This window comes from Falco biarmicus, chromosome 13 (genome assembly GCF_023638135.1).
Source record: "Falco biarmicus isolate bFalBia1 chromosome 13, bFalBia1.pri, whole genome shotgun sequence".
Taxonomy (NCBI): Eukaryota; Metazoa; Chordata; class Aves; order Falconiformes; family Falconidae; genus Falco; species Falco biarmicus.
The window spans coordinates 24,002,138-24,578,830 of NC_079300.1; the positions used below are offsets into that span (position 1 = coordinate 24,002,138).

Genomic DNA, 576,693 nt, shown 5'->3' on the forward strand with positions numbered 1-576,693 from the left:
CATGGCTACAGCTGGAAAGACCGGCCAGCAGCAAAACCATCTGTGAAAGCATCCATGGCCCTTTTAAACACAATTACAGGCTAATCCTAATTGTGCCTCAACCCCACGTAATCGTTTGTGCCAGTAATTAATTGCAATACAAACAGCAGCTGCACTAAACCATGAAGCGCTACAAGAAAGAGATAAATTGCTTGCAAGACTTCTATTTATTTGTAAAGTATAAACTCACTAGAGGCTTTTTCTGGCATGGAAGAAGGCAGAGGAATTAGGATAAAGTCCCACAGTTAGCTAATCAGCCATTGTACTTCCATGCAGGAAATGCCATCAGATTTAAAGCATACCCTTTGAAATGCTCTGGAGGAAACCAATCCTGAGCATACCCAGCCTGGGAGCAAGGCTGCCACGTGTTTTTATGACGCTTGTACTAGATGTAGGTATATGGTGGAAAGACTCAGTCTGCCATGGGATTGTAGATCAGCAAACTCACCCCAGCTCATCCTTAGACCGATCCCGGGAGACCAGTCCAGCATGACACCACTGCTGAGGACAGTCATGTCACCTCCTTACATGCAGGTGCAGCTGATTCCATGAAATAGAATCATTAAACATCAACATCTATTTCTTCCCCTGTGGTGTATCAGAGGATTCCCACTCACAAGGCAATCTGTGAGATCCCTCCCATAAAGCAGGACAACATTATGAAGAAGCATCAGGAAGGGAGGCAGAGCAGGGGATAGCAGGAGATCCCACCTGAAACCCCCCTCAAACCCCTTAGAGTCAGGCAGGGAAGGACTGGGAGTATGAACCAACACACCCAAACAACAAACCTCCCTCTGATCCTCTGGGCATCTGTGAAAACACAGTGCTCTGCCCAAAGGAGCCTGAACAGCACAGCTGCTCTGCTGCCTGGACAGGGATTTCTAGAGAAGCTGTTCTAGTTCTGTAGTGTGTTTCGGTTGGTGTTTCAAGGCCAAGATGAATCTGCCATCCCCGACGAGGTAAAACACAGAGAAGGGGGACAACTTCAAAGCAGCAGGAGATCAAAAGACCACAGCAGCACATTGCTCAGCAAGCTTTATTGGGAGCTGGGAGCAGGGGCACACTTTGATCAGAAAGCTATCCCACAGGACAGTCACTATCCAGTGACAGGAGTCCCCTCTACAAGTGTCCTTGCCAAGCATCCAAGCATCCTCAGCTGGGCCAGGGCGACTCTTGACTTCCCTAGAAGGGGCAGCTCCTGTCTGCCCCAGGTGTGCTTTGACATATTCCCTTGTTGATATGTATTCCCTTGCTCAGTCACCCACCTCATACACAAGGATCTCAGCTGTATGTCTGTTTATTCACATTATACAAAATAAGGTCTTCCCTTTCCAGAGGGTATAAATTTACATGAGCTCATAAAAGAATATATAAGGCTTATATAGACATGTCACAGCTACAGACCAGCAGTACAAACAACTAAAATTAGAGCTGACTGGAAATTTACTACATGCAAACTGACTTTTCAACAAATAAGAAAGAAACATTTGCCAAAAGGGCCCTACCTGCCAATTTTAAAAGCTTTAAAAGACACTGCTCCTCTCTCCCTCTGCTCTAATTCCCTGTAGTAGCTTGAGAAAAAGGTCATAATTTGGGTCAGGATCCTGACCCTGCTGCTTGGCAAAGACCAACTGCAGCAAATGAAAAGGCAAACTAAAAATAAATAAATAAATAAATAAAATCTGAAAGCGAAAACATGGAAGCAAATCCTTGCCCTCAAAGCCACCTCTCCTGCCAAGGACTGACTTGCACTGTGCTAGTGCTTTTCCAGAAGAGCCCTGGTGTGGCACCCGCAGTCCGGCCCCATTGCTGACAGGGGGACTTGCAGATAACAGGGCTGCAGTGTCATCTGCCCAGCATGTGCTGAACAACTGCACATTGAGAGCAGGAAAATGCCTGCCAGCTTCCCAACACCCTGGGGAAGCAGGAAGAATTTTATTTATTCATCTAAAATCAATTTCCTCTTTACTGAGAAAAATACCTTCCACTTCAATTATTGAAGTATTAAACAGAAAACCTTTGTTTTAAAGCCCCAGAAGGTAAATAAGTTAAACCCCAAAACCACCAACCACTACTACCACACTAGGTCTGAGCTTGCCTTTTCTTGCTCGCACAACAAGCAGTGGAGCACTGGATTCTCCTGCTAACTTGGTAGCCAGCTTCGAAGAGGCACTGCAGAAACGTTACACCCAGATGACAGCCAGCTTCCTTTAGCATGGTAACTTTTTCCCCTTCACAATGGCTTGATTGTTTTCAGCTCAAAATAGACCACACATCCTTAATTCCTAAGAATACACTGTGACAGCTAGCAGTTTCCTGCAGAAAACCGGCCTTGTCAGAATATCAAAGGGAACAGGCTGATTTCAAAGTGTTTTGAAGCTACGCCTTCTCATCTGTGCTGCACAATGGGCCACACTCCTCCTAAAGCAGTTTAGCACTTGGGACCTTATCCTGCCAAGACTCAGGCAGAAGGTCAGCTTTACGTGTTACCAGCTGTCCCACTGAAGTCAGTGGGACAATTCGTGACACCAGCCTCAGTACCTCCATAAATCTATTCAGACTAGAGCCTTTACTGGCACATTGAAATACTGAGCAGTACCCAGCAGCTCATACTCTATAGCATATAGTCTACATGCGTGCAAAATGCTGCTAGAACAGGCTCATTCTTTCACTCAGAAACACCTATTATGAGCAGTGTCAATCTCCACAAAAGGTACAGGAATCAAAGCTCAATAGATGAAACGGCCAAAGCAGACAATTGCCCTTTAAATCAATTTTTATTAGAGATTTTGACATCTTGTGATTATTTCCTGACAACCAGTTGATTGCCTGCAGACTAATTAGACTGAGAGGCTTGACAAATGATAACACAGAAACAATGTGAAGCTGAAGGACATTTTGTTCTCCGTATAAGCCTTTCCATATTAATACTATCGCACAGAGGATTCAAACGGATTACAGTTCCTGATGAAAGTTCTTACACATTGACAGCCCCCTTTAGAAAGACGAAACTACATACAAACTCCTCACCTAGTCTTATTGCAAAGGAGAAAGCTTCACGCTCCAGACAGCTACAACCTTTGGTATCACCCCATTCCAACTCTGAAGAACATTCCTTTCATTTCACTTCATCCCCGAGAGAAGAAAACCACACCAGTTATTTAAGTGCAAGTTTAGTTAGCAAGAACTAGTAAGTACACAAAGTAGCTTCAGTGACATCAGCTGCAAGCTGCACACCAAGGCAGTTCATGAAATTCAGCAGCTTTCTTTGTAAGGAATTTCACTAACTCAAATATTTTTTACGCACCGCATAGCATAAGCTCCCTCCCTACAGACAGGCATAGCATACTCCAAGTGCCAGCAGTACTATTTATGCTGCTTTTTAACATGAAACAGAGTTTCTGGAAAGCTTTACAAAAAAAAAAGTGTTAGGTATACCTATCTTGAATGGGTCACTATAACCTACCAGGATGAAAACCCTTGAGTTTTAGGCTGTGCTGGACTTGTGAGCATTATTTGCCCTCTACCCAGTTTCATGAAGGTAGGTTGCATATTTTGATCAAGCAAGATGACAATACAAAACTAGAACTACTCACCTGAGTCAGACTACTCAGAACCAGCAACTAACAATAACCCTATCCTGTGGGATGAACAAAACTTTTCTAGGCAGCAGTATGCCCTGCTGCGTTCTGGCACCAAAATCCCCCACTGTATCTTTATATAATATCCAAAAGTAACAGTGAATGATTTAATTTAAAAAAAAAAAAAAAAAATCGTTCTCTAAGGGAGCTCAGAACACAGCAATATCTACTTTCAAAGTATATCCCAGACAGACTTTTTTTTTTTAATTTATTTTATTGGATAAGCACATCAGCAAGTAAAATTTTAAGAAAAATCTACACACAGCTTCCTAGAAATAACAGTTCACAATTCCCTCCTTAGTTATATTTAACCATCTGGTTTTCATATTCCCCAAGCAGCTTATTCAGTTTCCACCCCCCCACCCCCCACCCCCCATGATTTTCCTGTTTTCATTATTTTAATAAATAATGGGCACCACAGGCGATCCTAGAGAAAAATCCACATCTCAGCACTGCATAGCTGGACAACTAAGTTCACTGGATGTCATCATCATCAAAGAGATCTTCAAAATCTAGTCAGAAAAATAAGATAAGGTAAAATTAACCTTAAAAGTTGCAATTGTTACATATGCACATACTCAAGTGCAGTTCTTCATTATTTGGATTAAAGACAGAAATAACAGTGAATTAAGTGAAAGAAAGTTACTGCACCATCAGTTACCAGAAATGCAACATCAGGGTGGGAAGAGACAGAGAAGGCAGGCAGACCCACATCTACGTTCTCCAGCACACACAAATTAAACCTCTTCTACAACACAAGCTTTGCAATTAAATTATGAAAGCAAAGTGAAGCTTCAAAGGAGAGGCTTTTATAAACACATTAAGTAGCCATCGCATTCAGAGTGCATCAGCCACGATTCCCAGACTCCAGAACTAAACAAGTACTAACTTTATGCATGCAGCAAGTCTCAGATGTAGACACTTCTGCAGAATTCTGGCTTCAGGATACAGTATCCAGGCACATGCTTATAAATTTTGCAGATTGACATTCGCATTAGTGATTTACTGTTAAAAATCGCTTCCTTAAAAAACATTTCATTGCTGTGAACATGCTAATAACATTACTCTCTCAGAACTATCTCAGACTAGTGAAATGTGGCCAGCTAATCACAGCTGTTCTAGTCATCTTTGGGAAGTACTCTTAACTACTTGGCTTTATATCTTCTTCATATATTGACCATAACTTAACAACATAAATGAAACCACGTCTTAATTCTACAGAATGCAATGTACACATGCCATAAAATAAACTGAGGAATAATCCTCATTTAGAAGAGTCCTAAACTACCAAAGGAGTGTAATACCACAGTTTGATGGCAGAACTTTATGGAAATACCTACTCCTACTCGTGAATATGCTGGCTCCAACACAGAGCTAGGTGCCTCACAACTGGTGAGAGCATATCAAACCTGAACTTCTTTATTCTCCTGTATTCTAGGTCTTGAGCAACATGAGACATCTACTTTGTTCCACTGTCAATTTGGATCATCAACAGCACCGCAGCAACCTGACTTATTAACATATCTGAAATTCACTACTGAAAGGTCTAAATACACTTCTTAAGAAGCATAACCCCACACACACTCTAGTAACCAAATGTCAGGTGGTGTATATTTTATCCCTGTGTGCTCAGATACATAGCTCTTCGCCTCTCTAAAAGCGGCTGTATATGCTTACATGCAGACAGTTGACTTTCAAATGCAAAAAGTGTACACGCCCCAAAGTTTTATTTACAAACCCCAATTATTTGTTTTCCTTTGGATACATATGCACGCCTGCCTTAAGAGATTAAGGATTTATCTATAAAGTAGTAACACCCAGAGACAATTTTGTAAAGTTCTGCCCACATTTTGTCACATATTCACTCTGTTTAATATAAGCTATTTGTTATGCAAACAGATTAAGGCATTTTTCTTTTTAGTGACTAACAGGCTAAATCGCCTAAAACCTCCAGGAGAGGAGAAACGTTAATTATATCACTCCCACCTGCATCATTTAACACTGAAGCGCTCTTTATGATACCGCTCACTAAAAGAGCGGTTAGTGAGAACTTCAACGACTATCAGGCACCAAAGACATGAGGTCATAGAGAAACCAAGCGAGGTTTGTTTCGATAATCTTCAGTTTCTGACGCTGTTACCTGCCAGGCCCAAGGCGTTACCATCCCCGCCGGGCGGGCAGGCGCCGCGGTGGCCCCGTCATCCCGCCCACCCCCGGAGCGCGGCGGCCCTTACCGTTAAAGAAGTCGGCGTGCACCGCTTTCTCGTTGGCGGCCAGGTCCATCAGCAGCCCCGTGCTTCCCCCTGCCTAGGAAAGCAGGCGCTGAGCGCCTCCGGGCCGCGGCCGGGCAGCACGGCCCTGCCCCGCCTAGGAGCCCCAGCTACCCCCATCCTCGCAGGCAGCTCCCCCAACACCCCCTCACCTCATCAAGATCCACGTAAGGACCAGCTCCCTCGGGGAACATCTCATCCACCGCCGGCTTCATGGCGACACTTCCGCTCGCCTCCTCAGCGGCACCACTTCCGGGCGCGCAGCGCCTACTTCCGCTATGAGGCCGGCCAGCGAGGCGCCGCTCTGCGCGCCTGGAGGAGTCCCCTCTCGCTGGTTGCCCTGAGCGCGGGCCCCGCCGTTGTCATGGCGAGGAGGGCGGGGTGAGCAAAATGGCGCCGCCATTTTGCTCACCCCGCCCTCCTCGCCATGACAACGGCGGGGGCCGTGAGGAAAATGGCGCTGAGGTAGCCCAGGGACTGCTAAGAGGGCACCATTTACCCTGCAAAGGATGCGGCTGTGAATTATACTGGTGGTCCTTCCAGCCACCAGACTGGGTAGACTGGCATTTAGCTACCCTACACCCAGAGAGCGTTTTTCTGGCTTTTTACATGTAAAAAAAACAACCTCCTGAAACCATGCAACAGAATCAAGGAGTTTATTGATTTTGTGCAAAAGCATAAACTGCCAAAAAGGCTAATTTAAGTAGCATTTAAAGCCTTAAAAAGCATGAAGTGTGCTACGTGTGACTGCTAGGAGTATTAATAGGGCTGAGGGCCGCTGGCTGGCAGCCATGGATTCACCTAAACAGCTCGGCCCCAGCTCCAGAAAAATGAGGGAAGCATTTAGCGCTCATGGTCAGGTACGTGGTAGCCAAGGTGGCTACCAAAGGGGAACTGGGCAAAGAAGGCTCTGGCCATTTCATCAATTCTGTTGTAGGCTCCCAGGGTCCGGAAATATTCCACATAGGACCAGAAGTCATTGGATGAGAAGGGCCAGTACGGCAAAGCTACCGATTCCTGGTGGAGATCTAAAAAAAAAAAAAAAAAAAAAAAAAAGTGTTGCAGAATACTATAATATGAAGCATTTTTGCTCAAAGTGTGGGCCTGGGAGCCAGCGGGTTTGGGGCTGTAGGTTGCCCTGGAGCTCCTGCGGCAGGAGATGGAGCCGATGTTCTCTGCTCCGGTTGCACCAGGAATGACAGAGTGCGACAAGATGGAGCACGGGAATGAAGGACATCATCAGCATTTGCAGCAATTCAAGAATTCATCAGGCTGCTTTAATTTCTGGAAAGCTGCTGGCTATTTAGATTGCAGGAAGAACTGCAATCGAAAGGCGTTTTATTCCTCATTCCACACCATTTCCTCTGCCCAATACAAAACCACAAGGAATGAGGCGCCATCACCTACGCTGTGCCCCTGCAGCCCCCCACTGCTGGTGGCAGAGCCAGGGAAGGGGCCATACAGTTTCTCCCCTGCCATCTCAGCTGAGTACCGTAGAAGCCGGGGGTGCAGGATCCACCCCAGATCCCCAGGGGCTGGGTCCATGCTGCACAAGCATTGCCTAGAACCAACAAGTTGTGCCTCTTCTCAGCAGGCCGTAGGAAACAGGCTAAGGAGATGGAGAGGAAAGGCACTGCCACTTGGAAGACAGCTACGGCATTTGTGCCTGTTCTAGGAATTATCTGAGAAAATGTGAAATACTTATTGAAACAAGATTTCAGATTCAGCAGGAAAACAAAATCAATTCTGAAAATGCAGGAGCTGACCATCCTTGGGCCCAAATCTGGGCAAACAGAGAAGCACATACAAGCACTAGCTGAGACCACATAGTTACAAATGTCTTTATGTGCAGCAAAGCTAAACCCAGTATTTTGATTTGATTTAAAACCCATTTAAATAAATGGGAACCATTCCACTCACCAGGCTCAGCTTGTGACCGGGGTCTTTAGTGGGAATTAAGAACCTTCAACAATCCTATTGTCAGACCTTAATTTTACGGAGTAAAGTTTGCAGCATGCAGGCACAGATGGCATATAACAAATCAAATGAACCAGCCAAATGCTGTCTGCAGAGAATTCCCTGTTTATACCAGCTGACCTTAGATTCACTTTGCAGTCGGCTGTTTGGCCCAGTGTGAAAGAAAACCATAATTGTTGGTAATGAGAGCAACAGGATACTGCCTGAACAAGATTTTATTTTTAGATTGACACACGCTCTCCTGACTATCTAAGAGGTTGCTGCAGAAATATTTGCTGTGCACAAATATAATAGCACACTTAAACGTGTGAAAACACAGATAATAAATTCAAAAGGTTTTAGAGCTGTAAGGTAATATAATAGAACATAGGGAGTAAAGTTTTGAATTATAAGTAATCATATTAGCCCTTATTCTGTATAAGTATTTCTACTTTCCATATCTGCTACAATACTCTCCCTGCATATTTGTGTGTCTGCACTTGGGATGCTGCTGGCTGTCCTGCTGTTTTCACTAACCGAGATGTACACCAGCAATAGCAGTACCTTGTTATTGCAGATGTTTCTATGCAACTTCATTTTCAGAAATAATTCTGTCTGAAAACACCGAAGAGAGGTTAACTGATGTAATCATCAATAAGCCAATGTAAACATCATTAGGATGTTGAGGGCTTTTTTTAATCAAAGGCAAACACTAATCCAATGGACTAATCACACAAACTGAAATGAACCACAGGGTAGCTGTGCTAAGAGATTTAATCCAACATTTCTTTAATTGGATTCATGGCAATTTGTAAATTTTAAGCTTTTTGTTGTGAAAGTCAGTACTTCTTACCAGTAACCAGGCACACATTGTATGTATTACTGTTCAGGATGGACAAAATTCTCAGATCTCTACTATAAGTCTGGTGCTTTCCAGTTATGACTTTATACAACAGAATTAGCGACTTGACCCTTTTCATCTTAAGACTGCAAGTATACTAGCTCTATTATTAGACATTAATATGCCACCTTTTAATAAATTTTAAATAATTTTCTAAAAATTCATTCTTCTTTCTCCACCAGAACTAAGTGAAAGTACTTCCACAGCCCACGGAGGTTAGTAAGCGTTCCTGCCAAAATCACTGCTGAGGATCAGGTCTGGGAGTTACAAATGACTCTCCTAATCGTTAGTGGTACAAAGAAAAGAAAAACACATTAAGAATTACCATCTCCATCCTGGATTGATCGGGCATCTGTAAATAAAGAGGAAACTCATCAGTATCAGCTCCTGCACAGAAGGACTTACTGTTAATAAAAGGTTTGCTGTGTAGCCAGAAGCAGATGAGTTCTTTAATGCAAACGTAGGACCCTCCGTATAGCCAAGTGTTTTTTGTTTCTTGAACAACTGAATAAGGAATTCCTTGTTTGCAGTCACTTGGTGCTACAAACCAAATACTCTTAACTAGCAGCCAGACCAGCTGTGACTAATATGCGAGTGGTAACTGATACTAAATAGAAGATACTGTATTAGTAACAGAATATTTCTGGCTGCTTGAAAAAGTAAGCAAGAATAAATTCAGCAGTAAACTTACCTGTTAGCATGTTCATCAGCATACAGAAGAAAAACAAGCCAATAAATTTCATCTTTTCTGCAAGATACTGCTTGTGTTTCTGGAAAATAACCTATACAGCTGAGGATTATTACAAGAGATTAATAATTATGCAAAGTCTATTGTTTCTTCTTTTATTACAATAATTTCCAAAGCAGATTCTGATTTTTAATTTAGGCATAACAAGATCCAATTACATTTCCTTACGGTTTCTGAACTGCACACAGAGTATTAAAAGAAACACAGTCCTGAAGTGTGTACTTCAGTATTTTATTTTTAGGTGGCTTAAATCCAAAAGGCTCCTCTGAACTGACATGAAATTAAGTGTCTTTGGAAATATTTTATTTTATGGTTAGTTTAATTTCACTTTAGAAATTACCTCTCTCTCTCCCCTTTTCTTCTTCTGGCAGTAGTAAAGGTCTGTAGCTCCGAGTCAGCTACAGACTCCAAAAGGATTTCTATTGCTGTAAAATAGCAGTGGTGTTTAAGGAAGGGTGGGGGGAAAAGAAGAGAAACGTCACCAAGTTACTACACCAATCTGATTTTGTTGCCTTCAGGTAGAGGTATTTTAACTGCTCACATTTGCATTGTATTTCCTCACTGTCCATGAAAGAGGCAGTGGGCAGTTTCTGAGAAGAAATCAGAATCAACCTTGACAGTAACACTTTCCCATTTTGAAGACGGAAAAAATCCAGAAGCAAATTCGGCGATTATTACCTTTGCTGCCTTCTTGATTTTCTTTCTTTCTGCCCCATTAGAAAAAGAGATTTTAAGAAATGTTAGTTGAGCAAATTGGCAAGAGGTTATTGAGTTCCCTCTCCAGCTGAGTCGCAAAACCAGCGAACACTTGATGCTGATTTATGTTCTCTACTTGGGATCCTTAAAATCCAGATCTTAAAGTGTACACAGGTGCCAGGTGCTCACTGAAATCAATTGGCTTACATTAAGCAACTAAGTAGGTCCCCAAAGACCTCAGCCATGCTGATGGTGCAGGTACTGCAGCCTCCAAAGAGGGTCGATAAGGTGCATTGAAATGCGTTTTCACATTACACTGATCTGCTGGAAAGATTCCTCTCCCAGTGCCAAGCGGGTGCTTTGGGCTTCAGTCTGTGCAGATTGCTGAGTAAACACGAAACTTCAAGAAGCCTGAAGGGGAGACAGAGTTTGGAGAATATTCAGTCGATGAGTAAAACTTGATTGATTTTCTTTTAGCACAAAAACGATGGCAGCAGGTGTGGGCAGGAACAAAGGTGCAGCAGAAAGTACTCTGCGACTCATGGGGAGGTGCAGGGATTTCCATGCTCGTACAAGACGTGGCTGTTCAGGTTGTGTTGCCAGACCTGGCAGCTGTTTCCAGATGGCTCCGCTCTGGAAAGGAGCTACTGAAATGCCAGTGCAGAGCTCACTGCTCATGTTCATGCTGTGATGATCTTAACGTAGTGGTTGTTGATCTGATCTGCACTCTCTCAGCTGGGAATTTTCAGTTGCCTTTATGGTCTACAGAATCATTTATCTATCTTGATTTTAGACCCCTACATTTCCTAACTGTGTGTGCGGGTGCTGACGTTGGTGCCTTCACTTCACCACATCCATTTGTGTGCCACAGGAATGCCATGCTGGGAAAGTCTTTGTATTCACGCAGAGTCCTTCAGCAGAGAGACCCAGGCGAGTGGCCTTGCAGGAGGCCCCAGCTTTGCTGAAATTTATTCTTATCTACATGCAGAGTTAGATAGTCCTGCCAAGAATTAATTAAAGATGTTCTGAGCAAGGAGGTGGGGAGAGTACTTTGTAGCACACCAAGCTGTGCCAACTCTTGTGGAGGCTGAAGAGAAAATTATTATGAAAGCAGAATCTGTTTCATCTTTGAAAGGTTTTAATCCTCCCATTTAATATTTCCTAGTCCTGCAAGAGGGGCCTCTACATCAGCCAGGTACTTCCAGCACCCCTGCCCCACTCCCCTGGGCTGCTGCCGGTGGGAGAAGGTGCTTCCCCTGCTTGGTGGAGTCCTGTGGTGCTGGGGTCCATGCACCAGCACTTCCTGCAAAGCCAGACAGCGCTTTCCCTTTCACTGCCTAACCTGTATATCCTGTTCAAATGAACTGTGAGAAGCACTGACATATGCTAATACACACACAAAACTGTCATTAGCTGTAATTAAATAATTAGCATAAAGCTACTTCTGTGCAAATCCATCAGTAGCTTTTTATTTTGCCAGTCAATAAGGGAGGTATAGTTCCAAGTGGGAGGCAAGGTCACACATTTTGGATGACGACAAAGGAGAATAATGATGTTCCTGAGACGCCCCCATCCTGCAGCTCTTCTCTCGAGGAATAACGGTGCTGCTGTAGGAGGATGACAAAGTCACAGAGGTTACCAGGTCCAGGGTCACTCAGTTCACCGCGTGGTCTTGTTGCAATGCTGGATGATCTCAGGAGGATTCGTGTAACTATCGAGGCTCACACTGACATGGCCTATTACACCTACCTTCTTTACAGTTTCTTATTCTGTCTTTTGAAGCTTGAAGTGACTCCCTTCCAGAGCTAGGGGGATCACAGACCTGACCTTGTGCGACAGTCTTTTAACAAGAGGACTCTTAGCAATGTTTTCCATTTGGTAGCACACAGATTGCAGATGGAAATAAATTCTCAGGGTTTCCATTTTAAAGGAGGTCTAGGAAATTATAAAAAGAGGGTGAGAATTAGCATTTAAAGCAGTTGCATAGGGATACAGCCAAGATATACAGTTGTTTAAAATGTTAATTTTAATCCCTTTTCTATCAAGGCTTCTGTTGCTGTACAACTGCTCCCCTCCACTGGGTCTGTCTGATTTAAAAACAACATTGACCCTAGAGAAGAACTGGTAAGTTCTCATCTGTTGCTTGAAGGATCATGCATGGTGTGCTCAGTGTGCCAAACAGGGCTCTGCATCTTCCGGGGCCAACCAAAAAGCACACTGTGCACTGACTTGCAGCATTTCTGATATGCTGCAAGCACTTTCATTCCACCTCCTCCTTTCTTTTTGCTCTAGGACCCCTTTCCTTTTTTCAAGCTCCACACAGAGGGCAGCTGAAATGACAGCACTTAATGCCCAGCAAAGTGCTGGTATGGATCACTTAGTGGAGCCCTCCACTAACAGTTGCTGCCCTGCAGGCTTCTTCACTGCTGAGCAGTTAATTGGAGATACCATGGTGCCCACAAATGCAAATCTGGCTCAGCAGCAACCGTATTTCAGTAGATACTATAACACTTCACAGGGCAGCTGCTGAAAGAGTCCAATGTTTTAATTTCTACTTATTTCTGAAAGAAACGAAACTTTTTCAGAAAGGCTCATTAGTTCAAAACCCTGTTACTTTTGCTGGCAGCAAGTTCTTCAAGTACCTTATTCTAAAGTTTGGGTGAAGCTTTTTAGATAAGACCATTGACTCATAAAAGCTCTGCTTTATAGCAGAAGCTGATGGTAATAAGTTTATCCCACTCACCTGTCCCAGGAGGATCCAATCAATATATACTTTATGTAGATGGCTTTCAAAGCCAGAAAACCCCACATACATCAATCAGCTCTGTCAGAGATGGAAATCAGTCTGAGCATGGAGGATGTTCCCTTGGGAATAGGCAAATGCAGTTTGGGCAGCGCAGTTGCTCGTGTGACTTGCTCACTGTTGGGGAACAGCCCTGGAGCTACCAGCCCCGTGAGCCTGCCTTCAGGTGGGCCCATTGCTAATGGGCTGTTTTACCCAGAGCCAGCCCCTGTGGAGCAGTTCGGTTCTTCTTGTTGATTAACTAGAAACAAAAAATAAATGAATATGGAAAAAGCAAGTTTATGGATGCCTTTGTTTTCTCAATAGTTATTAGACTGGTATTACACACACACAAAAATTTCTATATTCCTCCAGGCACTAAAAAAAACCCCTATACGTTAAAAGAAACAGAATATTTCCTATTTAATCAATAGGTAAAAAGCACATGCATGCAGAGCTCTGTAAGAACTTATTTAAAAACTAAATAGCACTTACAGGTACCTGTGAAGTGCTTTGCCCTTGGGTTGAGTAGACAAAATGTTCTCTGTTGGGCTGCACCACTTTTGCACATCAGGAACAAGCAATGGCAGTGATATATAGACCATCCCAAGGAAACACAAATCTTTGATTATTTCCTCCAGCAATTTGGTCCAAATAGCACAGGTCAAAAGGAGGTTCACATGACTAAAATATGCTTTGCTCAGACAGGTGTGAATTGCCCTAGATCTTTCAGGCATTCACAGCCTCACTTTCTTTCCTTTGAGCTTTGCTTCAGTTTTTGTGAATACAAAAGCTCCAGAATTTTCTGACGAAGCTAGTTTAGCCAATATAGTAAAGCTCAGAGCAGACAAGGAGGAATCATGTGAGGACCTCACAGTACCCAGCAGCTGAATTACAAAATGGCCAATAAAAGTAAACGTAAAATGGCGTACCTGGGTAAACCGTAAAGGTCCATGGTATATGACCATTCCAATGGAGATACTAGATTTGGAACTACATAGATAGTTCTGGTAAAATGTTGTTCAATGCTCAGTCACAGACAAAAAGGCAAATCAAACAGGAAAAGAGGAAAAAAACCCACAGGAGATCACTATGCCATGGTGCCACAATTGCTCCCATTTGCATATTGCATGCATTTTTGGTTTCACCATCACAGAAGGACATGACAAGAAAAATACAAGGAAGAAGATGAAGGGAGTTGACAGTCAAGGACTAGCTAAAGCAGACTGGGAGCCTTCAGGCCAGCAAAAGGACAAAGAGACCTTGTTTTCTACCAAGAAACATCAAATTAGTCTGGCAATGGCTTGTTCAAAACACAAGGCAGCAGGTTTTGACAGTTAAGCTATGGCATGTCTTATCAAAATGTATTATCAACTACACAGTGTTCTGGCTCAGGGTGTCTCAGCATGGCCTGGGATCAGTGTGACCAAGCAGCACCGCACTTCTGCTCTGTGTCTTACTCTCAGGCATCCTCAGCTGCTGGGCTGAGCTGGGCGAGCTGACAGGCTGGCCCTGTGGATGTTCTTAGAGTCTGCTTTACCGAAATACTGCATATTTCCAGCTCTTGTGAACAGACAGCATGCCTGTCAGCAGCTAGCTTGATCATCCCGGGTATAGTAGCCCCTGGAAGCCATGGAAGAGGGACACAGCAGACTGATTACAAAACAATTAACAGACTAACTGTAGTGCCATTAGAGATAGCCAAGTGAAAATGAACCATTTTCACATGTACTGGAGTTAACTGTCAAGGTGAAGGTGAGATTTACAAGCCATGGAGTTAAGGAATAGCTCTACACTTAAATAAATCAGACTCCAGAGCAAACAAGAAAGTATCTGTCCATATTTATTTTAACTTATTTTAACCTCTGTATGAAGAAAGGTTATATTTGTAGTGGTGCAAATGAGTTTCCAGGTGCTCACAGCAGGCAGTGCTGTATGCAGCAGCAGGTAGTGAAAGCAAAGCAAGGGAGCAGTTCCACTGGCTGCAGGTCTAGTGCAGCTTGGCTCCCAGTGAGATGCTCCTGCCTGGTATCCCAGTGCCTCTCCCCAGGAACATGCCAGTATCCTCAGCTCCTGCAAGGGGCTCTCAGATCTCCTTCACTGTCCCCTTCCCTCTCAGGGCAGCACTGCCAGCTCTAAGCACCAGTTTGGCTTTCTCAAGGGTCCATGCAAGGCTGCTTGCACAGCACCAGCGGCTGCTCACCAGTCAAGCAGCTGCTCCTGAGCAAGAAAAGAATAGCTACAGGCTGACTTCTCCTCCCCTCCTGTCACCAATACATTTTCCCCAGCGTCCATCTGCAAATTTTAACCTGAGTTACAAGGAACCTCACATCTGGGATGCCAAAGCGGGTTAGAATTTGCTAATGGTTTCTAACTATTTTTGCTATATGCAGAATAGGTCCAAGAAGTATTAGGTCCAACAAGCCATGGCTGCCTACATTTTGTTTCCTCAGGAGATGTGGCAGGCAATGCCTGTTAACACCACAGAAGGGGCATTGCAGTGAGGAGCGGTTGCTTTCAAGCAGTCCTGCTGCAGGGAGGATGAGAGGCAGCAGCACCCAGATTCTAGCAGCAGAGCATCCAGGACTTGTCCTCTCCCTTCCTGCACCCACATTGGACCTAAGTTTGTTTCCAAGGCACCTTTTTTGATAAATTAGTCAGTTCTTTGCTTTAGCCATACTCAGTTATTCAGCACAGCCATAGATGACTGAACTCAGCAGGGAACCTAACAAAGTAGTCACTGAGCCCTTTCACAGCTCTCAAGAGAGGATATATGTTTCCCATTGCCATTATGGTTAGATGTATCATAGCAATAACCTCCACCATTTTGAAATATACTCACAATAAATTGCTTTTCAGATTGATCGAATGCCCCAGCTACTCTTAAGCTATTAAGCCATCAGCAGCTGTTTATGGTTTTCATTTCAGAGAGGTTTCTTTAACTAAGAGTGTATTAAATACTTTGTTACCAAACGATGTTACGATTTTAATAGGATGAACAGACGCTTCTTCATACCCAGGGTCTCTTCTTTCCTCTTACTCATACTCCAAGGCTTACTTCAATATCACCAGTTACACCTGACCACAAGCAGCTCTGCTCTATAGACAATAAAATTGATTAAGCAACATTGATGAAGAGATAGGCTTGATTACAAAAAAATCCATCAAGGAAATCTGAGTAAGTTGCTGGTATTGATAGTTGCTAGTATTGATACCAGCAATCAATAAGACCACATTAGGGGCTGTATCATTGTAGCAGTTGCCAAACCAAAAGCCACATATGAAGGGAGCAGGTGCTGCATAGTGCCCTGCCACAGTGGCAGTGACCTGGCTACCCAGAAACAGGGCATTAGCCCAGGGAGATCATCCAGCTATCCAGAGATGGTTTCAGCTGCAAATGGAGATACCTACTTTTGAAAGAGAAGCTGCCACCTTGATAGAAGTCTATCAAGTTCAATATATATTGATCTGGACGGTACGACTGAAGAGTGCGGTTACCCTGGTGCTCACTGCTGGAGCTGCTGTGCAGCACTACAAGCAGCACCCACGTCTCGCCACCCCTCAGCCTGCCAGCATCTGAAGAAACAAGCTCAGTTTGCAAAGGTTTGACAAGTGCAATAATGCACCAGGGAGGAGCTGCCTGCCAGCACAGGAAGCAGTTGCACCAGGAAGGACAGTGCCCCTCATGCTGCTCTGGGACAAGACTCAGGCATGTGTGTTTGTGTTCTTGGTCCTGCAAGAGAGGGAAAGAAGTCTTCAGTGAAGGCTGCAAGTAGCTTCAGGATATTACCACTGCTTTGAGCAGTCACGCTGCCTGGTCAGTGGGAACAAAAACCTCAAGAGCTGTAAGAGCCGCAGCTTGTCTCAGCTTGCATGTAGCCTCATCTCTCACGGGCCAGTCAGCACCGTGGGTACCACAGACACCACACTGCCCTTGCTGCTGCTTTGTACCCACTGCATGGGGAGAGCTGGGCTGTAACTCACCTGCAAATGCCCGTATAGCTGGAGACTTGTACTCTGCTGGCTACTGATGAGTAAACCTGAAGGGCACAGAGGAAGAGGCACATCTGCAGTCTACCATTTCTCTCTGCACACCCTGACCCACCACAGCTCATCTATGCCAGTCCCATGGAAAGGATGGCACATGGCTTGGCATCCCCAGCTGAGGAGCAGGGAGGATTTGGGAACTCTTGTGTCCTGGGTTCCTTCAAGGTTAGTGAAGCAGCCAAGGAGTGTTACATGCCTGTCAGGAAAGAAACATTTTGTTTCTCCATCTTACAAAGGTTTGCTCTTTTAAAGACTGAAACGGTGAGGACTATGAGTCACCATCCAAAAATGGAATTGCCATTACCTTGGGTTCCAGTTTTTCTGGATAAGAGTGATCAGTGCTAATACTGTGGTTGGAGGGGAAGAACAAACCCTGCACAGCTCTAGGAGCTTGTAAGTTGTAGTGACCCAGGTAGCTACTGCTGGAGGCAGTATACACTGGAGGCAACACTTAGCCTTATAGCTAGCCTGTTTTAATGTATTATTTATTCTGATCAGGCATTTGGCCTTTTAAGTTAGTAGCCTTACCAAGCTGTGCAAGCTACTTTGCAGAGAGGAGTTATTAGAGGTCTAAGGTTCTAGTTTGGACTGATGTGCTAGACTAGTGAGGTTGAGCAAGACTGAACCTAGTACAAAAGGTGACCAAATGGAATAAATTAATCTTTATAACAGCTTTGTCAGCCTTGACACTCTGAAATTCCTTGATGCTTACCATTGAACACAGAGAAAGCAGTTCTTGCCTGCAGCATTTATGCTGTGTAGTCCATCGTGTGATGACCATGCCCCATACCCATGTTTGACACGTTGCTTTGCAGTGACTTTGCATCTGAACTTGACGGACAGCCCAGACTATTACCCGACTCAACATTCAGTTGAATGCCCCTTTTTGTCAGTATTGACTGAAGTTAAGCCATACATACCTGCAAGGCAGCTTTACCAGAGCCCTGGTATGGAAGTTCCTTTCATTCATGAGGAGCAACCCGTGCCACACGAAGCAGGGAGAGTTGCAATTCCCGGCCCCACGTTTTCTGCCTGGAATTCCCGGCTCCACCGGAGGCTGCGGGCAGGACCCAGCGCGGGGCTGCGGCTCCCTCTGCCGTCCGCGACCTGGGAACTCGGAAACGCGGGACTCGCTCACGCTTCCAGGGATTCAGACTTCTGGATTTGGCATTTGGTTGGTCATGCGCTTAGAGTCAGGGCAAAACTTAAGATTCATCAGGAGATCAGCAAGAAGCTGTGACCGAAGTCACAACGGTGATAACCCCGTCTCAGAAGATATAAAGATGTTACCTCAAGAGACTTTGCTTTATAGCACTGATATTGTTTGCTCAGCAGAAGGGGACTCCTCAGATGCATTGTTGGGGTATGGGGGAAAATTAGCGAGTGTGCTATTTAAAGTTTTAATTAAGCATTAAAAGTCAGTCCCTATTTCTAGTCTGTCCAGTACAACTCAGTGTCAGCATCACCATTAAGATGCTCAGTCACACCATCAAGGGTGGGGCACATTACAGGCTCAAAAGGTGGATTTAGGCTGTTCCTTTCTAAAGGTTTGAGTCTCTCATCTCCAAGTCACTGCAATTTCTATTGCTTCAACAGTCCAAAGCTTGTATTTCCATCAAACAAAGTAAAAATACTACAGAAGGACTCACACCTTGGGTGGGATCCTTCAGACAGATAAGCACCAAGTGCAGCACCAGTCAGCATGAATAAAGTTGGCACAGTCCAGCCCAGTAATCACTGAAAAGAACATTCAGGTCCCTGCCTGCCCACCCACTTCCCTACCCCAACAGAAATACTGTAGGGTATTCTGAATCCTAAACCAGACCACATCTATTAAAACAATCTGAAACAGCACGAAGGATACTCTCCATTGCAAGTTTCACCCCATGGAAAGAACACTATGACCCCTTTGTCTTCATTCCCACTCTCAGACTCTGGGAGCCCTGTCCTGTAGTCAGGCACAAGACCCCCTACCCAGGGGATGTTCCATTGCACACTCACATTGACACTTCCTTTTCGGCCCAGGGAGCAGAAATACCACCAGAAGAGCATCACAGCTTTGACACTGTTTGCAGACACACCCCCCTAGCCCATGGCACATTGTTATCCAGGGCACACACCTAGGGAGGCAGCTGTGGGATGCCATGTGCACAGGAGGGAGCTGCAGTCCAGCTCCCTCTTTCCTGGGCAGCAGCACCACAGTGCTGCACTGGAGCAGGGCCATGGATACTGGGGGAGAGCAGTCATCACCAGACTGCACACAAGCAGCCTGTCAAGCAGGGAAATTACACAGACATCTCAGCACTGAGGTGCCTACTTATGCCAAGGTGTCACTGGGAACATGGGGAAAGCTGAGCTTAACATTTCAGGGACAGGATAAGAAAATCAAAGCCAAAAGTAATCAATGGAGCTCATGTCCCAGCAGGTTTGGAGCAGGTACTCCACCATCACCATTTCAGCTCCACCTACACTCTTCCTTCTGCCTGGTTGGGGGTCCCTACCTGCATCCTCCTTCCAATGCTTGTAGGAACTGTGTCCCAGGCCCTGTGTATAGGGTGAAGGCCCAGGAGACTCCATCAGCAAAGACAAAGACAGAGAAGGTCCAAGCATCCACATCTTAATATATCCACCATCACTGAAACACCCTGTCCTCCACCATTTCAGGGCTGGCCCCACATCCTCTTTGCAGAGTCTTCTGCTGTTCACACAGATGTGGAAGAGCTTCTTGTCACCCTTTAAACCCCTTGCCAGTTTGCAGACCAAATGAGCTTTGATTTTCCCAACATCATTCCTATACAGCCAGGCAGGATTTCCTTCGTCCCTAATCCTGTTTTTCCCTGCGGCATCCTCCTGCACACCACCTTTTGGCTGTCAAACCCAGCCGTGAGCTCTCTCCTCTACCTAACCAAACCAGTTTCCTGAGATTTATTTCACCAATTATTTCAGCAGACCACTTTTGTGATTGAAGGAGATACCACAATTTCACCTTAATCAAAAAGAAACCAGGAGCACCTTCTATCTAATGGTGCAGACACCATTCACCTTTATAGTAATAAGGGGGCAAAAAAACCCACTATCACTTTCCCAGACCCCCTGTTCCCCCCAGTTTGCTTTATCAGCCATTTAGGAAGGCAGCACTGGGCAGTGACTCACCCCAGCCTGCTATGGATCAGGGTCACAAACACACAGGCAGAATCCACGGAACAAGAACAGCCACAGCTCTAGCAGAGTTGAAGACCAACATTCCCACAAAACGGAACTTAAATTGCAATTTATACCCCTGAGCTGAGTTTAAAAGGGCTCCTGGGCCCATGGGCAGGAGTGTGGTGAGAGGCTCCAGGTGAAGCCACTTGGGGCCATTAGGGTTTATCAGTGCCCTCAGGCCCCACCAACATGTTTGATTGTTATAGGGAAAAGCAATGAACTACTGGAGTTTTTCTAAAGGAGTCAATAGGTGAGCGGGGGAAGGAAGGGTGTCGGTGACCTCTCTGGCAAAGCCTCAAAGCATTCCTCTGCAAACGCAGATTCATTTTCTGGTATTGCTAATGTTTTCCCATGTGGTCATGGAAAATCACGAAGGCGCTTACATATCTATCAATATCTTTAATCTAAATGATGTTCATATCTATCTTTAACCCCTTTAAAACATGCTGAACTTTAAGCTCCCCTTGACTTGTGGCTTTTATAGTGTTGGTGGGAGCTCAAGCTAAACACGCTGCCTGGGGCCTGAATCAAGGTGGTTTATCTTTGTGGCCCAAGCTGCTGTACCTGTACTGCCTGCTCTAAGCTTTCCAAGGCAAATGCTTGTGACCCACACTAGAAGGCAAATGGTGCAAAGCAGGGTGGCTCAGGCACGTGGCAGCTTGTCTCACCCAGCACTAGAGCTGTGTAGCACTTGGGGACAGTTGCCAGAAGCTGGGCAGGCACTGTTAGGCATTGCTGGGAGAAAAGGGCAGTTTTCCCTCTCTCGCTGAATTCTTGCCAGCACCTTGATTTCCCTGGTTTGGGAAACCTGTGGCACAACAGCACACCTCAAACCTCCCTTCCCAAGGGCACCGTCTTCTCCCATTTTGCACAAGGCAGCTGGTGCCTGAGAGCTCTGCTCTCTTTTTGCTTCAGTAAAGGACGGACCCTGATAAAAATGACTCCTGTGTGAGCACATGCAAAGCACAGCACATTGAGTATTTATGGCTTAGACGATTTATTGCCTCAGATGTGAGTATATGTAAAGGCACTGACCCACATAGTCCTGATACAACTTCCCTCTAAGCAGCGCTTCACTGGCCCTGTGGTGTCACCTGCCTCCACATGTCACTGCGCCCTCCCAGCAGCTCCTTGGTGGCCTGTCCTGTGCTGTGGTCCCCATCCATAACCCACCTGAGCCCAGCCCTGGCCCCTGCATGGGGGAGTAGGCATACACTGACACTCTTGTGCTCCCCCCAGCAGCATGGCAAAATGGGGAGCGGTAATAAGAGGTGCTTACTTGTTTTTGCAAGCTGGCCATACTCAAGATCCAGCAGAGAGAGGGTCTTTTGTGCAAAAAAGAGGAACAGGGGGAACCCATTCCTCACCGTACTTCTTAATAAATGCAGGCACCTGTCGAGTTCTCTATTGGTTTGGCTCTTTTCACAATTTTTAGCCCAAAGTATGGACTTGTCTGTGAGCTGTGTGTTTCCACGTGTTTGGACAACCCTGCCAGTGTCACCACTCCTTTCACCACTTTCAGCCTGGGGGAAGGCTAGCAGATATTGCAAGGATTACCCTAAACCACAAACTTCACTTTTTCAGTTTAGCCAACCTGCTGTGTTAGATTGTGACTCCCACTGAACAAGCTGCCAGGATATCCCTCAGCCTTTGTATAAAATGTCCCTGTTCAATATACAGCTTTCTTTTCACTTAGCCTTGGGGCAAAGCTCTTGCTTTTCCTTTCCAGTCCCCAGTGTCCTTCCTCTCCTCATTGTCAAAAACACAGGTACAGGAGATAACAGCCTCCCATGCCCTCCTCATTGCCTGAGCCAGCAGGATTCCTAATCCCTCTGAAGCTGTCAGGGAAACCAGAGCCTAACACACATAATCCACTCCTGGCCTCGCGGAAACACTGCAGACATGATTGACTATCCCCACCACACACACCTCCCTTCCCCAGCCCTCCGCTCAGAACCAGCAATACTGCTCCGCAAATGACTCCCGCTCCTTTATCTTTGCCATCATCTTGTTCGTGTGAGCCCACCCTCACATCAGTGTTTTTTCTCTTTGTTTTGAGTTAGGCCCGCCTCTCTCCCTTCTTGTTCTTACATGCTTCTTAATGTTTTTATCATCATGCTGATGATAAAATGCCTATTTTCATCTACACAAAACAGGACAATCCAGGAATTCAGACTATAAATCCGTCAACATAAAGTACTTTTCCCTCTGTGTGCATGAGCTTGTTTGCATGTTTTTTTCTTCCCATCTAGAAGCGACACAGCTGTTATTTTTATATCAAGTCTGAAGCAGCTAGTATTTTAAATACTTCTTATTAAAAAAAAAAAAAGGCAAGTGCGGGTACATCAAATCTACGAAGGCTCACAAAGTTACATTTTAAGGTTTACATGCAGCTCCATATGTAAACGTTTGCCTCTGATAGAAGAGGCCTTTTTTCTGAAGACCTCAAGATGCTCTAGAGATATAAAGGGCTCAGCCTATGAGATACTGCCTCCTTTGACCTTGCTCCAGCACAGCACTTACGCACATGCTTAACTTTAAACATAGTCAGAGGGACTTGCCGAAACCAGCAGGCCGGCTCGCACGCCTGGCAAGAAACATGCACTTTAAGTGCTCTGTTGGATTGGGGCCAGAGAGCCCAGTGCGTGTGAGGATGGAGCTGTAATTAATTCAGGCTCACAATGCCCCTTTGAGGTACGTATTGCTGGGAGAGCTGCTCAAAACGTGGAAATGCCATTCCGTGGGAAAATCTGTTATTTGAAGATTTTTTTTCGTCAGGGCAAAGTGAATGCGTGAATGCAGGCTTTAAATAAAATAAAAGCCTTGCTTAAAGCTTTAAAATAGAAATTATTTAAATATGCTCCCCCTCCTTCCCATTCCCTGCTTTCTTGCCTTTGTCCTTAACAAGAAGTTAAAAAGAAATAATGGTGGTTGTTACAATGGAAATAAACTGGGTGTAATGTAAAACCCTGGATCATCCTTAACTGTTCGAAGCTGTAACAGTAAACTAACATTTTGTCAACATATCATCCCTTTCAGGCCCTGTGTTTACATCACAGGGAACTTAGAGGATGATTTATAGAAAATAAAGAGAAAAAAAAAAGATGGCCTTGCTAGGAGCAGGTGAGAGCTCTCTGAAAGCACATGGGCTTGTAAGGCAGGTGGCAGCAAGCGGGAAATGGTCAGGCTTACAGACACAGGGGTGAGGTGGGCACAGCTGCCAGAACTGGGAGAGAATGCAGCCAGCACGGCCAGCACTCAGAGCCTTCCTACTGCAGTGTGGCCCTAAATCCTCATTTCTTCTGGAAACAGCACCACAGAGGTCCAAAGCTGGCAGAAAGCGTGTGGAGTACTTAGCTCTAGGTTACAGGGCAGCCAACAACTATTTCTGACAGCACTGCAAAGCAAGTAAGTTAAACAGATATTCACATGCCTTATTGACCAGGGATAGGATAAGCTGGATGTTTTAATTAAGTACATGCTTTAATGTCTCCTGAATCATGGCTTCTGCCAGGATTTAAGCCAGAAATTACTGAAGTCTTTAGATTTCCACTGTCTTCACCCTGTGTGACATCAGGTAACTTATCTGGATGATTGGTTTTGAGCCTTCCAGCAACTCCATTCATTTCAGTTGGATTGCTCCTGTGTGCCAGCTCCTTGCAGTCAGCTGCGCCAAGTTTCAGCTAGGGAGGCTAGTAAAGATGGCACTAAGAAAGAAAAAAATAATCATTTCAAAAGAGACCTAGGAGATCCAGGCTTTGGTTAGAGCCATACCATGGTATTCCTGGGTAACCGTAGGCAATTCATGCTATTGCTCTAGGCATTAGATCTGTGTCGATGTAAGTGCTGCAAGACGATCAACACAATGGAAGAGCCAGGAATTAAGAATGCAAAGCAAGGACAGAGCCAGCGGGAGCCAAGGATGGGTGGGATGACTCTAGTCCTCTGGTGCGGAGGTATGGTAGACTCAGCAGTCTGGGCTAGTCTGCAGCAACCACAGGAGATTATTTTTAAGGTATTTTTGTATTCCTTTAGGTCAAGGGTTGATGATAGACTGTGAGGAGTTTCTCTGAAGTTCTGCAGGGGCAAGGGCAAGCAACCATGAATGTGATAGAAGGCCAAAGAAGGACTAAGCCCCTTGCTGGCTTCAAACATAAGTGTCCTTATAAAAATAAGGCCATTTCCTTGTAACTGGAGTGTGCAGGAAGTTTGTGTTTATAAGTAGAAAATAGAACCTGTTCTTAATGAGGAACACTTGTCCATGGTCAAACATCTTGTCAACAATGGTAATTCTTTCGAGCTCCTCCACGCCTCTGACATCCCAAAAGAATTATCTTCTAAGAAATATGATCAAAAAGTCCATAAAAACCAAACAAGGAATTTACTGGACAAGATTCTAAGAGCAGGAAATTGGAAAAATGAAAGCACAGTTAAAAAGAAAACTTACCATAAACGCTGCTGAACCATAGCAGCAAAAAGTGGTATATTGATGCTGACATCAATTACTTAGGAAAGGCTGGGAAAACCTTCACAACAGGAATACATATGCCTTTCATTATTTGGTTCAGCACTGAAGAAGATTTAACGCCCCTGTGATTGCTTGTGTACTCCCAACACTGATGTGACCAAATTTGAGAAACGTGGAAAACCAGTCTGCATGTGCATCTAATGCCGAAGACAGAAAGGAACAGTCAGAGCTCCTGGACAGCTTTAGGACCTGTAGCTTTTCATCCTAAGAAGCTGCACGCTGAGAGTTCAAAGTACAAAAAGGATCTTAAGACCCTGGTCTGTGCTGTCATCCCCGCTCTCTTTGTCACCTTGGGGAATTACGCAGCCCCTTTGCCATGCCACCTGAGTAACCCACACGTGTGGGGCAGGGAACAGTTGTAGCTTGCTGCCTGCATTGTCTGCATTAGTGACATAAATCACAGGGTGTTTTCTAAGGTCTGTGATTTCATGGGTGTTGGCCAAAGACCAAAAAAAAAAAAAAAAGAATGTTGTTATCACATATGTGGGTGAAATTGGTAACAAGCAGGGTACTTTCAGAAATAATTAATATGATTTATTCTCAGGATTCAACATATCGCTGTGCTATTCTCATTGAATCCCCTTTTCAGACCTTAACTCTGCATAAGACCTGCAGAAAAAAGGTAATTTTTTGACACCAAACAAGTGGGAATGTGAAGGTGCTGCCACCGTGTAACCAATTACATTTGGGGACTGTGCCACTCAGGACTTAGCACCTCATTATTTTGGTTACTACCTCCTGTTTCATTCTCTGGCAGGACAGACAGAAAGCCTGATCATACTGCAATCAAAAGGAGTTTTGCCATTAACTTTGCTGAGGCCAGGATTTCACCTTCTGTATGGGTCCAGTGCTTAATTCCATATGCATGCAACCTCGCCAACGCTCCGAGGTATGCTTTTACCAACAGAAGCATCACCAGTGCCATTGCTGTTTGCTGAAGTAATTTAAATTAACTGCATAATGCAATTCAGGGAGGGAAAGGTAATACAAGTTGAAAGTTGCAGCAACTTGATTCAGCTCAGCTGCAAAAATGACAGATGGCCCCATCTGACTTGGAACTATATGAAAAGTGCAGTTCCTTGTGTATTACACTGAAACAGCCTCATCATTATTTCATGAGCTAGCTGGCCAGAGTGTCAACGTGGATAAACAAACATGGGAAAATCACTCTGACCACTTCTCAGAATCCTACACTGCAAAGCATTTGCAAATATAAATATTAAGGGTGGGAAAACCTCAAAGTCTCTGACCCTTATTTCCAAGATCTAGGATCTTGCGAGATTTGGTTACATAGTGAGAAATCTGAAACTGACAACTTGGCTTCAAAAATATGTTTTTAATATACATAATTTTCCTAAGAGAGACAAGCCTCTTCTCCAAAGCACAGATCAGGATAAAAAAAGCACCTCTTTGTAACCATAGGAAATTGTAGACCAAAATGCTGCTTCAATTTAAATAGCAATAACTGTAACATTAAAAGATAGAATAGGCATATCTATCTTTAGTTACTTCCTTGGATCTAGGATGGGGCTTAATCCTGCCAATGTATTTATGCAAAACTTAGACTGATTTCCCTGGTTTCACCTAAATTGTTGGGTTGTTCTCTTTCTTCATATCTTTATGCTTTGTGTTCTTATTTAACTGATTTGGGTTGTAAAAAGTATATCATCCTGAATGCAAATCAAACCTTTTGCAGCTTTCATTCTGCTTAAACAAAAAAACCTGAGAGCAACAGAAAGTTACATGTTTCAGCAACACCTGGCCATTCGCCCCAGCCCTTAACCAATTCAGAGCAGGTGTCCATGTCGTAGGACCCTCCATAAAAAGGACACTTGTCTGGGCTGTAGCAGTGACATGCTCTGTATGTTTCCCTTCTTGGGAAAAGCACTTTTTTAGCCTGGCCTGTCATCATAGCAATTAGCATGTGCCACAATCACAGATCCTAATCCTGAGACACATTTTGAAAGTGACAAAAATGTGCTGCATTTCCTTGCTTTCCACTGACAACCCTAGTTGTGCCCTGCCTATGTGGGACACTAGACCTGAAGGTCTTATCTGGAAGAAAGCATTTCCCATCATCAGTTATGATCTGATCTGAAAGATTTTCACACACTTCAAAAATTAATTCATAGAATTATTCACAATGAGTAAGACTTTGCAGAACTGAGTCTATTTGGGGAGATGCACTTCTGAGCGTTTCTCCTGATCTGCTGAGGATGTTGGCATGATAGGGAGCAGTAATTTAGAGACTCTTCCAGATGGCTTAAGGCTGTTCATTGAAGAAAGCAGATAACACGTAAACATATAGCTATAGTCTTCTCCAGCTTCCAGATCTACTGAACTCATACAGGATGAGCTGGGGGGAAAAGTGGAAGCTCTACAGCAGCATAATGCTGAACAGCTGTGACCAGAGCCTGTAACTATCAAACTGCTGAGAAAATGGGCAGGTACTGTCTATCACCTAAGCTGTTCTTCTGCTCAGGAATGTTTTGTAGATGACAATGTTCAGGAGTAAATTGAGCCCATACAGGAGAATAGCAGTGCAGATGCTTTTGTTGTTTCAGCCTGTATGTGCTTTGGGTACGAATGAGCTTCTAATAACGCAGGAAAGGTCAGGTAGGGCAGGCGCCGTTTCATGTTGCTCCAGCACTATACGATGTGTTATCATAATTATGTCATACACAGCAATCCATGTAGGCAACGTGTTTTAAATACAAGCTGGAGGCATGAAGCTTGAGTTTCCTCTCACATACGTTGGCTCCATGCTAGCATTGCTTCATCGTTTTCAGTGCAAATTCACACTGGTTTAGATCAGCAGGAACGAGATCCGAGAATGATTATATTCACCAGATGCGTATAGTCTCCCCTTTCTCCTAGATGCGTGTCAGGCAAACAGCTTTTCCCCTGAGCCTCAGAAAATGCCCATTTTCCAAAGCAGTACATGGTGGCCAAGACAGGCATGCAGCAGGGTGCCAGAGCGGACACTTGGGTTTTCCATTCCCCTTCAGGAAGGCAAACATGGGGACAGACCGGTTTAAACTCTCTGCTCCGCTGATGGCAAAGAAGGAGTCATACACAGCAAAGCCCCTTGTGAGAGGCTGCCTTCGCCCATCGGCCCAGGAAGGAGCGGCATTTCCACCTTCTGCAGATTTCCCCATGTGTTCCTGCAGAGACATTTGCACGCCCGTGCCTGCCAGGCATGCTGTGCTCTGAGGATGCTTTTAAAGGGTCATGGCTTTGCCTTTCTGTTCACCTGCCTCTTCAGAATGTGGTGGGTGTCCAGAGCATCCTTACTGGGCTCACTGTGCCCAACATTTGCTCCTGTTGAACTCAAGCTGGGGATGAAATATTTTCCCCTTCCACTTTCAGGCAAAAGGCTCGCTGTGACCCCGTTCCCTGTCTGGGAAGCAGGAACAACAAGTGCTCTGTTTGTTGGTATGAGCAGCAAAAAGACTTTGAAGCAGGAGCCACTTCTTAGTCTTTCTGGCTGTAATTGACACAACAGGGTCCAGGCCTTGGTTGTAATAATTCTCCCCAATCAAATTCAGAGGCTAGATGAATGCAGTTAAAGAATTAAACTATGATTTTGGCTCCGTTGACACAGGAAGAATATCAAGATGCCCTAAAGTTTATCTAAAACCTATTAATTTTGCATAATCTCTAAGTGACACATTTTAATGTACAGGTATCTCAGGCTACCTGCTTACGTTTCAGTGAGGAAGTGGCTCATCATTTCTGTCTTCTGCTACGTTAATCACAACTGACTGCTGGTATCCAAGTAATACAGAAAATCTCCCACAGAATAAAGCTGATGTACAAGAATTTGAATTTGGCTGACCTGGAAATATCTCAGTCATGGTTTTCACAAGCTGCATTGTCACAATAGGGCAGAGATAATTGCGGCTCGGGCTAAAGGGCAAGTGGGATGGGAAACCGTGAGGTCGTAGGCATGAAAATAAATAGCCCTCTGTCACAAGAACAACCCCATTGAGGGATGCTGATTTTGAGCAGGAGAAAGAAATTGGTCTGGGAGGACACTGGACATGTATTAGTTTTCCTCTTCTCATGACCCTCAGAACTGCTCCAGAGGAAACCTCCTGCTCCCTGGCCCCCTAGCTGTCCCTGGCTGGGGCTCGGGAAGCCCTGAAGGCAGCCCTTTGCAATAGCCCCCCTCCCTAGTCCTTGCTTTAGAACTGCTAATATCTTTGGGGTTTTTATTTACTAAGTCCTTGCTAAGACACTGGCTAAGGGGCAGGTGTTGCTTCAGGTGCAGCTACCTCAGGTGTCTCCATGTCCCCACTCATTAACCCTGATTGCCTCCCCAGGGCTGCTGGGAACACAAGTCCTTAAAAGCAAGAGTAGCACAAAAGGCTTTGCTTCTGGGTCCTTCATCTGTGCTGTGTGAGTACTGAAGGGTGGGTTTTCCCTGAAGGAGAGAGTCTCTGAGTCCTGAAGGGCTAAAAGCTTTAACTATTCCTGTCTTTTGGCCTTGATCCCTGGCTGTGTGGGGTACAGGCTGGTATTTTCCATATACTAGCTTTAGTGGAATGTGCAGAAGGAAAGGAGGTTATTTTGGTGTTTTAAGGGAGGTTTCTGGGTGTGATATGTTTCAAAGGTTTTTGCTTAATCCTTTTTTAAAGAAAAATACTAGATGAATATTGCTGCTACCTGTGGTAATTTCTGCCCCTGCTTTGCTACTGGGTTATACACAGAAACCAGTGAGACTACTCATATGAACTGGAAGAACTCTTCGGTGTGATTATCCTGAAGAGGCGGCTACCTTCACTGTTTTCATGGCAGCTTGCTTCAGTTTCTGCTGGAGAAGGCTCGCTGAGAGGAGTTGAACCCAGGGAGGTTGGGAGGAAAGATGGACTGAAGTAGCCACCCACCATAGGTGTACATGTGGGCTTGTAGTCTGGGGGAGGCACTGCGTTCTAGGCAGGTGGTCGTAACAGGCTGTTTCCCAGAGTTAACTGACTGACACTTCCAGAAAAAAATTCTGTGGTTAAATTAAATTAAGCTTTTGTGTGTAGAATTTTACTTCCTCTTAGAGGTGGACAAAGTAGCCCTTTTAACATCCTTTACCTTCAACCAGAAGCAAAATGGGAGTATGGAGGAAAACTTGTGGATGAAGAAGGGAAGATGAGAGTGCAGAAACTTTAACTAGGCACAGTCTTTTTTTTGAGACAAACACTTTTGGGGAGAAATTATGTTCATTGTGAACTGTGTCCTAAAATGGTATCTGCTTATTTTAGAGGTCTAAGGGTAGCAAGCACAGACACGTTTAATGTTCCTCACATAAATAAGTCCTGTTGACCCAATGGAAAATTCAATTGTAAAGTCAGGCATCTGTGTAACCGTTTGCAGCACCATGTGAACAAAGTCAGGGTTGCTTTTTAGAAGGCAAGTACCTCTGGGCCCTCTCAAAAGGGCTACATCTGGGCCTGTGCAAATGTGCTATTGCTTTAAATATCTCTAATGAAAGACAAGGGATGTGTTTGCAATTAAATTATATTTGTAAGAAATTTTGCAGTTGATGACTTCCAATGCTTGACACCTTTTTGCTTAAGATGTATGAGAGTTAATACAAACCTCATGTACCACCTACTTGCATTCCAGCCTGGCTTGATTTCCAGAGTGTGAGAGTGCTCCCTTAGATGTTGTTGAGGGACCCAAGTAATCAAACAGAAATATTTTTTTTTTGGTGGAGACTAATGGAGTGACTCTTATTGCAGAAGCCTGCAGTAAAAACATGGGAGGTCTGGCATTTTGTGTCCCTAGATTTTTGGCAGTAACTCTCATTCCAATATTTTAACCCCTTGCTAAGCTGCAGCCTTCTGCAACTTCCCCATATTTTGTTGAATATTCTTTAATAAATTCTCTGGCTGTGCTCCTCAAGGAGGGTGGTCCTAGAGCATGTGGTGATGACTGATGTTTAAGATGAGAAAGAGGGAATGTCCTCCATCGGGGTCTCTGAAATGGTGGATCCCCCCTGTCAGGGCTGTGCCACAGCACAGCTGCCTGGCTTGCTGGAGATGGTGGCAGCTGACACCTGGCATCCCTTCAGCAAAGATGTTCCTTGCTTGTCTGTTTGCCACCTAGCCATGAGGTGTGGCTTTCATTTTTATTTTTTCGTAATTTCCTTTGAAGGGGTATAGTGTGCTGAGGGGAGGGAGGGCAGGTGGGCTGGGCTAAAGTCTGGCTGACTTCAGCCATGTATTACTTGAAGACCATGCAAATGTTTAAGCTTTCTCAAGGCCTGGCTTGTAAAAGTGACCCCTCCTTGAGGAGAGGCCCTGCTGTGCTGCCCCAGGCCCGGTGGGGTGTGGGGGCTGCCATGTTCCTGCCAACCGGCCACCCCTCTGACTTTTTCCAGGCCTAGGGCTTGGAGAGAGTTTCCCAGGCTAATTCTGAATGTATGGACGCTTTCTTGATTTTTTTTGGTATTATTACATGTATTCTGACTCATAGGGATGGGCTTGAGAAGAAGATGCTTCCTTAGACTCTTCTGTGCTTGGGGATCTGGAGGTTAGGGCCCTGTTTGCTGTACCCAGAGTAGTTCACCTGCAAAAAATGTGAGGAGCCCAGCCATGCTGCTGCTGCCTTGTAGCCTGCTGTATCTCCAAACTGGCGTTTCTTTGGGAGGGTCTGTGTGATAGGAAGAAAGCCAGCTGTTCCAGCCAGAGGGAAGTGGTACGTGTGATGGGGAGCGAAGCAAGGGCTGGGGGCTAGCTGTGCTAACCCCCATTTCACTACAGCCTGTTTCAGCTGGAGAACTGGTAAAGGTCACAGGAAGGGGGGGGGGGAAAAACCAACAAGGCACTAGTTAATACAAAAAGCACTTAGGAGTAAGCCTGGATTATAAAAAAAAAAGTTACAAGTGGAGATGTCTTGCCCAAAAGCTTGTCCTGGGTACTGTTCCCCATTGCATCTGTCCCTGGTGCAGACCCCTTGGGAGCAGGGGTTATTTTACCTGAAGCGTACTGACAGGGCAAGGTAGTCTTTTGTGGGTAAAGCTGTAATGTCTTTGCCTGAGAAGAAGGTAGGTTTGGAAAGAGAAATGCTGCTAAAGCAATTTAGTGAGGATCTGATGAGGTGGCCAGGCTGTAATATGTTTTAAGCTGATATTTTCATTCTCTGCTATCTTCTGTTTGTACAGCGTTTGCCCAGAGGGATCGTGGGCCCAGGCTAAGGCCCTGGAGGTGACAGTGGGGTGTGGAGCTGCAGTTAAGCCTGAGGGAACCACGAGCAGCAGCTCTGGGCTGGGGCACAGAGGACCTGGCCCAGCATCCTGTGTGCTCAGACAGCGCTTCAGAGGAGGTATAGCTAAATACTGGGCATAAAGCATACCCAGGAGTATTAATCTTTTTAAGCTTGATGACTGGAAGCTGATTTAGGTGTGGAACAAGCATTTACCTTTCAAAACTTGTTTTGTAACTTTAACTTGTGTAGATCTGTGCTCTAGGCCTGCAGTGGCCTACATGGCTGTTAATTATACCAGTGCCTCAACTCTGTGAAGCTTTTGATCATGACAGTGAGCTTGGCCAGTTAGTTATGGATTCATTGGAATAAAATTTTGTCAATTATTAATTTGATATCTTTCACCTCATGACTTTTTTCTTCATGAACACGTTTGAAGAAAATCCTTTGCTAGTCACCTAGATTAGTAGTCCTTTTTTCAACACCTATGTGAGAGATCTCAAGTTCTAACTTGAAGTCTTCCTTCCAATTATTTGTGTTGTGGATGTAAGATGGGGAATATTCAGTTGGGGGAGCTAATGTGTAATTAATGTCCACATAATTAATACGGAAGGGACTAATAAATAGGCCAATTCTAAAATTTTGTTAGTTTAAAAGTGTAAAAAATTGCAGATAAATATATCTGAAATTGGCTTTCCTTTATAGACAGGAGGCAATATACTTTCATGTAAACACTAATATCGTGTATCTGAGTTTCTTCTGTGTCTCTCTGACCAGGATTTTGCCAATATTGATTAGCTGGTCATGCATAAACATACAGTGAAACTCTGTATAATAATCTTCTGTACAGGCTTTCAACTGGAGAATGATTCTGTGTAGGGTAACATGTTCATTTTATGATTTTAAATCTTATGACTTGCAGCTACCTGTTCGAATAATATTTAGCTGGTTCAGGGGTTTAACTCCCACTTCTGGGAAAAAATTATCCAGTTGAAACTTCTTTCTTTTTAAGGTAAGTTCAGAGAAAATTTTCTGGGTGTTTGACATCCTTCAATCAAAGAGTCATGGGAGTAGAAGTTCAAAACAATTGAAAGGCTTGTTTATAATCAGAAGTGTTTCAAAAGTATTTCAGTCTCCTTTTTACGAGGCTAAAAATTTTGTGACCAAACTTAAACAGTCTGTCCTTTTGGGAGCAGGAGGCTTTTGTTTTCCCCAGAATGTTAGCTTAAGGAAATCTACACCATGAAAAGAGGAAAAAAGTTATTCTTTCTGTACCTTATGATCATGAGATGTAAAACTATTTTCTAGTATATGATTTAACTAGTTTCCACCCAGTCCTAAAAATAACACTCTAGGCTGAAACACCTTGATGGTTACTGTCTAGCAAGGAGTTACCAGGTCACGTCACTGTTAGTGCCAGGAGAGGGCACCCGACAGCAGCGACAGTACCCGTGCTCAGTGCCGTTTGGTACCTCTGCAGGTACAGAAAAAACTTGCCTATTACACCAGCTTTTTTTTTTTTTTTGTGGAGAGCAACTGTACTTAATCAGAAATTAAAAATCAGAAAGTTTGTGCTTCTGTGTTATGTTTAAGTTATAGTCCCTGGAGACTGAATAACCTGATTAACGTAGCTTTTTGGGAATTCATATTTGTGTACGAAGTTATGATGCAAGTACTGGAGAACTTAAGTCAGAGGCTTTGAAAGAAATGTAAAGAAATTCAGAGCTGAACTCTACCTGTAGAGCAGAGCTTGTCCCATAAGCCTCTGTGGAAATCCCAGGCTGAGACAGTGTTGTATCAGTGTGGTCATGCTCATGTGAAAACTCACCTGCGTATAGAGCCAACATATAGGCAGAAAGTGGGGGAATCTCCAAAGGACAGATGAAGGTGACCCAGGATGCAGCCTTCAGAGCCTGGTCTGCGGAGCCACCCCTGCCAGGAGCAGAGTGTCCTTTGCCACTGGCAGTGCTTTCCTGCTTTCCCTTCTCTTCTCTATCCTGAGGCTGCTGTTCATGTCTCTTGCTTTGCCTTAAGGTATATGGGAACTTGGTGGTCTTCCTGTAATGACTTCTTGAATAAAATAGAGTATCTCTTTAGAACACCATGAATAATTAAACTATAATTCTGATCCTCTATTAATGGAAAATAAATGCCTATGGAGACATGTCACGATGGAGGCTTAATTATTCTATCTAGAGAATACTTAAAACCGGCTGGGATTTTCCCATCCTACTTAGAAACACATTAACAATATTTAGGCTGTAATACAGAATTTGACTGCACCTAGTTTCCTCTAATTCTTTGGAATGAACCATTCGTTCCTGTTATTTGCTACCTTTCTACTCCTCAGAAGCATTAATTAGCTGCATGTATCAGGATTTCTCAACGTGGTAATTGACCGTTTTCTAATATATTCTGATCCGGTGCCTTTATGGATGCTTTGGCTCTCCTTGACTTCACTGGGAATTGAGGCTAGCCACCTCTTTGAAGAGTTGGCCTCACAGTTAATTTGCGTGCTGAAATTGGCATATATATTAAACTACAAAAGAGGAAGTCTTGGTGAGATCTGTAAAAGTTTCTGCATCATGAGTAGAGCTCAGAATCGGTTGCAGGACTGAGGTCTGACTTTAAGAGCTGGTGTAAAAATGTATTTATGTAGACTTTATTCAGAGATGTCAAATGCTAAAACTGGTTGCCAGCTGCCAAACTGCCTTTTGTTTGTCTTTTTCTGAATATTTCTTTGAATTTGTATTTTAACCAATATATTGCCCTTTTCAGGACCTTGGGGACAACCTGTGTTTTAGCTGCTTGTTTTACTTCTTGGATAGCAACTTCCAGCCAGGTATCTCAAAGTGGTCTGAGTATTTAAACTTCCAGAAAGTGGTTAGTCATTCCCTCAGGGATGGACAAAATCACCAGCTTCCTGAACAAAACATTCACTGTACTAAGTCAAGTCTAGGGAGTAGTCCAGCAAAGGCTGAAGGGTGACTGGAAAAACATATTTTTATTCTCGCTGTTCTTGAGCAGGTGTGTAAATGTGCTTGAAGAAACACCCCTTCCAGCACCTGAAGCTGTGCTGAGACTAGCCCCTGACCGGGCAGCAGCTTTTGTGGCTGCAGGGCTCTTCTCTCCTGTTGACAGAGTAAGGTTATCTTTTCTGATATCTTTGTCTGCTTCAAGTGGTAGTGCAACTTCTACTAATGCGTTGCTCTAATGTGTTTTATACCAGCAGGATTAGTCTGATAGTCTTTGCTTTCTTTTCTTCCAAATTAGGTGAAGGAGTTTCATGCTGTTGTATGATTATTCCCCAAACCAGGAGTAAATAAGAGGCTCAGCTCTTACTTTTGAAAGCACTGAGGCAACTGGAAGGAAACTTCACAAACCCTACTTTTCCTGTCTTAGGAGTCAAAAGCAATGGCATCATTGCCCCAACTACTGCTGTGAGTGTCTCTGTCTAAAATGAAGGGCTGTGCACTTGCCTGTCATCCTGATATCAGAGCTGTCACTACTTTCTGTCCTTAAACTGGGAGGAACTCCCTGCCAGTTTCCCTCTCTTGTCCTGTCTGTGATCCCCACTGCCCATGCCCCCACTCACCTTTCCCCAGCCTCTTCTGTGATCTGGAATTTGTGCAGCAGCTTCAGCTAGCTGAGGCTGAGCAATAGCACTTGCCATGAGTCCTCTTGCATGGAACTAATAAAATATTCCTTGCTTGTTGTATGAAATACTGCAGAGCACCTGCAGAAGAGAATTAAGTTAACCCCTCCTGAATTGTGGTTCTTCAATTAATCTTTATGCTGGGCACATATATAAATAGTACATAGTTCATACAGGGCAACAGAAATGCTAAGAAAATTAGGCGTGGAGCTGGAATGAATTTTTATAAAGAGGAATAAAGCCAGGCATGAATATTTGTTTTATTTTTTGTACCTGACCTTGTTCCAAGCCTTGAATGTCTCCCTGACAACTTGTCAAACCAAAATCTCAGCTTTTGCTGAAGAGCTTGAGAAGGATTTTTGTTTCTTGTCATCTGTGTCTCAGTTCTCCAAAACAGCTCCTAATTTCTTCAGTAACATTTTCCTGGCCTCTATTAGTCACAAGACTCTAAAGGCATCAAACACTAACCCTGACTCTGGACCCAGTCTTCAACTGTTGCAGGGCTAGAGCACTGCAGGAGGTGCACATGTGCAGTACTACAGTGTAAAACTCGAAGAGTCAGGAAAGAACTGTGGCATTTACTGTGTACTTCTTACTTTGATGGATACAAGAGAGAAAAGGCATACTGTTGGTGTTCAGCCAAAGCTTTGCACTCACTGTTCAGTGAAAAGATTAAGTCATTCACCTGGCTGTTGGGCAAGAGCAATCTGTCTACTAAGGGTAAGGATGATAACTGGTTGTGCTACTGGAGAGAGGCATCCCTGGGATGATGGTCTTATTCAGTGACACACTGAGGCAGATGTCCTGAATCAAGCCACCTCACTCATAAGTGTAAGGACTCTGGGCTGACTTTGTTGTCCAGCTAATGTGCTGCTGGCGGACTGATGCACAGCTTTGGCTGGGTCTGCTATGCAGAGTAAATTTTGTCTACTTTTGGGCAGGTTTTAACCTGAAATATTAAAAGTATATTACCTTATGCAAACTGCTGCTTCAGCATAACCCTGTTACCGCCCTGAGTAGGTGGAAGGTAATTGTAGGGTTAACAGATCTCTCTGTGGAGAAAGGGAGTGCTTTCCCTGTTTGTGTTTCTATATTGTCTAAATCCACCTCAACACTTGGCTTTATGGCTATTTTAGAGGGTCTAGAGTCAGGACAAGTTAATTATCCTGCTCCTTTAAACTTTTTGCACCAGCAGAATGCGGAGTCATCTGTAAAGAGCATGGTAGTTTCTTGTACATTAACAGCATGAGCACATGCAATACTTGTGCTCATGGACACCAAATCAAAATAGATGCAACCTGAACTGTGAATGCCAAGGGTCTAGTCCCAGTGCAGCTGACTGCAGCCTTAGTGTGAACTGTTGTGCTTCTGCGTGTTACTTTTTGAAGAACACATAACTTCTTGGGGTTTGTCTATCCCTTTAAATAAACTTTCTGTGCTTTCAGGCTTTGTGGCAGAATTCATTCCTCATTGACCTCACGAAAGCTTTATTCTCAAACTGGCCATATGTTGTCTGATTATCCAGACTACCTATGTAACTCCCACATGCTTTTATTCAGCCTGGTTGCTTATTACTGTTCCCTCTGCTAGGCTAATGATGCCATCCTTAATGCCGCTATTAATCTTTTTTTTTTTCCTCCACAAGTGTTGCTGTTCCTATTCTCACACTTTTTTTTTCATGTGAGATGCCCCATTAAGTCCTTTCCTTCACCATCAAAATCCTTTCTCAAATACTTGGTTTTTGCCCGTAATGCTCTTCCCCATATGTGCACATGTGCAGGTGGGATGGCACACTTGTCACTTAAAAGCATGAGAGCTGGTTCTCCTGCTCGTGGCTGTTCACAGCAGGGCTGTTTCTAGTGCTGCATTCTTACTATGAGCTTTCTCCTCATAGTAGCTCTTCTCTGTGTGTGCCTGTTTCCTGTACAGTAAGAGCTTTGTATTTGACCTTGCCTGATGTGAGGCTTGTGGTACTCCTGTGTTCCCAGAACAGCAGCGGTCCTAGGAAGAAATAGGGTCACGGGTTTCAGTGGGTTGTGTCACTGAAGTGCAAGTGGTGTAAAATAACTGCAGAGCAAGAGTCACTTATATTGCATGGTTTGGTGTCAGGGTCCCTTGTTTTGATGTCAGGAGGTTGTCTGAAGTTGGAGGTTTTGATAAAGTTGAGGGGAGGATGAGCAAAATGGCTGGTAAAAAGAGAAACTTGCAAAGCTGATGGTCGATATATCTCATGATGCTTCACTGACACTTGATAACTTTCTCTGCTTCAAAAAGATCTAGAGAACTTGTTTGCTTCTTGTATGGGGTTGAGGTATCTTCCACAGCAGGCCACCAGGTCCCCAGGGGAAGCTGTGACTGAGAAGAGTTTGACTAACATCCCCCTGTGTGGTTAACCAGTGCCCACGTTTTGCTTTGTCTTCATGTGATTGCCATTGGCCCAGTGCTGCTGGCTGCCAGGAGCAGCTGTGCTCACCTCTACTAGTCCATGGTGAGTTACTGGGCAGCAGCAAATCCAGGGATAGCTGTCTGAAGGCAGGGCTGTGGTGTGGAGGAATGGGGGCTGTTTTCAGAGAAATATTGTCTGCGGTGACACTTTTGTCCTTGAGGCTGACTGGGAAGCCAACTTTTTCTGCAGCTGGTTGAAAATCACATTGCATCAAACAAATAAATGTTCTGGCTGTGCTTAGTGCTATCCTGGGGGGAGGAGAGTCAATTAGGCAGCAATAAAATAAATGTGGAATACTTTGACCAATCTGGCATGAAACAAGAAATGCCAAAGGTATATCTGAGTGTGTGTTGCTACTGATGTTATAACAACACGTAGCACTGAAGGCATCTGTATTTGAGGTGGGGAAGGACAGATTAATGCTGGAGTCTGTGCTCATCCAAAGGCAGACTCGAGGTCCAACACGGGACGGGCTGCTTTGCGGGTCCAGTTCAGACTTAAGTCCTGCAGCACGCATGCAGGCTGCCTGCAGGCTTGCTGTAAGAGTATTTTAAGTATGTTGCCCTTGGGTTTAGTTTCATGGATAATTTTAGAAAGCATATGCCTGGGTCTCTGATTTCCAAATTACTGCTGCTATTCCATGTGTCAGATGGTATCTGTTCTTTCCTGACAAAACTTTCTCATCATCACCACCGATACTCAATACTTCTGCTCCAATGTTGCTACTTTTAGTTCATGGGAAAGTCGCAGAGCTTGCTATGTAGCTGCTGATATTCATGTGGGAAGGGAGGTGGTAGTGGTAGCCAAAGTGCTTTTATGTGTTTGTCACTTTTTGCCTATTTTGTTACAGAACAGCCATGTATGCAATTCAGCACAGGATGCTAAAAGAAATGTTGGAAACAAAAACATTGAATCCAAACTTAAAAGTTTGCAAGTGCATGTTTAGATGCATAGTAGACAAATGCAACCTGTGAGTTACCAGTGCTCTTGACTTCGGTTGCTCACAATCCATGTGCAGATGTTCATTTGAGCTCACTGGTCTTCCTTTCAGCCCCTCATGCATCATAGCGCTGACATCACTGTTGTTTCCATCGAAATCAGAGCAGGGCTGTGTGTGCATCCCAGCTGCACCCAGCCAACCGCTGGGAGGGTCTCTTGGCAGTGTGTGACCCTGGGGCTGACCCCTCCGCCAACAGGCCTGCCCAGTAAGCACTGCTTTCACTTTGTTTGTGCTTCAGAGGTTTAAAGAAGCTACTTAAAACCAATTATTTGCATAGTTCAGGTGGAGCTAGAGCAACAGGCAAAGTGGTCTGTTGCCCCTTTCTTCCAAACTCAGTTTTAGTACTGTGGACTAAACTTTCCATTTTGCATATCTGCATTAAGCTGAATGTTTTTGGGAAGCTTCAGCAAGAATGGCACAATATAATCATGAACATTACATTTATTTCTATAAACTTCCCTTTGTAACGGTCTAAGACTACTGGGCTATGGACTAAACTTTGCAATACAGGATGTTTTGGTTTAGTGGGGTGGCTTCTGCTCCTGTGGGGAAGAGCCCTCTAAACCTGACCAAGTAAGAGGTCTTTACATGCTCTCCAGTCTTATGAACTCTGAAATTATTTGGTTTGGCAGCTGCTTTCCAGTTCATCCTCGGTATGCCTGAGCTTAACTTCTGGGGTACATCAGCATGTTCCCAGAAATCTGCTGGAAATGTTGATACATAGTGGGAGTAGAGACTCCAGTGTGCTTTCTACATCTTTTTCTGGTGGCTGTGTAGGAGATGGATGTGACTGGCTGGCCTGCAGAAAGGTTAAAAGCTGAATGGAGAGATGGGAAAACTAGGAGTGAGGAGTCTCAAGACTTGGATATGGAAAAGTAATTAATTTTAAAACAGGCAAACCTAGGAAACTACACACAAATGGGTGAAATTGTGAGGTCTCAAAGGAGCAGGTTGTGCATGGCACGATGGGACAAAGACTGCTTAGGGAGTGTTTGTTGACTCTTTGAGTGAGGATCAGGGCACTCCAATACCACTTCTGTCTGAGCCGTCACCCCTTCCTTGCACCTGGTTGTGCTCAGGGAGTGGCTGGTCCTTCTGCTACAAGAATCGCTTCACACATGAATTTCTTGTGGGCATGCTGTAAGGGGAGTTGCAGAAGTTGAGAACTGCAGGAAGGAAAGGCAGGCTTTATGGAAGGGGAGTTTGAGACTTGCTTTTCAAATGGGTTTGTCGGTACCCACTATGGGTTCCTGTGGAAACGAGGCTTTCATCAGCATCTGTTATTTGTATATGCATTATTTTGGAGTCAGTTTGCCCACAGTCCCAAACAGGTTCTTAAGCCAGTTCTGACTATGTATGGGCTCTATGTGAAGAAGTCAAGAACCAAGTATAATGTCAATAGCTGTGAAAATTGGTCTTATCTGACTGAGAATTAACGTCTGGAGTGTGTTATCTTAGGTGCAGAGTCTGTTCTGTGCACACATAGTAGAAGCACCTCATCTCCCTGTCTTAATCTGAAAAGATATTCATTGACATTTGAAGTGCTTGGTTGCAAGAGTGCTGAGTGCTAGAAGAGGCCGTAAAATAATTTTTAGTGCGTGGTCTGAGCAATGTGCAGTAAATAGGGCCACAGGGGTAAGTACTGGCCGCAGAAGATGAAACATAATATTGTCATTTAGTCTGAGTGAATGAGACGGGGAACTCCTGCAGAAAAATAGGATGTGATCGGGTAATTAGAGTGTATCATTATACAGGCTGTTCAGGAAGCAACACGAAGGATCAACAACCCCCCGAACTACCAGGTACCTGGCTTTGCAACCTTGCTAAACTACTTTTAATATAGATGGGCACAGTATAATATCTCATTCTGGGGTTTACCTTTTCATTACTTGTTCAGCATCCCTGCACCAGTTAAATGTTATTTCTATAGAAAAATTAAAATAGAGTGAAGAAGCAGTTTCCAGAAGGATTTTAAGAAATTTTTGATGGGGACTGTCAATCCGCCAGTGCTTCTGAAAAATCCTAGTCTAAATACTTTCTCTTCTTTGCAAATACCATGAACTTTTGGCATTATAGGGCAATTAGTTGCAGTAACCTACACTGCAATAACATAAGAACCTGATGTAAGCCCACACTCACACAAAAGTTTGCTGGAAACTTCTTTCACATAATGTGTTATGGTCAGACATGTGAAAAAAGCTGTGGAGTGTGTTATCCTAGCATGGGCTGTACTGTTCAGCTGTGCCAATTACAAGAGAGCTTATGGATGTCTTGTGCTTGTGTACCAATTACAAATGCTGTAGGAACTTCCTGAGATGGAGTAGAAGGAAGGGGTGGTCTCAGCTGAAAAAACGGGGCCACAGGAATGTCTAATGTATAATACATAGCAGTGGGTCCCTCCTTGGGGAAGAAGGGACAGTCAATTAGTTGAGGACTGCATCCCTCCAGCAATAGCTTCAAGGGGAGGAAATGTTTCATTCATTGTGTCCTTGCTGGAATACAGCCACTATGGTTTGGGGTTGTGAAAACTCTAAAGCATGCTTGAAGGAAGATTGTTGCTATATGACTTGGTTTTTTTTAAAACTTTAGAAGTATATTAAAAGTAGGCTTTAAAAATATCTTTGGTGCCTAAATGTGTGTGCGCATGCCCTCCTTCTGCTTATTACAGGGAAAAGCTTGTAGTTTTTCAAAGAAATAACACCAGAGGCTGACAATGTTATAATTGCAAGAAGCCCATTATTTTCAGTGTTTTCTCCTACTCCCTTTGAAATTGTACCTCATGTTGCAGTCTAATGCAGGTCTTATTCTCATAGTGTCTACAATTTTCAGACTCCACATTCTTTCCGTACCTATGTATCTCACTGCTGGTTTTGAGCCATAATCCCCTAATACACAGTAATGGGATGAGTCATATCACCTCCTCTTTAGTGCTCAATGACACTGTCCCTCAGGGTTGTGTTTTTGGTTTGCTATGTTCTCCGAAGTGCTGCTGCTGTGTTACCTTGAAGTAAATGTCTGATTGTAAATGAGGTCGCAATGGTGTAGGTCAGGGTTAATTTTGTGGAAGGCTGGAATGCAAAACGATAGGAAGTAAACAGGCGTGGTGGTGCCCTGTACTCTTACAGTGCCTTAGACCTGCAAGAGATGTCCTGGGCAGAGTGCACAGGTGTGTTGCCAGCCCAGCTCTTCTTCCTCCTGCCAGGTGGAGGGTAGGGGGCTCCAGCCTCTTGCATGCCCAGTCCCATCTGCTCAGAGAGGAAGGCCATCTCCTGGGAGAACAGGACATTACCTGTATCAAGGGTGGGGACTGGAGAAAAAGATCTGGATGTCCTTGTCAGTTTTTGGATAAGACCAGTGAGAATTAAACTTAACAAAATAGCAAAATGTGTCTGTCACCACTAGAAAGGTCTGACAAAGAGCTAAGACAGTTAGAAACAGTTATCCTCTTCCATTTCTTTTTTTGCCTCCCTCTTGGGGAACAACACTGGTTCAGCCCTGACAGATCCTATTTTTTCCTGATCTCTTGGAGGACTGTAGGTCTAGGTGCAGGTACTCTGGTCTTTCCTGAAGGAAAATGACCTGGGGGTGCTGGTGAACAGCTGGCTGAATATGAGCTGGCTGTTGACAGATACCCCCAGGAAGAAGGCCAATAGCATCCTGGCTTAGATCAGAGATAGTGTGGCCAGTAGGACCAGGGCAGTGATTGTCCCCCTGTACTCAGCACTGATGAGGCAGCATCTTGAATGCTGTGTTCAGGTTTGGGCCCCTCACTGCAAGAGGGACATGGAGGTGCTGGAGTGTGTCCAGAGATGGGCAATGAAGCTGGGGAAGGGTCTAGAGAATGAGTCTAATGAGGAGCAGCTGAGGGAACTGGCATTTTTTATCTTGGAGAAAAGGAGGCGCAGGGGGGACCTTATCACTCTGTACAGCTGCCTGACAGGAAGCTGTAGTGAGGTGGGGGTTGGTCTCTTCTCCCAAGTAACAAGTGATAGGACAAAAGGAAATGGCCCCAAATTGTGCCAGGGGAGGATTAGACTGGGGATTAGGAAGAATTTCTTCACTGAAGGGTTTATCAAGCATTGGAACAGGCTGCCCAGGGAAGTGGTTGAGTCACCATCCCTGGACGTATTTAAAAGTTGTGTAGATGTGGCACTCCAGGACATGGTTTAGTGGTGGGCTTGGCAGGGCTGGGTTAATGGTTGGACTCGGTGACCTTAAAGGTCTTTTCCAACGTAAATGATTCTATGGTTCTACTGGAGTGAGGGCAACAGGACTCAACTGTTGAACTTTTCTGTTGCTACATAGGCTTGCGGTTATTTAGATCCTAATTTGTGATAATGGTTTTACTACCCAAAGAAGTTGATCTGTTTGCAATTCTTCCTTAACTTGACTTTACTAAGACAATATTGTATAAGTGCACTCTGGTTTTATGTGGCTATAAATAGTGCTTGGCATTGTAGCTGGCATAAGAAGGATAGCAGAAAAGATGTAACTAGGGTTTTTCTGCCAAGACATGATTTTTAGGAAGAATGTCAGGAACAGAACATTCAGCAGCCCTTAATTGTGACTTTAAAAAGTGCAGATGTTGGGAAGAACTTTTGGAGGAATGTTTTTGTAATAGATCTCAGCAGTATGTGCTGCAGATGAGCTGTAGCTGAACTACTGAAAACTGAGTTTGTTTTGTAATCCAGACTGTTCTCTGTTACTGCCACCAATTAGATTTTCAGATATGCCAAACTGACATCAAAATCTTTCAGACCTCCATTTGGAAACCTGAGTGTGGTGTGCACTAGACATGCCCTAAAAATCTCGAAAGTCTGTGTTTTCCTCTTCTGTCAACCAACTGTGAAACTTGGAGTAATGAGAGAAGAACTGGGGAACCCTTACCCAACTGGTTGCTTTTTCTGGAGTGAAAGGGCCTTCCTGGGGCCTTGCAGTTGGTTCAAATGTTTCTTTCAGCTGAGGGTCTGCATAGGCACCTGTAGTCTGAGGTGGTTCTTGGGAGAAGAAGCAGGGGTGTTGTCAGACCTGCCAATGATACCCTTCTTCACAAAGTGGATAAGTGAGGCTGCTGTGACCATCAAGGTTACCTTGGCCACCCATGGAGTTTTGTGGCAGATAGGGGCTGGAAGGGTGCAGAGGTGACAAACCAGCACAAATCCCTGAGGGCTCAGTGTCCCCTCCTGATGTCCCAGCACAGTAAGTATCTCTCCAAGACTGAAATGGAAGAGGGATGGGGGAATTTTTTTTGAAGTTTAGCAGAAGTATTTGGTATAACAGATAGGAGCTGGGGCTTACAGACTTTAGCATTTACTGGCTAAGAACATTTCTGGCTGTTTGAGGCAAGTTGCACAGGTCATTGGAAACACCATTTTTTGTTGTGCTTGGTTTTTTTGCTGCTACTAATGCTTGAAGTTCTGGAGTTCCATACCATGTTGTTCCTTGGTATGAAACTGTCCGGGTGGTGTGAAGCTGCATGCCTAGGGGTGCAGAAATCCAATGCATCCACAGAAAAGAGGGCTTTCTTTTTTTCAGTATAATGAATATTTACCAGTCAGTATGTTTGACAGACTTTTAGCAGCAAGTATCACTTGAAACCAACTGCTGGAATCCCTGACTATAATAACAGAAAGGAATGAATGGAAAAAGGAATTCACATTCCAAATCCTTCCAGAGTAAGTTATTAAAAATAACAAAGTTGGAGTGGGGCTGGAAACAGGCTTATCAGCACCTGGAGAGTGGTGAATTTCATGATTGCTAAAAGCTGTTTGTGCTGTTGTACTTAAGGTCAGTATCTAGCACATGCTGACCCTGGAAGTGGTCAGCGGTCCCAATAAATATTTATTGGGAGGAAGCTGACTCAGTTCCTTGTATGTGTAAACCTGGGAATCTCAGCTCTGAACAGTTTTGACAGCTATCGTATGCTACCTCCTCTGACTTTAGCCCCCACTGTCTTATTTTTCTTCCTCCTTCTGTCAACATCATATGTGGAAATTTATGTGCAGAAGTGGTAACAGATAGTTTCTACAGTTTTTCTGTGGAAAAATCACAGATCTTATTGGGGAGAAGGAAGAAAGGGCTGATTGAAGGACTGGCTGGAAGCAAGGACTTGAGTTCCGCCCTGGGCTCAGCTAAGGGTTTTTGAATAGTCTGGAGGTAAACTGTTTAATCTGTCTGTTTCCCACCTATAAGCTCCGGGTAATAATTCTTCCTCTAGACATACAGCATCAGGGAACTGGAGGCCTTGATTTTTAGCTTGGAAAATAACTGTACTAACTTCTATGGGAAGACCAGCAAAACAAGATTAACAGATGGAGTACCTTGTGTCTCAGAGTTTGACAGGGCAAAGCTTTAGCCCATTTAGGGGACAGGAGGAATGAAGACAAGAGCAAATGCACTCAAATAATCTCCTTTTTTAGCTCTATTCAACTGGGGCATCAGCTGTACCTGCTTAACCTTTGCAGCCGAGGGCTCCTGCTTGAGCTAAGACAAGTCCTGCTGTTTTATCACAGAGGAGTTCTTTGAAGTTCCCCTTGTGCCTCGGTGTCAAGGTGATTACATTGAAGTACAGCCAGTTGAAATAGACTTCAGGGACCAAAAAAGTGTGTGAATAACCACTTTACTGCCTGTATCTTGTCTTGACCAGTACACGCTCCAGTTACTGTTCAGCATCCTGCAGCTACAGCATTTCAGTAAGATGGAGCCAACCTGACCGATGCATCAAAAAATCAGACAATGTACAGTTTTAAAGTACGTAATTCCAAAATGCAGAAGCTTAACTTTAGCCTGTGGCTTACTGCGCTGCCTTGGTGTGCAGCAGAATGGAAGAGGAGTCTTGCCCCAGGACTCTTGCATGCTATACTAGATGTGCTCCCGGTAGGTTAGTGGTGCAACATATGATGATGCATTTATATTTTGATAGTGCTAAAGGCCCATCTGTTCAGTGTTCTGTTGTGCTTGGTGCTGTATAAATGTATTGAAAGCAATGATCTCTGCATAAAGAGCTTTTAGTCTCAAGACAAGTCATAACAAGAGAATAAAATGGGCAACAAAACAGAAAGCAGGTGACAGGGATAAAATTAAGGAAACTATTTAGTTGAGATAAGTAACTGCAATCTATTTGGAAATGACACTGTGCCCAGCCTTCGTCCCTCACTTCAAAAACAGTCTGCTTCCCGTAGAAAAGCAATAACAAGTGTTTGATTTAATCTCATGATGCTGTGGATTAAGCATGTCTATACTGCGAAGGCTAAACAATTTATACTTAACCAAGCAAGCTTTAAATGAGCTCCTTTTAGAGGCCATTAGCAAGCAGGTGAGGACACACTGTGGGCTGCAGATGGCTCTGAGCTTTTGGGGAGACGTGTGGTGTTTCTGCCCATGGTGAGCCTTGTGCTGTTGTGTGTGGTACAGTATAGACAAACCAAGCACTGCTCTTCTGTCCTGTTGTACCGTAAGCAGAATCTAGCCCGAAGGAGTGATGCTGTTTGTTCAGCAGTGATAAAGCGTCTGGCCCATCACAGATGGGCTGGGTTATCCCTACAGCAGCCTTGGGGTGTAGGGAATTTGAGGGGGCTAAATAGGTGCTCCTGAGATCATCAAGGGGATATTTTGCATGTGAAGACTATGAGAGGAAATTTGAGGCATGCAAAAAGTAGAGGGGGAGCTTGGGAAGAGCACTGAGATGAACTGAGCATGGAAGCTAAGAGCTGGGGAAGCTGTGACTCGGGCTTTCCTTGATGCTGTATGTGGGGGGTCACTGTCAGTATTTGAAAAAGGACACAACAGTCCTGTGGCTTTCCTAAGGGGAACCAGATCCTCTTAATGTTTCCTTGCACTGGAAGACATGTGGGAGATCAGGCATTGCTACCAACTGAGTTTTTCAGAGTTGTGCTTGCTTGTGGAATTTAATAGCAAGACTCCTCCTGGTTAAGATAAAAGTGGGTGTCTGCGAGAATCACTTTAATCCTCACATCCCTTAGTTCTCAGATTGTCTGGGCTTCCTTTGTAGCAATTAACAGTCATTATGTCATGAGTGCAAATTGTCACAGCGTGTTTTCTTAAGTTTGATGTAATGAGGAAAGAATTCAGATAGCATCAATACCTTATCGTTTTGCACCAATTGTTAGCGGGAACCAACCAAATCAGATACAGCCTTTCTGTATTAAGTGTACAAACAATCCATGAGATCAAACCTGCTGACTTCAGTCGTGTCAGATTTTCATGATTAAGTCCATGTTTCTAGGACAAAAGGTGAATGCAGTTGAGCGTCTCAGACAGCCCTCTGTTCTAAAGGGGCATCGCCACAGTGTGAGGTCTCTGACTAGTCCTGAATGGAGTGGGGCATACTGGTTTGGAAAGGGTTGTGCTGTGGTGGGCACCGCCTTGGTGAGCCCCTTATGCTGAGCCCCTTTTTCTCTGCATTTGAGTTGTTAGACCGTTTCCCCACCCTGTTTTTAGGGACTTGTGTACTAGGAATTTATTGAGACCTGGTCTTGTCTGCAGGGAGCCGGTACTTTCCCTGGAAGATACTTACCCGCAATGGCTGGGGAGCACATTTCCCAAACACAGACAGGGAAAGGCATGCAGAGGGCAGCTCTGGCTGCAAGCAAGTGGCCTGAGCTCCGCAGGGACCCTGTGACTTTGTGGGAATCACTTCTGCAATGGTTTCCTGTTAACAGATCTCCTCTTGTTAATCTGCTAGCCGTATGTGAAACATCTATTTGTACGGGAAACCTCTTGCAGTCCTACAAGATGCTGCTTAGCTCAAAAGAGCTGAAATGGAAAGAAAGCGCTTCCTCGAGGCATAGCCCTGTGTAATACTCTCAGGAGTCACGAGATGGGGCTGGTTTAGCTGAAGCTCCCCATTTCTGGGGCACTGCTGGCCGGGGGGCGCGGGCAGTTAGGTGGGAAATCCCTGTGTGTGTGAAGATGCGCTTGGCTCGAAGGTGAGCCCAGCACCATCGGGGTGCGTGTACCAGCGTCTCGGCAGCCCTCGGTTCGTTTGTGCAGATAGAGCTCGGGCAGAGGCTTTCCCCTTTGCGCAAGCCCAAACCCAGGGTGTGTAAGCTGGAGGCAGGGGGTTTCCTTCTCTCTCTCACTGCCCCTTTGCCTACGGCACAGATTTCATCCTTAGCTCTGTGCGTAGGGCAGGTGAGCGTTCCTAGTGGAAATCTGCTGGTTCGTTTGGCAGAGATTCCTCTCCACGCTGCCAGGAAAGGGGTTAAAGATGTTCAACATCTTTAAATAGTCATCTCTTCTCTTTAAAATGTACAAAACGTAGCTTTAAATAAACCCTCGTTCTTCTACACTGTGTGTTGCTAGATGCAAGCAAGCAGAACTTTCTCCCCAGGTATTGTGTGCTTCTAAAAAAAAAAAAAGCTGAAATAAGAGATTTCTGTGACCTGAAACACCTAGTTTAGGCTCTGTGGGACTTTGCCATCCAATAAGCTCTTTGCTCCAGAGCTCAGAAATAATTTTTTAAAATTGCATTAAAATAGCAGATGTTAAAAATATGCAGCTTGGGAGAGGGGAATCTCCCTTCTCCCTTCCCAAAGGCACAGAATAATAGATAACATTAATACATGACATCTGAGTCTGTTCCTTTGTGCAGTTGAACATTTCATGGTATCTGGACTAAGTGATGATAAAGAAACCAAATTGAATGTGGCTTGGAAGATTTTGCCTACATCTGTAATTCATCTCCAGTGTTCTTTTCGCTGTGAGGGAAGAAAAGCAGTGAATGCTGTAACAAAAGCACCAGGCACTGCAGGTTGGGTTTAGCCGTAGTGGAAGCTAGCACAGATCCTCTGAGGTCAAAGGAGTTGCATGCCTACTGACAATGTCACAGGTCCCTGTTATATGTAGATTAACAGCCAATTACACTAATTGCATTCCCAGTTGAAGTACAGAATCGGCCAATGCTGTTTGTAATTGTTTGAATATCAGCTCGTTGAAACAGAAGAAATGTGTGCTGAGGCATGCACAGAGATTTTTAGAGGATACTCATAAATTGCTAATACTCTGTCCTCAGAGTTCTTTGCCTTGCAGAATTTCTTGCACAAGGTATGAGCTAGCAGAGAGTTTACTGCAGGCTTGATGGCCAGAAATAGATGTCAAGATATTAGCAGAGCTGCTATGTTTGTTTTAATATATGTATGTAAATAATTCCTCTAAACTGTGGTGCCTCCCAAACTGTGACCTTGTAGCTTTGGATTGTCTTGACATATACTCATTAAACCATATGAGTTAGGCAGCCACAATTTCTTCTTTGTGTATAAAAAGCAGAAGAGGAGGACAAGGCTATCTCTAAACCTTTTGGAATGTAAAATACTATATAGAAGGGAGGTTTGGGTGAGAGGAAATGCTGGACTGAAAACAGGAGGAGACTGTGGAAACTGGATAACTTGCTGTCTTGGTTTATAGCTTGGGACATGGGGATTCCAGGCTCCTGTCATGGGCATGAGTCATACTTAAGTATGTGTGGTTAGCAGGAAAAAGATGCAGACGGCTGCAGAAAATGTTTATACAGTGCTCACTTAGAAATGTGTTCCTTCCAATTGTTAAATTGCTTGAAGCATGTAGGGCTTAGAAATCTGAACATTCTTCAGGGTTTCTCCACAAATATGTATTGATGGCTCCAGATACACCCAAGGTCTGTGGGTTTTTGCAGTTAGCTGCTCCAACAAGAAACTTGATTGCTGTGTTTCTGAGGAAAAGACTGCAGGACAGAACAGATTCCTTCTGCTGTGCTAGTCTAGTCCTACTGAAGCCCGTACAGTCATGCCAGTGTAAATGAAGAATTCATCCTGTGGTTCTTCATAGTCCATCTCAGGACACAGCATGTGGCAAAATATGGATGTGTTGTATGGATGCGTGTGTGATAGTTGCATACCAGTATCCAATGTACTTCTCTGGTTTTGTGTTGTAGCACCTAGCAGCTTCTTGAGATACGTTACTTAGCGTGTCTGGAATAGTGGTTTGGGTTATCCCAGTAACTCAGAAGTACGATATTTTCATTTTACTAATCTAATTTTTCCTCTTAAAATATTAACAAATGGAATGTTTTGCATGCACAACATTGAAGCACTAAATATTTTCTGAAGTTTGACTCTGCACTGTCAGGTGTGAAATGGCTATCAGACAAATTTTTGGAAGAAGCCCATTTTAATCCGTTTTCCACCCAAATAAAAGCATGTTTACCCGCAGCTCCTGTGGTAACTTCTAAATGAAAACTGACACATTGGTGCTGGAAATCTGGGCTGCTCTTATTGAGTGCATGCTAAGGATCAGATGTGTAACACCTGGGGTTTTTTTTAAAGGTGGCTTCTCAGTGAAGTAGTGCATAGTTCATCTTTTAGTGTTAACTTTGAAATGGCAGGGTTAATGTCCTGCATTGCAGGGAGAAATTTCACCTCTGAGCTGAGGGAAGAGCAAGGTAGGAAAAAAGGCAGCGTTGGTGACTCGAAGGAGAACTTGCTGACTGTATATGCCAAGTAGCTGCTTGCTGTGGTTCACAGCATGTAGACACTATCATCTAAGTTTAGGGGTTATGGCCATAAAGCCCTACAGTGCTTTTACTATCTTGGTTAAGAAGGTGAAGTTTTATAAAGCCTATTATAAGATCAAATGCTTGACGTTTTGGGTGTGACATGCCCTTAGAGGGGAACTGATGCCTTCAGGTGCAGCTGCAACAAAAGATTGCATTTTAACACTGAAATCCCCAGGCCGTGCAGGGGAGAGCCTTGGGATAGAAATGTTGCTGCAATATGGTAATGTATAACATGGAAATCAACCAAGTGCAAGTCAACCAAGATTATTCCTTGAAGCTATATTCAGGTTGAGTCAGTGAATGATTAGTTCTCAAATGTGATCCATTTCCCCTCTAATGTAACATTTTTGTTGGTGACTGGTCGGATCCTGAACAGCACAAACCCATGTCTCCCACAGGTGCTATCCTTTGGAAATTGCTTGGGTAGATGTTTTGGTATAATGCATGTGAAAAGCATAAAGATGAGGTGCTTTAGAGGTTGCCCCTTTTCAGTAGGGCACAGTCATGATGGAGTGGCATTAGTAAAATCAGAGAACAATTAATTCTGTAGCTTAACCCAGCCTGTCTTTTAGTATGCAATGAAGAGCAACAGTAGCCTCACATTCACTTTCTGGGATTCAGAAATACCTAGATCTGTTCTGATCTCTGAATCATGTAAATCTGAGAAACCTAAATACTGTGTTGTTATCCTTTTAAAACAAAGGTGAAGGCAGTTCATGTTTATAGTGCTCATAAAATGGTTGGCAAATGATGTTTGCTAAAACATGAGCTATCTTACCAGTTGCTGCTTTCTAATATAGTACCATGGGAATTATTCATGGATGCCTAGCTTAACCTGGCACAAAATACAGCGTCTCATCATGGAGAAAAATTCTGCTACTTGCTCATGTACAGTAATAAAGATCTAAAATCACATCACCTTATAGTGTTATATATAGACTGTAGGCTGAGAAGTTATTTCAGTCCTTTAGGATTCTGGTTGTACAGAAAGCTATAGTTATGCAGTAAATTAAATGCAAAAAAAAGATCTTGTCAATGTGACAGTAAAATGACAGTTCTTGAGTACTTCTAGAAATGAAGAGATTCAGGCTTTCACAGTGGCAGTTTCCTGTGTGGTAGTTTATATATCAAGGCTGCCCCTGAGATGGGTCTGCTGTGCTGTAATTAGGACTGTAACAGAAGGTCTGCTCAATAAAGAACATAATTTAGGTAGCTTATACAAAAGGTGGGAGGAAGGAAGCAAAATAACCTTGTTTTGCAAATAGGCTCTCTGAAATCAAGCAAGGACATCAAAGCATATTAAGAGTCTGAGGCTTTGGATGTTCCTTTCTTTACAGAGATAGCAATGCTGGAGCCAGATTTCAAGTGCTTATCTCCTAGGGATGCTTTAAGATGAACCCCTTGAGGGAAGTTTTCTCTGGGGCTTTAGCTAGAAGTAAGAATAATTTTAGTGAATGGTACGGAGCTGACTACTTTTCAAATTTACTAACCACTTCTGCTCTTGTAAGTTCTTCCCTGATACAATGTGAGGAATGACTCAAGATGCTGGACCACCACTTCTTTATCAATTGCAGTAAATCTCATTTTATGTAACTTCAAGGTATGTATACCTTAAAGGTATATCTACCTGCATTGCCCATATACCTTCAAGGGCAATGAAACAACCCCGATGATAAAGCAAGCCACATCACCCCAATGTGACCAGGACAGGTTACAGGCCAGGAATTAATTGTTTCAAAATAACTGAGAATTTGTCTGTAGAGGAATGAAGCTGGGTTAATTAGCATAGATAATATACAGCTGTGGGTTGGCTGATGTAGACAAGGTGCAGTTGTGGCTGATTCTGGTAAGTGGTTGAGAGCCAATGAAGAGAGAGCAGATGAGGAAGAAGTGGAGAGAGGAAGAAGCAAGAGGAGAGAGAACACATGCCCTCGATGAGGCGAGATGAGGAGAAGGCAGCAGAGGGACTGGCATGAAGACTGTGTTGGTAGGAGATGATAAAAGACCTTGTTGCAGCTTGATAGTTTGGGGAGTGCTGTGACATTTGTCCAGTTTACACTAGACAGAGGCTAAAGTCCTTTTATGAAGCTTCCTGCTGAGCATGTTTTTGAAGGAGGAAAAAGCTATATAGAACATGTTCACCTTTTTATGAGCCTTTGGAATTGTCAGAGGAGGTTTGAACATACGTGTTAGGCATGATACTTCTGATACTTGGTATTTCTGAATGTTTCATCTTTGTCTAATGCCAGAGCATTTACAATGATGGTCAGTGGGACCAAAGTGCCTAGATCTTTACAGCTTTGACTGTCTCGGCCTCTATGTGTGTATTATGGAACACAGCACTAAGTGAGTACTGAGGATACTCTCAACTCCTGTTCGTAAAGCCACATGTAAAGAATCGGTAACAATAGTTAACTACAGAAAAGTAATCTAAACAAATAAGGAAGTTCCAATCTGGTATCTGTTACATAGAAATATTTCATTTTTCTATTGTATACTCACTGTCAGCCAATGTAATGAGAAAGTGAAGATATCAGATATTAGCTGCGCAATGTTTCCAGAAATAGTAAGATGGCTAAAGTAAACATTTTTGTACTCAAGTCTTATCAAAATATCTTCTAATTAGCACTGTGTGCAGGTTAAACTTTCTGAAGCTTTTACTGCCAATTATTTATGCAGTAAATAGGGCAAAATGGTCTTGGGAAACCATTATCTGCGGTGTCCTCTCTGCAGGCTTGTGTTCTTGCCTCTTTGCTTTTTTTCTTCTTGCTCCTTAGAAACTATAGGCATTTTCTGAGGCATCCAGCGCAAATGTTGAAAAGTGAAGCCAGACGTGCCTAAGGAAAATTCCCACCTTTTAGTGGAAAATTAGTCCAGCTGCACTTGCTTTAGAAACCCGTCAGGACACTGTTTTTCTTAGGAAGGCAGGGCAACATTACCAAGGATATTTTCAATCCTTCAAAAATGATTTACTGTGGCCCCAGTAAGTAAACACGTAGTTACATTTGCCTTAAGGCAGATCGAAGTAGAAGGGACTCTGCAAGCATAAACCCAAGAAATATAAAACCTGGTTCTGAAAATGAGTGGTAAAGTGAGGGGGAGTAACTTATAAATTACCAGACATAAAACAGCTTACAAATTCCAGAGTATGTGGAATGAAGTGAAAGCTAAATACATATAACTGCAGAAGCTATTGTGTTTTACACCAAGCGATGAAATTATCTTTATATCAAATTATTGTACACTTCATATGACAGCAACCAAATGGCATTAACTTTTAGGATGTTATTTGTTTCCTTTGATGTATGGGATTTTTAAAATATCAGGAATGTGTTCCATAACAGAGCTATTACTTTTTGCAGGTATCCTTGCCATCCCCACAGGAATAACAAAATATCATTTTAGAAACACTTCTATTTCTGTTGCTTTTTCACTGTTGTCAGGGCACCAAAAGGGCTTACAGCACAACCAACCTTCTAAATGACCACAAATATTCCAGTTCAGAGGACACCTTTGTCTCTTCCCAGTTCCCTGCCTGCATGCAGGTATCTGTTCTGCTCCAGCACCTGTACTGTTGGCACCTGAAAACCTGATGCTGTTAGATGGTTAACAAATGCACTTACCTCAATAATATATGCATTGAAAGAGACTTCTGATTGTTTGTATATGTGCACTCAGCTTCAAACTTCAAATCCCACACATAGAAGCTTATGTGATGCCTGCAGCAGCCTGAATCTCAGTGGCTGTGGTCTCCTGGATAGCTGCTGGAGCCTATAGCTTGAAAGCAAGATAGTGCTGTAACTCCTGCACTTGCTTTGGCCAAAAATCCTCCAAAGCTAGGGGAGTTATCTCTTCAGAGATATCTGTAATCATGCACTAGGGCATAAATCTACTGAAGACAGTGGATTTATGTAGACTAAGTGAATAGACTTGTCGTTTATGTAGCTTGATGAATTCAACATCAGTTTTTGCGTTACACTGGAGTCTTTAACAAACAGCAGCAATCTGGAATAATGTGAAGCTTTGTTGTTAGATGAAGCTACTAAGTTGTTACCGCGGCAGATAAACACCTAGCTGCTCCAGAAGAAAAATAGGTTTAACAAGAAAGGCTGAAGACCCTTCAGCTGCTTCCCACTTTTGTCTTGCTCTCCTTAGCCCTTTACTATTGTTTTTGTGTAATGTTTTCATCTTTATTCTGATGGAGGTGCTTCCCTATTTTGCTGCCCTTCGTGCCACACACCTACATTTAAACCTTAACATTAACATCTACTCCTCTAGCAATGAGGATATTGTTGATACTCATGTGTTAGAGGTCTGATATATCATCAGGAGAATTTAAGGATCTTCAGGTTCAGATAGCAGAGGAAAATCTCTTCTGTCCTGAAATGATAAATGGGTGTGTTGTAGTTTCTTAGCTTAAAGCTCTGACTTGGAGACTTGGGTCTCCTGCGGTATAGCGGTGTCCTAGATCAGGATCCCACTGGTTCAGGTGGTCTCTGTAAGCCAGATCTGTTTCAGCTCTTCTGATTTCATTGATACACTGTCAAGTTCTTAATGTTTGAGAGAAGTTTTCAAAGTGCAACTCAGGCACGCTGCTTTTATAGTGCAGCTTTTACTGACTAGTCTTCTGAGATGAAAATACTGTAGGGGTTTCCCTTTTGTTCTGGGAAGGAAAAAGTATGTCTTCACAAGTTAGCAATCGGTTTGCTCTTGATACACTTCTCAAAACAATGTTTCTATAAATAGTGTGTTAAGCATTTATCTGATGATGACAATATCTACCTGAATGTGTGGGAAGTCTCAGACCTGTTACGAGACCAAGCTTAGGCATTCATTTGTAGGTGATTATCACCATCAAAACACTTAAAAGGGCAGTGGATTGTGGTGGAACCCTGGTCTTCATAAAGTACAATTGCACTTCAATGTGAATTGAAAACTACCATGAGGTGTTTTTTGAAGGAAACCTGAAGGTTTTTGAGGGTTCCATAGAGAAAACAACTCAATTTCAGTTAGAAGCCTTTGCTTTAAACCAACCTGGATGATACCAAGAAACTAGACTTGTAGATACACCTTAACAACTGGGCTTGAGCCCTTGAAGTGGGAACAGAAACGAAATGGCTTGTGCACATGCCAAGAAGTGAGATCATAACAAAGCCCAACCCTTAGCAATGGGCTGGTTGGAGTCCCAAGTTCTTATCTCAGCAGTTGTGTTGTAGCTCTTCATGGCATGTCCAGTGCCCTGCTGCCAAATCTCCCCTTAGGCCTCCTGGTGATCTGGAGGGTCATGATTTTGGCCAAGCCTCTTAGAATGAAAAGCCCTGGTGTCACTCGAGGCTTGCACTAGGCAATCCCAATGTTGATCTTCCACACGCTTACAAAAATGCTTTCCCAGCTGTTGCCCTGGTGAAACTTGGAAGGGAAATTGTGACTATAAATGTGCTTTGTTTTTAGAGAGATGAGGAAATTCTAACTTAATTGGATGATTCCTGAAGAAACTACATATAGACATACATGGCTCTGGATTTTTCTTCAGAATTAGTTTATAAGTGTTTGGACCAAGGCTTCTAATGAAAATCTCAATCTCTTGTGATTTCTGTAGACTGAATAAATTCTATCAGTATGAGGAAGAGTCTGAGACAATACTCTGCTGCAAGCTGAGCTACTGTTTAATATGTTCTGTTTTCAGGTTATTGCTAGGCTTTCTCTGTGTGCTCCAAAAAGCAACAAATTATGCTGACAAAACACTACTGTTGCCTATATAACATCACAGGAGAAGCTGGCAAATAAACTTGTACCAGCCTATGCAGTGCAACCAGTTTTGGGCAGTCCTGTTTGGGCAAAACTTAGGGGCAAAACTGAGTTCCCCCTAATTTTTTTGCTCTGTTTATTTTCTAAGTTTAACAGATAAATTTCCTTTTAAATATGAAAGTTACCAGATCATTAAATCCTAGTTAAACTCTGTGTTTTTTATTTTTGGTGTTTACTTCCTCCTGATCATGGGAAATAGCACAAATAAATGATCTATATCACCCCCCAACATGTTCGTCATCCTTACTCCCCCTCAATGGGAGTTGCCTCCTGTCATTTAGTTCAAAGTCATATAAGCTCCTCATGCTATACCTTTTTAATAATGAGTAGCCAGGTTGTTGCAGGCAGTAAGCATGTTGCAGGTTCACTCACTGTTAACCTTCTCATCATCATTTTTTGAACTTTTTTATTTTTTCATTAATCGGCTAAATCAAATCATCATTGAACATTCAGGTGGTTTTGTTTACATATTGGGTCAAACCCAAGCCTCGATCTTGCTCTGTGAAATCCATGACTCCTGTACTGCTTTTTGTTGGGCTTTACCTGATCCTTCCTGGGCTGGTCCAGGCTCTGTGACAGTATGAGCCCTTGTACTCTGAAAGGCATCCCCAGTTACCTGTCTTGTATCTGACTTCCTACATTGTTGTTGTTCTGTCCTAATTTAAACTGCTAAATTAGGGTTCTCTTTCCAGTTACTTTATTACTAATCTACATCATTTCATGTTAGACATAAATGGGTCAGTGTGTAGCTCCATGGAGGTCATAGGTGGTCTCACTTCATCTCAGAGCTGAAGGGGGTCAGCTTTGGTGTCAGTTCCTGACCTGATTACTGAGACTGCAAACATAATGCCTGTAAGCATCAGTTGTCAAGGTGTTGGTGGCGCAGACACCTCATTAAGGGCTGGACTGAGATCACTGCTTATTTCCCAAAGGTGGCCAAAGAGTCATTGCAAGATAAATTCAGATTTAAATTGGAAAGAGAATTAGAGCCCTATTGGGTGTTCTGTGAACTTGCCAGTGCATCCCAGTTAATAACTGTTGTTACAATGAGGCTGGAATCAGGGGGAACAACTGTCAGTACCCTCTTTCCCAGTTAACAGTAACTATTTTTCTTTCAATTTGTTGTTGTCAGTGGATGCAGGGGCAGTGCCCGAGCTTCAGTACAGGTTCAGAGAGTTGAGCACCTGATTGCCCACTGACAGAGTTGCATATTTTAGTTCCTATCTAAGCATCTGATGAAATGCTTCTAATGGCCACAAAGCTAAGTCTCTGTTGGTGTACTGTAGTGATTTTCTGTATAGCTTATAACCTTGGCTTCATCTGCAAAAATATTTGATTTGGGTTTTTCCTTTTTAAGATCTCTTTCCTTTTTTTTAGTAATGAAGCATATGTAAAGTAGAGAAGCCAAAAAATAAAACACAAATTCTCAGAAGCTCTAAGCATGGTGATTTAGTTTTCTAGCCATCTGTAATCTGTCCTTGACAGGCCTCTGTTTTATTTGGTCATTGGCACTGAGATCTGAAAAGTCAATTTTTAAGGATGAGTCTGATTCTTAAGAGAGAAACTAGCTATCTGCAGATGTAATCTGATGCGAGATCAGTCAAGTCTACCATCTTGCCACCTCAACCTAAAGTCTGAGTGCATGATGAAAACTTTAAGCTGTTTTTACAGCAGATGAGCAGCATAGAAGCCTTAGTCATCTGTGTCATATCAGTTATTGGAAAATTTCCTTTAAAGTGTTTGGGTTTTTTTAAAAAATCATTATCATAGCAAATGGATGGGAACCACTGATAAATTGAATTTGGTATAAACTGTACAAAGCGGATTGAGCAAGCAGGTTGTGCATAGGTATTTTAGCAGTCCATGATATTAATGTGCAAAGAAGCCACATGTCACAAAGTTAGCTTTGCTGGTTGTATTTCTTGCTTTTTTCTATGATGAAATAGTCGCCTGCTCCACTGTCCTTGTGCTGAGGGTATTTCTAACCATTTCTTCATTACATGCTTATTCAGGCTGCACTAATGGTTTGGTTTCTTTTCATATAATTTTCCTGATAATCACATCAACAAGTTCTCCCTATTTATATTCTGAGTGGTGTTTTACTCTGATTTGCATTGATCATGAGACATTTTGATCTGTGAATTGCTGTAAACTCACTACGCAACAGCCTCTACCACACTGAGGCATTAGCCCATCCAGTATCTAACCCACATCCCGTTAGTCAGCTGCTGACTTTGGGCCAATGCATGTAATGGAGGAAACAGATTCATGAAGTTATTGGAGCAGCTAAGTGTAGGTAAATTCCTACCAGGGCTTTGCGTAATTTAACAAAGGAGACTGTCTTCCAGTGGAGCAAACCTTAGCTCATTCAGGTGGCTTTTGTAAAATCCATTTGGCATTTACCTGTATATTTAGGTCCCTGAAATACCCTTGCAAATCCAGGCTTGATCCCTCCAGTTCCTAAAGGTGTAAGTTTGACTTTCAGATCAAGAGGCATTGCATTCAGTCTTTGCGTATAACCTATATATCCACATGTATGTGTATATATGTGAATTCCAGACCTCAGTTATTGCTATCCATACGCTGAGTCCATTGCTGTAAGCTATTTACCTTTCATGTGTACATACATGCAGATTTCAGATCTCTAGTTTTATATATATATATATAAACTGTGTGTGTATATATACACACATACAGAAAGCCTTGCCACAGATATAATCTGAAGGTAAGTCGAGTTTGCCCATGACTTGGGGCAAGAAAGATATTCTGAAAGTTTTATTGATAGCATATAAACATTGCGTCCTTGATCAATGTGAGATATAGATGTTGACAAATATAAGTTAATTATGGCATTTGAACCTAGCTTGACCTGGATTGTATGTTTTGGGGTTTTGTCAAATGTGTAGTCTCATTTTTGACTTGGGAGAAACAGTTTGTCTATCTGTAGCCCATGTAATCTTAGTTTTCTCTGAGCTACAAAAGAATTTGCTGACTATTTTTTTCCCCATTTTGTGGTTCCATTGACTGTACTGGAATTGCACCCAAAATGAATGTCTAAAGTTTTGGGAGAGTTTTGTTTTCTTAAATTGGACCACTGAATTTCTAGAAAATTTAAACCACTTCCCCTGTGGGGGTCAGCAAAACTATTAACTCATGTGGTAACATTCAGATTGAGGTCACTGACATGATCTCATCCTGCACGTAACTTCTGATGTTGCATGTCAGCAAGAAAGCCAAAGGGTAGAATAGATTCAGCATCGGAAGGGAGCTATTTTTCTGCTTGCTGAGGGGTTTTGCAGTGTGAAGAACCCTCAGATCCTTCCTTGCCCAGTAAAAGGCATGTGTCACAAAAGCTGAATGTGAATAAGGAGCAGCCTGTTCGGAAGCCATCAGCTCACCCTGATACCAGTTGGTGCAACTTGTGCCTGATAATGTGCCTAAGACTCATCAGCCGTGACGTCTAGCTCCAAGAGTGTGTTTATTCTGTCTGATTAGTCACATGAAAGGGAATTTGAGTACCGGACAAAGAGCAAATTGGAGTGCATTGTTTTTCTGTTCATACTCAGTCTTACAGATGTGATCATGGCTACTTTTAACAGACCTATATGAAGGCCTCATCTCAGTAGTGTGCTTTGCATTGAGGTGAGCCTTGTTTCTTGGAAGTCATAAATTAGCCAGGACTGGCAGACAAGCAGGATAGAATCTTTCTTGCTAACTGAATGACATTTTACTGCTTCCCATATCTTCCTCCTCTGATCTGAGGCCTCTGTTGGATGGTTCTTAGCCTCTTCTCTCAGCTATTTTTGGGGTCATGTTAGTCCTGAATGTTCTTCCTTGCTAGTCCTTCCATGAATTTGTCACGATTCCTGTGCTTACAGAGCATATGGAGATACCTTAGTCAGTGTCTGGTTTCTGTATCAGCTGTTCATTGCTGCAGTTGCAGTCTGAGCATTCATCTATGTGGCTTGTTTGTTTTTAATTCTAGTTTGTTTTGTGAACCTCAGAAATGTAAGGATTAGGTGGCATTTGTATCTGACTCTCCAGAGTGACTTGTTACAGGGATGCACAGGATGCTTTCCTGTGGGCTGCTCCTGCCAACGATGAAGCTAAGACTTGAGGCTGTGTATGCATCACAGAACTGCATGCTCTCTAGGTGTTAAGGGACCATTTAATGTCCTTAAGGCACTCTGTGTCCCCATTCCTTCTGAATGGGTGGTGCCTATCACCTGTGGAAGAGACAGAATGAGATGCCCTGTCATCACAAGTGGTCCTACCAGAGTGATGCTGGTATTCAGCTGGGTCAAGTCCATGTTATAGAGAGGACTCTGGTGCTTGGAGATCTTCATATGGCACTCGGTAAAACTCCACTGTGCTTAGGCTGAGGAGCTACCCCTTGCTTTTACCATCTGCCAAACTGCTTGAGCATAGCTGGTAGCTGTTACAGATGAATCCTCTCTCACTTTTTTTCTTTGGTTGTTAAATTTTATTTACAGTAGTCCTACAGGAACAGTGATGAGACTGAGGTCACGGCATACCAGCATCTGTTACTTCTGTATCTTGTCTGCTGAAGATCAGATACGTTTGTTGTCTCCCCCTCTCCACTCCAAGGTGTACAATTTAAACCTGGTTTGTGCTGTCAGCTAATTGATGGTATTTTTCCCTAAGCCTAGCAGCAATCCAACTGGGTTGCAGGCTATGTAAACCTGTAGCTGAATTGCTGGGAAACTTTACAAGCAGCCTAACAAAGCTCCTTTCTAGCTGTTTGGTAAGGAACTGGATAGTATTAAGGTTTCCAGGAAAAGGTTGCATTGCAGTGCATTTAAACTTCAACAGGTAGCAAAATGAGTGTTTTGAGTTATCAGTAACAGGCCTTGTCCATTCATGTGGCTACAGGGGATACTTGGGGTGGGTGAAATTTATAGCTATACCCCCAGATTAGTCCAGCTGTTTCCATTAAAATCAGAGGGTGTTTCACCAGAGGTTAGTGAGTAGTGTTTGGAGTTCAGGCTCTTAACACCAGGCTGCTGAAGTCAGCACAAATGTGGCTCTGAATCCATATTTCACCCTGAAGTGCTTGCATAAACCAGGAGTCTGAAAACTCGTAGTTACTGAGCCATGCCCTTGTCTCTTTTTGACATGAGAAGTCCTCAGTCTCATTGAGTACAGCCCTCCTGCTGTTGTGGCTACATCACAAGTATGTGCTCCCAAACTAGTTCTAAAACCAGCTTGTCCGGACCAGCTGTGATGCTGAGAGCTCAGAGGAGGCTAACCAGGTAGGCTTTTACCAGATTCTTGAATAAGCTGCACCCAAGTGTTTGGGTCAAGCACTTCTGCTGTATTTCTACTGCCAGCCACATTCAGTCTAGTCAAGTTAAAGAAAGCTCAACCTGTCTTTGTAGCCTGTGAGTTCTTGCTCAGCAGCAGGAGTAAGGGGCATAGTCAGACACCAAAGCTCAACCCCGTTTGCCTCTGGTCTTAGCAGTGTGCTGTAACCAGGTGAGCCCCCAGACATTTATCAGACATCATAACACTCAGGGCTTCTCAGAATGAGTGTAGCAGTGTGTCGTGATGTGAACTGATAGCTCAGATCTAGATTGTGCACATCTGTAGATAATACATATCTGATATAATCACATGATGCCTTAGTTCTTTCTCTACCATAATAAGGAGGATTCAGGTGAAGGAACCACTGAAATGAAAACCCAGTGATGCCAAATCCTGAGTCAGGAGAGAGCTACAGCTTTCAGCACAGCTTCTCACTATCAGTTGACAGAGCTGACTCATGAGGCAACATGTTTAAAATTGTCTGAAGTGGAAAAAAAAGCATTGAAGATTTTTCACCTTTTCTCACAGAGGTGCTTCAGGTGATGAAGGATGTGTTTCTGTGATGATGACTTTCAAATTTTTTTAAACTACTCTTTACAGCAGGTTTTTGCGTACGGGTTAATCTGTATTGAAGATGCATGTGGAGTTCTTGCCACTTTGTTAGACACTGCCTTGGTTCTGGTAGGGAAGAGTCAAGCTTAGAGCCTTCATGTAGATGAATCTGGCCTCTTGCAGATCCTTGGAACATGATTTTTGGCTTATGTCTGCTCTCAATAAAAACAAACAAACAATGGGAATTATACCGCTTTGGTTACTAGAAGCAGAATAATGCAGATGCTGACTATCTTTATTTGCTCAGAGTTCAGTTGTATCCTGAGGACAAGAGTTGCTGAGATAATGGGTCAGGGTAGGTAATCTGCATTTTGGGAACCTGGCATATAAAATGCAAAAGAACTTGAAACACCTTCACTCATAACAGTTTTGTATGTTGAAAGCTCAACTTCTATGTTTTTAGAGCTTATTGCCCATGAAATGAAATTTCTTCTGGGGCCAATGAGTCTTGCAAAACAACTTGTATTTGTACTCGGCTGCATACTGGGCAGTTCTGTGGTCACCTTCCTCTGTTTTACCATCTCTAGTTAAGTCAAAGTCAGAATCACTTTGGTAACTTGCCATGTGCTGAACTTGCAGATTACTGGACCAGATATTAAGGAAATGTTATTCCTGGACACAAGTTCCCTGCCAAGAACCTAAAGTTAAAAAAAAAGACAAAACAAACTTCAATATTTCAAATGAAGCAATGATTATTTGAAAAAAAATTCCTTTATCTACTTGTTCCACACTGGTTTTACTTGAAAGCAAGCTGTGCAAGGTATGATTTGGAACAATTCTTGAGAAAGGAAACAAAGATTTTGGGTCAGGGAAGGAGTTGAGCCCATTTAAACAGTCTTGTCACTTTTGCATCTAAATATAAGATAATTCTATTGTAGGTATAGGCTATGCTGACATAAACCCAAAGCTGGCTAGCATCTATCTCTAATCTGGGCCTTAAATATTTCCACTTCACCAGTTCAGCAGATCGTTAATCAAAAGCAATGAGATTTTTTAGGGAGCTGCAGCACATCTTGCTTAGGAGGTGTTGAGTGACACTAGTGAGGACTGGAATATTGACAGATCAAAAATAAGCAATAGCAGCCAGGCAACCTGTTGGGGTTGGGAAGGAGATGAAAAATTTTAGCCTACACCTTATGCTGCTTCCCTGCAATTGAGTAGTTACACCCTGCAGAATGAGATCAAGCCTCAAGATACATTTCATTCCTTAGTCATTTGTGCAGGGAGGATGTTCTCCAAAGAAGCATATTGCTAGTGTTTTAACAAGCGTGTTATGTGTGTCCATGTTGATTTCTGCCATGCTTGTGTGCAAATCATTTGGTGGGGAAAAGCATATAGCAAAGTGACCATCCCAAGTCTGCAGATCAGAGCACAGTTCTCTGGCAACCCAGTGATGAAATATGTCTTGCATTAAATGCAGATAGCTTCAGGTGGTGTCAAATGTGGGTGTGATGTTTGCTGGGAGTAGCCAGTGTCATGTGAAGGTAACTCCCAGTTCTGCTAGATTATTCAGAAGCTCAGCAAACTTTCTTACACTATTAAAAACAGTGCTCCTGACTGGTACGGGCATAAGGGTCTCGAGCAACTTCTTTTGAACAAATTGCTCTACCTGTTAAACCCAACTTCATAAATCTTTTCCACAGTGAGGTTAGTCTAAAAAAGGTTATCAATCTTAATCTCTCCATGGTCACAGGATACAAGGATGGCAAGCTCCCTGTGATCTTTATTACTTTGTGTCTGTTCCCAAGAGCTGCACACCTACCAGGAGGTGAAAACCAGCAGCACTGCTGCTCTGGGCATCACAAGGGGTCTGTTTGGAAACATCTATAAGTGGAATTGGGACCTATGGAAAGACCACTTTCTTGATCAAGGTGTGAAGAAGTGTTATATAAAGAAGCAACTCAAGTTTGTCTCTGTTCTTTTAGATAGCCTCAAAGAAATCCAATACCCCCTTTCTAGATAAAGGGACCTTTTTCTTTTCTTTTAATCTGTTTTGCTGTATTCTAATATAAAGCATTAATTTAAAAATAGCTTGATGTTTCTGGAAACTCTTTAGACAACCATTGAAAAGGACTGGCTATCTCAAGAAATACAGTGTTTCATCTTCATTTGCATTGGGGTACCATGGCTAAGTATCTTTCTCATACTAGATACTATACAGTGGCACCCTTAACATAGAGAATGTATGGTCTAAACAAAATAGGTGAAGGGGGGTATTTTTATTCCTATTTTATAAATGCCCATATCAGCCCAGAGAGATCTTCAGGTCAGCTTGAGAGTCTGTAGCAGGATGAGCTTCAACCTGTTCCTACTCCTAAAGGTTTCAAGTACTTTACAGTTGCTATTAGATATACACAGGACATCTGAGTGACTGTCCTTGCAGATGCTGTTACTGTGAAGCATGCTGTGAGTGCTGTCTCTAGTGCATTTCTCCAGGTGCCGGCCAATCCTGATAAAGCAGGAGCAGTTCAGCCCTAGGAGAAAGTTTAGTCAGGCCACCGATACAATATTTTTTGGTTACAATAGGAAAAGGAGGACATGGTTTGCTAGGGCACAGTGTCCCACACACTTCAATATGAGATCCAATTATAACTGGATAATAAAACAATTATTTTGTTTAAATTAATATTAGGACCAATAGTCCCGTTAAAGCGACAAAATTATTATCTGCAGTTTGGGTGAAGGGAGAGTTGTTCTTAGCTTTTCTTGTACAGCTACAGAGTTTTTAGAGGCCGCTTGTGTGGGGTATGTTACAGCTGCTTGTCTTGTGGATGTTACTGATGATCTCAGACGAGTTCAGAGCCCCTTTGTGTCAGGTGTCGTACTTCTAGGGCTGGGAATAGAGCTTGGGCTGCAAAGCCTGAGGAGAGAAGAGCAGGGTGGTAAGAACTGTTATCTGTCAATCCCATTTCACAAACAGACAAGAAGTCCCAGAAGACTGAAAGTAGTGATGATATATGATGGCACAAGCAGAAAAAAAGCTGGTTTTCTCTAACAACTAAAATCCCATGAAGATCTGTATAGATTCAACTGAAAAGATTTAAACTTCAAACATCTACTTTAATCTGTTGTATCATAGCTGAAGATACTCTTCTCCCCTTATCTGCTTCTTCTATTACCTCTGTGAGACAGGTCCATAAGTCTGTTGCTGTGCCACAGACTGAATGGAGATCTGTATTCCAGGGCTGGGCATTAGTTTTGATAGTTCAGTTTAGTGTCTGGGTAGATGAGATTAATCTTCAGCTGAAATAACTGGCAGTGACTGCTAATGGTCATAACTTCTACTGATGAAATAGAAAACTTTCTACCAAATAAAAATTTTTTACAAAGTACATTTTTTTCCAGATTATTGTAAGGCTCTTGTTTAGGCCATATTGTAAAAGTTATCTTGTTCATTTAGGATCTTCCTAGAATAAATTACTGGATCAGTTTTATCTCTTCTGAGCCACAGTTGGACTATGTTGACACTGCCTCTCCAGAGACTCCTCACTTAGACAAATGTATTTCTTCGTTTTGGTCTTAAGCTACTGACTCTTTGCTGCCGCAATGAATTACAGCTGATCTGCCTTGTTTCTGAAATTATCTGCCTTCCCTTGTGCCATCATTCTAGTGAGGAAATATTTAAACTGATGAGACTTGTTTTACTATGCATCTGCAGCATTTTTATACTTACCACTTTTTACTGTGGCTCAACATGAGGAAAAGCTTGGAGTCTTAAATTCTTACTTGATGGGACAAGCTGTATGCCTGCCTTTTGGCTTCAGGCCCTTATCCTGCACTGTGGTTTTTGAGCACATCGACCAAGCAGCCGTTTTAAGGACCTTCCAGTTACCACAAATTTAACCCATCTCTCTTTGCTAGCCCTTATTCTTTTATCCTATAGCTTGTCATATGTCCATCCTAATTTTTAGGGTGGAAGGCAGAAAGTAACACAAGTGTGCTGGGATCTATACCTGTCCTGATAACTCTCCTTTGCTTTGCCTTTTCCTGTGTCCTTTGACAAATCAAGTGCTTAAAATATGTCTCCAGTGGCAAATAAAGACCAAGGTATCTTGCTAATTCTACACTATCTGCACGTGTTGGTGAGGGGAGATTATTCCAAAAGTTTTTTACTTTGCTTCCTATGTCATTTTTTTCCATGGTGAGTCTAAGATCAGCTGATCATGGGTGACTTTCAGCCCATAAAAACACAGCACGGTGAGCAGAATGTACCCTCTTTGACTTTCAGCTCATATTTTTGCTTCCCCCACTGTAATACATGCATCTTATTCTTTGCCAGACAAAGAACAGTTTGCACTTAAGAGGAAAATAAGTGAAATGGCAATGGCAAAATGCCAGACCTTGCTGTTTCTGCTTTTTGTGCAATTACAGTGCACAGTTGTGTTCTGGAGTCTGGTGAGAACAATAGCACAGCTCTGTGCAGGAGAAATGTGTGTTCTTAAGTGATCAAAGAGGGGAAAGAAACTGATTATGTAAACCTGGAACAAAAATAAAGGGGATGCTTTTTAATATAAGATCAAAGTAATTAAACGGGCAGTTAGAAAATTGTTGTCATTCACTTAAGTGATACAGTTACTCTCACGGATTCATCTTCAGTGTCCTCTGCCTGCTGCTTTAAAGAGATGCCTCATGGCTCACAAGTCACTTTATTTACAGCATTTCTGCAAAAGTGATTGTCACAAAGTCTTTTGCTCACAGGTACTTCCAGGTGCACCTAGAACATCTCGGTAGCTTCACCCTTGAAATGTAGAAAGGTGTCGTGTTAGAAGCCTTGGTGTGGTCCCTGGTCACAAATGGGGACATGCAGGTATCCACTTCATTCTGGGAGGTTTACCATGGAAAACTTTGGAATCAAAATTTAAATGACAAAATACTGTCATTGCATTCGGTGCTGTGCAGAGCTGTTACAGGGACGTAGTGCCATTGTATGCCATCAATTTAGGTGTGGTGCAGGAGGCCAAGCACAGTAGCGTTACTGCTAGCACTCCTGTAGATAACTGCTGCTTTCCTCATGCGAGATGGGTTTTCCACTCTGACTGAGGCCCAACATGGGCAAAGGACAGTCCTGCACAGGGACTGAATTTGGTTATGAGGAATATTGCTGGAAATGTGCACTGCACTTTCTTTTTAATCCTCTAGCATGCATGTGTAGATATGCAGGCAGCCTTCATCTACCACTGCAGCTTGTGGAACTGAACTTAGATGGATAATTTTACATCATCCCCAGATACCTGTCCAAAAGTGTCTTCCATTATTACTTCTGACTTAACAGGCTTGTGCCAATTTTTTCCTGTATAAGAAATTCAATAGAATGATTTTGAGTCTGTCAGGGACTGGCCTCTACCATAAGCCTAAAGACTGAACTGTACAGAGATGGGAACTACTTTCAGACATCTAATAACTGAGATCTGGGTTCACAGAATGATCAAAAGAGACCTGGGAAGATCATCTGGTCCGAACTTGGGTGCAAAGCATTTCTAATGTCCTGTTTCAGGTTGTTCAGGGATATCTGTTCTGCAGTATCTCTGGGATGTAGGATGATCACATCTTTGGTTCAGGGGTTGTTTTCTTTTTTTCTACCGATGTTTCTGGTGATTCAAAAATAACGTACAATGAATTTCAACTGCAATCTCATTTTCAAGGTTCAAAGTCTTCTAAAAAAACCTTGAAAATTTCTGATAAGCTTTTGAGGATTAAATTATTTAGGAAATAATATAGAAAATAAGTGGGTTTGAAATGAAGAAACTTCATTCTGCTGTCTTCTGCAACCAAAACAATTTACTAACATTAGCAAAAGGCTTTGACCAAACCATGTTAGCGTTTTTCAGTAAAAGTTTAATAATTAAAAAAAAAATCTTTCTCCACTGTAATCCTTAGTTTTATCTTGAACTTCATTAGAATCTTGCTACACAAAGTAGCAGTAAATCTGAGTTGCTCTTATTTTACATGACAAAACAATACCACTATCTTAAAACTCCAATGCAATGATCTTCTACCAGTCTACTTTTCAACAGCTTTCTATTCAAAAGGATAAGCTCAGAAAAATTTTTCTTTGGGGCCTCTAGCAATTCCATGTGTTGATTTACTTAAGTTTGACTTTTAACTTACATTTCTTTGAAGTTATACCTTTGATTATGTTTTCTTTTTACACTTAAGCATGATCACATTCCTGTCACTTAGAACTTCAGACACTTTCATGAAATTTCTACTCTTGCTGGCAAGGAGGAAGCTGTCAAAACTCCAGAAATATGACTCTGGGAAATTTAAGTTTAATGAAGTTCTTTAGTTTGTCTGCAATTCTACTGCTTCTTGACAGAATAACTCTGGCTTTGTACATTGAGAAGCTTTGGTGGTAATAATGATAAAGAACGGTTTTATCCCCTTTGTAGAGATGAACGGGACTGAGTTTTCCTGGCATGCTCTAAATCTCCCAAGGGCATTACAGTAATCCCCACATTTGTCACTTGTCTGTACTATAGTAGCCTCCTTGGGGGGACCATGACTCCATTATACAGAGTGGGTTTTCATGCAGAGGTAATGAATAGCTAGCTATTCGGTTGGCGATCAGCATAAGTAGGAGACAGAACAGGTGGCCCAGAGTTTGATATGAGTATGATGCTGATGGTAAAGAGCAGCATTTCCAGCCCACCTTCAATGTAGTCACGGGAAACTATCTTGATATGCCAAAAAAAAGTGGTCTGGAAAGATGTTTTCTGATCTAAATCTTGTTCAAGGGAGAAATATTCTGATTAGGCTGAGTTACAGGCTGGTCTATGAAAGTAGTTACAAAGACCATGGTCAGTGCTGCCCTGAATTCTCTGCCTTCCTTTAGTTATATTTGTACAGAGAACATAACAGATATTAATTACCTGTACTTCTGTGCTTGTTGGTAATCCTGTAGTCTTTCTCTGGGGAGAATCCTATAGATGTTCACTGGCTGCAAACAGGCTGCACCTCTGCTGTGCAGAGCCCTCTGATTATCCCATGTTGGAGTAATGCATGGTCCCAGGGCTGTGAGCTGAGCTGGCAGGGTGACCAGGCGTGGGAGGCACTTTGTCTGTTCCCATCCTTATTTCTTTAACATGGAGCTGTTGCAAGCAGCAGCAGCATGACAAGGTGGTCATCCTGCTGAAGACCAGCTTAGTCTGGCCCCAGTATCTTTGCCCTGAAAGCAAACCTTGCTCAAATCACAGGTGGATTCCTGAAATTGGTGACCTTGTGCTTGGGGGCTTTGTTGTTGGCTCCCTAAAGAACTGCTGGACCTTGGAAAGGGCTTCCCCAGGGCAGATGTGAACAGGAGATCAGTGTTCTTCCATACACTGACCTCTGGGCTTGATCCTCTTTGAGGCCAAGAAAGAGTTTCGTTCCCATCAGAGGCTGTTTAGCCCTGGTAGATAGGGGGGCTCCCGTGTACAGGAGGTGCCTAGGACAGCAGCCAGCTTCAGTAGGGCAGGAGCACCAGTGATTTGATGGATGAAGGCCAGGTTGTGCAGAGACACACATACAGATGAGACATTTCCACAGCCTCTGCACTCAATTTGTTCTGTAGTGGTGGGGGCAAGGGTACCCCAATGTATCCCAACTGTATACTGGTTTATAACAACTCTGATGTTAAAGATGAATTGCTTGAGAATGTATGCCAAATTTTAGCCTGAAGCTCCTTTTCACAGCCAAGTTATAAATCTTGAAAGTAAGGATTTGTAATAAAAACACCAGTACAATCTTGACGCACAACGGCGCTAGTGGCAATTGCTGCTGTGGTGTGGTTTGAAAAAATAGTGTGTGGAATAACTTGTGTTAATTACTCTTAAACCTGTTAGTGTGTTATGCCTGGCAAACCTCAAGAAGCTCAGCTTTCTGTGACAGAGGAATGGCGTTCAGTTTGGGGTTTACTTTCTTATAAAATCCAAACAAAGAAAAGATTAGACACTATAATGATTTCATGGTTTAAAATCTCTGTGCTAGAAACAACCTAATTAAATTCCTGACATCACCAGTTTTGTTAGTAAATAGTAACCATGGATGCGGAAGAGTCTTGCATCTCATTACATTCAGCATAAGGTTTCAGTACAAGAGCCATTAGCTGTGGTGTGGAAATGTAAAAACAAAGGGAAAGTATGGGACACATTTCTTTTTTCTCCCACTGATCCAGAACACAATCCTGGAAGAATATCTGTAATTAATTAACAGGGCTTTAATGTAGGGCGGTAGGCCATAGGTTTTCTCTAGTGAATTTAGTAAATGGCAGCATATTGCACGAGATAGAGGAGGCAATATATAAAAATTACTTAGACTTCAGGAAATAAGTGGTTGTATAGTGTAGTTAAAGAAGCAAGTACATATAAATACCATCGTGAGTCAGTGTAAAATATGTATGTCTCTATCTCAGGACCAGTGCAATCCAGATGAATAAATCATTTACTACACCTGTCTTAATGTTGTTTTAAAAACCCCCAGATTTACTTGGGTAAGTGGTGACAGCACTGCATGTTTTAGTAAGGGTGAATTAGCATGCAGACAGCAAACACGGGCAGAAGGGAAACAGACTTTCTCATAAAGGAACTGATGAGAATTACTCAATGCCACTCTTTCTTTAACAGGTGATGTACTAGTTAGCAGTTCATTTCAATACAAACAAATGATGTTCAGTTACCAGGGTTTGACATAAAACTGATGTCTTCAAAGGAAGTGAGGCTGATTTAATGCAATTAGAACAGATTTTGCTTTGGACTTGTGAATAAATTGGTACAATGTATTTGAAAGCCACTATGCGGTATGTATGTCCGTTTTGTAGGCTCCAGTTGTGCAGCTGAGAGGATTTACACTCAGCCTTGCAAATAGTGATAGCAGGTTCAAAGCCAGTAACAGGGTCCTCAATGAGCACGCATGTGTGTGTGTATATATATAAAAAAACTGGCAGATTTTAATTTTGTTAATAAGTGAACTCATGTTACGATGAAAGGTGCATTACAGATTGATTTTTAGCAAACCTTCAAATATACATGGCAATCACATGCAACAATAACACTACCAAACCATAATAAAACCCCATTCAGATAGCAATGACTTACTGTGTGTCATCGGTTTCAAAAGGGAGATTTGCTTTAAAAACAGCAGCCCAGTGCTGATTGTTTCCTGCCATTTTTCCTAAAGGTCCTGTGGGAACAGGGTTCTTTGAGAAACTCAGGTGAGGTTCAGCTGGAGTCATAGGGGGACATACTCTTCTTCCTTAGGAAAAGATGAACACTGTGCAACTCCCTGTGAAGTGGCAATGCCCAATGCCCACCTTTTAATGAAAATGGCATCATCTGGAGATTGTGGGACTTGGAAAAGAAGTTCCCATGACTTTTAACAGGTGTTAGATCAGAGGCTGTTCTGTGATTCCTTGCATACAACCCAGTTTTCAAAAGACAGTGTTTAGGTTTTTCCCATTCTGTGGATTCCTTTACTGGTGGATGGAGTCAGAGTATGCTTCATGAGCAGATTTGTCTTAGAAATCTAGGAAAGTATGACCTTTTTAATATGAAAAGGTTTTCCAGAAACTTCCTGTCATTGTTTCGAAATGTTTTGTCAGCGAGTGGAAAAGACAAACAGGAAAAAAAAAATCGTTTGTAGCTTTGATAGTGAAGTATGTTCGGGGATAAAGGGGCCTGTACTGGAAGCTGCTATCAATCAGAGTATACCTAGCATATAATACTGCTCTGGAGACCTCTTAAATGTGGAACTTTGTGCAATAAATCCATTCCTACAACATGTTTATTCCTTTGTTACATTTGTGGGAAGCAGAGATTTCATTGCATATTCAGTATAGGGATGCATAAAATCCATATTTATAATCTTGCTGTATATATTCCACATGTTTGATCAACAGTATATTAATTTGTTATATGGATTTGTTCTTTGCAAGCAGGCCCTCTTCTAATGAGAAATTTCAGTGTCCCTGGAGAAATCATGAAAATGTGTTCAGTAATTCTTTTTTTTTTTTCTCTTTTATTTGTATGTAGTGTGTTTTATGTCATCTTGGTGCCCAGAAAAGGCCATACTAGATCTAATGGGGAAATTACATAGTTATACTACTAACCTAAAGCATTGTTAAGCAAATTTCTTGCTGAAATTAATGGTCATTACTTGAGAGCTGTCTTTTTATTAGCAGAAATTCTGTCCTAGTTCTAACACAAAACTTGACTACATCAGAATGCCTTTCACCAGTCAATTGGAAAAGCTCTTCTAAATGAAGGTGGCTTTTCTTATATATCATGTTCTGTTCATTAGCCTACAGGTTTTTTTTTAACCTGGAAAGGTGGTCTGGTTTCTGAAAGAAAAGGTTTATTTTGTTGTAACTACAGAAAGTTACAAAGAAACAAATAGAAATCAGTGGTGTTCTCTAAACGGTAGATGCTCAAGAATTCAAGCATAGCGTTCAACTAGAGACACTGATGTTGAGTTTTTTAAAAATTGGGATGGGGAATCTGTTTTCTTGTTAAACTACTAAATAGCAGTAAAATACCATGTTTAAAATGTTAAGTTTATAGTATCAAGAGCCTTGGCTCTAATCCAGTTCTGCTTCTGTTGGTATAGACTCTATTATTCAGCTGGCAGTGAAGTGGATTGATAGCTGAGTCCAGACTGGTTACTGCATGGAGAAACTACCCTCCTAAAAAAAGTCTTATTCAAATGATTACGTTAGTCAGGAAGTGGTAAGGGGTAAATGCAGTTTACTGCATTACTTACTTCTCCAGTTGCTGCTGTAATTGAAAGAGGATTGTGGTCCTTAGAAGATCCAGGTTTTTACAGCTTGATTTTTTTCTCCATATGAAATACTTTAGACTGGCTTTGCCTTTTAATAGCAAGTTTTATGTTTCTATTTGAACTTTTACCTCCCCCTGGAGCTTTGCCCCAACTGGCTGAAATCTTACATTTCATGTGTAATTCCTACCCTTTTTCAGGTGGAATTCTAAATTAGTGACAGTCCCTTTTTCTGCAGGGTGCTTCCTAACAGAGAGAGGCTCCCTCTGTAGAGGGCAGTTGCCTGAAAACCAGAAGCAGCTCTCGTGTGCCCATTGCTGACAGCTAATTGCAATTCCACAGTTGCCTGGCCCTACGCAGAGAGACTCCAAACCCTGTGTGCTCTTTGTATTCCTACATTTGGACAGTAATAAGGATGAGAGCTGGCTCTCTTGGCTCTGGCAGTTTCAGTAAACACTGTCCTTGTGCCAGGGGAAATGGGAATGCAGATTTATGATGGTATAGCAAGAGACACAGGAGGGAGTCATTTGTATGATTTCCTTGTTGCAGTGACAGCTGTGGAAGTCCTGATTGCAAATTTCTGTATACTTTCATCTTTCTCTTGTTATGAAACCAGTACTAGGAGGAAAAAGTCTTTCCAGAAAGGAAATAAAGCTAGGAAAAACAATTCGGTGCAGGCAGCTTGATATAAAGCATACCTTTGTCCTGGAAAAACTGCCTGTTTTCTCATGGCTGAATTGAGGTATCAATAGAGTTGAATTCTCCCATTGAAAGAAAACCTTCTATTAAAAGACCTTGGAGTGGGTATGATTGCAGCTCACTGGACTTTTAGCCTGGGTATTAAAAAAATACATTTAGACTTTTCAAGCATTCTTAGGAAGAGGCTTGGGATCCTGAAGTGATCAGATGTCAGGAGGACCTTAAATGTGCCTAGAAAGCACGTTTCTGACACAAACATGAGTTAGCAAGGTGGATTATCTCCAATTGCTGTTTGCAGTAAGATGTTTCCCTCAAGCACATTTTCTGCATAGCTTTCTGGGCTCTGGGGCGCTCTGTTTCTTCCTCTTTCCTGTCACTATTCTCCTTTCTTCAAAACCACTGGTGCTGAGGAAAAAAGTGCTTCACTGATGTATTTCACCTACGAGGAACAGAAAGGAGGATCCCTTTTGGCTGCAAGCTTGACGTGGTATTGAAGAGAATGGGAGAAGTAGAAAGAAAAGGAATTTGTCGAGTTCTTGTAGCCAGTTGTGGGAAGGGTTTTCTATAGAAAATTGTTGCATTACGAGGAGAGTCTCTTAAGTCAAATAGCAATCCCTGATGTGTTATTGCTACCAGATGCTCTTAGATGATGCCAAGTTGGGCAGGTTTCTCTTCTCTATCACCTCTGTGTAAGCATCTGGTCTCAGCTCTTCTGCATGAATTTACTGAATGAAGAAAGAAGTCCACAGGAAAATTCCTGGTGGTGGAGTGCAATGTAACTTAAAATAACACTGCCCCTGGTAATAATTGGTCAACAAAAATAGGAAAAAAGCCTTGGGTTCCTGTCTTTTGTAGTTTGGAGCCAATTCCTGTAAGGTAGATTGGATATTTTAGAGGTGGGGCTGTCTCTTGACTCCCTGTGCTGAGCTATGACAGATCATAATAGGCTTGCCAAGAAGATGTTTTGCTGTCACAGCTCACCTGTGGATCCCTGTGTGCATAGGGATAGTGATTCAGATCAGCTAATTAGATGATGAGTTACTGCCTTGCTAAGGCAGCCCACACCCATTGCACATAACCACCTCATGCTTTTGAGGAATTGCATCAGCTTTTTACATTTGTGTTCAGTTCAGAGGAGGGATTGGGAACTGTCCCAGAGAGAAATCTCAACTTGCTTAGGGCTATAAGTGTCAAAGGTAGATTATCCAAAACGTTGGCCCTAAGACAAAGATGACAGCAATCGTCTTTACTCAGGAGGAAATGAAATGTAACAGCCTGCATGAGTCATGCATTTTTAGTACATCAGCTTCCACTCTATTGCCAGAAAACGCACTAACTACATAAGATTTTGTCTGTTTTAAGTAAAGACATATTTAAAAGCTCTGGCAATGAAAGAGCTAACATACCGGACTGTGGATGCTATTGTTCACTCCAAGCACCTCACAATTTTTACTTGGTTCTTCCTCATGTCTGTCTTCTGCTTTTCTTTCTTTTTTAGATGGTAGTAAGAAAGGGCCTCTAAATACCAGAAAATAGATGTTCAGCACTAGTTTGAATAGTGTCAACATGAGCCAGCTGTCCATTTTCAATGGCTTAGATCTGGTTTCCCCACCTCATCCACCTTTAAAAAGGTATTCAAAAGGTATTCTTTCTGTGCTTAACCTGCTCTGAATGCTACTATGTACAAAATGCCTGGCAACTTTCAACCCATTGGAGCACTTTTCTCTCTTTTGGTAACAAATTCTATGTAGTTTCTGTATCACATGTTCATAAATCCTGTCAATCTGTCCCTTCAGAGTCACAGGTAGCTGAGATCTCATCCTGCGATAACCATTTCCAGATAAAATTTGGTGAGTACATAATGGATAATTGCAAAAGGAGAGAACTGATTGTATCAAACAGCATGGAAAATTCACTTAACAAAATAAAAACCAGAGGGAAGACTCATTTTGGGTAGCAAAACAACCCTAGTTGAAACTTGGGTAAAACTTTACTTTTAATGAGTATGTTTTTTGAGTCATTATCTTTGTGTCATTTTAAATCCAAGCTGCCCTCCCACATTAAATAGAACCAAGGAAATTACCGAAGATCAATTTCACGCTGTAAACATGACCTTTTTTAAACACAATCCATGCAGACTCATAGCTGGATGATCAAATGGTTTCAAAGAATATTGCAAAAACAAGTGATCATGCTGAATCATTGTAAATCCCAATATTAAAGGTTCTGCACACAAAAAATGGCATGCTTCACAGAAAAGTTCATATGCATCAGGGAAGATTTTCAAAGGTCCATTAGTCAACTAAGGGAATTCTTTGGTTTATTCCCACTTCGTGCCTTTGAAAATATCCCCAAGGTGCAGGTTTTTTCTTTCCAAAGCAGAGCTGTATTAGGTTAATTATTGCCTTGCAAGAGGCATGTTAAGGTGGACATTAATGCAAATCAGCTGCCTTTGAATACCCTTTAACACGATGTACTTTGACTAGAATACTTAGGTTTTTCTCCATGCATCACATGCTTATCTGAAAACAATATGTGAGGAATAAGTTTAAGCTCAGAATATTCTTTGTCTTTGTTGGCACAGTGTATAAAGCCTGATTAATAGTGGTTCTATACAGTCTTATGCTTCTTGCATCTAGTGCAGATATCGGTGTGTAAAATCAGGCAGAGGGGGTCATCGGATGGATTTGTCATGGTCTCTGAAGGGTCTTTGGCTCCATAAGCCAGTTAATGGATTGCACACAGCCATATGCAGCATTTCCATTTCTTACAGGTATAATGGAATAATAGTTTCCATTTAATAACTAACCCAAGTATAATTCAATACAAAGATATTATATTCCATTTTAGCCAGTGAGGCATGCCACAGCTTAAGTGGCATATCAGAGCTAAAAACCCCTCTCACTCTTCCTTCACGAAGAAGCTTGCCATGTATCAAGATCTTGAAGTGCAAATTCTCATGTTGAGTATATACAAGGTCTTATTATCCAGTTTACTGATTATTTTTAAGGCTTTGTTTTGGATAAATGATTTATTTCTTAAACTAGTAATTTAAAGGGCTAAAGTCGTGCATGCTGATTTCACAAACTGTGCCACTGCAGTCAGTGAGGAGAGCTGTGGCTAAACAGATTGCTTGGTTGGAAGCATACAAACCCTACCAACCCCCCCCCAGCACCCCCAGCTTCAGGCTGAGGTCCTTCCAGTGAGCTGGAACTGCTGCCTTTGAGGCCAAAGGTTCCTGTAGAGATTCACACACACCCCCGCACACCACCCACCCCCCCCCCCCCAAAGGTCAGTCTGAAAACAGAGAAGAAACTGTGTCGTCCTTGTGACTTACAGCATTGCAAAAGCCCTTGTCTCCATATGATCAGACATGAGATGTGTACAGGAGCACCAGGCCACAGCAGATCTGTCCAAGAGCTGACTGACGTCACAGGAGATTTGCACTGTTTTTGAGGAATCTTGGATCAGGCAGATGGTTGCCACTCAGCAGACAAATCCTGATTTATTCAACTCTCCAACTGTGTGAAGAACTTGAGGAGGACAGGCATTATGTCTTGGGGCCCCCATTTGTTCCAGCTTTACTGTGCAGGGCAGAAACCCGCTTATAACCAGCCCTGGACTTGGTTTTGAAGGAAGGAAATGAGCTATAATAGGTAGTGCTATCACCACTGGGTAATCTGTACTTCAAAGTCAAACAAAGCTGCCTGTTACCTTGTGAAATATGGGTGGGATTTATCCTCAGTTTTGTCACTAAGAAATGCCTTAAGAAATCCCAGCAGGCAGTGAGACTAAATGGCTAAGAATCCAGCTATGGCTTTACAGACCTGGAGTCCTCCAGGGACCATCACAAATCTCATGATGTCTCCCACGTGCTTGATTTGTGCAGATGATGCTCTGATTTAACAGAAAGATGCGTATAAACTCGTGTCGCCAGCAGCCTCTATTGGCATCATAGATGCAGAGGCTCAAGAGTGCATTATTCCAGCAAATGTCAGCATTAATTTACACTTGCTCAGGGATCATCTACTTTTTCCTGCAGTCTCTTGGAAAGGAGAGATAAGTCATGTGCAAGAAGTATCTAGCAGACGAAGCCAGGACCTGCTCTGCATCCTGGAGAGTGGTCTGCACTGTGGGAGAAGGTGTGGTAAGGGAGGACTGGCAGCAGACTGACCTCCAAGCAGAGGTGTTTTGTCACTGCTTGTTACACCCTCTGTGTAACATGGAGGAACAGAAGCACCATGAAACTCATGTCACTAAGAAACAGCAGAGATGCCTCCTCAAATGAATTGCAATTTAAACTGCTGGTCTGCTGGCAAGATCCACTAATATAGACCTGTTTAAAAAGGGGAAAACATGTTACTGAAATCAGTGGACTTTGAAGTTGGTTCTACAGTAGAACTGGAGCTAAAGATGTCAAATTCCCATGTTGCTTATGTGAAGAACTGCCGCAACTGCTGTGGTACTCGTGAACAAAACCAACAGGGAAAAGTTTTACTGATTTAACTGAGCTGTCACAATCGTGTTCTCTCTCACTTTGAAAAACCACTTTTCAGCTCCAGGTTTTCTTCTTGCATTAGATCTACAAGTCACTTTATGGTGTAAGACAAAACAGCAAAAGAGGACTTTCCATATTCAACCAAAAGAAATCAGTTTTTAAATATAGTTATCAAAAAATGCAGTGGTATGTCTTACATGTAAAGTACACTAAAATGTAGCCCAGTGTGCTTCCTTTTTATTCTTCTGATTTTGTATCACACTTGCTCACTTTGCAAAAGATCCTGCAGGCCAAGTTATGCAGAAGACCTGCCCAGTTGCACCGTTTCCAGCTCTTGCTCTGAGGGACACCTCTCAAGTCCAGTTGGAGTGAACGCATTGGGCAGCTGCTGAACCGGAAGGAAACTGAGGACAGCGGACTTTCCCCAGCATTGCAGAACCAGGAAGCTTTTCACAGTTTTCTTGAAGTGTAGAGCTCTTCTTCGGAATTCCTGTTGGAATTGTTTATCCTAGACTCTTTAGCACTGAGGTCTTTAACAAGCATGTTTGTCTAAAACTGACAACATTGAACGCCAATTAGAAAAAGCCCTTTTCAGCATGTATTTTTTATGAACAGCTTATTTCAAACAAATCTGTTTTGAACTGCATAGGCAAACTTTCCAGGCATATTTCAGCAGTGACTTGTGCCTGTTCCGCTATTGCTGTTCCAGCCTCCAGGCTATCAAGCTGCTGCTGCCCTTTGTTATGAAGTGGACTAGGAGTACAGTATGAATCTAACATCTGGAAGCTGGACTTAGTGAAATGTGGTGCTTTTTTCATGTCTGTCAGTTTGTTCCTCTCTCCTCTGCAAATTTTACTGGTAAATGATGGTCGATCTCCATGCCAGTATTTTTTAACAGAATCCTCCCCTACAGCAGTGCACGTACCCGGGGGGGTCTCTGTGTGTGAGTCTTGGATGACTTGCACTAAATAGCTTTCCAGAGGCTCTTACCCAAAAGCATAAGGCAAGCTGATCGCTGTCCACAGAGTGAGTTGCCTGTCTCGTTTGACCACAACCTATTCTGTGGAGCTGATGGGTTTGGACAGGATTTGACTTCAGGGAATGAGGCAAGTTTATGTGTGTTAAATAAGTTTGGAGACACGTTCTTAGGCTAGAAAATATAACTATACAGCAGCTGGTCCCCTATAATACTTTTTCTCTAGCAATAAAAGTTATCTTCAGGACCTACTCGAACTGGGAGTTGGTGCTGTGTGGGCTGATTGGAGCATGCTTTGCTCAAGGGCAGGTGCTGCATGATGTCTGCTTGGTAGATGTCACAGGTGTATTGTTGGGTCCCTGGTCTAACCCCTACAACCTAACTTTAGGGAAAGGAGAGATTCTTATGCTGTGGCAAGGGCTTCCCATGGGAACCTGCATTATCACCAACATCAGGATTCGCAGGAGGGATGTATGAGGCTGGCAGCAGCCCTGGAAATTTGTTCCTAGCACCCTTTGCAGGTGTCAGATGGGGGGAAGTTAGGTGAGTCAAAGGCACATGTGCTAATCCATAAGCTAATGTGAGCAGGTGATGTGAACCTCCCATGCCATACATGTGTGGTGTCAAAAAGCCTGCTTTTGTCACTGTTGCAGGAAGGGTCATGCTTTTTCACTACATTCAACCTGTGTCATGCTGGAAATCCAGAGCCCTGTCCTCCTCCATTTGCTATATTCCTTCCAGACATACTCCCCATCTGCTGCTGCGCTCCTCCAGCAAGAGGGGCTGGGTAACAGCTGCAGAAACTTCTGCCTGGGTATGTCTGCCCTTACTTAACCCGGGGTTTGCATCCTTCGTACCGCTGCCGTGAAGGGAGGAGATACTATCATTTTATGTGATCCAGCATGAGGAGACTTGCACTCTGGACACACCAAGTTGAAAAGGTCTGCAAATATGCTACTGATGTGTTTGAGTAGCAGCAGTGTGTTTTCTGGCTGCATGTTCTCATTAAAGAGATTTACTTCACTTCACACCCATATGGTAAAGATAATGAATGCTGCTGTACCAGCTAAGTAGTACAGTGGTTCTGAGCTATAAAGTTTTGCTACAAAGCTGAATACGTAAACAAGTATTCTGAGGACAGAAAGTGGTGGCTAGTGGGAACAGTAATGTAAGATGTCAGAGGGGTTCATTTATTTTGATAAGCTAGTTTATATTCTAGGATGGTTTTTCTCATGTTGATAAAGTGTCAATCTTAGTTATGAACTTTGCTATTTATGACCTTTCATGTAAAGTTGCAAGGCAGAAAGGGAAGATAAACAACTTGAACAATACAATTAAGGCAAACCCAGAATTCAGTCAATGAGGGACACCGGTGTTAAGTAAATCATCCCATGGGAACAGAGCTATTTGAGAATGCAGTGGCATCACTTACAGTACAGTGGGCAATTAGTTTTAATTAACTTCAAATTCTGACACATAGTTAAAAGCTATCTTTTCTGAGTGCCCAGCTAGACAAATGAAAGTTGGGTCATTCTGTCCTGCTAGAAAAAGCTATTAGAAGTGTGAATAGCATATTTATAACACTTGTATTGTAAGTATTATGTCATCTTTTAATTTTTTTATGAAATAGTACTTTTGGAAGATGAACTTCTTGTTCCACACCATAAGCCTTTGAATAAGGGCACTCTTTTCCAAGAAGCACAGAATGGATTTTTAGAAGCTGTTTCGAATTAACAATTTCAGTTAGCAAAGTCCAACACGTTGTGATTTTTACCTGTCAGGGAGGAAACAGCCAGGAGTTCTTGTAAGGTTATCAGAAATTCCAGGCAGCTTTTGATGCATATTTGAAAGTTAAATCTGACACTTTTAAATGTGATGTTGTACATATGTCGCTATGGAGGCCCTAACCACAAAATTTTGCGGGAGGTAAGGGGGTGGCTGCTTTGCGTTACAACTGCTCGACAGAGCATGTATGCTCTGTCATAACCTGCAGTAGAGTCCACGTGTCCCCTCTGTCCTGTCTGTCTAGCCTGTTGAACTGTTCTGGAGAGCAAAATATTACTTTCTATGAATATTCTCATAGCAACGTATTTTTATGAAGTTCAGTGTTTTAAGAGAATCCAGTACTCAAAGTGCTTTACCAAGAACTGAATGGCAGTGACTGTCATCCTTACAATGTTGGTAGGTTCCTGCTAATGAGGCATGTGTCTGGTTGCCCCTCGGGGCCTGCCTGCACCCTGCAGGAAAGGCAAGACCGAGAATCTCAAGCTAAGGCTACCACACAGCTTAGGACAGCAGCCCTCTTGGACAGTCACTGCAGGTTTGTTGCTGATTTCTGCTGCTGATTCTCAGATCTGAACTGCTCCCTTGGAGGTAAATGGGATGCCCCTGTACTATAATCATTAGTGCTGTGAGTTTGGTGTTGCTTGTTGTGGAACCACTTGTGAATTCTTGGTGTTCACTGTGATGTTACTCTCATGGTTTTGGGAGGAGAAACTTCCGAAAGGTGCACCATAAGTTACTGACTTCTTTAATATGAAATCTGTTTCTGTTATTAGTCTTTTGAAGTATGTGAAACTAGAGCTAGATGCTTCTGCTTACGTTATACAACCCTTACTCCTTGAGTAATGTACTTGATTTCCCTTGGGCTGTGTGTGACAGCTTCTCACATGAGTAAGTTCAGAACCTTCTTGCTTGTCCCAGTTTAATTTGTATGCTGAGCCATGCAGATAAGGGCAAAGAGTTATTATATCCATCTTCTCAGCTGTATGGTGACCAGGATGCTTTAGGAAGAATTCAAACAGGATGAGCTGGTATTACTGAGATGAGAAATCTGTTTGTTACCATGCAGTCACCTTCACATCATGTCAGTTATCAGCCCTGGGAGATGCTGTGTTTCTGAGTAAAAAAAAGTCTGCTTGCCCTTTCCTCCCTTGCATCTCCAGTGAGATTTTAAGACTCTTATTTCTCAGGGCAATCTTTTTATGACCAAAAAGGAAAAAAAAAAAAAAAAAAAGCTGCTCTTCTGGGGATTAGACTGATGTTCTCAACTGATGTCAGAAAAAATACATAGCAGTCTCTGGTGGCCAGGGTGTGATTTGAAATTGTGATCTAGAGAGGGAGAACTCCGATATGTTGCACGTGGTGTAATGTCTAAATAAGCTTAGTAGCTCTGTTTTCTGCCAGGGGAGACAAGTCAATGGGCTAAAGGATTTTTCGGTCTGAATCAAAATAAATGCTCTCACACTGTTAATAGGGAATTCTAAAAAATTATGAAAAAGTGGAAGTTTCTTCAGCATCTTCTATAGAACATTTTCTCTTGCATAATGGCTGTCCTGACTTGCTGGGTTCTCGCACCAATTGTATTCCTTTCATAGATCTTTTGTTGGTTGGTGGTCTAATAATTTTTTGAAAAAAAATGTGTTATGGTATAGTTAACAGCTGTGCCTTTCAGGCATGATTTTTTTCTCTCAGAAAAAAAATGTACAACAGGCATTTTTAAACTGTGCATTTGAATAGGTCTGGTAAAGTGAAAAATACCCATGAAATAATGAGGCAGCACAGGAATATGGCATTTTGACCATCAAAAAGGTCTGCACACATTTTTTCCATGTGGAGTGCATACAGCACAGGAAACAATTCACGGTATGGCAGCATACTTTTTCTCCTTGTGCTCAGCACTTTGAGTGAATGAGAAGAGAAGGTAATGGGATCTCTAAACAACAAGAAAAAAGAGAATTGATGGGCTGATAATTTTTCTGTTAGTTTCATAGTGTTCATCGCTTTAACAGGATGAGAAAATTTTGCGTAAAATTACCAGAAATAATTTTCTAGCAGTGCTTTTTAGAATTGGCATAGTTATAAATATTTCATGCATGACTTTTTTTACTATTAAAATCTATATTTAAAATTTTCATACTCAGCTTTAAAGTTTGCTCTGACTTGAAATATAGTAGTCTTCAGAAAATAATTTAACTTTTGTAAAAGAAGAAAAACCTGAAAATGATAAAAGCCTGAAAGAAGAAAATTGTCTTAATTACATATTCTTCTGGACAGAGGATTTTGCCTTTCTTTTGAGGCTGATTAAGTTGTTTTTTTTAAATGAAAATTGGCATGTGGTTTGGGCTCATTCCAGTGACTTAAACAGGTCCCCTAATTTTACTTCTGAGTAGTCAGCTGTGTTCCTCAGGTGCTCCAGTGAAACATGTACCTTTGAAAACTGGACCTCTAAGGATAAACCAAGACTAGATTACCAGCTTTCCTGGAATGGCTGAGACGCACACAGTAAGGCTTCGCTCTGGCAGCTGAACTGGCAAGAGCAGACCTTGTGCCCATTAAGTCCCGTTGGTGGCAAGTCCAGTGTTGGAGACAAGCTTATCTTAAACATTAGGGAATTAGTCCAGCTTCCATTTAAATGGCTGTCAAAGCTCCAGCTATATTCAACAAGAGAAGGGCTGAGGCAACAGGCTACAAAACCCTGTTTCTAGGCCCGATCCCAGCTTTTCTTACACATCTAAAGCTCATGCTGAGTATTGTGGTCACTTTAGGCCGATTAAGACTGAGTGGATTGTTTGAGCAGATTTATATTGCTATTCATTGTAAGAAGTACTGATACAGTTCTCGGTGATGTACAGTTAATAAATATTCATTAAAAAACAAGACACCTGTTGACAAGGTAAACTTGTGATTGTTCCAGGCAAATTGCTGAAGTGTGGTAGAATGTCACGTACAATAATTGGTTGAGTGGCTCTTCTGTTGTCTGTAGCCCTTTTCCAGCAAAGCACTTAGGCATGTGTTTGTCATTAAGCACCTGACTACCTTCACTAAAGTCAGTCTGACTGCCCTGCTGCATGTGGAGCGCATGTTTTGGAGAAATGGGGCCTAAATTACTTGGGGTCCACTGTATTATGCCTGTGGTGTGTGTTCTCAGTCCCCTGGGAAGTCAGTTGCGCCCAAATACAATCCTCATTTTGTGTAGGGGAAAGTATGTAAGGTGCCTGTCATTTTATGCTTTGTGGGGTTAAGTAGCAATCTTGCATGCTCGTTGGTGCCAGAAGGTTGCAATTTGTCACCAAAGCACTGTCAGGGAAGAGGTGTGATAGTTAAGTGTCAGCTCGAGATGCAAGGCTGTCAGGGAGGTCAGCATTTTGCTGGGGGCTGTGTGAGTGTGTGTGCATGCACATCAGCTGTGACTACTGAAGGTGATAATGACCATCTCATTGTTACAGGTGATTCCAAGCAGCACGTTCTAGAACATCTCTTTTAACTAAAAAGGTGTATTTAAATATATTCAGATGTGTCAGTGATCAAGAAATGCAGATTTCTTAAATTAGCCCCAAACTTCTCCTTTTCCCCTATCTGCACTACACTTTTTTTAAAAAAAGGAAAATAATCAGTATCAAAAACCTACACCTGAACAGTTTTTGCAGAGAAAAAAATCAGACTCCAGCCTGAAAAATGTAACAGGCAATCTTCAATACTCCTGAATATAGTTATTACGAAACTGTAAGAAACATGTATGTTCCCTTATGCATTGAAGTAACCAGTATTACACATGTAGACATTCCAGTTGACTGACACTGAATTTTCTGTTGTATTTGTGTACGTGTACAATCCCGGTTTCTTAGCAGGATTTTGAGGAGAGAAGGAGAAATGGAGATGATAATGTAGTGGTCTGTCCACTACTAACACTATGAGGACCAATTAAAAAATACAAATAAGTGACATGATATAATGTAGCCAGCAAAAAGACAGGTGAGGAAAAGGACACCCATCGTATAAAGATGAGGTGCTAAAATTAATCATGTTATAAAAGGATTAGCCATTTTGGGATTTAAACTTGCCACCTACTGGAAACAATGGCAAAAATCCCACAGAATTAAATGCCTCAAGCCCTTGCACAGGACTGATCAGATGCTATTCACAGAATAACATATATGCCAAATAATACTGTGATTCGTCAAGTAAATTACTTGTCGGATCCATCATCCTGCCGTTTCTTTTGTGGCAGAACTCCCGCTGAAGTCAGTAGGAGTATTGTCTGAATAAGGGCTTTTAGGACTGGGCCTGAGGTTAAACAAAATGCAACTGGGGCAACTTGTTCTCCTCCTTGGGTTCATAAAACCACATGCTGGACAATAGACAGGCAGCCGGGTTGCTGCACCTTATGATGCTAATTGTTTTTTCACTGCAGATTATTCCCTCATCTCTCTTTAATCTACCTGTTGCCACCTCAGTTTGGGGTCAGATCCTGTTAACGCATGTAACTTAAAACCTTGCTGGCAGTATAATTCATATGAAGCTGAAAATGAAGTTAAGCTGTATGGGGGTCTGTGGGCTCTGGGCTTCCTGGGGGTCAGCCCTTTGGGTGTGCTGGCTTGTTCCCTGTGGTCCTGGGATCCTGTGGAGACCTCTGAGAGCTGCAGGACAAACAAAGGACTGCAGCTCTGACCTTGGTGAGCAGGCTTCTAAGGTGACTTTTTCTTTGCTTTTGAATGTAGAAACCTGATTATATGGCTGGTTTGTTCTTCCAGTTTGTTTTTTACTTTACAAGTTAAATGTTCTGAATCAAATTGGGTTGTTTTTTCCAAAACGGGGAGAATTAATCTTTTTCTGTCTTGATAGGAACGAAGTTAATATAAGCAAATTGCTTAAAGGATTTGCACTTAGAGCTATTAGAACACAACTCGGGCAACTATCTACAGCACTGAGCTCAGCCTCCCATTACTACCTGTGGGAATGTATAATGGTTAAATTAGCTGCAGGTGGGCTCCCCTGTTGTTCCAGGAGCACATTGGAAGCATCTTGAGGGTTGTGAGTAACCTTAAAGAAATCAGACATAATGGCCTCAAACAATAGTAATTTTTGTTGCTGGTAACGTGCTCCATATGCCTGGAAGGAAAGGTACCGTGCGAATGAGGCCGTTTGTGGGAGGCTTCTTGGGTTTGACTTCTCTGGAAATTGTTTCTGCAAAGTGGAAAATGTTCATGGCAGTTGAGCATAGTTCTGTGCCGAAACATGTGGTAAAGCAGCCACTAGCAAAGCGTGCTTAGGGCAGTGAAAAGATCACAGGAGCCCTCGCTGACGGTGACACTGGCAGCTCTCAAGGTGGTCTCAGCCCCAGGAGGGGTCTGTGTCCCCCAGAACCATATAGGATGTAACTGCTGCTGGATTCTTCACAAATCAACGATTTGTATGTGCAGTTGGTACATCAGGATGTGTTTCCTGGTGCAAAGTTTTCTCCTACCCTCTGCAGCGCCTGTTGGCTGAATTTACTGCTTGTCTCATGGAGACTCTTCTTCCACGGCCTCCATGTCATCTGCTAGGAATGTCAGCACCAAAGCGAGCCGTGCGCCTTTTCCAGCCTGCTGTGCTCAGGGCTATTACGGCCGCTGCTGTTTGCTCCGTACCCGTTTCCCGCCCCGGCGCTCAGGGGGCCTTGGTGGTACAGGGCTCCCGGGAGCCTGGGGCGGCCCCGGCTGCGCGCAGCCCCGCTCTCCGCGCTGCAGGCACCGCACCGATCCTTCGTAAAAACTTTTTGCGTTCGGCTTCCCGGAGCGGCGCAGCAGCAGCCCCCACGGCCGCCCGCCGCTGCTCCGCCGGGGGACCCGGCGGCCGGGGCTCGCCCCCGCTCTCCGGCGCCCGCTGCCCCACCGGTGCGGCGCAGGCTGGAGCCCCCGGGGCGCCGTGCCGCTGCGGCCGTACCGGGGCCCCCGGCAGCCTCGCAAGCGCGCTCGCCGCCTCCTCCCGCCGGCGGCAGCCCCGGGGCGGGGGGCGGTGGCGCCCCTGGGACCCCGCGGGCGGGGAGGGGCGGGGGCGGGCGGCGGCGGCCGCGCTCGCCGAGGAGGAGCGCGGGAGGCGGGCGGGGGCAGCGCCGCCGCCGGGACTGGCGCCCGGCACCGCCGCCCGGCACACGGCCCGCGCCCCGCAGCGCTCCGGCCCGGCCGCCGGGGTGCGAGATGGCCGCTGACGGGAGCCGCGGGGTCCTGGGGCTGTGGCTGCTGGCGGCGGCGGGGCTGTGCGGCGGAGTGGCGGCGGGCAAGTCCCCCAGCTGCCACGAAGTGCGGACGGCGTTTCAGCTGCGGCAGATCGGGCCCCTCAAGCTGGTCCCCGACGTGCCCACGGCCGGTCAGTACCGACCCACCCGCCGGGTGGCTGCTCCGGGGCGGGGGGTGTGGGGGGTGGCGGCTGTGCCGGCCGGGCTCGCCTCTGCCCGCGCCCTGCAGCGGCGCTGGTGCCGCCGTCGGGGGCTGCGCGCCTGCCCGCCCGTGTGCCGGGTGCTCCGCGGCCCCTTCGGCCGGCGCCTGCCGGGCACAGGTAGCGGGGACCCCAGCGGCCTCGGCACGCCTCTTACCAAAGCGTTCCGAGAAGGCTTCCTAGGAAAAGAGACCGGAATGACTCCTCGGTTTGTACGTTGTGCAGGTATTGCTGTACCGATGGCCACCGTGAGCGCCAGGCCTTTCCCCCCCGCCTTTAAGACCGGTGTGATCCCTTTGCTAAGTACCGAAGCAGAGGCTCCCTCCTGTAACGGATCCCTTCCGCGGGGGGCGAATGAGTAACCGAGCCGTTAAGGAGCGCCTGCTCCGCTGCCCAGATGTAGGGCTCCTCAGGCAGGCTGGTGAGCACACCACTAACTTCTCAAGTAGGGCGAGTTCCCAGATGGATTCGGGAACGCTGGCATAAGGAGAGGCAGAGGTAGCTCCTTGGAGGGATACGGTCAGCAGAACTTGGCTTTTGCTTAGTTAAGAAGTCGGTGGTACTTAATACTTGTGAAAATTGATGAGTAGAGTGGCAGTCCTGTTTGCCTTTTTGTACAGTTCCTGAAGAAAGTGTGACAGCAACGAAATGGGAAAGCCACACGCATGTAAATATGGATAAAAATTATCTTCTTTTATAATTACCCTGCAGAATTAATTATAAGGGGATGAAGTACGTTATAATGTCAAAAATAAAAAAAAGACTGAACTTACGTATGACCACGTATCTATCTAGATAACAAAGTCACATCCCTGGCTCTTACATGTTTTAAGAAAATGTTTACAAGAACCAGAATAAAAAAAGCAAAGACTACCAATCTCATAAAACAATCTCTGACTGCCTCATGCTAGTGCAGTTGCCTGTAGGTTTGTGGTGGTAGAAACATCAGTTTGGGTTGCTGCTTTATTATTTTTACACTTTTTTTTTTTTTTAACAGTTCAATTCAAAGCCTGCTGAGTTTGATGGAAAAACTTCTTATCTTAAATGAGTTGTGGATATGTTTTCTGTCTTGGGAACTAAATTTAATAGGCTATTGGGCTGATCTCTTACAGCAGCTTTTATGGCTGTGAACGATTGCACAGTGCTGGTGATCTTTACCTTCACTTTGCATGAAGTAGTTGAGATGACACATGGCTGTAAAGTTGTCCGTGAGCAAGGAATCATTCCTTGTTTTGTGGCAAGAAACGATTTACAGGAATGGCATTTTGTTCTCTTGTGCTGGTAGAGGCATCGGATCGCACTTGTCTTTGAGAGCTAAACATGAAAGCTAGTAAAAAGAGGTGAAACAAGACTTTTCAACTGCTTTGATACACACTTAACCCACTTCCCTGTGTTCTTTCTGGAAAAAGTTCCTCAATCTTTGATTAAATTTATTGTTTTAAATTTTTCTATAAAATTCTAGTACTGCAGATGACGCTTGGGGAAAATTGTGCACTTCTAGAAAGAAGTTGTAAGTGCTGTGATGCTTCAGAGAGGTTCCATTGTTTTCTTGTGTCATATTGAACTTTCCTACTGAATAACAAGCTCTCAGAAAATAAATAGCATGAGGGAAGGGGAAGGTAATACACTTTTAAATTTCAGCTCAGAAAAGGTTTCTCTTGAAGGAGGATGATTGGAGCAGAGCTGAGGAAAAGTGGTGCGTATTGATCGTTCCTGTTTAAGTATACTCAGCTCCACCAGAGCTTGTGTGTTTTAATGCTGTCTTGCCAGGCAGTGATGCCTCCTGTCTCGTGCCCTTCTTTGAATTGTTTTCCAGTGTTTTCATCTGACAGCGAACATCAGCAAATATCCAGCCTGCTACAGACGCTTCTCTCAATTTCTCTCTCTCTCTGACATTGAGGCTCATTTTACTATGTGTTTTTAACAACACACAACTGTTGAAGCATCTCCCCTGAAGACCTCAGACAGTTGTCAGTTCAAGTAGAAGAGGAGAGGAGTGGTGGACAGCGGGGGCTGAAGCTGGAGTGCTGGGTTGAATCTAGCACTGAAGAAGCCTGTGGAGAGCTTCCTGCTAACTTCTGCTTGTGTGGGCCAGACCTGCACTGCACTGGGGTGCTGCTCAGTCCTCGGTTGCCTGCATGGTTGGTCTTGGCTTGTTTTCTCTCAAAAATGGAACTTTTGCAGTCCTGTTGTCTGTTGACTAGATACCTTCAGCCACAAAAGTGTCAAAAGCTGACCTCACGCCGGTATTTACAGGCTACTACAACAAATCTGGTGGAGGTTAAGGTCTTAATGATTATTAAGTTCTTACAACCTTCAGGAAAATTAGCAGCTCAGTTGGGGAGAGAGGCCCAACCCAGTACTGGGTGAGGGAGCAGCAGGCAGACTGTTAGGTGTATGTTTTCTGTCTCCTCTTACGGGTGGTGCCCATCTCACCCTGATAAAATTTAACTCCAAATACTTGGGAGAGTTTGTAGCCTACACCCTCCTGTGGTATTAGCTGTGGTTGCAGTGCTGAAGTTGTGGTGGATGCAATGCTGGATCCTCAATACAAGCTTCCTGGGGACTCCAGCTGCCTCCCTGCGTTACGTGTGGTTTGCAGACAGGTTGCTGCGATTGCTACGTGGGTAGGAGAGGCAGGCGTCAGCATGACCTACAGTGAGGTGGAGAGTGGCTCTGAGCAGGACCTGCCAGACTCTTGTATAAAACATAGGGGCAAGGGAAGGAGAAAGGCTCCTGGGGAAAAAAAAAACAAACCAATTTTTAAGGTGTGATGTGGCTCTGGCAGCAATCTTTCTGCAAATTACCGCCTTCTGAAGTGAGCTCTTAGAGGTGCCCAGGAGCCGCCTCTTAAATTTCTCTTCCATAGTTTCCCCCAAAAGCCACAAGATAGTTTTCCGCTCTGAAATCTAGTCCGTTAATGAGTGCAGGACTAAGGAAGAGGAGTTTTTTTTTAATGTAGGATGGATAAGAGGCCCAAACAACGGGTATTTTTGAGCAGCAGATCTCCTTGGTCTGTCTATAAGGTTTTTCTCCTCCACTGGCAGAGTCTGTGCTGCTACCTGGTAGCCTGCTTTTCTGGAACAAACTGAATGTTTCAAGGGTAATTTGCTGCAAATAGCAAACAGATCAGTCAGGTAAAGGTACTGCTGCCTTGGCTGTGATTCAGAGGAAGGTTGGGTTTTTTTTGGTGTCTTCCCCCAGACTGGAAAATGAGGTAATATGTTCCCAGTGTTGTACTTTGATTGTTAGAGGCTGAGCTGGGATGTTTTTGTAGGAGCTCCTTGGTTAACATGTTGATGAGAGAGAATTATATGTTGTCTCCAGGGGTGAAGGGCTCTGTTAATCCTGCCAGGGGACTAAGCCTTTGGTTCCAGGGAGTCTAGATATCTTAAATCTGATGCATACTGCTACGAATGGTATTCCTCCCAGACATGGGGCTGCCATTAGCGATACCCTGTGAGCTCTGGGTTATATTACAACATAACTGCAGACCGTGTTTAAAGTTCTTTTTGTTCACAAGCTTTTCCGTGGCATGGAGCACGGTGGTGGCTGGCTGTCACTGCTTTCCAAATTCACAGTAGGAAACCGAATGAACGCAACCGGGGGAGTCTGTGCCTTGTCCACATTCAGGCAATGAATTGTAGCAGAGCCAGAATCGAAGTAGCCCTCCTGATTCCTCTGGTAACGTATAACCAGGAGAACACCCTCCCTGTTTGTATAGGCTCAGTTCTGGCTCTTTTTGCTTATTGACTACTCTATGATCATAAAAAAAATGTGTAATCATATGGTAAGTAGACATAGAAGTAGTGGGTTGATTTCTGGTAAGCAATGAAAATATTTGTCATTTGTGAAAGAATTCTAGGAACTGTCTACCTTCTAAATAATCACCTTGCTGAGGACTACAAAAAGCGCGATTTCCTTATCTTGTTGCTTTACTACTTTACAGGGACCAGAGAAGCTGCCTGGATTGTGCTCAGGGACTCACTTCTGAAGGACAGATTTTGTCCTTTTAAAAGCTCCTTTATTCTCTACTGTCGTCCTGCACATTAAATCAGCAGGATTGTTCATTGCCATGTGTATGTACTGAATGTCCCATAGCAGAGCTGGATATGCATTAACAATTTATACATTAAAACCATTTTACTTTCTTGAATAACAACAGGGGAATCCTACTTTCCTACCAGAAGTTCCTTGTTGCATGTGGTGCATGCATTAGACTGGATCTCATCCCATCTCCGCCTGTGGCAAAACTCCCATCATGTTGAGAAAGGAGCATGAGCTAGATTCTTATTTTAATATATCCAAGAATATCTATTAAACTAGCCATTTTATTATGAGATGGGTCATGCCACGCTTTATTTTCCTGGTTTTCTCTTTTATCACCACTCAGCTCTTTATTTCTATCATCTTAATGAGTACACTGTAATGCCCCCAGTAAAGGTGTAGTGCTGAAACACATTTTACTCACAGCAGCATTCTCTCAAAGTCACTCATAAGTCTGGCGTGTGCCAGATCTGAAATGTACTTGCTTTATCGGCTCCGGAGAGTTTCTGCCCCATCAGAATGAGTGACTAAAATCCTGTGGTGTCAACTGCAGTTTATACTTGGGCTTACTGTTCACCTGCATACGTGGCTGTGTGGCACTGCCTTCAGCAGCCTGGATGAAGGGTACATCTGAGAGAAAGGGTTGCTGGATGAGCACGGTTGCATTCATGCTTAGAAACAGAGTGGTTCAGATTTTAAGAGGCATAAAGAGTAATCTTGTTTCCACGAGGTTCATTTTTCTTTTAGAAAATCCTGATAGTTAGAACAAGTGGGTGAAATGGCCTTGAAATTACTTGTAGCTTGTTCTAGTAGAATGTTTTCTTCCTGTTACGCTTAGTATTGGCTTGTTTATGGACACACGGGCTTCTTGGTGGTTTAAATCACAGACTGTTGACCTGTTGGAGGGAGTGGACTGATCTAATGTGAGATGGTTTCTGTTCGCATCTCTGCCACTCTCTGAAGAGCCTAAAAAAAGGCCAAATGCGCCTCAGTTTCCCCTTCCGTGGGCTGTGTTGTGGTGTGTTATTTTGAGGGGTATTGCTGAAAAGCTGCCATGAAAGGGAGGTAGATCATAGCCGGACAAAGTATCAGGGTATTATACCTTCATTTCTTCAGGCTGATTTCCACTTAATTCTTTATTATATGAGGAGAAAGGCTAGAAGTTACCTTGGTCACTGATGAACTGAAAGCTGAACCCAAAAGCTGTCCTTCCTTCACTCCTCTTGTCCAGAAGGCAGTCCCGAGGGGAAGGCAGGCTTTCCAGAGTCTCTGAACAGTCACAGGCTGTAGTCTGCGCTTGCTGCAATATCTGTTCTGAGCAGAAGAAAAGCTACGCTTTTGCAGCCTGCAGCTCCTCTGGAGTAAGGATGCTTCCTTCATTAATCTTCTCAGGATTTTATAGCACTCTTCAGGCTCAGACTGTCACCCAAAGGTGTTAACTTAAAGCTGATGACTGTGGATGCAGGCAAGACTCATGCCAGCAGTAATATCTTTTTCTCCCCTCTTCTTTTCCCATGCCTTAAATTTCTGTTTGCCACAGGACCAGCTGCCCACTATGTAATGCCCTCCTGGGAGTAATCTATAGGCAAAAAAAAATCTGTTTAAACTTACTTAGTGCCTCATAAAGATGGAATTGCTGTTCCACCGCCAGATGGAAAGCTATACTTCTCATATCAGCGAGCCTCAGAAAAAGCATTGTCCTCAGTGACTTGCATGAGCATTTGGTCCAGGTGAGTGGAAGCCTGGCTTAGTTATTCAGATCAACCCTTCCTGTAAGTGGCTTGGGAAGGAATCCAAGAGTCAGCAGAGAACCTACTCCTCCAACACACAATGTTGTTAGCTGAGTCAAGGGAAAGAGCAGAGTATTCCTACAATTCACATGGTCTATTGTCTCCAAAATCTCTACTTAAAAGACTGTGTAGTGATTTTTTTTTGTTTTGTTTTGTTTTGTTAATGGTCATCTCAAGATATGGTGATTCTGGTGTTGAACTGGATCTCAGGATGGAGAACAAGCTTAGTAAGATATGACCCATCTTAAGATACTGCTTCCTCTGTAGCACCCTATGTGCCACTGAAGTTTTGCCATCAAACTCTAATTGGAAAGTAATAGAAAAATATCTCCCCCCTACCCCGGTATTGCAGGGCTGAGCAGTAAGTTCTCAACCAAAGAACAGTACTAATGAAAAGGCATTAATGTGATAAGTGGAAACAAAGTTGGAATGTTAATAACTGATATATAAATCAATAAAATAAACACATCAAAATGAGTAAAAGCTTTTAAGATTAATCGTGAAAATTGCCACGAACCTGAGGATCTGTAAAAGGTAAGGATCTGTGTAAAATGCACCCTGGGCAGTAAACCTAATTTCTTTTTAAAAACGGTTTTGGTTTTAGATGGTATAAAGCTAGAGCTATATTTCAAAGTATGACAAAGTCTTTGTAATTGAATCTTTTTCCCATGAAAGCATAAAATGACATGATAGAGGCATATGTTTAATAGTACTTCAAATACATACTCATCACTTCCCAGTTTAGAGCACAGGATCTGCTTCTAGGGGAAATATGAATTTTGGTGGATCAGAATCAATTTCCAAACAGCAGCCAAGCCCATGACACAGAATTTATACTTAGTCTCTCAATCTCTGTCAATTTGATTAGGTATCACTATTTAATATGATAGAATCGTCCTGCAATCTCTAAAGAGATATTTACAGGTATTTGTTTCATTCACTTTAAGGTAACTTCTGAGCAGCATTGGTGGATGAAATGAGGTACCTAGCTAACATTTAATGATTTATCTTCTTAAGGATAAAAAAAAAGGTAGGGAAGTCAGTTTTCACCTTCTACCAAGCACTTAAGATTTAATTGTTTTAAAGGGAATATATTATTTGATGGAAAAATTAAAAATATTTCTGCATAGTATCTTGTTCTGTTGGGATCTACAAAGTAACTTGAGTCCAAGCTAAGAGCTGGGTCCACAGGATTACATAGTACAGACTTGAGAGGACAAGAATTTTCCCTCCTTTTGCGTCCCTCGTGACCCAGGGGGATCTTCTGTAGATCTAGGTGTGCTAGGAGGCTATGTATGGTCTGGGCAGGGAGCTGACCTGTGCTGTGTGCCAAACTGCTCTATTAGAAAGATAACAGGTGTCCAGAATACTCTTAAATTTGTCTTTATTGGCCGCATTTAATCTATTTCAAGAGCTAAACGTTTTCCGTAGCAATGCTGATATTTGGAATTAGCCCTTTGTGTCTGAACTGCTTTAGCAACACTGGTCCTCACGACTACCCTGTAGAAGACCACAAGGACAGTATTTGGTATCCCTGTTTTAGGGTGTGAAATGGAACTTGAGTGGCTGAGAAGACTTTGCCAATTCCATATTGAGTCCTGTAATCTAGTGGCATCTGATGGCAAGTGAATCTGCATAGCTCAGAAATGCAATGCAACCAGTTCCACTGCTCCATGGTTTTCTTTAGCAGACACTTCAGGTTCCTCTGGTGGGTTTACTCTTGAGGTGAGAGGTTTCTGCACTTCTATAGTAGAGTAACACCCAAAGGCTCACTCTGGATTGAAGGTGGTGTCTTTTGTACAAGGTGCTGCACAGGCATGCCAAAGGCTTGCCCTAGCAGTCTTACAGACTAATTTTATGGAGTGCTTGGCTGTCCTGGATCTCCTTGGGTCTCTGAATGCTGTTGTACAGCACCAAGTACTTCAGCAGTATTTAACAAATCATTTATGATGGAGCCGCTGCAAGCTTGCCTCTTATTATGGATAAATACTATGCATACACTGTAATGAGAATAAATCCCTCTATTTTACTCTTTTTGGTACCTCAGTCCCTTCTTAGTGTATTCCTACATGTATGATCAATGTGCAGAGTTTTTACTTGTGAAATTTCAAGGCACTAATTTGAAGAAAACAGAAAGAACTTAAGACAGTGGAGGACTTGTATTACAGATGATACCATTAAATTTATTTGCTGCTTTGTGGACTCAAAAGTCTCAAATTATCATTAATACATATAATATCCCTCAGGTTCTCTCTTGAGTTTTGATAGCTAAAACTTTGGAATAAAGAGCAAGTGTAGCCAGGCAATTGTGTAGGAACTTCAGAGCTGTAGAAGACAGAAAATTATTCCCCTAGAAGTTCTCTTTAATCAGCCTTTCCCCTCTTTTCTTTTGATACGTAGTTTTTAGCCTGCTTTATATGATTCTGTGCCATATTCTGCCTTTCTCTGTTCTTACTGGGTTTCCATTAATACTGGTGGCCAATGTATATTTGCATTTGAAATATGCATATATGGATTTTTGGTCTTCTGATGACTCTGCTTGCTTCCTGGGGTCATGGTCTTTCCTTCTCCAGAGTTCTTCCATCACATGGTGGATGTGACAGTTGTTCTGGAGTGCCATCCTTCTCAGAGGAGCTCGTTCTGACAAAACCCCCTGCTCTGGTGAGCAGGCCACTGTCAAGTCCTTTAAAAACAAATAAGAGACAAATTTCAGAGTGCCGTGTTCCAAACCTGACAGTATCAGCTAGGTCATGGTAGCTTTGTTTGGCAGCTAGTTAAATTGGATAGTTCGGCACATCCCTAGATGTTAATGGTTAAATGTATTCATTGTTCCAACAAGGGCCCTATTCATAAGGGGACTATTCTCTGCTCGTTATGCATGCATAATTCCCATTAATGCTACTGGGGGTTAAGTGTATAGTGAGGGGGGGAGAATGAAGCTTATGTCTACCCATCCATGTTTGCACTCGGAGAAGAGGTTTTGTAACACATGAGAAATGGATTGTTTCTCCACAATTCCCTTAACTTTAGGGAGCTTTAAATCTCTGCTTTAAAGAAGGAATGAGAATGGGGGGAAAAGTGACACTTGCATAACTGACTACTGCCTTGCACACCATGCTTTGTCAATGATTAGAAATATTACTCTGGTGCTATTATTAGAGAAGCCTTTTGAAAGTAACTAAGTTTTTGGAAATTCAGGGTTCTTATTTGGGTATCAAAATAATGACTTAAAATCTTTAACTTCAGGCACAAAGTTTTGCAAACTTTTGACTCCTGTTAATCAGGGTGACAAGATTTTGTGATTTATTATACAATATGGGTATTTTCCATAGAAAACCTTCAGATTAAGATTCCACACTCTTAGGTGCACATCAAAGTCTTGTAAAAGCCATAAAGAAGCTAAGCATTGCCTAAGAAAGCCTTTCAAGTTCCAGAAAGTGCTTGAACTACTGAGGGTTTTGAAGTGCTCTAATCTCTGACATGGGTGACGTGCTAGGCTAGCACTTTTTTGTTTTGTCACAAATCATCCATGCACATAGTGCAAAGGGACCCTGACAAAGTCATTTTACTTTTGAAAAGGGCTGCTTTTTTTCATACCATTATGTCTCCCATTCACATCTACATGTTTGCTTCCACTTTGTTCAGGTCTAAGTAGCAGGGCATTTACATAGTCTTCCCTTTGTTCTCAGTAAATATGGAGTAAAATGAGCAAGATCCGTGCTGTGAAATTAAAGCTCTACTCTTGAGAGATCTTAAGGGCCAAATCCTCACAAAAGGTACAGCAACGTAGTGCCAAAGGAGCTAGTGTCCAGAACAGCTCGCCCTGGGTGTTTGTGCTAGGAAATGTGAATAAAGGGAGTGTAATCTGGTGAAAACTGGGTGTAATTAGAAAAATACACTGCTGAGAGCTGCTAAAAGAATAGAATAATAGAAAATAGTGCTGAAATAGACCTGAAGTGATCATCTGGTCCATTCCTGCTGCTGGCAGTCGGGATAAGTTCTGTTTAAATCAGTGATAGAAGATAACAATCTTTTTTAGGCTGTTTATTCCAGTGCTTAATTACCTTACTGCTTTTTTCCTAATGCAAAACCTAACTCTCTGTCACTAAAATACATCCCTTTTGCATCTTATCCTATTCTTAACACCTTCCATTTTGTAGTAACATTCACGTATGTGACAGCTGCTCTGGTTTGTTCTGCCCTGAAGAAGTGCTCTATGCATTTGCACTGAGTGACATCAAGCCTAATTTTGGGACACATGCACCTGGAATATGAATGAAGTTAATTCAGGATGTGGTAATTCATTAAGCATCATGACATGATTTGGTGTTTGAGCCCAAAGAATATGTTTCTTCCTCCTTTTGTAAATTTTAGAGTATTGTGAAGAAGGAGTTGTGTAGCAGACATATAGCGTGGGGACATCAAATTCCATACTCATTACGGCAAAATAAGTAATCCACAGATCTGCCATGCAAGGGTAGAGGGGAGGCTGCAGAAAAAGCAGCTTTCAAGTGGTCAAGCTCTCAACAGCAGTTGAGTTGCAAGGTTGCTAGTGGGGAAACCGTAGTGTTGTAGCACAGCACCGTGAAGATACTCGGAGACATGAAGCTTACATGACGTGAGATGTCTCAGAGCTGCAGTGAGGCATTTGCTCCTAACTTGAAAAAGATAGGTGTTCCTGAGACTTTGCTGCCAGAAGATGGAAATCAGGCTACTGAAAACAGAGGAAGCTGGCCAAAGTTTTAGATCTCTTGCAAATAGAAACAGGATTTCCAAAGCAAGTCTGAAGATCTCCAGTTTTCCAGGTTAAAGAGTAGCTGTGACCCTTAACCCTTTGTCCTTCAATGTGTCACTGTTTTGGGGTGTTCATTCCTGAGCAATGTTTTATTGTTACTGATGTAGGGAAATTATTCTTGCTTTGTGGCTTAAAAAACAGGGCTCAAAATTATCAGGGGTGTTTATGTTTATGTCTCCAGGTGGATTTGGTCTTGCTCCAGCATGCTCCAAATAGCTACAATCCACTGCTGTGCTGCAAACAGCATAGCCATGTCTGGTATGATGCTGTGCCTTACAGCAGATCGTTCTCTGCTGCTTCCAGATCAGAGCTTGTGTCTCGCTACTCCAAAGCATGGATGTCTGTCTGCAAAATCCAGTATGGCTGTGCACCACAGGACTTGCCCTGGGAGTCTGGCAGAGGATGAAATCTCAAACCCTTCTGTCCCATTTTCTAGCCCCATTGTCCTTCCATAAGGAAATGCAAAAAGTGGGATCTGGAAGGCTTGAATCATCTTTTTAGAAGGGATGGGGGCTTGCTAAGTAGTGTTTGGGGAACAGCACCCAGGATCTTGTATGGCTGCCCTGTGTTGGCAGTTGAAATACCTCCTCCCTGCAACACTAAAGTTAGATCATTTTTTCAGAAGTGCAGAATAGCTTTTTAGTTATCTCCTATTTTTAGTTTCTTCTATTTTCTGTTTCTTTGGGTATTTAAAAGGAGAGGTGTAATGAGTCTGAAGGCAAGAGAACAAAGCATACATACAAAAAACCCACTCACTTGCCAAAACAGAGTTGTCTTTTTTTAAAAAAAAGAGATTGAAAACATGAAAAGAAAGGCTTTCAAACTTCTGTGCAGAGAAGACTTGAATTTAGTCTCCTAATCTTAGTTTTGAAGTCTGGGGAAAAATGTATGTTACCATTTGGAGCAGCCCAAAGTTGTGTTTGGCTGAAGTATTGCATTTTCAGTTTCAAGCTGCAGTAATCAGATTTACTCTTCATAAACTGCCTTGCCCTAGATGTGTCAGAGAATGTAAACATTTGCCTTCCCCAAAAAGCAGCTGTGGTTTGGCTGTACCTGGTTGTGATCTAAAGCTCACTGGGAGCTCCACCTTTGCTGCTCACAGGCCTTCTCTGATAGACATAAACCCCAAGTGTGATGAAAAGTGTCGATGCCATTTATTGGCAGGGCTGTTGGGTTAGATGTGGAGAGTTTATTCTGGAGTCACTATCACAGGTGCCAAAAATTAGCTGAGTAGCAAGGACTGAATAGGGCCAGCTCGTGTCAGTTTGGCTGCTGCTGTGGCTGTCTGAGGGCTGCCATCCTCAGCCCAGCTATCTAACTGCCTGCCTCTGGCCTTTCCAAAAGTGGATTGAGTGTACCAGTGCTGCCTGCCAGTGTGTGTAGCTGGCTTCAGACAGCTCTGTGACGGGGTGGGCTGCTCTTGAATGGTTAGCTCTGAAGCATCAGTAATGCTGTTAGTTTTGAATGGAACACAAGCAAGAAGGGGAACATAATCAGCGTGATGTACTGTGAGTGGTGTAAGGGAAGAAACGTGATTTCTTAATTTGTATAACAGGTGCATAGGATCAAAGTCAAAAACGGGCTTTCAGAGAACACTGAACATGCACATAGCAGAAGGCAGTCTCCACTAAGAATTGCTTGCAATCTTAGCAAGCAAATGAAAATTAAGCATCCTCTCTTATGGGAAACAAAGTGCAGAGACTAAGGGGCTTGTCTAAGGTCAGGCCTATGTTTTAGTATCGCCAAACCTAGGAGCCCATCAAAGCTGTCCATGCTGGTTTTCAAAAGCTGTTGCTCTGTGGTCCCAGCTTAAAGGCTTTTGGAACATCTTCCAAAGGATCCTGCCTCTCCTCAGGTTTTGGGGAAACTGCATTTGTCTCAGAATCAGTTATCCTGGCTTAGGATGTCCCAGCAAGATACAGGCCTTCCTGCTAAACAAACTGCTGGGGTCTGGAAGGGGATGGTGAGATTCATTATGTGCAGTAAGCTCAGCTGCTTTCCAGCTTGGAGGTACGGCTGGTACCCAGAAATTGGGGTATGGCCACTTCAGGTGGCATATCATTGTGGGCCACCTTTAATCCTTCGGTTCTTCATTCCTCATTGTTGCTGCTCTGGGGGAAGCACCAGGTAGAATCTGCTCCTGGTACAACCAGAACATTTCACATGGTCTAGATGGACAGAACAAAGCAAAGCAAAAACAAATGAGGAGGGGCAGAAGGTGATACCCACTCCCGGACTTCAGAAGAACCATGTACAGAAGTGGAAATACTGTTGTGGCCCTTAATTTCATAGAGGTTAGATTATCTTGCTAATGAGGCCTTGCTGCTTTCTGGACCACTTAATACTGTCATCAACTCCTTGATGTGTTTGGGTTTTGACCTCCACTGATCTTAATTGAATGTATGCAGCTAAAAATCACAAGTGCTTGTCTGAAACCAAGTGCTTGTCACTCTAAGGTAATTAAAGTGTTTTTAAATGATAATCCTTTGTAGGTTCCTTTTTCTGCTAATATATTTTTATAACGGGAAGTTGTCTGGGGTTTCCTGGCTGTGCTCTTGGGACAGGATTTGCTTAAGAGTTTGACCCAAAGCCTGCTGAGTTCAGACCTATGTTAATCTCAAAGTATTAAATCCTCACAGAAGCACGAGGCGCAGCACAGTTTTGTCTTTAATTGTAATTAGTTGTTTTTTATATGACTGGTTATGCTACAGGGTGTCTGCATTGACTTCAGGGGGTGCGGAACTAAGCCCTCATATTAGCTACCTTGTCTCTTCCTAGCTGTGTGTGCAAAGTATTGTTCACATGGTCTAGTGTGCAAGAAGCGATCTCAGTATAAATCTAGATTCAGCCTAGACCATCAGAAACAGGCTACTGGTCTTTTGTATGTGACCTGCGGGGCTCTCAGCTGGTATTTCTGGGACGTGGTGGAATGATGGTTGTTGCAGGCTGTTGTTTTCATTACCCTTAAGTGCTGTGTAGTTGTCCTGCGCTTTTCAACGTGACATAACTCAGAACAAGTTCTGCCAGCCTTGCCTGCAGGGGTGTGTGGATGCAGAGGAATGGGCTAGTATGGCAGCGTGGGGCCAACCTGCTGACACGGCACTTGTAAATTTTATTTCTTCTGCGTGTGCATGCTGAATGAGTATTCAAGTCTAGTTAGACTGTCATGTATGTTGGGCTTTTTCCTTTTTTGTCTGCTGTGCTGGTTGCCTTCCAATACCTGTGGGTCCAATCTGTGGAAACAAAGTCTAGTTTTGCATCAGAGTTGCCGCTCCTGACAGCAGTGGCATTATCTGTGTAAAGAATTGAAGAAAGGGAGCAGGATGCAGAGACCATGCGATGCTGTAGTCTTGCTGTTGCCTGTTTTTATCAATTACTGTGTCATGGGTGATGAAGAATTGGCCCTAGTGAAGGGTGTCTTGCCTAGTTATCAGTTGCTTAGTTTTGTTCAGCTTTGTAAATGATTGCTATTCCTTTTGTGCAAATAGTATCAAGAGCTCATTGTGCTTTTCTTCAAATTTTTGGATATTTCACCTGTTTTTTTAGGGTTTTTGCCCTTTCTTCTCCCTAAAAAGAAAGAAATAAAATGGAAGGGGGGAATGGAATCCTAAAGGTATTAGTTCATATACTGGTGAAAACTCTGGTGGAACCTGTCCAGTAAGCTTGTGTATAACTGCTAACTTTTGTGCATGACTTGTGAATGAGAAATGGCCAAGCTGGTCAAAAGCATTTGGGATTTGGGCTGTAAAATTAACACTTCAAGGAAGACGATAACACATTTTAGAAGGAAAGAGAACATGTTGCCTGAGCACTTGGCTTCATGTATGGCTTTCAAGTGAGATGGCAAAGATGGAAGTATTCAAATCTTGGGGAGGAAAGGAGGGTTGGGGAACTTATTCCTCACTTCTCCAATACTGCTCTTGCAGTTTCCCCTTCTGAGGCTGTGGCCCAAATATCTAATATTCCCTTGGTTTGTTTAGCTTTTTTCTTTGCTTTTGCTTATTCTTTCAGTCTAACCCTCTTACGGATTTTTACATTGACAGGTGAAATGAAAAAGAATAAAAAATACAGTTGAACATGAATGTATCAATATCTTTGGACTTTTCTGTGCTATGCCACCTTACATGGATCTTACCACAGCAGGTAAAGCATATTAGGAAGCAGTTCCTAAAAAAAAAAGCAAAAAAAAAAAAAAAGCCATCTGTCACTGGTAAAACGGTTGGCGTTAACATCTGAATTATCGTTAGGCTTCAAAGTTGAGATGAATGAGGCAATTCAAACCTCTCATAAAGCTATTTTATTTCATCTCCCTATAGAGCTAGATAGGCAGCCTCATATTGATTTGCACTTGGAAGTTTTCTTTGTAACTGTCCGGGGCTACATCTTTCATTTAAAAACAGCTTCAGTTTTTGCTGTAAATGCTGTAATCCACAGCACGACATACCTGTGTTTTGGTTTAGGCTTTCCACCATATATGATTTCTGTGGCACTTTCTTCAGATACTGTAAGGCAGAGTTCTGTGGCAGTGAAATGCTTTCTCCACTGGAGAGCAGAAATGCAGTTGTTAGTTTATTGTTGTTGGATGATACGGAGCAGGAAGATTTACTAGGCTCTTCTAGAAAATACTTTGTATGTATTTATGACTTTTGTCGGTGGAAAAAAAATGTGTGGGATTTTCTGCTGTGAATGTGGTGAGACATAATGAAAGACAAGTCATAGTAGACTGTAAATTAAAGTTCTTGTAATTTTTTCTCTCACCTCTGTTATAGCAATTAAACATGCTGTCCCAGGAAACCTGAGGAAGGAGTCGGCATTACAATGTAGAAACTCCTTTGATGTAGACCCACTGACCACTCTCAGCCTAGGTTGTTGTAAAATGCACTTTATGTGCATCAGTCTAGTTTTCATGCTTTTGTATCATCTCAGAGGACAGAAAAGGATGGATCCTCAAGAGTGTAAATCTTTGGAATTTGCATGTACTGTGGAGTTAGCAAGCATTCACAGTCTTACTGTCAGCAAGTATCCCAGATAGGCCCATGGTCGAAGAATTTGTCTCACTTAGCATTGGGCTGATGTGAAGTTGTTTAATCAGTGTTTAACAATTTGTCACCTGTCTATAGGAGTGCAAGATCACCCGGAGGTAGTGACCACTGTGCTCTGTGGGCATGGCAGCTAGTGCTTGCCGTGCTCAATGCCTGGCACTTACCAAGCTTAGTCTCTTCTTAGCTGCTCAGTTTTAAACATTCACAATTTGGACTGAGATTTTATAAGATGGGCTTCATGCCTTCTGCTACTGACATTTTGCTGTTTCTGAGAACAGGGCTGGTGGGAGGAAGACCAGAGGAGGGAGTAGTAACCTGTGGGAGGTTAATAACTTTTTCTTTGCTCCTTGAGAAGAGTATTTAGGAATGGTAGTACTATGGCCTCTTGGCATTGACACAGAAGATTTGTCTTCTAATGTCCTACCGAAAACCAGGCCATTTTGGGAACTGCTGAAAAGTCTCTAATTCTAGGTGCTTTGTAGACATGTTACAGGATTTTCCATTCCTGTATATGTGTTCCATCCCTTTTTATTATTCCAGTGTAGCAGACTGAAAACCAGGTCCTCCCCTGTAAGTCAGTTGCATCAGTGCGGGAGGATTTTATGGCCCCCAGCTGCTCAGCGTCACCCACTGCTGTGACAGTACATTGTGGGAGCTCCCTGCCTTGTTCCACACGTAATTAAACTAGTTAAGGCAAATAATCCGTTAAAAGCAACCTGGTTGAAGGTGCCTAGGGCAGATTAGGGAGCGCTCATGGGATCCATGTCAGAGGTCTGGTAACAAGCACGGGGCAAGTAAAAGTGGTTGCAATCGCTGTCTTAGCTGTTTGTCTTTAGCCTCCTAGGTATAGCCAGAGTTTCTAAGGAACAACTGAGAAAACTGGGGGTGAGTGGCATGAGTAGGTCTCTCCCTGCATCAGCTGCTGCTCCTTGCAGGGAAGCAGTGGCCCATGAGCTGAAACTCATCATGTTCCTTCTCCAGGACATGCCACCGGTGTTCAAGTGGTTGGAGGAAGGCAAGCAGAAGGGTAGCTGAGTGGCCATGGGGGTAGAAGTAGAAGACCTCGTCCAAGGAGTGGGAGAAGTGGTCAGAAGAGGGAGTCAGGGGTGTAAAGGGAAGAAGTGGCTTTTTAATAGCTGTGTGGGTTTCAGCGAGGGGGGGAGGTTCAGTCTAGGGCACAGTCAGATGTGTTCTGTTCCTTGGGTCCAGGCGTGAGGCAGGTTCTACGGGGTACAAATCATGGTGAAAAAGCTAATGAGTATAGGCATGTAGTAACCTATGGTGTAGGGCAGAAGGTGGAAACTAGGCCAAAAATCAGAATACAAGTGCAATGAGAACCAGGCAAGCAACAGAGGGAAGTGGGAAAAACTCTCTTAAAAGGTACTTAACAACAGGCCTAACAACACTGCACTGTGCAGATGCTGCCCTTAAGACCTGTGTATTTTGGAGAGTTCCTGCTCCGGAAGCCAATCGGGGCCAGTGCCTGATGGTCTCCAGCTGTCCTGCAAGCTGTGGCACTTGCTGATGCTGCCAACTCTGGAGTCATGACATCCAATGCTACTTGTTTTATTCCCCTTCCTTTCTTATTTGAGGTTTCCACTTTGCCTTGAATTTGCTGGCATAATTCCAGTGCAATCAAAATGGTCCTCCCATTTTGTGGGGGTTTTCTATTTTTTTTCTTGGGTCTACTCAAGAACTCCTGAGCTCTCTGAAAACTATTTGACTTGACTAGAGTTGGAAGTAGCTACACATGCTAGTAGTTGTGTTAGTAGGTCATCTAAGTGGTGCTTGATAAAACTAGAGGTGTATACTTTTAGCCTTGATTGTTTCAACTGGAATGGCACATCTGGTCATGGCCTTAGTGATGCTTCAGTGTCTTTTAGAATAACAGTGAGAATGTAAAGTCTGCTGATCAACTGAAACCCTATCTCTGTTAATGTACAGTATGAAACAAGGGATCTGGGGAAAATTAATTTTCATGGCTTGTATTTTCCAAACTGCAGTAGTAAGTTGTCATGCTGGATATATGCCTGTTGTCAAGCTGCATATAGACAGAAGGGACAAAGTCAGACTCTGCTTCGGTACTTCAGCTTTTTGGCCTTAAGGAGACCTTTAACATACCGTTTGTCTTTGTAATCTTTGTATTAAAGCTGATAGTGGGATTATCTTAACAGAATAGAAGAATTAGGAACAGATGGGAAGTTCGTTCTGGCTAGTTAGAAAAGGTGTGGGAAGGCCTGGCCACAGTTTACCTGAGGCAGGAAGAACAGAAATCTCCCTTTGACTTAGAGTTTCTGCTCCCTGGAGCCTACCTGGATATTACCCCTTGCTCACGGGAGCAGAAGGTTTATAAGGTTGTTTGTATTAAATGTACCACAGTCATTGGCACCAGTGCATAACACTGTGCACCAGTCAGTCTGTTGCACTTGCTTGTTGATTTTTCTGGTAATTCCTGGCATGCAGTACTTCAAGCATAATAACTACCATATTTAAACATTGGCAAATCAAATAGTAGCTGTTTAACTATGCACACATTGTACTCAATGAGTTGAACATACTTTGTGTGTCTTTCTAGTTGAAAACGTCTTACTAGTTGCAATGGGACTGAGCTGTGGTGTAAGGTTGTACCCAGTGAGCTCTGCTCCTTGCCAAGTGAGGATGGTTTGTGTTTCTGTGGATGAAGGCAGCCTTACAGCTGAAGGTAACGGTGGCTTTAGCACCGTTGGGGGGCAAGGGCTACATGAAGAAAGCACCTCACAAACTTCTGGCAGCCTGCAGTGGCTAGATTGCCTTTCTCTGGTGTGGCTGTGAGCTAGTGTGGGCTTTTCTCATGCACAAAGTAAGTTGCAGGGGGAGCCCTGGCTGGCAGTTGCTGCCTTTTTCATTTGATTTGGCCTCCTCGCCTGAATTAGTTGGGGTTTAATTGCTGAATTTTCCTCTAGCTGAGGCGGCAGCTGCACCAGACAGATGAGTCTCAAGAAGGATGTAGTGTTGGCTCCTGTTCAGCTGGGCCAGACACAATGCAAGGTACTTTTGGCACCTTCCTCTCTGTTACTAAGGCGTAATCGATCTTGGAGTCTTTGAAGACATTTGTAAAACATTAAAATTTTGGGCTTTGGAGTGAAGTTTTGTTTGGAAATACTGTTGAAAAGTTCATCAAAATACAAAGGAATAAAAACTATCAGAAGACAGATAGCACTGAGCTCGCCCTCAGATCGTGCTTGCTTAGGAGTATTCTGTGTAGTGGATGCTATAGTCTCAGCTTGTTTAAAAAAAAAATAAAATCAGTCTATCTCTGAGAAAGTTGGTGATTAGTGTCTTTAACAGTCTGGCTTTCTGGTTTCAGAGTATAGCTTTCACAGTGTGTACAGCATTTTGAAGACAGTGCAGAGCAGCTGCCATCTCCACCGTGTGTTAGAAGAACTGTTAAATTACATGGTCAGCTAACAAAATGAATATATATTTAGCTTTTGGAAGAAGTTAATTTCATTTGTTAAACAAGCTGCTCTTTGCTTTTAGGCACTTACACAAATTCAGCTAGCTTTAATGGCCAAAGTCTCTTTGACTTTATTTAATTTGTTCCAAAGTTCAGAATGGAGCCCAAAAGTTGTGCTGATTTAAAACAAACAAAAACAAAAAAATCCCCAAGTAACACACAACAAAATACTCCACAGCTGATTCCAGTAGAGCTGGCCAGATGGATTATCAGGTCAGGATGCATAATTTTCTGTGGGTTTGGCACCTTAAGTAATTTATAATTGTGACGGGGGAGGTGTTTCAAGGTGATGCCTTTGGCATGTATTAAGTGTTTTAGGGTTCCAGAGGATTTTCAAGTAGGGATCGTTGTTGCTTTCCAAAATAAGTATGCTTTAGACTCCAGTGTAGTATAATTTTTCTTGCTCTTTTGAATGTGACTTTGTTTTTCACAGTGAAGCAAGATACTTTATTCTGGTTGGGTTTTGTTGTGTGTGTGGTTTTTTGGTTTTTTTTAAGAATACCAGTAAAGCTGTAAAGGCTATAGTTTTCCACTTCAAAAATTAAAAAAAGCTTAGCCAATGAAAAGCTTACTCAAGGGAAAACAGACTTGAATGGAAAAGTAATATACATAATCATCAGAGTAATCCTTCCATCTGATCTGAAGCAGAAAATTGATTTGTTTTAGAAAAGCTATAAATCTTTTAGAATTGAACCCCAGGCATATACAGTGGAAGGTGTTCTGTTCTGTCAGTAAGTTCAAGCATAAGAAAATGAAACGAGAGGCGTCTTGGGATGCCAGTGCTTCATATCGACAGCATAGAGTTGGAGTCTCGCAGGGGGCTCCCATCATAATGGTCAGGGGGCTGGAATGCATGTGGGAATAGAGAGCTGGGTTTGTTCCGTTGTAGGAAGATTAAGGAAGATTGTACTGATTATACTGCTGTCTTCAACTGTCTATTGGAAGGAAATACAGAAAGTGGAGCCAGATTCTTGCAGACACGTTGTGATATGCTGAGAAGTAATGGACACAAATTAGAACATGGGAAAGTCTCATTAGATTTTTAATTTTTTTTTACTACAGGGGTAGTCAAATATTGGAACAAGGGCCCTGAGAAGTTGTGGGATCATCCATTCTTAGAGATGCTTGAAACTTGGCTGCATGAAGCCCTTATGTAGTTTATGTGCTTTAAGGGGAAGGTTGAACTAAATAATTTGTTAGGAAATAAGAGGCAGCTTGTGGAAAGCAGGTAAGAAAGTCCTAGAGAAAAATGAGTAGAATCAGTTGCTGAAATAATGCTGTTGGTAGGTTTTCTTCCTTCTTTCACAAATGGTGCTTTTTCTCTGGTGTATAGAAAGATTTTGCTCCTGAGCTGCGAGGAGGAGGTTGCTGTTAAGGTTGTCTCCCCGTTGTTGCTGATGGGCAGCGCACATACTGAGCAGAGGTGATTGCCACAGCGCTGTGGGTGCTGCCTGTCTGTCAGGTGGGAGCTGTGGTGCTTTGCCTGAACCTCAGCAGCGTTCATGCAGTGCGCTGCTCAGTCACCATTGGGTCACTGTGTTCCCCCTCTCTTTTTCTGTTGAAGAGGGGTTTTTTGCATTAAGATGAAAGAGATGAGATAAACTAAAATTAGTATCAGGGTTATTAAAGACTTCAAGATATTACTAATCAGTTCTAATTTTATCTCAGCACCCAGGCATATATAGTACTGAAAACTTCTATTAGGTTTCTATAATTGTGTTAAAAGTGATACCCCCAGGCTAGTATTGGAGCAAGTGAAATTGCCAAGCTCTGTGCGTGACATTGCTGCCCTGACTGTACTGCAAGGGGAGTGGGGTTTGCTCTTTGCCAGTCTTTTAATGCTTTGCGTTTTACGTCAGGCTCCTTAACTGTCAGGGGCTTGGTGGTGTTTCTATTTAAGAGTGCCTGCTGTGTCATTTTGGTGCTGGACCAACAAAAACTAATCTTCAGGGTCCTGGAATATTCATCAGTGAAGATGGCTGGGTGGCGAATCCCAGGAGGGAAGTTCCAGCTGAGATACCCATATTCTTCTTAAAGCTTGCTGGGGAAGATGCGGGTTTCTGTGGTGCATCGGTTCAAAGGGGGAGCGCCAGGCACAGCACTGATAGCTGCGTGTAGCTTCCTTGCCAGTACCAGCACGTATTCAGCACGGAGCACATTATTTCAAACCCTTTTCATACAGGTCTGAGCTTTGCAAAAGCCTTTCAAACAAAAATTCAGAGGGCTGCTGTGAGGAGAAATGCTCTGAGTAACAGCAGCCTGGCACTGGAGATGCCGAGTAACGTTACAACCCCTCTGCTCAGACACCTCTTTGCAAACTGACTTAGATGCTCAGCAGTCTGTACTATAATTTCACGTATGCTCTGTGGTGCCAGCTCAGAAAAGTGGTCCTTCCCTGACCCTCAGTTCCTTGTGACAGAACAAATGTATGGTCATGGGGTGAGCTGGATGAGGGAACCAATCCAAGTTAAAATTAGCCTGGCCAAGAAGCTAATTTCAACCTGGGACAGCTTCTCTGGCAGACGAGAGCAGGCGAGCGTGCCCAGCCGGTGACGAGCACGCAGCCCTCCCGCTGCTCCTTTAAACAGCCTGCTGGCATATGCCAGTGCACGGTGGTCTGATCTCAGGGGCTTTTAACAAGGTATAGGAGTTCAGATTTGAGTGGACAGAGTTGTTTTGTCCTATTTTTGAGATAAAATCAAAGTATGAAACAAATCCACCTCCAAAATGGTATCCTGAGTCAGCCCAGTCTGTGGCAACGTTGCTGTTTGTGAACTGATATAAAAACGTAGGTGAATTGAAATATTTCACTTTGGTGTTGACCTTTTTGACATAAATTAGCTGCACTTTCAGATGAGAGCTGTTGTAAACCGGAAGCAACATTTTGAAGTCAAATGAGATGTTTCAACTAGCTCGGTGTTTTTATTTTTTCCTGACAAGGGAGATTCATTGAAGCTCCTCCCTGCAGTTTTAGTCTCAACGAGCTGTTGACCTGGAGCTGGCCCTGGTTGTTTGGATGTTTCTCTACCGATTATTTTTGTTCTTTTCAGTGTGCATCCTTGTACTGTCTTTTTCTTGTTTTTCATCATTGTCAACTGTATGTGGAGTCTGGCTATGTGTTAACCTGTGAGGCCAGATGATGAGGGTTAATGCAGTGTGATTGCTCATTAATATTTCTGTCCCAAGGCCTGGTCCAGGCACTCTGCGGTGGCCTAGGTGCAACCCTCTGGAGGAATATGGCCTTTTGGAGAATTGGGGCTGTTTCATCCGTTTGTGGCCTCTGGCCCTGTTGTTGCTGCGTGGGGATGTTGCTCATGGCGATGGAGAACGAGAGGCCCTGGGCTCAGAGGGGTGGTGGGCTGCCCTGGGGACGTGGTGTGGGGTCAGGCCCGCTCTGGGCCTGGCGGCAGGGGGGTTTCCAGTGCCTCGCTGCTGCCTTGGGCTCAGCCTCCTGCGGGGCTGCCGCTGTGTGCTGTGAGGTTTTTAAATGGCCATTAAAAGTGTTGGTGGGGCAGGAGTGGGGAGCTCGGCCCCCAACGTGGCGCTGATCTTCCTTGAGCCCAAGGGATGGGGATGGAGGCACCCGCCTGCAGCCCCTTTCCCTCAGGACCCCCATTTCCACCTTGAGGTGGGGGGAAGGAAACGCCTGAAACCCCTGCGCTGAGCTCCCTGCTGGGGTGTTCTTACTTGTTTTAGTGAGAAAATTGTGTCAGAAATATCTGCTTTCCTAATATTGTGTTACCGTTTTGGCTCTAGTATTTTTTATGCGTGCCTCTTGTTTTGGATTTGCTCTACTTCATAGTCCCTTGCTTTTTTTACCCCTCCCCTTCTTAAAACATATGTTTGTGAAGCACCAGAATATATTCATCTGCAGTCTGTAACAGCTCCTTTCTGGAACGCTGTGGCACCTGCAAATCCCATGGTGCAAACAGACCCTGAGTGTCCATCACAACTGTGTGATGTAGTTTTCCTAATGAACACTAAACTTACTGAAACACATTCAAAGATGGAATAATAATTAAAAAAATCCACAAAAATTAAGTTTTTAATTAACTTCCAACTTTATAGTTGTGAGGCGGGAGTGATTTCACTGCCTTTACGTTACGTATAGGTTGGCTAGAACTTGGTATGAAAATTTCAAGGTTACTGTTATGTAGGAGGATCTACTAAATTTAAAACCAGGGGGTTTTTTTTGGTTCAGGTGAGTACTTGTTGACTTACACTGAATTAAGCCTAGAAACTGAAATAGCATCTCTGCCTTTCCAGTGACTGTAGGTAGCTGTGGGTCTCTCAGTGTGGACTCAGTTGTTTGCCTCTGGCCCTAGACAGCTACACTCAGGCTGCTGCGGAAATCAATTCAGTAGTTTTTGTGGCAACTATTGCTGCTGGTTCTGTTTTAATATCTGATTCGGAAAAGACCTAAACATGTTAAAACTGAAGTGGAAAGTGGAGAAGAAAAGCTGTTCCAGCTACCATAGTTTTTAGAAAATGCAAATGCCTTTTGTTGGGGGTGTGTGTGGGGTGTGTGAGAGCTGTTTGGGAGTTCAAAGATTTTTGAGAGGCTTCCTCTAGTGTAAGAGGTGAATAGGTAGTTCCTTGAGATGCTGCACAGGTGAATATTGATTCTAATTTGAGGCATGGTTTTCACTCATGTTCAAGCTATGATGCGCTTAGCGTAAGGTGTAGAGTGGAAATGTTGCCCCTTTGAATGTGCATCTTCAGTGATTCCACTGTGGCCTTGACTGTGTTTAGATGATTTTGTGCCCAGTGCTCTTAACAGTGTAAAAGAAGTTAGCAGCTGATAAGGGTTTGTTATCCAAAGTTAGGTTGAACAGTCATTAATTAGTGTCCTTGAGACAATAACTGAGTTTCACAATGTCATGTCTTATGGGTTGCATTTTGTTTCAAAATTTTAAATTTGGTGGTTGTTTTGACATTAAGAAGCATTATTTGTTTTTAATGGTGTAAGTTGAAAAGTTTTCTAATTGTTGTGTTTTTTTTGTCTGCTTTAAGAGTCAGATTTACAGATCTGTCAACACAGAGCACCAACCTGTTGCACCAAAAAAATGGAAGAAAGCTACCAGGCAGCTGTTCGAAGGGAGAGGACTCAGAGTATCCAGGCACTGAACTTTGAACTGAAGTACATGATTGTTGGTCATATCACAGCTTTTCAAGGTAGGAACTTCTGAGGTGTTGTAGTCCTATGAGTAGCTTGTAAGAGTATCCTCTGCAATCAAAAAGAAAAGCTCTCCTTTGTTTTTCATTTCTCTTGTTTCACATGCTGTAGTTGCTGACTTTACGGTTTACTTCCCTGTTAATGATGCTCTTGCTTTTGGAAAAAGGTGATGGCACTTAATCTTGACTGGTATTTTAAGGATCTGCCTAAATCTAATTAGGAATAGATTTAAGCTTAGACGTTATTCCCAGGATCATTTTAAAAAAGATTGGCATGGATTTTTTCAAGGCATTTTCAAATGTCATTTAGGTGCCTAATGGTTGTTTGTGCTTTTTGATACTCTCTTGTGTTGCCAAACCATTTGCAGATGTACAATGTTAAATGAAAATGCATTTGTTGATGCCGAAGAATAACTGATCTGATATGTCAAATGAGAACACAGCACGCTCTTCATGTCAGGATGTTTCACAACCTGGCAGGTCACATGAAGAGTGGTCTATTATCTAGAATTATGGTCACAGAGTTAAAATGTGAATACTTGAAGCAACCTCTGCTGTGAAAGTCTGTTCTTTTAACTCTTGCTGTTCTCAAAGCTACCTTTTCTTTCAGGCTGATGTAAGTCTATGTAGTTTCTTCACATAGTTATTGTACTGATAGTTACTGTACTATTAAAAGGAGGAAAATCCTTGGGTAGGATTGTGCACTGTACAGTGTTGAGCACTGGACACTTTTCTCCAGAAGGGCATTTAAGCATTGGCTGTGAACTTCAAATATATGAGAGCTGAGTGATTAAATCAATCATTAAGTGATGAATCCAGCTTATTGACTTCTGTGGGCCTAATTATGTGCTTAATTTTAACTCACTGCTGTGCTATATTTAGTGCTGAGCACCCTTGTGGAATGGGTTTTGAAAACAAGCCAGCAGTTATTAAAATACAAAGTGTTGAGGTCTGTATGATTAAGCCTATTGTTACAAGGCAGGTTTTATCAAATAGTAGCTTTTTTGTCTAGCTTCTTCCATTTGAGTGAAAATACTATAAATAAAAGATATGATTGACAGTTAATAAGAGATAGCATATTATCTAAAATTGGAAATAAGTGATGGTGGAAGTCTGAAAGTGATGTGCAAGGGCAAGATAAAAATTTTCTTCTGGTCTTGGCTATTTACCTCTTTCCTCTGTCTTGTATGAATGAGTGAGAAATGGCATTTTGGTTTACTTTACAATTAATTTTTGAAAATTTTTAATATCCCCCCTGATTAAAAAATTTGATTGGAGGGTGCTTTGGAGGAGCACTGTAGTAAAAGGGTGACTGTTGGCATTGTTAAAAGCTGGTAAGTTATTCAAGCAATCTTTCAGTATTATGATTGAATAAAGATAAGGTCAGAATAGATTAACCTACCAGCCCGTTTAGGTCAAGCCAGCGGCTTTATTGTCCATTGCTGATGAAGCCTTTTGATGGAGTGAAAGGAGGAGTTAGACATTTCACACAGTTTAAATTTACAAGCATTTTCTGGAAGTGGGTAAATAGGTTGTTTGTTGTAACTTGTTATGGCTGGCTTTCTGTCTATGTTAGGTGGGAACACTTGAAAAACCTAACTTTCTCTCTTGTGTTGGGAGCTGCTTTTGTTCTTTGGTTTTCTCCCAGGTGTCAGCGAAAAGCTTCTCTCTTTATCTTGTGCTGTATAAACATTCTGTTGCTAAGAGTAGTACTGTGTGAGAGATTTACTGAGAGGGAAGATCTTTGCATTGAATTAACTCTGTCCTTTTGGACTGTTTTGGTTTGCTATTTTGAATGATAAAGTGTGAGTGTGCAAAAAGCACATTTAGTCTGAGAAGAAATATCCTTATTGTAGCAGTTTTTGGGTGCCTTTCAGATTTCATGTTTCTTGCAGCAGTGAGAGCTGACTCAGACTTGCTAAAAAAAAAAAAAGTAGCAATTTATTCATTTGTATGTAGTGGTGTTTACTTGTACAATTTTCATGCACAATTTACTTTCTTTTATATATACACATTTTTAGTACTGTTAGTGTAGTCAGAGCAAAGCAGTAGTTAGCTTTGCTGCTTACTGCTGAGAAAAAGCTTAACTGCTTTTTGTGCACTTGTAGCAGACAATACCATTAATATTATACCCATACTGATTAAATAATTTTCAAGACCAATATGGTATAAGAAGTGGATTTTCAGGAGTCCAGCTTTGAGAATGTAGTGATGCTAATTAAACTTCAGTGGGAAGAGAGAACAGCTTTTTTGGAGAGGGGGGACAGAGATAATTTTTTTTAAGTACTTGTCTCCTTATGGTCTTTCATGGAAATAGACACTTAGTTCTGGGGACCCACAATTAAATAACACAAGTATTAATAGGAAAGAGTTTTCTCATGTGAGTAGGTGTTTGGGTATGCGTTCAGTTAAATATTCTCTCTACATTGCCTGGGTACTGCAGTTGACTGTGGACATTTTGAACTTAAGAGATTTTATTTTGGTTTTTCTTTTTGAAATTGAAAATGTTATTTAAGTAGCTTTGCCCACAGCTGAAATAAGACAATTTTCACAGGTGCTGGATTTAGTTGTACAAAATAATTAGTCTGTATGACTTGATTAAATATACTACAGCTGTGGGCAGGCTTGTTATATTTGGGCTAATGCCCAATCTGTACATATGGACAGCCTTAGCATTGCAATTCAGTCCTGCTACTTTTCTCTCTTTAAAGTTTTCAATATTAGCAACCCAGTCCTTGCTCAAACACTTGATAAATCAAGCTTCTGCATGGATCTGTTTTGCTTGAACTCCTTTGTAATGCTGTTGCTGTTACCCCAGATTTGAGTAGGAAGAGGCACATTGGCATGAGCTGCAGGCTGTAAAATGCCCTCCCCATTACGTGACAGGACAGGAGGAAGGGAGAGAGGCAGGAATGAAAGGGCCAGCTGGTTGCATGGGAAGCACGTAATCAGGATCAGCTCCTGCAAAATCATACATTGTCACAAAATCTTTTTGGGTGCTTGGCATGTTGAACATAAGCAGGCTTCTGGGGGAAGGTTTCATGGAAAGCTGCTGGTTTCACTTTGGTTTAGTGTTTTGGTCCATGGTGGAGCCTAGAAGTCATAACCATGGCATCAGTCACTCTACGTATGTGTTACTAATGACTCTGTGCTCCAAATGGAGAGTCGAAGGCAAAGTGGATGAGATGTGGAAGTGTGCCAAACTGTAGTAGGAGCAGCATAATAGAGGAGAATGTGCCCGTTGTAATGATCCCAGTATGACACCCTCTGGCTCTTCACAGGTGGCTTTGTGTTGGAAGCATTTTGGAGCGGGTCAGTTTGTGTGATCCAAAGATGTGCCTCTCTTTCAGTCTTTGCTTCTGTGGCTGCAGCCTGCAATGCCCAGCAGAACTATTTGAATAAATGATCAGACAGGATGCTTTCATTTAGTAACCTGTTTTTCCCTTTGATAACCAGAAAATTCTCCTTTGAATTTACTTGGTTTTTTGTCCCAACCTTCCCCCCCGCCCCAGGCTTGCATGTAAACAACTGTATTGTTTTAGCTTAGACTTTGTGGTGATACTGCATGTTACTTGGCACAGTCATCCTTCTATTACCACCCCGCCCCCCCCCCAAAAAAAAAAAAAAAAAAAAAAGAGAGAGAAAATAAATTTCCTCATGCAGTCCCTGCATTCCTTGGGGACATTTCCAAGCAAGGCAACAGATTCATTGTTGGTGGATTAAAAGTGGCGTGGGTGTGCAGGCTGAAAGTTGCTGTCAGGAGAGGTATCAATAGTTTGACAGGAAAGCTTTGTTGTGGGTGGGCAGCAGAGAGAAACCTGGCCTCCTTTTTCTGTGTCCTTTATGGAGTGCTAACAGGTGCCATGTAAAGACCCATAGAAAGCTTGGCTCTGCTGCTGTCATCTTATGCTGAGGCTAATTTGAGGGAATGAGAATCCAAACACTGGTAATTTATTTTTTCTGCTGATGGTCTCTGCAGAGAGGCAGAACAAGATACTTGGAAACCTGCATCACATTTCAGTCACCAAATTAGCACGTATCAGAGATACAGTGAAAAGCTTTGTCTGAGCTAGCAGTTTAAGAAATATTACTATACTTTGCGCTTTTTGTTTTTGCAGCAGGCAATAGGAATTTTTCACTCACAGCCTCTGAGGAGAAAGCTATTTCATGAATGAAAGCATGTTGGTCATAAAGCAATAATTTTGTAGTGATTCTCTGAAATAGCATTAATTTGGGGGTCAAATGGCAGGGCCAGGTGTTCCCATATTTTCCCAGCTATAGGAGGGTAGATCAGTTTTGTGACGCTCTGTTCCTCTTGCTCCTAACTTGAGGGGTTTGGCAAAGCTGTGCTTATGTTGTGCTTTATATGGAATGGGGAAATGCTAGTTGGGAAAGCTCCTTGCCGCTGTTTCTAATGGAGTTGCTGTGACATCGCTGTATGCACACATTGTTTACCCTGTTGTCATCTGATCCAAGCAGGTAACTGGAAAGGACCTGAATCATACAAGGTGTAGGGAGGAACCTAGTTGCAGCAGAGGTGGAGCCCGGGACTCCTGCTTATTGGTAACATGCCTGAAAGTTAATGCCCAGTTGATCCAAAAAGTCCTTAAGTACAAAGTTTTTGAACTGGCACCCTCCCTGCTGAATGGGAATGGTTGGCTGGTTTCTGTACATCTTGGGATGGATAGCAGTGGTGGGTCCATTAATCAACTGACCTGAACATTCCCAGAAGTAATACAGTGCACTGGCACTCAGCACTATATGGAGTCAAACACATTCTCCATCTTAATTTGGCTGATTTGCAGTGCTGCTGATAGTTATTTTTACTGAATTTAGGAATACCAGCTTGGACTAGGGGTGGCTGGTTAATGCTGTTGAAATACAATGGAATTCACAAAACAAAAAAGACTTGGCTGGAAAAGTGTACTTTGGTTTGTAGTTAGTTACTATATGAAGTGTACTCACAATGCTGGAGATGGATGAAGTCCAAAATCAATGAGCTATTAAAAAAAAAGCCAGCCATCACCAACAGAAACCTGCCAGCCATCACCAACAATGCCTGTGGTTTCCTTTATTTACTGCTGCATTATAGAAATGCAGAAGTGCTGTTTTTTAAATAGTTTTTTTTTTTGTAATACCGTACTACTTCATTCTTTTATTCAGACAAATTGTTACTCACGCCTTTCCACTTGTATAACCCCGCTAAGTAGAGTTTTGTACTTTGCTGACCTTTGAGCTGAAAGCTGGCCGAGAAGTATAATTTGGTTTTGGCTCAATGCAAAAATGACTCCCTACAGAGAGAGAGAGATAGAAGAGAGAGGCTCCATTAGAGTATTTCTGTCCACCTCCTGTACACTATTCATTCCTATTCCAATGCACCAAACAATCTGTGTTTTCTAGTTGGCGTGAAAGCCTGTTTTATGTATGCAGCCCAAGGGACTGGAATATTCCTTTCTTGCTGTAGCCTTGCGTGTGTGAACTGCATGCACATGGGCTACTGCTGTCTGTCTGGGCTGGGCCCTAGGTGGGAGAAGACTGTCGTCATCCATATGACAAAGCCAGCCCTTTTTTTGGTTGCTGGTGTTCTCTGTTGAAATGTAAACGTAGCTCTTTATAGGATACTTTCTGTCTGTAGATCTTAAGCACTTTTGGAAACTATTTCAGTGTGGGTGCATTGGTGCTAGAGATGGATAAAGTGAGGCACAGGGGAGGGAAAATGTCTTTCCTAAAGTGACACATTATACTATAGGAAGAGCCAAGAACACAATTTATCTTTGTGACTACTTCTGATCCCTCTAAAAAATACTTGTGATTTCTAGAGACCTTGAAGGGGAAGAGAATTTTGGCTGAATATAATTTTCTGAAGTGTTGGTTGGAAGAGCAAGAGATGCCCATTTTGTCCTTGATCTTGGCATGGTTGGGCTACTTTGCCCTAACTGTGGAGCAGGTTGGTGTTTCAGAGCAGCACAGTGTGAAGAAGGGGTATTCTGCAACAATTCTTTGCTGATAAGATTCCTCCTTTGTGTTTTGGTACTACCTGAAGTTCATAAATCCAGTGTGTTTAGCATGCCATCAGTTTGGAAGAAGGAATTCTTCTGGTTTGTAAAAGAGTTTATGGTGGGTGGGAGCAACAAAACACAAAGAACTTAAGGGTAGGAGTCCCAGAGTCTGTTAGAAATAAGTAGCCTGCGTAAGCAAGAAACTCATGTGCAATAGCGCTGAAGCATTATCGTTGTAGGAAATAGCTTTCTGATTCTGCCATCATGTTTTTATCCGCTTTATTGGTGCCATCTCAACTGACACATTCACCCACGCTGCATGTGGGTATGTCACACTGGGTGAGGCTGCAGGGCCACCTAACACAGTCTTGTCCAGTGGCCAGTAAACGAACAGGGAAATAAATCAGAAATACAAACATGCTTCCCTTTTACCCTGCTGTTCCCTGGAGAATGATAATTCAAGAGCTTTCAGAGTCTGGGCTGAGCTGCATCTATTATCCATTGGTATAATTACCCGTTGTTGGGCCCTCTGTCCATTAATTCCTCTTTCACCAGGTTATCTTTTGACTACCACAAAAAAAAACCTGGCAATGTTTACCACCTGTTGAATGTGATTTAATCATGTGTCAGGGGGCTGGCTTTAAACATGCTGGCTATTAATTCTGTTGTGTCACTTGATTCTAAAGTTTTATTGTTTAAAAGTATAGTTATTGCCAGTACAATTATTTATCTTCTATATGCCATTTATGGTTTTAGAGCCATGGCTTTGCTAAGACTTCAGTCTTTGGCTGCATTGTGGGGTGAGAGAAAGCGTGTTAAGTTCTTTCCTGTGAATTGTCCTCATCTCAGCAAAATATAAAAATAAGAGTTTGCAATGTGATATTCCCTAATGCTCTCGCTTTTTATCTTATGAATGTGCAAAATTAAAAGAAAATCCTGGTGATGTGCCAGGGACTGTGAGTAAATATTAACATTACCTTGTGAATGGGGATTGCTGAACTCACTGTGCACCTTGTGTGTGTTCAGTCTCTAAATGTTTTGAATGGTGTGAGCTGTTCTTTTTTTGGCTGAAAGACCACCTGTCATCCTTTGGAATAAAACTTTTTTGGAAGTTGTGTGTATGCTTCTGTCAGGATTCTAGATTCAGATGGACATTTTGATGAGATAGATTACAAGAGAATGAAAGTGTTTCTTACCTGGTGTCTTGTATTGTTCCATTTTCATAGTAATTGGAATTGGTATGAGGATCTGCTATCCGTAAGTAATTTAAGGAATATGCTTTATTTCTATATACATACAAGCTGAAAGTTAAATGGGGGGGGGGGGGGAGATAGCCTTCACCTTGAAAAATTTTTCAGTACTGCATATTAAACATAATATGAGTGTGTGCAGAAGTTCATCCTAGCCTCTCAAGTCCTCTGAGAGACTGCGTACCTCTTGATTTTTTCCTATACTGTTTCATCTCCCATAGCATATGTTATGAAAATCAAGTATCCAATGTTTTTTACTGTTTTCACTGCTTTTCACTGTTTTTTCAAGGTTATCTGAGTCCTGCTGAAAAGATAATTTCCCTGGTCAAACTCCTGATCACATTCTCTGTTTCCTTGGTAGAGCTACCCTCCTGCATCTACAATATGCCTTTCATCTTGTATTTTCTGCGTAGGCCATGATGCTAGTCACCTGTGATTCGTGATGTAAATGTCAGTTACTGTCACAGCCAGTAATGCCAGCCTTTTCATTTACTTAGTGTAAAAATTCAGATGGGCACATCTTCCCTCCCTCCCCCCCATGCTGTCTTTCAGACTGTTAGAAAGGGTGTGCTGTAAAGATCCTCTGCACCTCCATTGTCTCCCTTGAAATGTCATTCTTAAAACTTTCCTTAAAGGCACGATAAACAAAATACTTGTGAAAGGTCAACCCAAAATATGCTGAATCCGCTGCCTGTTACGTTGACCAGGTTTGTCATGCTCTTGCCACTTTTGTCTTTCCTCCCCTGCGCATGTGTGTCTACCGGCTGTTGTTTGCCTTTCTTTTTATTGGCAGCATGCTTTATCCTGCATCTCTATAGTAGCTGTGATTCTGGTGTTTTATTAGCATCCCTAAGTAACTGTTGACCTTGGTAATTTTTGTGTGTTTCTGATTGCGTTAATGTATCCTCCCACTGCACCTTCTCATTTGGGCAGCTTGTTAGGAAGAAGAAATTTTATTAGTCTTTAAAAGAACGCAGGAAAAAACCAAAAGGAGGAATAATGGAGGAAATCACACTTTCATCAGAAAATTCTGATCGCTTGATACTTTGAAAATAGCAAATTCAAGTGGAAAGTTTAATGAAAACCCAGGAAGAATACTTCATTCTAGCCATGGAATGTAAATCACTATCTTGCAAACCGTATGCAGTAATGAAAATCGTGCCCACAGGAGTTGTTATAGGATAACTAAAGCAGTGACTATATTGCTAATAGTGGACTTCTCCTTAAAGATAGGAAAACCTTATATCGAGTCTTATTTATTATATTGAAGTGACTTGATATCAACTGGCAATCAACAGTGATACTGTGGAGTCACCGGTACTGCCAGTAGCTCACTGTTGTAAGAGTTCCTGCAGATTGTGTGCAGATTTGATTTATGAAATAGTACGCAGTTGTTTTTCAAGAATGCAGTATGCAGAACTCTGCTTGTGGGTAACTGGGTAATATTAGTCTTGCCAGAAGCTTATGTCGGTATATACTTACAACTAGCAAAGTTTTTAGTTACTGGAATTACAGTGCTTGAACTCTTAAGCAAAAGTGTTATATTGTTTAGATAGCTATGTTACTTTTAAAAGAAGTGATTAAATACACAATTTAGAGAATTGTTTGACCCAAGGCTTTGAAAGGACGGGGTAATTCAATGTGAAGAGTGAGATAAATATACATTGAATACATTTAAAGGAAACAGCAAATCGTCTAGGTAAGATATTATCCATTTAGCCTTTATAACCATCGTGTAAACTTGCTTCCTGAGCTTGTCTGGCTGTGGCTGTCATTTGATATCTAGAATGTAAGCAAATTGTGGCAGGGGACGGTGTCTTCATTATCTATTTATAACTGTTGATCATGCAATGTGGGTAGGGCATATTGGTGCTAGAACAAGATACCTAATGAACACACACATCATGTTTTTGGTCACCTTATATCTCTCTATCCATATTTCACCTGTCTGTTGTTGTAATTATCTTTTTCTTCCTCTTTGTTCTTGCTAGTACCTTGTCAGGCTGTTGACTGTATCTCTGGAGTATAAAATCACGGTGGAAGTGTAGCCCGATAAATTGAGGCTAAAGTAGTCCTGATAGAAAGAAAACACAAAGGTAGATGGAAAGAAAGTGTTCATTCTTTATAAAAAAAAAAAAAAAAAAAAAAGGAAGGAAAAACATTACAAAAAAAGGGAGAAAATTAAGAAAAATGGGCAAAAGCAGAGTGAGCAAATGAATCTGAGGCCCTGAGTATCTGAGGAGGCTTTAACACAATTGCTGTTGTGAGGACAAAATTCTTGTGACAGTGTTTCTGGAAGCTTGTGTAGTGTCCTCTTTCTTCTGGAGGTTACATGCTTTATTCACAACTACATTGTGAAATTTTAGTGGCCATCTTATTGTGGACTAGAAGGTGGGTTGTTTTCTCCCTCTACTTCATTGTTGTTCTGACATGGCATTTCCATACCAGCTGCATTACTGCTCAGTCTCTAAATATATAAAATCCCGCAGCCTGGTGACTCTGTTGCAAGCTGTGTGAGTACTTCAGTAAATCTCATGAAATAAATTTCTCAGTATGATCAAGTCCAAGTTCCTGCTTGCTTAAGTTAGTCTGACATTTTGTGAAAAAAGTGGGTGAAGACCTGAAAAGCAATGTGGTCTGATAAATGTTTTGAATAGGAGCGTAAGTGTATGGAAATAGTTTCTGCACAAGACTTTATTGGAATAATAAAAAAAAGGACAATTGACTGTCCTTCAGTTTATTGGGGGCTGTATTTCAGTGATAATTCAGCTTTTAAATACACATCTTTTCCCCCCAAAGTTGATAGATTATTTAAACTTTTGTTCTTTTATTGTGAGATTGAAAACAGGAAAGGCATTCCTTTAGACCACTTCTAGACTTCTAGGTGTAAAATTTTAGATGTTCTTTGAGCAAGAGTATAGGTACTGTAGCATTGAAACTGTCGGGCAATTCGATAAAAATAGGAGAAAAAACACATTGGAGATAATGAACTAAATGCAAAAGGACTGATTTACAGGAAATTCTTACTTTGTTCTGTTGCATTTTCAGACTTGAAAAGATAATGATTGGGCAAGACTGACAAGGTTAAGAGAGCAGATACCTCAAAGCAAGTATGTTCAGGAGGCAACAGTAGGTTCAAACCTCAGCTCCATGCCCCAGTAATGAATAGCGTGTGGCATTTCCGTTTGCAGTATGTTTCTTCTGCCAACTGTGTACCCTCAATGGATGAAAAGAATTTTACACAGTAAGATCAATTATTTTCAGGTTAACTGGCATTAGGAAATACACTTTGTTCTTTTCGTACCTCATTTTTAGGAGGCAAATGCAGAATGTCTTAGATTCTTTTGAATATTTTTCAGAAAAAATAATTAATCTCCGTTATGCACATGTATTTTGTCTTTTAATTTTAGAGCAGTTTGTGTATATATGCCTTTTAGTAATGCTGTGTAACAATGCATTGTTGATCTAAACTGTTAGGTGTGTATAGCTGCAAAAAGAGAGGACACTTTATATTTTTCTTCCTATTATTAACAGAAAATGACTTATTGCTGTTGGTGTCATGTGGTATTTTATTTATAGGCTAGGACTTCCCTATGCTGTATATAAAAACCTGAGAAACCATGCCAGTCATGGGAAGATTATAGCGTTACTCTAACATGAGAGACGGAGGAATATAGACCGGTGGAGAGTGTGTAAAAGCAATAGGATCGCATTTTATACTATGAGATGTAGCAGTCTTAGTGTTTACAAGCACATTTGTAATGCTGGGATTTTTTTAGATCAGAATTCAGCTTTTGTGCTGCATCTTGGTTCAGAATTTGCTTGTTGCTCTAGAACGTTATGGCTTCCCAGGTTGCCCACCAGTTGAGGGCGTCGTGGTTGAAGCGCACAGGCTTTGAGGATACTTTAGTTTAAAAAGAGGTGTGCTTAATTTTAAGCAAGTTTATTCATATAAGCATTTACCTTCAGATAAAATGTTTTCAAAACTTCTAAAATTGTAGCAAACTTTGGAAGTAAGGAAAGGAAAACTGCTTGTATGTTGTTCTGTGGTTGTATGCGTGCGTGTTTCAACCACTCACAGCATGAATGGGCAAATGTATAGATCAGTCATTTTCCCTCTCTGTTACTTTAGTTTTCCCCCTTTGTCCTTCATACTTTTTCCCTTGGGTGTCTCTCTTGGGGACGAGAGGAGGAAAAATGTATGTGCAGAGCAGGGAATCCCTCGTTGGATGTTGGCCCAGTTCTTACTGGTTGCTTTGCCACTGGTTTAGGATCAGTGATTTACAGTTGGCTGGTTGTACATCAGAGGAGTTAAGCCCCATCCTTCTGCCGTCTCCTCTCCCCCCTGCAGCATGGCTATCAGAGCTGCTTTGAAGCAGTACTCGGACCAGTCCTGTGTACACCAGGGTGGTGAGAGACTGAAATTTGTAAGGATGCCGAGATAAGGTACTACGAAAGCAGACTGCTGTGCCATAACCCTGTAGAGATCACTTGGTCAAATCCATGGCATGTGAGCGTGATTCTCACCAAAACTTCCACTCTTCCATCTGACCTGAAGTTGAAATAGCTGTTCATCATCTGCCTACAAAAACGGCTGTGAAGTGATACGTGCAACACATCAGATTTGAAGTTAGCAGAGATTCCTTATCCTGTGTCATCTTCATGGACATCTGTTTGGATTGCGCTTCTGGCCATGCAGCTGGAGTGTAAATATTCTGGAAGTGTAGCTATTGGATTATGCAGTTTGTTTGCTGTTTTGGTGGGAGTTGGGGTTTACTTAATGAGGTACTGGGTCTGTAATTATCACCATCCTTGCAAAAAGCTTAAGACACTTTCTTTGAAATCAGATGTTTTAGATCTAGGAATTAGGAAGATTTGTGTGGTTACAAATATTATCCGCTGCATACTTCCTATCCGTTTTTTGGGGGAAATGATCAGTTAGTGCTGCTGCCTAGCAGCTTCACATTGACTCTTTAACTGTTCTTCAGATGTTGTATGGAGCTCTTGCTTTTGCTGTCAATCTGAATGCTATTGATGACTTTCTGTAAGATACCCTCTGTCCCCCCAGTGCCTTTTCTATCAAAAGGAGGGATTTTTCTGCCTCTCTTTCCACTTGAATTTACTGTCTTAACGGATGACTGAGTTGCTACCATAGCCATGTTAGCTGCTTGTTAGTCATCTTGGAACCAAATGTAGGTGTTTCAGTAGACACATTGAAAACATGTGTGTAAACACATGAGTTCTTCAACATTTGTTTGTTATTCCCTCTTCTGTAATCAACAATGCTCTAGCAGATCGTGTTGAAATGAAGTTGTATAGTTGTGTCATGGGAGAGCAGGGTTTAAGGGGAATTGGAGCTTGGCTGGTTAAGGCTGACCTGCAGTTTGGTTAAGAGTAGGGTGTGAACTCCAACCACTTAACTCCTTATGTGTGTGTTTGTATTCTAGGATGAGAAGGCCTTATTTTGAACTACTGGTAAGGGGTAGTTTTGAATGAGGTACTATTCTGGTCACCTGCGTGTTACACCACTGCATCACACATTTTAAATTGTTCCCAAAAACTTTATCAAGGAGGCTTTGAGACCTTTTTTTTCCCTCCTTTTCTTCACAGAAGTGAATTTAGTTGCCTTGGTGGTCACCAGAAAAAGGGGGTGTCTACAGACTTAAGCAACAATATGAGAATAGGACTTGGAAGTAAGAAATTTATGGGTTGTCTTCCCCACATCCTCGCAAATTGTCCCCTCAGCCTTTAGGCCTATTCACAGCTATTAAAGTTCTGTGTGTCAGATTTTAGAGGATCCAGCAGCGCTGTGTTGCTGAGGATAACTACACCTGCTCTGAATCTTTCATCAGAAAGGGAAAGGTTTGAGATACTGGCTCTCTTCTTTTTCCTGTATTAAGGCTTTTGTCTTTGATATACCATGCTAAAATTAGGATTCCTGCAGGTGTTTTATCTCTGGAATGGAAGTACTGATGCAAATCTTAGTGGATTCTTATTAGAAAGAGGAGCTTTAACAGGTAGTTCTTGCACTGTTTGCCATGACTATTTTGCAGTTGTGTAACTTTCTGATCTGTGCTGTCAGTGTCTTGGGAGAGCTTCCTTTAACTACTCTTAGATTGCTGTGGGAAAGAGGTATGTTTGCAGGAGTAGTCATAATTTTTTTACTCTTTCTATTATTGCTTTTGTTAGGTTTCATAATATTGACTGTAAATAGAAGGCAATGAACAGGAATAGCGGCTTTCAATAGCAATAAGTAGTATATATCTGCTCTCAGGATTTTAGGGGTGCATCTGTAGAAACACAGAGCTTATAGATCTCCCGTTCTTCCCATTTTAGTGGTGTTCTGACAGGGCCTCTCCATGGCTTCTTTCTAGTATCTGCATTTTCCATACGTGACCAGTGAGTGATTCTTGGAATGCTTGAGGCCCCATGCTCCACTGGCACCTCACATAAAGCCACTGCTCCAGAAACCACTTCTTGTTCCTCCTCTGTGTGACCAGGCTTGGCTTGCCCCAGCCCAGCTGCAGAGTTCTCTTTGACTCTGGGCACATCAAGCAGCTGTCGCACAGCTGGATAGGTAGCAGTTGTGGGTGGCTAAGTAGCACTGAGAGATACACCTGACGAGCAGACCCAAACCAGTTGTCTAAGCTAGAACTTCCTTACTACATATGTTTAATCAGTTCCTCGTGTTATATCCTGCTTTTTTTCTCTTAGTAGTTTTAGCCCAGGTTGTTGTGTGAAAGTCATAAAAGAAAATATGGTCTAACATGACTGGAAGACCTTCCTTCTATTTCTACCCATATAGAATCCTCTAAGGAAATGTTTTGGCATGTGGCAAAGAGCTGGGTTTTTGGTTTTTTTTTTTTTTTTTCTGTAAACTATATGAAAAGTTACAAATCAGTGCTGCTTCTGTGCCCGAGTCAACCGGGAATGATCCAGATGCTTCTAAACATTTGATTCTTTTCTTTCTATAACAAGACAAATGAAGATCTTGTGTCTGTTAGCTAGGGGGAAAATGGCACCTTTGTGCTGTTAGGAAATGCAGGTTATTTCCCAATAACCAGATGACTATATTTGTGTCCTGGTCAGCTGGGGGTGTCGTGGGAGGGGGATCTCGGTAGTTTCAACAGCGCTATGTTGGTTGAAGGATATAAGTCCTTCAAATAGTGCAACTGATTCAGCCGGTCATGTAGGTATGGGCTTGACATTAAAAGTGACATTGTTTTGTTTGTTTTAAAAGCAAAGAAAGATGTAGGTTTCCTGCTAAACATACTCTTACAAACTTTTAAATCTGAGGCACATCTTTTTGCATGGTGTATAGGGTGAAAGACAATTTGGATTTGGCAGAACTCTCACCTCCTGTGAGAGCTGCACATTGCATCCTTCCCTATTTATTAAACTTAGTGGAAAAGGAGCGTATGATACACTATACGTCTATCACTTCATGGTATGATTTGTGGTGTAAACATGAAGTAAAAACCACTGTAACACTGCAGACAAAATAATGGCTCACAAAAGTGGGAGTAGTTGTAAATGTACACATATAAACCCCCAATTTATGGCATATTTTTCATTTTTTAATTCTTTAAATTTTATGCTCCAGCAAGACTAATTACTTCAACTGTATTTATCTCTAAAACAATGGTCAGAAAATGTAACCCCCCCCCCAAATTTATTGTAAAAAAAATTTAAGTTTTAGGGGTACTAGCAAATGAATATGCAATTAAAGAAAGTGGACTACCTACAGGAGGGTGAATCCTTTTAGGTCAAAGCACTTTGCTATTAACTTTTTTGACTAGTTATGAATAGATCCATTTATTACTCCTTTAAAATTTTTTTATAAATGAAGGCGAAATACATCCTTTAGTAAGCATTCGTGCAATTCAGAAAGTTGGAAAAGAACTTCCTAAACTGGCTTAAGTTAAAGTGATGTAATTGTTGTGTGGGTGGCCCAGTGTGCTTAGGGTATATGCAAGAATGAAATAACATCCCGTGTATTTTTGACCCTGTAAAGAAGGCATTGCTTTCAAGTGTGAGATTCGGGTGGTGCTGGGGATGGGTGGAGATGCATTTTCGATGCTGGCTCAACCTTGGTGTTGCTGCGATGTCTTTGCATGGTTGCAGAATCACTGTACCTTTGTGTACAGAATGCTCTCTACCTTTACTCCCTGCCCCAAAATGCATCTAGGACTCCTCCAGAGGTATCTCTGACTCTACTACCACTACCAGCTTCCGACTCTTTCTGCAGCTGTGACAATTGTTGTAGGGTTGGTTTCTGCTTCCTAAAAATGATAATTGTGATGACTGCAACAAGTTGCAGTTCAGGGCTTTGGTTCATTACTGGATTCTGCCAATGTACAAAAGCTGATCAAAAGCTTCAAATATGCATGTGTTCTTCTGGTCAGTGAAATAATTCTTAGAGTTGACCCATCATAGGCAACCTGACAGGCGTGTCCTTCACTTGATCCTGCTTTTTGTATTGCTGTGAAGTCTTGGTCATAATTCCTGGAGCAAAGGGGCAGACTCAAGGCAGAAAGCCATCAGAAGAGAAAACAGCATCCAGTGATAACTCAGTCTTCATGTACGTAACTTATTTCAGTAGTGTGGAGTAATAAAAGAGTTGATCTGTGCACTGGAAGTAAAAAAAACATTTTAGTGATACAGAAGTGCTTGCTTGAGAAGTTCCTACTGAAGTCATTGCTACCCGGGATGTAAGGATTTGTATACCTTTAAGGTGATAGTTTTCACGCATGCAGACTTGGCCTTTTGAGTATCGGGCTTCTGGATAGTGCTGGCAGACGTTAGAAGGTGGGTACACTACCAGAGTGGGACAAAGTAGCTCTAAAGAAGGCGAATGTTGTTCTTTACCTGAAATCATAGGAATGAGAAACACTCTTCTCTGATTTAAATTTATTTATATAGCCTTTACAAAACTGAATAAAGCATTCATCTTGGCTTTGGTCCAAAACCAGTTAAAATCCCTGGTAATCTTTCCACTGACTTAATCGAGCTTGGACCCTAGCTCCAAGAATAGAATGAAACTAAAGTTTTTAAATCACAATGCCAAAGAAAAGAGGAGGCTTCTGTTTCCCAAGTGAAGATTACTTTATTGGGATGTGCCATGGAATATATTGCTAAGTGGCAAATGAGTGAACCACAATTGGTATGCGACAGCTCAAACTCATTACTGAAAAACCTCCTCCTGGCAACCTGCTATGCAGCTCACAAAAAATGGATTCCTGTGAGAAGGATCATTCATTTGCTCCTGCTGGGGGGTGGGAGGAAGTCAGCAAGTGCCAAAAGAACACACAAGATATTAGTACTTAAATATATATATTTTTTTTATATATACACACATATAAAAGAGGCAGGCACATGCTTTTTTAAATTTTGATTTAATAATACAATTTACGGAGACTGAGTCCAGCAGAGGAGCTAAATGTATACAGAACCGAAATCCAGTGTAATCAATTTTTATTGAAAACAAAATACTGTTATGATGTTCTAGTGTTACAGCCTACATGCTAAATATAGCAGGTAAAACACTCTTTCATCACCACCTCCCTCCAGATTCTAACACTGTGATGATCAGACACACTTACTCTTACTGCTTCTGTATTTGGTAGCAGAAAGTGGAGGAAGAGGAGTAATGCTTTGATACTCAAATGCACGGAGTAAATTCTGTGAAGGGTGTGAGAGCAAGTGAGATACTTTGTTTTAGTAGATAAAGTGAAATATAGTTGGGAAGGAAAATAGGCTATATAGTTGGGGAGGGAAAACAGGCAATTCTTTGGTCGGTGTCCTTCAGAGTTCTGTGGCTGAAGGACTTTTGTGTCCAAACGAGGATTTATCCCCCCCCCCCCAATTCATCTAATAACAGATGCTATCCTTCCCTATTAACCTTTCATTTTCTGATGCCCTCAGTCTTCTGCCATCCATACAGCAAAGCTCTTACTGTTCAATACCAAATTTGAGACGTGTATGGCTGTTGTACAGTAACACAGCTGGCATCAGGCTAATCCAGGAGAGCATACAAGCTCAGGCGTGCTCTTTGAGTTCTGATACTTCCCAGAAGTCAGTCTGAGAGCTGTGAGCATGGGTTTAAAATGGAAACAGAATCAGCCAATTTAGGGAGCGCTCTGTGTGTGTGTGTATGTTGAGGTTCCGTCATTCTCTTTCCTGGAGACCTTAAAAAGGGAATACCTAAAAATTCAAGGACAAATAAGACAAGTAGAAAAAAGTGACATGGAAAGAAATACTTACACATCTACCCACTGTATATTTAGAAATAGTGTTCTGATGAATAGCAAAGATAAAATAAAGCCAGGGATGGCACAGCTTCAAGGAAAATGCAAAGAACTAGTGAAGGTTTCTAAAACTTCTTAGTTATCTCTATCATAAATGGATTCTCTTCTTGAAGCTACTTGAAGATGGAGTAACTTGAGTGAAGATTTTTGAGTTATGCTAGGTATAACTGGTGTAAATTACAGCTGCGTGAGACCCACAGTGATTTATCTTGTGATGGCAGAGACAAATCTTATCTGAAGAGTCCTGGTTCTGTAGAGGATGAAATGTTCATTTTCCTGTCATCACTCAAGGCAATAGATAGTTTTATCTAATTTTATAATCTGTCTGAACAGAGCAGTTTTGAGGCTATAAACATTATTTAAGGATGTGCTTTCTTGTATTTCCGAAGCCATCATCAAGGTCTTTTCCTCAAGCAGGTATCTTTTCTGTAAGCCTGCTTTTGATCTTGCTTTATGACTGATGGGTTTTGTAGCAATTTTTAGTGAGTTTTTATTTCGAGATCAATAAAACTGAAACACTAAAAGCAAAAAGCAAGCTTACAACCTCCTCTACTTCCAGCCTACCCGCTCTTTCCACCACACAGTCGGCAGCACACCTTTTGGGTCTGCTGTCATACCAAGTGCCACCAGAATATGCACAGTACAGCGCAAGGTCTTACTTAAGCAGGGGTCAAAATGGAGCCTTAGCATGTTGCTTAAAATCTGTATAGTGAGATTACAGGCCTGACACAACATAAACACGGTCAAACATGAATATACACATCTGCATTGGTTAAAAAAAAAAAAAAAAAAAAAGCTTGTCATGCAGTACTGCAGAATTCTGAAGACCTGGGATACACTTGCAGTGGTTAAGGCTGCTAGCTATGCAAAGGATAAGGGAAGCAGTTCTCTCTGTTAGTGTAGCATCCAAGCACTTTCTCTTTGTGAAGAGCTGGGGAGCCACCACGCATCTGTATTCAGGCTAGGGAAGAGACTGCAAGCAGAATGTATCGTCTTTTAATATCCTTTCTTGGAAGAAAGGGATGGATGCAATATTGCTGTATGGTTCCGAGTTAATAGGCTAGGGAACTAGAGACAAAAATTCAGTTATACAGCTGTGTTTGTTTCAAACCCAACAGAAATGGCACTTCCAGGTGGAAAAGTTTGAAAACCACTACCTGACCCTCAAGGAATTTGCCTATCATATTGTTTGTTGCCTGCTATTCTACTCTGCCTGCCCTATGACTTTCCAGCAGCTTTACTTTGCCTTTGGTAAAGTGCAAGGTACCATGCAAGATGCCCTTTGTGAAAAGACTGCAGGGGCACTCTAGTTTTATGCTGTTTTCAAGCACATTGGCTTAATTGGAGCTTTTGCCTGGGTAGAAGAATTGTTTGTTTGAAATTCTGCGTGCAGCATCACCAACATGATTGAGTAGTTTCCTTCTTGCCTAGACCAAAGACCACTACCCAATATCAGGAGGAGATGACTTCTTGCGGATCATACTTCTTTCCCTGGTGGTGATGCTGTCTGCACTGACGCTGCCCTGGGCAGTATTTCAGCAGACTGGAAGTTCTTCCAGAGCGTTAAAACAACATTCCTTCCAAGGAGGCAGCTGCACAGTTGCAACTACAGTCTGTTGACTCCTAATTGTAAAGCTGCCTTTTCTACCTTAGTGAACACCCAGAACTTTCATTTTATGCAGCAGAAGCCATCTTAAACCAGCACTTTTTGAGTTACACTAGGTATAACTGGTGTAAATTACAGCAGTTTTTTACGATCCTAACACAGTGAACTGTCGTGTTTTATTTTCATGCTTCATTTAGTGCTGTCCAGTCACATGCTAATACACTGGGTAGCAAGGGTGCTTGGCTGACCATGCCCTCGGTGGAGGGTGGTGTGTCTCCTCTTCACAACATGCTGTGGACTCAAAGCCGTGTTTTGCTTTCAGTCTCCCAAGAGCATCGCCACTTGGTTGTCCAGTTTTCTGTGTAATTATTCATAGGTGTCATCACAGATCTAGGCTGCGCTGAGCCTCTACATGGCTGTAGTATCCTCCACTGAGTGTCTGCGGCAGGCAGATCAGCTTGAGATGTGTGAGGTCTTCCAGCTTATAAAGATGGCCATGATGTACAGTACAGCACGTCTAAAGAATAATCTGAACACAGAACATACTCTTGTTCTGTCAGCTACGTTTCTTGACATCTAAGGACAACAGCTTGTTCTCATCTTCCTTCCTTCCACAGCCATCCATGGTGACTCCCTGACTGCAGAGGTCAGGTTTGGCCCTAGGTTCGTGTGCTTTAAAGGTAGACACATACTTAGTTGTTGGTTTGGGACCACAGAACTCAATATTCTGTGGATCAACCATTTTGATTTTTTTACAGGTTTTAGTGGTCTGCCAGGAAATGAGTTTCAACAGCCTGAAAGCTCTTGAGCAAAGTAACTCATGCTAACCTTTGAATTTCTCAGATTCACATACGTGATAATTTGTTTGAATAAAGATTTGGATATAAAAATGGAATTAAACCTTTATGATGACCTTTAGAGTAATTTGGACACATTCTCATTTTGGCTTGCTATTTAAAATCTATGCAGTTACTGATCCGTGATGTGGGTAATGAAACTTTTATCTGAAACTGTTATAATATTTGTGTTGAGCTGTAAGTGTGAAGAGGCTCTTTTCTTGTTAGTATTTGGATGCTATTTCTGTTTTGTTTTGAGCATAAAAAGCTGTGGATGTGTTAATTCTTTTATTTTCATTTTTGGACTACACTTAGGGATATATCCAAAAATGGAATCTGGTTCTGCTCCCTCCAAGGGAGAGGAAGCTCTTTGAGGTTTTAGGTATGAAAGAGGTTTACTCTTCAATTTTTTAAAAATAATTAATCTATTAAATATGCATATTGTGTGTGAAGAAAAAAGTCCTGAATGTTTTTCATTCCACTTAGTTTTTAACAGAGTAACTCTGCTACTTGAAATGCTGTCTTTTTATGTATTTACATCATGTCTGTCACCAGTGATATTGAGGACCATTTGATGTTGTTTGGTAAATTGTATTAATTAAAGCATGGATCTATACATGATGTTTTACAAGTGGCAATTTAAAGGAAGTAGCATGAATGCACTTTACAGTGGAAAACCATGTGATAGCTTCAGCTGTGTGTTTTTTAACCAGGCTCAATTCAGGTTGGTTGTCTTCATGTTGTTTGTTGGTTTGGTTTTTGTAAACCTTGAAACACAGAACAAGTTCCAAGATTTTTTTTTCAAAAGTAATTCTGTTTAGGATATTGTGGAGTCAACATAAAATTATAGATCAAATTGAAATGGGTAGGTCATCATGAAACCATTTCTGAAAGAATAAAAAAAAGTAGGAGAATCACTTATGTTCGCTTAAGATCTATTTTGAAAATGTAGATATACTTGTGATGTACAGCAGGAAATCTGAATAATCTGAATCTATATAGCATGTAGGCCAAAAGAGTGTGCATTGTGATTTCATTTCATTTACGCAGGGAGATTTCCATATGTGACGACTTTACTCTAAGGTCTGAGTAATGACCTTGTGTGCTTTGTTTTGTAGCTGGAAAAACACACTGTGATAAGGCAATAGGGACACTGTTGCTTAGAAGCTGAGGAACAGAGTTTGTTAAAGCGTATGTATATATCTTTGGCTAGTGCCAGGGAGAGTAAAAAGAAAAAAATAAAATAGAAAAAGCCCTCCTCCCATTTTTTTATGGAAAATGTAATCTTTTTCAATCAGCATTCTTGAAGTGTGGCAGTCCTTTCCAAAAGAACCCATTCAGCATATCGCAGGGGCCCTGGGAGGTCCCTCTGTGGGATTAGAGTGTTTCTATTTACAATTCATGGACTTGATTCAAATCAGAGCTATACTGAAACTTAACTCTGAATGTTCTTGAACATTCTTGAATTATTGAACCTATTCTACCCCAGAAGAGAAACAGTGTGCTTTGCAGTTATATCTCTAGTTGAAAGAGTCCTATTGATAATATTAGAATTCCAGACTGATATAGCTAAAAATCCCAAATATGTCAGCACTAGCAGCATTTGTGGTTGCTTGCACTTTGAAATCAAAATGCTGCTGTTGCGGTATCAAAAGACAAGGCTCAGTGGCTTGTTACTGAGAAAACCCTACCCTAGCCCATCCCAAAACATCTACATACATCCGCATGTGGGAGCTTACCCGCACGTGTCAAATGTCTCAAACTAACCTTGGATAGTTTCTCTTTTTAGGCAGCAGAATTTCCTGATGACAAATAATATTTGTTAAATAATTTCTCAGTCATTTATTAAATCCATATTGAATGTGTTGTCTGCAGAATAAATTGACTTCAGCTATACAGAACAACAATGAGCTAGTCTAAAAAAAAAAGATTAAAAAAGTTACTTTTAATAAAAGAAGCCAGATGCTGACTTCATATGTTCTGGCGAAAGAAAACCCATGTAAATTCAATGCTTTTCATTGAATCCCCTTAGTGAAATTCTATCTAGTGTTTTGATCCAATGTAATTCTTAATGTAGTAACATCTTTTGGCTCAAGAGGCTCCTTACTCTTTCCAGACCAATAAAGCTCTGTAAGGCTGCTGCACTAGGTCGATTTTAGTGTTTTTGGCAGGAGGGTAACTCAGTGTTGCTTATTGGTGATGTTCTTTGTGTTTTTTAGTACGTTCTGACAAATTCTGCTTATTCAGAACAGCTTCTAATAAAAGAAAGTAATGTCTTTTTTTGCTTTCAGAAGTATCGAAGTGTATTTTTAAATAAACAAAACAATGTTAACTTTTTAGGGCCCAATGAAAGAGGACGCAAGTCAAGCAATTACAGTACTGTTAAGTTACAGAGCTTTAAATACAGATATGAAAGTGTGTGTTAAGGCCTTCATTTAAATCTGTTGGCAGAGATGGCCTCTTGGACCTGTAGTCTCCAATTCTGCAAAGCACACAGTGCTATCGAAGGTAAAGTTAAGAACACACAGGTAAGACCTTGGGAACAGGGGTTTAGCAGCAACATGTCTATTCCTATTCTTGTCTACTCAATTCCTAATTTTCAGTTAAAACACATTCTCCTCTAAACTGGATGCAGTCCCTGGTTGGCAGTGAAGAGTGTCAGATTTCACACCTCTTTTCTATAGGACATCTTGAAATAAAGGTGACTTAAGGTCACCTAAGGAATGCTCGGAAAGAAAGAAATGTACTCAGAAGTGCTCAGTGGAATTAATTTATTATTATTTTTTTTTAAGAGCTTTACCTCTTCCAGATTTTCCATTGCCATGTCAGTAGTATGCATCTTTGGCTTAGGTCTTCCAGGTCAAATTCCGTGGTAGTGAAAAATCCAGCTTTACAGCAGCGGAGAAGTTTTTGGCCGTCTGTTTTCAATTGTGTATGTGAGGGCTGGAGTGCCAGGAGTGCATTGGAATCACATAGAAGACCCCAGATTTATTGCATTTGGCAGTGGCTGTTCACAGCAACGCAGTGGGTTAGTGGCTTCTGAGACAGAGGAAGGATTGCCTGATGCTTAGATCCTGCAGGAAAAAAAAAGGAGGAAACCCCCAAATTTCCCTGGTGAAGCTTTGGATAAAATAGTGACATGTATCTGAAGGCAGAGTAGGTGAGAACTTTTAAAAGCAGGAAAAAGTTGTTGGGCAAAGAGGTGCTTGGACTCTGAGAACTGAGGGCATTATGGTTTGTGGAAGATGGGAAGGAGTTTTCTATTGCAGATGTAGAGGATTGCAGAGGAAAAAAAAAAAAGCTGGAAAGAATCAACATGTGTCTTAATGATGTCCCTGAAGAGGAAGTTGGCTGTAATCCCGTTCTTCTCATTTAGAGACTTCTTAGTCAAGACTGAAAGCTTCTTGGCAAGGAGGCTGAGGTTTTGGGAGGAAGGTACTGACTTCTGAAGCACGGGGTTTTGATAGGAGTCTAAAGGATTTAGGCTCTCCTCTTTTGATAGGAACAGCTGAAGTAGCACTCTCATAGCCTGATGAATACTCCACTTGATTTCAAGTGATAATTTGAATTTTTCCTTAAAAGATCAGCTCTGTGTGTATGGGGAAGATACTGTCAGAAGCTTGTTTGTGACTAACAGTGCAGTGCAGCCCAGAGATAACAAATCCGTCGAGCCCAAGATGTTCCGAGCAATCAGCCCCGATTCCCTGAAACAGGGTTTTCTAGTGAATCTGTGTCACTAGAAAATTTCTGCTTGACTTCGATTTCCCTACTGATAATATCATAAAGTCTTGACTGCACTGTTGGTTTTTGTGTAGTCGCAATCTGAACATTTTTATAGTCCAGAGAGATTGAATAGTTGGTGCTTGTGCAAGGCTTTTGCTTACTGCAGCAAACATTTAGATAGCACAAGGTGTTTGAGGTTTGTATGAGGTTTGCGATATTTCTCTGAATTTATCTTCTCAAACTGAGCGATTGCTAGACTACAGCAACTGCCTTTTTAACAAAATGTTCCTAAAATGCAATAAACTGTTTTCCCGACTTGATAATCTGTGGGTTTGATAGAGTCAATCCTCAGTTTCTGAGTGTAGAAAAAGCAACTTGTTGTAAATGGTCCAATCGCGTTATAGAACAAGAAGTGATGTAGTCAAAGTCTTTGGTAGTTTTATTTATACTTTTCTCCCTGTTTTGAATCGGATGTCCCTGTTTCCCAACCTTTTTGTTGCTTTATGCCAAAATATTCCACTTCTCTTGAGTGTGCAAAGCTGCCATTTTATAGTCGTGGTTTGGCCAGATCCTGTGGAGAAGATGACACCAGTCTTCCCATCTTTCCTCTGCCTTGCCTGAGTGTGAACCTGCAGTCTCAAGACCGTTCTGTCCCTGTGCTGCCATAGCGTGTTGGCTGCCATCCCCCTCTTAGGGATGTCACTGACATACATCCTGGATCTTGCTTTTTAGCTCTCCTTTAAGAAGGCTCAGCGCTTGCTACACGGAGGAAATGAAGTGCTCTTATTGATCTGATCTTGTGACTCTAAAACAAGGGGCAATTCATATTGGAAAGCGGTAATTTTATTTTATTTTTTTTTATAAAACGCAGTTATCTTGTGGTAATAAAATGCTGCAAGCTATGAGTAAGGCCAAATACTTAATATGATTCAGACAAGGGTTATGCGTGTTCTATATATCTTGCAGGGCATGATTTATAATGGACAATACTTTTTTAAAGAGAGTTCATATTTCAGTGTTATTTTTCTTTTTTTTTCTGTAAAGAAATTCAGACACATGCAGTGGTTCTAAATGGACCAGCACTCCACTGCAGCGTGACCATTTTCCCTACTCACAACCTCCAGTATTTCTGTTTTAATAGCCTATAGAAATTGAACTGTTCTTCACTTTACACGCCATTTACTTTATGCAGTGAAGTGCTCAAAGCAATGAAACTGAAGAGTAATGAGCCATTCAGATGATTTTTACTGAAATTAAGACTTCAGTACTGTGCTGCTTCGTGTCTTGTGATAGCAAGTTGAATGCTTTTCTGATCAGAAAAATAAACTTAAGAATATGACGTTAAAAGGTTAACTTCAGGTACACATGCAGATGCTAAAGCAATATATTGCCTTTCTTCACACCTAGGAAAATGAGGCTGGCTTGCTTAAGGGCAAGGAGAGAACTCCCTCAGCAGCCTTTTGTTGATAAGTTTTGAACACTTCGGAAGAGCAGGCTGGACTTCTGGCCTTACATAATTATAGGCTAGCAAATGTATTTAAAGAAATTAATGACGATACTGATGAAAGTAACTTCTGGTTCTTGCCTTTTCATGTGAAAGCAGTGTTATGGGTAAAAGCTGATACTCACTAGAGATTGTTGGCTAACTATATAGATCGTTGGCTAACTATATAGATCGTTGGCTAACTATATAGATCGTTGGCTAACTATATAGATCGTTGGCTAACTATATAGATCGTTGGCTAACTATGTAGAATATATTATATATACTATATATACATTTGGAAAGCTGCTGTTCAGAGTCATGGCTTGTAACAAAGTCTGTTATAGTGCTGATCAAGCACAGAGATTTTACAGGGAAGATCTATCCTCTGTGGTAATTTTGGTAGCCTTGAAAGGATAAACAGTTTTTAATATAAATAAATCTATATCTAAAGGAAAAGATAAAAATGGCTGTAGATGGGTACAGAAGATGACCCCATTGCTAATGGAGTTCATGTTGTGTTTTCTGGCTAGTTCAGTCATACAGAGCTTGCTCTTCCTGCCTTTGAAAGTGTGCTTTCATATTAATCAGAAATTTCAAACCCAAGGGATAAAACATAAGACATGAGATTGGCTTAGTAATTATGCAGTTGGAACTTCTTATTGCCTAACAGAGCTGGAATTTGAGAGAGTATTCATGTTACACTGCAGGTATCAGGGCTTGTATCTAAACTGAAAAATAAAAAAAAAAAAAAGAAAATTCACATTTTCACTTGTTCATAAGGTTGAGTTTCAAGCAATATGTCCAACACAAGGCATGTCCTAGTCAAGAGGACTGACTGCATTCTCCAACTTTAGACAAGGAAGTGTGTATTGGTATGAGAGCAATTCCGAGTGTGAGTGTCAGATACGGAGTCCTGCTTTATTTTCATAATCGTATAAGGGAGTTACAAGTAATATTTGTATGTAGTGTTTTCTTTTAACTTTTTGCACAAGGTAGATTGACTTTTTTGATACTTAGCATCTAAGTATGGATATTTGTAATTAATGAAGATTTCCATATGATTAGATACTTAATTTTATATATGCATTTATTCCAGAACTGTATTCCAATGAGTAATGAAAGTAGACCAATCTTATTTTCATTTATGGAAGGAAGAATTGACTGCTTCAGATGCTAGGGTTATGTCTTAGTGACAGAAGTCTGTCCCTCTTGTGTGTTCTGACCTGTAGGGCTGTGACAGAGTTCTTTCTACAGCAGTCATGTTACTCCTGTAGCTGCATTAAAGGCAACCCTTCATAAAGTGGTTTAAGTCCTGGAAAGAGAAGGGCTTTTTCGTGTAGTATCGTAGGTCTTATCAGTCATTTTTCCCCATTGGTAGGTATTCCAGACTGCCCAACCCCAGTTTCGTATTTGTGGAATTGTAAAGAACATTCTTGGTTCTTAATTTTGTTCTGCTATCAGCTACAACCCAGGCATAGAAGGATGCGTAGCAGTGTTCTCTGAAGAACCAAAAAGCATAAAGTGCAAATAGATCATCCTTTTCATACTGAAAATGAGCAAATCACTAGACCTAGAAAAATGAAGGAATGATTGTGTTTCTAGTTAAGAGATAGAGAACAGGTAATTGAATTGTGTTCATTTCATAAGCATGGTAGTCTGAAATAAGTGCAATATTAACCATGCCCTAGTGATGCAAACAAATGCAAACAACCTTAGCATTACTAATCTCAGGGAATTCAGTGGTGGTGTTTGGGACATTTGGGTTTTTTGATAGCTGTCAGAACGTTTGACATCAGTAGGGAAGCCTGACCTTGTCGTTTCTCTTCAGAAAGTTTGAAATGGGAGTATCTGATGTAATATGTTCCCATAATTAACATTTACTATTAAGACAACCCTTTGATGTTGTTGACACTTGTGGCCAAAGAACAAAGAATTTTTCTGTTTGAATATAATATATTTGGGAGAAAGGTAGTTTTTGTGTTATCCTATTAAGTTGGAGTCTGTTCCACTGCTGAGTGATAAATGAAAGGTACGTTTTTTGATAAATTTTTCAAAGCAATCTATTTTCTTTCATCTCAGATGTAACTGGAACCAAATGTGTAAAGCCAGATCTTAAATGCTTAATTTATTACATCTTTCCAGTTTTGCTAAATCAGCTCAGGTCTCTGAGAATTTGCAATGGTATTCACATATCAGTGTAGTGTTTTAAAAGAGAACAGGAGGTGGATACCTACCATTGCAATTTCAGGAAAATGCCAGCACCACCCGTGTGGAGGAAGTATAGTAAGTTATTCTGTATGCTTCCATGAAATAATCCCAGGATGATTTTGTGATTGCTGGATATCTGTAATTAGTGAAGACTTCCATATGATTTTACAGGGTTTATTTAATCTTTCATGTGCAGAAAGTAGAGAATTTGAAACGTTGAATTTTTTCCTGTTATAGTAACTTACATTCTGATGTTGCCCACTCTTGCTGTGCCCGATTATGCATGCACTGTTATGTAGATTGGTTGACCTCTGCTGAGCTCCTTGTAAAGAGCAGAAACAAATCTTTTCAAAATCAGGGTTGTGTTTGCAAAGGTATTGCAAAGAATGAAATAGCATGAGGGTTAAAGAAATTACAGTAGAAGTATGGATACAGTGGCCAGAAGCCAGTCTTTTTATAATTTGAGTGACACTGAGTGAGTTCTTTGAAATAATCGGCAGTTGGCTGATGGCTAAACCGCACTTCTTTTGTAAGATAAATTACTTTTTTGCTAGGAGGTATTGGTGTCTCTTAATACTGTTCAGTTATCAGAGGAAACATTAATAGAGCGCCACAGTTCATAGTACTTGCACATTCACGTGCATTCTAAGTTTGTGATATAAATACTCTGCTGTAAATTTAAGAGCCATTGATCTGTTTTCTTTAGCAGAACAGGTTGTAAAAAAACCGGGCTAGTTCGTTTTAGGATAAGCTTAAAGGTGAGTCATTTGGCGTTGGTATTTATTAAAAATTAGTATGGAATGCATTTTAAATAAATGCATGCCAGTGTTTAATTTTTAATCTAATACTTAATACAAGTGCAGACCTAAACCACAGAAAAAACCATTCTATATCCTTGTAGAAATGATACAGTGCTTGATTTATTATTAGTGAGATATTTGTTGATTGTTTTTTTTTAATGGCATTGCATATTTCTATTTCTGGCTGTTTAGCTGTGTGACACAGAAGGATGAGTGTACACAGGAGGATGCGCATGTCAGCTGGATCAATCAATAATTTAATGTGCTTAGCAATACGAGACATTAACTGTCACTACTTACTTTTAAAACATTAGGTGGAGATCTTTTGTTTTTTATGTTCAAATACAGAGAGATAAACAGTAATCAAAGTGTGTTACCATGTTAGGATGACTTGGCAGGCTTTGCAAAATGGTGATGACTGGCTACGCTTGCTTTTGGGAAAATAGCCACGGCTCAGGAATCATAACTGTGATACAGCTTTGTTATAACTCTTTACAAAAATAACAAACAAACAATAAAACAAGAAATTGCTTTACGTCAGTAGAGCCTACTGGTTTAGCTTTTGCTCAGTACTCTGTATTTGCCAAGATGGTGATCGTGATTATGATTGAAAATGATGTGTTAAGCCAGGGTCTTGCAGTCTCTTCCACTGCAAAGGGCAGAAAGGAGTATTTTTGCCAGTTCTACTGAAAATGTGTGAAGAGCTATGTGGCAGGTAAAGCACCAGCAAAGTGCCGTTCCCTTCATCTGTAGCTGCAACGAACGTGCAGCAGAATTCTGTTTGTGACAAGCAAGCAGGGTCAGGTCCGTAGGAAGGAAGGGGACAGAATCCAGGTGTAATCACACTGAATGCCTGCAGCATCTGCTTTCGTGTTCCTTCTGGAATTTCTGAATGATAACCAAAGTCAGGGCTGCAAAAGTGGGATATAACTAATGGCAACAAGACAGGCTAGTACCTAGTGCTAGGGAGGGGAGGATGTGAGGAAAAAAAACCAACGTTGCCTTAATAGGGCTGAAAACCTCTGTGTGGTTTGAACCACATATTCTTGGTCCTTTTTCTTTTTTATGGACTAAAAAACACTACTTCCTCTTACTCCGTTCAGAAAAAGCACATGAAGGAATCCTGCAACAGCTATCACAGGGCTGCACATGGGAATTATATACTAAATGAAATAAGCTTACCTCAAAAAATGTGACTGTGACTTAAATCCTAAAGTGAATGCTAAAACTTGACTTGAAGGAACCCAACTGGAAAGAGCCCAGAATTTTGGGACTGTAATAACACTTCACTTGCCATGTGGTTCTCAAAGGATTGAATTGTGGTAGGAAATGTTGCGAGAGTTCCCAACTAGAGATCATAGCATATTGTAAGTGGGTTTATAAGCCCAGGATCCATTTCCTTTCTGGAAGTGGGGCATAATGCACATATGAAATCAGGGTACTGTGGTCAGGAAAGGGGGGTGGGGTGGGGTGGTGGAATATAGGGACAGCTGTACCTCTGCATCCGTGTAGCCAGGCAGGAACTGATCCATGGCAAGCTTAAACTGGAGGCTGCCGGCAGCTGTACCGTGATTCTGCAACAGTTTATCCTTTGTCCCTTGTTCCTGCTGCTCATTGTCACACAGACTCCTCTCATCTGCACAGTGTACCCCCCCCCTCCCCCTGCCCAAGTCCTTCCCCTCTTAAATTAACTGGCTTAAATTTTTAAATAAATATTTTCATGGTAAGTCATTAAGGAATTCTCCATGAGACCAAAGAATTGCTTCAGGCAGGAAGTTATGGCAGGTACTTTTTTATTACAGATTTTTTTAAAAGTTTTAGGTATCTTAGTCAAATCATCTTTGCCAAATACTAAAAGGCTTGGCAACAACTACCAATTATACATATGATAAAAGCAGATACTGTTGAAATTAATTCCAACTTTGGTAACACAAAGGTAGCTTTAGAGTAAGTGCATCTGTAGAAAGCCTTGTATTTACTTGCTAGTGATTCCTTGAAGAACTGGGTTTTATGTAAAGTAGTGGACTTGGGCAAGGTATCTAAATAATGTGGCATAAATTTTTGCTTTTATTGAATTGTGTGCAGCAAATCTGTGTAAAAAATGTATTTCATAAATTCTGCCTTGTGTAGAAGTGGTATGAGCTAAAAACAGTGACAGAAGATTCCCAGGGTCCTGAAGCACCAACATAATCCAGCATGCATTTAAAGTGTGAGTATTTTCATTTGTTTCCAAGAGATCATTTACATTCCTAAAATTAAGTACGAGCATAAAGAATTTGACTCGAGGTAAAGCTAAAATTAAGAGCCTGCCTGCTACAGTTCATTATTCTGCAAACTTCGTCTTTTTCCTTTACATGATGCATTGCAAGTTGTGCACGCAGCTTATTTGTGAGACTTAAGAACGTACAGTAGTTGAATAGAAGATGGTCGTATACATACGGGTTTGATAAATGGGCATGAATAAACAAACATTCATTCCAAAGTATCTGTTCTCCACAATATTTTTCTGTGAGACTTGGACCATAATATGACTGAAGTTCAAACATTCAGGGGATTCACAGAAAAACAAACATTGCTTCCTCTTCCAAGTCTTCTCATCACAGTGTTGTTTTCCAACACAGCAGATGTTTAACAAAGTGACCTAAAGTGTTGTTCTTCACCAGTGATACTTTGTGAAAACAACAGGGTTCATTTACAGATGTCTTAAACTATTTAATTGAGTACAAATCAACAAACAAGAGAATGTGTCTGGTGTCTGGGTTTTTTGATTAAAATTCAGCCTTTCGGAAAGACTTCTGCAGAGATATTACATGTTTTTAATAGTACGTAAGAGAATTTCTGATGAGGCCTGAAAACAGTGTGTGCTCGTTTTCAGGCTGTCGTTTCATTTCTGTGTTAAGCCAGTAGTGCCCATGAGGGGAGTGTTTCTTCATACACCCAGGCTGCTGGTTCTTTTCACCATTGTGCTTGCACAAGTGTTTGTGCACATGTTTTGCCAGTTTACTGACAGGTTCACAACACAAATGGCTGGTTTTGAGCCACATCAGGACCTTGAGGATAGGGGTTGCTATGCAGCTTTGCAGTGTCTTGGACTCCTCACAGGGAAACGAAGCACGACCACGAAGCCCTGGTGCAGATGTACAGTACGCTGCGAGTCTCTTGCCAGGAGCTTCTCAGCTCCAAGCATGTGCAGTGTCATCAATGCAGTGAGTGTCCCCTCAGTCCTCTGAGATAAAATGGCTGATGTATCTTGAATTCACGCTATAGCGTGCTGTGCGCTACCTTCTGTGTACAGACCAAGCCTTAAACTGCTGAGGTAGAGTAGTTTAATTTCTCTAATTACTTTTCTAACATTTAGTTGAGTTTCAAGTTTGACCTACAGGAGTTTTTCTGAGAAGGCCTGCACTCAAAATCTTTGTCTCTCTAATAAAAGACGGGCCCAGGAGCCTCATTAACATTATTGCCATGATACATGAGAATCTGCCTTGTGAAGCTGACATCCAACTGCCCGTGCTTACGTTGGTGCCAGCACTCTTATCTGAAATACTCAACAGGATCCAGAAAGGTGGGATACACCAAGATGGCTAGTAGAATTTGAAGTGTGTGGTCTTCAGAAATTTCCTGAATCAATACAATGGTTTTGAAAATTTCTCTTAGATGTCAAAGCTTATCTTAAAAAGGCATTTTCAATTGTGACAGTCTAGTTTGAAAATACGTTCAAGGACATTTTCCTCAGTGTTTAGAGAATATATTTTTTTGCAGGTAATAGTGAAGTAACTGTTTCTAAAGGCACAAGATTTTATGCCAATTTAATGCCTATAATTTTATCACAGTTACTAAACATGAAACACACAAAATTGTGTGTGTGGAGGTGAACAAAATACTTGCTTTCAAATGCTTTTAGGATCAGGGCCTCAGTTCTGAATATTGTCAGCTTTGATTATCCCAGGTGGTAAAAGGATAAGATTATAACCCAGACAGAACAGATTATTCAAAACACATGTAGTTTAAGTTGTGAGAACATCCACTGCGGATGTTAATGGAGAGAAGAAAGGTCAGTGACACTGTTGCCTGAAGTTCAGAGATCTCTCAGCTTGTACTGACCTGATAGAGTGAGTCTGGCAGCACAGTGACAAAATAAATGCAGCTGTATTACTTCCAGACATGAACTGTCTCATGCAGAGTTAACTTGGGTGTCATTGTACTCCTGGCATGATGAAACTGCAACCTTGAAAAGCTACCAAAGGATGATTGAAGGCCTTTTTTTTTTCTTTCCTTCTCCTCTGTAGAAGCTTAAAAGCTTTATGGAGGTACCTCATCAACAGCAGCAGGATGAAATACAAGTTAGTGCTTTGTAACGGTTGATCTTGATGTGCCAGGCTGTCAGTTTTCTAATTAGTTTTTGCAAAACTTCAGAATAATTTAAAGCGATAACTTAAAATTCTATAAGTATCGGTTTATTGAATTCAGCATTTTAAATCACTTGATGTAAAGTATTCTATTCAGACTAGGGGATGCGGTCACCTGAAAAAAAGTGTGGTTTGAGAAGCGTGTTGATTCACACAGAGCACGTTACGTTCCCCTTTACAGCCAGGCTGGGAGTGCACGCGCACAGGCACTGTGGAACGGAAACCTGCAGCTGGTTTGTGGAGGAAATGTAGAACTGCGGCTTCCAAAAGGTAGTATCAGCTGTAGTCATCAGTACATACTGTTAGGCAGAGCCATCGCTGTTTCTTCCATCTAGAAGATTTTTAAGTCATGACTTTTAAATACCTTGTTTGGGAAAAATACCTGAGTTCTTCAAACTTTGTGACCTTGCTGACAAGCGTTTAGTTCATTTTAGGCCTTTTCTTTTTGCAGTGGATACCTGCCAAGGATATGATGTTGCGTGTGCATGGACTAAATTTACTGTTGTCTTCCTTATTACTTTCTATTAAGAAAACATGCTCTGGTTTTGGCAGTTGTTACTCCTGTCCTGTGTTTCTATCCTCATCTCTCCCTTTCTGCTTCCATATGTCTCTGAATCTCCTTTGTCGTTCTCCCGGTTATTTCTGTCCTTGTGACAGCTCCAACTCTCAGCCTATACAGCATCATCCCACAGTCTTGTGCGTTAAAAAGATAGGTGGTTGTGTTGATACTCAAACACTGCCATGGACTTAAGCACTACTGCTGCAGACCATAGAAGGGAGCATAAAATTCACGTCTTCAAGCCTTTGTGTCAGGCTGTGTGTAGATTTGGTAGTTGTGTGCTCTTCACAGCATTTCCCAGATTGTTCTTTATTGCTATGAAGGCTGGTAATGGTGTGGAAATGCTTAGATATTGGAAAATTAGGATTGTGTCACACAAGCCATATTCCAAGGAACCACAGTCATCTGAAAGAGTTAAGCGGACACAGATTTTAATGAATTATTGAAGATCAGACAGCTGAGAGAAGTGTGGAATTACTGTCTTTAATCAATGCACATTTTATTATTTATTTCTGTTAACGATACTATTTGGTGTGAAGTTCTTGGTGCTCTCAACCTATTTGACACGTCCTGTGAAGCTGGTACATCCTTTGGCCCTCTTTTAGACAGCTGTCAGCAGATCCTCATGGCCTGGTAACGTTCCTGGCTAAAAAATGAACAGCATTTCATTACACTGGTTTTCAGTTTGGTCTGAATAAATATTCTGTATCGGCTCTACCACTAAACGATACTGCAAAGTAATGTGCCTAGTGTCACGTTATCAAATGTGATAATGTGAATAGTCTTGTAGTGAGGAGCCTGAAATGAGCAGCGTGTCACAGTGTGAAAAGATGACATAGCTGCTGATAGGCATGAGGTCACTGCCTGACACTGGTGTATAGCCTACAAGGACATTCTTTCACATGGACCAACAGCTTTATTTCCTGAATTGTGGATTCTGGCAGTGTCCTGACATTGAGGGGGGCGGGGGGAAACCATCAAAGACAAGACATGTTGCATAGTGACGGAAATGATGTTGAATTCAGTAATCACTTTTTTTGCATTCAGCAGGGAGGTGTGCAGATCAGCAGTGTGAGAGTCATGTCCAGAAACATCTGAATTTAGAGGAGGAGGTGGTAGGAAAGGGGACTAGTGAAATGGATGTCCCCACAAAATACGGAGCTGTTTCATACCAGCCTAATGGAGCTTCTGGCCAAAAGCCAGACCCTCAGCTGGTGCAGATCAGCCTTGCACCATGCAAATCAGTGCTGCCATGCAGGCTTGCTAGCGCTGAATCTGCACCCAAGCTCTAACGGTACATTCAAGTTTTGTGTTGTTTAATTATAGAGAGATGACACTGTGATTCATAGAAAGGTGTAATCTTTGCCCAAGATGCAGCTGAATTAATTGTGCATTATCGATGTAATCAGTTTAATTAGAATGGATTTGCTTATGTTATACTTTAGAAACAGTACAAATGAAAAGTATGTTTAAACTGGGCATGCTTCCAGTACATTTAACTGTCTCATCTTTCAAAATCTCACCTTTTTCAATATAAGAACTACTTTTTTTCTGTCTTTAAAACTTCTATTTACAACCTGCCTTAAGTGTGTGCTAAATTGTAGTCTTTATTGCTATTTGTGTTGATCTTTCAATGTAAACCCTTAGGAAATCCAAGTTGCATTTTTAACCTTTTTTCAGGGCTATCAACATACAGTTCTCTAGACACTTGTAAATGAAACATTTTTATTAAGTAACTTATAAGAAATGTTGTAGAACCCTCTAGGTCATTTGTTAAAGATTTGCTGTGTTTGTTGTTGGTGATGGGAAAGAATGATATAATGCTGAGAAATGTTGGAGGAGGAAATTAAAAGTTTATTGTTTTATGTGGATCTCATGGACATGGGTCATGCTGAGGTCTAAGATGTATTTGAAATTACTTTGCAAAGCACTCCAGCTATGGTGGGGTTTTTTGTACATAATGAATGCTGCTTTTAGTTTTTCTCCCCATTAAGGAGTGTATTATCTGTAGTAGAGACAGATAACCTCTATTAACACAATACTGAGATTGCACAGATAAAATCAGGTAAACTTAAGAAACACAAAGAGTAATGGGTTCCCAGAACATTAATTTGACAGTATTTGACATCATATATGACAATATATCATGCTTTACCTCAGATCTTTATATTCTTGTTGCTTACCTGGAGCTAGGTGGATCTATATAGCCCTAATCTCAATGCTATTGAATATGCTTCTCTGACATAATGAAACTATTTAGATACTTTTTTTTTCATATTGGCGTGCGAGTGAGCCTTCGGGACTCAGTTTGGAGAAGTCTTCCAGCTACACTGTCAGGAAACAGATTATTAATCTAAAGGAACAAGTGAAAGAAGCGAGCTCTCCTCTATAGTAGAAGTTTTCTGAAGGTGTACCTGGCCTTATGAAGATGATGGTTCTGAAGCATGTACATTTATAATCTAGTCCGAGGGAGCGGGTGGGGGTTCACACGAGCTCAGATAGCTGGAAGGCAATAGTTGCTGCAGTGGGATGCTTGCTATGGCCTGGCTGGCTGGCTTTTTCAGCTGTTGCTGGGCCGTTCGGGATTGAACCACATGCTCAGGAGACGGTTATAGTCCTTGAGTTTAGGTACACGGCTGCGATGGGGTTTCTGGATTACAGCCTCGGGAGTTCAGGATAGTTGACCCTACTTTAATGATGCTGCTGAAAAAGACACAGGCAGCCAAACAGTTGTTCTAATTGTCTGGCTCCCGTGTGAATTTACTGGACAAGATTCAGTGAAAGGTAAAGTCTATATGGGATTCATTATTAAATGTGAACGTTTTTTTGAAAGGGCCTAAGAGAATTAAGTGCGTAGTTCCATTAGTCAACTTTTAAATAATCCCAACCAAATGCCTAGACAATTCTCTTTTCTTAAATTCTCTTGAAGGCTTTTAATTCAATTGTGAAGTAGCATGTATTCAAAAGGTTTGCAGTCTGCTTTTGCTTGGCACTTACTTTACACACAAAAAGGTCTTCAGGTTTGTTCTAATCAATACAACTAGTTTGATAGCAGTTTTGCATGTATTTGCATACAACAGAAAACAAGAAAAAATATGCCAGTGAACAAAAACGTGGTGACAAACCTCCTCCAAACAGGGAGAATGGAATGATAAGATCAGGATGAAATATGTGATGACTCTCATTGCCACACTGATAATGCAAGATTTTAAAAAAAAATAATTAAAAAAATCCAATTCCTAGACTGAAGTCACTAAAGTTAGAGGAGGGCTGGATTTGATGTACTTCATTAAGTGAGGGGAAGAAAGCAAGACGCAAGTGTTAGTGCAATTAAAATTAAAATTTATGAAATGCATTGATAAGTTCCTGCATTCCGCCATCCAGTGCTGCCAGCTAACTTCTGTCTGGTTTGCAGAAGCCATTTCAGGTCCTGTATAACCTGTGAACTTCTGTCGCTAGTGCTCACTGTATTCCTTAGGCTGGTTGTAGCATAGTGGACACCAAAGGAGTAGACGACTCAATGCAGGTAGCATGGCATTCCCTTTTTGAGTTCGGTCAGCCTCACCTTTGTAAACTATTGCCATCTCCAGCTTAATATTTTAAGGAGATAAATTCTGTTTTCTCCTCGCCAGACTTGTCGTGTATACTTTTTGTGAATTTGTGACACACTTTCATCCAACATTGTTATGAAAAAGAGAAAATATGATGCGGACGTGGCTGAAGGAATGTTACTGGGGTATGTGTTGCAGTGTATGTGGCTTTCCTCCCAGTGCTAACAAGCAGGTCGACTACAGATGGGGGAGGGGGGGTCCTATTCTACTTCATGGGGTTTTGGGGGTTAAAGACCTCCTGGAATTGAAGAAACCATATGGTCTGAAGAGTTGCCCAGCAAATACCAGTAGGTGATGTGAGGATGCCTACTGTGCAGTTTTAAAAATCTATAGCTGGGAGGGATGATGAATTGTAGTTGATCCCCCTTTATCCAGGTATGTTTTGATGCAAAAGTAAAACAAGCATACATGTCCAGATCTCTGTAACACCAGAATCATTTCTTGTTTTCCGTAGTGATTTTTTTACCATTCTTCAGTGGAGGACCAAAGGGAAAATGAGTGTTCTCTGCCAAAGAATTATCTTCTGTGGAACACTTCATTTACTCACTAGATGACTTTTCTGGTTTCATAATAAAATTCCAAAACTTTGGAAAGTTTTTTCTTAAAGTCATTTAATACAGATTGTAAAGAAAAAAAACCCAACCAAACCTTGGTGGAATACTCAAAATAAATACGGTGGTGTAGGAACACTATATACATCCAATTGGATTAGTCCAGTTAATCCAATAGCGATTAGGAAAGATTATACATTTGTTTGGAACCTTTTGTGGATTAACTTGGCTGGTTGAGGTTGATCAAATTAAGACATTGTTCTTCTAATTGGTCCTTTAGTAACATAACAGATGGCCAATATTCACCTTAATTAGAACATACCCTTTTATTTACCATTTTAAAGTATGACAGCTGAACTTCCTTTATAATAGAAAACCATGAAAATTATAGAAGGTGTGCAGTTTGTCTATGTTAGTGAAGTCTATGCACTTTCATAAGAATTAAGTACTTTTGTAGGAGGTACTTCAGTATTATTTTCCTTCGTTCTTTTTCCTTCAGGGATGCTTAGAAGATAAGGTAGTTCCCTAATTTTCTCTAGTTCGGTTCTCTAGTGTGAAAAACACACTGATTAATAAGTAATATTTCAATTTAGAGTGCTTGTAAACCTTAGTACTTCAGAGCATTTTCTCTAGTCTTTCGGTTAGTAAGAGTTATTTGTTAATCAGTCAAAATATTTGGTTTCTCTCAAACCCAAAGTACCTCTTCAAAATATATTTCTATATGATTAAAACAAATTAAGCAAATTATAAAGAATGTTTTGTCCCTGTTGCAAATGAATATGGTATACACGGGGAAGAGCGCTTGATGCAAATGTCCATGGGACTACCAGCAGAATCAAAGTTACGGTTTTACTTGTGATTATTGTCACTGACTGTTAAGTGATTTCATGACAAACACTAGCCTTTGTCAGGCTATGCTTGAGCAGGCAAACCCTGGCATCAAGCTGGCCTCTGATTTTCTTAGGGCTTCAGTTTGGTTCCCTGTTCTTCCCTTCCCTGCATCACCCTGTTTCTGCACGAGGTTCCTCCGCCGGATTCTTGGCTTGGTGCAGTGTGAGCTTCTCCGACTTCTCACTCTCTTGCCTTATGTGTGTTGGGCAGGCTCTTGTCTTTGCTCCCGATTTCATTGTTGCTCAAGACTTTGGGCATGGTGTCCCAGGTAACAAACTTGGTGACTACAATTCCTGGAAATGTCCTTCATGTTATGTCAGAACCTGGCAAGGTTAACTGACCAATTTTTTTTTTAAATGTGCTTGCTTGTTTGCAAATTTTTATGACCCTAAACATTGGGTAGCTTGCTTTGATGTATTGTCTACTTGTAGTTTTGCAAGGGTAATTTCTCTAATGGGTTTTCCATCATAGCATCCTAAAAGTAAGTCCAAAATACGAAAAAAAAAAAAAAGTGTGTTTATATGCCTATTCAAGAGCAAGTAACTACTAGTACCACCAATAAGCACTGTGTGCATACAGGGCTTAATTTTTATTTTCATGACAGTGAATTGACATCCTGAGGCCAATTCCTTAAGTCATAACTTTGTTTTTACTCAATTGTTATTCACAAAAGCTTGACTAATTTCAGTTGGGAATGAAGGACTAGCTGTGCATTAAGTAAAAACTATCAGAGCACCACTGGGACTAAACTGCTGGGATTAGTAGAGGTTTGTAAATGGCAGTTGTGTCTCATTAACTTGGTAATTTTTAAGCTTTCATCACTTCTGACAATTCTCAAGTGCAGGTGTAGGTTTTTGAATAGTGAATTGAAGGCTTCTGATAATAGACTTTTCTTCTTTAAGCTCTTGGGCTCCTGAAACAGGTGCATTGATTCCGCTCTGTTGCTCTCCTTCCAGTTTTCTGTGGATCTGTACCAACTATTGCTGTGGGCAGATGTGTCTGGGGGGGTTTATTTGTGCTCTTGTAAGAGGTAGAAATCTCATCACATTCTTGGAACATGGTTTCTGTGTGGGAGAGATTCACCTGCCTCCTCTGTCTCAGATTTTCTACAGGAGGGTGGGGGGACAGGATTGGGACAACAGTTTAATACAGCGTGTTTGCTGCTGGTAAAATCTGACTGCTGCCTCAGTAGGGCGATCCAGAGATCTTGCCCCATTTGTGGTCGACATTTATCAGTCAGGGGGCTTTGCTGGCTCCTCCTGGACCTCCTAGGTGGTGTAGAGTTTGCATGTGCCTTACCCTTCCTGCAGGTGACCTTCCCCATTCGTGTAGTCCCTGTGTTGGTGCCTGTTCTGCCTAAAACGACACTGTTGTGTTTAGGCTAATACAAGCCTGGCTGGTTTCACTCAAGCGGCTATATGTTTCTTAGATTTGGGAGTGCTAGTATGGAATTATGACACTAAAGATTCCTTAAATTGTGGTTTGAATGGTCAGTGCTTTAAACCTCACAAGCGGCACAAATTTTCACCAAGGAATTTCAACTTGTATATATAAATAAATATATTTATTTATTTTCTGGCATCTGTCAAAGACTGGCTTGGTGAATTTGAGCCCATCATTTAATGTTTCTTAACTTGTACAGAAAGGTGCTTACTGAGAATTTAAAAAATTATTTTTATCTGCAGATAAAATTTGTGAAGCGTGATGGTTACAGCTAAGTGAAGTAAAAGCAAACGTCACGTAACCAGAGCGCACCGTCCTGCCTTATGGTCATTATGAGGAGTAATTAGAGAGGCTTGGAGCTGAAAGCAGGTGATGTGCAAGTCCTTCAGCATGGGCAGCCCTGCTGCAGCCACCTTCAGCCGCATAGTCCTGACTGAATACAGGCAGCTGTCCCTCGCTGGTGACACGGCACAGCAGGCAAATACCACCCTTGCATTTGGAAAGCATTTGTGGTATTTGGGTGGCAGGCTTCATATAGAAGAAAGTAATTTCCAGAACTAGCGAAGTGTAGGAGTGATAAATTGCATTCAGTTTTTTGTCAAAATATTTTTTCAGTGAACAGTGGCATTTGAATAGAAATGTGAAAGTGTTGTTTTCTGCTTAAGCTGTTAATAAAACTAAGTATTTTGGAAAGCCAAAATAATTTCTGTTGAAAGCTTACAAAATGTTTTGAGCCTTAATTTTCATTGAGACAAAACATATTAGTGAGAATTTAAACAAAAGCCAACACCATCCACTCGGTTTTCTGAGGAGAAAAAAATTAACTGGGATTTTAAAACTGGCTGTTTCACTTAGAGAAGGGGAAAGCAGCCGAAGCTTTTGCAGCTCCTGGTTCTTCAGCTAAAGTACAGTACAAGATTTGTGTAGTGACTTTTTCTTTGATTTCAGTTTTTCATTCTTTGCTTTCCTTCCTACTTGCATCTCAAGTGCTGAGGAGGAAATTAAGTCCTGAAATTGAAGTAATAACTGAACAACACTGCATTTGTACAGGAGAGACTATATGACCGTAGGGAAAAGAAGCTCAATGGAAACGATGCTGTTTCTGGATTTTTCTGTGATACCTATGATGAATCTTTCATTTTTCACATTTTGTTGTTGTTATTCTTTTGTGGCAGCTGGTTAATTGCTAGCCTGTCAGTAGAAAAGTATCTTGCCTCTCAGGAAGCTGGTGGTAGGGGAATAAGGCTGCAGAAAAAAACAAAGGAAAGCTCAGAGTACTGTTTTGTATCTATACAGTAGCTGATTCCAGTGAAATTACCGCAGATATACCAAGCATCTAAGGAGAAATTGACCTCAAGTTTTATATCTTAAGTGATTGCTGCAGGAATCCAAATCATGGAAGTACTCACAAACACGTCGTTGTGTGCACGTGGGTAGTCCCTTTGGGTTCAGTGAGGCTAACTGCAAATAAATTAAGATTTCTTAATTCTTAAATGGCTTAATTTCCTAATTGCTTAATTAAGGTTGCTTTTTATGTTACAGTTTGTGACTGTTTAATATAGCTATTTGTTTACAGTAAGTGAACATCATTAGCTCATCAGTTCATTAATTTTATGCATAAGACCAGCAGTCAACACAGAGTATAAGGGATTTTGCTACATAGTAGAGGGAGACCTGAGCTAAGAGATGAGAAAGATATTTTTTACTCAGGTTTTAAAGAAATGAAGCTCTTTTGACCTCAAGGTATAGCTGTGTATCACAGGAAATACAGGAAGATGATGGAAATCTGTAGGTAAACGTGTATATGACTATGTGAGGTGGAAACACTTCTGCAGGCAACAGGGTTTGCATTCTGCTGACATGACTAACAAACACCTTATAAAACACTCGCTAATATTCAGCGTAGACAGGTAAGAATTTGATATGATTCCATCACCACATAAGGTGTATTTTGAGGATACGCAACTCAAGTCTATCAAGTGCAGATGTAGCCATATTAGTGGGAATCGTATCTGCTTCTTTTGGTGTATTAGCTCGACTCTGGATAATGTGAAAGGATCTGTGACCACGTTCCTGTATAAGACTGCTCTTTGATGAGGCAAATAGGTTATGATTAGTTGATTATACATGACAGGTTATTCCATGGTTACTCTTGCTTTTATTTAACTGTCTTATCTGTTGTAGTTTGTATTTTGCTACTGTTTCCTTATTTTGAAAAAAAAACCCAACAAAACAACCCAAAAAACCAAATACCACCTCTTTTGACATCAGCAGAAAAAAAATTACTTGTGATCAGGTTTATTATTGTTCACTGTCCCTTGATATTTCTGAAAGGTCAAAAGTTTCAAGCTCATGTTAATAAAACTCGTTTTGGCAAACTCCCTCCCCATTGTTCTGTAGTGCCCTGGTGCTATTTAAAAGCTCATGTGATAGAAAGCCACATTAATCCCAGTGCTACTGTCTTATTTTCATGGTATTGTGGGAGAAGATGAGTTTAGTTCTGTGTTTTTGAGTGATGGTTTCAAGAAATGCCTCAGAAAAAGAAATATTGGTAGAATTTTTAAAGGCATTGCCATTTTTTATCCCCAACACCAGTTTTGATTTCTTATCAATTCCTGAGAACGATGATGTTTGAACTCTGAAGCTGAACTCAAAGCTAACACCTCTGTGTTTCTGTGTGTGGAAATGAATGTCCTGTTCCTGGAGTCCTGAATATTTTGGGAAATGTCATTTATTACAAATGTCCAGGCCAGTTGCAGAGCAATGAGTTCAGAAATGTCCAATGCTTCTCCGGAGTTTTAGCCCTTCGGCTCAGCAGGGCAGCGCCAAGTGCAGTGTTTCCTGCAAGTGTTGGGCTGCTGCACACAGTGTAGCTATGTAGCACGCTGCACATCTGCAAGAGCTCTGAGTTGAATACATCTGTGCTTCTTAGCAGCTGAAGGAAAGCTTGCTGGATACACCAGATGGCGTAGGGTGGAGAATCTGGACAAATCTGTAACTCTTAAATTCAAGCTTCGAAGAAAGAGGAGGATGAAATAATTAGAGGAGGATGGATGAATAATACTCCAGCATCTGATTTCAATGATCTTTGACTTGGACACTTCAGGAAAGTTGAAACTTGTTTCTTTTGCTGTATGTGTTTTGATTTTTTAATAAAGGCATATTCAGCAGCTGGTCTAGCCACAGAAAAAAAGAGAATGAGAATGGTACCCACCAACCTGACAGGAAAGGTTTAATCTGATGTTCTAGAGATGCCTCTCTGCAAATCGGTTCCTGACAGAAAGGAGGCAATCTTGTGGTTGGAGGCAGCTAGGAAGGCACACAGAAAGAAAACTGGCTCTTTTACCACGCTGGCTTGGACACCCCGCTTCTGCCTGGCCCTTCTACATGCACAGGCTTAAATGCCCTTGATTTTCCTGAAAACAATTAGAATTGGCCAATGTTTTAAGATTGTGAAAGTACCATGTAGCCTGTATGTTGGAAATAAGAAATTTGTAAGCTGATGGCAATAGAAAACCATAGTAGAAATGTGTATTATAGTGCAAGATTTTTTAATTGCATAAATTCCATATAGTATTAATAAGCTAATAATTCCTTTGTTTTTTTTAAGCCACCTAAAAGAATGCAGTTTCCAGTCACTTTTGGTTTAGTTGTCCATTCCAAAATTTATAATATATTCTTGAGAAATTCATCCTAGGTGTTTAAGATGCATCTTACAGAAAATACGGCTGTAGGTGTTCATGTGTTGTCACCGTACAGAGCGCTGGTGTTGCTCTATGCTTACTGAATCATTCCTGACCAGGAGCTGGTTTAGCTGTTAATTGGAGACACCTCTGTCTCCATTGTTTCCCCTTCTGGCGTACCGTGGGCTGGTGTGGCACTGTTCCGATTGAGCCAGGCTATATAGGACATTGTATGTTCGTTGGGAGGTGTGACAGTCTTTCAATAGAAGATCCTTTTTACAGCACAATGTGGGAAGTCTTTATACAGAGATACTGTAGAACTTTGTCATGTTTGTGTTTAGCAGGCAGCTATATTAGTTTCTTCCATAAACAGCACTAATTTGTAGAAAAAATACTGGTTTTCAGAGTTAGCTATAAATGCAGAGTCGGAAAATGTACAGGATTTCTCAAGGTTGCATTTTTGTCTTTGATATAACCATGCTGCCCTTCCTTCCCACATTATAATATGTATGTGGGACTGAAATAGGCAGTACCACTGTGTTTAATACTTTTAGTAAGAACCAGCATTTTTTTCTTTGTTTAGTAGATTACTGAAGATCAAATGCTGTTCATTAATCATAAAAAAATTATAATGTTGATATAAAATGGGATTTTACTATTTCCTTCCATCCTGAAGACCTTTATTTCAAACGTTTTTGCATGATTTAGTTATTTTATGTGCAGCTCAGCATATTTCAAATTTCTTTCGTAAGCAAATGTACATGTAAAAGATAGCATGGTAAATTACCTTTGTATTTACAAGTTTCATACAAAATGTTTAATCCCCATTTAGTGGATTTGCAGCTGTATAGTTCAGTTGGGTAAGGAGTATGAATTTACCATTTATCTTCCTTTTTTGTGTTTGTAACTTCTGCACTATTCAGTAGCTAAACACCAAGGAGTGTGAAATGACAAAATTTAGGGATGAATGTTTCAAGAAAAAGTGAGAAAGCAATGGAGAGAAGATGGTCTTGTTCTGTTAGGAAAAAAACTTGGTCATGTGGCTGTAAGAAGAATGGTCCTGAGATAGGGATTAATAGAGTTAAGGAAGCTGTTCTGAAATTTGACTGCAACAGATGAAAGACATTCTGTGGTGTAAGGAGATAGGGAGTTAGAGCAGGAAAGAGCATGATGAATGGTCCGGAAGAGCGGAGGAGATTAATTCATAGAGGCTGAAGGTGGCAGATCCATGGAGGATACTGAAGATGTGAGAGGGATGGTGTATGGCAGTTTACTTTTGTCATTAATCTATGGATGATGTGTTTATTGATTAAGGGAGACCCCCAAAATCATGCAGTGGAGCATCTCATTGAGGGACAAATTTTAGTATTGTTAGTTGGGAAAGGGCTGCACTGCCCCACTGAATGGAATAGGATGATTTTTGCAGCAAGGGAATCAGTCTGTAATTATTTTGCTTTGTTTTGTCAGGTTAGTTAAAACGAAAAACAAGTCCCAAATGTTTAAGTACTATGGGCTGAGATGCATCCTAACGTTTCAGAAAGCTTTTTAAAGTTGCATTTGTGATTTATATGCAAACTTCTAGGATCTCAATGGCAAATCTTGCCTAAAAATGTTAATAAGCAGTATTTCGAAGACGCTACAGTTTTCTGCGCCTAGGGGTCTTCGAAATTTTTTGGTATTGCACTCTTGCACAAATATGTGTAGCTAAAACAACCCACTGCTTATCCAAGTGATAGAGACATACTTTTTAGATGCTACTGCTGTGTTTGGTTCAGAGATCCTCATATTCCTTGTCTACCTTAATTACTTCAATTAGCTGAAGACTGGATCTGGTTTATGTAGACTTGAATTTAAATGTACAAGTTGTCTTACACTCACAGTAGAGTTTTACAGTTGAAGTTCCACCTAGATTATATAGAGATTGGAAAACGAAATGACCCATGTGCTTGGGGTCCCCTCTTGATTACTAGAACAATGTGAACACTGTTTAAATATATGGCTGTGATTAAGTATGAAATTAAAATCTTAGTTTAGGCATAGTAGCTACTTAAGCACACCACAATCTGTCACTGCAAATAGGAATGGCACCATTGGAGAAAAGAAGCAGGCGGGCAAGTGAATCCATATGCTTAAACACAAAGTTCAGGAGGTTATTTGAGCAAAAGAAATAGCTGTCAGAAACTGGAAATCCAACACTAGTGAATCCTAGAGACAGAGGCACAGTCCAGAGTGGGCAGTGTGAGAAGGAAACTGAAGAGCCTGAAATGGAATTTGAAGAGCAGAGAGTCAAAGATATAAAAACAAACAAGAAGAAATTCTTGTGGTATATTAAAGACAGGAAAGACTGTGAGAGATTGAGTTGGTCCCCTGGGCATGTTATTCTATACCCTGGAGCTGCCAACTGTAGGGCTTCATATAGCTTTGTGTAAAGCATCTGATGCTAACGATTTTGTGCTATCAGACCTGGGACTGAACCAATCTCTGTCTGGTTTTTCCTGTATGGCAGTTCCTTCGTGATCATGGTTTTCTGTCCCAAAAATCCATGCCATCCCATTCCATTTAACCACAAGATCCAAAAATAATTTGAGTGTTCCCTGGATGTTTCTGTGGTATTTTAGCACCTTTCAGTTAAATCAAATGTCAGATTTTGGGGACCAATGAGTATACACTCTGGCATACCTCAAGGTCCGATTGTAATATCAAGCCTTTTGCGTCTAGGAGGATGCACGTGGATGTTTGTCTTGGGCAGTATGACAGACTGCTTGGCTGTTGTACTCTATCCGAGTAGTGTTTTCAGGATTGGCAAATTAATGCTCAGATACTGTAGAGAAATCTATAGTGTTCCTGAATCTGCTGTAAGAACCATTGCTACCTGAAGTATATTAAACAACTCTAAATTTCATAAGGCTTGTCAATAGGAATTTGTTCTGTTCTGTTTGGGATCAGATTAAGGGCTCCTACGAAGTTCTTTGCCCTGCTGAGCTCTCTGCTTCCATCATCATGTTGAAATTCCCCAAGCAGCAAACCTCCTATACCTGGTCCCTGAAGAGAAGACTGAAAGCCAGCCTTCAAGGTCATATCCTCGATATTTGGAAACCACTTTCCCTGATGGCACTGTATTTTAATGGTTTGTGTCTCTTGCTCTGTTAGTCTTTGCTAAATTACTGTTTGGTGTGTTCTCTCTAGCTGTGCCTTGCTAAATTACAGTGCAGGCTTTTCAGCATCAGTGAATTTACATTTCAGGGATGCTGTGGCAGTCTCTTGAAATGGGAAGCTCTTGGTTATTACCGAGATTCCCTCCATTAGGATGGGGAAGCTTTCCCCAGTGTTGCATATCTGTTTCTCTAAACACTTCCATTTAAAAGCTACAGATAGCAATACGTCTGTGCTTAACCTGTCTGATAATGGAACTGTGTTTCTGTTGTGTGAGAGTTATCAAAAAGGTATTAGATCAAAAAGGGAGATGCTTGGGGCAGATGTCTCCTGCTCAGGGCAGAGCTCCCTTCCCTGGCCTCCTGCAGGAGTCATGTGGCCAGGGCAGCGCTGGGGAAAGGAAGGGTAGGAAGGGAGCCTGATTAGGATTTTTAAACTAATTTACTTTTCCAGCTTGTCTGCAGGAGTAATGCTATTCCAAAGACACCTAAGTTGTAACAGCTCTTTTAGTTGGTTCCAGGATCAGGCTATGGATGCTGCTTCCACCTGTAACGCTGCCTTGAACCAGCAGTAGGTGGTGGTGTTAGATGTGTGGTAGATCTTCTAGTAAAAAGCAAAACTAGAAATTTATAAAGGAATTTTAAAGTAGTTACAAGTAATGTCTCTGCACTAGAAGTGGTGAAATGTGGCAAACTTGAATGCAGTGATTGTGATGTCCAAAAATTTAGGTGATCAGGCATCTGAAGTGGCACTGGCAGGCCTGGGAATGATGTTACAGATGGTGAAATGCAGTAAGTGATAAAAAAAAAAATATAAAATGTTAGGACATGATATTTCCACAAGACTGGAAAATTTTTGGTTAAGGCAGAATACCGGTTCAAAGCTGTGCTAGGGAGTGTTTGGACTGGACATTAGGAAGAATTTCTTTACTGAGAGAGTAGTCAGACACTGGTATGGGTGTCCTAGAGGAGGTGGTTGATGCCCCAAGCCTATCAGTGTTTGAAAGGCATTTGGAGAATGCCCTTAACTTGATTTAACTTGGTCAGCCCTGGAGTGGCCAGGCAGTTGGACTAGATGATCGCTGTAGGTCCCTTCCAACTGAAATAGTCTATTCCATTCTCAAGGAGCTGGTTTATAACCTTTACCAGAATAGATTAATCAAGTCAGCATTTTTTCCCATAATCATACAGAGTGTCATTATACAAGATTAACCTGAACAACAGGAGAAAAAGTTTTCAGCAATTTGATATTTGTGAAATGAGAAGGCAGGAGATTTGTCAGAGGAATTGAAATGGCCTTATAGAATTCCCGTGATTTTTTTGAAGTTTTAGGCCCGGTTTCACAAATTCACTTTTTTTGGCAGAAAACGTAAGTGTGTGCTGAAGTTTTGTGGTGATTTTGTGAATTAAGAACTGTATTGCAGAACTAGGATAAACTCTGTGTATGCCAAAATGCTTTTTTGAACTGGTTCTAAAATGCAGCAAATGTGTTTTTCGTCAGAGCCCAGAATTTATGCTTTATCTGCAACTCTCTCATTTTCAATCTACTAGTAACTTCCTTATTTGCTTGGGTGGTTGTTTGTCTCTGGGTTTCTTGCAGTGCCTCTGAAGGGATTGATCTCATTACAGGTTTATACAGATAAAGTTTCGTGCCAAAGGGTCTTTCTTAAAATAAGCAATCAGTTCTGGGGCATCAAAGAATAAAACATAAACAGTGGAAGGTGTCTATTAAAATGACTTTAAAGATCTAGAAGAAGAAATAGAGAATTAATTAATCACAAAAATAGCTGAACCTTGTAATTTCTTCTGAAACAAACGCAGCAAAATTGCTGTCTGAATATTTCACAGTGGTGATTTCCCTCCTGCTTGTTAAAGCTTCATGTTTTCTTTTTCATTTGGCTGGGATAAAAATGTGATATCTAAATGAGTAGGGTACAGAAATGGATTTATTGTTATTGATTCCATATGACCTTGAAATGAAGATAAGCATTTTAAGAAGATGAATTTTTCATAGACTTTGTCTTTTAGTTAAGCATCTGTTTGCTCCCCATATGTTAAGTGTTTTTAATATAATATGTATTAGAGAAATTTAGGACAAAATGGAGTGATTAAAATTGGCTGAGTCAGTAGGATGGAAGAGAAAGTGACTTTGTGGTTGTCTGTGCTTGCTGTTGAGAATTAAACTTTTTGTCTTGTGAGAGAGTAAGAGTACCTGATGGATTTCAGTGTATTTAAAAAAACAACAACAAACAGCACTGTTGAAAAGCCAGGACTGTCATGAGACTCCCTCTTTCCTAAAAGACGCTACTGGCTTAATTTAAGCTTGTTAAGGCTTATGATACCATTTATGTGGATCACTGTCTTGGTGCTTTAGTTCTGAATACTTGTTTGCTAAACTCTGTCTAAAGCTTACTTGGAAAGGGAAGCTCTGAATTGTAATTAAAGAGAGCATTATATTGCTGTGGTCAATCTCAGTTCACTAATTCATGTTGGAAGTCTGCTGTAGCATAATGGCTAATTTGCTTTCATTATCAGATTGATTTATCCGCAACTTTTATTTTTCATTAAGTTGTTGAGTGAAAGGTCACAAAACTTCAAACAAAACTGCAAAAGCTGCATATATATGAGAGGTTTTAACAGTTGCATAGGAAAATTTCAATGTGACAGACATGATAGATACTTTGACCCTCAAAGTATCGTATTTCTATAGTTGAGTTTCCGTCTCTAATGACCCGTATTTAACCAAAACAAAGTAAGTATACACTGTAATGTACCAAATACCTGGAAGCAATAGAGGAAGCAAGACAGTGATGACTTCGATAATACAAGATGAGAAAATTGGAGAAGAAAACTGTCATGCATTCCTACAAAAATCTACCCTTTATCTCTGTTTGGACCTGCACTCAGCGAGATAATTGAGATCAGTGATCCTCAGCAGATAAAGCTTATGCTTATTATCTTCATGAATCGGGACCCGAGTTGAAAATGTGAGTTTCAGGTGTAAAGATTGAGAGGACTGCTCATTGGGGAAAAACACTGAAAGGAAGTAAAAAGGTTCTGTGAGGGTTTTGCAAAGCATTTTCCAGGAGTTCTGACCTACTAGAGAGAAAGGGTACCAGAAAAACAGACAAAATCAGTTGCATGCAACATTTCCATGTAGGAATAAATGCCCTGCAGGGAGAGGAAGCCCTCCAAGATCAGAAACAGTCCTTTTAGTGCATATAACACATGTCTGTTAGTGAGGGCCCACAAGGAACTTACTGAACCAGGGACTTAACGTGGCACCTTACTGTCTTTGGTGAGCTAGCTCAAGAAACCCCTGTTAATGAAATGAACATCAACTCTTTAACATCAATCAAAATCGCAAACAGACTTTTTGTAGCAGTCCTTGAAGGTCAGCAAGCCCGGAGGGGAAAGGGTTGCTTGCTTTTAACAACCTTGCAAGTCCCCAGGAACCTGAAGGTGCATAAGCCCATGGGACCTGATGAGATGCATCCGTAGGTCCTGAGGGAACTGGCAAATGAGTGGCTGAGCCACTATCCATCGTATTCGAGGATTTGTGGTAGTCTGGTGAAGTTCACACAGACTGGGAAAGGGGAAACATAACCCAAATTTTTAAAAAGGGAAAAAAGGAAGACCTGGTAAACTACAGGCTGGTCAGTCTTGCTTCTGTACCCAGCAAGATCACAAAGCAAATCCTCCTGGAAACTCTGCTAAGGCACATGGAAGGTAAGGTGATTGGTGACAGCCAGCATGGCTTCACTAGCGGCTAATTGTGCCTGAAAAATTTGGTGGCCTTCTGCAACGGGGTTACGGTGTGGGTGGATAAGGGAAGAGTGCCTGATGTTATCTACCTGGACTTGTGCAAAGCATGTGTCACTGTTTCTCACGATATCCTTGTTTCTAAATGGAGACACATGGATTTGACGGGTGGACCGCTCTGTGGATACGGACTTGGGTGGATGGTCACACTCAAAGTACTGTGGTCAATGACTGGATGTCCAAGTAGAGACCAGTGATGAGTGGTGTTCCTCAGGGTATGGTATTGGAACCAACGCTGTTTAACGCCTTTGTCAGTGACATGGACACTGAGTGAGATTAGATGCTAGGATCAAATTCTTCCCCATGAGGGCGGCGAGGCGCTGGCCCAGGCTGCCCAGAGCAGCTGTGGGTGCCCCATCCCTGGCAGTGCCCAAGGCCGGGCTGGCTGGGGCTGGGAGCAGCCTGGGCTGGTGGGAGGGGTCCCTGCCCACGGCAGCGGGGTGGGACTTGATCTTTATGGACCCTTCTATGATTCAGAGTTCAGGACTTTTCATGGGAGCCTCTTAACTGATTGCGTGAATCAGGCTGTTTCCTTGAGTCAGCTCACTTGGATCCAAGCCATAAAGCTTTATACAGAGGAACCTGAAATGAACAGAGTAGGTCTATGAATTCTTCAGACATTTTTTTTAGCCTGTCCTTGTTCTGTCTTACAATATTTCCTCCACTGCTGCTACTCATGCAAGAAAATGATGTGCTGAATTGTGATCTGACTACACTAGACTTAAGGGATGAATAAGCAAGCACAGGGTTGCAGCTATGACACTTCTTGAATTTAAGCAGGTTCTGTGATCTTGTGAAGCCCTACTCATCTCTGAAGGTGTCTGGATATGTCTGGCAACGTTGAAATACGGTATCATGGTGACTTTATTTTGATCAAGGACTGCACAGTTTTCTGCACATCAGAAGTTTCATTGCTTTGGCCTTTGGTCTTTGTCGGTGTGATTTGGACTTGTCTTGTAAAACCTCTGTAGCCAATGTGATTGGAAAAACTTACCTTCATGTATTTTCTACCGAAGGAATTTCAGGAGAAAAATAGGTACGTTGATTTATTAGTGCTAACATGCTTTATGGGCTTTCCCTAGGAATAATTGGGGCTAGTTTCCCCACAAACATCTGGTTAGCTATCAAATCACCAATATCTGTACTTCTGCCAGTGGTGACCCATATGTTGAACACATGCCAGTCATTGCACTTAAAGGAATTTGAAGGATAAATCAAGGAACAGCTCTTCACCACAAAGAAAAAATGTGTTCTATATTTATAGGATTAGTTTAAGTACTGATCCACCTTAAATTTTTCCATCAAGAGAGGCTTTTTAAGGATGTAAAATTTTAAAAAGCAACACGCAGAATGTTTTCCTAAATTTATGGTGATTTGGATTCAGTCTGTTGAAGTCAGTCATGGAAGTCTTTTCCACTATTTTTCTTCATTAGTCTACTGAAATTCTTTGTTCTGACTGTAAATAAAGTCCATGAACAAGGTCAGTTTCTTCAAGCAAACTTGTCCTTTCAATTACCTTATGGTGTTATGATATCAGATATATTTGCAAAATAATCTACAAGAGCAGACAGCCAAAAAAAGATGTGCAGGAATGTTTTTTTGTTTTTAAGCATTACTTGCTTCTATCTGTTATCCAAGCCCAATACCTTTGCCTTTTGTCTAGCTGACTACATGCTTTTCAGTGCGCCAAGGAAGACCCCAGTGGCTCTCACCCTGTTGACCATACGTGAACCATTTGGTGGCCTGTAGCTGGTTGGTGGAAAAGAGTGTTTTCAGCTTAAATTTGGGTGAGGATACCGCATGCTGGTATGTCACTAATTTTGGTGGATAGGAGTTGTCCAAAGGTCTGAAAAACACAAAAGCCACTGAATTAAGCTGTTTGCGGAAGGTTACTTGTATGAAAGACTGCCTCTGCACCAAGACATAGGTTTGGGACTCATGTTTTCCTTAGTTTATTTTGCAAAGTCTTGCCTGTGTTAGACTATCCTGAGAAAGAAGGGTGGGTAAAGTCAGTAGGTTCACAGTACTGGGAAATGAAGTTGCTGTTACCCAATCCAGAATCAGAAGAAACATCTGAAAGGTTTTGTGGCTCATGCTTTTGAACAAATCAGAAGCACACAGTGATTGTGAGGACTGCCATTCAGTGCCTGACTCAGCTGGTGAGTAATGGTCCTTGCAGCTGCGGGCTGCAAGCTTGGCGTGTGGGCACATGGAGCGGGGTTCTCCAGCCAGATGGCAGTTCTGGGTTAGAGAGTCTTCATTGTTGAACGCTCTGGGTTGCGTTATTGCTGTTCTCCACATAAAGACTGTTTTCTTTGTTTTAAAGTTGTTGATAAATAGAGATTTAATCTAGATTTTTAAAAAGTGTACGCGTGTTAAGTCTTTTTTTTTTGTGACCGCAGCTCCTTAATGAAACTCAGACATAATTTCTTGTATTTCTATGTTAGTACCTAAACAAGAAGAAGAAAACCCATGAAAAACTAATAACCTTGCCCAGCAATTTTCATCTGTTAAGCTAATTCTGTCTCTTGTAGCTATTTTTCTGTTAGATTTTTTTAGAAACAGGTCATAATGGACCACCTAACTAATTCAGCTGGAAATCATGAAATAGTTCATGACCTTCTGAAACAAATGTATTAGTTTTCCTACTGCCAGTTGAACTCCTTAATCAGAGGGTCGAGAAAATTCTCTCTAGAGACTCCTATCTGGTTGCTTTTCTGTTAATGAAAAGATTCCCAGAAGAATGAAAAGACTTTTACATCTTCCTGCTTTCTCTTGATTGACTCAAAAGGGACATTTTTGGTGGTTCTTAACTAATGCAAGTCTTTAAAAATACTTTGTACTTTTGTTTCCTGATTGTATATAATACACCAGAGATATACAAATACAATACCCTATTTTCTTCTCTGTCCCGAAGTTACTGGCAACTTTGAAGTGTGTCCCTGCCAGGAAACACGAACACACAGTGCAGCAATGTACCAGAGACAAGTTTTAGAGTGTAGTTGGTACTCCGGTCACATCTGGATTCTAAAGATATGCTTCATATTTTATACTTATCCACAGGTAACATCCCAGTGCTCAGGGACTCTTGCATCATCATCAGTGCCACTGTGTAAGTCAGGCAACAGAGAGAAGTCTGTAGTGGTTTTGGCAGGCTTCACTTGCTTGCTCTCCAAGCTCAATTGTTTCAAATGTGCAGTGCGTTTGAGCTCCAGCAGACCACCAACATAAATGCCCTCTCTTTCTCTAACGATGGCATCTGTTCCTCTCTGGTATTAGTACCTGGCACTGTGTGTGGTTGGCACAGGTTTTACTTTCTCGATGGTTTTCATTTGCAGGAAGGCTGCAGAAGCAATTTTTGGCCATTTTTTTTCCTAATATTTTTTTGAATAGTCCTTCTCCTCAAGCAATATAAACCAACAATATCTTTCTGTAGCCCTGCATTTTACGTGTACGTTAGCTGTGTCCTCACCTAATTGTGCTTTGGGCTTTCTGGTTTTCATATGACAGTAGTCCACAGTTACCATGCTCCTGAATACTACTTGTATGTATATGTCCTACACATATTGTCATTTAAATGTAGTCTTCACCCTTACCTAGGCATACGTTGCAGTTAGGAAGTTTTTTTCACTCCATATAGGCCCAGAGCATTCAGAGTGATGTGATAAATTACATGCTGCCTCAGGCTCTGAAGCCAGCCGTGAATGCGCAGAAATTCTTCCCCAAGTCCGTTTTAGTTCTGGAAACTACACTATGCACACTAAATATCTCATTCCAAAAGTACTTGTGCTAACAGTAGTCTGGGAAACCAAAAGAAAAGTGATACCCTTTTAATCTGTCCAGCGGTCTGAGGGAAGAGATAACCTGAAAGCCTTAATCCTAGAGATGGCAATAAGGGTATTAATTTATAAACTAGCCCTATGCCAGCATGCTCAGCGCAGTGATTCACAGTGTTGAAAAACTGCTTACACACTTGGAAAAGTAATCGCTACGGCACCCCAGAAAGAATGAGGTAATTGTTTTGCACCATCTCCCAGTGACAGTAGCATTTTTGTGTGTCCGTGCTTACCACGTAGTCCCCAGGAGCAGCAGCCTCCCTGGCTAGCCTCAGGTGCAGGCATGCCCCAGTGGTACCTTGAGCTCCATCTGTCACTGTGTGTGTTGGTAACAACCCTGTGAGTTTTGAGAAGTGTACAGTTACAGCTGAGTAACCAAACTGGTGTGTATTGAAAATTGGTGGGAAAAGCGTGAGAGACTTTGCACTGGAGGTTCTGCTCATTCAAAAGAATCGCAGCCATATGTACCAAGTATCTATTCTAAAGAAACCAGACTAAGGGCAGTCCACTTCTTAGAGCCCAGTGGAAATCCTGTCTAAGACCATGCAAGTCTTGGACTGTTAAGCCAACACACCTTTTGGGGCTGACTGTGTTTTTAGAATAAAAAACCCCTCACCCCAGAGCAAGAACCGTAGTTGAAAAGATACCAGGGGTTTACGTCATTCCATAAAGTGGTGATCCAGGGTTGATGTTTAAGAAAATATTGTTCAAGATGATGTTTGTTTTTTTTTCCTGGAAAGCTTTTTTATTTTCTAAGGGAAAATGATGACTTTTCAGTTCCCTATACATCTTTGCAACTGGGGGTTTAGCCTGAGGAAATAAAAGTGAATGATTTTTTCTTTTTTTTATGTGGCAAAACCTTTATTCATTAGAATAGTTAGACCTAATTTAAGCAATGCTGACTGTTTCTGTGGGTCTATCTTGAAAGAGATGTTGATGGTTACAGAGTAGTCGTTCAAAGCTATTTTGCAAGTGCTTTGTACTGTAATCCATCTTGGGAATTGTGTGCTACTTGCTGTAGCTGTGCCTTCCAGTCATCACTGTCCATTTTAGTGATTGATCAAATAAATCAGATAACATCATTTCTGTTCCTAGTATGATGGCTGTAAACCTCCTCAGAACTTCAAAGATAGCTATAGTTATGTGAAGAACCTAGCTACCTACAGATACGTAACCGCTGGTGGGTTTTTTTTCCCCTTGTAGATTGAGAGAACTGTTTTTATAAATTAATTGTTCTTGGAAAGCAAATTAAAGGCATAGCTAACATTGTTGAAGCACAGCCGTAGCTCGTTTTACAGTGATTTTGGCCCAACTCCTGTTAACTGTGAACTGATATTAAGTGTAGTAGCTGACAAGTTTGAATTTGGCAGATAGGAATTGCATGAATCATGTTTTGGAGTTCTGTTTTGATGCAAGGAGAATAATACTGATAGCCACAGCTTTACAAAAAGTCCAGCCATAGCCTCAGGGCTTTTACTGCTCATCTGGATCATGTTACGGCAGCGATGCTAGATGTCCATCAGCCTTCTGCTGCTCAGATACTCCCAAAGAACTACTTGCTTTATTTACCTATCAGCTGAAGCCCAGTAGTGTCATAAAAGGTTAATACCGCGTCTGGTCTCCAGCTTTCTGCTGGTCAACTGATTTAGTTTTACTTGAGATTGCTCGCTTTAAAAAGAAGTAATTATACCCTATAATTACAGTGTATAAAATAATGTACAACTGTGCTGAAATGCAGTATACAGAAATAATAAACAGCTAAATTTAATTATCAGCTCATTCGTGGTATTCCCAAAAAGTCTGAAGGTGAAGCAGAGAGTGAGAAGCTCACAAAATTGTTAGTTTTTGAAGCCTAATAACTTAAATGCTTCCATGGAGTGTTTTTTGTTTTTTGGGGTTTTTTTTGTAAAAGGGAGATGTGGTTTGGTACAGCAGACCCCAGAGCTTTCTCTACTTTCTTTGATAAATATTTTTGCAGCTAGTTGCAACTTCGTTATACATTGTCTTGTTAATGATAAAGCCAAGTTCACTAAGTCTGAAAAATGCACGCACTGTGATTACTGCTTCTAGCAATTTGGATATATTCCCCTGCACGCAGTCTACAGAAATCATTGTTTGATTTCACAGCAAAATGACCAGAGCAGAACAGAAGATTGCCCTTTATCCCTGGACCCTTCTGTTGTATCTCCTAGGCTTGTGCCTACTGCTTTTTTTCCACTTTGCATCACCAGCCTGTGAGGCAGTAAGCCTATTGTAAACTTGATGGTGGTATTTCTATCGTTGATGCTTCCAGAGTCAAATGCTCACCAAAATAACCCAAAGTTAATGGATTCAACGTTCATCAACCTCGCCAAAATGAGCTGCATATTTTCTCCCTTTCTCCCTCTACAAGACTGTATAGTAAAGTAGAAGCTAAAGCAGAAGAAGGTGGCTGTAGGAGTGTTTGACTGAGAAGAGGGGGTGGGTTTGCTGGCTGGGGCAGCAGTCTGAGGGGGTGGTTGCTATCTTTGCACAGCCGTGCCAAGGCTGAAAGAATAGGTTTGTGCAGATGAAAATGACAAATGACTGTCAATTTTCATGCCAAGAGAGAAGTTTTCAGATGGTACTTAATGGTGTTGGTTCCTATTGCGGTTATTGGAAGTCACTCTTCCAACAAACCATTTGGAAATTGGTTTTTTAAATGTCTTAGCTTTGCCTATGTTACCAAAGTGTAATAGTGGGTCTGCTGCTCTGAATCTCGAATTGGACCAGGCTTTTTGTGTCACGTCACGTGGCAAACCTGTCCAAGCTCCCAGCACAGAAGATATTACTGAGGAAAGACCAGGTATTCTTACACTCTGGAAGTCTCACTGCTAGAATTTTTAAAAGCCCTTGCAACTTTTTTGTAAGTTTTCTTAATTTAAAAACAGACTTGGATAACATTTGGGTCTGAGCAGAGGATTAAAGGATGGCTGTGATAGCTTGCAGATAATTCTGCTTATTGATTCCCAGTTGATCACCTGTTAGGTATGGACACAGAAGGATGCACAGGCTTCTTTTCAACTTGGGCAGAAGTTTCTATCAACAGGTACATGATGGGATGTTTATCTGTTGTTGTAAGCATAGACAAACTTGTGAGAGAGTGTTGAGACCTTGCCTGTACACGCAGTAATGGAAAGCTGTTGTTTTTTTCTGTCCAGTCTATATTCTGGAGGACTGGTTAGCTCTAAAGACATTGTACTCTCTCCTTGCTGTCAAGGTGAGCAAATTCAAACTTTTCCTTCCCCCCTTTCCAAAACTGACTTTGCTTTCTTGCTTTTGAATCTGTTTTGTACTCTGCCTTGTTAAAAGCAGCTGCAGGAGGTGAGTAGAAAGCAAGAGACACTTCCACTTCGCCCAGATCCTGGTTGCTTTCAGGTTTTTCTCTGATCCAAAATGTTTTGCAATGTTTCCTGTCAGTGCTGGTGTAGTGTCAGCTATGATGTGGTGGATATCGTACTCCCATGAGACTGCCGATGTGTTTATTAACATGTTATTTCTCATCAGCTTCATCAAGAGCAACTGTGTTTAGAACAGTAGCCTTCCTATACATAAAACCAGTAAAATACATAAAGTAGGGCATTAATAAAGAGCTTTTGACCTACATTCAGCAGAATGATTCAGAATGAATAAGGAGACTTCCAATGCTTGTCATTCTTTGCTACTAGCAAAATGTCCCAAAACAGAAATGAAGCTGAAAGTTTTAAGTTGTTTTCAAAAGCAGCTTAATGAATGAATGGATTTCTGGTTCTGTCTTTACAAACATGACACAATTTGTTTTGCACGTACATTCTTTTTTAAAGTAATCTTAAGATTTTTTTAAAAAACACCTGTTCATCTTGTTTAATGATGCTTTTTGAGCACTCTTTGTTCTTGTCCTTTTGAATACATTTAGAGGTTATTGCATATCCAAAAAAGTCGAACTCTGAATTTTATCATGTGTGTCATGTAGATGTGTATCTGGGTGTGATTTTCTCCTGTGTACATGGTTCTTTGTGCATCAAATTGCAAATAGTATGTACTTAAATCCTACGGCTGCAAATTATTAATATGTTGTCTTTTATTTTGGCAAGCCGTAAAGATGCAGAAGATTTAATGGACTTGAAAGTATTAAAAGGAAGCTATTGTTCAACAAACTGTAGCTTTCATTCATTCTGTAACTCTAATAAATGCAAGATGTTGAAGGGAAAGGAGCCAAATATTAGTGTGGTCCTAAGAGACCAAACAAATAATGAGGCTACTTAAATTTGTCATTCTTCTTTCCTGATTGCACTCAAATCTAAAATGTGCACAGATGTTATTTCTGTATAGATAGTTTCAGTGTTTGCTTCTTGTTTTGGTTTATTGAGCATTGTTAAATCTTTTCAGAAATGTTTATAATATAATGGTTTCCTTTTCTCTTTTTTTTTTTTAGAAGTTCGTGGATGTTTTAGAAGTTCATTTCAGCATGCATTCAATTGTTGCAGAGTGTAAGGAGTCATTAACGTAGTGGAGAGCCATTGCATTAGCAGGGTGGTCTTACCTTGTCAGTTCTGTGGGCAAGGTGCCAGCTGTCAGTCACAGACAGGAGCAGAATGGCAATGACAATAACTTGCCTTTCACATATGCACGTCATGGCTTGCACTCGATTTTATGACTTTGGTCTTTGAAGACATGGGGGGGGGTCAAGCAGTAAGGCCCACTCTTAGCTTCGGCTGCTGCACCACAGAAATGGTCCTCAGTGCACAGAGGTGCCTGGTGCTTCGATCAGCTTTATTTGGGGAAAATGGTTACCCATGGTAACATTCCTGTGTTGGACCTGTCGAAAGAAAAGAACGTGGAGTTGGACTGATTCATAATCCAGCAAGTTGGAAGTTGCTTAGCTTCTCCTAATGCTCCCCATCTGAAACCCCATGGTTGCTTTCAGAGTAAAGATCTCAATAGCTTGTGGAGGTCTGGTATAAGCCAGGGAACCAAATGAACTTTCTCTATGCATGGCTATCATATGTTGATCCAGATTTTCTTGGAAAACTCTGATCTCTGTGTGTGTGTGTGTGTGTGTGTGTATTCCTGGAGACCATATCTACTGATCATCATGCACCATAAGAAACCCAGGGTTTATGAGATGAAGGCAGTCCTGAATGCAAGCTCTTGTGCTACCACGTGTGCGCAGACCTGCTGCGCGCTTCAGGGAATTGTTCTGCTGAGATCTTTCCTTAAGGTGATGTCACCATGTGTCTGGGAGCCTGAAAAAATAAATGGTTTCTCAGAACACACCCAGAGAGATTTCTGTGGCAGAATTGATGTGTGATAGTTTTGCATCTTTGATTCTTGTCTTAAGAATAAGGCTGCAGGAGATGAGGTGGTGGCCTGGACACAAACTGGGAGAGCGGTTGCACCCGACTGCACTAAAATAAAGATGACCGCAATTTAAACCCCCGGGAAGCTATCCCTGCTGAAGTGAGCTAGTGCAAGTCAGGGAACACAGTGTTTGCTTGACATGAGGAACTAGTCAAAGCTGTAGTTACAGTATTAGCCGTGTTTCCTTTGCCTGTACTGTTACTTAAAGTCTACTTGCTTTTTCCCCAATAGAGCTCCAGGTGGTGAAAAAAAATAGAGGAAATCTTTGGAAAATGCTGGTACACCAGTGATGGGCAGGTGGATACATGCCTCCTAAATCTATTTCTCCCTGTAGCACTATCCTTTAGCAGAAACAGGAGTTCTGCAGCCTCTTCCGGCATACAGTGGGCTTAAATCAGGACTAAACCCCCCTGAAAAAGTCAGGTGTTACACTGGTGCAAAAGCTGGTGAAATAAATCAGGAATCCTTTGTGATTTTTCTTGCATTAGATACATGAAGCGTAGCTACTGGCTGCTTTCAGTGAAGGAAAAGATCCTTTGTGCCAGGATGGGTGTATTTCTGCCTGAGGGAAGCTCTCATACCAAACCAGGCTGTGCCGTGCTCCCGATGAACGCACATGAATGCTATACCTGCAAAGCGGTGTTTTCCCATCTGTATGTGAGACTGAGCATAAGACAATTGTTAGTGTACGTATATGTTAGGAAGCCCGGCATGCAGACTGGTTAGCTGTTTGGCCTGGCAGGCTCTCTGCTGTCGGTGGAGCAGCAAAACCAGCGTGGTCTCTTGTCGTAACTGGGCTTGTTTCCAGAAGCTAATTTTTTAACACCAGCGGTTTAGATGTGAAGTTTCCAGAGGTGAGCTTGTATTTGATCAGCTGTGTTTGACTGTCACGCACACATCGGTGGTGGCGTCAAGTGTTTTGTGAGCGCAGGATAAACAGTTTGAACAAAATTTTCCCCATGGAAGGTGATGTTGCCTGGCTTTCATTAAGTACTTACCAGTGCATTAGTTCAGAATCCAAAGCTGGCTCTTTCACTTCCCCTGTAGCTTTAAATAAAAAGGGGGCTTCTGAGGAACATGAGAACAAAATTTGTTCTCCACCTTGCTATTTAATACTAAAGAAAGACAAAAATACATAATGCCCCCATCAAATCCTGGATGATTTTGGTTATGGCTTGTTTCTGTTCAGGATCAATATACTTGCAATTTACAGTATGTTGTAAGCTGCTGATGGGGGGTTGAAGCCAAAGGCTGTGAAAGATGGTCAAATGTTTCTCCCAGGGTATGCTTAGGCTTAGAATTCAACTTTTTGCAATATCCAAAGTTTGCTGTATTTGGCTGCACAGCTGAGCACCTGGTTTTTCAGATAGTGTAAACCTTCCCTGGGATTTAGGATCTGCATACAAGGTGCGTTAAAAGCATATAACTAATCACTTTTAAAACAAGATGCTAAGGTTGCCTGCTCCGTACAACCAGAATGCAAGCTGTCCATTGTTACAAAATTGTTTGACTATTTGAAGCTCCGTTACTTCTAATTAAAGGTCTTAAGAACATCCAGATGCTTCAGTAATGTCTCAAACATCTCTTAATGCCTTAACAATGAAAAAAGACAGAGATATTTCCTTCTCAAATATCATGGCTAAAGTGCCTGCAAGCATGAGTCATTTTTTGTCTGACCAGTGGTGATAAGGAACGAAATTTATACTTTATGGGTGTTTGCAGCACATCTACAATCAGCAGAAATATTTTTTGTGCCATATTTTTGACGTTAGGGCTCTCTTTGCAGGAGGAATGAAGCTATGTACCATCACAGTTTTCTCTTGCACAATGAAAAATAAATGACAGTAAATATTTTGATTTCATACTTGTCTCTGAATAATTCTATTTAGTTGAATGCAGAGTGTTAAGAGGTTTGAAAATGAAATGCTACGTGGTTTCTAGTCTACAACCTAGTATCCCAGGAAGCTGCTGAAATTTGTTTTCTTGGTATGTACGTTATCATTGACTGTTTTGCTCTCATCTGTCACTGAGGCTGTTATTTCTCAGGACAATAAGGATACTTGCACATTCATAAATGCATTTCATTTAGTTTTCAGATAAGGAGGGGGATGCTTGCAGTTCTGCCTTTATGGATGTGGAAGCTAAAGCAATAGCATAAGACTTTGGCACTGTAGGAGACAGTCCCTGCTCCCACAATCTAATGATAAGCTGAATATTTGTAAGAGAGCATGTGTAGTTCAAGGAGGAAACTTAAAACACTGTTTTCATGTTTTGAATATTTCTATTGCCTTTTTGGTATGATAACCAAAAATGGTGTATAGGTTTCCTCTAGAAATAGATAAACACATAGGGGTGATAACAGCAAAGAAAAGACTTTTAAGTGTGCAGTAGTACGCAGCCAGCTGCACTACATTTTAGGTTATGTCAGTATTTCCATCATAAATCCAATTTTTAGAATTTTTGTCAGCTGTAAATGTCTGCTCTGAAAATTGGCAGGGTGTTACTCTGCCTGAAAATGAACTTTCTCGCTTTTCAACTGAAGTGTATCTGAATACTTAATTTCTAGGATTTTATAAGCACTTGCAGAGTATTATTTGCTATAATACCAGCGGGAATGCTGAAGTGATTCTCTGGCAGAAGGATACAGCGTGTGTGTGTAAAATACTGATGATTTAATGTACAATGAGATATGCTGTATTATCTGTCTAGTTAAATCACGCTTTGTGGTAAAGGGATTGTAATGCTTATCATAGCAAGCAAGTTAGTTGCCCAGGGAGATGTGATAGAGAAAGGCGCTGAGCAGGCTTTTCTACAAAACTTTGCCAGTGTATGCTAATCTTGACTTACAGTATTGTATCTGCTCCTTTGCTCAGCTGATCTTTGAGTGACTTTGGTTTGTGTTACACTGCTGTGAATTGCACGGTGATGTTCAGATGAATGTAGAGTAGGATTAGACCGAAACCCCATTATCTTAGTCAGTCCTCAGGAGGTAGAAGGCGATAGGTCTCCTGCCTTGAACTGGAACTACTTGCCATCCAGAGAAGTGCAAGAATGATTTATGTCAGAGGCTTTTTGTTGGATAGCTTCCAAAGAAAGCAGTGGGAATGGTGTGGATTACTGTCTTCTGTGTCATAAAAAAAATCTTGGGAACTGATCCCTTTCTTGCCCTTGTCAATGAATTCTGTCACCCCAGTCAGTGTTTTGGGTATATAACGTTGTCTTTCTGCAGTTGGAAATGTGTTAACCATGGTGCCTTTTTTTTTTTTTTTTTTTAAGGCCACTTGAAAATGGTGTAGTTAAAGGAAGATACTGGTTTTCTGACTTTATTATTTTGTTTTCGTGTCATAGTGGATTTGATGTCAGGTCCTGCCCAACCACTGGCTGGTATCCAGACCTAGCCGCCAATGTTAATGGGGAGAGAATTGATTCACGCAGCATCTTTCTCTCATCCTTGAGTTGTACTTTGCAAGAAGTGCCTCTCAGCCGCCCACTCACAGCACTGTGAAACAAAAGCTTCAACTTCTGTTTGTGTTTAGTTATCTCAGAAACTTTCATTGAGCTAGAGGGATGTTTTGGAAATATGTCTAGTTGAGCTGCCTAAATGCAGTCTCGGTTACAAAAGCCATCTCACACAGATCCTGCCTGTGCCCACTGGAGTCTCTGCGAGACCTTCATTGACCTCTAGAGTTTGGGCCAGGGTCTAGCCAGGGAGATTAGAGTAATCTTAGCTAGTGAGAATACAGTAATCTCTTTTAGAGAAAAATATTTGTGTGTTAGGTGTTGCCTTTATTATGCATGTGTAATGTTTTGGTGTCTGTTTAATACAACTTTCATCAGTAGTATGATTAATTATTACTGTATGCGTACTGCAGATTTCATATTGATGGTCCTGTTCAGGACAGTATTAGTCCTGTGACTAAGATGTCAGGTGCTTGCTATTAACCTCTAGTTCTTTCTCTCCCCTGCCCCTTTTTTTAGAGGCCTTTGAGTCTTTGCTTCGCTTTGCTGAAAACCGCACAAGTTCCTTGTTTGAGACAGCTTACAGACCTATGGCAAAAGAAGCAGCAGAGCCTGTTAAAGAACTTTTTACAGACATCTCTCTCTACATTCTGGGCGCAGAGACTACGGTGGAAAGTGCAGTATTAAGATTCTTTGACAGTCTCTTTCCCCTGGTGTATAGTCGGCTAATAAACCCAGGAATTACAGATTTATCAGAGGACTATACAGAGTGTCTACGGCTTACAAGGCAAGACATAAATCCTTTTGGACACTATTCTAAAAACATGGTTACAGAGCTGTCAAAATCTCTTTGGGCAAGTAGGATGCTCAGCCAGGCCCTCAGTCTGGGCATCGAAGTGATAAATACTACTGAACACGCAGCTCTCACGAAGGAATGTAGCAAGGCTCTAGTGAAGATGCAGTACTGCCCGCACTGCCAGGGCCTGACGCTGATCAGACCCTGTGTTGGATACTGTCTAAATGTAATGAGGGGCTGCTTGGCCAGTGTGTCAGAACTGGATGCACAATGGAGGGAGTATATCTCCACACTGGAATATCTGACTAATGAAATGGCTGCCTCGCATGATCTGGAAGTTGCGCTGACAGGAATCCGGAACTTCATCAATGAAGCCATCCTGCACGCACAGTTGAATGGACCACAGCTCTCTGCTACAGTAAGTGCTCTCTGATTATCTGCTATTCCCATTTATAACTTTCATTATTTGGTGAATGAACATTTAAGCAAGTTGGTGTTGTCTTTGCATCAGTTTTTAGTCTTCAGCTAGATCTGTGTTTCAAAGTCCGTGAAAACGCTACAGTTAATTATGATGGGGTTCCATAGAGTCTGCTGTGAAATGAAAGGCTTTAGGGGGGGCAAGTTTGTTCCTTGAGAAGCAGCCATGAAAAGCAGAAAGCTCTAGCTTGTCAGCAGAATTTTCTAAACAAAAAAATGGCGTTATCAACACTGTATTTTCATACTCTAAAACATCTGATCCTGTAACTCTAGGAGCAGCGTTTCCCTGGTGTGTGACTGTTTGTAGTGTGTGTGGACATTCCACAGAAATTGGTATAAGGGGCTAGAAAAGTGGGTTTCTAAATAAAGGCAATGAAATAACTTTTCATAATTTTAAAGTCCCTTTATTTCTGTGTTGAATGAGACGTTAGGAAGGTAGTACAGGTATGTAATGAGTACACCCATCATACAAAAATTGGAAAAAAAACCCCAAACTTACTTGACAGCATTTACGGAAGTAAAGGATAAAAATACATTTAAAGTGCATCTGGTTTTGTAAGGGGTAGGTTAAGGAGGAAAAGAACTAGGATAGTAGAACTGTCTCATGAATAATAGCATCATATCTCAAGATGCTGAAGATTAGATCAGAAATTATTGAAATGACTAATGATGTAGCTGGCTAAGTCTATATGAAGCTCAGCATGACTGTCAATGGGGAAAAAATGTAGCAGTGTGGCCTTAAGCAGGGTAAAGACTAATCTAAAAAATGCAGGTAGATCTGCCTGTCTTGAAAGTAAAGGAATTCTTGCAGAGAACAAATGAGAAGAAAATGGATAGATTTAAAAATTGAATTCCTGTGCAGAACTCTGGTTGCCATATTATGTAAGAGGGAAAAAAAATGATTTCATAGAGTCTACAGAAAGAAGCTATGGCAGAGGGTATACTAAACTAAGGAAGTTTTTTAACAGGAGAAAAATGCCTGTATGTTTGTAACCTTCCAAGATACCAAACAGCCCTCTTCAATTTAGAACACCTGACTGAGCCAGAGACTTACAGTCAGCATAATATATTGATTATTAAAAAACCCTAACCATTCCTAGTAACCTCATATCATTTTCGCTTGATATTTGTAGTTATTTCAGTTCACGTTGCCTCAGGGTCTCAGTTCCTTTTTATCAATGGCACTTGTGTCATTTTATCTGACATCCAAGGATAAACATGAAAAATTAAGAAAGGATTTGTCCAGGTTTTTGGACATTGCACAGCAGGTACTGGAGCCTACGTGCATTGCAGAACAGCAGGTCTTGGTTGTGTTGATGTTTGGTTGGCAGTGTCAGAAGTTATCCCATAAACTAGTGTTAAGCCTAGAACAGAAAATGAATGATGTTCTTGCATCTGCTCTAATTTTCACTCAGATGTTATTTTTATGGGAGGCTAGAAGGCAAATGAAAATTAAAGTACACTATTATTATATATATTAGTTTTATTTGAATATAGATAGATTCCTTTTAAAACATCACATGGCTTCATTACTGATTACACAGAAGTAATTAGGAATAAAGTTAAGCTTTCTGGCTACTAGCAGCAAAAAGTCTGACAGATTTCCTGCAATATATGCATCATGTTAAACACTAAAACATAATTCTGCATTGCATTTGTCAGCCTCGTAAATTAATATGTGCTTGCTTAGCTTACTGACAGTAAAATTCATAATCCAGGTGAATATCAGATAATTACAGATGAACTCACTGAGCATATTGCTCTTAGGTGATTTGAAAGTAGAATGCTCTCAGAAGTATCTTTCAGGCTAAGGATTTTCTTTAATGATTATTCAAATACTTTTATTTGGGTCTTTCTCAGTTCCCCAGCAGTAACTTTAAATTCCTTCTTCCATTCTGAATGAATTCAGGAAGTGCTGTTTGGTTTGAAACTACATTATTTCTTTTTTCCCCAGTTATCTTTGTTTTCTCTCACTGGCAAAATCTCTGTGCATAGAAGATTGTGTGTTGTTTTAAGGGACTGCTTTGTAGGATAGCAAAGGGTATTTTCTGTTTGAAAATAATAAAAAAAATGTGTTAGTGTGTGCTATCCTCAGTCTTCTAACTTTTTCAATTGTCAGCAGCATAAGATCCTATTTTGAAGACAGAGCATGTTCCACTATTTGAACAAGCATTAGTCTGATACTGATTTAAAACTTTCCTGATTAGTTACAGAGAATAGCCATTATTTAGAAAATTGAACCTAATTAAGCTGTGTTTCCTTCTCTGAAGAAATGGAAAGGAGTTGAATTCTCAGCTTCAGGATGTCCGGCGGCGAGATGTCTCCTCGGAATCCCAGGCTCTGGGGCCCAGTTTTGCACTAGGGCCCTTCTGGGCTGCGCTGATGAGATTTATACCCAGGGTATTTACTGTTTGTTTTTTACTTACAGGAAAAATATTTTCAGAAAAGAAGATACCTTCTCTTTTCCCTTCATAAAAATGTACCTTTTTCTGTTCCTACAGTATGCTTTTCAGCTTTTGCAAACGTGGAAATGTTTAACGTCTGTACAGTTTTCATTACAAATGGTGTCATTGGTTTCATTCAATTATAAATAATCTATGGAAAACTCATTCAGGAAAGCAGAGGACTCCTAATAATTTTAATTTATCCTGAGGCAGCCTTAATTAATGCACCTGCCCTTTTAGGAAACATTTTACATATTTTAATAGACACAATGTCTAATAATTAGAGTTCTTTTTTTAGCTTGCTGCCTGCCTGGATGACAACGAGTAATGGAAAGCTAGATTATGTTTTCCTTAAAACGGGGAAGGGGTGAAATAAACCAATAAAGCACTTAGGGTACTTTGCTCAAATGAGGTGTAGTCAATTATCATAAATTTAAAAATAAAACTTATTTGTATGAGGAGTTTGTAACTTCAAGAGACTGGCCTCTCCTGCTCCGTCCATTATAGCCAAGAGAATTGCTGGATTTGCTGGGACAGCATGTGTGAAAGGTCACCTTCGAGATATTAGTAATCTCTCCCCGGATTCATCCAGAATGGGCCGTGCCATTTGTTCAATGATGCTGGCTTGTGTCCAGCTTACTTAACCTAATGCAGGCCAGCTACGGTCTGCAGCATCAGCAATCATCATCATCGCTTTCTGGTTTGTCTGCTGGAATCTAATTGTCTTTTGTATTGGTAGGAGCCCTGACTGCCGCTCAGTGCCAGCTACAGACACAGAGTTTGTTCACCTTCCTTACAGTGTTTGAGACTTGCTCTACATTTTCTTTCTTTTTGTGGCTTTGCGTTTTAAAGCTGGATTCATTTTTTTCATGTATTGTCTGGCATATCGCTGTATTCCAAACTCCGTATTTGTGCATCATTCCGCATTTTTTATTTTATTTTTATTTTTTACTCAAAGTGAAATACCCTCAGATAAAACGCAAGGAGGAGAGGCGGTTTTGAAATGCGTGTGGCCACTGGCACTTAGGGACGTGTTTACCCAGGCAGTGTAGCAAGGGCTGCCTGTGCTCCCGGCGGGCAGGTCCCAGGAAGGGGGTGCTCCAGTTTCTCAGGCAGGGATAGTGAGGGTCTGCCTTGCCTAGGGTCATGCATGGGGAAAGGCATTAAAAACAGAGTAACATAGGAGGTAGGGAAGATTTCTGTTGGATCAGAAATGGTTAGAATCTGTCTGGCCCCACTGAGGACAAACCTGCACCCCCACTGGTATGGAACATGTCCTAATGCTGCAGTTTCAGTCTGCAGGGGAGCTCGCTCGTCTGGCTCGCAGGTAGCACTGCTTTATCCTGGTCTGGATCTGAAAGGTACCAGTGATCTGTGGGATGGGGTTGTTGCTGGCCAGGTGGGAGCTGAAGAGTCAGTGCCCTGCTCAGGTACAGATTTGCTGTTAGGTTTGCCAGGTCATGCTTACAGAGATTCGTCTGCCTGTGGAATAGAATATATCGCTTCCCTGTGTCAGAGGGGTGCTTATGTCCCATAGCAAAAGGATGGTTCTTTCCTTTATCAGATTATCTAAGCGTATAAGATGCATTTGCCCATGTTAGTAAGCGCCGTGACCCTGGGTCTCCAGAAACGGTGACTGCGCAGTTGTAGAGCAAGTGACAGCAGGGCCGGGTGGGTGGCTGGCAGCCGTCGTGTGTCTCGGCTGCAGGCGGTGGGCACACCTCAGGAGCAAGCTCTTTGAGACTGCCAGCCCTGGGATTTGGTACTTTTCTCTGTGCCTTGATTCAAAGGACAGTGAAGCCGTATGGAAATGCCTTTTTAGAATAGAAAAATGGCGTACCGCTTATGTGGCTGTGTATTAGGGCTCCATTTGTCAAGGGCAAGGCAGAGGCAAGATTTGCAAATAAGAAACATTTTCTAGTCTGAATTCCACTTCAGCTCTATAGAATTCGAACACGTAGTTACTCATCGTTCTTTTAAGCACTTTCCCCAGGTATTGCCCTGACTTCTACTGTGCGTGTGGCTTCTTGTGAAACCTGCCTGCCCACATGGTAGAAAATGTGAAGTGATATGTGTTAGCAGAAATACTTGGAATGTGGGAATTCCTCTGCATTCTTGCTGCATGAAGTTCATAAGTATAAAGTCCGTACCTTGTTACTAACGTTGTAATTGCTGAGAATGTAAAAAGCCACAGACCTAATATTTTTAGAGTGACCAGTACAAGACAGAAGTCCAACAGATTGTGTTTCTTGATTATAAAAGTAATAAAAGCAAAAGCTAATAAAAACTTGATAGAGGGGGATTATGAAACCTATATATGATCAGAGATTAAGCATTAGGAGAAAAAAGAAAGGTCTTTGCCTTGAGCCAGTTAACTTCTTGGAGACAGGCTTACCAATTACTGTGATAAAAGCGATATAAAAAAGTGATACAAGAATAAAATTTGGGAAGAGGAGCAGATGGAGGAAGGAGACACACAGGAAGGGATGGATGCTTAAGATGTATGATGCTCGGAATTTCGAGAGTGTCAGGAAGAAGAGAATTAGTGATTGTGAGAGAGAAAAAATTGATCAAACCCCCAGAGAAATAAATGACAGACCTTCTATATGCTGTGAAGACATCAAGGACAAGTATGGATATTGAGAGGAGACCCACTAAACAGCGATTGTGTTTTAAAGGGGATTGGTTTAAGGTTGTAATGACAGAGACACTTTGATGCCTATTTTTGGCAGATCATTTCAGTGGTGTTGCTTAAAAATTTTGCGTTGTTAGGAATAAATGCAAGGAAGGAATGAGAGGGTGAAAGCTTGTAGCAGGGACTGTTTTTGGTGACAAAGAAAAGGCAGACAAAGGAGTTAAGGTTTCTGTGCCTGTCCAACCACTTCTGCTATGGTGATTTGTGATCAGGGCTGTCACTGGGAGTTGGGGAGGCAAATTACATAGAATTAACAGCAAATCAGAATGTAGAGCAATTTTTTAAAACAAAACCAAAACAACAGAAAACTCTTGTAGGTCAATGGTTGTTCTTGGTGGCTGGTCCATCAACCTCCTTCCATCAGTGGTTTAAAAAATTTAATTCCTATTGCAAAGCAGGTAGCTGGTAGTCATAAAATGCATGCCCATCGCTCTCTGCTGCCTCCTAAACTTCCCCGTCTGAAGCCATTTTTAAATGCCTTTCTCTCACTGTTTATCCTACGCCATCAATAATGTTTTGATTCTGAAATTGCTCTTGCTGACCATCACATGGTACTTAGCACTAAAGAAGGTGTTTGCTTTGCAGATGAATTCAGGGAAGGCCTATAGGCATATAGTTATCCGAGGTATTTCACCTATAGGTGGGTAAGATGGGGAATGCTGATGGAGTTGGAGAGAGCTGGGAGGCAACAAGGAGTCTAAGAAGACAGAAGCACAAAAGAATGTCTAGTGTTTGGTTCTTGAGATACTCTCATGAAATAGCTGTATTCTGGGGTAGTATCTTGCAAAAAAAATGGATGAAGCTTGCCTGATTTGCAGTAATGTTTAATAAAAAGTCAGCAATAGAAATAGAAATGAGGATTTGCCCCCCCAGTTCTTAGAATGGTATGCAAACAGCACTTCATTTTTAGATACCTGAGGGTAGACTTCTACTGTCCTTTACAGGCACATATGATGCAGCTCTGCACATATCCTCAGCCGACTGGAAGTTGCAAAGCTTTAAGTTGTGCTTAACTGAGGCAAATCATCCCTGCTAAGAAGCAGCATATAATACCTTTTAAGGATGGAAAGGGGCACTTGCCCATGAAAGAACATACTTGGTGTATCCTGAAATGCCTGTATTACTGTCGTGCACTTGAGCCAGAACTTGCGGGGTGGGTGTGTGTGTGGAAATCTTGCCACAAATGTTCTGGTAACAATTCAGCAGGCTGACAGAAAATAATTTAGGTGGTTTGAAATTATTAGGAATGGAGAATTAAAAAAAAAAATCCTGAGAAATAAAAGACCTGAGACCCAGTAAAATGGTCACCCTTTAGGAAAATAAAAGCTTAGAGAAAAGACTGCCAAACTTCCAGCAGCAGGAGATTGATGCACAGTAACCTTACAAATCTGAAAAGGAAATGGCAGTACTATGAACAAAATAACTTTGTTCTGAGTGAGTTCACAGCAACAAAGAGTTGCTGCCAGCTAGTAATGAACTACTTGATTAAAGACATTGAACAGCGTCATAAAACACTCCTGGAGACTTTGGAGAACACTCAGAGCTGAACTCAGGTGCTTCCTTCCTGCAAATTTTCCAGTTCAAATGATCAACACCAGGTGTCAATAAGTATAAGAACCATACTTCAAAGAGGTTAAAGCAGTATATTCAATACCTTGTGGTTACATTGCTGAAAATAACTGTAAAAATGTACAGGGAAAGCTATGTTTGTGCAATATTTGCACTACAAATGTTATTTAAAGTGACATTTTGCTTTTTCTAAGCACTGAGCAGGAAACCTCCTCTGAAAACAGTAAATGGAGGAAATGCCTGACTGTGATGAGGTATCGGTAAGTGATCTTGAAGGAGCCGGAGAGGCTGCCCTATTGAAGCTATCTGATTTAATACTGCTTCTTGCAGATGTGGTCTTAAATGACACAATCACTTATGTTGAAGGCGTGACCTTGTATATTTTGTTCTCGGGAACCAAAGTTACGTGTATGTATATAAGGTTCTAATCCTTTGTGAATCCAAGGACAAGAGGAGAGCTTTTAGAAACCTGGTGAATGGCACTGAAGTCAGAGCTTGTCATGTAATGACCTATTTCTGTGTGAAAGGGAAAAGAATGGTTTTCACAGTGGTGTAAGACATATAGAAATATGTCTACATTAAATTTTTCTTTTATTTCTCTTGAGCTTTATACTCATTAAGATACTGCTGTCATCTTACAATCAGTCATGAATGAATTTTTAAAAAGGAGCAGTGGAACTATATATTTGGAAGCAACTGAATTTCATGGAGTATAAGCATCCGATTCTTGTAGTCAGCTTTGTAAGTCTTGCCACGTGCTATTTGCTTGATTCAAAAGCATTTTGGCACTTGAGTGCTGTAGAAGTATTTCTGGAAATAATCATCTAAATTGTTTAATGCATTTCCCTCATTCCCATGGAGAATTAGAGCTCATGTACTCTTGAACAGCTCTTTAAGGGGATGCAAGCAGCTCTCTGGCCTGTATTGGTTAATGACAATTCTCTTCCGTGCAGATGTTCGATACCAAAGAGCAGCCTGATTTCCTGGTGTTAAGGATCATCTCATCTGTAGTGATAAAACTGCTTGAAATTTGGTATTTATGTCAATATGAAGTTAGTTAAAATGAAATACATATTTTTTTCCCAAAATCTAAATTATTATCAATCAGAGTAGGAATAAAAACCACTATAATTACAAATGAGTTTGTTCAGAGAGATGTTTACTGGGTATTATCCAGCTGTCATGTTATTTGACTAAACATGTAGCTAAGAATTTGGTTTTACATAAGTTGTATAGCCCTAGGTTTGCTTTTGCAGAAGTGATCATTCATCTGGATGTACGTGTCTCTTCATACCCAGAGGCATTCCATCGCAAGTCACATCTTACCTCCCAACTGACTGCTGACTTGGGGATGCTGCTTAACCACACTATTAACAAGCCATCAAACTGTAGTAAGATAAAAAGCTCTTTTCTGCCTGGTGGACCAGTATTCAGGTTCTAGTTTCCATTCCCTGAGTCTTGTATTTTCTGTAAACATGTAACCTGAAAGTTTTATGTTGGAGATTCCTATCAATGGAATTGATGGATGTAGCGTTTTACCAGCTTTTGATCTAAGACCAGCTCTGATTGTGATTAACTATTTGTCATTAATTACTGTGCATAAGGTTTTGGGAATGACAGTGATTTGGGGCTCTTGCCTTCTGACAAAGACTTCTGTGAGAGGGATCCCAGCACCAATCTTATTGCCAAAGCGTTTGTGGGAAACGTGCCAGGTATTTGTGTGTATTTGTGGTCCCAGAAATGCTGTTAAGCTAATATATTAAGTGAGGGATTTTAAAAGATTTTGCATGCATGTGGGTTCAAAACATGAAATTCTTCGTGATGCTGTTGTTTTTTCTAAGCTGCACAGGCATATCCTAATGTAGGGTGTACAGCCAGTAAGTTATTCCAGTGTAGAGAGTAAGGATAGCAGGTTAAATATAAAGCCAATAAATAGTAACTTGCTTTCAGAGCAAGAGGCCTAAACAGTGCAGTAAAAATTTCATTATTTATTATTCACTTTGCATTATGGCTACCATCTTAATTTAGGGAAAATAATTAAAAGATGTAATAGATTTCTGAAAAGTACGTTTTATTACTTCAGTGTTGTTTTCTTCTTTAAGTGTATCAAAGCCAATGATACAGCATTGATATTAATTCTAAGTACATGCTTAAATTGCATGGTTGATTAAGCAAGTGTCCTTGGCCGCTGCAGCAGCCTTAAGCCTGCCCCTCTGTGATGTTAAGCACTATAAAAACTAATGCTGGCATACACAAGCATGTGTGCACGCGTTAAAATACACAGCCCACTGCTTTTCTTCACTCCTTCAAATGAAGCTGCGTTTTCTTTCAGGGTGTGGAAAATCATCTGGGTTCTGAAAGGCTAGTTCATGTAGCGTCTATCTTTATTTCATATGAATGAGCTTATCACTTCTACTATTGATTTGAATTTGAGTTTTCTCAGAGGGCTATGTATCTGCATGATATAACCATTTTTTCTCCAAACAGCTGCTTTGCTTCGTTTCGTGTGCCAAATTGAGGCTCTGAAATTTTTCAGCCCCTTTTGGTTCCTAGGGAATTTAATTAAAATAATAATGAAAAGCAAACCCCAAAGTCGTAACCTGTGTAAAATATACAGTCAGAATGATGTTTGTTTTCACCCTCAACTTGAAAATGATGAAGACTATACCCTAAGTCATAATGTTTGTGTCCTGTTTGACTTTAGCTCAATGTTGTATGAAGAGGAGGGTGTGCCCGTGTGGGTCTGATGGCAGGTTATGAGCTACAGAATAGAAGTCCTATCAAAGCCATAATCATAAACCTGCCAAGATAGCGCAGTCATAATTTCACAAAGGCAGAGTTGTCACTGAGCACTCTATCTTACTTGGAATATGATTCTGGTGTCAGCGCTTCACTATTATTACAGTTGAAAGATGAAGGACGTAAACATGGTAAGAGTCCAGGATTTTGCTTGAAGCACAATACTGAGCAAGACAATCAGTGGTTGGGATAATATTTATGGAGATGGTAATATTCCAGATGACAGATGATGTGTTTAGTGTTTCAACAGAGTTGTGTATGCTTTATTCATCGTTCCTACTTTCTGTTTTATTCTATTCTGTGCACCTATTGTAAGCCTCCCTAGGTTGTGTAAGTCATCTACCGAAATTGAGTGTTATTTTCTATTACAAAATCAATTTAAACTGCAAAAGAGAAATTAGATGTGCAGGGTTTTTTTATGAACCTGACTTTCGGTATTGTGGTTTATTAAATATGATGGATTTTGTAGCTGTGATGCTTAGGAATTTTGGCACTTCTGTTTGTTGTGGTTAGTTTTTGGTCTTACGAATTAACAAGGCATCAAACAATGAAGTTAAAGTGTTGCTGGGTTGGGGTCCAGTCCCTGGTAAAAAATGCAGCTCTAGCATATTGGCAGCTAGACTGCTTGTTATTCATTGTAAGGAGTCTAGCTATGGGAGTGTTAGATGTTTGACAGCATTGAATGGATTCCAGTCAGCCATACAAACTACCTCCAGTGAAGTGGAAAGGACCATAAAATTGTTTTAGCAACAGCTAATTCTCTTGAGTCTTTTAGGGCTTTTTTTTAAAAACTTTTTTTTCTTTAACTGTTTGGTTGCCAGCAGAGGATTTGCCAATTTAAACAGTAAATGTTCCCAGATTGATTGATTTTTTTTTTTTTTTTTTTTTTAGGATTAGTTATGAAAGGTCTTCACTGATTATGCATTTAGCATAGTTTAGATTTTGGAAAAAAAAAACCCCAAACAAACAAAAATGACCTAAAGTATATATTTAACAATGGTACCTTTCTTTGAATATAAAACCTGAAATATAAAGAAACTTACAGTACTGATTTTTAGAATTGATTTTTCTATAAATAACTTCTACTCCTATTTTTATCAACAAGGCATTTGGTTGCTAGTCTAGTAACTTTTAGATATTTTGCTTCATGTCCCTGATCATCTTTTAGCTGTTGAGGTGGCATGCAAGCTTAATGCTGCAGGGTTCTTTTAACAAGCAGCTTGGGGAATTAACTTGTCTTTTTGATCTCCAGCTAAAGATGTGTATTAATTCTTCTGTCTTTCCTTTAATTTTTTTTTCTTCTCCTGAATAGCTTAGAATGTGGATTCAGTGTATGAAAGCACATAAAAATGTGTCCTCACCTGTCAAATGTTTCATAATGCAAGAGCTGGTTGTCTCATCATGCGCCATAGTTCGGTCTTTAAGAAAAAGCCATGAACACAAAGTATTTAAATGGTCTGGGGGCACAGTGATAGTAGCTTTGGAGGAAGCCTGAAAAATTCTGGCCTTTGGAGTACAAGGGGAAGATGGAGAACGAGGAGGTCCTCAGCTGTTACAGCTTCACTGAATGGACTTTAAGAACCAAGAACCTGGGTAAAAGAGGTTCCATTTTGCAATTTGTCTGGGTGCAAGGCTTTATTCTGCTGATGGTAGATGGGCAGATGAGAACAGAGTGAAAGCAAGTTGGTTCTCTTGTCACCTTCTGCCACGGAAGGGGCTGCCCCTTGTGCAGAACTCTGTCTCGTGCACTGGGAAAAATGAGGTATTTCATCTGACTGGGTACAAACCTCCTCTCCTCTCCTGTCTGCATCTTTTTCCCAAGAATTTAGTTAACCTTGACTGCAGTAATTGAGATAAAGTTGTCATTGCTAGCATTTGGACTTACAGTAAGAATGCCAGCTGTGCTAGGAAGGCGTCAGGCCACCAGCAGCATCAACACATGGAGCTGGGCAGGATCAGGGCTAAAATACCCAGCCCCATGTGAAGGAACTGAGGGCACAGCTCTGGGAACAGAATCCCGGTGACTTGTGGTGTGTCTTCCCTTCCTCTACGGTAGATTAGGTGGCAGTCCCTGGTGATTGTTTTGTGGTTCTCTAGACTTTGTTAACGGTCATGAAGCTTTACTTATTTTTTTATTCTTCTAGTCCTTCTACACAAAACCTTTACTTCACAGACTTTTTCTCTAGTCTTCCTATGTCTGTGTGAACCAGAGAAGTCAACACAATCTGTGTAAGGAGAAATTGAACAATAAATCATAGTTATTGAGCTTGTTGTACCTGCATTTAGAGGAGAAGACCTGCCTTTTCATTTAGATACTTCAGTCCTAGGGAGAAAGATGGGGGCTTTCTAAGGCTGCACCCCTCATGCAGCAGCCCAGTGCTTCCTGCAGCCACAGGACCAAGCCGAGCAAGTAAGCATCTTCCCCTGAGTAATGCTTTTCCTCTTAAGAGAACTTTGTTCAGAGCAAGATTTGGCATTTACATGGAAAGAAAGACGTACAGATTTTGTTGTCTGTGACTTCAAGCAACAGCTTACCTACCACAAGTGTTGGCTTATGTCCACCACTAACGGGAGATACATAACATACCTGATTTTTCTAGTCAGGATGGGGTCCGAGCATTTTGACAGTTGTGTATTTCATCCGAGCAGTCGCTAGGAACACTTCCAAATCTTATTTCTGACCACTGTAAAAGCCTCTGGTCTTACCTGAAGCATACGTTGGTGGCTACAATCTCTGTTTCTTTGCAAACCTGCTCCATTCTACACTATCCCCTGTAGTCATCCTCTGGGAGACTAAATAGTTTTAATCCTCTCTAACTTTGTGTTGCTTTTATTGCAGACTTATAGCTCACGTGATTGTGAGTCAAGATGTGCACATACTTGTTTGGAAGGTCCATTGGTTCTTTTTAGGGAGACATCTATGCTTTTCTGTCTTCGGTTTTCTTTCCGATTTAGTCAATACTTTTTGTTAAAATCTTCACTTAATAAGATGGTTTGTTTTGAATCACTGCTGTTACTTCAATATATGGAGTTTACCCTTGGTTCTTATTTTATTCTAAATATGCTTGCTATAGCGTTTTGATTATGTGCTTTTTTTCCTAATAAGCAAATGTGACGCTGCTGCCTTCTGTGGAGGCAAAAGGAAACAATATTTTTGCACTTCTGTATGAGCTCTTGCTGTCAAACTTTTATATGATGCTAGACCAGGAACTTGAAGGACTTGATGGATTTTTTTTATCTTCAGATTTTTCTGTACCAAAAGTTGTAACTCATCTGCTAACAGCAGAACTGAGAGCAAACATTGCCAAACAAGTGACAGTGAAGCAAAACAGAGAAGGATGGTTGTGGTGGGTTGACCTTGGCCGGCTGCCCACTGAGGGGTCTCCATCCCCCTCCTCAACAGGACGGGGGAGAAAATAGGTGGAGGAAATCATGGTTGAGGTAAAGATGGGGAGAGCCTCTGCCGCTTACTGTCACGGGCAGCACTGACTCATGTTGAAAACTGAGTTACTGCCAATCAAAATAGACTTGGATGGTGAAAACCAGACAAAAACGAAAAGGTTTCCCCCTGCCTGGGCCAACTTCACTCCTTCATTCCCCCGACAGGGGCAAGGCCAGCTCCTCTGCGGGGTCCTTCCCTCTGTGCCCGGCTGTGTCAGGCACTGGGCACCCCCAGCCGCTCCTCGCAGGGACCCTGCAGCCAGCTCCCGCACGCGGCCACCTGATAGGGACGTGAGCAGCGGAGGAGGAATGGCTTAGACTTGAGGAGCAGCTTTTTTAGGGAATGGAAGATTCAAGTAAGCGGTTAAACAGGGGTAAACTTTCAAAAATAGTAAGCTGAGCAAAGTCCTGATTTGTGACAGGAATTAATCATTTGTGTTTCTGAGTTGGTGGGCAGTGACAGAAGGGGGAAAGGGGTACAAAGAAGTGAAATAGTGATTTGAGGTGGTGGAGAATAACATTACACTGTTCCCAATTAAAGTAACAACTGTAAAGAAATGGTCAAAGAAAAAATAAAAAGTCTGCTGGTAAGCTGGTTTCCCATGGCTTATTCTCAGAAAAATAGATTTAGTACAGTGGGGGTGCATGAGTCAGGTCCAGGAGCAGCATGGCTGTGTTTACAGGTTTTTTCATCCAGGCTTAGCAACTTGAATAGTGTCATATAAACACAGCTGTGCTGCATCTGGATGAAAGCATGTAGGGCTATGTGGTGCTGTTCATGGCCACGTGAAGTCACTGAAGCAGAGCAGTACTGCTTTCCCTTCCCTGTGATTGCACTTCAGTCAGTGGTTTCCCTTGGTGCCCTGCTGCAGCGCTGTGCTTTTCCCAGTAGGGCTGCAGATGCTCTGCATGGTGGGTTTCCCCTGGTACCCTGCAGGGAAGGGTGTCAAGTCAGCTATCTGTCAGGGTGTACAGGCTCCTCTGGAGAAGTCTTTCTTTTCAGTGATTACATTCCTGTTAATCGCCTCCTTTTGTTTGTTAGTTTGGTGGTGGAGCTTTATCAGCATCAGTATTGTCCTCCCCCCTAGACTGCCCTGTTTGGACAATTCTACCATTTCAAGCTAGTTTTAGCCATGTTTTACCTATGCTAGAGGAGCTGTGGATGGACTAACCTGTGAGTTCTCCTGAGCAGTTAGCCGGACCTCCTTAGGTGTGCAGTTACCGCTGCTGGCAGCTGGGGAAGGACTGGAGTGTGAGAGTGACGGCACGCGTCCTTTTGCTCCCACGGCGGCAGCAGATCTTTAGGGCTTTTGTTCAGTTTCTCTTACCCCACTTGGCTCTGCCCTGTCCTGCTTCTTGTCCCTTTAATTGGTTCAGACTGTTTTACAAAAAAGCACTTTGCTTTGCCTTTTTTTTTTTTTTTTCCCGCAAGGTATGTGATGCATTACTTCATAAGCTTTAATGATTAAATATATATAACCTGTACTTCTATTGTCTAAGCTTGCCCAGGATATGCCCTCGGTTCTGAGGCTTCCTCTTTGACGGAATTAAGAAGTCATCTTCCTGCACGATCAGGTCAGGAAGCTGCTCCATTGATAGACTCCTAATTTCAGTATGAACTTAATTCTTCATGGTGATTATTTGAACCGACATTTATCGTGATCTGAAAGTAAAAAAGAATGGCTTGTTCATCGTAGTTAACGATGAAAATATATAATCAGTCCACGATTCAATTTTGAGACTACATTTAGTGACCCAGGATTTCCAACTCATAAGAAATGTAATACATTTTTAAAAGCCTTTTCATATTCTTCCCTACTGCATATGAACCCCTGGAAGTTTTTCATCACCGCTCTACAGCACAATTATGTTTTTTTTGACATCAAACTCCAAAGAAGTTGTATTAAAAGCAAGAAGGGAGGTCAGCAGCTAATTTTTTCAGAGCAGGTTAAGCCTAAGTCTCTTTCTGTTCATCTTTGAAATGTATAATCTTTTAGTATGGAAATTCGTGACAGCACTGGGAAGTGCTCAAAGAATGTGTACCTGCTGTGGGCCAGATCCTAGCGAGCACAAATCTCCTGAGTTGAAGCACTGTAATGGCATTTCATGCCAGCTGAGTGTTTGGTCTATGCGGTTCATGTGCTTTCAGCTCCTTGAACTATTGTAACCAAATTGTAAGTGCCTGGATTAAGCCCGAAGAAATAATATGCACAGTGAGGTTTGCCTAGGAAAGAATCTGCTAACTTCCCTGCCCTGCTGATCTGTTGTAGAAATTACTCTTCTGTGTCACAAATCACAGTGTCAGTGTTGGCTAAATGTTTGGATGTATATGCCAAACCTAACTCACTTGTCAGAAAAAAAAATGTGCCCTGATCTGAATTTTGGCCCTTGCATCTTTTTGCAGAAATGGAAGCAAAGCTACTTTCGGCTCAGAGCTGTCATAGCAGGGTTTGTATTTAAAGGGTATTAAATAACACCTTTTATTATTTAAGGTGTAATAAGTCAAAGGTTTTGGTGGATGGAAAACTAACAACAAACAGGGGAGGCTGTCACATTCGGGCTTCGAAGTCAGTATTTGTCTTGTGTATAAAATATGCTCCAATTCAGTGTCCTTGGTGGGATCTGAGACAGACCAGCAAGACTTACAATGGCAGACCTATCTTTTAAATACAATTATTTTTATTTTTTTTTGCTTTCTAGTTCTCTACAGTTCATGATAGGTTGAGAGGTGGATGTTTTTCACAGCCAGTACAGAATGTGTAGGGTGGAATCACGTGATGCTGAAGCTGGAAGACATCCCGAGAGGCTATCTATCTAGTCTAGTGGAAAGATCAGCTATGTTTTTATATGTTTTACGTTACTTATCTGATCGACTAGAATAGCACTTACAGGAGAGCTGGTGCCAGATAACCAGGAAACAGGTAATTTCTTTTGTATGTCTGTCTACTCTTGTTGTACGCGCCTCTTCCATCTAGCTTTCTTTGACAATCTGACTTAAAATAAAGAACAGAGCCAGTAACATCGCTCTAGTTCTTGCATTTACATAAACCATACTTACATAGTTGCAGCCTTCTCCTTTCACACTTCTGGTAGTTGACTTCATCTCTAAATAATACTTTTCATTCTTACCTCATGCTTATCAACTCTGTGGTGCTTCTCTGAATTTTTGGGAACTGCATGATTTATTATCTGCTTAATAATACTGTGTAATTGTAATTTAGTTTAGAACAGGCTCAATAATGAAGATGCAGAACCAAAGCAGAAATCCAAAGTACTAAGGAAAAGTGCTAGGTCAAGCAAGAAGAGTGAGGATCTATTAGTGTCAAATTACATGTTCTTAGAGAAAAGTTAAAGATTCAGTCTAAAAAGAAATGAGTTTTTAACTGAAAGGATTTTTTTTTTTTTTTGTCTAAAGTCTGAGGGAATCAGACTGTTCATTGGAATCATGGTGATGTGGCAGGGAAAGTCTGAAGCAGCAGTCGTGAAGGAGATCAGCCTGTATGTTCTGCTGTTGCAGAACTGCAAAACTATGGAAAAATATAAGGGAAGAAAGAGAGTTTGTGTAATTCATTAGAGAGAGGTGTAGTATTTTTTTACCCTGGGACTACTTCCCACTTTCAGTCTGCTTTTCTAAGTGCTTATCCGAGATATACAATGAAGTTGGTTCTAAAAGATAATAGCATTAATTAGAAATAGATGGTGGTTTGTGCTACTTGAAGTTGTATAGTTACGAACTATTACCAGATACTTTTTGGAAAGTCAGGAATTAAGCCATCAAATATTGGCCAGATCCTGTCTTGACTTTCTCCCTAATTTTTCTTGTAGTAATTTTGTGAGAAAAAATGATGAGTTGATTTTTCTCATTTTACCACAAACACCTTAAGATTGCAAACTGTTCAAGTAGAATGATTTTTATTTATTTTCCTTGCTTTATCTGTAGGTTTCATTGCATCCTTAGGGTTATGTGGACATATTAAGAACTATTAAAGACTAAGACCTCCTCCAGTCTTTTGAGACTATGGAAAAATGGTGTTTCTGAAGCGGGAAGATACTTGCTGCATGCCCGTGTTAGATCATTTCCAGTTTCTAGTCTGATACATGGTGGGACTCTTGAGTAACTTAACTAATTCTAGTTTTGGAGTGTATACTTTCCAGTAGATTTAGCTTTAGATCTCTGGTTGTTGTCATAGAGTTTTAATGAAAGTCATACAGAATTTTCAGCTAGCTAACATTTGTATCTTCCTTTCTGTTTGGTTGGGGAGCTCAGCTGGCAAGGATTCAGGGTTCATGTTCCCCTTGAATTCATTATCAGCAAAGATAGTATGCTGGATCTCTTTTCCCCTTCCCCGTTTGAGGGAATAACATGTAATAACATGTCCAACATTTTGTTTCAGGAGAAGACCAAGGTCACACTTCCCCCCTGCCAGGAGACAGTGGATAAGCTTTCCCTTTCCATGGATTCTAGTAGTACTCAAACTTTGGCATTATTATAGATCTTAGGACAGATTTGATTCCGCAGCATGGAAAACATCTATGTCCACATACTAATGTCAAAATCACAACCCAGTTTTTTGCCTGGACTCAGGACCATGTTAGCCAGCAGCCTGGATGACACCAAAAGCCTTCAAAAGACAGGTGAATAATGGGAATACCGCACTCTGTGAACCAGGCACCAAATCTTGTATCAGAAACCCCGAAGGTGTAGCACTCGCAAAAGCCTAGGTGCAGGTATACGAGCTAGGGTAATATTTGTCTGCCAGAGTCACAGGGCTCTCCTCTTTGTTTCCATTTTTTTTTTCTTTCATTCCCTATGAACGGTCAAACCAGCAGAGAGAATTAAGGCTAAGCAGGGTATTAATAGTTTTACAGTGACAGCAAATACAGAATTGTATAGAAAGATAGTCTGGAGAGTAAAACGTCTAGTGAGATGTGAGGGAATACTAATGTCAAAATCCTTTAAGGTCACAGTTGTTCCTCCCATGGGATGCCTGGGGGAGGATGATAAAAAATCGCGATCCAAGTAACAAACCCAACCAACTAGCCAATAAAAGGGAGTTTTATTTTGCTTTGTTGGCTTTTTTGTAGTGGCTGGTTTACTTTGTGCACTAATGGGAGAGTAAGACCATAAATATTAGCTTGTGTTTGTAAGGTCTGAGCGGTTCCAGTTTTCCCTGTGTATATATTGCCTATTTGTAAAACGTTTTATGAAAGGTTAGGGAGAGTACAAGAAAGTCTGTGCCTCGCTGGTCTGCTGCCAAAGGCCGTGTGATCACTTCTGCTTCACGGAAACTGAATTTTCTTGAGTCAAGCCTTAAGACGGTAAATTCTTTTCCATTCTTGCTCAGTATTTTTCCCCCACATTTCTTAAAATAATTTCCCAGGAAAAATTCTCCAAGGAAGCATGCTTGCTTTCATAGCAGAGGGGAAACAAAGCTTTTAAAACGTGCTGGGATTTTGTAGTGTTGAAAGGTGTGCGGGCTGGCAGGTGTGTGGGGTAGAGCCCGCTTTCCTCTGCCACAGCTGCCCTTGTGGCTCGGTGCGGGGTGGCCGCAGTAGCCAGCATGGCTGCTCTTCATCCGTGCTGTCCCACCCAGCCACGGCCACCACCCGGGAAAGGAGGGGAGCTGTTGCAGAGATGGCTTTTTCTCCAAGTTCCTGAACTAAACAAATTCTTTCTTTGCTTTTTGAAGCTGATCGTCTTTCAGTATAAAAGTTTGGGGTTGTTTTAGCGTCATTTCTCACCAGCGCATTGGTAATGATTAGAAAAACGATCTCTCTTTTTTGAGTGATGTGTTTTTGTTTAGCTGTTTAGCTTCAGAAGTCTTTCTCCAAGTATTCCCTTGTTTTCCTTTTTCTTTTGTCTTAGAGCTTCACATTTTTAAAATATGTGGAGGAAATTTAGATAGTGAAAGCATAAACTATCCAGTGCCATGTTACGTGTACTTGGTATTACTTTTGTTTACTTTTCAATCCACATATGGTGTGATGGTTTCGAGATGGAGTGGGAGAACAACACTTCCCCTTACCCCGGTGCTGCCTTGCTTGTCCCTCGTGGAGTCCTGGACCGATAACGTGAGCGTGCTTTACAGCTGCTTGTCAGTGTAAAGTCCCTTCATCATATACAGCAACCAGGCGGCTGTACTTTAGGGTAATCCCCGCCCCTTGCTGAGCTCAATCCTGAAAAATAAACAAAACTCAGGGAAAAGCGATTTGCTGGCAGAAAGCTTGAGCTAACGTTGTAGATATACAACCATAGGGCTCAATTCTGCGAGAAACAGAGTAGTCTGGCCCCAGTCCCGTAAAGCACTTAAGCACGGGCTTAGTTTTAAAACAAGCAGCAGATTGAGTGACACCTGGAAAGGGTGAACCTGTAAACCTGGAGGAGGACTGGGGCTGCTGGTGCAGGTGTGGGGCAGAGCCCGGAGCCTTGCGGGGGGCTGCGGGCCCACTGAGCATCACGGTCTCCCTTGGAGGGGGGGAGGAAGGAAAAGGGGTGGAAATGCTCCCTTAGATGTTTCCTCCACGCAGCAAATCCCTAGCTGTGCTGGGAAGGCTTTTGTGCTGGAACTGCCCTCTTTCCCCTGAGCAGAGCTCCAGTGTGCGGCCGCTCTGCCCAGGAGGAGCAGTCGCCCCAGAGGGGCTGCACTGAGCGGAGGGGGAGTGAGCAGAGGGCTGCTCTGTCAATCACCTGTCAGGCATCCTGGCATTTTCATGATGAATTAGGCTCTGTAGATGCTTTGTGGCTCGGCTAACAAAGAGACTGATTTTTATTTATTATTTTTTTCTTTACCAAATTCCCCAGTGCTACTCCTACAGTACGTGATTTTACCAAGTTTTCTTTTTGTAAGTGAAAATGTGATACAGAGCATTGAATAAAAAAGAGAAACCATGCACGTATTTAGAGATTAATTTTGTATCAAGTTTGGGGTTTTTTTTTTTTGGTTTAAGATTGTGATGAAGCTGCATTCTTGATACATCACCAGTATCTGCTTAATAAGGTTTTCTAATTTTATTTGCTTGTTTGTGTGCATTTCCTTCAGAGACCATGGGTTATTTGTATTTTGCAATGCAGGGTACTTGCATGTATGTTTCATGGGTTTATATGAATGTATAATGTTTAGTGAACAAACCCTATTTTTTTTTTGCATGTGATAGAAGTTACAGGTACTTATTCCCCAAGAAATACTTATTTTCCATAAAGTAAACGAGTACTGTAGTCATCGCTCTTTCTTTGATCTCCTTAGTGTGCTGATTGTTAGAATGTTCTTTTTTTCTTCCTGAAACAGATTTACTCTCTGAATCATGCTGTTCTGTTGATATTTATAAGTAATGGAGATCAGTCTTCTGGTCTGTAGTTTTGGACCCTGGTATAATTTAATATATGACACTTCTTTTATTTTTACATTGCTATGTGGCTGGTATTCACAAAGTAGAGGTGACAAAGTTAAGGCCATGTATTTGCCTTCTGCAAAAAGTTCTGAACGGCCTTCCATAAAATGAAACTTTCCTATCTTGAACCAGCTTGGAAGTGAATTACCTAAAAGGCCCCAAGGCTTCAAAAGTACAACAGTATATTTTTTTGGAGGTGGCTACTGATGGCAAAAAGTTGCAAAGAAAATAACTGGAACAAAAGGTTAGTACTGATTCGATAGACATGGCTAGCATTGCAAGCAGACTTACCTCCCACACCGCATAGCAATGAGAAGGGAGCTTGGTGAGAAAGTTCAAACTGCAGAAGATTATCCTTTCACAAATAAATTCTTTGAACGGGTCCCTGTTGAAAATGGTAAGATTATACCTCTGAGGAGAGCTACCTCTCTGAAGAAGTGCTTATGCCACTTAACTTTTTCAAAACTCTTAAATCTTCTGGAGTAAAATTAACAAACGTCATACTTCTGAAGATGATGTGTGCATTTTCTGTCAAGAACAGGTCTATTAATTGTGAATTACTTCTGGAGCTGATACTCTTTAGAGAAAAAAGCAATACTGGGACTTCCATAGCAAAATATACTTTCACTGCTTTTTAGTGCCTTGCTTATCTGACTGAAACTTTCTGCATCTTCCAAGTAATGGCATTCAAGACATTTTTATTTATCAGTCTCATTTACTTGGGAGCCTGCAGTGTGTATTCTTGATAAAAAAAAGTTTTGTTGCAGTGCAATCCCCATTCAAATTATGGACTGGGAATATCCAGATAGAAATTGTTAGTTACTTGTTTGATAGTCCAGTGTAAATACAGAAGCTGTCTAAATGCACTGAGCATAGTTATGCAAGACCATATTCATCTAGTTTTCTACAAAGGTAAGATGTAAAAAATTGTTTGAATAAAATTACTAGGTTTTTTAATTCTGTGATTTTGATCTGCTTCAAGCACGTGTTCTAAAGAAAGTGGGTCTTAAGTGTGGCGGTGATGATGACATGCCCAAAGTGCATGTATCTATTTAAGTAGTAAATTGGAAATGGTTGTAATATTATTTACAGCTATTAAACTTAAATTAGGTCCCAATTCTTCTCCAAATATTGAATCAAGAGCTAAATCTGGTGAACTCCAATGGCAGGATCCATGGTGTACGTGTTCGCTGGGATATTTTGATGAGATGACATCAAACATACATGTTTTTATGTGTAACTGGTTTGTTTGACATCTATATGACTTTTCTAAATTGTCTTTTGCAACATAGATGCTCTATCCATATACTTAAGAAGAGGCGATTGAACTATTTTGAATGACACGATATTTTGAGAGAAAAAAGTCCCTTGTATTTAAAAAGCAGAACTAATCATGTTCATCTTCTGTGATTTTTCATCCTTTTTTGTCAATAACAACATAAAATGTTCATAGTAAAACATGTTGAAATGTCTGCTATCATGCTCTTGCACATCTTACTGGAAATTTGCTTGCTCACTGCTTTAATGAAATTTGCAGTCTCTCAGTTCCTCACATTCCTGACAACTTTGACATTATTTAGAATTTATTTAGTAAATGTATCCTGATAATGAAAGGCAAGTAAAATGCCCATAATAATCTATTGGAAAAACTTGGAATAATGACCAAGAAAGTAGGATTTGGTGTGGCGTTTCAGCTGAGCTATATTATCTCCATGTGGTTGCAAGGTGGAGGGGGGAGCTCAGTCAAATGTGCCTGCCTTCATTGGGAGGGAGCTCAAATACTTGCTACATTCAGATTATGCTGTATATGGTGCCTTTAATATTCAGTTGGCAAAGGTTGAAGGCAGGGATGGAGAGAATTCCAACCATTGTCTTAGTTGTAGTTAACCTCTGGAAAGGTTGAAAGTGAATTTATCCGTATGTAGGAGTTATTTGTTTCAATACCCATTTTCACGTTAGTGACAGAACTTTTTGAATTCTCCATTTTGAAGCGATAATAATACAGGGGAAATTTTAATGTTAAAGTGGACTTCTAAGGAAGAGCAGAAAAACTCAAGGCTGATACAGCCTGGATTACGTGTGTGCTTCTTATTGCTAGTGCATCCTTTCATTTTGTGGTTTTTGTTTTGAAAACTGGTTGTTCTCCAGCTTCTTCCTGTCACCCCTCCCTTACCCCTAGTTTATTTCGCCTCTATTTGAAAGGTTAATTTTAAACAGTGCCCCCCCCCCCCCCCCCCCCGCCCCCTTTGCCTTGGGTTGTTTAAAAAGTGACATTTGGAGAATGTTTCTTAAATGATGCAAGTTTCACTTCTTTTCATACAGAATCATTATGGCACATTCCAAAGACTGCTGCTCGTGTTGAAAACTTGCTTACTGCAGGGATTGGTGCTATGGGATTCAAGAGCTGGAGAGAACATCTTCCATTCATGCAAGTCAAAATGTCAACAGCCACATGGGTGTAAATAAAAAAGGCCATTTGTGAAAACTGGTAATTGATTGCTATTCTAAATTTTGAGCTGTCATGTTTTCTGACAGTATTCCAGCTCTATTTTCAAACTAAAAAAAAATAAAGTATCCTTACAGATAGTACTGCAAGCTCAATCTGATTCTTCAAAATTAACTTACTACACTATTTACTTTTCAAATTAATTTCAACTAAAATTTAATTCTGGAATTGCATCCAGAAGAAGAAGAGTTAGGTGAGTAACAGGCATAGCCCAACAGTCTCTTTGAAATTACAGATATATAATGGGCAGGGAAATATTATGTCCTATAAACCAGAAACGTACAGAAAACACGTGCCTTCAGGAGGTTTGAGACCTCTGACTCTGAGTACTTGCCATCTGGAAAAAAAGGTCCCTGGATTCAGGAATGAGGCAGAGACGTCCTACCAGAGAAACTGGGTCTCGTTGGAATGGTGTCCTCTGGGGGCTTGCGGATTGACAGGATTGGGGTGTAATTTCACACAGGTATTCAGTGTTGTTCTTCGTGCCAGTATTTAATGCAAAATACTTAATCTCTGCAGCAGATCAATATTCTAATGATAGAGGAATAGGGCTGGCAGGTGGATGACTTCTGCATGTAACCCATCCCCTGCCTGAGGAAAGAATAATTATCTTTAAGCCATTCTTAACAAATGTTCTTCAAAGTTTTCTTAAAGACCTCTAATGAGAGAAATTCTCTAATGTCCCCAGACAGTCTTCTCAAGTTTCTCTGTTATTATTGTAAGAAATTTTCTCTCAATTTCTAACTTGGATCTCCCTTGCAACTTGTTACTACTTGTAAGGATCTCCCTTGTAAGGGTTTAGAGAATAGATTATTCTTGTATCTGGCACATTTATACATATATTCAGATTCTGATGGTATCTCCTTTTCTTCATGCTGACTACTGCCGCTTTCTAGAGCCTTTATTTGTTAAATTCTTTGGATTTCTGGCCTTTTTCATTGCTTTCTTTTAGACTCTTTTCAGCTGTACACTTGTTATCTCAAATAGCCTGATACTTGCAGAGCTGGACCTTGTGGCAGGCACCTTGAGGCCACTGGGTCCCTTCCACTAGTCGGGGTGTCTAGAGAGAAGAAGTGAAATGAATGCATCATGGGTCAGGAAAGAGTAAACCTGAAACTCTGGAGTTCTGCCAATCCCAACTCATCCTCTCGTAGCCAGGTTAGGTGAAGACACTGGGATTTGGAGACAGCTGTCGGAACTGGAGTATTGGCTCTTGAGGATTATGAGCAAATAAAGCCTCATTTCTTCTTTTGTCCTGTATCAAGTGCCGTGCCTGTCATGGGCAGCTTTATGCATAACTTGGTTATATGAAACCCTTGAGAATGATGCCTTGCAGAAAAGAGTGAAAGCTTATCTTTGTGTCTTCGTGCTGGGAGGTGTCATCGATAGTGCAGCATGTGGGCTGGGTTGGGGTTTGGTTTGGTGCTTTTCCAGAAAGCATAAAACTATTGCATGGAACTATTTTTTTTTTTCTCTGTCTACATTTCAGATTTATGGGTAGCTTTTTAAAAAAAAATTTATCTTCTGGTGTTTAGAGTTAATATTGCCTTATTTTGGCAATGGTTATGGGCCTTTAGTTTTTAGGCTAATGAAAACATCTGTCTCTTTAAAGAGTTTTCTGAGATATGCAGATGCTACAAGGAGATTAAAACAAAGTGAGAAACAATTTCACAGGAATGAATATTCTAGGACTTTTTATAGGACCTAGGATATTCCTTAAAGACCTCTAGGTTTTAAAGCCAAGTGAAAAAGGGACAAACAACTGTTTCTAGACATGCACTGTGAAATGAATTGCTTATGTTTTTGCTGTCATCCTACCAAGTACAAAGGGAACTATGCATATACATGGTTTATGGTTTTTTTGATACCTACAAAAACATTGCAAGTATCAAAGCTTTTTCATTTCAAAGTGCTGCAGAATGCCCTATGTTTTGTATCCCTCTTTAATTTCCACAGAATCTTGTAGAATTGAGAATAGGAGGTCAGATTCCCGAGTAAATGCTATTTCAAAGTTTATTTGATTAGGGCTTTTCCACTGTGACATGGGTATCTTTTGTTTGGTAATTCAATCACAAGTGGAAGTGTATTCTATACATCTTGTTAAGTTTGCCCTCTGGCTTGCCGTGATGGGATAGTTTTTTTCATGTGTCAGCAGCCCAAGTAATTTCTTCTCCTCTGTCTTTTTCCTGTGTTGTTCCCCTGTTTTTTAAGAAGCCTAAATTTTTTTTTTTTAATTGAATAAGTATTTTTCATATAGGACAATTCAGGTTAGGAATCTCATGTTTTCTTCTTAAAATGAACTCTTTGGAAAATTAATTAGCAATCTGTCTTTTTTTCCCATGTGATCAGGCTTTGAGGGTTGCCAGCAGAGCAATGGGATGAACGTCGTGTACCTAAATGATGACTGCATCTCTGTTAGGCCCCGTTGCACATAGAACTGCAGCTACAACAGTGAATAAATTTATTTGGTGGTGTAATCCTTTAGTGATGGAAATAGCAGTGGTTCTGAGTTGTTAGACAAACATCTGTAAAATTAGATTGGCTTAGCTGAATGCCAGCAGTAGCTACTGTACTTTGCTTCATACTGGAGCTGAGTATACAGAATGCCAGTGAAGTTTTAGAATCTAAAAGAAAATAGCCAAAAGCAGCACATGTTCAGATGAAGAATTTGGTCATGCATGTTTTTCAGCAGCTGTTTTTATTTTAGGTTTAATTTAAAATACATTCAGCTTAATTCTGTGTTCAGAATCATCAAAGCCTACCAGAAATCCTCAGATTTTGTTTCACAGAGATCATTATCAAGTTCTGAGCAATTGTATGTTTATTACTTTCATATTTTGCATTTCTGGGGTTTCGTATACTACCCAAGGGCATGGTCTTAACTCAAAGAATAACAGGAATCGGCATGCTTTTCATTTACCCGTTTTCATTATTACAGACATACTATATTAAGACCTGTTTTAGAAACAAGCCAGTTTTACTTTTTAACCTCCCATGTGTTTTATTAGGTTGCTGAGGTTTTAAATTTTTTTTTTAAATAGTTATGAAAAGAAGGGATTTTGGTCCCAATTCCCATTCATGCTATGGCCTTTCTAGAAAGTTTTGTTGTACTAAAGTTATATATATATATATATATAGTGCTCTTTTCAGTGGCTGATCAAAGCAGCAGAAAGGCCACAGTACGAATGAGAGAAGCCCTTTTGTGTCTGTATTTTTTCCTGGGAGATTGGTGTCCCCTGCGGACTGCTCTCCTCTTCTTGCGCTTTCCTTCAGCAAGCACTTAAAAGCCCCACTGTTTCTCATCTAGTATTTTATGTCATAGTGTAGTTCAGAGTAGCAATGCCTATATAGACAACTTTAGGTAAAGACAGTAAAAAATTTATGCTACATAGCACTGCCCTCCCATCCCAGATTATATTTCTTACATTACGGAGAATCTACTCAAGGCATCTAGGATTTAGGCTTCAGGATTCATTTAAACATCTAGAATGCAGGAAAAAAGTTTTCTCTCCCTGATAATTCAGTCCTCTTTCTCTGTCCAATTATAGTAATGCCTTTTGTCATGTCATTTCTTATTTATTAGAAAAAAATTGGACATTTAACTCCTTTTGCTTAGGTAAACAAATAGTCTGCTATTATCACATACTGCTTGCTGATGCTGATTTGATAAGCTGTGGCTGAAGGACTTTGGGTCAGCTTGGTTGCTATAGTCTAGGTTTTATTACGTTTATCCTGTACGCATACTGAATGATGAAAATTATAATCTTTGCAGTCCACTCAGGATGCTTTCAACGTACTTTTAATACCCAGTTCCAATTAGCTCAAAACCAGGCTGAACTGGGCCCGAAGCAGGCTCATGAGCTGATATCAATGAAGCTATTGGTGTTAAGTGTGAAATTCCATGCATGTTTTGGAGTAGAAGGAAACTGTGCAGAAGGCAATAAGGAAATAAATGTTGGATTTTAAGAAATGGGAAATAATTTTTTTGCAATTAATATTTTACTCGCTATTATTTGTTGCTGAGAGAAGCTACTTGCCTGTATCTAGTTCTGTTGCCTTGTGAGAGTCTGGAATTAAAGATGAAAACGTGACTACAGTACATTTTTTGTGTGGTAATGAAATGATCTCAGGTACATATATATTACCTAGCTTGGGTTTGTTTTCTGCTACCAGATGATGACGCTTATCATCATTGGTCTGCCAAGCTTTTGCTTCAAGAACGTGTTCCTAAACCAGACCATAGGTTCTAGCCCAGTAGGTCCTGAAATTTCATGAGCCTTTGACTGATTTATTGGCTAAATTTGGAGAAGGTACCTCAGAATCTGCAAGATCAAAACCTTGCTGAATGCTTTTTGGGTCAATATGACCGTGATCCTACTTAAATAAGGAGGCCAAAGGAAGAAAGCTGAGCTGTGGGCACCAAGATATGAGGATGAAATAACTGCACTCTCCTGTTTTGCCTCAAGCGTTTGCAAGGGACTGTTTAGTTGGATATGCCACTGAAGATGCTGTGAAGAAAAAGCAAGTTATGGTTCTGAAAACCGTCAGTTTGCAGGCAAGTTACTTAATAAATTGAAATGGCTGTTACAGCTGTGTGAGCTGAGCACTGCTGTGGGAGGCTGTGTGCAAGGGACACGGTCCGTTGGGGCATGAACACAGATGGGCGCTCGTGGCAGGGCGAGCGGTGGTGGGACAGGGCTGCTGCTCAGAGGTCTCTCGGTGGAGCGTCCTGGCAGGAGGAGCAGGTCTTTCTGCAGCACAGTACCTGAGGTACCTGTTGACGCTGCAGGCACAGGGCGGTGCGGGCAGGGGCAGCAGCATGCTGTGTATGCACGAGATGAGGGTGCTGTGCTGTGGGCACGTGAGGGCAGGGAGCGGGTCCCATGCTTGGGGGGTGTGACCTGGCAGGTCTGCCCTCGCCGCAGACATGAGCCTGGTGCTGCCTGACGAAGAGTGCCACTTCACTGGCCCAGGCTGCGGAGCAGGGAGTAGAGGGTTGGGATTCAAGCTAGGCAACCTAAACAGTAAATTACTTTTCCCTTTTCCATTGTTTTACATCGTTGTGGGCCTGCTTTTTGAGGTCAGTGTCCCTTGGCATCACATGCAGGGAAAGGCCCAGTGGCTTAATTTAGCTTTGATTTGAGCCACTAGTGCTTACTTGTGGCTGGAGAAAAAGGGAAATTAAGTTCTTCTCTAGTGTGCTGAAGAAAGTAAAGAAATGCATGTTATTAACAAAAAACTCAGGTACATGTTTTGATAAGCAGATGAGCTCAGACCATACAGCTTGAACCACCTGCTTCCAGTTCCTATTTTAGGCAAGTGAAATAATTATTGAACAAAACAAGTTTGTGTATTCAGGGCAGTTTAATTACAGTCTTAAACAGCAAGTTGGGTTGCATTGATGATTGCCAACTCCTGTTGCTATGCTGGGCTGCTGGGTGGTCTTGGACTTTAACTGGGTGCATCACGCCTGGATTGTCTGCACATTTGGGTCTGCAGAGGCAGCCTTGGATCCACTGGGCTGTTTGTGAGACTGGGCTCTTGTGAGATCCATAGCCCAATTCTACAAGTTTTAGGTAGGCAAGTATCTAATCATGCAGGCGCTTTGCCAGAGCTTTTGAACTCAGTGTGATTTAATTGTCAGGGAACTAAATTGGTTGTCAGGAGTTGGTCAGTTCCAAGCCTGTCCTATGTGTTTTGCTCAGATTTGTTAATCTCTCAGCCTTAGCCTCCTTGTTTGAAAAATTAGAGTTGCTGCCAACTGTGAGATGAGGGCTGTAAGATGGGAAAGTTGCAAAATACCACTCAAGACTGTAGCTAGAAGCGAACAGAATACTTTGCAGAAGCGTAGTAGTGTACCAGGCTCGTAATTGTCCTATGAACGCTACGCTATCAGTTTGCAAATAGGTAGGCAAGTTTGGACAGGGGAGCTTTTACTGTGCTTTTGATAATGTGTTTTGTTTCATTTTGGTGGTTTTTAGTTGTTGTTCACGAGCTATCTGAATTTACCTGAGTTATTTTCCCTATGATGTGTTTTCGAAAGTCATAATGTTAGATTTTCACTACCCTCCAGCTCAAAAACATCCCATCCGATTTCCTTCATATGTTATGGAGCTATTTCTCTGAGATTTTACACAAAGTCTGTGAAATTTCAAACAAAAAGAAAGGCTATTTTTTTGTTTGCTCTTGTTGTGGTACTTCATCAGAAATAGGTCAGACAAGTGCATGAACATACCTCAAATTTCAGTGTGCCATCAGTGAGGAAACAGTTTCTAGACTAAGAAATAATAGCAAGGCTTCTTGGCTAGATATAAAGGTTTAAAGTGAATCCTTCTGTTGCTTTTGTTTTCACAAAGCATGGATCAGAAACCAAGTTTGGAATGAAAAAGGCGTGACGACTATAAATGAAGCATTACGGTCTCAGATCTGTTATAAGCATCTTTATCCCTTGTTTTCAGCTCTGTTTTCATACGTGTTCCTCTTCCCTAACACCAAACTGCCATAATGGTACCATTCCAGCACTCCAGGCATAGTCAAACTGAATTCTGCAGAGAGCAGTTTAAGGCAGTGCTTTCTGGAGGCTGTCTTTCCTTTGCTTATCAATTGGCCCTTGGCTCTTCAGTTGAAAACAGGATGCATATGCTAGTAAATAAATTGTGCTTAATGTCTTGCTGGAAAGATCTCTGTCTGGATGAAATTCGGTGGTGCAATCTTAAAGGTCTGCTCTGCAGTTTGGACCTGAACCTGCAGATTCAGTATCTCTGTCTAGTTTCAAAGGCAGAAATGGTCAACCAGGAAAATGATGTTAATGGTTTAATAGTCCTCAGTAGATCGACATTAATCAGTCACTGCAGTAAATCCTCAAAGCATCCTTCCTTTCACCAAGTGTCCAAGGTCAGAATCTGCCTGCCGTACATGTTTAGAAACCAAAAGCCTGTTGATGCCAGTTGTCCCAATAGGTGTGACGATTCAGGCCCTCAGGAGGAGCTGGGGTTTTGCACTCTGTGCAAGGTCCCAGACCTCTTGGATTGCAAAACTCTTAATAATGTCTGCCTGAGGTCCTAAGGCAAAACCCAGCTACTTTGGTACCTGCTTTAAGCAACACATTGCTGCTGCATTAGAAGTGATTTCCTTGGGAGACAGAAGTCTTAGAATTTGCTTATGAACTTAATATACTTGTCTCAATGTGAAAAATGTCTTCTAAGTATTTTAAACAAGAGCAGTGGCTGCTGCCCCTGGTAATTTTCCTATATATACTATTGTTATAGGTCTTCTATAATTACTCAAGTTTTCAGCGTCATTTAAAATTACTTATTTGTGTTCAGACAAAAAGGGCACGAGAAAACATGTTGGTTTTGACAGCAACTGTCAGGAAACCATAATTGAAATGACGTATCTCATGAAAAAAAGAATTTAATATGTTTACCAGTCTCTTCTAATGATTATATTCCTGTTATATACAAAATGAAGGGTCATTCTGACCTTTTATTTGGAGGTCTTGACATTGTTATTAACATGTTTGTTTAGTGAGTGCATAAACTTACAGCATTATTTCAGCTAATATGATGATACAAAAGTATCGTGGCCTTCTGACTTCCACATATTTTTGTTAGGTCACTTTCATAATGTCTTTCAGAAGAGAAGGTTCAGGCATTTTGCTTATCCATCTAAATGCTTGTAGTAATGATGAACAGAAAAAAATCCCACAAAACTTTAGAAGAATTTAAAGGTTTTGCTCAAAACTGGTGTTTCCCTGCTCTTGATTACAGTTTTTCACAAATGTTTTCAGGGTGGGTATATCAGAGCTCTTAAATATATAGGATATACATGATTCTTCTTATATCACCTTAAAATCCGGATCGCATTTGCAGCGTTAGCCAGCCCTAACAGGGATGCTCTCTTCCCTGTAGACATCCTCCTGAACCTACTGGGGTGTCAGTCTGAAGTAGCAGAAGCAGTTTTTCTCAAAGAGATTTGGAGTAAATTCTTTCACTTAGGGAATGCTTCTTCCGTTTCTGAAGACCAAGAAGCTTGGTTCTTAGGATATATCTGTCTGCAGAGAAAGAGGAGATTTTGACCAGGAGCTGTCAAAACTGTGAGCCTGAGGTCCCTTCTCTTCTGCGTGGACATTCTGACTGTCCCTTCACCACCCTGGGGCTTGTCCCCAGCTCATGCCACCCTGCTTTCAAGCACTGTGCAGAGGGAAAGGGACCCACGCAGAATACACAATGATTTTGAGAAGCTTTTCAAATTATCTGAGAGCCTGTAGCATGAACAGTTATGTAGTTTATTTGCATAATTTGATATCTAATTAATGTAATACTTTACAGACATCGAATCAGTGTAAGCCATGGAGTAAGCAAAACCGAATCTTGTTTTGTTACTGTTCATTCATTGCCGCCTTTTGGATACACTGTGTAATGCTTGCGCCATAAACATTACTAAGAAACAGTTCTGTTTGATTTGTATAAAGATTGGAGACAAAATACTTCAGTTGAAAGCTGTGTTTGGAATGAATAGACCAAAAGACCTGCTAGGATAAATGTTTTGGTTTTCTGGGCTTGTGCCTAAATACCTGAGTGGTGATGCCCACCTGTGAAAACTCAAAAATGAAGCTGCATCGCATGCTCAGAGAATTCTGTAACAGATCAGGGTCAGGTTCCTAGTCATTCATTGCAAATTTTAATTTGTTCATATATGAAGATGAGTGTTTGCAGTCAACTTGGCTGGTTAGTCAGAATCACTCCTGCAATTCCGTTGTTGCTATGATCGCCCTAACTATGTATAGAGGAACACGAAGCTACAGCTGGGTCAGGCTAATGGTCTCTTCTACCCAGTCATCTTTGGCAATACCAAGAGGAGATGCTGTTTTCGGAGAAATGCTCCCTCGTTCAGTAGCTTGCCCTTTGTGTTGATTCATTATATCACTGGTCCATGTTGTGAATTCTGCTGCCGGCAGCAGAAACTCTCTAAAAGCAGCAGGGCTGTGTTGGGGTGGTGGTCAAACCAGCTGCAGTTAGTGAAAAAGGTCCCGATCTTATCTCAGAGAGCTCTTGGGCATCATCAAGGAGTAAGGTACAGATCAACATTGCTAAAGTTACCGTGAGGGAAAAATGGCTTATTTATAGCTGTGGCTGTCTTGTAATCTGACATAGAGCAAATGGAAGAGTGATGCGCTCGTTTTTTGACTAAAAATATCTAGGAGGTATCCAAGTCTAAGGAAAGATGTTTTTTTCCAGAATTGCCTGTGCCAGCTGGTGACCTGCCTGGATGATGGGTACGAGCCCTTCTGCTTGTCAGTCCCTTGCTGCTGGAGGCTGCCAGCCCTCACCGCAGTCAGTGGTGGTGTTCTCTAACCAGCTCAGCTCAACGCTGACGTTTGGCTGCTGTGACTGCAGAGGGCCAAGGAGCATCACCACTGGGTCCTGCCAGCAGAGGTGGGGTGGTGCCAGCCTTGCTGCACCAGCTGGGGCCAGCTGGTGGTGGTACCAAGGTGGTGGTACCGCCTTGGCACTGGGAGCCACTCTGTGCTGGGGACTTGTGTCTGCAGCGATAACTGCAGCAGCTTGGTGCTTAGTCTGGAGAACTCTTGGGAAGTAGGGAAAGCCCTGAAAGGATAATTGTGTTTTTTCCTTTATATATATGTGCGTGTGTGTGTTTTTGTAAGGTGTATGACCTTTCTCCGCCACTTTTTATACTTGGTTATTGACCCTTTGAAGAGCAAACTACGAAGGGTTTTCCTTCGTTACATTTTAGGCTTGCAGTGATAAAAGAAGTTCCAGTAATATTTTAATAATGACTTTCACTCAAGAATAAATAATAAACACATAATGTGTGGTACCATTTGGATATACTGTTAATTAATTTGAAATGTGGTAAAAGGGAAATTTGAATAAAATATTTTAATTTATTTTTTTCTTATCTTTAAAATTACCCAATTTTTCTGAGAGCTCTTAAAGTGACTCACTTGGATTGATTCCCAATGGAATTTTCCTTCCATACTTGATTATTGTAATTAATTATAAAATTGAGCTTAACCTTTCTAGGTTGTCAATATCTAAGGACAAATGTCACAACTAACAAAGGCCAGGAAAAGATTAGTCCTGGATCTTGGGGGTGTTGTGGGGGAGGAGGGAGGCTGTCGTTACCTCTCAGGTGCTGTGAGTATTTTGGTTTGGATTTATAAATTATTACTGCTTCTCTTCTCAGCTGGGTAAATACATATATGATTTGAACAAGAATGTTTTAAAAAATCCTAACAAAATAGACCAAGTTATTGATTTATGTGTGCTTAAAGGATATTACACGTGGAGCTTAACTGCGGATAGTTCAATATCCTGACCAGTGTATGCAATTTTAAAAGCCAGTGAGAGCATAAAAGAATATAATTGTAATTTATGGTAAAAATTTGTTAGATATAAGCTATATAGAATTCTTGAAATGTTTGATAGTGTGACATATTTCTTTATTTTATACTTTTCCAGAAATCCTCAACCTACTATCCCTATGAACAAAGACTGTATGCATGCATGCAGGTGCAGGCTTTGTGGCATGCCCAGTCTCTTGGCTCAGTACAGATTATCTAACTTCTCTATCTTAACGTTGTTCTAGAATAAGGCCCCAAATTCTTGTTATTTGTCCTTTGCATTTTTAATCTGGGAGAAGGCCTTGCAGGATTTGATCCCTTTGAGTAGCTGCTGCAGATTTTGACCATTGTGTGTGCCCAGTGTCGATGCCTGGAAGGATGTCTCTTCTGCTGCACACAGAGCCTACAAAAGACAGCGATGTCGATTCACACAACCACAAAACCTTCTAATATCACTTATTTCTCTCTTTTCAGGAGCCAGTTTCAGGGCTGTTTGCAGAATACTACTGCTACTCCCCTTTTGCTGAACACTTACCTTAATATATATCTAGTAATCTGGAAATGTGAGCTTAGTTCAAAAGATGAATTGCGGAGCAGGTGAACAAAATCTTTAAGCAACACTTATTTATAAGGGCGTCCAGGATTATGTCTTGGCCTTGTAATACCTCAGGTTGGACCCATGGGAAAATGTAAGGGGAAGTTGATTGCAGCCATGTAAGTTATTCTCCTCTAAATTCAATACGCTTGAAACCTGCACCTGAAGCTTGGGTGAGTTGGCATCCTATAAAATATTGGAAGTTCCTATGACTAATTAATTCTGCTTCTCCCCATACCTCCCTATTTATATGTATACCTGTAAAATGGCAATGCATTTCTGAGTTTGGAATGGGAAGCATGGGACAGCATACATGTTACTGGTCCAGCTCCCAGCTGGTTGAACCTACCATACAGTTGGGGAGGTCGTCTGAGATCTTTTTGGCTACTGCTCATTAAGGAAGTGGCAGTAACCAGGTGTTGCCTTAAGGAAGACATTACAGTGTGTGAACTGTCGAAAGGGTTCTCCCATCGAAAGACCTAGGAATCATTTCAGGTTTGTGATTTGCTTCTCCCTGTTCTTTACTGGCACGTGGCAGCTTCATTCCTGTTCTGGGCGAATGTTGCTCTAGCAGCTCTGCTACATGGCTGAAGTATAACTGGTCTCTGGGTTTTTCAGCCATTCCTTGACCTTGAAATGGATGCCTAAAGTTTATAGTCTACATTTCTAGCCAGGGAATTTATTAGAGCTTTCTGGAGTTACTGATTTGAAGTTCCAGTTTTTTGAGACTCTAAATAATTCTTAAACATTTTTTTCCCTTTTTGTATGGGGGATATAGTCCCCAGAGAAAAAGCGTGAGGGTCTTACACTATAACTTGTTGTCAAACAACTCTGCAAGCTGATGTTGAGGATTTTTATAGTTATGGTTTCCAAATCTTTCTGAGACAGGAGGCACTTTCTGTGTTGACACTGTGACAGTCTGTCTTTTGCAGTTAGGGAGAAGCAAGAAGATCCTCCCAGTTTGGTTGTTCAGGTGCCTCATCCCTGGGCATTTGTACAGGAGGCAGGATTTCCCTGGCTTTGGGTGCAGAGCAGTAGCTCACCAGAGCGGGTAAGCGCATTGAAATAGATGGGGTTAAGTTGGGGAACTGAAAATTGTTTCAGCATCAATTAATCCATGTCAGTTATGTTAAAGAGTGCTCCATTACTTCTGCATTCTTGCTAAGACTACTTTCCTGTTGATTTTTTTTTTTTGTTTTGTTTGAGGAAGATTGTGAGACATAAGAGTAACAGGAGCCCAGATGTTTCATAAAAATTATCAGGACAATCTGTATCTTAATCTCTTTGTACTTGTCCATGTTTTTCAGGATACGCCTATAGCATCTCCTTGTTTCCTCCGAATGTGAGCTCTTTCTTTTACAGGACTGTTGTTTATTTCTGGCACATTTGTATCTTGATTCCAAAACTGAACCTAGAAATATTGCTGTAATTGAAATTACTTGATTAAAGACAGGTGTTTCCAGAGGCAGCGGAGAACACACAGAGCCTCATTTTTTATGGATTTAAATTCCATGGCTGAATTATTTGATGTCTAAGTAAGTGTCAACTCTGACAGAAGGTTTTTCTGCCCCTGAGGAATTCATGCTACTGCTCTCCTTGGAGGAATCTCAAGTACCTAAAAATGGTCAACTTCTCTAACTGCCAGTTTTCAGAAATCTTTAGAAAATTAATCTACATTAAACAATCCGATAGGTTCAGGATGAGAGAGAGGAGAATGCTCCCCTCCCGAGTAAAATACAACATATTCCTGTAGGAAAATGAATTGGTAATCCCATAGTTTGTTTATGTATTGCTGAACTTTGCTACCAGCAAAACACTGCATTTATAATAGGTAACATATTCTGTAAGAGAGAGAATATTTAAAAGAAGGCAAGATCAAAGGTCTTATCGTAATGATCTTCCTTACTCTCTCTTCATTGCCTCTCTATGGAGTGCAAGATTTTGTTTGCTAAGCTATAAGCAGTGGCAAGGTTCAATAAGCCCCAGCTTACGTTTTATCAAATGTGCTCCCACTCATCTTTTGAGCATTGGAAATGGGCATTTTGCAACAAAACTATAGTAATAGGTGACAGCCACTCCAAAGGAGAGGATTCTGTATTTACGTAATAAACTTTGGGCGATTGCTTGGTCAACAAAAAATGACAAAATATCTGTTGGTGTCTTATGCCGTTGGTAATCAGGGGATAAGGGTATGTCTGACCCAAAGGAAATGATGTTTTGTGGTGAACCTGCAAGTCTGGAAATGCAAACCTGATTCCCCCACAGCCCAGTGTTTCTTGCTTCCCTCACTTCCAGCGCGGTGGCTGGAACCAGCGAGCTGCAGCTGTGATTTGAGTGCATTGTGTGATTGCGCCTGCGCCGTGGGATGCGGCGGTGCTGACACCTGCGCAGCCTGCGGGAATCGGGGTGCAGGGGGGTGACCTGCCAGAGCCGCTTACCCAGATGCTGGTTTTTCAGAGCTGAGTTGGGTTACAGGTCGGGGTGGGTGGGAAGCTGCTGGAAAACGTGTCAGCGTTTTCATGATAACTCAAAGCCCAATCACTTGGAAAATCTTGTATTTTAAAATACTGAGCTTCCTGTTACAAAATCAAAGAAAATTACTGCTCTGAACTAGTGAAAATGTCCCCTGCTTTAGAGAGATAAGAGTCTCTTGGTATCCAGAAGGGCGTGACATTTTCCCCTTGTTTGATTATATTAGGTGTATTAAATATGACCTCAATGTTTAAGGTTGCTCAAGCTGCAGGAGTTCAAAAGATTTTGGATGGGACTTTTTTGATTTATTTTGCTAAGCCTCTGCAATAATTGTAAATGGTCATTTTTTTTATAAGAGCAAATAGTAAGAGGTCAAATAATCCACATATATATATATATATGACTTTGTATTTCATTACAAAGGAAAGTACACAGGAGAAGAAATGTAGCTATGGTTGTAAGAAGGATAGATATTTAAGAAGAATCATTGCTGTATAAGTAAAAAACTTGCAATCCAGAGAAAATTGTGTAGAAATCTGAAACATTATTGATAATTAAGAAAATAATTGAGGTATGAGAAATACTAGTTTTCAGCTATAGGTTTTCACTGCTAGAAGGCAGACTTGATTAAATATCATCAAAGAGACAAGAGGAATGACCTTAGTGTTGTCATAGTTAATCAGGGATAATTTTCTATCGGTTTGTAGTTTAAGATTGGCAGGCTTATTTTTAGATTTAAAAAAAAAAAAATCACAGAAATAAATAACCCTAGTTGTTCTTTACATTGATTTCTGATTATTGTGAGTACTTCAAATCTAATTTGGGAAAGAACAATGGATTTTCTGTAATTTTTATTAAATTTTATTACACGTATTGCCAGTTCTTTGCAGCTAATGTTTTGTGGTTCTCTTGCCTTTCACAGTATTTTAATTTTTTTCTTATTGTGTCAAATTAGAGTGTTCAGTGTCAGTTTAGGAAAGTTAGCTTCTGTTTAAATAAATAAAAAGTCACCTAGTTTACACTGTCAGTTGAAGAGATAACTTGGAAGCAATAAGTCGAACTTAGAAGGAAATAAATCTTTAAAATCCCAGTCACCATTTTTAGTGGTGCTGTTTTTTCCTTCGGGTGGTGAGGTTTGGTTCATCAGCTCCAAGTTAAACTGACAGGGCAGTTCTCAGGTACCCTTAGATGGGATGGAAACCCTCCATGTTCCTTATTCCTTACTGTTGTTAACAGACAGGTAATTTGTAGCAGGAGGTTCCAGATGCTGCAGGTCCAGAAAACACGTTCTTTTTTTTATGCCATGCATTTAATTTACACAACTTTAACTCATTCTTTGTAAATGGCCTAGTTTGGATGTTTAAGATGGTTTTCTTTACATGACTGTTCTCATTCTTGCCATCAATTTTGTGACGGCCAAACCTAGCTGGTAAAATTCAGCCTTTTTCTTATTTTATTTTGAAGAAAAATACCTATTTCAGTAAGATGTGAAAATTAGTCCACATGGGAAAAAAAAAAAGATAAAAAAAATAAAAATCAGGTTTCTGTTTAATTCATCCAAAATCTGAAATAAACGTGCCAAACAGGGATAACTCAAGGTCGATGGGTGACAGTCTCTTGGGAATGAGTTTGGTCTTTGCATCCAGAGGTGTAGGGTACACCCACATTCACTGACATAAGTTTTCCAACCACCTGTACACACCACGGGAGCAGCGGTGGGCTGAAATCCTGCATCCTTGCTGCCCCGAAGAGGCTGGGAATGAAGAAGATGATCCATGCTAACTTTGAAGAAACTTCATGCTGGAAGGAGTGGGAAGCAAGGAGGGCTGCTGGGCTGCCAGCCTGGTCCCGCTGGGGCGGCCGGGCTCCTGCAGCCGAGGTGGGACCAGCCTGGAGCTGGGTCTGGGCCAGGGCACTGCCTGTGTGCAGGGCAAGCTGGGGTCTGCCATGGGCAGAAATCACTTGGTGCCTTTGCACCAGTTTCCCATCACTTTTTGTTCCTTTAAGTGTCAGGTGCTGTTTGACAGGGACTTGCCTCATGATCTTTTTTTTTTTTTCTTCCCGGTAAAACTCAGTCTGGATCTTCAGCTGAGACATGTAAGAGCTACTGATATTACAAATACTGTGTCATTATTTTATCTTCCATCTTATCCTCAGACTAAATTGTTTGTTCTGTAGTTCAAGTTATGGAGCATTGCTAGTGTTTCTTAGGATATTAATGAGAAGAAAGGCACTAAAAAGCCTACAAGACAGAAAAGTGTGAATGTGATTTAGCCTTTCATTTAACGAATTACTTCGTTTTCAATGGAGTAAACTGGTTAAAATTTTCCACTGAGAAATATTGTTTCCTTAAAATACTGTGGCTTTGTTTAATATGCAGCAAACTGTTATTACTGGGTAAAAAGAAAACCCCAAAGTTAAGGTTTGGCATAGAAAATATTGAAACTTCTGCAACTGAAAGAGTCATTTTATTTCTATGGTATCAAAAATATAAATCAAAACAAAGTGAGTATTTTCATTTGGATGCTTAAATTATCGATTCGCTACAAAAATGATGATTTTAAATCTCTTTGAAACTTCTCACAGGAAAACAAAACAACTTGGTTTTCATTGCTTATGTATGCAAGAACCACATTGCTTTCCCAAACCTCCCTGGTATTAGTTGGTTAAAACTGTCTTAAATCCATAGTGACTAGACTTGAGGTGTATGTAATTTGACGACGTGAACTTTACTGACATGATGTAATCTAAGATGGATTTTGCAGAAATCTATGCTGGGAATTTGGGTCTGCGTGCTGTAGGAGACCTGGGAAACACGGGGCACAGGAGAGCAAGCATCATGTGCAGGAATGTGGTCCAGCTGTGTTAAACCCTCTGTCCAGATCCAAAAGGCTCCAATAGCATTTCTGGTTTATGTTTTCATCTGCATAGAGAGTTTTGCTGTTGTGGTGGAGTATTTTTGGTTGTGTGGGGTTTTTTTCTTCTTAGAAGTTTAGAAGGGACTGAAATAGACTATTTTATTTCAAAAAGTTCTTTTAAAACAATGCTGTGCTAGTCCCTGGTGAGACCAAAACGATATACACAGCGCGTGGTGTTGACTGAGGCAGCTAGCTCTCGCTCTGACTGCCAGAGATATGTCAGGATGGATCCAGTATGTTCTCATTCATTTGCTACAGCTTTAGGTTCCTCACAGCACGTTATACTGGACCAGGCTGTAACTCATACAACTAAAGTTGATGTTAAGTGTCCTGCCTGTACAGCTGCCAACTTTTCATATTCAATTGCCCTATTTTTTTCACAGGAAAATGTCTTAGCTTTACATGGCAGTAGCTTTCCTGGAGGAAACGGGCAAAGGTAAAGAAAATTGTGCTGTACTTCCACGATCGTATACATCATAGTGGTGCAAAGGGGCAGAGAAAACGATTTGACGTCTTCTGTGGTCTGAAATACTCTGCAGATAGGCAGTTGTGACTCAGTAAGGGTTTTAAAGATGCAGTAAAATGCACAGAGCAGCAAGAATCGATCTCACCCTGGTTATAATGGAAAACTGAAGAAGGGATATCAAAATCGGTGCTGTGTGGGATGATGGATTCTGTGTGATTAAGGTCTCTGGTAGTACCATGCCCACACTAGGATTTCTTTTTATCTTTGCTTGAGGATTTAAGTGTAGGTGAAAACATTACAGATAACTTATTTGTGGATTAGAAAGGGAAGAAGTTGGTCTTACTATTGTCACTTAAAGCTGTTACAGCAAATAAAGGTAGCAGGATGCAGGAGCAGTGTCAGATCTACGGTGTGCAGAGGATAAGCACCAGCTTGCCTCTTCGGGGTCTTGTAGCAAATCCCCTATGAGAAGCTTCCCGAAGGGCAGTAAGAGCAAATGGCTGAGCCATGTTCCAAACCTAGGATCCAAGGCACTTGTGATTCCAAGGCCTGGAACTTCTCTTTTTGTTCTGTTTTGTCCAAGAAAATACTTTTGTTGATTTGTTGAAAAGATTCAGTTGATGCTGAATTCTTTTGCTAATTTCCTTGTTTTAAGGGACCGTTGTCCAGTTAAAGGCTGGAAGACTCAGCTGTCTTCTGATTACAAGCCCTTTCAAACCCCAAATAGACTGCTTTTTATATACAGGGCAGATGTTCCACCAAAATCTATGTACCTTCACACTCCAGGTATGTTTCTAAAGAGATGATTTTTGATTGTGATAGATTGGTTTGGCAATGTTTCCATCAGTTGCTATTTCAGCCTGTTTCTAGGCGTGCTATAGTCCAGGTATCCAGTGACAAATCCATGACTGTTGGCTTTCAGGTAGCATTGCTCCTTGCACTGCCTTGTAATTTGGTCATTCTGATGCAGGGGACAAGTTTCCAGGTCCTGGAAAGAAGAATCCTTTCTTTCTCTCACCCAGACACCTTCTCTTGCAGTAAACACCGACCACAAGGAACAAGCAGACCTTTGGGCAATTGTAAATCAGTTTCTCCATTCAAACCCAATTTTCCTTTCCCTTCCTTTCGTACAGGTTGATAAAGTGTGTGGACAGCCCAAACGACAAGAAGGGAATCTGTCATCAGACAATATAGTGCCAGTGAAGGAGGCGACTGAAACCCAGACGTTTGTGATGGCTCACACTAGTCTGAACAATAAAAGAAGGTAACCCTAAGCAATAGCTGCTGTGAAAGAAACTCTCTGCCTCACGATTTGTGTTAATGGTTCCTTGCACCGTAGCGTCTCAGCCAGAGCCAGAGTTGTCACCCTGCCTGTGTGCTGTCCAGCTGTTGCCACCACTGACAGTTGCACAGATGTCCCTGTGCTATTGCTTTGCACATGTCTACCAGCAAAGCTTTTTACCGACCAGACCTGATGTCGTTGCTTAGCCCCAAGGGGTTTGTTATTTCCAGAAACTTTCAGTGAAAACGATGAAAACTTTTCCTCAATAAACTCTGAGTAATTTCAGCAGTGGAGTCTAAATTACTTAAAAGACAACTGCCCTTTAGGTCCTCAAGGACTTGGGCTTATCCAGGGGCAGAGGTGGGAAGGAGAAAGGGGTGAAAAGGAAAGAGTCATTAACCTGGCACACAGTCAGTCCCTCGTTTCCCAGGGCTGGGCAGGAGTAATAAGATCCCTTGCAATCTCCTGGGTTTGTTGCATAACAGAGAGAGAGCAGAAGCATTTCTGTGTAGCCTTGTTGTGTCTGTCTTGGCTTCTGCTCTTCAGCCGCGTGCCAGCTGAGACATTAGACAGCTGAATTGCTGCCGCTGGCCCTGGCATGAGTAGCGCTGCTCCCAGATCTCCTGCTCGCTCTTTTGCTTTCCCTCGCCTAGCTCCTGGATTGGTTTTCTGTAAACTGTAAGTGGGGAGGGAAGGATGTCTTTTCAGTCCCACTCATGAGTAGATGTCAGAGCTAACTGACCATAAAATCACAGCGACTTATTTCTGGCTAACATGTTGTTCTTTGTAACACCAGTATTAATCTGGAACAACCAGCAAAGTGAGTGGAATCATGCTGGGCTTGCACCTCTATCAGAGAACAGTATCGAATCTGCTTAGGGACTCAGTGTCTATCTCTGTATGTTGGATACGTGGATGACAGACAGCAATGTTAAAATTAGCATAAAATCCATAGCCTGGATTCTGGAGTTTGAGTTGTAAAGATGAGAGTGTTATCCATTTCTATTTTAATTATAATCTAAGCTTGCATGAATGAAACAAACACTGCTTTAAAAGATAAAAGTAATAGCAGCAAGCTAAGCTATTTGAGTGATAGCGGTATTTTTATCCCTTTGTAATTTAAAACCAAAACACAACAGTTTGTTCTAGTGCTTGGAGCTAATCAATTTTTACCATGCAAATCAGAGAAAAGAGCATTAAGGAAATTAAATTAATAAATTCAGCAGTAATAATCCAAAGAAAAGTTGTAGTACAATTAATGAAGTATGCTTTTAAAAATGCAGAGCCCTAGGCCACCTTCCACATAACTCATTGACTTCACTGAGATTTACGTGCTGGCAACCAGAAAGGCAGAATTATCTGCCTATTAATGGGTAACCTCTTCAACAGCTACAAATTGGTGTCTTGAGTGGCATGACAGCAGTTCTTTCTCACCTGAGATCTGCTCCTTCCCCTTCCCAACCATCTAGAATTATTTGGATATTGACCTTTTAAAATGTAAGACCTGTAGATGGAAATGAGAATACACTGAAACTAATATGTTGTAAATTAGACAGTTTCCCAAAATTAGTCTGCACCCTGAAAATTAATGTATCAAAACCCCCCAAACTAAGGGCATCCTTACGTAATTAGCATTACTGAAATACAGTGTTGACAGGTATTGTGGAGAGCCTATGCACCAACAATGAATGATGGAGCCATGCCATAATTAGTAAGAAGTGGAAAATATTATTAAATTTTCCACAACTTCCTATAAAACACATGGCGTGAAGCTTGTACTTTGCTTCGTGGAAATGATTGTGAAACAGTAGAGTGAAATACACAGTGATTGGCTACATCGCTGTGGTGTTCATCATCTATCATCTAATCACATATGATATCAATAAAATGCAATTTTAGGTACTAAAATTTTATAATGGATGGGTGAAATCATTCCTGCAGAGGGTTGTGCAAAATGCACTTAAAGTGACAGATAACTGCTACAGGGGATCTAGATTATGAGAGAAATTATATGAATCTTTTTTGGTGCCATTCCTTCTGGCGATTTAAAAAATGAAGAGCAATATCATCAGCTGTCTGTCAGTTTAGGTATGAGGTCACATAGGAATTGGCCTGAGTGAGTCTGGTCTGTGTAGTAGGCATCCTTCCAAATGATCCTTGATTTAAGGGGAATATAGAATGTGACTCCTGCCTTTTAGAATAAGGAAAGAAAAAGAGAAGGAATGAGCCAGCACTCCCCAAGCAAACAGAAAACCTGTGGCTCGTTACCTTAATCAAAATATCCCCGAGCTCGAAGAGAAGCATCAATCTGGTTGGCACATCTGTAGGAGACACCACGATAAGGTGGCCTCTCATCTCTTCTGTGGTACCTGCCTAGAGATGCCCTTAGGAACCTAGTGCCGAACAGCCCATACCTGCGTATGTACGTTTGCTCCAAAGGTATCGCCAAGCTGCTCTTCCAAAAAGCCTGAGAACCTCTGGTTTCAGCTGCTCGGTAGAGTGAAGGCTGCTCGTGCAGTTGGAAAGTGGGGCTGTAAAGATTGTGGCTCTTTGCCTTTACAGCTTCGGACTGAGGTTAACCTTTGGGAGCCTGGCGGGAGGCAGCCCTCACCCTCTGCTGCTCTGCACAGTGTGATCCTGCGTGGTTTCTGAATTCACATAGCAACTGGGTCCCCTCTTGCAGTTGTTGAACCCTTTTCTGCTCCTCTTACTCTCATGGGTTCCTGGGAGATTTCCCATCTTTATTTCCCTCTGGATTCCATTCCTGCATATTTCTAGTTATAAAACACTAAGTGTCAGGGACAATAGTGCAAGAAGCTGAAGCTTGAATAAATGTTGCATGATCCTTTTCCTCTCTGATTAAGCTGAAAAGCACAGCTTTTTTTTCCTTTTTGGTTTTTGTTTTTTTTTTTTTTTTTTTTTTTGCATTACACAATCGTATTCAGGGATTAACCGAAACTGTCAGGATTGCTGCTGTAGTCATTTTTTTAATGTGGAGGTTACTACAATATGTAATAGAGATGACAAGAAAATTAAAACCATACGATGGTACAGGGAATGTACATAGCATGTGCAGAATCTCAATCAGTAAATTGGAATGTTATTGCTGAGTTCAGCACAAAGTACTATTCTGGGCAGGGTCCGGACTCCTAGCAAAGTTGAAAACCTGCCTTTTAGCATGTCTGCTGCATGAAATATTTCAAACCACTAAACATAGACTGGTTACAGATTTGTATATGAAAATATTTTAATAAAACTGTAACATGACATTAGGTTCCTCATTGGAGGAGACAGGCTTTGTAATGATATTTTGTTGGGATTTCTTTGTTATACTGTAAACTTAGGGTCCTTATATACATCTAAAAAAAATAAAATGATTTGAGTTTCTTTGGGAATGTTTGAAGTTGATGGCATCTATTTTATTTAAGATTAACTATCTATTATGTCAGTCATCACATGATATTATTAAAATATGAATATTTAAGTGCTAGTACAAAACACATTATTAATGCCAAATGTAAATTAACTTACTGTGGAAATGAATCCAACGTTTCTGACTGACTGGCCAAGGCAGAAGTTTCAGCAAGTCCAGATTTTTCCTGTTACAAATTCTTATTTCCTTTTTTGACTGGCTGTGTTGGAATCGCTGCTTCAGTGATGGCAGGTGACACTCACCTGATGATCAGGGCAGGTCTCTCCCGTGGCCACCCCTGCCATTAGCTCCCAGAAAGGACAAAGACAAAGCTGCCATCATCTGGGTGTCCTCAGAGCTGCTGAAGGTGATGCTTACTCTCTCCAGCAAGGGTTAACTGGACTGGCAAGTAGCATTGAACCTGTTTGCAGGCATGTGTTAATCCAGCTGTTAACATTACTTTATACATGAGAGTACAGGTGCAAGAGAGAGTAGAACGTGGTATCGAATCATGTAAGTGGAAAATTGCGTCATGATGTTAATGGTAAATACAATGTTTATTGTATTTAAACACATATATTTAAATATATGTACATTAAATACATTTAAATACATATATTTATCACATATAGTTATACATATACATAAACATAAATATATTGCATTTAAATACATACATTTTAATAGAATGTTTGATGTTAATTAAGGGACCTCAGCATATTGGTGCCACAAAATGCATTTGCACTAAATAACTAACGGGGTTATTTCCACAGTTCTTTCTCCAATATAACCTTAGAGCTCGTCTCTCCTGTTTTGTAGAGTTGCTCTTGTTTGGTTTGTTGTTTTTTTTCCTAGTGAAATCTGACCAGAACTGAACAGCAAACAAATCTATATTTACATTATTCATTAACAGACAGAAAATTGCTCATTGTACTAGAAAATGAATGCTACTCATTTGTATCCCCCTCCCATGGTTCTCATTCTAAACTGTTTGCTATTGTTTTCTTGTATAGCTTCATATATTTACAGTTCTTCCATTTGGTATCAGTTATAGTTAATTTAAGTACCACTGAATTTATTTTCAGCTTTTTGCTCTGTGTGCTGCATTTGTAATTGTGGTCTTACTTGAAAATGATTGGGAGGAACAATCTCACTTGTGTATTTTTTTCCAATATTGCATTGACATTTTTAATTGCATCTATGCTTTGGAAAAATCTCATGACAATTTTCCTCCTTATTTGTTTTCTTATATTATCCTATGCATGTGCTTGATGACCTTTCTTTCAAATAATTTTTACTTTTCTCTTTTGTTTCTCATTTCTTTTCCTCATTTGCCTGAATTCCTGCTTCTCCCCTACTCCCCAACCTCTCCTGATTGATGCTTGTTCTCCCCGGCCTATTCCAGTTCTCTGCCTCTGAAAGCTTCAAAGAATGACAAATCAAGAAGTTTGAAAAAAATCTCTCGGTAAGAATGAAAACAAGGTGACATACTTTGTCTCTACACTTAGCTCATCTGCAGTGTCAGCTGCTGTTCCAGCTGTAATCTAGGAATCGCCATACTTTTGATTACTGCTTTTATACTGCAGGGCAATGGGAAACTGTACATTTTCTGCCTGACAGTGTTTAGTTTTATACCGATGAAAAGTAAATATTTGCCCTCATTAGGATTAGGAGTTGGACACAGATCTCTGCATTTGCTCAGATGCTACTTCAAGATGTCAGGGCCCTGCTCTGCTCAAAATGCAAAGGAGTTTAAGCCTCTTGGGGCGAGCTGAGGAAGACAAGCTTTAGACTCCTAAAGGCTGCTCTTTTCCTCCTCCAAAGAATACTCTGTTTTAGAACCCGTAAAATCTTTGGCACCTGCATCACCTTTCACAGTTGCTTAGTTGATACTCAGGCTATTCTGCCAGGTGGGTGGCCTTCTGCCTGGGCCTGGCTTTACTGTATAAATAGCCAGAGCTCATGTCCCTTAGTCGGTGGTGAAGAGGTAGAAGTGCTGATCATAACCCCCCAAAAGCCTTTTTCTTTGCTTAAAATAACAGCTTTCTTGCATTGGTAGGGTAATGCAGTTCCTTAGGACCCTGCAGTGACTTACTGATCTAGAGCAGGATTTCACCATACATGAGATAAATGGGATGGCAAAACGCTTTTGAGAAAGCGTAAAGAGACCTATGGGGGGAGATGACCACTGCCTAAACCTTATAGATACCTAGCGGTGGACTTTGATATGGTTCAAAGCACCTTGCTCCCAAGAGAATGATAAATCCTGACTGGTTCTGTGCCAAGCTCCATCCAGCTGTATCCCCAGGCACCTCTTCCTGGTGCTTCCCTGACAGCCTGCCTGGAAGAAACCCTGAAAACCAGAGTGAGCCCTTTGGCCTTCCCAGTGGGGCTGGTGGGGGGCTTCCAAGACAAGCAGAGAACTCCCTGATAGCTCTACCTCAGTTTTTGACCTTGTTCTCAATATCTCTAACCCCTTATACCGAACAGGAGCTTCCAAAGCTGTGGAGGAGGCAGGGTAATTTCTCATTCTGAAATACTCTTTAATTGTGTGCTGAATTAACACTTGTTTTGTTACAGTTTATTTTTATGGCTACCTCGGCAAGATACACTTTATAGGTATAATCAGATTATAAAAAAGGCAGCCGTTTGCCTACAAGGCATTTTTCCATACACACATGATCAGAAATGGGCTGTTTGTACTGGCCAGGAGTTCTGGTTACTCGCCAAAGCAGCGGGCACAGCCTCCTCTTAACGAGAGAGCTGCCAGACATGGGGAGGGAGAGTTTCCTTTCTAGTAAGAATGTGACATGGGTAGTGGTGATGGGGAGGAGTCGGCCCCACCGCATCTCAAGGAGATGACTTTCTGTAGTGTTGCTGCAGGTGTGGGGTACTTATCGCATATTGCAGGTTTTGGGATGGGATGTTGGCTTTAGGAAGCCTTTTCCACCCAGGAGGCTGTTGTCAGTGTTCTTAATTCATCTCACGCATGTGCAGGAAATGGTGAAATACTCACTTCTAGTAACAGAAAAAGCATAGTCCTTTAATGGTGATATTTTGTCATCATTTTTAACCTGTTTATAGGGAAACAGTGGCCGTAGATTTTTTTTTTCCCCCCCCTCCAAATTTTGTGTTGGGATGTATTAATGTAATTTTTTAAAGCTACCCTTTGTGTGCAATAATGTGTATTAACGCAGGACTAGGTAAGACTGGATGATGCGTAGAAATAGAAATACACTAGAAACAGAAATCAGTCAACTTGGGCGACTTATTTCTGTAAGGGTTCTAAACTCTTAATCATGTGGAGAGTTAAGCTGACAGGGGGCTTAAACCCTGAGTTTGCTGTTCTGTTGTTAAATGTGTTCTTCCTGCATTACAGAGAGTTCATCAATTACATGAAGCGATCCCGAACCTTTTATGCCTCTATAGCAGAAAGGCTGTGTGATGGAGACCTGGTGATGAGAGACAGCTCAACCTGCTGGAACGGAGAGGATGTTGTCGAAAGGTAAAGTTAAGAGTAAAAGTTTTCCCTAATGGTGAAAAAAGTGACTTCATATCCTTCTGATGATCCAGGAGCATTCTGAGACACTTGCCATCATGATTCCCCTTCATAGTGAACTTGATGCTTAATTGAGCCAGGGCTTTGCTAAAATAAAAGGTTGTTAATGCTGAGTTTTGCATATCTGTATTAAATATAGCGGAATACTTTCTTGAAGGGCTGCTTTGTAGAGTCCCTTTCACTTTAGACATCTCTTTGTAGAGGGCTCTTACCCTCTGAAGCTCCGTTAGCAGGAGTACCTCCACGGCTGACTGGAGGGGTCCCTTCCAGCCTGCTGTTTGTAGGCTCATTAGTGCAGAGCTCAACCTCGTGTTTAGCCACAATTAGAAAATATGTAGCTCTTCCTGCAAAAGTGTCAGAAAAATAGTGACCAGAGCATTACGTTTTTTAAAGGATTTCCCTGCCGTTTCTTTTCAGAGTTTCTGACATAACACTTTGAATAAAAACTGTTTTTGGAATTGCCCTACAGCCTTACCAAAGCATGCTCTGCAGGAATTCTTATAAAATAACAATTAATAAATGCACTGTTCGGTGTCAGTAGAGCAGCTAGAAGCTCTGCAGGGTGAAAAGATCATTCTAGTTCATCAGCTAATTTTTTTGCCTCTGTATTTTATCAAAGTCTTTCCCTTCACCCTTTAGAATCCAAACTGGAAAATAACATTTGCAGTCTCCACGAGCTAAACTTCTTGCTGTCATTTCTCTTGCTCTGTGTAACATGAGGTAACGTTGCCCTGAGGAGAAAAAGAGGTATTCAGAATACAACTGTAGCTGTTACTATTACTGTCAAAATATACATCAGTTTTTGCAGTTGGTTGGAAGCTTGCCAGTGAATGTTTTCCAAAAATGCCTTTTTGTCGAAACAGAGACATTCCGTGGGATTGTATTGGCTTTCATGATGTTTCTTTTTGAAGTGTATTTTGTGGCCTGTAGCAGTTTTAAAAGATGAAGTTCTAGCATTCTGTTGTCTTGCTTTAAAATGATTGTCACGATTGAAAATTGTTTTGTAGGAACATATGGAATAATTCCGATGTGGAACATGGAGAGATGTTACAATTACTGACTGTCCCATTAAAGGGAGTTCTGACTCCCACACAGCTCTGCTTAGATTTCTCATGTGTAAATAACTTCAGCTTAATTACCTCTGAGATATTCAGAGATAAATACATGTCTAACATATTCAAAGATTACTTAAAAGTTTAATAATTCAACATACATTGGCATTACAAATGAATTGTAGAAGCATATATTTGAAGATTTTGGCAACAATGCAGTTATTCTAAATATTAATGTATAGTGATCGCAATACTGACTGATGTTTTTATGGTAAAAGTTATGGAGAGTGGGGAGGATATCACTGTTTCTAATCAGTATTTCCATTTCAGAGCCCCTTTTGCTGGTAATGTGTTGCTGGGTGCATAGTTAACTTTCAGAACAAACAGCTTTCTGACCAAAAAAACCCCAAGAAAAACATTTCCTATATCAACTCTCTGAACAAAAAATTAAGCAGAAATTTAGCTTTAGTTTTTCGTTTATTTTTGTTCACCAAAAAAGCGCCACTTAAACTGCTGATAGATATGTTTTAGAAAGGCATGAAGGGGAAAGCTGTTGTTTTTTTCCTTTGCCAGTCTGTATCGTTCTGAGAGCTGGAGACGTGGCAAAGTTTCAGTTTGAAAAGAAAAGAAAGCTGGGAGAAGTAGTAGGGAGAAGACTAGCAAGACCCCTCATATCTTGAATTAAAAAACACAAACAAGGGAAAAAAAAATCCCCAAACCTACACCCCAACAACCCCAACAACAGAGAGAGGGGAAAAAAACTAACTACCAAAACACCCACCACCAGTCCCTGAAATACATATTTGTAGTTAACGTATTAAATGGGCAAATTAGAATAGAAAAAGTTCACATGATTACTGAGACAGCAATATGTGTGTATTTATCAGTTCTGTCACAGCATTGATCTCCTTACAAGGAGGAGACTTTCTGGGCAGCCTGTACGGCCGGCAGTGCTACACAGCAACACAAACGTGGTGCCTGCTCGCTGGCAAATTTTACTCCTTTCCATCTGTTTTGTAGGCTGTACTTGTCACCAGTTGTCCCCACAGGAGAAATAAACCTGTCCTGGTGATGCCTGAAGATGCATTTCTCTTTGTTCTTTCTTCTTTCCCAGGAGACTGGAAGTTTAAGTATCAGCAGTAGTAAACAGCTCTGAACTCAAAATAGAGCCTTATTCTTAACTCTGTATCAGAAAATAGATCACCCCAGTTGATCTGGTGGATCTCTTGTGAACCTGAGTTTAAGGTTACTCAGGCTGCAGAACTGGCAAAAGCTGCAGTTCCTGTTTCCTTGATGCTTCTTGCATTTCATAATGCTGTTTGAAAGCTGAGTGATATTTACGCTGAATGCTAATTGGCATTCAAGCTCTTCAGGAAAAACAAACTCAACCTTTAAAACCAATTTAACACACAAACGCAGCCTGAAACAATACGAAATTATCATTCAGAAATGGGGATTGTGCATGCAGTTAGGAGAGAGGGCACTCAAGGTCTGTCGGAGGATCTGATAAACAGGATTCTTGTCGTACTTTTTTATTTTAGTGTAATTCTCTGGATTGGGTTTTATCATGTTTAAATCAATGCACTAGCAGGGGAAAAAAAAAAAAAAGACAACACTTGAGACTTGAGCTGCTGGTAAATACAGCATAGAAAGACACAGGTTTTTTCCACCCGTTTGAGTGTACGTTTCTGACCTGCTCTTCAGATGAGCAGCAAAACGTGGCTTTGCTAGGAATCCTCTGGTGTCAGTGCAGGGCCTTTTTGAAGACATTACAAATACTTGCACCAGCAGTACTGTTTTTCTCTTAATTACTCTTGAGCAACTTGTTCCTGGAACAAGACTTCATGTAACAAATAGTCTGCGAGGCTAACAAAGGTCTGAGTATACAAACAATGTTCAGAGATGAGGCTAGAGCAGAAAAACTGGAAAAATATTTTGCAAAGTGAAGCAAGCTTGGAGAAGTTTCTGTGCTGGAACCTTTCTTTCCTGGCAGGGCGTCAGATGATTTTCTCAATACCGTGTCGGTAGAAGAGATTGCAGGAGAAACTGACAGCATGAACCATGATGCACTGCCAGGACCAGACACCATTCACCTAAGAACTCTAGAAGGACCAGAGGATTAAATAGCTGAATTATTCATGTGATGGTGTATTTTCCTTGAGTGCTCCAATAATAGACGATGGAAAGATGTGAAATGTGAAGATAACGTTATATTTTTAGCAAAATAAGGATTTCAGAAAGGTGTGGCCAGTGAAGTTGGTATGTAAAGCAAAACCTATAGAAACTATTAAGATATGAACATGGTATCTAGGGAAAGGAATCAACATGCTCTGACAGTCTTTAGAGGGAGATAACAAGCTTGTAGACAGGGCAGATAGCTATAGTCTGCCTGGATTTCTGATAGGTATTTGTTAAGGTCCTTCACACAGGGCTGGTAGAGATGAAGGTAAAGGGTAGGTAATAGATGCTCCTAAGTTACAGTGGAAGGAGGACAGCAGTGGCAGTGCATGGGGGTTTGTGCTGGAACCTGTGCTGTTCATGTCATAAAAAGACCTGTGAAGGGGAGTGAATACTGAGGTGACAGGATGTGCTGATCATACCAAGTTATCCTGGTTAGAAAAGACAAGGGTCAGCTGTGGTTAATTGTGGGAGGGACTCATGGCATGGACTGACTAGGCAATAAAAGAGCATATGAAGTTCACCACAGGCAAATGTAAAGTGATTCACCTAAGAAGAATAATGCTGATGTTACATACAGAATGGTGTGCGCTGAGGTGGCTTTCAGTGCTTCAGGCACATGGCACCTGCTGTTCTGCTGTCCCCCAGGCTCGGGAAGATAGAATACAACTGCAAATGTACAGGGCGAGCAACAAGGAGGGGGATCCAGGGCATGAAATGGATCCTGTATGTGGAATGACAGGCACTCCAGCCTGTTACAGGAAAGAGAGAAGGGAAATGTGATAGTGCCCTATAAAAATTGTGTGTGTTGAATGCTGAATAGGGATTTGCTGTTCACTGTTTCTTTCATTACAAGAACAAGGGGCATCTTAGTAAGTGATGGCTTGACAACAGAAGTAGATACTCCTTTGCTAAACTTTTGGTTAAGCTGTGAAACTTCTTGCCTCAAGATGTTTGGATGTTTAAAAAAATGAATGAATTAGTGAGTGAATTCATCTCCTAGAAGAGCAAATTATAAAATTACTATCTGAGCAGATATGAAGCAACCAGGTGTCACATCCAAGTCCCTTCCTCTAAAAGCTGAGGCAAAAGTTTCGATGAAAGATTTCCTCTGGTCACTCTTAGGCAGCTGCTCCCATGGATTTGGTTTCTGTAGGGGCTAAACTGCAGAAACCTTTCTCTCCTCAGGACTCTCTCTTCAACCAAGATAAATAAATGCTGGCATTGAATCACTTCTCTCTGTTCTTCCTGGCTGTGGCAGCTAAACGGGATTTGCTGTCTCAGGTCTCAGCCTCAAAATTGGCAGATTAGTGCAATGCAGCACCCAAGGACTTTCCCAAAAGCTCATCTTGAGTTTTTCTGTTGATATCAGATTTGCATCTTTGCACAAAATGTGGATTCCCTTTAGAACTCCTTTTTATGAAGTCTCTTTTTTTGTGAAGCCTTAGCTGCAGTGGAGCAGCCTTATCAGAGACTGCTCTTTCTGCCGCTAGAGAAGGGAAAAGGAGACGTGGTCTCACTGCCCGGCTGTGGGGGTATGCCTGTGTACAATGGGTGAATAATCCTGATAATCCTGGTTTGGAAATAGCACTTTAAAGGAACAGTAGCAGTGGGTTGTGAGTGCTGCAGTAAAGTTGGATAAAGTTGGATAATCATTCGCTCTTTCCATATCTGTCTGCCTACTTACCTCTTGCAGTTTATATGTCAAGACAGATGAAACAATCGTAAATAATAAATAGACAAGCAGTAATCTGTGTGTAGAAGGATGGTAACATTGTGAGTGTAGCTGGCATCTATTACAGCCAACTGTAGGCACTGCATATGCTCCCCCACTTTTGGCATGGCATTAGTTTTCAGAAAGGCGCTGACTGCAATCTGCAAACTATCGACCGCAGTGCGCGCTGCTCAGGCTTCAAGGCTGGAGTGTGGAAGTTGCTCAGGGCATGTTCAGCAGCCCCAGCGCTTGCTTTTCAGATGTCAGTGACAGCCTCCTCCTTTGTATGTCCGGGCTTAATCCTGGGCAAAGGCGACGTTGCAGCACTGCTCTGCATCCCCCAGGGTCTGCTAGAAAGGGGCATTCTCAGGGCAGCTCCTAAAGATGTGTTCCCCAGTTATCATCACAGACATGGACGCGAGCCTTTAGCGTGACCATTTCAAAGAGACTCCTGCTACATGAACAACCTGTCTTGCAGGATTTTTGAAAGTTGAGAGGTCTGCTCGTGACTTGTGCTGAGTGCAGCCGGTTGTACATGGGGACCGTCCCACTGAGGAACAGACACCAAAACCTCTTATGCTGCTCCTATAAGGAAGTGGTGTCATTTTGAGTTGAAATTTAGAGGCTGGCCGATGCTTGCGAGAACGGTAAGATCACTGCTGCCACATCACATCTTTTCCCTTTAAAGGAATGGGCACTTACAATTACTTTGATGTACTCTAAAATCGCACCATCTCTGCTGTGATGCTGCGGTAAGCAAAAACCAGCTTGAGTCTCACAGTAGCAAAACATGAGCCAGTAATGAAGAAGAAAATTAAGTGACTGGTTTTGTTAATAGCAGAGGTGGCTGTCTGGGATCTGTGCAATAAAGCCCCTTTTACTCGGGTGCTGAAATATACTTTTCGGCTCTGTGGCCAGCGTACGATAGGCACGGACCTTCAGAGGAAGGGATGGTGCTGATAGCCCAGTGCTCACACTATCTGTACTTCGGGGGTTTTAATTCAGGCTAGCCCATTCCTGGGAACTGAACGCCACTAGCCATCCTTGAAGTGCGTCCTTTGTTGAAAAAGAATCTGGTTCTGAGATGGCTCTGCAGTATAAACTGGAGTGTGAAAATGGTGACACCTGGGCTTAATTGAAAAGTATAAACCTGATCAGAACTTCATGTGATAATGTAGACACACCTGGCGTCACCTGGACACCAGCATTTGAAGCCTGGGATCTGAAAGTTTTAACTTCCCCAAATAATAAGTACTTAGAAGTTGTAAGTAGTATGTATGTAGTTTGTTAAAAAGTTCTATCAACGCACCCTTTTGGTGCAGCAGCCTATGGTGACAATTTCTGGTAGCACACTGCCCCAACAGTGAGGTGATGTAGTGCTTCACAGCTCTCAGGCTAGGCTGGCTGGCTGGCTTTGTGGCTTTCTGACGAATTAATTCTGAGCCAGCCTGCCTCTGCTAGGTGTGCGAAGCCTGAGGAGATCACAGCAGGTACTGATGTGGCTGTGGGTGGAAACCTGAGGCCAGGCTCTTGGCTGCTTTTGATACTATATTTTCCATTTACAAACAAACAAACAGCACCTATTAGGACAGTGTCAGCCTTCAGGTTGACTGTGAAAAAGAAAGCTTTCAAAAGTTTGAAAGAGAATTTTTTCCTGGGAAGAAGCAAATCTGAATCATGACCATGATGTGCATGATGTTACATGACTTTTTCTAAGCAAAGAGTGGTGACGCTTCTAGGTCAGTGAGACATTTTACAAGTCACAATTGCACTGTAGATGCTCAGTTTGTTTTAAGAATTACTGCTACTTGATTTCTAACTGTGGAACATGACGGTTTCTACATATTAGGAGGTTAAAGAAAGGGATGTTGCTTTAGGAGGTTGGTTTGTTCATTTTTTTTTGGTTTGGTGGGTGTTTTTTTATTGGGTTGGTTTTTGTCTTGGTTTTTGGGTTTTGTGGTTTTGGGGTTTTTTTTGTTTGGGTTTATTTTGTTGTTGATTTTTGTTGGGTGTTTTTTTTTTTTTTTTTTTGGGGTGGGATGAGTGAGTGACAGGATTGCTAGCTGCTTCAGAGATTCTTCACTTCAGGTGATTATTTTTTCCCACCCAAAAGCAAAGTAGGAGGAGGTGAATTAACAGGAGTTTTGGCAAGCCAATACTTTTGAAAACTTGAGAGTTAAAAATGTGGGAAAAAGGAAGAGTAGATTTACTGAGTGGCATGTATTGATGTTTAAATGTCTCCATCAATTTAATGCAGTTCTGTCTCTCGTTTTATTTTTAGCAGTCTTAAGTCAAACACTAGTTAGAATGGCCATCGCAGGTTTTGGTGGAATGCATCTCCAGCAAAGCAGAGCAGCTGTAGTGGTTGTTGTGGCCGACTGATCTATACTGTGTTTGTGAAATGGCTTAGTGAAGTCATGAAGAAATAGTAGATGGCGTCAAGAAGAAATCAACGTTGCTGAGATTTGTTTGTTTGTTTGCCACAGTCATCAAAATATTTCCAAAGTAAATGATGAAATGCTGCCTTAAATCCTGATGGTTATTCAGTGTTTCATCATGTTCTGACTAGGTCTTCAAAAAATATTTTGGAGCTGCTATTTCTCGTTCTAAATCTGCTATCTTGGACCTCTCTTTCCTTCTTTAAAATAAAAAAGTGTGTTCCTGTACGAACAGAATTGGGAAATCCATGTCTTAAAGAGCATTGACTTGCTTCAGACCAAAATATCAATTATGCTAATTCCATTTAAATGAGAGATCTCTGTAAGTCACTACTATTTGCGCTGAAGTTTAAGGCTGTTTCTAACGTTATATATAGAAATGTTCTCTATTCTTTCGAAGTCTCTGAGGTGTGCTGCTCCAGAGGTGCCCCAGAGCAGAGGATCGCGCCGAGGGACCGTGGGGAGCTTTCCGTGAACTGGGAAAACTGAGAAGTGAGGGCAGAGGGAGAGGGTGCCCCAGTACCCCCAGAGAGCTGCCGCTCTGACTCCGTGTTGGCGGGGCCAGGAGTGAAGGTGGCCAAACCCCAACCCGTACAAAACCAACCCCCTGAGCATGAGTGGGCAGCCAGGGCATGGCACGGCAGCTGGCACAGTGAGGGTGAGCGAGGAGGGTGCCGTCCCCCTGCCTGCTCAAAGAGGCAAGCTCCAGTAGTGGTCATTGCCTCCGCAGAAAAAACCTGGCCATGGTTTCTACTCGGTCAAAACCCAACACCAGAAGGCGTGTGGCCACCAAAATGGAGCTTGCAGCAGCCACGCAGCTGCCCAGGTCACGGGCTGCTGGGGTGCCCGAGCCTGTCCCTGCTGTGGGAGGGCAGCAGGGCTGGCACCTGCGCAAGGTGCGAGCCGCTGGGTGGTCTGCTCAGCCTGGGAGCAGTGCTGGAAGACCAAGCACAAAGGTTAAGGTGTATCGGGGAGGGTGAGAGCGAGGTAGACTTGTTTTTCTTGGGATTTTGCATTAAGGGGAGGGATTAGGGGACACAGGCTTGAGCAGATCACATCACGGATTGTTAGGCTCTCGGTGGTCCGTGCGAGCTGGCTGAGATAGGAAGGGGCAGATCACGGTGACTTTCTTTTCTCAAGAGGTTTTCCTTTAGAGACTTTCAGTTCCTGCTTTTAGTACCTTCATTGTCCCCTTTCTCATCCCCTTAGGCTCTAGCAAGCAGCCATCTGGAAATGGAAAACAGAGATAATCATTTAGCCTTAGCTTACTTCAAAAGCATTTAGCTTCTGTTATTCTTGTACCATGAGTGTTAACAATTTCTGGAGATATACTCGTTACTCTAAGTTGTAAAATGCTCTGTCTTTTTGCAGTGTTTTGTAGTTTTTAGGTATTTTCCAGGTCTCGCAGTGGTTTTGTTGGTGTTTCTTGTTGGTTTCGGTTTTTAAAATCCTATGGGCTAAACAAAACACACAGTATTGGAAGTGACAGTTTCAGACATAAATTTGCCTGAGCTTACCCTTCAGAAGGATGCAGAGCCATGATAGGCTTTGAATGGCATGTTGTGTCCTTCTGTCAGGATGCTAGAGGGATGAGTGTTAAAAGTTCATTGCTGTGCAAGCTTGTAAATGTTAATAAGGCTGCTAATTACCTCCTGCACAGCCCCAATCAACCATAGGGAGGAGAAATGGCAATGGTTAATAGCTACGCCTCACCACATGTAAACACGTGGTGTGGCCAGGGCACCCCAGTTCGGGGACTTTCTGCTTGCCACCTGCAGTAGCAAGCAAGTTGTACTCTAGCTACTACGAAGAAAATAACTCCATCCCAGCCAAAACCAGGGCAGATGAACAAAAAGTGCGTAATGTTTGTGCAGTTACATTTGAAACCCTCTTCAGTATTGGCGAGCTCTGAAATCTGGGCAGCTGGTCCCGGGCGGGTTATGGTGAGGACTTTGAACAGTTGAACAGAGTATGGAAACCAAAGATGAACATAGGTCAATGTTTTCCTTAACTCAGGCCAAATTTAGGTCTGCTGTTAGCCAACTGTCTATGTAAGTAAAGCATCCTGGTGAACTCGATGACGCAGATTTGAATTTCCCCATGATTTTTTAACATCTGTCTCGTAAAACGAGCAGTGGCTGCTCTGAGAATATTGAAGTATGTCATTTGTATGCACAGGGTCTGTGATATATTTAAGGATAGAATGTGATAATTTGCTGTTGGTAAAGCTTGCCCTTTCATGCAAGGAAGCAAAAATCTGGAGCTAGGCTAGTCGGGAGGGTAATATTTACTTTCTCTGGCTGCTTCAGGTGTTTGGGAATATTGTGTTCCGCTATCTGAAGTGGTCTCTTCCCTGCTCGCGAAAGCAAATGAGTTAAACAGCAGCAAAGGATAGCACTGGGCCCGTTCTCCCAGTTCACTTTTTCAAATGGGAAAACAAATCCTGTTTTTTTGGTCATTGAAAATGAGACATTTTGCAGGAAACAGAAGAGTTTCATATAGAAACTGTTTACCTTTCCATTATAAACATGCATACTTTATCTGCTTTACAAAATGTATTGATATGAGTTTGGTCAGATTCAGATGAATGGATCAGAACTCTGTAGCAGACACGTGGTGCCAGTGCCTGGCCACAGAATATGAAGAAAAGAGGAAGAGTCCTAGGGAAATCAACCAAGTAGTATAGGTAGGGGTGCGTGGAGGTCCGCGGTGTGTATACGGAGAGGTGAGGTAATGGTAATACTTAGTCCAGAGATGTGGGAAAGAAAATAGTTCGGGGAGTGCTGAGCTGCGTGGAGTTGCTGAGCTGTCCTGTTCTAGAGCTCCCACCATCAGGCAGCAAAGACCCATCTCTGTTAGCAGGAAAGGCACAGAGGCTTTATTCACTTCTGTGGGATACTCTGGATTTATGCTTGGTTGCTGAGAACGAAGTTTCTAGAATTAGAGCTTTAGGATCAGTCATAAAGGATGGAAAAGCTGGTATGTTTAATGCACTGATTCTGTTCTCTTTATTTGGGAGCATTTTGCAAATTACAGTACAATCCCGTGAATTGGAAAGGAGCTCAGAAGGTCTTTGGCCCAACCTCCTGCTCAAAGCAGGAGTTACTACGAGATCAGATCAGGTTCCTCAGGGCTTTATCCAGTGTGGTCTTGAAAACCTCCAGTGATGGAGACAATGTGAGCTCTCTGCGCAGCTTGTTCCACTTCTTGACTGTCCTTGTGGTGCAAAAATTTTCCCTTATATCCAGTCAGAACCTCCCTAATTTCAAATTTGATCTGTTGTTTCTTGTCCTTTCACCATGGACCGTAGGGTGTTTGCAAACCTGGAACTCTTGAAGGGCCATGCTGACAGCAAACCAAGAAGCGCCAGTCTTAGAAGCCTTAATAGCTGTCAGTTGCATTGAGACACAGCAGCCGGATGATTTTCTGTTTTTACAAGGTGAAAGACCTCACTGCTGACGGAAAGAAGTGGTTACATTTTAAACACAGAGCATTATGCACAGAGTGAGATTAGAGCTGTGCTTACCTGCAGTCACTCACCTGGAGTGCTGTGATCAAACACATGATATGAATAGCGCCACCACAGAGGACTGTACTGTTCTTTAAAAGATGCTCACAAAGCAAAATCGATTTAACAAGGAAAACATAGGAATATAAGGAAATAAATGCCTCAATAAGGATATAATATTTGTCCTTCTTGTTTCTAATAGGAATAGATTCAATTTCAGTTTAGTTTTAGAGAGGATTTCTTAAAAATATGTTAAGCAGCTTTCTATTATGAACAGAAAATGTGGTGCAAATGAATTTATAATATGTTTTCAAAGTGAAGTTGTTTCATTGCATTTCACCAGTACTAGCAAACAGAAAAATAATAGGTTAGTATTGGATGTTTTGTATGTGTATAACCCATAGCAAATGATTTCTTATGAAAAGGAAGCACACACATCCAACCAACAAGCTGTGTTCAATCTGCAAGAGTTATTAAAACACTATATAATAATGCCTAGATGGTTTTTCTTCAGCAAGATCACAGAGGCCAATGTAGTAAGCTGATAGTCATTGAAAGATTACATATTTAGTGCCAGAAAGGACGTCACTAAAACATCTCCCAGGGGTTATGGGCACACATGTCTGTAGAAAGGAGTGTCTTCTGTGGTGATTTGAGATTAGTGCCACGTAGGATCCTGTGGTTGGCTTACTCTTCTGCTCCTAGTTCTGACTATAAAAATCATGAGCTGTCACATTTTTAATCACATGGAAGAGGAGAGAGGACTGTCTTTCTAACAACGAACAGGCGTGTTATAATGCAATTGAACAGCTGGCAGAAAACTCCTTAGCTGTATCTGGTTGACAGCAGTCTCCAACTAAAACACAGAGTGGGGGAAAATGGAATGGGAAAACTGCTTCCTACTTGTAAAATTGTACCTAATTCATTTCAGTGCTGAAAATACTTTTTGAACACGTGGACAACAGGAAGAGGTGATTGTCTCAAAAGCTGTTACATTTCGCTAGACTTCTGCAGCCGCTGAGATTACTTTTTCGTTTGCTACTGATTACCACAGTCGTTATTTTTCTCCACGAATTAGGAAGATATATTTACTTTTTCAGTGAAGGGCCATTTCTAATATTGCACAAGACTAAGCTGTCGGCCTGTAGCCCCAATTTTCTGTTCAATCAGGAGGATACCTATTATGCCTTCAAGACCATTTGTGGTGCTGTGTTAAAGAATCAGGATACATAGCTGAGAAATAAGTGGTCATGAAATAACTTCTGTGTGTCCCATAACTACTTGTCCTACAGGGGAGTAATGCATCTCCTCTGCTGGATAAGACTGATCGAGATCCAAATGAATGTTTCCATAGTCGCTGTATAGCGACTATACAATGTGTGTATATTTATCTCAGCCCTATGTGTCTATATAGTGACTATACATAGACACTGTATAGTCACTAAATATATATACATAGACCTGATGCCTCTTGAATTCCAGGCAGAACTTTTTAGAAGTGAAAGCTTTTCCCTACAGAACCCTTCACAACTCTGGTGCTGCAGCCAGTCGGTGTAGCTTGGCGAGTTGTTTGTGCTGTGTGAGTACGCGTGCAGCGTGGCTGTGAGCAACAACACCCCAAAGTACAGGCTGGATCCGAGCCATATGCTGAAAACAGGTATTGTTTTACACACTACATATACATATACTCCTTACACTATAAAAGAAACTTTTACAAATGCGCATAATTAATTATAGTAGCAAGCCCTGCCTGCTTTCCCCCTCCCGTTGTGCAAGCCAGCCACTGGAGGGAAGGGATGATTCCGTGCACGCCCGTGTACATCTGCAGCATTGTATTAAAGCTACTTCTTGTGGCGCTTCAGTGCATTTATTTAAGGATTTTCTGTTAAGTAGTAGAATCCTGACTAAATGAGGAAAGAATTAGTTGCTCCTGGATTGTGTGACTTCTGAAAATTAATGTTTGGGTTTGCAAATATGAGATGAGTTTCCATTGTTGAGGAAAGATTTATTAGTTTGGTTAGAAACATAAGAAATTTTTTACTGTTTTGACCAGAAATCGTTTTCTGGTGAGGTTTCCTATTATGAATATAGACTCTTTGAGTCCCTTCTCTGCCCACTACAAATTTTTAAAAGGTCAAAGCATTTCTTCACTGTGACCCAAACTGGAAAAAGTGTGTAAAGACGTGGCAGAAGTTAGTGATGGTACATGATAGCCGACTCATGAATCCCTGTGACAGACCAGCTGGCTGCATGTCATCTGCACTGACCTGTGTAATTGAAACTGATAAGTCTATATGCTTAAAGACTTGATTTTTTGTTGCCTGTTTTGTGACTTTTTTTGTGCAATGACCAAGGAAAGATAATTTTAAGAATTTCAGTCCTGGAAACTTTTAATAGATTGATCTTAGTGTAGAAATTTCATTAAATGTAATTATGTGCCAGCTGTTGAGAGAAAATGTAACACCGAAAAGGAGCAACATGTTGAATTATCCAGCACTGGCTACAGGCGAGAAGTTAATGTGAGTCAGCAATCACGTTTTGTACTAAAGGTGGAGAAAGAGGAGGAGAAAGCCAGTAGCGAGCGTGTAAGTTTTTCATATGACACAAAGAGCACAAAAAGCCTGATTCAATGTACAAGTAACTGCTCACCCAAGGTCTGCTTATGAAGTCTGACAGAATGATTTGTGGTCCTCACTGCTCTTGGGCTGGACTGCTGTGGAGTTTGGGTGACCGAGATGATGGTCCTTACCTTGGTGCAGGTTGTGCGTGGTGTGCTGGTGGGCACAGGCCGTTCTGGTGCTCCGTCTGGAGCTTGGAGTCACTTGAGGAACTTGGAGTCACTTGAGGAACTCCGCCAGCAGCTTCACTAAAGCATTTAGAGTTAATTCTTGGGGAAGAACTAAGAAGCTACCTCCAGTATTTTGAGTGCTTTCTGTTTGATTGACTCATGGTGACCCCATGCCCACTGCTAGTTAGGTCTGATCTCCCTGTGGGAAACAGGTCATCTTTTGCGTAATCACACTCTTATCTTTCTTGCAGTGTTAATGGTAGGCTTACTTGTTCTTAGTTAATACTGTTGCTGTGGTATGTCCAGGTAATTTATGTTGAAAGTCAGTACTTGGAAAATATTTTGTAAATACAATAGGAATGTGACTGGTGAAGGCCTCTTTCACATCAGAGCATTAAGCATTTTCTCTCAGGCTGAGGGAGTAGAATACGAATGATGGGTTTCCGAGTTTCTTGTGGATTTGGTGTCTACTCAATGAGTTACTCCTTTTGATTTTAATATTCAGTGGGGCAGGACCTTGAGCAGAACACATTGAAGAATAAATCTTGTCATACAGTCATCTAGATTGCTCCGGTGGGGCAGTATTTTCCAGATGCAACGTGTAACAGGGCTAATTTGATACTATCATAGCATCTCTTTTCCTTTGGGAACTTTGGGATGTTCTTTATTGACAAGTAATAAAAAGCAATGATGGGCAGGTACTTTTTCTTTTGCCCACTGCTTTTTTCTGTTTATTTTTGTCAGAAGGAAAGAATAGCCCTATTTAGTCAGACAGCCAAAACTTTCCAATTAAAATAGTACAGTAATAACACGGTGCTGTTCCAATCATTGAAACTCTTCTAACAAAAACAATCCAGACATGGTTAAAGTCTATGGAGAACATCCAAGATAAAGTTTATTTTCTTGTGCAGAGTCCAACACAGTGACTTTCTACCCATTCCTATTAGAAAAGGTCACAAAGTCCCACTGAAAAGGTAGAAAGTAAAAGTCCTTATCTGATCCTTCAGTCTGTCTTAGCCAACGATTCTTCCACTGGGGAAGTAAAACAGTTTTCTTTCCTTTGAATGGGTATGTAATACAGTAGTATCGACAAGAAAAAAAATCCGATCTCAGCCTAGAGATATTGGACTGGAAATGTATTATTCAGAATATCAGTTAAAGTGGGATATCGGTAAGAATGTTTTTAATACTGATATACCTGATCCTTTCTCCTAAAACTATAGGATGGAGTTGCAAGTCTCGTCCCTTTGTCTGTTGGATGGAAAGGGAATAACATATGATGTTTGGTTTTTGGTATTTCTCAGAATCTTGAATGTCTGTGTGGCCCCAGGGCACACCGCTTTTCTAAGCAGTACACAATTTAATACAAAGACTTTAAATTTCCAGACCAGTCCCTACAAAGTCTTACTATGGCTTTGTATTACCTGTAGGATGGGTGTATCTAAAAGAATTTACTTTATAAATCATAGAGTTTTGTATAACTGTTAGAATGTGATGTCTTGATAGGTGTCAAAAAATACCAGCAGGTGTACATAAGAATCTTTTTGATGTTATTTCAAGAAGTTGTTGAAGATGTAATAGTAAATACGTATTTAAAAAAAATGAGTTGGAGATTAATTTCATCATTCTACTTTACTAGTCCTGTGTCCCAGCAGTGACGAAACCAGCATTTGTATACTATCTACACTATCAGCAGGTCAGTGGAAAAACCCATGCATAAAATTCTTTGAACTTTGAAGCAGACCTTTAGGAAACAGGCAGTGTTTTAATACAGCCTATCATATAAATACTAAATTTTATATTTTTCAAACAAACATGACTACTTTGAGAAAAGTGTTGCTGTGATAAAACGTGCAGTTGCTTAAATGAAAAGATTTCAGTGGAAGTGCATAAAATCTCCATGTACTGTCTAAGCTGTCAGCCTGCTTGGTTTGTTGCCTTTGAAGATGTGAATGGTTACGGGGCTCTGTAACAGCCCCTAGCCCGCCTCTTGCCCTGCTGCCTTCTGCAGGTACTCAGCTGTCTGTCAGCCGTAGCGTGCTGTTTCTCACATACTCTCTACTCTTCTAATGCTCCTTTCTGTTGTACAGCCTGTGGTGCTCGTATTTATGCCCTCGATCCAGTGCACACTTTCGGTAAGAGCTTGTAGAGGTCAGTCAAACGGGTCTGTGCGGGCACGTGCTTCAGTGTCGAACTAAATTAGATACATGTTGAACTAAATGGACTTGGCCGTTTGATCCAGGTTTTACTGTGCCAGAATGATCTTGCTGTAAACTGTCATCAAGGTAAATTAAGTCTTCACGTTGGTTTTATTTGTATTACAGGTATTGTGTGTCTAAAGGGTGGGTTAGAAGTCTGTTTCTGATACTGTCCAAACCTGAATATCAAAAAACAGAAAATCATCTCCTTTTTGCTCATTTCCATTCCCTGTGTAGGCTTGGGGGTAGATACTGACAAAATATCCTTGGTCTGGGATAACGTGCATGTGATTTAACATACCCAGTTGCAGCCAGCTTCTTGGACAAATACCTGCAGCAAGGTGGGGTAGCATCCGAAGTTAAAGCTGGACTCAGGATAGGCATTATTCTTTTATTGAACTGGTTTTCACTGGAAGATGTTGATTCGTCAAAATGAAAAAAAAATAAAATCTGGATTCTAGCTTAGAAGGCTGAAGAGTCACCCAGATTGCCAAGAAACCTGTTATGCTGTGGGGCAATTTTTCACTCTTTTCTGTTGAACGTGCTCTATGCGTAAGTGATAAAACATCTAACATGCTGGGGAAGGGTCCAGAGCACAAGTGCTGTGAGGGGCGGCTGAGGGAGCTGGGGGGGTTTGGCCTGGGGAGGGGGAGGCTCAGGGGGGCCCGTATGGCTCCCTACGGCTGCCTGACAGGGGCTGCAGGTGGGGGGGGGGGGGGCGGGTCGGGCTCTGCTCCCAGATGAGAAGTGAGAGGATGAGAGGAAACAGCCTCAAGTTGCACCAGGGGAGGTTTAGAATTGGGGATTAGGGAAAAAAAAAAAATTACTGAAAGGGTGCTCAGGGACATGGTTTAGTGGTGGACTTGGCAGTGCTGGGTTAACGGTTGGACTCAGTGACCTTAAAGGTCTTTTCCAACCTAAACAATTCTGTGGTTCTATAGAGGCAGCTGTGTAGCCCTGTGGCAGCTTTGGTATAAATCTTAGCTTTAATGAATGAGTATGTAGAGTGGAATGATATTATTCCCTTGTGTGAAACGTGTTGTGCTTTCTTAACACAAACCAGGTAAACTTTTGAAAGGTTGATATTTTTGGCAAAATAAAAAAAAAACCAAGAGCATTGCTGCCTAGTTCTACCGCAAACACTGACCTCTCAGTAGAACGCGGCTATCCAGGTGGGTTTGCTGGTTCCAGTAGTAGTCAGAGCCATGTCTCGTGGCTAGAGGCAGATTCGCCTGTAAGAAGCTGATCAGATGAATAGACATAAAGACCGTTTGACAAATGTTAAATATCATTTAAAAGTAGTTTAATTTATACATTCTTTATTCCACAACCTCACTGTGTTACTGATGTAAAACCATCTTGCTGTAGCTTTCGCTGTCTGCTGTGTACTTTCGCTGACCTCTGTTGTGATTGCTTTTTAAAATAGATGATCTCTTCTGGTTTGAGAGTTGTCAGTTTACATGGCAGCTACAGAAAGAACCTTATGGATTGATGCGAATAAAGAAAATATGAGCTTTGATGGAAGGGTAGTGAGAAAGCCCAAAACACATTCTTATTTTCAATTCCATAGGATTAAGCTAGTGCCTCAGAATAATTCATGTACAGTTTGATCCACAGTAAGTACGTGGATATGCTATAGTCTGTAGCCCTTGCAGACCGTGCGGGCAGTCCTTCCCTTTGCTAGTTTCTGTGTTTATTCTAATGCTGCTGAAAGTGGACTTGATTCTGAAGCACAGGAATGTCCTTGTGCATGTGAAGCTGGCACACTCAGGGGAGATGGCGAGAGGAAATGTGTTGGGATGAGTGTGTCTTGGCTGTAGAGCCTCCCTGCATGGAGGAGCAGTTTGGTACAAGCTCTTTCATCAGAAATATCATGCACCTTCACCTCCTTTAAATGAGGACAAAATCCTGCAGCTTCAGAGCTGCAGGTTAAGGAGGCAAAGGCTTTGCTCCCTTCCTCTGTGGAAGGACGTGATAACGGAGGGAATTTTGTGGAGACTAAGTAGATTTTAAGGAAGGGACACTCGCTGCAGAAGACGTGTTTTTACATTTGTGAGTAGAACTGCACTTAATGAAAGTTGAACTGGAGGGGAAGTTGTTAATTGATGTCAGGGTCACAGTGGAGGAGAGAGTACTAACTCCTCCTTTGAGGCTTTCCTCAGGTCAGTTAGTGAACTTTTAGGAAGTATTCCTAAAAATAAGAAAAATATGCATTCCCCTTAATTGTGATAGATCCCTGGAGAAATCGTTTTAAGCCCAGAAGATTTTTCTGGTATTTTTTCCCAAGTCTTTAGCAGCAGACTGGCATAAATTTCAGAGAAATTCAGGTGATGTGTGGAGCCCGAGAAGTTCTTTGGGTGAAGACCCTACTGTGTTAATGATGTCCTTGCTCCCAGGGAGATCCCAGGGAAGGCTGGTCCTGCTGACCCCCAGCCGTGCCTGCCGTGGCTCTGCTGGCCAGGGGGAGCCTGAAGCCCCCGACGGGGCCCGCTCTGAAACAGGTTCTGGTCCTGCCTCTGCATAAACATCCTGCAAAACCTCGGCATGCCAGCTGGAGCAAATCCCTCTCTCATGGCCATGGCCAAGTGTGCTGAAGTTCATAGAGCCGCAGGGGCGGAGGTAGGTGTGTTCCTCTAGTCCGTAGAGCAAGTGCTGCCCTGGGCTTGAGTTTGGCCAGCTGAGCCGCCGACTGGGTGCTCCAAACTGAAGCCAACTTGGCCAGAGTGTGGCCAGCAAGAATGAAGGAGTCCTAAGCTTGTCTTAACAAAGGTGTTTTCCCCCTTGTAGAGCTGCAGCTCAGGACTGGGTTTCTGAAAAAAATGGAGTTTGTGGGGGAAAAAAAAAAAAGGCCCAGAAACCTTGCTGTTCAACTTTAGTTTTATTGTCTTACTGATAACAATAGTTGTTAGAGCAGCGAATGTGGCTAGCAAAATTATTCTTAAGTGACCATGAGTGCCCATTATCGTACTAAACACAATAATGTCACATCTAATTTGACACCTTCCTGATGATTTTTCTTCCGCCTCCCTGTCTCAATCTATTCACCTAAAGGCCAGAAATGGGTGATCGTTCTTTTTTAGAGAGGAAGTTGGCTATTCAGAGAACTAAGGCCTAGTTACTTTAATGTGAAAAATTGATGGTAGTGATGATAGTGCTGTTTATAGTCACTTAGAGGTGAATAGATGATACAAACGAAGCAGATGAAAGTGAAGAAATAGTAATATATAGCTGCAGCTATGCCATACTTCTCATAAAGTGAGGTAGGACTGAGCCATGTGCTAGTCACAGACTTAATCGTCCTGCATACACATTAAAGCCTTTTTCTATCTTTTACAAAATCAGTATTATACGTACTGTGCCCTTCAGTTAAGGGGCTTTAAATGCAGAGATGCCTCCCTGTGACTGAAGACGTGCTGGCCTGCGAAGTGATGCAGATGTCTTACTGCTTAGCAGGGAGAGTAGAGGCAGTACTCAGGAGCACGGTCTGAGGCTTATGAAAAACAGAGGCAATGGGGAAGGATCTCAGAAAAAACAGGTGAAGAGGAGGTTTGGCTGGTTGCTTCTGGGAATCTGGGCATGGAAAAAGGGAACCAAGCCTTGGAGAAAGTCCAGACTGGTTTGTGCCCTGTGATGTGGAGAAAGAATGTTCATTAATAAAATTAAATCTCAGAGCAGGGCATCTCAACCTTCTATTTTCCTTCTCTCTGAGAAGCACAAAGTTCACTGGAAATCTTTGGAAGATTTTGATTAGATTGCTAATCTGTATCTATATCATCTCATTATCTAAAAGAATAATTTTGACAAGGTGAAGACAGCGGAGTTAAATCCAGGATGATTTTATTTCGGCCGTGTTCTAGTAGAAATCTGCAGCAGTAAAAGTAATTTCTGTCTAGTAGCTGATACACCTTTAATTAAGCAGAGTAGTCAGGTTTTCTGGGAGTTGGGAACCAATATGCCTGGAGATAACTTCTCTTTCTTTCAGGTAGTTTTTGTGTCTGGCTTCTACCAATGTGCCTTCCTTGGGAGAGGATGCTATGCTAGCAGTGCATAACTGAAGCCTCTCCCTGAGAGCCACACCATCTATTTTGCCACATCCTTATCTCCATATATTCTTTTAATGTGATAGTCTAATTACCAGCAGAGACTATTACAACTAGGTATCACTTCACAGGCATAACAGAGCAGTGGATTTACACTTAATTCCCAGTTTTCTACCCACGGCACAGACACAGTGCTTGGCTTATAAGAAAAAGAAAGGTTTGGATGATTTATGTTTGCAGAATATTAACTAGGAAATCAGGTTACAGGCATGGCCGTGCTGGCAGACTTGGTTGTATTTTGTCCGATTTGCACGGCTCAGCTGGTGTGTCGAACTGAGCTTGCCTCCCCTGTTCTGACCAAACGGGGTCTTGAGGCTGAGCTGAGTGGTGAGGAGAAACTGATTACATTTTCATACAGAATATTTTTCTCACCCAAGGTACTACCAGAGATCTTGACCGAATAAGATCTATTAACAATCCAGTAGGTTTTTTTACATTGATCAATTAATAAGCAAAAAGGGGACCCAGTTTGTGAACTATCTGCAGCAATCACTTTGACAACTCAGTTATTGTGTGGCTCATCTCTTAGTGTTACTCGGAAAAAGTAGTGTTGGTTAAATTTTAAATGCTGTGTATAATTTTAAAATATTTGTATTATTTTTTCTATGTCCCAGATTTAAGTTCACGTCTTAAAGAAGAGAATGTTGCATCTTTCTCAGTTCTTTCCTACATTTATTTTCTTCTTGACCTGGATTTGCATTTCTTTGTGGCTTTGCTTTACTTGATTTAGAAATAATTCTGTTTGCAGAGGTGTTCCTGGCAGCTCTGCTTACCAGAGTTTTGATTTGATCAGAGAAAGGGGAACATAGGGTCTGCAAACATCTCCATGTCTTTATTGGCAGCACTTATTGTAGAAACATCTGAAATGCTTTTGAAAGTGATGCTGTTGCTGGAAAAGCAAATTTGAGCAGGATGAAAACTTTTCAAAGCCGGCTTTGGAAACCAACAAAACCCCCAACTATCTTCTTTTCTAGGCCATAGGTACCACAGATATGCTTTACTGGATATGAAAGGATTCTTGAAACTATTCATAAAATGACTTCATTCTTTGAACAGAATGTTGTCAAATATTTTTTATATATTTTAATTAAATGATAATGTTTCTGTCAGATGAGTTTACAAAGCAATAAACTACCTTCTACAGATAATTAAACATTGAAGTGCATGTTTTGCAAATGCAAAAAATCAGAAGTATATTTTTTAGCATTATGAAAGTTAGTCCAATACTGCAGATAGTTTAGGAGGCTCTGACAAACTTTGCTAACTGAAGATATACAGATGTTGATAAAGGCCCATCTTTGGCTCTCCTGGTTTTTCTTATGTATTGAAGTAATGTCACTTCAAAGCATACTTTTAAATAAAAAGTAAATATTTGAACGTCAACTGTTAAAGTTCAAGAATTAACAGAGCACTTAGCTTTGCTTCTCAACTCATGATGCCCCTGGGTTATCGTGAATTAGCCTTACAGTGAGAATATAATCTGGTAGTGCTGTCGATCATGACCTGCTAATTTTCCCATGGTCATTGTCCAGATAATAATTACTTATATATACATATATTTAATATGTTTATTTATCACTTATTTATCAAATGATATTTCTGTTCCTACCCAGGACTTGGCAGTTTGGTTCCACTGAAGAATTTGGGTTGTGATTTGAATGTGTTTGTGGGAATTTAGTGTAAAAAAGGCAAACAGTATATTTATTAAAAATGTGATTATTTCCACATACAAAAAATTTAAAGAAAATTATGTATATACGTACTGTGAGAACCCTTTCAAATTACTTGTACTAAACTGCCTGGGACAAGCAATGTGTTTGTAAGTTAACTTAAAAAATACAAGTCTATGCTCAGTGTTGACCTCTAACCTTTGCAGGCCCTTTGTCTGAAATTAGAATTTCACCTGGTGAACTGCAGAAATTAGAAGGAACATAAAGACAGACTTGAGTTTTGAGAATCAGGATCAGCAGGCTTATTCGAATGAAATGCATTTAAAATTTTAACCCTGAAATACTAAAAAAATCAGTGTATGTATTGGCATTTTGGATATGCATCAGGAGAATCAGTTTCACTAAGAAAAGCCAGCAGACCTTGTAGTATCTAAAATGTCTATGGTTGATTTGTGATACTGGAGTCTTCATTAGCTAATTGGAATATGCCTTAGGTAAAGCAAGATAATAAACAATTCACTGCTGCAGAACTACCTGGGGCCAAAACAAAAACAACTGCAGTTATATTTTTCATTTTTGCAGAGGCAGGAGGGTTGAGCACAGTTACTGTGATGTATGTAGCACATTGCCATGGTTTCCCCAGAATTTTTTCTTATCTCCTCAATCTCTTACCAGTGTGAGGGAGGAGGGATGCCACCAAAGCCTTTAACAGAGTCAAAAAGAAAGGAATAACTGGAGTTACTGCTGCTCTAGTACAGCCTTTGGGGCAGTCCCCTCCCCCAGAACAACTGCAGAGCATTGGCGGTCATGCAAAACTGAAATGGAGTTTGCATCTTAAGCTTAGAAAGATCAGTCTCTGCAAAGATATTTGTCAGCCCCAAAGGCTGTACTGTTACAGCCTTTTGCTGTATTTGCAATACCAGGAATACAAAACTGTAAAGCATACCTTAAGCTGTTGTAATTTTAATAGAACTGTGCCGCTTTAAACCAGCGACAAATTTGATCCATAATAATTCATTGCTGCTTATAGCCAGGTCCCTGGGGGAAAACTGCTAGGGGGAAGGCTTGTGTGGCTGCATAGCCTGGGAACATGCTAAAACAAATAAAGAATGCATACCTATGTATAATATCACTCATGGTAGAGATAATTTTAGAAAAGTTAGGTTATGTACAGCAGATGTTCGAGAACGTCTGGTTCCCCCAAGTATACTCAGACGCCTTGACTGGTCTTACTTAAGGTAAGCTCAGGTGGTGGCCTCTGTGGGTTTATTTGCAGCTGGACTGCAAGGAGGAAGGATTGAGGTCCTCTCTGTGTGGTGGTAGACAGCTTACCCAAAGTGTTTGAATGGGCAATACAAACCTGGCTATGGTAAACAGCAAATTAAGAGATGCATGGATTGCAGCAAATCTTCTGCTGTGCTGTAGTGTAACGTTATCTACCAGCTTGTTGTAACTTTTTCATGGTTTTGGTGGTGAGGATGCAGTTCCAGAAACTCCCTCAAGAGTTTGTTAGGGCAAGTTGGACTTGGTGTCCTTGGGGGAATGGTTCAAATGTGCAACGAAGAGCTGGACCTGACCTCACGTCAGCAGAAAACATAGGGCATGTGTCAAAGTGTCATCTTGCTCCCAAAACCTGGAGTTCAGGGTTTGCAGCCAGGAAGTCAGGTGGGGAATGTGCAGGAGGTTTGATAACCTCTGAAGTAAAGTTTCTGGCTGTAATCTCCTGTCGTTGACCTGTTGGATTTAAGGAGTTGAATACTATTCATGCTGCAAAGTATAGGGGAGCTGTCAGGACTCTGCAGAGGTGTGAGCTGTGTCATTGGTGGCCTAGAGGTAGAGTTGTAGCAAAAGAGACTTTTTTAGAGGGGAGAGAATGCCCTTATGCTTCAGGATGTTTGCTTTCTAGCGCGGTCATTTGAAAAGCACAGCCCTCCTGAAACATTGAGTTGAAAGAACCCGTGCTACAGGTACAGCAAAGCCCTCTTACCTCAAGGAATGAATCCTTCTGCTGACAAATATCTTTGCAGAGACTGATCTTTCTAAGCTTAAGATGCAAACTCCATTTCAGTTTTGCATGACCGCCAATGCTCTGCAGTTGTTTTGGGGGAGGGGACTGCCTCCCACCCTACCATGAAGGTGTTTGTCGGCGGCAGGGCAGGGTGCCTTTCAAGTGCAAGCTCTGCATTCCTTTGAGAAACCACCATGTTTCTGTTGGTCCCAGCCCCAGCTCCTCCTGAACCCCGTCCCGCTGAGGATTCCTGAGAGGAAGGGTGGGTGGGAAGAACGCTTATGCCCCGTGTGTTCAAAATGGGTCACCTGTGCTGGTGATGTGCAAGGCACCGCTGCTGGGTACCCGCTGGCCAGTGCTGCCTCTTCCTTGCTGGAGCTGGAGGTGGTTACGCAAACATGCAGAGGTCTCTGACAGAAGGAAGGTTTTAAAATTTTAAACTGGTTTTAAAACTGTTTACACTGTGTGGAACTAATGTAGCTTGTACAGATCAAAGCCACTGGAAGAGTGATCCCTGCCTGATTCTGTAAGGCTGGTCTGTCTCATATTGTTCTTCCTGAAGATAAAGGACTATTCAAGTGATTTCTTTTTTCTTTTCTTTTTTTTTTTTTTTTCGTTCAATGAGGAGGCATTTGTAATTGAGAATTCAGGTTTAATTACAAACTACATTGGGCTATAGCTGCATTTTAATCCCTTTTTAATTCTTGGAACTTCATTTAATAATGTATTATTTTGAGTTCCTTTGTTACTTTTTTATCAGCAATAAGTCATATTAGGAAAATCTTTCCAGTAGATTCCAAAATACAATACTGTGCTCTTAAAGCGCCAGGTGAAGGGATACATATTAAACGTTTTCTACAAAACCCTCTTGATCTAGGTAGCTGGTATGAATGTAGTAAAGGCTTAGTTCACAGCAAAAAAATTAAGGGAAAATAACTCTAGGATCGAAAAGGAAACTTTATGAACTCAAATACTGGGTTATTAGGGTGGTGTGATAGACTTACTGTGTAACAGGTATCAATAAACACACTCTGCAGCAGGGATTGTTTTGTATTACTTCCATGTTTTCACTCTTGCTCTCAGACCCGGTGAGGTTGGAAATGCCAGCTGTCAGCTGTTGTAGGGGATTTAGGTGCTCCCAGACAGCTGGACTTCAGTGGGAGGTATAAAAAGCCAACATATTTACTGAATTTGGTACCGTGCTCCTAGGGTTATAGCTCCTACTGGCCAAAGCAGGGTCAGCAGTCCGAGCTGTGCCGTGCATGTAGAACAAAAGACAGTCATCACCCCTAAAACATTTATGTTTTATGTGGCAAAGCCAAGATAAAGCGATTTCCCAGAGACAGATAACCAAGGTACAGTGTTTTGACCAATGCATCCAGTTGTGCTGAATGTCTGCAGTGAAACTGTCAAAAGAACATCTTCCTGCTGATTTTCTAGTCTGTGGACTTAGCTTAGCTCTATATTATTCATTGGGTAACGTAGCAAAAAGTTGAGTTATCACCTAACATTCAGTATTTTTTATTTTAATTTTAAGGCATTTTGGGGCAACTGCCCATGAAGTTTTCATCAGAATGTATGGTGAGATGGAATGGGCTGGAAATAGACTGGATCGAGAACTACTGGGTTTTTGTTTTGGCTTGTGTTTTTTTTTCATGGCCTTGATCCAAACTTTAGCGAAAATTATACTAAGCTTCTCTCAGCCCCCAGTGGATGATGTTGCTTGCTGTGGAGGCGCTCAGTAGCCACGTCACAAGTCACGTCCATCCATGTCCATCAGCTTACGGCATGCGTGCCCAAAATGCAAATATTACCTGTCATGCGGTGAATTGCACAGGTCACAAAAAGAAGTTTAAACCAGAAAGAAATAAAACTGTGAAGAAGGTAGCAACATTATTGAAAAAAAGGGGGAAAACAAGGTGAGACAGGATATGTTTATTTGCACCTGATATTTCTTGCTAGGTGCAAAGGCGCATCCTGCGAGGGGTTGTAACTTTCCGCCTATTTAAGCGGAGGGGTGCTAAATCAGATGTGCTTCCTCTGCCACCGGAGAGCTTGGTTAATGAAACTTTTATTCCCAATTGTTTGCTGATCCACAGAACAACTTGAAAACTTTCCCAGACTGATCCCTAAGTGGCCTTTCTTACAGCATTCCCTGTTGCCATACGGTTTTTCTCTGAGGCGGTTGTTGACTGCGGTGTCACTTACGTGGTCGTCAGCCCACAAGGATTGACATGAAGAAAACTACAGCTGCTCACAAGTGCTGAAAAACAGTTGGAGCAGCTGTTTGAGCTGACCATGATTCAGCCTTGCGGAGTTTGGATTTGACAAGCACTTGAGTGCATGAACAGGCAGGCAAATGTGTGTTTGGGAGCATTTGTATTTCTTGTTCACTAGCCGCTACACTTGTTTCTTAAGGGTTATGGGGAGCACAAGCAACTGCATGCGACATGGGGGAACAGCCTGCATCACCAGTTGTCTGTCATAATATTCATGCTCAAATAACTTAGTAGATGCCCCGAGCTTTGAAACTCATCAACAGAAATCGAGATCCCTCAGAAAACGTGAAAAGTCTTCTGCAATTGTAAGATAATGGTGATAAATAATGGTAGGTAAGCACTCACAGAGTCACTTAGAAACCATTCGAGTACACACATGTTGCTGGGCGTTACTTGGATTGAAGCAGCAAGTTAAACGTTTTATAGCTTTTCATAACTTGTGGTGAAATTTGCACTGAGCAAAACTGATGCTTACGTACCAAGAAGTTAAATGTGAATTGAATGAAGTTGAATAGGTCTAAACCACAAGAAAAACAGAAACTAATGTCGTGTGTCTTTTTTACATGTATATTGAATTAAATAAGTGTATCTGAATCAGGCAAGTTCTTTGGAAAATGAACTATCTTGAGAATTCCAAGTGCCTTGATTTAGTCACTTTTATGGAATGGCCACACATTGAGATTTGGCAAAGGACCTAAACCATCTTATTGCCTACAAAGAACTGCTGATTGCAAGCAGACTTGGAACATAACGGAGTTCCTTTCTAATAGGAAGATGTTTCTGAGTTGCATCCTCACAGACTGATGTGAATTATTTAGAGTCAATAGAAGTTCTCTATATAAGGGCCTGCATTAGGTAATAGGACTTGATCCAGCTGAAAAATAAAACCACATACAGTTTCTATAATGGTAACTTGTGTGTGTGTGTGGTTTCTAAGTATTTACAGAAAATTCAATGTGTAAATCAGTGCTTTTTAATTAATCAAATTGCTCACATTGTATTAATAATAATTTTTACAGCTTTTCTGTGTGGTAGAATTAATAGCGAAGAAGCCTAAGTTGTTCCTGCAAATAATAGTATTTCTGTCAACAGTGTTAGATGATGCTAACAGTGACAAGATAAAGGATTTCAAATAATTCAGGTAACCGATAACAAAATGATGTGGGAGTGTAAAATTGCATTGTTATCTTTTAACAATGAAAACAGATCTTTTATTATGCAAGGCCGATAATACCCTGCTATTGAGAGTGAAGGGCATGACTCCCTGCGAGTTACTTGAACGGACACAAGATCAGACACTGCTGGTCGAAGCATTGTATTTATGAGTTGAGCGTTGACTTAGTTGTTGGTGGACATTTAGGTTCCAGCTCAGCAAAATGCTTAAACCTGTGCAAAGGCTGTGCTTCTGCCTGACTCCGAACTAAACCAGCAGGCTCATCCAGTCTGTCCACTGGGCTGAGGGTGCGGTGTGACAGCTTTGCTGTTCTAATGGTTACCTGCCACCCAAAGAAAGAGGGTGTCACTCCCCCCCTGCACGTGCCTGTGGGTTCCCACCCTCATCCACCTCAGTTTCGAGATTTATCAGTTCTGTGGTTGCACAATGAATTGATTCGGATCAGGTGGAAAATTGGGGAGCAAGGGAGGCAGTGAGAGGGCATGCAGGAGGGAGAAGGACAGTGTTTTCTGGTTGCAGTTCGGTGTTGCATCAGGCGCCTTAAGGCTGTGGAGGCACCCTGACACAGAGCATGGCCCTGCAAGCGGCTATGTTGGTACAACGGGGGGAAAGCATAAGCAAGAACAAATAATTTGGAAAGGGAAAGGATGGTCGATGGCTCCTTCACTGACATTGTTGCCTGGAAAAGTGGTCATGGAAGGGCAGTCTGTTAAAGATCTTCTGAGGAGCTGGTAGAAGCTGGTGGGCAGTTCAGGGTTGACTTGTTTGAAGTTTGCTCTTTAAGGTTGCCTGGGAGGTGACTAATATCTTAGGAAATAACACTTTAGGCAATGTGTAGAACTGAAGTGTCTGATAAGAATTTGCCATTCTAGTGGCAGGTCAGTGTGTGGATTTACTTGGGAACAACGGCTGTCTTAGGCACTTAAGACAGCTTTTAGTTATGGGGGAAGCTGGAAGAGACTCTAACTGCTGCAAGTGCCTTCTGATCATCCCTTCCGATTACGGCTGCATCATGCTGTATGTTATTCTACTGGTATTGAAAAGGCTTTGTTTAAATCTTGGAGATGAACCTTTTAGAGTATTAGAGAGGGTTTTTAAAGGCTCTTTTAGTGGCCATATATTAAAACACATATTAATTTATCCACAAAATGCCATGGAAAAGCAAGATCTGCATGGTCATTGGCCATATAATATGAACCTGCAGGCTCTATGTAGGCGATAGACCCTTACATTGCAATGTTTACTGTAAATCATATTTTTGTATTTAAAGCATTTTTTATTTATATAATTTCAGATTCGCACCGGTTGCTGTGCCAGAACAAAAATTTAAATGATTGTTTGTTAAAGTGAGTGGCATCATTCCTCTTCTCAGTGATTAACTAGTAAATGATATTTGGGTTTGAAAAAATGCCAAAAAATATTTGGCATAATGGTCTCTCTGGCAGCCTTTGATCTTATTTATTTTATTCCTGTTTAAAGCCACATCTTTGATAATTTACCCTGTTTTGTGTAGCCGAACGCACTCCTAGTGCTGAGAAAGTCGATTCAATGAAGTTGGCAAATGCATCTCCGCTGGGAGGGAGCCCCAGGGAAGGGGGTCAGGAGGGTGCAACAGTTCGTTTTACTGACCATAGCAGTGAGCAGGCAGAGCACCCATAGCGTTCCTCTGTTCTCTAGGCAGTCAGTGTCTGTTAGGTCCAGGATGCTCTGAGCCTGGTGTATATGTGCTCTTCCTATGGTGTTATTTATATCCAGCAAATGCGGTGTGCTTTGGTGTACTGGGCAGATTGGGTGTGGAAATCTGTGCCTGCAGAGCACGTGCCTGTGCTGCATGTTTGATCTGCAGGGGTGCATGGCCGTTCATTTGTGTGTGTCCACCGGACATTTTTGAGTCTGCAAAGCATTCGTCAGTGAAGTGGGAAAATATTTCTATACTCAGGATATCAGGGGTGTGGGCAAAAAAAAGGAAAAAAAAAAAAGTCAAGAAGGCCTGAAAAGTAGTTTTATCTCCTGAAGAGTAGTTTTATATAAGTGTCAAAACTCCATCATGTTGTGCATTATAAATCTGCCATTTGTCCAAAGACTTCGTTGGAGTATATTTTCATTACCATATTTACAATAAGATCTGTTCAGCAGTAGTGAGTTTTCAACACAGAGTTGATGTGGTGTAAATACACAGATTTCATGGAAGGATCTCTGTAATGTTCCTGAACTACACCTTTTTGGGAGCAACTGTCCATCATGGTCTTAGCTGCTGCAGCATCTGCATCAGTGGAACCACACCATCTCAGACCATCCAAAAATGTGATGTTTATAAATACATGATTGACGTTATGTAGTAGCTGTTTGTTTTGACTCCTGTCTACCAAGTATTCAAAAACTCATACTTCACTACAAACTAATGGCATAGAATGCTTCATTTCAATAACTAGACATTAAGTGGTTCAGAAATTAAACTCAGACTCTAAATTTTTATTTTAGTTTGGCATTCTTTAGTTGAAAAAATGGTATAATTAAAGCTTTTTCTTCCTTTGCAACTCATTCTTCATGAACCTTTCAGTGAGAGTTATAAATCTTTGCAGGATTCTCTTTTAAGTTTGTCTGGTCCCACAATGGTAGTTTCTGAATTGCCTGTCTCTGTCCATAAACATTATTGGGATCTTGTGAGAAGTCTCACTCTGGTGAATACCTCCTTGGCCCTGCATACGTCAGAATTTATGCAGTAAACTGAAGGACATTTTTTGTCAAGTCACTATCAAAAAAAATGATGAGACCTGTTGACAGTTTACTGGGGGAGAACAAACACAGTTGAATATATTCATATTGCCATGCCGTAACATACAGCCCCAGAATCTCAACACATTTTTTAGAAGTTGCGGTTTTGATCACTTAAATAATGGAAGAAAAAAAAAAAAGAAAAAGTGCAGAATACTATGGAAAAAGCAAGTGACTCAGGAAAAAAAGGGCATGGGTTCTTTTTAGATCAAATTATACCTCAGGACTGATATGCTGAAAAGAATAAGGTATGCATCTTCCCTTTCCTAGCCCTCCCAACATGCACACAGGACAGAACAAAATTGCTAGAAACTTTGTTTTTGATTTGCTGTAATTAACTGAAAATGTCACCAATGCTCTTGTGGATGCCTGATGGTTACCAGCAGTTGCCTGCAGTTCTGTTCACTCCCCTGGTGAGCTTTGTTGGGGAGGGGTGAAGTTGTTCAACAGCAACTCCCTGTGTTTCTTGCGGCTCATGGGAATGGTGTTGAACTGCTCAGTACTTTTTCTGAATCTGGGGGTAGGATTGTGCAGCTTGGTACTAGAGCTCCGGATTAAATTTCTTCTGTGTTTGAGGCACTAGTGACCAGTGACCAGGTTTGCAGCTGGGCTAGGAGAATCTTTTTTGCTGAAAGCGTGTGGCTAACACAGTGCCAGTGTTTACAGGGCTGACTCTTAAAAGGCTGTATTTCCAGCACTTTTTCACTGTTGTTTTCATAACCAGCACTGGATTTTGCAGCTACCACAGTCTGCTTTTTCATTGTCCCCATTTCCCCGTTTTTTCTGCTGCCACATTTACTTTGTGAAATACGATGAAAATGCTCTGTGATCTTTCCCTAGAGAGGACTTGGTGGATAAAACCAAAAGAAAACAAACAAAAAGCCCTTAAGCTCTCTTGGTGGATCAATAAGTGTCATTACTGGTATTTTACTACTTTTTAAAAATCAGTGTTTCATCTGATGAAACAAACTGGAGGTGTCAGGGCTGGCGCATTAAGTAAAAACTTGTCTTAAAAATAGGATTCTAACACCCCATTCATGTTCTTCTGTAGTAAAAAATTGTCTGTATCTAGTTTATTAGCTGTTGTCAATACATATGTCGAATGCATAAGCATATGCACGTGTGTATACACATAACTGATCCCAAGACTGCTGAATGCAGCAGTCACAGAAGCGATGGAATTAATGAGGGGACAGTGCCTAACCCAACTAGGGAAAGGGGTATTTTCATTAAAAAGCAAATGAGCTGTTTCCATGCGATGCCTGGGCAACCAAACAGGGAGGGTTGTGAGCAACTGGTGTTACATGCAGGTGGGTATAATAGAGTAAAAAAAATGACTTTAGCAAATAGAGCAGCACTTGCAGCTCAGGGAGATTGAAATTGAAGTAAAGCTGGTAGTAAGGCATTGTACGTGAGAGCTCCAATCATCTGTAATGAAGCTCGGGCATGTGTAGATAAACTTGGTGATATTTTTTCTGTGCAGGGGACACAAGAGAAGACAGTTCAGAGAAGCATTTATAAGGTATGGACACAGAGCAATAATCAGTGACTGGGAAAGCTCTGGCTGAATTCAGGCTGGGGGGTGAGGGTGGAATGGGAGAGCCTGCCTCACGGAGCAAGCAGAGAGGGTACGGCTTAGCTCAATAGAATGAAGGCACCGGGGCGGGCTGCGATAGCTCTCTATAAATACCTTGCCATAGAGGGAGAAGAGTTATTTGAGTGGAAAAGATTGTTGGCAAAGGCATAGGAGTGGGTGTAAACTGAATAGTGGTAAATTTAGCCTGGGAATTAGATGGCCGTAGCAGCTCAGTCCTCCAACGAACTGACTTGTATTGACAGGCGTCGTGAGGGACAGGTAACCTATATTGTTTTAGTAGGAACCATTTTAAGCATGAACAAAGACTAGACCTTATGGCTCAGGAGCTTGGCTTTGATCCTGTGTCCTAGAAGGAATATTGACAACCCAAAGAGACCAGCCGTCTGTTAAGGTTGGCTATTTCTAAGTTACTATGATGGAACTGAAGTTCCCATCTTGTCCACTCCCCTGGTTTCACGTGCAGGGAAGGTTTGATCCTGGGTAGGGAGGGGGGAAGTAAGGCAGAACCTGCCAGGACCTCGCTGGCCATTGCCATAGGGCCTTACATTAGCCTATATAGTCTAATAACCAAGAAATCTTCTCAGGACGACTATTAGCTCCAACTCTACTTGGGTTTATTCTCTGTTTATTACTAATTCAGCACCTCTGCATCGTTAATTGGCCCCTGTGGTCTTTGATTTTTCCTTTGCTCAAAGGACAATAAAGCTTGAAGTTTCTGTAGATTCTTGCGCTGCAAGAAATCTATAGTTGCTCCTGTCTGGTGTTTCCTGTCCCAGCAAGGGCCCCAAAATCTCACCCGTTGCTGCCAACCCTTGCCCTGCACTGCTGGAAGAGAAACCATTGAAAAAGATCCATTTCCCCTTCTTTCCCCTTAGCACAGATTTACTTCCTATGGGAACTGCTGCCTGTAGATCACAAATAGCTGGTTAAAATGATCAATGGTTTCCCTCATTGAAATGAAAATCTAGTTACAGGATGAAGTGTGTTTTTGTTAGATTTACTATGGTGATAACCCACAGAAGTGTTTAAGAGATGGTTGCACCAATTCATTTTCCTTTATAGCACAGCCTTGTGGAAGTTGACAGTTACCATGGTTTCACGTTGCTCAACATTAGTTCCCCTGGAAAAAAAACCAACCAACTTGTCTTGGTTTTTTTGTAGTGAATGAGGTATTGTTGTGTAAATTGCAATCCAAACAGATAAAGGAATTTGAATTTAAAAGGAATTTCAATAAAAGCATTGAGAAAAGGGAAGGAAGAAAACATGCCAGTGTGCAGAAACAAACTAACGTGGAGGTCACTGAGAAATCCGAACTTCAATAAATTTCTTAGAGCGGCACAGATGTGTTTACAATGACGGGGCTTTGCCACCTCCAGCTCTCAGGTGAATCTCGCTGCTTGAGATGGCTTTTGCCAGAGGTATTACGGAAGAGGGAAAATCAGTGCCGAGACAAATTACTCAATTGTAAAGCCTTCATTGTGTTTGATGTCTTTATCGGAAATTTTTCCCAGAAGGAAATAACTGTTCTATCTCATGCAGAAAAAAATGATTATTTATACCGTTTAAATGAGAAGGGGTGGGGGGGTGGGGGAAACAAATAAGAAAGAACTATCCGTCTGGGAAGAAAACACTTTTTTGTTGTGTTGCAATTGCACTGTGGGGTTTGGTAACATTATGCACCTTGTGCTGCTTGTACTAGGCTGATAACTACCCCCATTTTCATTTATAGATACCTGTGGGTGTTCTCAGCATCCTGAGCCTGTCCCTCACCTTCCACCTGCTGCTGAGCCCACTGTCACCCGCATCGTTTGACAGTGGCCGGGGCCTCTGCTTAATGCGGAGGAGAGGGAGCGGAGGCATTAATGGTCTGTGTATATATCATTTATCAGATCTGACAAAATGTGTTTCCACTGATCCTTTCCCTGGGGGCTCCCGGGGTGCATGTGTGAGGATCTGATGAGGTCAGTCAGTCACCATTAAGCCAAGGGGATGGGAAGACCCGCTGTCCAATATTGCTTTTTTCTCTGCCTTTTTCCCATTAGACACTTCTGTCTGTGTAGATCTCAGGGCTGGGCATCAAGGGGCCTTAAGCTAATAAACAGTGTTTGCAACCAATTAGAACTGATGCCTTCTAATTGATCTACTATTGTCAAAAGATGAATTGCGCTACCAAGTCAGGTTTGAAATAGTGATATAAATTTTTAGGCTGTTTTTAGGTGGATTAGATTTTGCTGATCATTAAGATAAAAAATTGTTATTTTTTAAATTTTTTAAGGGAAAAATGGTATGGGCACTGTGTGAATATATATTTTTAGATATAACCGGGTCCGTAAATTAGTTCAATGTTTCAGTGACATCAGGTGGACTTCTAAAAAGGATATTTTAAATCCTTTTGAAAGTCAGCCTTTAATCTATTTATAGAGTTATTCTCTTGGGGTTTATGGTACGTCACCTTAATGTACTAATTACTAATTCAAATCAGAGTTGCCGAAAGCACAATAGAAATTGTGATGCTCTGTTTGCACTTTTTCCTCTTAAGTTTTGAAGTAGAGAGAGTTATGTTGGTAGATGAAACAAGTACGTACAGAAGTAATAGATCTGGATACAGATCTATTAAATATCAGTTCATTCATGATTATAGGTGTAGGTAATATAAATAACCATTGTTATTCGCAAAGATACACACAAATCCCTGTGCGTTACGAGGACTAGCCGCAGTCGTTGGGAGGTGGTGTGTGATCATAGTGCTGCGGAGGGGCTGGCTGGGGCTTTGTTCCATTTGCAGGTGAACCCCGATGCCGGGGTGTTTGGCTGGCTCCAACTTACCGTCTGGTCCTGGGGCCTCTCGTCAGGGAGCAGGTTTGGAGCCCAAAGCTAGACTTCTAGTAGAGGAGTAGAAATACCACTGAAAAAACCAGTTCTCGTTTTGTTTTAGCCGCTAGAATGGCGGTTGAAGGTGCCGTAAGAAAGAAAACACAGCACAGGTGTGTATATAGATCTACAGGCATAGCTGGCTTGTAAAATGAACTGCAGTTTAGAGAGTGTTCTTAACAGAAGCTGTGCTGATATAGCTACAAAGTGAAATATGTTCCTGTGACCAAGTCTAAATGCTGTTACTCCAATTAGGTGTCTTCAGCACACTTTCCCCTTGGATGGTCACCAGAGCCAGTGTGAGGTAGCACTATCAGCCTGAGCAAGACTGGAATGCAAGCGGTTGCTTAGGTGCTGCAAATACAGCGTATCCTGAGTGTAACCAGTCTGAGAGGGTTATTTCCCACATAAACTGTCCCAGCTTGCAGCAGTCTGTGACCAGGGTATTTCTGAGTCTTCGGGTTTTAATTCATCAGTGGCCTTCAGTACATTTCTGTGTTAGGAATTACTGACTCTTCTGGTCCCTGAGAGGTGGTCGTGGTGCCAATATGTGTGATGGGACAAAGTACATTCTTGTTTTAATCCTGCTGTCTGATGGTTTAATGAATTGTTCTTCCACAATCACCTTGAGACTGTGTGAAAAACAAATTTCCTCCTCCTTTTATAGGCCATTTGTGATTTTATTAACTTTAATCATACCACCCACAGCTATCTAGTTCCCACATTAAAGAACCTTAATGTGTTTAGCCTGTCATAGTATTCCAGCTAGCCCACATCTTTAACATACTTACTGCCATTTTTATCCTGCTCTGCACTCTAGCTGTATCCTTTCTGAGGTGGGATAACTGGAGCTACATGGAGCCTTCAAGACACAGGCTCGCTATGGCTTTGTAGTGGTAAAAGAATATGTTTTCTGTATGTGAAGAAAAAGCAGGAAGAAATCTAACCCTGCGTTTGCCCTTTCTGGCAATGGCTGAACACTGAGCTAATGTTCTCCAGTTGACTGTAACCATTCCCAGATCTGTTTCCTGAACGGTGGAGGCTAATTTTGTGCCCCCCAGTGTGTAGGTGTTTAGGAGGATAGCTTTTGTCTGGCTGCATTTGCTGGTGTTGAACTTAATCCATCAGTTTTGTCGCCCAGTCACTCAATATTGTGAAATCCTCCCCATGTCTCTTCTAGGACAGCTGTGATTTTCCCCACACTGAATAATTTTGTTATTAAGTAACAGTAACTTCTATTACTTTATTGGAGGTAAATCTAAACGTGTTCTTGAGCTGGTTCTGAATAGGAAGTCAGAGTCTCTCAGGATGTCACGTTTCTCCCATGCTCTTTTGCAAGAATAATTAACTGAAATTGGTAAACTGAAAGGCGATATCGCTTTGGGAAGTTCTACCGTTTTCTATGGTTACGAAGTGGTGTCAGTGCCAGTATCCCAAGTCTGAACTGAGAAGTGAGTGTGAGTGGGCCGATGCCTGTGTTCAGTGCAGGCCAGGAACTCAAGCAATCGTCACCTGACTGAAAAAAAAAGTGCACGTATATTTTTCATAACTGGCTTAACAAAAATCCAGAAGAGCAGCTAACAAGCTTTTGTCTGAGCCCACATAGTCTCTAGGATATGTTTGTAATCCAGTTTTGCTCCAGAAGTCATCTGGGAAATTCAGCTGCTTTTATTCTTTGAATCCTTTCAGCAGTTCTGGTTCCTTCCATTCTGCAAGGAATTCTGTGTTGACACCTTTGTTGACTTCCTTTTTTTTAGCTTACTTGACATTATATAGATTCAAATTTCCACTCCTTGTATCTTTGTGGACAGGCACATAAACATACATACATAGACCTCTCCCTGAGAAAGCTCCAGTAGATCCTTTGTCTTTGGGAAAATCAGCAATTTCTCTCCTTCAAATGCCGGCTTTTAATTTTTTTTTTTCTCCTCTTCCTATTCCGACCAGGAGAAGGGCCAAGCACGCTGCTTACTGGGCAGACTTGATTCATTTAGCCCACCGTGCGGTTCAGTCATCGCAAGCTTGTGGGACTCGCACTTCTTGTAGAGGTTTTATGAGCTGTGCGGCAGGACAGCTTCAGCGCAGTCTGTCACCGTCGTTTTGAGCTGCTAGGTAGGATTGTAACTTGAAAACTTTTCTGTCTCAGCCAGGAAAGGAGAAGTATTTCCTTTCTTCGTCCATTAGATTAAAAGTTGACTTACCTTTCTCGTAGTGCAGTAACTGTGAGGGTATTGTAACAGTACTGACCATGTGATGTGTCTTACAAACCTCAGCATATTCACCCACAGGCACGAACAACTGAATTTAAAATCATTTGATTTAAAGTAATGCTTTGTTAACTTTACTTTGAAAGTAGGCATACATCCTCCCACCTCACTTTTTTTCCCCCCACAGAGAACTGTAAAATACAGCACTCAGTGTTTCCAAAGCTGAGTTCTCTTAAAATTTAATTGAGGAAACTGTGATCCCATAAAAAAAAAAATTCCCGCCTTACTTGGTCGTTAAAACCAAATTTCATACATCTGGAGAGTGCTGTTCATTTCTTGTGTTACACAAAATTAGTACGTCAAGCTGAATGGAAAAGAAAACAAGGGATGACACATTCTGCCAGTTATATTTATACTGTGCTGCTTGTATCAAATATAAAGAAAAAAAACCAACCACAAAACATGTAGGAACATGACAAATGCAAAAGTAATAGACCATTAAATCTACCCAAACTGCTTTCATTACTGGAATCTGTTCTGGTACAGATCGTCTTTCCCAGCAAAGAGGGATAGTCTTTCTGCATCTCGCTCCCTAGGAGTTATGGCTATTTGGATATAAATCTTTTCTCAGGACCCACCCAACAGGTGGATGATAAATTCGAGGGATTTACCATTTGTTGTTGTTAGGTGTGGATTGTTTGTTTATGTTTTGTGCCAAAGTTTTTTTTTGTCGCTTGTGGGATTTGTTCGTAATATTAAGAAGCAGTTAAGCTGAACGTGTAAAAGTATCTGCGTGGTGGTTAGTTGGCACTGTTCCGAAGTGTGACTCTGGTGCTTTTTACTAAGGGAGAGCCTAGTAACAATAATAATAAACTTTCTGAAAGAAAAGCCACGTGTCACTGGGAGGATAAATTGTGAGAGACAAAAGCAGCTAGGACTCTCAATTTTGTGCCTTAGTGCTGGGGCTGGATAGATCGTGATCCACGAGCCTTTGGCACCACTCAGAGCGTAATAGCAGTGATAGATATTGCGTGCAGGAGTTTAATGTCATTAGAGAGAAGCTTCCAGTACTCATCAGCTACAGGGGCTCAGAGCTTCCCGTGCTTGTGCCTAGCAAGGGCTCCTGACCCAAACCAGACACGGATGAGCATCCCAGAGAATGGCAGTGAAGTATTATCATTTGAGGCAGGATGTAAAAGTAATGCGGTTTCTCCACAGAAAATGAGGAAATAGAAAAAGGAAAATGATGGGATGACTGGTTCTGCTGTCTATGGTTCCAAATTTAGATGTACTTGAAGCAATAAGGGAGTCAGATTCAATGAAATCCAGTCTAGTATGATTCATAGTACGTTTTCCTATGAAAATGGTCTTTATGCTTCTCTCCTGTCACTGGTAGGGCTTTGGGGACTGAAAAGATCTCTCCTGTGTTCCCGGTTGTGCCACCGACCTATCTGTTGCCTTAGTCAAATCACTTCATTCCCCTGCGTGTCTCATCTCCAAAGCTTTGCCTGCAGGACTTTTTCCCCCCGCTGCTTTTATGCTGTGCCTTATAAAGCACTGCCCGGAGCTCTTGATAGTATCTGCTCATCGCAGGACTGATGCATCACTGCTGTTAGGGCTGGCAATAAATTTTGCAGTGGAACGTTATCTAAAAATTCCCGCTTCCAAATGAGAACAGTGTCATTCAGCTGCTTAAGAAGACTGCTGATTGCTCTGATTGCTACTTGTAGTTTCAAAGTCAATGATTAATCAGGCTTTAATATAAATCTTTTGAGATGCCTTTGCTATTGTATTTTGCATCCTTGTGAGGTTCACAAAATTATGTGTATAAAAATGTTTTGTTTTCTGTTAAAGCTGTAGAATTTTGGGAAATGGAATAGTAGTTTTAGGAACTGGTGACAGAGTTGTTTTTGTTTTCTTTTTAGGATCAGTGACTTTGGGGACTTTGAGCTCACAAATGAAATGTAACAAAACACCTTAGTATCAATCTCCCTTACTCTAGCCTATGATTCTTCTGAAGAAATTTATGCTGCTTTGTAACATGCCACACCGTGTCTAAAAATACCTTTTGTGTCAACACACAAGAAAATAGGTAATTATATTGGCAGAATTCTTGCACAGCAAAATAGGCTTAGCGAAAGATGGGGTGTTCGGGTTTCCAGCTGGGATTCAGTTGAGCGATTTTTAAGACCCCTGCTGCTCCTTTGCTGCTCCGCAAACGCTGGCTGTGTGGAGGGACCCAGCATGGAGTAATTAAAAAAAAAACTTCTCAGAGTGCTTTACGAAAAGCTCCGAATAGTAGGCATACCATAACACAAGAACGGCACAGAAAGATGTGTGCCATTCTCTTTTGCTTCAGCTGTGTCAATTTGTAAAAGATTAGCACAAAAAGGGTTTCTACTATTTTTTTATTTTATATTGGCACCTGTGCGGTGCTCTACAGTTCTAAACATACAGTTTAGAACTCAGTCAGTTATGAAATGTAAGACATTGCTGGCAGGAAATATCTGAATGAGTATTTTATTACATTCATTAGGTAAAAAATTTCTCCCAGAAGAAACAAGAGTATTTAGAAATGCACACATGCTTCTTTCATATTTTTCCTTGTTGTATCTGTCAGTATATTGTTTTTTCCTTAGTGCAGTTGACAGAATAGAAATTGTGGGTTTTATGGCATTTCAGTATGATCCTGTACAGCGTAAGCAAGTCAAAAAGTATTGCATCTGCAATTTTCTGGAAGATTGGTTAAACTGGACTTGTGACTACCAAGAAGCCCAGAGAGTAATAGAAGTGGAGGGTCTCACAGCAACCCCCTAGACTGAGTCTGTGCGTATGGGAATATTTCAGCAAAAGAAAAGTTGTTTCTTTTCTTCTTCCTATGGTAGTCAGACACACATTTATGGGTAAAGCATTGTTTTAATCTAAAAGACTAGGCAAAATGCTGCAAACGCCACCAATTGTATCAAAAGGTTTAATCTGACAGCGCTGGCCAGTAGTTGGTGTACAAGAGGTGAAATGCTGGAAATTAGATGGCATTTGCCTGAAGGCAAATTTTGGTAAAAAGTTTGCACGCTTCTGTATCTGTGAAAAGTTACGGAAAATGAGATGTTTTTGTGAAATAACCTGAAGTTTCCCTTCCATAAAATATTTTTCCAATATTGAATGTTTCTAAATGGAGCTGTGCTAGCCTAGCAATAGCCGTACCCACAGAGGCTGGCGTGCTGGGTGCTCTGGCCTCACACCCTGCGGCTGACGTTTCAGGGGTGTTGCTACCTTTGACAAAGCTCACTTTTAGTTAGCAATCTACAAACGCTATTTATAGACCACAGGAGTCCTTAAAGATAAAGAATTATATTTCATCCCTTTTTTTATGAAGAATGAACCTCCAGGTTTCAAAGAAACACAGTGCTAAGACATTTTTGTCTGGCAGGACTAGCTGATGCTAACCCTAGTTCTGCTGGTAATGGTTGTGTAGCCTCGGGCGAGTTGCTTAACTTCTGAGAATATCAGTTTCCCAGTAAAATGGGAGGTAGTTATGTTTACCGTACACATGCGCTTTGAAGCATAACCAAACAGCCTTGATTCAATCCTAATTAAGTGCACCATATTATTAAGCCCAATGAAGTGGCTGGGAGAAGATATAAAATATAGAGGTTCCTGGTCCACCATATGCTTTTAATCCACACTAACACTTTTCCCTTGATTGAGGCAGTACTGCAGTGAAAGAAGACTGCTGTCATCTTGGATCGTTGAACAACACTAGATTTTAAAGAAGATCAAAAAGCTGGTTTGGGGGGGAAAAATATCAAAAGAAATGGTAATTTCTGTGGCACAAAAAATTCCTGATATTAATTGTCAAAATGAACTAAACATATTTTGGGGTGAGATTTTTTTTTTTTTTTTTTTAATTATTAGATTTGGGCCAATAGCAGTATCTTATTGAATACCCTGTCTGGAAGGGGATCAAACAAACTGCAGCTCCCCTCTTCCCGATACACCAAAAGTCTAGATTTTCCAAAGCAGATACGTGTTTTAAAGTACCCTCATAAAAAGCAGTGTTTGGCATTTAATTTGTTTGAGGTTACAAATAGAAACTCTCTTTGCTTTTCCAGCTAAAAAATTTAGCTCAAGCAAGGTATGTACAATAATGGGAAATGTTTGCTGTCACTGTGGGAAGGCAGTGGTGGAAAATCTCTTGCTTTTGACCAGCTTTAGTTGTTTAAAAAATCCCAACCCATCAAACCAAACTAAAAAAACAACAACAACAAAAGAGCAATGTGGTGGTTTTAAGGATATTGAAAGAACTCAGGTATTTTATTTTTAATTAAAACCTGGTGTTTTATTAATGCTTGAGAATATAGTAAGGTTAAGCCTTTTAATAAAAGTGTGCTTGAGGCCAGATCATATTTTATCAAAAATCTTTTATGCATGATATTAGGCATTAATGATGTGCCAGATTCAAAAGGGAAATAACTGTACTTGTACTTTAGGAGTGAAGTGAGATCTGATGGGAAAGACTGACAGATTTTTCTTGCTTCTAATGAGAATTTCTGTGGTCTGTGCCAACCCAAAGAGCAAACTGGAATTTCAAAACAGTGCGTGCAGGAACTGTCACCTAATTTTGCACTGAAGTGAGATTGCCGAGGCTCGGTTAGGGTGCGGGAGAGCTTGGTAAGCCCAGTGCTGCAGCCCTTCTGCAGCTCGTCAGCTCCTCGCTGCGGGGAGGAACAGCATCATGGCTCAGCTGGCGAGCAGAGGGCCAGCATGACCCCACTCAGCCTCCAGCCAGCAAAGCCTCTGACAGCCTCTTCCATCCATCCCAGTTGCACCTTCCCATGGCTGAGCCTCACGCTGGGAAAAGCAGCAGCGTTGCTATAGCAGCCTGGCCCCTAGTGCATCCCTTGCCCTCGTTGCCACCATCACCTTCCAGTTTTCCTTCTCACTCAAACACACGTCTTGAAGGACTTGTGCTGCATGTCCCGTTGCTCATGCTCCAGAAAAGGAATCCCTTTGCTGTCAGAGCTCATCTTTGCGAGCAGCGGGCCCCAATTCTGCCCGCACCAGGCTGTGTAAGTGCTGAGCAGTGCTGGTAGCTCCTGCCGTGGGGGTGGGTGGTGATGACAGTGATGTTGCCTGTACACCATGATCAGAGCAGAATGTGGACCACTGGACATACTAATGTTTCACTTGTGTGACCATCTCTGGGGTTTCTTCAGCACAGATTCTTTCCAGTGGCAACAGTCCTTTTTGTGCCAGCTGAGATAATGGGTAGAACTATCAAAAGCGTTTGTCCAGTGCTTCATGCTTTTCCCTTCTCGGGGAGAGATTTAAGACTTCATCTGCATGGAATATTTCAGCAGTCAGGAAGGGATTGTTGCCATCATTTTCTGCCACGCAAGGCCAGGGTTCCTACCTGAAAGGCTTTAGCAGTGTTCCTCCATCCTGGATGTAGCCTCAGTTCCCCTTTCGTATTTTTAGCTATTTAACTGAGGCAAGTGATTTAGGAGCCTGCGGGTCCCAGAGCCCATCTGCTGTCAGCAGAGGGAGTTTGGCAGCTCAGGCGGGTGAGTCAGCTCTTGTGAGTGGGCTGTGCTGGCTGCCAAAAATGCCTCTGCTCCTCCAGGAGAGGCCAGCCTCCATTTTTTCCACTGGCTTCATCCCAGCCTGCCATAGGACTGTGCATACAGTGTAAGAGGAGTCCTCTGTTCTGGCTAACAAATAATGGAAGAATTGCCTTAATGTGTCTTAATTCTTTGCTTTTGCCTCTTTTTGCTGTATGTGAAAGGGGGCGTTTGAATACAACATATCTCGAGAACCATAAGGCATCAGGAAAAAAGAACAAACCTGTCATTTCTTTTTCAGTTGTACCTGCTTTTGATTCTCTTAGAGACAAGAAATAGTTTAAAAACCAAAACCAATCCAACCAACAAACAAAACAAAGCAGAAACAAACAAACAAACAAAAAAACCCCCAAAAACCCAAACCCAAAAGCTCCCACCCAAGTCTTCAAACATTTTCCCAGCTGTATTGATTGGATTTTTCCCTTTAAGAGCTGGGTGGCTGTTTGCATTCTGTATATTAGCTCCCTCGCTTCCAGGTGAGCAAGGCACGTTCTGTGTTACCTTTGTAAGCCAACAAACATGAGTGGCTTAAGTTGACTGACTTCAGCAGTTCCAACAGGATTTTCAGGATGTGGAACGTTCCTGAGTGTGGCAGTTTCTCCTGACAGGTGTTTTCAGGCATCTTTGTAACGTGCCATACAGACTGTATCTTAGTACTGCCTACAAATCTTTTGTGCATTTAGGGGACAAAAGCACCTTTTAAGGTTTCTTATTTCTTAAAACATTAAGCCACACTATTTTTGCATGTTCTTTATTTCCTTTTTTCTTCATTCCCCTTCTTTCATCAGAATCCGCTATGCGCTTTGCTCCAATCTGTATGAAAGTTGAGTCACTGGTTGGAGAAAATGCTTTCAACATGTAATGCCGATATTGTTTAATATTGTTATTGTTGTCAGCAACATCTTAGGGCCATTTGCGACAGAATCAAGTATGCTTTCATTAAACTTTGGCATTAATTTACATTTCCCAGCTTGCTTAAGCTAGAAAATTAGAAGGAAGGAGAGAAGGAGAGAGAGGTTAGAAAAATACTACTAGAAATGTTTGGTATGTGCGATTACTTCTTCGTGATTTTTTTTCTCCCCCTGTTTTTTATGTTGTCTCCCTTTTTTTTTCTAAACTCTGGTGTGCTTATGAACCTCAGTTTTAGAGTCTCTATTTACTGTCCACTCAGGGAACGGAGGCATTGCCTCACATCAGCAGGCCCATTCATGGGTGAGCTGCAGCACCCAAAGAGAAATACTTGTAGAAAATTACCATTTACGTTTAATCTGTAGGAGTTTGCATATGTCATGGAATAGTGCTTTCAAAGAGTGAGCAAATTTAAGAGAATGGTGATGTTTTCACAGATATTCCCTGAGCAGGGGAATCAGTTTAATTTATTAAGTTATGAGAAATCAGTTATTTGACCAACTTCAGTGAGAACCGTTATGTGTTACAGCCCATTTTACCTGAAGGCTCATGTGCACAAGCAAAGTACTGCAGTCTTGGGTTGCAAACCATATGCTAATATTAAATTCCAAACCAAGCTGTTTTCTGTTACATTTTAATTAAAATTCCTGGCATTTTCTGTTGATAATGGTATAGGTTTCAGAGAAAAAAACAGCAACATACTTTATACTTGAAGACTATTGTATTAGATTAATAAAAAGACAACTGAACACACCCAACAAAGAGTAGGAGGTCATGTCTGCTTCTCTTCGCTTGGGTGGAATCGGCTGTACTCTGCAAAATGGCAGCCACACCTCTAGGTCAATTCTCTGGGTACGTAAGGGTACGGTGTGCCAAAAAATCGCCGAACTAGGCTTCCCACTACAGCCCTTTCTTCAGCATTGCCAGATCTGCATATGCAGTTATGCACCAACGCCCCATCTGGTCGTACGTGGTCTCTGAACTTACTCCGCAAAGCTAAAATTAAATACTTACTGCGTAGTTTTGAGTACAGTTGGTTATGTTTTTATCGCTTCTGCAAAAGGGCCAAGTTAGGCATTGCACTTCTTTTGAGGTCTGTTAGTAAGAAGAGGGATTGAGGCCAGTTGTTCCAAGCAGGTGAAATATCCATATCCCAAGTCAGCAGTAACAAAAATTATTCACATTAAAGCATTTTGTATGGTAGTCAGTAACTAGCATAGTATTTTTCTCATTCAGAAACAGGTCACAAATTCAGAGAGATTGAATGAAAGCATTACCTTGTGTTGTGTTTTAAAAGTTTTGGAGTGTTTTGTTTTTTTGGGTTTTTTTTTTTTTTTTTCATTTTCACTGTTTAGCTCAGCTCCTGTGAGAGAGGAAAACAGAGAAATAGATGATTCTTTAAAGTGTCAAATCACAACTTTCAGAAGAAAATGTTCCAAAGAATGAACTCTTCAAGCTTTATGGATGTGTTTTAAGAAGTCGTAAATGTTATGCTGTAATTCATTCCATTTTGCTGATTTTCATGTTGGAAATGTGTTTCATCTGTGAATGTGAAGGAGTGAAGCAAAGAGTTTAAGAACAAGAAATATCAAAGTGAATTTATTTTTTTTTTAGGTTATTCAGTGTTCACTAATTTTCTGAAAGATGTCAAAACATCACTTTGTCCATCTATCTGCTTGTAAAATACTGTCACCTCATTTAAATATACTTCAACAGAGTTTGAAATGATCGTATTATCTTTGAACTGGAAAGCAATGCATGAATCTTTCACTGCAAATGAAATGTTGGATAAATCTTTGTAACATGCTGTTATAGCTGTTTTCTGTATCTCACCAGTAAGAATTACTTAGCTCTCAAAGCCTAAAGTTTATTTTCCATAGCCCAGAGCAAGAGTTGGTGTAAATCAGTGCTGTGATGCTCAGTTCAGAACAGCTATGCTGATTTATTCGTTTGGGAATGTGACCTCATTAGCCCAGCTGGGCCAGAGGTCAGGTGCAACAAAGATTGAAATCAAGAGTAGTATTTTTCAATAGCAACTTAAAAGTTGCCTTCCTTTCTTTGAGAACGTCAGAACCTTAAAGCCTGATATTTGGGCTTGTCTAGGGCAGACGATATATTCTTGGTCATGTTTGAGAAGCCAGAAAATCTGTCTAGTCATACTAAGCTTATATTTTTATACCATCCAGGGATATTAGACTTGAAAGTGGTTTTTTTCAGAAAATTTGGCAAGGAGATTGTATTCATCTTTTACAAACCTTGCACAGTTTTTGGCCATAGTCATGGGTGACCTAGAGCAAAACCAACTATCTGTCATTTTGGTGGGGGCAGACCCCAATTCATTTGGAAAGTTCTTTAGTGTTTATTTACTTTTCTTAAAAATTCAGCAGTTAAAGACTTGTAACATTAGGATGAATTATTCAGAGGGGAATCGGTCAGGACCTAGTGCTTTCGTACTTTGTTCCATTTGTCATCATCTAATGTGTCTATGAACAGTGTATCTACTGTAGTCATACGGCAGTCATACGGCAGTGTGGGTCTGTATTAAGAAGTGCTTAAAGAGGGAAAATGTTCTGTTTTGCCATCCTTGTCCATAAATTTGTTTAGTGTCAAGGTTTGAGTTTACCTTATGGAAGGCAATCAGGGCAAGAAGTTGGGAGGGTGCAGTTAGGAGCAGAGGAGAAGCAGCAAGCCTGGGGTGAGACAGGATCAGCAAGGATCCAGGTAAGGAGATCAGGGAAGGATAACGCTCATGGCAGACAGCTGCAGTGCTGCTTCCGCCACCGCTCGCGTGGCTGTGCCGCGTGGACCCAGGACCACCACGTAAAGGCTTGTGAGTCGCATCCTGGGTGTGAGCAATACAGGTTCGTAAGTGTCAGAATGCAGGTTTTAGGCTGCATTTCGAGATTGTGAGTAGTTTGTATTGGAGACTGAACTACTGGTATATTTTGATGCATAATGCTGCATCTCATTTTATAGTTGTTTAAAAAATGGGCTTTTATGCTGTTTGTCAGCTTCTCAGGTTGCCCTTAAGACTACCTTAACACCAAACCCATGACTCCAGTGATTTACCAGTTTCCTTAGTTTATGATAAAACTATAAAAGGTTGGTAAGACTTAACTGGACAAATACAATGAAATTAATTAAAGGCAAATTTCCCCATACCCCCCCACGTCCCCGAAGCTGCCCTGGGCATGCCGTTAAGCTTCTGGTGGAACAGCTCATCCTCTGCCAGTGCCTCGCAGCTGCGTGTTCTAGGTTGGACCCGTGCTGCTTGGGATAGGGTTTGCGGTAGAGGACTTTGTAATGGTCAAAGCTGACCTGGTTATTGGTGAAGCAACTCTGCATATTATTTAAAGTATCAGGTTATGAATTATTACAGGTCATTAATATTTCTTGTAACAATATTGGTCTGTACAGTCCCTGCTCTTCAGAAGTTAATGAACCCTTCAACTGAAAGGACTAACTCAATAATTATGGTGGTAGGTGGAATAGTTTTTTCCAAGCTGATGCACATGGTTGTGTCAGCAGTGGCTGGGTCAGCTGCAGCATGGAGCTGGAGGAGGAGGCGGCGGCTGAATCTGTCCCCTCCTGCTCAGGGCATGCGCCGGGCTGGATCCCAGCTCCGTGCAGAAGCAGCCCCTGGGTGATGCTGAGTTGCTGCCTTTCTGCAGTGCCAGTGCAGCAGGAGCAGATCGACTGTCCCTGAGCTGCCAGGATGTCATCTGCCAGGGCAGGCCCCTCAACTGCATGGGACAACCTCTCAGTTTCTTACGGTTTAGCTCTGCCACGCAGCTGCCAGCGGTGACAGCACCAAGCGGGGCAGAGCAGAGATGCCCACGGGCAATGTGGAAGCGCTCCTCGCCTCCTCACTATCTCTGCACTGATAGTCAACACCATCTTTTCCACTTCCAGGACGCTGATTTCTCAGCAAATAGTCTCTGGTGCTATGTTGCCTCAAATCAGATTCTTTTTTCTGTTGATCCCCCTCGGTGTATAAAAAGTGTCTTAAAAAGTATAGATGTGGTGCTCAGGAACACGGTTTAGTGGTGGACTTGGTAGTGATAGGTTAATGGTTGGACTTGGCAATCCTAAGAGGCTTTTCCAACCTAAATGATTCTATGATTTTGGGTTTTAGGTGGAATATCTGATGCACAGCTATGGAGAATGAGTTACTGGTGGGACATCAAAGATGCTAGACAGGCGTAATACAGAAAGGGCTGACCTCACCTTTTCCATTTCCTTGAATTTCTCATCAGTTCAGGAAATGTGGTAATTGGGGAATTTGCAGTGAGGTAGCCTGGTAATACAAAAGAAAAAAAAATGGCACCACTACCAACCAGTGCCACTCCTTGCCCACTTGACCCTAAAATCCACAGGGCTTAAGCCCTTCTCCATCACAGCTCCCAAACAACATGCAACCTTGCACGGAAACTGCACAAGTTTGAAACGTTCCTTGCTTGTTATTTGCAAAATCAGCCACCTTTGCTGAAGCCCTTTAGCAGGCTTTATGTGTTGCTGTGACACTTCCACAAGGCTCTTTGGAAGGAACATACCCTCCTTTTTACCTAACAGTTCATAAGTAACTGTTGGTTAACCAGGAATTCTATCCCACATTTCGCATTCATGAACAGATTGGAAACTGCTATGTCCATAATAGGAGGGAGAGGCTCAGAATTTTATGGTATGCGTGGTAATAAAAAGCAAAGCAATTGTCACATGCATTTTGGCTTGAATCATGACAAGAAGCAGATGTGTGGCATGGTTTTTCCTTCACTTGCATGTGTGCCAAATGATGCAAAATTCTTAAATGTTTTCTGCTTTTTGTTGCAATTTAATCTTCTCCTGAATAAACTGAACATGACAGTGAGTCCATACAGAGCAGTTGCACAGTTTGACATTTCTGTGGCTTTTCAGAAAGTGCTTGATTTACATTTATTTTGCAGGAAATTACGGGAAGGATTATATTTATCTTGTGGTGAAAAGATAAGTGTGTTTTCAGATTAGAAAAACGTAAGAAGTGTACTCTCCATTTAGAAATAATGACTGTATGTTTTAACAGCACAGCGGCCAGTCAACTCTCTTTTACAGCTTAGAGCTTTATTTTTCTGTGTTTAGATGCACATATGTCTGCTCAAAAATACAGGCATTGTTAAATCCAGTTTAATCTAGTGAATCTGGTATCAAGGCTGTGACCGTACCATATACACCTGTGGATGGTAATTGAGAGCTGTCTGTCGGACGTTCTCCCTGATAAGTGTATCACCAGGGTGCCTACACCGTTTGTGTTTAGCTTTCCAGATATATTACTGTGACTGCAGATTTCTGCCTCTGTATAAATGTGTTATCCTAGTCTGAGCCTTCCTAAGCTCTTCTTCTCAGCACTGTTCCGCAGCAATGAGTTCTACAGGTAATTTCGGTAGGGTGCAGAAGTGCATTTCCTTTCCAGTATAATCCTACGATAGAGAAACTGAGATTATGGGGCTCATTCTCATGCCAAGACCTGCATAGGTAGGTCTGGCCCATTTGCAGAGAGTCAAATGATCATGAGGTTAGCCCTCAATTCTTAAGAAATTTCGTAGATAGTCCACAATTTAGGCAATTGAGTCCATCAAATGAGAAAACTTCATTTTAACCATATAAAGCTGGGTAATAAACTTTCTTATAATAATTTTTATTCTAATAGGAGATGCCTCTTTTGGGCTAGTTGTATGAAAGATGCTCTATTTTAAATATCCAAAACAAACTTGTAAAACGGTTATAAATCTGCAAAGCATTTCTGAGCTTGAACCACATTTCAAATTAGAGCAGTCTTTTCTGCAAATACAATATGCATAATTGCCACGGCCTAAAATGTGTATCTTATTTTCCTAGGCAATAAAAATAAACTTCAGTTCTCACTATCTTCTGGCTTCAGTGATTGCTTGTGATTTCAAAAGCAGTGCACCGAGATCAGCTTAGCTTCTTGTGTACAGGGTTTTGTGCAAATGCAGTTGAAGAAAAAGTGAAAATCACAAAATCAGAGAGGGAAGAAATGTCACGAAGTACTATACTGCTCGTTTGTGAGCGATCCAGTTAAAAGGTACTGACGAAGAAAGGTTACCGGAATTCTTTGTCCCTCTAAACCTTTCTCCTCATGAACTTTTATCGATAATAATAATATAACAAGATGGATTTCAGTCAAGTGAGAAGGGCTCCTTAACACTGCGTATAGCCATATGAAGGGCTGAATCTGATAGAACAGGAGCAAACAAAATTATTATCTTTTTAAGAACTATTCTACATGCTGTTCATCCCAGCACACCTGGAAACATTAGCTTCATCTTTAGCTAATGCTGTGTACGTCTCAGCTGCTAGCATAACTCTGTCTGGGAGACGTGGAAGAATCCTTAACATATGTTAAGTGTTCTTAACGTTCATTTTTAGTAAGATTAGTGATCTGAAGCTTTTCTACTGAAAACCGTATAATAGAATTTCAAGTAGAAGTCTTGCCTTAATCGAATTATCAAGCTAAGCATACATTTCAGAGACTCCAGTGTTAAATTCTCACTGGGTGGTGTAGACGTTTTGTAACAGTAGACATTGAGACTAAAGCTGTTTCCTCTTTTGAGTTCATTAATACCTGTTGTAACTGTAGTTCGTTTTCTGGTCCAAATGACTTAATTCTTCAGACAACTCAGGAGAAGAAATGGAAAACAACTCACACCACCACCACTTTAAGACATTTTATATTTTAAAATATTGCCTTCTTATTGTCATAATTTTTTTCCCATTTTGCTTCTGTTCATTAAAAAGTATCCTAGCCTCCACAAATAATTCCACATTCCAAGAAAATATGTGGACCATGAGGAGAATTTAATGGACACTAGCAGTATATTTTTGAAACCCTTAGTGCACACTGAATAATCAGTTATATCGTCAGTCACATACAGCAATATATATTATGTTACTGAGGAGAGGAAAGATGCAAATTTAACATTAGCTGCATGATATAATTTGAGCAGAGCAATGGTGAGCGATGAGACATTGTGTAGCAATGGGGAATTGGCTGCATCTCTTCATTGCTCATGGCCAGGCTTTTACCTGTAGACTTATTTAAAAAAAAAAAAAAGGATGAATTTTTGTAGGTATAACTGAATTCCACTGAAATTACTAATGGTAGTGCACTCAAACATGATGTCCTTGTCAGGTGAGAAATTATTTAGAAATAACAAATTGAAAGTTAATATATTAAGTCATTTAAAGTAAGCACAAGCTCTTTTAATTGCATTCTCTACAGGAAAGGTAGTAAGGATTTCTTACTCCTTGTCCACAGAAACAGTGAAATCATAGCTTGTTTTGTGAGAACCTGGGAGAATAACTGTCTACAAAAATCTTACTGGAAAGAAAAAGATTGCGTGTTTGTTCTGTACTTCTTACCTCTACAGCAGTTCAGCAATCACACCTGGGTCGCTAGGTGTGAAAAAGATGCGGAGATGAGGCAGCCAGCAGGATTTCATGCTGATGCTAGATGCGTGTTTAGTGTGAAGTATTTAAAGCTGAATTGTGTGAATGTGCTGCCTTAAAACAGGAAACCATTTGCTGGTGGAAGGCATTTGGAAGGGTAGTTACAAAGTTTAGATTGCTTTTCCCCAGTTTATTGTCACAAAGGTCTCGCAGTTTAATCTTACTCAGTTTGGGTTTGGGGTGCATTTCTGCAGGATGTGCACGACTGCAGCGTTTTTTTTCAGGGGACTGAAAATACCAGTTCTGAAAAAGAAAAAAACCCAACAAAACACACACACACCCCTCAACAAAAAAGCACCAAACCCCTAAACCTAAAACAAATATACTTGATAAATAAGAGAAAATTGTAAATTCCTAGGGTTTTTGCAGGTGGGGCAAGTGCTGATCTAAACTCAGGTGTCACATACCCCTCTGCCTCCCACTGGTGGGTGGGTGTGCTGGGTGGGCTCCTGTGGCAGCCCAGGGAGCATTCTGCATGACACCAGTCACTCTCCAGTCCATTTGAGGAGGGGGAAGACAGACCTCTTAGAAATCCTTCCACTTTTGTCCTAGATTTTATCCCAAATACTTCACCTGGACAACTTTTTTACAAAAATTAGTTCCCTACATATGGAACAATATTTCCTTCTTTGACTAGGAAACTGTATTCTATTAAAATGAAGGGCCATTGTCACACTCTTCTTTGGCAAGCGGTCGGCCAGGTAAATATGCAGTGTGAGGTGGTAGCAACTCAATCTACTTCTTACAAAAGTTTTTCCTGCAGCTGATACCATCAGGCGGATTATAATTATTCCTTAAGTTTGTTCTCATGTGCCCTGTTCTCAGTGTGGATTGTTTCAGAATTTCTGTCTGAAGGCTCCAGTGTTTAACAGCTCGGGCTGGTAAAGAATGATCAGTAGTTAAATGAACGCAATTGCCCATCTTTCGTGTGGAAAATTCACATCCTACGTTTTTCTTGTCCCCTTGGAGTTATCAGTGCTTTGTGTTTCCCTCCTTACACATAAAGTCTTCTCCACTCAGCTCCCTTGATGCACCCTGTAAAACAAAGAGTGCAATCGAAGATGTTCCATGACCAGCACTTAATGAGCTGCATTCATTAAGTATTCTAAGAGAACAGCTTCCTTCAAACGGAGTCTGTGGATTTTGAATCTTGGTCATCCAGTTCATTAGTGTAATGCTGAATCAGAAATTCCATATTGTTGCGGTAGAAAATGCAGCGAGCCCCTTCACACAGCTTCCATCTGACACTGGCAAGCAAGCTCTTGTTTTTGCTTCTTGATATACATTCCACTTGCCTCTCAAGGGAATAGGAGACCAATATGTTGTCAGTGTTAAAACTTGGGAGTGGAAATATAAATTATCGTATTGTTTTCTTTGACACAAATAGCTGCTTTGACTTCAGGGAGTTTTATCTTGCCATGTTTAAGTCTCTTAATGATAGCAGCAGGTATTTTTTTCCTTCAGAAGATTTATTACTTTCCAGTGAAGTAAGGGATGACAAAATTATTGAGAAAAAAACCCAAAACAAACTGAAATCTCTCTCCTGTTTTGCTCTGGGCCTTCCTACTACCCCCCAAGCCTGGAGAGCTGTGTAGAGCTCTTGCTCAAGTAGCAGTGCTGTTACAGTTTTGCACACAAGTTACTGCTAAAATGATTTACAGTTGTTTTATGTTGGGTTTGTTACTTCTTTGTTTGGTGGTTGGGTTGTTTTTTTCTTCAGAATTAGCATCCTTTAATTGCTAGAACTTTCTTTTTCCACTTTCATATGCATGGGAAGAAGAAGGAACAGTGAAGCTGTGCATCGGGACGAGAAATGCCTGAAGACTTTTGGGAATAAATTTCACATTCCTATTTCCCTCATGTCTGCTAAGTAATGTTTTTCTCTGTTTTGAGAGCTGGCAGTGTGAGCAGTGTTGGAGCTTCATAGCCTTCCAAGGGCTAGCAGGCATCCCGCAAAGGCACAAGCAGGTAGATAACTGAAGGTGACATTGACAGAGGTGACGAGTGAGCATTTGTGTCACTTTCTGATGCCTGTTGACTTGTTGCTGGGCTACAAGGAGTTGTGGCAATTAAGGATTAAGAACAACATTGAAGAATTAAAACTCATTTTATGGGAAGGCTCTCTGAAGGTACACGAGTGCATGGCATGCCATGCTGAAACAAAAGTACTGAGGGATATTTGCCAAATGTAAAGATTAATCCAATTCGTTCTACCCAATGAAACAGGATCATTTTGATAAACTAATCAGCGGTGACAGACTCCTTCCTTGGGGAGGCTCTTAACCAAGTCCTGGATAATTTCTTTGAATCAGCCCCAGAAAATGTTTGGCTGTCAACTTCATCCTGTTTGCTGCCAATCAGCAAATTTCCTTCCAATAAATTAATTCCAGGCACACCCTGTTGGTTTGGCTGTCCTCTTTCAGGCACAATGCTAACATCGGACTTTGAATTAAAAAATACTTGCAACTTTACAGGGATGTCTTTGCTAGCTTTCATACCCACTGCGTTGTTGTTTGAGATTGTACGTAGTGCATTCCCTACGAGACTTTTTCATACTTGCAAACATTTTGGCACTCCTGCAGGCTTCTTAACTGCTGTTTCATGGGGGAAAAAAGTATTTCACTTCAATGTATAAGATTTTTCTTGTTTAAAAAAATACAGTAAAATATCTGAAAGGAAACTCAAATGTCCTTAAAATGTTAGAAGTGAGAGAAGTTCTTTATCACTTTTATTTAATATTTGTTTACTTTTTTTGTGTAACTCTCAATTTGTTGTTTGAAGCGTGGATTTATGCAGAATTGCACACTTGGAAAGGCCAAGGTTAGTCTGGCGGACAGAAAGGTGTTGGTATGATTTTTCTGCTCTCCTCAGAGCACCGAGGGCAGACCCGCAAGCAGCTCGAGGTGCACCCAGGCAGGGACGGGGGTACTCTTCGCTCCAACCATACAGAAACACTCAGTTCTTCCTCTTTGTGTTTCAGCCTTCAAAGGTTTCCTATGATCTTCAAAGCAGTATTCAAAAGGTGGTTGTGGGTGTAATTAGGTGATTAAATATTTAGCACTGGTTCGACTTTAGTTACAGTGGTTTAGCACTTGTCTTAGTTAATGCAGTTTCTCAAAGGATCGTTCAGATTTTGATCATAAGCACGCCTTGGGTGATAGTCTTCTGGATTTTAGTGGCATAAGGTCAGGCGGAGACCAATCGACCAGCTTCGCTAGAAAGACTTAAGTTAGGACCAAAGAGTTACTTTTTTCTTGCGTGTTTGTGTTCTTTATAAGTTCATTCTCAACTTATGAGTCCAGTTCACGGTCTGGTTAGCTCTTTGTGTAAGCTCAGAGACTACCTCTCGGAACCAGAGAGGGAAACTTCTTACATCAAGAAGTTTTATCTGACCAGTGTTTCCTGAATGTCCGAGTGTCCCTCGGTGTGATCAAAATGAGCTTTGTGTCCAGGCTTTTATGGTTTAGATGTATGGGAGGGCTGGCAGTAGCAGTTTCTAACTGGTGATTAGCATATTTGGATGATCAGGCAATTACTGATTTAGTGAAACTAGTAGCAGGTTTGTGCAGAGGTTGCTTCTCAGCCGTGACACACCATATTCTCCACAGTCAAGCGCTTGTGTCAACCTCTTAAATCTCACAAATACCCTGAATTTTAATTTCTTTCTTACTTTCAAAATGCTTTCAAAGTAAAGGCAATGAAGCTCATGACAATTGCATATAAGGATTGCTAGCCTGAAAAAATCAAGAAATACTGGCTTAGAACATCGGGCTTTGGGTGAGCCCTCCAAAGCGAGTGCAGTCCTCTCTCAGCCCGCTTCTGTTACCACGTCAAGCCACTTGCAGAGGATGTAAGGGAGACAGTTTTTCCCATTTTGGAAAATGGGATCAATGTTCCCATCTATTATATTTTTGCTGAGAAACTAAAGTCCATTCAGGATTAGGAATTGTTCACATAACGGGTTGTGCTTTGCTTGCTTCACCAGTTTAGTATCTTTCTTCTGAACTATCTGTTATTTTGATATTTGAATGTAGTTATGTTATAGTTTTCCTTTTGAAAGACAGAGATTTACTGAATACCATAAATTCTAGGAGTATTTCTACACCAAAGTGTAGCCATTAAAATTTCTTCGGTGAGTTAATGTTCAGGATGTAGCGTTGATGGTATTGAAGACAAATGGCTAAGACAAGGGATGCTACGATCTCTTATCTATAATCCAGTTCTTCAGCATATAAGGGCTGAGTTGGCTGCAGTGGTACAGAATCAAGTCCTAAATTGGGGTGACACGACACTGAAGTCAATAATTTACATCGGAGTGCTCCGGCGGGCCAGCTGCCCTAGGTATGTCTTGGAGGAGGCAGAGTGGCGATTACTCCAGTGCCATAAACCCAGCTGCTCAGCACCTCTCCCTCTGCACAGCTGGCTGCTTGGAAGGTATTATCCTTACACACAAGAGAAAGTGCCAGGCGATGGCTTTTCTGCCATTCTCACCTTCGCTTTTGTTCTCCTTCCTCTGACACTGCCAGGTGCCAACGCTTTCCACGGTCACTTGGGGCAGCTCACGGCTCCTTGCAAGGGCACATGTGCAAGCGAAACAGAAATTCTTAGGGCAGTGCAAAGTCTTACCATTCGTGGCCCAAGTCAGGCATAGAGGTGACAATTTGTCTTCCTAAGACCAGTGAAGAACTGACAGTAAGGCTGAAATAAGCAGTAGAAATATCTGTCTTGTTTCCTCCCTTTCAAATACGCACAAGATAAAGGAAAGGCAAATGGTTTGGTTTTATTCTAGTAGCACTGCCTGTAACTGGAAGTCTCTCCAAGATGACAGAGCACCTTTTTTTTTTTTTTTTTAAAAAAAAAAAGAACTCTAAAACAATTTGGCCCCCAAATATGAAACTTCTGAGGGAGAAATGGGAAGATGTCCACAGAAAAGAAGAACTCTAAAACAATTTGGCCCCCAAATATGAAACATCTGAGGGAGGAATCGGAAGATGTCCACAGCTGCCTCTACATCTGTGTCTCCTTGTGTGCAGGCAAGGACTTCCTTGGTCAAAGGTGCTCTGGCCCACTGACACTGCTAGCTTTGGAGCAATGGCCCATGCGAAGTGCTCTGAGTTTGTTGGGAAGAGGACATGTGTGTGGTTTTTTAAGTGAGTTTGTATAAAGAAGTAATGGAAAGATTGTTGTCCCTTAAGCCCTGCAAGACCAGTAACATTCCTGTGAACCACTCCTGGGAATTTCAGCTACATGCATAGAAAATGGTTTTCATATGATGTAGAGAAAATATGATGGTAATTCAGTGGTCTTGCAGAATCAGCTAAAGTGCCCCAGCTACATTGTGCCATTCTCCCAGGCTGGCTGGCGATTCTCTTTCATTAAACGATACAAGGTATTGCCTTTCTGTCAAATCAAGCAATTAACGCGTTAGCAACCACCATATCAGTAAACTGAGAAGGCTACACACCAGTGTTGCTCAGCCTGGTGCACATATATATATATTTATAAGCCCCCAAACCCTTAGTTTGAAATGACTGCTTCCCTGACCCACCACACAATGCAAGCTCTCCGCAGCTCCTTGAAAACGGATATGAGAACATTTCCCAAAGCTCCACTTAACGAGCTGTAAAAATGTTTTTTATTTACCAAATCCCAGCAACCTAACCACAGCCCGAACAATATAACCAGCTCCCTTCTCCCTAGAGCTTTGCCGTTTATCCTGTACACATCACACAGGGTTTGGGAGAGGACTCTCTGCCCTCTGCTCCCTCGGGGCTGGATCTTCCCCCTTCTCCACACAAGCCCAAGTAGCCATGCTGTTGGGCATGGGGCCCTGTCACGTCGGGAAGAGCAGGGTTTTCCTCCCCGACCCCTAAGCTGTGGGTCTGCTGTGTGATTGCTACCATGATCGTTAGTCTTCAGTAGCCCTTATTCCTCAAGGACGTTAACGAGGAAGATTTATATTGCAGGCATACTTTTATCTGTGCCAGATACAACAGTGGTGAGGGAGGTACGCCAGATGTTTTTGGATCAGAGGAATCACTTGTGGGTTTTGGTTCTCAAAGAGCTCAGGTCTTGTCCCAGTTGCACCAGTGGTGATTAAGAGTTTCTGCATTGAAGTTCATGAGCCACTTTTTCAACTGCTATAAATTAATATATCTCCACTGACAAGCACAGACTGATGCCATGTTATGCCCGCTAACAAGTTGGTAGAAAGACTAGGTATCTTCAGATGGAAACTGAGTCAGGTCCTGAAGTTCTAACATGGGTCATCCATATAGGCAAGCTCTGAGTCAGCAGTGAATCCACTGCAGGCTCTGCGTTGTGCTTCCCTGAAAAGGACCGGGGGGAAAGCAATGACCGTGTCTCAGAGCACTGACTCGGATACTCATCTCACTCGGGGGTCATATTGCTACCTACATCTGTGGAGAAAGCGAGAACCTGAAAATAAGTGAGGATGCCATATTGTGAGACTCAAAAAATTTTCTGGTTGTAATTTAAGTTGGAAAAGCAGCTGCTAATCCTTCTGAAAGTTGCTTACCTCCAGTAGAATTGAAGAAAATCAGGTGGGCAGAAGGCCCAAAGAAATCAGAAAGAAATTTTTCTAAAATTAATTAAGTCTACTCAGTACATTATTTTTGGTAAACTTCATGCATCTGAGTGCCAAGGACTTTATTGGAATCTATTGGCATCTATCAGAAAGAGTTGAAGACTTTTTTTGACTACTTTGCATGGTTTATGGTGCATATCCTTTTTCTAGCTGTTACATATTCCATCAGCACCATCAAAGTAGGAGAAACCATGTATGAACTGGCATTGCATTGGTGTAAGTCACGATGGGGTTAGTCTGTATTTCATGGATCTGACCTTTTCCTCAAATCCCACTGTGCTGTGTAGGCAGTGGTGCCTGGCTTTCACTGTTGTCATCAGTTACAGTCACATCATTAAATGACTGCAAAAACAGTGCAGAAGCTAGATTCATAACATATCCTTCAGCTCTCTACTTCTTTCTCTCCCTTAGTGTATATATATATTTATGCCTTAGTTGTTTTTATAAAATATTTTGGAATTTTGGTGCTATTGGAAAAAATGTACAAATTCATCATCTGATTTTGGATACTGAAAGTTGTGCCGCTGATGCATTATGTATGACAGATTCAAATATACTTTTTTCCCCTGAAATCTAAAATACCCTAGCTCATACTAAAATTCAAGATACTTCTCTGGCCTGCCACTTCTCTTGAACAGGCCAAGCTGAATTGTGCTTATTTAATACAATAACTATTAAATTTCTTGAAAAGAAATTATTTTTCAATGAAGCAATAATTCTGAGAAAGCTTGCAGCACTTTTGGCTAAGATCATCCTAGGAGGCGGAGGGGTGGGGGGGAAGCAAAAGCCCATTGTTAGGTTGGAAAGAGTTCAATTTATAATGACGTATAAAAGGATTAAGACAGAAATTACTTTTCAATATAGTCTTCCTTGGGATGTTTGCAGTTGTTCGCTCACTCCTTGGCTTTGTTTTTACCATCTGCAGCTGCCTCTGAACTGCTACACTTAACAACTGTCCAAGTCTAGTCCCTGTACGTCGCAGCAGCCTGTGCCGCAGCGATCTGGCCGCAATCGTTAGGAAAACTCGTCAGCCGGGGCCTGACGCTAACGGCGGGCAGGACGTGTGAGCGCTCTGCTGAGCGGGGCCACGGGGAAAAGGCGCGAAGGGCAGGGCTGAGCAGCGGTGGTGTACAGTGGTAATTCCCCCGAGTCGGAGAGATTCAGAGAAATGAGCAAGGTTTGTGCTTGTTCCTTCTTCTGTGAGTAAGGGTTCAAGAGTAAGGGTTTGGCGAGCCCGATGTTCCAAGTGCAGCGAGGCTCCGAGGAGATGTAGCCCCTGCTCCGAGTGTGGCTGTGACTCCTGCTCGCCAACCGATAGTCTTCCTTGACCTCAGTTTCCTACCAGTAGGACAAGGGTAACAACCCTGCCTTTCTCCCACCTTTGATCTCTGCTGCCACCTGAATTATTTCAGGAAAAATGGTCCAAATGAGGCTGAACAAATGTCGGTGGGGCAGCGCCGATGACCCTGCTGCGGTCGCGGCACACGGCCACTGCTGGCAGGAGTGTCTGTGCCCTCCCTGGTGTGTTTTGTTCAGATGCTTCCCAGTTCCTTTACTGTTGCCAGGACTGAGTAACACAGATTTTTCTTCTAACTCAGAGGTGTCTTAGAGGTGCATACCTCTCCGTGTCGTCTGAGCCAGCACGCAGCCCATAAACTTGCTCCGGTAATTCATGCTCCTTTTCAGGAATGCTAAATGTAAGTTTTTATTCCCTGTTCAGGGGGCTTATTCTCAGAACAACGAGATGGCTTCTTCATGAGTGTTGCATTAGCAGCTCTGTGCCTAGCTGGAGGTGCTCGGTTTCCCCCTTTCTCTGTGCCTTGCCGTATGTTAATTTTTCTCCTGTGCCTTTGACTAGTTTAAATTGCTCTTGCTGTCTGGTTTGAACTCTGCCAACACAATCAGCCTGTGGTTTTGAACGCTCACTCTGACACCTTCGCTTTGGGAACGGGCTGTAAGGAATCCACTTAGGAGCACTGCGCACCCTCCGGTGCATCATGGCATCTCCCGTCCAGCTCATCCTCTGGCCAGCCGTTCCTTTGTGCTCCAGCAAAAACCTGCCAGCAGTTTGCTTTTGCACCACTGGTGTTGTCCACCTCTGTGTTGTAGGCTAGTTTCTCATCTCGGGGAGAAAAAAACCGTTAAAATTCTGACTTCTGGTCTGTTTCTGAAGTCTAACGATGACTTCCCTTATGTGGCTTCAGTGCAACTTCCAAACAGTATTGTTAATTCTTGGGGGAAAGGAAGGAAAGGGCTAATTTGCAGTCACTTACACCAGCAGAAAATCTGCACAAGGTGCAACCACAGTTTTTTAATTACACATTTACCTCACTTTGGACAAGCATAAATGATTGCACATGGTACAAGGTGAGGGAATGGAGCCTTCGATATGTGCTGGGATAGCTGAGATATAACTTAGCTACATGACTTCATCTGTTACACAAAGCCTCACCGAATTCCTTGGTGCCAGTTCAGAAGTTCAGAACTTGGGTGGCTGGGCAGGATGGAGTGTTTTAATACTGCGGTGGGGGCAGATTGAGCCCACTTGACCTAGAGCGCTCCCTGAAAGCTGTAGCCCTTTCAAACAAGCCCAGTTCCCTTTGCCTTCCCACAAATAATGCTGTTCCCCAGCTGGTGGTGGAAAGCTGATGAATTCTTAGAGCCAGTGGTACCATCATCATTTATTCCAGTTCAGCAGCTCAGCCACCATTTTCTGTCCCAAACGCATAAATCCTTTCTCACCATCATCCTGATTTTCTCCTTTTCTTTAATATATTCTCTTCTCACCCAAGGTCAGCCCTAGTCTTCTCTTATTCTTCAAGGGAAAGGGAAAAAAGCTTTGGCCGAGCTTGCTGTCAGCTTTTTCCTCTGCCTTTTGCTTCCATCAAGTGTATGAGGGGTTTGTATGGGAGGAGGAACCGGCAGCTGAGCAGAGTCAGAAAAGGAGTCCATTTGTGTGAAAGGCCTTTAGGGTACACAAAGGGAAGAAGGAGGAGGAATGGAAACTTTCAGAGAGAAGAGAAAATTATCTATCCCCCAGGAGAGCAACAATCTGGAGAGGAGCTGCCTTACACCGCACTTCCCCCCCTCCCCATAATTGTTTATCTCTTCTTAGTGTTAAGTGAAATAGTGACTGACAGTCATGTTTGGTGTAACAGGCACATCGGCAGTACCGAAATGCATTTTACTACACCACCACTCTGTGGTCTCATTCAGGTGCCCCTTTTCCTCCTTCCCCCCCCCAGCTCCGAGAAGAATTTTGTAGCTCAATGATTCCAGCCTTTATGTCAGGTGAGAGCACTTTTACAACAGGTATATAAGAGTGAAGCCATCTATTTGCATTAAAAAAGTAATTTCATTGAATAGTACATGCCATTTTTGAGGGTCTGGTGGTTCTGCCGTTTATATGTACATGGGATGATGCTTTGCTAAAAATTGCAGCAGGTCCCCCCCTTTTCTTCATGCAAAATGTTGTTGGCATTAGCATACGCACTGCCCCCCCCCCCCCCCCCACCCCATTGGTAATCCCATCTTATTAGTTTTCTTGTATCAAATCCCTGTTCATTGATAAATACAAGCAAATTCTCTCATTTAAATTCATTTGCCAAGAACAAGAAGTGCTAAAAACGCCCATGGGCTGATGCAGCTTTGACCACAGATGTGCCGTCCCGGCTGTACGAGAGTAAATCAGATATCTGGGTTTCACACAATATTCCTGAACCTGGCTTGAAGACACTAAAATCTTTAATCAAATATTTCAGGAGTGGAAATTCTAACACAGTTATTGAATGTTTGGAACAAATGCTTTTAAAGTATGAGCAGAACTAGCCAGGCATTTGCAAGGATCCTAGACTGAGTAAGGTTTTTCTCTGTAATTAAGCATTGTTATAAAAAGGCTTTTTTGGGCTTTGTTTTCTATAGAAACAAGGTGTCTGGAATCACAGTGTTCTCCTGTCTATCTGTCTGCTCTTAACTTTTCAGTTCTTGCACAAATTAAGTGAAATTTGAACCAGTCTCAACACATTTGATGGAGAGGAAGAGATCTCAACAATATTAGCTCTACAGCTCCTGTAAGAGTAGGAAGCACAGAGAAACCACACGAGTATTTCCCTTCAGTGAAAAAAACGCAGGGTGTGTTCAACTTTATTAGACATGAAAAAATCCACGAAGGAAAGGCTTCATTAGTTCTGTCGCTCGCAGAACTACCTGTTCATGTAGCAAGAACACTTTCTGAGCTATTTGGAGTCATAACGTTTGTAACAGGTATGTGAGGCAGCAAGTGGCAAGGCTGTGACAGTAAGGCTGTCTGGATTGCAGCTTCTGCACTGCAGACGTTCCTGACACGCGCTGAGAATGTGACATTTGCTTTCCAGCTGGGATGAGGGGAGAGGGGAGCGAGCAGCCAGCCCGTGAGCAGCTCTGGAGCTCCTCCCTGCTCTGATGCACTCAAAGAAGTTGGGAAGTGAGGGGCAATAACATGTCCTAGACCTTGACAAGGGGTAGTGCCGATGGTTTTCTCTTCCCCCTAACAGCAGAGGACCCAGTTTGGTTTCTGAATCACCATCTCGGTGGAGGGAGAGACTTCTTAGTGCTGGTTATGTGGCTGTGTCCATGAGCATTACTGGGCATTGCCTTTGGGAAGGTTCTGCCACCTCTACGTGCTGGGGGTCCCTCTTGCTTGAGCGTTACGCTGCTCGAGGTGTCGGGATTGTTAGTAGAGACAAAAGCAGTACACTTCACTGATTATACGTTATATGAAGGTAATATACCCACTGTGTCTTTCATACTCACCTGAATCAGCATATCGAGCCACCTGGGGCACTTGGCTGTCGTAGAAGAATGAGAATTTCATGAGGACTGAACTCCTGAGTCTTCACATTTGCTCCTTTAAATAGCAAATTTATTTTTTTATAAAGTAAAAAAAAAAAAGGTACAGGGAGCTGGCAGACGGTCTCAGCATGGGAAAGGAGCTTCATCTTAGTTTTCTATTTACTTATTAAGAGTTTCTCCCTGGTAATGCACCATAAAACAAATTAAAAACATTCTTAACTGCTTACAGTACAGAGAAGAGGTGCTTGGAGAAAGCGGTAAATCTGAGGCCAACTGAGAGTGTTTTCTGATGAGAAAAATATTGTCAACATCTTTTCAAGGAATGCAGTTTTTAAGATTGAGATACAGATGTTTAAATAGCGTATTGCTATAGAGTTAAGCATTAAGCATTACTGATGGTTTTGGAAATTCTACTCTAAATTGTTGAAAGAGAGGAAACAGCAGAAAAGAGATTTATATGACAATTTCACGTATAAACTAATTTCCTTGTTTTTCATGAAATGGCCAAAACAAAATTTTGCCTAATATGACCACTTGCTCGCATGAGAGATGACTTTCAGTTGACAGCCCCTTGCAATTCATTATCTAATAAATATCTTTTTATAGGAAATTACTGTGGAAAAAGTAAGCTCCTATTAGTAAGAGACTCTCAGTTTCTCTCAGTAGTGCAGAGTCCAGGGAAATCAGCGTGTACAGTGTATTTATTGCCTGGCGTTTCTTAGTCTAGTCCAGAACATGTCATTACTTTATATTCTCTATGAGGAGGTAGGAGAGGAGGCATTTGGGCTCTGATTCCAGAGGGTCAGTGAGATTCTTGGTTCTTTTTTACAGTTTCCTACTTTGGGTGTAGCATCCTTCATAGTGCAAAAAAGGAGGCCAAAATCTGCTGTCTTCAACACCATAGAGCTGTGTTGATTTTATTTGCGTATGTTTAAAAGCCAGGGCAGAATTTAGCTCAGCACTAGAAATTCCATTTCCCAGGGAAAAAGATCAACAGAAGATGGTGTGTGCACACTCAAAAAAAAAAAAAAAAAATCATAGAATTACTACTCTAATGTTCCCATATGCTTAATATTTTTTCTCTGAGGATTCCATCAGGTGACAGTGCCGGGTTGAATTGCATGCCAGACTGTCTAAGCTGGCCTGTCTCCTATTATTTTTATATCGTTTTGCCTTTTTGCTTCTAATTCCTAGAAATTGCAGGGGTATACTTCCATGCCTAAACGGCCAAACTTTTACACTGTGTGCAACCAGCTTTAGTCTTGAACCATTATACTCTGTCCCTAAAGTAAACCCCATCACATACTGGTGGTCGAAGCCAAGACCCAGGGTGGCTGGTTCCTCCTTTCTGGAACAAGACTGCTTTCGATTCATCAGGGATCTTTCACGTAGCTTTTTATTTTTCAGCCTTATTCCTTCTGACTGGATTTTGACCAAAGCTGAGCTAACAGTTTTGAAGCATACAAGCAATTCTCTAAGTGTAATCAAGATTCATATAGTTCGTGGTTTGATTTTTCTGTGTAGCACGCCCTAAGGAATTATTTTCCCCCAGAAAAGTTCTTTCCCTTTTAATAGCGCTTGGGTTTTTTAGATTAGTTTTCAGGCTGCACAGATCACATCAGAATAAAGGCAACGCTATTGTTCTGGTTCCTGGGGTGCCATTGTAAAAATGCTTTTTTTGCCCCCCCGAATGTTAAAGGTGCCTCCTGCCAAACTTTGTTTCTTAAAGGTGTAGGGATGAAATAAAAATGTAAGAATCACGAGGCAGTTACTGCAACCAAATATTTTATTGATCATAAATGTGTGCAGCTCTGGGGTGTGGCAGGTTTTCCACTTCATTTACCAGTAGGTAGATACAGGGAGGTACTATAAAATGAGTGTCATTAGGTCTTCAAGGAAGATTAACTGTACTGAGAATAACTTACGTGTCCTAGCGTAAAGCAAATAAACAGCAAAGTGAGAGCCAGTGCGCTTAGTTTTGTGGGTCAAACCTGGACAGTGCCACTCAGCTTTTCTGAAATTCGTGATGAAATAACTTATTTGCTCCCCACAAACCTATACAGGAGTGAGGTTCTCAGTGGGGAGATGGTTCCTGGTTCTCTGTGGGAAAATCTTGCAGGCTCCAGGATCTGCGCACGTTGTTCCCCACTTCCTAGGAAGAGGAGGGCACGCTGCCTCCCCCAGCCCTTGCTGTAGCTCTCCCCGTGGGGGAGGACTGGGGCCGTTGTGGAAATCTTGTGGGATGGAAGGAGCTTGCCATGGGTGGGACAGGGAGGGGGCACAGCTGTTGTCCTCGCTTCTACCCTTCATCCCATCCATCTCCATCAACAGGAGAAACTTAGGAAAACCTAGTGTAATATTCCATATGGAGAAGACATTTGACTCATGGAGATTCCGTGGTAATGTGTGATAAGTGAGCCGTCACATCTGTGGGGGTCCGTTTTGATGGAATTACTGGGGTCTTTTCTTGTCTTGTTTTCAAAAAGACTGTTTTCCTGTGCCACCTATCCTCTGCTCCTCCTGAGAGTGCTAATGAGGACCTGCAGAAGTGGTCAGAAGATGCCTGCTAGCAATGCCATTTCTGTAGATGGTATCCTACAGAAATACATTGGATTTAATTTATTTGGTTAGGACATCTGGGTTTTGTCTGCTGTAACCAATTTCTTTGACTAACCACATCTGGTCTAAGCAACACGCGCTGTATTTCTGTGGCTACAGCAATTTCATCCTGGTTCTGAGATTTACAGAAGTTTGTTCATTTATGAGCAAAAGACGCTCAAAATTCTTTTGTTAGCATTTCTGTGGGATGGCTTTTGTTTAGCTTACCTTGATAGATACTCAGACGCTTTGTGCCAAGAATCAGCTTTTAACATGAGCCAGGCTTGTTCTTTGGCAGCCTTATTTAATTACAGATCCATCCTGAAATTTGTTTTGTCCTCGCTGGAGAATTCATTTTTGAAGATAGTAGAAAAAGCTCTGGAAGATGTAATGACTTTGTAAAGGGTGTTCATTTCGACTGGGAGACCTGGCCTCAAGTGATCCTACAGAGGCCTCTGTTCGCAGGGCTGAGACTATTTCACTCAACCTCTTTTGCAGATTCCAGAAACAAATACCATTGAAGTTTGATACTGTGACGGAGTCCCCTAATGACAAGCAGGTATTAATACATCTTCCTCCTGAAACAAGCGGTCCTGAATGACAAGACTCTGCAGTATGTTTTCCAGTCCCTCTGATACCCATGTCTCTGGATTATGGCATAGCGCGGAGGCTGACCTATAACTCTTACGAATACTATACAGTGCTGGCGGACAGCCAAAATTCATAAACCAGCGAGTGTATTTCCTCATAAATATGACTATTTTGAGATACTGCCACCTTCTGGCAACTGGGGAGAGAATATTCAGAGTACTTCTTAGTGAAAACCCTTCCAGCATCTCACATTATGAGAAGACACGCTTCCCAAAGTTAACTTGGAATGTAATGTTCCATTTATTTTCTGCAGGACCTATGCTTTGAAAGACCTGTCGATGTGGATCCCTAATGTGTTCCTGACGTGGAAAGTGGTGTGTGCTTTTCCTGCTTCATTTTCCATCTTAGTCATTCATTTTAACAGCTGCCCTCAGTCTTCACTGGTGTCACTGGGAAGAAGTATCCCTTCCGTGCCCCCCTTTTTTCCATTGCCCCCTCCAATACTGGTATAGAATTTTTATGAGTATAAGGTGAACCAAGCATTAGCAGAATATCGTCTTACTAATTCTATTCACCTTTGAAGCTAACCGTTTAGGAATCGTTCGTTTACACACTGATAGCTTCCTTGAAATACATTCCCAGTGTCTGTCTGACTACAGAGACTCAGGCAAGGTCATTGCATTTATTGAGTGTGAAGAAGGAAATGGGGTGATGTTCCCCTCATACAAAGACTCCATCCCATCCGCCGGATTCCTGAAAGGTACCTGCTCTTCCACAGGCACTTGCAGGGGCTTTAAGACAGCCATAAATCCGCTGCTCTCTTCCTACCACACAGGCCTGTAGGGATCAGCTGTGCCCTCTGAGAAGTCATGACAGAGCTGAGCTTCTCTTCTCTGGGAGACAGTGGAAGAAATTTTTTCCCCTTAGTCATTTATTTTGACATACAAAGGTGTTAGATTGCCAGCCCGCAGGAAAGGGGAAGATTTCTGTCTCTCAGGATTCTCATCCTGTGGTCAAAAGAGAAGTCCACCTGCTGGATGCACATAAAAATTCAAAGCGGACAGGAAAAGTTCTTGTTTCATGGGAAGAAATTGATGTGTTTTGTATTTGCTTGGACTCGAGGGTTTCCTCTATGGTTTGTTTCCCCCCCCCCCAAAAAAAAAAAAAAATATCTTGTATAACAACACAAGAAGTTGTTGTATTTATATATTGTTGGGTTTTACATTTCTGCTCTAAACAGCTTTATAGAAATACACGTTCATTTCTTTGACCAGACATCTCTATAAATAATCAATTTCCAAACAACTTGTTTGAAATTTCTTATGCTAAGCAAGAAGGCAGACGATGCAAACCTGTATACTTCATATGTAGAAGTTACAGGGCTCTGCTCAGAAGACTGGGAAGTTGGATAAGCGTCATCTGAATTTGTAAGAAGGTGGTGGAAATGCAGAGGCAGCCGTATCAAATGGCCTTTGTAAAGCTGAGCGTGGAAGTCAGGTGTCCTGAGAGCGGGCTGCCTGCGATGGCTGTCACTCCTGTGTCGTGTCATCCAATAGTGCGGTAATTCGGCTGCTTTGAACATTGTGATAACTTGTTTATTTCATTTTACTTAACGGTGAATATGATTCTGTCTTCATCAGCTTAAAAATAGTTAGAAATTTGCATTAACTTACAATGCTGCTGAAGTATAAAGATGGTTAATATTTTCTCAGAAAGAGATTGAATAATGACATTTCCATGTTGCGATTATGCTGACTCTATGTAAGGGGCAGGTCCCTATATAGGTAATTAACAACTAAAGAAAAGGTGTACTCTAGGAAACTGATTATCTTTATTCCTATCTGACAGTGATTAATTTATAGTTGAACAGATGCTCACATGCCACATGATATTAAACTGCAATAAATTCTATCTTGAGCTCATAGGCCAAGTGAAGGAGTCAAACAGAAAGTATAATAAAATAAGGATTTAATCTCTTTTGAAATCTAGTGGGTGTGAATTTGAGAGTCATGTGGGAAGCAAGCTGAGGGTTCTCGTGAGAATGCCAAAGAGCAAATAGCTACCTGAATGGCAAAATAGTTTATCGTGGTCCTGCACACGGAGATTTTGTCAACTTTCTGAATTTTCTTTTGTGAATTTTGAATGCATGATGTGCAGAGTGCCATAGTCGTATCAACAGGACTAAGAAAAGAATAATTCCCTTTAGCTCTCCGTATCTTAGGACAATTCTCTCTTAACTTTCCAAGTCCAGAAGGAGAGGGGGAGTGGAATGTAATATTTCTCCACCTTACAGTTCCTGCTTTTTTCTTCCTTCCTAGTGGAGGATATAACTGAGCAGAAAATACGCCACACTGTTAGCAACCTTTTGATTTGGATTTGTATCCTCAATAACTTTATTAATAACAGTCCTGTGCCACTAATTCAAAAAAATATTTGCATTTTAGCCTACGATTGCAAATTTCAGGAAAGAATATTCTTGATGTCCCACCAAGTCTATCCATTTATAGACTGAGGGCTGGGTTAAGAGCATACGGTGGGAAATGATGTGTAGCTCTGCTGTCCTCAGTTGGTTATCAATGATTTCAGTAGAATTTCATTTAGGAAAGGGAGGAGTAAAAGCAATGTAAGTTCTTAGTCTATGATCCATTGCAGTTTTCTAACTATATCAGGTCACCTGGGTTATTTGGGTGGATTAAGTCCAGTGAGACTGTATGTTGAAATGCCTAGCTGGACTGGACCTGGAGGAACACTGGCTTATTGTGTAAATTAAAATAAGTTATCTGGGGCTGCCATTAATGAATTGTCAGCAATTAGAGGAAGATCTTTTGAGCAGTTACTGCTATTTGCTAGTGGTTACTGATAACAGCTCTGGAAAGGCAGATGCTGCCTGTGTTTCTGATGCAAAACTGTCCCCATCCACCAGTCAGCGCAAGGGCAGTGTGGCCAGGAAAGGAGACGGAGCAATTATTTTTCAGGAAAATAAGGTAGGATGAGAGAAGTCAACTAATTCAGGCCAGGGGGTAACCCTGAAAATGCCAAAAGCTGCTCTGGGTCATAGAAAGCATATGCAGTCAAATTTTAAAATGGCACCGGAATGCTGCTTGCTGACTTCAGTAGGAGCTCGTCTCACGCTGAAGCTCCCCAGTGGTCATTCTCCTCCCTTGCCTTTGTTGCATCTGGCTTTGAGAGACGCTGGAGACAAGGCTGTGTTTTATCTGCTTTGAGCTCAGACCTCATTAGAAAAGGGGACTGTATGTGTGAGTAACTGAGATGGAACACAAAGAAATGCAGTGCAAGATGGCTTTCAATTTACTGTGCCTGGATAAACGCATTCTCCTATGGAGTAATTTGATGGGCAGTGTCTGCTGCTCCTGGGTAACTGTCTTAAATAGAACAAAAGTACAAAATGTCATGTACAATCACTCTGTTATGTAAATCAGCTAAACTACTGGGAGAAAGGTTGTAGCTCTGAGGTGGGGGCTGGTGGAGGAGGGGGTCGTTACCCTTGGGGACTTTCTCTGGCAGAGAGAGAAAAGAGGAGAGGGGACGTTTGTTGCCTGCAGCTCATGAAGGAGCTGGCTGGGAGATGGGTAAATATGACATGCCTCGAAACCAGTATATATATCGAGTGTAATTTATTGTTGTTTTTAGCGTCCAGCAGAGTTACAAATTTTAGTTCGAAGGCTTGTATTTCAGAGCTGTTTTTGAAGATCCCTGGTAAGGGACAAGAGGTCAGAAATGTGGTGGTTGGTTGTGAATTATGTTCTCCCGTGGGTATCTGGGATTTTCTGCCTGTTATTAGGAATCTGAGTGAGCTCATTTTGGTGAGTAGTCGTTCTTTAGTTGCTAAGAGAGCATTTAATTCACAGGATACAATATACTACATGCAGAATACATGTGCAGGATCCAGAGAATTTAACGATGTTACTGTGGGGCATTTAGTGTGGTGGTTTCCTGCTAAACTTGCTGAGTTCAGCAAGACTGGGGGGTACGTTTGAGAGGTCAGTGGAAGAGCTCCTTTCAGAATAGCCTGAAATGGTTTAATGATTGTCATATAGGTGATACCCTAAGGGTCGTCCCTTATTTGATCTGTCTTTTATATTAAAACTGGCCTGTTAGCATTTTGTTGGTTTATACAGGCAAAGCAGCCAGGAGACATGGGAGCAAGTGGCAGTTCAGTGTTGAGAGGAAAACTGAAATATAATTGTAAAAATTCTCAACAAAGACATTCACCCATAACCCCCTCCTCCTTTTTTAATAAAACCTTGTCTCTGCCCCTGGGACAAAGGGGAGGCTTATTCTTCTTTTGATAGATTGCTTTTTAGGGTTCGTCCATATGTGAGATTGCATTATTGAGCCAGCATACCAGTTGCTAGCAGTGCTCTACTTCATCACTGCCTGCAATTATCAGCAGATATCACGAAAAGCAACAGTCCAGAGGAGCTCATAAAAGGGCCAAGAACAATAAGAGAGAAAGCTGAAGAAAATTAATAAATGAAGGCAAAAAATTCCATTTAGGCTCAATCTCCTAGAGAGGACTTAGTCCTTTTTATCTGCTGTTTCTGTAACTTTTTTGTCAGCTCACACTAAATCTAGTTTTAACATTGCCTGGTGTACAGAAGCAGGACGCAAAGCACGAGGTGGCACACCACCGAGACACCCCTCGACGCCGTGCCTCGGCAGCTTGGTCTGGCACCATGTGCATAGAGCTGGTTTGCTTGCTTGTCTTTGTTTGCCATTTCACTGAACGGTGGCATGGTCAGTCCTTCTCTTGTTGAGGGTTTCTAAAGCCTCCCAGACGTGCTTTGTGCAGTTCAACCTTTCCCGGTAATGACATAGAATAGAGATTGTGGCAAGGGGTGCATGAATGACAGCATCACCTGAACCCAGGCAGGGGAGCTACCCACCCGCACTGTTTCACCCGTGTGGTTTGGGTAAGGTTCACTATTTCAGGACAAGTATACCACAGTTGCTGTTCAAACGGTTTTTCTGGTACAGGAATACAAGATTATGACTATTCATATGTTCCATATGCAGTGATATGATGTACATTTGGTGCCACTTTCCTTTTCAGACTTAAAGGAATGCTGCCCGATGAAAGGCAGAAATATTTAGATGCATTTAAAATATGTCTAAAAGCACCTGCTCTGTAACTACAAATGTCAGATAAGAAGCAATATGCAAATATGGGAGTAAGCTGTTAGACTTGGTTTGGAAAGGTGCAATGTCCACCCAGTTTCAGGTTTAAGGATAGTTATCATTACCATCCTCAAATCCGTGATGAAAGCCTTTTGCATTGTGCTAAGAATATATTTCTTACACAATACTTCTGGTAGTAATTCCTGCCAGCCAAGGGTTTATAATCAGGCTTTGAAAAATGCATTCTTTAAAGTAAGAATAATAAAAAAGATTTTCCATCATCTCTATTCATAGTGCATGGTAGCGAAGCTGTACAGTCTAATCCAAAGAGCTGACGAAATAAAAGAGAGATAACAATAGATTAACTTTGATTCGTTATAATGTATTACATGTTTATCTCCTAGAAACACACGCTCCCAGGCTGAAGTTTCGTAAGTTTAATTTTAGTGTGCGTGCGCAGGCCATCTAATGGTCAACTTTTTGCTGTGCTCTATTTAGAAAGCGGGAGGCACTTGATAATGTTTTTTCTATTTTTATCACAAAGCAAACATTTGAAAACTAACACACATCTTCAACAGAGGAGATAAACATGGTCCCAAAATGGTAGTTCTTTTTAATTCATGGGTATGCAAGTTCAACCGACAGCAACAGTAACAAAGAAAAAAAATTCCCCAGTCTACAGTTTTCCATGAGGAGTTTTGGTTGGTTTTTTTTCTTTCATTTAACATTGGAGGAAAGAGAGGAAAGAAAAAAAAATTACTTTTCTGTAACTTTTCTTTTTTTCTGGCTTTGCTAGCACTTTGCTTTCTTTTTTTCTCCTTTTCTGCTTTGCGATGGAAAATAAGGAAAAGAATTTTTTTAAAAGTAATTTTTTTTTTTATTTTCAAGATTTGTCCTTCTGATCTTTCATCGCTATAAATAATGATTGATCCGGTCTCGTTGTGAATGGCAGAATGAGCTGCGGGAAGAGCGGTGGCACACGTGGAGGGGAGCTGAGACCTTCTAATTTGGGATGATGAAGGGAGGAGTGTGCCCATGCAGGGGCCGGCAGGGCCAGGAAGGCGCTCTGGGGCACCAGGGGGTCAGGGCTGCTGCTCGACTCCCAGGGTGTCTCAGCAGCAGCTTTCTCTGCTCTTACCATTGCAGCTTGCACCTGGCTTCTTGCCAGATTTTTTCTTCAGGCCCTGTGTGACTGGCAAGCAAAGGAGCATCATAGCCCCGTGACACCCCGGGGCAGGATATTCTCCTCTCTTGACCTCTGGGCCCAGAAGGGGACGTTTTGCCAGGGCTTGCTCTGCCTGCACATCTCTAGTGCTTCTTGTGTAAGTCCATCTGCAATGCCCTATGTAAAGCTTTTAAACATACTGGCTGCATTTGGAGAGCTGCGGGATGGTGTTACAGTTTAGATGTGCAATATTTAGATCTGCACACATACCAAATTTCTTTAAACTTGTAGCTGTGAGGACATCATTAACTATTTTTGCAGTGTCCCACTTCCAGTGCTAGACCACATCGCCCCAAAAATGGCTGTGCTTAAGAACTGGAGGTTGCCTGGTCCTGACCCTTAGGGGAAACAGCATGTGGGAGGAAAGAAATATTCAAACTTCAGTTAGTTATTCCCTGCTGAGGACCAGAGGCTCAGGTGCATTCATCCTAGAGAAAGGAGTAGAGAAAATAGTAAAATCAATCAGATTTAGACAGATGCCTGCCTGAAATCAATGCAAGTCTTGCCATTGGGTATTTTACAGTAGCAAAGTTCAGCTAAAATTAAATGATTTTGAAAAACTGCAACCAATTTGTTTTACAGGACAATGGAAAACAGAAGTTTGGTTGTAGATACGGTCCTAACAGAAGTCGTTTTGATTTGCTAAGGGTGGAGGGTGGAAAAGGTGAGTGAAGGGAACCCCCTTACTGTGAATGGGGGACGGCATTTGGTTGCCAAGAGTGGTCGTTGCTTTTACCTCCTTTCTTTGTTGCTCTCCCACAAAACGTGTCACCGTAAGCAGAGTCTGTGCACAGTTTAGGCTTGAAGTTTAAATACACTTGCAATTGTTGAAGTGGGAAGCCAAGATCCGACCTGGTGCCTGTGGGAATCTCTCCGTGGACTACTGGGGCAGGCAGCGGCAGTGCAGCCCATGCGGGCATACATCTGTCCGGGTAAGGATGTGGAAATGGTTTTACTCTTCAAACACCACTAAGAAAACCTGGGAGTAAAAGCTTGTGGTGTTTCGCTCTTTGAAAATCAATGAATGGGATGGCTCAAGCAAATAAAGACTAGTTAGTTTGGTAATTGCAGTTATAAAGGGTTATATGGGACCTAATTAATGAAGAACCTAAAGGTGGTAACATAATTTCAGGGAACACTAGTTTATGGATCGGAGATCATACTGGACAGTCTTGCTGGATTTCTGCTGGAATTCACAAAAGTTTGATAAAGATAACTCTGTTAATGCATTTAGACTTCTGTAAGGCATTTGACATAGTGCCAGGTAACATTATGAGTAAAACCGTGTGTGATTATTGAATCAGCACAGCCCATATCCACTGGATTAAGACTGCCTAAAAGATTACAAAAAACAAATTGGAAATGAGGAATACTCATCTGATGAGGCTGCTTAATTTGTATTCATTCCATGGGGGTCTGCATTCAGCTCAGTGCAAGGCAGTACCTGTGTCTGGGAAGAAAATATGAAATCAGTATCACAGAAGGCAGAAAAATCAGAGAAATTATTTAAACTAAAACAAAATACTCCAAAACGACTAATAGAATGTTGAAGACTAGTCATATTTTGCAAACTGGCTGCCTGTTTAGCATGCAGCAGAAAATTCTGGGAGAGCTGTGTGACTGATAGAAATTTGCAGACATTTTTATAAATATAAGCACTGCCCTCAAGAAACAGATTTGCTAAATACTGGTTTATCTACTGGGTGGGAAAATGGGCAATGTTTCCTTTGTCTCTGCCTCACTGTATCAGTCTCAAGTCTATCCAGGAATCAGTTTTTGTTAGTGATTGCTGTACAGTTTTTATTTTACACATATCCACACTGGAAAAATAGAATTTGTCAGTTAAAGCGTGTTTCCAATCTCAGAAATTACTATATAGGAACATACCTCTGGCTGAGGCATTACTCTGCGCAGCGTACCACACGAAGTCTGTTTTCTTTGTAGACATTGGTGATAAAAATGTATTTCTGTTAGCCTTGCAGGCACAACTCCATGCAGGCTGGGGTCTGTTTTGTGTGTGTGCTGGTGCCGTTGGTTTCTGAGGTTCCTGGTTGCTGACACCTGTGCAAACCCAGGGCAGGCAGTGCCCTTGAGGCATGTGTCACTGAGAGCCTAGCTGGGCTTGCAGAACCTCTGATGGACGGAAGAGAAGAAAACAGAGCCTGCTCTTATGGCTCCTGCATTTACAGACGTGGCTTGTCAGCCTCCTGCCTTCGGGCTGCGAGCCCCTGCTACAGAAACCAGGGGAGAGTGGACATAAATCCCACCAAGAGCAGGTTTACGGCAGCACTCTGCAGAGCTATGCTTGAAGGGCCAGAAAAAGATCAGACTATAGACTTTTTAACGAACACACAGTTCTTGTGCGTTTCAATACAAATGCAATTTCTAAAGATTTCAAAGTATGTCATCTTCTAAAGTTTCCAAAGGGTGGCAAAATGCTTGCCACACTGTGTCTTTATGCCCCACGCCCTTGAACACTCACTTAAGTGACAGCTATTAAAACACTCTGAAGGGTCTTCAGCCCCCGGTCCTGTTGTGCTCTCATCAAGTCTAATTTCTCTTTGGATTTAAGGGAGCAGCAATTTGGATTTAAGGGAGCAGCAATTTGGCTGGGTACGATCTCTGGTGCGAGAGCACTTCTTAATACATTTTTAAGGTGTATTTTATGTGTGTGTTTGGTTTTTAAACAGTGTCGCTTTTAGGAGGTTTTTATTTGCACGTGGTTTATATCCCAAACTCAGTTACAGGCATAGGTTTTCCTTATGAGAATCATATCTCTATTTCAAACAGGCAACTTAGCTTGAAGAAACATTTCCCTGTTATTGAAATGGATGATTGGCATTCTTGGAGTGCTCAGGTGTCAGCATTCATTACCCACAGCATAGTGGAACTAATGGTGTTTTCCTTATGAATTTGTAGATCAGATACTACTTTAGAATAAAAGAATAAATCTGGAATAAGGGGTTGGAATGACTGGCCTCAAAGTCTGTCCTTGGAAGAAGTCTAATTTGTTGTCTGCATAGTTATTGCCTATGTTCTCTGTTTTCAAAACATTAGACAGTTCTGCTAGGACTAGACATGACATTTGATTTTTCAGAGATCTTTCTTACATTGGACTATACGCCTCAGATTATGTGGCATTTCCATATGTGTTCAGGGAGAAAGCAATATTCTTTTAGAAATGTGACAAATTGTGTTTTGGTCAGCGTGAAGGAATCCGAGAAGATGGTGAATCTAGATCCTACATTTTGTGTGTAACGTGTCTGACATGCATTAAGAGGCAGCTGCATTTCGGTGTTAGTGTCAGGTTAAGAAACGTTCATACTTCGATGAGCTGAGCACAAGTGAAAAAAACCGTGTGCTTATACACCCTTAATCATTGTATCCGGTCAGGAGCTACATTGCATTGATATATACGATAGTAAACACTTGTCTGGGGATGGGCCAGGCAGTGGCTGCCCGTTTTCAATCCGCATTCTTGGGTCTGCTCACCAAAAATGTCCCAGCACCCGAGCCAGGGCAGAACCCCCCAGTTATTCTGTTCGTAATTTAGTTACGTGGCACAAGGGGGCGCTCACGGTTCAAATTGCTGCTGAATATTCATCGCGTGGTACAGAACGTCCCCTGGCCACTTTCTGTGTTTTAAATAGTTCGGTGTATTAGACTTAACTATAAAATTATGATTTCCAAGAATGTAATAGTTTAATCACTGGTTTAATGGGACCAAAGCTACTTGACTTTTTTTTTTTTTTTTTCAGTAGAATCCATGCAAACTGGCTTTCTCCTCCCTGCTGAGTTAATAGATAGTAATTCACAACGGTGGGTTTTTTTTGTAAACTTACTCAGCTATAAAGCTGACGAGCAGGGAGTTACTTTCCACATTGAATGCAGTTTTATAACTTTGGAGACTCTGTAGGAGGCGATCGCTTTGCAAGCTTTAGCAGACAGATGAACTTCAGCAGTAATACTGTGCCACTTAGCTTTTAATGGAAGTACTGGTACTAATCGCACTTCAGCAAAAAATGTGCTGTTATTATTTGAAATTACATTAAAATGGAAGTGCAGCTCCTGCCTGGTTACTTTTTGTGATTGGCATGTCAAATGAGCAGAGTGAAGTGACAGAAAATTACTGCATCGGGTTTTAGATTAGAACTGAAAATTCTTGAGCTTCTTTCCTACCAAAAATCAGAATTTAATAGATATCTAATCATTATCAGTACAAGTCAGCTTCACTCACTTACAGCTTGTTGAAGTAACGGCAGTTTGCTGATGTCTATGTGTTGGCTGTAGGAATGTCACAAGCATCCCCGGAACAGAACCAGCTCCCATCCCTGTCCCTCTCAGAGTACCTCGTGCATTTTGGAAGTGGTATTGGTGCTCTGTCATAAAATCTAACATTGGATTTTGCCAATCTTGCAGATTTTTTTTTGGATCAGAATTTACAGCTCGTGTGCTTTGTAAAGAAATGTGGTAGCACGCTCCTTTTATATAAAAATATTGTCAAGGTCAGGAGTTTGGTAGATAACTACAGCCATAGGTGTAACTTTGGTTGCAGGCTCTGGGTCTCTCTTTGGTGGCTGTGTGTAACTCCTAGAAGACATTCCAGCCCTCTGAACCCTTGGATCTGCCTCATGAAATCTGTTCCATTGGATAAGAAATTCCTTCTCTGTCTTGTTTTTGGGAAGGCCAGTGAAAAATACACCAGCATAATAAGTAGAGTGTAAATGACAATATATCTCTTGGAGGAAAAGTGGGGAGAAGATGTGGACTTAAGTAATCAAATTTCATGCTTGAGGCTACAAGCTGGCATCCATGGTTCAGAAAAATATCTTTTGTTAGGTATATGGTGAAAACTTTTTTTTTTTTTTAATCCCCTCCTCTGAGTCATTAGAAGTTAGGCAGTTGCCAAAGGCAGGAATTCAGGGCTAAATGTGCTGGTCATCTTCTCTGGCAATTCCAGTGTGCCTCCTGCAGTTGGGAGAAATTACAAATGAGACAGATTAGAGCTGCTGGAGACTAACTGTGTAAAGCTGCAAGAATAATTCAAGCTACAGCTCTCCCTTCCCCACTCCCCCTCCAAAGCACAGAGTGGGCAAAGGTTTCTTTAATTCTGTATTATTTGGATTTGACTATGCCATTGCATTTCCAGTGTCCTTTATATTTGAGGGCTAACTGAATAGATTTTAAGACATCTGTAGAAGGAGCAATGAATTTACCTCCTATTTGTGAAAGTAAAAAGTGGGGGCAGTTTATGGCACGCTGAGCTCCAATTATCATTAAATAATGAGGATGCCAATAAAAGGCTTTTCATTTCCACTCCCACAAGCATACAGCTGTGTGATTAATTGTTGCCTCTTACTGAAGATATAGCACTTCTGTTCCTGAGGTCCTTCACTGTGAGCCCCGGTTCCTGCTGGGGGGGGTGTCCCTGCCACCAGAGTCCATGCAGGGCTGTGTGGTCTCTGCCCTGCCTTGCAGGAGCTCCCTGCTCCCTGCAGCACGGGCTGGCCTTGGCGATGGTCCCTGCTGGGCCAGCGCAGCAGGGGGTACAAGGGGTGCTTTGCTGCCCTGGGACACCTTGGAGCTTTACTTACACATCGGCCTTCAGAGCCCGCACCTATTCTGCCGACAGCCTACGGTCGCTATTCTGACAAATTTGAAGGAAGCAGAGAGCAGGTTTTCAGTGAGGCAAGTGGAGACAGGTTTTATAAATAAAAAATATTTGCTCACCTGCATGGAGCCAGGTACAGAAACCTGGGGGTTGCTGTGGTCTCCAGGAGCTGCTTTCAGGCAGCTCTCAGACCCTGTCATCGATGTCAAGCCTTCTGCTGTCTTACAGTCACCAAGAACTCAGTGTTTGAGATGCTGTCCCTGCTGTGCCATCCATGTGTGTCACAGGTGCTGCTGTTTTCCTGCAGGGAAAACTACTGCTCCTACTATTAAGAGCTGCTGCTTCCATTTCCTTCTCTTGCAAAGCTTTCTTCGATAGTGACAAGCAGTTGCCCAGCAGCCCCATAAGCCTGGGGGTCCCTGAAACAGAGCCAAGTGGGGCTGACACTGTGCCAGGCTGGAGGGACTTTCTCACTGTGGCCGGTATCAGCTGTGAGACTGCAGGCTTGTCACGGGCCCCAGCCACTCTGCTCTGCCCAAGTTTACAATCAAATTGTAATGATATATGAGTTAGGCAACTTTATGTGCGACAGGTGAAGTAAGCGGGACTTACCGAGTGACTTTCAGTTGTTCTTTTAAACTAGTTGGGGGGTTTTTTGGTCTTTTTTCTCCTTTGATTGATTCACATAGTGCTAAGTGAAGCAATAAACCAGCATGGAAAATGTGTAAAAATTCACAGGGACCCTTCGGCAAGGCTGTCCTGCAACTGCTCTTTCATGCGCCTCTTGTGCCCAGGGCTGAACTGGTTAAGAGAGGGGTGTGTTGTGGTACCTGGTAGGGCTTTTGGCTGGAGCATTCAGCAGGGATTCTGGACTGCTGCTGGTGGGAGGCAGCGGAGAGCAGCCTGCCTGAGTGTGACTCCTGAGTGTGTCCTCCCAGGCTTTTTTTATGTTAAAGGTAGGAATGATACCTCTCAGAAACACAGTGCAGACCTCTCTGCTTGGTTCCTCATTAACCTGCACTATCAGCTGTACGCCTGCTTTGTAACACCATCGTACGGGTTCTGAATATGGTTTCTCCATCAATAGCTTTTACTTGATGGAACTAATGGATGTTACCTATCTAGCTGCTTACTAACAAAGCCCTGCTCCTGCAAACGGTATGTGTGTCCAGCTTTAAATGCATGAATGGTCCCCATGGATTTGTGCAGATCCAAGCATGATTGTTTTCATGACTAAGGTCTAAGGTTTCCAGTCTGCAGCCCGGTCTACCAGTGTGGAAACCCAACCCACCTCTCTGCAAAAGCAGGTGACTTTGTGAGGGAGAGAGTGGGTCAGCTGGGAAACTGGGGAACAACTGATCTCTGGCAATGAGGTGGCCGGAGTCGTGGTTTCACATGGCTAAAGAAATGCAGTCTACTCTGTTCACAGCTCTAGCTCAGTTTGGGGTTTGTTTTTTGACGCTGGCTTCATAAATAGGATAGCTGACTGCACCCTGACGGCATGACCACCTCTTCGTTTCTCTCACAAGCGACTCAGTTCTATCTCTACAGATGCAGACTCGTCCCTTCTAGAGCAGCAGCATTAAACCACAGGCTTTTGTTGCGTAACAAATTTGGCCTAGGCTAAGCTAATCATCCAATAATATCTAATAGTTTTATGCCTTACCTTTTCATGTGGATCATATATTGCTCCCTTCAAGATGAAAACTAATAAAACATTGATTAAATGTTTTTTTTCCCCAAGCAATTTGCTGTGTTTGCACCATTTGCCGTAGGGAGAGCTGTCATTAGAGTTTCAGAGATGCTTTTGAGAAATAGATTAGAGATCATTATTGCTGAGCATAACTGTCTGCATGGAGGCTATTAATTTTTGATAATATTTACTCTCGTGCCAAGGCAAGATCCAAACAGGAGCTTGTAAGTGTGTGTAAAACTATACAGACACATTGGAATATCTTGTACACCTCAGGAATTAATGGACTCGTTAGTTGAGACACTAAAACGAAAAATAAAAGGAAATAATTTACTTTTGGCCAAACTGATGTCTGATTTTTTTTCCGGTTAATTTTTGCTAAGGTAAAAAAAAGGTGATTCATCTAACCTGCAAGCAATAAACTGTCACCACTCACACACCTTTTTTGATTAATTTTAATCTCTTTTTAAACCCTTTTCTCATTAATTGTTCTTTAAATGCAATCTCAAACAGTGGATTGACATGTTTAATAAATGTCTGCAGAAAGAATTGTGCCATTCCTGATAGGAAACAATTTCAAGTCAGTAAAACAAGAGAACTTGGGTTCATAGCTTTTCTACCCAGTTGCTTTGGTAAAAGGTTCTGTGTGCACTGGTAGGAAATGACGGTCAATGCTTCATCCTTCCCACGCTCCTCTTGGCTTTTCCCAGTGTAACTGTCAAAGCCGGTGGGTTTGTGCACAAAATAATTTCTTTCTCTGCAAATCACTGCAGAACAGATTCAGACATCATTTCTTGTTCAGCTTTTAAGATGGTCTTTAACTGGACAAAACCTTCCAATTAATGGTGACAAACCTACAAGGCTCTTCAGCTGCTATCAAAAGAGAGAATTTTTGTGTTCACTGTCGCATCAAGGTGTTGTGCAGGATAATGTTCACAGGCGAGATCTGAATATTGATGGTGCGTGTAGCGCTCCTTGCTCTAAGTTTCCCACCTGCTTTAAATTGTCTGTGTGTGATCCAAAGCTTCTTGAAGCCTACGAAAAAGCTTGGAAGGGTTTAAGCCTGACCCTATTACATTGGCTTTATCTCGTTAACTAAGAGCATAGCAGAGGGTGGGGAAAGGAGGTGGAGGCTGACACCCTCCACGGCGAGGCTGGAGGCTCTGCGCAGTCGGGGCAGCCAATGTGAGGCCATGCGGCTCGGCTGTGGGCAGTGCTGGGAAGGAGACACAGCCCTGGCCAGCCTGCCCGGGCACCTGCAACCTGCCTGCGTGGGGCCCTGGGTGTAGCTGTGAGGGCCTGGGCATACTTGTGGGGCCCTGGGCACAGCTGTGGGGCCTGGGCGAAGCTGTGGGGCCCTGGGCACAGCTGTGAGGGCCTGGGCATAGCTGTGGGCCCTGGGTGTAGCTGTGGAGCCTGGGCTTAGCTGTGGGGCCTGGGCACAGCTGAGGGCCCTAGGTGAAGCTGTGGGGGCCTGGGCGTAGCTGAGGGCCCTAGGTGAAGCTGTGGGGGCCTGGGCACAGCTGTGAGGGCCTGGGCATAGCTGTGGGCCCTGGGTGTAGCTGTGGAGCCTGGGCTTAGCTGTGGGGCCTGGGCACAGCTGAGGGCCCTAGGTGAAGCTGTGGGGGCCTGGGCGTAGCTGTGGGGCCTGGGCACAGCTGAGGGCCCTAGGTGAAGCTGTGGGGGCCTGGGCGTAGCTGTGGGGGCCTGGGCGTAGCTCTGTGGGGCCTGGGTGTAGCTGTGGGGCCTGGGCGAAGCTGTGGGGCCCTGGGCATAGCTGTGAGGGCCTGGGCGTAGCTGCGGGGCCTGGGTGAAGTTGCGGGGCCTGGGTAAAGCTGCGGGGCCTGGGTAAAGCTGTGGGGCCTGGGCACAGCTGAGGGCCCTAGGTGAAGCTGTGGGGCCCTGGGCACAGCTGTGAGATCTGGGCGTATTTGCGGGGCATGGGCAAAGCTGTGGGGCCCTGGGCACAGCTGTGAGGGCCTGGGCGTAGCTGAGGGCCCTAGGTAAAGCTGTGGGGGCCTGGGCGTAGCTATGGGGGCCTGGGTGTAGCTGTAGGGGCCTGGGCGTAGCTGGGGCCTGGCGTAGCTGTGGGGGCCTGTGCGCAGCTGTGGGAGCTTGGGCGTAGCTGTGGGGCCTGGGCGCAGCTGTGGGGGCCTGGGCGCAGCTGTGGGGGCCTGGGCGCAGCTGTGGGCCCTGGGTGTAGCTGTGGGGCCTGGGCGCAGCTGTGAGGCCTGGGCGCAGCTGTGGGGGCCTGGGCGCAGCTGTGGGCCCTGGGTGTAGCTGTGGGGCCTGGGCGCAGCTGTGAGGCCTGGGCGCAGCTGTGGGGGCCTGGGCGTAGCTGTGGGGCCTGGGCACAGCTGTGGGGCCTGGGCACAGCTGTGGGGCCTGGGCACAGCTGTGAGGTCTGGGCGTAGCTGAGGGGCCTGGGCGTAGCTGTGGGGCCTGGGTGTATTTGTGGGGGCCTGGGCGTAGCTGCGGGGCCTGGATGAAGTTGCGGGGTCTGGGTGTAGCTGTGGGGCCTGGGCGAAGCTGTGAGGCCTGGGCGTAGCTGTGAGGCCTGGGCGTAGCTGTGGGGCCTGGGCACAGCTGAGGGCCGTAGGTGAAGCTGTGGGGCCCTGGGCACAGCTTTGAGATCTGGGTGTATTTGTGGGGCATGGGCAAAGCTGTGAGGGCCTGGGCGTAGCTGAGGGCCCTAGGTGAAGCTGTGGGGGCCTGGGCGTAGCTGTGGGGGCCTGGGTGTAGCTGTGGGGCCTGGGCGCAGCTGTGGGGGCCTGGGCACAGCGGTAGTGCAGAAGGCAGCCGCGTGCCTGCTGCTGGGAGCCTGTTGCTCTGGTGCCCTGCTGGCTGTCTTTTGGTTTCTGATGCTGGGCTTGACCTACGGAGCTGCGACGATCCTGAGAAAGAGCTCAAGAAAAGGCAGGTATCCTTTTGCTGTGCTGTGCTTCTGCAAATGTGGTCAGGAGTGGTTTTAACTTGCTGCAGGAAAGAGAGGCCTGGGTCTGTGCCAGTTCAGGCAGCGGTGTGGGGCTCTGTCCCTTCTTTGTGCTGGATCCAAAGCAGGGCGCGTGGCAGGAGTTACAGACTGCAAACACCTGTGGGTTCCTGTGTGTCCTTGACCTTTATGGTATTCATCATGAAGAGTCTTAATTCTGTCTTTGCCGGGTGGTCAGAAAAGGAAGCATAAAGACATGACTCTCCCTGTTGCAGCTGCAACCCCCTCTGCCGGAGCTAGGGGCTGGGTTGGTGCCACCTTGCCCTGGAGTTGTGAGTCCGTGTTACATCGGGACACCTTCCCACTGTCAGGTGCTGTGGCAGGACAGTGCCATCTCCATCGCCTACTCCTGCTCAGCCCTGTCTCTTTGAACTAATGCCATAATTAAAGGAACTCGGTGACATGAAGGGGACAGGTCTCCCTGCTAAAAGGTACCAACCTCACTGACAGCCTGCCTGAAATTCACAAGGAAGAACGTGCTCTCGCATTGCTTGCAACTATCCACAACGAAGTGTTCACATGGGCTGCTGAATAACCAGTGAGCACTGCAAACACTCTGATGTTGAAGAATTTGAGCCCATAACCTCAGAATGGACATTGTCTATTGCCAGTGTTCTTGTGCTGTCCTTGCCATCTTATTCAAAAGATAAATGAAGTATCCACGTGAGTTAGCTGTAAAGACTTGCAAAGTTTTCTCACGTACTGAAAATCAGCTCTAATAGTTGTTTGTGCGCTGTTCATGACTAATGCCCCTTCCATTTGCCATCGTAGTCACAGTAGTGCCAGTCCAACTCACCCCTTTGTAAAGTTTTTCAGCATACCTCACAGAAGAATGACGCTATAGACAACTGAAGCCTATTCAGATCCTATTGTAAATGTTGAAATGTCACATGCTTTCTTTTTTTAATATCGTTACATCATTTATTCTTCCATTTATTTTTTGTTTTTTCCTTCATCTTTGCTATAAATCATCATATTTTTAGCACATAGATAACAAGTGGTGCTTTGTAGCTGATAGTTGCGCCACAACAAACTGCCTGCTATTCTGTCATTCCTTTTGTTTTGTGTTCAAAATTACTTTGGTTCTCTGTGTTCTTTTAAGATTGTACACATCTTTAAAAAAAAAAAAAAGACTTCCTGTCTTTTTTTTTTTTTCTTTTCTTCCTTTTGTCCTGATTTTAGCAGGAAAACAAAGTCAGTCCTCCTGTCTTTTTTCCTGGCATTTGTAGGCCTTTCCTTATGGCTGAGCACAGGCAGGTCTGTTTCCTGTGCTGAGTGGTGTCAGCTCCAGCAATGTGGTGTACAAAAGTTCTCTACATCTTAGGAAAGACTTGAAAAAATACACAGTTCAGGACAGCTGTTGAGCTTGAGGAAAATGCTCTCTGTCTGCTTGGCCCATGGCAACCACTTGAAACCGTCAGCTCCTTTTCTAAACAAAGGGTGGTCACACTCAAGCTCTGAAGTACTTTGTGTTGCACCTTACATCCGTAGAAAAATAACAGGCTGCTTGACAGGTCCTGAGCTCTTTGCCTTACTACGAGAAGTGCTTAGGCTTGAAGTGCTTATGCGTGTCCTTTGGGGAGCATTGATTAAAAGGCAGCTTGCTAAATCCTCCAGTGGGCAAGTGAGGGTTCACTGTGCCAGCCTAGCCAATGGGTATGTCCTGACCACATTCAAATGTCTCCTTGGCCTTGTGCTGGGAGTGCAATAGTGGCAACTTTATCTTGCTGCTTCCAAGGTGCCAAGAGGGCTGAGAAGAAAGTCCAGGTGAACCTTTGCACCTGGAGGCAAGTACTCCACCAATGTAATACCGGTAGAAGAGACACTTCTTTGTTCCTGTTGTTATAAACCAGAGAGAATCAAGGAGAATGCAGTGGGTGGGTGATCATGGGAGATGAGCATTTGATTCTTTGCTCATTGGCATCTTCCAAGTATGCACCTAAGCTGTTTAGGCCCAGATAATCAATGGGAACTGGATGGGACAGGATCCTTTTAGGATCTCTGCTTAAGGCACCATAACTTCATCTCCTAAACATGAATGGAGAGTAGCAGCATGTTATTACTAAACAGTTTGTGATGATACTGGCATGCCAAAAAAAGTCAGGTTAACTTGGAGAGTCCCTGCAATCACTGCCATATCAGTTACTTGTTGCTTTATCTGTTGCTTTTAGCATAATGCCCTGTTAGGCTTGTTTCTTTCTGTTTTCTACTGTTCAGTCTGTTTATTTTTCTACTTTCAGGTGTCTAGAATTTCTAGCTAAAAAGTCAAAAATGCATGTTTGTGAGTGTGCTGCATGTATATGTGTAATGGGAAGTCGGTTTAGTTTACATGTTTTCAGTGAGTCTTACGATCTGCTTTGTGTTCATTTACTTGGGGATTTTATAGTGAGTATTTTTACTGTATCTAGCACAAAGGTTTTAGAGCTCTTGCGGGGGTGTAAGGGAAGGGAAACTGCAACAGAAATCAAGATTCTAGAGGAAACATGCTGCTAACTTGCAAGTATGTCAGAAGTGGTTACTCTTCCCACTTACTATCATCCATCTTATAAGCAACTTTCAAAAATAAGATCGTGCTTCACATAATTGAACTGGGTTTCTTGAGGACAGAAGCCTCTGTGATGCTTGGATTCTCAAGAGGAGCACATTTAGAGCAGGGGAAAAATGATCCCCTGTTCTTGTTTTTCTTCTTGGATTTTCATCTGCCCTATATTTTGTGGCATACGTATTTGTATTTAACTGTTTTTTCCCCTTAAATATTTGGTCCTTTATGCAGTTAATCCTGCAGTGAACATGTGTTGAGTTTGTGTTACTCTTTGTGTCTGTGGCAACAAAATATAAAATCATGAACTCGACAGTGTGACCTTACTGCAAAATCAAGTGGGAGAGAAGCTAAATTGTGGAAGAGAACAGTTTTAACCAGACATAAATCTTCAACAGTATTAGCAGAAGAATTGAACAGTATAGGTCAAGTAAATTGATTTTTGTATAAATATGCCCTTTTTCAAATTTGTGATGACAGGAAAATCTTTTTACATTTGACCTCTCTTCCAGTGCCGTTGTTTTTGTGAGAAGTACCAGACACGCAAGCAAGGAAAACAATGCTTTGTATTTAACGACAAAAACATGAATTGTGAGGCCATTCAGTTTCCCACATTAGTCTCAAGTTCTTCAGCCTTGACCTGGGTACACACTTCTCTTGGACAAGGGCTAAGACATTTTAATCTCCAGAACTAGACCGTACTTGCCCAGTACTAATACTAGCATTTTCTGTGGTGTTTTCAACAGTGATAAAAACGATTATTTTTGCTAGATACTGAATTACTGCATCAAAGATTTAGTTAAATACAAGCTAGCAACAAATTAAAACTGCTGCCTGCCTAAACTGTTTCCAAACCATGTGGCTGGCACTGAAAAAGTCAGTGTTCAAAATGCATCCCTGTGATATTAGTATGATAGAAGCTTTGGTGTATCTCTGAGGAATTCTAGCCATAAGGGTGCCTGTAGAATAATGGTAATGAAGCTGAGCCTGACCCAGTGGCCACAACTATCAACCAGTGGCAGCAGAATATGCTGAGTGTGTTTTAGCTGGTCGTACTGTTAGGGGAGCAACAAATGTTGATTGTCCTGATCTACGCCAGTTAGGCAGGCAGTAGCAAAAGGAAGGAGTTGGATGAAATCTATAAATCTGCTGGTGAGCTGAACAGGTAGCTCATAGCTTCTGCAATAAAGTACGGCTTCCTCTATAGGGAATAAAACTTTGGTGCTTTGGAATGATGAATTTAGCTGTCTTCCCGCTGGAAAAGATTAAGCGAAAGGGAAGGAGTTTAAAAACTCAGAGTCAGGAGATTTGGAAGTCTTAGTGTCTAATCTCTTCCTATACAGCATTAAGGCCTCCTCTTTACTTTTTACTTTTATAAAATTTAGCATCACCATCTTGCTGATGAAGTTTTTAACTTGGAAATAGGAATAGATTGGAACTGTGTGCCTTGCACTCCTGCAGCCCAGAAAGGGTCAATAACTCTTCCGTCTATGGCTAAAAGACCAAACACCTGCTATAAGATATTAAGAGCTGAGCAGAAGTGAAGGCACTGGAGCAGATAAGAATTGCCTTGAATAGCTCTGCACAAATATATTGGAAAAACTGTATAAGGGAACAAATTCAAATGTGTGTGTTAGTGCATGTTTAGAATACATAATGGTCAGACATCCCTAAGGAGCCAAAATAACCAAGGTAAAGCGGCAGGGGTTCAGAAAGTGCAAATCTCAGCTGCCTTGTACTTGAGCCTGGAAGAGAGAGTGGGGCTGGACTACCCAAATCCCTCCTTCACATGAGATGGGAAGGAATGCTATAGCTGATCTACTCCCTCTGTCCGGTAAGCACCAGCTAAATGCGTCTTTCCACTGCAGAGCACCAGCTTTGGCAGTAGTTGTGGCTTTGCCGACATTGCAGTACACGTAGGCATTGAGCGAGGAGTGAAGGTAGGTAGTGAATCACCTTAAAGAGTAGCCTGAGAAGGTGCTTCAGGCTGGCATGGGAGAGAAGAACAGGTTTAGCAGGAAGTAAGCAAAGCTGGTCTCAAGTTAGCATAATCAGCAGGGCAGATGAAGGGACGTGGAAATGAGCATGGGGATCACAGTTGTGGAAAGCGTTGCAAATGGAGACAAGAAACTCGAAGTTGCTAGCGGGAGCAGTGGTACTCAACAACAGTCATGCTGCGCTGTGAGGCTTTATAGTAGTTTTGATCGCGGAAGTAACAGATCCATGCGGTGCGCACCCGGGGCTGTCTCGGCAGGAGCCATAGGCTGCAATAGGGATGGCAGGGGATGCCAGAGCCAGAGGGCTTGAGGAAAGACTGTTTGGATGCAGAGTTCGGTCCCTGGGTTGAGTTCCTACAGAGCTGCAGTTCGTGTACTCATTATTGTCAGCTGTTCTTTAATCTCCCATGTGTATCTGAGTGTATTTGGAGAAACTGACTTCTGAGAAAAGCTGGAATTGTGATCTCTTGGCATTAATGTATTTTTGTTATGTTTTGTTTTGCTTTGCTTTGCTTTTTAATGCTTCTCCCTGTGACATACCTCTGGTACTGTGTAAATTAGGCCATTCCCCATTTTGCTTCATAAAAACTTCTATGCTAGGATCATAGAATATCCTTTTGTATACCCGTGGTCATCTGTCAAGCCTAATTTTTAAGTATCAGCAACCAGAGTTTCCAGAGAGGGAATTGGATCCTTGCCGCCTTGGCCTGCCAAATGTTCGATCAACCAAACACTGTGAGCCCTTGCTTGATATTCATTCTCTCTCCACTGCTGTGAAGTTTATTGCTAGTCTGCTTTTATTTTTTCTTCTAAGAGTTCAAGTCCTCTCCTCTCTTGAGACTGTATTTTCTTTTCTGCTGAGTCAGTCCTCTTTCCCACTAGTGTCTTCCATCTGGCAGGTTAAAAAGTTAGGCAGTCATATGTTTCCATTTGTTCTCCACAGTCCCCAGAACAGGGTGCAAGCTGCCATTCTCCAAGAAGTGCAGAATCAGATTCTCCATCAGGATTTAGCTCAGTTCTGTTTTCCTTTTTGTAGCTGAAGAATGCTCTCCCCCAGTCTAGGAGTTATAAAGAAAAAGGTGTTTCAGATTAGCTTTACTTTTTCCCTTAGGAATGGCCGCAGATGTTACCTTGATAAGTATATACTGTTAGTTTATTGTTCTGTTTTCTCTTCTGTTTCTCAGATTCATTTAATGGGGTATGGTCTTTATGCTGCCAGTTCCCAGTTAGGTTATCAGCTTTTGGATTTGTATCATTTTTATTGCTCATTATATTCACTTTGATGGGTATAGAGGTATCATTTGCATGTCCTGTAGAGTTTATTCCACTTTAAACTAAAGAGCTTTCCTATCTGATGTTATTCCAGGCAAGTACTTTCCTTCCGTCCACATAATAAAGACTGTCCAATTAAATTCTACAAATTTCTTTGGTGCTTTCAGTGTGCCTTGAAGGTAGTATTAACTTTTCATACACCTAGAAAAAGAATGTAGTCTATTTCACCTACAATCTGCAATAACATTTTTACAACACTTTTCAAGCATTTTACAAGTATTCTGTGAAGCTTGAGTCAGTACATTTTCAGCATCATTCTGGAAAAACTGATGAACACATCCTTTTTGATGCTAAAATCTCTGACATGTACACTCCTTCACCGAGTTGCTTTTCACTGTGATTGTCAGGGTGTTCATGGGGTGGCATCGTCCAGTCACTTGCAGCCTTCTGTTAACTTGTTTTTTTACCTGTGATCATAAAACTGTCTTTATAATCTAGACTGCAGGAGGTCTTTTTTAGCCCTATAGAAGTAGAGAAAGACCATTATAAATGCTATTTGACTTTGCAATGTTGTGTTGTGTTGCTGGTTTTTTTTTTTTTTAATTATCCCATTAGCACACTGTATTTGTCTCATCGTTTCCAATAATCACTAATAAACAAGATTATTTGTGAAACTTCCACTGAAGCCCATTAGAATAGTTCTGGCAGAGATGATATTCACATCATGTCAGTTCTGCTTCACAAAATCTTCAGGGCAGCTAAATTCATTATGTGCTAGACTTGAGATTTCTCATAGTCTGTTGGCAGTTATTTGATCATTTCAAAATGAACTCTTTACATGGGTGTTTTTAAACAGATGAATCTTTGTCTTGGAGAATATTGCTCCAGTTGTGCTCAGCTGATCATTTAGAACATATGATTATTTTTTTTCTTTGTTCACCAAGGGTCTTATTTTCATGTGATGTATCCAGATTTTACCCTAGTATGACTCCACTGACTTCAGTAGAATTACTTCTGCAGTACACTGGCATAAATCACATGGGGTTTGTTCCTTAAAAACAAGCATAACCCCACTGATTTTCAGGTTACCCAAGAAGTTATATTTTAACAATCACACAAAAGCCTGCAGTCCTGCATGCAAGGGCTTGAAAAAATCTGGAGCATCCAAGATTTCCCGACATGTGCGTTTGCAGGGTGTTACTTGTTAGAGGGCACCTTTCTCCGCTGCTCAGTGGAATTCAGCTGCTCTTACTGCAGTGCTGCTATGAGTGGAGGCCTGAAACCTTTCCTCTAAACAAGGAATATATCCATTAAAGTTACTGGAGCTGATTGCAGAATGTCCTAATGGATCAGGCCAACTGGATAAATTTTACAGTTGTGAAATTGCCCAAGATTTAATTCTACTAAGTGGCTATTCAAGCTGGGTGGATGAAAAGAAATGGAATTGTAAGACAAAACCAAAATCTGCAAACTTTGGCAGTTTTTTCCCTCATGGCTGCTGATTATCTGACAGTAAATTTATCACAATTTATTTCTTTTATTCTTTTTAAAAAATATAAACTGTTTATTGTGGCAGCTTCTTGAAAGAGCATTTAGTTCCTAGAGAACAGTACTGGTCATGGATTGATCATTCCTTTCTTTGAGACCTCTCAGCCAAGATGCTCAGTGACTAACCCAGGTTTGCTCAGCTGTTCCAGAAATGATAAAAAGTATGATACAAGACGTGTCTCTAAGTAGTGCCGTTGTGGGAACCGCTTGGAGATGGAGTACTGTTTGTTTGTTGGTCAGTTTTATTGGGAAGGATCGGAAGGAGGTGGGGGGAGTCACCCACAGCTAGTGTCCCATCGCGTGGAGCAGCTCAAGGGCAGCTGAGTCAAAGGAGAATCCTGGGCTGGCTGGCTCTTCCTCCTGGAGAATTACATTTAAGCATCAACCACACTTCAGAAAAACGGCATTTGCTTTGTTTCCTCCTTGTCTAGCGGACGGTGTCCCTGCCCATTGCAGGGGGGTTGGAACCAGATGATCTTTAAGGTCCCTTCCAACCCAAACCATTCTATGATCCCTTTAAGTTACTGAGTGACAAGCAAGGCAAGGGATATACAATTGCTATATATTCTGCTTGTTCTTTACATTTTACAGAGAAGCAGCAGAAGGGTTAATCAGATTAAAGCTGATAATCTTGATGGATAATCTCAAATTCTGTAAGCATTCAGGGTTTTTTTGTCACTGCTCTTACTGGTTGGTGCATACTTCTGTGTTCCTTGAATTGAAAGAAAATCATTCCTTGCAGGGCGCTGTAGGTCAGAGTATCACACATGCCAAGGGCTGGATCTAAAAACTACAAGGGAAATGTCCAAAAATTATTAATTTGAAGGCACAACAGGCTAGTGTAGATCAGCAGTGGATTCACATAATTGAATTTCAGGCAAACCATTCCGGCCCAAGGGTCAAATTATGAATAAAAATAAGACAAAACACACCATCTGGTGAACCATGCCTAATGTAACCGAATTAATTGTTCAGTGGATTTCAAGGCCAGTTAAATAGCTTATCCATATTTCTTATTGCTTCTTACTAAATGACATATTCAGAGCTCTTCCCTTTCTTCTCCCCCTCTAACCCTTTAACCTGTGAGTCATTTAGTGGTGGTGGGTGGTGTCGGCTCTGACAGTGTGTTGAGTATATTGCTGAATAAACAGGCTACTTTAGCAAATGAGAGCCTGTGGTCAATGACTGGCTTGCAAACTTACGGGCCTGAAAATACATAATTTAAATTCATTGTGGTTATTATTTGCATCGTGCTGTCTACTTTTGGATGGTTTTACAGGCAACGTGTATCTCTAGGGATTGTTTGCTGTTTAAGAAGTTATGCACAAAGATGAAAAAAAGCAGAGCTGGAAGTGGAATGGTTGTTGTAAAGTCTAGCTTTATCTCAACACTTTTACGATTTTATTGGTTATAAAATTAGTGGCTTACTTTCCTCAGGCTTCTCTGACTTCAGCAGGCTGCTGGACAACTGTTGATTTTTCGAAGGCTGAGAAAAAAATATTGTTTTAGGTGGTCCAGTCTGCAGTTTTTTCATGTGTTTTCCTGGTGTGTGTGTGTGTCTGTGCGTGTTGTGTTGTTTTTCTTGCAGAATAGTTTATACATTTGTACAGAAAATAGGACAGTCATGTTTTTATAATGTCAAAGAAAGAAATGTTGAGATGTGACTTTTGGAACCAGTAGAGTCTCAGTCACAAAGAGTTTGAGGTTGCCAGTATGTCTCAGAAAGGTGTTGCTGTTTTAGTACCTGTTGATCATAGTGGAATTAGTCAGCCAGTACCAACAAAGATGATGAAAAAATGCATGGCAGATCACAAAAAATACTTCTGCTTCAAAATTGTCACCTTGAAGATGTGTAGTGTGTAGTTATGACTTTTAAAAACATGGCTGATAAATTAGAAATATCTCAGCAAATGTATCTTTAATTTTGCAGCGAGTGCACTTTATTCTTATTTTAAGTAGATGGCAACTTTCAAGGTTGCATGACAAGTTGTTTCATCAGAAGCAATTTCTGTCCCATAGAGATGTTTGTGGCAGTTCATGGATTCCCCTGAACTGAATATGAGGCTCAGATTTTCAGATTTGCCTTGTGATCTTAGATGTCCTGTTTCTCCCACAATCGAGTAAGAATTTTGATGCCTCTTATTTATGCAGCTGTGTTGGGCCAGGTGCTCAAGTGGAGGAAAGACAACTAAAGAGAACTGCATTCAGATGAAGTTCAGGTTCTGGGGCATCCTGAATTTCCAATATAGATAACTCTGAAATGCTCAGTGCGCGTTAAGGGTATGAAGTGCAGTGTTGTGCCTTGCTCTGTAATCCCTCTGGTAAGCAGTTTGTTGGAGCTGACTTCATTTGGGAATAGGACAGCCCATTAGTCACTGGACCAAAGCACTGGGGTGCCTGGTGGCTGCTAGTGGCACAACTCAGGGTAATAGCATCTCGAGGAATATGGAGTAATGGAAATAGTTTCCCAGCTGGAGCATGATCAATACTACTTGGAAAAGGTGCCTACAGGAGCTTTATCTGCCACTTGTATCCTGACTGGTATGGTCTCCTGCAGGGAGGAGAGAAGGAAATGGTGTGAAAACAACACTCTGTTTCTTGGGCTTTTGTGGCTGAATATCACTGCTAGTTAGATCTGTCCCTAATGCAGCTCCTGCAGTCATTTGCCTGGAATTTGAAGGTTTTTTTCTATTATATATGTTGCTTTTAGTATTGAGCTATCTAAAAAGGCTTATTTGTCTTTGAGGGAATCCTGTACCTTGATCCCTTTTCATATTAGGGGTTAAAAAGAACACATTTCAGAATAGCATCTGGCTTTATTTTAACATAAGCGTTTAGACCAAAAAACCTTAATTTATCTGTATTTATACAGAAAATAAGAATGTGGGCCTTCAGTTGAAATGCATTCCCATGTGTAAAAGCACTTTTTACTTTATTTGAACTTGGGATGAGCCGTTTTTGCTAAGATCTAAAATAATTGATACTGTTGTGAAATACTGTTAAGCTGGGGGTTGTGGGTTGGGGTTTTTTTGTATATTTTGGGTTTGTTTGGGTTTTTTTAAGTATCATAGCTTTGCTCAAACAATCAGTGGAATACCACTGGCAGGCTTGAGTTCGGGAGGAAAATTCTGTCTGCATGTGCTGTTCCTTGGGCTGCAATGTAACAGTTACTTTCAGGATTTCTCCAGTGACAATATTTTAATACAACTTTGCTGCTGACATTTCTGGGTTTAGTATGAATAAAGTACTAGAGCTGTAACCAGAGTTAACAATTCTGTACTACGTAATATTTCAGTTAAATTGCAGGTTATTAAATAAAGCAAGCCAATTTCTGATCTTACTTAATGTACATTTCCAGTAATTCAGGATCTGATGTCAACAAAAAAAAAAATATGTTTTAGATAGTGCAAAGAAGTGAAGCAATCAGATTATATTTCAGGAAATGGACAGTGTTTATTTCAAAGTATTTTAGCATAATACAGGGCTAGTAGAAGGATTCACAGTTTGGAGGGTAGTAGTTCAAGTCAGATGAACATAATGTCTTTTTCTAGAATAATTTTTGGTTCTTGGCTGTGATGCACTGGAGGAATTTCTCTGTTCTTGCTGGCTGTGCAATCGTCCTTCAGTTCTCTGCCCTATCTCTTTCTCCTCAAGATACGTAGCCCACCTTCTCTGAACTCACCATTTTTTAGTTCATATGAGTCTTTCTAGGCTTGGTTTTGTTACAGAAGTGATCTCCCAGTAAGAATGCATAGGACAAGCAGAACTTAAGGGTTATTATGGGGAAACCCAAGAACTGGTTTTGTTGTGCTCTGCAAGTAAGTCTTTTGCCTCTCTTTACATCAGCTTTTTACACCACTCATTTGGCAGCTCACATCTATTTCATCACTGCCAAAGATCTGTAGTTGGGTTTCTGGGCATTTCCAGTTGTGCAGCCCATGTTCCAGATTACATCTGGGCCACTCTGATATGCTGGAGTCTCACATTAGCAGTTAGATGTCGTTGGTAGTGACTGCCATCCTGAAGCTGTGCTAGACTAAGCAGATAAGGAAATGATGCAGGATTCACACAACTCATGCGTGCTTTCTCTGACATCTGAAATTTAGGTAAACCACAATATGAATCTAATTACAAATAACCTGGGCAACAGAAATATCTGTGCATAATTTATGCATATCTCTAGAGCTTTAAAGAGTGAGTCCTTAAACATGGATGGAACTTTAAGGATATGAGTATCCCCTTTGTCTCAGTGGACTGTGAAATTATTCATACCAAATGGTCCTATTTTCCTGATAATGATGTATGTAAATGAGAGTATGTATTTAGCAACAGCGATATATATGAGTTGACTGAGATTGAATTTCCACATTTTGGGTCCTTTTGAGGGCTCTGGCATTAATGCTAATGCTGCTGCTGTTGTTCCTGAATCGGTCATGTTTATGCAAACTCTATGCAGTACTGTAGGTTTGTAATACCACTTAGAGGCATTTGATGGAAGCTTATGATTCACAGGGAAAAAAAAACAACCGATATATCCTTTGCCAAAAAAAACTCCAGCCGACCCGGAGGGGAAGCAATTCTGCATTCTTTATCCTGGCTTATAATGACGTAAGTCTCCAGAGAAATTTCAATAGCTCTAACCAGGGGTTGAATGGAGAGCCATCAAGAGCAATGAAAAGGAAAACCCTTGCTTTTTGCTGCTGTTGATGAGTTTCTGATCAGACAAAGCAACACACACAGAGAATCACAGAACAGACTGGTGGAGGCCATGAGCTGACCCCTTAAATTAGATTTTGCCTGTATTGCAGCTAGATGATCTCAAAAAGGTGTGTTGAGTGTCCCTGTACATCTACAGTGGGTAACTGTGTGTTTTCACATGCTGAGCAATGATAAGCATTCAGCAAATAGCATGATTTGTGACTAAAGGTAAAGCTAAAGGTAAGCAAGGTGCAGCGGAGTTCCTAGATTGTCCAAGTGAATCGGTGGGGATTGATATGGTCTGTACCAGTCTTGACTTCTAAATAATACTTGAGCTGGGTTCTTCAAGGGGACATCTGCCCACCTGTCTGAGCCTGCTTGTAAGATCGGAACCTGACCATCATTTTGCACACACCGTTGCACCGTGAAAGTTTATACTTCCAGATTATTTATACTTGTATGAGTTACACATCAAGAAAAATTAGAACATTACCTTTAAAATGTTCAGTGAACAAAAAACCCCACCAAACTCCCTGAAAAAGCTTTTCCTTAATGCTTGTCCTCTAAATACGATCAGGCTATTAGTGAAAAACATTATTTTTCTCAATTCTTTGTTCTAAAACCATTTGTTGCTTTTTCCTGAGAAGTGAAATTTATTGCGTTTACTGAAAAGGTGGACCATTCTCAGTTCTTTCTTTTTTTAAGCCACACCTTTTACAGCAGTATACTACAGTATGCTTTGCCAGCAGTTTGCATAAAATTTGTTGTTTATCCTAAATGAAATTAAGATAGGAAAAATATATTTGGAGAGCTAGGTTATTATTGTCTTCCTGCAATAGAATTTGGGCACTTTTTTATACTTTGAAGTGCTGTCCTTAACTTCAGCACAAATTGGTTTACAGCGAAGAATTCCCTGATGGGGGAACATCTGGGATATTGAAGTATGTAAGCATGATCAAAGTGAAAGCTGTAGCAGGATGTTGACATTTCAGTCCAGAGGAGCACAGCCAATTACTACCAGACTTGTAAAGATGCCAACACAGCATCTTAATGAGATGCTCCCAGGTGTGTGTGTGAGTTCAGGATAGTTTGGTTTGGGAACAGTCTGTTGTCCAGTTCATAACTGGTCATGCAAATATCTGTGATCCACTTTGTGACAAGTGAGTGCTGAACTAGTGTGAGCATGACTCACCAAAAAAAAAGGTTGCTCTGTATCTCTCTGGGACTTGCAGTCTTATGGATGGGTTGAAGTTAAGTCACGCATGAACAGATCAAGGCTGGAGCCAATATGCAGTACTTTGTATACTTCCAGGAAGCACTGAACTCTGTAGGTGTGCTGGTGATTCACCTTCTCAACTTTAGTGTTTAGAAGTAGAGACCAAGTGTGCACAATCCTGGAATTTTCCCTGTGAGAGTACATAGGTGGACAGACCCCCAAGCCAATTCAGTTTTGAGAATACACTACGGTGTGTTCCAGAAAAGGCTGGCAGAAACTAGGCAGTCAGTCAGTGAGAGATTGCTAATTAAGAGACAGGTCATTATGGTGTGAGAACAGCTGCTATTCCTCAAATAAAGCAGGACTCGGTTAGCGAGAATTCCTGTACTTGAACCCTGGCTAGGAGTTTGCAGTGCGGGTAAGGCATGGTGAGGAGCACTGGTGGGAGAGCAGGGGCAGCTTTACAGTGTCACTCAATGGTTAGGTGATAAACTGCTGGAGAAGCCCAATCTCATGCCTTGATTAAGAATCTTTTCAAAATCAGATCGCCATTTCATTGGATTTTACTTCGATCTCATGATGTTTGGTTTCTTTCTTCAGTTCTCTGGGTTTCTGTAATTATGAAAGAACAATTTTTTGGAAGCTATCAGCTTTGACTGCTGCATGGAAGAACTTGAGAATGTCAGTTATAAAGGTTCAAATATTAAAATATGAATGAAAGGAACTTCTGTGTGGTTTGTGAAATTGTTGCAGTTCTTGACTTGAATAACTTGAACTGATACTGCAAGAAACTATGATTTTTATTCCAATTTGGTGTATTTAAAAACATAAATATTTTTTACAAATTTCTATTACCATTTACAAAATACTGTCTTTTTGTAAGTCCCCTTTACTATGATTTTTTATTCCAATGGATATGGTTCCAGTCACCGGTAATTTCTTATTTTTCTTTTTCAGTTACACCAGCAGAGTTGTTTCTAATGGACTGAAGGCACAAATTAATAATCCAGAACTGAAAGTCAGAGCATTGGACCCACTCATCAGTAATTTAATTGACAAACTTCAGCACTTTAATCAAGTAAGTAATTTTTAGAGATAAAAGCATTTTACCACTGGCTTTGATAGCAGAGCTGAAACTAAACTTACTAGGTAGTACTGCTTCTCACGTGACATTTTCCAGGATCATAGGCCTGAAATAGCCATGGAGTGGGCCTGGTACTAAAGGTAATTGAAGAGTCTGTTATACCGTCCAGTTTATGAACTCTTAATGAGGAATTATTTCCCTGGAAGTTGCTCTAATTCCTGGCTGTTGTTCCATAGCTGTTGAGTAACAGCCCTGCAGTCCACAGTCCCAGGAACACGGAGGAACTCCTGAGCCCCACAGTTCACACGGAGCTTATGACTAGAGTCAGGCTGTGTGAGCACCTTGAGGAGTCCTGTGATATTCCTCTGGCGGAGGGATATCTCCTTGTTTGTGCAGCTTCCTGTTCTACAGTGGTGTGGAGATAAACAGATCAAAAGCGAAAAATGGGTCTAAAAGTGTGTGATAACTGTGTGGAATGCAGAAGTCAGGGCAGAAGGTGCTCCACGACAAATTAACCTTGCACCTTGGAAAACATTTCCTTGACAGGCCTTGTCCTCAAGCTCTTCAGCCCAGAAGGGAAGATAGCCTCCCAATGAGTTTGTCAGCAGCACGGTTAACCTGGGTCTGCCTCCGTCAGCTGTTTAGATTCCCTCAGATGCACTCGCACTCCTGGTGCATCTGCCCTCTTTCAAAGCTGCATGCATGATTCGCTGATATCCCTGCTTCAGCACACCTCTTTGTGTCTCTCAGAGTAGTTCCAGTCCAAATGAGCTGGAGCTAACAGATTTAACAGAGATTGATTTTCATTTAAAGTAGGCATGTTTTCTTGGCAGCTTGGAAGAATGCTTACAGCAGTGTGTTCGGAGTCAGATGTGTTTGCACATTAGTCTACTCGTAATCTTTCACCATTAAAGAGTGATGGAGCACAGGGATATAAACAGTTAGTAGAAAACTGCTGTAAGATTAAAGTCCACCTTTGCAGGTGGGGTGTGCAGGAAGAAGAATGCTCTGCACAGGTAAAAGGGAGGAGGAATTGCTTAGCCAGGATGTAGGAGGCTATTAAGACTGTGGCTGTGACCAGGAGTCATGGTTTCATCTCTTACATGAGCCTGCAAAAGTACAACCTTCCTTTACCTCTCATCGACCACTGGTGGTAGATCCATAATCTAACTAGTAATTAGTGTTTTTGTGAAATCTGGCTTGGCTGTAATATTCTTCTCCTGTTCGGTAGGATGCAGTTCAGGGATTTTTGTATCACATTGTTTGATATAACTTGCCATGGGGGATTACAACAACAAGTCTGATGCAGTACTTCAATATTACAGTGAAATAGACATTATGTGGTTGGATTGATGAAAAGGATAATTCATTATTTATCTGCCTTTGCGTGTTATAGAGTGTTAATTTACTTTATAAATATTAGATTTATCCATCTGTGTAATGTTCTTCTATAAACACTGACAATAGGAAATAGTTAGAAATAGATTAAATTAAAAGTAGCTGTATATTAGAAATTCTATTTCTTTTTCTGCTGTAGAAAAATAAAAATCTGTGCAGTCTCATAATGAGCTGCATACCGGTTTTCTTCAGTTACATGTTTAAAAAACAGCTTCAAAGAACACTTTTTTTGCCAGAAGAATAAAATCCAATTCCTACTCTTTCTGTGAGTTGGAAGTGTTGCTTTCTGTTACTTCTAATTCTGTTTTAGGAGAATATCATCCTTAACTAAATGTAACTCCCATCAGATTGAGGTGCTTAACAATAATAGATTCCAAGGGTGAAGGATTAAACAGAATACTGATTATTGCCCTAAGATGGTTTGTTCTTAAGCACTTGGAATAATATAAATTCCTTTGATCATAATTTTAGTAAGATTTCTTCAGAGATCAAAGCATCAAAGAAGTTGCTAAATATCTAAGGCTTTCACATACTACATCAAACATGTGTAGCTGTTTTCTGCTGCTTGAATTTTCATTTTGGTTGTGATATTAATATACAAATAAAAACTGACACTGAAAAGCTGATTAAATCAGGAATTTAAAGTGTCATCAATAGTGGGTGTAGACTATATAGAAGAAGAGTTGTACCGAATCCCATTACTCATTTAATAGGCAGATTGATTATTTTCATCAAATTATTCTTTTTTTTTTTTTTTTGAGGCAATATGTAAGGTTGAATTTAAACAGTGATAAAATAAGGTGTTATCTTTGTATCTTAAGTGTTTGACATTTGCAATATAATTTAAAGCAATAGTTACATAGTACATGTACAGAAGCAATCCTAGAGAGGCGGGAAGCTTGGAGAGCAGAAAACAAAGCAATGCATGGAATTTGCATTGTAGGTGATTTGATGTGTCTAGGTCCAAATAATCTTCTACCACTTAAGTAATATTGCTAAACTATCCAGAAGAAAGCATGTTTTTGCATAAGAGAAAGATGTGCTGAGATTTTGGAAAGAAACAACATTTCTGTCCTAACAAAAAAAGCTCCAGCTGTACTGCATCTATCCCTCAGAGCCTGGACCTGTTGGCTTTCTCTTTCTCTCTGTTTTGCAAATGTGCATGTTTTTGAAAATCAGAATGATCTGCTGCTAAATCAATTTGCTGAGCTTATGGAGTACTATCAACTACAGCTACGTTCAAATCAAGAGGATTCATTTCTCGAAAAGATGTAACTTAGCAATTCTTAACAATTTCTGGAACAAATGTAATCACTGCTGTCTTCGATAGATCCTCTTCCACCTCCTGCCTTCCACTGCTGGGCCACAGCTCTTCCTCATCACTCTGCAACTCCTGCTGCAGCCTCTTTTGGCTGTGCTGGCAGTCCCGGGCTGCAGATGCAGCAGGGTCAACTGAGGCACGGTGGGCCTCTGGTGCCTGGGGCAGCAATGCAGCACAAGGCTGTGAGTAAGAGTGACTTGTCGCTGGCCACGCAGAAGTAGCAAACCATTCGTTTAAATCCAAAATTGACAGTCTTTGCTGTACAGCAGCCGGTTTTTTTGTTAGCTCCTAATCGTGACTTATCCACAAATGTAAAGGGATTAATAACTTCGTTGATCCTATATCCCATGGGCATGAACAAAACTCTTGTCAATGTATTATTGTTCAAGTTGGTGTATCCCAACTGCAGCACGTTACAAATAATCTGTATGCAAGTCATCTTCCATTCCTGCCTGTCATTTAGGCTGAAATAACAGTTCGTTAGTGGTTGTAGCAGTTCCGCATTTTTTTCATCTGGGGTTTAAATCCTCACCACACAGTTGTTGTGGGTTTTTTTTAAATGATTATGCAAATAGCAGGCTATTTTATAACCATTTTGAAAAGCCAAAAGTAAAATGAAATTTAGAGAATATTATTCAACAATTACTGTTACTTGCATCCCCAGCAGATAAGGTATTTGAAGGGTTTATTGTAGCTGCTGATTCACGTATCAGTAGAATTACGGAGTTACAATTTACAGTAACTCTTACATTTAGTAATGCAGAAACAGGTCAACAGGTTGATTTTGAAAAACTAGCAGTTAGAAGTAACATCTTTGCTTCCCCCCCCCCCCTTTTTTTTTTTTTTGTGAATAAAGATGTGAACTGCCACTGACAGTAAACATAAAATCCCCTTTGCGCCTTTTTGGCGTACTACCTCTTGCCACATAATCACACTTAAATATGGTTTCATGTTTTTCTTCAGCATAATGCTTTTCACAGTTCAAACACAAGGAGTACTGAGGTCAAGGTTAAAAGTCCTGAAGGATCAATTGCAATGAAAAGCAATGAGAATGTTAGGGAAAAAAGCTTTGACTGTAACTTTACTAGCAGGGTCGCACAAGCATTCTCGAAGGACTATAATATAATAAGTATTATACAAGTTTAACTTATTTGTCTTTTGTCAGCCTAAATCTAATCTTGACAGATTTTTAGAATCAGTGGGTTTTGCTGTTGTCAGTCAGAGATAAATGCTTAGAGCATGGCTGTAATTCAAGAAGACAGTGCAATATCTTAGCGCTTAAAATGAGAGTAAAGCCAAGCAAATCTTGTTGAATCTGGACCCACATTTTTTATTTTTTGCCCCATCAAAGTCTAATGGATCTGCCAGCTGAACTAAGAAATGCATGTAACTCGAATTCCTTTTAGATTTGTGTACAAGGGATGCTGTCATAGCGAAGTTTGAAGCAACAGCACTGAGCTATCCGAAATTTAATCTTGAATGTGTATTTAATTGGGTTAGACAATAGAGGATAATACAATAAATAATTTAACTCCTACTTAATTTAAAAGTGTATATTTTTTGAACATCTATAAAATTTATTACATTATAGAGTTTTTATAAGAAATTTAAGTGTAGCTAAATTGGTTTGATTTTCATCCAAAGTTGTAGCTGACTTGGAGTAAGACTCAAAACATTCTGTTCTTTATTTCATCCAATGAAAACATGGAAAGAAGGGTAGTCATCTTAGAAAAACTGGTGCTATATTACTTCTAGCACTTGGGATTTAAAAAGCCCCAACAGGCTTAGGAGTATTATTGCTTGCGCCCCAATACCTCCCAAAACCTGCAGAGATTTGTGTCTCTTACAAAACAGAGCACCTTTCCAAGAACCGCCATATCTCTGGATTTCCAAAACAGGTCCTCTTTCTGGTTTGTTTTTTTTTTCCCCTACCCAAAACATTTGGAGACTTTGGACATTTCTTCAGGATCTCAGGTGCTCCATATCCCTTTTGAAAGTGTGAAGCAAGCATCTGAATATCCCAGAGATATTCCTTCCCTCTTCAGTGGCTAACCACGCAGACCATCTGTAGTTTGAGGCATTGAGTTTAATGCAGATACAGAGAGTAATAGAGACATACCGAAGGGGTTGGGCCCCGGTCCTCGTTAAACAGCGTGTACGGTGTACTGACAGTCTGTGCACTCGTAGTATGCTTTCAGGATTCATTGCATGAGACTGTAACACAGGTACTTCTGTGATGGTAATCCTATCCAGAAATATAGGAGGTGAAAGGCTGCGTCTCTGCACATCCAAGGGCACGCCATCATACCCTGCTGAGGATGCCACCCAACTGACCCCAAAGCTGGTACTGTCTTTCACAGTTAATGTAGGACCCACGTCACTACTTAGCTGTGAAAGCAGTCCATAACACAACAGAGACTGTTGATTCTTCAGTGCAGGTTTTGAACGGCCAGGGTCATGGAAGTCTTAAAGATTAATCTCGCCTCGGTTTGTCTGCAGTTTGGGTACAAAAGATTTTCGTTGAAGCAAACATTTCTGCAGCTGTGTTGGTTCTTTTCGAATTCATATCACTATAAAGGCAATAACAGCCCACACCACCTTCATCTCCAAATGTAAACATCAGTGATAATTGAATTAATACAGTAGTTATTGGCTGATTAATAAATAGCAGCAAGAAGTGCACATACTTTAGGAAAATACAGAATTAATGAAACCTGAAACAATTATGTTTAAAGTCTTATAATGCTAGGAAAGAACAAATGGACTGTTTATTTTATTTATTTCCTGCTCTGCTGTATAAAAATTTTTCACCCCTGTAGTCAAATAAACTATCAGCTCAGATTACTTCATCAGTTATACAGTTTGTTTCTCATCCTGTTTGGTTTTTTTTTCAAAATGTTTGTTCTTATTAAATCCATGGGCTGTTTTTCTTCTCCCCTGCTAAGAATCAGACATCTCTTTGCTTCCAGATATAGATGTTGAACGCTCAGCTCTAAGTTATGATCTTTTTCATAATCCATATGCAATGAAACAATTCATCCCAGTGCTTGAAACAATCCAGTTTACTCAAAGGCTGAGCATAATCTTTCTCTGTGTGGTCTTCTGTATGGTTTTCTGTTTCATAGGATATACATATATACACATATGTAATGTATGCTGTATAAAAATTTTGGACATCAGATTTCATCATATCTGTGATTAAAGCGAGAAAAGATACGTAAGTGCTGCCAGCCTGGGGAAAAGAAAGAAAAACCTAATAGCAATTTAGCATGCTCTCACTTCTTTAAAGAACCTGGCAGATTTCTGTCATATATGGTTCTTAGCAGGTCATCTTTGGGTCTGTAGCTTTTTGCTTTTGTAACATATTTTCACATTAACCTGTCAATCAAAGTGGAGGAAATGCATCTGCTGTCTGTTGGGGGATTCTTTTGTTACTGAGAAAAATCAAAATCAACAGAGCCCTCTTTGCAGAGCAATGGATCACACAATAGTGCATCAGGATACAGTGCGTATAGCAGGCTACACAGTAATGGGGCTGCTTCGCTAGGAAATGTTTCAGTGGAGGCTGTAGTTCTCAGGCAATTAAACAGGATATAGTTGCTGACGGCTCAGGAGCATTTATCTGTCACGGCTTCCATTAGGAGGAGTAAAACCCACAAGAAATCTATTCAAATAGCAGGCTGGGGTATCTGAAGTCTGTCAGAATCCTGTTCTGGTGTTAGGTTTCTGCAAACTGCTGTTGCTTTGAGACCTTCTGGCTTAGGCATCCCAGGTGAGGCTGCTGGGCAGCATCCACGGGAGGGAGCAGGGACAGGCTGAGGGCTGCAGGCCACTGGAAAATACGCAGATGTGGCCCTGAAGGAAGAAAAACTCCCTCAGATTCCCTTTGTCTGCATACCTCGAGGGGCAGATAGAAAAGCAGACCAGGTGATGATGATAGTTCAGCCATCAGACTATTCACCTGGAGATGTGGGATCTCCTTGCTCAAGGCCAGGCAGCTTCAGTCACTGGGCTGTGTGTGGTGGTTTTCTTTTCTCATACAACGCTATGTTTTAAAAAGAAAAGGAGTTTGGAAGCTCTAACTTTCATTCTGCTGGGGCATCAAAACCTGTCAAAACCCAGAGTTTGTCCATGAATCAGAACAGAAGAGCTCTTTCTAGTCCAGTTCCACTGAAAAAAATATCATGGCAGCATTGTTTTATGGAGAGGGTATGTTAACGTTGTAATATATGGCTAATTGCAGTATATGTCATTGCTGGCTGAAACCTGTGTGCTTTTGTTGGTCTGAGGTCTGCAGGTTATTTGTTTTGTTCTGTTAAATACAGTGACTTGAGATATAATTAAATAATTTTAATTAGAATTGAGAAATGACTTCTTAGTATTAAAAACAGCATCAAGGTTTCAATAGAAACAGAAATCATGTGAAATACTGGCTCAACTAAACTAAAATGTAGCGGTTTAAAGTAAGACAAATCTGAATCGCAACGTAAATCCAGCATATCTTATTATATGCTAGCAAACATATAATGCTAAAATGCCCGTTTATTATTCTTGTGTTGTGTCTCAGAGTATGCTGTGCTGTTTGTCTTGCAAGCATTTTCAGAAATTATTTGCCCAGATGGGCCATTGTATGTGTTTTGTTTTGCTCATTGTGGGAAATTAGTCTTAATAAATCAAAATCACATATTGAGTCATAGTAGTGACTTAAGCCAAGTGAGGGAGAGGGAGGGGAGAGCTACTATTTCAATCTATAACTGAGCCAAAACATTTCACATATAGAAAAACATAGTTTGAAAAGAAGAGTCTTACTTAAAACAAAAATACAGATTCTGTCCTTTGGCTTGAGTGCCCAGTTCTAGTTGCAGGTGATTAGTGAAGCACGAGCTGACACTGATTTTCACAGATGAGCTGAAGAGTTTCGGGTCCTCTGGTGCAATGGCTGTGAGTAAGGAGGGGGTCAGACCTCGGAGGGAACAACTTTGGCTTGACCAGTGAAACGTGGTACCAGGAGCACGAGACCGAGCATGGGAATATGAGGGCTGATGTGGGAACCCAAGGGCAGGCAGGAAAGCAAGGCAGGGTGGGAGCATGAGGCATCTAGGGAGAGCTGGTCAGACCGGGGGCTTGGGGTGGCCGCCCAGGGGGTGGAGGCAGCAAAAGAGAAACTTTTCCACCATTAATGGAAATACTGTGGTTTCTTGCCACCCCAAGAAAAGTGCATCACTCTAATAACTATTCTCCTTGTGGTATAAGGTGCTAACCGAAATGCATGCTGTTGTTACTGTTCAACTGCTCACAATTGTTACTGTTCTTGACCAGAAATGTCCCTTTGTGGGTATTGGCACAGGGGAGGAAGGATGGGTTTGACTGCTATGTTAACCTATTTGTTTTGATGTTGATTTTTTTTTTAATGAAGAAAGTCAGAAAATATCATTGAATTAAGGTTGTCATACTGAAATTTTAAATTCACTTTTATGTAAAAACTTCTTTTGTTCTATTAGCCCATCATCTTTCTCTGATCACTCTAGTAGTTGTAAGTCATATACATTGTTATAAATTATCATTAGAAGTGTGACTCTGGTATTTACTTTTGAACTCATTCCTGAGCTACGATAATGTGCTTATTTTTGGAGGTAATAAGTTTAGCATAATAGGAAAGAAAAACAAGAGATTTATGGGCTGATCATTGTTTTCTTTAGGGTAGAGGAAAGGTCTTCAAACAATTGATTGATTGTTGGCCAAAAGCAAGAACAGGGTCATTTTCCTCTTTCTGTTCCACTACTAAAGTGAGGAGACTGGTAGAAAAAGCAGTGTAAGAGAATAAAACTAAAGACTACCTAAAGCCCCAATTTAGTCTGTAAAGCTCAAGTGGATCTGTACTGCTGGTGGTGACGAGTCAATCAATGCTACTACAGTATACTGCCACTTCCCAGTTAAAGCAAACAGCTTGTTTCCAGCAATGATTTGGGCTGCATTGTAGCACAAGGGGATGAATCAGACCTGGACCGGAGAAGCCCCAGAGCTGGTGTCCCTTGGAGAGGTTTCTCTTACTAGATGCCTGATATGGCTGCCCACTGTGGCTGCCCGATGCTGCTCCCAGATGCCTCCTGCACAACCCAGAAGCGTGAGAGTCAAGTCATCGGTAACACTTACAGCGCTCATTTTTAGGCTGCTTAACCGGTTCCTCCATGGCAGCTTAATGTGAGATGGTTCGTACTTGTCTGGCCAGGCAAGCAGCCCTTTTAACGTCTCCTCACTGTATCTGCAACGTGTAGAGAGGTTAAAGCATCTCAATCTTTTTGGTGCCTTTTGTACTCGTATGATCAGTCACATGCCTCTTGGAGGACAAAATAAAGAAGAGCTAATGATAGGTGTGAGGTGAGGGCCGGCAAACTTCCTGGTGTCACTGTCTAGTCTCTAAAGGAGAAAATTAGGGCCACAAGCAAGTATCAGAGGAATACTTGATCTGCACGCTGCTTCTATCAGTGTTCGTTCCCTTACACTTTGGAGTTTCAAAAGCAAGCCTGAATATTGGAGAGGAGCTGTCTCAGGAGTAGCCTTTCACTTCTACTCTAGGGAAACATTCACAAGTAATTACTAAAATAGGGAAGACTAAAGGAAACAGTCCTCTTGTTTCAGGCAGAACTGCTGCAGTGAAATAGCATAATTTGTCAATTTGAAGAAATCCAGTCTTACAATAGACCTGTTTCACTTCTGAGCCTGTCTTACACTTGTTTTACATAATACTTGTAAAGATTCACATATATTACATCTCACACCCATCTGATCACACACACATCCCAGAGCCATGCTGAGGGTAGTTCACCAAATCCAGAAGAGATCCTAGGACATCAGACTCTACTTTTCCTCATCTCATCATGAGCTCTTCTGCCAAGTTGGAATTAAAAAAGCAAGACATACATAGATGCATCAACCTAATTAGTCAAATCAGACAAATGCCACTTTGGCACAATTGTTGTTGCTACTGCTCTTTTATCAAAGGCATGATGCAGTTCTTGAATGGCCACAGACCTCCTTGACCTTGGTTTCAGTGTGTTTCCAAAATAGCGGGTATCTCGGCATTCTGGGTGCTTGGCATGATGGCTGGCCAGGCTGTACTGGCACAGCGCAGAAGGCACCTTCCTGCTCCCTGTCCCACGAGCAGGCCTGGGAGGCTGTTTCCATCCCAACGCTGAGACATCGCTCCCTTCTTCCAGGTTTTAAGATTCCTGCTTCTCCAGGAAACTTCTCCATTAATAGCATTAATTCTGGAATGTCATGTTTTCTCCATTACAAAAGCTTGATGCTGTACATTCATGTGTCTCATCAGAATTCCCACAATAAACTTCCCATCAGATACCAAAGGCTGAGCCTTACCTGCCTGCTTGCTAACACAAACTGCAAGAGAACTGTCTAGTAGGGAGAATCACTTCTATTTGTAGCTGTTTGTTTCTTAATTTTTATCTTCTTGCTTTTGTGAAAAGTTTTTGAAATTTGCATAAAAAATAAGTTTAGCTAATACAAAAAAGTTTAGTGGGGGTTTTACAAACCCTACTGCACTCTGATTTTCGCTATCTGCTTACTTTTATAAGCATTAGCTAGTCTTTAAATTTCTTACTTTTTTATGGCCTTTCTTACCCAAACTGAAATGTTTTGTTTCTGAAATTCAGCCTAATTAAGCTAGATGTATTACTTAAAGGCACCATGAAAGTTCCTCAGCTGAGTGTATCAGCTGATGCCATCGCAGTCCAGACAGTCTGTGCAGTTTGCCTCCTAACTCAATTCAGTCCTGCGTAGGTATGAGGCCAGCATGTAAGCTTAAGAGGAAAGTATAGCAAGGAGTGGAAAAGGTACTTCTTTGGTCACAGGGAGACTGTGGTGTAGTTTCCCATAAACATTGTTCTGTCTGGATTGTTAGGGATCGTAAAAATCAGACAAAGTGATATCAGTAACAGGTGAAATGCACCAGCACGCAGTAAGGAACCAAACCACACCAAAGCCAAAGAAGATGGACCAAGTGTCAGGGAACCACACGGGGACTTCATCTTTAAGTAAGGTTAAAGACGTCCAAGAGAGATGTCCTGCAACCCTGTTGTTCTGTCACTTGATCTACACATACTGTCCCAAACAGGAGCAGGAGTTGCTTATGGATACGCAGCACCTGAAAGCAAATAGCCATGGCCTATGCCTGAGCTTTGGGCAGTGCTTGGAGCAGGCAGCTGCAGTGTCTCGCAGAGAAGGATTTCGTGCTTGTGGGAGCTCTCTTTACATGGCTCTAGGAGCACAGTTTCTCACAGCTGCAAGACGCTCTGGTCGGCTGAGAGCTGAGCTTCCTGAGAGGCTGGGGACCCTGCCGCTCACAAAGGACAAGTGTTGGCCTCCTGAAGTACCAGGTTCTCCTGGCCTGCAGAGCTCGAGGAGATCAGAAGCCCTGTCTGCCCATGTGGTGGGTGAGCTGCTTGCAAAGCAACCCCAGCTGCGCCATGGACCGGGCAGTAGTGTCAGCTCAGCACAGACGGAGACCCAAGGCTTTCTGTTCGTGTTCAGTAGCTGTCTGTAGGGCTGGCGTGTTTGGCAGAGCTACAATATTAACCAGACTCTCCCCGCCATGCCTTTCCAGGTTGATACCTTGAGAGCTGACATTTTATCGCAATACCCCATGGCTTCCTTCACCCAGGAAGTGAAACACTGGTAGAAGTAATGATAGGGAAATACTGTGCATCTGTGTCCGAAATGCAACTCGGACACAGCTGAATGATCTTCCCTGGCTCTTGTTAAAAGTTTAGGTCCAAACCAACACTGTGTGCACTGGCTTACGTGGTGCTTAAATGACAAAATGCAGAGAGCCCCACAGAGCGCTTCTGTTAACGGCTGTCATAAGTAATAGACAGTGGATAGCAAGGATTTTTGTCAAAGTACATTAGCAATAAGATTATTTTTAGAGGCATATATTTTCAGTGTGATTCTTCTACCATCTTCTACCAGCATTTACCAGAGTATAAAAGTTACCAGAAAGTAATAGGTAATTTGAGGTTGGAAGGGAGGATCTGGAGATAACCCAGCTTAACCTTCTGTTGAAAGCAGGGCCTTAGGTTTGCTTATCCAGGGCCCTGTAAAACCAAGTCTGGCATAACTCCAGTGAGGGAGATTCCGTATCTTCTCTGGTGCCCCTCTGCTTTGTGTTTGTTTGCTTGCTCATATCTATGAAAAGATGTACACCAGTCTTAAATGCCTCGCTTCTTCCTGTTTATAATTTTCTCAAGGTCCAGCTTGAATTCATAGACAATAGTTCTTGGGAACAGAATAGGCACTTTATACCTTTGTACACTGAAATATGTTCTTGTGTATAAAGCAAGAGCAGTTATATAACAACTTGATAGTGGGATACCTGGAAGTTCCTGCTTCCTATAGGAAAACATCCAAGGGAAGTGACAACGAAAGTAAACAGCACCTCTCCGTATCTTGCATGAAGCAGATTCCTGTTGTGAGTCCAGGCTGCCTGGATTACCACCAGTGAGGCTGACATAAATAAATGGCGAATACTGATTAAGCAGCAGCCCGCTCATTTACAGAAGGCAGAATTTGCATACACTTACTGGCTGGAAGAAAATTTACTACTGTGCACATGACGCTGAGAAAAGCCTCGGGTATTACAGTTGGGAACCATTTGCTCATTACTGTTCTTTTGAATAGCAATGAGGTGCGTGTAAGAGTCTGTATGCCGTGACTCCTGTGCATTTGCAAATGTAGCCTACTCCTGAGAATAGATGGGACTTTTTTTACCTTTAATTGTGATTTTATGGCTGAAAATGTCACTTAGAGATTTGAGCTCTGTAGTCCTGAAAACATCCAGGCCCTCAGCTTCTATACCCCTAAACACCTCAGGCTTTGGGTAGCTGAAGTGCCTTGCATTGCAAATATGATTTATTTACTATGCACTGTTTAGTGACACCTACAATCTATCCTGCTTCCTGAGACTGTATGCATTTTAAATGAGATAATACATTTATTTCACTTGCCTTTTTCATGCATCTGAAATGAGCCTGTGCCTCAGTGCAGTTATGTGGGAGTGGATCTATTTGGGGCTGAGTATTCCCAGTCCCAGATGTCATGGATGAACTTGTCATTATGCAGAACAGTCACCCAGGAGACCACTGATTCCCTTCAGAAACGGGTAGTCTTGGTATTGCTTTAACACTAATAGCAAAGTGAAAAATGAGAGGCAGTGAATAAGACGGTGCAACTTCACATGTAGAAATTATACGCTTTCATCACTGTTTTCTCAAGCTCGTTTTTGAGCTGTGCAAAGACACCAGTCTTCACTCTGGAGGAAAGTACATCCCATGGAGAGTCTGTTATCACATAAATCTCATGCAAGTACTTCCCGCTACCCCGAAGGTTTGAGAGTTGCCAGTACTTAAGAAGCACGAGCTGCTCACAAACAGCCACAGAAGGTTGCCCTGTTGAAAGACAGAAAGTGAGTTTTCTGCCTCTTACAGCAACTGAGAGCTCGCAAAGAGTTGTTAATACAGAAACATTGGTGAGTACTCACAAAGGGTAACATCGATCTAGTAAGGGAAACAAGACCCAGCGTGTATAACCATGTTCAAGCCCAGAATCGATACTTACGAGTGTCCCTAACTTTAAAGACATAAATAATTCCAATGGCTTTTCACACTTTGTGTAATTATCATTATATGCATGTTTGAGTGAAGGCTATGCTCAAAAATGAGAGAGATCTGTTGAAATCTTCAACAGATCATTGTTGGAGCGTAGCACTCCTTGGAGAGGGTAAGTTAAAATCTTGACATCGAGGCTTCAGCTCCAGACCACCCTTCTCCATCGATAATAAAGGGAATCTAGGGAGGCTGTTCTGGCAAGGCTAATACTAATATTTGCTAGTCCACTAGCATTTATCCCCCTAGTTTTCTCCCCACCAGAAGCCTTCATTCAGTATGGCATTTAAACACACAGGTCACTCAGCTGTTGTATGTAGGCTCGTGTAAAGAGGTGTGTGCTTTTTTGGTGCCTTAGTGCTGGGTGTGCTCCTGCACAGCTGTTTGTGCATTCCGGGCTCGCGGCAGCGGGCACACCGCATCCCAGGGTCCCTCTGCGAGCACACCGCATCCCAGGGTCCCTCTGCGGGCACACGGCATCCCGGGGTCCCTCTGCGGGCACACCGCATCCCAGGGTCCCTCTGCGGGCACACGGCATCCCGGGGTCCCTCTGCGGGCACACGGCATCCCGGGGTCCCTCTGCGAGCACACCGCATCCCGCGGTCCCCCAGAGGGACAGGGGGGGCAGGACTCAATTGTTTTGAAGCAGCCACAATGTGTCCTTAGTCTTACACAGTTCAGTCACATCTGAAGATGAATTTATGTAGGCCTCTACATGCTTTTAACATGAACTGGGAAAAAAAAGATTTGATGGACACATTCTGTTCTTCCTAATGTTTGGAAAAGATTTTTTCTAGCTTTATTTATTATTCAGATACAGAAGATATTTTTTCTGTGTGATATGTGCTTTTCCACAGTTAAAAAAGTATGTCCAATAACCAATTCAAATAGGTTCAAGCAATACTCAAATTTGAACGCAGCTTTTAGTAGCCAGAAGCAAATAACTACAACCTAGCCTACTGATATGAAGCATGTAGTGTTTTGAATGCTGCCATATGTCCTGATACGTATCAGCCTTGCAAACAGAATCATAAAGCACTCAACGTCATTTCAGGGCTCTGTGTCTTTTTTGCTCCTTTCAGTATCTATAAGAGGAGCCTCTCACAACAGAGTTTTTCAAAATTACATGTTCATGGGAGTGAACTGGCAGGCAAACAACGTAATTATTGGATAATATAATGAAATATGACTTGTGCTTCACTGCAGTAAAATGACACCGAACCATATTTGATGTGGCATTTGAAAGAAGAGAATCTAATAATATTAAATGGATTTCAGAAGGGTAAATGGAAAGCTTGAGATTTGTCTTTCTTAGGCCATATAATTGGGGATGGATGAAGTCATAAAGAGAGGGGAGAGGGCCACGGGCCGTGGCGAGCTGCAAGCGCTTTGAACCCCTCGACGAAGCTGACTGTTTGTGCCAGTGACTCGAATGAAAGTTTAATATTAAAGAGCTTTGTTGCATGAAGTTCTAGTCTCAAGGGTAATTTTGAGCCATGCAGCACGATACAGAAGTTTTAACTGAGGTGTGTGAAATGAATCACTTCAAGTATTCAAGTTCAATTTTGGACTTCATTTAGAGTGTTTATGAACCATATGAAGCAATATTATACTTTCTTATTATAAAGATTATTTCAGTTATTGGTTCAAATACTTTCTTAGGTATTTTTTTTTTATATCATCTTGCTAATCACTTCCAAGTACTTGGTAGACTAAAAATTGCACACCAGTTACCAGACATGTAAAATATTTTTTGTTTCAGTAACATGATATATTAACTAATAATTTGAACAAAATATAATAATTGCAGCTTGATTCTGAGACAGTCAAACACAGCTAAATGTATTTATTTTGAAAATGTGAATAATTAATTACTTTTTTAAATAAGAAGCTTCTGTTTAGCTCCTAAGTGTAATGGTAAAAGCCAGAAAGCCATGAGTGCATATTCAGGAAGTGGGACTAGCTGGTAGTAAAGCATCTCAATTCAGCAGCAAAGGAAAAGCACTTTACAATTTCAAAAATAACAAAAGTAAGAAAAGAATAATACTAAACAGTACAAAGCAGAATTTATGACAAGTAAAACTCAAAAAAAAAAGCTAAAGGTGTGATGTAAAACCTGTGACTGGTAGGGCCAAGAACATTAAAAAACTGTCTTATCTTTCATGCTAAGTGTACTATGAGATAGCAAGTTATTAATAAGTAGGCAAATAGTATCTCTGCACAACATATAAATTCTAATAACTGCTATGAAATTTTTGGCTTTATTCTTTGAGGAAGCCAAAGCTGTCCTGTCTGTCTGCCTATCAGCCTGTGCCTCCAGCAACATTTTAAAGTAATCAAGTTCAACCACATTTCCATAGCCATTTTTATCTGTGCAGGAAGTTTCTCTCCTTGCTGATTCCTCCCATTTCAGGAGGTTTTGGACTGTGCCGACATGTTAGCACATATGGCAGTTTGATTCCTGAGAAAAGATTCTTGGAAGAAATGCCTGAGAGTGATGCACTGAGCACATAAACGGGGGCAAAGGATGCAAGGCGTTGTGTTCGTCTCAGGAATTGCCTGCACGCAGAGTTTTAGCTGTAACTCTGGTGTAGCACTGTTTCGATTAAGCCAGTACAGTTTTGTGTGTGTGGATGCTTTTTTTTTTTTTTTTTATCAGTTCAAGCAGGGGAAAACTTGAATGACTATAATCTGGGTTTAGCTAAAATAGTTCAATATGAACTGTCAAGCTGGAGTTAAACTAGTGAGCAGGAGTTAATGTGTGTGCAATTGCTGTGCAGCCTGCTGTTAGGCTCGCAGCAATTTCAGAGAGATCATATGATCAAAATGCATTAGCTCCTTCTGGCTGGTACACAGAGAGAAAAAGAACAAGATCATTTTGCTAGAACCTCGCATCCAAGGGAATTCTGGTATGTGGAGAATACCCGAGGAGACTGTTTGAATCCTAGGGAAGATTGTAGCCACCTTTTTCTATGGAGGATAAGGAAGCGGTCTAAAAGGAGGAACTCTGGTCTGGTCTCTTATTAATGTTATTGTCTGGGTCTCAGAGAAAGTCCCCAGCGTGATCTAGCTATGGAGGAGAAAATGACTGTGGACAGACTGTAGAGGGTGAGAGAAAGCACCAGAATATTCAGTCTGGTTTTTAACACTCTCCCACTCTCATTTTTTCTTTTAACCCTTCCTTCTTCCCAATCCCCACTGTAAATGAAACATTTAATTTTGCCAGTGGTAACTGGGTGACAGGAGGATGGAGCACAAGCCCCGCGTGTGTGAAGCAGGCCATATGCTTGTGTGGGTGTGGGCGAGCGTGTGGACGTGCTTTTCCATGGAAGATTCAAGTGGGATGAAAGTGCAGTTTGTGGCGGATGCAGTTTTGGGGGTGCAGTAGTTCACTACAAACTCCAAATTTCAAGGTCGATCTCAGCATCACCCCCAAAGCTGTTCCTCAGCATCTCTCTGCTCCTGTTGTATCAACCAATCACACCGGTCGATAGTACAAGTTTAGGCGAGCTGAAACCTCAGGGTGTCGGAGGGGAGAGCAGCAAATGGGAGATTTAGCAAATTCACAGAGTCCCTGGTTTCTGCCTTGGATGTAGATTAAACCCTTGACGATCACAGCTTCAAGTACGTGACAGTTATATTGCTGCAGTTAAACCAGTCAAATTTCTTCCACTATTTTGTAAGTCCTGTAGGGGGGGTGGGAGAAGGCAGTGTTCATCTGGCTCCAGGACAGGAAGATGGTATTGATTTCTTAAAGAATACAAAATCCTAAAAATTCAGACATGCTGCATTTTCCCTTTCCAGTCCACAACTAAACAGAAAATACCAACATCAGCCCTGTGATGCTGTGGAAGAATTTTGTTTGTCTTGTTCCTCCCAGTCCCTCTCTCACCCCAAAATATTATTTCACACCTGCAAGTCAACAGTGCTTGGTGGAGGTTCAGGCTTTGATTTTGGAATGGTGTTCCTTAATGTGGCTTTAAATGGAGTTTTAGATGTGACAGGGGTCAGTTGAAATACCTACAACAGCTTGAACGGACTTCCATTTTTTGTGGGCTGTGGTAGCTTTCCAAAAGCTGTCAGCTGTAATCTACTGTGTTGGCATATATGTATGTGTGTATATGAGTATGTATATAATTTTGAGCCTTACAAGTTGAAGACAGCAGAATCAAAAGCTAGTCGGTCAGTCACATGCTCCTGTGCCACTGAAGACTTTGTCAGTCGGTATAGTTACCTGTGACTGTCATAATTAATGTGATTTTTTTTCTTCCTCTGTCTCTGAAAGAAGTTGATGGCTATTCACAAAATATCTTTCTGTCATCTGCTATGCTCAGTTCCCACCCAGAGGGTTCACTCTGGACAGCAGTGTCTCCCATCATGAATCCTCTAGACCTGCTACGCTTCCATGTTTGGTCCTTGATCTTTAGAAGGTATCTTATCCCTTCTCCCCTGCTGCCCTGAGCTCATCTTCAGATGTAGTTTGTAATAACTTTTATTTCAAATAAAATAGATTTCAGGCAAGACAACATCCTCTCTTGAAGGTTTATAAGCTCACCAAGTGTTTTGGCTGGACATCACTTTTTGGAGCACTGCTGTAATCTGAGACAAAGTCTTAACTGCATCCAACGGAGTTGCTCAGGTTCATTTGTTATCAGGCTCCTGCTGAGGATATTATTATAGCTTTAACTAAGGCAGTGAACAAACCTGCCCATTCAGGGGTTTTGATTAAAACACGACTTGCCAAACTCAGTTTGCCCAGGTTATGGGAACCTAGGTCTATAGGACAGTCTGTATTGTACATGGCAGTGGCAGACTTGGCTCAAAGGTCTTGGCTCAGAGCTGCCCTTTGCACAAAGATAGCAGGGAGCAACTTCCCCCATCTTCAAAGAAAATAATGAGTTGCAAGATGCCCCTATTTAAAGATACCAAACAATTCTCATTTTTGCAGAGCAACTAGCTCAAGGTTGGGCTTTTCTTTATGAATACTGTTCGAATGAATGTACACACCACAAGTGTTCTGCACACGCCGGTGTGAAGACCCAGTATAGCTGGCCTTATGGCATTTTAATAAGAGGTAGTGGTTATTTTTAGTTTAAAGTAGGAGTTTATGGTGGTATGTGTTGAACGCCAAATTTTTTTTTGACTTAAAATTCCTAAACATTTTTGTGACTTAAACTTTACCCTTGCAAAGACAAACTTTTACAAGGGTGCAGATCTGAAAAGGATTTTCTGCCCTTGTGATCTAGCACTTCTAGGCATCTTCGAGGTTTTTAGACACACTTACTGTTCTGGATTCTTTTTAATTAGAAGAGGTAGAGGGCTACACATTAGTTCTTGGCTATTTTCTGTTGGCCTGCCCTATCCAACATTCATTCTGCAGTAAGGTTGTACTATTTAAATTCTGGTTTGTGCAGCATCCCTTGAGCTAGTTCCTCTGCAAAAACGAGAATTGTTTGGTATCTTTAAATAGGGGCATCTTGCAGCTCATTATTTTCTTTGAAAATGAATGTTCCCTCCCATCTCTTCCCAGACAGTAAGGTAGGCATTCTTTAGGCAAGCTAAAGGGTTGGGTGGTCAGGTTGGTTTGGTTTTTTTTTCCTCTCACCATTGCAAAAAATGTGGCATTGCTGTTGCTCTTAGAAAACAGATAATCTTTCTTGTGTATACTTGCAAATTGTTTGCATTCTTTTCATAACAATTGAAAAATCTAGAAAGAGGGAAAATAGTTACAGCAGGAATAACAGGGAAAGTTCACTGGTCAAAGTGCTGCTCCCTCAGCATATTCATGTATCAGAAGCTCAAGTGTTTCTTCTAGAAGCTAGGGCATAGGCCAGAGGAATCTTTGCAGCGGATGCCCAAATTGAAGCAGAGCATCAGGGAACTTCCTATTATTCTTTGTCCTATTTTATAAGTAGTCAATGAAGCCTGGGAACAGCACTAACTGCAGTTTGTCCACGCTGTGGGACTGGCATTCAGGTACAGGGTGAGTCAGAAATTGCCTGCTCACCCATTGGTGAGTGAACAGGTCAGTAAATAGCTCAGGTCACCCACCCTGTAACTTTTGAACCTGTCAGTCATTTCAACCAGTGTTTAAGTAAAAAAAAAATATAAATAAATATATATATATATATATATAAAACCTGAGAACTTAGAAGATTAAGCATAGGTGTTTGGAGCATGAGGTTCAGTTCAGCCCCCCGCTGACAGAAAGGCTGCAGCGTGGGCTGTGTTTTTATATCCCAAAGAATCCACATTCAGGGGAAGGAATGAGAAAGAGGACTCAGTGGCCCAGCTGCAAAAAAAGCTTCAGTCGGGTCTCATGCCTCATTACATATGAGATAATCCAGCCACAAAACACAAAGCCAAAGGTAATAAGGCTAAATTCTGCTTCCCACAGAACATCTCGTTCCATTTGTGCCGGTGTGTTCAGTTTTGCTTTCCCTGTTATACTCAGCAGTTTGGTGAGGTAGATAAACTATCTATTTTCCAGGCTAGGCAGTGAGAACAGTTACACTCCTTATTATCAAAACTATAAACAAGTAAACTATATGCCTGTGCCTACCTTTTCCAACCATTGCTTTCTGCTGTCTCTTCTAGGGGACTGTACATTAATCTGCAGCCCAAAACACAGAAGATTTATATGTTGGTTATTGTATTTGCATAACCAGCACAGTAATGAATAAGAAGTGTTAAGAGCTTCATTTCATTGAAAGAAAAAAAATAGGATCTCTCTATATTTTCCAGAGCACAATTTGAGTTTCTCACATAGTAAAAAGCAGCCTAATACGTGTGGTCTTGGACCAATTGTGTGGTTAATGACCACTTGCTGAAAGTTAATGTCATTTCAGAAAGGCCTTGCTGTGCTGAGAGTTGAAAATTCCCAGTGCTTCCAGAAAATATGAATTAACATCTCGGGAGGAACTCTTATCTGGATGTCACCTTTAAGTTTCTGTGCTTTACTGTGGATTGTTCGTTTTGTTGAACGTATCATTAAACCGTAAATTATTTTATTGTATAACTGAGGGGTGATGTCACACACTTGACAGCTGTCAGTGATGTGTTGTGGTTTTTGGACTGAACGACTCTGAATTATTAATGTTTCAGATGTCACAGAGCCTGTTTAACACTTCACATGCAAGAGAGCTTTGTTAGAACGCTCAAAATACAGCTACTGTCTTTCACATTGGCCAGCAATATGGCCATAATTAGCAATGCCAAATTATTGCTATACGCACTGGAAATGTGCTTCATAAAGCCTGTCCCACGTAACTGCGGTGCCCAACTTAGAATAAAGCCAAACTGAGGTGTTCAGACAGGAAAAAAAAAACCAAAAAAACAACAACAAAGCAACACAGCCCTCCCTGAGTTACAGCTTGCGATACTGAAACTTGTGATACTGCTCAAGAAACCAGTTATGGGAGCTCCTTAGCTCTGGGGGCAGATGCATGCTGCCAAGAGTTGCAATGATTCTGAAGAAGCCCGAGATGGGGGGAAAGGCAAAAGTGTCTGAAGCGGTCTTCAAAGCTAACCGAATATTCCTGTTTTGTCAGTCGAAACGTGATTGTATTTATAAGTTCATGTGCCTGTTATTGGATAGCCATTTTCTGAAACACTGATTTAATAACATAATAATAGAAATCTGTTCTTTCCATGGGGTTTTCATGAAAGAATTTTTCACAGTACGGAGCCAGAGAGAGACTGTGGTGAGGAATGCCGTTGCTGAAGTTACCCAAAGATGAAACCAGCTCTCTCATTTTGGCTCACTAGCCCTCCAGTCCTCCTTGCAGGCTGGCTCCGAGGCAGCAGGGGCAGTCTCTGCTGCTGGGCAGGGAAGCTCTGGCTGGTGTCTGGTGGTGGGGGCATATCCACATCCTGAGCTGGGAAGGTGTGATGGGCTTCGGGGAAACTGTTGCCGCTTGGAATAAGTCGGTACTTGCTTTCTCGGGTCTTCTTAATATCGAAGTCTGTGGTAGTAGCCAGACAGTCAGGAAGTCAGTGAAGTAACTTATAGAAGTGTGCTCGGGGCTAAATTAGAAGTGAGATCAGGGCATGAGAAAAATGCTGGTTCCAAAAAACAGCCAAAAAAGTGCCTCCTTCCTAAATAACTAATATAAAATATCAAGACATCCATTGTAATCACAGTTTCACTGGGAGCTATGTGTACGTGGCATGTTGCTTCATAATAAGATATATTGAAAAATTCAGAATCCACAAAAGTTGTACTCTGATTCTCGTGTACCATTTTTCTGAACATGGCTCTAAGTATTAAAATAGAGGCTTAGGACATAGATGCTAGAGCACCAAACCAAATGCTGATAGTTTGAGCTGCTTTGGGTTTAGGATTGCATTTCTTTAGGAAAGAGCTGTTTTCAGTCACACTGGAAGTCAGAACGACATATCTGATAAAAAGAAGGAAGGAAAATTCAAGCCTGCTGTAATTACGTTTTGGGTGTTGCTGACATTTGACAAGTTTGCCTATTGTAGATTAATGGCAAAGGTAAAGAGTCAGAGAAGAGGAGATGAAACAGGGATAGAAAACCGCCTCGCAGAAGGAGGCAAAAGGTTAGCCATAAAAAAGAAGAAAATAAGGAAACAAAAAACCTTTTCAAGTAGGGAAGAAAGCTCTTAAGTTTTGATGAATGGACTGCCAAAGTTTCAGGAGTTCAGTTTGCTGAACATGCCCAGGTTGGGAACGCACGTAGGAACTCTCCGTTGTGTCTGAACCTACAGCCCCTATTAGAAATCTTGTGAAAACAAGTTTCTTCACGATGTTTCAATACCTCTGTTCCTGGCAGTTGTCCAGCAACAGGAAACATGAAGGGAGCAATGGTAACATATGTTATCTGTGTGCATGGTTTAGTGCGTGCCTACACTCAGTCCTTCCAAGTTTTCCAGTTTCCTTCACATTTTTGGGGATTGTTTGGCGTTGGCCACTGGAACAGGGGTATTTTCAGGATGTGTTGTCATTGAAGCCTTATAATTAATCCTGTTTCACAGAATGTATTCATTGTTCATCCTGGGAAAAGGAAATGCTTCAGAGAAATACATAGTTTTCTTAAAAGGGGGGGGGGGGGGTGTCCTTCCTTTTTTTGGATAGCTATTGTGTTATTAATCAAGCAATCCCTAGCCTTTGCACAGAGCATGAAGTGCCAGCTCCAGTTCCTGTGTGGGAGTGGAAAGAGCCCGTGTGTGCCAAGGGCCTGAAGTCTCCATCCCCGCCCCACCACGAGGAGCGACGTCCTCCAGCGCTGTGTTCTGTGGGAGGGTGCTGAGGGTGGCCTGACTGGAGAACTGTTTTCTCCTTCCTTCTGTGCACTCCTCAGGACAGGCAGATCTATCCTAGATCAAGGTAGATAAAGCACTTCCAAATGTATTGTACGGAAGGTGTGTAAATGAGATCAAAAAGGGAGGAAGAGGAAATACAAAGCCTCAGTTGAAGCAGGTTCACACATTGAAGATTGTGCCGTCAGATGGTAAAAGCAGTTAAATGTAAACAAAGCAGACTCTCTAATTATAATTTTGCTAATCCAGACAGAAATAGTTGGTCTTTCCCAGTCCCTGAGAAAGGCTGAATAGGTTAGTAGTGAGCCTTCTCATCACTACAATTTATGATTATTATTATGAAGTATTCTGTAGCAGCTTGCTGAGGCAGGGCTCGGAACGGCCCATTCGCTAGTAGTATGGTCAAATAAGTCTGGGGACTTGGTATCCTGATTTTTAAATTTTTTTTAATGTCCATTTAGTGTAGTTGTGAGCATCTTTTTCATTATTCAGCTTGACGAAGGAGACCTCACAGGAATTGCGTAATTCAAGTGAAAGCAAAGGATCATTATGTGACAGAGATGGAGTAGTATTCCGAGTGGATATACAAGGCAAATGAAGACTCAGTTTTAACTTCCATCTTGGAGACATTCCCAAGGACAGGTCTCTCCCCATTATTTCCTGTTCTGTGACAGATTAGCAGCACCTGCCTTTGGTGTTACAGGGGCAAGTGATCATGAAATACCAGCTGTTCCCGCAGAAGGAGATCTGGAGACGGTATCAAAGGTTGCCCGGCTGAGGTTGCTGGTCAGAGCACTAGCTGTCAGACACGTGAGCAGGGGCTGTGAACTGACCGCCAGACTCCTTCGTGCTGTAATTCACGATCTCCCCAGCATGTTTGTATTAGGCTGGATTTGTAACAGCCTCACTAGTAGTGAGTATAAATTGATGGCGTGCTCAGGTCTCCTGGGAGAAAGGAACACAAGAACGTGATGGAGGTGTAACTTCCTTGCCTCTTCTGGGATGCTGGGGACAGGACTTTTTACTGTTCGTGGGCAGAATATTATAGCACAAGGCAAAAGAGGTTTTTAAGGCTGAAACCTGAGACATACTGGAAGTGAAACCAGATTTCATGGGAGTTTTGTCCCTGTTCAGGCAGAATGGGATTTTTCTAGAATTTACCTAGAAGCTTATCAAATACGTATCACTTCAAGGCTTTGGAAATACATATGACAAATACATATCAACTGAAGGCTCTGGAAAAAAGAAAGTTGGACAAAAAGCAGTAAGCAACACCCCCCACCCCCCCCACCCCCCCCGAGTAAATAGAGAATTAAGGATCATCGTTTTTCACAGTGAGGATCATTAGGTCGTTTGTTGGAAAAGTGATTGAAGTAAAGGATGGTATGTTCATTGCAAAGACAGCTGCCTTTATTTCTGGGTTAGAAAGCAATAGTGGGCATTTTGATAGATGAGGAACCCTAGACTGAGATGAAAGGACATATGTTTCACAGGAATAACGTTGTCTTTGCTAGAATTTTGGACTTTCATGTAAAATTCTAAGCTACTTTCCTTGAAAACTGGGGATTAGAGGAGTAATTGCAGCTTCCTGATTGACAGCTATGATATACTCTGGACCATTTGAAGGAGGAGACTATTTGTACTAATTGTTTACTATCTTTTAGTATTTCATAACCACATTATTTTAAAATGTGTCTTCTGAAGAAAGCTTACTTTGAAATACAGATTTATTTAAAGAAAAATGTCCCCTGAAAATCAAGCAAATTTACCGCCAGGTCAAGATACTTAACCGTCTCTCCGTTTCCTTATAACAATGACAAATTCATCAGCAATTAAAGGTAGAAAAAACAGATTTTATTAAGTGGTACAGACTGAAAGGATGCTGTACAATGGCTATTCTACAAAACACATTTAGCGCTAGAATATATTATTTAAAAGAGCACACTGAGATGCTGTCTGTGCTAGAAAAAACTTAAATTGAAGGGTGTATGTCAGCATGGATACTGTAAAGGATCAGTGGTGATAATTAATGCTTGTTGAAAGAAATTTGCTAAGCTGAAGAATTTAAGAAAACATTGTGATGTCCTTTTTTGTTCTAGGCAGAGAGGAAGTAGAAATAAATGAATGGTATCTTTGAAATGCCATTCAAAACTATTTATTTTGTACAATGTCTGTGTATCAGGCAAAATCATCTAGTGATGCTTTGGACTGTGGGAGTATAAGTAAGCAAATAAATTTTGTTAGCAGCAGGAGGAAAGAGCTCGTTCATTATCTAGACAAATATAAATGAAGCTTGATAATGTTAAATGAATTCATTAATTATTATAGGGAGCCTGTTCTTTAAAATGTACTTTTGATTTACTTTTCCTAAACTAGCTTTTTCTTCAGTAATGGTAATAACACATTTATAGAACGTTTTGTGTGTTCTGAGCACTTTACCTTGGCGAAGGGTACGATACCTACCCCAGGTGGGTGAGACCAGCCTGCAGTGAGGTGTCCGTCCTTCCTCAGTGCTGTGTCACTGGCATCTTTGGGACTGGTTGTTTGTAGAGGAGGAGCAGGGTGCGTTCTCTCTGGAGCCCTCTCAGGGAGCTGGGCGATCCGAGGGCTGCACTGAACTGCATCAGGGCACTGGATAAGGCCCTTTACTCATGTTTGGATGGGGACCTTGGACCAACTGACAGCTATTCCAGGGTCAGAGGTTAATTCCAGCTGACAATCCTTTGATTTCTCCAGAGGTTATAGTATAGCAAAGAAATTGGCGCTCTCTCTTTCTTACTCCCTTTAATCAAGGCCACTTTCATATTAATTGATACTGTATGAGAAAGCTCAGCTTTGTGAAGCTGTGCCCTAACAGACAGGTCCTGCTTTGCACAAGAGTCACTGCTGAAGCTGTTACTGATGGCAGTGGTGGAAAAGCAGAGCCTGAAATTTCATACCTTTTTAAAATCAAACACACTGCAATCAATAATACAGCATTTAGTATATTTTAGCTGACAGATTAGATTGCAGTGCAATGCAAACTGGGTAGTACTTGAACACAGACTAATTTAACCTTCAACAGCAGAGCTCATTAATTCATGTTGGATCCAAGGTGTTACAGTTGTGGTGTACCTACTGAAGCAGATTTTATCGTCTGTGCTATTTAGTGTTGTCACTCTTACTGTTCACAACAGAACTTGAGTTACTTAAGATGTGAATTAGACACAACAATAGTAGAAGTGTGAACTTATCAATTATATTTATATGCATTGCACCTCCACAGGCTTCAGCTGTGATTGTGTTTTGTTAGGTACCCTATAAACAGAAGCCAAGACAATTCTTGCTAGAAGGACATGCAAAGCAAAGTTGACCTGTATTTCTTGCTTAAGTGGCTTCTAATGGCTATGTCAAATATGTCTATCTAAGCTTATTGCATATCCCATTTATTAGCGAGAGAAAGAAATAAAGTATCCTTAGAAACAAATATTCTGATCACTGGTTCCGTCATTTTCTGGGCCTGGTTAGGAAGAAGGTGCTTCATTCAATTCATTTCAGCAAATCACTCAAAATTGTCTTAATTTTCATTAGTGGCTAAAGGTAGGATGTAGCATCTGCTTAACAGTTAAGGAGATGCTGAAGTACTTAAAAGCTAATTCTTTGCCTGATCCAAGTAACACTAAAAACCTATGTTGATTTCAAAGGGCATTTGATCCTAGATGTATTACCTAAAAATGAAATTTAAGCCAGCTCTAATATGGTTAAAAGAGATTGGTGATGGAAAAGAATTCCGTGTAGAGTGGTTTTTTAACTTTAAATAATGATCAATAGAAAGAAGTTTATTAACAGAGGTTAGCAGAGGTCCCCTCCGTTAGTTGAAACTGTGATGCTAAACCCTGCCTAATCTTTTAAGGCTCCTAACAAGGCACAAATGTTTCAATAGGGGCAGGCAGGTTTTCCTACAAGCATTTAATATGGTTATAGTTTGTTACTAGTGCTATCTAATGCATTCAGCACGTTCAACCTTTGAAGTTGTCTGCAGATGACCCACAACAAAGTTTATCTTCTGCCCAACTTACTGAGTGACATACTGACTGCTGCCTAAAAAATTATAATCAGCAACTTTATTCTAAGAAACGTTTCATGTTTCAAATAAATCAGTTCCTGAAACAAGCTCTGATATCTCTCAGGCATGCTTTTCTTCATGTCAGTGAGGATCAGCTGCAGTTTGCATTGCTTTGAAGTCTTACTTTGATAAAATTGTATTCAGCATTTAGCATTCTTCCGTCAGAGTCAAGTTACTTTTTATTTTAGATGTTTAATATTACTTAAATGTTAAAATTCATCTATATAATGTCTATTATTCCATCTGTAAAACAGGACAGAAAATGTCCTTGTTTTTACCTCATATTACTGTTGCAAAGTTCATTTTGTTAATATTTGTAATAAAGTTTGAACTCTGAGTCGCTTCAGATGTTTTCACTTGTAATCTCTTTGATGAGGAGCTAGAGTAATACTATTAAAGTTTAGTCCTTTTTAGTGTCTATAAGGATCCCTGTGTGGTTAAGAGAGAGGAAGAGAGATTCTAGGAGAGATTCAGAGCCCTTGGAGCGAGATTCCTGCTTTGGCATCTCCCTGTGAGGAGCCGCTCTCTGCTTTAGCTGCACCAGCACCTTCATGAGTATCTCCTGTCTTATATGTTTGTATAGTGCCCAGACGAAGACTCCTAATCCTCACTGAGGCGTTTAGTTTCATTAATTGTTAAACCATCCTGAACTTGTAGAAGCCATACCAGTTGTGATATATTAAGAGGAAGGAGGAAATATTTTTTTCTGTGTGCCAATAAAGACGTATAGGATGCACATATGAAACAAAGGAACAGTGTAGTGACTGGACCACCAGGTGTATCAGGAAAACAACAGTGCTGTCAGTTTCTGTGGGCTGGTTTTGATTCTGATGGGAGCGATTAGCTTTAGAGGTCCTCAGGACGTGAAGTCATGCTCCATGCAAACAGATTCTGGTCTCAGTTGGTCAGAATGGGACGCTTCTCCAACACAGCCAGATTAAAAAAATACAGAGAGAGAGAGAGAGAGAGAGTATGTGATAATGCTGCCATGCTACACTTAAATAAATCAGCCTGAATTCTTCTCTTATATATGTCAGTTGCTGTGTAAGGGTGGAATATTATTTATCAAGAACAGCCTTAACATGCCATAGAATGCTTTATATAGTAATTTTAATAGATACTGTTATTGTTGCTACTGTGTTGTTTTGTGACAATAACTTTCTCTGAAACTATCCAGAGTCAATTTTACATTTTGAGAAATAAACCCATTTCTTTTACTGCAGCTGATTAAGTGCTCTGGTTTTGAGCTCCACTTAAATATAACTCATTTACCCCACCTGCAGCAAATAGGCACAGATGTGTCTGCTTACATACATGAGTACTGATTTGGGCAGCCTGAAGCAGGATGTAGGTGCTTTATTTAGGTCACCAGTGCAGATGTTATATTGGTTTTTGAAGGACAAAAAAACTCATTAAATATATTTAATTTTTTGTAATGTGCACTGCTCAAACCTACGCAGTTTGCTGTTGGCTTCTTTGTAGACAGGGTTGCAGCCAGAACAGCTAGCTTTTCGTCTTGCAAATTCTGGGCTCAAATGTTGGTAAAGCATAACTGAAAATTCACCTAATACATTCGTTTCAGTCCCAGCTGAACATCTGTTCCCATCATCAAGCTTCCATAGGAGCTGACACAACTGCCAGTGTTATCTGAAGGGGAGCTGGTGTGCAGGCACATTGGCAGAGCGCTGTGGGAAAACTCGCACAATACCTGCCCCATGCTATGTTTAGGCCTAGCTATTAATTCTTGAGATCCAGGAGCTCAAATAGGTGAAAAGTTAAAAAATTAATAACTTGGTTTGTGAGAACAGACTTCCATAACTTTCTCACGATTCTAGATTGGAATTGGGAAGTATTCACTTTGGAGGTTGGATTAGTGCAATGTATCAGAAATGCCCCCTCTGTTTTCCCTTTGCTACCACAATTCCAATGCTGAATTGTCAAGTAGCTTTTTTTTCATCCCTCCTAAGGCTGCATGCATTTAAAAAAATACTGAACACCAATTAATTTGTCTAATTTACATGAAAAAGTGCAGAAGATGTCTTTTTTTCCATAATTAACTATATTTTGCAATTCATTAAAATTCTGCAGCCCTTCACATAATGGAGCCCTATTCACTACATAGGAGATAAGTGCTTAATTCCAAAAGGGGCAGACGGAGGAGGCAGAAAGGAAGTGGAGGAGGGCAAGATTAGCATTTTATATATTAGTTATGCATATTCATGAGGGAAAATTAAGCCCTGCCTATTCATGTCGGCTTTAACTTTATTTTGTGGGGTATTCACAACACTTACCTCAACAAATGGTTCATGTGGATTTTTCGTGGCTTTAATTGAGCAGGAACACGGTGACAGCCTTCTTAACGAACCTGAGGTACATACAGCGTAGGAGGAGCAGACGGAGGTTGTGTGTCAGGGCATGGCGTGCTCCCCAGTGCGGCGCTCTGTGTGGTACCACCATCCAGATGAAACAGGGAGAGCAGGTTGGGAGCCTGGAACCTGCAGATGGACCCCAGAGATTCCCTCAAAGTGGACTGTTGAATTATTAGCTACTTTTGAAGTTTCCTGCTTTTCGTAGTGCAGCAAGCTACTTTAGAAAGTCACCTATGCGATTTTTTCACTGTATCTCTTTGTAAATGATGTATTCTTTCCTCTGGAAGGTCAGACCAGTAGTAGGCAATGCCGTATGCTTTGTGCAAAGGAAAAGCACCTGTTGGCCACATGCATAGCGTGGAGGTGTCCCGACAGGGAGAGGAAGGTGGCACCTTGCTAGTGGTCTGCCTCGTGGGGGGCAGTCGGTGTTGCGGAGAAATTCACCCAGCACTTGCCAGACTGCTGTTTCAGTCCGAGCTTGTTGGACCAACACACTTTTAATTTCCTTGGGTCTTTGCAGACAGCAGTGACTGTCTCTGCTGGAAGTCTATTCTCTCGCCCTCTCGTAGTGCAGGCTGCCTCTCGGCCCCTTCTGCAACAAGAGGGCTGTTGCCATCACTTGGAGTTTGGTTTCCCTCCAGGGATATGTAAGAACTGGTGCACACAATCATGAGAGTTGATACAGGTGGTTAGGGACAGTCATTCTTTACTTTTGTTTGCACAGCAAAAAAAAAAAAAAAAAAAAAAAAACAAAAAAGACTAAATAGCAAGTGCCTGCACATTTTTCTCAGTGCCCTTACAGCATGTGGCTTTCTCACCAAACAAGAGCATCGTCCGCTTTCTTTCAAACCCAGCAGCCGGGTGAGCCCTGACAGAGAGCCATAAAAAATGTTTGCCCGGCATTCTTCTCTTCATTGTCTTTCTCTCATATTTCCCATTAAAGAATTTTTCCTGTGTAAGTTAGTTCTGTTGTCAGATGAGCCTCAAATGTGCACATCAGCTGGCTGAAATCCCCTTCCAAGTGACAGTTGCTTGTTACCAGCTGAGTTGGCAGAATGGTTTCCCTCCACTGCTAGGCCTATCCCAAATGTTGTTGAGCATCTATTCTGCTGTCCCAGTGTCTTCGGAGTTTATAAGCAGAAGATAAAATGATAAAATGAGGTATGGATAGTATTTAATAAAAATAATGTAGCTGTTCGCATACTTTGCACAATTTATGTGTACACATTTGAAAGAAAGTGCCAATACAATAATCCAAGCAATATTAAAGAGAGAAAACAGTTGTTTTAACGACAGGGCTGGTAACACTAATTGGCATTAACTTAAAGCCACACTGAACAAAATGCTAACTAGTATCTAATGCTGGAGTTCCCACTCCGGACTGTATCTCGAAACATTGTCTTACGAATGACTCACTCTTGAATTTTCTACAGAGTATTTAGTTAACATTTCACATTTCAGAATATGTCAACCTGCAAATCATGCTTTTCTTTAATTCATTCCATATTTTGCTGTGTGTTTATATGTGTGTGTTTATGTATGTGTGTATAGACCTATGGAGGGGATGGCTGGAATAAGGGGGAGATGAAAGGGAGAGGGGAAATGAAATCCAGAAAGCTTTGACCAGGTGTAAATAGCAAAGTATTTATATCCCTTCAGCTGGCTGTGGTGCAGGGGCCGTCTTGAAATCTTGCAGAGGAGAGGGAGTTCCTTTTGACCAAGTCACACCATTTAGGTTGGCTGTTCCATTCATTTCCCCTCACATCTGTTTTATTTCATCTGGAGATCAGGAGGAGAGCCAATGCTATAGACACAACTTTCGGAGCCACTAATTTAATTGAGCTCTCTTTTTTATTATTATTTTTTTCCCTCTCTATCTAAGGTTTCTGAATGCCAAAACATGAAGTAGTAATATCAAAAAAATGAATTTGAAACAATTCTGCTTTTCCTAAAAGCTTACAAGTTCAGACCATCGCCCTAAAATAAATCATAAAGCTGCTTATTACTGTCTATCCCACAACTTGTGCAGGCATGATCAGACGCAGCAGGAAAAGCATAGGTCTTTGTCACCAATACAAAATGCTGCAATTTAAAGCAGCCCTGGAGGCATCTGCGTTCAAAAGGATCAATATATAACTAGGAATGAGCCTGATCTACAAAAGTTCTGATCTGGAAATTAGAAGTTTCCTAAAGAGTAGTAATGCCTTGCAAGCACAGTAATTAAAAGCAGCAGCCTGTACCCTGGATCTCGCTCCCAGGCAGGGCCAGGGTTGCAGAGCTTTCTCTGGGAAACCTACAGAGCCGACATAACCAGCCAGCATCGCCGTATGTCTCCGCTGCTTTGCTGCACAGCCCTGGGCAGTTCCCACCTGGAGAGAGCTTGATAAATGTGTCACTTTGCTCTGATTTCCTAAGCTGACAGAACACCCTGGGAGTATCGGCAAGTGGTATCAGCAGTGCTTACAGGGGATTGAAGCTCTCTGACTGATGCTGGAGTTACCAGTTGGGTCCAGTTCAGCATGCCCTGAAAGGCTGTTGCAGGTTGCTCCCACCTCTGGGGTGACAGTGGCTCAGAGCAGGCAGCGTGGCTCACCTGAGACACGTTCTGGTAGTGCTTTTAGTCTTGCAAGTGATGTTTACTGCTAAGTTGATTTTGTCCTTTTTTGCATAAACATAATTTGGGGAGGTTTCCTCACCTTTATTTTTTTCTATCGTACACAAACCTTTGGGATGTAATTCCTAAATTGAAAATTTAGAGAGAATGTGAATAGTGGTAGCATGGTCCTGGATGCAAGCTTTCTTGTTTAACTGGTGTTCGCTCAGCTGGCTAATGAGTGGAGTTTCCTATAAGCATGCTGAAAATCAGATTTTATGGTTGGTTCTGGTTGGAAGCACTGTAAGTGCCAATGACAGAATTTTGTATTTCAGAAAATTAGGCTCAGTCTCACCACCATTACCACGCTTGGACAAGTTACTTACTCTCTGGCTTTCCGCTGAGAAATAGTATTTCTTATCTAATAGGTGCATTGTGAGGAAAACCCAGTAATCACTGTGGGGTGGGGTGTCTGCCGTGATGGAGCTGTGCCATTGCCTAAGATGGGCTGTAATACTAGCCATGCTTGGGTGCTTAAAGTACCAGACACACCGACGCTAAAGCATGATTCCCCTTGCTTTGAGGAAGTTATTTCCCTTCCTTTAAGAGCAAACTTATTGCCCCCCCTGCATATACTCAGTTATGCCTCTTGGGAATCAGGGAGGATATGGGTGACACACGAAGCCCAGACACCTCCCCTGCTGCTCCAGTGCCTTCCTCGGGCAGCGGCTGGCAGTCGAGAATGCCAGAAGATGGTGTCTCTCTCCGTGCGACAGCTAGGCAAAGCAGAGTGACAAGGAAGTAAGGCTTTGCTTTCTTTTACTCTTTAAACAACCCAAGAAAATCATGACAGCTGAATCCCGCAGAGCTGGAAGCCACAGCTAGAAGACGTAGATGCACTTAAGAAAAGCAATCCATCTTCAGATGACACCGTGGCTTCCAGCAGTCTGAGCCAGTCTGCTGTCAGGATCATAGATCTAAACTTCAGTGTCTGCCCTGTGTTTTGCTAAACCAAAGGCTAAATATTTGAAGCACTCGGACTGGGGAGAGCACATTGGCAGAAAGAGCCAAATAGATGACATGCAGTTTCTTAAAGTGTTCCATGTTTTTCCCCTGGGAGTGTTTAAAAAACCTGTAGATGCGGCATATACGGACATGGTTTAGTGGTGGATTTGGCAGTGCTGGGTTAATGGTTGGACTTGATGACTTTAAAGGTCTTTTCCAACCTAAATGATTCTATGAAGATGTGTCACCTGCTTCTCAGTGAGAAGAGGCTGATGTGACCTAGAGAGAGGAGGGGCTGCAGCAGGTAGAAGCGAAGAGGTAGCAGGAGTGAACCAAAGGCACCTTCCCCGGAGCAGGTGGGGGAGAGAAAGCCCCAGGTCCCCGGCTGTATGCAGATCGTGTGCGTTTCCCAGAGCACAGGGAAGCAGATTTATTTGGTTCTCGCTGGTTAGCTTGATCATGAAATATTAAATGGATATTGACTTGAATTGAGGAGTGCATCAAGATTTATTGAGCCAAGAGTTAAATACTGACTGAGGCAAAACCCAGCTAATACTTGCTACAAGGGACCATTTGACCACTGTAACTTTTGGTACGTGTATTGCTGCTTCCATTTTGTCTATCTTCACAGTGAAGTGTCCTAAGAATACTTCCAAGGGCAGAAACTATAAATATTTTTTCATATGTAAGAATCAGAGCTTGTAAAGAAAAAAAAAAAAAACAACTTAGGTCCTAGGATAAGCACCACACTTAGAAGAAGTAACACAGCAATCACTAGTACACACACACACACAAAAATAATATTCCTGAATGTGAAAATAATAGCGGGCACAGGAAGAGACCCTTATAACCACCTCTCCTAAACTGGAGAATCTCCAGGAAGCTTTTAGCTTCTGCATAGGACAGAACAGTGCTCAGACTAGATTTCAAGATCTCAGCTGATACATCCTCTGGGATGCCCCTGCTGCCCCACTGTAAATCCCTGCAGCAGCCACGGGGCGTCATGGGTGGCGGAATCTGGGGAGCATAAGGGAGAAGCCAGGATTTTGTGAGTGCCTTGTCAAGCCTGCTAGTTGTGCTGTATTGATAAGATTGTGACGGAACTTCCACAGCAGCAAGGAACTAAACTGATCTCTCGGACATGGTATGGATGTTAAGCTTATCCCTTTAGTAAATTTGAACAGTAATTTGTTATTAAGCGAATGATTACACATGTTTCTATTTGGTTTTTATTCCACTCCAGCTAGGGTAATTGCATGTTCCTGAAAACATACTTTAAAACACTGTTTGAAAGGACAGGAATCATTTATATTTGTATTGATTTTTCCAGGGATTTAGTATTGTTAATGAGAGTGAGATGCTCCGAAGTTCCACACAAGCAGCTTATTTGCCTCTCTTCTGAATACTTATGAAATATTATGTATTTGCTTTTAGAGAAAGACAGTTTCATTAGGTCCTGTATCATTACGTCGCTCTGCTTGTCCCAGATGCTGAATTCAAGGGTCCTTGTTCTGTCAGATTTGCTTAACATCCTGGTGATTTATAATATCCATATTCTTGATTTGGGGTTTTGTTGTTTCCCATAGGGCAGCTTCATTTAAGTATTTTCTTCAGGTTGGTGTCCTCATGGCGTCTTTACCTGCCACAATTAATATGCATTATTTTTAGAAAAAAGCCACATTTACAGTGTTCTAATGTAGATATCGGGGGAGTTATCTAACAAAATGCAGTTGTGGATGTGGATCTGCATTTATAATCTTGGCTGCTTAGTATGCATTAAGGTCACATGCCAGCATTTCGATAATTTTAAACACTCTTAGAGCATGTCCAAAAATGTAAGATAACTTTTCCGCTGATAAATGTGGTTTATATTAGTGACAACAAATTAGCTCACACTACAAATGTGAAATTGCAGTACCTTTTAGAGCAAAGCCATTCAATATTGCCGTAGTAAGAGGGTGTCAGCATTTCCCTTCCAGCCTCTTTCACTGAACGGCTTAGAATTCAACTGTAAAATCTCATTCAAAGCAGAAGTTAAATGGACCAGGTGTTAACACAATTTGATGGGGTTACTCCTCATCAGCTGTTCCATTTAAGTGTAGAGCTTTTTGCATGAAATACAACTTTTATTTCTGCATATACTGATAAAAACAACAGCTTCTTCTTGCAGGTCTTCAAAAGCCAGTGCAGTAGCCTCCTTAAGTCATTCAGTACTAATGCTCGCCTTGTGGCACACTTTGACTGATCTAACCCTTTAGGTGTATTTCTTTTTGATGTCCGGCTCCTTTTGGGTGAGCTTTTTGTGGCAACATTGTGGCTACTCAGTTCTGATCTGAGTGATGAAGAGAGCAAAAAGCCACTGCTTCAGACGCTCTCCCCTACTATCTGATCCCATCTTCTCGCCCTGCTCCTACACACCTTGCTCTGGCGTCTGCAAGAGCTGTCAACAACGTAGTTAGGGTCTGGGGTTGTGGGTCCCCAAATACTATCCCAAGCAGAAGAGAGCAAAACGGTGTCAGCTACACAGTAAAAGGCAGATTCCTGGAAGATTGCTGCTCCCGATCCTGCCAGTGCCCTGTAGATGCATTGGGTTTCTCTAGGACACATCCCAAAGAAGAGGCAGCTTATACATCACTGGGGCTCAGGACTGTGCTTTACATTTCCAAGTCCAGAGGCATCTGCTTGTCTTGAAAGACCTTAGAAAAAATTTTTCTCTAGTCATTTTGAGTATTTACTCACTCTGCCCGCATGCTTGAAGTGGTGTGTGTTCCTGAGTGCTTTGCTGCTGCAACAAGTATGTCTATAACATCATTTTGTACGTTCTCTAGGACAGTAAACCTAATTTCCTTTATTTCTTGCAGCTTTGTGCATATTTCTGGTAAACAGTTAATGATTCATAAAGATGAGCCACTTTGCTTCCTTTGAAAATATTACTACCTGTTTTGATAATGAAAATAACCAAATAAACCATATTTTATGTTGAAAGAAAGAGAATTCCTTCCCCTGCCATCCCTTTATCTCAGGTGTGCTCAGTAATTGCAACTGGGAAGAATTTGCCTTAGGAAGATTTCTCATAAATCTAATTAAAATAAGCTTGTATCTTTTTTTAAGCAGTAATTCAACCATGCATATAGTATAAGCACCATATGTCAGACACCATGAATCCTCTGAATGGCCTGAAGTTCAAGATGGAAAAGAAAGCTGAGCAGCAGAAATGAAAACCCTTAATGTCTCTTGGAAAAGGCATCATCTTACAGGACAGTGTAGTAAGTGGACAGTTTGCATGATAATTGCAAATCTGTGTAGTAAGCTTTGAGACTTAGAAATGCTCCTCTCAGCACCATTGATCCAAACTAACAGTGCTGGTTCTCAGCACAATTAAGTCGTAAACTTGAGTGTACCCTGCATGTTTGAACCTGCCTTAAACTTTTCCCTGGCTGATAACACACACATGCAGAGCAGCTGAGTATTGGAAAATTCGTAACCACTTATCCTATTACCTCTGCTGTACTGTGAAGTCCTTTGCAGGGAGGTATTTTCTACAACAAGAAGGAAGAAGGCTTTCAGTCCTGTTTTAATACCATATTTTGCACTTAGTATTGAAGTCTGACAAATGGGTGTTGATTTAGAATTCCTTTCCGCTTCCTCCTACAGCTTGCTCTATAAATCAGATGGATAGGACCACAAATGGGGTAAAGAGAAACAGGACTCGAGTCATGTAGCGATACGCAATGGGGGAATAAGTGTCACCGAATCTAGTGCTCATTTTTAATGTTTAGTTACATTCCAGTGGAGTCTAGTGGAAATAAAAAATCATATTAATATTCAGTCAGCGGCTGTGAAAGATGTCTCTTTAACTATGTAATAGTTAAAATTTTACTGGCAAAATACAATCAGTATAAAACTTACTGAGTAGCTAAAGTTTTCCAGCAGTTTAAGTAATGGCATACCATAATCAAGAGGTTGCTGAACGATCTTAAATGAATAGTGTGCCAGTTTTGCTTAAGAAATAATTTAGTAGCCTAGAGGCTTAGGGTTAGCTTCAAAACACAGTCAATGCTTTCAGGCCCAGATTCACTCACCCTGGTAGAGCAACCCTCTGGAAAATAGAGAATGAAAAGAAATGGTGTATTGCTGTATATAGAGATTGTCCTGAACAAAACATAAAATGCAGCAAAATGTTGAACGGATATCTTTGCTGTGAAATAGGTTGGCTTTAAGAGCTCTGAAAGAATTATCATTTTTTATTAAATGATCCCCTGAGTGTTACTCTTTTTGGTCAGGAGTACTCTAAAAATATTTGTTATCATATGGGGAAGTCAGTGGGTTTGTAGACGCCTAGAAATAGATCCTCTCAGAGAAATTAGTATAGCCATATTCAAATCACAAAAGGAGGAGTTGCACTGGGTCTGGCTTCCATCTTGATCTGTCATTTCATAAAGAAAGGAAGCTCACATTTTTATTTCAGTGTCTCCAGTGGAGAATCAACTAAATCAGACTGATTCTGGGGTCCCCATGAGCAGCTGGTGCGATGTTCTGTGCTTTCTCTGCCTCACTGAGAGGCATCACAACCACCTTTCCCAGAATGGGGTTGGCAGCTAGTGACACGGCGGAAAACCCACCACCTTATTATTAAAATTACTGTATATTAGTTCAGATTCAAGGGAGGAAATCAACCACAGGCATATGCAGAGGATCAAAACTGTAAAAGCACGCACAGAAAAAGCAGGGGTGAGAAATTCAGCATCTTTGCATAACAGTCTTGCATGCAGCAAATATCCCTCCGCTCTGGAATCCAGTGCTTTTTTTGTTATTGTTGGATCTGGACATTGGTTTCTGGATGCTGCTTAGAGTAACTACTGCTCTGTGTAAGCAAGGACATCAGGATCAGTTCCTAAAAATAAAATCTAATGAAACTGAAGAGAATAATTAATAATAAGGAAAGAGGAAAGCAACAAGAAGGTAAAAGAAACCTCATGTAATAGCATATCAAAAATATTAAATCTTCTGGATTGAGGACTGTTCCATGGTAATTGGCAGAACTATACACAATATATTATTTGTGTGCTTTCCCTCCCACCCTCTCTCTCACTCATTCATCAAATTGCCTGTTCAGGCTTCAAATAAATAATTGTAATAAAAAAACCTAAAGCAGATCCTTAAAAACTGAATGAGCCTTTCAGACTCACAAAAGCTTGAAGTGCTGGAATTTTTTTCCCTGAAAGGCCTAAACATTAAGATCATGAACAAATCATTTTGTCCAACTAGTGTGAGCTTCACACAGCTGCATACATCCAGGGAAGTGACATATCTTCAAAGAATATAGCCAGCCTGAATGATGAAAATCGGTCTGCCAGCCTGCACAAATTTACATGAGTGCTTACACTATCAGTCAGGCATTTCCTGTACTCCCGTGGTTTTGGGTTTTTTTAGTTTGTTTTTTTTTTTTTTTATGTGAACTATCAAGGATTACAAATGGACAGTTTTCTTTGCATTTCCTCCTGGTTTCCAACTGTGTACTCTGCGGGCAGGACTCAGGCACATCCAAGGCACTCTCCTGGTCTCGGTGTGTGCCACCACCGCCTTAGCGGGAGTCCTTTGCAGGATCAGCAGGACTAAATGGGAAGCAATGATGCTTCAAGATTGTAAAGGGCTACATGGGAGGTACCCCCAGCGTGTCTGGCACGCTGATAGCTGAGCGTTTGAGTGTCTCTGCTGTGATGGCAGCGGGTGCTGCAGCGCTGTGCAGACTGTGCCCCCACAAGCGAGCTCCAGCAAGGGTACAGCCAGCTGGCCCTGTATCATCAGCCCACCTGGAGCTCTGTGCTGAGGTGCCTGCAAGAGAGGAAACTCCCAACCATTGTGCCAAACCTCCGCCCTCAGAGTAGTGGCCACACAAAGGCTAAGGGATGCAGCGATACAGTGTGACGGATACATACTCACATGTAGGTTTCCAAGAGCCATATCATTCAAAAAGCATGTCAGAGGTGTTGGACTCCAACCTGCAGTTCCCTCATAGTCTTCAGCTCTACCCAGTATGCCCAGCCCGTTCTGGTCTTATAGTCCCACAGCAGGAAGGCATCCCTCTGGCAGACCTGATTGCTGGGAGAGCAGAAGGGAATGAAGGGAAAGAGATAGTCCAGCCACAGCCTCCTGAAGCCCTACTGTCACCCCTCTGGAGCCCCACCGAGCTCTCTAGCTCCCAGCCAGACCCCCTGAAGCTCTGTTACACCTCCCAGCCTATCCTTTGTCCCACAGCGCTCACTGCCACGCTACAATTTGACTTCTGCTGCTAGCCACAAGGATTGAACAAAGTCCTTTGCCTGTTGTCATTGGAATGATGAATGACAATTTGTCCACAGTGTCAAGGAGCCATGTCAGGTTTGTACTACTGTCAGGTACAGGACGCTAGGCTAGATGAACTCCTAGTCTCAAGCTGTATGGCCAATTTTATGGCATGCTGATCATTTTGATTCTGAGCCAGCTATCCAGCAGTTCACTCTGGCTCTGAGGACTTGTAGTACATTATCATACACTTTGAAATTCATGCAGGAAAGATGTGATATTGCAAGTATAAATCAAGAGGTGACAATTCTCTTTTGGAAGGTCATGTTGTGTGGTGCTGTGCATTGCGTTCAGTAAGCTTTTGGCTTGAAAAGTTGGTGGGTTTATTATTTTATGGAGTGCAGATGCTGTTTATCTCCTTTTTGCGCTTGACACCTTCAAGATTCCAAATATTTTTTTTTTATTCTCTACTTGGGACCAAAACCTATCTCTCTGCAAAGGTGGAATTCACTGCTGGACAGCAATGTGGAGGCTGTGTCAGAGAGGGATTCACTGCTGGTGTGCCTGTGTCATTCTGCATTTCCTTAATCCAGCCCGCCCTTCTGCAGTAGCGCAGAGAGTGGAGAGTGCTTTATAAAGCTTGATGTGCATGAGAACAGAATACAAGGGTCTAGGCTGCAGCAGTGGAGGTGGACTGGGCCGTAGCCAGAGTTAGCTAGCATGATCCTGGGTTTATGGGAAGAGGAGAGAAGAAATTTCAGGACATGGGGGAGAGAGGTCCACTGAATTTCTTCGAATTGTCTGACGTGGTACTTGTAAGAGAGAGGGAAGCAAATCCTCTTCTCTCTGCCAGAGACATTCTCTTGATCTGTACAAAATTCAGGAATACCGCTCCACCAGGTGCTGGTGGGGGCAGAAGCCAGTAGTGTCATGCAGCACTCCGCTTCCTTGCAGAACAAGGCAAAGGATTAATGCTACTGACTCCCGTATCAACGTGCAAAGATTAATGCTGTAATAAGCAAGCAAATGCTTGTGTAGGTAATTCAGTGAGCAATAACGTATCTTTTGCCTTGTGTTACTGTCCCCTGAGAGCATTTCTTCCTTAATGTTTGCTTTTTTGTTTTCTTATTAACTCTCTTACCTGTCTGTGCTATACAAATAGGCCACGTTTTTAGACAGATATGCACAGGATGTTTCAGAATTGCTTAAGAGCTTGACTAAGTACTCCAAGAGCTGTGCAGAGCCAGTGAAATAATGCGCTTAATAGCACCAATAAATAGTGTAGAATTTTGGTTTAAAGATTAAGAATGTTAATGATAGGAAATAGTAGATATGCCTGTCTCTCTCTTCTTAATAGGTTCTTGCTTACCCCCGTAGCTGTCTATGCATGATATTTGCTATAGCGTTGCTCGGTTTCCAAGTTTATGTAATCCAATTTAATCATTAGAGCTTGCGTAGAGTGCAGTAGTATCACTGCCTAGTAAGATCACTTTGAAGTATGCTAGTGAGGATTGACAATGGGATTTGTTACCAAATTTAATTGGTTGGGTCTGCGTTTCTCAGTTGATTCCTGAGAACATAATGCCCGTTGTAACCATGAGAACAGTCACGATCTTCAGTCAGCTGAAGCTACCTGGCATATCATTAGGGCGGTTGGCCTTTGGTAAAGGTCGGTGTCCTACTTGAGGGCAGGAGTCTTTCTTGAGGATGAAACCTTCAAGTTTAGAGAAAATACTGACAACAGAGAACTGTAAACAGAAGTCTGATTGCAGAGATGCATCTGTAATGCTCCCTCCACCCAATGATACTCAAGCTTTTTGGACAGTTTGCCAAAAATGAGGTGGAGCATTAAATGACGTATCACTGTCATGTTAACCAGCCTGACATTCTTAGCTGATTAAAGGTTTAGAAAAATCATATAAAGAGTTTTGAGCCATAATGGAAATGTGTTGCCCAAATGTTAATAAGATCCCCAGAAGGAAGTTCGAGTTTCAGTATATGTAGACGGTAAGTTGTGCTCCTTTACGTTTTTATAGGTATGTCATTTTGCATATGGAATGATCTTTTTCACGTGCATGCCACTGTCTGTGGTATTAATTTATTCAGGAGAGGTTGGAGCTAAGAAGGAAACCATGTCTCAATGTGTTGCTAGAAGGCATCAGTTGCCTTTGCTGGAAAGAAGTGAGTTAAACATAATGTGCAAAACTGTGAGAAACAAATCTGACATCTCAATAGAGGAGTGAATGGTTTCCATTAAGCTTGCTAAATCTGTCTTTCTCAGAATATCCAATATAACCTCATACACTCTTGATTTTAACAGGCTTTATTATACTCCATTTCAACTACATAAATATAAAGCTAAAACATCTAAAATATTTAACAGATGTGGAACGGTAGAGAGAGACCTCTACAGCATACAGTATGGGATTGGTCCAAATTAAATAGTGATCATGGACTATTAAATATTAAACGCAGTTCTGGAGGTAGATCATTATTCCTCACCTTACATTGGCTGTTCCGGCACTTAAATGAGAAATGAAAAAAACTCTTGACTAATATGATCTTGGAAAATGAGTAGCCTGAGAGTGGTTTGGTTCTGATCTTGCAAGCTGCACTAACTTCCGATGAGTTAAGTGAGACTAAATCATGCTCCAAATATCAGGTACACCTCAATTTAGAAGACACTGTACAAAGGGAGTTGTAGTACAAAAGAGTTAACAAAGGCAGAAACTTTAGATCAGCACCCCAAGAACTTTCATTCTTTCATAGCTGAATAAAGGGACTTACAGTCGGTATGACAAGCAGACCACAGTGATGGGGGCTTTGCAGACAGGGAGAGTGCGCAGAATAAAGTATCTATTTAGATCAGGCAAAGGGGGAAGAAATAATTCCAGAGCAGTATGAGATGGGAATGGAGACATGAGCCTGGGGGAGAATGGCAGAAGTGGAATAAAGAGATGCAATGAATGTCTGAGGAGAAGCCCTAGTGTGTATATCTAGGACATAGATTTCTAATCAGAAAGCCATGGGAGAAGTATAATGGGGAGAAGGGAGATATCATGAAAATTCTAGCAAAACATGGTTGCTTCAGCCAGTTACCCCTTTCTTATAAACAATAAGGCAGATGAACAGGTCTGCTCTGCACTGGCCATTTATTCTGAGTGTTAGATTACTATGGAGATATGATTTTTTATTAATACAAAATATCACATTTATGAAAGTTTTTTGCTCCAAAGGTTGTTCCACCATGTTGTGAGATAAATTCCCATGTTTGATAGAATGCTAAGAAGAATCAGAAGGAATAATCAATTATTGCTGCGTAGTCCACTGTATCAAGACCATTTAGAGAAATCTTAAAGATGGGAACTTTTGAAAGAGGCCGCTAATGTAAAACATCCACTGTATATCCAGAGAAAGAATATATGAAACATGTGGTGATACTCCATAGCAACTCAGTTTACTTGGTGGTAATAAACTGCCTTTTTCTAGAAAGTATTAGACTAATGGATCTATTGAAGAAAAACTCCTGGGCTCCTGAATAATGAACAGAAGAGAGAAATGAAACAGAATAATAAAATAGTAAAACACCACCCTACCGTGTTTAACAACCATTGTCATGACTGCTTTCATTCTTTTGTTAGCATTCAGTCTTACATTTCCCATTCTTAAACATTTAAATATCAGTGGCTCTAATATCTGACACAAGACAAAACATTTCTTCATTACAAGATAAAGAATAGCTCATCAGCAAAACACACACCGTGCTGAACACCTTCACAAATAGATCTGAAAGGCACAACAGATTGTGGCAATTAAAAAGAGTCTCTCAAGCACTTCAAAACACAGATACCTCAGCTGTGTGTTTCATATTAATCCAAGCCTCCTTGAAGATAAAATTTGACAACGAGGTCCTTCATTATGGGTCCACATTGCCATCTCTTTTACCCAAAACATCTGAAGTGAATGAGAATTAGGGTGCAATCTACTTAAATATTCACAATAAGATTTGCAATATGTGTAGTCGTGATTTAACTTACCTGGAGTAAAACATGTCAAATGAGAGAGGGTAAGAGGAAACACAGTTCATAACATGGGCACAATTAAGTACCATTCCCCTTGTTAAAATTGCACTCATTTGTCTGATGTATACACACACTGTAGTGGAGAGGTGGTGAGATCAGACTTGAAAAGAAAAACCCAGCACAGAAAAAAACCAAAAACCCCAAACTCTACCATCTGTGCAGTAATGAAAGAACAAAAAACAGGGGGACATCCTTTTAATTGTTACGATTAATCATGTTTATTACAGAAGGAATAAGAGACCAACTGAGAACGGCCCTCTGTCATGGTATTAAATCCAAAAGAGCAGACAGTCCCTGCAGAGCTTACGATCATACACAAGCCGAGGTAAAGCTCTGGGGAAGGGGACATAAAGCACAACAGAGAGCTTTATGGTGGAAGCAGATCTTAACATGATTTCCACATTAGTTTTTGCCTACTTTCCTAAAGAAATAGGCTTGTAGGATCGTTCTTTGCGTACCTCTGTGTGTGTTGGTGACCGTGTCTCTGTGTTTACCCCTTTAACAACAGGGGAAGGGCTTGGGACTGATGAGGGATATTATTTTTGAGAGGCGACCTTCACTGAAATTTGTGAGCAGACTTTGATTTGGTAGCCAATCGTTCATGACATCAGAGTAATCTGAATAAATAGCAGTACTCTGCCCCATAACTTACGCACTAGCAAGAGGAAAGAGAGCAAGGAAACACTGCTGTTGCTGAGCCTTTCCAGCTGCCTTAGATTTCCTACTGGGTAAGTGCCCCTGCCATTGTAATCACAGAGCATCACTGCGAGTCCTACCTACTTGACAGTAAGAAGCATGGCCTTGTCTTTGAAGTTAAACTAAAGATAGATTCCTTCTTTTTCATGCATAATTAGTATCAGATGACCAAATACACAGCAGGGGTTCTTGCTATACTTCATGTTATGTTTCAGCAGCTAAATATAGCTGTATATACCTCAGAAATACTTAAAAGACCCTGACCGAAAAACTCCTCCAGATATATCAGTTGTGCCAGTGGTTCTTTACAGCCTCTTGCTACTTTCCAGTTTGGTTACAGTTGGTGCTTGTGTGTGTGGCTGCTGCCAGAACAGCCAGTGCTCAGGAGTCAGCGCAGCCGTGCCTGAGCTCTTGGAAAGGAGAGGAAGCCATGATGCAGCTGAGGGATGCTAGAAGTGTAAATTCTTCATGGTCTCCTTATGCCATCTCTGCCTTGTATTTCATGATTCATGGCTAAGAAAATGCCCAAGGCAGAATCAAGGCTGTGTAATGTGATTGCTCATGCATAGGATGAGAAGACAAGTGCATGGGAGTCTGCCTTTGTTTGCTTAGGTCATCCTTTGTCATCACAAATAATTGTACCTTCCAGAGCTGCATGTGAATACATGAACCCTTGTGGGGTTGAATGTACAGCAAGCAAGGCTGCTCCCGAGCCGGTATGTGGTTGAGACACGCCACAACTCGTTCTGCATTTCAGTGGTAGCTCCTCGTCAGGAAAGAATGCTGATGTGGGCGCAGTGCTTGCTGTCAGTTCTAAAATCCTGTATCTCTCACTTGTAGCTTTTTGATTTAAAGCAACAGCTTATCCGGGTGTGTTTGCTGGTACTTGCTGCAGTTTCAGGCCACAATTACATGGGAGCAAAGCAGGATGTTCATACAAAATGCCAGCACTTGATACTAACCGTATCTCTTCCCAGAGGCAGCAGTGTGCCAGGTCTGGCAGGGCAGGCAGCCTACATGGGCAGCTTCACAAGCAGCGTAAGAGCTTTCCTGGAGCCATCTTAATGGTCCCTGAATAACATACCTGCCCATGAAAACGTCTGAGTTTTTCCAGTCTGCGTTTCTCATCTAGAGTGATGTACTGCCGACGAGCTCATCCAGGAGTTCCCAGACTGTGGGGAAATTGCTGATGTTCAGTGGTGAAATCACTGGTGTTGGTTCCTCCTTGTTTCCACTGAGAATCCTCTGCCTAAAGGATCGGAGTTGTACAAAAGCTGTGGGAGAGGAAAAAAGCAGTAGGCAAGCTTCTTTCTTCGGATGTCTAAGGTGGGGAAGAGAAACAGGTGAGATGACTGAACGGTCCTGGGAGGCCTTCAGTGTAGATTAATGAAGTGGGGAGAAAACTGTCCACTGGGCAGAGCTGCTAGGGGTCCAGGAGGGACCAGTCTCCAATGGAAGAAGAGCTTCTACATGTAATAATACATTTAAGCAGAAGTGGCCAAGAATCATCATGCTCAGCTGAACTGATGACCGTATTTAGGCAGGAAAGAGGATGCTGTTCCATGAGAAGGCAAAAAAAGAGATGGGTGGGCCACAAGTGAGCAGTGAAGAGGAGCTGGCAAGAAAGATTAAATACAAGAGAAATGGGCAGCAAGAACATCTTGCTGAGAAGGGGGAAAACAGGATATCAGCAGGATGCTTTGGTTTACATTGTCTTCTAGTGGTAGTTCTCGGGTCATTTTGCTGGGTTTTCACGTATTTCAAACTAGATTTCATTACAATAACAGAAGTCAGTTCCAGACCAGATCTCTATTGTCTTTAGTAGAGCTGCCCTCTTTTCTTTGGTCCTCTTGAACACTGCTTGAAATTTAGGTAAGGTCTACAAAGCTGTACAAGATTAGACTCTAATTTAGACCCATCATTGGAGAAAAGAGGATGATAGTTTTAATTTTAATTAAAAAAAAAATCTTCGGTGACATGAAAAATGAGATGGAGAAACTTCAGAAATCTCAGAAGAGACTTCAGTGAAAATTATTCTAATTGCTTAAATGGGAACTTTGTTACTTGTAGAGGAATCATTCTGAAATAGTAAGTGTGAAATGTAACTTGAAAACAACAGGACATGTGAGTGTTGTATGTATGTGCTGAGATGGCTTAAATGAATTCTGCAGTGAAGTGCTGGTAGCAGAAGTCTAGAGCCCTGTTCTGAACATTTCAGTCCTCACCCTGGAAACAGCAGTTCCTTTATATAGTGTGAGCGAGATATAGACAGACTTTCAAAGCCACTTTACATCCCTGGTAAATGTGGGCCAGTTCCCAGCCCTGACTTATAGGTATATACAGTACAGGGGAATGTGGTTATCAGTTTCCCTAGTGCGCCATGAGAAAGCTTTTGATCTTTGTGATCAGATTATCTTGTTAGTGGCTTTTGAGAAGGCAATAGGAGCAGATGATAGTCCACAAAGACAGATGCACTGACCTTTTTCCACTTACCGTGCCTGTTCCAAGCCTGAACACAATTTAAACCCATGAAGAGAGCTGTTGTCAGGCAAAGCAGCTCTTCCTGCTCTTCAGAAATGTTACTAGTGATCTGCCAAGGCCGGTTGTTTGTTTGCCTTTGCGATGCATTTTAACCTGGTTTCGTAAGCAAGCACAGCTTACATAATGTGCTCTGCTGCATCCCTGCCTGTCAGCCTTCCCGCTCCCTCTGCATCTTTTTAACCCTTTAGCCAATTCGAACAAATCTAACAGATCCTGAGTTCTGTGAGTAGAGGAGAGAGCCTCACTGGCAAAAGCCCTGTATTGTGAACTCAGTCTTCGTGGCGTTAGAGAACCTCCATGGGAAGCCACCAAGGGAAAGGAAAGCCACTGGAAAAGCATCAGTGGCAGCTGCCACTTGCAGAAGTATCTGTTCTTCTCTCTTCTTCCCTTTTTAAATAAAAATGACTTAGCAAAAACATTCAGTCATACTGTTCTTAAATGTTACCACAAAACCATGGGAGTACAACATCTGGAAAGAGAGTGTCTTTTTATCTGTCAGATTCATGCGACATGACATGTGTTTGTCTGTTTTATTACACCACCATGCTTTCCCAAATGGAAAAAGAAATCTGGGCTGGCCCTTCATGTGGAATAAATTGGAGCAGCTCCACAGAATTCAGTTTGCTGATTCATAGCAGCATAGGCTCTGATCCTTTCTTTTTCTGTACGTGTAGCACCTTCTAAATAATACAACACAATAAGAAATGTGATATTCAAGATTGCAGAGAAGTCTGATGGCACTGAGGCAGTGTGATTGTTTTTAGATGTGGCTTTGGGTTGCAGTGTCCTTAAAGCTAGTTAGCTTACGTAATAAATAATTCGTGATTTAGCTCCCGATGTCAGTACATGTTAAATGGATGACATTATTATCCATCTTCTTACCATATTTTCCATACTTTATTCCGTATTGTATTTTAGCACTCAGATGCTGGGATTTAGTGTGGAGAAGACTAAGCAGACCACTGCTTTTGTCATGTTTTCACATGAAGTGTCAAATCCAAAGGCTGGGTCTGTTTAGCACTGCCAAGTAATGAGAAGCTATGATTGCTCACAAGTCCTTCCAATGAAATGTCAAACTTTTCATACTATGAAAATGATCTTCACCAACACAAAGCTTGGAAACACATAATTACCCAAGAACACAAAAAAGAATTAACATGCACTGGAGCACGTCATGAACATTTCCTTCAGCAAATAAAAAAGTAATTGCTGTCAGAGTACAAAGCAAGGAGAAGGGTTGGCTCTGTTCCTTAGACAGTTTAGACTGTCCACTGTTTGCTCACTTCACCCATGAACACATGCAGCTTAGCAGAAGGGTGCCATTCAAGGGCTGATGGAGTGCAACCAGCCTCCTGATTGCAGGCGCTTCTCATTTCACACTTCCCAAGCCTGATCAGACAGAAGGTTCTTGGCTATTATTAGAAGTCGAAAACCTGATGATTCAGAGCTTCTAGTTAAACAGGACTTCTGTAAACCACGTTAAGCCCTAGCAATAATTAATACATTTTTTTGAGCTGCATTTTGACTTCAGGCACAAATAAGAGGTGTCATTCTTAGCCTGGAAGAAAGAATGGACATAATTCAGTATGTGGACACAAATTTCCCATACAGAAATCAGACAAGCTAGGAAATAACACTCCTAATAGCTAATGGAAGTGGTTCTGGTTTGTGATTTTGATTTTACAAATCAATTTTCTAATATTAGAAACTAGCAGAGTGTAAAGACCCAGGATGGAAGTCCGGAAGAGACCTCCTGGAATATCACATATAGCTCATTGACATCAGAGGCAGCTTTACTCACAAATTTATTCAGCCAGGTCTTGCAAATGCTTGAGAATTTTTGTGCCCATCTTCCTCCTGGGAGGCTGCTCTCAAAACTCATAACTCTGACAGTTAAAAAGCGTGTTTTCCCCCTTTTTATTTCCACACTGGTTTTATTCTCGGGTATCTCTCCATATTTAAGGGGAAGGCTAAATATGCTGATAGACAATAATCATATTCTCCCAGTCGTCTTTGTGCTAGGAAAAGCAAGCCATGCTCTTTCAGAGAAGACTTTGTTTTTTCTGGTCATTTTATTAAGCCTCTGCAACAGTTATCCTGCTATAAACTCCTCCTTTCGAAGTATGGAGCAATAGTGTCGTAAGCAATATAGCACAGATTCATTGCTGAGAGCACAGGAGGCAATGCTTGCCAGGTCTGGCATCGTGCCTCTGTATCTCTGTGTGGCAGAGACGCGGTGTGTTCGTCTCCTGGCCGCTTACCCTGCAGGGAATCGTGCCTTCTGGTCTAGTGCATTATTGTCATTAGTACAAAAAATAAGTACAGCTCCCACTGGTGATAGCACCATCCATCCATCTGATATGTGCATGTGTGACATGCCCATGTATCCAGAGATGTTGAGGCCCACATTCTTCTTGCAAGGGGCCACATCCCAAGAACTGGTGACCTTTCTTCTGAGTACCTTGGTGGCACTCTCAGCAACCCTGTGCCTCCAAAGCTGTTGCATCAAACAGCCAGTCCCCAAAATTAACTATTTTGAAGGGTCAAAGATCTTTTGTAAGCAACTCCTGCACACTCTTCACCAATAATTACAATGTTTACCTTATGTTTTTATTACAGTTGTTTACTGTTTTTGTAGGGTTTTTTTTACTTTAACAAGATCCAGAAAGTCTTAATATAACACAACAGGTTTTTTAGCCATATGCTCTATTTTCAGACTCCATGTACTGCAATTTAAAAAACAGATTTTATTTTTGGAAAAGACTACACTAAGCTAACAGTCTAAAGGTGAAATTCGTGCCTGTGGCAGGGACTAACCCGAGGTATATGTCTAAGTTAGGCACACTGGATATCAGATGAGAAAGATCTTTGGTGCATCACATAATACAAAAAAGTTACAGCCCAACACCAAGACAAGACATCAAGGAGAGGTGTCTGCTTGCCTCCTTGCCTCCTTGACCCAACTGCATTACTGAATTCAGATCAGGTTTTTTTTGATTCTCTTTAAACAGTTGTTGTGCTTGGTTAAAACAGATTATTAACTAGAATAAGTATTTTTTTATTTGTGTTCACTTGACATCATTCAAAATTAATACTTTTTCAGTGACAGTTTACCCGAACTGGTAATGAAGGTTTTGTAATAGTGATAAGATTCTGTGGATGCATATTCTTGTGGCTTATTCTCAGTGTGATCAGTAAATATGAGAACATATGTAGCTTTAATTGAATTCAGTGAATATTAAAGTGGTTATGGTGCTAGCACTCTTCTAGAAATACACTCACCTTTAATAAGCAGTTGAAAAACAGAAACCATAAACATAAAAAATAAAAGCATTAGTCCTGCAGTATAACATGGTGAATTTTAAAAAAACATTTTAGATTCCTGCTGAAATAATTCTATTACCTTGTGATCAACCAAGAAAGAAATAATTGCTTTTAGCTTCTCTACTCTGGGGTGTGGATCTGCAGTTGACTATCCAGGAAAGCAGAGAGAAACAGCCAGATGAGAGGAAGGACACAGAGAGGAAATGAAAAGCATTCAAAGATAAATGCAAGTGTGGATCCCTAAGTATCTAGTCTGTCACCTGGCAATAAAAATAGGAGGAAGAGGGTAACGAGTCAGTCTGCATAAACCAGGAGAACAAAAAGTAATCACAGGTAAAGACAGACTTATGCAAATACAAAGCATCAGGAACAGAGGATTGGAAAGTGTGCGTGGAAAAGTTAGGGCTGTAAAATTAGGAGGAAAAGTTATATATAGAAAATAAAGGAATGGTTGCAAGACACTTCCATAGAAACCATTAGAAGCTAAATCCATCGTACAAATACAGATGCTGTTTCAGAAAGGAGTAATTTGATGATTTAATGGGAAAAAAGCAAACGAAAACAAATAAAACCACCAATTCCATCAGCTATTTGGCTTGAAAAAGATGGATAGTCAGAAAGTGAATCCTAAGCTTCCCAAAAGACACGCAGTTCATAACAAAGATACTCAGAAACACAGTAGGAGAGCTGGTCAAATAATTAAAATACTTTGCACAAAAGAATTGTAGAATGAGGCAGAAGACAAAACCCAATATGTAAAACACATTAGAAGCAGGGGTGTCATTTCCCCTGCAACGTGTAGTGATCCTAAGGAAACTTATGTCACTGTTCCTCCTGCTGCTGGTGCGTGTGAGCCTGTTCTGCCATGTGAGCCTGCTCTGCCGGGCACCCCCTTTCCCCCTGAGGAGGTGGGGAACAGCCAGGTGGGGTGGGGGCTGCCCCCCCAGTTGGGCGCTTTTGCCTCTGTGCTTGTGGAACTGGGAGCAGTGGGGCTGGGGCAGGGGGTGGCAGCTGCCTCAACATTTGCCTGAGAGTTCAAGTACTCAGAGTTGCGTCTATCATTCAAGTGCATGTCCTGCATCACTTTGCAAGAGAACCAGAAACTTGCCAAATCTATCCAAAAGACGGCTCCATGGGGAGCTGCAGTGTCACAAAGGTAGAAGGAGAGCTGTGTGCATAGGTACAGAACTGGCATCGTTGTTCTGGGCATGGGCCATTCCAGGTATGAAAGTGCTTCCAGACAGCCTGAGAAACTTATGGTAGAACAAACCAAAAGAAACTGGGGAAAAAAAGATTATCAAAAACGGAAAAAGAGCTTCCAAAATGCTGTGTATAGCTTGAGCGGAGATACACTGGGGCAGAGGAGGAAGGGAGGGTGTCAGTCCCCACTTTGGGGGCACACATTTCCATGTGCTTGAAGAGAGCCTTCCCCCTTCACTTCAGATGTATCTATAGCAGGAGCACTGGCATAGCCAAGTATCACCAGTATCAGTGTAAGCAGACACAAGGTTCTTAGGCTAGAGAGAAGAACATAAAAAACCAAATCTACCAGGATTGGTCCAGTTCCCTGGCTGGAAGAAGTCTAGTCAGGAGAGACGTGAATGAAATTCTGAAACCATTGTCAGGCCTTAACTGTGTTGTATAAATTATGTATAGCTGTTCAGTTAAATAGAATAATTAATTCAGTTAAATAGAATAATATTGTAAAGGTGACTTGTAAGGCAAGATGCGTTAGGAAAGGTTATTGTAAGGATCTGAATAACTACAGCAGAAGGAAACCTGGGGGTGTCGGTTGCTGCAGAAGGTTAGATGCCTGGTTTTGTTAGCTAAAAAAAGGATTAAAGAATTGAGTTGTACTACCTCCTGGAGTTGTGCTACTCTCTGAAGAAACTAGAAGGGGATAATGCACTGGGCCCTTTTCGATTTCTGTGAAATAGAGACAAAGGAAGAACAAACCAAAGAAAATGTCTGACAAAACTGAAGACAAATAAGTTCATTTTGCTTGTTTATGCTGTAATATATGAATGCTGGATAAATTTGAAAAGAGGAAGCAAAAGCAACTGCCAAATGCTTTTAAAAAAGGAGCTAAGAGTGTATGTGGAGGAAAATTAACCATAAATGTTATCTCAAAGGAGAGGACCCACTTGGAATAAGCATATATATGGCGGTTATGTCTAAAATTTGTTATGTTCTATTGTTTTGTGAAATGACAGAACATCTGCTCAGTCACAAGGCACCAGTAAAATGCAGCTTTATGCCTAAAACAATATGTCAGACCCTAAACAAAAAATGTATATAATAGTCTAAAAACAAAGATGCATTGTCTTTTTCAGTTGTAGTCATTTCTGACCTAATAATGGTTTAGAAAGGATTTTTTTATTTTTGAACAAAATGAATGGAAGGATTGAGTCATTTATGACTCTTTTCAAGATTAGGCTTTGTACATTATTTGTGCATAAGCTGGCAAAATGCTTTGTCTTTGCAAATCATATTTATGTCACTAAAGCACTTTTTGAAAGGCAGCTACTTGTAAATACCTTGAGGAAAGATGCTTAGCTTACAATTTCTTAATGCAGTATATAATCAGCCATTTTTTGATCCCTGTGAAAACACCAGCAAGTGATATGTCTGCTCACATGATGAGTGGACAGAAGTCAGATTTCACCTCAAAGCTGTCTTTTCAGAGAGGAAAAGTATTCACACTGAAATCTGTCATATAGAAAGCTAATTAACAAATCCCACAGGAAACAATTATTGTATGGGATTTGTCTCTGAATATTCCAAGCACACAACTTTTCAGTGGTTTTATTCAAAAAAGTGCATTCTCTTAGATTTTCGTTGTTATGTTTGCTGATCTGAAAAGTCTGAAACTGTGGTGCAAAATATAATTTTAAAACCTATTTTCTGATGAAATGAGTTTATTATCCTACAGCTTGGAGTCATCCCCTCTGATATACATGCATATACGACCCCTCAGAAAATAGACTAATCAATGAAATGCATGAAAACTGGCACTCTTAAAGAGTAGTTCTCACAGAGCTGAACACTTATTATTTAATTAATGTGTGGAAGTATCCAACTGGAACATATCTTCATGAAAAACCACGAGAATAAATGTCTATTCTAACCCACCTGTGGTCAGAGGGAGAATTAGGGTTAGGCTTATCATAGAAAGCTCAGGGGTTGTGTGTCACATACTCCTGGAAGCCTCTGAAGTCAGAAGGACTCTTTTATGTGACCAGGAATGTGTGTGCTACATCAACAAGTAATAAGGGAGAAAGAGAGCAACCATTCTCATACGACTTCTTTCTTCTCCATAAAGCCATACGTCAGCAGAACTTTTTTTTTTAATGTCAGTCAAGGTTGGGAACTTTGCTGGAATAAATCAAATGCCTGAGGATAGTCATCTGTATCTGACTCAGACCTGAATAGTAATACGTGATTTTTACCTTTCAGCTGAATCAGATAGAGATACTAAAGCTTTCCCACAGGAAGATGGTATAGTTTCTCAAAAAACTCTTTAGAGGTTTGTAAAGCTGATCCAAAGCCTGTTGCAGTTGGGAAAATTCCTGTTTGGAGTCAGTTTTCAGTTGGGATGTACAAATCTTACTGATCTATTTATATAACCTTTTCATGAGTAAAAAAAAAAAAAAAGTCTTTCAGTTGTGACAAGTACTTGAAAACCTAATTGTTAAGCTGTTAAGATTCCAGTATTTTATGGAGTCTTAGGCAGCAGATACCTTCTGCTTTGTGGAGGTAAAGGTACAAGCTCCAGTGCCCAGCCTGAAATCCATTGCAATTTTTAACCAAAGCATCAGTTCTCGGCATCAAGACATTGCGCTCCTGGGCTGGAACTATTATGCAGAGCTGCCAGAGATGGCTGGATGGCATTGCGCATCAGCAGGCAGAGTGTAAGTCAGCAAAATAAGGCTTGTTTAAGAGTGGGTTTTAATGGAAATGTCATGACTGACTCCAATCTCTGATTTCCAGTGTTAAATATGTGCAAGGGACTATTATTCTCTCTAGAGCCGTCTGTGAGGAAGCAGAAAGTTCTAGTGACTGGTGGCAGCAGCTAGGAGAATTGTTCAAAATCTTAACAGATCATGGCTGTCTCTGAAGACACCTTGAACCTTCGTATGACCTCCAGCTCCTCTGTTGGAGACCTCTTAGTCCCCTAGCCACAAAGCATTACAGGCATTCCCTGTCCACACCCATCTTCTAGACCTAGCAGAGCTTAGAAAAAGTGAAGGTTACTGTCTTTCACTATGAACTTCTGCTAAAGCTCCACCATCCTAGTCCATCCTGATGCAGTCGGTGCTATTTCAGTGCAGTCTCAGGCTTTTGAGAAAGGTTTCTATGATTGTATGAAAAAAGGAGATGGAGAAATGCTGGCGTAAGCTTTGCCGTCACACGAAAACAGTGATCTCTCTAAAGTCATGTGGCCGTTGCTAAAGGAGAAGTGTTCCTTCAAAATTTGGAAGAGAGAAGGTTGCTAGGTCAGAAGTCACTGTGCAGTGGTGACATTGCCTTCTCAACAGGGCTGCACAGTGGGGGTGGGGCTCCTCACTAAAGTGCCTACACTATTGGGTTCATAGGTAAACTGCACAGAGTCAGGCCCTGATCCGTCATTGTAGGTGAATGGTGGCCACAGATGGAAAATTCATTGGAACAGATTGGGAAAGGGTATACAAGGTGAAAAGCACTAGTAGGTTGCACCTGAGTTGACTTTTCAGTGGTAATGTTGAACTTGTATATAAGGGTTCTGTGTAATTTGACGGCCCTCTCTACTGGCAAGCCAAGAAAGAGCTGGGTACGCCTTCTTTAACGTGGGCAGGAGACACAGATCTGGGCTACAGCTTACCTCTTGTTGTAGCAAAGGCACTAAAAGCCCAGGAGTCTGTCAAATGCTGCAGCGCACCGTGTTGAAAAGCTGAGCTTGTTTCTCAGCCTTTGTCCAAGAAGGTGGTGCACGTTCAGTTCAGGTATTTACTTATTTTGAGCAAAGGTCAGGATTGAGCCACGCGTGCTGAATGAAATCAAATTTTTGAAAAGAAAGAGTACCTGAACAGGCAATAAACATTTCTGCTTTGACTGGCAAGCAATCATTAAAAGCCTTTATTAAATTTTGCATCTGTTCTGTTCACCACTTAGCCATTTCTTTTCATTCTGCAGGATTATAACTAAGGGTGAATGAGTCTTCTCTAATATGGTCAAAACACAGTAACACCGTGAAAGAACTGAGTTGTCTTTCTTCCTCGTAGGCAAATTTTTCCAATTGTTTAACAAAATGTTGTTTTGTATTGTCATGGCATCAGTCTTTACGCCTGTGAATAATGAGGCTCAACATTAAGCAACTTGTTTATAAAAAACAGTCATGCAGTAACAATTAGAGTGTTTAATGTGCTTCCCCACTAGAGTCCGTACCCTCTTCTCCCACTTACTGATCTTCCCACTGCAGTGTGAAGTTATTTGTGTCTTCAGAATGAGCAAACAGATCCTTTCAGTGAAAGGGTGAAAAATTTCCTGAGTTCTGCCATATAGAGGTTGGCATCTGCTGTTCCGTAGAACAGGATCTCTGCTGCACTGATCCAAGCATTTGTCAGCCCCAGAGTGGAGGATGGCAGCTCGCAGTATCTGAAGGAGACTATCACACAAAGCTTCCCACTACAGAGAAACTGCTGCATCCGTCATCATCCTTTCAACCCAGTTAATACAGTTGTATTAGCCCTGTGCTCCAGTTCCTCCCACAGCTCCCAGCCCACCTCCTTTTTAGTGTGAAATCTGTTTGAATCTTCAAAGTAGCTACATTTCAAAATACATTTTGCTCAGTACCAAGAATAATCACAGTCCTCTGGGGTAAAGCAGATCATAAAGCCTGAAATGGATCTGCAGTACTTTGGGAGGGAGATACTTGTGATGAAGGGTGTTGGATAGATTCAGAACCTGACTGGCTTTGAGAAGCATTACAAAGTCTTCCTATTTGGTTAAAATATTTCCACATAACTAGAATAACAGGTCCTAATCGTACTTTGTCATCCCATAACAGCAGAGGTAACACAAAAAAGGTTTTCATATTCCAAAAAGGAGACAAACAAGCCACTGCCTTTGAAAACAATATTCATACGTGTTGTAGATGGAGTTTCAGTTATGTGAAAGAAGTGGTCAGAAATACTGGAGCAGCTCTTTCCTTCACGTAAAAGCAAAACCCGCACCCTGCAATATAATTTTCCAACAAGATTCAGAAAGTGATTTGGTCGTCACTCACAAAATGGGAATGGGAGATACGGGGGAACGGTAACATGGCAGTAACCAGGGCAACTCAGCCAGGTTGCAAAAAACCCCACTGAGTCAGGCTATTTCCCTGTCACTGGGCTGTAGGGAAAGCTGGGCTGTCGGGGCTTCTCTCTGCAGAACTGTCCCTAACGCCCTGAACTGCCCCTTGCACAAGCAACCGCCAATACGAGCTGTTGAGGGAAGGGTGGCCACCGAGGAGCGTGGAGCACCTCGGTTGTGACATGTTCTACCAAACCAGCACAGCTCCAACAGGAGAGGTGCCTTGTGGCTCCACGAGTAGGTGCTTCTCTCAGGTGTAGGGGACGGGTTCGGTTTCTCCAGAATCATCCTTCCTTGACAAATGCCCCTTAGCAGAATGTATTAGTCTAAGCCCGTTACTCTATTTCTTCCCAGCTAGTGGTCCTCTTGTTCCCGGGATGGGCTGGGTTTAGATCCACTGAAAATTAAATGTTGTTTTTCAGGTTTTGGAAATACCAATGAACTGACAAATTATTTATTCCTATAGCGCTAATAGTAGGCAACTGTTCATGGTGATAGAAGGAGAAAGAGTTACCTAAAGATCAAAAAGATGAGTTTGGGGAGTAAATAGGTTGGCATGTTCAGTGTGATCTAGTATGATGCATTTAGATTTATTTTAGAAAAGGCTTTCTTATACTATACTTAGTCCATCTTATACTATACTTGGACCAAGAAATATATTTCAGGTGAAATCTAATGAACAACTTGCAGTGGGTAAAGGCATCTTAAATGACACCATCTTAAAAATATATCCAGAGGCCAAAGTTTCCAAATGACAAAGCCCATAATAAAAAGTAGCAAATAACCGCAGCTCTTCAAAGGTTGTCAACTATATTGTGGTCTTCAATTGTAAATAACCCAAAATAAGTAGTCAGACATCTGGCAGGTTGTACCGTCATTAACTGGTGGTCTCCAGACCATGGTTTACAAGAGAAAAAGCTGCAGGACCAGAGCTCCCTATGATGGTATTGGTAGATGTGGTGTTTTCAATTAAAAGTTTGATATCAAGTGTCCCTGGTCATCTGTGCTGGAGAAAATGTGATGGTATAGTCTGTTATTCCAAAATATTGGGATGTCATTGCCAGAAACAACTTCCAGCCTGAGAAGCTGTTCTTGAAAGTGAATGAGAAAGTGATTGTTCTTTTATAAACCCAGCTTGGTCACCTGAGGTAGGAATGTGTAAAAATTCTGACTGTTGTTGGTTTTTCGCTTCTTCCATTTTAGTTGGATGCTGATAAGGCAAAACTGAAACTGGAAAGATGGGCTTCCCGGGATGTTGGCAGTGGGGGTGGAAGAAGTGAAGAGATGGAGTCAAGCGGGGATTGTGATGATGAGGATGGCTGTCAAGGATCCGGTGACAGGATTCACACAGCAGGTAAATACAGTTTTTATAGGCACCTACAGAGCTTAGAAATTCATAAATGTCACAATTAGGTGGACAGAGCTAAGACTTGCAGTGCTAGAATTACTGTCAAAATCCTACTAAATTCGAAGGATTTGAATCTTAATCTGTGAAGAGCTGCAGTAAAAATAGAATGATACAGACACTAACCCAATATAATTCAACACTTTGCGTGCAGATTAAAGACTTAAATTTAGAGTAATATCTGCAATGAAATCTAGATCACAGAAATACTGCAAAAGCCTTCCTAGATAATGTGGACTCTTCAAATAAATAGAAAATAAATGTCCTTATAGACTGTGCTAAGTGTTAACATAAATATTTATTTGTTGCATAATGGTACTGAAGGTGATCCAGAGAGAGTTGACTGAAGGATGTGTTCTTGAAAAAACACATGAAGTACTGGGTTTTTTTCCAGTGGTGAGCTGCTAGTTAAATAAAATTTCTTGATAGTCTCAGATACGCATTCTGCAATACTTATTCATGAAACTACTTGGATAATATGTCATCAAATGTAGAATCAGCATCAGAATCTAACTTAACTTCCACCAAAATACTGGCAATATAATACGTAGTTAAGTCCTTATTATAGTAAGTCAATAAGAAGTAAGATGTTTCTAAATCCTTGATATTATTGGTTTATCTTATCTGGAAGGTCTGATTCATTTCAGTTCATCAAAATGTAACTGCTTTAATTACCATAGTGTGTGTAAATGTAATTGTGTTTGGCTGTGCAAGTGTATGAAATACAGGGATAAGAGCGTTGAAAAATAATGCTGATGATGTTTGGAACTCAGGTAAATTTTAAACTGCTGCTTTGTTCTACTGAGATAAACAAGTGCCTCTTCCTTGTCCCTTTACCACTAAGTGGAGAGTGGGAAAAGGTATCTCATATTCAAGTAAGGCTTGCAAACAAGCTGTGGTTGGTCTGTAGTCAAGATTTCAGTCGTTCCTAGCACAAATATTTGTTCAGGAAAACCAAGCTTAAACATGTACTTGGAAATGTGTGCAAACTGATAGATTTGGTTTGAAGTACCAGGTTATTAAATACCTGCAATTTATTGGTGGTGACAAGCTGAATAGGCAAGGTGTTATCACACAGGGACAGTATTTTTAGAAATTATTAAGTGATTGGAACTAACAGATTGAGTAGAGATTTTCACTGTCTGCTCATGAATGTTTTTGAACCAGAAGAACTTTGATACACCATTGTTTTAAAACTATTTGCTTAACTTTGTCATTGTATTATAAACATAAGCAATGGAAAGACTGCTAGATGTTTTGGGTGCTAGGGATCAGTATGCTTTCCTCTCTTTGTGGGATAATACAAGCAAAAGCCAGGTGCTAACTAATCTTCAATGGACAATTAAACTATTAATACACTCTTTTGGGAGGATGTGTATGCGTGCTTATGTGGACAATGGCAGATTTCAGGTGTTCAAAACTTAAAAATGGAATACTTGCAAGACTTGACTTACAGCTGGCTTTAATAATGGAAAACTCCTTTAATGTCTCTTTTTTGCCTTTTTTTGCAATCTATTTAATTAAAATATTTTGTGCTGATATCATCCCGGATTTAAAAGAATTATATAACTAGCTGTTTCAGAATTTAGTTGGGTTTATATCCAATTAAAAAGGTAATTACAATTAATTTTAGAAAATGGTATTGATTCATAACAGTAAGAATAAGTATTTCATCATGTGACAATAGTAATGCTGTTTCACAATTAGCTTTAAAATATTGTACTGAATGCAAGCCACTAGCAGTAAATCTGTTTTGCATATCTGGTTACAATTAAGAGATAAAATGCAGTAATCTCATTATAGAGCTTCTTTGCTTTAATAGAATGTTAAAGAAATAAACAAACATCAGATTAGCTGAATTGCCTCTTGCTGCATGTCTGTAAGATGGTGTTTCTAATTGTACAGCTTGTAAATTTGCTGTATTTCCTAAACTTAAGACCTGTCAAGTATATCTAACTGTGGTTTTGTAGAAGCAGAACATGACAACATTGACTATTCCTTGCTTGCTTGAAGTACACAGTGAATTGAGATATGAGTTGAAGCTAAAGCTAAATCCCAAATAAAACCCTGATTTGAAGTGTAGTAGAGTCAGTTGGAATATTCGCTTTGACTACGGCAGGTATGGATGAGACACAAATGATAGCTATAAAATGTCACCGACCTCATCAGCGCATGTTGTAGGAGTCATATAGTAGAACAAAAGGAATAAAAAAAGGAATAAAAGCCTTTCAAAACAGAGACTTTTTGGCAGAGCAGTCATGCTTTTAACTACAGGTCCATGGAAAAGAGAGGAAAGGATTTCCATGTCAACCAATAAACTGCTGAATTTAAAATGTAGTAAAAATTTACCACATCTGTCATTGAAACCTATATGAAAATGACATTTATGATTTATACGTTGAGAGCATTGCAAAAGACTCAGATTGCTTTTAAATCGTTTCTGAACCCTCATTCCTTTCTACCTCCCAGGAAAAAAAAAAACAAACCCAAACACCTTTACATTAACAGTAAATTGCCAGGAGTTTCATCAATATCTAGGTTACCATCTTCAAAACATTTCTGTTCGTAACAGTTCACAGATCCCCCCCAGGCAGGGTGCATTGCCTTCTCCCCAGTTCCCTTTTCCAAGTTGCTAACAGAGGGCCTGGCTCCTTGGGTTTAGATTTCAGTGTGTACCACACAGGTAAGCACAGCAGCGATCCTCTGCCTGTATATTCCAGCCAGGTCCGTTGTACATATCCTTGCCCACCCCCACCCCCCTTTTTTTTTTTTGCTTGGGGATCACTGTCTGTGTATTTCAGCTCACTGTGCAACGGATAGTAAAATCCTGTCCTTTTGTTTGTCACCTTCTAGCCTTTGAGAATCATTTCTGCCTATCAGTTCATTGTTTTGTTTTACGTCCTCAGTTAAGATATGTGGCTATTATTTAGTGCTGGTTTGTTGTTTACCTTTGTTACAAATAAGTGTTTGCTCGCCAAATTCATTGTTCTCTAAAAAGATCAGCACTTACTCCTGTAATGATAATGGCCTTAATCATCTATTCTGTATCATGTGTGTTTATCCAAATGATTTCATACAAACAAGATAAGCAAATTCTCAGGAAACCAGCGTTCTCTTAGGAAATCATGTATGGTAGAACATACTTTAAAATGTCATATTCTCACAGGCCTTACCAATTACCACAAGTATCTCTTCTTGGGGAAAGCTGTGGAAACAGCACTATTGCTCAAGCAGACCCATGTGTTACTTGTTGGCAAGTACCAAGTTTTTAATGACAACATCTGTTAATCATATTCGAACAAAGCTTTGTTAGGAGGGATTTAAGAAGAGGAAAGCAAGCCATATAAATCTTGAGCATGGATGGGGAAGTTGCTCTGTGATTTTCACTGCTTCAGTCCTGCAGGTTTCTAGGCAGAAGGGCAAAGCAGCATCTTGGTCTGAGCATCGCTTAGTGCTGCGTGCTCGCATAAGCAGAGTCTTGCATGAACTTCGATCATAAGATGAGTCTGCTGGTGTAAGTGCTTATTCTTACACCCTTGCTGGAGGCGGGGGGGGGGGGGGGGCGGTGGTGGCGATGCAAAGAATGGTGGTTGCTCAGTGCCCTGCAGGATCGAGCCACAGGAAGATTTACTGGGAGAGGGAGTAGCATCCTGCCGTTTGTGAAAAGACAGACCAACAGATTCACATTGTGTCTTGCCTCGGTGCTGTTGAGAGGAAAGGAAAGATGTTTCAGTCTGCTCAGTGAAAAGTGAGAAGGAATTAAGTGCAGGGGATTTCCCGTTCCCAGGTGCATAGCTGTATGTTGCGATGAGGCCTCACCCAAGCAGTGACAGCCAACATTAGATCTGTATTCAGGGAAATAATCAGGTGATTAGCCATTAAACAAAGTGTAGAGGAAAAGTTTTGCCTCCAGGGAGGGACCCGAGTTTGGTGCAAGCTCAAAGTTACTCATGTAGAGCTCTAGGCTTTGTGGAAGTTGAGGAGCATTACGCTGAAGAAAGCTTGTGCTGCACCTCAGGTCTCAGGTCCGTCTGCACGCCTGTCTGCAGACGGGAAGGACAGCTGGATTCCAGGGCTTGCTCACTAGCAGGTATCACCGTACTTCATCTGAAGCTGTACGTTTCACGTAACCATTGTAAGACAGAAATTAAGCCAAGCTTCTTCTAGAGGAGCCTGATACACTATTGTGCAAACTCGCTGGGAAGGTGGATCGTGCTGGACTACAGCTGTCCTGTTGCTGGCAAAGCTGACAAACAGCACCGGTTAAGGGAAACATATGGTTTAGCCTACCCTTGGGCCTTCCCCCGCTGCACATAACAGGCAAAGCCAAAATGTGTGGTGTGTGTGAGCTGCAGGCTTTGCACCAGATTCACCTCTCCATGGGTACGATCTATATATGGGCCAAAATACTCAGCCCTCGGCTGGGGCATTGTTAACCCTGTGCCTTCTGACATGCCTTGAAAATTTAGATCATTGGGAAACGGAGACATGGATCTTACCTTTCCCCTGGCTGGCCGCCTGCTCCACGCAGAGATGGGCTTCTGCTTTGTCCCCATCCCAAAAGCAGTGGGTTTCCACAGAATAGCAAGAAGCACCTGACCAGCGTGGACCCTTAGGCACAGCAGATTTTAAACACCACTTTAAAATCCTATCTGTCAGTGCAGGCATTCAATAAACAAACACATCCTATGACATCCCAGCCAGACTTTGAACATGACTATGTGTCAAATGTGCTTTATTGCTGTGATTTTTGCCAAATGCTTATCTAATCCAAATAATGGTTTTCTTCTGTACTCCTTCCTAATGCTTTCATGAAACTGCCTCCCTTTAATAAGAACTTTCTGATTTCAGACATCTCTCTCGGTCAAATATCCTGCTTATTGTCACATTTCAGTGCCCGAGTGGGAACCTATAACAAATTTACTTTGTTAGCACATTCAGATGACACGATTCCAACCCTTGACTTTCTTCCTGGCTGTTTAGACACTCCAAAGCTTCAGTGTATCTTTCTGCTGTAGACAGAATATCAGAAGAGATTATCCTGGTTGTAGATTTCTTCTTCAGGGCATGTGAGAAGGATATGGTTTTGCCCCAGCATGCCTTTGTAAGTGCAGACCAGTAAATTTTCTTCTTTTTTAATGTCTTCTGCCTGATCTGTATCTGCTTTTCAACAGCTATGGAAAGTTAATGTATTTTTCTCACTGCTCATGAATGTTTTCATTATCAGTTTTTTTCATTTTGAATATCAAGATTCTTTTATCCTTTATTATGTTATCATTCTCGCAGCTTGTCTGTCTTTTCTAGGCATCAATATTACTGTATGAGCTGTCATTTTAATCATACTTCATTTCCATTCACTATGTTACAGGATGCACTTGCACTTGTATTTATCCAAATATATAATTGTACAGCTGCTGATTTTGTAATTATTAGCACAAAACATCAATATTCTGAGATTATAGTATCTGCTGGCAGTCAGCCATGCTCATCAACTTCTCATCGCCACACGTCTTCACTTCCCTCACAGATGATCCTAGCTCACAGAAATACTGCATTTTCAGTGTCTTCCATCTTCCTGCCTAGAGAAACCTCTCCATCATGCCTCGTCCCCATCCCACTGCCTCACATAGCCATTTTCCTACATTCTTTGTGACACAAGACATTTTGTCTCCAGCTTTGTTTTTAGAGAGCCTATAAATTCCCTTATGGCCTAGCGTAAACTCCTGATTTTATCCACGAAATGGCAGAGTAACAATGTAAGCCCTTATATAAGTTGATTTTTGAGAAAACTCAGTGGTTTCAAAGCTTTATGTTTGTCATTTGGTGGTTCTAGGTAGAGATGAGCACAAGCAAACCCTGCCAGAGGGCCTTCAGCACCTCTGGGGGGAAGCAGGAGGTAGTTCCACAGCTGCAAATTTCTGGCTTTGGCTTCTCTTGTAGAGATAGTTTGGGAAGAGACACGGGAGCAAAGAAAAGCCAGAGAAACATAAACAAACAGGCTGAAAAGTACAGATTTTGATTAATGCTCACTGAACCTGGTAGGCTGTGGTGCTGAGATGAGTTCCGTTGGACGCGTGGTGTTGCCACGCTGTGGTCTTATCGGTACGCTTTGCCAAGTGTTCCTCTGGGTGACAGTGACATCTCCTACAGCTGTTCTGTGCAGATAGGATCCAAAAGCAGCTGTGAGGGGGCTTCTGAGAAGGGGATAGGAAGAGAGAGCACAGGGGCTGGGGTGAGGAAAAATTTCCCCGCCTTTCTATCCCTGATTAAATCTATTTTATAATCTACTGACACAGGGAAAAGGTATTATGTGTCATTTTCCTGTCCTTCGTTGCACAGTATAATTGAAACTGAAATGCATATGAGAAGAAGAGTAGAATCATTCCTAATCCTTCCTCAACCTCAGCATTCACATGACACTTTGAGATGTAAAGGAAAGGATTTCAGTTTCTTCCATTTTTCACTCTTAGACCTGAGGTGAGAGAGTTCCCAGTACCATCAGCCCTCCTGCTTGCATCCGTGTAAGACGGGAGTTTGCCAAGTTGTATAAATGACTTTTTGCATGACAAGGTGAGCACGTCTCCTGTAGGACTTTCTCCTAATGCTAAGCAGAACGCTGGCTACACGAATAACAGACCGAGTGCCAGTGCTGTGGCTCTCTCAGAAGCTTCGGTACTATCATGGGTACCTTCAAAGAGGTAAAAAGGTAATTGGGAAAATGTAATTTTATCATTTCACTAGAGAAAAGTAAATTATAGCAAATTTTTGATCATTTTAGCACCATTTAGACAGAATTAAAAGGTAAAATTACTTTAGTTGCTTAGGCTATGAAGCCTTCCAATGCGCTGTTCCATAAGGGGAAATTAAACATTGGAGAGATCAAGATAAAGACATTTGAGGCTTAACTGTTTGCAGTAATTCTGTGCAAGCAGTCATCAGAAGGCACATTGTAGATCACTGAAGGGTAATGTGTGTTTTTACCAACTTTCTATTAAAAACATTACCTGTAATCTGTGTCCTTTGAATGCGCTTATTACAGCAGAACTATTTTTACTAACTTGGTCAGCAGTATTTTATCTAGTTGCTTTCCACAGGGGCAACTCGATGTGTACATGTATTTCTGAGATGTGTTTTGAAAACAGCCCTAAACTGAAAACTCACTGGTCTCATTTTCCAATGAATTCCCGCTCACCAGCATTTCTCATCTGTTTTACTAAAATGGACTTCTTTTAACCAAAAATATCACAAAGCTGAATGGTCCCAAAGCGGAACAACATACTCAGACCAGAAAGAGCATGAATAAAAAGAGGCAACTTGGTATGTGATGGCTAAAACTATGCGAAAGACCAGTTTCCATGAAAAATTGCCATACTAAACACATGAAGCAGAACATACAGTTTTCTTCAAGCCAAAAGCAGTCTGCAGGTAGATACTTTGACCCCCCCACTCGTAACACATACTTCAGTGAAAGTCATTTGCAAGCATCAGGCTGGCACCCAGAGTTTAGAGGCCAAGCTAAATGGAGAGTAAAACTGATCCTCCTTGAGTAACTCTCATGAGCTGTGTGATTTAGATCCTTCTGACAAGAAATTCACTTAAGAGCTGTAATATCTCGGTCATGCCAAGTGGTGATAGGATGAATGTGAAGGCTAAGGCAATTTGCCCCCAAAACGCCATAAAGCCAAAATTAATTAAGAGGAGTTAACAATGAAAGGTTCTTCAAATTACTTCGAAATAGATAACTCGTATAACTTAAAGGAAGCTCGGTTTAAAATGCTAATGCCATTACGCTGTAAGTTATCGAAACAATCCTGCAAGTCTAAGGAAAACGTTCACCTGCAAGTTAGTCTTCATGCCACACAAGGGAACACTTCCCCGGTCACAGCTAAGTGACAGTGATGTTAGTGCCCGCTCGGCGTGTCGTGTCTTTCCTCCTCCTCTCCAGCCCTTGCCTGTGCACCAGAGAAAGCAGGAGGAGAGGGAGGAATTAAATACAGTGAATTGCTGTGCCACTTAAACCCCACACAGGTTTGAAGCATTTGCCCTGGTACTTTGTTTTAGGATTTTAGTAATATCCAGAGCTTTAGCTGTGAGAAGCAACGTGTCTGCCTGGGGAGATATCTGGTGGAAAAAGCCCCACACATTTCTCTAAGGAAGGAGGATAGTAAAACCAAACCTAGGACCTTGTTTGTCCCACAGGTAAATTATCCCAGGTTAATTAAGGTAAGGTTATGAATTACTGCAACCTTAAAGGCTTTAAGAAACCCTCTGTCATCTCTCATTGCATACAAGAGGTGAAAGGCAGATAGCACAGCTGTTTGGCAATGGAAATAGAACCGAAAGTCACTAACATGAAAATACACTTTCTGTTTCTCCCTGCTGCCACCTTCCCTTGTTTTATGATTCATGAGGAAAGCCTAAGCGGCTGCTGTTCTTTAAAGGAAAAGAATTGCTTTGGGTTTTTTTCCCTCCCTCCCTCCCTCTCTTCAAGCACTGTTTCTTGGAGGTGTTTTGGTCTTTGCTTGTAGGGAGAAAATGCCTTGGTTACACCAGTTATGCATTTTGAGGTTTTCTATTCCTTGATTGTCCATCTTAAGGTATAATAGTACTCTTTAGAAGAATGCTGTTGTGCCTGAAGCCAACAGATAGGCCATCAGAATGTCTCAGCTGAGAAATTTAGGATCAAAACAATACCCTGAAAGAAAGCGCAGTTTAGTTTTACAGTAACAGAGAGCACGGTACAAATGCTCTGTACTCCATACGCAATTTACTACAAGAACAGAATTACAGGCTGAAGTATGACATATCAACAGGATCGTGAATTTATAGGGCTAGATCTGGCTGCCTTGAGATCAAGGTACTCAAAATAAAGCAGCTGATGATTTTGCACATAGTTAAATGCCGTTCTTGAAGAGTTCAAAGATGAGGCACGTTATTCCTCAGCAGGTGATTTTGCATCAGGTTCATTCCACGGTGCCTCCTGTCTACTGGATTTTAAGAGTGTTTGTTTCCGTCCTTCGATCCTGAAAACAATTAAGTAATATTTTCCTGCAATTTAACACTTCCCAGGATGAACAGGACAGTTGACATCTTTCAGGGGCATTTTAGGGTGTTGCGAGGTTCAAGGAGACTATAGACATGTGCCAGCCCCAAACCCAGGGACTGGATACAACTTGCAGAACAGTGATGTTAGAAACCCATTTGTTTCTGTATGACGTCCTGGGGTGTGGAGCCTGGATCTGTACAAACAGGGTGAAGTCTCTAAATTATGGATTGCTGAGGGTCTTTGTCATAGTTGTCAGTGGTGGAAAAGTCGGCTGGATACAGAATCCTACAGCACTACTTCTAACACTGGTTTCAGTCTGGTTTCCTCTGTTTGCCTCAATTAATTACCCCTCACATATCAGAAGCTTTTTTTTTTTTTTTTTTTTTCCAAATTACATCTCTATTCCTAGTTCAGGTTCCTGAATATCACAATCAGGAAATGTTTCCCATCCTTGTCTTCCTGTCTTTTGGGATTGAGACAGATTTTCTAACATTCTTTAGGCTGTCGTCCTTAATCAGTCTCTCAGCCCCTCCCCATTGTGCTTGTTCTGCTGTCAATGTCTAATAGTTTGTCAAGCCATATTTGAATTACGTCTGAAATTAAATACCATAAGGAACCAACCAAACTTTGAATATGACAAGATGATATTTTGAAACTAAGAGAATTTTTTTTTTTTTTAATCTATTGAGGTATCTTGTATCATATTTGAATTTGTTCATCTTCTAAATAAACACTTCTGTCACATTTGCAAATTAGTCTTCATTTCAGAGAGATTTAAGTCCGTTTCCTATTTTAATGCTTTCTGGCCGAATGCTCATTCTTGATCTAGATAAGGTTTGCACAAGCAAACCTACCTTGCACAAATGACCTACCTGGGTAGCAACATTCCCCAGGGAAGGAGGAGACCCAGTTGTCTGGTGGTGTTTAGAAGAAACATAACTGGCATTTTGGAGGAGGTGAAAGCAATAACTGTATATTCTAGTGAGCAAATACCTGCTTTTGAATAAGCAGATCGTATGATTTCTGGCACTGTGCAGATCATAATTCTTATCTGAAGTCCAGATGAAGCATGAATGTATAACAGGCACGATTCAGGTATCATATGAGGGAAATAACTACTCTTTCAAACTTTATTCAAATTAATTGTAAAAATCGTTAAACGTTATCAAAGTCACAGCATTAAGCCATTGACCAGCAAATTGTTGTCCACAGCAGTTAATTCACAGAGAGAAGCAGGACTAGATCAGTATGGGCCGTGGAAAACCCTTTGAATCGCCAGAAAGTCGGTACATTGAAAACAACTGATGAAGGGAGTGAAATTCCCCATTGTGCATGGCCAAAGCTTAGCCATTATTTGGACAGAGAACCTCAGAAATTCTCAGCTTTCAAAACTGTTTGCTGTTCATCTCAAATTAAAGAGATTAAAGAGAATTTGCCATTTCAGTATTGAAACTGCCAAGTAATAATTCATCATCTGATGTTTATAGTCCAAAATTAAGACTGGTGACTCAGACACGCTGCTGACCATTTAGTAGTGAAGTCCTAATAATCCAATCTGGAGCAGTAGGGAAAGGAATAGCTTTTTGATGTGAAGTCAGACAAGTAATTTCCTATTTAAAATTTGATTAGATAAAATCTTTTGAACATGTGCTTGTAAAGCAACAGCTTGCTTAAATATGTATACTGCTGCAGCACGTGCAGTATGCTGTTAGAACTAAAGCCAGCACAAAGAACATTTGCACTAACCTGAACGTGCTGGGGGAGGCAGAGTGCCCAGGGCGAAACTGTTATCAGGATAAATCTCTTACACAATGGAAACATTAGAGCTGATGGGGGAAATGCCGTTTTCATCCTATAAAAGGCACAAACTTAGTTTTGTATTGAAAAGGTATCATTTTCCAAAACAGAAACATTCAGTAACATATGCAATTGGAAGAACATGAATTTGAGGGGGTATTTTTGTAGGTTTTTAATACAAAAGGGAAAATATATATCCAAGCTAGAATATTTTGCCACCTGCAAAAAAATGGATAGGTTTTTAAAGCCATCTAGTAAGCCTGATAATTTTCAGCCAGAAAGCTCTTCTTGATGTAAAGGCATTGTATTATAGAATGCAGGTAAAGGAATAAAAGCCAGAAAAAACAAGATGGGTGAGTCTGGCCTCATTCTGACCCAATAATCATCACTGGGAATTTTGCCTTTGACTTAATGAGATAACAGTTTGAGCCAGCAAATGAAGGGTTAAATTCTTCCATCCATGCTGCACAGGATGGTACCCAGCAGTAGTGATGCTTATGCCCAAGAGGCTGTCTGCAAAATTATGGCTCAGTATGAACTGCAATGATGAGCCTGGTCAGTGCCAAAACACAGAAAATGACATTGTTTCAGGTTAAAGAACAGTGACACTGCCTTTTTCTCATATCCTGATTTATGCAGTTTACAGAGGTCATGGCAGCATTTCAAAATCGGCTATTGATAATAAAGCATGCTGTCAAAACTGGGATGTAGTCCCATTTCAAATTAAAGTACAGAATCCCATTACAACAGTTTAGTCCAGTTGTAGCCAAGCTGGAACGTTTTATCACTCATCGTAAAAAGTACTTGCAGAATAGTCCCGAGAATTGAAATATTCACATTATGTTCACACATTTTAAAAAATTATTATTTTTGAAAGAGACTACTCATGTTCATTGGAAGTTTAATACATTTCCATTTGGTTGTCCTAGCGGAATCTGTTTGGTTTAGAGGCAGCGGTGCTACTGCCTGCCATGGCTCCTCCCCGAGCATCGTCCATGCGGGATCACCAGTGTCCTTGTGGCTGTCACTGCAGCCCTCCAAGTTAGGGACCGAAGCATGAATCCAGGTGAGGTGCTGCTTGGGTTTTGCTTTTCCAAAGCAGAGGAAAAACCCTGAACATTGACAGAAGCTACTAGTCATGAGCCTTAGAATCACATTCAGTTCATATTTGGAGGCTTCTCTTGCAGTTGCAGAGCAATTCTTCGATTGGCACTATCGCATATTTATGTATTTTTCCCATCAGACAAGGATGTGTGTAGCATTGCCCTGTAAGCAAACCAGGCAGCTTTTCAAGAATCTCCCCTATTGATGTCCAGTCATCGCATCTACAGATTCAGTAGTTGTACGTGGAAGAGCTCTCTCCCTCCCGCTCTCTCAAGCACACACATATATGCACACACACACCCAGAACACTTACAGGGCTACGTAGTTCCCTGTGGCCTCCGGATCCCGTGGGCTTAGGTATGTGGAGTTTTCATAGAACAGTGTTTCCTGCTCAGGTCCTTTAGTGCTTAGAGGGGATTCCTGCACTGTTAGCAGCATGTGAGATTCTTCTGAAACAGCATCTGAGCATGAATATCTCCTGTTACCAGCGAATCTGCTGGATGTGCAGTCCTGCCCAGGGTAGGAAAGTACTGACTGTCTCCAGACTGTTTTAAGGCTTTGACTCAGTTGACACAAACTCCACATGGATATCATGAACTGGAAAGAGCTTAATCAAAAAAAAAAAAAAAACCACCACTTTAATCATATTCCAAGGTCCTGTGACATCTCAATGGATCCTTGACAGCTTGTCAGTAAATGAAAAAGATGCATGACACTAATGGGGACAACAGTGGCTCAGTATCACATCCAGATGCATCGCCAGGAAATGCCCAGTGGGAGTCTCCCCATTAATCCAAAAAAGCCCAAGAAATCAATGTCCATCCATGAGACTAAAAAAACACAGTCCTTTTGATTTAATGCAGAAGCCTAGGTACTGGCAGCTGAACTTCCTACTTTAAAATCAGTTTGCATACTCTTTGTCAAGCAAATTTGCATAATCTGTGTCACAACCAAAATTGGAAGTGTGTTGTATCAAAGAAGATTTGAAATGAATTTTTAAACTGCATATAAATCATAAACTTATTTTTGCAAACTATATGAAAATATATTGCAAACTATAAAGTCTACTCAAAGGAGCGAATACGCAACCAGAGAAAATATCTTTACATTAGTATAAATACAGGGAAACCCTATCAATTTGCAGAATACATCAAAAGAAGGTTTTATAAGAAATAAGCAAATTATAAATTCCTAGAGTGACAATTTTCTTCCACAGATTATGCAAACATTATGTACACTTCAAGTAAAGTTGCATTCTATTAAAAATGTAACTCATGATACAATAGATGTAACATTTGAATAGCAATTTAGAATTTATATTGTTCTTACCTTATAAAATAATATTGAAAAAATGAATTGAGCTAACACAAGTGTATTCAATATGCATGAAATTTCTATTTAGTCTGTAAAATGCAGAGCGGATAGATAGTAGCCATTTCCCAGTACTGTAATTACTGTGTCACCATTTATAAAGCATTTATGTAAAGTACAATACTTCTGGCTAACCGTGTACAAACTCTCTGCATCTTGTTAAAAATCAAATCATTGATTTCAAATCCTTTATGTTGTGCTGATGTTGATGACTGCGATGTAATCTGTCATAACTTTTTATTTTGTATCATCAAACACAATCCCTTACTTCTGTATGCGTTCTTTTTAGACAGACTTCTGTATCATACAGACTAGCATAATAATGTAATTTTTAAAAAGCAGCAGACTATTATAGAAAAGGAATTATTCTTTATTTGTTCCCTCATGCTACAAAGAAGGCTTGAACGCTGGCACAGGCTTGTCTTTACTTAAGGGTTCTTTCCCCTTTTTTGCAGATTCGTGCATTGATTTTGGGGGAGATTACTTTTCTGTTTGCTGTGTTTCCCTGAAAGAGCCTTACTGTTCAATCTTTGCAATGATGCCTTTTCCATAGCGGTCACAGCTGTTTGAAACTGAGTAAATGCTAACAAGTTTAGAAGGTAAATAGTCAAAATACAAATTCTTCCCTAGCGAGCATTCAGGTTCTCGACTCTTTTCCTTTCCTTCGTGCGTCACACATCTCTCATTGATTTCTGAGGTTTGGGATGGGGTCGTAAAGGAATGCCTGGGAGCAAGGGCTTTCCCTTGTGAATCTCTCTGTTGGGAGCAGCCGCTCTCACGTGCAGGAGCAGGCCGTGTATCCGTGCCCTTTTCTGAGCCGCAAGGCGCCGCTCCGCGTGCTGTTGTACAGCAGCTCCTCGGGCAGGTGTGCCAGGGCAGAGGGAAGGTGCTGGGGCCATGGCCTGCAAGGCCGGAGGCGGGGGCGCGGGGCCTGCGTGCCCTTTGTAGGCAGGCGGGAGCTGCCTCTCCCTCTGCTCTGGGCCCATACACGCACATTGCGGTGGCCTCGGTGATCCCAAACCAGTTGATCTTAGCCCTCAGCAAGGCTTAATAGCTTGCAGTCGCAGCTGTATCAAGCCCCAGTAACATACGTTTGGGTTGGTAGGGAGCGTGGCAGGGTAAGGTCACAACCGCCTGCCATGGCACGTCTCCCTACCTTCCATTTGCAAAATAAAATGTGTAATCTGTTTTCTCCTGGGGTCTCGTACAATTCACGGTTATCATAAATGTGTTATACATAGACTACATTAACGCCGCTGTCTTAGAATGTGAAGCTTTTGTTCTTGGAAAGTGTTAAGATATTATGAGCTTAAGGAGATTTGTCTTGAAAAGAATTTAGAGAAAATTGCCCAGCGTTAATGCCTTAAAATGCCCATCATCAAATGCATGACTGCTAAACTCTCAGGCAGTATGTGGTAATGTAATAATTGATGAATCCGTGGGAAGCTCACACCTTTTTCTTGAAAGTACTATATTAATACTCTTCTTTAAATTCCGCATTAGGCTAAAGTAGTGCACGTGTTTTTCGGTGCTAAGGAAACCAGTCGGGTTATGTTGTAGATAGATTTATTTTGATTATTGCCTTATTTTAATGGAATACTTTTTAGGAAAAAATAATGAAAACATGATGAAACTAAATGACTACAGATTAATAATTCAGTGCACCAAGGGTGATATTTTGTTTGGCTTATTTTTAACATATTTATTAGCATTGGGGATCTGAGTACTGTAACTGATCAAAACAAAAGTTTCATTTCAAAATGGACAACAGGAGTCATCTCCCAGAAATCCAAGTTGTGCATATAAATTAACAAAGCCTCTACAGGAGAACTGGTCAGATAATTTTAATCTTATTTAGCTGCTAAACCAGCTGTATGTACAGAAAACCAGCTACATGGCTGCAGTCATCTTTTTTCCTGTTTGATCTAAAGGCTTGTACAGTGATGCTAGGAGTAGATCTCAGGAAGCAGAGAGATGAAAGTTGTTAGGGCTTTCTTGGGGGCTTCAGTTTTGAGAGTTTCTTGAGGGAGAAAATGATTTGATCTGTTGGCTAGAACCAGATGTGTGAGAATGTGGGGATTAATGGTATTGAGAATGGTTATATTTGGAATACTGTCTGAAAGTGTCAAGGCTTTAACATTGGGAGGGGTGTATATTTGTATTTAATTAAAGAAATCACCTTTGAGCTGACTATAATAAGGGTTTCAGAATAGCTCCTTAGAGTAGCTGGAGGTATTAAACACCTATGGCTTTATTTAGATCCGCAGGGTAGTTCTAATAGAGCGTGGAACGGTCCCCAAACAGCAGTACAAAGGAGTTGTATTCTCTCCGGCACCAGATAAATGTGGAGCCCCTAACCGCATGATCCTTCCCAAACAACATTCCCCTTCACCTGTCAACTAGTAAGAATCCTGTAGAGAACTCCCACAAACATTGTTTCTCAAAATTTCTCATGGAAATTGGTGAGAAATACTAATAACGAGAAAAAAAATTCCCTTCTTTTTCAACCCCAAATCTTCCCTTTACTGCAATCAGTCCAAAAAATTCCAGACTATTAATATGCCAAGATGTTAATGTATCTCCACCGTATCTGTCATCTTAGTTAACATCAGCTAAGTACCTGCCTTTACTATTTCCATGTTTTGAATATGTATTTTAAAAATCGCTCAAGTATTCAATGCTGTAGTATATTAGCAAAAAAATTAATTGCTGTATGTAATGAAGAACATACATTGGTACTGTGCTCTATTAAAATTATCTCCAACTTTAAATAATATTTATTTTAAAATTTAAAACAGGTCATCTTTGAAGATGAACAGACATGGCCCCTTGCCAAAAGAACAATCAGATTTTCTGCTGCAGAATATATAGAAAATCATAACAAACTTAATTACCTGTACCACTGCTAAAGGCCCTTCATATCTTAGCACTCTTGAGATTTAGCAGATTGTATCACATCTTCCTGATTAACAATTCTGACCGAGAAATAAAACATTCTGACTTACTGAAATGAAAAAAAAAAATACTCCATTTTAAAAGAAGACAATATGTAAGCAGCCTCAGTTTAAAACAGTGTAACAGCTTACAATAAACCTCTAAACTTCAGAGTATTCTCTCAAACTATATGAATTGTTTGTACCGTGTGAATAAATCAGCATAGTTTTAATTTTCTGAGACCTCTCATCTCTTCAACCTTTCTTAGAGCTCAGTATCTCAGCCTGATCATTTGTTATTATTATTATGATTTCTTTTTACATTTTTCTCACAGGCAACTTAATACAATGATCCCTTTTCACAGTTTCCATATACCAAGAGTCCATGCAGTATTCAAAATCTCTTATTTTTATCAGAAATTATTGGGCACTTTCGTCATATGAGTACATCTAAAGATCTCGGAAGTCTCAATTCTAATTTTTCTCAGAGGGACGAGAGGAAAACCCGGGTGCTGGAGCAGGTTACCCTGGTAAGGAGACACTGCGGGCTGGAGCTGAGGGAAGGAGGCAGGGCAGCGTTCCTGGCGCAGGGAGTGTAGCAAAGCATTTCGGAGGGAAAGGCGCTTCTTCTGGCTACGGGATGTAAACCCCAACTTTTGCTTTCTGTTCTTTATTAACGTTCCCTGAGTATTGCTTATGAGTATAACAGTTAAATACTAATTTTCTGTCACTATCTCAGAAGCTGTCCCTGCCTTATGATTCAGATATTAGTATTCTTCATAGGCAGGAATGAATGTATTCAGCAAGGGCTTGTGGTCGGAATAAAGCCACCAGTGTCCCTGTACCACTCATGCAGCTACAGTGGTACACGTGTTTCCTGAATGCTCTGCTCCTGATTTTTTCAGCCCCCTTCTGGCATCCTGTCCGAGCCCCTGGCTGCCAGTGCCACAGCCCTGCGCGTTGCTTGCATTGCCTTTTCTCCGCTTGTGCTCCTCGGCTTGACTGACACCCTCATGCATTAGCCACTTTCCTGGAAATGCTGCAACCTGATCACACGTAGCACCATATTTGATCACGGGTAACTCTATTTGAGCCTAATTATCCACTAATTCTTTGCAAGCCTTCAGTGCTAATCAGAAATACCTTTCCAACATCCTCCAGACGCTGTCCTCTCTCCCTTCCTTTGAGAGATTCCAGTTGCCACAACCTGGCAGTGTGTAATCAACAAAGGAAACCCCTCACCCGCCTGCCTTCAGTGCCAGCTCCTCCTTTCCAGACCTGGCTGGCTCCCAGCGCAGCCACACGTGCCAAGGCCAAGCGCAGAGCGTGGGCAGAAGTGGCTGATTAGGGCAGGAGCTCTAATCAGCTCTGGACTGAGGCTCGCTAACAATAACAGTACCCAGGGTCATTTTCTTCATATGAGTAATTTAAGATGAGAAGAGAACTAACATCACATTAGTGCTGAGAGAACACAGGGTGCTAATCTTGCCATTACGCAGTGCGTGTGCCTGGCGCCGGGCTCACGGAGAGAGCAACTTGCTCTGCGCTCGGGCATTTGCCTTCCAAAGGCTTTAACCCAGGGAAAAGCTCAAGCAAATACTTAGGTCTTCCTCCTTTACAGTTAGGGCTATTCATATGCTTAATTTTAGCTGATTTGTTGGATCTAGAGCAGATAAGAACAAGCTTTGCTCCTGAGCTTGCTTTTGCATCATACCAGATTTTCACATTGTTTACTTCTGTTGCAGCTAGAGCATCGCAAGTCATTTTCCCCAATGCCTGCCTGTATAGCTCCCTGCCTCTGCGGAGCTACTGTGTGCGAGGGACTGGTTCTCCTGCCAGCTACTCTGACCTGAAGTGGGAGAGGTGATGGACAGGGAGAGGCGGACAGGGTTTTTTTGTTCTAAGGAGGCAGTCAGAGTCAGTCCCTAACTCTAAGGCAAGTCCTGCACCAGGTCTGCTACCCAGTGTGGTGCGGTATCTGGTGACGTCACATCAGAAATCAGATTATCCTTCCAAATCACCTGCTTTTCTAACCAAATGGCATTCAGAGGAGTGCATTTTACAGCTTCTCATTAAGCTGCGGCTCTGGCCCTAGCTCTGACTGTGGCAGGCCGTTTGCTGTGTGCACGTGTGCTCACACACATGTGCATGCAACCCCCTCCCCAGCAATTCTGCATCTTTGCATCATATGGGATCCCATTTAATCTCCTCCTTCCACTCATCTTCAGTATGTGCTTATCAGCTGAGCTAATGTCTGTTCACTTTCCCAGCTGCATGTTACAGGCTCCGATTAACTTTAAAAAGTAACACTTGTTTAATTAAAAGGAGTTTCCAAGCTTTCACTGGAGTGCCAGATGCAATAACTGGAATCATCCTGCCCCTCATTTCTTTTCTCCTCTCCTCTCTAAAACAGCAACCGAGAAGAAAATTAGCAATAATAAGCCTATAAAAAAAAAAAAAATAGCCATAGAGAAAAGCAGCATTGCTCATCAGTCCCATAGAATGAGCGGCAGTATATCAACCTATCTTAAAAAAACTAAACCCAGAAGTCTTCCCTGCTTCATTTGCCATCATATTCTTAAGTGTCAAGTGTCATATTTATTGCTTTGTCATATTTGAAGTTGTATTTTTAATATTGAGAAAACTATCATAAAACCTATTGCAATACTTAAACATCGCTATGAAAGTGAAAAATTGATTTGTCCATAAAAGTAGATTCTCTAGTGGAATTATTGCCCTAGTGAAAATGTACTCCATTTCAGCATGCTTTAAGGTGTGCTTTTTGGGTAGCATGCTAATATTATACCTAGACGTATTGTCTGCAGGCACTGGACACAGTCCTCTGGGTGTGCAGAAATTAGATAAGGAATAATTCTTTTGTATAATAGTATCCCTTGTGTAGTCTTGTCTTCTGTGCAACACAATAAAATTAATTCAGCTTCTCTTCATAGAGCTTATCTTCTGTCCCAGCATTAGAGTGTACTTCTCCTGCATTTTACCTGGGCAACAAATATTTTCTTACTGCATTGTGTTAGAAAGTCCAGCATTGGTAATTTACAGAGCGACTTTGATTCCAGCCCACAACTCCATGGATATTTTTGCAACATGCGGCTCTCAGGTGAAGTTGAACAGGAGAAAAAAAAAAATTGTGCCCCAAAGTGAGCTGATCAGCACATAGTGTGATGTGAGGGTTGTTGCACTGCTTGTGCCAGGGTGCATCTTGGAGCGCTGCTCAGAAGGTAGGACCCTCATCTTTATTACAGCTTCTGTACATAACTTAGGTTATTTACAGTGTTGCTGGCCTGTAATTCAAACACCTTATTACTCATGAGATTGTAAGTTCTTTCTGTCTGTATCTTTCTAAATATAAATTACCATTTAACCTTTTCTTTGAGGGATTCATGACTGCAGTTAAGGCCTGAATGAAAAGAGTAGAATCTCTGCTGCTTACTTCAAGCTGAAAAACTTGTTGCTCAGTGCTGGAAATTTGATTCCCATTTCCCCTGTTTGCAGAAAGTATCTTTAGACTTTTGCTGGTATAGTCTGTGCTAGAGAAGCATTTAGCAATATGGTCTGTCTCTAGTGATCTGGTCTTCTTCAAAAAAAAATTAAATCACTCTTATGGTTTTCTACCCTTATTCCACTACAGGTACTTTCTGCTCTCAGCCAGAGTTTGCTATAGACATTGATAGAATCACAGCTAGATCTGAAGTCATGTACTGTTTTGGTTTTCCATCAGAGACATCACCACGGATTGCTGTTCGTGGTGAATCGCTGTCTTTAATGCTTCTCACAGCAGAACACTGGGCCATTCCCATATGTATTTCCTACTAAGACATTTCAGTCTATTTCCAGTTACATTTATTCACTGGCATAATTGCAAAGCTGAAGGACTGATAGCAGTGTACTGAACAGTATAGGAGCTCCTCTTCTGCTCTTCTGTTCTCTTTTTTATATATACAGCTGCAGAACATGTTTACAAGGAGCTTTCGTATCTTTCAGCGAGTCTCAGGTTGACTTTTGGTATCTCGCACTCTGCCCTTACACTCCTCGTCTGCTAACACCTAATCATCCCATTTTCCATTATTTGCAAATGCTCCACTGATCTCTGATGTTCAGCTGGGGTGATCTTTATCCCTGGGTGCTGCCAGAGGCTCCCCAGTATCCCCAGGCTGTCCGTCAGCCCATGCAGAGCCACGACGACCTCACGTGAATTTTGTGCTGATGTAAGGTGCTCACATCTTGTGGTTTTGGGTGCTTAAAACACAGAGCCTGATTTCTGCTTTTTTAGCTCCTTAGGTCCAGGTGGCACCAACAGCCCTTAACTGCCCTGGGCAGCCTCGCCAGGGACACCCCACCTCACATGTGCTCCAGCTGTGGGCCCTGGAGCCCCATGTAAGCTCCAGCCCGGATCCTCACTAATGATTTGAGCTGTGCTGTAGCTGTGCCTGCTTCAGGTGCTGTACCTGAATGATTTGGCTTTCATGGTTTGCCCTCGGAGCCCTTGTTACCTTGCACTGTGCCCGAGGATGACTGGCGTGTCCATGGGGTGTGCTGCTGCACCCCCTGCTCAGCCTGGTACTGCTGCTGTGGGACTGCGCCACCGGCTGAGCTTGCTGTCCTCCCCAGACCGCAAAGGGTGTGAGGAAGCTTACAAATTTGTGCTTATTCCAAAAAGTAATGCTGCTCCTCAGATGAGGAAGTTCAGCATCATGTTTAAACTTTGTGGAGGAGAGAACCATGAGGTCTTTTTTAATAGAAATAGGCAAAACCAGCAGGGACCAGGGAACCCAGGGAAGAAGTCTGTTTCATTCTCACTTTTGGTAACTTCTAAATGTGCTATTACAGCTTTGACTCCGCTGATGTGTTACAACTATAGTTATCCTGAGCTTTGAGATGAAAGGTCATTTTGTACAGAAAGTGTTCACTTTTTTTTTTTTCAAGGCAAAAAAACTTATCAAAGTGCTTGTGAGCAGCACTGCCATTTAATCAATTGTGTTTCACTTTGCTTTTCAATTGGCTTTGACTGAGCCCTAGCTATTCTGCTTTCAATCTTTGTGAGCACTATATGCCCGTGGCATGTTCTTTCATCGCAATGGATTTCAGTGGAGATGTACCTTGATCATGCAGGGCTTCCCATCAATCTACCAGTTCTCCTGGTAGAAGCTGAAGACGAGCTGAGTGCTGTAGTGGGTCATATATATGTAGCGTGGCTGACAGTAAACAATGACAGTCTCTCTTCTTGGCACGGCAAAACAGCAAATATTGTCAGTCTTTGCTCCATTAGGTCTGAAAGGTTCTTTGATTCATGTGTGTTCCAGATACTCAGTGCGAAACACCTGGCCTGGGGCAGCTTAGGTGTGTGCCAGCCTTTCCCTTGAGGAGCATTTGGCAGCCCCAGCTCTCGTGGTAGCTGGTGAGCGGGTGGCTGTGGCCTTGTGGCTGTGGTGTGCGACAAAGAGTTTGGTGTGCCAGGAGGGAGCTGTGTAGCTCTGAGCATATCACAGAAAGGAGGACGTTGCTGGGGAGCTTTCAAGGTGAGAGTGCATTTGACTTGCCCAGTAAATCTGCACTGGTGTGCTGGACGGCTAGTTTTCAACCCTCTCCTAATATTTGTGCTATTTCCTTCCAAACAAACATAATTTTGTATTACTTGGATAGTCTTCTCTAGCCCACCTATTTGCATGGTATCCATTACGGCTGTATTAGAGCTCCTTCGTCTTTCATCTCTTTTTTGCCTCGTTATGCCCCCAAGACTTGTTTTCTTAATTTTACAGCTGGAGAACTGGCATAGACAGTCAATGGGAAATAGGCCAGGCATTCTGCACGAGTTATGTTTTGCATTGGGTTTAAGTGAGACTCTTTAAAATATAATTAAAAGCTTTATTGTTCCTTGATTAATATGCTGCTCTGTTTATAGTATAATGCCACATTATCCGTATTGTTCCTCAGCCATTTTACAAATATTTCTATGCTGTGTTTACTTTGGCAACTGCTGCCAGATGTTGACTATACGAGCTCTTTCCAGCTTTTTTAAAGCTGCATTGCTGTTCTGTCTAGAAGATGCATCCATGCCAGGTTCCCATGGCGTGAGGAGCTCCATCGTCACCTGGGGGACCCAGCCTGCCCCACAGGCATGCCAGGCTGAAGCGATGGGGAGCAGAAAGGGGGCCAGAGCACAGGGTTTGCCCTGCCACCTCCCAGCGCCAGGGCTGGCGATGGAGCCAGGGTCTCCTCATCCCTGCTGCTGCCTCGCTGTGCTGCTGAGCACTGAGGGTTTCTTAGCAAGGGGACATCGACACAGGAGGGAGGGCGATAAAGGGAGCAGAATGACCAGCTGTAGCCACCTCAGAGTCGGATAGATGATGGGGGCTGAAAAAAGCCTGGGAGGGTGAGCCAGGGCCTTAAGCACATATCCCAGTCCTGTGGAGCTCTAGGTAGAGCGGAGCCTTTGTGGAAATCAGCGTGAGGTGTGACCCAGCCTGCCACGCCCACCTTTGTGTGGCGTTCTCTGAGTTAAATGCTTTAGAAATCCAAAGGTCCAACAGGACAGCGTAGTATTTTCAGTGTTGTGTGAATACATATGCATTAGTTTGAATTCCACAAAATAAACTTCCATGGAAATAAATGGTTTCGGCCAAGATTTTGAGTGATGTGTGTTGGCAGGGCTCGCACAATCACTATACAAATCTGGTCCAGATCTTGTAGTTTAAGGTATATATTAGATGTATGATTACACGCTTCTGAAGCTTTTGGGGGAAACAACTGGTTTGTGTTGCATCTGTGGCTTACATAATCTTGTTTGGTGCTCTGCGTGCCAGCTTCACGTCAGGACTTTGAGCCCCGTTTGTACTGTGTGAAGGATAGTTTGCCTCTGGAAAAGGGAAGGGAAAAATCAACAAGCAGGGACTTAACTTGTATAGAATTTTTTATTTTTTTTTCTGTAGACCTTTCGCTCTGAGCTTCAAGACAGAGAATCTATCATAACTGCTTCCTGTGCAGATCTGGATATAGGAAAACCATCTGGAAAGTCTGAAATATGGGGCTACTGCAAGTATCGATACCCTTCACAGATTCTGACATCTTTTAAATGACCTGTCTAGAGCAGATAGGAAATTTGAGGCTGCCAGGCAAAATGAATGGAACAAAAACAACAGTGTCCCTTTCAGGCACCTGCACTTCCATGGAGTAGCTATCACTCTGGGGGTTTCAAGGCATCAGCCGGCCATGAAGAACTGTTAGTGTGTACCACCGATCCTGTGGCTCTCCGATACTAAATCAAGCACTTCAATTCCTTGCAGTGTTTCTCCCTTCCTACTGCTTTAGGTAACCATCAGAACTTAGAGTAAACAAAGAAGTCGTCTGCTGCAGTGTGTTCATCTGGGGTGGGCTTTTCTACTGAATGTAACATTAGAAAATATCGTTTGATTGTTGCCAGTTAACAGACTAGCCATACCTCTGGTAGTTACAGGGATTAGCAGTCTTTATTCCTCATCCTTTGAGATCTTTATATTGCTGACAGGCTGCAACATAGAGGGCCAGATAGCCCATTTGTGTGCTGTGAAGCACTTTCAAGTTAAGAGAACATTGTGCTGTTGAAAACAGCTATGTAAAATAAATCACCTAAGGTTTTGCAGGCCATAATTCACTGAGCAAATACCAGAACCCTCATTTTATTAGAGCAAAAAACTGATTAACAGACATTCTGCAACATGCCCAAAGGGACTGGAAACCATCTCAACAGCAAATTTAGATTCCACAGCCAAATGTGCAGACCACAGCAATGCTGAAGTCCACCGTGATGCCCCATCCCTGGAATTCCTCCTCCTCCAGAGGGCTGTGTAAAGGCAGATCTCTTCCCTCTCCCAAAAGCCAAGTGGCTCAGATCTGTGTTTTTTTATTTTCTCTTTTCAGTCTTTCACTGTAGCCGTGCTCTGCTCACCTGATGTCTGCATGAAAGCCCAGCCCTAACGTTTTAGCTGTGTGTGGAGACGAGGGTGGGAGGCAGAGCCAGGGAGCTGCGTGGTTCACTAGGAATAACTGTGATCAGATTTTATTCTGTCCTTGGTAAAGTGAGGCTTCTGGCACGTGCAGTTCCTGCCGCTATGTCTTTCCAGGTGCTCTTTCCTTTAGGCCCATCGCTGTCCTCTTTGAGTTTTCCATTGCTAACTAACGTGGGGGGTTGTCTAAGTCAGCCAATGTTAATTAAACGCCAGTTTGTTCCTTTCCTGCAGTGGTTTAAAAAACAAAAACCACAGCACAAAAGCAACCTAAAATAATCTTCTCTTTGGCTTGGTGTGTTACAAGCAAAGTTACATTATTTAAAGGTTCTTTAAAGAACAAACTAAACAAATTACCATTCTTTTATATACACCCTTCAATTATAATATACATAGCCTATCTTTTTTCTAGCAGTTGCTGGTTTTGTTGAGGGGGTTTTTTTTAAGATTTCCTCTTAAACATGTTTGAACAGGTTGTGGTCTAAGTTTTGGCATTGACGTGAGCCCCACATATGGCATTACACATACTCACATAGCTTTTGGTGCTGTGCCAAGGGCTGAGCTCTGCCCTGGTCAGGCACCCAAGCGGTGGGTGAGAAGGTTCGAGCTGCACAGGAGAGAACTCTTGGCCTGCATCTGTTGGGAGGAGAGTGCATATTTTCAGGTAATTCATGATAGTAGAGTCCATCAGTGAATGGGATGCCCTGTGCCTTCTTCCCATCCTCTCTGGCCACACTAAATCAGCCCATAGCATGGCATCTTGCTTGTTGAAGGTATTTTCTCCAGAGCAGAATCCTTTGGTCCTCTTTGGTCCTTACAGGCCTCTAAAGTAATGATTTTGGAAGGGGGTAAGGGGGTGGGGAGGGGAAGCTGTGGCGATTGGTAATACCCGGATGGCGAAGATTTGGGTGTTTCCCCTTCTTTGACTTGCTAGCTGTTTTCCTCACAGAGCTCATGAGATCTGAGTAGAGAAAGAGGATGCTCAGCCATTTCTTCAGTGTGCTACCGAGTTTGCATATACTGCCTGTTATCTTCAAAATTAAGTGCATTCATTTGCAATATTTCTGTTCCTTAATTAGCTTTACCGATTGCTAATGTGAAGAAATGTGTTCTTTGGTTTTGAGGGTAGTTTATGAAAACAGCCTGTGCAGTACATCTTTTAGCATGGAGGCTGGTTCACGGCATTTCTTTCGGAACTCAGCTTCTCTAAATTAACAGGTAAAACCTCTAATATATATTATTTTTTCTAGATATTGGGTAACTTCTGGCATCTGAAGGAGGGTTCTTATTTTTTTATTATGATAATTAGTTGACACCAGAGAGCGATTGAGATAAGGCAAGTGTTGTATGTGCCTGTCTGTGTTGGTTTTGTTACAGTTCTCTTTTCACTCAAACCACCCCTCTGAAGCTGGTTCCAAAAGATACACCCATTTTAACTGCCAGTAAAGGCTCACTCTAGAGAAAGTTTAAGAAGTAATGACTTTATCAGATATAAATAAACATTATTGTTTTGAGAAGATACTGTATCAACAAAGCCAGACTTTTCTCTTAAGGCTAGTATTGTACAGAAGGTCTTGTAACAACAGAGGTACTAGTTGGTATTCGGGAAAAGGTTTTAATTCCTGTTTTCAAAGTCTTTCAAAGTGACTTGTACTTGTTACTATTTGGGGACTTCATCAGTTTATTTTAAGCATCTGTGGATATGTTATGAGTTCTTTTGCTTCCTTCTAAAGTACATTTGCCCTCTTGCTTGGCTCATGGTCCAAGTTCTTTTCTGGGGGTTGTGTCAAATCAGGAATGTAAGTGAGTGTGTGATGGATGCTGTGGCCAAGGCTTGAACATGCAACTAATCAGGACTTGTTTCCTTATCACTGACTCTGGCAGCAAATGAGGCTGCTTTTTTCTTGCCTCTGCAAGCTCTCATTGGCAGTCACAGTCGCTGAGAGCAAGCAGAGATTGCTGATGTGTTCCAAGCTCAGTCTGCAGCCTACGTTTCTAGCCAGAGACTAGACAGACATCTCTGCTGATTCAGAAGAAACTCATTTAACGTCAGAAGGCCTGAAGGGAAAAAGGCTGAACTCAAAGCACAAATCAAAGAGCAGTAGCCAACTCTGTTGGTCTTGCTCTTTTGAATTCCCAAATACAGAACCTCCAGGGCACTCCTTTAGGCTGGGACGGTTAGTACCAGCCTTGTTAGAAGCTGTGGCGTTTGTCATTACCATTAGGATGTAATGATATCACAAGTAACAGCATTAATGGAAAGCCACAGTACTCTAAGCCAGCGTCCAGAATGTGGTGCCCGGCCCTCAGACCCCTTCCCGACAGGCTGGGGAGAGCTGGCTGCAGCCTGGGCGCTGCATTTGCCCTCGCAGAAGTGCGAGTGAATCGAGTAACATCTCGGTATCTGCTACTCTGCAGTTGCCAGGAGGCTTGTGGAGGAGGAGGATGTCTAGGAACCTGTGAATGAGAAGGATGCTGGATCTCTAGCCAGTTTCTCTATTAAATTGGTGCTACCCTTTTGGAATAAACTGTTCCAGTAGATTTAAAACAAAACAAAACAAACCCAACACTTTGTAATGGTTAAGAAACTTCTTAACAGCATGGGCTTAGAGCAAGCTGCTGAGTAGCCAGCTGGGCTTTCCTTTTAGTGCCAGAACCATTTTTGGTCCTATAAGTGAAGAATTATTTACGTAGTTGCCCTTTCATTGTTTTTAAGGTGCACCTTCTATTAATTAGGGACAGGGAATGTTTCTGATCTCACATTTCTGCCAACTGAAATTAAACTACCAGCAAACCAAAGACACTTTCAGTTGGGTTGGAAACCCTTGTATATCGTGCTGGAAGCAGCAGCATAGAAGCTGCAGCAGCGACGTGGCCATGGTGTCAGTAACTGAGGCTGTTCCTTGGGTTTCAGAGGGAAGGATAGTGGGAGCTATTGTTTGGTCTCACCGAATACAAGCTGCCAGAATATCGAGCTTCTACTTGGAGCACAGACAGCTGTGCTCCCTTTGAAGGGGGATGTCTGCAGGGGCAACTTATTCCTCACTCTGTGGAAGAGATTACTCCGAGGAGGTGTCTCCTGCCTGTGGCTCCAGGGACGCAGGGCAGGACTGACACTGCTGGCTGTGGCTTTGCTAGCTGATGGTAGGTGAGACACACGCCACCCTCAACTGAGATACAGAGATCCTATTCACTTTATTTGCCAATTGCCAGGAAAGGACGGATATTCATCCTGCAGGGTAACTTGGCTATGTTCCTAACAATGCCTGATAAACAAATAATACTACTATTTTTACAAGATGTGCCCAAAGGAGAGAGGAAAAGCTCTGCTGTATAGGAATAATTTTGAGGCCAGCACATGTTACTGTTGGAAGGGGATAATTCCAGTGCATTGACCAGAGGCAAAACCATGTCTCATTCTACCAGTGCTTAAATTCTGAGTGCTGGTAGGGGGGTTGACAGAAACAGGTTATACCTCCACGGTCACCATGATGATTTTCCCTGTTTAGCTCTTTGTATCAAAGAAATTCAATTATCGCCTAAGAAAGCATTTGCTTTTATTACCTTAGGTCTGTTAGCAGAAATTATGTATTACAATGCATCTTGTTCCAAGTCCTGTTTCTCAGGCATTAAGTTGCTTCCAACAATTTAACTCTTTAAATACTGTCAAATATCCAGCAGATGTTATCAAGCAAAAGGGACTAAAAATCAGGGCTGTTACAAGGATGCTTGATATGAATTTTAAACGAATAGAAAAGAACAATTGCTGTGAAGTTGCATATCGAGGCAGGTTTTCTTCACGGTGGGTTTTTAGTCCGCAAACCATGTCAGGGAGAACCAAATGTGTGACTGCAACCTCAGTTCCCCGTATGAAGTGCTGGAGTCAGCACCTCAGCCCCAGGGCTGTTTCTGGGTCTCATGTTGGAGAACATGACCTTGAAAAGAGGCAACAAGTACAGAATGATGCAGCGATGCCTGTAGGAGCCTGCGGGCATGCAGGAGCAATAACAGCAGTATGAGCCCTTCCATTTGTCTTGGAGGGCGCCTGTTGTACACAAGCGCAAACACCTGAAGATGATTCCCCTTCCCTCTTCCAGAAGCAGTTATATCACTGAGGAGTTTGTACATCGTAATGTCTGTGTGTAAAGGAAGGGGAGTAAGCTGTGCTGGTATAATCCTTTGATGTCACTGTGCTCATGTGAGGGCCTCTGTCCAGTCTGGTTTTATATGAATTGACACCCTTAACCAGAAGAGTTTTATCAGCACAAAGGTGGGTATAGAGCAGATTTGAGAAATAGCATCTCTCTTTTGCAGTATGTTACATGAATGGTGAAAAAAAGCCTCTCAGTTTTGTCATAATCGGTGCCTTTTCTAATAATTTAAAAGCTTGAATTACTTACATGTGGAGCTAAAATAGCTCTAAGTGCATTTTTATTGCCTGGCTCTGAAGCTGCCATTTGCAGGTTAACAGCCCTAATGCTTTTAAATAATAGGAGAAGGAGTATATGTAGTACAATGTTAGAAAATGATATATGTCCTGTTATTTGGACACAAGTAGAGCACTAAAAGCCCTGTTCTGTTTTCTACAGAATATTTTCTTTTGCAGGCCCTGATTTGTTTCATATATCCTCCAGTGGACTGGTAAATACTGAGAGGTTTTGAATGTGTAAAAATGCTATTATATAAAGGTTATGATTAAGAAAATTAAACTACTCATGTATAACCATCTCTTGCAAATATAAGTACCAATTTTGTGGTCTTATTTTAACATCCAGAATTAATTTTACACTTTTTGTGATAGAATATTTTTCTTGCTTTTCTTTCCCCTTCTGCATGGTTTTTGGTGTATTTAATGAACTAAAGTCAAAGAAATAGCACACTGGAGGAGCAGAAAGCTCCAGAATGTTCTGCATTTGGGAAAACACAAGTGCTAAAAGTACCAGCACATAATTATTGGGGTTTTTTAGGTATTAAAAAAAAGGAAAGATTGACATTCACAGACTAATTAACTTTCTTTGTATTCGTAGATGCCAGAGTACTTCAGTGGAAATAAGGGTGATAAACTCCCTCCTATAGATAAGGGGAGTGAGGCAAAGGGGCAAAGTGGCTTGTCTCAGTTCACCCAAACTTAATTGTACAGGCAGGAGAGATCCCAAATCTCTCCATCTACATCCCTCATTACTGGGCTTCATCCTGCCTATCTTGCAGGTTTGTGGTTGCTCCCTAAGAGCGCAGAGGCTGCAGAGAAGCAGTGCCCACCCTTCTGACTCCAGCACACAGCGGCTGATGCGGATTGTACTCATAAAAACATAACGCCTGAACTTAAGCAAGTGGTAGCTATTTCTTAGTGTATTTAAAGAGATTCACTGGTCTTTCCTACACATACGGCCTTCAAACTTGATATTCCTCTTTTCAGATACAGAGATTGTCTCATACTTCTGGCTGGTTGGAGGATGCATTGCTTTTAGGCTTTGATTGTCCACCATAAAGTTAGGGAATAACCAAAACCCTGGATGGATGTCAAAATCAAAAACTTTCTATATTACGCCAAATTGTGCTGGGGGAGGTTTAGATTGGCTATTAGGAAAACTTTCTTCACTGAAAGGGTGGTCAGGGATCGGAACAGGCTGCCCAGGGAGGTGGTGTAATCGCCATCCCTGGAGGTGTTTAAATAATGCGTAGATGTGGTGCTCAGGGACGTGGTTTAGTGATGGCCTCTAGCAGTCCTGGGTTAATGACTGGACTTGCTGATCTCAAAGGTCTTTTCCAACCTGAATGATTCTATGATTCTGTATCAGATGCTCTGTGGTGCTTCCGGAGTGGTGTCTCATGTACTTCCTTTCTGTTAGTGGCACCTGGTCCAGATTCTTCCTCTTGTGATGCACCAGACTCTATCCTCCTGCTAAATGACTTGTGCTTTGGGGTAGACAATGGCTGTGGTAGATCTTTTTTTTAAAAAAAAAAAAAGTCCATGTCTTCCACCAAAAATAATCATTTTGCACAAAATGCCAAATTTAGTCAATGCCTGTTCTTCTTTGGTTTTATTAAAAAAAAAAACCAAAAAAAACCCACCACACCTTCTTAAGAAACAGCAGATTGAATCTGTAGTGCTGGGCTTTCAACAAATTTTGTCTAAATGGCCTGTTAATCCAAGTTTGCTGTGTTTATTTCCTGAAAATATTTGTATAGGTCCCTGAATCAGTATTGTGACTGGGGGCTTTTATGCACCTTTCTTAATATGAAAAAGTATCTTAAACTGTGAAATTAGCACTGCACATATACTGACCAAAACTGAGCCTAGCACTACGCTATTCTGTGTGAGAACGGGGGATTGTATCAGAAGCAGGCTTTTTCTTTTTTTTTCTTTTTTCTCCCATTGCAAGTCATCTGTACTGAGCTGATGTGCTAATCTTTTTTCTCTGTAGTGTAATTCCCAAAGTATTCTAGTCTTTCCCATTTCCTCCAGCAAAACCTTAATCATGATGTATTTTGCTTTTCTGTTAGCCATTAGATGATGCATAATTTTTCTTCCTTAAGTCATATTAAATTATCCAGCTGATTTACCTGCTTCAGCAGATTGTCTGGATCATCTTGCATGTTACCTACCATGAGCAGTATCAGCCAAGCATCTCATCTCTCTGCAGCCCTAAAGTAAGGCACATGCAGTTTCTTTCAGAAAAGCATGTTGCAGCTTTTTCAGATCACCAGTCATTTATTCAGATTCATTATTTGTCAATTACTCCCCTTCAGGTTTTTTGTTCTCATTCTTTATGGCATGTATTCTTAAGGATTGCACAGTTAAACCCATAGAATTTACTTTCTTGTGCACACTGCATAGCTTACAGAGCATATTTTGTCAGGGAGATGTTTGGGTGCACAAGGAACAAGCTCTTTGGAGACTGCCATGCAGTTGTCACCATCTTGTGATCTTTTTTTTAGTGCCTTGACTGCTCTCTTACCTCATATTCCTGACCCACCAGTTGAGAATCAGGATCCTGGGCAGATCACACAGCTAGTAAATAAAATTTTTCAAGTTTATTGAGCCTCAGGGCATATTCCATTTGACACCATTTTCTGGATCTTTTTCTGCTTGTTGTGGAGAAAGCCTTTGAGCTGAATGCCTATAATACTCCTCATAAAGAAGTCAGGCTTCCCTCCACTGAAAAACCTTCAACAGGCACACAATAGTGTGACCCCCTCACCAGTCAGGCTTCTCCCCACACTCCTCAACTTTTGGCCAAGGTGTGGCTTGGTCTCTGCATTCGGCCACTGCTGTACCGGCCGAGCATTTCAGAAAGTGGTCCAGCCATTAAAGCACCCCCATCACCTTCCCACCGTTAGGCTTCCTTCATGCATTCATTTTCCCTGTGGCTCATCCCCAATGTTTAGCCAATTTCAGTGGGGGAAACAAGGTTTTATGTGCAAACCTATTGTGTTTATACAAAAGGGTGATGAGGATCAGCATCAGGCTTCTCAGGTGGGTGACCCACAGCACAGTAATACCTGCTGGGGTCTTCTAGTCCTGCGCAGGCTGTAGGTAAGGGGCTGAATTAAGACATCAGATTCATGCCTTAAGTGAAGAAAGATAAAACAATTCACAGGGGGCAGAGGCTCACAGGGTGAGTATTTTATTTCCAGGCTGCCTGTGCTAGGCTGAGCTGAAGCTCAGCTGAGATTGAGGATTGAGCTGAGGTTGGGATTCTCTCTTCTGCCTTACACTTTAAAATCTTAACCATGGCTGTTTCTGAGCAATGAGGCAGCACAGAGGTAACAAGCTGGGCCAAATTCCTGTCCGGTGTAAGTGGTGCTGCCTCTGCTGATTACAGTAGAGTTGCACCAGCTTGTACTAACACTGAAGTGCATTTTTCTTCAGTACTTTTCACTGCTTTGTGAAACGGCATTGCTCAGGATCCTTCCCTAAACCTGTTACTCTGTTTTCACTGCCTCTTCCTCCCATGCACTAACCAAGATTTTCAAACCCCTTCCTTTCCCTTCAGGACTTTGTCTGTACGGTGACCCCCCCTCAAAGCCAAGCTGTCTCACGGCCAGCTCAGTCTGTCTCGTTGGACTGTGCGGAGAGTTACACCATGGCTGAGCCACAGCTGAGTTTGACCACAAATGTAAAACTCCAGTTATTTGACAGTTCCGATGGGGGCTTCAGAATTTATTCTTCTCAGCTTTGCCATAAACAGCCAGACATCAGAGATCCCAGTAGCATTCCCTGTCCCAGCTCTTGACAGAGGAGGGTGCCTGCACATCCCTCTGCCTGGAGCCCAGAGGGCTGCTCCTTGTCCCCACACCTTGGAGGGCTGTCATTGCCTCAGGCTGCCACTCTGAAACCTTCCCCTACCTCGAAGGGATCGTGGCTCCGTTGGCACGATTGACTGGTGCACCAGGTTCTTGCCTCGGGACTTGCAGGTGATACATAACTGCCTAATGAAACACTTCTTTTCATGTCACATGGGGCTTGTTCGCTGCCTTTTTATAAACTTTTTCTCACATTACGTGAATGGGAAAATGTGCAGTTTGAATTCTTCAGCCTGATAAAACATTGCTTTATTTTTTTGGTCCGTGTGTGAAATTTTATTGCGGTCCTGAGAGTAAACCTAAGGAAACAGGCAGACAGAAGGAGGCTCTTGCTGAGATCCGAGTGATGCAGTAGGGCCCTGTACCTGCGTTAGGCACCCAGGTTAGCTACAGGCTTCACTTGTGTTCTAGTCCCAGGATTTCAGTCTATGCACGTGGCACCTCGTGTGTGGTTGTAACACCCTGGGGAGGCAGGATGTAACCTGGGAAGTGAAGCATCACTGTTCCCTAGTGCATCATCTCTAGTGAGGTAGGCTGACTGCGACTTAACAGCAAACTTTGTTTTCTGTTCTGGGTGAAGTATACAAGCTGGTTTTCTTTCTTTACGTAGCACACACTTGAAATTTTAGTTCATTTTGTGTTCTGTAATATATTTACAGTCAGGAATATCTTAGAAGATGCTTGTTCATCTTTGCAAGGTGTTTTGATAGAGAACAGAGTTTGAGAGACAATCCACAGTGCTATAAAATATAATCACAAAAGCTATTATAAGGGTATAATGTACGACGACGTTCCTTTCACTTATTAATGGAAAGGTTTGGGCTTATGCCTTTGTGCTTTTGCAAGCCACAGAAGTCATGTCCTCAGCCTAAAGCATGTTTTCATACATCCACCATCTCTAACTCATCCACAGCTGAAAAAGCTGAACACCTAAGGAATAAAAAAGGAGCGGGGGAAAAAAAAAAGTTTGTGAAGAGCTTAGTGCTCATGTTAAGTCATTGTCAGCTAAAGCACTTCCTTTCCTGCAGTCAAATAAGTTTCTGCAAAGAGCAATAGGGTATTTTCTGAATTGCAACTGCAGAGACCTGTTGGAGTCCACGATGGGATCTGCCTGTGCAGAACTTGCTGCGAATCCTACTCCCAAACTGGCTGATTTAAATTCAGTAGTTTAATTTCGTAACAGTTTTCACCACAAAGAAGATCAGGTATTATTTGCTCAAGTTTCACCCAAATCCTTTTCCTTGTAGGACCTGCCCTTAGGTAGCAGTAAAAAATGCTCAACACGGACAAACTGGCACTCAGCTCCTCTCCCGGGTGCAGGATGGACACTGCAAACCCTTTAGCAAAATCCAGGACTGCTAATCCTGCAGTGATAGTTGTAGTACACTGTTTCTAATTCCTTTGGCATGTCTGTGATTTGCATGTTTTCTGGAGAGGGATTCTTCAGCTCCCCTGGGAATTAGACTATGCTGGGAAGTGAAGGATCGGGTGCTCACTGTGAGGGGCAGTTTCCAGGATTTGGAGCATTCTCAGAAATGGTTACATGCGTTCACTGGTTCTGCATGCTTGGACATAATACGCTGTAGAAACTGCATTATGGGTCCTTCATGGACCATGTAATGCTTTCCACATTGAGTAAAATAACATTGTTTTATAAGAGTTGTTTGTTTTAGGAAAAATAAATAACACTAGTTGTGTGTCTTCGCATGAAAACTCTTGCTTGTTTGTATAGGGCAGCCTGTCTTTAACACCACCAAGCAACTTCTCCTGTGGCCAGACTGTCAGAGTAGTAGTACATTCAGGGACACAGGCAGGGCTGTGCACAGATTTCTTTTCAGCTGCAAGCCACATCACCGTGGTCAAGGATTTCTGTGTTGAAAATAGTGACATCCATTAATACACAATATGAAGGCTAGTTATGCACTTACTGTTCATGGTGGATGTGCTTGGAGAAGAGAGAAAGCCTGTGCTCAGTGCTGAGAGCATCCTATTTACATTTTTAATTCCTTGCTGAAGGTTCACGTGCCCAACTGTACAAAAACCATGAATGTCAACTCCTTTGTACAAGAAGCAGTTTAGTTTCTTCTCTTTGCCTGGTGTATTTATTAAGTTAAATTTGTGCATATACCCCTATTATTAAATTCATCTCTTTGCGACAGGGAAATTAATCCATATTCTAAAAATACCTAAGTAATTTTATTTTATTCTGTTATTTTAGTAGATGAGGTTGCTTCCTATCAGCAAAAATTCAAGAAGTAGCCCAACTTAGAGTAGGTTGCCCTCATAAATTATATCCTCCTAGCAGGAAGAGAAAATCAGAAATATTAAGAGAGCTTTAGCTAGGGAAAAGGCTAATAATGTCACTAACCTCATGATTTCAAGTATGGAAATTGTCTTACAATGTGAAATGCATTATGTTTAACATTCATGATACTGTTGGACCATTTAATGAGAAACAACATAATTGATTTTCCAAAATGAGCCATCTACCACAAAAATATGTAGGGTAAAATTGTCTGTTGGCCATCTAAAGAATTTCTTAAACTCAATTTTGCATGCTGTTCAAAATGAGGAATTTAACCTCAGAAAGATTTTTTTTAAAATATATTAAAAAAATCAGCTGGTATTGCAAGTAAATGTGTCATTGTGGAAAGTAAAAGCAGATGTCTTAATATTGGCAGCTCTTTAAATTTCAAACTTTACATCAGAAGCTGGAATACCTCCCCCCTCAGTCAAAATAAGCAATATTTGAACTAAAATCACGTTGTATTTTTTTCCGTGATTTCATTTATGGTGTTCCCTGGTGTCCAGTCCCTCTGTGTTTAGGGATGCAATGTCCACCCCACGGACCAGCATGAAAAGTGCCTCTGCCCCTCCAGCCCCGCTGTGCCCGGGTCGCAGGAGTGTCGTGACGGGGTGTTACGAGTGCACCAGCGAGGGGGGTATCAGCGTATGTGCTGCCGTCGGCACACATCTGTGGAACACCTGAAATTCTCACTTGTGCGTCTGTGAAAGTGAAATGCTTCAGCTGCGCGTGCGGTGCACCTGGGGGACAGAGGCCCTGGGGAAGGGGAGCGTTCGTGGGGCGACACTCAGCCCTGTGCGCTCACTCCGGGTGAAGACGGGACCAACAGCGAAAAAAAGCACTTGGGTGCACCATACCAATTTCTGCTTTAAACTGTGATTTAGAGCTGCTGTTAATAACAGTCTCCACGAAACTATTCCTAAATTCGAGTAAATTATTCCTAAACCAGTTCTCAATCTGCAAGACTTACTGGAAAGATCTAGTACGCGAACCGTACAAAGGGCATGAGCCTGGAGACCTCTTAGCAGAGTCTAAGAGTGTCCATCACCGTGACCCAACACACCGGGTGCCGGGCACAGAGGAGGAAGCTTTTCCTACCCTACAGAGCAAATCAGGTGCATACCCAGAAGGCAGAGGGACTGTAATAAGCCTTCGGTAGAGCTTTTTAGTACACGTTAAGAAAGACACTTTATAAGCATCTAGGTTTGCCATTTGGTATTGATGAATAATCCTGTCATAGTCATTAGTAAAGGAAGGGCTCAGCCCGCAGCTGATGGCCCTCTGACGCCTTCTCCTGCTCATTGTGAGGCCACCGCTCTACAGATCCAAGGAGGCCAATTTTTTTCCCACCAAAATAATTTTGGAGCTTGGGTAAGATCTGCCTCCAATAGGCTGCATCTCACTACCTTAGACTTCTTTAAAAATTCATACCCTTTAGGATTAATACTCCTGTTTATTGATTCAGTTTGGAAGTGTTATACTAGATACCTCTTTAATGCAGTGCTTTTGTTCCGTTCTGTTTCGTTCATTTGCTGAATTCCATGTTTCATTGGTGCCGAAGTTCATCCGATGAACATCTTTTGCACCAAGTTCCTTGGACTCTGTTGCTGGCGAGCTAATTCTGGAGGGCCACTAGATAAGGGTAGAGAAATTCTGCTTGAAACCCCTTCAGATAACTTCAGGTGTCGCTCCAGTAGTCTCCAGAATACTGCCTGCCCAGGCTGGCTTCCCTCACTGGCACTGCCAACCCTATCGTACTGCTGGATAGGCAGCATAAAAGAGGATTTCAACAAAATCGTGTTTCTGAAGGAAATTCTCAGCATACCAGCCACTAGCATTCTCAAGTGCTGTAGTTTTTATGCAGCCATATTCAGCAGTGGCCTTGTGATTATACTGAAATAAAATGTTCTGGTTAAATTGTTTAGTCTTTGAAATAGTCCACAACTGAAAACCCTAGGGGGAAAATGAGCATATAATTTACTCGCTATTTTAAACCACGTAAGCACCAAGAAAAATAGTATGATTCATTTATTTTGGAGTATGTTGATTAACTAGCAATTAAAGCTTTATAGTATTTTCTTTATGGAACAACAAAGGCCAGTTTAATGCTTTTACTTTAGTTTCGGCTCATTGGACTGGCTTCGTACCTGGTACAGACAGATAAACACTCTGAAAGCATATGAAGTACCTGCATGCAGCTGAACATGGCCCACTTAGCTCAGAAATATGATGGGTGTTCGCACAAGGAACTTTCATTCATTCACAGCATCTGGTTCCATTACATTCAGCCCAATCAAGCCATGAAATTGAAATTAAATGACTTTTGATGGTGGTAATATTATAAGAATGAAAGCAAGATTGGGGGAAGGGAAGTATCTGCATGGCAGAAGAGGCTCTTAGTGAGGACAAGCTGTGTAAAGTGCCTTTAAATTGTTTCACATAAATGATTGGATGCATGGGAAGATGAACTTGGAACCATTTGATTTACCCAAAGTGCATTTCACCTGCTCCGTAGAACCTAGATTGTGTCTGTGTCATGCAGCATCATAGCGTAATTTCTTCCTGCAAAGACCCCATTTCAGGTCTCCTTGGTGGGTGACATGAACACCTCCTGCCGTGCTCCCCTGTGCAGCAGATCCTGATGCCACCCAGTGTTCTCCTGGCTGGTGCTGGCAGGCATCAATCCTGCTGCTGCCTTTTCCTTGGCTGTCCTGGGGGCAGCAGCGTGGGAGAGAGGGCTAGGAGGGAAACAGCAGGGTGGCGGGAGGTGGGATGGCACGATGGAGAGAGCAGTAAAAAGATAGGTAAAGAATATGGGCATTATGCAGAACCAGAAAAAAATGAGCATCTGGGAATGGGTTTGTGGTTTCTAGCCTGAGGGCTCTGACCACTTGCGTGTTGAAGTGTGAGCAGGGGAAGGTGGGGTCTGCCTGTGTGGCTGTTGGGAAACACCAGCGGGTAGAGCAGAGTGGTGCAGTGTTGCTTTCTATTTTTGAGGTCTATGATGATCTCTGTGCTTAACAAAATACTTGGTGCAGCTTCTGAGCCGCTATTTTTGCCACCGTTACAATAATCTTCATTGGCTGTGCAGCCCTGACTTTCCAAAGAAATGCATGCAGTAGAGTAGGTACATCGTGCAAATGTACTATATAGACCTTATAGTATAATACATGTCCTGTGTGATGCAATATTTAATGTATTTTTATTGTAATAGATATGTGTAGTACATACATGTACTGTATACGTATTACACAATTATATACACAACCTACATTTTGAAGTATTAGTGTTTGCAAGGCAGAAGGTGTTCCCATCTTCCTAGGCAGTTAGCCACCGAAAACGTCAGGGCGATGGCATGTTTTTAGCAAAGCTGTTGACCTGCTTAGAACAGCTTTCTGAGTCATGCGGAAGGAGAAGCTCTGTTCAGACATCCCTACGCCAAACTCATGTACAAGATAACTGCTGGGAAATGTAGTCAGACTGTTTCCCAGGCTGAGCTGCTTAGGTCTGCAGGAGGACTGGACTCAGGGAAACGGGGATATACTAAAGGTTGCAGAAACACCACTCTGCTCACCACTGTGGCTGCTGTTTCTGCTCTGCAAAAGTTCGTGGTGCCATCGTTTTCCATCAGTAAAATGGTGATGTCCTCCTGTGTGTGAGGGCTTGTTCTCAAGTGGTTGGTAAGGAGGATCACCGGTGAGAATACAGTGGCAAGTCATTGTCCCAAATGGTCTGCTTGGGGTGTCCCAAAGCAAAAAGGGAGAACCTGTGCCCTTCCACCTCCTGTGTGCTTGCTGGGTGCCAAGCGCCAGTTCCTGGCCTGATTCACAGCCTGCTGTGACGACAGAGAATCCTTGCGCTGGCGTCACCATGTGCCTCCTCTTGTGGCCAAGCCCTGGGCAAGGCACTGGCATCAGTCCAACCTTCATACGAGTACCTTGCTTGCTTTCTGTTGAGACAAGAGGAAAAAAAAGAGGATAAAAATACAGAAGTGCTAATAGGCTATTGAAACCTTATGGGTGTATATAAAAGCCTCCAAAAGTTTTTTAATACTGAAGAATTATTTGAAATGGTGGTGTACAGCTCCCAGTACTGTTGCTAGAGCTGCTGTCTAGCTGCTTGTGTGGCAGGGTGCCCCTGAATGGGTATTCTTGTTCTGTAGGACTAGATAACCAGTCTTCTCCTCCTCATAGCTCTTCCAGGTTTGGTGCAGGTACAAAATCAGGTGTTTCCTCATCGCACCTTCTCGCTCCCAGGAAAGAGCAAAGGTCCAGCAGCTGTGCAGGTACCCATGGGGCTCCCAGCACACCTAGCAAAGGCTGCCCCCGCTCCTAGCCGTTTCCAGGGGTTAGGAAGCAGGAGGCCTTGAAACCTTGTGAGCACCAGAAGTGCCCTGCAGGTGTCTGACACAGTCCCTCGTTAGGAAGCAGGAGGCCTTGAAACCTTGTGAGCACCAGAAGTGCCCTGCAGGTGTCTGACACAGTCCCTCGTGGTCCTGAGAGCACGGGCCAGGCTCTGTGCTGGTGTCAGGCGGGGTAGCTGAAGGCTGGGCGGTTTGCACAGCTTGCTCAGGGGCCCCAGGCAAATCAGCGCTATGGAAGGAAGCACATCTGTGGGCTGCTCCCTCATCTAGTGCTGAGCTTGTTGCAGAGAACAAGTGCTTCATTTGATTTCTCTAAATACCTCATTGCCTCTAATGATAAATGCCTTTACGCAGCAGTTTCCCCAGTCCCGGACCAAGCTGCGTGCAGCTGTTGTGTTTCCTGTTTATGCTCAGTCACCGAATTAGTCACCTCCACAGGCTTTTTTTTTCTTTCTTTTTTTTCTCTGAACAGTTTCGCTGTTGCTTTTTTAACCAGCTTCCTAACGTTTCTGTGATTGTAGGGGAAGGATTTATTAGACGTTAGTCCATCAAGGCTTACGTGTATCTGCTCGGGTTGGCGGTGGGCTTGGTGCTGTGCAGTTGTCGAGCAGACTGGCTCCTGCTTGCTCCCATCTGCAGTAAGGGCTGGGGTGCTCACCTCAAACCCTGCTGCTCCTTTTCCTCCCTTCTTCAAATGCTGTGCAAGCAAAAGACCCACGGGTGAAAAGGCTGGATATTCTACCCCTGTGCATGCTGTCCTTTTGGTGAGTCAGGACTTTGAAAATACTAACAAGTATAATAAATGGTGAGGAGGTGTCACGACAGGAGAGGATGGCAGTGTTCCCATGATACATTGAGTTCCTCTCTTTGGCAAAGCTGTGTTGCTGGTTTGGCGGGGGGGGGGGGGGGGGGGGGGGGGGGGGGTTGGTTGGTGCTGCTTTTATTTTCCTGAGTGCATTAGAATACACCATTTATTTTTCTAGGTTAGTGGGTAAGATCCTATGCAAATTGTTCCTGAAAACATACTTGCTTTCCTTGTTCAGGAACAGCATGCCTTTTCATGTCTATATTTAGCCTTCTCATAAGTGTGGACGGTTCCTAAAAACCAGTGTCTTTCCCTTTGCACAGCCAAGTGTGCCAGAAACCAGTCCAGAGAAAGCAGTTTCATTTACCACAGCATTTCTCTAGCCTTTCTATTTTTGGAGGTGTTTTCAAAGGCAAATGCACAGAAAGCAGCAGCTGTTTCAGTCATACACATTAAAATCAGGTTCCCTAATGTTAGCTGAGGAATGAATTTTACAACACATCACTTTTACTGTCATACCTGAAATGAGTGATTTAACTGATGACTATAATTTAAATCAAAATATTGCAGGCTTTGTTCAGGAAAAAAGAAGTGGGTGAGATTTAAATGAGAAATAAATCTGGATTGAAGCTCTAGACTTTGTTTTCTGATGCTAATTTTCAAAATAATGAACATACTTCATCTTGTTATACACGTTGCACAACATCAGTCCCCCGAGGCACGGTCCGTTGTGCCGGTGTCGCTTGGCTAGTCCTGGCAGGGCTGCCACTTCGTCATCTCCCAGCGCTAACGGGCGCCTCGCCAGCGCGGGTGTCTGTGTGAATGCCACCCGCCGCCAACGGGCATGTAATTAAACAGCCCTTTTCCCAGGTGAATAATACCTGGGTGGTTACGAAAAGAGACTGGCACAGAGGAGAGATCGACTAAGAGGGCTGAGGATGGCTGGTAAGGCAGGGAGCGTTCCGTGTGTGAATTACAGCTGCCCGGAAAAACAGTGGGGGCAAGGGGTGCTGCTCTGCAGGGCACTCCTGTGAGAGGGGGCAGCCTGGAGGGATGGCTCCTGACCTGAGGAAGGGGTCACCTTCTCGTGCCCGCCAGCATTTCCCTGGTTGGGCCCGCGCTGTGCCGGCAGCAGGCGTGGGTCTGGCAGAGCTCTGCACGGCTGCCCACTGCTTCACCTTAGACTGACACACCTGGTTGTTTCACCGTCTGTTGCCGTGAGTGGAAAGCTACCCAGGCCTCCCACCGACAAGGCGTACAAAAGCACGAGGAACACCCCAAGCCCCATCCGTACACGTAACCTTGAATTCTGAGAACTAACCTGAAACTACATTCCACAATGAGTTACCTGCGGCCGTGTTGCACTAACTTCTGTTTAATGGGCTGGAATAAATAGCGTGTCAGCGAACGGTTGTGTAACTCATCCGTCATACCGTATTTATCCTGAATCGGAGGGCATTTTTGAAAGAATGTCGTATCACGTCAAACTTGTGGCAGGCTGCATGGCTTTGAGTGAAGCTGAAAGACCCCAGGGCTGGTGCGTGGCATGGCCGCAGGCTGCAGCGTGCCGCCCGCAGCGGTAACGCAGGGAGGGTGAAAATCACGTGCGTGTGAAAGCCACGGATCAGACCTGCTTTTTCTTTTCCTGCTGCCATATTCCTCCCGCGTTTTCTCATGATGTATCAAGAAGCCACCTTGGTTTTTATAGGCTTCGGAGTTTTGGGATGGGGTTTTTTCCTTACGTGTACATTTGATGGTAGTTAGAGAAAATGAGGATTTCATTAATCATTGACATCTGTGTTTTTACAAGATGGGACACTATTTTAGTCTCTGTTTCTAGGACTGCTCATGCTGACAAATGAGGCTGAACTTCCCTGAATTCTTCCAGAGGGAAGGGCCCAAGTGTCCTAAAGGTTTTAGGTAACTTAGGGCTTTTCTGTGTACAAAAATGAACCAGATCCTTGCAGCTGAGTTATGTGGATACCCTGTTCCTGAACAGAAGGGAACTTCTCCTGAATAACTGCTTTTTCCAATAGCACATCCTTTGGGGGAGTTTTTCTGGCACAGCTGTCAGAGGATCCTGCAGTTATCAGGTTGGTGGTTGTAGCTGAGCTCCCCCATGGGTCTTGTGTCACCTCTGAGCCGGAGCAGGTCTGGTTCTGAGAGGCAATAGGGAATTTTGAGGAATCCACAGGCAATCTTATTTTTGTACACTTAAGCCTGACTTGGTAGCCTTAGTGGTGACAGATTATTATGTGTAGATACACACTAGCCCATCCATCTGTTAATTATCTTTCTTGATCCACCATTTTGGTGGAAGATTTTTCTCAGTCACATGTAAGTTATGTTTATGCTGGAAGGGAGCAGGTGATATAAATTGCTGCAGCACTTAGTTCTTTGTTTAGAAGAAAAGAATGGGTTTCTGTTGTCTTAAGTGCCTTTTCATTTTAATGTGATGTAAGTTGAATTGTGAATAGGTTTTCAGGAAGAAAAAAACAGGACTCAGTCTGAGGTTTCCAGGCTTTGCCTGGAAAACATAAATATCTTTTCTCCTGAGAAAGAAACAAAAATCAGGGTTTTGTGGAAACAGGTACAAAATTGTCCCAGCTGGTTGTTGCCCTGCAATTAGTCTGGTGTCTGGATTCCAGTCCTTTTCATGTGCCTAAGCATGTGAATTTGCAGCTTCGTTCCAGGAGGTGCCATCCCGGTTGCATATGCTGTTCACTGACTCTTGACGTGCAAAAGTAATGAATGAGAAAAAATATTTCAGTAATGATTTAGGGGTGATAGAGAGGGGATGAAAAAGTGCTAAGGCTCATCTTTTCCCAGCTATGAAGTTTAATTGTAGTCGTTACTCCCTTCTGGCTCCATCCCAGATGCTATCCTAACATAAAAAGGAGGAAGAGGAAGAAGAGAAGGAGCTAGTTGGGACAGGTAGGTGGGAGAGAGGGGCCGAACAGGGCTCACGTTGTACCTTATATTGTAGGTCTTAGGCACCCAATTCCCTGCTTGATATGTATGGAGAAAAAGAAGGCCAATCTGTTGGGATATAAGAGGGATAGACTTCTGTGAAGTGAGTAACCTGTGTGTAAGGTTGCCTGGGGACTCACTGAATGGAAAGCAAGCAGGTCCCATACTTACTTGGGACAGCTGCGAGTATGATGTGTAAGGGTGAAGTACGGAGGGCAGTATGAATCTTCTTTTCCAAACTGAAGGTTTTTATATTTCAGTGAAGAAAACACATCATCAAAATAAGCTGAAGATTACCTTAAACTAGTAGGAAGAGGTGAATCTCTATGCAGCTTTAAATGCGCCCCAGTCAAAAGTGCCTCTGGGTACCCTGAGCTCTGGAGAATATCATTAAAAATGAAAGTAAGCTAGATCATCACTTGAAAAGAAAATTCAGCAGTGACACAAAGCCTTCATAATTTCAAGTATGAAGTATCCTCTGGGAGAACAGTATCTGAGGGATCCCAAAAGATCAACAAGGCTTTCATGGGCTTTGGGCTTTGTTTTTTTTTTTTTTTTTTTAAAGCAAGCTGTATGCCTCATCCTTACTCTGTAACCCTGGGGTGATTAGAGAGTTCCTATGAAGTATCAAACTGCTATACTCTGGTGATAGAAAAGATGTGAATAACCATATCTTAGAAGAAACATTTGAGCTTTTCCAAAAAAATCCCACCAAAGCCAAAAAAAGGATGGTAAGGACAAATCTGCCAGAGAGGTAACTGTGCAAGTAAGAATTTTATCACCTGTGTTAGAAGCTGGATCCTATGTTCCTTAAAAAAAAATTTAAAAAATGAATTAAAAAGTATGTTTAATCACTCCCTGGAAATGAGATCCCTGCTGTAACAATTAATTCATAAAGCTGCCAAAGACTTCCAGGCCTGTGGGAGTCAGGCTGGCATCCGTGATTAATGCTAACTGCAGGTGTGTGCCTGGGTTTCTGAAGAGCCAGCCGTAGGGGAGGCATCAGAAATTACTTAACCCTGCCCAAGTGGGCTTTGTCAAGGGACCCCCTACGAACAGATAGCAAGAGGGAAATTGTAATTTTACAGCAATTCAACAGGTAATGTCGAACACCTCTTGGGGCGCTTTTTGCTTCAGCAGTGGAAAAGTATTAGATATGATTGAAGGGCACTCTCCACGTTACAGATCTGAAGTGACTCAGAGAAGTCATTCAGTGTGGCGACGCAGAAGGAGTGACCCACAGTTTCCGTGCTTGATTGTCCTGGCTAGCTGCAGCTGGGGGGGTGGGTGGGAACAGAAGAGCTAATCATCTGCCCTTGTCCTCTCTTTGCAAGCCTTCACTGGAAGATCCAATAATATCGGGAAGTTGAGGAGGTAAATCAGCTGTGCTCAGTAACCTGGGCTTTGGTTGAGACCCAGCTGGAAGCCTGGCAGGGCTGAGATCAATAACGTGTGTGCAGAGCTTGGCTCGAGGAGTTCAGTTCTCCCACCAGGAAAAACGGAGCGCAGGCAAAGGGGGTAGAGTCATGGTTATCACCTCGTTAGGAGGGAAACAGCAATTCAGTTTAATGAGGGAAGGAGGCAGTTTCTGATGCAACTGGAGTGTAACTAGACTAAGGGTAAGGTTGTTTGGGTTGAGGGTTTTTTTGTGACTTTTATAAACATGTACCTGTGCTGTCTGTCTCAGACGTTTTGGGGTTTTTTTGTCTTAATGTGGATTATGGTCATTTTAGATTAAATGGATAAAATAAGCTATTTTTTATTTGGTATGGCAAATCTATAAACTGTTTTTTTTGTTAGTGTAAGAAGTTTAGCACGCACCCCAACTCCCCAGCGCATACATACCATGGTATCCAAAGGATAACACCAGAGTGGGTTGCCATTTGAGCTGCACAGACCATGTCGCGTGCTGGTACCACTGGAGTAGGGGGAGAAGAAATATCATGTAGTTACTGCTGGTGACTCTGAAGTCTCCTTGGTATGTGGGATGGTGCTGGGTGACATGTGCCAGCCCCCGGGCTCCCAGGGAGTGTGTCACAGTTAGGTACCTGCTGCCTACCAAAAATGTCACTCTGCACTGAGCTGCATCAGCGGATGGCAGCATTATTCTGAGCAGTTTAGCCCTTGGTGCTACACGTGATGCTCTTTGGTAACACAACAATGACAAGCAAAAGCCAGATTTGCGAATCCGCTGGGGAGCAGCAGCAGGGAGGCTCCTGTTTGCTGCAGTATGGCCCCCGGCTGGCAAGGCCATACTTACATACATACATACATACATACATACATACATGCATACATACCGGGGAAGGAAGCATGAGTCCTGTACGTAGCGCTTCTGCTGAGCATTTCCATCCTGGAAGACCAGCGGTGTACGGTTTGATTTCCAGGGTCTGTGTGGGGAAATGGCAACGTCAGAGGAACATCGCGCCGCGAGGCGTCCTGCAGCACCGTGTCCCCACCTGGCCCCTTCTGTTGAGCAGAATGGTTCCTGGCTTTTTTAGAGGGGAGGCTGTGTGGGGCTTTGAAGGGAAACTATAGGGAATGGCCCTCTGTAGGGGGTGGTGGGAATTTCTCTCTCCTGTTCCCAAAAAGCAGAAGGGACTGGATTTACTCCATTGACTTCAATGGCATGACACGCCTTGCCAGAAGAGCAGCTTGCCTTTGGGAGAGGAGGGTGAGGAGTCAGCTGGTCTGGCCAGGGAGCCTGGTACGGGGGTGCCCTGTGGAGCAGGGGGAGACCATCAAATTGAAACCTTGAGGGAGGCCAGAAAAATGAGAGAAGCATGGCCAGAGCTTGCAAAGAGCAGCACAGTCACAAAATTGTCTGAAAACGTTGCTAGGCATCAAGAAGTGCAAGCCCCAGAGGGGTGCTGGAAGGGATGCCAGGCATTTTAGGTCTGAGTTTTGATTTTGACACAGTGGCCAGCATCCCCACCCCCGTTGTGACCCTCCCTTTCTACCCAAAGGCTTTAATTCACTGTATTCTGCTTGACTAATAAAAGATGTCATCTTGGGGCACCCAAGACACCGGCAGGCTGTGCAGCTCCCCAGGGGGATGAAGGCTTTTTGGAGTCTTGGGGTGTTCCTGGACTGTCTGCGGAGGGAGCAGCAGCGGACTGAAGGTGGGCACCTGAGGGTGCCAGGCAAGGTCCCCACCGGTCTGTGACCCCTGTAAGGTCTGGCAAGGCTTGGCACCGTCATTTGCGTAGTCAGGTACTTCATATGAGATTAGTTTTCTTTAATTCAAATGCTAAGGAATTTGAGAAATCATCTAGCATTCCAAAGGTTGATACCCATCTGGGTTTATGCTGGCATAAAACAAGATTATATGTAGTTTTGTGTTTGATACATGTTTCAAATGTACTGTGATAATGGAGCACTGTCCTCTTCAGCTGGTATAACCTGGAGAGAGTCGGAGAGTTTATAATGAAATCTTAGGAATGCTCAGTTTTGGTAAACTTTTCTTAAAGCATCAGCAAAGGGAGGAGGCTGATCTTTAATGAAGCTCTTTGTGTGCCTCTGAATTCATGACAGCTAAAACAATTTCGTTAGCTCACAGATTAGATTAGAATTGTAAAAATGGAATAAAATGCCATCTAGGTAAATGATCCGCTACCACAGGTGTTGAAAAACAATCCCGAGTAGCAATGGTCTAGGCATCAAATAATTAAATTACGATGACAGATGATAGTTTAATAACGTGATTGTTATGAGACTTCTTGGTAGGCTTGCAGTCTTCAGCACTTCTAAGAGCATTGGCTGGCACGTTCAGAGGGAGGCGGTGCAGAGGGTTTGAAATGAGATTTCCGTCTGATGACTTTCAATTTCGCAGGGAGAACCGCATCATTTTCTTCCTGTAGTATACTGCATAAAGCTGTGTTGTCTGTCTGTACATGTTAGGCAGCTTCTTCATATTATACAGCCTTGTTGGGTTTCAAATGCAGTTTTTTCAAGGGCTGTAAAACAACTAGCTTTATCTCACCTTTGTTCAGTTTTTTAATAGATGTAAAAGGCCTGTGCATAACAATCAAGAACCAATCCTTTAAGTACTGACCACATTCAAATCTGATTCGCAGTATCTGTGAAAACCGGCAGATTGATGCAGACTGATGAAAAGAAATCCCATGAAATCAGAGGAAGAGATGCATTTGTTACAGCCTCTGCAGCGCAGCGTTCTCACGGGGTATCACCAGCAAACCTTCCCTCTGAACTAGGGGATCTGGCATTAAAGAAGAGGAAAAAAGTGGTTGTTGGCCTTCAGGCAGACAGGAGTATTTTTCTCTCCCTTTAGAGGTAGCTGGGTTTAAAGTACCAGTCTATTTGCTAGAGGCACTGCAGGACCAGCCGGCAGCAGTACACATTAGCTATTTTGATACCTGGGCCAACGCGTGTGATCAGATCAGAGGCGAAAGGTGCTCCGACGCCAGTGTGCTGTTGACCTCATTCGAGTGTTCCCTGTTTTTCCTGAGCTGGTTCACAGAGGACAGGTGACAGGGCAAAAGGCAGAAACTTGCTCTCACAATGCAACCCTGACCCCATAATGATTTTTTTCCCCCCTTGGGGAAAAAAACATGCTTTAAAAAAACGACGACAAAAACCCAAACAAAAGCCTGTTTATTTTGGAGTCTCATATATTTTCTTCCTTTTTGTATTTATGAAGTAGCACATGTTCTGACAGAAGCAGGCTTACCCGAGCAGCAGTGCAGATGGACGAGTGGGGAGGCAGCTCTAGGAGGTCAGTCTGCTTGCACGAGGCTAGCACAGTCGCTGCACTTGCAGCATCTCAGGAAATAAATCACTTGCTAAAGAGCCAGTTCGGTTTTAGAAGCCCGTTGTTTCCCATCAGAATGCAAACTGGGAAAGGACAGGTTGCAGCAGAGGCAGCTTTACTGCTGTAAATTAAACGTAAGAGCGGTTTGGGGGTCGCAGTTGCTATCCTGTCCAATCAGTGGAAGATGGGAATGAGTTAGATATGTCACAGAAAGTGTAAGTCATGCTAGAATATGGCTTCGCTGCCAAGCTTTGCTTTCACAGGAGAATTTATTTAGATTGTCCTGTTGCCTTGCTTGATCCGAATTTAGTAGGCATAACTGTACAACCTTGAGCATAAAGGCAAATGTTGCAACTAGGGGAAATCCTCTCTATTAGATGGCAGAATAATTATTGGTGATTTTCATGAGCTATATTGATTTGAATGTAGAGCTTATTAGCTGGTATCTCTAACACACTGTAGTGTTAAATTCATCAATACAGGTCTCATAACTGCTGATATGTAACAGCAGGTGCTGCTGAATCGTTATAACTTCTATTTAGTGAATCAGTTGCCATCACTGTTAATGTTTAATTTGTAAGTTAGTGCATCACCCAGCAGTATAAGAGGAATGAGGCTGCAAACACATTTTCAGTAAATATGATATAAATACCGTGACTCCTGCTATTCAGTACCTCCCATATGTTAGCTGTTGATAACTATGATTTTGCTATAAATATAGCATTGTACCCTGACCTTTAAAAGGATGAGATGAAAAATTGCAAAATTTACCGTGATAAATATCTTCTGAAAGAAAGTGAAAAGGATCTGAATTTAGGATTGAGCAAGGGGAAAGGTTATTAAAGATAAGTATGTGCCTCTCTTAATGAGTTCTTAGGACTTGACCTGGGTTAAACAGGAAATTCTGATCTTGAGCATGCATTTGTTCAGTAGTGATATTTCTCCTGACATGAGCAAAAATGTCAAGTCTTGATTTAGCTGTGTTTGGATGGCATTCCAAGAGCTCCCAAGTATACAGTAGTCTTCTCGTCCCAAGGAAAGACTGTAAAACCCTGTGAAGGTACCTGGTCTGGCACATACCTGCTGAGCTCAGGTGCCATGGGAACATACCCCAAGCAGCACCCTGGCTGCGCATGTCACCCCCCAGGGGGCTTGGCTAGTTGGTGAAGCCTGTTCTCCTGTGATGAGAGGATTGCCACCACCCCTGCCAGCTGTTTTGCAGCCAACTCTGGTATCTTTACGTGATCTGCCATCAGGCTCCTAAATTGTGGAGGAGATAAATTTTGTGTGCCCAGGTGCTAAGAGGTGGTGGTACCCGAATGACCGGCCAGTCTGTCCCCAGGACAAATTCTGCCCTCTTGCACAACAGCCTTTCTCTGTTTTGTGCCCTGACGTGCACGTGACAGATGTCCATCATCTGCCTTATTGCCCGATCTGGCTATCTGCACATCCCCGCGCTCAGTGTGAAGCACAGAGGCTGTGTCCTCGGGGCTCTCGGGAGGGAGGACTGCAGGGGGAGACCTTGGTCCAAGGGAACTTTAGTGGCAAACCGCCCCCACGCTGTAAGCACCCCAGTCCCAGAGGGTTCACGCCACCACATATCCCATTTAACTCTCAATCAATGATAATTACGCAGCTAGCCTGACTTCAGAGGGACCACTGGTATTTTTGAGTCTGCAACAACACAATCCATCTTGAAGCATGTTTTAAGATGGTTGTGGCCGTCTCTTCATAACAAGGCTCTCAGTACTGCTGGAATCAGTGGCTCTAAATGACTGAGCAGTTAATGAAGGGTCACAAACTGCTGAAAGTCAGAAAATTACATTCCACAGAAAGGCCTTTTGTAAACACTGCCTCAAGTGCTCACAGCTTAGTCAAAAAATCCTGAGGGATTCTTTCTTCTGTGTTGGAAAAGGCACTTCAAGTGGTTTCTCTAAAGTTTTTGATCATTGAAAGGTTAGAAATTTTCAAGATGACACCCAGGTAAATGGGAAACTCCCCCCGGTATGGCCAGAGTTTTCCTCATTCAGAATGGTGGTCATCTTCTGACCTGGGTAAAGAAGACAGCACAGCCTCTGCTGCTGAGATGGAGGAAACAGTGTGAAGCTGGGACAGTGAGCAGGAGTAGCATTCCCAGAGTAATGACCCCCCCTTCTGCACGGGGCACTTGCCTGCCCACTCCCTGCAGTGTCGGGGTGCCCACCTGGTGGCCCCTTTCCAGCACAGGGGCCCTGCTTTTGGGTGGCTGGCTGCCTGGTGTGGTGCTGGGTGGTTTTGGGGGTGTGGGGTTAAATTCTAGTTTAACTAGAATTCAGTTTTCAGGGAGAGATCAAGGGCTTCCAGATCTCCTTCTCAGGTCCAAAATAACTGCCTCATCATTGCTATCAACTTTTCTGTATTTAAGAGGGTCTGAAGTTTCAGTAAGCTGTTTTACTTAGGCACTGCCCAGCTTTGGAGCTTTCCACACAGGGAGGAGCATATCCATTAGTCTTTTGTACAATTTTACTGTAATTGCTGTCATCCTGAACTCTCTCCCCTACCACCCATGACGAACCTCCCCAGCGTTTGTTTTTCTCCCAAGTGCAATAAATGGCATGGAAAATAGTCCAGAGTATCTAGATATTTTATTACTAGTTATTTGCAAGTAGCGTCAACTTAAACCAGAGAAGGTTGTTTATGGTCTTTTTGTTGGTATTAGGGGGGGGTTTATGCTTACATATAAGAGAAACCATATATTTGCTGGAATACCTGGCTCCTGAGTACACATCATCTTTGCAGTTATCTGTTTGGTTACAGCCAGAGGCGAAAGATGCTTCAGCCTTGCTGTTCTTAGTGTCGTGCCACACGAGACTCTAGCTGCTTCTCTTGGGCTGACGGTTTCCTAAGGATATACAACTCTTTTCTGCTAAGCCTTTGATGCGTAGTGAAATCATCTTGTCTGCATGATTCGTCATTTTCTCCTGATCATAAACCCTCACGGAAAGGAAACTCTTTTAGTAGTGAGCCCCGCACCAGGCTGGGGTGTATGCTGTCCCATTTGGATTGAGACACCCCAGTTAAAGTCATCTTTGCTTCCCTTCAAGAGGGGGGTCTCTCGGTGTGCCTGGTAATAGAGGAATGCCAACCCGGCACCCCATCGCCCGTGAGGGGGGGTGACATTTGGTTCATTCCAAAGAAATCCACTTATCTTGCTTTGATTTCCAGTCTCTGTCCCTCACAGCTGCTTCTCCCAGAGAACTATTGCAACAAATACTAATAAAATACTGCTGTCATTTTGCAAATGAGCTATTTGCGGTGCCTAATGTCACAGCATTTTACCAAGATTAAACAGTACTTGATTGGAATTAAAAATACCTTCCCCAGGTTAAGATCTTACCATTGAAGAGTCAAAAAAAATGCTGAATTGTCTGATTCAGATGGATTCAGTTAAAAATACCTCCTTTCCAGTGTGCCTTCTGATATGTAAGCCTGCTGATATAACTCCATGGAATTCAGCTGGGGTGGGGGAGTGGAAATCTCCCGTTTCGTTTGCTGCTTTTTCTGCCCTCAGGCAAAATTCACAACATACAATATGGAAATGCTGGTTCCAGTGACATGTTTTATACCACTATCCAATCTGGATACGATTTTAATATAAGCATCACATTAGCAAGTGTTTCATCTCCCTAAAATATCTCCTTAGTTTTTTAAATGTGGTTCCTTAAAGCTTTCACGACAGTTCAAGTATGTATTATTTCTTCCTTTCCCCGTTCTTTCCACCTCCTGCCATCCTCAGCAGCTTGGCAACGTTTCCTTGGCCCTTTGGTGACCGAACTTTCTCTCATTGGGATGAAATTATAGCTCAGTCTGTTTTCTTCCAATCCACAGGAGGCAGGAAGAAACCTCACATATCATGACTAAGTGACATTTAGCACATTGAGTATAATCAGTTTCAGCTCTTTTTGAGCAGGCACTGGTAGATTTAAGAAGTCAACACAGTAGGAAGTGTCTTACCCACAACAATCTGCCTACTCACAGAAACAGCGAGTTGGACTTTATTTAATCTATAGCTCCTTTAAAGTGACAGTGTTGGTAAATGGGATGCTTGTTTGCATCCCTGTTTCTGGAAAGTCTCTTGCTGGTTCTGCTCCATAGCGCCGTGGATCCGGGCAGCCAGGATCGCAGGGATAATGTTATTACTGGCAACTTGTGCATCTCCAAGGAACTCTCGTGGGTTGTTCTTTCAGGAGACCCTTAACAATTCCTCCTGCACCCTGGAGGCACCGATCAATACCTGACTTTCTCTTGCTGGTGTCATCAGCACAGGATATTGGCAGCATCTCTTGCAGCAGGTGCTCATTAAGAAAACACAAGCTTCCCCGGCTCAGACCTCATTCACACAGCATTTTGTGGTCTGCATAACTCCTTGTGCTTAACATTTTCCAGGAGAGCAAATGAGATCGTAGAACCAGGGAAATGTGCTTGTGTAATTTCACCCCAGAGACCCGGCTATCGGCTAACCCCAGGTCCTGTGATCGAGACGTGTTTATGATTTATTGTTCACATGCTTGTGTGTGCATGGCCTTTTTCAGAAGTGAAAGGTACAACAGGAAATCCAGTGAAGCTGTTCTGAGGGTGCAACATGGGGAAGTACAAGATAATAGATGAGGAGGATGGATCAGGAGAGGTTCAAGACACGGTTGAGAGGAGGAAAGGAAGGCAACGCGATCAAAATCTTATTGTTTCACTATTCCCATAGCAGTCGCATCCCCAAACAAGTCAGGCCACATACTACTCTTTTATTATACTAGGTTCAGACAACAGAGAACTGAGGAAATCTTACAATGCCAACTCGTGCAGTTAGAGATTGAACAGTTAAAGGAGTGGGAGAGAGACCTCTTCAAGCTGCACATTGAATTGCGGAGGGGTAGCCCAGCGTACTCCCATGGGGCAGCAAATGCAGATGATAAAGGTTCACTACTGGCAGTAATGAGAAAGAGCAGAAGGCACATGAGAAGGCAGAAACAAGCGATGAGAGGCAGGAGTATTTCCTTCAGCATGCATCACTGTAGCCATTTACAATGTGTGTGTTACAATGTACAGTACAAAATGTGCAGTAATATTTTTCATGACTCATATTGCTTTCAGTGACAGTTCCTTTGGTGCTGGGAATTGGCCTATCTCTGTGGGTCTGTATGCTTAAGGTTGGAATAAAAAAATACAAGCTTTAAGTCAGATATACTCTGCTTTATTTGGCCCCTCCTTCAAGCAGCTGCCATGTTTCTACTCTTGTTTTAAGGCTGATGAAGTAGTGAGCTGCAGTCAATTTAAAATGCTGATCAAGATGATCAATGATTAACATGTTCAAACACGTTTACAAGGTCACGCTTGTTCCATTAAAGTGTGTTTTCTTTGAATGAGATGGGTGATCTGGATTCATCCGTACAGCCACCCTTTTTTCTTCTTCATTTACCTACATTACCCACAGGTTTTAATAGCAGTAATAATTTATTTGCATCTGGAGCGTGGGTGAAAGTGTTGAAAAATACAGGGAGACTAGCAACAATTCATTAGGAAACCCCATTAGAAACATCTTTTAATGATTCTCCCTTTGGCAAGCTAACACTTTAATTTTTTTCAGTTGACTTGTTATTAATGTGTTTTTAACCAGAGTATTATGCTGCACTAAATCAACCCCCATATGAAAACTTAAACTTTTCACAATGATGAAATGATCGTTATCAATCAAACATAGTCTTGTTGTGGAGCGAAACCAGGGGATTTCCTTTGCTTTTTGTTTTGTTTTTGACAGGCTCTATTTTCCGTAAAAGTATTAACTGGCGTTAATTGTACTTTCTTTAGAAAGCTTCATCATGTGCATCCCTTGCAGTCTTGCAGGTTGTTTGCAGCATAAAAGTACGGCTTGTCCTTATGGTCTAATTTGGTGCCTAAGATCTAACACTGTGCTGTGCTGTAAGAAGGATGTGCTACATAGATTATTACTGTCAAAGCAAGTCTGTCTTTTGCTGTGGAAAATATGAATGTTTCATCTTATCTCCCACATTCTTCCACAGGAAGAAAGAGATCCCTCACTGAAACTCAGTGTATGGTTTCTGGTTTTCCTCTCATTGTCTCTTATTTCTTCCTTGGTTGCTATATAACTGTATTGATAGCATCTCTTATTGTGCATTGTCTTTTTTTTCTTTGAATGTGGTACATGTGAAAGTAGAAACAAAACAAGAATGGTGAAAAACAATCGGTGACTTTTACCTTAAGCAATGAAATATTGTCAAATCTATTTTACATATCTTACCATACCTGTCACTGGCTCCTCTGTGTCTTTTGGGCTCCCTATGTACCGCCTGTACCTGGGCTGGGTGCAGGTTCATCCCTCTGCCATTCTGGGACCTTGCCCTTGATGACGGTTTCCTCTGTCTCCGCTGTGCCGTCCTGGAGATGCAACCGAGTTTTGAGCACCTGCACCCCAACAAACCAGGCGGTGGCATGGGCATGTTTCCAGAACCCACGAGCTGTTCATTCCCCTGACAGAGGCAAGGCATGCAGAGCAAAAGGGATTTGAAGAGGCAGTTTGCACCAGTACCTCCCCATTTATTCCTGTCCCATTCCTCCCCTTCCATTATTTCTGCACAAAAGCGTGACGCGTATGATGAAGTTTGAAGGACTCCCCTGGAGTGAAAACTTCCCAAGTCTCCAACCCCGTGCCTCGTGCTGGCACCCAGGCTGGTGCGCCGACCGGGGTGGGGGCTGTCCGTAGGGGTGCAGTGGAAGTGTGGGGACACTGGGATGGGCTCTGCCCCCAGCAGCGATGCTTCTGAACCTGCCTCCGCCCAGGAGAGTCAGGCCTTTTCAGGAGGCACCACCTCAGCTGTGTGGTGGTGCCTGTTGCACCGGGTTTTGGGGGGGGGGGGGCGGGGCAGGGGGGCGTTTCGAGGCATTGTATCGAGTGACGGTATAAAACGGGGATGTAGATGCTGGTTTCATGTATCTTAAAGGACCTTCTGCAAACAGGCTCTCCAGTGCATTTTCCTTTGTCTACTAATCAATGCATACTTCTTTGGCTTACGGTTATTTCCAATCCTAGCCTTTATTTCCAATCCTAGCCTTAAGTGGTCACAGATCACTAACCTTTGGGTCACGCTGTGCGGCTCAGCTGTATGCCCAAGGGGCTAAAAAAGCTAGGACCTGATCGATGTGGATTCAGTAGCACTGACAATAGGAGTTATGCTTATTACATTGATTTGGGATGGGTGTTTTCCTAAAATGTTGACCACTGCTAGTTTTGATTTTCCTTGACGAGCGGTTTCGATATCTTGCCAGGAGAAGTGTGGGTAAAACGACTCAATACTTCTTTTATTAGTGCTGTGGCACTGGTAGCAGTGTTGATGGGGAGGACGCAGTGCTGCTGCTGCTGCTCACAAGCTTCAGCTTCATCCCAGCTACCAGCACCACATCTTACACTTTTCATCAATGCCTGGTGAAAAACATCTGCCTCAGGGAAGATGCATTTGTCCTTTCTTTTTCTTCCTAGATCCAGAGTCAAGCCAAGTTACGTTTGTGTTTCAGAAACTCAGTGCAGCCCGTGTACAATTTCAGGGCTGAGGAAGCCGATAAGAGAAGTAGCTCTGTCTTCAGTGCTTGGTCCAGCTGCTTTTTTCTTAAGGAGGGCGTTCAGTCCGTGGGATTTTCATGTGGAAGATCCCGAAAACATTTTCAAGAGAGTTACCAGTATACAGTCACATGTGAAATCCCTCATTTTTCATATTGACACATTAAAGACTTACTCTTGCTGCCCGTTTCAGGCAAGTTGCTCTCCCTAGACATCCTGGGTAGACAATGAACAGCGGGACAATCTTCATTCCCAAAAGTAATCCAGAGCTCCTGAATTAGGTCCTGGCTTCTGATTACCTTCCGGAGGCACCTTCAGAGCTATACAAAGCACCTAAGAAAACTAGCCTCTTGGTGCATCCCAGACCCCCTAATGCTGTAAATATTTCATGATGCAAGTATCCCCTCTTCTAAAGATTAGTTATACCAACGTCATTGACGCTGGTGCTTATTTTGTAAGTTTTGACTTCTGGAGATTATGGAATGAGGTCCCAGATTTGAGCAAGGAGCTGTACAACCAGTTCATTGCAGGTAGTTAACAGGATAGGTTCCCTTAGAAAAGCAGTGGGGGTCCCACTCCCCCTTTCTAGCATTACGTTAAGGTAGGGTGGTATGTCCAAAGCAGAAACCTGTCCTTTTCAGAAAGCTATTAAGTGTAAATTGCAATATTCTCAGCCTCTAGATATTAGTGGGACTAATTTGAAAGGGAGAAGGAGGAACTGCTACTTTAAATAAAATTAAAATAAAAAAGCAATCAGCGTTTGATCTTTTCTTAAATATTTTGCCACTTGTGCTAGAGAAACAGCTGGTAATTTTCAAGTAGAAATTTCCCACTTTGCAGGGGAAAACCAGATTTGACTGTGAAACAGTATGCACAGCAACTGCGATAGGAGCAGTCCTGGCAGGAGCCCGTGGTGAAACCTGATCTTCAGTCTAGCATGATTAACGAAGTATTTTATTTTTTCATATGTGTATATGTAATTATTTTGTGTGGTTCTGTTTAAAAGCTTTGTTTGTGTTTCCAAATGGGGTAGAGTATGATTAAGTGCAGAAGGATGGAAATGACCTCTGATTGCACCTTATCCTGTTGTTTTATATTCTGGCGCAGCAGTGAGTAACCTGTTAATATGGTGTATTTCACACCTCATTGCTGACTATATTAAAAGTTTTTATCCTAATTCTTTGGTAAATATTAATGTACAGTATTCGCTAGTATCTGTCTATTTCATTTACTTTACCCGTTCTTCTTCATAATTCATTTTATTCATTTTATCCTATGGCGATTCTAATCAAAGCCAAATCCAGTTGTTTTAACGATCAGTTTTTATTAGTCCTGCAGGCAAACTGCACTGCAGAGATATGTCATTGGAGCCCAATATTATTATGCCTCTACAAAAATGATTAATTTAACCTTTTTGCATATTGCAAGAATTAAAAACATAATAAATCAGCAGAGGATTATTATACTAAGTGATGTATGTAACCTATTAGCCATTTTGTTTGTTTTAGTTGTACAATACTTGTCAAGATTTCTTAAAAATCGTCATTTATGGATCTGATCCAAAGGCTACTAAAGCTGATGTATAAGTTGCTGTGTTAGTTTCGTAGCTGACTGATCTCAGCTGCTCCCATATGAGATTCACGGTAAAGAAAAGAAAATACGAAGTTAAACCCAGAATTCCCACAGACTTAGTGAGGCTGAGATTGCAGCAAGTAAGTTTGGACTTCTGAACAATGACACTTTGTTAGGTTTTTTTATAATCAATTAATATGAAAGCCCCAATATGCACATAAAATGATATGTCTTAGGGGCTACTTGTTTCTCAGCTCTCTGCTGTGAAGGGCGTTGTGGATGAAACGGTTGGGACTGGTGGCTGTAACGCTGTCATTACTGTCGCTGCAAATGCAGGAGCTGTAGTCACAGATCACGGCACCGCACAAACACCGAGTGAAAAACCGGTCCCTGCCCCAAAGCCCAGAATTAATCAACTGCAGTCACCCCCGTTCCAGCAAACTGTGCTGGCAGCAAGAGGCAGAGGACAAGGGCATGTACCTGGCACCAGCACTCTTGGCAGCGCTCTGGACCCCCGCGCCTGCTCACGAGGCGTTTGGGGCTCAGCGGTGCCCTGGGCAAGAGGCAGCCTCCTGGGCCAGCGGTTTTGTTCCGAGGGAGTCACGCTGCCAAAGCGAGACTGGACATTCAATTAAGAAATCAGTGGGTAGATTGAATAAATATGTTGTGCCTCACATGAATAAACGCAGAGTCATTCCCTGAGTCACAGAAATGGTTAAAAAGAGCCAAGAAGGGACTTGGTCACCGTCCTGCCAGCCTGCCTAGCAGAGCGAGCGTGGCCGGGGCAGGGGGGGGATTCCCAGCAGGCAAAACAGCAGGAGTGATAATAATGTTCTCGATACTCCTATCATCCCAAGTAGGGCAAACAAAACGCTTTAATTGGTTTGCAGTTCCAAAATATTTCACAAACACCAGACGGTGGAAACGTTTCAGTGCTTCTGAAAGGTCCCAACTGCAGTTGCCAAGAGGGAGGCTGGGCGGCTGGTGCCACCTGGGCGCGCGGCAGCCCGGGCAGTGCCGCCAGCAGGACAGCTTGTTTGCTGCCTCGCTGGCACTGGCACCAGCCCAGGCTGGCTGGCAGCGGGTCAGCAGCTCATCTACCTAGCTGAGGGCTTGCTCAGAGGGTTTCACTGGCATCTACGCCTTCTGTTGACTTGCATTTTTCTTACGAAAAGTTCTTGTTCCGCAGTGTTTGACAAGCCCTTCTCTTCTTTGTTTGCTGCTGACTGCTGCAGCGGCTCGTCGCAGGTGGGGGGGGGCTTCTCCAAGGGACAGGGATTCAGCCCACGTGTTTGAGTGGCTGAGCTTGAGGGCTCATTCTTGAAAAGCAGGAACGGTGAGGAAGCTGAGGGCTTCCCTGGGTCAGCAGGTGGTGTGGGATGGAGCAGGGGGAGGTGAGGAGGAGATGGAAGGAGAAGCCCTGGGCAGTCAGAGGGAGAGGACCTGGGCTCCGCCAGCCACCCTCTGGGTGGAGACATGCAAAAAATACAGTGGCGTGTGACAAGCAGAAGGGAACAAATGACTAGGTTGGGGCATTAGACCTCTCCGGGAGCACCCAGGGAGGTGGCAGAAGCCCTGGCAGCCACCCCTGGGGTCAGAGCAGTTAAAGGCTGGAGGGAAGTGCAGGGTCACGGTTCCCCAGCCCGTGAGCGAGGGGGAAGCCAGGGGTAACCCTGCGCCTCTGCTCCTTGGGGAGGGCTGGACATCATCAAAGCCCAGAGGGAACTTCTTGGGAAATTGGGAATGGTGGTGGAGGGACTGCACAGCGTTGAAACGCGTATGCCAGGAGAGGGGCCTGCCCTGCAGCTGCCCGGCTGTGCAAGGCTGCTCTGCCCTGGCACCTCCCCGCAGCACTTTGGGGGACAAGCAGAGGGGTGTGGGGGTGCCCAGCATGGGAAGGGATGAGGGGGGCAGCCAGAGGAGCCCAGCTCCCAGGATATCTCCTATTGCCTTTCCAGAGGAGAAAAGTGTAGTTTTTTAATTTTTTTCTCTCCTTTCTCTTCCCTTTTCTTCTTCCTTTGCCTGTAGCACTGAGCTAACCCAGGTGGAAGTTGCCAGGAGCTTTCTCCTATAAGCCTGAGAGGGCAACGGAGGTCCCTGAAGCTCTGCCCCTGCAGGTCTGAGAGGGGCAGTTCAAAAGAAAACAGCTGAAAAAAGTAGGTGAGAGGAGATACAGTCAGGGCTGGGGCAGGAGCAACCTGTGCTGTGAGCCAGGGACCAACCGGGGCTCGGGCAAGCTGAGCTCCAGGGTTGCTGTTCAATAGGGTGAGTAAAGGAGTGCTCGTGGAAACACGAAGTGCGAGCAGGGGCTGGTAGAGATGCGAGCAGGTATAGTAATATATGTACCGTTAATAGACCCTAATAGGAGTTCTTGCAAATAAAGGCCTACTGTTTTGTACTCAAAAGTAGAAAAGAGTAGGTTTTGGAGTGGCAAGATGAGCCAGAAGCAACGTGTATGATGCTGAGGGTCTTCTTATTGAATCAAACAACTTTTTTGAATGCTGAGAAGCAGAGGAAATGAAAAATCAAAAGGCTAATCAAAATTTGTCTTTTATTCTGGGGTTATTTTTCAACTTTGGGAGCTGGCCTGGATTTCACTTTGTGGTGTAGCATATCTTTTAAAGAAACATTCATTTATAATTTTAAAATTATTAGCAATTCCTCCAGTGGTTCATTCCTCTATTATTAGAAGTGTGTGGGTTTTGCCAGCCTAAATTTGTTTGGTTTCACGTTCTGCCTATGGGACTGTTGCACTTTTGCTAGGATGAAAAGCCTCCTCTTATCAGTTTCCCTTTCCCCAAGTAAGTATTTACTTAGTGACCAGACATGCCCTAACCTTCTCTTTGATAAGCTAAATAAATTGAACTCCTTGAGACTGTCGCTGTAAGATGTGCTTTCCCATCCTTCAATCAATCTCACAACTTACAGCCATATCCAATGTATCAAGCTCTCTCGTGGTGTGTGAACACCAATGCTGAATGTAGGATTTTGCTGGCAGTAGTGGCAATAACTGTAGTGGTAATATAATTTATTCAGTTTTGTCCTGCTGTGTGCCCAAAGCACTCTAGTCCTTGTAGCCATAAAGCTTCTTTGCAAGCTCGTGCTCAGTTCTTGATCTGCCAGGATGCTCCAGTCAGGCTGTGGGCTTTCTCCCAGCACGCGGATGGCTCGCTCTGTCAGGCTTATCAGGTGATGGAGCACACGCAGGGGCTGGTGGGTTTTTTTCCCCAATGTTTACTCTTCATTATTTATAAATGATTCATTAAACAATTTTCAATTTGTGCTCATCACTGCCTGCGTGCAGACAATTAACAAGCAGAATATGTGTTCACTGACGTTGCTATACAGGTAGCTCTTCTGATTTATTATCAAAAAGGTTGTTTTCTAGCATAAAAAGACTTCAGTTTTACTCAAAGAAGGAAGCGTTTGCTCTGTCAGCAGTTTCCAAAGACTCATTTTCTTTTTTCTTCGGGTATTTTGTAGCTGTCCAGAAAGGCTTTGCACAGCAATAGATAGAGCTGCCTGAATAATCCCTCTGCGCTTACCATGCCGCGTGTACCGTGGGAATTCCCAACCATCTCTATTATAAAAATCCCTTCCCCATATTTTCGGTCATAGGGTGAGGAAGGAAGAGGTTAGGTTTGTTTGTTTGGGGGCTTTTTTTGCTGTTTGGTTTGTTTTTCTTTGTGGGAACAGGGTCTGGGGAAGGAGGAGGGGTCTGGGGTTGGAGGGTCTAGGTTAAGAGGTAATTATTTTTGTAACAGAATTAAAACCTGAAACACATTGAACCGATTTCTAATACAAACAGGATCAGCATTAGCTTTTAAAGGATTGCTATTATCGTTTCAGGGCTGCAATGTGATTTAAACTGTAATAGATATTGATTTCTATATTAGTGTTCTTGCTCCTTGTATTGCATTTCTGCTGCCATCTGCTAAAACAGGAATGGCATTTTTCACTTTATTGACTGGACAATGAGTTGGAATACTGTATTCCTGCACGCTCGGGATCACTGAGATGACTATATGCTTCCAGGGAAAAGGAAGGTTGGGGACAATTCAGCTGCTGAGACATTTGCATTTTAAAGTTACAGGTACCAATTTGTAAGCCTATCTAGAATAAAACTCTTAAAGGACTTCTAGGTCACTTACGGAAAAGCAGAATTTTACTCTAAAGAGCACCACAGCTACTCCACAGGGCACTATTATTTTAAGAAGAGAAATAATTACTGCAGTGGCCTGTGTTGGTGGTCTAAAACAGCATGGGTGGGATTTCCCAGGGCGATCAATTTTGATTTAGTTCAGCTCCCACTAAAAGCAGCGGTAATCTCACCCACGCAGGGAAAGGCAAGTGCTGTCCTTGTGCTGGTAACCCACAGATCTTCCTCCCCAGTCCAGACCACTAGCTGACTGGGATCTCTCAGTCTCCTCATTGAGCCCAGTGTAGCCACAGAGGCTTTCTCTCCAAGATCTCCTCTTTCTCAGTTCCCACCTCTGTCCTTTCATTCAGCGGTGGGCTGTTGTCTCATACCATTGTTAAAAACGTGGGAATCTCCTCTGAGACAGCTGATGAAGTCTGAACTGCGGCTTGGCCTTGCAGGCTCACCGCCGCCATGGCTCTGCCTGTTGTCTTTCCTCCACCAGCAACGCGGCGGCTCCTGACCAGCTGCCTCTCACATCCGCATCTGCATCTTCAACCCGTGCCCTGTGCTCCTCATGCCGGAGACAACTTGCACCTTGTTATTTTCTCTCCTTAGAAGTCCTTATTGTGATATACCTAAGTGGGGAGGAAAAAACCAAACAAAAACCAATCCCAAACCTGTGTGCCCATACCAAGTGTGCCATTTATCCTTCTGGCCTGCAGCAGCTCTTGGCCGGTGTCTCGTGGCCCTTGCAGAGGGGCTGCCCCATTCCCGCGGGGTCCCGGAGCGCCCGGCAGGCTGGCTGCCCGCTGCCCTTCGCTGCGCACCCGGGGGTCCCGCCGCCGCCCCACATGATGTTTGCAAATGATTTGTAGCCAGTTGCTCTATAAATGAACTTTATTACAGAATGCTGTTCAAAATGGGAGTATTCCAAAACGCAGTTGCCTCTTGATTATGTCTTTTCCCAGAAAACTGATTTTGCCTAATGATAGAGAATGGTAATAAGCAGTACTTAATTAGCATAAATTAAGTTTAATGGGAAAAAATTCTGCCAGTGCCAAGTAGTTAAGAGGTATTTAATAGAACTGAACTTCTGAGAGTTCATCTTACATTACCTGAGTGCCAACTAAATTTTAAGGGCTGTGTTCTCCTGGGCACCCCAGGGGGCCTCTGTCAAGTACGCAGATAAAGTTTGGTGGCCTTAATTCAGGGGGAGCTAGCCCAAATTGTTCAAGTTTATGAAACAAACTTGTGTAGGAGTCTCTTCTTTTGTTTAAGGTAAACTTAGAAATGTATTTCAAAATTTAGAATCAGAATTTAGAAATATACGGGTAGTTCAGTTTGGTCAGAGCTCTGACTGTCGCTCCGTCTCTGACAAAAGCCTTGCAGGTGTGTGCTTGCCAGTTCCCTCAGCGTATCCTTACAGTTCCCAGCGGTCTGTATCCCAGGGATTTCCTTAGCCATTCGCTGCTTCTGTGTTGTTGAGAGATTTTATTTGAATTCTGTTCCCCGTTTAGCCACTCTTGGCCAGAAATCCTGGTGCATGGCAGATGCCCAGATTGCAGGCTGGACATTAGGTTTTCCAGCTTCTGTCTACATTTCCTGATCTCTGAATGCTCAGTCGCTCCATCTTCGCTTCCATTATTGCATGTAGTTAATTACAAGGATGAAACCCCGGGTTTCCTTAGTAAGACGTGCTGCATTCCTCCTCACCAGCACGCTGGGCTGTGCTTCCCAAGTCGCAGTGTGACAGGGACTAGGGATTTTGAGAAAGGTAACCCCACTGTCCAGGCGTGCCTAACCAACACGTACACATCGGGCTGGTGTTAGTGACCCCACACGTCAATGAGGAACAGAGAGAGCTGGAGGAATTATATTCTAGAAATAAGTGGAACATTCCAAAAATGTCAGTCATGGACAGCATAGAATAAAGCAAATTAATTTAAATAATACATACTTTGCATGGAAGAAATAAACAAGACAGGTTTGGTTTGGGTTATTTGGGTTTTGGATTTTTTTTAATCTAAGAAAGAAAAGAATCTTTGTACTGAGATTCTTATAATTTCCAAGTTAAGAAACGTTTGTGAGTGGCCAGCCCGGCAGCACCACACCTTGCCCGGTACGGCAGGCGTTACGCTGTAGGGAATGAAGGGTGTCCCTGCATCTGTAGGTGGGAACCTGAGTGTGAGCATGAGTTCAGTGCCAGGGGAGCACTGCTCCAGGGCAGAACCAGTTTATTATCTAAGGAATAACATAAAGCAACAGGATTACAAAGAGGGAATGTGGTTTTACTTAATTTGTCACTGTGTTTTGGGGCAGACTGGGTCTAAACTCGGCCTTTTTCTATGCCACGCTTACCTAAAGCAGCCTGCTGTATTCCATCGTCAGTTCTAACTGTGCAGGTTAAAGTTCCTTCTGCAGCTCCTGCCTTTTTTTTTTCTTGTCTTCTCTTTTTGTCCTGACTTAGGCTAAAAGCTTTAGCGTGCAGAGTCTGAACTTTCATCACCTTCCACAAGGACGGCTGCAGGAGCCTGCTGGCATTACCACAGCCCCTCTAGCATTCTCTGAATAAATCCCCTGTTTGTTCTTCAGATTAGGAGCAGGTTTTTTTACTCTGTATTTGTAAAGCACATAAGCTTGGTGGTGTTTTAGCCCAGGACTTGGCCTTCTAGCTACTGTTAAAGGTCTGCTTTGAGCTTTTTGTGGGTAGTAAATAACTTGCCCGTGTTTGCTGTGAAAGCTTCTAATTTACAGGCAAATACATTAGTAGATTGATATTTGGATTTTTAAGCAATTAATTCAAGTCAAACACAAACCGAGCACATGTCAGGCAGCTAAATGCTACGTGTATTTTTGCACCTCGCTCTACACACGGCCTACAAACGAGGGCTCTCTGCAGCCGCTGCCTTTGAAGCCCGCGGAGTCCGTCACTCACACAGGCCGGCCCTGGCCCTGTGCTGGGGGTGCGTGTGCCACCAGGGCTGTCAGAGCAGCGCGGCAGGGCCGGCGGTGAAGGGATGGACTTTGGTGCTCTGCGTTGGGCCGTATCATAGTCTAATGAAGCACAGCTCCCTAATTGCTCAGCCGAAAGGGTCCACAGCGAGCAGCTCCATCTAACCACGGCGATATCTCTTCAGACCCCTTGGGGGGAGGCTAACGAAAATTCGTAGAAAACAAGGACCGCTGTTACATTATGGCATAAATCCTTGCCGTCTGCAGATATTTGCATGGCCTGCTGCTGGTACACAAGGGGACCTCGTAGCCCCTACATTTATTCTCCCAGAGTACCTGTGCTGGGAATGGAGGGAGAGAGAAGATGGCTCCTTTTTCCAAGGCTACAGGGAAATCCTTCAGGGACAGGGGAGGGAATCCACCTCCTGGGAGTTCCAGCCTGGGGTCCGTACCCTGCCTCGTGGCTGGGCGTTGGGCACTGTGGCCCTGAGGGTACAACCCAGGAGAAAGAGGAGAGCTGCTGCTGCGGTGGAGGCTTATGTTCGGGAGCTGCTTCTGAAACGCGGAGCCTGCGGTTGGGAATGTTTATCATCCTGCTCATAATGAAGCCATTACACTGCAGTCACAACTCTGAATTGCAGCTAATAGATTTTCATTTTGTTTTCTCGGTTAAGTCATATTTGATAAATGCAGAAATGTGTAGGGAGCAGCTTATCTCAAGTAGACAGTTTCTTTTTAAATGGGTGGCTCGAATGTGCTTTGCATGAGGATTTTTTGAAAGAAAAAAAGGATTCTATAGCAAATCTTTACAGGTATTAAATGGCAAACCCAGAGTATCCACTTGCTGAGTGTAAGTCTTCTACCTTTTAGGGATCTGTTAAGTTGTAGCTGTTGAAGATAAACAATTTCTATCTGTATGTGTATACACGTACTCATGTATTTGTGTGTGCGTGCAAAAATTTTATAGTATTGGATATGCAATTCTTTGCAATGCTTTCTATGTTCTCTTAAAGATTGGCTGGAATGAATCTTACAAAAATTCTTTTATAGGAAACAAACAGAATTCCATTACCTGCTTCTCTGCAGACACATGCATAAGGATGTAATTTTTGTCTGATTTATTACCTTTACCTCTTCTTTTGAGTTTAAATGGTGCAGGCTGGTTTGCACATAACCTGGTAGTAGTCTGGGAAATGATAGTGCCAGCATGTAGTATGTCATTGCACCAGGCCGTCCACTTCAGAATTACTCTGGAAAAGTTTTCAGCATGAAGTACCTCAACATGTATTATACAGGGAGGTGGAGGTAATGTTTTTGGTTTGTTTTGGGGTTTTTTTTCATCCTGGCTGGAGAAGTTTTTACCATTATTAAACCAACCAGCATTCTCAGAAATACTGAAGCTAAGTCAGTCTCCCACCCCTATCCTGAGGAACTTAGTCAGCATTTTCAAACTTGAAGGCCAGAATGCAATCATGCAAATCTGTGTTGTGGGCCCAATTTTCAAATGAGTTTTATAGCTGCAGACAGGATTTTCAGGAGTATCCAAGCGAATGCACAGCAGACCCCTTCCAGCAACCGAACAAAATATAATAAAATCATAAAGAACAAACTGTCCCCTTGGCATTTTCAGACAGCATTAATTTCAGAGGTGCTGAGTATCACATCTTCTTGGGAGTTGGCCTGGCATTAAGGTGAAATACAGCCCAGCACAGCAACTGCGTGTGGTGGAAACCACAAGCCCTCTTCCCACAGCCAGCGGCCGTTCCCAGCGGGACGCTCGGCAGGTTTGCAACATCAGGCCCCGTGTTTCTGTCCTGGCCCCGTGCCCACGTCTGTCTGCGTAAGGGAAGTCTCTAAATGTCATTAACTGGATCAAAAGGCTGAAGTGTTTCTGTCACAGCCACCCCGCTTTGACAACAGTTGCCCTATTGTTGGCAACTCTCTCGCTGCCCTTTTTCTTTTTGCCTCCCTCCGTTCTCCCTCCATTTGCTTTCTTGTGTCTCCTTCTTTCCCCCCCGGTGCTGCCCCACGGCCTTTCCCAGGGTTTTCTTTCTCAGTTCTTTATTCTGCCTCTTCCACTTGTTTCTTGCCCGGGGCTGTCTCTGCTGTGGTTCCTGCTGCTGGAGATGAGTTTGGAAAGCACATCTCCCCTTGTCCGGGCTTTGGGGTTCCTGTACCTTCACCCGTATGCCACATTTGTGCTCTCCACTCACTTTTTCTGTTCCCCCATTCCCAAGGCATAAGCTGTACGTCTGCTGCTTTCTGTCTCTCCCTCCCCACTCGCTAACCCCCGCCGTAACTGCATCCCTAGCCCCAGGCTGTCTTCTCCAGCTGACCTTCACCCCAGCCCAACTCAGACACATAAAACAAAATTAGCCACTATCACGTATTTGAATAAACAAGCCAGCCAGCAGCTCGTGTAAACTGTGAGCTATGCACCTACAGTAATATGACCTCAGACCATTAAAATCACATACTTTGTGTCTGTTTTAGGATTTGTTTATAAATGTTGTGCAGAGACTTTATTAAAGCTTAGTGAAGCAAGATCTGGTCTTGGATTTCCATGCGTCAGGAGTTACTGGTCTGAATGCACTACAGGGGTGAAGAAGAAGGAATTAGAAGTGTGAAACCATGTTTGCTGAAACTCTGCATGAATTATACAGTCAGTCTGTTTATCAGAGCACTGTCATCTTTGTAAGACAAAATGGTGGGGGAAATACACATTTAGTGAAGAATCACATGTCAAGAAAAAACCTGATTAATCTACTAAACTGTTCTTCCTACTAATCTATTAAACTATCCAAAAAACAGACCGTTGGAGGGCCACAGTAAGAGGACGTTGGTTGTTGCTGTGAACTTGAGAGAGCTCTTGCTTACCTGAAAGCTTCCACAGCCACGACTGTCACTTCACATTGCAGTGCTGTTAAAGCAGAAAAGGGTACGTTTTAAGTTCAAGTAGACGGTATGAAAATGGTGGTGAATATTTTCAGCAGATTCTTCAACTGAAGTTCTGTTTCTCTGTGGTGATAAAAATAAACAACAATAGTTGCACCGTCTGTGAGCCGTACGGTTCCTTCGCCTCAAAAATTGCCAGCATGGGCTTGCAAAAGGGCACCGTTTCCCAAGGCAGCTGGTTGAGTCAGCTCCTGCTTTTCTGCCAGATTTGTGTCTGAACTCTGAACTGCTGGCTTCTAAGTCACTAGAGACCAGCAACGAGGAGTGATGTGTTAGAGACACTTCGTTGGCCTGCCGTGTTTCAGAAATGGATGGGCCCAATCCTGACAGATGCTGAGACTCTGCTAGCCCTACTGCCGCTCAGCCGATGCCTCTAAAGACAGGCTGCTTTGCTTCAGCTCCACATATCCTGGACACGAATATGTGTGAAAGCATCAGGCATACTAGGTGTATGCCGTTCAGCCACTCTGAGCATGTGCTGTGCTGGTCTAAGGTTTTGGTACTACCACAGTCCCGTTCCAACCATTGCGCCTGTGCAGGCAGCAGTGTCCGGGCTCACAGGACAGTCGGTAATGAGGAGGAGAGAGGCTGGCTGGCTGGAAAGAAAGCGTGCTGAAATCCTTGCTGAAATCCTTGGAATTGTGTATTCACATGTAATAAAATCGTAAAATCTTTGATTAAAAGCTAAGTGGCAAGAATCTTTTCCTTGAACCCAGGGAGCATTTAAAACTGGCTTCAAGCAGCTAAGAGGTGATTCAGCCTGCAACTGTCCAATTCTTCTTTTCCTTTCCTCATACAAGTAGGCACTAACATTTGAAGGGGGTGCAATTATATGCTTTTTATTTCTTGTGGCAGTTAATCTTGTGCATGCAAATAGTTGCAACTGAAACATTTTATTACTACTCATTTTGCCCTTTCAGTGGAATTTACGCTTTTTTTCATGCATCCTCATTTTTCTTCTTTAATTCTTCTGTTTCATTAAGAGCTTACTGAGACTTCCAGATTCATCCATTAGCTTTCTAATGACAACATAAGAGCTAGTGTCTGCCAGTGTCTTCTGTCAGTAACAAACCAAAAGTAAACTTGATTAAGAGTTAGTTTTTTGAGCTTGGATTTAAGGAAATATCCCCTGTCCAATGAAGCATTCCGTTTTCACTTATACAAGTGCCTCTAGCACTCAAAGGGGGATACCTGAGGCCAAAGCAACCTGTTTGCCACTTGGCTTTCCATGAGGGTTACCTTTCTGCTGATGTTGCTGATCCCAGCTGTGTGAAGGAAATCCAGGTTAGTTGTCCTATATGATTTCCTTCCTAGACTGGATCTCTTAGATCCCTTCCCCAGCTCCCATACAGCGGCGCAGCCAAGTTTCATCCGCATCAGGAAATCCAACCACCTGTTTTCACTCCCAGCCTCGTAACTCTAGGCTGAAATAGCCTCTCCTGTGCTGAGCACCTTTGTCCTCACACAAGCCTTCCCAGCCGTCTTGGTGGCCATTCGTGTCCCTGTGCGAGAGTTCTGTTCTCCCCAGAGGAACCGTCTAGTTGCAAACCAGGTGTGAAAGCCAGTGCTACAAGGTGCAGTCTTGCCTCAGGGAGGAGGGGAGCCCTCCCTGGAGCACGAGCTGTGTCGCTCATGTCACTACGGGCTGTCTGCAGCCCTGAAAGCCGCAGAGAGGCCATCTGCCCATTTATTTCCTCGCCAGGCGTTAGGCAGCCACAGTAGGGTGGCAGGTGGGAGGGTGGCGGAGTAGTGCTCACACTTCGGAATGACTTCCAGGGGGAGGAGGGCGTGTGGGACAGAGCTCCGAGCCGCACGGCGCGCCCGTGCGCGGAGCCATCGCCAGCAAGGCCGCTGTAGGTGAGTAACCTTCTCACATTTCTGAAGGGCTCCCAGACGCCGTGACGAGCTGTCAGGAGATTTCCGTTGACTTGGTAGACGCTGATTCATTGCAGATATGTCCTAAACTCAGCAGACCGTCCCTGTTCAGCAAAGCATTGAAGTGCATCTCTTTGACGTTAATAGGATGTAAGTATTGACTTGAGAAGTTTGGTGCAATAAGGATTTTAATTAAAATATGCTTTCTTCAGTAATGTGGCTTAGATAAAATCAAACTCTTGGACAGCTTCAGTAAAAAAATGTTTCCCTCAATATTTGTAAATATATGCTGGAATACTCTTTGATTTTTACTGCAGATGTGACCCTTAATTTATTTTCTTGCTTTCAGTACATTAGCAAATCTCTGAAAAGTACGTTTTGGAAGAGTTGTCTATTGCCTTAGTTCATTTATTCAAGTTTATCATTGTTTTGATGTTTTTTACACCAAAGAATCAAACTTCCGAGATTTTTTTTTGGTGTATTGATGAATGTTTGCTTTCAGTTGGAAAGTAATTATTCCAGAGATAAGACTTTTCAGCTAGCAGGTCTACTTACATATAGTAAATATGCTGTGACAGTGTTTTCCTGTAATGTACGAGACTAACAATATTTAAAAAAAAAAAAAAAAAAAGTTGTATGGTACAAAACTTTCCATATTTCATTGAAGCTTATGAAATTGCTAGAAAATAGGATTTCTCTCTCACAGGTTTGACACAGGCACTGAAGAATCCCTCCTTACATCTCCCTACATATGCAATTATCTTTAACAGGAAAGATGCAGAGTTCATACGCTGGTTGAGAAAACCAGCTCTTTGATCAAATGCTGACATGAGAAACCTGGGGCGAGAGTCAGTAAGACCCAGTCCATCATCACCGAACATTAAGAATCTCTCCAGTGCTTTTTCTGTGTTCTTTGTTAAGAAGGAAAAGGAACACTCCTTACATTTGTTCACAGAAACCTTTCAGTGACAGTTCCTCAGGATTAAATCCCTTTCCGATGGAAAGGATGTAGAACACGCTTGCAGAACTGTGTGGACTTGTCACTGTAGTATACATGCATCTATCAGTTACAAAGTGATTTTCTTCTCTCCACAGCCTTGTGAAGAAGGTAAATTCCCTTCCACAGTATCAGAGATTAGATCAGTGTCTAATCTAGATCAGATTGTGTCTGTAACTCCGGGAGCTACCTCTGGCTGAGCTGGCAGCTCTGGGGTCTTGTGTCTTGTCCCCCACAAACACAGTAACTACATATGGGTCACTGTTAGACACGAGTGACACACAGCATCTCTCCTGTAGCCTCATTCATAATGTTCACCGTATCAGCTGGAAGAACTTTGACTTTATTTCGCTGATGCTGCGTAATCATTTGGTAAAGCTGAGCAGCTGGTTACTGGATCGCAACAGTGGGGTCTGGCCAGGCCACCAAGCTCCCTGTTGCAATACCCTCCTCCCTAGGGAGCCTGGAGAGGAGTGTTCCCGCAAGTGTGGTACCTTCAGGTTTTTGGTTTAAAATAGCTCTGACTATCTGCAGTGCTGATTTTCTTAGTAGCTGGCAGGAGGAGATGCTTGTTAGGGATGTGATTTCTTTGGGGGAGGTGCCATGTGTTGCTTTGAAGTCTGGTTTGCTAAGGAGGTGCTCGGGGGACAAGAAGTGTTCCTAGGCACAGCAGGTTTGCTGTCCTCCTGCATGCATTGCGTGGCCTTGGCAACATGTCCGTGCTGGGTGGTGGCTTCCTTCTGTTGGAGGTGTCATTGTCGTAGGCAGGTCTATCCCACAGCATCCCTTAGGAGATCCTTCAGTCTGGCTTTTCTGAGGTAGGTTCCCAGACAGCGCAGAAGAAGGCATCGCACATAGACACTGCGATCCAAATTTACAGGACTTCTTTTCCCATTGCCTCGGGGCCCAAAGACTCGAAAAGCGAAAGACCATGTGCTCCCCCCTTCAAAGGAAATTACAGTCAAATCAGAGCAGTAATAGTAACAAGCACGGAAGAGATCAGTGGGGCTTGTTGGCCGCACCTACATCCTTCTTATCTGTTTCATCCTCAGTTCTCAGTGCTCCTGCAGTGTGTGGCATTGTGTAGGCTCCCATTTCCCGCTTGGGGGTCAAGCGTGCAACGTTACACTCGTCAGCAGGTAGCAATGTGTGCATTGTGTTCTGCTGCAGCACTTGCAAATCACATCCCGTGAATCGCCGAGGTTTGGTGACGCTATTATTTCAAATGCCAATGTGAGTTATTGTATCCCATCAAACAGAAAGATATATATGAACTACCAGGAAGGAAACAATTGATGTTGAGTCAAAATACTGGTAAGTTCATTTCTAATGAATGCTAGTCATCCAGACAAGTTTGCTCTAGAGGGAGATGGCAGATTCAGGACAGAATATAATCTCTACTATCAAATGGTAATTATGAGAGCAAATACCTGTCTGTGTTCATTTTGAGCTGGATGCTGAGCGGGAAATGCCACTGTGCAGAATGTTGCCTCGGGAATACAGAGAACTGCAGGATCTTGTAACGTCTTTTCTTAGAGGCGATAAAAACGAGAGGTACTCTGTCTGCTTGTACAAATGTGCTAATTTCTGAGCCGGACCAAGAAAGAAGCATTGCAGGTGTGCACTGGATCTCTGATAGAGGCAAATAAGCAGGCAGCAGTAGAGGTTCTAAATATGGTTGGTCTGAGGTTTTTCTGCCTGGGAGCACTTTCCCACAGAAAACTGAAACCCACCCAGGTTTGTCTGGGGGACAACTTCTCATGCTGGCACACAGCCCAGGGTTGTTGTCCGGGGTATTTTGGTATGTGCGCTTCTTCTCTCCATTGTCCTCGTTCTTTTCCTGCTTGGCACCCCAGGTTATATTTCAAGAAGGATTAAATGCAATGGAGCCTTTTACTGGAGGGTTCTGAAGGTTTATTTCCCCACAGGGACTCTTTTGAGCAGATACAGTGACTACTTCAAGCGGGGGAAAAAATCTCCTTTCAAAACTCTTTTATTTTTGAGGTTCTATTAAAGGACTGGGCTCCTCTGTGCTCTCTTTTGTGCTCATGCATAACACAATGTGATACCCATCAGACTGCATAGAGAAGTTGCTGGGTACAAGCAAAAAGTGCCTTCAGCTTTCCTCTCAACAATGCTTTTAACTTTAAGCGAGTCAGAGGCCCTTATTTCTCCCCAGATTATTCCAGGCACCTCTTCAGTATAAATAAGAGTAAGTAATTTATATTCTGAGATGCCAGAAGTATCTAGGGAGAGGTTTTCCCATCCAGCTTCTCTTCTGATTTACACATTGCTCCCCACTTTTTTCCCCTCTCTTTGGTTTGCCACTTTGTCACCTAAAGCCTTCCCCTCCCTAAACCCCCTAGGAGGAAATGAGCAGAAGATATCAGGGGATGGGGATGGGGATCGTGAACTTCTGTCATTCCTTTGCTTTACGAGTGAGAAAAAGTCTTTACCGTTCCATACAGTGCACAGCCATCCAAATCCGCCTCTCCGCTGGGATGCAGCCCAGCCTCTGCTTGCCAGTTGTGTCCAGCTGGAGGTCTCAAGGCTTGAGGGCTCTGCACCAGGTGTGGCGGGGGGGTATACAGTGCTGCGCCGGTCCGGGAGGGACTGAGGGCAACGTGGGCACCCCTCATTGCTTGCCAGGTACACACGAGAGGAGGGGGGCCAGGCAGCAAGGCTCACCCTCCCACCACAGCCTCCCTCGCAGATGTGTGTACCTGCAGCCGGGTGTACGAACAACCCTACCTTCGGCCTCCGTTGTTGCCTCCTGCACATAAAGGAGTGAGCAACTACTCGTTATAGCTATTCAGCCCGTGTTGTGTGTTGCATCCACTTCTTTTTAATGCCCATCTCAGTTCGGGTTGTGGGGTGACTGACAACCTTGGCTCCTGACAGGGCTAGCAAACCCAGCTGCCAAATAAACCAGGCCAACGGAGACAGCAATAATAGACTGATTTGTTCATTTGATATACATTAGAACAGGTTTATAATGACCATAAATGATTATTTTTACAAGAGGTACATAAACAAGTAAAATTGAAATGACTGCTCGGCATGCTACTGCACATTCCAAAGGCTGCATTTAAACGTGTACAAATGAATTCCTTCACTTCCACTGGCCAATTAGTGGCACAAAATGCTTGTGGCTGTGCGGGACGGCAGTCCCTCCTGTAGTGCATGTGCACAGGGAAGCCCATTCCATTCGCTTCCACAGAGAGGGGATATTGATGAGAGGTTTGGGGGTTACCCAGCTTCCCCATAAATCTTGACCACCTTTTGTCTTTTAAAACAGATGATACTTCAGATTTTTGTGCATTAATTGGAGTCAGACTGTATGTTCTTTCTGGTTTGGGATGCCAGACAAGTGGAAAGGTTTCACGTGGAAGGAGTCCATCCAGGTGCCTTTGTGCTAGCACCCTGCGCACTAGCAGAGCTCCTTGCACAGATGCCGCCCGTCGCAGATAAAGGCTGAGCCGTTACCACGTGGGCGTTATCGTGACTGAAGTGTCAGGCTGTGTCCTACCCCTCAGAGAACTTGCGCTGTTCCCTTAAGCACACAGGGCACCCAAAAATGTTTCAGGCAAACAGGAAAATTAACACCGTGATTAGGGGAAGTAATTGGGATGTGCAGAAAAGCAGAACTGTCAGAAGAAAAAGCAAATTGTTTAGAGATAAGTGAGGAAAGAATCTTTATTTTCCTTCCAGAGACTTGGGGGTGATGAGTGTTTTTATGGCCTTAACATCTCTCTTGGGAAGCACCCATTATTTCATGCATGCGAAAGGCAAAACTGCTGAGATGTGAAGAGACTGGGAGAGAAGGAAAGCCAAAGGTTGACAGCTAGGCTGGGTCCGTGCCACACGTGGCGAGGAGAAGCCCTTTGTGCCTGTTCGGGCTATACAACCACGAGCACTGTCACCACCCCATTGCTGCTGCAGTCAAAGCTCCCCCTTCAGCTCTGAGTACGAGCAGATCTTCCGTCATCTTTAGTTCTCCCTGTATCCAGCACAATACTAACCCGAGTGTCTTACCTGGGGGTTCAGGTGTGCTTCTGGCTGCGTCAGGTGTGCGAGATCAGGTAAGACTGTTCCAGCCGTGCTGGGCGCAGAGCCTTTTGGGGAGCGTTAGCTGCAAACAGCTCCGTTCTCTGTCTCTTACACAACCCGGGCCAAAGCGATTAACACGTGACAAACGTTTGTGGATGATGGTTTCCATTTCGCAGTGGCATTTACAACCAAGTCTAGCCCACCCTTCCCTTTGTACCAGTGTGCCTCTACCTGCGCTGAACCGGCTGTGGATTTATGCTGACTTGAAAGGAGGGATTCGATAGCTCAGCATAGGCTAAGGCAAACAAATAAATATCAGTAAATACGAGAACAGGGGAAAAGGTGAAGACAGCAGTAAGAGCAGACGTGTAGCAAATGGCTTTAAAATGCTAATTGCATTGTATACTCGGTCAAGCATGAAGTTATCTCTATGTAATCATTCAGTGTACTTCAAGGATAATAATCTAACAATGTAGCAGGTGGGCCAAAAAGCAAGCTACTGCCTCTCCCAGCCTGTGCAAACAGGGTTTGATGTGTATGTTGCATGGTAATCTCCAGATGCTGAGGCATATGTTGTCATCAGGTAATTTCATTTTTTACAGGCAGGTTGGGTGGCTTTCTGACTTCTTGTAGATGCTGAGAATGTCTGAATTAAACAGCTGTTTGTAACGAGCCTGCCAAGTAGTGCTTCAGGAACCTGGTACCATTTGTTTCCATTGTAGGAAATATTAAAAAATATTTTAAAAAAATAATACAAAAACCCAAATCAACACCACACACATAAAAGTACTGATCTCATCAGACCTTCACTGTAACCTGTATCACATCAGATGTGAAACTTCTAGGAGGCTGCATGATTTGGGGAAGGCTTTTTCATCTTTCACTGTGCCATGCCTGTTTGCTGACAGCTCCCCACCCCCATTATAATGCTGCTTTTGATACTTCCAACTTGTAATTTACCACAACTGACAAGAGAAGAAGCTTTTGTGTACTTGTGTCATCACATCTGATTTTACTTTTTTAATTTTTGTTTAAGAACCGTAACATCACTCTACATTTTCTATTTCCGATGCCCATCTTATTCTTAGCAAGATTAGGCATTCAGTTATGGTATGTCCTAGGTCGATACAGGAAATGATTGATCCTGCTCCAGATATTCCTGGTTTCCACCAATCCAGGAGCTCCAGTGTTAGATCAGGACACTCTTGTGCTTGGAGCTATACAACAGAACAAAGACAACCCCCCACCAAATGTTGTGGGCTAAGAATCACGAGCTAGCCACATGCGAGCTACAAGCTTGGCACCCAGCATACCATTACTTACGCGGTCTGACGTTGATTTGGAGGTATAAAACTACCTTTTAGTAGATGTCAGAACTTGAAATGACATCTGGCTGCATCAGTTTCTGGGCTGAAGAATGCAAATGTATTGCTGACTCTGAAGGTAATTGCAGGTTTCTTCTGTGGCTGCCACCCAGATCACTTTAGCCTCTTCATTTCTCCGTTCTCTGGAAAACGGGAATACTACTTCCCAGGAGTTCTGCCACATCCACTGTGTGTAACGTCTGTTAGGGCTCTGGAATGAAAGACTTTTTAGAAATGTAAAAAGTTACTTCTTCCGTTATTTTTGGTGGAATTAGTGTCAAGACAGTAATGCTTTGGTTTAAGAACTCCCAGGGTGCTTTGTTACCTGCTTTAAGGAGGGGGTTGGAATATTTGGCAGCTACTGAAATCGTTTTCCATCTGCCCAGGTCTCTTCTCCTTAACACGTGTATTATAGTGGTGAGTAACTGTATTCATTTCAACTTATGTCATCTTGGATCTTTCTTCAGGCCAGACCGAAACACTCCTGCTCACAATGAGTAGTACCATACTCCGTAAAAAGTCTCATTGATTTCAGATGGGCTCTCACTGACATGTTGTACTATTCATTGTTAAGTAAGGGAATAAATACCACAGTCTGGCTCTTTACAGTGAAAGCAACAGAAACTGGAGGGTAGGGAGTGGGAATTACAGAGACAAGGAAACCTTTCATTTAAAAAAGATGCAAAGAAAACGTGATTCATCTGAATGTCTTAACTCTAAAGAAAAGCTTTCACTGGCAAATGATAGAATATAGTATAGAGGCTGGCATCTGTAGTAAAGCAGAATTTAGAAAGCTCATTCCAAATAAGAATATAAATTACTTGGCTGCTGTATCATAAATTTTACCCAAACACTGGGAATTCAACTGAAGTATGCCTGTCACCACTAAAGAATTCCGGGGTTTAAAGGATATGGTGTTTCTGGGAGTGAGGCTGGGGTTTGTTTGGGTTTTGTTGCATTTGGTTTTTTGCTCATATTTTATAGGCAGACCTTTTAGAAGTCATGTAATACGCTAGCAGTACAGCTTCAGAGCTATTGAAAAAGTATATTTTTAATTTTGTGGGCTTAAAGGCTAAATAAGGGCACAGTAACACCTGGGTCAGAAGTATCTTGTACCTCTGAATGTTGGTGTATCTGCAAGTCTGTCTGCTGGCTTTCTGCCTCCCTGCCTGTGCTGGGCTGTGGTTGTGTACCACGCCATCCAGCCGGCACCGCGCAGCAGCCGTGCGCTGTGCTGGGCGCAGCGTGCGAGGGGAAGGCACGGTTGCCTTCCGTGTCTTGCTGTCCAAACGAAAGGGAAGCATGTAGCGGTTGAAGTGTGTGTGTGGGGGGGAATTATTCAGACTTGCTTCACCAGTGCCTTGACCTTAAGGCTGTCATTCAGAGCTGTGCAAGGCCAGGCACGATTCTCCCTGTACTTACAGCGGTAAGCAGCATTTTACGTCCAGTTGGCAGACTAACTACGGGATGGTGGGCAGAGTGTAAAAGGGCCCCATGGCTGCGTATGCAGTGTGCTTTCCACTTCAAGAGCCAGACATTTTTTTAAAGGAAAATGAAACTCTGTGCGCCGTGCTGGTTTAGACCAAAATACAGGTCATACTGGAAAGCTGCAGAAAGCAGCTGTACCTTTTCCTCCCATCCTGATGCCATCCCCACACTGTCTTTCACAATATCCCCTTCTTCTCCCACTCCATACACAAAGAGCAAAACTGTCGCCCTTCACAAAATACGGATCATTTGAGGTTCATCTCCAATATTGTTAATAATGTCGAGTGCTGATGCTAACCTGTGCCTTCACACTCCAGCAGCTACAACATCTGTGCCACGATTTCTGTTGGGGGCAGGGTGGTTTCTCCCTAGTATGCGCCAAGAACAGCTGTCCCAGATACTAACCTTGCTACAAGTGTGTTCAGTCATCTCCGTACCAGCTGCTGTGGGGTACCTGGTTAGAAGATGTAGTGCAACACCACCTGGAAGCGCTTCTGGGCACAGTGTAGCTGCTGCCTTGCTTTGGTGGTACACCACAGAGCAAACTGGGAAGCTGGGCTCCCTGGTCCTGCCACAGCGCTGCAGTTGGATTTTCTTTGAGATGCATTTCAAGGTGTTGATTTTAGTGGGATGGAAGTTACAGATGCTTGCTTTATCTGAAAACAAGACAACTTACTTAGACACACCCTTGGAAAAGCATTTGGCTGTTGTCTGCAGTTGCCTATTTCTCATTATTTCTACTGTAAAGCAGTGAAGACAGGAAGTTCGACAATCAAAATCTCATGTGTACTTTATTATTTCCATTGCTGCAGCATCCAAAATCCCCACTTAAAGTAGTGAAGTTTGTAATTTGTGGGGCTTTCCTTTTCCATGTGTAAGCAAAAAGATGGCAATGAATGGCTACCTCTGCCTACTCAGCTTTCATTTACAGCAGGCTCCCATAGAAGGGAAGAATTAAAGCACCAGTAATTTTAAATGGGCGTGCAAATCAGACTTTTGGTCATCTTTGTGATTTTTCTGTCTTGAAATTTTCCTGGATACCAGGTAAAGCAGAGAATAATCTTCCAATACAAACCCTGAGCTTGATTGGTCCCTTCATGACTGTAAGCCAAGCTCAACTTTCAGTTATATCAAATGCAGTCCAGTTACAATTAATTTTTCCCTAGCGCACACCATTATTAACAATATTGGAGACAAACCTCAAATGATCCATATTTTCTCTGTAATGGAAAAAAAGCCAAAACACCTGAGGGTGCTTAGCTGCTGCAGGTTTCCACCATTTGAACCAGCAGAGGTCCGTAATGCATATTCTTGTCCAGAAAGTCATTTTTTTTTTCTCTAGTTAGCAGATTAAAGAGCAGAGCTCCACTGTATTTAATTAGAAAGAAATGGGGAAAAGAAATGTCTTGAGAAAACCCAGGAAGTGAGAAATAAATAAAAATCAGGCTTCTGGTTTTAAGGAAGAACAGCAGTTGACAGGCTCGTGAGGTCTTACGGCTATCACCTCTCTCTCAGGGTACAAATGCACAGGATAAGGTGTTCAGAAAGTAAAACCCCAGCAGCAGAGCCTCCAAATGTCACACACTCGAGGTGCCAGTGACACACAGTACATCCAGCCACACGCCCAGCTTATTCCTCACTGAGGAATTCAGGAGCCGGGCCTTTCAAGTCTCCCTCTTTGGCATTTATCCAAGATTACTGAGGCTTTGAAAAGCAGGATTGTTCTGAAAGGGGGGGTGGGGGGGTGGGGGGGCAGTTGCAAGCAGCCATTTGCCATGGTATTGCACATCCATCATCTCCCTGTAATACAGGACCACGTGTACGCTCACATCACAGACAGTGCTCTTTTCACTAGCTGAGCGGCTGGAACGGGTGCCAGAGAATTAGGAAGAACTGGCCAGCCTTCAAGATTTCTTCACAAGGACTTCTTAATCAGCTCCCATGCCTGCCTCTGTGCTCTCGTGTCTGTGTGTCTGGTAATTTGCTCTACTTTACGTACACTCTGTTCATCATACAGATTGGCTTTTTACTTTCTGCAGCAATTCCTCTCACTTTGCCAACACCTTGCCACTTGCAGCTTTAATGCCTATTGATAGCACTTCATCAGCAATAGCTGCCAATGTATATTCCTTTTACAACATGTTCACCCTCGGTTTTTATGGATAGTTACAAATTTAGTCACAAACTGATTGAATAGTTCGTTTTCATTTGCTTTTCGCATGGAATAGATTCATCAAAATGAATAGATCATCGGAAGGTTGAAAACAGAGATGAAGAAGCTTCTTTCATGTGGATTTGTGCTCCAAGCCAGAGTCAGCTCCACCAAAAGTGTTCCTGTGTGCCTCGTCTTCAGCAAGACTTACCTTCAGTAACATTTTTACAGCTTCCCATAGGCAGCTGCCTGTGCGGCCCTAATACCGGTCCTTATCCCAGCGTCAACGCGTACTCCCTGATCCTCTACCGTGGGTAACACTTCATTCCCCAGACACAGCCACAGGAACCTGAGCAATGAGCTCGTCAGTGAAGCCAAGGCAGAGAAGGCTTCAAATGCCTCAGGCTTTCCCGTGTCCTCTGTCACCTTGCCTCGTTCATCAGCAGCTATACGTTTTCCTTAGTCTCCCTTCACTGGCGATGAGCCCCGCTTGTGGCCCTTCACACCCTGCCAGCCTCCGTGCAGATGGAGATGGTTGTCACCCTGTGCCCCACCGCAGCACCCTGTACCTCTCCTTTCCCTGTCTGGCCGAGCTGTGTGTGGCCACCTCGCCCGCTGCCTGCCCATGCTCTGCCACGCTCCGATACACTAGCTGGAGACAGTTCGGTAAAATTATTTCTGGTTTTCAGACGCTCTGACGGATGCTCAGGTTTAAGCAAAATCTATTTGCAAAAAAACATCCCTGTGTAACTGGTTAGTAATAGTAAAGTCCAAAGCACACTTCAGCTCCAGTTCAGTTTCAAACTCAGCTTGGTGTAAGGATTATAATTTAGAAGTTCAGCTATTTGTTTCAAATGTTTTGATGGAAACTGGCGGAAATGTGTTGGTGGAAGAGGCTGAGCATCAGCTCACATACAGGGGATGTTTTTTCTCTTAAGCAACAATATTGTAGTAATCCTTACACAAACAAGGATTGGTATTTTACAAGAAATACTGCCATTCCACAGTAATTTTTTTTCATTTGCTATCAATGGCAGAACTAAACTGCCTTTTGATATTCAGCGAGGTGCAACAATTTGTTGCAGAGAAACAGATACGAGATTGTCTCTTCTCCTGCCTTTTCTTCTCCCGCACCACAGCTAGAAATAAATGCTCTGGGTGTTGCTCAGTCTCATCTCTCAATATCTGCTGCTTTGTGGAATAGCCATGTCAGCACTTACAGGTTCTTACAGCTTGGTGACATATCACAGGAGTATTGTTCTTCCCTGGTACAACCGCCTGTCTTGCCTTGCTTTACGCTTTGGGGGTGTCATTAGCCTGCACTGCTCGAGTGTACCAAGTCACTGATAGAGGGATGTTGTTTACTGCGTATCCCAGCATATGAGCTGGAGAAGGGTCAGTGAAATGATTAGTCCTCTCTCTTACAATTATTTTGAATGGGTTTAATCTAAATTTGTAACTAGATGGCTACAGATCTGTGGGGCTTCTTGTTTAAGGTTTGACTGCAACCATACTAAATGGCTGGTGGCTCGGTAATTGTTCTGGATACCAGTAAATGTTGGGTTCCAATTAAATTGAAAATGTCCAGTGTTGTTCTTCGCTGTCCATTAATTATCAAGGTTTATGTCTTCCCATTATTGATTTGACAGTGGTGCATGAATGCCTCAATCAAGATCATGACCCTAGGCTGCTTAGCTGCTGTAGACCCACAGAAATCATTGTCCATGTCCTGAAAAGCCTAAACAGGCTAGTACAGAAAACTGAAGGGTTGCAGGTTGTCTTCTGAGCTCCTGTTTTTTATAGGAACTGGTTCCTGGCTCGGGGAATACCGCTTAGCCAACAGTGGTTAGAAAGACTCCTCCATTCACCTTGCACTGTCTCTGCCAGTCTGGGAAACTATTACCTCTGCTCTGAAACACACCAGTCTTTATGAACTTTACTTCAGATCTCTAATCTATCCTTAAATTAGGTATTTTTTCCCCAGCTAGCTCAGTATGCAGCGCTTTCTCCATCAGTTGGCTCCAATTATGTGATCCTCGCATGCTATCTCTGAATAAATGTTCTCTGAAGTCATAAAGTAGGAGGACGCCCTTGGTGAGCTACTGTGATTCAACTGCTTCAAACAGGAAGAGCGCTGTTGAGGTATATAGGTTAATTTCACCCATCTCAACTCAAGTTAAACAAGAATTTCATGAAGTCCAACAGGTGCTGGGTTTACTACTCCTGAAAACCTGGTTTCCCCAAATTCTTTACCCAAGTAGATACTCTATTACGTTTTCTTTTCTAGCAAAGGACATATTGCTTGGCCTGGATTTTTGTAAGATCTCAGGTGCCAGGAATGAGCCTACTGAGAATAATCCAAGATGCTTAGTATGCTCTAAAAGAAAAAGAAAATCTAACTCCTTGATTTAATTCCTGAGTGGGAGGTCAGCCTTCCTAATGAGTACTAAGCACCCTGAGGCATCGACCTAGACCTATTGTGTCAAGCTCATGGGCCGAGCTCGTAGTCAAGCCCAAAGTCCTGTTGGTCTGTGCTGGTTGCACTCTGGGTTTGACTCAAGTCTCACCCAGGGCCAAGAACCAAGGTTTGCAGAGATGGAGAACCAGGACTCAAACCCTGACCCCCCCAGGAGAATGAGCCACATGGCTTCATGCAGACATGTAGATGTTTGCTATCCATCAAGTAAAATACAAATTCTTAATTAAAAAGAAAATCCCTTCATAATCTCAAATAAAGAAGTGTATACCTGAATTCCAGATCAGATCTTTAGGAGCACTGCCACAATAGTAAATGGAAGGGTTCCTTAAAACCTATGGTGTCAGTGATATGTGGCTTAAGTAGATCATGACACAGTCAACTTCTACAGCAAAATCCATCATACCAAGATTGAATTTGCATGCAAAATAAGGTTTGTAGGACTAGACATCCAGAGGCTGTAGCATAGCAGTCCCTGAGTACAGGTTCACATCAGAAATGTTAATTGTCTCCAAACATCAGGCAAGTAATCTGCATTTTGAAGAGTCTCTAAATGGGCATTTACATAATTTATATTTTACAAAGTCCACTGATGTACATTTGCATAATAGACTGCAGCAGTGCCAACAGATCTATCGCAGCACACGGTGTCAGCTCTCATGAACTTCCAGCGGGTTTTTCCCTTTACTGGAGCTCCTATGACAGAAAGGAATTGGCAATAACTGATAAAAATCTCAAAGAGTAGCCTGAGAGCCTGTCAGAGCTTCTTTGGCTGGCTGGAAACGCACAGAAATCAAGCCGCATGCTCAGTCACCTAAGAAGTGCTCCGCATATGTCCACGTCAGTTCTGTGCATGGAAACAAGCAGAGATGGTCCTTTATGTGTTCATTCTAGTTCGTTTAATTTCCTCATCTGGCATCTCCCATTGCTCTCCACTTGCTTGCAGTAGCACCCTGCTGCTTTCATGCTGTCCAGCTTCTTCCTCCTTAAAAACTAACACATTTTCTTACCACCCCCCACCCCCAGCCCTTTAGCATGCATGATCTGTTGGAGGCGTCTGCAGGAGCCTGGAGAAGGGCTTTGGGAACCACGCTGGCTTTGGCGCTGGCCTCGCCGGGGCAGACAAGCTTGAGCACATCAGTGGAGGGAGAAGCCAATTGAAAGTTCCAGACCTTTGAGTTCCAATGCCATGTTCATCACTCTCAAAAATGATGTTTTTATCATTCTCATGATGGAGTTAGTACCTCAAGGGTTTTTTTTATCTGATGTGTGGTCTATGGGCAGAAGTTTTTTTTTTCCATATGCCAAAGTGGGAGAACCCTGGCCAATGTAAAGTTTAGCAGCGGTGTTACCCTGGAAAAGGTGGAAGATTTATAGCCCTCAGTCTGTTACGTACCACAGCGTTAGCAGTCTAGCCACATTCAGTCCTGGTGGTTTTGGTGTAGATGTCTCCCATGAAAACTGGAAGGAGCAGTTCACACCCTCCCACAACAGAACTGGGGAATGGGATCATTGCCAGCTCCAAGCAGGAATTTCCTTCCTTTAATTTGCTCCACAGCCTGAACACTGACTGAGCACAGTCTTATGCATATGCTCATGGATGGTGCTTCATTTTGTAAGACGTTTTATTAGAAAAGTTTATTTTTTTACCCCTGGTTGTATATCTCCTTTCCATTGGTGTTGATGTGGGTATTCGTCATCCTGCTGAATGTGATAAGGGTTCATCAGTTTCACTGCACGCTACTAATAAGATAATGCTTTTAAGCCGTTTGGTGTTTTCACATGAAACATGTTCTTCTTGCTACAGATATTCAGTAGAGTGATGGCTCTAATCATCCCCTCCGTCAATAACTGTCAGCGGTGATAGAGCTGGGGTTCTGGCTGGTCGGATAAACGTAGCAATGTGAAATGGAGATGTGCCTGCTGAACGGTTGCCAAACTAGGGCAGGAGAAAAGGCGAATTTAAACTTCCCACACCAGAGCTGAAGCAAGCCTGATGCTGTGATGTTTTCTTTACTGCTCTCGGTATTACGTCTAAAATGATTAATCCAGGATAGTATCTTACCACAGTTTCTTTGATTACTGTTCTGACTGAAATGAAATATAGGAAAGATTCAATAAACAAATGTTTCCTACTGATTGATCTGAGGACCAGAACTATCCTTTGGCATTAGAACTAATCCTTTTTTGTCATCCAGATTAAAAGAAATCAGATGACATGTGGATTGAAGTGATTTCAAAGTTTATTCTATAATTAAACATCAATTATGATTATATCCTATTAGAACCTCTTCAGAAGATTTTTAGTATAAGATTCTGTCTGTGCTCAAGAAGTGACAGAAATACAGTAAACATTTAAAATCCTCACTGCTGCCTTTGGGATCTGGTGACTTCCAAAATCTTGTGGCAGGAATCACGTCTGCCCAAGCTTCTTGGGGAGCAACGGGAATAGCTGGAAGAATTTGACTGGCTTTTAAAGAGTGAGGAATGATGAGAGCAGCACGTTTGCAGGGTGAAAAGAACCTTCCAGATGTCTTTTAGAGATGTATGTGATTGTTTTTCTGTGGCTGCCATGCTGGACGTCGATGCCTCGTTTGTGATTATTACATTCCGGGATGTAGTCGGGCTGCTTGAAGTGTAGGGGTTGGAGGCGCCTGCCTGGCCAGGGCAGCTGTGAGCCAGAGGGTCTGCCCCGAGTCCCAGAGCTCTTTGGTGACAGGGGAACTCGCGGCTTGTTTTCTCCTGCCCACTCCTTACAGATACGACATCGATTTATGCCGAAATGTGAGTGGACGGCTTCCTACGCAGCGAGCAGTCCATCTGCCCACCCTTGCTGGTATCTCCTTGTGGAGGCGTGAAGAGCCCTCAGTGGCACGGAGCAGTTTCTAGTGTCTCGCCTTTTTTGCTGACATCCTTCTAACTTAATTTGAGTAGCTCTTTCCAGTGGATTTTGGGCCACTTTGCTCTCAGGGTAGACCCAGGTAGTCGGGGCATGTAGCAACGTGGCAGAGCCTACTTCAGTCTTGGTGTGACCCTGCAAGCCTACGCTGGTGAGGTCTGGCAGCGAAGAGGAGACCTGTGGGCCACCTCTGTCACACTGCCCCAGGAACACACAGCTCCTTGGGTTTGTGTGCACACTCAGCTGCAGAAACCTAAACGCTGTAGGGCTTTTGGAGATGGGAACCGAAGGATCTAGAGAACTGTTGTGCCCCTAGGGCTAGACAACAGCTGAGTGGGAGCTTTGAGAGTCCCAGTGGTGTGGAAATGCTCGTCTGGGACAGCTGACTTGGTATGTGGAAGAGTAAACTTTCCTGGGGATTGGCACTGGTAGTGCATAGGCTGTAACATACTCAAACCTGACCTTCCTCTCAAGCTCTGTGATTTTCACTTTATGGCATGGAGAAACTGTAAATGGTGCTTATATATGACCAGTGAGTTTTTTCAGCACAGAGAGATGCTGCTTCTCAGTTTCAGGCCTCAGGGCTGAGAGACATATGCCTAACTTCAAGCAGGTGGGTAACTATTTATTTTGGTGGTAGAAGCTCTGTTTAAAGTTAAGCAGATGAAGTTCAAATCCTTGCTGCAAGCTGAACTTAGATTACTGCTAGTATAGGATCATATCCAGTCTTTTTACAAAATGGAGCTTTGTCTGTTTAGAGCTGCAGAGCTAAATTAGAATCCTCGTTACAAATGTCAACTGCAAATACAATTAGCAGTTTATGAAAAGGCTGGGTATTTGTAACATGCAAATTTTCAAGCAAGAAAAGGTGCAGTTTCCCCTTAAGGGAAAGAGTGCCAACACCACATGCTCTTTTTCTTCTCGAGAAATTAAGGAGTGTCTGGGGGAGAGGAGTTGGGATGGCTTTAAAAGTTTTTGTACTCCCTTCCAAAATAAGTTTATAGTTTCCCCATATACAATTTAATTAAGCCTTCGATTTGACCTTTGTATTGAGCAATAAAACTTAACTGGGAAAGATGTGGGTAGAATGAGAGCACAAAGCATGCCCCACGTCAGCCAGTGTGAGAACTGTTTCTGTAACCAAAACTAATGAGATCATCAGGACAAAAGCAACAGCCAAAGCATTTTCAATTATTACTAATATTTTTCTTCCTTGAGCCAGTTTATATTTTTCTTAATTACAGCTTTGAGCTGTGGCGTGATATTTAGCAGATGCCTTCGGCACTTGGCGTGCTGATCACTTGCACACTCCAGACTGGCAGGGGCACCTAATCTTTGAAGTCTAGAGCACACATTCATCTTTAACCATAAAGGTCAATCCTGCATTCCTCGCATCCCCCTAAACTCCCATTAAGTTTAATAGGAGTTTTGAGCATGTGAGGCATGCGGTATCAGGATCGCTCTCAGTCTTCTGGATTTTACCAGTGAGGCATGTACAGAATTTCTAAACTTAACTAATTAATTGCACCATACAGTGATGGAAGAAGGCTGTCACAGAGCTTTATAGTTGTTTCTTTCATTACATGAAAGTTACAATGGAAGTTCAACAGATTTACGGAGAACATCATGTTTTGCAGATACTTCCATGCTGTGTTTCAGGATATCATGTCAGCTGTGCTGCAGTATGTACAAAGTATCTGGCAAACTAAACAAGCTTAAACATGCAACCACAAACATGTGCCTAGGACTAGACTAAAAACAGATGTTTCCAGGAAATGTAAAAGATGTTTGGCATGTTTTAAGCTTATACTTTCAGCTTGTCTGCATTTGAATAAGTCCTGTATTAATATAAACAAAATGACAAAACCTTTTCTTGCAAATGACCGACTGATTAATGGAACTCTACTGCTGAATCACACAAGGATTGTTAGGTTAGGTTATTTCTTCCCAAGGAAAAGATGGATTGCTCTGTCTTGACATTTACCATGGCAGGAGCTGAGGCAGTTATATTTGTGGGTTTATTTTTTAGCCCTCAGAACTAATACAATTTTACTGTGGCTCCTGAAAATCATGCAGGGTTTGCTATGGCAGCTGCATATCAAAAGCCAAACAAATACAGTGATAGGTTTCCTTAGAGAAGTACAGCTGAGATAATCTGTTCTCTCTATATATGTATATAGTGCATCAAATGTATATAGACACAAAGATTGTTTGGGAATGGGGGAAGGAGTTGCCATTTCATGTAAACGTGGCTTCCAGGCACCTGACATCTCAAATTGTCTCACAGTTGTTCCTGACTTTTCTTTACTGCATTTTTTTTCTTTGTTCATCGCACTTTTTTTATAACAGTAGTTCCTGAAAGTTCTGGCCAATGTTATTTCTTGAGGAGAGCGGGTATGGTTCTTCTCAGCCTGAAGAATTTACATCCAGAATGCACAAAATGTGTAGGAAATAAAGTAGTTCTGTTGATGGCCTACAGGGAGATGTAATCTCCCAAAGATCCCACAAAGTGTAATGCAGAATTAAAAACTGGACACAGATAATCCTAGTCCCAATTTCTGACCATGCCCCCAAGGCCAACTTCTGTTCAGTCACACGTTCAGAAACAGAACGATCGCAGAACCGAAATGGAACACGTCAGTTAACCCTCATAATCTTGTCCCACGAGTCTTCTGGAGAGGCTGGACTAACCCTAACGCAACTCAGTAGTTAGGAGGGTGATGTATTCGGTTGCAACTCCTGTAGTTCTTTCTTCCCTTTTCTGGTAAAAGATTTTTGCCTCCTAAGGCCGAGTTTCCATTAGAAGGTGTACGGGAAAAAGGTTTGTACGGACACCATATTCTCAGGCTGAAATGGAAAAGGGAGAACAGTACGTACCGGGGAGGCTACAGAGCTGTTAATTACTCCCTCCTCCTGACCCCGAAAGGGTTATATTACACCTGCCCTTTACTGGCTGGTATTATATAGCAGACAATAACAGTCCAGAATATGGAGAATGGCATCACAAGTTCTCACACTTTGGGAGTTCTCCCATTCCCATTTCCACAGCATTCTTGTTTCCATTTGTCTGCTGCAGCTGTAACTGGAAATAATTAGTGCTGGTCTTAATGTCAGGATAATAGATTATTTGGAAATTGTTGGTACATTTTATGGTGACAGCATTGTTTTGCAATTGCAGAGCTCCTTCCTTTGAATATGTAAAAGTAATTTCAGCTTTTTCTACCAGAGGTGATAAAAAGCTAATAATAACACTGCAGCATCTACTGTAATTTAAGAGCCTGTTCCACCAAGTTGCACCTAGCTTTAATTTTCTTATGAAGCTGTCAGCCAAAACCAAGCCTGTGATCAAGGTGAAATTTATCAAGCAACTGAGCTACAACATGGAGACTAAATGCAGGTACTGACCAGCTCACTTTAGACCTGCATTATGAGTGTCGTTACAGCCATGATGAGGCATTCAAGACCAAGGCATAAATTTGCTATCGTAGATGCTGACATTCTGTCTTTTCAAAGCACAATGTTTGCGTGAAAATCTAGGAAGAAATGGACAGGCCTGACTTCATGTAGTTAATGTGGTAAGGCAGAAATAAACAATCTCCCCTTCTTTCCTCCCTCGCAACTCTCTCCCCGGATACCTGGGTTGAAAGTTCCCCTTGGCAGCTCATGGTGTAAAACTGATGGAAACGTGTTCAAAAATCTCCACTTTGTTGTGGGCATGGTGGATTGGTGAGCGCTGATACTCTGCTGTCAGTGCCTCGCTCCATTAGAAACCGGGCCGCTATAACTAACATTTACAGGGCTGGCCTGGCAAGTCTCTCTGGTTTGTTTCTATTCAGAATTCCCTCACAGGGGTCGTACACTTGCCTGGTGTGATGATCCGTAGCCTCTGGATGCGTGCAGGCACCATGGCTGTTGGTCAATCACAGGTGTTCTGCCCGAGGAACAGAGGTCCTGAGGCACAAGCACGTTGCTTGCCCAAGCGCAAGTGCCGTAGCGTTGGCACTGGCATACAAAGCAGAGCCTGCCGGTGGCCCTCTGCTCAGCTTGACAGGTGAAGGGCAACGAGGGCTGGATCTGAAAGGTCAAACACAGGCTTCCCCCAAGTTAATCCCGCTTCCTTCAGTGTGAGATCAGCCCGTGCAACCGCCCTTCCCTTCCTGCCTTTTTCCTTTGCTCCGGAGATACTTGCTGTGGCGACAGCAGCAGCAGCCTGTCTAGGGAGCCTTTGCGTTTACCCTTCAGCTCCGTGGAGACAGTGCGGAGCATCATTCAGACGGGAGATGGAGAGGGTTCAAGTGGCACTGGCCCATCTTTGCAGGGAAAGAGCCCCTATGACACCCACCATTTGCAATCACAGAGAAAGGACTGAGCTCAAGTCCGGTCAAGAGGACAAAAAACAGAAAGCAAATGAACTTGTTCATCCCTTGACAGGACAATAGGAAACCTCAACAGACATTTAAGTAGATCCTGCTGATACTCTTAGAGAGCAACAGCATGCAAATACACCAATAAATAGTTACGTCTTTGACAGCCCCTGTCAGTAGCAAACTGCAAATTGGTTAGCCCAGGGAGGGGCAGCTAACAGCCGGGGTGCCAATATGACTTGAACTTGTGTCAGATAACCTGGTAATAACCTAATAAAGTAATATTTGCATTACTTTGCTCCTGGATCCTCACTGCCTCAGATTAAGGTGTGCTTTAATGTGTGACTCATGAAATACATCTGAAAGGCATGCTCAGCCCTCCGTATAGGAGAGATTTCCTGTTCCTAAATTAGATGACAGTGACAGTTTTGACTCTCCCTTTTATCCGAAGCGAGCCTCTCTGAGGAACAGTATTGATCCATATAAGTATTTATGAGAAGTTCCGTGCCGTCTGGGCGGCACATGCATTACTGGGTAGCAATCTGCGGTTAGATCTTCGAGGTGAAGATAATCTTAAATGATCTAAACACTGAGGTCAAGCAATTTTCATTATGTGCTTTGTTTATATTGTCAAGATGTGAATTTAACAGCAGTTAACACGGATGAAAGTTCAGCTAAGGAAGTGGACTCGGTCCTCTGGACTCAGTGAGCTGTTCCCAGCGCTCACCAGTAATCGCAGGGCCCAGAGGGTCTCTGAGCCATCTTCACTGACCCTGGCAGACCTCGTCCACAGCAAGGGTCCCAAAAGGCTGGTCAGGAAAGCTGCTTTGGCGGTCACCTGCCTTCACTAGGTGCCCCTTCTGGCAGGGTTTGAATACACACACTGGGAGCCTGGGCAAGGGAACAGCACAGTAGCTACTGCAGTGGCTGTATCACGTCAGGATGCAGCAATAAACAAACAGTGCAGAACAATATTCAAATGCCAGTGTCCAAAACGCCGTCACATGTGTTAGCCTGAGGTGAGCCGAAGCCTTCAAAGATTTTAACCACTCCGTTTCTGGAAAGGAGAGAGGGACTGATGATGGGAAGAAAGTTTCTAGTGACGGAGAAAGCTTTTAACTGGGAACCATGAAGCCTTTAAAACGCAGCCGGTAAATACTAGAACAAACCAAAGTTGTGGGGTTTGGTTGGCTGGTTTTATGAAGTTTTACTCTGGGGGGTTGATTCATGGGTGTTGAACATCTGGGGTTTGCTCTGCTGAGACTGGAGTTTCATTTCTGTGCTAGTCTTCACACTGACACTTTTTTTTTTAGCATGCTCACTATTTCTTTGCATTTTGAATGTCAGTAGTAGACTGAGCATACCCATCTCTGAGTCTGAGAAAAAGATTTAAGAGGAAAAACTCATTTAACTCTGAGTCTCTCAGCCAAAACCTTGGAGTGAGTAAGCAACAGGAACTCTGAGGAAACTGGAATAAAACATGAAATCTTTACGCTGCTGAAACTGTGCCTTAAAAACTAAATATAGGATTGAAAAAAATCTTGAACTGAATTAGGACTGAGACTATTTTTATTTATTTTTAAGAAGAGAGAAAACAGAGCATTTTAAATAAAATGCCAGTTTTGCACAATGAAATCCCAAATTAGAATTGGCCATGAATAGCATCAGAAGATACTCTGCCGTCAAGGCAGAGAATTCAGAATGTAGTCCTTTCCACGGAAAGGATAAAGGCAGAATTTTCTAATGTATTATTTAACGCTTGTTATGTAGTGCATTAAGCAGTCACTGAGAGGAAAGCTTTTAAAAACCAACAGCCTCCCTGATAACATTAAATCTTCCCTTAGATTTTTGGTTAAGTCAATATTAAGAAAATAAACGAATTAATACATTTTAGTCTGCCCGATTTATAGACGCCAATCAAGTTACAATGCTGGACATGGCCAACTGAAAGAGACGAATAGATTTACCTGAGTGAGGTCTTAATTTAATCAGCTGGCCCCAGAGAGCTGAAGTCAGCAGGCTGGGATGATATAAGAGGCAGCAGAGAAACAGTGCCTTTACCGCAGTCGAAAAGGAGAACGACAGTGATGGAAAGGAGTCTAGGCAGTGTCAGAACACACCTATTTCCATGATTTATTCTTAATTTACTTTAATGACAGTCTGAAGGTTTTTCTTTAAGTGTCCTCAGAATACTGATATTTTCTAAACAGTTAGAGAATGCTTTTTCTCCCCCTCCTTTCTGTTAGCTCCATTGCGAGTTGGAATTGAGGAGGAGCTATGTCTGCATTTTGCCATAATGAATTTTGAGCACAGTGTCAGACTAACCTTTTCCCACTGTACACCTTGCCAGCCCGTGTCCCTTCTCTGCAGCCACCCTCCAGTCAGGTCTAGGAATCACAGGTTCCCCTGGGATGAATGTTGATATTATGATAAAATGGAGGAATTAATTGCATTTCTTTTACAGTTTATACTGGCAAAAGAACAATGTGTGCTTTCCCAATACGATATCTCATTTTTATTACCAAGTGAGTTTATTGATGGTTGTTCAGAACTACTGACATGCAGACAATGATCTCAGATTGCATTTACATTTCTGGAATACTTTCCATCTTTCCAGATTCTGCCAGGAACTTGCTTCTGTGATTCAGAGTTTTTATTTTAAGATTGGACTGTTGTTTAATCTGCATTACAAATCTATGCCTTTTGCTTTCTTGTGTATGTGCACTGCATTCATTAGTATCACAAATCCTTTAAGCTTGGACCTGAACAATTATTGCTAATTTATAAATTCTTCCAGGCAGGAATTTGGTTTTTGCCAGGCACTCAGATATGATTTTACAGATTGACTATAAAATCATCATCCCATCATCAGATGAAATAGTGATTTTTTTTTTTCCCACAATGCCAGCGAGAGGGTTCAAGGGCAATATGATCTCAGTAATACTTGTAAATAGCTTGTGAACCTCAGGATAACCACAGACCCTTATCAGTCATTTTCTCATTTCAAAAAATCCCTTCTTTTTTTTTTTTCCCCCCTTTCAATATAGGAGTTCTACTACTTTCTTATTGATCTAGTCCTTTATATAAAAGATGCCTAGAATTGCCCTAAAATGCATCTGGAGGGAGAAAAAAGCCCCAGTGATATTGTTCCATACTTCAGAAAGAAAAAAAATATCCTTCTACTTGCTGCGAAAAACAATGAAACAAAACATGACGCATTCTCTTTGTAGCCGTATTTTGCCCGCGTCGATGAACAAGGCATATGAGACAACAATGTATTGCCTCATGTCAGCAATCCTTCTTGCCAGGTTGTCTTACTGTATCGAGGGCCATGCGTTGCTTTAAAGGTAGTGGCAAAGCAGGAAGAAGCTGGGAAGCTGGCTGTTACATTAAGTCAACATGATCTCCCGTCTCCTGCAGCCACTCGGCAACTTGATGGGTGTCTCACTGGGGCATGTTGCGAAACCACTCAATCCTAACATCGTGTTTTAAAGCACAAGCCAGTTCCCATGCCAGGTGAAACTGAAAGTACTTTTCCTGAGAGAAAACCAGGTTCTGAGACCAGCCACCGCAGCGCTGAGTACCTACTGTTCTGCTCAGGCTGTGTCTACAAGCAGACAGGTAGAGCAGGCTGGTCAGAACAGACTTGCTGAGCAAAACAGCGGGTGCTGAGGACCAGCGGTCACGCTGGGTCCAACCAAAACATTAATACAAGCGCCCCATCACTCTCCCTCCGTACATAGGTCAGTTATTCAGGCTAGCGTACAGCACGTGTCCACAACAGACAGAATTTAAAGCTATTATTTAGAAGACGTGCGATTAATCTTACATTTACTGTCATGTTTTCAGATATACTCAAGGACAAGAAAACCCATCCGGAAAACAGAAACGAACCAAAACCGACTGCGAAAAAGATCGACGCCGCAACCACCACAAGCACTGTCAAGTCATCCTCTAAACACAGTGTAACTGGAAGTGGGAGCAGTCCCACCCTGAGCTCCTCACTTGTGATTTTAACAGCACTAGCAGTCCTGTGGCATTGCCCACTGTAGCTGTGTTGCCTTGCAGCCACTGTGCAAGTGTTTCTGTTCACTGTCATTTGTACCTACAGCCTTACCCAACAGAAAACAAATGTAAATGGCTCTCTAGTTTATGTGATATGTTAGAATAAATATTAAACGATATGCTGGAGTTGGCAGATACCAAGCGTCATCACTTACAGTGTCTGAAGACAGCCTTTGACAAAGCCCACCCAAGACAGAGGGAATGATGACAAAGGTCTGAGTAGCTTAAGTTATGGGGTAGGAATAATTGAAAACGCAGAAATTGTGTATGTGTGTTATTGTTTTTCCCAATTTCATTTGCTGGAATCTTACTGGCTGGTTTTGTTTAATTTTTTTGGTAAATTATATGAGTGATCAGTCTTCAAATTCAAGCCACTACATACTTTATTTTTCTAGTGAACAGCTAACAAGCTATATCTACAGTTGTAAACCATCCTAAAGTGGAGTACATTCTACCAGCTTGATGAAATTCCTAAGTGATCAAGATCAAAGCATGTTTGAAACTTTTCACTCTTTCTGTTTAGATTGTAGGAAGCAACATAAAAGCATATGGTGTGTCTAATGTACCAGTATAGTTGCCTTAACTATGGAAAAAATTAGAACCACATTGTTTACTGAGGGATACAGATAGTGAGTTTCCCTGCCCCACAAAACGCCGTTACCAGATGCTTAAGCATATGCTCAAGGCTTATTGGATGAATGTCCAGCAACAAGAAACATAAATAAACATAATATTTTATCCAGCTGAATGCAGCTCTGTACAGAGAAAAAAAAGATAACTCAGTTCAAACTTTCTTTGCCTATGTGATGTTATAGAGAAAACCAACCTAAATTTTCCATAAAGGTCCCAGAGAAAAATCGTTGGGGACTCCCATTAGACACTAACTAGGTTTTGTGCATTGTGGATCTCTGAAATCAACTCTGTTTCATAAACTGTGTATTATTTAATTACATGTAATGTTTAAAATTTTGTATCATGGTAGGTGTAAATGTAAAACAATCTGAAATCTAGAACATTCTCTGTTATGCCTCATCTTGATTACTACCCCTAGAAAGTGTCAAACTGTGTGTTATATTACAAGGCTTTTTTTTTTTTTAATCAATGATACATTGATGCATTTGAACTTTTTGAATGAAAAAGTACTACAATAACGTTTAATGGGTTAAGAGTTAATGTGTGCTTTCCAAAAAATGTTTACAGTGCCATTGAATATATATCTACAAATGCAACTGGATGAATGCAGTTATTAATATGATAAATATATAAAACATTAGAAGTTATATTTACTACATTTCATACTATTACAACAGTTTAATGGCCATTTTTGTGTTGTAGACTATTATTATGTACAGATTTATAAGATTTAATGTAAAACACTTGCCTTTTTTTTTTTTTTTTTTTTGTAAAACATCTCTTTGATATTTAGAGTTACACAGCCACTGTCATAACTCAAAAGAAGAACCCTGTATATTACTAATCAACTTCAGGCATTTTATTGGCAACTTTCGTTATAAAAGCCTGACACGAAGAAGGTGCCATGTGCCAGTATTATTGTGGCAATGACACAGAACAAGCATATAAGAAGTATGTACAAAACTTGTACGTTTTTAGATAGTATTAGTGAACATGTCTAATTATGTTTGCAAAGGTGGGGCTTGAGTTTTGTTTTTAATTTGGGCTTTTAGATCATATTTACAGACATAAAGGTGTAATCAGAACCATCGACACACCCAGCTGCAAAGGCAGTGTCTCTAGAGTGTCAGCCACTATGTTTTCTAGAAGAGAATTCAATTGTAATGTTGAAACAAGGAGATAAAATGAAAAATTACTAACATGAAATATTTTATATTTGAGTTATGATTTTTCAAAATGGTAAGGAGAGTAATATCCCTAAATAGTGCTTTCCAGCCGTAACAGTGAAAATCAGTGTTCCCAAAAGTTCTATAATAGCTGTCCTGTTTTCCAGGGTTTGTGACTGCACCGCCAGTCCTCTGAACCGTAATTAAAAATTCCACTTCTTGTATTTATTTTCAGTGCCCTTTGGAAGAGTGCACTTTTACCAGCGGAGGTGTGCAAGTCATGTCATTTACACAGGGAAAGGACACCGTAATTCCTTGCAGTCTTAAAGGATCAGTTGCGATGGCTGCTGTCAGACAGGCTGGGCTCTGTGCACACACAGAACTGTACATCAGGTGCTAACACCACCAGCTCCTCAGGTAATACCAATCACTGTGGCTTCACTAAAGCAATTTATCTCTGTTGCCTGTGAGCCTGACCCCTAATTTAGTTTTCTCACACTTAAGATGCTCAGTCATCATTCAGGCAAATGCATCCACATTTGCACGCGTCAGTCTCCGTCAGGATTCCTATGGATAGAGCTAGGGTTTCAGGGCTGGGCTCTGACGCTACCAGATTTCAGCTTTGCAGTTTGGAGGTTTCAGTTCTTCTCACCTGCAGAAAAGGAACTTGAATTCCTAGACTTAACATGTCTTTTTGAGGTCTTTTCTGTAAAAGGTTTTGTGCTTTTAGCTCAGAGCAGGGATCCAGCTTAGCCTAGTATTCAGCTGTAGCAGAGGAAGCTGCAGAAGCCCTGCAGGAATAACTCACCCTGGGGATTATTTGTTGTTGCTAAATGTCATAACCTTGCCAAACAAAAACCTCTGAAAAATCAAGTGTTTGAATTTTAGGTTTGGTCAGCAAATATTTATATGACGTAGGACTCTGAAGCTAAACAAGACAACCCTTTTAAAGTTTCCGTAACAAAACCAGAACAAGTTCAAACTCTGGGGTGAGATAGAATCAACTCATTTCATTGGATTCAATCAATAGGCACAAATTGTTACGGAATGAGGGAAGAGACTTCAGAGGACTCCACACCTATTAATACATTTCACACTAATATACTTTCACACTGTAAGAAGAGTACTGGTCAAACCAGCATGAAATATGTTCATAATGTGCATCAAAAATGGAGCAGCTTTAAAGGGCAATGCAGTACATTTTTACTGATGGTTTATGATTTCATTTTTCTCAGGATCAGTTGCATTTACATAGTAAAAAAAGTGTTTTCCATCAAACAACAGATCTATACCAGCAAAGGCAAAAACAACTGGCTGTGTCAGGTAAAGAAAGTATTTCTTTTAAGATGAGTAAGATACCTATTTTACAAAATCTTCTTTTGTTATCCAGGACACTGTAATTGCGATGTAATTACAAAGGTCTAAATTCAAAATACTTTTGAACTTGTCTATGTAATCTCAGTGTAAAATAAGGTACCAGTCAAAGAGCATTGCTGTAGCTTTGCCTAACAGTTACGAATTGTATTTAGCCACTGCTTTTTGAATGTTTATTGTTTTGCTATGACTTCTTTTAATATTTTGCTGTGCCAGCATTTGTGAATGCAGCGTTGGAAAGTAACTGCTGTCATAAATTTGTGAGTAAAATCAGTCTATAGTTTTCTCTTGATAGTGATTCAGCCTTCTTACCAAATAAGACAAAATTGGTGTGGGCATCCAGTCAGTTCTTGGTGTTTCACTGCTCTTTGGGCTCCATGTTCCACCAGGTTCACGTAAGAGGTTCAAGACGTTCATGTGTCACTTAGTCCCCTTTCTAGCTATGAAAGTGTAAGGGAGAAAAGTGAACACAGGTGGACAAAAGCATGTGTGGCTGCAACGTGCCAGTGCTTGGCAACTGTCTTTTCTGACGCCCTGAGCCGAGTGTTCGCAGTAAATTTTCAAGCTGCTTTTCTACCTCTCCAGATCAACACGTGGAGACTGGCCAGGCAAAGAGCAGCAGAGAATCTAGAAACTGCATTTTCAGGCAACTTCACAGACACCTGCTATGAATTGCACGGTTTTTGCAATTTAGATGCTTTACAGAATCCGGCCTCTCTTTTTCAACCTTGCACTTTTTTGCTGGCTTGCATATTGCTGGTGTTATGCCCTGTGTTCTAGTGCACCGGGTACTTTGTCATTATGTAAAGAATTGTGATTCTGCTCTTTCACTCAGTAATGAACCTTTTGAGGTACAAATATCTGTCTGAGCTTAATAAGGACAACACAGATAACATAAGGGCAATACAAATAATACTGTCCAGCTGCACTGACTTCAGGGACTCTGCGTAGGGGTATCTGGCTATGAAATTCACATCTCTTTGATCTCTTAAAAGAGATTTGTATTTAATATATCCCTATTTCCTTTTGTTACCAAGACTGCAACATGTATTATAATTTTAAATTTTACTCTCTAATCCTGTATAGGTCTTCTCAATATTGTCCTAATGGATGTTGCGTGCAGACTTCATTTTAATGTTAGATGAGCCTTTTTGCCCAGATTTACTGAACCATTCTTATTCTGTATTGCACATGATTAGGTTTAAGCAAGATCTCTTCAAGTGAAAGGAGCTGAAACACACATTAAAGTGAGATACTGAGTAGGACAAAATCCAGAAAGTTCCTGTGTTCCTGAATTGGACTGTTCACATTAAACAGAAAGTAAGGTTTAGCTTTGGTTACAGTCAAAATTTCATAACTGGCATGGTGTTAAGGGGATTTCAGCCTTGTACTGAAAACTGGTAAGTCTACCCATTTTTTAAGTGGGAATTAATTGATACACCTGCTTTCCCCATGCCTCTGTGCATGGGTAAATTTAGGTCTGTAGAAACAAGACATTCCTTAAAACATACCCTGCACAACGAGCATCACAATTGCTTAATGTTACAACTAGCCAAAAGCACGAGAAATTTATTTTCATTTGTAGCATTTCACAACTCACAGTGCTTCTATTACAAGAAGACATATGGCATGTGCGTTAATGAAAAGTGAAACATCTTACAGTCAATGTCATTATAGCTGTGACATGCATTAGTCAAAAAGAACATACTTTTTTCTTCCCATTGCCTCAGAAGTCCAGAATTATTCCCAATACTGACTTATCTTCTGGTTTCCACTGTCATTCTCTCAATAATTACATTTGAATTATTAAGCCATAAAAAAAGAAATACTGTCCAAGAGATTGTAATAAATAGAGAGAAGATAAACTCAAAAAAGTATCCTGCATTTAAAATAGAGAATACTCCTAGGTAAGAAAACCCTCCTAGACTAGAACAATTTTTCAAGTCGCTCTCCAGATTCATCACCATCCCCCCTTCCACCTCCAAACAGCACAATATGAAGCCTGCGTGCAGGAGGCTGGTGCACTGAATTCAGGAAAATAAATTAAAACTACTGCTGTATGGTGATATTTCCATGTATATTGCTTGAAGTGGACCTCCTTTTGCTGGTTATGAGGAATGTATTCCAAGTGCATGTGCAATTGCTTAAGTTCTTATTCAGTAAATAACCACAGCTGCTGCAGCTTTCAGAAAAGGCTGCTAGACACAGACCATGAAGCAGTATTTTTGTGTTGCTCCCGTGTCATTGAGATCAAACTGAGTCCTTAGAATAGACAAGTTTGGACGTTCCCGTTATTATCAACACTACAATGATTTCCCTCCGTGAAAATCATGTAATACCCTTTCAAGGGAAGGGCACAATGAAAGAGAGGCCACTGATGCATTCATGAGGTACATAAAGTACTTCATTAAATAGCCAGTAACAACCACATTTTTGTTTGGGTGGGGTTTTTTTTTCATTTCTGTGCAGAAAGTATTAATACTACCTTGCAAAATTATGCAGTTTGCACTTAATCATTTCAATTAATCTTCAGTAAATTGCCCAGTACTTTGTAATTATAATATTTGCAGATAATTTAGTGCCATCCTAAAAATCATTCGTTGCATAATATAAGCGATTAACATTTATTTGATTTTTTTTTTTGTTGCAGGGGGATATATAAATTATCCTCAGTGGCCTTTCTGTACACCTAATTATCACCTGTTTGAATTATTCTACAGGCTATGGACATTTCATTTGAAAAATAAATGTGTTGCTAGTTTTGTGAACTCCTTGCAAATATATATTTGTAAAAATTACTTTTCAGGGGAATACAGAAACATGTTTTCATATGTCTTCTATGTTTATGAGCTAGGCTAGGCTTTTACGCTATTACACGTAGAATAGGTACTGACATTTTTAATGCAGTTAAAATGGAAATAGTCAGATAGCTCCTTCCTATAATTAAGTACAGTATCGCAGATTTGTAGCCTGGTTTATTCAGTAATGAAAAAGGAAAGCAGTAAGACATCAAGAATATAGATCCTAGTGTAACTGTCACATTTGTATATATGCATAAAGAATTAAGAAGTGTCACTAATCAGAGACTATCGAAAGCATTGCTCTATGCTGCAGTGTCAAGGACGCTGTGTTAAAGTTGTGGAAATTCAACCAGATTACTTCAGTCTCATTGTAATTTTCTATTTAAATGCACAGTATATTGAGGAAGATAATTTGATCTTTTTGAAAAGATCCGGAAAAAAACCTTTCTAACAAGAATGCAAATATCAAATATTTACAACCTCCACACATACAAAATTGGGAAATCAAAAAATGACTTGAGACTTTTCTGTGGGTATGAAATGTTGCAGCAGACCCTCAGCTCCTATAAATCAGTATAGCTCCTTTGATTTCAGTTTAACTATGTAAATTTACCCCAGCATAGTATCTAGCCTGAGAACGTGAATTGCTTCCCATCTTTTTGCAGGTGCAGAAAATCAAGAGTAACTGCAGTGATTACAAAATTTGCATAACAGTTTTACGTTGCCTGGGCCACTGATCAGATAGTATCTTCATGCCTGAAAAGAAAATCTGTAATACATGGGATGCCGTAAGTCTTAGTCTTCTGGCATTTTCCCTTTTCCAGGGGCATGGCAGGGGCCTTTTCCAGAAGCAGCTTGTATGATTTGGGGCTACAAGGAGATATTAATACTGCGAGTATCTCCTAGGGTAGAAAATCTTCCCCAGAGAAGGTTTACTGATACAGATCAGGCCTTGAGGCAGACCAGGTTTGATTTTTCTGTTTCATGTTAAAACATAGGATCTAGGTCTTAAACTGGCCTCAGAAAGTGAGACTTAGTGGGGAGAACTGATCGTGGCTTTGATGTTTTTGGAGAAGCTTAAGCAGCAGAGAAGGCAAGCAGCAATATTCTGCTTCAGCTGAAGCTTGTACATCTTGCATTCAGTTTCAGATAAAATTACCTGTGAGTTTCCAGATTAGCAGTGACAAATTTGTGAGTTACTGTAGCCTGATGTTCTTCTATGGAGAAGAAATGAAATTTCCTCCTAAGCAGAAACAAAAGGCAGCTATTTTATATTATGCTAAATATCCAACTTGGAAGGAAACCAAAAAAGGATGTTAGGCCTCATGAAGGCATAGATTGCCTTGGGTGGGGATGTTCTTGGTGCGTGTAGTGATAATGGTGAGTCTGTCTGCTTGTCATGAAAGAGGATGTCCACCCTTATGCTCTTTTTGGGGCCCTGAGAAAAGCTACAATTTATGGCTCAAAGGTGACAAATCGTTTATAGGTGAAAGTTGTAGACAAGTCCACAAAGCAGTGAAGCACGCAGTAAGACATTTGGTAGTGGTCTCGTTGAAAAATGAGAAAATTAGTTTAACTGACGTACTTGAGCTTTTGCATTAGGGATGGACAACTGAGTTGAAACCTACTCCCAAAAGACTGCAGTGCACGTGGGAGCGGGCCAATGTAGCAGTAATACTATATGAAATGTTTATTGTATCCCACTTATTATATGAGGCAATATTAGAAGAAAAATGGAAACCAGTACACTAAACCTTGCATAATACAACCACTTACTGTACTTTGGTATCAGGACTAATACAGTATGAATGTTTACAGTACACTGGGTTAGAAATTCTAGTAGAATATGTGCTTTGTCATTTAGCTTTTTAAATAATTAGTTTATGGCCTCCTAGTCTTTTTTAGTTCATTTTATTTTACAGGAATTAATAGGCCGCTTACATTTGTATTTTACGTTAGTTGCATCATGGGTATTTTAAGTTTCAAAATAGATTGGTTTTGCCCTAAGCTGTATTCAAACTCAAATAATTATTTCTGTTTCTCAAATACATGTTTTATTTGCAGTATATCTGCTTATATTTTTATTGAATAAATTTGTCAATTTTCTTCAGTTTGTTTTCAGCATTGACCATGATAAAGGCAATTTAAAAAAGCAGTCTGAAAACAATGTCTTAAAAGAAGAACAAGGATACTTTGAAAAGTCAAACAGTGTTTTGTAAAGGACAGTGAACTATGAATGGGAATAAAAATAAATAATCCACAGCAGGAAAATGTTGTCGTGTATTAGAATTTTTGTTATTTTTTTCTGAATACTTTTCGTCATCTTTGTTGTAAGTTACAAAGCTGATAAAATCTTAAATAAAAATATTTTCATTTGTTCAGATGATGCTTTGAATAAAGGATGCAGTCCTTGAGAACTGCTGAGGAACTCAATATTTTGGTAATAGTCTGGCAAAGAAAGTTTTGTTTCTTTAGCACATAACTACTTTCTTGGTCTTCTTTTCTTTCTTGCAATAAACACAGTGAGATGTAAAGGTGCCTACCTGCTCTTCCGAGAGCTCTTAATATTATTGAAGAGACACAAATGCCAGCATACCTCCACACAACAGGTAGGACTGTTTCATCAGATTTCCACTCCTACATAAACAATCAGATCTGAGTTCTCCATTGACCAAGGTCTTGCAATAACTGTGTGCCATATTAAAAGCCTTGCCCTTGCTTTTGATTAGAGCCGCATTACTTTTTCTAGTAAAAGGAAACTCCCTGCTGTTAGCGTAGTGTTTTCATCACTTGTCAGTTATGAACTGTGCAGTTTCTCCTCTTTTGATGGGAAAAAACCCTAATGTGGTATTTTTAATGTCAGTGGCTGATTATTGTGGTTGTACCTCTACCATTTCCTAAAGTGACCCAGCAGAGACCTTTGCTCTTACAAGCATTTGTTAAAGCTACTTCTCATGAGCTTCTCTTCACTGCTCTGTCAAAACAGCTTTTTTTTTCCTGCTTAAAAGTTGGTAGGAAAGACGTTAATTAGCTGGTTTATGTCTTTTATTTCCTGTTTTGGTAGTATTTAGGAGCTCCTCTTGTAGTATTCCCAAATGGGTTGAATGAAAACTATAGGACAGACCACTGAACCGCAAAAGTATCATGAACAAAATGTTCCTTTCTTGTGTTTAAATGACTGTGTACCTGCTATCTACTTCCCTAGTTTTTTCTTTCTTATTTTGTTTTCTGGTTGCATGATTTCAGTATTGCCTCCTAAAGCATCCATGATTCCAGCTTTCCTCCACTCTTTCAAAATGCTTCCTATTTGAGGTCTGGGAATTACGTACGGCTCATCTCACCATCTATGGAGAGTGCTTTTTGCTAATATATTCTTTTTTGACCCAGCTCCAAAGATAATAGCCAACAGCTCTTCTCTGCCGATGCTAGAGGAATGCTTGTTTTCTGAAGTGCTGCCTCATAAAAGCCTTTTAAGTTTAAGGATTTCACATTCATCCCCTAATTAAGCAGGTGTCTAAATCTGTGAAGCTGTTTCATTCTGAAATCCAACCTGCCTCCACTTCAAAGGATGTTGTTTCTTTTTGCAAATATGTTTTAAAAAGTGCCGCTGTGACGGTTCAGATTTGTAGGGTTATTTAAAGGCTTTGCCTCTCACCTGATTCAGTATTTATTTTCCAAAAATACACAGAATACATCAGATTTGATGAGCTGCCTCAAGGATGTTCCTTAATAGTGGTGCTGGAGTTCATATATTTGAAAATCTTTAATTGCATTCAGTAACTAGCCCTTCTGCTAGCTTAATGACAGAACTGGCTGCAACCGTTTATGATCCATTTGATGCTTCTTCCATCAGAAATCCAAACCTTTTATCACGTTCATTGTTTGGTTTTGGTTTTAAGAAATATGTCAGTTTGCTCTAAAACATATCTAGAATTTCTCATACCCAAACTCTGGAAAAGAGAGTGGATTTAGCCTAGCTTGTCCCAGGGGTCCAATACGGTGCAGCTCCAAATACAACCACTGCCTTGCCAGAATGATGGCTTGCCTTATGCTGTTGAGAGAGGCAGTGTGACTTCGGTGTAGGAAGTCTTCCTACACTTCAACTTTACATCTGAAAGTAAACAGTCTTTTTTTGGAACGAATGCTTGTGAAATCATTATTACCTCAGGAACACATTAACTACCACCATCCTAAATGAGCAAACTGAAAATACTCCTGCTTGTATAAGAAAAAGACAGGTTTTATTGCATTTATTATGTCTTCAAGGAGATTCAGAGCTAACTTAGAAGAAGGAATTCCAAAAGCAACAGAAAACTATGTCCTACAGTCACAGATTACTGCTTTTCCATCTTGCATGTTTTCAAGAAAACAACATATGGATGGAAGGAGTTTGCCAGAGCAAGTGGGAGGAGATTACACCAGATGTGTGAGCCCTCTTCACTCACAGTGGCTACTCTGTATTTACTTATGGACTTTTGGCTCCACAGTCAGTGGTCCCAGCTAACACCTAGAACTTGAAAACCCCCACAGAGAAGACAGTAAACACATTCCTTATGGGGCTGCCTCCCATCATTCCACAGGCATTATTGTCTCATCCCTGGTTGGGGGGGAAGGGTGCGATGTGCCTCTCAGCTGCGGGGACCTACGTTTTCCCAAAGGGTTCACAGCAGTTCCTACCGCAAGCATGCTGCTCTTCCCTTTTTCAGGGTACATGCAGATGTTACAGATGCTCCACAGGGCATGAAGGAAGGGAGAAACCTTTACTCTGATCTTCTTCCACCCACCCTTCGGTTTCAGAGCTATCCTTTCAAAAAAAGGCCTTTTTTTCATATGACCTGTTATTTGTTGATTCAGGCAAGTGCTGGGGCAGCAGGAGTGTTCTGCCTTTATTGTATTGCAGAAATTGTTATGGTGTCTGTGCCCTCTGTTTTCTCAGCCAGAAGTGAGCACACTTTTCTGGCTGCAAAATCAATATTTTTCATTACAGAGTAACTTGGTCTGCAGAACTAGCAAGTCCTAGTGGGTCTGAAACATGCATTTCCTCAGCTCTTTCAGGAACCAGAAACGGCTAAGAGCAGCAGTGGTTTTGCTTTTCCCTGGAAAGCATCCATGTTACCCACATACCTGGTATGCACTGCTATGTTTCTCACATGCATTCAGCTTGCGGTCACCACCTATCACTTGACTTTCCTTTCTCAGTTCCACCTTAAATTGGATGTAAAGTTCTTGAGACACATTTAGTGCATCAATTTCCTCAGGGTATTTCTTTAATTTAAGGAAAGGTACAGAGACTCCAATTAACCTCAGATGAAGAGACCCATAGTTCATTGTCTGTCTGGGAAAATGAACCTCAGGGAACGCTACTCTTACATTGCAAGTGCATGTCAGAACCACAATCAGAACTCATGTTTTTGGCTCCTACTCTGGCATGTAATCTATTAGAACAGTGTGAACAAACAAGTTCATTAACCTCCCAGAGCCTTAATTCTTTTTCCTTGCAAAGAAGAAATTATATTTACCATGGGTGAAATCTGAAAAAAAAATCAACACAAATTAAGAACATCAGCATGTGTTAGCTTACTACATAGTGGTAACTACCTTGCCCTTTTCTTATAGGCAGAACAAGAATTCTCAGAAGTAAATGCACCAGTAAATACTTACTTCCGAATGTTACTGATAAGATTATGTTCATACCCACAGGTATACAGGTACCCAAGAGTAGCAGCTTATTTTGTCTGAATAGAAAAACAAAAGCACAAGACTGATCCTTGCACAGAGCAAACTAAGCTAATAGGAATGTGATTCCTCCTGGTTGATGCTGCCTGCTAACTCCCGACCACTCATCCTTGGGCCAGGCAGAACCTAGGAATGTGCTTCCTTCAGGCAGAAAGATGTAGCAATATGTGCAACAATAGCCAGACTCAAACCTGTATTGACTGGAAAACCTAGCTATCAGTGTGCTGCCTGCTTTGTCCCGGAAAGCAGCTACATCCAAAACTGAGATGCTCCAAACTATTTTACTAATACTGGAGCAAAAGGTGGCCCCAGGATGATGCAGGGCACAGCTATAGAGTCATTTGCCCTTTGCCTTTCTTCCGTGCTGGCAGCCAGGAGCCATCTCCAGCCCTCCAATTACTCAGTGCTCAGCTCTGCCCCAGAAATGAGGCTTGTCTTGCAAACGGACAGATCAGCAGGAGTCTTGCACTATTATCTATTTCTGTTTCCATATATAGAAGCCTTGCTGTGCAGAGACACTGTATGTATCAGCAAGTTTCTTCGGGTCCTTAAAGGTTTTATGAGAAAAGCTGGTTCATCTAACAGACTCCAAAGGGATGCTTCAGACAGCAAATTCAAAAGGGAAGAACATACTTCCTTGCCACTAAAAAAATAGGGATGTGTCTCCCAGTGAGAGGCCTTAAGACACACCTGAGCCTCCCATTGCTTAGGCAGTTTCTGGTGTACAGTTCTGGGCACATCCCTTGTTCCCTGGACAGTAGAGGGCTGTGGATTCTCACAGCGTGTAAGACAATAGCGCTTGCTGTTGCCATGTTATGTTTTGTTCTCCTGAAAAAGGACCCAGAAATAACTTGTGGCCATGATTTAAACAGCCAAAAGAGCAAACCACTGTGGAACATTTCATACCAGCCAGCTGCAATGGACACTCACCTGTGGATACCTAAGCTTGCAGTCCCCAACATATACAGGACTTGCTCTGGGGAAAAATAAAGAAGATTTCTGCTAGCATTTCTGGAGAACCAGACTGCGACATGAGGCTGCAGAAAACTTAATAGTGTCTGAGTTACAGACTCTGGGTTAGATATAAGAGGGCTTAATTCATCGCTTATTGAGAACAAAGCAAGGCAGTGATTTAATATATGATTTTAAGGTGCTTCAGTTTAATGACAGTATAAGACGGTACTTTGTGTTGTCACATGAGCAAAGGTCAGTGAACTGTCAGTCCTCATTACTTGGGCAAATGTTCTTTTGAGAACTCCCAAACGACTTCATGGTACATGGAAACGAGTACATGTCTTTAATGGTTATCTTCAAAAATCAATAAGCATAAATTTCAGAAAGAAGGCAAATCAGTAAATGGAAAGAATCATAATTAAAGAGATGTAAAAAAATGGATTTTATTTTTTTTAAAAAAAAAAAAAAGCTTTACTCAAGAGTTACCATCTTGTCCCTGAGAGAAGAGATAAGCATTACAATTCCTGAGAGGACTGGTGGCCTATCTCAGTCTAAAACAACCTATCCCAGAAAACAAAATACAAAAGATGAAGGATATGAGGGAAGTAAAAAAAAAAAACAAAACCATAAACCCATAAAGAAGAATAATGGAATCCGTCATGTATTAGGTAGATGAAATGTACTTTATTTAACTTTATGTTCTGAATTTGCTGTGACAATGGATCTGGTATCTCCTAAATAAATATACATCCTTGTATCACATTGTGCAGTACATGTTCTGGTCAGAGTTTGCAGCTTTTTCCTGAACCATTATGAGACCTCAATCTGGTTTTGATACACCTTTTGCTTTGTAAACATTTAAATTTCCATTTATCATATTGATAATGATAGCCATTTTGAATCATGCTCCTAGATCCAATCTGTCTTCCAGAAAATAATTCTTTTTATATTCTTGTATTCAAAGTTAGAATAACAGCAGGTACTCATTGACCTTTTGCATGCTATTTACTAATCATTATATCCTTATAATAGCCTCTCATTAAAATAATCACTTTAGATCTTTTTTCAGTTCTCTGCTAAGAGGAGTTTCCTTCCTGTCTCTTATCAATATTTAGCACCTGCCTTTGAACTCTGGTATCTGCTCTACCTTTTCTTTTCCTTCCTAATGGAAGGTCTATAAATGAACAAAGTCATTCAGGAGGGAAAGCACTACCAACTTTAGATGGGAGTCCTCATCTGGACTCTTAAGCAGAGTCCTAGAGTATATGCACAGCTACAGCAAGCGTAAGGCAAGTGAAATGCTCCTTCCACTAAGCAACAGAATAGAAGAGGTGGAGTTTCCCCCCCCCACAGTTTCAAGCTCTTACTTAAATTCATCAACACCAAATTCTACATGTTGTTTGCACTGGCTTCATCCTCTCTATCTTGGAGGGGACTAGAAGAAAAAAAAAGAAGAGAAAGAGCAGCAGATCATAGTAACAAAAGAAAGCAATCAAACTGCAGAAAATCATCTTTATTTGTTTGTTTGTCCTGGATATGGGGAAAAAGGTTTGGACTGAGTAAACTAAGCAAGTTATAAAATGTCATTCATGGAGCAAAATGGAGGTTATGCTCTGACACCACAGAAGAGTCACAGTTACAGTGCAAAAACGTTCTCAGATCCCACTCCTGTTATTGCCACCTTATATTATTACATACAAAGGATAATTCACAACCTGTCAGGAAATTCATGATACTCAGAAAATATGAATTGAATTCTTTGTCTAAGTTATTGAAGAATAAATATTTTCTCTTCAGACAAATGGAGTACTGGGTTTGGACCTGTGTTAGGCTTCACCTTTTCTTTCTTACCTTCACTGATGTACAAATTATACAGAAGAACAAATTTATTACTCTGCTTAGAGGGAGCTGAGAGTACACTTAACTCATCAGCTGAGGTAGAAGCTAAAATTTTTCTTTAACCCGTATTTTATTGTATAAAGAACACCTGAAAATGACTGTGCTTTCACCAAAGACAGCTTATCCATGGGAAACTGAAAAGTGGTGCCTGTTGGAGCTTATGGCCTTTGTGGATGATGACTAATTGATCAATGAAAAAAACAGATTACACAGTCCTCCAGTTAATGAATAAGTGGGTTTTTTCCTGTCTGGGACCTAATGAGAGAAGGATCCCCAAGAGTCATCCACTAAGGAAGAAACGAGCAGTATATATAGTATAATGATGTGAATTCAATACCCACCCAATTTATTTTAAAATACATCTGTGCACATCCTTTGAGGATATCCTCTGGAAGAAATTCCTTTGTAATCTGTCATGTTCCACAGGGGTTGGCAAACATCTGTGTGTGCAGCGGGGGAGAAGATGAGGGGATTTATTTTATCAGGTTTTCTTTAGTGAGGTTTAACCTTCCTTAGAGTCCTTCAGCCTTGCTTCCTCTACTAATGGCTTCCCTCAGACACTTCCCTGTTTAAGCAGCCCCACTGTGTGTAAGCATCCACATTTGACTTGGGTATTTAATTCAAGCGATTTATACATTATTCTAATGTAGATAACTGTGTGCACTTCCATATTAAGGTAGATGCATGTACACAAACCCCTCTAATATTGCTTCTCATCTTTCTCCAGATGCACTAATGAGCAGTCATTGGCAACATGAAAACTAAATATTATCTATCTTTTGCTCCTTCAGCAATAAACCCTCTTGTTTGCTACTGAAAGGCACAGATAACCCCTGTAAAGAGGTCAAAAACCCCAGCAACTGTTGAGTTGATTTATTCCCAGATAGGAATCAAATAATTTATTTGGAAGTAACTTATTGGGCAGTTGCATCATGTGGCATTTTCTTTCTTCTGAGGAAAGAAAATAGGGGTTGATGAACACAGAGAGAAAGAAGATATCCAAGACAGTGAGCAATGGCAAAAGGACTAGACAAAGTGAAGAACTAATACAGGGAAAAGGAAGGTTAGCTGAGGAAACAGGAGTGAAAAATGATAGTGGAAAAACACCTAGTAAAAACTGTCTGATTTCCGGGACTAGGCTTGCTGAACTCTTTTCACACAAAATCTCACAAAAACATCAATAAAGACTGAAATAATTAAAATGAACTTAAATGCAGCCAGTGTACAGATCCTACTGATGCTTAACAGGAATACAGTTTAAGTCTGATATATATATCTAAAACACATTTAAAGAGCTTGGCTGACCTTGGAACGGACTCCTGTGGACTTCTCATTTGACTAACTGTCAACTGGAGAAGGAAAAATTTGTTTTTAATGACAGTTTGGGGCTCAAATATACATTAGTAATAACAGACTGGCTTTGTACTACTCACCAAAAAGGTTGCCTGTCCCTAACGCACAGGTACCCGGTTTGGACTTTACACGGAAATTTCCTTGCAAAGCTGGACCTCTGTCATAACTACTGAAGTCAATACAATGGCAATGGAGAAGCAATTCAGTTAAAAGAAACATGCATACACACAGGGCAATAGAAAAGCAAACACTGAAGAAATTAAGAGGTCACAGCAAAAGAGGAAAAATACATTTAACATTAAAAAACAAAGCAAAAGAAAATAAAGTAGGCAAGTTTCCCCTCCCACAGTATGGAAGAGATTTCAGGCCAAGTAATTTCCTTCTCTCCAGGAGTACTTCATGAAACTTTGATATTCATGGCTTCATGAAGTATTATGTTCTATAAATTAAAGGTATGCCAAAGGACAGGTGCACACCCTTTCAAGACACTGATGCAGTGCACGTTTCAGGCTGGGTGCTTTTCCCCTGGGTTTGGGAAAGAAAGGCTTTCCCTCCCAAACTCTGACCCGGCCCACACCTGGAAGGGGAGGCCATGGTGAGCGCTGTCGCTGGATGGTGGCCAGCCCCAAGGGACAGGGGTGAGGACTGAGGACCTGGGGCCAGACACAGCCCAGGTACGTGGCCCCAGGGCCCTCTACCCCTCCTATGAGGAGCAGGGCAGGTGTCTTTGTGCTGCAGCCATATCCCCGCCTCAGGGAGGCAGATCATGGCTGCAAGTACAACTCTGCCACCCCAAAACACACCCTGCATGAGGCACCTGTGTCCATGACAGGAGGGTGGAGGGGGACACAGCCCTGGGTGCCATGCTTGTGGAGCGAAGCAGGGGAAGGCCTCAGGGCTGCCAGGCACCTAGAGCCCATCCCCTCACCTGCAGCTGCTTCCCGGCTAACTGGCGCTCATTGTGTAAGTGGCGGCTGCGCCCCTCGCCCTCCCTCAGGCACCGGGCGGCGGTCGGTGCCGGCGGGGGTGAGCGGAGCGGGCCTCGGGGCCTGCTGGCAGTGATGAGGGGCAGGCGCCAGCGAGGGCAGCGGGGAGGCCCTGCCTCGGGAGGTGGGGGAGTCGCTTCAAGCCGTGGCAGTGAGGGCAAATGGGGGAGAAGGTGGGGAGCCCGCCTCGCCTCACCTCACCGCACCTTCCTCCCCAGGAGCCGCAGCCCGGAGCCCCCCGTACGCGCCGCGGGGACGCGGCCGCTCCAGCCTTGGCTTCCTGAGGGAGCGATGGCGCTGCCCCGGCCGGACAGCGAGAGGTGAGCGGGGGCGGGAAGGGGGCCGGCCCGGCTGGGCGGCCGAGGCACCCGCTCCCTCCCTGCGGGCTGAGGGAAGGGGCGGCGGGGGAGCGGCGCTGTGCCTGCCTGCGGCCGGGTCTCTGTGCACCCTCGGGGGTGGTTTGTCGTTGGCTGGTTTCGGTGTGAGTTCCTTCCCCCCCTCCCCCCCCTTACAGCCACCGCCGGTTAGTGGATGTTTCGGTGTGGAGCTGGACAAGCCCCTTCCCTCCCCGCTGCCTCAGGCCAGCAGGTTTCCCTGCTCTGTCAGTCCCCGGGTGACCAGAGGTGTTTCCCTGCGCCTTGTACGAGGCCGCAGTTGAACTTGGCACATACTGTATGGTGCCCCTAGCTGAGCAGGGCTCAGAAATAGGAATATCGGGGTAACCTCGTTTCTTTGTGCTCACCTTGGCACATTAATCACCTCCCGCCGTGTGTGTCTCTGCTCTCCTCCACCCCCTGGTAACAGTCGCACACAAAATGGCGCAGGCTGCCTCGCCTCCAGCCGGGAGGAGGCCTTACCTGGCAGTTAAGCGGGAAGGATGTGTCTGGTTTTTCTCCTAATTACTTAATTGCACTCTGCTGTTTCTTCTACTGGGAAACTATTGTACTTTTTAAAAAAAAATAATAATAACCATTGTGCTTGTTATGCTGTCCTGGAGGGCAAGGCAGTGAGTGGCAGAGGGGAGAGGCTGGGCATGGGGAGTCCCACGGGGCTCCCGCCATCTTGTCCCACGGGGCTCCCGCCATCTTGTCCCACGGGGCTCCCGCCATCTTGTCCCACGGGGCTCCCGCCATCTTGTCCCACGGGCTCGCGTTTGGCTCTGAAGGTGTTATTAGCGAAAGTGGCTCCTCCGTCCCATGGGCTATGCGTGTTTTCCCCTTCACTGTTCACCACAGACAAACTCATTACTTAAACATGAGTAAAACAGAAGCATGAATAAATGCAAATTACTGTGTTGTGTGTAGATGAGTTGTAAAAACCCTGTTGGGTGTGTGGTGTTCCAGCTCTAAACCTGGCACAAGGAAAATTCTCATGAATCAAAAGAGGCAATGCTAAATCTCTCGTACCACATCATCTGTTTCCTAAGACCTTTGTCACCATTTGGTATCAGTACATACTGCTTTGAAATGAGAGACCCTCCGTGGTATGTGCTCTGCCTATTCACAGACAGTCCCTTCCCTAAAGACGATAAATCGCAAGTAATAGAAAGGAAGTAAAAGACAGATAAAGCAGCTTGTGCAAGGTCATGCAGAGGTCATGACAAAATAATTGGCTGTTTAAAAAAGAAAATATTCTGGCAACTCCAGTGTTTTCCACCTTGATTCACACATCACTGGCAATGATGACACAGCAGCACGTCCGCAGTGGATGTCAGTGATGTAGCATCTTCATCTAGATCTGGTGTCACAGGCTTGAAGAGCGCTCTGATGTAACTCAAATGATTTTTCAGAAATAGAAGTTTTAGGGAAGAACTACGTGTGCTGTGCATCTGTTGGAAAATGTGGAAGAAAAAAAAAGATGCTTACGGTTGTGTGTATCAGCATATTTTTAAACTAATGGTTAGAAAGTGGAAGAGAGTTGTGAGAGTGAAAGCCAATAGCAATGTACAAGCATGAAATATGCAAGGATGCTGTCAGTCGAGGCAGACTTTTAAGAGACCTTAACGAAAGCTAGAGCTACATTATGGTAGTCCAGACAGTGAAAAAAAAGGAACAACTAAATAAGAGTCTGTGAAGTCCCAAGTACAACTCCTATTTATGGCAATTCACATAATATGCATTTTGAGCTACCTTTGTCCCGTGGTTGTTGATTTGCATCTGAGCAAGGTGAAAGAATAAAAATAATTGTATCTCGGACACCCCATTAACAGTGTGGAATGACAGCACTCTTCAGTTTGTCTCTTATTTACAGGTCTTCCTGTTTCTCTTCTCCCCATGCAGACATATACAGAAAAGAAAATTAATTGGAGAATCTGTATTAATCCTTAGCTGCAATGTTATCTTGACTTTTTGAGGGTTAAATGCAGATTTACTCCTCCACATCCATCTAAATAACGTTCACTCTCTAGTCTTCTGTCTCTTCATTAAAACTTACTTTGTCAGTTCTTTTAGAAATTAGTCTTAGCAACTTGCCAATACATTTTTCAACTGTGGTATAAATTCAGCTGACTTTTAGTAGGAATAATATCTAGTTAAAGGCTACAGAGGCAAACCTAGAGCCAAAACCAGCATAGCATCTTAACTAATTGGCTGCTTTGTTAATGCATAACCAGATTCCCTAGCTCCAATGATTTTGTCAGTACACCATGCTCACTATATAATGTTATAAATCCATCCCCGACTGCTTCATTCTCACTATTTGACATTCCAAGTACCACTCCTCCCACCCATCTGTCTGACACACGAAATGCCAAATGCCTTTCCTTATTTGGGTCTTTGAAAAATTGATGCAGAAAGAGGTGCAAGGTGGTTCTTGCTGAAGTCCTCCATAGACCCCTGGGCAACTGTACTGGAGGAGTAAAATCTTTGGAGCTTGTCTTAGAGTCCAACAAGCAACGCTAATTTCAGTTCAGTGGGATCAGTGCTGTTGTCTCTGTTAGGTCTGGAAATTTTTCTGGGAGGAAACAGAGTTGGAACAAAGAACTAGATACAAAACCAAAGGTGGTGTGGACCATCTCTGTGATTAGGCAACTTAGTATCTCCTCTTAGAGTGTTTCAGGATAGAAACATGCCTCTGACTCTCAAGGGTATGTTTATGGTTAGTTTGTATAAGCAACCCTAAGGAAATAAGATGCTGATAGACCTACTCAATCTGATACTGCCTTCAGACAAGGGTCATTGCAAGAATTTCTCTCCCTGAGTACCACAGGAATTACTTGGCTCCTAGAAAAGCTACATGAAACTCTTTCATCGGAAGTTTGTCCAAAAAAAAGTGAGTCCAGAAGAAAATTTTGTGAGTACTGTATGAACTTGTTTTATTTCATTCATTCAAAGAATGTAAAAAGTATCACTTTCTAACTTTGAAACACGCTTTTATATATGCTGTTTGATTATAGATTGGATACGTTTTGTTCCAGTGCTTTTAGGTTCCTTGGAAAATAAAACCAAAAATGTTGTAGCTATCAGAAATTAAATTAAAAATGAAATAGCTTTACTCAACAAATCGTCAGTGGGCAGGCCAGTATGAATAGCTGTTTTCACAGCTCTTGTTCAAGTAATAAGTGGTCAATTACTCCTGATCTTAGCTCCAGTGGCTCATTAGCAACTGGTTCAAGTGGATCAGAAATGGCACATTGAGCCAATCCTTAAATCATCCGTAGCTTTATTGCTAGCTTCATATCATGATAAAATGAAATAAGACAAAAATTATCTTACATTGATGGTTGCGTTCTGCTACTCTGCATAAAAAATGGTGAAAGATCGGTTTTTGAAGAAGCTGTGTAACTAACCTGGAAATACAAATGTGGTCTGGTAGGGTGAGGTTCTACATTTTTAATTTTGCATTGATTCTGTTTGTCAGTGCAAGTACTATTTAAGCAAGAAACTGTTCCTCTAGGGCCTTCAAGTTAATACACTTATTGTAGCCTCCTTATCCTGTTAAAATGAAGAGAATGGGATTGCTCTGGGTTGAACAGCTGCTTGAAGTCAATCTCTGCGTCCACTGTTATGGGAAACAATATTAGTGAAGGGAAGCAGAAGGCAGCATATCAAAATGATATCCTCAGAGCATTTTCTACAGATGTCTCAAAGGTTCATGGGGTATTATGAAGCACAGAAGACATCTGGTCACATTTTTATAATCTCATCAGTGTATATAGGAAAATCTTCTCTCTGTTTACCTCTACTTGTCAAGAGCCATGGAAAGGCTTATGTATTTTTTTATTTGCTTATTTATGTTATTGCTATGTGAACATAATCACTGATTCTTAACTATCCAAATCAGCTTAATGCGTTTTAAGTCACCAACTTCTCTCACTGTAACATCTGACTCTCTCTTGCTTATTTATAGCTCTTCATTTAATCACTTCGTAAAGTAGGAGATTTGGGGATATTTTTATACTGTATTATGGGCCATGTTGTCTTTCATCTGCAAGTGCTGTGAAATCACTCTTTCCTACTCAAGAGTACTATTGTACTTTCGCTCAGTGTTAATGACACTTCAGTTTGGTCTGTGGAAATGCTTTACTTCTCCCCTGAAAGGAGAATACTAAATTGACTCATTCTGCAGGCATCACTGCAGTTCCAAAAATCTCAGCATGTTGAACTGTTCCTGGTGCCCTGCTCCTACAGGTTAACGTGGTCTGCCCAGCCAGGTTCACCCGTTACCGTGGAATCCCAGTTAGACCAAGAACATGTTGCAGAGCCTAATTTTGATGAACCAACACAGCAGGCTTTGTTTACTGTGATTTGTCATCTTGACCTAGTTTGATGTGGCCATTTCTTTCCTAAGAAGTAATTAAAGCAGAAACATAGAAAAATATTCTGACTTTTGTTTTGCCCAGAGGACAACATATTCTACACTGTTGCGACATTAAATTATATTTCTTGATCCAAGGCTTTTCATTTAAATTGCCAACATACTGGACAGTTTATTTCATTCACATGATCATATTTCTGAAGACCGCATAAGCCATGCTATTATCCATGAGGAGTGTTTTTGTTGCCTGCTTTTTGTTGCCTATTTTGCCAGAGGTCTGGATGAAGTGTCTTCATTTATGCTGCATAACTAGTTGAAACTATGGGGTTTGGTTTTTTTCGGTCTTTCCTTCCAGATTTGGACCAACCCTAGACCTGTATGCAATATGCAGTCTCTGTACTTTTCCATCTCTGCCAAGAAAATAAGCTATTCCTTTGGAGATTGTTTTTGAAGAAGGTCCCAGTGTTGCAAGTCAATTCTCACTAACCCTATTTACTGTAATCTGAGGGGGTTTGTCTACGCAGGGACCAATTTTCTTGCTACCTAAACTCTGCATGTACAAAAGAAGATAAGTAATAGTTGTACCGTTACATTAAAATGTTGGATCTGCCTCACACTTTTCTAATTCCTAGGTTGTACCCAAATTGCTCTCCCTTCCTATCCCAAACTCTGGATAGGCAGAATTTCCAATGCATTGTATACTACCTAAAGAAACAGAGGAACTGGATCCACTCGTGGAGGTCACTTCTTTTTGTAGGAGGCACTGTATCATTACCTCCATCTGCTGATGGCGTCTCAGTGGTGATGCACTGATTTCAGGGGCTTTCCCCAGCCTGGCCTGTGGGATGCTTCCAGGTGTTCTGTCCCATTTTCCCTGTAGGAGAGAGCAAGCTCAACTTTAGCATTCAGTGCAGCAGGAACAGCCAGGAACCTGCCACAGCTCAGTAAAAAGCCTCAAGCTGATGATGCCCCAATAAAGGCATGAGAGTGGACACAGTAGCTAACATCTGCAAGATCCTGCCAGATGTAACTCTGCCTTGTGTCTCTCTTCAGCAGCAGCTAAACCTCTGGATCAGGCAGCTGCAGCCTACCTGGCCTGGGACTCTGCACTACTCTCCTGGGCAACAGCCTTCTTCTCGGGGGGGGATACTAGAGGATGGTGGCAACTTGCATAAAGATCTTGGAGGACAGACTGCTTCTGCAAGAGGTAGATGGGGGTGGCTTGTTTGCTTGGGGAGTGAGGACAGGCACTAATTGGGTAGCGGAGTTGAACAGTTGCTTGCAGAAGGAGGGATGTTTGGCCATATGAGCCACATGGCTCATGAGAAAAGCAGGAAGGCAATAAGTGATGAAAGGGTGAGAAGTCACCAGAACTCAAGGTTTAGGGCCACTGGCTTATTACTATGCTCTGTCTGCTTTTACCCAGTGAAGTGAGAGCATAGCCCTCCCACTTGTGCTCCTCCATTGGCCCCTAATTCTGCCTGTAGATCATGGACTAAAGATGGCGACTCTGCTGTGCCTGAAGTCTGGGATAACAGCTATGGAAAAGCAGGTTGATGCTGACATGTGTTGCTGTGCAGTGGGAACAAGGATGCTGTTCAAACCTTGTGGTGTTTAAATCATGGTCAAACCTGATTGCATCTGGCATCAAAGCAGCAGCATTAAAATGGCTGTAGTGTGTCTTCTGAGTTGTATGAATCACTAGCAAAAAATCTTGTTGCATCATCTGAGGTAAAGAATTACTGAGTTAGCTTGAGAAACCACTGAGGTGAACTGAAAAACTGGAGGGAGAAAAGAAATCAAGCTTAAGTAACATTCAACCCAGTGTTGTACTGGGGTTTAGTCTCACAAGAGCTTGCAACTTTAATTCTAGGCGGTTCTTTGAAAATGCTTGGTTTAGCATCTTGAAAAGTAAAAAAAATTGTTCAGTATTTCTAGGTTGGATATACCTGTTGTGCCTTGAGTAATGCAAGATCTAAGGTGAAGCTGAGTTTATAGACAATAGTTTTTGCAATCCACTTACACAAAGGCTAAGGTAAAACAACAGCCAAATGACCCAGCTTTTCTCTCAGTAGTGAGCAAGGCACCTTGTGTTTAAATAAGAACTACACTACCCCAGAAATCTCTGACCTCCTCCCCAGGGCACTGGCTCTGTAGAGGGCCCTGCAGCACCGACACATAATTTAGATGGTGTTAGAGATGGGGCCAGAGCAGGTGGTGTGCTCTGATAAAGCAAAGTTCCTAACCATCCAGTGGTGATCAGCTCATGCTATCCATAGTGAGGAGAACAGTTTGCGCCGTGTCTCCACAGGTGATGAAGGCACCATCTGCAAAGTATTTTGTTACTAAATGAGAAATAATGATCTGTTTTATCCCAAAAAATGGTGGGATTTGGGGTGGGTTTTTTGGTTGGGTTTTTTTTGTCTTCTCTTTATCTATGCCTTTACTTTTGTTGCAAAGATATAGTGACCTAGTTTTGCGCCCTATGGGGATAGGTGTCTGTTCCTGAAAGGAGGTACACTGGAGCCAGCCCAAGCAGAGCTATTGATATTAGGCTTATGCTGTATGTGTGTTTTGTCTCAAGGGTTTTCATGTCAGTACTGGAAAACCGTGTTATGCTGGAGGGATGCCATCTGCAACTCCCAAAAGAGCAACTAATGAATGTGCCAGTTCCTTCCTGAAATGGTGCAAGAGCGCCCGTCCCACCTGCGTAAACAGAGCCTGTGCTCCTACCAAACAAAGGTCTCTGGTAGCATGCAACTCTGACTGGGGAAAACAGGCCTTTTCACCTGCTCGGACAGTGAACGGACCTGGCATGGGAGGACTTTTGAGGAATGTGTTGGTTTCCAGGTTCTAGGTGCTTTATTTTTCCAAGGTTAACACACCCTCACAACTCACCCGAGTTACATATTTGTCAGTATGCGATGGCGATAAATTTCCCTTCCTAGTTTACCTGCAGCAAGAATAGCACTGCATTGACATGAGGTGTGAAATCGTATTGGAGGTGCTTTTATTAACAGTCACCATAGAACTAAATTATATTTTTCCAGGACTTCAAATGGAGCAATTTTAATCTGGTTCTGATTTGATAAAACAGTCTGTTTTCCATTCCTTGAAATAGGTTTTTCCAGTCCTGTTCTTTGTTTTTCCAACCTTGCTCCCTGCTTAGGCAACAGTATGAACTTAGTGCTAGTAGGGAGCCTGTCCTGAAAAAGCAGAAGAGAGCAGGAAATCCAGTACTTCACTGAAAAGATGAAGAGATAGCATCTCTATCATGTTTTTAAGAAAGCTGAGAATTGCATCCTTGCAAGCAGTGACCTACAGGTGAATTTGCTTAGTTGTGGGACCAGTGTCAGTCCTGGCCTACACTTGCTGGAGGACAGCTAGGTGTCGGATACTTTTGGTTCCTTAATGGAGTGCTTCCCATGGAGCTTGATGATTTCATGCATGGCACAAGTGTGAGAGATTCCCATACCACTCCTAGCTAAAAAGTTTCACAGACCTCACATTGGGAATAGAGCTATGCTTTGTTCCCCCTGTGCTGTTCAGTCAACCGATGTGTTTTTCTGGTTGAAGTGTTTTTAAGAGCCGTTGAGGGATTCTGCGGCCATGTTATGTAAAAGAGCTTTAAAGAGCAATCTGTTTCTCTCACTTAAACTTCCCTCCAACCCACACACACAGGTGCTGATTTTGTGACCATAGTGATTCCCCTTTAGAAAGGGTTATTCAGTGATGCAGTTAAAACACAGGCAATACATTTTAAAGCTCTCTGGGGTAGTGCCTAGCCTTTGTCGATCCCCTTTTCTCATTATCTCCTATGTGTTCATTTTGTTCCTCCTGTCTAATTCACACGTGGTGTGGCAGTGTATTTGGGGTCGAGGTGTGACTCCAGGTTTCCAAGCACTGCATGCTAGAGGCAAGTACTGATCTGATGTCACCCTTAGCAAAAGTGTGTATGTTGGCTCTGTGCCCTGGTCATGTTTTTGCTGTGCTTGGCTTGTTGTTATGAGTGCTGCCCCTGCAGTTTCAGTGGGATCTGGTGGTGGTCTCTTTCCAGCCCTGTGTGTTGTGCAGACTTGCCATATACTGTGAAGAAGGTGGTGTCTTCCCACATGAGATGTCTGCATTTCAGTGGCTTCTGGAGTTGGTGGACTTTCCCTGTGGAAAAAGGGAGGCACCATCAGGGCTGAGTGGCCCTGTGGTGAATTGGTTGATGCATGCGTAAGGATGGCATAATTCAATGGCCACAACTGGGGAGCTGTGGTGATTTTGTATGTGCATGTGTGTGTGGGAAGAATGCGATGACATATCTAAGGCATCACTTCCAGGAAAATGTGGCTACAGGATGACTTTTCATTTGGTTGGATATGCTGGTTGTAGGCAGCATATGTGAAAATTTTGCATTTTTTTTCCTCTGTTATTACTGGCATACAAACAGGGGAAGTCAGTATAAGAATGCCTGGGTGTCTGTAATTCCTGCTACCTGATTTAATTCCTTCTTCACTTACTAGTGAGGAAACACTTTCCTGCTTTATAAAATACCATCTAATGCATATATTTAAGCAGTGACTAGGTGGTTCTCTGCAGTCTCTCATGTGATGTGCCACATCAATTTACTGGTCTAGCTTTCTGTCTAGCCCAGCACAAACTGTTTGGTTCGTAGGTAGTTTAAGCAGTAAAGTGTGGTAAAATCCTTATCTTGACGCTGTGTTGTTTCTGTGCCTAGCTTCTGGCAAGGGACTTTGGGATCTTGTCCCTCCACAGTGTCCCACCCCGGTTAATAGGAAGGTTTCTGAAATGAATACAAAACCTGCAGACTTAAGATTCGCGTTCTGGAGGACGCCTCTCTGACCTCTCTGAACTAAAGGTGATTGTATCTCAACGGAAAGTGAACATCTGGTTTCTTGCTGCCTTGTTGGTGCTGGGGGACTCAAGGACTCACACAGTTCAAATGCAGGCACTGGTGTGGGCTGTTGAGAGCTTTGGGACATTCAGTACTTAACTGGAGAAGGCCTTGAGCAACCAGGTGCTTTGACTGGGGAGCTGGAGAAGATGATCCCCTAAACTATTCTGTGAGGTCCGGACTGGGTCTAGAAAGCAGGATCCTGCTGAGTGAGGGAAGTTACGCCTGGATCGGGTATTGGCAGATGGGGGATTAAAAAGCAGAGGCCTTTGGATAGGGCGGTCTACCAAACTGGTCTGCTCCCCAAGGGTCCAGCTAGCAGGGAAGGACACCCACTGCAAAGAGCATAATTCTGATTCTGCAGCTCCCGTGGTGAGAGCTAAGGATGCTGTACTGCCACTGGTGGCTGTGCTTTAATCCATTGCCACCGTCTCTGCTCAGATGCTGGCAAAATCTAGTATACTGCTGACCTGTAGCAGTGGATGTTTCATGACCTTTTTTTCAGTGGATGTAATTGCTAGTTCCATCCTACGTTTTTAGAAATCATTCTAGTGTTACTAAGACAGTGATCCCACCACTTAAAAATGACGAAGGCTTGTCTAGCCATCATTAGGTTTGAAAACATCACTGCTCAGTTCAGTGACCAGTCGTGATTCTGGGAGGACATTGCACCTTCCCAGGGTGCAGTGATGTATAAAACTGAAAGAGAGCAAAGTTCATCATCATTTTAGTAATTCTGTTAGTGAACTTCATCAGCCTGTGAAGGTGTTTTCTGCTGTTAATCATTAGGTCATTAACCTTAACAGTACTTCTTAGTGTGCAGTCTGCCTGAGCAAAATCTGTCAGTGTATCTCTACCTCTAAACTCAGCAGAACTTCACAACTTGCTGACATTTAGTGAGGAGACATTGTATTTTGAAGATCAGGTAGAAAGTGTGTAAAAGTGATTGTGAGTGTAGGAGTACTGGGTCTCTTGTGGTGAGCATAATCCTTTTAATACTCAGCTCTTCTGCAGCCATGAGATTCATTCATTTAATCTGAAGCATCTTGAGGGAAATGAATGCAGGCAAGTTCAGATCAATTATCACACCAAAAAAAGAAAAAGCCTGCATTTCTCTGGGCAATCTGTGTGCACTGTAATGTCAAGCTGTGCATAAGAATATGTTACCACAAAGGAAGGTAGTATGCTCTAATTAGCAGTCACAAAAATGAAATACCAAGGTGTTATTTCAGTGATTAAGAGCCAGACATGTACAGATTGTGATACACGAATGTTACATAGCTGCGGTGCACTCTCGAAGAGGTGCTTTTTCACAGGAGGATATTGCATACTATTAGGCACTCATTACATGTGATTGTACTTTTTTTGTGTGTGTGTGTGTAGGTTTCATATACATTAAGCTTGAAAGGCCTTTAAATGCAGTGCTATTTCTGTAGGTGTATATCACAAGTACAGTTCAATGGGAACTTTCCAAGAATGCTTTTTCCCCCTAGGAGAGGGAGTTTGTTGGAAAATGTCAGTAATGTCAAAACCAAAATGTTTGAGGAAACCTGGCTGTTTGACAACCTATTGCTGACATACTTGTGAGTTTCTAATAGAGAGCTGTCTGGTTTCTCGCTGCCTTGTTGATGCTGGGGAGCTGAAGGACTCAGGGTTCAAGCACTGTGTGTGGGCTGTTGAGGGGTGTGGGACCGCAGGCCTTCTGGGCTCTGATATAGAGCCTAGAAATGGGAAGCTCTGGGCCCCTCAGCTTCAGTGTGAGATGGCTTTCTCTAGTCTCCTTGGCAGAGAGCCTCGAAGGCCCGTGTTCAAGGTTTTGTCCTTCTCCTCTATGTAGGGACACACTGACAACTTTCAAGGACTTTTGTGAAGTCCCTCAGAGTAAGAAAACATGCAGAAAATCCTCTAGGGCTGGGAGCAATCAACCGTTCTGTTTCATTAAAAAAAAAAAAACAACAAACCCAACTGTTTTGGCTTCTCTAGGCTTCCCCTCCCCTTAGTTCTGGATATTTCTAAATTTCTTCTTGTTCTAATTCAGAACAAAGCCTTTCACAAAATATCAGAATTCCCATAGGAAAGAAATCCTGAGTTTTTGCAGTCTATGTACAATGTCTTTGGGTTTGGTCCCTATGGGGATGGTGCTTGCAAAGGAGATAATAAGGCTTCAGAAGGCCACTAACTGGGCCTTTGCTTTTTAAGAACCCTTTCTGGATCCACTGGTGCGATGAATTAGAAACATCAGTGTCCCTGCTTTTACTTAACTCTCTCACAGAGCAGACTGAAGCGGTCATTGTAACTGCATCCTGTTAGCATTTTGTATGTATTTCTTGATGCATGTGCTAGCCTCATTTGACTTCGTTATTCCATCATAGGGATGTCTCATCTTCCTCTTGATTATTTTTTTTTATTAAACTATTTCTAGAATTAGAGTTCATACAGAAAAAAAATAAAACGCAGAGCAGACACTAAATCCTTTCATCGTATTAGACCCTGTCTAGCTGATTTCCCATTGCCTGCCAGGTCTAGTACTTAATGGTTTTAAATGTTGTTCTGGGCTCAGCTGGCAGCAAACCTTTAGCTAAGGCTACAACATGTAAAGGCACTGGGTAGGATCTCTTCTACAATGAAACTGAGTTGTCTTCTCCGTCTCTGCAAGGTATTTGCTCTCTGTTTTGCCTGGTTTGCGTATCTGGACTGCGTCATTTGTGCTGGATTCACAGTATTCTTTGTCACAGGGATGGCTGCTAAACAGAGCTGACATTTGGGAAGGAGGAGCAGAGAGGAAACTGCCCGGGCCACTTTAATTACTTATTGCCTCACTAAATTTTAAAATTTGAAAACCAAACAGATTTCTCAATATTTATTATCAAGGCCAACAGTATCAGTTTTCCAAACTACATATACTTTGTGCAACAGAATATGCTAATGTTTTGAAATATTACTGCCTGCCTGTTTTTACTTGGCCAGTAATACTAAGAGGTAAATAGATAAAACATAGGTTGTATTCACTAAGGGGAACTGTTTATGGCAGTTGATGATATTGTGTATGAGGTGTCCGAAATTACTAATGATTACAATTCGTCCACTTTGAAGTCTTACCTGATAAACTGTTTCAAGGGCTGCTAAGCCGTGTAATACAGATGCAAAGGCAGTGCCACAGAGCCAAAATTCATTCCTCACACATTCATTTAGACTCTAGCTGAAGTTTGTAGTGCTGAAAAATAAGGTTCTCCTTACGTAAAGACTTTTGAGTTGAAGACTGTGGAAGCATCCTTCTGTCTTAGACCTCTGCAAAAATGAATGAAACTGTTAGGTCAAATCCATTTGGCTCCTACCCCTTTTTGGGGACCACAGCAAAACATGGGTTTGCACAGGGACAGTCCTAGCATGGCATCTTTTCAGCAGTGCTGGCCTTTCCAGGGAAGTGTTGGAGGAGAGTTTCTGTCTGGTGGGCAAGTTCTTGACATAAGCAAGAAGAAAAAGCTACCCTGATTCTTGCTGGGTGTAATGACCAGTGTAACTAGGGAAAGATTGCTTGGTTTGATCTTTTACATGAGGCAGGAGGAGGTGGCACTGAGGAATGTCAGCTTTCAAATAAGCTGGGGCCATCTAGTGCATCAGAGTCATCTAACGCGTTTATTAACCTTCTGATAGGTTTGGAACAGACACACACATGAAAACCAGTGTACGATCTGTGCTCAGCAAAGGGAAGAACACTAAAATAGATGCTGATAAGCTCTGCTAATAGCTCTAAAGCATCAGTGTCAAACATACTCAGCTGAGTGTAACAGGTTCCAAAATACGAACCCCCTGGAAGTCAGGTAGTAAGCACCGTTCATTTCTGACAGGCTTGCAAAATCCTTCTGCCCTGGAGAAAATGAGAAGGCTGCCAGCACAGTAGTTTAGTTTCTTGGGAGACTTCTGCTGCTGCCATCCACTTCTCCAGAGGCTAAACTTTCATCTAAATGGAACAACTAACTTTTCAGCCCATGCAAAGAAGCCCTTCTGAGCATGTCTTGGCAACTGCTCAACAGCATACAAACAGGTTTCTAAGTGTGCCACAGTTCAGCAACAAAATTAGTAGAAAGGTTTTGGTAGCCACTTGTGCAGGTTTATTTTGAAGAAGCACTCTACAGAGGCAACCATAGAAAGTCAGAAATTTGTTTGGGTTGTTTTTTTTCTCTCTCTCCTTGAAAGCACACATGGGGTTTGCCTGCACCCTTAGCAGCTGGACCTAGAAGGTTTGGTGTTGTCAGCCCAGTCCCTTTCTAGGCTGCTTCTCTGGACTTGGGAGGGATGTACCTTTCCAGGAACAGGCCAAATGACCCTGTCCTTTTGCTGTGCTAAATAAGCAGGGAAGTGGGGAGTATCTGCTTACTAAGTGCAGGCTCCAGAACAGATTTAGGAAAACTGACAAGTTTGGGAGCAAAGTGCTCTCTGACAGAAGGTGTGCTCTTCAGTTCAAGAATGGTTAGAGGCTGTGCAAGGGCGGATGTGTGACCCCCACCTCTCCCCGAGAAAACTGGGGAATCATTTCTAATTACTGTGAATAAATCTCCACTCCGTCTGTTGTAATGATTCATTGAGCACATGGAGCTGAGAGAATACTCTGGCATTAGGAAAATGTCATATGTAGACAAAACATGTTTATTGTGTGTTAGGAGTAGAAAAGAAGTAAAATAAGAAAAATACTGCAGTTGTCAAAAAGAAATTGTGTGATCACATGCTGCAACACCTGTTTGTAACCGTAGCTTACTGGCTGCTTTTATACCCCCTTTATACTTTCCTCTTCCTGCTTTGCAGATTTTGCTGGTAAAGAGAAACATGCATTGCTCTGTAAGTCCTTAAAAACACAAACATTTTTTTCCAGGTAGCATATGGCTTTTCACATCTTTCTTCACAGAATGGCTATCAATCATGGCACTTCTTCCTACGTAACTGTGTGTCCACAACCCTCCATCCCTCTTCTGTTCACAGTTACTTTCTGTGCTAAAATACCAGACTATCATTTATACTCTTGCTAACCATTCTGCCCACCAGTAGGAGGATTATAATAAGTTATCATTTTTAAACCTGGTATGGGTGTGTTTGACTTTGTCATTCACAACAGGCATCAGAGGGGGATGAAATGAAGCATTAGCAGTGCTGTTTTTCTCTACTCTGCAAACCCTGCGAAGCACTGGGAGCAATGGGAGTGAGCTCCTGCCAGGTGTAGATTGTTTAACTAGAACAAGTGCATTATGTCATGGAACAAAAGATCTTAATATACAAGGTACTTCATTTTCTTCCATCTCAAACCCAGGAGGTGGGTGTTTGCCCTGTGGTTATTTCTGTTTGTCTTCTGTGTTTGTTGTGGGGGCTTAACAAATGATTCAGCACTGTCTGTGAGAGAAGAAGGCTTTTTAATAAGCACACTTCCTAAGGCAATATCCTTTGTTAGCATCTCAGGATTCAGCATGACAGAAGGCTGTATTTCCTAGGTGCTGTCTGTAGGGCTGGTACCGCTCTTCTGCCCTTGGCAGTGGTGCTGAGAGCGAGGTGCCCTCCTGCAGGCCTTGCCACTCAGCGCTGCTCGCTCACCACCGCTCCAGAGGCCCAGCCTTGTGAGCCTTTGAGCTGCAATACTGAATGGGTCTAGGTCTTTAATATTTCTCTTTCCAGACAAATGATTTGGTCAGAAGAATAATCTATAAAGAGATCATAATGTAGCACCACTCTTTTGGTCCAGCTGTCCAGCCTGCTTTTAACTCAGTGCAGAGTACACTGGTACAGGCTATGAGCAGGCAGTTTCTCCAGGAGAATGCTGTGGAAGATAGTGTCAAATGCTTTACTAAGGTCCAGGTAGATAACATCCACAGACTTTCCTTCATCCACTAGGTGGGCATCTTATCGTAGGAGGAGATCAGGTTCATCAAGTTGTTTTAACATTTTTATTAACGGCATGTGTAGGTGAGAGCACACATATAGAATTGATGCAAAATTTAAAAGATCAAAATAGAGTTCCCTTGGTTTTTCCTGTATAAAGACTGAACTAACAAAGTGAGCAGAAGTTCCACAGTGCACAAGGCAAGCCTGTAGTGTTAGGGACTAATAATAATAGTTTCTTATATACTGTTGAAGCTCTGAAAAAGAAAAAGGGAGAAGCAAGGCATAAATATTGATCAGAAGATGACTGTCATTGTAAGCGAGATGAATGTGAACCTAAAATGTCAGGCAATATTTTTCCACTGGAGATAGGGCTGTGCACAAGGTCCTGAGTTAACGTCATCTTAAACAGTGTGAGTAAGTCTAGCCATCTGTGTTCAGAAAGGATTAATTCACACTGGAAAAGGTAGAGAAAAAGGCTACCAGGAAAGTAGGGGAGTTGGAAAACCTGTCTTATGAGTGGAGACTAAGCAGACTTAGAGGGTTTACTTTGGCAAAATAATTCTTCTCCAAGTATATGCTGTGGGGAAACGTCAGAGTCTGGGTGCAGAACCAGTTCTGTAAAAACAAATAAGCAGGATCTGATGACTGACATCTAAACTTAGAAGAAAAATCTGGAAGTAGTAGCAGTGTAGGCATAGTAATACCTAAAACTAAACGAGAGAAAGCCTGATTAGTTTCTGAAAAGATTTTGTAATGGGGTCAGATGCTGTAGCCCATACTTCCAACCTTGATATTATTAAAGGCCAAAGGAAGCTCATGGGATTTATTTTTAAATGATTTGAAACTACTGAATTGTCAGGTAGTCTTGTAAGCCCTTAGGTTCATGAGAAGTCTTTGAAATAAAGTTCTGTACTTTGGAGTGAAGTCAGAATTGATTTTAATCAGATTGCTTTTGGCTGTCACCAAAGACCTGCATGCTTGGATCTTAATCTAAAATTCTGTTGCGCTGGGATTAATAGCCGGATCATCTTCTAAAGTCAGTTGGTATAATTCCTCTGATTTCAGTGGAGTTATGCTGATTTCTGACAGCCCGGTAGTTTAAAGTAATGGGAATTAATGAATTTTATATTAAGTCAAAGAAAAGAATATAGCTAGGGTTCCCTGTGCTATCTAAAGGATTATAGCAAAGAGTACAAATTTATTAAAAAAAAAAAAAAAGTACCTCTCAACCTGTCATTATAGAACTTTATGATATATAGGGACCACTTGAAAACCTTTAGAAGTCTGGGACTTTAAGTTGTCTTGCTCTGGGAGACTATTGACAAGAATTACAGCATCAGAAGAGTCTAGAAAAGAAAGCAATAAACAGGGTGGGGAAGGGACAGACCACATAGATCACATCTCACTTCTTACTTGTGATTATACATACCCTATGTTCATTAAAAAAAAAAAAAAAAAAGCTTTGGGAAATAGGTAATCTTTAGTATAATAGTCCATTATCCATAATGCAGACTTTTCAAATCCAAGGTCTTCAGTTTTGAAGATCATCATGGATTTGGACAGAACTTTCAAATCTTCAGAAAGCCTTCTGGAAGAATAAACGCAGGAGAATCTGGTCTGAACTAAAGTGTCCAGGTTTAACATGAAACCAGAATCTCACAAAATCACAGAATCATGGAGATTGGATGGGACCTCTATAGAATAGAATAGGTTGTTCAAAACAATGCCTTTTGGGGTCTTCAGTATTTTAGAGGATGGAGATTCCATAACATCTATAAGCAACTTCTTCCAGGATTTCGCCATCCTCACAGTAAAAGAAGGGTTCAGGGGCGGGAGGAGATGTAGGGATGTCTCATGTTTAATGGAGTTTCATGTATTTAGTTTGTGTCCATTACTGCTTGCCCTTTCACTGGCACTTCTATCAGGTGTTTATACACACCCCTGAGCCTTCTCTTCTCCAGAATGAACAATCCCATTTCTTTCATCCTTTCCTTACAAGGGAGATGTTCCTGTCCCTTAATCACCTATGTGGCCTTTCCCTGGACTTTCTCCTTCCCATGGACTGAGGTGAGGCTGACTGGCCTGTAGATTGCGGGATCCTCTTCCTTACTCTTCTTGAAGATAAGAGGAAGATTTTCTTTCTTCCAGCCCTCAGAAAATTCCCCTGATCATTATGACCTTTCAAAGATAATTGAGAGTGGCGTCACAATGACATTGGCCAGCTCCCTCAGTGCTTGAGAGTGCATCAGGTCCCATGGACTTGTATGTATCCTGTTTGTTTAAGTAGTTCCTAGCCAGCTTCCCCACTACTGAGCAGAAGTCTCCATTTTAACAGTAAAAAAATCAAGGGAAGCACCAAGTAAGCTGTTGTCCTTGCAGCAAGCTGACCTCACAGCTGTCCTCTGTAACTGTGCTGAATGATTGTTGGTGTTTGTTACACAGCAGTAGGCAGGCAGCCATAGTGCTCTTGCACAAGGAAATTTCCCAGTACAAACAAGAATCATATATATTTTACTGCCCATACATTCAACAGTATTCTTTCATGGGTAACTCCACAGCAAGACATTAGCTATGTTTGAAAAATTAAAAAGGAACTTCTCAGTTGAGATATAAATGTGATGAATAAGGGAACAGAACAACATGAAAGCATAACACTAAATGGATTATTTTATCACATGCTCTTTTATCATTTTAAACATCTATATGTAGTCAACATGCTGTCTGCCATAATCACCAACTAAATTTTCCATCAATCAACCATGCATGTTTTTCCTTCAGGAGAGTCTTTCGATGCCACTTAATATTTTCTAATATCTTTCATTATTTTAATCTCCATTATATCTGGAGATGAAATCCAGTACTCTTAAAGGCTGCCTGTTGTAGGCAAACCTTTGGGAATACTAGCTGCAGCCTCGCAGCTCGCCAGACTCCGACCTGGCAAGGCTTTTTTTCCTCTGCAACTTCTGCTTCTTTCTAAATCATGTTTCAGTGCTGAGGTTTCTGCATGCCTGCTCTGTTTTTCCATTGTTTGATTCAGCATATGTATTTTTTTGGATCGATATTTGAAACAGCCCTGTCAGACTGCTGACTTACATACCTTGTAACAGCCATGGATGGTAGGCCAGAGTGTCTGAAAAGGAAAATAAATAGATAAACTTCCACAGGTTTGTGAGAGTGATTCTTGGTATGATTCACCACTTGTTTTAACCGTGAATTCTGACTCACTCTGTAGTGTAGCAGGGAAAAGTAATGTTAAATAGCAAAAAATCTGTAACAGTCATGCCTAGGGCCTTATATGGTGAATCACTGCATCTGGAGTTCTCCCATACCACAGTGAGACCAACAGATGATTATTTTTGGAAGCCCTAGGCCCCAGTAGGTCAGTATCTGCTACTTATTTTCTCCCCTGACTTTTATGGACAGGGGTTTCAGTACGGCCAGGCTGCTTGAAGCTGTGAACCTGTGGGTGGTCAAGGCATCTTTTGCAATGGCTTTTGAGTGGGTGTGGGGATGCCTGCTATAGCAAGGAGGTAATTTTGGGGCTGCTGTATAAAACCCAGGACTGCTGAAACACAAGGTTCTCCTTTAGCTTCTGCCATGCACCTTTTGTCCTCTCAGGCCATCAGGCAGGCTTTGTCCCATAGGCAAACAAAAATGAACGGTGTGACCCAGTTCGCTAGTAATAACAGGGGATAAAAGTGAAAAAAGAAGGAAAAAAACACTCTACCTCCATCTTAAGTGTTGGTGCCTTTCTGTTAGGTACAGGAATGCATACATGGCAAGGATTATTTTGGAGAAAATGATTTACAATTTGTTATGTCAGTGTGTCTCAGCATCCTATAAAGATAATGCACACAATAAATTTAATTTATTTTCAATGAGAGAAATCCCTTGCTGGCTGTCCAAATCAGTTTCTGACTGTAAGGCTTCATATCCTGATGTTTTTGTCTCATCTAGATGCTGGTTTACTGTTCTTCTTCAGTATCTTAGTTGTGCAAGCTCTTTATGTACTTCAATCTTGCAGTAACCTTCCTGTATTACCCAGTATCAGAAAACCTGAGCAGACACCACTGCCCTGATTTTCGGATGAGTGGCCACTTTGTACCACTCCTGTTGGCATTGCCAGAGCGTTTCATGGCATGCCTTTGGGTACTGCTCAGACCTCTCCTGTGAACAGCAGTGTCTTTTTGTGTTTCTTTCTCTTGCACCTTCTGGTTTGTGGCTCACTGCTCTACCAGCATAAGCCTGCAGGGTAACTTTAGGTTTCTGCTACTCTGGTGGAAAAAAATGGATACAAATTAATTGTCACTGACACTTGCCCCAGAGTCTGTAGTCTTCGGTTTTACTGCTTAGGATGTATTCATTACCTTGATTTTTCTTTCATTCGTATTTCCATAGACTCTTGGTCTACGTGATTCCAGAGGTAATGCAACTGACTTGTACTAACTAAACAATCACTAGTTTTGAGATGTTTCCAATATTTTAATAACCAGTTTGTCAGCTGTATTCATTGTAATGTAATCCTGCAAGCAAATACTAAGCAGCTTGGTGGTTTGACCACAGTAACAATTAGCTCTGATGTGACTTTCTGCTATAGGCGGTCACTTCATTAAGTATTTATGAAACTGAAATGCTTCTGTTAATAAAACACAACTGTAGATTCTCAGGGAAAGATTGGTGTGTAAGTGCTTTGCTTCCTATATGATTTAATGTATTCACTGACTGGTAATGCCTTTGACATAAAGAATAAAACAAGGGAAAAATAAGAAATGATAGAAGCAGCAGTTTTGAGCTCAGTGATGCCTCTTAGGAGAAGAACAAGCAATAATTGCCAGTCCAGTATTTCAACCTGTGCCCAGTCAGATGCGATGCCATAAGCTAACAGCACCTGTGACTTTGGCAGCTGGACACATACCAGTTTTGTGAATCCAGCTGCAGCCTGGTCTTGTGCTCTTCTGTGAGGAAGGCCATGCAGCAGCCACCAGCAAGCATCCTGTATTCAAAAAAACATGCATCTCTCAGTACAGCCTGGTCCTGAAAAGTCACAGACTTTAATGGGCAAGGCCCAGAATATTCCCATTAGAATTCAATTAGTTACATACTGGTGGCAATGAGTGCATGTAGCGAACCAAATTACCTTTGGATTAATACTGAGATGTTGGGGTCACTTCACGCCTAGTATTTAGTGTTTAACAAGTGGGTTTTTTCATATGAACATAAGCAATAGAAGGGACCTAAAGACTCGGACTATCAGCAGACCCCACACTATGATGAGGTATGGCAGTCGGGGGGGTGAGAGCAGCCAAGAGGCACAAGTCACAGCCGATGCTTTTAAACAGAGACCAGTGCAGAAGGAGAAATAGAATCATGGAGTAAGTAGTTCACAAAAACCTGGGCAACTGGGACCTTCCCTGGTGGAAGAAGTTCCCTATTTCCCTGGACTAATTAAAAGCGCTGCTGCCTAACCTGGAGGAAGGGAGAATGTGTTTTTCTTTCTTCAAAGGCCAAGTTTCTCTGTGTCAATTTTTTGAATAGAGTCTGGCTGTGAGCCTGCGGTGGCTACGGCAGTCAGTGCTTAGGCTGTCAGGAAACAAAACTAGTTTATACAAAACCACAACGGCATGAGCTAGTTTTAACTAAAATGAGCTCAAACAAAGCAATAGTATACTCCAACAGCTTCCACCTTCCTGCTGCTAAAAAAATAAAAGATAAAGCAGATGACTCTGTAGATGTATGATCTACATACTGAGCCTTGAATCGGGTAGGGATGCCTGTGCTGAACTTCATGCACTCAATAGGCCCTTTGACTTAAGTGTGACTACTGTACAACCACATGCTTGTCTAGCTGGGGACTGTAATCTCTAGAAGTGTGTGTCCTTCACCTGGATGGGAGAAGGGCCAGGCAACACTTTAGTCTTCATACCCAATGGCAGTGTAGCCACACAGCCAGGAAGAAACAAGGAGGAGAGAAAAAAAACCCCAACAAACCCAGAACTAACAACCCAACTGGTTACAGCAGTAAAACAACAGTAAAACACCAGGTGGCTAGGTTTATGCTTGTATGAAGATTATAGAGCTAAACATGGACTAGCAAGAAATGCTTCACAGGGCAGTATGTCACAGTTTAGTTAGGATCATTTCAGTTACCTGATATAGTTACAAATATTTCCTTAAGGGAAAGAGCAGTACCCAAGAAAGAAGAAAAAATGATTCAATTTTTGGTACTCAGTGTGATTTGATAAATATTTCCAACATGTCTTGAAACACCAAAGCTATAAAAAGTACTGAATGCAAAGCAGAGGTCTTTAAAGTCATTAAAAATTCTTCTTCCAAAAAGAAGCAAGTAAATTAAATGAGAATTCAACCTGCATTGCATTTTTTCTTTTTTGCTTTAGGTAAATACAGCCAGAAGTTCAGCTCTCTGTTTGCAAACACTGCATAATAAACATAAATGTACTGGTGTTAAGAATAATAATGCGATGCTAATAGATCTTTTATTCCCTTCTAGCTTTTCAGAATCATCTGAAGGAAAGGGACAGGTAATTAGGCAAAGCAGGAAGATGAAAAGGTAGATAAGTACCTAAGAAAATTACACAGTAAAGGTGATTAAGAATAAAGGAACAGAAACTGTACCTTATATACTAGAACAGGAAAATATGGGAAGTGCTGTCAAGGATGAGCCATGAAAGGTGAACCTAAACTGTAAGTGTTAAGTATCTGAAATTTATCTATCCCCCAGTTCATTTGATCAGGCAATCCACTGTTTTCAAAATAACTGGGATGAGACTTTGCATTATAACCAAGAACGTTGACCACAAGTGAAAACAGAGCAAGTATGAAAGATTTGCTTTCCATAGCTGGTGAAGAGCCCTTTGCTGTGCTGGCAAGTCTCCAGCTCTCATGGCTCCTCCCTCCCTCCTACTTTTTGCATTATGGCCTCACAGAAGCTCCACTATCTGCTGTTCACCAACACTCAGCTTTAATTCTTCACTAGTGTCCCGTTTCCTGCAATGCAGTTAGCCAAGAATGTTTCCATCTCCTCCTGGATGGAATCCCGATAAATGGAAATTTGAGGGATGCTACCTAGATCAACACATCTAGGCTAAAAATATAAGGCTTTTGCATACGTGTGAGAGAGGATGGATCTCAAGCTGAGAATTGCAAGGAATGAACAGTCCCAATGGATCAGCGCAGGGAAAGGAAGGTTCCTAACAGGCAGTGACCAGTAGATTACACAATCATAATTTTAAGTGAATGTTTGCTTCTGCTTCCCTCTGATTTTCCCCACTTTCCCATTGCCTTTGGTGGAATGACCTTATTTCTGTTTTCCAGGCCTATAACTGGAAGAGTACAGACAACTACAGGTGTTACAGAGATTTTAACAGAAAAAGAATGATGTTGACATTGTATGTGAGGAAGAGAAAGTACAGAGTACTCAAACCTTAAAAAAAAAAAGCTATTAATTCATTTTATTAGTAACCATAAAATCAAATATTCTAGAAGTTTAATTTTAATGCTTTTTTGTGGTCAGCAATAAAAATTGGATTACTTTCCATTTGCAAGTAGTGAGATTGGGACACTACAATTTGTGATAATATGTCTGCTGAGAACAAACTCCCTTGTAATCAGTTGCTACAGAGATGTTGCTGAGGAGCAACAGTTTTAGTATTGCCAATGAATGCCTCTGATTGAAGGAAGTTTTAATCAGAAGTTACATCTTGAAAGGAACAGTAAAACTGCCGAAGTTCAGCTTTTCCCTGGCTCAGCTGCCTGGAGTGGTGATGGGAAGCTCTGACTGCTCCAGTGTATTGCTGCTGTGTGCAGTTACAGGGATTGCCAGATTTTTCCTCCCGAGGAAGGAGAGCAACATCCAGATGTTCTCAGATACACAGAGGTGCAGAGAGCATACAAAATATGAAGCAGAGCTGTACAGTGGCACTGTTTGTTTCATGTGAAAAAGTCTCCTTTTTGCTACTGCTAATGACAGTGGTCTATCTTTTCTCAAGCTTGATTCCCTGGCCAACGGTCTGCTATACATGCCTTCCAGTATTTTGGCAGTAAAATGATCCTGACCAGCCACTTTTTTACATAATAAGCACCTTTGAGTATCCTGTACACCCCGATAAGGAACAGTTAAATAGCCATACACATTAAATATTAAACAATTAAACAGCCACACATACATATTCAAATGAAGGGGTTCCCTCAAAAAGTCAAAAGATTAGGTCTCACGGAAGTCATCAGTTGCTTTGGAAGATGCATGCCACAGTGCATTGGTTTCCCACCTGTTAAGTGGTTAAGGGCACTGTGATATTTATTTAATATTTGTAGAGGGTAAAGTGGTCAATGTTTTGAAACTATGTGTTTCTCTTCACAGCTGAATGAGTAGTTTCCCTTCTGACAATGCAAACTTGACTGTTGTCTATGATTAACATCAAGGATACTTTGTGTGTTTTAATACTACTTCATTTTAGCTCAACCAACCAACTGTTACTATTATTACTTTAACATTTCTAACCAAATGTCACCTGTACTCCTTAAGCATGTCATGGTAATAAAAATTTAGTTGATTTAGTGATTAACTTAGTTGATTTAATTATCTTGGGTAAATAATATTATATGCTAATATAAGGTAATTTATTTCTTTTTAATCTCTCAAAACGCTATATGCTGCAGTCAGATTCTTTAAATATTTACTGAAGCATTTAGATGTAATAAATCTGATAGAATTATTCTGGAGTCACATGATGCTAGCACCAGCAAAAGTTCCTTCTCTAAGCATTTATAGAAAAGATGGGAAAAGGTTCCTACTATGCTATAGATGCAGGGGAAATTATTTCTAAGGCATTCACAGGCTCTTGTTCATACTCACAGTAATTCATGGGCTGAAGTTGCCTTTGTAGTTGACAAGCTAGGGAAGCAGTCCCTGCTGCAGCTGGCCTCCCTTCTTCCTACCAGCGTCCCCACAGCTCCCCTTGGGCAGAGGGGAAAGCGGGAGCAAGAGGAGCTGGCTTGGGCAAGGGAAAAGTGGTTGGTGATGCAGTGGTGGTAGTGGGAAGAGGTCACAGGATGCAGTGGGACAAAGTGTGATGAGGATTTCCTTTGGGAGAGTCATGTTTGAAGTCAGAGCAGAAGCTCAGCTTCGGTTTTGGCTCTGCTGCTCTGCTGACTATCCTGATTTCTGCAGACATGACAGAACAGTGTATGTCTCCAACCAAGTACTATATATTTGAGTCTTACAGCATCTTGCTGCATTTTATTCCTGTTAACATTTATAAAGAAAATGAAATATTTACTGCTTTAATACATGCAGGCCTTAGGAGTCTCGTAAAAAATCTCTATTGATTCAGTTCTTTACTAAACTATTATATAAACCTGCTGTAAAGATCCATAACATTTCTAATTACAAGGAAGCTTGTATAAGTCTGTGTCTGCCTTTTGTGGCATTTTGAATATAGTCATTGCAAACTGCACAGGCATTTTGTTATGCAGAGTTGTGCGTTTCTCGGACCGAGGTAGGCAGTGTGTTATAATTGGCTTCAGTTCCAGCTTAAGCCCCTACTTTGCACAAAATTATGGTAGACACTGCACAAGGTCTGAACATGAAGAGTGAGCTGCCGAAGGTTGCAGCAGCTGCTGTGTGAGGAGCTGTTCTAAAATTCAGACTGTTTCCAGTAGGCTTGTATGAGCATCAAGCCTGTTTAAAATGACTGTCCAACTTTGTGGGTTGAAACTTTAAAAATTTGACTCTACATCCACAAATAGTTCATAGAACAGTTTCAGAGTTACTAGGTGATATACATATTTTGTAAGGGCAGTATTCTCAGAAGCAGCAAAAATCGTATGAATGCATTTAGTGGCTCAGGTCAGTAGCAAGTTTGAAAATATGTAGATGTTTGAAGTGTCCCTTTTCTCAAAAAATAGTCAAATATATTAAAAACATTTAGATGCCCTACAGTCTCCATAATGATGAAGTATGTGCTACCCTTTTTTCTTTATTTCTTTTTTTTTTTTTAATGCTGAGATGTCTGTATTCTTCATACTGGAAAAAGAATATATGATCTACTCTCTACCATAAGTATTGAGTAACAGGTTAAGCTAACTCAACAGAGAGTAGTCAGATTGCGATTAGTACTAGTGTATGTCTAAATTCTAAATTAAGTATATAGCCAAACATTTCATCATCTTTATAGAAATTATAAATGCAAGAAAAAGGGGGGGAAATAATGATAAAAATTCTTACAATTCATAAAATTATTTGAAAGTAGGACTGCAGATGAGATCCATTAAAGAAAAGACAAGACATAATGTTCTCCCACAGATGAATAGAAGATTACCCAAAGGCAATAGTTACATTACTAAACTCTTCCTGCATTTGGCAAACCTTGAAAATGTCTGAAAACCCCCAAACTGGAGAATATCAGCAGGATGTGAGACATCCTTAACTGCTGACTAAGTACTGATATGAACAATACTTACAGTGCAATAACACTACCCTTACAATACAATCTTTTAAGCTGTTTATGGTCTGTGCCGTAAGACTGACAACTGACATTGTGACCATTGGACACCACCTTCTTACACTAGCAAAATGTCTTCTGTAATTTGGACTCCTGACACCCAGGATTCATCGGCAGGTGAGATCTGAGACTGGTCAGCCAGTTCAGTAATGGTGTTCACACAAACCGTACCACACTTGGCTGTTAGGGCTGGCTGAACATCCTGCTGCTAAAGATAATTCATTTTCAGGCATGAGCTCTGAGAAATGTGCAACATGTGATAAAAGAAGTTAAAAAATACTCTGTAATCTGCTACTTTTGAGGCAAAAGGGAATTTTTTAACTTATATTAAGCGGTCATTCCCAGAAACTAAGCTGTGACAGCTGTAAGGCCATGTGCATTGCTTACAGCTTTAGCACTATAATGATGGTTTATTGATATTTATATCACATTTTAAAGCATCAAGGTTCTTCACATTATTTACAATATATATCTACCTCTGCAGCTCCATTCAATCATTTTCAGATATAACAGGATGCGCTGTGAAAACAAAACCTGGTTTCACATATGCGGGGAGGGAAATTAGACTTGTAGTTGCCTATTTTGGGGCCTAACAGCCAATTCACAGTAGCAGATCTTTATAGCTACCGTATATCCCATTATGCTTGGATGTGGTATATTTTTAATTTCTTCAGAGCCAAGCTGGGCAGATTTTGGGCAAGTGTAGCCTGTGTTCAAGTTTTGAGAAGACAGAATGACCTTCTGCACGCAGAGTCCTGGGAAGACATGAGCTTGGCTGGCTGGGGTGGGAGGTTAGAGCATGGCAGTAAGTGCTGGTGAGAAGCCGGAGCTCAGATGGGGGGACAGCAGGGGCCACAAAATCAGTAGTCATGTCAGCGTAAGTAGAACAGCTTGGACCCCAGCAGGGCTTGTGGCCCTGAGGTAGGGAGTGGGAAGTCTGGCTGGGTATAGACGGAGCTGTAAAGAGTGAAGAAATTAAGGTGAAGAGGCATTGTGGTAGGTACAAAGCCAGATGGGAAGGTGTTTGGGAGAGAGGGGAGTGGGAGATGTTGGCTCAGGTGTGGGGGATGTGGGAGGCTTTAGGGTAGACAACTGAAAGTCTTCAGAAGTACTGACAAAGAGGATGGAGGTGGACTTGGGCTGGAGTAGATATGGGGCAAGAGCTTGAGGAACAGGAGTTCTGCACTGGGAGGGTGGAGGAACTTCAGAACTTTGGAAATGTTGTAAAGCACTGTAGGACCTAGGGGGTTGTAGGTATCACAGACTCTCTCCATCTGGGTGTCTTTAACAGGGATACTGGCTTGGAAGCAGGCACAGTTCTCCCTTCCACCCATTCCCCATGCTGCCTTCCCTGCCTGACGTGTGGTCAGTGTGTGAACTCAAGCCCCAGTCTGCCTTCAGGTTAGAATTGGGTTGTTTCAGCGTTCAGGCTTTTGTTTGACTTTAGGGGCTATTCTTATACATAGGCCTGTCAGGTTAATACGTTGTCCTTTACATCCACATTTCATTTTCTCTGAGCAACAGAGAAAACTGAGTTAATTCACCTTAGCCCTTGGCTGCCTAAAGCTTTTCAGGTACAGTATAAAATAACAGCACAAATAAAGCTTTACTTTTATTAGGAATTGAAAGCTGAATTTACAAAATAGTGATGGGAACTGGAAAGCTTTCTCTTATATCGCTGAGAAAACGTGTTTATTCAGTCCATGAAGCATGTATTTTGAATTGAGGGAGACAAAAGCAAATGTTAAAAAACCAAAAAAAGCATCTTTTTTAGACATGGAGAAAACACAAAGCAATTCTCTTTGTGACATCCTGCTTATAAAACACCTGACATGAAACACTGAATGACAGCTAGAAGACAAGGTACGCAGGAAAATGAATTAATTTTCTCTTCCCCTTCCTGTCACTTTAGCCTGTTGAGTCACAATCCGGCCCTAGATCAGAGGTTAGATCAGAGAGGGACTCAGGTGCCTGACTACCGCTGAGCTGCTGAAATCCAAAATGATGTGTACTCTGGGTGCTGAAGCTGTCTCAGCACCTGCAGATGTGCATTGTTTTGGCAATTTTGGGGGTAGGTAAGGCACTTCTCTCTCATTTAATCCTCACCAGGCCTCACAGACTGAAAGTCTGTCGTCCTTTCCTCAAAAGATCTCAAGCCTTAGAGCAAATCTAGTAGTTTGGTCTCAGCACCAAATAGAGCTGACAAAAGAGGTAATACTGTTTGTGCCCTGTTACCCAGCAATTTAGCAGTCAGGGGATTTACTTAGGATGCAGAAGATCTGGATTCAGTTATTGCTTTTGTTGTGCCACACAAATTTGTAAGTTTGGGCTGCCCTGGGCTCTGTGAGGACCCTCAAGTCCTTCCACTCAAGCTGTTCCACTTTGCCTGACATAATTAAATATTAATTGGGCCAGACTGAGAGAGCAAATGACTTTTTATAGCCTGGCAAGTAGGCCACTCACCCAGGAGAAGAAAATCTCAAGTCCTAGCAATCATATTTTACAACTAGAAGCATAAAGCTGTATTTAAACATGTGAATGTTTGTTAGATTTTTTTAAAAAAACATTTAGAAGTTGTCCGTTTAAACTTCGCTATGCTAGGCCCTTTTGAGGATCCATCCACCTTATTTAGATGACTAGTTGTAAGGTCGTATGCATTGAAGCTTATGGCCCCATTTAAAACAAAACCAAAAACCAAACAAAAACCAAAAAACACCACCCTACACTGTTCAGTTGACTTTGAAGAATCTGAGAACAAAGTTCAGCTCAGTCTGATGCTGCAGGAGATGATTCACTTTGGAGCTTTTTCAAGAAAATACTGTGAGTTGCTATAAATCACTGCCTTAGTTACCCAGTTTGAAACAAGAGGGCTGCTATTTCTGGCAGCCTTGTTGGGAGCCCTTACATTTCCAGACAAACCTTTTCTTTCATAAATTTCAACAAATAATAATAAAAAAAAAATGTTGTTTCTTATAAGATTCAAGCCCACATTTCCTGCTAGTATAAGTAATTGTCTGATGGATTAAGGTAGACTTTCCAAGGTGTATGTTTGTGCCAACTGGTAGAACTTAACCCACAAGTCTCAAAACACACAGAACCCCCTTGTCGGGGTGTAACACCATAGCAGTCTCTGGAGCTGTGTTTGGAGGAGTGTGTATTGCATGTGAATGCCTCCTGTCTTGTCTCCTGCGCAGCGTGAGCTGGCACAGGTAGTTGCGACGTTCAAGTTTATTACTGTTAAACCACATGCCTGTTGAGCACATACTTTTGATTCCTTGAAAGTTGCAAGCACAAGCTTTAGCTTTACAGAGGTGAGGTGGCATGGGCAGACACAGTGAGCGCTTCTTCAATACTTCACACCCCTACTACTATTTCAATGTCGTAGGGGACAAAAGGACACCGTCACCTCTTTTAGTGACCCTGGAGGTGTCTGGCCTGGAGCAGCTGCAGAGCAGACAGTGGGAGAGAGATTGCCTTACACGCAGGGGCCTCCGCCTTCGTGGTGGGAGTAGAGTGCTCTGGGCACGTATCGGGTAATTTGAATTCAGGGTGTGAAGAGCAACTGGGGGCTCCCAGACCCCCTGCTGGGGAGCTGACCAGCCAGCGGGGGGTGGGTGTGTCATAGTTTAAATAATTGAATCAGCAGTGTTAAATAATGAATTATTTTAAACATTTCATAAAATTTAGTTATTAAACACTTTTTTTTTTTTTTTTTACTTTCAATATCTTTTCTCTCCAAAGCATATGTATTTGCTGGTTTGCTCTAAAAGCACAATATCAATTCTCTTCCCTGAAAAATACTTTTAACTCAAATGAAATATATAAAAACATTACTTTTCTATTTATCCAAAGGTGCTTACAGTAGGTGAAAGTAGGTAATATTTTTGTTTGTGGCATCAGGTGCTACAACGTCTGCCTGTCTTTTTAAATTGAAAAACTGTGATCCTTGAAAGGGAGGGGATCTTGTTCTTCCCTCTCACAAATTGATAGCTGTTCATACACAATTTCTAAGCATTTTCAAACATTCTGTGAAGGTATCATGTACTTCAGATTCATCATGATAAAATATCTAACAGTAAAAATAATGCTTAGTCCAAGTTATTCTTCGTATTTGAGAAATGTACAGACCAGAATCAAATGAGATGTTGATTTTATTATTTCTGTCTTTAATAAAATGTACTGTATTTTAACAGAATTAGGGAAGGCCTTTGCAGACAGACAAAATTACATGTCCAGTTTTTTGGGTTTTTTCCTTTGCTACAGAGGTTCTTCATTAAAGATTCACTACAAGATATACCTGAATAATTTACATTGCCTTAATTCACTGGGCACAATAGTTAAGGTAAAAAAGACCACAGTCATTCAGGCCACAGAAAGAATATGTTCCAGAAAAAGAGCTTTATTAAAGCCACTCTCTTTGAATAGCAGACACTCTGTGTGTATGTATCTGCATTTTAATGTTGGCTTATACTTGTCTGTTCTCTGTAGGTGGTTTCCAGTTTTAAGATGCTAGATTGATAGTGGAATTATTTGCTATTTAATAAACCCTGGACCGTTTCCACTCAAGTCAATTGAAAAGAGAGCCTTTGGTATTTTACATCTTTGCCTTGTGTTAAAGTGAAAGGTCACAGAGGAATGTACTCTTGACCCTGAAGGAGAGAAGCCTATATATTTTCTCAGCAATTCTCACAGTGATTCATGGCAATGCGGAGTACTTAATACAATATGGTTTTCAGACAGTCATATAATAAAATATATAGCTCATAATCTTCAGCTCTATAAACATAGGTCACTAACTCATGGGGACTCCCACGATTTACGTCTGTGAAAATACTGCTGTATGTTGTAGATCTGACGTAGCCCTTACTAGGACATATTCCAGAGGACAGTCCCCATCCACAGAAATGGAAAGCTTAAAGAGTGAGATTATCCATACAGTTGCATCCAAATAGTGGAAGACAGTTTTGAAACCCCATGAGAAAGCTCATTGCATGGTTTACAGCTGGCACGGGTATATGGATGATAGTGTACATGCATCCATGCTCAGCCATTGACTTCTTTGCAGCTCTGGTCATCAAAATGCTGGCTGCTGCTGCAAAAAAGTAGAAAGCAATGCTGAAATCTGAAATTTTAAATTGAGACTTTAAAAATTAAACTTTACGATGCCTAATTGCTTTCCAATCTTAAAGGTAAGGAAACAAGACTGGAAACTTCTCTATGTGCTGAAGTATTGTGATTTTCTCCACCAAATGCTTACTTTAATGTTGTAGCCCATGCTTCCCAGTGCAATCATGTCTACAAAGTAATTTGTCAAAGTTGGTATTTGATGTTCAAAGTGAAAACAGTGGCTAGCACAATCTCTTTAAAGCCAATGAAATAATTAAATAAACGCCTTGATAGACAGAAATTTCTCTAATCATCACTGAGGTACTTGGGAATATGTTGATGTATTCCAAGAAAGAGTGATAGTGTTTTGCCTAAAATACCAGCTTTGAAATAAAAATATAGCAACGTTGTTACTGGTACAACAGGTTTTTTGTCCACTTCATAATGGTGGTAGTGAATATAGCCAGATGCAAAATCAACACAGGAACAGTTTTCTCTTTAGCAAAATTCTGATGTTACTGTAAACACGTCTATGGACAATATTACGGCATTGAATGAAAGCTAAATTCTGTTTATATTATGTTGGTTCAAGTGTTATCTCTCAGATAAACAAAGCTTATTAAAAATATCCTTTGTTAACTCCATCAGAATTAATTACAGAGGAAAATAATAACAACTGCATTGTAATTTCTCTGAAAAGTAATAACCCAGAACTTTGTCTGATGTCTAAATTAGGTTATTGCAAGAAACTGCAAATGCATTAAAGTCAGCCCTTCAGGCTTCCTACTCTGAGAAGTCTGAAACAAAAAATTTCTCTTTCATAAGTGATGAGTACTTTAAAGACCAATAAAAGCTTCAGTCCCTCTCCCATGTTCTATAAGGTCCTTTCATCTCTCCAAAAAATGATGTCTGGATTTCCAGAAGATGATTCTTAGATTCTTAATCACATCAGATGGGGAACTGAATCAGCTTCAGCTGAAATACCTCCCCACCCCCGCATGTAACTTCTGTGTCAGCATGTTTTGGAAGGAAATAATGTGCCAGATCTGTAGTGGCTGAAATTGTTGTTTCCCATTGACTCATGTGAAATATTCCTCTTTAAAGTGGAAGGTCAAGGCTAATGACTTCACAACTCAGTACCTCAAGATTATATTTGTGATGCTTAGGGCTGAATCCACACACAGGACTTAAAACCCCATAAATCTGTGTGTGGCAACATGTCAACAATGTGCATATGTTCCTTGTGCAATGCGTGGAGAGATGCTGGGAAGCAGGGTTTTTAGGCAAAGGACTACCTTGTACCAAGTAAGTTGATATAGTTGGCCAGTGGGCAAGTCATGCAACCTCTTCTGCGGGGTATCACAGCTGGATTCAGAGAAGTCTGCTGCCAATGTAGCCATAGAAAAAGCCAAATCCAGGAGCATTTGCTGAACAGGGGCTGCCTCCTTAACAGGAGCAGGTGAGGATCTTGCCACCTCCCCAGTATTGCATGCCTCCTGCTGAGCTGCCACATTCATGCTGGCATCATTCATCTGTTCCCAGATTAGGCATCCTGCTCTTCAAACTTGCTGAGCACCCAGAAATTCTTACTCATCACAGTGGGAGCTGTGGGAGAAGTGGTCTGGAAAATCAAGTGATATGTCTCTTTGCTTGAAATACCGTCTCAGGAACTAGTTTTGAAATGCTTGTCTGAAATCCTTTTCTTTCTCCTTGAACGTGTCTGAAGTGCTCATCAGTTTGGGGACTTCTGATTCAGTTGATCAGTGTACTGACAATAATCCTACTCAGAGCACCATGTAAATCTTCCAGTGGATGGCTCCTCAGCCAGAAAGTAAAGGTATGCAGTGAAATAAAGGTAGTCTATAAGAATACATTGGGGTCTTTTATTCACAATTCTCTTAACGGGAACAGCTTCTTGTCAATTCACTTGCCTTCCCAGCAGTCTGCCGCTGGATTGGCAGCCTGTCGGAGGACACCTCAAAGCAGGCAGAAGTACTTACAGCAGTGGCCACAGGCCTCAGTGGGTCTGACTGGTGTTCCCAGGGCTTCCCCATTCCTGGCTGCCAGACTGGGATCTTAAAAACTGTTGCCAAGGCGTGACTTTGGAAAACACTCCTTAGTGTGCTAGTCAATATGTTTGGAGTTTTCATCAATTCGGATCTCTTTCTGTGGTAAAATGTAAGGATTATTTAAATAGGAGGATTAACTTTTTTCCAATGACATTGTGTCTGTGTGTTTGTTTTGATGCAGTGGGAATTCTGAGCTCCTGTGGGTTGTAGGCCTGCTTCTTGTGCTTTCTCCAGCAAGTTATGATTGCTGTTGCTGTAATTGCTCGTTCCTGCAGGCAAAGAGTTGATCTTCCTTCAATTCTCCCACTAACCAAGAAAAGTCTCTCCCGACCATGTGCAGCACAGAATACCACTTTTCCCACTTCCTGGCTTTTCTGGCAGCTGCAGGCAAATGACTGTCCTGCTAATAGTCCCTCTGTTCCAGAGATTAGTGCTTTAAGCATGCGAAAACTGTATTTCTCAATTTATTTTGATGGGTTTTGTTTGTCGAGTTTATGGAAAGCTTAACAAGTATACTGTGACACTCCTTCCACAATCTTCAATCTTCTTTAACCAGTTCCAGTGAAGAAGCTAGGATTTTCTCAACACTCATAGTGTTCTTTCTCCCCATGCATCCGTCCTTGCTGGTATTTTACCCTTACACCCACCTAACACCAAGAACACTGTAGATAAAAATACTGGTTTAATCTCTTTCTTCTATGATACAGCTATCTCATTCTATTAGAAAAAAGATTAACTACTAGTATTTATTTGACCTGCAGCACAAGTATATAGTACCAGAGGTCACTTGGGGAAGGAAATGTTAGGAAGTTCTCCTTCTTAATGATTTAAACCTATATTTTTTGTGCCTAAGGCACAGAAACCAATGGACATTAAACAAATATAAATTCTGGAGAGTAGAAGGAAGTTTTCACCATAAATGTAATGAGTTTTGGGGCAGCTCCCAGTAGGACTAGTAAGGGGGATTTAATTTTCAGGTGGGAAGAGATCAGTTCATGAACAACATTCTGTGACGTGGTTGCCTGCAGAAGTGGGCTAGACATGATGATGCTGGGCGATAATGGCAGTTCTGTTCTGCGAAGCCTCTGTCAATGCAGAGGTACTATGACAACTTCCTCTGAAAGCCATATTGCTTAGCTGGCTTATGTGCTTAACTCCGGGGAGGATTTATGGGGAGGGTGGTGAGGAGAAAAGGTGACTGTGATTACAGTTGTTGCTGTGGATTCCTGTGTGCGCGTTCAGGCTCATCTGGGAAGACGACAGGTATGCCTCTAACATTAAGCTTGCCAGTAGCTTTTTTTGAAAGTAAAATCCAAACCCTCTGGAAATTGGTTGTATCCTTTAAGTTTATGTAGGCACCCAGGAGCTCTGTTAAAACCTATCAGAAAGCAAGAAATATCCTTAGGGGAAAGAGCTGCAGGAGAAGAGAAACACAGGCCTACAGCAGTGAGCACCGCAAACTATGCACCATCCTCACATGCATCATCTCTCTGGAGTACATGATGCTGATCCCCTGCGGTGTTGAGTGATGAGCAGTGACAGCCTGAGGAATGAGATGTCTTCCCATGGCAGCAGAAAAATTGGGCCCTGTGCGTAAAGGCTAATGCTGGCACCCTCCCCAAAACAGGGCAGGCAAGCAGTGAGGGGTTTACTGCAGGGAACAATACTACATGCAGACTAGATGGTGCAGGTCATTAGAGGTAGCTGTGTAGTATATAATAGCAAAAAGCATTCATAAACATTTAATTAAAATTAATTTAATGGCTGGATTTTAAGCTGTTATTCCAGAAGTTAAATGCAAGTTACCAATGTGCTAAAATGCATAATAATCACTGCATAAATAAATATATTCTTCATTGTTCTAATGTGTAACTACAGTAATGTTGTGCATCCAGTAGAATTGTGCTGGGGGGCCTAGCTTTCAACGGCTATTGCAAGAGCTGTCATCTATCACATTTTCTTGTCATGTTCATATTTTTGCTATTGTTCACTGGTTAGAAGAAGGAGGGGCTTTTTGTTTTCAGAGCAACTCTGGGAAGCAGGGAGATGGAGAAAGTAGAAGCCAAAATTTTAATAGTCTAGTTGATAATCCTTGTTGGGCTAAAAAGACAAATCTCTGGATTTTTTCAGTTTGGGAAGTTAATTTAGACTCTGGAGTTTTGGTTTAAAAAGGAAAGCAAAACCATTTGGAGTCACTGTGGAGCCCACTGCAGACCCCAAGACGTTGCAGGAATTCCTTTGTGTTTGTTGGTACTGTAGAAACCACCTTAGTAGACCAGATGTCATGTCTGTCCAGTCTGGCATCTTTTCTGACACTGTATGTGTCAGAAAATACATGTGGTGTACTTCTTAGTTAAAAAGGTTCAATTTTCAAGGTACAGAGTAAGTTACATGAAACTTACCTGCAGGTGTTTTGAGCATGTTAGCATACAGAACTGAATTTTTAAAGGGAAGACATCAAAGTTTTTATGAAATATGTTGTCAGAAAAAGCCACGTTTAAAAAAGCAATTCAATGAATAAGTGTGAATAAGTGCTTCTCAATAAAGACCTGAACTCCATAAACAGTGTTAAAGCTGCCAGAATTCTTGGGATGGTGCTGAGGAGTCCTCCTTGCTTGCCAGTCTCTTACATCGGGTCTGCACATTTTTCCAAGGTTTCGTTCTTCCTTTGGGATGTAAAATTTATTATGAAGTGAAATTGCTGTGAAACATTACATTATCAAAACTGAAATGAATTGCTTCCTGCTACTCATTAACCTTGCAGGTTTGTCTTTAACTCTGAACTAAGCAGTAGGCACAAAACTGCTCTGTTGATTCAAGATGCTGTAACATCTTGACATGGGTGAAAATTAATCTGGTAAGCTCCACTTGGGTCAGAAAATGTTCCTGCTTTTAATCCAGTGAACCTTCAGTGAGAAAGTCTCCTGTGGGCATCAAGCAATAAATGATAATGAATTAAATGTTCACTGGAAAAAAAAAAAAAAAAAAAAAAAAGGAGCAACTTGAAGTACATAATATGAAATATTAAAGAAATGCAAAGCCACGTTAGTGAATGTTTTTCATTTGGTGGCTGAGTCGCTAGTTGAGACGCTTTCCTTGAAGAATCTCATGAGGTTCCTCATTCCATCATGTATTCGCCTTGAATGCATGGTGCCACTGCTGAGGCTGGGGTCCTACTTCAGTGCTGGGAATCACCTCCTCTCTTTCGCTTCCCACCACCACTGCCTATGGACCACTGACCATACTGGGGAATTAGGCTCCGAGTAACACGGAGTTACTTCGGGTAACCTGGAACTGCCTCTGTCAGGACCTCCCATCCCGTTCTCCCAAATTCCCTATGCTCAGTGAGGGAATGTTGTTCGTTTGGGGGCCCCACACCTCAAAGACAAAGCTGTCTCAGACAGTAGCTGGGATGTTCAGAAATAGACCCAGCTGCAGGGAAAACTAGAACAAGAAGTGGGCTTGAGTGATAGCTACCCATCTCAAAGTAGAGATTTAGGGTTTTAAAGCATATTGGTATGAGAACTCTGCCAGACATAGGTATGAGAAGAGTGAGTGAGCACATTTTATGCATCCTGGAAAAAATGGGGTCACTCAGCAATTTTGGCTATGGGAGCTCTTTCAGCATATCTGTCAGCTGTACTGTTTGTGGTTTGTTTCTTCCCATGCTTATTTGTTTGCTGGTACGCTCTTTGCAATTAATTTGAGAAATGGGCTGAAGACATCAGATACTGTACACCTTCGCCTTTGACACAAACAAACAGCATGTTTGACATAGATACACTGCATGTGCTCTAATCTGAGTAATTTTCTATATTCTAATTCTTAAATGGCAAAAAGATCTTATGGAGGTCATTTCAACCTCTGAGCATTGCCTGTTAAATAGGGGACAGAAGGCAGGATAAACAGAAACGGTGTTCATCTGTACGTGAGAAGGTTACTTAGACAAATAGAGTCAAAGGCTTTATCTGAAGTTAAGAGTTGTTCTATTACTGAGTTCTTAAAAAAAAAAAGAGCATAAATGGGCATCGTAGTTAACAAAGTGTGAGGACCCAGGTGGTCACCTTGCCTGCACACATCCCCCTGGAAGAAATGTGGCACCGAGTTGTGGCCACTGATACCACCCTCCAGCCTGGCATTTCCCTCTCCGCTGTGGGCTTTCTAGCCCCAGATCCATGGCGGTGCTTTGAGCAGGTTAAATGAGAGAGGAGAAGGTGACAGTATTTATCCCCAGACACTCCTGAGGTGTGTACCTGAGAACAGGCTGTCGGGGAGGTGGGAATGAAGATTTTGGTCATGTGTATCCAAAGAGCCTTGTAAATGATTGTGAGCGAGGCTGCGAGAACGTCCCAAATCCAATTCCAGTTACTGCACTGTGCCCACCTAAATCCCCTCGACATGTTATTTGGATATTGTGCTCCCTTATAGATTCTCCATAAACTGCCAGGCAGGGCTGCTGTGTGCAGTTAAATTATTGCTGTGCTGTAACACAGAAACTGCCCAGAAACTGCATGTGCACAGCAATATACAATTCTATACAGAGTTTGTTTTTTAACAAGAGGGGTTGTCTACATTTTTATGATCGTATATGGGTGCCAGGTCTGGGCATCTTCATTAATTTTACTCTGTCTTCTACTGAAGATAGCATATATCGCATTTTTTGGTTGTCCATTGTGATTGATTGTGACTGTGACTCCAAGCGATGTAGAATTTTTTTTTTATTTTAATTCTGTGCAAGTCTTCATCCAAGAGCAGATTAGTTTTGAAAAACAGGTGTGCTTGAAGTGAAGTACTTGAATTTTAGGAGATTAGGAAATGTGCTTTATTGCCAGAGCTCCTCTATGTCTCTTCTCATCTCCACCTTGGCAGCATGCTTCAACTTGAAGGCACGTCAGCATCGTAACAAATTTGTATCCTTATGCCTTGCTCCAGACCAGTTTCTTTCCAGTTGCTGATATTGATCTGATAAGTGCTGAGGAGAGATTTCAGAATGCTAGTACAGTATGTAGTGACTGTCTGTTTTGAAATCTTTTCTCCAGCCCTAGGTGAGGAAGATTTCACCAAAATAGATATATGTCATCATAGTTATGTAGATGATATGTTATATATTATGTTGTTCTAATCGGTTGTGGCTAATCAACAAAATTGATTAGCTGCCATATAGACTTTAATCTAGGCCACGAAAGACAAGACCTCATCTGGAAAGAAGAAAACAATCAAATTCCTTAGGATATCCTTGAGAAGGCAAGAAGCAAGGGACCAAATGAAGAAGCTGAACAGCTTTAATAAAATTCAGTATTATTCCATTGGTTTAGTCAAGACTTTGCAAGTCACTATCCAGGCATAATGGCATTTACTGACATTATGACAACAAGGGATGCTCCACAGACAGAAAGGGGAATTAGAAGTATGCAAGGTTAACTGAAACAATGCTGCTAGTAATAAGCCACTGGAACTATATTGTCACTCATCCTCTCCTCCTGCTTCTAGATCGTCATTATCCTGTCAGTTGTTCGTATGTTTCTCCCATCAGCTTCAGCAAGAGGAAGGTGTGAAAAAGATGGACAAGATGGTCAGATATTTAAATTAAATATACTAAATACTGTAAATATGGGGTGTGACATGCCGCAGATCATGTATATGTCATGGCATATCATTTTGCTGCCAAATGATATGACAAGATATAGGCTAATGCAGTGTGAAATGACAAAGCCTAACTACAAGTACCAATCGATGCAGAAAGATGCATTTGAAGAGCAATGTGATGAATCCACTATGTATGATGACTTTTTAACAGGGTAGCTATCCAGCCTGCTTGTGCTTGGAGCTGTGAAGTTGTTGGAATCTCCTGCTTTGGATTTCCTAAGGTGCTTTGCTTCATGACCTATCTTGGTCTGGCTTATGGCTGGAAGTTGGTGCTTCATCTCACTGGACTTTGACAGGGTGACATGTTTTAACTGAGTGCCAGAAGCCACTTGTGATCCATTACCATAATTAAGGTTGGATGTACAGACTTTTTCCTGTGTAATTTTTTTTTTCTTTCCCTGGTTCTTAAAACTCTTGAAAAATTAGACAGTAGCGAATGTTTGCTGGGGGGTCATTCCCACTCCTTCCCAGCCAGAAACGTGACTATCCATCTTCATTTGACACATCCCCTCCATGTTTTCTTTCCATCCCATAACTGCAGGCAGCTGTGTTCTCCAAAAAGCAGCAGTGGAAACAGAGCAGAAAAGAGGTGATACAGCTTTGCATGCAGATGTAGAAGAATGAAGCTGGGTTAATTAACATTGATAATATACAGCTGTGGGCTGGCTTCAGGGGCGGCGGGTTGGCCGATGTAGACAAGGTGCAGCTGTGGCTGGTTCTGGTAAGGGGCTCGGCAGCCAAGAAAGAGGGAGCAGCTGAGGAAGAGAGAGGAGGAAGAAGCAGAGAGAAGAGAGAACGTGTGCCCAGGATGAGGAGAGACTAGGAGAAGGCAGCAGAGGGACTGGCTTGAAGAGTATGTTGGCATGAGATGGTAAAAGACCTTGTTGCAGCTGGCTAGTTTGGAGAGTGCTGTGACATGCAGAGTTAGAGTCCATCTCATGGAGCACTTCTAGAAACACGTAGGACCACACACACAAAAAATATTGGAAGTGTGTGCAGGACTCTGAACTGGTTTACTTTTAACAGCAGCAAAAAGCACACAAAATGTCATGTGCTACTTTGTAGTTAGCTGACTTCATTGCCAGTCTGTTTTTCTTGGTCTGGTACTTGGGGAGGAGAGCTGCATGTAACTGCAGATGTTGTGTCACGTCATGTCTCTCTTGGGCAGCCATGGTAACTGAAAGGAAAAAGATCATAGTGACATGTCCCAAAACAAACTTAACCAAATTCTCTAAAGCCAAGTGAAAGTGGTATTCAAACTGGGTTTTTCTTCTCTGTATTTCAGGCCAATAGCTAGAAAAAGATTCCACATAACATAAGGGAAGGCCCTATAGGCATTTGGGCAGCTTAGCAGAAACTCAAGAGTAGAAGAATTAAGTGTATTTTTTTTTAATGCAGGTTTGATATTGTTGTACAAAGCTTTGGATCTGAGGTGGGTCAGTGGGGCTAATAAGGAAGCCTTAACAGAGTTTTGAACACTGTTATTTTTTTAAATGCCAACAGCCAGACAGCTTGGAAGAGGAATATTTGGTGGTACATGCTAACTGTGAGACGTGAGTCTTACAGTTCTGCTGCTGTATTCCCCCAAAAGCGTTATGTGTAAGTTTACATCTATGAAAGTTAAAATTGTCAGCACACGTTTGCAAAAGGAATGGGAGCAAGGAAATTGCCATTCTGGGCCTGGCTGGCTGACTGAATTTACATTGCTTTCTGGTAGTTCTCAGTCATCTGCTGTGATGTTTTCATGCAGTTACTGTTAGTCATATGAGTCCTAATACATAATAATGACCTAGGCCAGAACAATAATGCTTTAGGACTCATATGGAGAAAGTTAAAAGTAATCTTTACCTTGAAAATTTGTATAACAGGGCTGGAGACACTGGCCACCACTCTGTGTGCCTCCTTCCTGCCCCTCTGTCTCCTGTGCTTAGGCCTGACACAGTGCAGAATCACATACAAATGTCGGCTTTTCCAGAACCTCTCAGAAGGCATTATGCAGAACTAAATAAACATCGGTGCTGGTCTTATATAAATTAACTGTATGGGGAAGAAAGGAACATGATCCCTGTTCTCAGGGACTAGCCTGGTTTCTGAAGCAATATAGCTTCGGAATATAGCTTTGGTTGGGACAAGTGACCTGCGGGAGCCTGGGGCAGCCACCCTGCCAGCCCCGGCTGCCTGGCTTTCATGTCTGCACACACAGAGCTGGTGTGCAGGTCCTGGCTGGGGGTGCCGGGGAACATGATGTAGCTGGCACATCTCTGGGTGTCTCTAGCTGAAGCCCAGATGCTACGTTCAGGCCTGAAGCAGAGCCAGGGGGAGCTACAAGGCTAAGCTGACTCTGAGAGCGCTCCTGGGGTGTCCTTGCATCACTGTCTAGAGCACCAATGGTGAGCAGAGAGCTGCCAACAGCACTGACCTAAGCCTGGAAACTGAAGATATGTAGCTGTGTATAATAATGTATCAAGGGAAGAGAATAATGGAGGCTGCCATTACAAGCAGTGCTTTGCTTTTGCTCTTTCAAATGTCTTTGGCTTTGTCTATGACCTGCCTGTAGGAAATGGGATGCAATGAAGCCTTGGTGGTATTTTCTTCACAGACCGGGTTTGTCTGGCAACTGAGCCCCACACAGCTGCTCACTTACTCCCCATCGATGGGATAAGGGAGAGAATTGGAAGGGTAAAAGTGAGAAAACTCGTGGGTTGAGATGAAGACAGTTTAATAGGGAAAGCAAAAGCCGTGCACACAAGCAAAGCCAAACCAAGGCATTCATTCGCTACTTCCCACGGGCAGGCAGGTGCTCAGCCATCCCCAGGACAGCAGGGCTCCATCACATCTAACGGTGACTTGGGAAGACAAATGCCATCACTCCAAACATTCCCCCCTTCCTCCTTCTTCCCCTGGCTTTATATGCTGAGCAGACATCTCATGGTATGGAATATCCCCATGGTCAGTGGGGCCAGCTGTCCTGGCTGTGTCCCCTCTCAGCTCCCTGTGCCCCCCCATGTCCCCGCCGGTGGGGTGGGGTGAGGAGCAGAAGAGCCCTTGGCTCCGTGTGAGCGCTGCTCAGCAGTGAGGAAAACATCCCCGTGTTATCAATGCTGTTCCCAGCACAAATCCAAAACACAGCCCCACACCAGCTTACTGGGAAGGATGTTAACTCTTCCCCCAACAAAAACCAGCACAATTTATCAGAGGTTTTTTGTTGCCAGTGATTTCCAGGAGAGTGCTTCTGCCTGCTGAAGTGTGAGAGCAGCCCTGCAGCTCGCTGAGTGGCAAGGACATGGTGTGGGTCTTTGCCCAGCAGTGGAGGGGGGTGAGAGGCTGTGGAGGCTGGTCCTGCAGCCTCCCTTAGCTTAGGTGCATGGGAGCTGCCATGCCAGGCAGTAGTTTGAGTCTGACTTGTGTAATGGGCTTTTTGGCTGTGATTGTTGCTTCTAAGATGTTAAATTAAGCCTTTTTTCGTATTACTGATATGACAGTTCTACTGACCTTCCATTTTTCTGTAAGTATGTCCTATTCTTCCCGCTTTGCTACTGGGGTGTGCCTAAATCTGTGGCTCATGTTGGGGGGGGGGGAGGTGTTTAAGTATGTCTCTTAGTGGATTTAGTGTCATTTACTTACACAGTCCGGAGTTGCTGTAGACATCAACAGCACTTATCTGTATATGTAACATTTGTTTTTGACCAAAAGGTACGTCTGTCTCCGAGCCTCCACAAACACCGCATTTAGACAATTTCTACTTGAGGGTAGTTTTAGTTGGAGCATTGGAGGGGAGTAAGTTTTGTTGCTTAAAGAATGAGTTCAAAGAAGTTTGGGGAAGTGTCCCTGAATTATTAATCCCTGCTGTGGGTAGGGAAAATTTATGTGCTGCTTATGACTTTTAAAAAAGGTGTCTCCTTGGCTAACGGTGAAATCTAGTAAGAAAGAGCCTGGCCGCTGTTGGCATGACAAGGGGAGGTTTCCTTCGTACCTGACTCTTCCCTTAAATTTTGTTGTTAAACTCCATCATTAGCATGAAGTTAATCGTTTGGCAATTTATTTAGCAGCCATCTGTCATTTTGCATATTTTGTAATCTAATAACAGTTGCAGCCATTGGAAGAGACCACTTGCCAATGAGTCTGAGATAATATGGTGGTGTCAGTTCGTTCCAGGCACAAAACAAACAGACATGTTACTTTCATCCTTGAGAGGAACCTTTCAAGTGCATCCAAGAATTCCACAGGGCAAATGCCAAGTCTTTGCATCTGTGTCTCCAAGCTATACTCAGACTTTATTCCATTTCTTTTTGCCTCTAGGGATCCACCAGCCACAGTGTGTCTGAACTGATCGCTTACCACCAGAATCATCTGTGTTTTGGATATCTTTGATATCTTCTGCTCATCCCTCACAACAACATCTGAGTTAAGACTCTAATTAAGGACTGTTGTTTCTTCTCTTGGAGAGTGTTCTTGTACTTCTGTGGCCTCTGCTTTGAGACTTCCTGACTAATGTCAAGGACTGAGGAAATTACTCAGAACTTCTTGTCAGCTACCTTCCTTTTCAAAAGTTTAATTAGCAGAGAATAATGCAGTTTGAAATAAATGTAGCCAAACCAAAAGCCAGCTTCTGCAATGTGCTTAGCTTGTTAGCAGTAAGGCTCTTAGGACTATAACTCTTTTGGAATGGTACAAGCTTAAGACAGTTAGCAGAACTCCACAATCAATGAGTCCCAAAACTGCTTTTACACACACCTGCAGACAAGCTAAAAATATAGAACATCTGGGGGGTGGGTGGGTGTTTATGTATATATAAAATGAACTCTTTTTATTTTTCCTTTGCTTTGGGTGCTGTTATGTGGGCTAAACCAACATAATGTTGCTAGCGTACTTTAGAACTAAATCATTCCGAAAGTATGATCATTTCTTTGTTCCTGGAGACTTACAAGCCATTCTGTAGGACTCTGGAACTCTTGTGTCTGGAGCAGGGACCACATACGAATTTTTATTGTTATCTTGTGATGCGGCAGGAGTTATGTTTGAATCACTGCAGCTGTTCACAAACCTTAGTGAAGCTGGTAGGAAAAGTTTAAAATAAGTGAAAGAAAGCACTTCATTATGCAGTGGGTGGTGAACTTCTGGGGCTTGCTGCCGTAGGAGTTTGTAGAGGCAGACAGTATGATTAGACATTCATGGACCAAGAGTCTATAAATGGATACTAAGAGGACTGAGCAATATACCCTATAACATCCTTGATACAACAGCTTTGGGGGAGTAAGAAGTAAATGGAGATCAGAGAGTGACTAGGCTGACATGCTCTCTTTAAATAGTTTATCCTGTTGCCACTGAGTCAGGATCCTGGGCTGGATGAGCCATCGATCTGACCTGGGAGGCAGTTCCTGCATCCTCAAGTTGTTCATATAACTTGCACTTGAGCTGTGCAGGTTTTCACTTTCAGCCTTGGCTCTAGAGGTCCAGTCCTTGTCAAATCCACAGTCGGAAGTGGACTCTTTCTGGAGCCCTCTTGCTATCATAAGTAACACAGGCTATTTCAGAACAGAGCTAAGACATATTGGCTAGTCTTTATAGGGAAAATGGTTACCTTGAGTTTTCCGAAGGAGCTATACTTCATAATGCAAATAGCAAGAATCATTTCTCACTGAGCCTCTTACTTTCAGAGGTAATATATCTCTAGCCATTTCCATTAGTTCATTGTCCTCCCCAGCACTGTCCTTTGGCTCAGTCGCTTGGCTTCAGTGAGGCAAAAATGGATCTGAGTGGCATTTGGCTAACATGCTCTGAAACACTCGGTTCATCTGAAAGTCTCTGCAAGTACCAGCTATTCCTACAGCCACCTTTTTTTTGGAATTAACAGGACAAATCAAGGACAGTAAATGTCAAAGCAAAAGGCTTTTTTCCCCTCATGTAGATACAATTCAAATGTAATTTAGAAGACCTGCACATCTTGGATTTTATTTTCCCACTCAAATCTTTTCAGTGCTGCAAAATACTGCTTGCTTTGGATGGGAATTTTCTTTTTGCATTCCCATAGCTTCATACTGCACATAATGTGATATCCATCTCTGTTGTCTTTTTCTCAGTGCTTATGCAGTCAGGAATCTCTGTTTAGAGTCAGATCATCAGCTGACAGACACGTGCTGCTCAGGCTCCAGTGAAGCGGTATTGACATTTTTTGGCTAAAGAGAGCTGGGACAGTATCTCTGAGAACACAATGTAAAGTGCTTCATATTTCTCTTGCTGGTTCAGTGCTTGGAAGAAGTCCAGCAAAACCCAATGTGGATTAAAAATGGAAACTACTTCTCCAGCCCTCTCTGTATGCTGGCTTAGCGATTACATGAATTCACTGGGCAGTCCTTTTTCTTAGTACAGTGCAAACATACCCCCAAAAGCAACTTGGTATTAAAATGTGAAAAAATCAGTGTTAATCTAGCCTTCTTATGACCCTGTCACCATTAGCTGAATTTACTTCATCAGAGAGAGTACCTTCTAGGTGACTGTACCCCAATAAAACTCTCACAGCCTTTTGGTTCTTTCCATTATCTTGCTTACTGATTGAATTGATTTCATCGTTTGTAAGATACAGATCGAAGGCATCTCAGCACATCTAACACACAATGCAGACCATTAAGAAGTGCGAAAGAAAAGCCAGCCAGTTCATACACAAACTCATTACAATAAACCTAAGAACCTGGCACAAAAGCAAACCCAGTAACTGTCAGAGAAACTACTTTGGTAGTAAAAGGGAGCTTCAGTTATTTAGAAAGTATCGTTCCTAAAGCCTATTTAGGTACAAAGCATTCTTGTCACACTTTGCAACAGCCATGATTAAAAACTATTTGAGGGTAAAAGTGTTTTCTGGTATTTATCAGTGGGTCATTAACCTTAACAATATCAACATTTCAATTGTCAGCAAGATTAAAAAAGCCCATTATAGCAAAACGAGCACATTGTACATAGAGATATTGGAGTGCTGATGAATTACCAGCTCTGTGCAGATACAGACTTCAATATGGTACAGCCTTCAGTGTACTGAGAAATAAAGGATGAATTAATTGCCGTGTGAAATATAATGCTGAAGACTTAGAGGCAAGCTAAATGAGATGGTTTAGCACATGGAGAGACTTACAGGTTTTATCTACAAGAGAAAGAATATACATCAGCTTTTAGTTTCTGTAGGTGATGCCAGTAATGACGGAGAAACGCAGACCTGAGTAATGAAGTCTGTGGATCCAGGCTCTTATTTAGGTACAGATGAGAGGAGTCCAGGCAGGAAACAGGCTGATTCCATGCATAGGACCAAGCAGAGGGACACAGAGGCAGGGCAGTGAGTGTGAAAGAGGAGAGGACCTGACAAGCAATACCCTCTTGTATCTACCTGGCCCCTTGTTTATGTGATTCCAGGTGAAGATAACCCAAGGGACCATCTGGGCCTCTAAATATTGGGGTTAGAATTGAGTGCATGACGTGCAGAATTTAGGGTCCATATGGCAGGCATTGCTAATTGTTACCAGGCAATGCATTGTATGTATAATGTGCTGAAACCTGCTGTATAGAGAGCTGTAGGCGCAGAACTCCTCTTGGAGGAACAGTCTTCTCATTGCAGAGCCAGTGCCGGTGCTTTGGGGTGCATACAGTGTAATGGAAAGCTCAGTGGGGAGCAGGCTGTAGAAAGAGAAGTGGTTTGGACAGGAAAGATAAAGGCTCACAGTGTATTTCCATGGCATGCTGGGGTAGAAGGGGGACCTGAACCTTGCAGTGACAGGATCTTTACCATCCTCTCAGTAGCAGAGCCAGGGAGAGTTTGGTTGGAAGGAAAGCCTTAGGAAGGAGCTCTTTTCTGCATCACAGACCACATCTCCACTTGCCACTTGCTTTCACCAGAGGCCTCCTACACGAGGGACTGTGCGGGATGCAGAGGCACCAGACCACTTGTGCGCTCCGAGGTAAAAAAGACTAGGAAGCAAAGTCCATGCTGGCAGCCCTGCCGGCTACAGTTCAGGACTACCAGCTGTCTTGCTCTCTAGTACAACTTTTCAGCTATAGAAGTAAAGATATCACAGGAGCCTTTGAGAAAGGATTTTTGTTGCTCTCTTTCCCTCTGCTGGTTATTTTTCTAAGTGTGTGTGTACACGAGAAAGCTGTTAGGGGTTCATTTATTCTTGTCAGATAACTTTCATTACTGTAATAAAATTCTACTGACAGCTTTTATTTCTGGATTCTGAATTGTCATGCTTTTCTGGGGGTTCCTTCTGACCTCCAGGATGTATAAGTTGGGTGAGAGACATGTCTAGCATTTGTGAATGTCTTAGAAATACCAGAATTCAAAAAGCCTAGCAGTTCCTGTCTGGTAGATCTAATTTCAAGCTCTAGTAAGACCATGGAAAGACACCGCAGATCAGCCCAGAAGGCAGCACTAAGAGCAGGCTGATGCTCTTTTATAAAGTGAAGCATCAGTGCAGAGATGACCACAAAGGTCAGCCACAGCTAACAATTACAGATCCTCCAAAAACACGTGGAGGTCTGAGACCCAGCAGCTGCCTTCTCCTTTTTATATTTTCTTTTGGTTTGATACCAACATAGGTACCCAGTCCTTTCTGTAGTAACGGAGACAAAGGCATGGTTTTCTAAGGAAACTTCAGGAAAAGAGACCCCTTGGCACAAAGTTCTGTTCAGAAAAGCTCTTTCGTAGGGGGAGGGATGACATACCTATTTTAGGATTTCCCAAATGAAAACAAAAGCCTATGCAGGCCCACTGCAAGGCATACTGCAGATGTGTAGTAGGTCTGACACTTCTTGAATGGTTACAGTGTAGGATTTACTCTACGATGATTTGGGTGCATGTTCAACACAGTCATGGCAGTTCCGATGAGTCCCAGGAGAGACTGTGCATATATGCAAGGGCACATGGCTCTTGTGTGGCAACTGTGTGCAGTCTGGCCAGCTGGAACTATAGCTCTGATTGAGCTGCTGCTTCTGCTCCAGCCGTGCTTGGAAACCTCAAACAAATAGCAGGTGCTCAGAGGGAGTGTACTAAAGTGTCCCTACATACAGTGACCTGCCTCTCCTTTTCTGTTATATGCCCTCCTCCTGTCACAGGCCCCTGTTGGAAAAGGACTAGTGATGTCTCCTTTTCAGGTGCCAGAGGTTTCCATATGAGACTGGGCAGGTATGCTGAAGTTCATCACCCACTGCAGAATCATAAACATGTGATTTAATTTGGGCTATAAGAATGAAACCTGTCTTGAAAACTGGATTGTTGTAAATGAAGACTTGACTTGATATTAATGTGGTTTCTGGTGATATTTTACTCATAAAATTTAATTTTGAAATGTTTGTGTCTTTTGGCTGCTAACTGGCAGAAGGGAAAGAAACAATTAGAAAAAAAAAAGCAGGGGGTTGATGAAGATGATGTGTAGTGGAAATTACCACATTCGGATGAGATCCATTCTTGCCTAACATGTTTTCTAGAAATCTGAAAGGGCACTTGGTGGTATGTGAAATCATATATGATGCCAGAGTCGTCTTGATATGGATGGTACTCAAGATGAAGGAAAGATACAGCAGCAAGTGTAGGTACTAGAAATATGACCTAAATGCCAGTGAATAGGAATCTGCTTGGATAAAAGCCATAGAGGGCATCTAGGAGGAAAAATAACTCCAGACCTAGAGATTCAGTGGCATGAAGGGAAGTAGATGTGCAATCCAAAAATGATAATGGACAGCAAGTGAACTTGCAGTGCAATCAAAGTGGCAGGTAGAAAGGTCAAGGCAGTTGTCAGCTCTGGAAGCACAGATGACATGTCCTCAGAGCACGGAGGCAATAGCCTCTCTCTGTGTATGTCCAGGAGGAAGTTCAGTAGCTATAGGAATGTTAACAGGAGAAAATGTAGGCAACTCGGAGTAATGCTAAAGACAGGAACAACAAGTAATGGGGTAGAAATATATGTTTATAGTTAAAGAAAAAAGATAGTAAAATGCTGTGTGGCTTTAGCACTCATTTTCAAATAGTAAAGATAACAATTTAGTATAGAATCTCCTGCCCTACACCTCTGTAATTAACAACAAACACAAGTTTGGAGCTTTGTGCATACCCAGTCTCTAAAAAGACATGGTATCAGTGCAGCACCTGCTGTAAATGAAGCTGGAGGACACAATACCTTAGGTTAAAAGAAATCCATTGTTTCCGAACATTGTAGGCCAAATTCTACTCTCTTCACATCCGTGCACTTCCACTAAGGTAAATTAATTTGCCCAAGGGGTATTAAATGAACCGTTCTGATTTATAACAGACAAAATCCTTGATGAAGGTACCATTCACAACAATTAAAAAGATTGAAAAGTTAACAGTATGGATAATTGGAAGTGTAGTGACTGATTGATTTATGTATGACTGTATTGTTATGTGTCAAAACGTTTATTGTTAGTAATACAATATTCATGGCATAGCATTGATAATGTCCTGCAAACTATCTGCTATTCAAACAGTGGCCATTTATCACCCAGCAAGATGCATTGAATCATATATCATGAAATAGTTTGAAAATACTGTTCAGTGTTCTCAAAGACGTCTGAATATTTATTGTCAAATACTTCACTAGCTTTGTTCTTTGCACATCTACTAAAATTAGATTGCTTTAACTTAGTGACTGCTAGATCCACCATGGAATGACTGAGTGGATTTGATGTATGCAGATGTGAACACTCTGAACAGTTTTCTGAAACAAAAACTATTTTAAAGAATACATTTAACAAGTATCTTGGGAAAAGTCATCTTCTCAGATTTCTCTTGCTATTTTTGGTTGACTTGAAACAGAGAGGAAGAAATACAAGAACAAAAGATAATCAGGAGGTGTGAAACTGAGTTCCTGTGTGACTGTTTTATAAATATTTGATATTATCCTTTGCCTGAATGGAGCTTTGTTTGGGGGAATCAGGCAGCAGATGTTTGGCTTTACCTGATATCTACTTTGGCAGCACATTTTACTTCCCTGTTTTGCACGACATGGTGCTGAAGCCATGTTTTGTGTTTATAGCCTTTTGGGGATACCAGGCCAGATCCAAAAGCTGCAGAAGTGACGGGAAGACTTGCATTGACACAGTTGGCTTTGGCCCAGGTTCGGTCTCGCTGTTTCTCTGAGTAAGCGAGGGACAAATGCTGTGTTTTGCCATGTGACTATTCAATGACTAATACCACTTTTCATCTTTATCATCTTTCAAATTGCTGAATTCCATCCCTACCATTTTATCACGTTTCTATATTAAGATTAAAAACATAAAAAATGTGTACTTACGTCTGTTTGTTTTCAAAGTAAACATGGAAATCTGATCATTTTAACTAGAATGTAGTTTCTGTACCAGCTACTAAAATATTTGTATTGCTTTTGCATTCCTCTTTTGGACTAATACTGCTTTAAGTACTCTGTATTCATAATGGACATGGTCGTTCTTGCAAAGAGCTATGCAGTGCCAAAGAACATTTCTTAGTGCTATTTGTTAGTGTCTGCTGGCTAGTTAAGCACCACTGCAGATGTACGATAGCTGGAATTTGCTAGAACTTAACCTCCAGAAATACATCCCTGTTACTATAAGCAAAACTGGACCAAAATATTGTTATAGCTCTAATGAGCTATAAGCCAGTAAGGAGAGCTGTAAAGAGAGGAGAGATTTCAATATCATATCAATATCACAAGTGCAGAGTGGAAGCGCTTGTTCCACCAGTGTCAAGTACCTTGCAACAGGAATTGTCATTTGACAGCCATGACCTTATCTGTCATACTTACACACCTGTGTGCCATGCTGTACCCTAGCAAAAGACAGAAATACAAGAGCACTTCTGTGGCCATTCCTCCTGGAGTCTTAGCCTGCTTATGGTCTTGTGTGGGTTGTAACTTTAAAACGAAGAGCTGGCAGCAAATGAGCCGGAGTCACTTGCAGGTTTTTTTCCTCACAAAGCCTTCTGACCTTGAAAAGCCTTAAAGCTGCATTTGCCATGAAAAATAACTTCTACTTAGTGCTGAGCACGTGTATTGTTGCACAGACAAATAGACAAATAACAATGTGAGTACACGCCTTGATCATTTATCCTCCTCTGAGGGCCATAAACCATGAGTAAATGCAACAAAAGCAGAAGATTAATAGTGGCTGCAGAATGCTTTGCATTTTTCATAATGATTCTCTACAGATAGAATCAGTAAGTGTCACTAATTGGTAGGCACTTGTTCTGCATGGGGGCCCAATCCTCCCTCTGGTAGAGTTGGAGGCCAGTCTCTGGTTCTCATGTTGGGGAGAGCCGGAGCAGGCTCCTCAGGAACTGCAAAGGCTGCTTTTTAACAGATGCCATAATTCAGGAAAAGGCTGTGTGCAATGCAGAGAAAACCCCAGTAGCCTGCAAAGACGGTACCAGCCAGCCTGTCTGGTGCATGGGCAATTGTTTGCAAACTCACTGGTGGCTATTCAGGCTTGAGGAGAAATAGAAGGTTGGCCACAAGCCAGCTGCTGAATTTGACATGTATTCAGCTGAATGACTGGGCTGGCATAGTAATATAATCCTGTGGTGTCCTGCTGGTCTCCTTCAGATCTTGTTGGCTTGTTGGCAGCCACTGATGCTTGTTCCCTGTGGATGTAAGGGTGCTGTGCAGGAAACTGCTGGAAAGACTGCCTACCCAGTGTTGTCCAAACATCGTCCAAAGCAGAAAGTATGTGCAGGAGTACCCCATGCTGATTGTTGTGTAGGCCTCTACAGGCCTGGGAAAAACACTTCAATCAAGTTTTTATCAAATTTACTTTGTTGCTTAAACTGACTTTTTTTTTTAAGACTTACATAAAAAATAAGGGCATAGTGTGTCTTTTCTAGTGCTCTTAACTCTGACATTACAAATCTGCTTAAATCTAGTATTATGCCAAGTAGAGGTACCCAAACTACCTCCCTGAAACAGCACTGTGTTCGAGCATGAAGCTATGCCAACACAGCTGTGCTGCTCCCAGTACCCAACCAAATTTGGGTCTTTATGTGCAGTCTGGGTGTAGTGTATGGGCTCAGAGACTGACCATACAATTAGGTGCTCCGAGAGCCAAACTGGTACCACACCCAGCACTTCAGACTCCTCTGTCAGACCTCCTGCGCTGAGATGATGATGGGCCCGAAAGCCATGAGCTCTGGTTTGAGCTGGACGCTTGATTTTTGAAATTGCCACACACACATACTGCAAGACTGTTCCTGTTGCCAGCTCTCTCAAATGTAAAGCTTAAATTGATTTGGGCTATGCTGCCAGAATTTCCCCAAGTGAACTCAAGAGAAGGTCATCTTACCACAGATTTATCTAAAAAGCTGCCTGGTGGTGTGGATCTTTTTCCATTTCCCCGAATCCACAATATCCTTATCGTATATACCTGCATAATTTCTCCATAGCATTGTTTAGCGTCTCTGTGCTCATGAGCAACTCCAGGGATCTGTCCTGCTCCAGTCTGAGAATGACACTGGAATGGCGTCTCCTCTGCAAAAGGGACAGATGGAGACATGGGAGAGGGAAAGTGTATAGGGCTTGCCAACCTCTTTCTGTCTGCATCCCTCTTAGGTAAGTGGACTTTGTCCTTTTCTCTTCTCCCCAGTCCTAGTTAAAACCTCTTTTTAGCTTTCTGTGTCCTACAGAAATCTTGATTGTCCTTCCCAAGGAGGCAGGAAAGTAGGGAAGGCAGCTTGTTCAGCTAGGTAAGGCTCAGAGCACTGTCACTCCGCAAATGGCCCTGGTGGAGAACAAGCCCATTAGGGAAAAGCTGTCAGTGCTTTAAGTGCCTCTGCTGACCAGGCATGTGCTCTTTTACTAGTTGCTTTACCTATTGCTGATTCTCATCGTCTCTACCCCTGTTTCTGACGATTTGTACGCGTCTCTGTGCAGTGTCTTGAACACAGTAGGGTTTCAGTCTGGCTTCTTGGCACTGCTGTAATAGAGGTATTTCTGTTACCCAGAGCAGTCAAAATCCAGCAGGCCTGGGATGTGAACATTTGTGGTCAGTCTCAAAACCAGAACCAAAGCAGCAGCTTTATTCTTTTCAGACAGATCATCAATTAGGGCCAAAATCAGTAACGTGTCAGTATGACTTACTGACTCTAAGCTGCTTTTTAAAAAGCATCCAAGACACAGACTATTAGTTGACATGATATGGATATTCATGCAATGTTTACCCTGCAGTTTTTGAGAAACTTTTGAATCTCCAGAATTACTAACTTCAGAGCTCTCTCTCTTTACTATTTATGTAGTGGTTGCAGCAATCAAACCAGTATTCCTTATGCGAGGCAAAGATTTGAAAGAAAAGAATGCAGAGTAACACAAAATCCCATCCACTTAAGCTAAGAAGGATCATAGTCTGTTCGGAGAATAACCTGATCGTTCATTACTGAACTGCAACATCAGGTACTTCTGGGGTAATCAGAGGTATTGCCTCCGGAAAAACTGCATCTGGAAAGAGAGACTGGCTGCCAGACATGCATCTCTAAAGGGAGAGGAGCTTCTCTGCTGCAGACCAAGGAGCATATGCTCTTCCCTTCATGCTGCACTATACGGTAAAGAAAAGGAGCAGGGCTTTTTGCAGAGCAGTCGTGACACACCAAACATACATTTGATGTTCAATGGCCTGGCACAAGTGGAAGCGCAGGATTTGGATGGCAAACATCTGAAAAGGTGTCGACTGAGGCTACCAATGCACTATAGATCAGAGCTTGAGTATACTGCTAGAAAAAATAATCCCATGCAAACCCCTGTTCCCTCTTATATTCTGTTCATTACTCGTGCATTCTATAATTTGCACCAATGCATGTTGGGACTTGCTAAAAATGAAAGGAGAGCTTGAGAGAGCAGATTTCAACTTGTATGTCATATCCAGGCAGGTTCCCTCAGTATGAACTTTTCAAAATTTCCAGGCCTGACTGTTCCATTCATTGGCAACAGTTTACTAGTGCCCATGTCTCCCGTGCAGATCCAGGGGACTAAGAATCTTCATCTCCTTGTTGCTCCTTAAAACCGTACCTCTGTGAGCTGACAGTGACGTCTTTACAGTTAAAGATAGTATTTTGCCAGTGGAGTTCTTGTACTCTTTCTGAAAATCCCTGCCTATAAACATGAATCTATAAAAAGGGAGTATTTGAATCCTCTTCTAGGCAGAAGCATAGAAGGCTCTTTTCTAGGTAATATGTTGTCAAGGTCAGGGAAACAGCTGTTACCCCATGGTTTTAATTTGCTGTGTTTCAGAGCTCTGGAGAGTCAAGTTGGCTGTTGCTGTCATTAATGGAAAAGATTTTCAGGCATTGCAGGGTGACAAATCAGAAGCGATACCCAACTGGAGAATGAGTCCCTGAAACTATGTGAACCAGAAGATGGAGGGAGGTGGGGGAGTGCAGGGGAGATGGTTGGTTTTGCAAATGCAACTGAAATCAGCTGGATAGGATTGCCCTGACATTTGCCTTCTGAGGGTTTGTGGGTTTTATTGCTGCATGATAGAGTGCACCTGGCGCGGGAAAGGGTTTTGTCTGGCAATGAGGAGAATGGGTCACACCTGAAAACTCTGGCTTAAATATCCAGCTAGAATGGCAGTGCTATATAGTAGATTGAAAATGAAGGGTGAGGTGTGAGGCTGTGGTTCCAGGTTTCTCAGGAATTCAGGGTGAGGCTTCTCTGCAATCTGTCCCTGCCTACCTCAAAGAGACATGATTTATAATGGCAAGCATCACAGAGATTTTTGTGGCAAAGTATGCATTGTATTCTGAAGATGTTTTGTTGTCTGAAGAGGGGTTTTTAAAAGTATTTTTTTACATCTTTATCTAATTAAAATGTGGCTGAAAGTAAATCACTAGAAGTACCAGTAGGATTAAAACTTAGTGAAATTTTATGAAGTAATTAGAATGGCATTTGTACAGCCAGTGGCCAGATCAAAAATGCAGTTTTATCCAAAACCTATCTGCTATATTTTTTTCTTATTAAGCACTTTGACCTTCTGCTGTGAACAACAGAAGGTTTGGCAGGTGATAAGATGTGCTCTAGTCACAAAAAGAGTAGGAGAGAGAGTTGCTATAACCCTGCAGTTCACGGAGTTTTGCTTCCAGAGAGCTTGTTATGATTTTTCACTTGTCCCTATGAAACCTTTGCACTGAGGTCAGTTTTTATGTGAGCTCAGAAAGAATGCAACCTAAATGGTCATGTATGCATATCCTTTCCTCCCATGGTTAGCCTGGGTTCAGGCTTGTCCTAAACTTACCTGTGTTCTTTTATCTAGGTCAGACACAAAGAAAGTCTTATGTGCTTGAAGACTTGGGTGGGTTATTTTTTTTTTTTTTTCTGATCAAAGATACTACCTTTTTCCACAAACTTTGCTTCATTAAGATCCTCGCTAAAGATAACAAAATGGCTGTGAAGACTGTTATTTCACGCTTTCTGTGAGCTAACCAAAGCCAGCATTAACTTGTTGCTAAATAATGCTATAGGTTGTCCCTCTGTCTCTTTGTCTTTGCAATGCAATCCTAAAATACAATTCTCTGCAGAAGGTGGAAATTTGTCACCTTGATCTGTGAGAGCAGTGGCTGGCATCACAGGAGCTGGAAGGGCACCAGCTGTATTAGATGGTGGAAAGGCTCCTGTGAATTTTCTTTAGAGCCTGCAAAGAAGGGGAGGTGTTGCAGCGGGGGTAGAATGAAATCTCAGAGTCTAATCAGAAAAGGGTGACATTGCTGGATTGTGGATTTCTTGTGTTTGGGTTTTAACATCAAAGCTTGCTGGATGGCAGGGCTGTCTTCGGCTGCCTCCAACAGAGTAGCATGCTCATGCTGACTCTCCTCTCTGCCACTGTTCTAATATGTAGACCAACTGTGAACAAAACTAGAAATTGCTTCCTCAAGTTAGACAATGAAATACTTCAAGTAAAGCATAGGAAAATGATGTGGAGACAGGTCTTCATGAGGGATTTGTGAGCAGGAGAATAGTCATAGGTGAGGCAGCCTGTGCCAGGGCATGGGGCTCTTCTCCACTCCGTTCTGTGTGTTGCCAGCACAGTCACTATTACATGGGTATGGATTATAATCTGCTTTCCCTTTAGTTCAGATGTTTACTAGTGACAAATCCCTGCTCCATGGGCATCCCTAAAATTCCCATCTGAAATACCTTACAGAGACTCTCTGAAAGCAATGAAAACCTGTCCTGAAGATCACATCCTTGTCAGAATATTTCCAATTGGAAACCTCAGACTAAGCCACATCTGTAGAAAATACAATTTCCAAAAGAAGCCATGGATTTTATTTTCTTTCTTTAAAGATAAAACATTAAACTAAGTAGTACCCTGTAAAATATGGTATATTTGTATTAAGTCATTGCAATCAGGAAAACATACTGATTTATTTTTTTCCCTTTTATATTCTCTGCGCAGTTTCTAAGAGAGCTTTGCTTGGCAGCTTAGCTTTCTGTGGAAATGGGGTGCGGTGACACTACAAAGTTTCCTTTTCTTTCCCAAGTATTTATCTGGCCCACGGAGTCAAGTGCAGTCCTCGGACAAAAACGCGTACCCACCCTTGTCAAGCTGTCAAGGGATAGAAACCAGCCCTGCATGTGGGAGTTGATTCTGCTGCAGAATCCTCTGCTAAAGATAAGGGAGAGAGACTTCTGCTGGTCAATGGCTTCAAAAATAGGAAAAAATCTGGGTTTCTTTAAAACACTTGAGTTTGATTTGATTACTATTATATTTTCATTTGTTACCTTATGCTGCAGAAAATGGCATGTCTTGCATTCATACTTGAGGAAATATCTCGCTGCTTTGTGTAGAGATGCCTTGAGAAGGGTCTTGAATGCAGCTATATTCATCTGAAAGAGAAATATGCTTTCAGTTAGTGTCCTGCAAGTACAGGCTAGCCAAAACACGCCTTTCTAGGTCTTTGCTTGAGCTAACGGAGCAGAGGATCAACCTGTTTAGGATTAATCTGCTGTTAGTCATGCTGTAGGACTGCTTGATAATAGCTTTGACTCCTATGACAACAATGGGAAAACAGAGGAACCAAGTGTGTTTCAGTGTGTGGGGTTTGTTTTGTTTTGTTTTTCATCATCTGCTTGATTCCTTTTCTAACCCAGCCTCCTGTCACCTCTTCCTGACATGTGTCAGAAGCACTTGTGGCTTTTTTTGGTAGTTACAGAATCAAGCAAAATGGGACCCTCTCCTCTGCTGGTGTTTGTAGGTGCCAGAGTAGCAGAGATAACTGTGCTGCACAGGGACGTGTCTGTGCCGTGCAGGTTGGTGCCACGTTGGGGGTGTCAGCTCCTGAAAGCGGAGTTGCCGTGTCAGCACAGTCCTGTGTTTGGGCCAGCCAGTCTGTGTACACACAGGTGCAGTGTGGCCGTAGCTGTGTTGCTGTCAGGCTGTACGTGAGCAGGAGCACCGCTGAGCAGCACCCTGGTATGTGGTGGTGCCAATTCCCAAAAGCTATGCTAGTGTGTAGTGGATGCCTCTTAAAAGATGTTAGCTAGGCTGTGGTATCAGCACCTTAACAGAGCTTAGCAACTTTGCTACCCTGAGAAACTGCATGCATCTGGCGATGGGATGAGCGAACACAGGGTTTACTAGGCTGTTAAATAGCTTTTGTAAATGAAGCAGCCTGGCAGAGATCTTAAAATTTTGGTCCTTAGATTTAAAAGAATTTTTTTTCGTTATATTCTTCCACAGTCAAGAAAGTCAGAGTAGCCTCCCTGCTGTTCTCTGCCTTCCAGGCTCTATATGAATGGAGATGGTAGGACAGAAGCTGTTTGAGACAAAGACACTAATCGTTCCAAAATGTGACTGGGTTGACTCTGCTTGAATCCTGTTTTGAAGTCCTTCAGATCTGTCATTGGTATGGCTTTCTATCATCTTCAGTCAGATCTAGCTCTAAGTCCTATTTTCCAACCCTCATCTGCAATTTAGGCACCACCACAAAGGATGTATGAAGGGAAAATAGGAGGAAGAGGATGACTACGACTATCCTTCCTCCAGAAATGATTTCATATGTGTTTCATTACTGTAAGGCATCAGGGAAACAGGGAAAAATATGGCTTCAATACAAAGTGCATTCAAAACGCATCACAGGTCTTTGTTAACGGGTGACCACAGCGATATTGATCAGTGTTTGATTTGTTTTGCTGTTGTAGCAATGCTTTTCTGTGCTTCCCTGAACACATTGTTTTTCCATTTTACTTTTTATAAAATTACAGAATCATTCCAGGTATAGAGTCCTGAGTTATTAAGATCTTTCCAGGTCCCAACCCTTTCCTATTAGTATTAGATGGTGAATTAACCAGGACTATTCTTGCTTGTTTGCGTAAGCAATATCTTATGAGTTGCTTTATTACTACCAATATATATTTCTGTCTTTGGAAGGTGATGTATTGGCTTTTTTTTTATTCATTTATTTACAAAGAAAGAAGACTGCAAAGATGTAATCTGATTTGGCATCTTTCTCTGGCTTCATCAAAGAAATTATGGCTATAATATTTATATGGTGAAATGACAAGGACTAGCCATCACTCTTTTGAGATTACCATATTCTTCCAACAGCAAGACTCTCACAGAATTTTTTTTCATTGTATATATTGTGGCAGGTGCATAGGTGTGAAACAAATAATCTGGAAGAAACCTTCTGTATACACAGAGAATACATTCCAAAATAGTTGTCTTGGAAAAAGTGAAAACTCCTGCACGGTCTCTGCAACTGCTGAATAAACCCAGCTGCAGAACCTCCTGGAAGCTGCTAGTCTCATTCTGTTTGTGCTTTGATCAAAGACTTTCACTGCATATTTGGAGGTAGTATCTTATATACCAGCGATGCCAAATGTATGGCACTGCATGTTAAGTCATTCATACAGGTGAAGAGATAGTTGCCTCTAAGGATAGTCTGGGTATATTAAGGCTTTGTTTAGCATCTGGAAGCAGCTCAGGGTGAAGGTAGCTTGTTTTGCCAGCAGCAGTGTCATTAACGTACAATCTGTTGGAAAATGTTTATCAGCTGAAAAATAAACTACAGTTTATAGTTGCAGTGAAGTGGACCTGCATAATTTGTATGCATTCAAAGCTGTTGTCTTGATTATTGATTAAGGCACTGTTCTGTGAAAGTCAAGTATTCAAGAGAGAACAGTTGGAGAAATGCTAGGGTGTTTTTTTTCTAAATTTACAAAGGTGAAACTAAGGTAGAGCATGTTTGGTATCATGTTGACAGGGTTACTGTGGGTGGCCAGTGGGATCTAGAGAAGAACCAAGCTAGACGAGACACCTAATTCTGTAAAAGCCAGAGAGAACCAGGAATACATTTGAAGGCCTTTTCTAAAGGTGCTAACAAAGAAGCCCTTTCCGAGTGACTGCAATTTTTATAAACATATCTGAGCTAGCTTGCAGAAAAAGCATTTCCAGCTCAGACTGACGATACCACCCAAGAACCATAGGCTTAGGGTCTCGTCCCAGCCAGTGCCTAAATAGGTAATGAAATCAATGTAAAATGCTGATGACAGTGCTGAGAAGCGTGGGTCAGAATGTTTCCTGCTGTAAATGACTTGTCTGAACACCCTTGCTGTGGGCAGAGATGCAGGCCAGATGACTGCTGCGGATCTGACTCTTCCCGCAGCACCGTGTGTGTTTCAGACCCGCTGCACACAACTGCTCCTGCGGGCTGCTGTCACCGCCTGCTGCAAACACTCATCCTTCCTGAAAGTGAGCAGCCCAATTTTCCTGTTACTCTGTATTCCAAGTGTTCCAAAGTCTTGGGAAAAATGGGGTGGAAATTTTTTCCCCCCGTTTCCTCTCTTTTCCTTTCTCTGTGCTACTGAAAAGGAAGGGAACATTCTGAAAGCATGTTTCATTTTGGGAGGGTCAAAATTACTTTTAAAAGTAATTCCAAGGAGTATTTCACATATTTGCCTAAAAAGTTAATCTTCTATCTCTTCTTGCATTTTAAAGTGTAAAATACACATCATTGCATGATCAAAGATAAGGAAAAAAGTTTGGTTTTTTTTTTACCAAATCTTCTCATTTTTAAACAAATGCAAGTTTTGCGTATACTTAACTGGTAAGCACCCAGTTTGCTGAGGGTTCAAATAATCAGCCAGAAAAGCCCCAAATCTCTTCACCTTGTCTTTCAGCAGTCTTAGCTGTTCATGTGAACAAACTCAGTGGAGTTACAGAGTCCTCAGCCAGCAGGAAGGTCTCCTCCTCATCTTCACGTGTGGATGGGGAAGCAGTGACTGGGAGAGGACTGAGGGGATTCGGCATGGTCTGCTGTGTCTCAGAAACACAGTTTTCCTTAGAGGGAAGTATTTCTGTTGCTTGTCCTGCAAAGGAAGTGTATCCATTTAGTAAATCATGCTGAATCCTCAGTGTCTTGCATTGTTGATAGCGGTTACAACAGACTAAAATCAGCAAACACTCAGAAATCCAAGATGACAGCTAGCCATATCATATGTCCTAGATATGATAGCCAGTTTGTTGGTACACAATGAAGATGACGTGCTTGTGTAACCTGAGCACACGAGCCCCTAGTTCTTTCACTGTGCAGTGAATTTCCTGGTCACCGCACATAGCTCCCCACATGTTGTTTATCCTTCCCCCTCATCCATGGATGGGACTGTCTCGTAATCAGTGGCAGACATGGGGATGGTTTTCTGTCTCTTGATCTCAGGAGGGAACCACAATGGAAGGAGAGTGCATCATTTCTGGCTTTAGACAGAGAATGATTAAGCTGGATGGCTAAAATAAGACCCAGGCTAGGCATACTGTTGACAGCACTCAGAAAAATTCCCAGGGATGGATTCAAGCTAACCCTGGTACAGCCTAACTACCATAACTGCAAATCTAGCTGTTAGCAACTCAAGGTGTGTGCAAAACACCAAGCTCTCCTGTCTCCTTCATTTTTCCCTTGATGTTTATTTTGAGTAGCCTTTTCTTCTTCTACATGTCTGGTTCCGCATGTTCCCGTGTTAAAGGATTTATTTGGAACCTTACACTGACTTTTTATGCAACTGTGACAGCTTCATTAAACTTAGTGACAACTGTGGCAAGCTACAGAGGGTGGTGACTTCATTGGAAACTACAGCAGGAGAGGGGAGCTGTGAAGGAAAAAGATTTAGTTTTGAATTCCTCTCACTGTGTACTTAGGACATATGTATGCAGAGATACTAAGGAAAGTTAATCCACATTGATTTCTGATGTGAATTACTTCAAATGCAAGAACCTAAACTTTGGAAGTGACATTTCCTAAAATCAATGTTGTGATGTTTCAGGGTGGTTTTGGTTTTGGTTTGGTTTTATTTTTTTAAAAAATGTTTAGACAGTGTGCTTAATGTAGTTTGACTGAGCAACTAAGCACACGTATCATTGTCTACCATGGACTCTCAAGTTAGTATAAGACCTTAGAAACAATACAAGTACACGTATAAGTAAACGTTAGGCATGACATTACTGTCACTGGGGACTAAGCATAAAAACATGCGTGTGTGTTTTGTTTAGGCATGATTTTTATCCATAGGAGATACGGAATTTTTTCCACGTGTTGGTCCTCCCTGAGCTTACAGTTGTTGAATTTCAAATATTGGCAACCAATGACAGAGCCTTTAATTTCTTTTCAAGGTCAGCCTGTGCTCTTTCTCTTGGGAAATCCTTGCAAACAGTTTTAGGGCTATAATCTCCGATGATGAAAGTCCATTGGTTTTAACGGAGTTGTGTCAACAGGGAACTTGCCTGTTGGATTTGACAGAGCAATGGAGACAGCCTGATGGCAGTAGCTTCTGTTGTTGTCCCTGCAGAGGGGAATGAGAACATGGATAATCCTCTTCAAAAAGGACTGGGACTCCCCACATAGTCTCAGAATGAGTTTCACACTGCTTCTGTATTTCACTGCAGCAACAGGAAAAAGTAGCTGAAGTCTAGATGTCAGTTTAAAAAAATTACATATATATATATATTCCAGAACTGAACACAAGTATGAAATCGGATATCAGCAGTAACATGCTATACTAGAACATGCATCACATGGGGTGGAACGTTGTCTTGGCTTTACTATGAGAAAAAGAAGCACAGTGTTGGGTTTCTGTTTGAGAAGCCCAACAGTAAACACTGTCCTCTGTCATGTGTGCTTTGGTGTTGAACTGTATGCTCTGACTTCAGGTATGTCCAGAGGTACTACACACAGAGTAATTACAGCAGCACCCTTCTTGGCGAGAAGAGGTCTACACTGCATCTAAGCTGACGCTGCTTTCTGCTACTGCATCAAAGCTGCCTCTGGTTCCCACTATAGGTTATTTAAAATGCCTCAGGTATATTTACAGTACGCTGCAGTCTGCAGCACTGATACATTCTCACCCTCCTGGCCCTTATCAGCCCGGGATTTGCATACTGGGATTAATCACAGCCTTGGGATCCTGTGTCACAGAATCATTCTCTCAGTGCCCACTATAGAAACTCTGTAGATCAACCCTCTGGCAAACAGTACTCTAAATACCTGTCTTTCTGCCTTAACTCTGACAGGTTTTTACAGCCTTCTGAATACCTACATCGTCCTGTTGCTTAGACTGGTGCCTTATCCCTTGAAATACAGTAGACTTTATTGTATCTCTTTAAGTACTCCAACTTAATCCTATCTAATTTTTATGAAATAAAACTAAGAACTAGACTGCAGTCCTAATTAATATATCTGCATATTTATATGTAACTTCATATTTGTAGGTGTGTCTATTCTAATTTAAACCCAAATACATGTTTTGCATATAGTTTACATGTAGGCATATGTACATAAAATCATATATATGCATCTTGCATGGAGAGTATGTGGAGATATCCACACTGTGAATGTGTTTGCCTGTATAAAATATTTTTTTAAAAAATTAGAATGTATTTCTCTGTATATTTATATTCAGTAATACTGGTAGGTGCTCAGAAGGATATACCCTGCCAAAGTTATCTCACAAGATGTTTAAAAGATCGTATTTCCTAGACCACTTAAATGTTCCACAGTATTTGCAGAAAAGCTAAATGAAGTGGTGACCTCACACCAACACCACTGCTCTGGAAAGCATGAGGTACAAGGTAGAGTCTCCATATACAGGTACAATCACGCGTGCACACGTGTATGTGTGCTCATCTAAACTTCACTCTGAAAACCCAGCCATGGCTGCATGAAGCTTCTCCATCTTCAGTTTTAGTTTCTTCCTGAATACTGAGGGAGTCTAAATGACTATTTGTTATGTTAATTGAAATAAATAGTATTTTTCCTCAGGCTCTAGATGGCTTTAGGCAACAAACTGATATCCCTTCCTGTATGAGGGATAGTGTAGAAGGGAAAACAATGTTTGCATCGTTTTCACATGAAATAACTTCAACTGACGTAGAAGCCCATGAACCCTCTCAAGCCAAGTAACCCCCACCCCTATTAATCTTTCATGCAACCAGTAATAGAAAGGTGCAGCAAATTAACAACTGCAACCTGAGGGAATAGCAGATGGCTTCATGTGGGTGAAAGGAGCTAGATTCAGTAATATTGCTGCTGCCATGTCCTAGACGTTATTTGTGCCAAATATATTTGTATTAATGTTTATTTTTATTTTAAAAAAACATAGTCCAGAAAAAAAGTAAGAGTTGGGGCCTTTCAAAAAACTGCCTTCACTGCTCCTTTTCAGTCCGGCTAAAAAACATTGATTTGGTCCAGTCAGAGGCTGGGAACCGTGTATGATTTTTGCTGCTAAATCTGCTAATGGTAGGTAACACGGGGAGAAAATTAAACAGTACTTCTGTGAGAAATATAAACTCTAGCCACTGACTATATTAGCAAACGCTGAATGATAATAGGTTCCAGTGTTAAAGTATCAATTAAGCTTGCTGTAACGAGTGTTTATTGCAAATCAGGATCACAGTCTTGTCATGGAAAAGTACATGAGGATGTTTTTAATTAATAGAATAATATAGTTGTGCCTTAGATGAAAAAACATATTTGCATATGTTTACTTTTACAGGAATAACTAAGTGCAAAATAAGCTTGAACAAGTATGTTCAAGAGGCAAGTAGGCTTTTGCATGAACTGTCAAACAAAATTCCTCTAAAAAAATTCTTATTTGTTGAGTTACTGAATGACTGTTAGAGAGCAGAGCCTGGTAAGCATTTAGTTGAAACCTTCCCATAAGGAGGAAGGAGGAGAAAACAGATGCCCATTTAACTAGAAGTGTGAAAAGGGTGTACAGAGGGTCAAAGACTGTCAGGACAGAGAAGATGAGATGCGTGGTCTACCAAAAAAGACCACCTGTCTGAAGTGGCAGAACAGATTGTAAAGCACTGGCAAAAAAGAAGACATGCTAATACTTTTTACTTTAAACAAAGAGTATGGTGTACAGAGCCAAAATAATGGGGAATTGAAATAAATAGGGGAGAAAAGGTGGAGTATTTGACAGCAATGTTGTTCAGCTTAACAGAGACAGACGGTGAAATGAGAGTTTACATGGAGAGTGCCGCTGGCCTCAGGGGGCTGCTTCACAGGCCGGCAGTTGCCCATCCTGCAAAGGTAGATCAGTGACTGCACATGATCACTCAAGGACACTGGTCATGCCATGAAATTGGCATCTTATGAAATACTGTATTTTGGGATCTCTGTCTTCAGGCTTTGGTCCAAACCATTAAAGCATGTGACTCTAGGTGTTTAGAAGGCCCCAGTTTCTCTTGATCGGTACAGGGACTATCTCAAGCTGGTCTATATTCACATTACATTTAGGACTACAGCCCTAAAGCAGGAGATTTACATTTTAGCCCATGTGCTGAGAAGTAAAGAGTACCAGGCTGATAGCTGAGCAGCCTTGCTGAGCACATGCACATACCTGCCTCCAGCACGAGCTGTGCTAGGCAGGAGGAAGAGCGAGCTCCAGCCAGGTCTCCACTGCTAAGGAAACGTTGATCATTTGCTGCACAAACCACACTGAGAGCACTGCTAGAGGGATAGGGAGAGGATTTTAGGGGTATTGCTTCTCCTTTTCTGATCTTCTAAATGTATCCGTGCGTGTGGTGAGTTTAATTCTACTAAAAAGGTCTTGGTTTGCGAATGGCTGCTAGCTCGTGAAAAGTTCTTCTTGCTGAAACCTGTGGTGCTTGCTCTTTACTCTGACTCCAGTTTAAAAATCACGGAACCATAGAATGCTTTGTGCTAGAAGAGACCTTAGAGGTCACCTCGTTCCAGCCCCCCTGCCACGGGCAGGGACACCCCCCACCAGCCCAGGCTGCTCCCAGCCCCGTCCAGCCTGGCCTTGGGCACTGCCAGGGATGGGGCACCCACAGCTGCTCTGGGCAGCCTGGGCCAGCGCCTCGCCGCCCTCACGGGGGAGAATTTCTTCCTCATATCTAATGTCCATGTGCCCTCCTTCAGCTTCCAGCCATTCCCCCTTGCCCTGTCGCTACGTGCCCTTGTCAAAAGCCCCTCCCCAGCTTTCTTGTCGGCCCCTTTAGGTGCTGGGAGGCTGCTACAAGGTCTCCCCGGAGCCTTCTCTTCTCCGGGCTGAACAACCCCAACTCTCTCAGCCTGTCTGTAGGAGAGGTGCTCCGGCCTCTGATCATCTTCGTGGCCTCCTCTGGACTCGTTCCAGCAGGCCCATGTTCTTCTTCTGCTGGGGCCCCAGAGCTGGACGCAGTGCTGCAGGTGGGGGTCACAAGAGCGGGGCAGAGGGGGAGAATCCCCTCCCTGGACCTGCTGTCGGTCACGCTTCTTGTGATGCAGCCCAGGATGCGGTTGGCTTTCTGGGCTGCGGGCGCACACCGCCGGGTCACGTTGAGCTTCTTGTCCCCCAGCACCCCCAGGTCCTTCTCCTCAGGGCTGCTCTCAATCCATTCTCCACCCGGCCTGTATTGACACAGGGGGCTGCCCTGACGCATGTGCAGGACCTTGCACTTGGCCTTGCTGGACTTCACAAGGTTCACACGGACCCACCTCTCCAGCCTGTGAAGGTCCCTCTGGACGACATCCCTTTCCTCCAGCGTGTGACCGCACCACACAGCTTGGTGTCATCGGCAAACTTGCTGAGGGTGCCCTCAGTCCCGCTGTCCGTGTCGCTGACAAAGATGTTGAATAGCACCGATCCCAGTACGGACCCCTGAGGAACGGCCCTCGTCACTGGTCTCCACTTGGACACTGAGCCGCTGTCGGCAGCTCTTTGAGTGCAGCCATCCAGCCAGTTCCTTACCCGCTGAGTGGTCCATCCATCCAATGCACGTCTGTCCAATGTAGAGACAAGGGTTTCGTGAGAGACTGTGTCAAATGCTTTGCACAAGTCCAGGTAGGTGACATCGGTTGCTCTTCCTTTATCCACCAGTGCTGTTGCCCCACCATGGAAGGCCACCAGATCTGTCAGGTACGACTTGCCTTTAGCAAAGCCATGTTGGCTGTCACCAGTCACCTCGTTTTCCATGTGCCTTAGTACAGTTTCCAGGAGTGTCTGCTCCATGATCTTGCCGGACACAGATGTGAGACTGACCGGCCTGTAGTTTACTTGGTCTTCATTTTTTCCTTTTTTTAAAAAGGGAGTTATATTTCCCCTTTTTTCTGCTCAGTTTAATTGCCTTGCCTGAATGACTGAATAACTAGCTAATAGCCAGGATGAACTTTATGTCTGTTTAAATGCTTGTGGCTTTGGTGTATAATGTAATATGATGCTGTCCTCTGGGACAACGTGGGAAAATGTAAAAACCAGTTCCATACGCGTGTTTGCAATATTAGAAAGGCAGCTTCATCAGGTTGGGCAGGCTTGGATTCTTTTTATAGCAGAACAAGTAAAACAAGGCTCTGTTTCTCAAACTCTTAGGATTAAGAATTTTTTCAGAAGAGTAAATATTTATAGAAGTTATATTTAATCGTTTCTTCACTGTAAAAGGACAGCTCATTTTATTTTTTTAATGAGCCTTCTACAAATAGACAGTTTAGTAGACCCAACTTTCTCCTCATTTAACCATGTATACCAGGGTAAACAAGTTTCAAAATCAACTTTCATTCTAGTATTTGTGATCACCTAATTAGAGGTTTATATGGATACTTAGTGTTAGGTAGATACTCATTTAATTACACACCTGACTTTTGCTGCATAGAGTAAAACTGCATGCTTCCTGTGCGCAACAGAAAATAGCTCCCCAGAAGTTCCCCAGACAAGGCCAACTTCTATCTTACTGTTCTGACAGAAAGCAAGATACTCCAGTGTTTCTTTTGCCAGGTTATTAGCAATTTATAGTGGAAGATGTGGCTTCAAGCACCTGAACTGTAGAGTGATTCAAGTTCAGCTGTGGTGCTAGAGGGGCACATGCCTTTGTCCCTGCAAAGGCATCGGCAGCGGGTCTGGTCCCTGAGCTCTTATCGTGGCTCTGAGAGTCTCTTCCACAGGAGGACCTCGCTCACAGCCTCCAGTTCTTGCTGCGTGTCAGGAAGCAGTTTGCTAAGCAGCACAATCTTGATCCTGCAAGATGTCCGAAGCTACAAGAGAAGAACAAGCACATGGACCCTGTCCCAGTGCAAGTATGAAGAAAAGTGACATGTGGAAGAAAAGCAGCGCAGCCTGGGCTACGTGCTTTCAGATTGAACAGAAGTCAGTCACAGGATCCTCACACGCTCACTTCCCTAGTCATAAATAGTGAAATTAAACATTTGTCTGGAGACAAGAATGTAAAAACAAACCTCAGTGCCCTAGGCCTGAGATCGTTCTGGTCCTGAAAAGCTTTAAAAGGTTCCTCTTCATTCAGTCCCAGTTACTTCTGCCTATCTGAACACAAACTTCTGCAGCCTCTTCCCAGGCTTCTTGTTTCTGAAACAAAGCCATTTCCATTTAGAGCCCTCCAAGCCCCATCCACCATAAGCTTTTCTTTGACCTGCTGGGTGTGGACAGTTTCCCCAGAGCACACTGTCGGGCCCACACTCCCTTTACCAGACATGGTCAACAATTAAGCTAATTAAGCTATATGCAGGATTAAGTCTATAGGGCCAGATTCACAAAGGGACTTAGGTATTTGAAATGGGAATTAAGCTGATTATCAGCATATCACTCTCATTATACAGTCTTTGAAACTTTCATAGCCTTGTGCTTGTGCGCATTTCCTCCCGGAGAGTTCCTGTGTGCACAGGGAGGGAACAGAATTCCCTTTATGCGGTTCCCTCAGTGAGAACTGCCCCAGGGCCAGTCCTGGGCCAGGGATAGCCAGCCCCCACCTCACCCATCCAGTGCTCAGAATCTGTGAAAAGCTATCTTCCCCACATCCCTGCAATAGGCTTTGCTTGCTCGATGTGGTAGGAAAGCCTGTTTGAACTGTCTTGTTTCACACCTTTATGTACAAAATTGTCAGGGAACAAAAGACATTTTTGTTAGCAAAGGCTCACAGAGCTTTTCTTTCATGTGTGACAGATGCTTTCAGAATCCATTTGAGAGAATCTGCATAATTGATACACAACACCAGTGACCCAGCCTGAATGACTTAAAGTCTTTATTTTCATCTCATGTGGATCAGAAGCAGCCAGTGGAATTTGTAAGGCTCCATTAAGATGTTCAGGTCTTCAGGCTCTCTAGCAATGGGGGCCATGTGAATACCTGAGGACAAATAGCCTAGGTTTCATTAGCAAGATAAAATCCGCAGGGTGAAACATGGGAAATCAAATGCGATAAGGAAATGATTGTGAGCTGGTTATGCATAGTGTCAGCCACAGCAGGCTGAAGAATAATAAAAGGAGGGAAAATGATGAGCTCTAAACTGCAACAATTGCCCTACGAGCCTTCACTGCTGCAAGATATTTCCTTCTCTCTATCAGTCCTAGCAAGGGTTAGCAAGCATTTTAATAAAAAGCCAATATGGAAATTTTTTTGACAGTGTACACTCTTCAAAGCATTGTTTCTGTCAGTAGCATGTTGTACTACCAGTACCTCTTCAGATTTCCATTTTCATCCAGGCATAAAGGCTCATCCCAAAATGAGAACTCAGGTGGATTACTTTCCTCTCATTGAATAGAAAGTATTTGAACTGCTCAGGCTGTGAGCTTGGTGATTCTGGTTGAGGCTTTTGGAGGCGCTGTAAGTTTCCCAAGGATGAGAGATAGATAGATGCTACAGGTGTCATTTTAAAAACATTTTACAAACCATTACTTTGCTTGTTAATGGAGCTCTCTTTCATTCCCTAATTCTTCTTATTCCCTAAACCCTGTGGATCACCACAGCGTCCATGCCTTGGTTTCCAGGGTACGTGGTTCTGCAGCCTTTACAGGGTGATGGAGTTCCACCTAGGGTTGACAGCAAGGCCTGGCCTTCCAGAAGTTCCCCCTAGTAAAGGCCAGCAATATTCAGGTGGGACTGAGTGTTCTGAAAATAATACATCCAGAGTCATACAATACTCATTTCCAGTAAAGTGGTGAGAGTCATATTACCAGATTTATCCCATGTTCAGCTCCCTGAGTCACCACAAATCATTGGATGAGTTGCTTATCCTCTCCATGTCGCCATGCTCCATTTAAATTGGGGATGAAGTGTAGTATTTCTTCACCTGCCAGGAACACTGGCTTTGCACTGATGACTTTATGTTCTAAAATAGTGATCAATGTAAGCACTTAGTTTCTTCCACCTTCCTGTGCAGTCCCTGGTGCCTGCGTGAGTGGCTTGTGCCAGGTGCCCTTGGGAGCTGGGCTGTGAGACCCCTGCGTTGGATCCAGTATGGCAGGTCCCAGGTTGCTGAATGCTTTGCGGCAGCGCAGCAATCATATTTCTTCTCTGTCGAGTATCAGTGTGGTAAGCAGTGCCAGTCTGGAAGACAGTATTTGTTCCCTTTCCCACTCTAGTTTCAATAAGGTTTCTAAACATATCCACAGGTACTCTTCTGTTCCAGCTTTCTGTGTAATTACAGAGCGAAGAAGCATTTACAGAGCGAATGCGCTTTAGGGGCGGGGGGGAAGCTTGGTGAAGTATGGAAATCACATTAAAAATTATCATATCAGTAACCATGAATAAACTGTCGGCACAATTCAGCTTAGCACTGTAATCACTATAAAGCATTTTAAGACACATTTATGTTTAGTGGCTGGTAAGAGTGAGAAGCTTATAATTTAGCTCTGATAGACGCACTAGTAAATGCCTCTTTAATAAGCGCCTTGGCCACGCAGGGCTCTGTGTGACTTCTATACTCCGTTGCCTAAGAAGGCACTAACGTACGCAATGTATAGCTGCTTTGACAAGCCACGTAAGTTTTGTACAAGTGAATCCAACATGAAACAGTTACAAATCAGATGCCAGAAACAAACCAACAAGGAAAATGCAAAGCCTGAGCTCTTGAGTTTCATATCCTCACCTTACTCTTCCCATTGGTAAAGAGACTCAAGCCTCTCTTCTCCACACACAGGCAAGGGGTGTTAAACTCCTACAAACTTTTGCAGCTCTGGGACAGGCTCCTCCAGATATTTAGAAACCTCCTGACTCCATACCCAGTGGGATGGTGCGCTCAGCAATTTGTCGGTGCCCCCTTAAGTAATAAATCTGCGTTTGCCTGAAGGAGCAGAGCATTGCTATGCTATCTATAGGTTAATAGAGAATCAGCTTTATCACTTGCTAAGGGAAAATAGATTTGCAACAATGGGACAAAGCTACAAAGCAAAAACCCAACAAAACACATTATTAATTTTAATACTGAATAAGAGAGATCCTCTACAACTTCTGCAGCCTTTCACTTGCCTATAAGGAGGCTCATTAGCTATTTGAACCTAGTCCAGGGTTAATGTGTCCTGGAGAATTCTTGAAGGAGCACGTTCCCTACTTTTGTTTTAAGCTGGGTCTGTGCTACCCAGACCACAAGATTATTTGCTCTTTTCTGTAAACCAAATGGAAAGATCCTGTTTAGTTTTCCTGCCCGTTCGTGATTCTTGTATTTAGAAAGTTAGGTCATCATATGGCCATGAAGATGTCTGGGTACTTTTTGTCTCCTCCCCTAACATTTTGATTAGTATACCTATTTCTGTTCTCTTATTAGTGTACATGTTAGCTTCATCTTTGTGCTTTTTCTTGTTTGCTACTGGAGCCTTAAGACATAGTAACAAGATTTTATAAATCTTGTATCACAACGGTTTATAATTCTACCTGCATTTTAACAGGACAAGTAAAATTTACTACTAGCAACCCATAGAGTTCAAAACCACTATTGAAACATGACGGGATTAAAAAATGGAGGTGACACCTCTATCATCCTCACAAGATCACATTTAGAGTCACCATCGCATGTAGTATACGGGAAAATGTGTTACTTTGGCTAGGCGACACTGAACCTGTATAACTCATTGTTCAAATCTACTGCAATATTAATCTAGGTCCTTGTATTAACAACAAAAAAAATTCACTGTGATTAAATGGAATTAGTGGATGATACGGTACTTAATGCAGAGGTAATAATATGACTTCCCTCATTAGTGCAAGAGTGCTATAGCTTCTTAATTGATTTTAATCGGCATTTAATTAGAAAATGTGAATCCCCTGTGGCTAATTCATATTTTACACTATTCCAAGGTAGACTATTATTTCTTTTCTACAAGTGGCATCTCAGTTTCAGGTTAGGAAAAATATGAAATCTTTGTCTTTGACTCATGACCTTTGAGGGTCTCGTGTATAGATATTGTATGTCATAGACGGGCTGTTTATCAGCTCTAAGCCTCTAAATGTCACCGTCACCTGTTTCAGGAAAAAATACCTTTTTCTATCTCAGCTTTTACTCTTGAGTGGAGTTTGCTAGTGCCTAAGTACTTCACAGACTGTTGTACTTATACAGCATGTATCCAAGTATTTCTTGGGGAAATAATCCAAGGACTCTGTGTTCAGAATTTGTGGTAAGATGTGGACAAAAGTTTTATCGTTTATGAAAGACTGAGAATACCTGTGAGTCCATGTATTGAAAGGGTGGTGAAAGGTACTCGGTGAAATACGATAGTGTTTCAGCTCCAGAAAGAACGACTTGAAGTAGAGAGGGAGAATATCCTACTCTTTGAATGAATAACACAAAGAAATCCCTGTGCTAGCATGATATGAAAGTTTTATTGCATTGTGGATTTCCAATTGTGCTATATTAAACCATATTAATATTTGGTTTATCTAGGGCAGTCAAAAATCATCAGTAATGATGAATTTTTCATTTACACTAGTGCCAAATGATCAGCCTTAGTGATCAATCAATCAATTGATCAGTCAGTCAATCATTCCACTCTGGTGGAACATTTCTGCCTTTAAGGCAAATGAAACTTTTTTCGTCTTATCTCACGTGCAGATAACTTATGGGACAAACTCACTAACAGCTCATCTTGTGTGCCACGGCCGTTGCCCTATGATCCATCAACATACCTAAAATGAAAAGTGATTTCCCTGGAGACAAGGGGTAGAGCTGCTCATAGCTTTTTTGTGTACCTGAATTTAGATTCTCTAATAAGCAGCCAGATCGAGTGAAGTCTCTCTATCCAGCCATGCTGTGACTTGCTAAAAAGGAAAAAAAACCCTGTAGTCTTATCCACATCTGGGTACAGTTTCATGGACATCTTGATTCCAATGGGCTTCAGAACAGCAATTTCATTGAATCAAATAGACAACCGGACTACAACAACTAACTGAAGTCAGTTATTCAGCTAAAAAGTTAGTAGCCGGTCTTTCTCACTTCTATCCCAAGCTCAGATGTGTGGCCACATCTTACTACAGGTGTTTTTTGGCACTTCCTTGTGGCTTGCATAAAAGCATTCAGAATAGTCATCATTCCCACCACGGGAACAACATGAGCTCACACTGAAGCAAAATAGCATTTAAACAAAGTGGCCTCTGAAAACATTAATCATAATAGTCCATTTTGTAATGGAAACTTACAGGATTATTGCCTGAACTGTGGTTTTGCTGCAAGCTTGATGTGTGTGTAGATTTCTTAAGAACTTTTGCCTCAGTACAGCAAAGGACAAGGCAGATGTGGCTGGCCTTAACCTCTCTCACAACATCGCTTCCAAACAAAAGCATCTGACCCTTTGGTTTCTAGCTTTGTTTGGCACAGAAGTGTAACTACAGGGATCTTCCAGTGACATTAACTGATTTTTTTCTTTCTTTGAATGTTGCTGTTCTGAGATTGGTCGTATGGTGAAACTTGAGTCATTATATCTGTCTGCATGGTGTGTTTAGCTTTACAACACAATATTCCTTTCTTTGCTATATGACATTTTTTATTGCTTGTGTTCTGAAGCCTTTGAATTCAGCTCAAACCTTAAGGCTGAAAGCTGTTGATTTCTGAAAGGTAAAAATGAACAAACAAATCCTCCACCAAAGCTCACTAAATCAACATATTTGTTTGCAAACCAGCACCAACAAAAGGGTTGCTGAAGGGTTTCTTTCTGGCTTCTTGCTTTGTGCTGCATGTCAGTCATGCTTTTCCCCCTTTTAATTTCTTTTTTAATAATACATCATCTTTTTTTCTTTTCCACCTGCTATTGGACTTTACATCTGCTGTCTTTGCCGAAGTCTCCTGTACCTCCTTCAAGTTCCTCTTCCAAGTCACCTTCCATCCTGAAGGTAATATTTTTGACAGAACATCTTCCAGTAAAATACCAGCGACCAAGTTCTGATATGCCCTGTGATGGTGGAAATCGGGCATCCTACACAGTGAGCAGGATTTACCAGAAGCTGTATTCTTTTTCAACTAGCATTTTACTTTTGTACTAACCCAATTAAGCTGCCAGGAATATTTAAAGTGTAAGGCACACCATGAAGCATGGTTGGATCTCAGGCTGGTTTAGTGAGGGAAATAACTATAAATCCACTCCAACAGGTTAGTTGCTTTGGGCATTCCTTGAGAGAACATGACACCCTTTTGTGTCCATCTCCATGATGCTTCGATGAGCTGAGCTACCCAAATCTGAGTTAAATGTAATGTGCAGTTGGCAGTTGTTGGTGTCTGGGTAGGCACTCTTCATTTTGCATCTGTATTAATCGTTGTGTGTGGACATCATTAGGCATTTGAAAGCACTTAAGCACTGGTCTAATTATGCTTTTATTAGGGGCAATGGTAAAACTGCTGTTGAGCTCACTGGAAAGAAGTTTGACAAATGTCAAGTGGCTTTGAAAATCCCACTTAACTTTTCTACAGTTGTCCTGCTATTCTGGAGCCTTAATAAACACGGATGCTAAGAGCACTACTTAACAGCCATTTTCAGGCACCTCCTGCAGTGATGGCTGCTGCTTTTGCCAAAGCAAAATTGGAGAGTGAGTGTTATACAGGAGCTGCACTAAATGACTGACACCTGTTCATGCTCAGATTCTATTTAACATGAGACATTTAAGGTGTACTTTTAAAAGTGCTTATAAATGTAGTTTTTCAGTATGCATGTCTAAGGCGAAGTTAGAACTGCACATCAGTATTATGTTCTGCATCAAGCAGGCATGAGAAGCATATGTAAAGTTGAATAAAAATGCAGTGACTGAATCTGGTTTGTGACAAACTAGCGAAGTGGTTGTTCTTAAAAATGAGAATCTCTGACTAGCCTGAAGTGGAAAAATGCATTATGTTTGTATGCAATACAATGTGTTCGTCTTTGAAAAATCTGTTTATAGGCATTGTCAATGGTAACGGTTCTGCCCACTGTTTAACTGCTACCTGCCAATTTGCTCTTTATGCCTCTATTAACTGGAGCTTTGGGATTCACAGTTTATTCCACTTCATTCTTAGTGACAGTAAGTCCAAGTCTCTTGTGTCAGTACTTGTGAGTTACACTGAAGCACTGGAGTCAAACTTCTTATAGAGAGGGAATTTTTTCCTTTTTTTTTTTTTTTTAATACTTAACAGATGATTTTTGCAGTGGTATGTTCTGAGTATTAGGATCAAGACTGGTTTCCGAACAGAATGTGTCAGTAAAAATAAAATAAAGTTCTGCAATCTGCATTGTTTTAAAGGACATTGGCCCTGTCCATCTATGAATAATAACTTGGTGTCAGGGATATTTCTTTAGTCTTTTTAGGTGAGAGCTAAACAAAGGTTACTGTCACTTTTACTGAGGCAAACCTGTGTATTTCCGAGATGGCTATTTGTGATTCTTTTGAAGGGTTAGCTCAGAGATGTTATTTAGCAGTGTTAGAGAAATGCTTCCTTTTGTAATGCGTATTTTTAAGCAGTGTTAGTTGTTACTTCTCCATTTCTTCTCTCATACACCTGCGCTGACTTGGCTTTAGACACATCACTGGGGAGACTCTGAGCAAGTTCAGGACACTTAGGGCAGATGTAACAAGTTCATGTAGGTCAGGAAAAAACCTTATTTGTGAAATACCATTTTCCATTATGTGCCATGGTACCTAGTGCTAAGGCCTGTTCTGTGTGTGAGTGGGGGTAGAGGTGAGTGCATATTCGGGATATTTAGTTGATTCATTTCAAGAAATTTGGCTGCATTTCCTCCACACGGACAGCAAGGCAAAAGAAGTTGTATTTAATGAGAGGCATCCTCCTTAAATTAAAAAACTATAAAAAGAGTTAAAACTTCGAGTAAGGCAGGAGAAACAATCCTTCATTGTCCCTGTGAGGTTGAATGAAAGAAATGAAAGCTCAGTATGAATGAGTTTATAAAAAGATCTAGCGCCTTGCCATGTTCTTAGAGCTGTTTGAGGGTGTTGAAGGAGAAAATGTAGTCTTGGGTCATATCATGATATTGCTAGGTGCCATAGGCATTAGTGTCCAAGGGAATTGTGCTGTTTCTGCCAGGACTGAACTGAATACTTCATGGGTTTTTCTTCATTGCTCAGATGTGCAGACAAATGCAATAACAGAAGACTGTCAGAAAATTTACAGTGAAATTATCAGTGAATATCAAGACTACAAAACTTCTGTTCAGACTGTAGCAGCCAGGAAAGCTATAAAAGAAAACAAATGCCTACTATAGCAAACTGACTGCTCTAATTTCTACTTTCATCTAGTGATAGTTATTTAAAAAATATTATGCATTCCTAAGCTGTAGAAAAACATCACTCCAGTTAACCCTGAAAGAAGAGAATGAACCATAGGTGAAAACACAGTGGTCTCAAACAGAGAAATTAATTTGATGTCCTGGAAAATAAACACTGATCATGGAATCATCTCACTGATGGGCGCCCCAGAAAGCACAAGTGCATAAAATGCTCAAATATTCCTCTACCCCCTTCCTCTTTTCTAACCTGAATTTAGAGATTATTCTTCTTCTTTCTCTGTGCTGAGGGTCTTTGTAGAGGCGCAATAAAAATACAGAAAGGAAATGGAGAGTCTGCTGAGGACAGGTGACCTAATTTATGGCTTTATGTCCCAAGTCTCACCAGAGTGTCCAAGGACAACATCAGCTAGCTCGCTCCCATATTAATATTCTCATACTAATTATGAGAAAGCTTGGCAGAGAGACCTGAAGTATTTTTATTAGACCAAGTAATATAGCTTTGGGGAAAAGGAAGAGATCTGGAGTAAATAAGACCTTCTAGAAGTTCATTAAAAATATATGTTTTGGACTGTTGGAATATGCATGTCTTCCTGCCAAGGCCATGTGGGTTACCATGTGAGCCTTCCTAATTACTATTAACATATGCACAGCAGCTTTGGATGATTTATTTTTTTCATGTTTTAAATGCAGGGCCTTGAGTAGACCTGGCTTCCAGAAGGTGGGTACCTGGTAATTTGGGGAACATATGCTAAAATCTGGTTGAGACAATTTGGAGTATGTTCGTCAGAGTCAATGGAATCAGGTCCATGTATGCTGTTTGAGGAGCTGGGCAATGCACAAATACAGGGGAGAAATAAGGGAAAGTTGCACGTGTGAGTTAAGCTGTTGTGAAAATTAGTAGTTACATAATTTACAATTATCTGAGGAGAGGGAGAAGGTGATGTGTCCTTTTAACAAAAAAGAAAACTCCAAATCAATGCTGAAAAAACAAATGGCAAGGTCATTACATTGACAATGAATAATAGACCAGCTAAGAAAGGCAATTGTGTGCTTCCATTCTTAAGAAAGCCATTTCTTCTGGCAATCAACCATCCCAACCAGAGACTAGAGTCTTATTCCAGTAGGAAATGAGTTGTTCTGCTGACTTCACGTGCATAGCGAATTGGCTGCAGAACTTCCACAAAAAAAGTTCTTTTAAAACAGATTGCAGATGAGATTTGTTAATATGCCTCACAGCGTTCAGCTGTGCTAATACTGGCAGAATGCACACAACGTACAGAGTTTAGGTATGGTTTTAAACATGTTAAATTTCACTCTCAAATTATATCTATTACGTTAGTGTTAGACAAACATTGTCAGAAATATAGTAGTTATCAAAATAAGGCACCAACCAGAAAGATTAATGTAGCATGCCCAGGCTTAGCTGATTCATGTACTAAACTTCATCAGGGTACCCCATGCTGGTTTCTCACTTGTATAAAGCGATTGCACTGTGTGACAGCCACAAAAGTTCCGAAGACCTGATTGCAAAGATTTGTAAAAGGCTCTGTATTATTAAACTGCTGTCATTCTTCCTTCTTTTTCCGCAAACACAAAAGAAATATATGTTGAGATATGAGGAATGACACTTAAAACTTCTGTTTTCCTTTGCTGGGAAGTTACAGCACATCCATCGCTCTCGGTGTATCAGATGGATGCTGAGGCAATCCACCCGGTAATGCAGAATGCCTGCTGAGAGAACTAACAACAGTCCATTCACTAAAAAAGCACCAGTAATTAATACTAGAGTTACATGGGGTTATAAGCTAGGTAGAGGCCTGGTGTAAATGAGTATAGCTCTAATGGTACCCTAATTGACACCCATGTTATATGGTATTTAAAGCTACTTACAGTATAAGCATTAGTTTTTATAACTTGTCCTGTCAGAGAAGAGATTGTCTCCTACTTTGGAATGTGTAAGTGCTGGTTTCAGCATTTGCCGAGAGAACAGTCAGGTCAGCTTTTCTGGTTGGAAACTTGTTCTATTGAAAGTAATTTCAGTTTTCATGATAAAATATTGTATGTATCCTTTTAAATGTATTCCTATCCTCTTGTATTGAGCAGCAGTGTAGTAAAGGATGTACCAGGGATTTCCACTGTGGAAACCAACCACCTATTCTGAAGACTTTTTAATATAGCTGTAAAAGCTGATTATACATTAGAGCGTGAGTGTAAAGATCTTGGACAAAGAGCTCTTTAACACACATAAAAGATGTCTCTATATAATGGCTTATAAACATCTTGCCTCAAAACCTGACAATATTGAAGGGAGATGATGAAGAGCTACTCAAAAATCCATTTAACTGATAAGCTGAATGCTCCTAATAACTGAATTTCAGGCATCACAGTGAAATAAGTGAAAACAAGGTCTGAAGCAAGCATCTCAACTGTAAGAAATCCTGCCCTTTCAGGACAGTTTCTGCACAAAGTGTGTTTTTTAGAGCTCATTTAATAATCATAATGTCAGCCCTTTAGGTACCCACAATTGGCACCTCCTGCCTGTCCCTTAGTGCCAGGTATGGTAGGAGTAGAGCCGTGTAGCAGAGACTCCTGGGCAGCAGATCCCATCAGTCACTGAGAAATCGTTCATCAGAATGGCACAACTCAATTTAATTTCTGGACAGGAGCTGTACCCGCTGCCTGTTGGACGAGTGTGTGACCTAACGGACCGTGATGCTGAGGGTCGGTCTGTGCCCGCGGAGAGACCAGATCTAAGCTTGCTGTGCTGCGTCAAAAGAGAATGCCTGTTCTGGGGGCTGGGTGCCAGCAGGCTCCTGCCTGGATGCGGGTGTTGGTTAGGCACTATCATAGAGGTAAAAGGTCGGCTGGGAGAGTGAGCTGTCACTCCAACACAGCCCAAGGGCAATGCAGATAAACCAAGGCTGAGGAGCCACCAGAGAACTTCACCATGAGTTTCTTTCCTGCCTTGAGCTTTCAGTAACTCACAGATCTCTGTGTTGTGTTCCATTTCATGCAGGAAAGATGCCCCAAGTCCTACAGAACTGCAGATTATACACCAGGGTTGCTCTCACGATCTCATCTCTTTGCAGTCGTCTGATTTTCTTCCAGTACCTCCACTGGTCATTAAACATTTGAGCTCATGAGACTTGGAGGATACGAGCAGAACTTGGTACAAGATGTTTATGGAAAAATGGCTATAGGAAAAACAACTAAGACTTTGGTATTTGGGAGTGTAGGCATCCTGCAGTGACATATACGGAAGAGACATAGCTTACACCTTACACCAGCTGACTGCTTTTCTAATGGCAGAAGCATCCCCCAGGATAGTCCTGTCTGGACCTTGCAATGAAAGAAAAACTTTAACCCTGGAACTAGGGCTAGTATGTAGATTCTGGGGCTCATGAACAAATTTATGGCAGCCTCTACCAGCAATGATGGTTCAGAAGGGCTCTCTTTCTTCCAAATAAAGAAAATTAAGAGCGCAGCACTCAAATGGGGGGAAAAAAGAAATAGAAAATGGGAGTTGTGTAAGAAGAGCTTTTTAGAAAGCTACAGGGAAGGAAGATGGCAATTTTAGATTCAAGGGTTTTTTTTGGTTCTGCAGTGAAGACAGCAATTAGAGATCAGTATGTATATATGAGAATTCAGTGTATTTAGCTTATCAAAAAGTGCAGGGGGGAGAGTTGTTTAATGAATGGTGTCATCATGGAGGGGGAATACCATCTTGTACAGATTTCTTTAAACCAGCAAAGAAGGACATAATGGAAACCTACTGCTGGAAGCCAATGGTGGACAGGTTTAGAATTTGCATCAAATTTAGAAACGAAGCATGCATTTTTAGCAGGTGAGAAATGAGAAACATTGCTAAGGACATTGGTGTTTATGTCTTCAGATCAAGAGTTTCTTAAAGATATGCTGTATTCAACGGCAGAATTTTGGATGTAAAACGGACCTATTGGGCTATTGCTAGACCAAACACAAGGCATGAACTACAAGTGGGTGGAAGGAGTGGAAACCACTAAGTGCAAAATTAAATTAATTGCACCCTTAGAATGGGCACGGGGAATGTAGGGGTGTGTGTGACCCCATGAGCTATGACTTACAGCTTCCCTGGGGAGCTGTGAAGGACTTTCCTTCTAACCACACCAGTGGGAAACTGCACCGAGTTTCTCTGGACTGGAAATTGCTCTTTGCCTATCACACTCATTGCTCTTCAGTGTATCCTTTAGAGATTTTTTGGCCGTAGTTTATTCAGTAACTAAAATTTTCTGCTTACCAATTCAGTTTCAGAACATGAACAGAAAACCAAACAGAGGGTACAGATGGGAACCGCAGCTGAACAGGGCAGGGTGAACCTCAAGTGAGTGACAGTTCCTAAGCAAAATGCTCTACATTTCTTAAACTCTTGGGTTTTTGCTATTCTGGCACAGCCTGTCTAGAAATAACACTGCCTGGGATAAGCTCTCCTTGTAGCAGTTGGTTATGTTGCAGAGAAGGAGCACTTTTGCAGTAAAGGTCAGCGTGAGCACTCTTGCTTGCATGCTGCAGTGCAGCCTGGTCACCTGTGGCTCTCTCCATAACCAGCTAATTGGTGTGGTCAGAGTTCAGTGATGTTGTGTGTGAGCCCAGGGAGTCCCTGTAACCTGCAAGATCAGAGCCCAAGTTTAAATGTGCAGTAGCCGGACTTTTTTTTTTTTTTTTTGGTTTTCAAAATAAGGGGCTCTGCTTGGCCACAAGGCTGAGCTCTGTGCTTGCCTGAGTTTGAAGCTGCTTATTACTCTGAAGTCCTACAACAGCTTCTTGCTTCTGCCTCTTTCAGGGCTGGCCCTCAGAGCTTAATTTGCATACATGGTTAAAATAATTATGCATGTAAATTAGACATGCTCTTTTAACTTCATTGCGTATCTGAATACCCCATTAAAGCGATTTAGGGGCACCTCTGGTCAGTGAAGGTGACTTAAAACTAACTTGTTCACATCATGTGAGTATACATTGTCTGTTTCAGCTGGGTCCTGACCAGCAGAAACGGCTTAAACTATTCCAGATTTGTTCTCAGCTCATGTCTGACGGCTCGCTTAGGACCATTATATTTATAGATATGTATATATCTGTATCCATATCTCTATATACATTCATTTTTAATCTAGGTTCACTTAGATAAAACATTTCAAATATTTAGAAGAGAAGGGAAAGGACAAGTTTCTCTCTTGTGAGGAGAACTGAGTCTTTCCTGAAGACTGAGCACTTTGATAATTTTCTGCAGCAGTTATCTTCAACACCAGATTTTGGCAGAACATGATTGAATTAGGGCCTGAGGGTACAAATTCCATTTCAGCAGTGTGTTGGAAGATGGAGTCTGCCAGCACAGACAGAGACGGTACCTGCAATGTAAAAACTTGGGAACAGAAGGGGCATCGTGGTGTTCATGACTGGAGAGAGCAGCAAAGAGAAAGCCTTGGCCAAAGTCCCCTTTGAAGTCTGCGGCAGAGCCAGGCTGGGGCCAAGGCAGGCTCAGTATGGATGAGGGATGCTGCAGGCAGTGATGCGCTTATCTTGCCTGGTGGGAAAACACACTCTGCACAGGCTGAGGGTAAGATGGATTTTTCTGATCCTAGCCCAGCATTTCAACAAAGTCCTTCCCTGTCCCCATACATTTTTTAAAAATAGGACTTTATTTTATCCTGTCTATGGGATTTGAACATTGGCAGTAAGTGCAAATGAGCATTTTCTTCCATGGGGTTGAAGACCACCCAATCAAAACCAGCACCAAGGAGCTGGTGATATGTACGTGCTTAAGTTAATCCACCACTAAACTTCACCCATTTGCATTGTGTCTTTTTTGTTTGTTTTTAATCAGCATCACTTATGTTATTATTTGAAGACGACAACATTTTATTTAATTGAGAGCGTTCACTTAAGTCATTCTGTTTCTACAGTGCCTGTCTCTGACAGTGTAGGAACAAGTTACAAATAGCATCATTTATGGTGAGTGGCCCAACGCCTTATAGCCAGAGCAGCAAAGTTAAACCTTATGAAAACCCTGGAGCAAACGCTGGAAAAGGTCAACATCTGCTCGGTTGGAATTGCCTATAAATCCCAGGGACGATGGCACCCTGCAGCACAGTGCAGTGCTCGAGAAGAAACCTTATGCACAAGCCATTAGAAAGGGAAGAAGGGGTCAGAACAACTGATAGTTTTAAGTAACTGAAGGACTTTTTGAAAAAGAATGATTTTTCTAACTAAATTAAATATGAAACTTGCTGTGTCAATATAGAGGCAGTAAGAAAATAAGGTAGTGGTTTACACTGGTTTCTCTTTAAACCGCTGTGTCTTGCTTTAAGGACATGCATTGTGGGGAACTGCAAATTCAGGTCTTAGCTCTGTGGTCTGCTTCTTCGGGCCCTGGGACTGTCAACTCGAGCCTGCTGGGTTGGACTGCAGGGGCTGGCTGGCTGCTGAGCAAAACGTGGAGGAGAATGCACAGGTATTAACCTTTCTCTCAGGGGTCAGAGCGCCGTCAAAATGCCCTTCCACAGAAAGTAACAGAATAAGATTAATTTTACATGCTACAGCTATGATTGTCTGAGCATTGTGGGGAAGGCAGGATAAATTCAGGCAGACAAAGTTTCATTAATTGAGGGAATTTCCAGGGTAATTTACAGATGTTCAGGGACCTGACCTATTTCAATTTGAATAATAACCGATGACAGAGATCGATATACACCAACCTTCTATTTAAAAAGAGGGGAGAAGAGAAGAGAATTATTTTGGGTTAGGGCTTCTTAATTTAGTATTCCACAAATATGGAATTGTTTTGCTAAGCCCAGCTAGCACTTGTTCCTCGTGAGATTTAAACTTAAAATCAGTGCATTTAACTTTGCTTTATGTAAAAGATTCACTGTAACGTGAAGTTACTTGCCAAGTTTTAAAATTTCAGCTATAATTTTTAACAGTAGATTTTTTTAGACTATTTAGAAAGAAATAATCTCAAGCCCTCTGGGGAATCAGTTAATGTTTAATGCTTTTCTACTCTGACGTCAAAATTTCGCGAGTAGGTAACCAAGAAATGCGTTTAGCTCACAAATTCCTTGAAATGCAGTGCTGTGTGGAATAAACACCTCTAATAGTGGATTAATTCAGCTGTTTTCAATGTCACTTTTCTCTTCAGTTAATACTAAACATTGTGCTTGCCTAAGGTAACAGTGGCACCGAGCATCTACCTCCTGGTAACTGTTGTTTGTATTTCATTATAGTCCTGAGTTCCCAACAAAGATAGTTCTTGGCCTGCATGCTGTGCGAATACTTAGAATAAAGACCCCGTCTCTGGGACGTTTGCAGCCTCCTAGATGTAACGGAAAGGCAATCCACTGACTTGGCAGATCTCAGTAATAAGCTCTAAGTAGAAGGAGGTGCTTTGAACGTATAGTCTGTCATTTAAAACTAGGCTTAACCTTTAGCATGGTACTGCCTGGCAGAGCCATCTGTCCATTAATCATTTAGATTCCCTGCTGACTGTTTTCCATCCATTTCCATCTCTCTCATCTGGCTTCTCCTGGCTGTAGGGGGAATACAGTATTTCTCACTGTCTGCCCCAAAATCTTGGCGTAAATCTTCCTCAGAGTATGGGATTCAGCATAGGCCAACCTTTAGAAGTAAACTTGCGCTAATCTTACTCCTAACAATCAGAGTAGTAGTAAAATAGCCCCAAATGTTGCCATTAGGTTAAAGACAGATATCCACTATGCAAAACAATGCAAACTGGTTCCCGAGAATAACTTCTGTTCTCTGTACCATAATATAAGAAACTGTTAAACATAGACAGCTCCTGTGAATGGTGCTTCTCCATCTCCTGGCAAAACATGCACATTCATGCCCAGTTCTCATATATCACATCACAGTATCTGAGACTGGGGAATGCAATTTCTTGTGCTTAACTAGATCCCACAAGTCTTCCCAAGATACATAATATTGGCATTTGTGAAATACGAAGTTTATAAAGAATAGTGACTTCTTTTTGTTCAAGAAATAAGAGTTGGGCTCCCCCATGTCATTTTTACTGGTGAAGTGTTCATTCTCATAAAGGCTAATAATCTTATTTAGTTCCTTGTCTCCACTGTGAAGTACATTTGCAGCTTCTTTAATCTTTTCAGGATAAGCAAGCCAGCCAGAGGCTAAATAATTACTGACAGCTGTTAGGTACTGTCTGTCCTATTAGATGTGTTAATCAAATTTTGTAACTGCTTAGAAACTTCAACATTAGCAGAACAAGGCACGCTGGTCTTTTTTTTCCACCAGATTTATCCAGAACTATGTATTATGCATGTTTTTCTCTACGAAGTTTCCCAGAATTAACGTAAATTCTTGATCCTTCTCTTTCTTACACAATCATAGAAAAGACTAGGTTGGAAGAGACCTCATCTGCTCCAACCTTCTGTGGAAAGCAGGGCATACATTAAAGAATCTTAGAATGGTTTGGGTTGGAAGTGACCTTAGAGATGATCAACTTACATCCCCCCTGCCATGGGCAGGGACACCCCCCACCAGCCCAGGCTGCTCCCAGCCCCGTCCAGCCTGGCCTTGGCCACTGCCAGGGATGGGGCACCCACAGCTGCTCTGGGCAGCCTGGGCCAGCGCCTCGCCGCCCTCACGGGGGAGAATTTCTTCCTCATGTCTAATGTCCATGTGCCCTCCTTCAGCTTCCAGCCATTCCCCCTTGCCCTGTCGCTACGTGCCCTTGTCAAAAGCCCCTCCCCAGCTTTCTTGTCGGCCCCTTTAGGTGCTGGGAGGCTGCTACAAGGTCTCCCTGGAGCCTTCTCTTCTCCGGGCTGAACAACCCCAACTCTCTCAGCCTGTCTGTAGGAGAGGTGCTCCAGCCTCTGATCATCTTCGTGGCCTCCTCTGGGCTCATTCCAGCAGGCCCACGTTCTTCTTCTGCTGGGGCCCCAGAGCTGGACGCAGTGCTGCAGGTGGGGGTCACAAGAGCGGGGCAGAGGGGGAGAATCCCCTCCCTGGACCTGCTGTCGGTCACGCTTCTTGTGATGCAGCCCAGGATGCGGTTGGCTTTCTGGGCTGCGGGCGCACACTGCCGGGTCACGTTGAGCTTCTTGTCCCCCAGCACCCCCAGGTCCTTCTCCTCAGGGCTGCTCTCAATCCATTCTCCACCCGGCCTGTATTGACACAGGGGGCTGCCCTGACGCATGTGCAGGACCTTGCACTTGGCCTTGCTGAACTTCACAAGGTTCACACGGACCCACCTCTCCAGCCTGTGAAGGTCCCTCTGGACGACATCCCTTCCCTCCAGCGTGTGACCGCACCACACAGCTTGGTGTCATCGGCAAACTTGCTGAGGGTGCCCTCAGTCCCGCTGTCTGTGTTGCTGACAAAGATGTTGAATAGCACCGATCCCAGTACGGACCCCTGAGGAACGGCCCTTGTCACTGGTCTCCACTTGGACACTGAGCCGCTGTCGGCAGCTCTTTGAGTGCAGCCATCCAGCCAGTTCCTTACCCGCTGAGTGGTCCATCCATCCAATGCACGTCTGTCCAATGTAGAGACAAGGGTTTCGTGAGAGACTGTGTCAAATGCTTTGCACAAGTCCAGGTAGGTGACATCGGTTGCTCTTCCTTTATCCACCAGTGCTGTTGCCCCACCATGGAAGGCCACCAGATCTGTCAGGTACGACTTGCCTTTAGCAAAGCCATGTTGGCTGTCACCAGTCACCTCGTTTTCCATGTGCCTTAGTACAGTTTCCAGGAGTGTCTGCTCCATGATCTTGCCGGGCACAGCAGGACATTAGATATCAGCTTTCCTTCTGCTGTTGCAGGTACAGGCAGAGAATTTGGAGGGAGTGATCTCCATGCCAGGTATGGGTGAACTGCACAGGTAAGTTCAGTACAGGGTGACAACAGCAACAAATGTATCTTCAGTGTTTATGCGTATGTGGTGGGTCCAGCTGCAGCATGCTGCCATTCATACCGGGTAGCAGAGGCACCGATAGCTTTACAGTGCAATGCAAACTCTGTTTCTCTGTAATGGTTATTGCCAAATTAACATCCAGATGAAAGAGTTTTATAAACTGGATATTTATTTTGGGACCTTGTGGTTAAACATATAGCCTTAATGCAAGCACAGCTTGCAGTGATATTTCTTTGCATTGGTTTCCACATCCATGTATTCTGTTTACGAAAGCCAGTGCAGACGTGGCTAAGAAGAGCCTTCTGAACGCACACATATATATTTATGTGTGCAACTTGATGTGGTAACAGTCAAAATTCTCATAGCTGATTATTAAAGTAGCCTCCTAGCACCCCCTTTCACCTTCCTCACCCCAAAACTGCTGCTGTTGCTTTCTACGTTCCTTTTGTCTTGCTGCCTATCCACCCTTACCCTCACCAGTGCTCTTGGGCTTCTGTGGTCCCCTCAGTCCCCACGTCATGCCCAAATTCACCTGTGGATCCTGCAGCACTGGAGTGGAGCCCAGAGTGGCTCCATCTGCAAAAGAAGCGAGAACGATATATCCCTTTATTCATGCAGCATCTCCCAGAACAGTAGGTGTAAAATCAGATTTTGAATTTAGGACACAGCGGAGATTAATATTATGGGTTCTGGCCAGAAAAAAAAATGTACTCCAGGCAGATGCAGTGCTCTAATGGATTTAGTAGAAGCATGCTGTGCATATGTAGGTACATCACCAGGCCAAGTCCCTTGTGCTGTAACTGCTGCTTTCAAAAGCTAATGAGACAAAAATGCTAATTTCATGACCCATCCCCTGGAGTCCTCACAGAGCTCCTCTCCCTTGGGATTTGGGAGTGAATTGAGATTTAAGGTCAGACTGCTGCAGAAGTGTTATGTGTTGGGCTGAGGTAGGGAAGAACAAAGACAGTGCTTACAGTGGGTGGCTACTATTTATATACAGTGACAAAAATAGGGCCTCTCTGCATTTTTCCAGGTGTCCCCAGGCAGGTAGAGCACAAGAAGCCTGGGCCCTGAGCTGTGTCCATAGTCAGATTCCTCTGCAGTGAGTGAGATGCCCCAATGAACCCCCAGCCCTGTCACTTTGCCAGCCCAGTGTGCCAACGGGGCAGGCACTGGGGGCTTGGTGCCAAAGCCTTGGGCTGTTCCTGGCACACTAGTGAGCCTCCAATGGGCCAGAAAAACTGATCTTCTGCTGTCTCTGCCTGGTTCCTCATTACCATCACATCAAGTCAGATTTTATCAGGCCCACCGGCCTGCCTCTGGCTCCAGAAAATGAGAGTGAGCCTAGGGTCTATCAATCCCAGCCAAACTGAGACTCCTCTGAGTAACGGGTCTAAACTAGTCATATTTCCATAACAGAGATCACAAAAAGGAGTAAAACTGAAATATCTGTTTATTCCTATATCATCTCAAGGAACATTAAATGTGAAATCAGATCTCAGGGTCAAAACCTGGTCACTGCCACTTGTTTCGCCGTCACTTGTCAGTTTTCAGCCATTCCCGCAGGATCTCTGTGCCTCGCCACGTCAGTTTTGCTGTGCTTCTTGTCAGCTTCACAATAAGGAGCGAGGGGAAAAATTGGCAACCAGCACACAGGGATCAGAGGTGGAATAAATTGAGGAGGAGTGGTTAGAGAAACATGAAGGCCTTTGAGCTCAAGAGCACTGAAAACCCAACAAGGAATTAAAGATATATTTTAGACATGCAGTGAAAAACTGCACGAGCGCAAGCTCTGTAACATCAGGAATGGTTCTAAATTATAGCAAAAGGTGAAGAATCTGTGACTATTGCCAAAGAAAGGTAAAAGATCAGAGATAGTCCTGAACTCCAGCAAAAGGAAGCTGGAAGGGGCAGAAATTATGGTAATCAAACTGAAAAACAGATTACAAGTTTTCAGTCAGCTGTGCTGGTTAGTGCTAGAGCAGGAGCTGTGGGAAGCCATGAGGTTTTGCAGAATAACTGCTGCGTGTCTGTGATGCCAGAGACACGGGCAAAATTTTGGGAAGCGGGGAGAGAGCTTTGAGCACCTGGTTTAAGCACATACTAAGCTCATACTCATTACAACTGTGCTGAAACCTCGGTAGGCAACCTTGTGTGGATCAGCTGCCATTATGGCATCGCTCCCAGTGAAAAAGGAGAGGTTTGGTCTACATATTGGAAGGAGAAAAATCTTAGAGGACCCCAGACTACTCAAAAAGCAGTAGCCATACATATCAGGAAAAAATCTAATTTCTTATTCACTCTTATTCAGTGTGTTCACTGTGGAAAGAGTAGCATCTGGGGGCAGAAGGGATTCTGCAGCCCACCATCCTGCACAGCTCTGGCCACTGCACTGGAAGATTCTGGCATTGATCTCCCAGCATCTGTTAGAACCAACGTATTTTTAGATGTATGTCTGCTAGGGATTTTAAGACTTCTAGAAATGGAAATTATGACACATCCTTGAATGGGCTGCTCTCATATCTACTTCCCTGGGGGTTAAAAAAAAGAAGTATCTTATCTGAATTGCTCCCATTCAGAGGTTTTTGTTATGTCCTTATCTCCCAGGTAATGAAGATCTTTCCTTTGTGAAATCCCCTCTCCACATAAACACTTAGCACTAAACTCACTCTTGAACAGTCTCAAGGATATATAACGCTTGCCTGATGCTTCTCAGTGTAGAATTCTTTTCTTCCCAATTGCTTATCATTTTGCCAGACTGGAACCAGTGAAGTTGATTTTCCAGTCAGCGTTATTTTCCAAGCTTAATGACTGCTTATGCCTTTTTTTTTTTTTTTTTGGTACGTTTCAGCCAAAATGATTCAGTCATGTGCAAGAATAAGCAAAGGGAAGCAGATCTTTGGTTGGTTTGTTTGTTTTTAATGGTTAAAAAAAAAAAAACAAAAACAAACAAAAGCCTTGAGTAGCATTTGGAAAGGTGTATCTTTGTTGTGGAAATAAATTCCATGATGTTTTGAAGTGCCATGATACCATCTTGCCATTTAAATAAAATAATAATAAAAATTAATTGTTCTGCCTTCAAAGCTGGGCTTGGTTAAAATACAGCAACCAAGGCAGTGTTTGGGGCCTTGCTGGGAAGAGCAAGGGTAAACCAAAACGTTGAATAACTACCCAACGCGTTATGCCCTGTCCATTTTAAGCCCCAGCTGAAGCAGACGATTAATATGCCCAAACATACATACCTAAGGCTATGGCGGAACATGTTGTAGAGATTGTAGGTGTAGCTATTCTGGCTTTCTTATTTTTTAATGTCTCTATTTGACCCTGCTATTCTGGCTTTCTTATTTTTTAATGTCTCTATTTGACCCTTTAAGCAAAACAGTGTTGGTTTTACGTTGTATTTTACACCTAACGAGGCAGAGAGGTGTGGTTTATTTAGTCTCTCAGTATTAGGTAGCTTTGCAGTCTTCAAGCCGCAGCTGTAGCTCTTTTGCAGCCCCCCTCCGCCTTGCCAGCTCCTTTCTCTGAAGGGTGGTATGGAGTTCCAGTAATGCTTGCACAAATAGTTGCTCTGTAATTGCCATCGTTCCCGTGGTACGTTTTACTGGCAAACATCGAGTGTATCTGAGGGCTGCTCCCGATGCCAAGGGTTTTTTAAGAT

General features: G+C 42.0%; 3 protein-coding genes and 1 long non-coding RNA gene across 6 annotated transcripts; 1 reads left to right on the top strand and 3 right to left on the bottom strand.

The window, feature by feature from the left end:
• Positions 1-3,874: 3,874 nt before the first annotated feature.
• Positions 3,875-6,254, bottom strand: COPS9 (COP9 signalosome subunit 9). The gene is made up of 3 exons (XM_056358965.1): positions 6,103-6,254; positions 5,915-5,987; positions 3,875-4,192 (listed from the first exon to the last, which is right to left on the bottom strand). Exons 1-3 carry the CDS (start codon positions 6,163-6,165, stop codon positions 4,155-4,157), a joined length of 174 nt encoding a protein of 57 aa, XP_056214940.1. The 5' UTR covers positions 6,166-6,254; the 3' UTR covers positions 3,875-4,154.
• Positions 6,255-6,590: 336 nt separating this feature from the next.
• OTOS (otospiralin) lies at positions 6,591-10,034 on the bottom strand. 2 transcript variants are annotated; one of them, XM_056358964.1, is made up of 4 exons: positions 9,896-10,034; positions 9,499-9,589; positions 9,133-9,159; positions 6,591-6,978 (listed from the first exon to the last, which is right to left on the bottom strand). In XM_056358964.1, exons 2-4 carry the CDS (start codon positions 9,548-9,550, stop codon positions 6,794-6,796), a joined length of 264 nt encoding a protein of 87 aa, XP_056214939.1. In that variant the 5' UTR covers positions 9,551-9,589; positions 9,896-10,034; the 3' UTR covers positions 6,591-6,793. The 2 variants fall into 2 exon arrangements, with proteins under 2 accessions (XP_056214939.1, XP_056214938.1); XM_056358963.1 differs by having other exon boundaries at positions 9,499-9,597; positions 9,896-10,028.
• Positions 10,035-87,200: 77,166 nt separating this feature from the next.
• Positions 87,201-478,772, top strand: LOC130158311 (glypican-5-like). 2 transcript variants are annotated; one of them, XM_056358960.1, is made up of 9 exons: positions 87,201-87,455; positions 111,708-111,869; positions 175,378-176,072; positions 216,925-217,055; positions 221,891-221,950; positions 223,865-223,990; positions 320,148-320,268; positions 377,488-377,638; positions 470,202-478,772. In XM_056358960.1, exons 1-9 carry the CDS (start codon positions 87,287-87,289, stop codon positions 470,402-470,404), a joined length of 1,818 nt encoding a protein of 605 aa, XP_056214935.1. In that variant the 5' UTR covers positions 87,201-87,286; the 3' UTR covers positions 470,405-478,772. The 2 variants fall into 2 exon arrangements, with proteins under 2 accessions (XP_056214935.1, XP_056214936.1); XM_056358961.1 differs by lacking the exon at positions 221,891-221,950.
• A 64,778-nt stretch (positions 478,773-543,550) lies between these two features.
• On the bottom strand, positions 543,551-547,494 carry LOC130158403 (uncharacterized). Its single transcript, XR_008825282.1, has 3 exons — positions 547,309-547,494; positions 543,922-544,026; positions 543,551-543,805 (listed from the first exon to the last, which is right to left on the bottom strand). It is a non-coding gene; the product is annotated as an uncharacterized LOC130158403 (long non-coding RNA).
• Between the last annotated feature and the right edge of the window lie 29,199 nt (positions 547,495-576,693).

Coding starts and splice junctions, on each gene's coding strand:
- COPS9 (XM_056358965.1), bottom strand. CDS start 6,165: ATGAAGCCGGCGGTGGATGAGATGTTCCCCGAGGGAGCTGGTCCTTAC. Junction 5,988..6,102: donor CTTACGTGGATCTTGATGAG/GTGAGGGGGTGT, acceptor CTGCTTTCCTAG/GCAGGGGGAAGCACGGGGCT. Junction 4,193..5,914: donor GCACGCCGACTTCTTTAACG/GTAAGGGCCGCC, acceptor TTTTCTGACTAG/ATTTTGAAGATCTCTTTGAT.
- OTOS (XM_056358964.1), bottom strand. CDS start 9,550: ATGAAATTTATTGGCTTGTTTTTCTTCTGTATGCTGATGAACATGCTA. Junction 9,160..9,498: donor GCTGATGAACATGCTAACAG/GTAAGTTTACTG, acceptor CTTTATTTACAG/ATGCCCGATCAATCCAGGAT. Junction 6,979..9,132: donor ATCAATCCAGGATGGAGATG/GTAATTCTTAAT, acceptor TTTTTTTTTTAG/ATCTCCACCAGGAATCGGTA.
- LOC130158311 (XM_056358960.1), top strand. CDS start 87,287: ATGGCCGCTGACGGGAGCCGCGGGGTCCTGGGGCTGTGGCTGCTGGCG. Junction 87,456..111,707: donor CCCCGACGTGCCCACGGCCG/GTCAGTACCGAC, acceptor GTCTGCTTTAAG/AGTCAGATTTACAGATCTGT. Junction 221,951..223,864: donor AGTTTGAAAAAAATCTCTCG/GTAAGAATGAAA, acceptor CCTGCATTACAG/AGAGTTCATCAATTACATGA.